Source organism: Pseudorca crassidens, chromosome 14, assembly GCF_039906515.1.
Source record: "Pseudorca crassidens isolate mPseCra1 chromosome 14, mPseCra1.hap1, whole genome shotgun sequence".
Lineage (NCBI taxonomy): Eukaryota > Metazoa > Chordata > Mammalia > Artiodactyla > Delphinidae > Pseudorca > Pseudorca crassidens.
This window is the reverse complement of record NC_090309.1, coordinates 66,274,773-66,738,360: the sequence shown is the minus strand read 5'-3', so window position 1 is coordinate 66,738,360 and position 463,588 is coordinate 66,274,773. Positions and strand designations below refer to the sequence as shown.

The window sequence follows — 463,588 nt, the reverse complement described above, 5'->3', positions numbered from 1 at the left end:
GTCTGGGAAAGTATTTTAAGCTGGGCACAGTTGCTGCCCTAAACAAAGTCACATTGTGTTAGTAAGGAAGAATGGATGCCAGGTAGGTAACTAGCAGTGTCTAACAAAAATATTATAGGCCACTTAGAAAAATACAAGGCTAGATCTGTACTTCTTATGCCAAAGTAAATTACAGATATATCAAATATTTTAAAAACAAAGTCAGAAAAAAACGAATTTTTCATATACTCTGAGAAGGTAAGGCTCTCAAAGCATGACATAAAATACAAAAGCCAAAAAAGAGATTAAGAAACTTGATTACATATCATTTAAAACAATTCTATAGGAAAAAGATGAACTACAAATTGGAGGGAAATATTTGTAAGACATGTAGACAAAAGGCTAATTTCCTTAATATAAAAAGAACACTTGCAAATTAGTAATTTTAAATGGGCAAAGGATATACATGGGCAATCATACAGTATATAATATATAATAGTAAAAGTATAAATTGATAAAATGGACAAGGAATATAAATGAGCACCTCAGGAGAAATGATAAAGACCAACATATATATGTACAGGTGCACAAATTCATGGTTAAATACAGTTTAGACAACAACATTGGCCCTCCGTTTGCCAAAACTTTAAAAGATTGATAATATGCAGTGTTAATTGGTTGGGATTATGAGCAGATCTGATATTTAGCTGATAGACACCAGCATAGCTGTCTCAGTTAAAGTACTGAAATTTGTACCAGTGGTAAATAGTATTACTGTAACTGTCATAGCACTAAAATAAATAGATTGTGTAAATTCTAAGATAAGTTCATTAGTTCTTCTGTGACAGCCATTGATAACAGACCTTTTGTTGTAATGACATCTGAGAAACATTTGCAACATCTGTTAGCTTGGCCTGTGTAAATTATAGTAAATAATAATAAATAATGTCACTGCCTTGTACGTTACCTACGAATCATTCCATGTTCTAACAGTTGTTACTGCTCCTAAATAGTTTAATTTTTTATTTGGTTTTACTGTTTTAGTGCATTGTAATTCTTAGGTGAAAAGTAAATACAGTGGTTTAATATTTTAAAATAGAAGAATTTATAACAAAATAATAATGAACACCCCAAAACCATTTGACAGTATCTGCTGTCAGTGTTGAACATATGCATAGCTTTTGACCCAGCAGTTTCATATGTTCACCAACACGTGAATTCACTGTGCAATGGAACTTGCTGCAGTGATGCGAGTGCTCTATTCTGTGCTGTCCATACAGTAGCTACTAGCCACATAACTATTGAGCACTTGAAATGTGGTTAGTGCAACTGAGGAAGTGATTTTCAATTTAATTTTATTCAAACTTAAAGAGCTACATTTGGCTAGTAGCTATTGTATTGGTCAGAGCAGTGAGTGTTCATAGCAGTGCCATTAGTAATATCCAAACCTGGAAACAACCCAAATGGACAAATTATGGTGTTGTCACACAATAGACTACAATAAGATTGAAAGATGTATAACTACGTGTAAGATTACGGATGATCTCAAAAACCTAATGTTGAGCAACAGAAACCATACACAAAAAAATACGTACTTTATGATTCTATTTATGTAATGTACAAAAACAGGCTGTTGGTTACTCTTGAGTGGGAAGGAAATAACAGAGAAGGTATGGGTATTGGGGCTTCTGGGATGTTGGTATGTTCTATTTCTTTATCTGGGTGCTAATCATATGGGTGTGTTCAATTTATGAAAATTTATCAAGCTGTTGCAACATGTACACCTTTACATGTACACCATGTAACATGTACACCTTTACATGTACACCTTTCTGTAAAGGTATTGTGTTTGAGTTAAAAGTTGTAAATTGGAGAGAGAAAAAAACACCCAGAATGAGTGTTAGCAAAGTGTTGTTAAGCTTCTTAACATTCCTTTTAAATGCTTCAAATATTCATATTCTAAAACTGTGGAAGAACATGATAATGAACTATAGCTTGGAACATTTCTTAAAACGTCCTGAAATGTCTTTTGATATTGTGTAAGAATTAATATAAAATAAAACAAATGATTTTCATTTCTGAAATGAAAACATGACATTGCAAGTGACATGAATGTCGAATGCAGACACTCTTCAAAATTGTAGTGTTGAAAGTGCTAAACTAATATTTCATCCAAAAAGCCATCATGTTCACTTAAAGCTCATGGTTCAAACAAAGATTTGCAATCATCAGTGAGAAAAGAAAAGGATAATCATAAATCATTTTCAACAATAAAGAATTTGAAATAATGACTTCTGAGAATTTCACCTAAGAGTTTCAACTGATCAAACAAAAAATATTTTTAAATACCATTCAAATTGTTAACACCATCTACTATGTTGTTAATGTTAAGTATAATCAAAAGACTTTTAGGCATGAAACGTTTAACAAAACATTAATACAGACTTATTGCAATTTAGATTTATGGTCTTATAAAACGTATCTGACAAAAACAGGAAAGAAAAACTTCAGTCGTTATTGCACAGCTTCAATTGTTACACATAAAAGTGTCTTAATTTACTTAAAAGGCAAAATAAGATTTAGATGCTGTGGAGCTAAAAGTAACATCTGGGGGAAGATATCAAAATTTATTACAGGCATTCAAGTGAAATGATTCCAATAAAAACTATATAGAAATTTTACTGGGTTTTGAACAGCCAGTACTATGGAATGCTAGGGGAAAAATCTGGAAATTTAGCCAAAGTTTTAGAAAGATTTCCAGATGTTTTAACTTGGCCCAAAGACACTAAATTCAAATATCTCCAAATGATGTAATAAAGATGTAAATAAATGAATCACTTTTAAGTATTTTCCCAGTAAACTATATATTTACTATCGTAAATTTGTGATAGCAAATAAAGGTAAAATTTTTCTGAGAAAGTTAAATAATATATGAAGAGCTTAGAATTGTGATAATGATAATTGGAATTATATTTTGGTTTCAGTGGCAGCCTGTAGTGCTAGAACTACAAAGGTAATTTGGAAATCTTATCAAGCCTTGTATATTTTCTTCATTAGAGATTTTGAAATCAGAGCAAACATTTAGAATATGAAAATATTTTTAGAAATTTGTCCTTACTAAAAGGTTTTATTTTTATTTAGGTTTTCCAGAATAGAATGTTTTATTAATTAAGATTTATAAATTAATTTGACAGGAACTAAAAGTGATTGAAACTAAAAACGTGAAAAAGAAGCAATGGAAATACATGTGATATTGTGTGGTAATTATAACTCAATAAAAATTTTAAAAATAAAATACGGAAATATAATATGCCATTTGAGATAAAATATAAGGCCAATTCAAGTGAAACTATTATTATCTAATAAATTGATAACATTTTTATGTATTCCATTTTGTGGTGGTTAATATTATATGTAAACTTGACTGGGCCACGTGGAGCCCAGATATTAACATTCTGTGAGAATGTTTTTTGGATGAGATTAATGTTTAAATATAGACAGAGTAAAATAGATTGCCCTCCTAAGGTGGGTGGACCTCAGTCAATTAGTTGAAAGCCTGAATAGGACAAAAAGGCCTACTCTCCTCTCCCTGCCCCCAGTAAGAGAGAATTCCTCCTGGCTGACTGCCTCCAGCTGGGACATCTGTTTTTTCCCCGGCCTCGGACTCAACTCTTTCTGGGTTGAGCCTTCTGGCCTTTGGACTGGAGCTGCACCTTTGACTCTTCTGGGTCTTCAGCTTACCTGCTTACCCTGCATGTCTTGGGACTTGTCAGCCTTTATGATCTTGTGAGCTACTTCCTTATTATAATCTCTTTGCATCTCTATATATGTCTAAATGTATGTGTCAGTGAGAGTTTAGGCCTCACATTTTAAAAGAAACAAAAATATTTGTAGAGGGATTTTATTATTGCTACTGTTAAGTAGAACTTACAATATAATTTAGCCCTTTCTTAGAGGTCACTGAGATGTATTCAGCTTTTTGCTGTTATAGTAAATATCCCTAGACTTCTGGGCTTCTTGGGATCATAGATACGCTTTTTAAAGTGTTTGTCTCTGGCAGCTATTGTTTCTTTATGTTCAGACTTCGCATTGTATCCTCACATGGCAGATGGGACTAGGAACCTCTCTGGGATCTTTTTTATAAGAGCAAAATATTATACACACACACATACACACACACACACACACACACTTCCTATTGGTTCTGTTTCTCTGGAGAACACTAATACACTTTCTTTTGTTCCTTATACATACTCTTAAAACATGGACATTCTATATAAGTAACTTCTTTGTAATCTTTTCTAAGTATACTTTAGTGCTCACTGATTTTCAGGAACCTATATAAGATAAAATAGAGTTATACTTACCTTTTTAAAGCATAGGGAATACAAGGTTTTCTGTAGGTGGGTTGGCATACATGTAAACAGCTTGACATAGAATATGGTTATCTGAAAGCTCAATTTCACTCACTTCTGAGTACTTTTTGGCTGTTCCTCAAATCTGGCTGTGGCCTAACTGGCATCCAGTGGGATTTTTCTCCCTCCGGTGGTCTGACCATTTAAGTCTGTCAGTGCAGTCTGCTGTGGGGTTTATTTTCTTGGAAGCTGCGTCACACTGATAACCCAGCTTATAGGTTCAGCTAATACTTCTTATACACTTATTTGAGAACCTAAGTTTCCTTGTTTTACCTTTGGTCTGGCCCATTGGTTTGGAGGTTATTTTTTTCCCTTGAGAAGATGGGAAAAAGAGACTCCTAGCTCTGTTTGCTTCCAATTATCTGCTAACAATGTACTCTCTTCTTTGGATTTGGACCTGTTCCTAATAGTCTCTAGCCTTTGCTTATTCTGCTTTCTCACATTAATGTGTAATCATTCAGGTACAAGAAACATCACGTTTCTCTGTTTTTCTAAAGTAAATTAAATCTAACCTGAGCTTCCTCAGGGCTGGCTAAAGAACTTCCAATATGGGTGGGAAATGGGATTTCCTAACCCCTTCATTGGCTCCTAAAAGAACCCTTGGCCTTACCTGATGCCAAGGATGAGGTGTGGTTCATTGTTTCCATTGCATTGCTCCTTCTAGAGAATGCTATTGCTGGGGATGACACTCTATCTAGTAGACCGTTGCTCTGTGAGGATCACCAAGATTCCCTCACTGCCATCTCCCCACTGACCAGGCTGGCACAGCTCAGGGACTTATGCTCTGCTCTCAAGGCCCCTGCAATTACACCAGCCTTGACCACCCTGGACATGGCCACATAAGAGAGACTTGTCTAAACATTTTAAGAAGATCCCCCAAACCCAATCACCTTCCCAGTCCCCAGGACCCCTCCTTTTTCCTCTAATCAGACTACTTTTTCCATCCCAGTACCAGTATCTCCCACATCCCTATTCCATTCTCAGCACCAGATTAATTCCTTTCCAACAAAGGCCTAGAAGAAATTATTTTCCCTGAGCCACTGAAATACGAAGGAGCCACAACAGACCCTCCCCTCTTCCTACACACACACACCAATGGAGAAGAGCCCAAATTCTAGAACATAAAGGCTTGATTGGAAAAGGGGTACTACCTCTCTATCATGATGAGGAACTATGTTCGTATCATGATGAGCCTACAGTCAGGAAAATAAGACCAAGGTTATTTATCTTTTAAATATACTATGAAACATTTCAGACTCATAAAAAGTATGCAGATTAATGTAACCAGCACCTGTGTTAAAAAAAATAAAGAACTTAAGAAATAAAGCGTTACTAATAGTTTGTACTCCATAATCACTTTTTCCTTCCTTTGTATCCCCCCAACCCCAACAAAAATGCCAACTCCTAAATTTGGTGATTTTCGTTTCCATATATTTTATTATAATTTACATTTGTGTGTGTGTGTGCGCACGCATGTGCAAGCATGCACGCATATGTTTGTGTCAAGCAATATATATAGGATTTCTTTGTTTAAAAATTTTATGTCAGTGGAATCTTTATGTATTCTTTTGCATTCTGCTTCATCTGTGGGGATACATCTAGCTGTAAATTTATACATTTCCACCACTGTAGAGAATTTACTTGACTGAATATACCACATGTTATTTACCCACTCTCCAGTGGATAGGGGATTTAGGTTGTTGCCAAATATTTGGTATTACATACAATGTAGCTATGAACATTCTTTCTCTTAGTGCCTTGTGCACACAAGTAACGTTTCTCTAAAGGAAATTTTACCTAGGAGTAGAATTAGGAGGTCCTAGGGCATGTGCATCTTCTACCTCAATATAAACTTCCAAATTGCTCTCCAAAGTGGATACAGCAACATACTCTTTTACCAGAACTTCCCTTTTGCTTCACATCTTCCCCAGTGTTTAACATTCTCAGAATTCTTAACTTGCCAATCTAATTGTACCCCATTATGGTTTTCATCACTGATTACCAATGAAGTGGAGCATCTTTTCATATATTTGTTGGCTCTTCAACTTTCGTTTTCTGTAAAGGACTCTTGTGAATGTTAATACCCTATGTCATCATCATCATTAGTAGTAGTAGTAGTAGTATTTTACGGTATTGAGTTGTCTTTCTTGTATTGATTTGTAGGAGTTCTTTACTCAAGAAACTAATTCCTTGTCATTCATTTGCATTTGCAAATATAGTGTTCCAATCTGCAGCTTGTTTTTTCACTTTGTTTATGGAAGTTTTGAATGTACAGAATTTTTAATCTTTAACATAATCAAATGTCATTTTCTTGCACGTATGCTTTAATTTTGTTTAAAAAAAACAACAACCTTTTCTATCGTACAGTCATAAGGATATTCTCCCTATCCTCAGCATTCCCTTGTTTAAAATTTTTGTTTTTCATATTTAGGGCTTTAATCTTCCTGTTTATTATTTTTATTCATGGTGTGAAATAGGAACGGATTGTATTATTGTTTATGTTATTTTGTTTATGGTGTGAAATAGGAACGGATTGTATTATTTTCCATATAGATAATCAATTGTCCAAGCAACAGTTAGTAAATAATTCAACATATCCCCACTAACCTGCAGTGCATCAAGTTTCCACGTACGTATAAGTCTATACAGAGGTAATTTGTGGTGTGGCTACCCTACCACACTATCCTTAGAGTTCTTATGTTTTCTATTCATCCGTGATCTTTTGGGTTTGTCTGTGTTCATCTGAGATCTCCATTCATGGCACTTTGGGTGCTTTGAACACCTCCCCTTCTTACTCAGTGGAATCACTGGCGCTTATATTGTTAGAATATCATTTAGGTTCCCTGTCCCTTTGTATTTCCTTCAAGAATCACTGGCCTTGGTGTCACATGATGAATTTTAAAAATTTTCATGATACCACTCACAAAATTAGACAAAGTGTATGTCTAATTTATATTCAACCTTCTTCTTTTTGCTCTTACAAAATCTTCCAGGGATAAATTCACACTGGTGTCATGGCAAAGTCTGCCCTCCTGGTCAGAATTAAATTTGGCTTACAAGTCATTGTTAAAATTTTTGCTTCCTTCAGAGCAACAGAGTCATGAGCTAGGCAAGAAGAGCTCTCTGGATAGGTATTAAAAACTTTCCAATATCCCACCATGAGGTATTTCTTGATTACTTTTAAAGTAATAAATATCCTTTGACCTTATCAAAAAATCCACAGTCCTATTCATCCTCCACTTTAAAAAACACACTAATTTTCTTGTTTTGCATGCATACTTTGAAGTGTGAATAAGTAGCAGGAAATGGAGCCTCAGCTTAGCCTGAGGTGAAGTCTGATCACATACACTGGATAGATGGGCAGGCTCACCAGAAGCCTATTTCCACCACGGCCTGAAGATCCTCAAAGGGCAAGACTCAGCCTTAGGAAAGAGAGAACGAGGCATAGCAAGTTTGGTGCAGTTGCAGACCTTTAGTTTTCTGAGTGAAGAAGGAATTGTGTGTCGTCTCGCTTGGATTTGATTCCCAGGTGAGCAGTACATTCCCTACCTCTTCCCCAAGTAGAAAACGGGATATGACATTAAAGTCAAAGAACTCAATAAAAAATTTTAGATCATATTGGATAAACTTCCTTCTCAACCCTGGAAATACTTTTATCTTTAAATAGTCATGCTAAGGACAGGAATAAAGACGCAGACGTAGAGAATGGACTTGAGGACACGGGGAGGGGGAAGGGTAAGCTGGGACGAAGTGAGAGAGTGGCATGGACATATATACACTACCAAATGTAAAATAGATAGCTAGTGGGAAGCAGCGCATAGCCCGGGGAGATCAGCTCTGTGCTTTGTGACCATCTAGAAGGGTGGGATAGGGAGGCTGGGAGGCAGACGCAAGAGGGAGGAGATGTGGGGATATATGTATATGTATAGCTGATTCACTTTGTTATAAAGCAGAAACTAACACAGCATTGTAAAGTAATTATATTCCAATAAAGTTGTTAAAAAAAAATAGTCATGCTAATAGGGTAAGCCTGCAGCCAGACTGCCCAGGTTCCGATCTCAGCCTTATCATTTGGCTGGGAGACCTTTAGCAAGTTATTTAACGTCTTCTGTGCCTCAGTTTCTTCAATTGTAAAATGAAAATAATAGTAAAAGTGGTAGATATTTCATAGGATTGTAATGATGAGTAAATGTTAATACAGAAATACCTTGGAGATAACTGCGGGTTCGGTTCCGGACCACCACAATAAAGGAAATATTGCAATAATGAGAGTCACGCAAATTTTTTGGTTTCCCAGTGCATATAAAAGTTATGTTTACACTATACTGTAGTGTATTAAGTGTGCAATAGCATTATGTCTAAAAAACAATATACATAGTTTACTGCTGGGACTTCCCTGGTGGTCCAGTGGTTAAGACTCCACGCTTCCACTGCAGCGGGCATGGGTTCAATCCCTGGTGGGGATCCCGCATGCCACACAACACGGCCAAACAAAAAAAAACTTTATTGCTAAAAAATGTTAACAATCATTTGAGTCTTCAGCGAATCGTAGTCTTTTTGCAATTGTAACATCAAAGAACACCATAACAAATATAATAATAATGAAAAAGTTTGAAATATTGCGAGAATTACCAAAATGTGACACAGAGACATGAACAAATACTGTTGGAAAAATGCTGCGGTGATAGACTTGCTTGATGCAGGGTTGCCACAGACTTTCAGTTTGTAAAAAATGCAGTGTCTGTGAAGCGCAGTAAGATGATGTATTCCTTTATATGTATATGTATGCATGTATGTATATACACACAAATATGTAGGTATAAATGCCTATAAATACATCTATTTCCCATTTGTCTGTTCATTGAGCCTAGTAGCAGCAAGCACACAGCATCCAGCTGCTGGCTTTGAAATCCCATTCTCCATTAAAAAGAACCAAGACTTCTTGAAGAAATGCTTGATTCCAGGACTGGGACAGAGAAAATACAAGATGAGCCTCGAACATCTTTTTGAGCTATGTCAATTACAGAAGCCTGTTCGAAGGAGCTTTATTGACCAAATCTGTAACAATTTGAACATCAAGGTAAAAAATGAAAGCAAAGGAATATAACCTATTGAATAAAGAGCAGGACCACAATGATAGAACTAGATAGACAGATAGGTAGATTCATAGGTAGACAGATAGGAAAAATAAGTTCATTTTTAAAGTAGAAAGGAAAGCCATGTAGAAGAAATTAAAAATTAGAAAATCATTATTTGGCAACCATAATAGTAAAATTACAGGTGCTAGAACTAGTGGGTGAAAGTTTGAGGATAAAAGAATATTTACATAGTCTCAAAGTATCTCTCTACAAGATACCTATTAACTACAAAGGGTGAACTAATAATTTGATGGTGGAGAAACCTGGCCGATAACACCTTAACCAATGTCAAAGACAGTATCACTAATATTTGGAAAAACCAATATCATATGTCTTTTGAAGCACTGAAAAGAACTCACCATCACTTCTGTGGTATTCTTGCCATATTGCATAGCCTGAATCTAATCATGAACTATCACACAAATCCAAACTGAGGAACAGTCTACAACATGAGTGGCCTGTACTCGTCAAAAATGTCAATGTGATTTACTGCAAAGAAAGACTGAGAAACTGTGCCAGACTAAAGGATGATAAAGAGCCATGACAATTGAATGTGCAAATTCATCTTGGATTTTCCTCTGATTTAAAGGACATTTTTAGGACAAATGGTGAAATCTGAATGTATGTAGATTAGATAATAGTATCATAATAATGTCAATTTCTTTGATTTTAGGAAAAACACTACACCGAGGTATTTAGAGGTAAAAATGACATAATGTAACTTATTCTTAAATGGTTCAGGAAAAAATTACATACTATAGACACACACACACATGGAGGGGGGAGGGAGAAGCAAATGTAGTAAAGTGTTAGCAACTGGTGAATCTGAGTGAAAGATATTCAGGAGCTCGTTGTACTGTTCTTGTAATTTTTCTGTCTGAACTTAAGTCAAAATAAGACATTTTATTTTGATAGATATGTTTATTGCCTTGATTACGCTGATGGTTTCACAGTTGTATGCATATGTGCACACTTATCAAATTGTATAAATATGTGCAGGTTTTTGTATATCAGTTATACCTCAATAAAGGGGAAAACAATTTAAATAAATTTGAAGGAGCTTAGAATGAGGCCTGGCAAATAAGGAGTGTACATGTGTTTGCTGTTACTGTAAGGATAGATTAGAAGCTTAGGTTACATGAAGATATAAGAAGGTGAGAGTAAAGAACGTGAAGGTAGATGACATTTTCCTTAAATTTAGAAGTCCCAGGGATCTCAGGACTTGTGATGGTTTACTTTAGTGTCTAATGTAGCCTGGACTTTTTTTTCTCACTTGGAAAGAATCTAAAAGCATATGATCTTAAAGTGGAAAGTGAAAAATAGCTTTTTATTTGAAAAGAATGGAAAGATTTTGTAGGCAGATCATAAGCATGCCATCTGGTTAACTCAAGAGAAATCCTAAAAGCTTAGATTTCACATTTTTACCAGCCATGTATGGTTTAAGATAGACTCCCTAAGCTAAAAATAGCGAATCATATTTGTTCTGCTATTCATAAGTTAGTTGAAAATGCCGCTCAACTGCAGTGCTAAAAGATTCCATTTATCTCAACTAAGAATCGGAGGCCACTGTGCCTTATATTTCTCAAATCGAACGTTCATCGGTATGCAAGACAAATTCATCACAAAAGAAATAAGCAATGTTGGCACAGTAATAGTATCTCTAAAATAAATTTTAGATCTTTGAAAATATGATCACACCCAATGATTCTCAACCAGGTACAAAGTCTGGGGACAGTTTTGGTTGTCACTGCTGGGAGTTGGGGAGAGGGGAGGGCATATTACTGGCATCTAGTGGTAGAAACCAGGGATGCCGCTAAATATCCTATAAGGCACAGGACAGACCTTCAACAGCAAAGAATTACGTGGTCCAATGTGTCAATTGTGCCAAGGTTGAGAAATCCTGCACTAAATGAACATGTTTTCTAAAATTTCAGATAAAGTGCTACTAGGGATGGAATAATGCTTCTAGCCCTGTCTTGATATAGGATATTATGAGCTAGCCTTGTGCCTGGTAGGTAATATGTACTTGATATGTATTTGTTTACTGAATCTATTCTATGTGTATTTTTATGGTTTTCCCTTCATTTTTGTAGGCACTAAAACTAGATCAGAATTTCATTACACCTGCTTCATAAATATCCCACCCTTGTCTCATAAAATAGCAAAGGAGAGATTTTTATACACGATTATACATAAACTAGGTTGTAGGAAATTGTAGAAAAGCCAATATTCATTAGAGGTTGAAAGAGAACCAATTTTTGTAGCTTCTAGTATTATGAAAGAATCTTAAATGTAATGAAGATATTTATTAGGAAATCTCATTTTAAAAAAAAGTTCAAATGATATTAAAAACATGGATAAGAATTCAGCCCTGCAAGGGTTCACACGCTGTGCAAATCTCTAACGCTATTTAGTAAAGAAAAATTAGCCAGTCCAGGGGACTTAAAATGAAATGCCACAGCCCCCCTGCCATTCCTTCTCCATTCATCCCAGTTCTCCTTCTCTGGGGCAACTCGTTTTGTTTTCCAGGTAGTCATCTTTATAACTCTGAATAATATTCCTATGTTAATACTTCTTGATGTATCAGTTGTAGACATTTATTCCTACCTTTGAAAGGTAGGGACTTTACTTAAGCTACTCTCCCTTCTCTCCAATTTTAGTAGTTATATTATCTTTAATATAACTTTATTCTATTGGAAGTCTTTATAACTTAAGATAAACTCCTATTTCCTGTTCATCAGCTTTTTTTTTTTTTTTGTCTGCGTTGGGTCTTCGTTGCTGCGCTGGCTTTCGCTGGTCGTGGTGAGTGGGGGCTACTCTTTGTTGCGGTGCACGGGCTTCTCAACGCGGTGGCTTCCCTTGTTGCGGAGCACAGGCTGTAGGAGCGCAGGCTTCAGTAATTGCAGCACGCGGGATCAGTAGTTGCATCATGCAGGCCCTAGAGCGTGTAGGCTTCAGTAGTTGCAGCGTGTGGACTCAGTAGATGTGGCTCATGGGCTCTAGAGCCAGGGCTTGGTAGTTGTGGCGCACGGGCTTAGATGTTAAGCGGCATGTGGAATCTTCCCAGACCAGAGCTCGAACCCGTGTCCCCTGCATTGGCAGGTGGATTCTTAACCACAGCACCACCAGGGAAGTCCCCATCAGCTTATATATATCAGGTGTCAGGTCTTAGTTGTGGCAGGCAGGATCTCTTAGTTGTGGCACGCTGGATCTTTAGTTGAGGCATGCGAACTTCTTAGTTGCGGCATGTGGGATCTAGTTCCCCAGTCAGGGATCGAACCTGGGCCCCATGCATTGGGAGCACGGAGTCTTAGCCACTGGACCACCAGGGAAGTCCCTCATCAGCATTTTTTTATAATAGCTTTGTCTCCCCTGTAAGATGAAGCCATTATCACACCCTCCTTTCCTTTTCTCCTCCTGTTCTTCCACCCAACCTCTGTCAGCTTCACTTTTGCTTTCTGTATTTTAATTTTATGACAGCAAGGTTAATGACAACTACACTCTGTTCTGTAGCTATAAATAAATATGCAGTGTTTTGTCTATAACTGATTCTAAACTTTGAACGGCAGTAAGCAACATTTGCTTTATTATCACTATGTAAATATTACTCAGTGCAGCGGCAGGTGCTATGCCAGGACATTTCCTCCTTCATGAGTCCACTTTTTGACCCCTCTGCCACCTAAGAGAATGTCCCTTTCCTTAAATCCAGTCAACTGTTCAAAATCAAGCCACGTTTTAGTTTGCTTCATATCTGGACTGTGGCTTTCTTGTGAATTTTTCTGTTTTTCCTACAAATTCTAATTGCCTTTCTTTTTCCCTACTGAAAGAGGAACTATGTACCTCCTTTATCCATCTACAGCATGAAAGGCATTCTGTTCTCATTCTTGAATACATGTTCCTTGGGGCCCACTGATTTACGTCCTATGGAGACAGGTTGTTTCCAGCTCTGCCACATTTTGGCATTGTTCTTCGCTGGACTTTTTGTTGGTTGCTGTCTTCTTGTATCCCATGTCTTCATTGTTCTTGATTTTTGCCCTTGTTTTGCTGGCATACGTCAATAGATTTTCACAAGGATTTCTTGTTTTCTGATTTAGGACATTTCCTTGGTTCTCCTTTCTGAAAAAAATAAGTGATATGCACCCATTTGAATTTCTTCTACTTTAAATGTTCTTCCTTTTGAACTTCCTTCTTAGATTCCTTACAAGAGAAGCACAAGTATCCTCCTTTAAAAGGTAAGTGTATTATGAATTCTATAACTTGGAGCAATCATTGGTTCTCTGTATGGTGCAATCATTGGTTCCCTGTTTGGTGAAATAATCGAAATAATATGGAAAAACCTAATATGTATTTTGCAACATAAAATTTGCCAAATCGAGTGTGAGTTTGACTAATTTTGTCAGCCTGTCTTGATTTTATTTTCCAATAACATAGATTAACTCAATTTAAGTGTGTGGACATAATTATTGTCACTATATAAAGAGATCTAAATAATAACCACAGATTTTATTTTTTAATAATGGTCATGAGATAAAATTTTGTTTAGCCTAAAGAATTTAAGCATATTTTAATGTTTAAAGTGTTTTAAAAATACTGTTTCTTAGAATGTTAATTTTTTCTTGTAAATATAGTTTAGAATAGGATTGATTCAGGAAGCTAGGACTAAAGGCAGGTAAAGATTGAGGCTTTTAAAAGGGATCCATAATCCCAGGAGTCTTTTCTACAGTAAGACATGAGCTAGTTAAGAGATCTGTCAGAAGACATAATGGATAATATAAAAGTCTTGGACATCAGTGGAAACTAGAATCTAAAACCAAGAGATGGAACAGTAAAGATTCATGGAATAAATAGGAGGCAAGTTTCCTAGCTGCAAATAAATAATAGAGATAAAGAGGTAACCCAATCAGCAAAGACACTACAGACCTGCATACAGAAATGATCTTCAAGTGTTTGACCACCAATAGGGAACAGTCAAGGACCAATCAGAATTGAGCCTGACCATGGCTCTGGAACCCATGCGTTGAGGACTCTGCTGGATAGAGCTTTGATCTTTAGTGGATGCATTGTAGGGAGGGTCGATGTGGCCCCCAGGTGGGAGGGGAAGTGTGAGGAAGCACTGGGGTATCCAGGAGAGTGGCTGTTTCAGTATTTTAACTACCTGTACAGCCATGCTGGTAAGTCCTGTCTCTTCGAGTTGGTCTCCAGCCTGAAGTGCTTGCAGGGATCAGGGATCCAGACAGTGTTCTAACCATCTATTTAGGAACTCAGCTTCCAGGGTGTTAGGCAAAAATCAGAAACTGAGTCACAAGTGCAGAAACTCAGCTCCAGAGGGGAGATTATGCCAAAGGATGAGAAACTTGGAACAAATGTCAGAGCAGGATAAGTAGCAAAGTCAGATGGCTACTGATTTTGAGCTCTGTATATCTTATCAGCATGGGGTCAAGGTTGGAATCACAGTGAAGGACCCTGGAGTGGGGGTAATTAGAAAACCTGGATTGGAACGTGAAGGTCTGGGCAGAACATTTCAGTATATTATTATTCTCTGAAATCTTATTGATTGTACCAGCTAGGGTTCAGTGCAGGAAACAGAAACCATTGGAAGTATTTTAAGCATGAAGGGATTTATTATGCAGATTTATGTGCTTAGAAAATCTTTGAAAGGGCTGAAGGAGCAGGTTCTAGGCTGGGACTTCAGTAATGAGTCCTAGAACAATACCAAACTGACTCACCAGGCAACTGCCTTCTGAGGCCATTACTTTGAATGATCAAGTACAAGACCCCAACATCACGTATACATTCCAGGGTTCAGGAATCCAACATGGCTCCTATTGCCACAGTAACTGCACCCTAAACCCCAGGAAGCGGTAGAAGGAACACTGAAGGTGCTACCGTAAAAAAATAAAACCCCACTTTCCCATGACCTCACCTGAAGCAAGAAAATAAGCAAGAGGAACAGGAAAATAGCGTCTACCTCACTTTTGCCTTCCAAAGCTCACTCGAATGTGTTGAATTGGTGGAAGCTAATTCACATCCAGAGCTGTACCTGCAAAGGAGCCAGACCATAGATTTCAGTGTTCTAGCCTCTCCAGTCCGGGGAGGTACCCTGGAGAAAGGTACAATGCAGGCTGAGTGAACCAATCCACATTATCCACTAAAATGACACATCGACTTAAAGGTGCAAGGAAGTACACTGAGCAGAAACAGGAAGGACCACTCAGGGTGTCAGCTAGAGGCCAGGTGCTGTGCAGGGGTGCTGAATGCAAGATCAAACATTTCTCTATGGTGTTTACAATCACTACGGCCTTATTGGTCAATCTTTTCTCCTTTCAAAATAATTATTTGAGGGACTTCCCTAGTGGCACAGTGGTTAAGAATCCGCCTGCCAATGCAGGGGACGCAGGTTCGAGCCCTGATCTGGGAAGATCCCACATGTAGCAGAGCAACTAAGCCCATGTGCCACAAGTACTGAGCCTGCGCTCTGGAGCCCATGAGCCACAACTACTGAGCCCACGTGCCACAACTCCTGAAGCCCGTGCACCTAGAACCCATGCTCTGCAACAAGAGAAGCCCCCGCAATGAGAAGCCTGTGCACTGCAACAAAGAATAGCTCCTGCTCACCACAACTAGAGAAAGCCCGCACACAGCAACAAAGATCCAACACAGCCAAAAATAAATGAAATTTTATTTAATATTTATTTATTTAATAAAATAAATTTAAAAAGATTATTTGACAGTTTAATTTTATTTTGTGAATAGGTATTGCATCCATATGGTTCAACATTTTAAAGGTTCACAAGGCTGTCCCTCAGCTACTCAGTTATTCTCCTTATAAGTAAACAATCGTATGTATGCTTCCAGAGATATTTAATGCAAATACAAGCATATATGTGTATCGTATTCGTCCCTCCCACAGTGGTGGCCTTTACACGCCTTGGTCTGCACTGTATATTTTTCACTTCCCAATAGATCTTGGAGATTATGCTGTATCACCACAAAAAGAGCCTCTCCATTCTTATTTACAGATGCCTAGTGTTCCATTGTATGATTTTTAACCATTATTTAACCAGTCCCCCACTGATGGATGCATTGATTGCTTGCTTCTTTTGCTATTACAAATAATACTTTGAGAAGTAGTCTTATACACATGCCACTTCACAAGTCTGCAGGCATATCCATAAGATATTCCTAGATGTGGAATTCCTGGTATTTTCATTATTTAATGAAGAACATGGACTAGAAATGATGAGGAAGACCCGGAAGCACTGAGACAGCTCTGCAGAGGAAGGTAGCCCTAGTGTGCTTAGGTTTGGGTCACCCTATGGTAGATCCTCTAAGACTTTCATGAGGACCTTGTGAAAACCAGGTTTTACTTGCATGTTTGTCCTTTAAGACTCCAATTTACTATGATCAACTGGTCCTTTAAAATTAAGTAATATTAGTTAAGTAAAATTCCCTTTTGTGCGACAGTTTAGCAGTATCTATCAAGATAAATAATACATGTACATTTCACCTAGCAATTTCACTAGAATCACCATAATATCTAGCAAGAGGGTCTGGTTAAAAACATTGTGATGCATAGAATCAGTGGCTTACTGTTATTTGTATAGAAGAATGAAGAAGCTGTTTATGAACTGATATGGAAAGATTTTCTAGAAACATCCTGAAGCAAAAGAAGCAAGGTGCAGATAACTATGTATAGTATGCTTCTAATTGTATAACAGTAAAAAGAAGGACAACATATACTCATATTCGATAATAAATAAATATTTAAAATTTCTAGAATGATACGTACAAAACTAACAATGGTGGTTAACTGTTAGTGGAAGAGGAGGAAAAGCCAGGCAAACAGAAGACAGAAGGAGGTGGGGAAGGTGGGATGGGTAAGGAAGAGGGAGAGGGAGAGGAAATGAATTTTTAAAGACAAAGTGTAAAATAAAGTAAGCTTTAAGTAAAATAGTCCAGAAGGACAATATCCCGGGAAACCCAGTATTCCTTCAAAACCTCTGGAAATTCTTATGGTCCCCACATATTTCCTATTTGACTCTGTCTTTGAGTTCTTGCTTCTGCTGACTCTTTTTTTCTCTGCCATTTGACCTCCCACACAGTGTTGTCCCTTTGTTGTCCTGTGTTACAGCTGTGCCTCCTCCTGATTCATTCAGTTCCCAAAGTACAACCACAAGCCTTCACGGAGCACGCTTTTACTCAAGGGGTACGTGGTAGCCCATTATGGCCCAACATAGAGCCTCAGGTTGGATGCCGTTCTTAAAAGTCCCTCAGCCACTCCCTCCTCATGACTGCCTCTCCACAAAGAGCCTTGTAGTTGGGGACTTGTCTCCTTTTTGACATTCTCCCCTCTCCTCTAGTATCACTCCCCAAAGTCCTGTGAATTTCTTGAGCAAAGCAGTTTGGCTCTCTCTTTGCCTCTCAGTCCATCCCAGAGGGCCTCAATCAATCTAAAGCAAACTTTAAGGTGTGTGTGTGTGTGTGTGTGTGTGTGTTAACTTTTTATTTTGAAGTAATTTAGACACGCTAAAGTTGCAAAAATAATACAGAGAGTTCCTGAGTACCTATCACCCAGTTTTCCCTAATGTTAACATCTTGCATAACCATAGTACATTTATAAAAACCAGGATATTAACATCAATACAATACTATTAACTAAATGACAGACTTTATTTGGATTTCATCAGCTTTTCCATCAGTATCTATTTTCTGTTCCAGGACCCAATCCAGGATCCCACATTGCATCTTGTCATCGTGTCTCCTTAAATCTCCTCCAGCCTGTGACAGTTCCTCAGTCTTTCCTTGTCCTCATGACCTTGAAACTTTTGGAGAGTACTAAAATTGTGAAGAGTACAGTTCTTTTGTAGAACGTCCCTTAGTTTGGATCTGCCTGATACTTTCCTCATGATTAGACTGAAGGTGTGCATTTTTAGCAAGAAACTTCAAAGTGATGTCCTTCCCAGTAGCATGTCACATCATGGGGTTCATATATATATATATATATATATATATATATATATATATATATATTCTTTTTCCAATTATTTTCCATTGTAGGTTACTACAAGATACTGAATATAATTCCTTGTGCTATACAGTAAATCCTTGTTGTTTATCTTGAAAGGTACAGTTTTATTAATTTGATATTAATGCTCAAAGGAAACAGTGTAATGAGAGGACAGATTGGGTCAGAGGATCTTGTGCTAGTTCTGGTTTTCCCAGGTGTCCCTCACTTTGTCCCTCTGAGTAGTAATTCTCAATCACAGGAGCCCCTCAGGCCTCTAGGGGAACTTCCTTGTCCCACAGTAGACCTATGAGTTGGAATTGTTGCCATATGGGAGAGCAGGTCAGGGTAGATAGATCTGATTTTTTTAAGCAAAACCATCAATTTGGACTTTTAATGTGAAATCTGAATGAATAGGTGAATGATCTCCTCATTGGTCTTCCTATTTCTACTCTTGTAGGGTGAGGCAAGTGAGGCACTCGCCTGAGGTGCAAAACTTATGGGGGTGCCAAAAACCTCAATGATAAATCATATTTTAATGAAGTATTTTTAAAAATCAAAATAAATGCAAAAAAATGGTGGAAAAGCATCAAAATTTTTAGTAAAGACAGGATCTGCACTTGCACAATCCTGTTGTATTTTCTTAAGCTGATCTCAGCCCTGGTTCCAAGAGAAACTTATTTACAAAAACAGGGAGCTGGACTGTAGGCCATAGTTGGTAGATTTTATTTTTTTAAATATTGCTTTTAAAGTATGACTAATCTGGATCACTGAGTGTTTTCGCAGCTCTTTAAATTTCGCATCCAAGGTCAGTGCTTAACCCAAGTGCCTTACCCAAGGTGAGTGCCGCTTCCTGGTTGAGCCTGGCTTGTGGGATCTTAGTTCCTGGACCAGGGATTGAACCCCAGGCTCTTGGCAGAGAAAGTGCAAGTGTGGAGTCCTAACCACTGGAACACCAGGGAATACCCCCTGCTGTTACCTTTCAATTTACTCTTTACATAGCAGTCAGAGTGGTCTCTTTAAAGGTAAATCAGATCCTGTCACTCCACTGTTAAATGGCTTTCCTTTGCACTTAATGTAAAGCCCCAAATCCTTACTGTGGCCCACACCTACCAGCTCCGACATAAGCTGGCCCCTGCCTTCCTCTTGAACTTCATCTGTGCCATTCTTCCCACGGCTTACTCAGCTCCAGCTACACTGGTGGGAAAAAGCCAAATGCCCCAGGGACTTCATACAGCCCAGAAGATTCTCTTTTCCAAAATACTCCTAAATACTTTCCTCTTCAACTGGTATTTAGATGTTAGATGTCAGCTTGACTTCCATGTTTGTTGAAAAGCCTGATTTCACGCTCTAGTCACTTTTTCATAGCACTATAAGTTTTTCCTTCATACACATCACATTTGTAATCACGTATTTTTTTTGATGATGATTTGATTAATGTCTGTTAGCTCACTTAGTTGTAATCCCCAAGGAGCAGCCATGCTCTGTGGCTTGCAGGATCTTAGCTGCCTGACCAGAGACTGAACCCGGGCCGAGCAGTGAAAGCGCCGAGTCCTAACCACTGGACTGCCAGGGAATTCCGACACCTGTTTCTTTGTTCTGTTGTTTCTTTCATCTTTATCACTAGTGGCGAGGTTGTAGTAAGTGCTTAATAAATACCTAACACAGTGACTGGACCATAATAAATTCTCAATAATTGTTCACAAAATATTATTAGAAAGCTAAGTCAGGTAGTGTATGAAAGCAAGGAGGAAAGCAAATGAACTTTCCAGGTACTTTAGTCAACTTCCAGTGCGTTCCCACTATTTTTTGGTTTGTTTTTTCAGTCCATGACTTTTCCTTTAATCTCAGGCTGCAATCCTATGCTTACCCTTATTATATCTATGGCTCCTGAAGATGTCTATCCTTAATCCAGAACAGCCTGGTGAACTTTTGTATCGTTGCCTGAAAGTGTCAAAGGTAGGTGGATCAGGTATCCAAAACTTTCAGTTAAATGCCACATTGAGCTTTTCTCCAGAAATAATGACTGCTCACACCAAAAAGGCACTAGGCTTTTCCATATGATTATTCTATATCAAATTCAGAAAGTGGAAGGTGTTCAACATGCTTCACTTCCTGTGAGTGTGGTTTGGCCAAAAAGAAGAATTGAACCTATGAAAAAATAGGGGGTTCCCCTGTCTCTTGTTTCTGATCTTCTAGCTCTTTGATTCTCAAAATATGGTCTAGGCATCACCGGCATTGGCCTCAGAGCCGGAACTTGTTAAATGCAGAATCTAAGATCCCCACCCCCAGAATCTATATTTTAATAAGATCCCTGGGCCTTAAAAAATTTAAGAACATGTGTTCCTAGTAAGGGTTTAGTATAAACAGGTACCCACTTCAGAATGGGAAAAGACTCTGTAGTCCAAAGGTTTCTAAACCTGGTTGATACTAAAACCCCATGAGACACTTGTCTAAAAAATATGGATTTCGTGAGAGTCTAATTTTATAAGCTTAGGGTGGGGCTCCAGAATGACTCTGGTGCTGCCAACACATAAAATGACTTTTGGGAACTGCTGGTTTTGTCCAGTTTTATAATTTCACACAGGAGGTGACTGAGTTAGGAAGATTTAGCAGCTTGCTCTTAGTCACTAGTGATAAAGCTCCACTGGAAAAGAATTCTTTTGGAGGGGGATTACAAGTGTTTAATTTTATTTTTTCATTCTGGTAAGTATTTTAAAAAATATTTTATTATGAAAAGTTTCAAACATACAGGAGAGTTGATAGAACTTTCATAGTAAACATAGTAAAAAAGATTCCACCATTAACATTTTACTATCCTTGCTTTATCCCATAGCTACACACTTCAATCCATTCCTCTATTCATCCATCCCCAATCTATCTTTTTTAATGCATTTCAAAGTAAATTGCACATATCAGTACGTCTCCCAAACAATGCATCATGTATGTGAGATAATTTGTTTGATTTCTCATCTTTACACTGTATCACATTTTTCATAGGAAGGGCAAGAAAACTATGAAGATAGCAGAAGTGAGAAAAACAGTAAAAACATGTAGAAGAAGGAAAGCAAGAAACACTGGCACATTTAAAGATGATTACCTCCAATTTTTGAAGTACAGAAAACCTCACACCAATCTAGTAAGCTTGTGCAAATTACTACAGAGAGTAATTTTTAAAAAAACAGTACCCTCTAGATACATATTAACTTCATGAAGACTGATCTTTGGCACTAACCCAATATTTGGAGCTAGCGTGCTCTTGTTCCCTGTGACTGCATTTCCCTCCTAGAAATCATGATATTCACATCCCAAATATACACATCCTGTAACAGCCCTAGCTCTGGCCTCTTTCCAGGACACTAGGATACCACTGATGTGAAACGAAACTGAATCTGGAATAACTGAGGAGACTCTAATCCCTGCCCAGTGATGAGAAATAAATGTGGACTGTGCTTCTGTTTTCTCCTGACAGTAAATTTTTTTATTAGAAAAATTGTGATACAATACATATAAAACTTACCATTTTGACCCTTTTTAAAAATTAATAAACTTTAGTTTTCTAGAACAGTTTTAGATTTACAGAAAAACTGAGCAGACAGTACAGAGAATTCCCATATAACTGCTCCCCTGTACTCAGTTCTCCTATTATTAACATCTTGCATCAATATGGCATATTTGTTATAGTAAACAAACAAACACTGCTACATAATTATTAACCAAAGCCCATAGTTTACATTAAAGTTCCCTCTTTGTGTTGTACAGCTCTGCGGGGTTTGACAAATGCATAATGTCGTGTATCTGTCATTATAGAAACACACAAAATTATTTCACTGCCCTAAAAATCTCATCCTCCACCTATTCATTGCTCCTCCCTTCCTATTAACCACTGGCAACCACTGATCTTTTTACTGTCTCCACACTTCTTCCTTTTCAATAATGTTGTATGGTTGGAATCATACAGTAGGTAGCCTTTTCAGTTTGCCTTCTTTCACTTAGCCTTATGCACTTATGTTTCCTCCATGTCTTTCATAGCTTGATCGTATATTCCTTTTTATCACTGAATGACAATCCACTGTACAGATGTACCACAGATTGCTTATCCATGCATCTATTGAAGGGCATCTTAGTGGCTTCCAAGTTTTGGTGATTATGAATAAAGCTACTATAAATATTTGTGTACAGGTTTTGTGTAGACATAAGTTTTCAACTAAGTTGGGTAAATACCTAGGAGTGTGATTGCTGGCTCATATGGTTAAACTATGTTTAGCTTTATAGAAAACTAACAAAGTGTGTTTCAAAGTGGTTTTACCATTTTGTATTTTTTTTTTTTTTTTTGAGGTATGCAGGCCTCTCACTGTTGTGGCCTCTAACGTTGCGGAGCACAGGCTCCAGACACGCAGGCCCAGCGGCCATGGCTCACGGGCCCAGCTGCTCCATGGCATGTGGGATCTTCCCGGACCGAGGCACGAACCCGTCTCCCCTGCATCGGCAGGCGGACTCTCAACCACTGCGCCACCGGGGAAGCCCCCATTTTGTATTCTTACTAGCAATGAATGAGAGTTCCTGTTGCTCCACATCCTTATCAGCACTTGTTATTGTCAGTTTAAAATTGTTTAGCCATTCTAATAGGTGTGTAGTGGTACCATCTTAATCATTTTTAAGTTCACAGTTCAGCAGCATTAAGTACATTCACATTATTGTGCTACCATCACCACCATTAATCCACAGAGCTCTTCATCTAGCATGACTAAAACTCTGTAACCATTAAACAGCTCCGCATTCCCTCCTCCCTTTAGCCTCTGCAACCACCATTCCACTATCTGTCTCTAAGAATTTAACTAAGTACCTCATGTAAGTGGAATCATACAGTATTTGTCTTTATGTGATTGCCTTATTTCACTGAGCATCATGGCCTTAAGTTTCATCTGTGTAGTGGCATGACTCAGAATTTCCTTGCTTTCTAAGTCTGAATAATATCCATATATAGATATATATATCTCACATTTTGCTTATACAGTCATCAGTCATCTGTCATTGATGGAAACTTTGGGTTCCTACTGCACTTTAGCTATTGGGAATAATACTGCTATGAACATGGATGTACAAATGTCTTTGAGATCCTGCTTTCAGTTCTTTTCAGTATGTACCCAAAAGTGGAATTGCTGAATCAAATTGTAATTCTGTTTGTAATTTTTGGATGAACAGCCATACTGTTTTCCACAGCAGCTGTACCATTTTACATTCCCACCAATAGTGCACAAGTTTCAATTTCTACACATCCTTGCCAACACTTTTTTCCTGTGTTTTTTTGGTTTTTGTTCTTTTGTTTTGTTTTGTTTTTTATAGTAGCCATCCTAATGAATATGAAGTGGTATCTCATTGTGCTTTTTGTCCTTAGAGTGAATTTTAGTGATACATATACTGGCTGTCAATATCAGGCCAGATAGAAAGAATTTCTAGGAGATCAGCCTTTCCATTAGAAATCATTAGAACTTCACTGTATTCTGCTTTGGGACAAGGCAAATCTCCCCGTAAACTTCAGCAGAGAAGTTAATTGGGCATTAGGCTGTTGATTTCCAATTTTTTTTTTTTTTTTAGTTTAAAGATTTCTTTATTGTCATCAAAGTTTTTTTTCTTCCCTAAATTCAGATTCCCTTACTATATCAAGCATTTGTTTTATGCAATTTTGTATATAGCTTAAGTGTGTGTGTGTGTGGGTATTGTGGGTTTTACTGGAGTATGTTATAAATGTGCCCCAATTGTAGCTCCTATGGCATGACCTCAGGCATCCATTCAGACTCCCTCTAGTACTTACCAGGGAATCTTCAGGGACAGTGTTTGCTCTGTAAGCTCCAGAATCAGTTTAACCTCTCTCTCTGTTCCTGTGTGGCTCCAGACAGGCCTCCACTCAGCTAGAGCCCCTGCTTACTCCTCTGCCAATCATCGTCTTGTAGTTCTGGGGAAGCTTGTCTCTTTTAGACCTCACCTCTATTCCTCCTACTACAGGCTGGTTCCCCATCACCAGTGACTGCACAAGGGAAAGAGAGGGGCGGGAGCGAGTGAGAAACTCTGCTCTCTCTCTCTCTTTTTATGCCTTTTATTTCTTTTTTTTTTGCCTTGTTGCAGTGACTTCCATTAAGTTCCAGAACTTCCAGTACTGTGTTAAAAAGGACTGATGAGATTGGATGTTCTTGACTTGTCCCTGATTTTAGAGGGAAAGCAGTCAGTATTTTACTGTTAAATATGGTGTTAGCTGTAGGTGTTTTGTGGACGCTTTTTTTTTCAAGTTGGGGAAATTTCCCTCTATTTTTAGTTTGCTGAAAGGCTTTTTTTTTCCTTGTAATGGATGTTGGATTTTTTTAAAAATATATTTATTGGAGTCTAATTGCTTTACAATGGTGTTAGTTTCTGCTGTATAACAAAGTGAATCAGCTATACATATACATATATCCCCACATCTCTTCCCTCTTGTGTCTCCCTCCCACCCTCGCTATCCCACCCCTCTAGGTGGACACAAAGCACCGAGCTGATCTCCCTGTGCTATGCAGCTGCTTCCCACTAGCTATCTATTTTACATTTGGTAGTGTATATATGTCCATGCCACTCTCTCACTTCATGCCAGCTTACCCTTCCCCCTCCCCGTGTCTTCAAGTCCATTCTCTATGTCTGCATCTTTATTCCTGTCCTGCCCCTAGGTTCTTCAGAACCATTTTGTTTTTTAGATTCCCTATATATGTGTTAGCATACGGTATTTGTTTTTCTCTTTCTGACTTACTTCACTCTGTATGACAGTCTCTAGGTTCATCTACCTCACTACAAATAGGATGTTGGATTTTTATCAAAATGCTTTTTCTGTATCAATAAGGCCTGTTTTTTGAGTCCACATGTCTGATTCCAGCAAATTTCTCTTTCCAGAATGATTGTCTGTGAGAATTTCTACTTCCTTTAGGTGATCACCACCTATGCCCAAAATGGTTGGGCTGAAGGCCCTCAAAAGGCCACCGCTTCAAAATAGAATAGCCACGAAAATCAGTACATTTTCAATGTCAGGAGTATTTGCTCTCAACTCCGCGAGCAGAAAGACATTAACAACACAGCTGATGCTAAACTTCACCCAGTCTTGCCTAATTTCATTTCCATGATCAGTTCCAAGAATCTTACCCTGGGTCCTGAAACACTTCACTGCAGTCTGGAGGTCTCAGCCAGTGCTCAAACAAAAATACATACTCACAAAAACAAGCAGCAATTTTCACTAAAGATTGCTCTTTGCAACACTGGTTTTTCAGGGTTCTATGGTTATATGAGTTTGTGAAATGTTGATAAAAGGAGGTTAAACAGTATATATGCTAGTGTGTATGATAAATCTCCCAAGAGGAGAAATACAGAGGGAGTTCTTTCTCAAAATTTTTTGATTATTAAAGTGTATTTCAGGACATCTTCTGGGTAATGAGCTTTGGAGAAAGCTAATTTACAGGTGAAAGAAATCTAAATTCACAGAAAGAATTATATATATATATTTTTTCCAATGAAAAAATGTAACACAGTCTAACAGAAAAAACTATGCCTTTTATTCTTTTCAATATAGCACATTAAAGTACACTAAGTTTAAATTTAGTGTTCAGTTTACTAGTTTGTTTTCCCTACCAACAAGATGGGGGGCTTGATTTGTATTAAAGGCCTATTCAGGGGAACCTTTCAGATTAATGGAAAAGTTTGGCCCTAATGGGTCTTGAGAGAGAAAATCTTCAAAATGGCAGTTTTTATAGTTTCAGCTTCAGTCCTCTGATTTAAAAAACTGTTTTGGAAGGATACCTCCAGTTACACTTTGATTTGATCATTTGCACTCCTTTATTTAGCTCAAGACACTGAAGTTTTGAGCAGGAGGCTTAAGTTTGGAGTATGGGTTTTGGAGTCAAACTGCCCGAGTTCAAACTCTAGTATGCTATTATACTCCTCCTCACAAGCTGTGAGACCTTGGGCAAGCCATTTAACCTCCCAGTGTTTCCATTTTTACAGTTTACAAGTACTTTCACAAAGACTCGTAAAAGTAGGGGAAATAATTTGATCATTTCCATTTGACTCTTGATGGAACATTTTCAGAATGTATAAGTGACTTGCCCAAGTTCACAGATAAATGAAGCCACAGTGACTCAATATCAGATATTCATTTAGACTTTAATACTTGGGTATTCTTCCCAGTTTATTATATGTTACCTCTCAACATCGGATAAAAATGGCATATTTGCCATTCTAAAATGGAATGAATATATAGATTATATAAATACAACTTTGCACATGAATAAACAGGTTTAAGATGTAGTTGGGATAATTCATGAAGATTTCCTGAAGGACGTCTGCAGGAATGTGGGAAGGTAATTAACATTCATAACTTTTATTGAGCACCTACTATATGTCAGATCCTATTCTACACATTTAACAAATGATTCTTAAGCCTCTCAGTAGCACTTTGATTAGATTTTAAGGAAGAGGAAATTAGGCTTTCCGGGATAATACAATGTTCCCCCAATAAACAGAATAGTCCTTGATTGTGCTGCATGAATCTACACGTGATAAAATGACATAGAATTATACACACATCGTATGTCAAATCGCTGCTTTTGATATTGTACTACAATTATGTAACTGTTAGGGGACTCTGGGTAAGTAGGACCTCTCTATCCTTCAGGAGTATTGGTCAGGTATTTTATAGAATGACCTTAAGTTTGGGTTTGTCCAATGTTTTTCTCTCAGTTAGATAGAGGTTACGGGTTTTGGGGTGACAGACCACAGAAGTCTGTACTATATTTGCAACTAACTGTGTATAATAATTATTTTGAAATAAAAAGTTAAAAAAAAGCATTGTTATGCTCCAGAGGGGGATTTGTAAATTTACTTAACTGCAGTCCCACAACACCCATACACACCGATTAACAAGTTTTGCGTTTGGAATGTGGATAAAGAAACTAAGCTTAACTATACGCTTCCAGCACCTCGTATCTGGCACTTCTGTTCAACAGAAAGATTTGGGGATGGGACGGGGGGCGATGTAATACGCGTGGGCTTGGGGAAGTCGCTCGGTTTCTCCAAATCCAGACTAGACGTTTTTCAGACTGCTAAGCCGAGGCCCAGACCTGAGGTCTCCTTTGGGCCATAGCCAAACCGCTGCACCGCGCTGCTGGGAACGGTCCGGGCGCAGCTGGAACCGTAGCAACGGGCCTCAAGGCGTCTCGGCCAGGTCGCACCGGCCGGGGTACTCGCCTAGCGGAAATACACGTCCCAACCCCCCACTCTCCATCCACCCACCCCGCCGCGGCCCGGAGCAGGGGAGCTGGGCGGGGCGCAGGCTGCGGCCACTCCCCGGGCTCGAAAAAAACTGGGACGTTGCGGACGCGTAGCTGGCCAGACCAGAAGCGCGTGGCACGCGCTAGCCCTCCCGCGCATGCTTCTCCCGCCCCGGGTCCCGCCTCTCTATCTCCCTCTCCCCCTCCTTCGCCAGCCTCCCTCGCCAGCCTCCCTCTGAGCTTGGCCCCTCCGGGCGCGCGGCCGACGTCCCGCGTGCGTGCCGGCGCCTGACCTCACTTCCGGCTAACGCGCTCGGCTTGCCCCCCGGCCCCGGATGGTGACTGGGGGTGGTGCTGCACCTCCCGGGACTGTCACTGAGCCGCTTCCAGTGTGATTGTGCTGAGCGCAGGCCGGAAGATGGCGGCTGCGGCTGCGGCGGCCTCGGGCCCGGGCTGCTCCTCGGCGGCGGGGGCGGGAGCGGCCGGGGTCTCCGAGTGGCTGGTGCTGCGGGACGGCTGCATGCGCTGCGACGCCGAAGGGCTGCACAGCCTCTCCTATCACCCGGCGCTCAACGCCATCCTGGCCGTCACCAGTCGCGGGACCATCAAAGTCATCGACGGCACCTCGGGGGCCACCCTGCAGGCCTCGGCGCTCAGCGGTGAGTGTGCCGCACGCCGGGCGGGGGCCGGGCCGGCCGCGGGAGGAGCCGGGCCCCGGGATGCTGGGGAAGGAAGCCGCCCAGCCCCGGGGCTCGGCCTCCGGAGGAGGGAAGCGGCGTGACTGGAGCGGGTGGCGGAGGGCAGGGCTGGGGGCTCAGGCCTGGCTGTGAAGGGAGGCCCGGAAGCTGATTGAGGAGGACCTTAGGACTTGGCTTTTTCAGCGGCGGCAGCTGGGAAGAAAAGACGGGCGAGGCGGGGAGTGGTGGGAGTTGCCTTTCGGGCTTTGAGCGTCCGGTGTGGGTTGGTCCTCTGGGAGAGGTGAGGAGGCCTAGGAGCTCAGCACCGGAGAAGCTCAGGCCCCCTGCTAGGTCCTGGAGAGGGTGTCGGTACTGCCTTCTCTTAGATCAGAAAGCGACAGGGTCGCAGGGTTGGTCCCGACGTGAGAGGCCGGTGGCCAGAGGCGAGCGTCCGAGGCGACATCCAAGCCCTACCCTCTTGTGAAGAGAAGTGGATCCGTGTCTGTTCCTGGGACTCGCAGGTGCTGGGATGTACAGCAGGCTTCGCGCCCGGGTTGGGGGTGGGGTGGGTCTGGAGTGGGGGCGGGGAGGGAAGTAGGCGGGCCAGGTGCCTGAACTGTTCCGTCGACGACTTTAGGATTCGGGAGGACGCCATGGAAGACTAGCCCTTGTTCCCTAGGTCGGGGCTTCCACCTTATACTCACCAGGGACGAGAAACTCGGCACCTGCGGTGTATGAGTTACAGATTTCCTTTGGGTTCCGAACTAGGTGAAACTTCCGGCCCTCTCTGCTGGTTTTACCACTGCGAGCTGAAAGTTGGGATACGGAGGCGCGTGTGAGGCTCACCATTGGAGGAGAGCAGTTCTGACTGGTGTAAACGTTGGTCCAGGGATGGGACTTTGAGTGTGCATGAGATGAACGCTCGGTGGGCTGGGGTGGAGTGTTTTGGAATTGCCCTGGATAGGTTACGTTTGGCTGAGACGACATTTCATTTGCGATAGAATGAGTGGCTTAATTTAGATGTTACAAATTGATATTGAAAAGTTAGTATACAAGTGAGTTAGACTCATGCACAGAGATATAATGTGTATGACTGTCCATATTTAGCCAAGTGGAAGTAGTGAAGTGGTCTTACCCATTCACTTGTATTTTAACAGAGACAAATAAGGAAAGGTCGTTATTCTGATTTACTGTCTGAGGCACTTAAGAGTAAATGGGAATCTAGGTATACAAAGTTAAAGGATTTAATTTTTGTTCTTGTGAGCATTGTGAAAGAAATGGGCTGTGTATAGCTATAGAAAATAAACCTGGAACACATCTAAAATATGTCTAAGGGAAAGTTTGTATTGTAGTCTTGTAATTTCTCTTTTCTTGGCTTAGGTAAAGTACAGGAGTGGTGTCCCAGATGTAGCAATGAGCATTTACTGCAACTTGGACATAACAGCTTGTCACTCTGTATGAGAGGGTGCTTCTCATTAATAGTTGGATTTCTTTCCTCTTAAACTCACTTAAATATATTTCACATATGAAAAGGTATAAAGAACAATTGTGGCAGACAACCATGTATTCTCGACTTGGTTAAAAAAAAAAAAAACATCACAAATAGAGTTGAAGTCTTGTGTGTCCCTCCTGGATTGCATTCCTTCAACTCTCCCTCCCCCATGAGCATTATCCTTAATTTGGTTTTATCATTCTTATACGTGTCTTTATGTTTTTTAGTATATACCTTTATCTTTAAACGGTATCTATTACTGTCTTTCATGACTTTAAATGTTGAATAAGTGGTAACATAGTATATATACTTGAATTTCTATAAAAAACCATATTAACAAAAGTCTTAAAATGTTTTCAGTAGAAAGAGGACTCTCACAGGGTGATTTTATATCTGGAGGCCGTGTTTCAGAAAGATTATATGTGCCAGAGTTAGTTATAAATGTTTGGGGAAATTGGACAAATATGAATGTGCCTGTTCATGAAAGGGAAGAAAACAGCCACTCTAATGGTAGATTACTTAAGGGGAGGGCTTTATGTAAGTGTAAAGGTAGATATATAAACTATAGCACTGATTTGGGATACCTTAGTTGAGGTATGTTGGAACATTTAATTAGAAAGTATGGGATTGGATACAATGGTGGATAGCCATGCATTGAGAATTGAGTAGTATGTGATTAAAATTATGTAGAAGAGTTTATGGCAAATAAAACAAAAGGATTACAAAAAAAGTTTGAAAGTAACAATGGACAAATTCTGAAGTGTTTTCATATATGAGAAGTGCAGTTTATTAATAATAATTACCAGAGGTTGTATAGGGTCCTGTGTGTGTCATTTCTTCAGATGATTGGGGAAGGGATGCTGCATTTTATGTTTTGCCTGGAATATGTAGGTACTTAGTAGGTTTGGCTTTAATGATGAATAGAGGGTGACAGTCCTATAAATAGAATGGGCAGAAGGTGCCAGTAGTGATGATGGCCCTAACATGACCCCTCTTTCCAGTTCATGGGCAGTGAGCCACCTTCTTTTCTACCCCAGAGGAAAGACATCTTTGTTAAAGGGGATAAAGAGTGGTGATGTAAGTGGTTTAAGGGGATAGAGAGTTTTATTGGGTGATAGAGTAGTCTTATGGATAGGTTCAGTTTATGGGGTTATGGGTAGTCTGTTGGTGTTGGTGGGAAATCGAAAAATTGGAGCATGTATATGTATTCATATACATGTATATGTATACATGTATATGTATATGTATTCACTTGGATGGCCAAGATGGTGAATTTTAAACCACCGTTGTTGACTACTGTATATGTTTAAATTATCTGTATCTCACAAAAAATGTTTATAAATGCATTTTCTTTAGATTAAGCGTCATCAGTATATACTTAGGTTAGGCAAGTATTTGCTCCCTGTTAGTGTTTTAGAGTTAAGATTTCTGAGTCTCTGTGCTCATTCTTTGGCCTGGCATTCAGTAACCTCCATGATCTGGCCTCTAAGCAGTCTTTCCAGTCGTGTCTCCCTATTTTGTTTTGTGAAACTGGTTCATTTAATTTTCTTTCCCAACTCCAGTAGTTTTACTCTTTCTTGGAATTCACCAATTCCCTCCACAAAATTAGACAAATCTTACCCATTTTTCGAGACCTAGAGCATACCTTTGACTTCCTGATTCTTTTAGCCTGAAGTGATCCACTGAACCCCTAAGCACATATTGTTCTATTAATTCTTATTTCAGTAATTTGGCAACTTAACTCTTTGTGGTATGTTTTCTGTCTTGAACTATTTAAATTCCATTTTATTTAGTTTTTTTGTGAGTATATGATGTCTGTTTAACTATATTTCAAACTCCTTGTCGCAAGGAGCCTTGTCTACTTGTTTATATCCCCTCCCCAGCATGCCTAGTACAATATATTAATAAATATTTTTGATTTGGTATGTGTATACTAATGAGTATGTTAAATGGATGCTGCTTTACATATTTTTTTTTTTTTTTTTTTTTTTTGCGGTACGCGGGCCTCTCACTGTTGTGGCCTCTCCCGTTGCGGAGCACAGGCTCCGGACGCGCAGGCTCAGCGGCCTTGGCTCACGGGCCCAGCCGCTCCGCGGCATGTGGGATCTTCCCGGACCGGGGCACGAACCCGTGTCCCCTGCATTGGCAGGCGGACTCTCAACCACTGTGCCACCAGGGAAGCCCTGCTTTACATATTAACTGCTAAGTAAACACACTTTCTTTGGCTTTGGTGATTTTTGTTTTTTCTTTCTTTCTTAAATGGACTTTTTTTTAGAGCTGTTTTAGTTTCACAGTAAAATTGAGCAGAAAGTACAGAGTTCCTCTATTTACCACCCCCCCCATGAATATCTGACACACGTTGGTATGTTTGTTACAATCAATGAACCTGCATTAACACATCATTATCACCCAAAGTCCATAGTTTGTTAGTGTTCACACTTGGTACTGTACATTCTGTGGGTTCTGACTGTATATGACATATTGTAGAATATAGTTTCATTGAAATCCTCTTACTCTGCCTATTCACCCTCTCTCCCTTCTGCTCCCTGGCAACTGCTGATCATTTCACTGTCCCCATAGTTTTGCCTTTTCTAGAATGTCATATAGTTTGGAAGCATACAGTATGTAACCTTTTCAGTATGGCTTCGTTCCCTGAATAATATGCATTTAAGTTTCTTTCATGTCTTTCTGTGGCTTGATAAGCTTATTTCTTTTTAGCGTGGAATAATATATTCCATTGTCTGGATGGACCACAGTTTATTTATCCATTCACCTACTGAAGGACATCTTGGTTGCTTCCAGGTTGTAACAGTTACGAATAAAGCTGCTATAAATACCTGTGTCTAGGTTTTTGTGTGGACATAAGTTTTCAGTTCATTTGGGTAAATACCAAGGAGCATGATTGCCGGATCTTATGGCAGGAGTATGTTTAGTTTGTTTTCTTTCTTCTGTTAAAAAAAATTTTTGGCCGTACCGTGTGGCATGTGAGATCTTAGTTTTCTGACCGGGGATTGAACCTGTGCCCTCTGTATTGGAAGTGCGGAGTCATAGCCACTGGACCAACAGGGAAGTCCCAGGAATATGTTTAGTTCTGTAAGAAACTGCCAAATTGTCTTCTAAAGTAGCTGTACCATTTTGCATTCCCAGCAGCAATGAATGAGAGTTCCTGTTGCTTCACATCCCTCATCAGCATTTGACGTTGTTAGTGTTTTGGATTGTTGCCATTCTAATATGTGTGTAATATCTCATTGTTTTAATTTGTAATTCCCTAATGACATATGATGTTGAACATGTTTTCATATGCTTATTTGTGGACTTTGGGTTTTAAAAATCAAAATAGCTCTGCGTACACCGCTTGACCATATTGTTTATATTACTAGATATGTCCCTCTCTTTATTGTTTGTTAATGCCATTGAGCATAATAGGAAGGAGCAAAGTTTTGAGTTAAGATCCTAGTTTCTGTTTTGTTTTTTTTTCCTCCCTGAACTGTGTAACTTTGAATTACGTATAGCATTTCTTTTCCAGTTTCTCCATTTGCAAAAAGGGGGTGATAACTGTATTAATTGTGAGGACTAAGTGTTACACGTAAAGTGCTTAGAATAGTGTGTTCACTGTTCAAAACATGTTTTTTATTTATTTGTAAATCTCTTTTTTTTACTTAAACCATTTTGATGTTCTGTTAAGTTTTTTGAACTTAACACCACATTTGAACTTCTTAGGATTTTTTTGTAATTTACCACTTTTCACCATCTTGTAGAATCCATCTAGTTTTTGCTTCAGTGTAAGAGTAAGGTATTGTTAATTTGTTTAGTATTTTCTTATTTATTTAATTACTGGTGGTGGTGTTTTCTCTTGCTTCCTGAAATAGAGCCCCTTCTCCACTAAATGTGTAGTACATCGTATATATGTATAGTATATATATAATTTATATATATACATTTTTATCTTTTTCTTTTTGTGTATATATACATATTTTTTAAGCAAGCTTTTCTGAGGACATGTGGAGAGAGAATGGGCTTTATGTAGTCCTGAATTTTGAATTTTAGCTCACTTCCTAAACTTCCTGAACTCCAGCTTCCTCCTCATTTGTAAGTTATGATTAATACTTAATAGGATGGTTGTGAAGATTTAAGAGGTAAACATTTTTAAAGTGCCTAACACTGCTAGGCATATGTATAAGCAGATACACAGTGAATACTAATTCTCTTAAGCCACAGGGTGCTTAGTATTGCCGTGCCCCTCACTGTTACTTTAAAAATTGTTCACTGACTTAGTGTTTATATTACAGAGGATAGATTTCATTAAAATGTAGATGGAAATAAAAATGTTGGTAACAAATATTATCTATATTTGGATAAATATCTTTCATTGTGTTGGTGTGGCTAAATGTCAGAATGAAGTCAAGACTGTTGTATTACTAGTTCTGTGTGTGTGTACACACACACACACACACACACACACACACACACACACACACACACACACACACACACACACACACACACACACACACACACACGGCCAAAAAGTTCATTTGGGTTTTTTTCCACAGAAAAAACCCAAATGAACTTTTTGGCCAACCCAGTAGATTGTTCATGCAATATATGTACATAAGTAAATGAAGATATAGATGGGTATTAATCAATGAGTATTGTAGTATATGTGTAAGAGTAAGTTACGTTTCTTCAGTTTCTGAAGTGGGTTACAGATCTCTGTCATAGTGAAGAAGAGGAAACTCCAGAGTTGCTCAGTGTTTTTAGACAATCATTCTAGTTTTATATATTTTTTTAATGGATATCTCCCCTTTTCCTTTTCTGAGACATTTAGTTTTTGGCTGTGCCGGGTCTTAGTTGTGGCATGCGGGACCTTTCATGGCGGCGCTTGGGCTCTTCGTTGTGGTGTGCAGGCTTCTCTCTAGTTGTGGCGTGCGGGTTTTCTCTTGTTGTGACGCGTAGGCTCCAGGGTGCATGGGCTCTGTAGTTGTGGTGCGCGGGGTACAGAGCATGTGGGCTCTGTAGTTTGCGCCATTCAGGCTCTAGTTGAGGTGTGTGAGCTCAGTAGTTGTGGCGCGTGGGCTTAGTTGCCCCGTAGCATGTGGGATCTTAGTTCCCTGACTAGGGATCGAACCCGCATCCCCTGCATTGTAAGGCGGAATCTTTACCACTGGACCACCAGGGAAGTCCCTAAGACACTGACTTTGATTTGACTTGAGAAGTTTGTACAGTGATCATAAATGAGAAAAAAGATCATTGTACTCTACTCCAGTTGTAGTGAAGTTCAGATTGGGTGAATTTTAATCGATTGATTGATTGTCTGGTATGACGGCTTCTTGTTCAGACTTAGAACTCAGAGATACCTGTTCCAAGAAGTCTTGGAATGTAGAAAACTAATTAGGTTAGCTTGCATAGTCCTCACGAAATGAATTTTATGGATGACACTCATATTTATCATCTCTTTAGAGGTGGAAAATATTTTTCTTACTACTTCTGAATTGGGCATGCATCAATTTGGGTAAAATGCAACATCTTCCTGTAGATCTCAGTTTTGGAAATTGTAAATGATACAGATCACTTACTATGTCCTGACTAATTTTGGTGCATGAAGCCTTCCTAGTCTCCGTTATAAACATGGTATAGAGTTGGGGTTTCAGTAGCCTTTCAAGATAGTTGTCTTCTGGATACATCTGAGTTCCTTATAAAAACTTAATTCGGCAAGTACCTTTGTGGGCTATGACTACGTACTTTGGCTCTGTTTCAGTTGACTGACTTTAGTAATGCTACAGAATGACCTATCTTATGTCAAAGATTTGGTGTTTTATTAACAAAACATTTTTCTGTAATTAATTAGAGTGAATTAATATTCTTAAAAAATATTTTGCTATGTTTTCAAGATTCTCTATATCTACCCAAATTTTTACATTTACCTCCCACATTTTCCTAGCTATTCAATGTTCAAAGATGGCTTGGCTCTAGGAAAGAATTTACCTAGTCTTTGTTTCAGTAGTGTTAGACTTATTAATGAGAGGCAGTATAAGAGATCAGCCTCTGGAACCAAATAGCTTGAGCTTTAGTCTTGGTTCTATTCGATCTTGAAGCTCATCAGGAAGATGAACATAATAATACTATCTACCTCATAAAGTGGTTGTGAGAATTAAAATGAGTCAACATATGTTAAACATATAGAATAGTGCCTGGTATATAGTATGTGCTCTGTAAGTTGTTCTTGTGGTAGCAGTGGCTGTTTGAAAGTTTGCTGAGTGTAGTAGATGTTTTTACTATAGATACTCTGTTGAAATTGCAGTGTTTTTTTATTCCAGTTTGCCACGTATGTGGAAATGTGACCACTGAAATCGAATAGACATAAGAGCAGTAATTTTGTATTACAGGAGAGTAAAAAAAAATTATGTAAGTTAATTGATTTTGGACTTGAAATTGTTAAAAGAGCACAGTGATGTGAAGAGCTGGTTGATTGGTATTCATTTACACATTTATTGAACATGTGCTAGTCATGGGGGCACAAAATAATTAAGGCAACATTTTGACCTTTGAATGCATAGAGGAGGGAGTTTCTTCAACCTGAGCAGAATAGAGAAGGCTTCTCAAAGGATGTTGCCTTTATGATTGGGTTGGGAAGATGACATAGTGGGAGGGATGATCATCTTAGGCCAAGGTACTTGGCTTATGCAGAGACATATTGGTCTTTAAAAGCATGGTGTAGGGACTTGCCTGGTGGTGCAGTAGTTAAGAATCAGCCTGCCAATGAAGGGGACACAGGTTTGAGCCCTGGTCCGGGAAGATCCCACATGCCGCGGAGCAACTCAGCTCGTGCACCACAGCTGCTGAGCCTGTGCTCTAGAGGCTGCGAGCCACAACTAGTGAGCCCACATGCCACAACTACTGAAGCCTGTGTGCCTAGAGCCTGTGCTCCACAACAAGAGAAGCCACCGCAGTGAGAAGCCTGCGCACTGCAATGAAGAGTAGCCCCGGGGCGTCCCTGGTGGCGCAGTGGTTGAGAGTCCACCTGCCGATGCAGGGGACACGGGTTCGTGCCCCGGTCCGGGAGGATTCCACATGCCGCGGAGCGGCTGGACCCGTGAGCCATGGCTGCTGAGCCTGCGCGTCCCGAGCCTGTGCTCCGCAACGGGAGAGGCCACACAGTGAGAGGTCTGCGTACTGCAAAAGAAAAAAAAAAAAAAGAGTAGCCCCGCTCGCAGCAACTACAGAAAGGCCGCGTGAAACAACAAAGACCCAACGCAGCCAAAGAAATTAAATAAATAAATAAATAAATGCATGGTAAATTCAGGGAAGTTTTGGGGGGAAGACGAGTTGGGGTTGGATGGTTAGAGTTGAAGCTGAGAGATTGGCAAAGACAAGAACGTAATATGTTTTGCTAAAAAGTTTGGAGTTGATATCAATGGTAGGGAGCCATTGTAGGTTATGACAGAATCACAGTTGTTTTTTATTTATTCATTTATTTATTTTTAACATCTTTATTGGAGTATAATTCCTTTACAATGGTGTGTTAGTTTCTGCTTTATAACAAAGTGAATTAGTTATACATATACATATGTCCCCATATCTCTTCCCTCTTGCGTCTCCCTCCCTCCCACCCTCCCTATCCCACCCCTCTAGGTGGTCACAAAGCACCAAGCTGATCTCCCTGTGCTATGTGGCTGCTTCCCACTAGCTATCTATTTTACGTTTGGTAGTGTATATATGTCCATGCCACTCTCTCATTTCCTCCCAGCTTACCCTTTCCCCTCCCCATATCCTCAAGTCCATTCTCTATTAGCTCTGTGTCTTTATTCCCATCTTGCCCCTAGGTTCTTCATGCCTTTTTTTTCCCTTATTTTTCTTAGATTCCATATATATGTGTTAGCATACGGTATTTGTTTTTCAGAAAGAAAGATTCCAAGCTAATGCCCAGTTGTGAGAAGTGATGAGAGCTGCATCTAAGTTAGTTTGAGAGGTAGAAACAACATAATTTGGTGAATGTGGGGATGAGAGGGATTGACAAGGTGAAAATTACTCATACTTAGCTTTCTACTTTGGGTAGCTGGATGAATGAATTAACCTGAAGTACAAGAAGTACAAGAAGGTGTGGTGAGTAGCTTTTGTTGGCGAATGCTGAGGAGCAAGAGGGACATAGTGATTTCAGTTGTGTTACTTTTGAGGTTCTTGAAGGACATCCATGTAGAGATGTCCAGAAGACATTTGGAAATTCAGGGTTGAAGCTTGAAGATTTGGGAATACAGACTTGGAAGGCATTGGCATTTATAGACAAAGCCTAGTCTAGTGGTTAAGGATATTGGCTCCAGAGCCAGACTGAGTTCCAGTCTATGATTTATCACTTCCTAGCTGTGTCTTAGGCAAGATGCTTAACCTCTCTCTGCAATTCATAATTAGTACCTAACTCATTTGGTTTTTGGAAAGATATTAAGTAAACTAATGCATGTAGACATTGCTTGACCCACCATAAGCACTCAGTAAATGTTACTTTTTGTATTGGTGTTTTAAATTGTATAGTTCATTTCAACAGGTGTTTGCCACATGGGGATATTAAGATGAATTGTAAGTCCACTCTCCTCCCAAATTTGGAAAGCTTTCTAAAAGCAGTGACACCTCAGTTGAGACTTGAAAGAAATGGAGTTAGCCAGGCAGAGGGAACAGCATGAGCAAGAGCAGAGGCATGCAGTTATAAGCAGTTTGGTATTAGAGTGCAAAGCATGAGGAAGGGAATGATGGGATAGCCTGAGGATCTTGGACTTGGCCCTCCTAGGCTATGGCTCCCATATTTTTCAGTTGAAGAACTCCCAGTTTAAGGTAAAAAATGTAGGGCCCTATTATGATAGGTATGTTTTTAGTATTAGTTAATTGAGAAAATATTGCAAAAAGCTACTACTTTTAAGTAATTTTTATTTTAGACTTATTATTGTCTGTGTAATTTGAAAAATACTGCAGCATGTAATTTGAGCTTTCCTCCTTGCTGGCTTAACCTTGAAATTTTTATGGGGGGGAACAAGTCAGTTAATACTCTTCTACCTGCCCTCCGACTTCAAAAATTTTGTTGTTATCATCTTCTCACTTGGTCTTTGTGGGCTTGTTTAATGCCCTCTTTAGTATGTCTTTCCTGTTTTTCCGTGGGAACGTGGGAGGGAGCAGAGGTAAATGTGTGTGCATTATATCCTTGTTTAACTGGAAATCTGTAGTTGTAACCGTACTTAAGTTGTTGAACATTTGGAAATCTATCCTTAGGAATGTTCTCTATAACTATAGATAGAATATAAACAATAATAGATTTCTGTAATGGAGTAGGTAAAAATAGTGGGGAGGTCGTGGGAGGTACCTCTCTGATATGTGCATTGTACTGATCATAGCCTCATGCAAAGGTGGGTGCATTTGGCAAGACACTTCTCTGGGTTACCATCTCTAAAATGGGCTAATAATTCTTGCCCAGACTACTTCATTATGTGATATGATAATGAATGTAGAAATTCTTTGTAAATTGTACTTCAAATGTGAGGGATACAAAATAGTTAAGCCAAACTCCTTTGGTATAGAGAGGAGAAAATGGAGGTACAGATGACAAAAAGAATAAGTTATTTGCTATATAAAACAGTTTGTGACAAGGGCAGTGCTCCTAAAAACAAGTAATTGTGCTCTACTTGAGTATGTTAAATCAAGGATGTATTTTAGAGGAAATAAATATTCTTACTTTTTAGAGGAGATGATTGAAATGTTAGAGTAGGGCAGGTAGAAATGTGTTGTGATTTATCGTGGGCACCAGGAGTTTAAATCTTTATGATTTGTTTCTGTGCTTTTACATTGATTTATGTAGTTGGAGAGAGACAAGAAAGACTGGGGAGATAGCACAGGGCAGTGGTTCTCAGCCCCACTTGCTCATTAGAATCATCAGGAGAGCTTTTAAAAAACTATTCTGCTTGGGTCCCAGTATTCTCACTTAAGTGGCCTGGAATGGAGCCCAAGCATACTTAAAAAAAATTTTTTTTTTCTTTAATTTTTAGAGCATGCCTGATGATTCTAATGGGCAGCCAGGTTTAGAGGTTCAAACTTCACCTAGAATCTTAAATGAGCAAGTTTATTTCATATGCCTGGGATGAATGAGAGACAAATTTTATTTGAATTGAATAGTATTGTATTTAGCCATAATTTTTTTTTTTTTTGGTAAGAAAACCTCCCAAGTTAGTCTGCTAATAAAACCTACCCCACTGTATCTTTTTTTAAAAATATTTTAATTTAATTTAATTTTTATTTATTTATTTTTGGTTGCATTGGGTCTTCGTTGCTGCACACGGGCTTTCTCTAGTTGCGGCAAGCGGGGGCCACTCTTCATTGTGGTGTGTGGGTCTCTCATTGCAGTGGCCTCTTGTTGCGGAGCACAGGCTCTAGGCACGCGGGCTTCAGTAGTTGTGGCACATGGGCTCAGTAGTTGTGGCTCGTGGGCTCTAGAGCGCAGGCTCAGTCGTTGTGGCGAACGGGCCTAGTTGCTCCGTGGCATGTGGGATCCTCCCGGAGCAGGGCTCGAACCCGTGTCCCCTGCATTGGCAGGGGGATTCTTAACCACTGCGCCACCAGGGAAGTCCCCTCACTGTATCTTAAATTGTATTTAGTGTATATATAATGAAATATGCTTGTAAGCAACAGGAATATACCAAGGGCCAAATTCCTGTTGCTTTCTATTTTGTCCTTTTCTCATGTAATTCAGTTTTGTTTGATTTTTTGGAACCAGTTAAGTGCTCTGATTCTTTTTCACCAAAATGCCGCTATAGCAAGGACAGTGACCTCATACTCAGGGCAGAAGGAGGGCAGGGGAAATAGTGGCTACAGAGGGCAGAAATGGCTAGGATTATCTACCAGATCAACTGTTCCATGCCTCAAATGTCTTTGTTTCATGTTGTCTTAAGAAAAAAGCTAACTGTTAGAATGTTTCATTTTATCACATTATAGCTTAGTTTTTAAAAAATATTTTAATTAATGATTTATTTATTTAGGCTGTGCCGGGTCTTAGTTGTGGTACATGGGATCTTTGTGGTGGCATGTGGGCTTTTGGTTGTGCCATGTGAACTCTTAGTTGCAGCGTAGATGCGGGATCTAGTTCCCCCACCAGGGATCGAACCTGGGCCCCCTGCATTGGGAGCATGGAGTCTTACCCACTGAACCACCAGGGAAGTCCCAGTATAGCTTACTTTTAATCCATTAAAAAATTCTTCAAAACTATAGAAAATGATTCATTTATTCAAAAAAATTTACTGGGATTTCCCTGGTGGTGCAGTGGTTAAGAATCTGCCTGCTAATGCAGGGGACACAGGTTCGAGCCCCGGTCTCGGAAGATCCCACATGCCGCGGAGCAACTAAGCCCGCGTGCCACAACTACTGAGCCTGCACTCTAGAGCCCGCAAGCCACAGCTACTGAGCCCGCATGCCACAACTACTGAAGCCTGCATGCCTAGAGCCTGCTCTCCGCAACAAGAGAAGTCACCTCAAAGAGAAGCCTGCACACTGCAACGAAGACCCAACGCAGACAAATAAATAAATAATTAAATTAAAAAAAAAAAGCCATTTACTGTGTGTCAAGCACTGGTGATACAGCAGTTAACAAAGTCCTTGCTTGCCTAGAGCTCATGGTTCAGTGGAAAGAGGTGTATTACACACCACACCACACTCCCCCACATACCCTATATCAAGTGGTGATAAATGCCATAAGATATCAAAACTGATGTGAGATGATGGTGGATAAATTTATGCTGTGTGGTGGTCTGGCGGGGTGGGGGGGGGGTCTCTCTGTGATGGCACTTGAGCAAAGATCCCAGTGATGTGAGAGAGCAGCAAGGCAGATATCCAGGGGAAGTTTTTGTTGGCCTGTTAATTGCAGTATGCAAAAACAGCTGGGTGCATTTTCATCATATTTGGATGGAATTTGACTTGAACTGACTTAAAATGTAGGCTATGTGAAGAATGATGATGCGTGCCATCTATGTTAAACAGAAAATAGCAGTTTCAGATATGAGCTCCGAATAGAAATTCACAAGGTCACATGTTCCAAATTGTAGAATTATATTGATTTGTAGCTGAGTTGCTTCTCACGTGGGCAACTTCCTGTGTAGCAACAGGAATTTATTTACAGATGGTTAGGGGTTCTCCTGTGCAATATCAGATAGGGAAGTTAGTCCCCAAATTTTACTTAATTATAGCCAGGTCAAAATCCTGAAGGAAGCATGTAACCTATATATCCCAGACTGGTTAAGAGATTTAACTGTGTCAAATTGAGTAATGTATATGAAAAGGGCCCCACAATTTCTTACAGGAAGTAGGTCCTTAAAGATTGAGTCCCATCCATGGAAATTTTTCAGTGGTGATTATGTTCTCAAAACTTTCTCAATTGATGTCAGATACTTAAGATTATTGTAAAAATAAGTGGTCTGGTGGTAGTTTTGGATAAAGTGAATAGGGAGAATTGGAACTTGGAACTCTTAATTCCAGTAATTCTGTATATTTCGGAGAACCGCTTCCATGTTTAGGTAGATCTGCCTAAATAATACTATCCCTGCTCTATATTTTATCCATTTGTTACTTTTTCTTCATGGCCTAGCCACTGAACTTTCCCAGACTTCCTTTGCTTTGCACCAAGTTCTCTTTTGTAGGAATACTCATTTTGGCTTTGAATAATACACTATACTAACAACTTCTGTTAAATGATTTTATTTTGGTAACTTTAAATAAATTTTAAGGGCTTTATAAGAACCTAACATTAATTTTGCACGCTCTTTATTGACCTTGAATGATATTTGTATGTTTGTATGTTATGGTAGACTGTTTTAAGTATTGAAGTCTGATGATATCTCAGTGGACATGGACTTTTACAGTGTGTTGTGTCAGTTTGCAAAGATAATGTATTTCTGATAGTATTTTTAGAAGTTTTATAGGGATGCACATGGATGGTGTATTTTTAGAGTTGACTATTTCTTAATATGGGTATTAAAATTGATAACTAGTTAAAAAAACCCTGCAATTTTCTTCCTTTGAAAATTCCCATTTTAAAAGTGATTTACCTTATTATAGGACATAGATAGACTAAGGGAAGGTGCAGTTACCTGTGGTTTCATTACCTAGAGATGGCCCGTCTTAGCATTTTGGTGTGTAACAGGTTCTTTTTGCCTTTTTCTATTATTTAATATATTTTTATAGAACTTGGATGGTAAGATATGTTATGAACTATTTCCCCCCTTTACTTTGTTAAAACTGTATTGTAAATATTTTCCTATGTCTTTATTCTTTTATATAATTTAAAAATAAATTTTGATTAATGATTATAATAAATGGCCTTTTATGTGTGTATACTAGTAGTACATGCATAGATTCATGTAACCATCACCACAATCAGGGTACAGGGCAGTTTCAATACCTGAAAAGTTCCCTGTGGTATCCACTTTGGTGTCTGTTTGTAGTTAGCCTCCCCCCCACAGCCCCAACCTTTGGTAATCACTGATCTGTTCTCTGTATTGTTAGTTTTGTCTTTTCTAGAATGTATGGAAATGGAACCCTACAGCATGCAACTTTAATTAATTAATTAATTAATGGCTGTGTTTGGTCTTTGTTGCTGCGCGCGGGCTTTCTCTAGTTGCAGCGAGTGGGGGCTACTCTTTGTTGCGGTGTGCAGGCTTCTCACCACGGTGGCTTCTCTTGTGGAGCATGGTCTTCAGTAGTTGTGGCACGCGGGCTCACTAGTTGTGGCTCGTGGGCTCTAGAGCGCAGGCTCAGTAGTTGTGGCGCATGGGCTTAGTTGCTCCGCGGCATGTGGGATCTTCCCGGACCAGGGCTCGAACCCGTGACCCCTGCATTGGCAGGCGGATTCTTAACCACTGCACCACCAGGGAAACCCAGTATGTAACTTTTTTTTTTTTTTTTTTTTGCCGTACGCGGGCCTCTCACTGTTGTGGCCTTTCCCGTTGCGGAGCACAGGCTCCGGACGCGCAGGCTCAGCGGCCATGGCTCACGGGCTCAGCCGCTCTGCGGCATGTGGGATCTTCCCGGACCGGGGCACGAACCCGTGTCCCCTGCATTGGCAGGCGGACTCTCAACCACTGTGCCACCAGGGAAGCCCCAGTATGTAACTTTTTGATACTGACTTGTTACACAAAGCATAATGCCTGTGAGAATCATCGAGTTGTTGCATGTATCCATAGTTCATTCCTCTTTATTGCTAAATAGTATTCCACTATTTGAATGTATCACCATTTATTTAGTCAGTCAGTCTTGGGAGGACATGCTTTTGATAATTATGAATAGAGCTGTTATAAACACCTGAATACAAGTTTTTATGTGAATAAAGGTTTTATGTCTCTAGGGTAAATACATAGAAGTGGGATGGCAAGGCCATTTGGTAAGTGTATGTTTAACTTTATAAGAAGCTGTCAAACTAGTGTGGCTGTACCATTATGCATTTCCATTAGAAATTTTTGAGTTCCACTTGCTCTGCATCCTTGCCAGCATTTGGTATTGTCTCTATATTGTTAAGAAGTCAGTACTACCCAAAGCTGTTTACAGATTGCAATCCTTATCAAAATCCCAATGACTTTTTTTTGTAGAAATAGAAAAATCCATCCTAAAATTTGTATGGAATCTCAAGGGACCCCAAATAGCCAACACATTCTTGAAAAAAAAAAAAAAAAAGAAAAATGTTGGAGGACTCACACTTGCTGATTTCAAAATTTATTACTACAGTGCTACAGTAATCAAAACAATGTGGTTCTGGCATAGACAGACATAAAGACTGATGGACTAATGAGCACAGAAGTAACCCCTTACATATGTGGTCAAATGATTTTTGACGAGGAGGCCAAGACCATCCAGAGGGGGAAAGGACGATCTCTTTAAGAAATAGTGCTGAGAAAACTGGATATCCACATGCAAAAGAATGAAGTTCGACCATTATACAATCATATACACCATAGTCAAACATATACAAAACACCATATACAAAAATTAACTCAAAATGGATCAAAGACTTGAGTGTAAGAGCTATAACTCTTAAGCTCTTAGAAGAAAACAAAGCAGAAAAGCTTCAAGATGTTGGATATGACAGTGATTTCTTGGATATGATACCAAAGGCACAGACACCCAGAGAATAAATAGACAAATTGGACTTCATCAAAATGAAAAACTTTTGCACATTGAAGGATACTATCAAGAGAGTAAGAAGGCAGAACACAGAAGGGGAGAAAATATTTCCCAATCAGGTATCCAGAGATATAGCCAGATATATTTAGACAATTACAGAGAAGCAACTCAACAACAGCAAAAAACAAATAGCCTGGTTAAAGAATAAACAAAGGACTTAAATAGACATTTCTACAAAGAAGATAAACAAATGACCAACAAGCACATGAAGGATGCTCAGCATCATTAATCATTAGGGAAATGCAAATCAAACCCACAATGAGGTATCACTTCACACCCATTAGGATGGCTATTATCAAAAAAGAAAAAAGAAGAGTAAGTGTTGGCAAGGATATATAGAGATTGGAACCTTTTTTGCCATACTGGTAGGAATATAAAATGGTGCAGCCATTGTGGATAACAGTATGTGGTTTCTCAAATAATTAAAAATTACCATATGAACCTGCAATTCCACATTTGAGTAATACAGTTTCTCAAATAATTAAAAATTACTGTATGAACTTGAAATTCTACGTTTGAGTATTGGGTATAAAGAATTGAAAGCAGGATCTTGAAGAAACATTTGTATGCCATGTTCACAGTGGCATTATTCCCAGCTAGACAAGAAGTAGATGCCACCCAAGTGTCTATCAGTGGATGAATGGATAAACAAAATATGGTGTATGTATACAATGAAATATTAGCCTTAAAAAGGGAGGAAATTCTGACACATGCTACATCATGGATGAACCTTGAAGATGTTATGCTCAGTGAAATAAGCCAGTCACAAAAGAACAAATACTGTATGATGCCACTTACGTGAGGTACTTAGTCAATTTCATAGAGACAGAAGAAAGTAGAATAGTGGTTGCCAGGTTCTATAGGGATGGAGGTGGGGAGTTAGTGTCAATGGTTATAGAGTTTCAGTATTGCAAGATGGAAAGAGTTCTGTGGATGGATGGTGGTGATGGTTGCAAAACATGAATGTACTTAATGCCACTGAACTTTACACTTAGAAATGGTTAAAATGGTAAGTTTTATGTAATGTATAATTTACCACAATTAAAAAAATCATTTAAAAAAATCAGATGGTTATGTTTATGCAGTTCTGTCTCTGGATTCTGTTCTGTTCCATAGATCTAATGTGTCTATACATTTTCCAGTAGCACACATTCTTGTGGTAATATAAGTTTTATAGCAGGTCTTAAAGTCATATAATGTGATTTGTCCAGCTTTATTCTTTATCAAAATTGTTTTGGCTATTCCAGTTCCTTTGCCTTTTCAAATTATTTTGGACTCAGTTTATCTATATCTCAAAACTCCTGCTGGGATTTTGATTGAAATTGCATTAAATTTATAGAGGACATCTTTGCTATGTTGACTCTTCCATTCTGTGACCATGGTTTTATTTAGCTCTTCTTTGGTTTCTTTCACTGGTCATTTGTACTTTTCAGCATACATATTCTGTATACCTTTTGTTAGATATATATCTAAGTATTTTATTTTATGTTTTTAGAGCTCTTGTAGACTGTTAATTTGGGGGGTGAATTTTGGTTTCAGATTGATCATTGCTAGTATATAGAAATAAAGTTGTTTGATTTTTGTGTATTGACTTTGTTCAGTGAAACCTTGCCCAACTCGTTAGCTCTAGGAGTTTTTGTTTGTTTTTTAGATTCTTTGGGATTTTCTACATAGGTAATCATGTTATCTGTGAATAGGGACAGTTTGATTTCTTCCTTTCTAATCTGTCTGGTTCCCCGTTTCTTATTGCAGTGGCTAGATCTTCCATCATGATATTGCATAGGAGTGGTGAGAGTGTAATATCCTTGTCCTGTTCGTGATCTTAGGGGGAAAGTGTTCAGTCTTTTACCATTAAGTGTTTGATAGTGGTAGACCTCCTGTAGTCATCCTTTATCAGATTGGGGAAATTACCTTTTAATTTGCTGAGGGCTTTTTTTTTTTTTTAAATCATGAAAAGATGTATTTTGCCAAATGCATCTGCTGAGTTGATTATGTGGTTTTTCTTCTTTAAGCAATTATCATGATAGCTTACATTGATTGATTTTTGAATATTGAACCAGTTTTGCATCCCTGGGATAACCCTACTTGGTCCTGGTGTATTGTCATTTTTATATATTGCTAAACTCCATTTGCTTTTATTTTGTTGAGGATTTTTGCATCAATCTGCGTGAGGAATAATGGTATGCAGTTTCTCTTTTTGTACTGTCTTTTTCTAGTTTTGATATCAGGTTAAATCTGGCCTCATAAAATGAGTTTGGAAGTGTTCCCTCTTCTTCTGTTTCCTGAAAGAGATTGTGTAGAATTGGTGTTACTTTTTAAGTTCTCCAAAGAAATCAGGTAAGCCTGGAGATTGCTTTGAAAAGTTTTAAACTGTGAATTCACTTTCCTTAATTTAGATTATCTGTTTCATTTTGGATAATTTGGTAGTTTGTGGTTTTTAAGGAATCTCACTAATGTTTCAAAATTTATGTGTATAGATCTACCTGTATTATTCCTCAGTTATCTTCTTAACATTTGTAGTGTCAAATTTATTTATTTTGATGACCTAAGTTGTCAAATTTATGTGCATAGAGATGTTCATAGTATTATTTATCTTTCGATGTCTACAGAATCTGTCGTCTAGCTCCTCTTTCATTCCTGATATTATTGGTAATTTATGTCTTCTTTTTTTTTCTTTGCCAGTCTTGCTACAGCTTTATAAATTTCATTGATCTTTTCAAAGAACTCGTTTTTGCTTATATTGATTTTCTGTGTTGTTTTTCTATTTTCACTTCCACTGATTTCTGCTATTATCTTTATTGTTTCTTTTCTTTTGCTTGTTTTGCTCTTTTTCTGGTTTTCTTAAGTAGGAAGCTTAGGTTATTGATTTAAGGCCTTCTTCCCCACCCCAGTATAAGCGTTCAATTCTTATAAATTTTACTCTAATCACTGTTTTAGCTTCTTTTTGTTTTTAAAAATTATTTATTTAATTTTTGGCTGTATCGGGTCTCAGTTGGAGCATGTGGGCTCCTCGTTGTGGTGCATGGGCTTCTCTCTAGTTGTGGCACGCAGGCTCTCTAGTTGTGGCCTGCGTGCTCAGTAGTTGTGGCATGAGGGCTTAGTTGCCCTGTGGCATGTGGGATCTTAGTTCCCCGACCAGGGATTGAACCCACGTCCCCTGCATTGGAAGACGGATTCTTAACCACTGGACCACCAGGGAAGTCCCTGTTTTAGCTTCATATGACGTTTTGATATTATATTTTCATTCTTTTTTTTTTTTTGGCTGCACTGCAGCTTGTGGGATATCAGTTCCCCAACAGGGATTGAACCCAGGCCACGGCAGTGAAAGCGCCGAATCCCAACCACTAGACCATGGGAAACTGAACTCCCTCATTTTCATTCTTTTAAAAATGTTTAGGCTTCTTCATCGACCTAAAGATTATTTAGAAGTATGTTGTTTAATTTACAAGTATTTAGAGGTTTCCCATTATATTTCTGTTACTGATTTCTACTTAAATCCATTATGGTTAGAGAACATACCTTTTGTTTGTTTATTTGTTTGTTTTATTGAAGTATAGTTGTTTTACAACATTGTGTTAATTTCTGCTGTACACTGAAGTGATTCAGTTATACATATATACATTCTTTTTTTAAATATTCTTTTCCATTATGGTTTATCATAGGATATTGAATATAGTTTCCCATGCTGTACAGTAGGACCTTGTTATTTATCCATTCTGTATACAATAGCTAACATCTGCTGACCCCATCCCTCCCCTAATCCCCTCCCCCTTGGCAACCACAAGTCTGTTTTCTGTGTCCGTGAGTCTGTTTCTGTTTTGTACATAGGTTCATTTGTGTCATATTTTAGATTTCACATATAAGTGATATCATATGGTATTTTGTCTTTCTCTTTCTGACTTACTTCACTTAGTATGATAATCTCTAGTTGCATCCCTGTTGCTGCAAATGACATTATTTTGTTCTTTTTATTTGCTGAGTAGTATTTGATTGTATATATGTACCACATCTTCTTTATCCATTCATCTTTTGCTGGACATTTAGGTTGTTTTCATGTTTTGGCTATTGGGAATAGTGCTGCTGTGAACATAGGGGTGCATGTATCTTTTTGAATAATTTTTGTCTGGATATATGTCCAGGAGTGGGATTGCTGAATCATACGGTAATTATATTTTTCGTCTTTTGAGGAACCTCCATACTGTTTTCCCTAGTGGCTGCACCAACTTACATTCCCACCAACAGTGTAGGAGGGTTCCCTTTTCTCCACACCCTCTCCAGCATTTGTTATTTGTAGACTTTTTAATGATGGCCATTATGACCAGTGTGAGGTGGTACCTCATTGTAGTTTTGATTTGCATTTCTCTAATAATTAGTGATGTTGAATATCTTTTTATGTGCTTGTTGGCCATCTGTATTTCTTCTTTGGAGAAATGTCTATTAAGGTCTTCTGCCCATTTTTCGATTGGGTTGTATGAGCTACTTGTATATTTTGGAGATTAAGCCCTTGTCTGTCACATCATTTGCTAATATTTTCTCCTAGTTCATAGGTTGTCTTTTTGTTTTGTTTATGGTTTCCTTTGCTGTGCAAAAGCCTATAAGTTTGATTAGGTCCCGTTTGTTTATTTTCACTTTTATTTCTGTTGCCTTGGGAGACTGACCTAAGAAAACATTGGTACGATTTATTTCAGAGAATGTTTTCCCTATGATCTTTTCTAGGAGTTTTATGGTGTCATGTCTTATATTTGTCTTTAAGCCATTTTGAGTTTATTTTTGTGTGGTGTGAGGGTGTGTTCTAACTTCATTGATTTACATGTGGCCATCCAACTTTCCCAATACCACTTGCTGAAGAGACTGTCTTTTTCGCATTGTATATTCTTACATCCTTTGTTGAAGATTAATTGACCCGGAGGTGTATGGGTTTATTTCTGGGCTCTCAGAGAACATACTTTTAACTTCACTTCTTGTATATTAAGGTCTGTTTTATGATCCAGGATATGATATGTCTTGATTAATATTCAGTGTGCACCTGAAATGAATGTGCATTCTACTGTTGATAGGTGGAATATTTTTAAAATGTCATGGGTTGATGGTACTTTTTTTTTTTTTTTTGATGGTACTGTTTTCTATCTATTAACTACTGAAAGTTGAAGTCTTCCACTGTAATTATGGATGCCTATTTCTCCCTTCAGTTCTGTTCATTTTTGCTGAATGTATTTTGAAGTTCTCCTACGTGTATATATATTTAGGATTGCTTTTTGTTCTTCATGAACTGACCCTTTTATCATGTAATGTCCTCATTTATTCCTGGTGATTTTCTTTGTTATGGTCATTGGCTGATCTAAATATAACTATTCCATCTTTCTATGATAACATTTGCATGATATATCTTTTTTCCATCCTTTTACCCTTTTAGAATGGTAAAAGTTTCTTGTAGACATCATAGAATTGGCTTGTGTGTGTGTGTGTTTAAATTCAGTTTATCTTTTCATTGGCGTATTTAGGCCATTTATGTTTAATGTAGTTGTTGATATTTTGATTTAGATACTCCAGTTGATTATTTATTTGTTTCCTCTTTTTTCTTTTATTTTTTCTTTCTGCTTTTTTTGGCTTGATTTTTTTTTAAACTTATCTATTGCTTTTGCCTAATTATTTGTATGTGCTTTTGTAGTTACTTGAAGGATTGCAATATACATAGTTTTCTCAGTCTATTTAGAGTCAGTATTTTACCACTTTATTTATTTATTTATTTAGGGAACTTTATTTACTCATGGCTGCGTTGGGTCTTCGTTGTTGTGTGGGCTTTCTTTAGTTGCAGCGAGCAGGGGCTACTCTTCGTTGCAGTGCATGGGTTTCTCATTGTGGTGGATTCCCTTATTGTGGAGCATGGGCTGTAGGCACATGGGCTTCAGTAGTTGTGGCACGAGGGCTCTGTAGTTGTGGCTCTCGGGATTTAGAGCACAGACTCAGTAATTGTGGTGCACAGGCTTAGTTGCTCCACGACATGTGGGATCTTCCCGAACCAGGGCTCAAACCTATGTCCCCTGCATTGGCAGGCGGATTCTTAACCACTGCGCCACCAGGGAAGCCCTATTTTACCACTTTAAGTGGCATATAGAAACCATACCACCCTATTGTACCCTTCTCTCTTTTAAGTTATGGTTGACTTATTTATTACATATATGTGATATTGAAGACCCCCAGGCATTGTAGTGATTTTTGCTTTCAGTTGTCAAATATATTTTAAAGAACTGAGGTGAAGAATCATCACTTACATTTACTCGGATATTTACCATTTCTGTTGCTCTTCCCTCATTCTTTTTTTTTTTTTTAATATTTATTTAGTTATTTATTTTATTTTATTTTTGGCTATGTTGGGTCTTCGTTTCTGTGCGAGGGCTTTCTCTAGTTGTGGCAAGCGGGGGCCACTCTTCATCGCGGTGCACGGCCCTCTCACTATCGCGGCCTCTCTTGTTGTGGAGCACAGGCTCCAGACGCGCAGGCTCAGTAGTTGTGGCTCACGGGCCTAGTTGCTCCGCAGTATATGGGATCTTCCCAGACCAGGGCTCGAACCCGTGTTCCCTGCATTGGCAGGCAGATTCTCAACCACTGTGCCACCAGGGAAGCCCTCTTCCCTCATTCTTGATACTCTAAGTTTATTTCTGAATAGTTTCCCTTCTCTTTGATGAACTTCCTTTTGTGATTCTTTTTGAGCAGGTTTGCTGGCAGAATTTCTCTTTAGTGTTCCCTCATCTGAGCATGTCTTTATTTCACCTTCATTCCTGATGGATATTTTTGTTGAATATAGAATTTCTTTTTTCAGTATTTTAAAAATGGTTCAATTCCTAACAAACCCCATGGTTTTTAATGATAAATGTGCTTTTATTGTAATTATTACTTGCTTGTACGTAACATATCCTCTGGTTGCTTTCAAGATTTTTCTATGTTAGGTTTCAGCAGCTTATTGTGTCTGGCTGTGAATTTTTAATCTACTATTTTTGTGAAATTTCCCCTGCCCCAAAAGAAAATCTGTACTAATGCAAGTCATTAGTGTCAGTCAGGAGTCTGCAAACTATGGCCTGCCACCTCGGTAGCTCTCAACCTGTTTCCTGATTTTGCAAATAAAATGCTACTGGAACACATACATACCCGTTTATTTACATGTTGCTTTTGCACTACAGTGGCAGAGTTGAGTAATTGTGAGAAAGACCATATGTATTGTGAGGCCTTAAATAGTTACTATCTGACGTTTTTATAAGAAGCTTGATGATCTCTGGTATAGTTGGAGGAAATTTGAGTGTTTCTTCTATTAAAATTTTCTGCTTGAATTTCTTTTTAAACTTTATCCATGTAGGGTTCAAAGTCATTTTACAAGTATCTTCTATAGAAAATTCTAACAAGGTGTAACATGTCGTAGAGGGTAGGTGTAAGAGTTTTTCCCCTGTATTTAAAAACCAAAAATAACTTCTTAGCCAACTTTTCTTGAAAATTTAAACATTAGTTAAGCATGACTTACCTTTCTTTGAGAAATTTATTTTCAGACATTTTAAACTCATAAGGCAAACAAAATAAATTTCTATTAAATAACTAACTTATGCCAAAATGGGACTTAAGTTTTTTAAAGGTAAACTTGGGAGGTTTAGTTTAAGTACAGGTTATAAGTTTTTTATTTTTTATAAATTTATTTATTTTTGGCTGAATTGGGTCTTTGTTGCTGCGTGCAGGCTTTCTCTAGTTGGAGCGAGTAGGGGCTACTCTTTGTTGTGGTGCACGGGCTTCTCATTGTGGTGGCTTCTCTTGTTGTGGAGCACGGGCTCTAGGCGTGTGGGCTTCAGTAGTTGTGGCATGAGGGCTCAGTAGTTGTGGCGCATGGGCTTAGTTCCTCCACGGCATGTGGGAGGTGGATTCTTAACCACTGCACCACCAGAGAAGTCCTGTAAGTTTTTTGTTAATGTTATTTGCAGCATTAAAATTTATCAACAGTGTTGCATAGTAATACTACTAAAACCATGGAACAAAGCAATATGAATAAGTGTATAACTTAAGAGACAATTTCATACAAACCTTTGAAAAGATGTTTTCTTACTGAGTGACACATCCTGGCTTGAACATAGGTTTCTTGGTTTCATCTCTTTTATGAACCTTTATGCACTTAAAATTGTTATTCTTACAACTAAAAATAAATGTCTATTGTTACCTCTCATTGTGAAACTGTGCTTGTTTTTTTGCTGTACAAATACTCAGTTCTGGGTCAGACTTAAGCACACATGGATTTCATTTTTATCCCAAGTTAGAGAATTTGTGTCTTTGGTCTTATTTCTTGTTAAGTAAGAAAAGACATGCCCAAACGTGTTAGAAGGTGAAAAGTTCCATAAAATATTCTTTGTTCATTGCAGGATATTTTTTCTTCACAGAAATCTAAAACTTGTTTAGGGCCAGATGTAAATTAAATCTTGAGCATACTATCAGCCTACATTAGCAAAGCTCTTTTTCTCGAAATAAAGTTCTCGGGCTGAGTAAAAGATTCAGAGAAAGAGTTTGTGTGGTGGGTTGTATAATTCATGTGCACATGGGACCTCAGATTGTGACCTTATTTAGAAATAGGGTCTTTGCTAATGTAATTAGTGAAGATGAGGTCACACGAACTCAAAGAGCCTTTGGGGTAGTATGGCTGATAATAAGTTTACTGTCTTTCTGGTGTGTAGTACAGCAAGTCACTGCTTACAAATGGCCTTCTGTAACTTAGGTCAAAAAATCGGGAATGGACTCATCTGAATAAACACGGTTCTACTACATGCTGCTCTGTGGGCCTGGAAGACCTCTGAAGAAATTGCCAATAAGGCTGCTTGGTCACTGTGCATTACTTTGAGGGCTAATATTGTATAGTATAAGAAGTTCCAAAAAAGTGTTGACTTTTTTTGGTCAAGATCTATTGAGGAATTTCTAGTGACATTATATGGAATTCTAGGGTTGCATGGAAACCCAGTTGAAAAGCTTTGCGTAGATTCTCACATTTTATACCTCTCTGGGAAAGTTTTCACAAAATAATGGTTTTTACAGTTCCTTACCTAATTACCTGTCCCTAAAACAATAAAACAGAATTCGTAGTTTTGGTTTTAAAAATTTTATAGTTATGTGTGTGGGGCATGGCACATATGGGAAATCTCTGCCTTTTGCTCAATTTTGTTGTGAACCTAAAACTGCTGTAAAAAAAGGATAGTCTATTTAAAAAAATTAATTAATGAGTTTTGAAACTATCTTTACAAGTTCCTACATAATTTTACTCTCAGTTCCTATAATGTGTATGATTTCTTGTGATTTTACCTAGAGATCAAAAGTGCTAGGTCAATATTCCTGTTTTATTGTATTACAGAGATAATTTTCCTATATGCTAACATATATTTCAAACCAAAAGATCTGGGAATGAACTATAGAAATTCCATGAATTTTTCTTGGTTTTATGTAGATAATGAATTAGTTCCTAATCAGTTACGTAATGTCTCCAGGAGCTTGAGAGAGCTGTAATAATCTGGGATTAAGAAAGCCAATCCTAATATTAATTGATTATAACATGTTTTATAGTTGTCCTATAGGTTGATGAGTAGGACCCTGATTTATCTCCTCTTTTCTGCTTTTGTATCACTAGGCAATAATCGTACTACTATCAGGAATGTTCTGTAGCGTCGTGGTGGGGGTTTAGAATAAGGTATACTGGCGGCAGGATTGCTTGCTTCCAGAGAAGTTTCTTCATTAGTGCAATAAAATTTCATAGTTGATCATTCTTTCAAGTCTTTTTTACAGAGACTCTGTATTCATGGGAGAATACTTAACATTAGTCTCCTTATAAATCTCTTATGAATTAAAATGTATAAATTGATGTTATCTTTTCCAATATTTTTTGGTATTTAAAGCTTCTGTGTTTTACTGTCTTTTGTAATACTTCTTGAAATTCTACTCTAATTTATTCTGAGAAATTTTATTTCTGTTAAAATACTCTTCTGAAATTGATTTAGCGGAAACTTCAGGGGACATTGATTGTCAGTGATAGTTGACTGTTTTGACTGGTAGTTTGACTGATAGTTGACTGGTAGTTGAACTAGAGACTTTACTAGTTCTCTTAGCTTAGGTTATAACCATTCTCCATAATTTTATCTCAGATATAAAAGCCCTAAAGAACTTTTGAGGTAGTTACCTAAAAACTGTCCACATTGACTTTATGCTTAATGACTTTTGGAAAAAAGATGTAAAGAAAATATTGAGTATTTATTTTAATTGAAGTATAGTTGATTTACAATGTTGTACAGTATTGAATATTTAAAAAATTTTTCCAAACACTTAATTTTGAAGTAGTGTAGTACAAAGAACTTCTCTACACCTTTTACCCAGTTCCACTAATTTTTTTAAATTTATATATTTTATTTTTTTAAATTTATTTTTGGCCACGTTGGGTCTTTGTTGCTGCGTGCCGGCTTTCTCTAGTTGCATGAGTGGGGGCTACTCTTCATTGCGGTGCACGGGTTTCTCATTGCGGTGGCTTCTCTTGTTGCGGAGAACAGGCTATAGGCACACGGGCTTCTGTAGTTGTGGCTCGCGGGCTCTAAAGCACAGGCTCAGTAGTTGTGGTGCATGGGCTTAGTTGCTCCGCGGCATGTGGGATCTTCCCCGACCAGGGCTCGAACCCGTGTGCCCTGCATTGGCAGGCAGATTCTTAACCACTGTGACACCAGGGAAACCCCCAGTTTCACTAATTTTAATTTTAAATCTTTTACCACATTTTCTTATCATCCCCTCACACATACATACATATTACTTTTGCTCTCTTGTGAATAGGTTGCGTATATCATGTTCCTTTACCCTTTACTATTTCCATGTGTATTTCTAAGAATAATGATATTCTCTTATAACAGCAATATAGTTTTCAAGTTCTGATAATTTCATATTGTTACTTTAAGCTACAGTACATATTCCAATTTATCAGTTCTAATGTCCTTTAGAGCATTTTTTTTCAGTCAAAGATTATTATATTTAGTTGCCATGTAAACATTTATTTTAAATGAACTATTGGCCTTAAAATCTTAAGTGTTGAATTTTTGTTCTTTTAACAGCTAAACCAGGTGGACAGGTGAAATGTCAGTATATTTCTGCTGTGGATAAAGTTATTTTTGTGGATGATTATGCAGTAGGGTGTAGAAAGGACCTTAATGGAATCTTGTTGTTAGACACTGCTCTGCAAACTCCAGTTTCAAAGCAGGATGATGTGGTTCAGCTTGAATTACCTGTCACAGAGGTAAGTTGAAATAAGTATCAATATGCTTTTCTACTTAATGTAGTTTCAAACTTACTAGCTGTTAAATGAAATTAGGTTGTCCTTTGAGAATATTATATATGTATCCCTATAAAAACAAAGAAGTATGAACTGTACAGGTTATACCACTGTAACAGAGGCCCCAAAATACAGTGGCTTAAACAGAATAGTTTCTTTCCAGTAACAGTACTGGGCTAAGTTATAGGGACAGCTTTGTTTACCTCAACACTTGGCTTCCATTTCCTGAGTCCAAGACAGCTGCTTCAAGTCTCATTACTTCTGTCTTAAGGAAAAGGTGGGCAGAAGGCCAGGGGAGCACACTAGTATTACCCACCCTATTTCTCTCCTTTTCCTTTCACCTACTTCCCTCATCCTCTCCTTCCTTCTTTTCCCCTCCATCATTTTTCTTGTTCTCTTTTACAAACTCTTTCATATATGCCCTTTTCATATTTACTCCATTGGCTAGAATTCAGTCACATGGCCACATTAAGCTGAGGTGGTTCTTTTTTCTTTAATATTAAAAAAAGAAGGAATAAATAGTAATGGACAACCAGTAATCTTTGCTATGTATCATGTTTCTTAACAATTCCAGTTTAAAATTTTAGCTATATGTATTTTTCTGTGTTACATATTCATTACTTAATTTGTAAGTCTACCCTAACTTAAATCCTTTTGTGTGAGTTGATGTTCATATCATGTAATTTGAAAGTACATTTTTCTGATTTATCAGATTTTAAATCATCTCAGAATATAAAAGATTATAATGCTGTACACGCTAATAAAGTGAGATATTATTTGTCTTCATCCCAAGTTGTTGATTATTAATTGTTTTGCATTTGGCAGACTGATATGATTAATTCATAAAAATCAATATAGCATATTTCCCATTTTTAGGACATGAAAAGTGTTAATGTGTGAATTTTAAGTGCAGTTTAAATGTTTTATTCCCTCTTTGGAAGGCTTTTTGTAAAAAAAAAGTACCAATGTATATCTACTTAGATTTCATATTTACTGTCATATCACAGTCATCTAGTATATGTTAATATTGAAAGCATGTTGCTAAAGGTTTGAGTTCTGAAAACAGAGTAGCCATCTTTTTGTCATCAGAATATCTGGATCTGGGGGCATGTCTAAAATCTTTGGACAGAGAATTAATTAGTTCTACTTGTACTGAACATTTTTTCCTCTCCTACTTTAAGGAAGTTAGACCATGTGATATCTTAATAAAGGATATACATCGTAGCCTACAATGAAGGATGGTATCAAACTGTTGGGTTTTAAAAGAAACTACAGAATTACAATAAAATAGTTGAACATGTATATGAAATGGACCGTCAAGTCAATATTTTTCCTACTACTCTGACCTAAATGCTAGATATTTAGCCAGCTTCTGCCACCTCCTCCACCTTGCCAGCTCATAATATCTGTAGCTGGTTTTCTTTCTTTCTACATAAATAATTACAGCTCTCTTGTTCACGTAATATTGTTTGTAGTCCTTCCACCATCCCAGGCATCCTTTCCTGCATCACACTAGTTTGTTACTGTCTTGCCTAAAGAATGGGGTCCTGGGTTTGGTTGGATTAGTGTGGATGTGTTCTTTTCCATATATTGCCCAAATATTTCTGTTAACGTAGTTCATATTGAATATGTGGGTAACAATGCAAAGGGCTTTTTTTTAATTACCTGCTGACTTAGTGAGTGACCCCTCTTATGGTTTTGCATAGTTTGAGTATTTAAAGTTCATTGGAGCACTTTACATTTATGTCTTTACATTTTTATCTCTTTTACTTTTGTTCATGGTTTCAGCTTAGCCAGTTTTTTCTATCTTGCTTTGGCTTATAAAAGCTTCTATGTACTAAAACTTTACTATGTGGTACTACACTGAATACGTTGCTTTATCTCATTTAATTTTGTAACAGCCCTTCAAGTCATTATTTGATTTAACTAAGTTTGTTTAAAAAACGTAAAAGTAGGAAGCTTTAGTATAGTACCTATCAGAATTAAAATATTTGTATAAGAATCTGAATTTAACATTTTTGGTTGTGGTTAATTTTTTGTGATCATCTCTTTTATTTAGGCACAACAGCTCTTATCTGCATGTTTAGAAAAGGTAGATATTTCTAGTACGGAGGGTTATGATTTGTTCATCACACAGCTCAAAGATGGTTTGAAAAATACATCTCATGAGACTGCAGCAAACCACAAAGTTGCTAAGGTAAGAAGTTAAAAAAAAAATTACTTTGTTTGGGGTTGTAATAGAAAGAACACCTCTATACTTTTGCCTTTCTCTGTCCTCCCCACACTGATGACTAAGGATGTCTGTGGGAGATGGTGCTTTGAATTAAATCCTTGGATATATTTCATTAATTTTTCTGTGTTTTTCTTTTAACATCTTTCCTAAGTTGTAAATATAGTACATACACAATTTTTATATTGAAGGTATAAAAGGTAGAAGGTAAAAGCTATTTTCCTAAAAATAACTTTTGCATCTATAAATATCTTTTTTTCTCGAGTACAGTTGAAATTATACTAAAATATTGTGACGTACTGTCTTAGTCTGTTTGGGCTGCTATAACGGAATACCACCGATTGAGTGATATTTCTTGTGGTGAAGTCCTTCTTCCTGGGTCATAGCTGGTACCTTCTCACTGTGTCCTTACATGGTGGAAAAGGGAAGGGATCTCTCTGGAACCTCTTTTATAAAGAGGACTCTACCCTCATGACTTAAGTACCTCCCAAAGGCCCTACTTACTAATAACCCTCCCCTTTGGGGGTTAGAATTTCAACAGGTGAATTTTGGGGGGACACAAACATTCAAATTATAGCATATACCATGCTTTTTTTCATTGAAGGATGTATCTTGAGTATCTTTTTGTATCAGTCCTCATAAATCATCTGTATTCTTCCTAATATTTACATTGAAGTTTATTTTTATAGATTTACCATGATTTTATGAACCCTTATTCCATTGATGGGACATTTTTATTTAGTAAAACAGAAATCATACTGTGTATTTCAACAGAGAGAATTTATTGTAAGGAATTGACGTAATATGTGTATGAGAACTGAAAAAGCGAAAAGGAAACCCTGAGGTAATACACAGATGGTAACTATGGGAATCAGCACTCACCTCAGTCTGAAGGAACAAGAGGTTAGGATTTTTAGAACCTAGATACTTAAAAACTTAGAGAATAGGCCCCATGGGTCTGGGACTCAGACTTTTGAGGAGGAGATGTTATCCAGTAGGTACCTCAGGAGCTTGGAGATTGGAACTTGATGAACTGAGCCTCAGATTTCTGAAGAGAGATGCTACTAGGCTAATGTTAGTGTCTCTGAGGGAGTGCTGTGAAACTGGTCCTGGGAATGCTAAGAAAACAAAACAAAAAACCTCTAAAGACCAGAAAAATCAACTGCTGCCACCAGGTCCTTCGCTTAAACAATATTGATGGTAATGACGAGTAATAGCAAGGAGCAAGTCTTTCTCCCCTTATCATGCTTTCCAGTTTCCATCCTGTGTTCCTTTTGTCAGAACTTAACAGCCAGGAAACTGGTTGGCAAAGAAGAAATAATAGTTTACAGAATCCCAGCCCAGACATGATGGAGAAGAAAGAAAAGGGTAGGTTTGGACCCGAGAGACAGTAGTTTAATAACTGGCACGTGCCACTCCTTTGGCCACTCTGCATCTCCATACATACCATCTATATGTGTTTGAACTTTCATACAACAAAAATATTACGCTTTTACTTAACAAGACGTACTGTTCCTTTTTACAAATGAAGATATTCTCTCCCCGTCCCCAGAACAGACACAAAGTTCCAGCAGATATTTTATCCATCCCTAGGTGATACTAACTACTCCTAAAATTTATAGTTTCAAGCGTTTAGGTAACAGAACCGTGCTACCTAAAGACTAAATTAACTACAACAAAAATTCTTACGTAAAATAATGTATCTCTCTGTGTCTGTATCTATCTAAATATATATCCATCTATCATTTATGTATAAGGGAAGAAAATATATATAGTTGCTGTATCCCTCAGTTCTATAATGGTCTGTAATATCAAGAGGATATATTTGATATTTACAGCCTCTTTCTTCTCCTACCTATTCCATATTCCCTTTGTCCTCAGCCAGCACCTCAACTGGTCAGGTGTCTTTACATGGTCAGGTGACTCAAGGCTTCACTCTTGCAGGATCCAAATCTTCTGTGGTACTGTGTTAAGTTGTAATTGTCCTTTCACTGTTACTATTAGCTGTGGAAGAGCTTAGAGGCACCCTAGAGAATCTCCTGGATTGTAATTAAGTTCCCCTTGCTCCTGTTATTTAGCATCAATCCAATTTCCCTGTGTTTGTCAGTTTTCATCATACCAACCAGTAGAATAACCACCTTCTTTGCCTGATGATTCAGTGACAAGAGGAACCCAAAATTGCTGGGTAGCAGTATCAATACCTAATTCAATGGAACCATTGTACCCTTGGTGGAACATTCCTTCCTTGACACAAGACCTCTAGAGCCTAAAGCTTAAAAAAAAAAAGTCTGTGAATGGATTATTACGTATAATAGCAACCCTGCTAGGAGAAGCTGTGTCATGTGTTTTTTGCCGATTGAAAGCATACACATAATCCTGTAAGGTAGAACTCCAGACTTTCAGATGTCTCTCTCAGTTAGTACTGAAGATGAGTCTTTGGTAAGGCATCACACCTTTCTGTCAGGTCAGCTCCTTCTGTATGATACCCTGGTAAGACCAGTCAATCTCATGGGCAAGAGCCCGTTGCTGCCTTTTTTTTTTCCTTTGAAGTGCTTTCTTGGTCAGAAGCAAAAAGCAAAGTTGTATGGAATACTTTGTTGGTACATAAGCCATTCTATTAGTCCCCAGTAGTGGTATAATATTATGGCAGAACATTGTGGGCAGAACATATAAATGCACATCCAGAATACGTGTCTATTACAGTGAAGACAAATTGCTACCCAGTCTGTGACTGAAGGAATCCAATATAATCAACCTGCAATCAGATAGTTGGCTGTTTCTTCTGGAAAATGGTGTCCTATTGGTGCCTCAGCTTTGGTATTTGCCATTGGCAGGTTAACCTGCCGTTAGCCTGCTCAGTCCTGGTGAGAGGAAGTTAATGTTGGGTCTGTACATACCCTCTGTCTCTGTTGCCATGGCATTTTGCATACAGGTCCATTGAGCAAGCACTGGAGTGGCTATGGCCAGAGGGTGAGTGACATTCGTATAGTGTGTATAATTTGCCCATTTCCTCTAGAGTGGATGCCTTTTGATGCGCATTCACGTATTTCACAAATATTTTCACGCTCTGTTTATTTTGAGAGGTCCTTCCAAAGACTTTAACCGTTGACTTCCTTGTTAACAGTCTTCCAATCCTGATCCTTCGGAATTCCTGAACATTTAGCCAAAACATTACCTACTGTTCATTAATCATTGAGGACCTTTACTTCTGGCCAACTCTCAGTCCAGACAAAGAGAACAGCCAAATGAACTGGTTGAAGTTCTGACCACTGAGAAGATTTCACCTTCACCACTGTCCTGATTGGGACTGTGATGCTGCAGCCATCCACTTAGGGATGGTGCCAACATAATGTGCAGAACCATCTGTATGTCACAGCTAAAGGTTTTCTTCCTCAATTATCTCATCATAAGGAGTTCCCTCTGAAGCCATCAATGTGGAATGAGAAAGGAGTCATAAAGAGTAGATATTGTGGAAATGTGAGCTACTCGATTATTCAACTGGTCCAAAATTGAATTGCCTTTTGGATTTCTCAAGACTGATTTCTTATAAACCACTTAATGAAGGCTAGCCCTCATACCCAGTGTTATGGTTTGGTGTGTCAGATAGCACCTAGTTTGTGGTGAACAACTCTGATTGCATAGACATTTGTCTCATGGGTAGGTATTTCTGTCAGGGACTACTAAGAAGCCAGGAGCTGTTTTTCAAAAGGAGAAGAGTTATTTACAGGAGCGGGCATGGCTTTGCCCTAGCGTTCTGCTACGTGATTGTCCCAGAGACTCCTGATAGGATCTTTACTTGCAGCAGACACTTCTAGTGTCATTGAATATGCTCACAAGTTACAAGTGGTAGAGCATCTTGCAATTCAGCCTGGACATGCTACAGAGCTTCTTGTGCCTTATGTATTATTTGATAATTGAGTTAGAGCAGCATACTCAAATATGCTGAACGCTGGGGTCCAAAATCCACTTAGGCCCACCGAGCATTGTGCCTCTTTTCATTGTTTGCCTTTACAAGTTACAGTAACTTATCTTTCACCTTGGAGGAAATATCCTGACATGCCCAGACTACTGGACCTTTAGAAACTTCAAAGAGATTTTAGGACCCTGAGTTTTTCTGGGGATTATTGATTCTCTCTGGCTTGCATGTGTCTTACTAAGGCATTTAAGTTCCTTGCCACTTCTCCCTCATCTGGACCAGTTAGTGTGATGTTACTAATGTAGTAGACCAAGGTGGTGATCTGCAGGATGTTAGGCTGATCAGGATGTCTACAGACTAGATGATGGTAAGAGCATGAGTCCTAGGGTAAGACTGTGCAGATTTATTGTTTCTGCCAGATAGAAGCAGTCTACTTTTGGATGGCCCTAAAAATTAGTATAGACAAAAAAGTATTTGACAGAATTGTAGCTGCCTACAAAATATCAAGGGATTTGTTGATTTGCTTCAGTAAAAATATCTCATCTGGAACAGTAGCTACAGTTGAAGTCATCACCTGATTTTACAGTCCACAGTCATTCTTCAAGACCCATTTACGTTTGCATGGGCCAAATAGGTCAGTTAAATGGAGATGAGATAATTTGATTACCCCTGTATCTTTCAGGTCTAGTATAGTGACATTAATCTCAGAAATTTCCTTAGGATGTGGCATTGCTTTTGTTTAGTAGCTTTGTAGAAAAAAATGAAAGTTCTAGGGGCTTCCACCTGGCCTTTCTTACTTTAGTAGTACTCCAAGAGGATCAGAGAAACAGTGTAGGAATTTTTCTAGTTGCCTATTCTATTTCTCTTCCAGTTGTACATTTGGGAAGTAGAGAAATAGCTACAAGATAGGTCTGGGGATCCACAGAGCTCATTGAGACAGCTTTGGGCCAAAATTCCATCAATCACTTCACCATCATGTCCCCACTTTCACTAGTGGACCACAGTGATGTTTTAGGTCAGTTCAGTGTTACTATCTTGTGATGCCTGAAAGATCACAATATTTTCTATTCCCTAGTTCACAGTGACTACAGTGAATGTCCACAGGTGCCTTTGGGGAAGGCTTGGAGTATGATTTACAGTGTAGAGTTGGGGCATTGTTGTAGGATCCTTTCTCAAGGGGATTTGGCCTCCCTTTCAACCAAGAGGCTCTGGGTCTGTGAGCAGATTAGGTCTAGAAACAAAGTAAGAGCTTCTCTCTCTCTGTTTCTTAGGTAATGGAAGTCATGTTTCTGGCCACAAGTTTTTCCAGTAATATAGATAAGTAGTAATTTAGTAGGCTGCCTAGAGTGTATTAGACAGAATGGAAACCATTCATAGGCAAGCAGGAACAGGATATAAAGATGAAATTACTTTATAGACTTATTTCTCTTGGAGATTAATACTTAGCATTTTTTTCAGTCTAACTTCTTAAGTAATTATTTTAATATTAAATAATTGTAGTTAACATTTATTGAAGGCTTATTCTGTTAGACACTGTACCAATCCTCACTTGAATTCTTGTAAAAACATTATGTGAATAGGTATTTGTTTTTTCCCATTTCACAGAAGCAGGAGATTGAAGTTAATTTGACTAGGGTCTCATGGTTGATGGAGAAGCTGGGCTTAGAATCCAAGTCTGTGTGACAATAAGGTCTATGCTTTAGATACTTTGCTGAATTATGGTGACAACAAAAAATACAACATCTGAAGTAAATCTTCGTATAACCCAGTAGCGATGAATTGTACAGCTATATATTTATGAGTGGAGATATTTAAGTGCCTAGTTTATGCTTAACATTGTATATGTGCTGGAGGAATGTGAAAAATGACAGATGATTTTATTTATTTAAAATTTTAATTTATTTTTACATCTTTATTGGAGTATAATTGCTTTACAATGTTGTGTTAGTTTCTGCTGTACAACAAAGTGAATCAGCTGTATGTATACACATATCCCCATATCCCCTCCCTCTTGAGTTCCCTCCCACCCTCCCTATCCCACACCTCTAGGTCATCAGAAAACATTGAGCTGATCTCCTTGTGCTATGCAGCAGCTTCTCACTACAGATGATTTTAGTTCTCCTTAATTGTGGATGAGATATGTAAGAAGATGTGCTACCATTTGGTTCTAAACTTTCTTTTTCAGGATGGTTAGTTTCATTTTTTATGTAATTGCAGGTTCTTACTTTAAATGATAAATTAATGGAGTAAACTCACTTGAGACTGTAAATAGTTCTTTATCTTATAATGTATAAGTCATGGTTTTGGTGAAAACTATTGAGTATGTTTTCCTTTGCTTACACTCCTGTTTTCTTTCAGTGGGCCACAGTTACATTTCATCTTCCTCATCATGTGTTGAAGTCCATTGCCAGTGCCATTGTGAATGAACTTAAGAAAATAAATCAAAATATTGCTGCCTTACCTGTGGCGTCCTCAGTGATGGACAGATTGTCTTACCTCTTACCTAGTGCACGTCCAGAACTTGGGGTGGGGCCAGGTCGTTCTGTGGACAGGTATGACCTTGCTTATAAAAAGATGTGACAGTGAGATTGAATTGATAAGTTTTTTGATTAACAAAGAATAACTGTAAAATTTGATTATGATTTAAAAAATTTCAAAATATTTTTGAAAACCACTCAGATTTTTATTTCTCTTAAAATACTGAAGTGAAGTAAACTACTCCTTGACTTGTTAAACAATTTCTTTTGGTGCCTGGAAAGTATTTAAAGGGATTATGAAACTATATTTTTAAAATTCCATCTTTGTACTTGCTTAGTAAATATTTGAGTCAACTTAAAAATATTATAATTATTAAATATATATGAATTATTTTGCCTTGATGAAATTTTGTGACCTTTGGCATAAATTTTGGTAAGTTAAAAGACTCTGCCAGAATCTGAATAAAAGAGCCATATATTATTTCCTACTTAAAAAATGAACAGTTAAAAAAGCAGTTAGGGATGGGCTTCCCTGGTGGCACAGTGGTTGAGAGTCCGCCTGCCGATGCAGGGGACACGGGTTCGTGCCCCGGTCCGGGAAGATCCCACATGCCGCGAAGTGGCTAGGCCCGTGAGCCATGGCCGCTGAGCCTGCGCGTCCAGAGCCTGTGCTCCGCAACGGGAGAGGCGCCAACAGTGAGAGGCCCGCGTACCGCAAGAAAAAAAAGAAAGAAAAAAACAAACAAAAAAACCACAAAATTGCTCTAACTGCTTTTTTTTTTTTTCTTGCGGTACGCGGGCCTCTCACTGTTGGCGCCTCTCCCGTTGCGGAGCACAGGCTCTGGACGCGCAGGCTCAGCGGCCATGGCTCACGGGCCTAGCCACTTCGCGGCATGTGGGATCTTCCCGGACCGGGGCACGAACCCGTGTCCCCTGCATCGGCAGGCGGACTCTCAACCACTGTGCCACCAGGGAAGCCCTGTTTTTGTTTTTCTAGGGCAATTTTGAATTAAGATTTTTATGCTGCCTGCCCTGGATTTAAACAGTATTATAAAAAACCATACCTCAATCATTATTTTCTTCACTAGAGATTTATTGGAGTTCTGCTTTGTATAAAACTAACTAAAAAGTCAGTAATGCATTCATTGAAAAACTTAAATGATTTGTTTTTGAAATAAAATTTATCAGTACTGAAGTTTAGAAATGCTTTACTGAAATATTAAATTTAGCAGTTATGTTCACATTTCCTTTTCCATGTAGCATTTTACATTTTCACTTCTTCATTGAATGTGAATTGTAACTGCCTATGCTGTTTTCTGAAGTACATTTATAAAGAGTACGTGCTGATGTAGCAAAAAAATTACTGAATGAGTTAACCTTTAACTTCTGTTATCTTAAGTATTGCTCCCCCCTCCCCCGCCCTCCCGCCAGCTGCACTGTGCGGCTTGTGGGATCCCAGTTCTCTGACCAGGGATTGAATCCGGGCCTCTGGCAGCAAAAGCACGGAGTCTCAACCACCGGGCAGCCAGGGAATTCCCGTATAGCTCTTATATTAGTTTGCGATATTTATTAGTTTATCCTTTTGTAAACTGAAACTGCTTAATCAATTGCCCTTTTTTTGTTAAGTGATTTTATTATTATGTAAATAACTTCTCTTGGTTGTTAACATTTGGGAAGAATTTTTGTATTCCATAGTAATATTGCTATCTCTAACTTTTGGGCAAAATGTGGAGACTTTCATTTTTAATAACTGTCAGATGATATGTGCTGTGGCTATCATTAAAATGTTCTTTGGAATATGTCCGGAGAGGGGGAGAAAAAGGAAAAGTATGTATTTAGAATAAATGTTTCCTATCTGAGAGCCATGCCTGTCTTGAGATTATAATTTCAGAGCTATTTTCTTTGCAGTCAGTAGGAGAGTATCTGAAGAACTCAGTGCAAGCTGTCATAAATGGTTTATTTTAGAAAATGCATTCATTAGATGGGATTTTCAGTGTTTCTGGAGGTGTTAAAATGTCTCAAAGTATTAATTTTGATATAGCCTGTGGTGTTTATTTCATTAAATATGAATCTAGGAACCTTATGAAAACCTTGATGAACTCTGTTGGAGGTTTGAGTAAGGGTCTACTGGATGCTATTGCTGTTTTGTTTGGTAATATAACTAAATGGACAGGTTTCTGTTTTGAGACTGACACAGATCTTTGAAGACATCTATACCCTGTAGATGATAAAACTTTTCTAACTCAACAATTTTTTTTTTAATTTTTATTTTTTTTAAATTTTATTTACTTTTGGCTGTGTTGGATCTTTGTTGCTGCGTGAGGGCTTTCTCTAGTTGCAGTGAGCGGGGACTACTCTTCGTTGCATGGGCTTCTCATTGTGGTGGCTTCTCTTTTTGCAGTGCACAGGCTCTAGGTGTGTGGGCTTCAGTAGTTGTAGCACGCGGGCTCAGTAGTTGTGGCACACAGGCCCTAGAGTGCGCGGGCTTCAGTAGTTGCGGCGCATGGGCTCAGTAGTTGCTGTGCACGGGCTCTAGGGTGCATGGGCTTCAGTAGTTGGGGTGCACAGGCTCAGTAGTTGTGGCTCGTGGGCTCTAGAGTGCAGGCCCAATAGTTGTGGCGCATGGGCTTAGTTTCTCCACGATATGTGGGATCTTCCCGGACCAGGGATTGGACCTGTGTCCCCTGCATTGGCAGGTAGATTCTTAACCACTGCACCACCAGCAAAGTGCCTGTTTTTCTTTTTTTCAAATCAGAACACAACTATGAGTTAAACCTAAAGCTCTCTAGCAATATTATAGGAAACCATGTACTAATTTAAGGGAAGAATTTAAAGAAAAATATTTTTCTGGTCTCTTTGTGATGACCTTTACCACTTTCTCTCTCTTTTTAAAAATCAGTTGCCCTTCTGTGTTAGGAAGAGGAAGCTCTGCTTATCAGTCCTTTCTTATTTGAAGCTGTTTGGACTTTTTCTAATTTTGGTAGTCTCCCTTAAAAAGATACTCTAGTATTGTTACAGGTTCACTCTTAGTGAGCTAATGTATTTTAATGAAAACATATGTGAAGATTTCTTTTTTTTTTGACAATTCCCTGGAGAGTACAAGTTTCCTGGAAAAGGATTTCTCTGGAGAAAGAACATATAAATTGCTTTCTACTTAAAAAAAAAAGAAATTAAACTAGAATATACTTTCTCAATATGGTTGAGATAAAACTACCATTCCTTTGGTTGTAGTTGTATCCATTTTTGCAAAACTTGTCACATGATGAAAGTGTAGGGTTCTCTGCCTCTACATTTTCAGATTTTCTGCTCTCTGATTACTAATTATGCAACATTGGTTAATTTAATCTCCCCGGGAATTGTTTATCAGTTGTAGCTATCTTATCATGTTTCTTTTTTCCCTACTCTGTTCAAGGGAAGTTCCTAAAACTGATCATTTTTAATTTAAAATACAAATTTGAATTGGTAATTAGACATTCCCAGTTTGTGTTGATAATCCAGTAAACTTTTTTCTTCAGTGGTAGATAGTAGTGTCACTGTAATTTGATGCCTAACTTTGGTTACATAAAGTTTGTTTACTTTTAGATCATTGATGTATAGTGAAGCTAACAGACGGGAGACATTTACCTCATGGCCTCATGTAGGCTATAGATGGGCACAGCCAGATCCCATGGCTCAAGCTGGATTTTATCATCAGGTAAATAAGGCTGTCAGAAATTTCTTCGCAATATGACTTTGTAGCCTTTAGTAAAATTGTCAACATTTTAATACTTTTTCAGTCATTGTACTATTTTATGCACCCAGGCTCTGTGCTTATGTGTATGTATGTAATGTGAGTTTTGTTCTTATACCTTTGATCTTAATACTGACTGGCTGTTTCCTATGTCACATACTGTGTATGAAAGGGGAAAACATTAAAAAAAAAAAGTAACCAATAACTGAGAATGCTTTATAACTATTTTCTTTCAGATTATATATAAGTATGATATATACAATATGTTTATGTATACAGTTAATCAACAAGCGGGCAGTATTCTCCAGATTTGTGTCTTGAGAAGTGTTCTCTCTGGGTGTGTGTTTATTTTCAGTTTTGACTTATGTATTTATAACAGAGTAGTACATGTTAGGGTAATGCAATAACAGCAATACATTGCAGTTACTCTTGAAATTTTAATTTTATTGGGATTAAAAATTACCTATATATTAGATAACTGTGGAAGCAGCATTGTGGGTAGTACAGTGTGACTTGAATACATATGTATTGAAGAATTGATCAAGAAATTATTTAGAAAGAGAAAGAATTAATCAGGGAAAATAGTCATGGTTTTATGTAGGAAAAGAGGAGGGTGTACAGGTAAGGATGAGTGTGACAAAAAGACATGAGAATGGGACATTATAGAGAGCTTTGTGGAGCTAAAGTAGAGGAAGTTAAGAAAAATGAGTTTAGATAGGCATAATAAACCAGTTAAAGGAAACTTCAGCTGAATAATGTAGACTGGCCTACCACTGTTTTGCCATTGCTAAAGAAGCTGAGAAATCTAATAATTACATGTCAATTTACATAAAACATGCGTATTTAATTTTAGAACTAAATTAAACTTTGAATACATTGAAGTTACTGTCATAAAGAATCTTAAGAGTGATTATTCCTTTGTTATCCTGAAGTGTTCTTGAAGTATCTTAAACTAGGATTAAATCAGAAAACCATATATATTTGAAGATTTTATTCAGAGTTTGTCAAATTTCCAGTTAAAGATAGATTTATCTGGGGACTGGCTAATATTAAAATCACTGAATATGTTTTCCTAAGTTAAGGATTGAATGAGGACTATTTTTCCTAATAATTTATCTTCTTCTTATTTGGTGTCATTTCCTAAAACAGTCTGTTAGGTGATACCTTGATACTTTTTCTGTTGAGCTCTTGTTCATTGTATTCCTTTTTTTTTTTTTTTCCTTTTGGCCGCACCATGCGGCTTGTGGGATCTTAGTTCCCTTACCAGGGATTGAACCCATGCCCCCTGCTTTGGAAGCACGGAGTCTTAACCACTGGACCACCAGGGAAGTCCCTGTATTCCATTTTTGCAAAGATCAAATCATAGGTTTTCTAGAATCTTGTACCTGTATTAGGTGCTGATTATTCTCAGTCTTCTAAAAAATATATTTACACCTGTAGACATACTAAGTGCTAAGTAGAGTAAGTATTCAAAAATATTAATATTAGTTTTTAGAGGTATATTTCAGTTAAGATTTAGATTTTATATATGTATAAATGTCATTTTGTCATATGTGTTTTACTTAAAGAATGTTACCTTAATTACGTTCCCTAGTTTGCTTTTCCTTTTTACTTGCCCTTTCCTATGTAGTAGTATAGAATTCAGTTTTTAATAATAAACCTGTTAGACAATTTCCTTTCATATACTTAACTATATTTAAAATACTTTAGTAATACAATTAGAAGATGCTAGATCAGAGATTGAGGATGTGTGTGTCTCCATATTTGATTTAGTGGTCATTTGCTGATGAAACATAATTTTTCAAATAAGGCAGCAAATTTATAAACGTTTGGGGATTAAAAGTATATTGTTGAGGCCTAATAGTATAGGCTAATTTTCTTTTCCTCAATATGGAATTTTACCTAAAATTATGAACTTACTTAGAAGAGTTTTTATTAAGCAATTTTAATATTGATAAACCTTTTCCGTCTTCTTTATAAATTTGCAGCCTGCCTCATCTGGAGATGATAGAGCCATGTGTTTTACTTGTAGTGTATGTCTCGTCTGTTGGGAACCTACTGATGAACCTTGGTGAGTCTTGATATTTCTGAATGTAATAGGCTAAGTTCTATAAATGTGCTTCTAAATTTTATTTTTCTGATATCTGTATATTAATATTCTTGCCTTTTGTCATCTATATTTTTGCCTCTGTCCTAAGAGAGTGAGGTAATGCTGTCTATGCTCTGTCATATCACTTGGCATACAGGATCTCTAATGTGTAACTTTCCAAGATGTGTACATGGGAGAAGTGCCAAAGAATGGAACTAGACTCTGACTGAAAACTAGAAGGCTATGGTAAAATAAGTTTAAAAAGCATGATTAAATTCAGCAGTTTAGCCTTGTTCTTTTGAGGGCAGGTCATCAATAGAGAATCCACGGAGGCGGGCCTTTATGATTTGCATTTCTAATTTTGAAGTAATTCTAGGGAGTCTGTGGTGGTTTTGAATTCTAGTGCATGAAAGTTTAGAACTTGGTTAAACAATAGAGATCATGTATTGGAACCTCATTTTTAGAAATAACTACTCAGAGTCCCTATTAATAGAAATAGTGGGACTTCCCTGGTGGTACAGTGGTTAAGAATCTGCCTGCCAGTGCAGGGGACGTGGATTCAAGTCCTGGTCCGGGAAGATCCCACATGCTGTGGAGCAACGAAGCCCGTGCTCCACAACTACTGAGCCTGTGCTCTAGAGCCCATGAGCCACAACTGCTGAGCCCACATGCCACAACTACTGAAGCCTCCATGCCTAGAGCCTGTGCTCTGCAACAAGAGAAGCCACCACAGTGAGAAGCCTGCGCAGTGCAATGAAGAGTAGCCCCCGCTCGCCGCAACTAGAGAAAGCCCGCACGCAGCAACGAAGACCCAACGCAGCCAAAAATAAATAAATAAATAAATAAAATGGTAATAATAGCAAATATTTATATAATATGGTTTACCAGGTACCATCCTACACATTTTATATATTTTTAACTCATTTAATTCTCACATTAGCTTTATGAGTTAGGTATTATTATCATCTCCATTTTATAGGAGGGAATTGAGAATATTCTCCAGTTTAATCCATAGTCACTCTATGAGATAAGAATTATTATACCATTTTAAAATAAAAAAAATAAAATTTGGTGAAGATCATTTGGCTAGTAAGTCATGGAGCCAGGATTTGGTTTTAAGATATACCACTTATTTTGTACTATAATTAGTTCGAGATCTCTGAATGTTAATCAGCTGATGTGAACTTGCTAAAGCCTATTAGAGTGTGCATGTGGATTCCAGGTTGCAGTGGGAAATACTGAAAATATGAAAAATTGAAATTGCGTCTGCTGACTGAGAGTTGAGTATGAGCAATTTCCAATTTAGGTTAAGGTTCTGTTTGGAATTTAGTCTTTTCCCCATGAAACCATCTTTATATATATAGCAACCATTTTAACACGTATATTTTAGTTTCTTAGGCTGATCCTCAGAAAGTTATTTAACCCACACCTGAAAAATTATACCATAACATTATAGAATGTATCTTTATTCATAAATATTTTTCTGTGGGAAAGTTGATTCAGATTTCCAACTTGGGCTGTTTAAAACCCATCTTTTCTTGATATGGTCAGGAAATCAAGGGTTCTACCTTTTCTTTGCCCCGGGATTCAGGATTCCTCAAACTCTTAAGCAGTTGGTAGAGTCTCTGAGGGCCTAGGGCCAGTGCTCCAAATGGATAGAGGGAATGGGATTGATGGGGGCTAGCGAGCTGAGCCTGTGTACCTTCTGAATCTGAAAGGAGGAATAGAATGCAGATTTTTCATTTTTAGGGGAAGATGGGACTCATATTTTGATGGTGGGAGTTGATAGAGCCACTTTGGAGGGAGATTGAACTTTAAAAAAATAAAATAAAATGGGCCCCTTATTATCTAGCAGTTCCACTTCTAATTTACACTAGAGAATTAATTGCTCTTACATGCAAGGAAGCGCAAAATGGTCATGGTAGTGAAAAACTGGAAAATCTTACATGCCTCTCAGGAGGGGACTACCTAAGTAAAATATATTCATGTAATTGACTATGATCCAACAGTTAAAGGAATGAACAGTTAGCTCTCTATTAATCACGAGTACCTTTTAGATATGTTATTGTATCAAGAAAGCTGTTGTAGGGACTTCCCTGGTGGCGAAGTGGTTAAGAATCCGCCTGCCAGTGCAGGGGACACAGGTTCGAGCCCTGGTCCGGGAAGATCCCACATGCCGCAGAGCAGCTAAGCCCGGGCGCCACAACTACTGAGTCCATGTGCCACAACTACTGAAGCCCGCGCACCTGGAGCCCGTGCTCCGCAACAAGAGAAGCCACCGCAGTGAGAAGCTATGCACCTTAACAAAGAGCAGCCCCGGCTCGCCACAACTGGAGAAAGCCCACGCACAGCAGCAAAAACCCAATGCAGCCAAAAATTAAATAAATAAATAAATAAATAAATAAATTTATAAAAAGAGCAAAAAAAAAAAAAAAAAGCTGTTGTAGAATGATTCATATAATAATATTGTTTATTTAAAATGAAAAACCCCATATTTTCTGAATGTACCTGTATGTGTATAAACTTATAAAAATATTTTAGAAGTATATTAAATTCGTAATAGTGGTTACCTGGAGGTGGGATAGGAGATTACTGGGGTTGGCTGTTATAACCGAAGTGGGTCTTTTGCTGTATTTCAGATAGTCATATGTTGTGTAAATAAAATTTTAATTAAAAAGTTAAAACTCAGGTTAAGAGAGAAAGATGGAAAGAGGAAAAATACCCTAAGGTTTGGCTGTGAAGGAATCCAGTTCAGATATCATGCGCCTGCAGATGCCATGTAAAAGCATTAACGTAAGACACCTTGTGTATTGTAAAGTGTCCAGGATTTATATATGGTTATAGGTAAGTTGTAGGTGCAGTGTAAAAAGAAATATATATACCCCATGGAATATTTTATAGAGTATAGCTTTCCTTTCTTTGACATGGAAGTATAAAAATGGGTTTTAAAAAAAGCCTCTTTTTTTGGATGGCAGCATTCTTACATTTCAAATAATGCCTTGTAATTACAGCTAGTGAAAGTTTAAAAAAATAAAAAAAAAGAATAACCAAAAAGAAATAAAGTAGTCACAAAGTTGGGCAGATAATTTTTAAGTGTTAAGTTGATCCTGCTTTAAATATTTGAGAAAATTCTTTAAGTCAGTATACCAATCTTGATCTGAGGTCCTAGTATTTTATTCTTATTACACATGTTAGGGTTTTCTAGTAAACTAATTTACCATTTCATTTTGCTCAGTAAGTATTTATGTGAAGGAAATAATGTACAATCTATAGACATTATCCAAGTTTCTTTAAAGTTATTTGTCTGATGGAGTCTGATAGTGAATGTGAAGGGTATATCTGTGTTTTTGATATATGTTATTTTATCCATACTCTAGAGATCTTTCTGCCTTCAGGTCTTTACTAAAAAAGTTTTTTGCAGTATGAATGGCATTTATAGAGTTTTATTGTATGCTCTTTACAGCTGTGGCCACTTATATAGATAGGTGGGTCTGTATCTACGTATGGATTATTTATTTATTTTAAAAACAACTTTATTGAGATAACTTTGACATGTAAAAATTACATACATTTAAGGTGTACAATCTGGTGTTTTAGTATATATACATATTGTGAAAAGATCACCATAATCAAGTTAATTAACATATCCATCACCTCTAATAGTTACCAGTTTGTGTTTGTGTGTTAAGAATGTTTAATTCAAGATACATCCTCTTCACAAATTTCAAATATACAATATGGTAATGTTATCTTTTGTCACCATGCTGTAGAATACATAGAAAATTTTAAACTGAAACAAAGTAATTATTTATTTAAAGCTGTGGGAAACTAGTGTGAAGAAATATAAGGAGATTAAACAGTTTTATCAGTATATTAATATGATATAAATTTTACTGTATCATTTATCTGTTTCATCTGAGACTGGCTTTGTTTGTAATCAGTTAAAGTGAACAATTGCTGTTAAAGTGAGTAGTTTAACATGTTAGAGTGATCTCAGTAAAATGAAACAATTTGCTATTTAAGTCTTTAATTAAAGAATACTTTAAGTTCAATTAATTGTTTTTTTTTAAAGAAAAAATATCGTGGAGTTCTCTTTTAGTGTACAGACTTAACGGCTTAGTTGTTCAGTAAACTTTCCCTTCCTTAATTTGTGTAAAGGTCTGAACACGAGAGACATTCCCCAAACTGCCCGTTTGTGAAAGGTGAGCACACACAGAATGTGCCATTGTCAGTCACTCTTGCAACAAGTCCCGCGCAGTTCCCTTGCACGGATGGAACTGACAGAATATCTTGCTTTGGGTCCGGGAGCTGCCCTCACTTTTTAGCTGCTGCAACGAAACGAGGAAAGATCTGTATATGGGATGTTTCCAAACTTATGAAGGTATGTTTTAATTTTGAAGAAACATATTAGTGATTGAGAAAAAATCCGTTGTAAATTTAGGCTTTTCATTTATTTGTTTAGGTGCACTTAAAATTTGAAATTAATGCATATGATCCAGCAATTGTACAACAGCTTATTCTCTCAGGAGAACCAAGCTCAGCAGTTGAATCTAGGAGACCAACTTTGGCATGGCTGGAAGACTCGTCTAGTTGCTCAGATATACCAAAATTGGAAGGAGATAGGTATGTAAATTTGTTTTGATAATATTTACAGAAGTTAAGTGTTTTCTTTTCCTAAATTGTATATTCTCTTAATTCTAATTAAAGAGGCAGAAAACGTTGTTAGTCTCAAGAGATTAGAGACTCAGTGTTTGGTTAGAAATCTGAAATAATTGATTCTTGAAAGAAATTGTCATTCACAAACAACATAGTCTATAAAATATACTTTATTTTCTATCTCAGTCTATGCCAATTGGGAATAATCACACCATTGAAAAGTAAGGTCTAAATAATGAAATGAAATCCTTGGATTAGATTTGTAATTTTGCCTTCTTCTAAATCTTGTCATAGAGCAGTTGAATCATTTGGTTCATTTCCCCTTTTTTCATTAGCAGCTACAATATAGAAGTGGTAATGAATAGTGAAATAACCCATGGCTAGGCAAGGTGATCTAATTATTTAAAACAATAAATGTATCAGTAGTCAACAGTGAGTTGAGGTACAATAATTAATGCTAAGGAAAGATTCTGGTGGAATTGTTGTGCTGGATTCTATTCTATTCAGCTTTTCTGGAGATTGATGATTTCTGTGGCTGTATTTGACCTCTGTGGGGGAAAGAGAGTCAATTAAAATCCCATCTTACCTACTTGTCTCCAAAGAAGCTCTGCAGTTGTAACTCTGAACTGGGTAGGATTATAGATAGAGCAACATTTGCGATACTCCCAATGTAGGCAGAATGAAGGGGTCCATAAGCCACTCAGCTTGTTTTCAGCAATAGCAGCTACCACTTTTTAAGATTCTGACGGTAGCCATGTGAAATGGAGCCTGTGTAACTGATCAGGTGTCCTGGTATACTGAGATCTATCATTTCACTTGCAGGGCTTCTTGTGTTACTGATGTGTGATTGGTGTTACACCACAGTGATTTATCATTTTTATTTCGCAGTCTGCTTATTTGGTGGCATGCACTTTCATTAAGAAGTAATATAGGGGCTTCCCTGGTGGCACAGTGGTTGACAGTCCACCTGCCAATGCAGGGGACACGGGTTTGTGCCCCGGTCCGGGAAGATGCCGCAGAGCGGCTGGACCTGTGAGCCATGGCCGCTGAGCCTGCGCGTCCGGAGCCTGTGCTCCGCAACGGGAGAGGCCACAACAGTGAGAGGCCCGTGTACCACAAAAAAAAAAAAAAAAAAAAAAAAGTAATATAAAACTTTACGAATGGAAATGATTTCATTATTTAAATTAATGGGGAATTCACAACATATAAAATGGGAAGTTTACCTCTGTCTAGTCCCTCTTGCTAATTAGTATGTGGAAATTATTAGTAGGTAAATGAATGTGGTCTGAGTTCTGGAACAGACTGAATTGAAGCTTCATGGTGCTCTCAGTTATTTTAAGTCCCTGTGAGAGCTTGATGGGAAAGCAGTTGGCCCATTGTTGTCTTGAATTTGACCATATTTGCCAGTAAGACTGAAAAGTAAGCATGCGTGATCTTTTGATTTACTTTGAAATTAGTGGAAAATTATTCATAGAAGATAATGAAACTGGTGTGTCCTGAACACTGACTTTAACTAGAACTTTTGACTCAGTTTTGTAATTTGAGGATTAAAAATTGAGTCAGGATGTAGTTTTAAGATCACACACATATACACACCTTGGTAAAATGTACATTTTAGGTAAACACTTGTCCAGTATTTCTTGCGGACAGGTATTATCTGAGCTCGTGTGCTAGGGTTGAGATATAAATCGCTCTGCCTGCTTTTTTAAGAGACTTAAAATCTTTCCAGGGTAGAATGACCCTTTTCTCCCAAGATAGTGTGAAATGAGTCATATACAAAGATTACTGTGTGTCAGGGTGGTAGGGGGAAGCTGAAGAGGTGGAGCTTCAAGCCCTTTCTCTCTCCTTCCTTTCCTCCAGAGGTAGCAGGATTCCTGTCGAATTGGTGGTAGATATAATGAGCCAGACTACCTCTGCCTCTGTGGCACGAGATATAGTATATATAGTATATTTTGTCTTAAAATATGCTGTGCTTCATTAGCTTGAAGAATAATAATACATTAACTGAAGAAATTAAAGCTTAACCAAGAAGTTTAAAGTAATTAGCAGTATAGCTTGCTTGGCAATTGTTTTTTGTCTATTTCTACTTAGAAGGCAACATTTGTTTTTGTTCTGAATTTATTTAAGGAAGAATATTTGGGACACATTTAATTTTAATGAATTAACATTTTTGTCTGGATGCCTCATTTGTATGTTATGTCTTTCAAATTTACAAAAATTTCCTGAGTTTAACTTTGAAATTGCTTATAGTATTGTATATCTTAGTTATATATCAAAACTAAGGTACACCTGTAGTATTAGCATATATAATCTTAACTAAGCATTTTAAACTTACCATATATATTTTTTTGCATGTTTATTACTTTGGAAAAGGTTTTATATCATGTAAAAGACTTCAGTAAATCTAGTGTCTATTATATAAGTACATTTGACCCTTGAACAACATGGGTTAACTGCGTGAATCCAATTATGTGTGTATTTTTTTAATAGTGAATACTGCATGATCTGTGGTTGGTTGAATCTGCAGATGCAGAACCACGGATACAGAAGGGCAATTAGTATAAGTTATACACAGATTTTCCACTTAATGGATGGAGTGTTGGTGCACCTAACCCCTGTGTTGTTCAGTGGTCAACTGTAATGCATGTTTATTGTAGAAATATTAGAAAATATATGGAAGTAAATTGAAGAAAAGTAGAGTCCCCATTATCATACCATCCAGTCTTGTTAACGTTTAGGTGTGTATAGTTTTTTTTAAACCCGTGTGATTAAAAAAAAAATTTATTGATGCATCATTACCCATCAGAAGATTCACCCTTTAAGTGTACAGTTTAGTGGTTTTACTCATATGATTTTATCACTTAGTAGTATGAGCATTTTTCTGTGAAGAAATAATGTTTTTTTAAATATTTTATTTTGAAGAATTTCACAATAAAGCTTGTTTTTTTGTGGGCTAATTAAGGCAATTATCTGGCAACCCTTTGTAACATTCTCTGTAACTTCAAGACAGCTGAATTCCTTCTTTAAAATATACTACTACTAGATTTTATCTTTTGTCTCTGTAACTGGGTAAAATTTGGCTATTTTTCTTAATGCAAAAGCCCTCAAAACCTATAGTTTCTTCTTGGTTTGGACTTCTTCATTCTGGATAATTCCCAATCATTCATTTTTCCTCTTAGGATTTATTTTTCCAAATATCTTTATTATTTTTTCTGAAACTAGCCAGTTAATATTTGAATGGCTTGAGGCTAATTAGCAGCTCATCTTTTTCACATTCTTTTTTATTTTTAAATTATAGCACAAAATTTGTTTATGGTTAATTATTACCAATTGAAAAGACTGAAACACGGAAATTATGTCAAAGATATCTAAGCAAGTATCTTCCCACCCCAATTTCAGACATTACTTTAAGCATTTCTAAGGGACATTTCCAGGTTACGTTTCATAATAAAATAACATTATAAATGCCTAGGTATTTCAGATGGAAGGTGCAATATATTGTTTCAAAAAGGGAGAATTACTTTTCCTTCTTGTGAAATGCATCTTTTAATTTTTGTAGTTTAGGTTATCAAAATTTTAGAACTGCTGTAAATGTGCTGATTGTTAGTTCATACACTGCCTAATGTTGTGCTAGAGTGGTCTGTAATTATATCTTTTTTCCTGTTTGCTAACAGTGGAGACTGAGGATAACGTTAGATGCAAAGAGAGAGGCTGGCAATTTCTTGGCCACCTGAGTGAAGAGGAAAAAGAGTCTTGTCTTGACTCCTGAGTTACGAGTTTTAGTAGTTTTCCTGCTTATCAAGGTGGTCTTAACAGCCCCTCCCAAACAAGGGAAAAAAACCAAAAGCAAAACACAAATGAAATGCATACCTGTGTGAAAACACTTACATACACACATATTTATACAGCTATTCTATTTGGTTTTAGGGTAACTTTTCTGAGTTCAGTAATAGAATAGTTACTAAAATTTTACTACTGGAAGCTTGTGCTTGATTTTATTAGCTGTTTTTCTCTTTTTTCATTTTATTTACCCAGACTATCCCTAGTCGTACCTATTCATTTGTCGAATTCCCATAGATTCTGTTGTAAATTTTTAGAGATTACCACACTCTATTTCAGGCAAACATTTATTTAATGATTTAAGATGATTCATTATTAGCATTGTTAATCAGTTAGGGTCTCAAACTACTTATATATCATTTAAGCTAGTTGTGTGATGCTTGTTTGAGTTGCAAAACAATGGTTGTAACATTGTCCTTTTTTCTTTGCTGTCTCATGTTATGTATACTTTTTTTGAAATGGAAATTAATTTTTAATTTATCTTTTAAGTGATGATTTACTGGAGGATTCAGACAGTGAAGAGCACTCCAGATCAGATTCTGTGACAGGTATGTAAAAAATATTAGATAATCTTTTTTTTATATCCTTGTATTTATATAGTTTTTAGGTAAAGCTAAATACCACTTAATTCTGTATTTCTTAGTGCAAACTCTAAATTTTCATTAATACACAAAGAAATCTCAAATATTATGTATCAGAGATCTTGAATTAGTTGTGCGTTCATAGAGTTTCATACTTAAAATTTAAATAGTACCTATTTGAGCCAAAGGAATTAAAATGAATCTTATTAAATCTTTGTCACATATTTCAGGGACGTTAAACTCTTCCAAATGTGTTCAGCTTATTTGTATAGTGTATTGTATTGTTAAATAAAAGTAACATTTAAATTAATAATTATTAATGATTTCTTATTCTCCCCAAAACACAGGGGAATAGAGAATAAATTATAAAATATAAAATCATAGACATTAAGGCATCAAATAAATGCTGCCTTGTTCATTAACTTATGAAATATTAAGGCAAAAGAGTATGCTTCATATTTTAATGTAGTTATATTATAGGCAAGGCATCTCAGAATTCGAATCCTAACCCTGTCACTTTTTTTTTTGGCTGTGTTGGGTCTTCGTTGCTGTGCATGGGCTTTCTCTAGTTGCGGTGCGTGGGCTTCTCATTGAGGTGGCTTCTCTTGTTGCGGAGCACGGACTCTAGACGCGCGGGCTTCAGTAGTTGTGGCTTGTGGGCTCTAGAGCGCAGGCTCAGTAGTTGTGGCGCACAGGCTTAGTTGCTCCACGCCATGTGGGATCTTCCTGGACCAGGGCACGAACCCGTGTCCCCTGCCTCGGCAGACGGATTCTTAACCACTGCGCCACCAGGGAAGCCCAACTCTGTCACTTACTCTAGTCTGATTGCACTTCCTAATATATAAAATAGTGATATTAACATCTGTTACTTAAAATTTTGGCAATTGATTAAGATAAAAATATGTAAACAGATTACCTGGGAAGTAGCCACTATTTTAAAGAAGTGACCATTATTAAATTCTGGCTATTTTCTAATGTCAAATGTCATGAAATAAGGACATATATGACTTATTAAATCTCTTTAGGGGAGACTTGGTTTTGTATAGTTCAGTTGTTAAAAGTTACGTGTCTAAAGTTAGTATAGAGTAGCAGGTGCTCTCAATTCCAATTTGTTGTAAAATCTTTTTAAAGCCACCAAACAGAATACTGCACTGATTTTTGGGTTAACCCTCATTTGTCTTTTAAGGTAGTTCTTAGCAATGAAAACAATCAAGAAAAATGTAGGAAATGGCCCCAAATAATATACAAATGTGTAATTAGCTCTAGGAAGAATAATTGATTACATTTAAAAAATTTAGTCTGATGAAGAGTGCTCTTTTTCCACTTTGTTACCCCTTTGCAAAAGAAAGGGCTACTATTGCATTTTGAAAAATCTGATGAAGAATAATACATTGGTCACTGGTTATCTGGAGATCTGGTTAGAGCTTGAACTCTTGCAAAATAAGTCTTTGGTCTTGTCAGGTCACTTAAACTCTCTGGGCTTCAGTTTTTCCTTTGTCAAGTGAAGTATTTGAACTAAATGTTCCTTTTTCTGCTCTTAAATTTTTTGATTCTAGCTATTATCCTTTCCTTTGTATGCTGTGGCCTAGCTCTTTCCTCTGGGTCTAGGGATCTCAGTAGGTATTTTTGTAATTATAGTACTTATATATTGATCTATTTCCTTATCCCCTTTCTGCCTTTATCTTTTTCATCTACGCCCGTTTGATCTTTCACGCTTCCTTTAGATTCTATAGTCCTGTTTACTTCACTTCCCACTTACCGTATATTTTTGTTGACTCTTTTTATGATACCTCATTTAGGGTTGGGAGTGGTGTCCTCGTGTAGTATTAAAAGGTAACCATGGTAAGAGAAAAAAATTCTTGCAGTTCAGAATTCTTAATTGCCTCATTTGAGGATTTGTAAGTAGTTCATTGATTTATAGTAAAATATGTATCTTCTAAGCTAATTCTTTTATATTGAGAGACTGTTAGTGAATTTTGGAGCTTGTGATATTAATGGGAGATGTATTTTATTCCTGAAGTATCTAAAATAAGTCATAGATGCTATTTCCAAACTTAAATTTACTAACTCCAAGTTCTTCCTGTCAAATTGAATGATATGGTCTGAAAAATTGTAGAATATATTTCTTAATTTCAAAAATGTGAGTGGAGACTAAGAGACTTTTATCTGTTTATTAGTTGAAGGTTATGACTTTTGTAAGTAGATGATGTCAGAGAGAAAAGTTTGCTCTTTGGTTCATATATCAGAATTAAGGGTACATACCTTCTTGTGTAGGAGGAGAAGAATGTTTGGCAAGAGATTGAAGAACAGTTCAAATTGAAATTTGATGGTTCTAGGAAAATGCCTAATGTAAACCTCTGGAAGTTTGGCTGGCAGAACTGTGGGTTGACACTACCTAAGTAAGCAGAATAGAGAAGGGTTTCCCAATATGATTATCTGAAGAATATTATACTGCAGGATATTTGTAGGTATGTTCTGTAAAAATTTATTTTGTGGTCCAACAGGTTTGAGAAATTCTGAGACAAGTAAAGATGACAGTTTTCCTTACTGCAGTATTTAACAGTGGTCGTGCTTTGTCAATCTTCTGAGGAGAATGTACTGCATACGCTGTTTCCTAGACATCGATTAAATAGTTGGGAAGAAACAGAGTAGTAATGGCACTTGTTATATTTTCTTTTTTAATGGATAATCTCATCTCACATGTCTTTTGAATATTGTCTTAAATGTGTGTTAATATATGTAACTTATGGTCAGTTTACTTTGTTTTAATATGTACATAATAGCTTTTTCTTGGCAATTTCCTACCATAACTAAAAAAAAAAAAAAAATCAGTTAAGTAAGTTTCAGTTTAGTCCAATAGATAGTTAGCATCCTCAAGATTTATTACAGTGTATTGCATGTTATAAAAATCTCACTCAAAATAATGTTTCAGCTTTCAGCCTCATACCTAAATGAGTAAATTTGTAAAGTAAATATATATAAATATTGCATGGCAATATAAAGGCTGCACATGAATATAGTCAAATGAGTGGTTAAACAGCTTCATTAGTACAATTAAATTGTTAAGTTTATAACTAAAGTTTTTTCTGCTTTGCTAGAAATGGATTTAGTTTTAGATGATAATAGTGACATTGTGTGAAATGAGAAGTTTATGCTGAGAAAATGGGAAAGTCTAGATAAAGCTGTCCGTGAGCATTTTGAAGATATTGCATATGAAATCGTTAACAAAAATGGTGTAAACAGAGCTTTCAGTATATCTCAAGTGTTGGATGTTCCATGAATCTCTGTTGCTCATTCCTGTACTTGGGTAACTTTCAAACTTCCATGCAATCACCTTGAGTTATTTTATACTTATTTCCTTACTCTTCTATGCTCTTCTTAATCTAAAATTGTAAAACCAATTCCAGTTTTTTTGGTATTTCCACAAGTTACATAGAGTGACCTTTACATTATTATTGCTAATAATGTTGTTGCCTGATAGTTTGTGCTATTGAGGAAAAAAACAGATTGGTTGAAACTTTGCATTCAGTATCAAGAGATTATACCTGGTTTAGAGGTTGACTGACACCTACTTCAGGGTTTTGTGTTGAGAGAGATGGTATTTTTGGAGCATTGAGACTGAGGAATGACCTTTATACTATTTGTAAGGGGACAGCTTGAAGATCACATGGTAGACAAAAGGTCAGTAAGGGTATTGTAATGTAGTTGACTTGAAATGAACTATAAATGAGAGGATAATACTGAAGACACTTATATTTCACTTAAAATGACTGATTTTGGGAACTTTTTTTTCTAGTTATTATTTTTTCTGAGCTGAGGTTAGAAATAAATTGCATGCTATGACAGTCAGCTGATAATTAGCATGGTCGGGTAGGAGAGAGGTGATGAACTGAGATTACAGTAATGTTTCATGGATATTCTTCAAAGTGCATAAATGACATATGCGTAGTATTGAGTATATTTTTGGTTTAGAGTTGAAGGACAGAAATCTTTTATTTTGATACTAATAATGTCTTCATTCTTTAACCCTTTCTTCCTCCTTTTTTTTTTTTAAAGATTTTGCTCACAGATTGCCAGGAGAATGTATTCTGAATTAAAAATGATTTTTGAAACTCTTTAATACCTCTGTGGTTTTTCTGAGTAGATTCATCTCAGGTTTGATTAAATTTCCTTTAAAAGGTCTTAAATTCTTCCACTAGTGTAATTAAAATGCACCAACTGGATGAGTCAAAAAAAAGAAAATTAATGAAAATGTTATACTACAGATTTTGATTTATATTCACAAGGCCATTTGTAATGAATATTGTTCCTTTTCAAAGGGCATGCATCACAGAAGGAAGCCATGGACGTGAGCCTTGATATAACAGCACTCAGCATCCTCCAGCAGCCAGAAAAACTTCAGTGGGAGATTGTTGCAAATGTTCTTGAAGATACTGTTAAGGATCTTGAAGAACTTGGGGCAAATCCTTGCTTAACCAACTCTAAGAGTGAAAAGACAAAGGAAAAGCACCAGGAACAACACACCATTCCCTTTCCATGTTTATTAGCCGGAGGTTTATTAACATATAAATCTCCTGCTACCTCACCCATTAGTAGTAATTCTCACAGGTCACTGGATGGTTTAAGCAGAACTCAGGGTGAAAGTATATCAGAACAAGGGTCAACTGACAATGAATCCTGCACTAATTCAGAATTAAATTTTCCTCTGGTAAGAAGGACTTTACCCATTTTGCTTCTTTATAGCATCAAGGAATCTGATGAGAAAGCAGGAAAAATCTTTTCACAGATGAACAATATAATGAGTAAAAGTTTGCACGATGATGGTTTTACAGTTCCACAGATTATTGAAATGGAGCTGGATAGTCAGGAGCAGTTGTTGTTGCAGGATCCTCCTGTGACTTACATTCAGCAGTTTGCAGATGCAGCAGCCAACCTTACCTCTCCAGATTCTGAGAAGTGGAACTCTGTGTTTCCCAAGCCTGGGACTTTGGTTCAGTGTTTGAGGCTGCCAAAGTTTGCGGAGGAGGAGAATCTTTGTATAGACTCAATAACTCCTTGTGCTGATGGAATTCATTTATTAGTAGGACTGCGGACATGCCCTGTTGAATCCTTGAGTGCAATAAATCAAGTAGAGGCCTTGAATAATTTAAATAAGTTAAACTCTGCACTATGTAATAGACGGAAAGGTGAGCTGGAATCAAATCTTGCTGTAGTGAATGGTGCAAATATTAGTATAATCCAACACGAATCACCAGCAGATGTACAGACTCCTTTGATAATTCAACCTGAGCAGAGGAATGTTAGTGGTGGATATTTAATACTTTATAAAATGAATTATGCCACTCGGATAGTGACTTTAGAAGAGGAGCCAATAAAAATCCAACATATCAAAGATCCCCAGGACACAATTACCTCGCTCATTTTGCTTCCGCCAGATATACTGGATAATCGAGAGGATGACTATGAGGAACCTGCTGAGGAAATGCAGTTAACCTCAAAGAATGGCATTGAGAGAGAGAAAAAGTCTGATATTTCTACTCTTGGACACCTGGTAATAACCACTCAGGGAGGATATGTAAAAATATTAGATCTTTCAAACTTTGAAATTTTGGCCAAAGTGGAACCTCCTAAAAAGGAGGGCACTGAGGAACAAGACACATTTGTTTCTGTCATTTACTGCTCGGGCACAGACAGGCTGTGTGCATGCACCAAAGGTAAGCTATTGATTAGTTTGGTTCTTCTACAAATCTTATAAAATCAATGTATATGGCATTCATTTATGTGCATACTTAACATGAATTTTAGATCCATATAGATGGAAATTTATTTTTTTTATAATGAAGTCGTAAATCTTTCTACTGTTTTAACTGTTTTTAAAACTTTTTTCTACTGCCCTAGGTAAGGATTCTAATTTAAATAAGTTAATAAGTCTCTCAGAAAGTATCTTCTCTGCTTTAACCTCAAGAAAATAACCTGCTGTTGTTTCTGTGAGTCCTGACTCTGCATCTGCTCAAATTTGTGGCTTTGGACAAGTTACTTTAAACTCAGTAAACCTTTGTTTCTTTATTTATAAACTAGGACAAGGCAGCCTATTTCCAGGCTTGGTAGAATTAAATGAAATAATGTATGTAAAGTTTCTGGCACAAATACATGTCCTTATTTCCTTCTGAAATAAAAGTATTTAGTAAATAATTATTAGTTTTGCCAAATAAATTTTTCTTGTCTTATTTACTCTTAACCTTTTGCTGATAGTGAATCAGTTTTACAACATTTGAGGCTTCATACAGAGTAACAGATAGTGTTACTAAGGAATTACTGACAATATCAAGAAAATGAATAGTCCTGTTGATTGTTTAGTAGGAATTTAGGGCCAGGAAATATTTGAAGCCTAAGTAACTATAACCAATGCCTGGCAGAGGAATTGGGTTTGGGAAGAGTTATGCATCTCATTTGTGGTTCTGGTAGGAATTAACCTGAATTTTTCCTCTCTTTAAAAAGATTTTAAGAGTTTGGCTAAGAAGGATAACAGTGGACGTAGTGGTGTGGGTTGCCTTCTTTGAAACACATCTAGTGAAATAACAAGGGGAAAAAAAATCTTCAAATAACATCAAAATCCAACTAGATTATTTTAAAAAATGAGCAGTGTAGAATAATTTTAGAATAATAGAACTTTCAGAAAAACCATTAAAATACTATGTGGTGTCAAGGATAAATTGAGCTTATTAATCATGTATATGCCAGTTCATTTCTGTGAGAGTTTTACCTCTGTTAATTTGTTTAGTCATCACACCAACTTTATGAGTTATGTACTGTTATTGTCTCCATTTTACAGATAAGGAAACCGAGGGAAAGAGGTTAAGTAACTTGCCTAAGTCACAGAGCTAATAAATGACAGAGTCAGCGTTCAGACCTGGGCAGTCTGTCATCAGAGTGCTTAAACTACATTAAACTGCCACAATGTAATAAAAGCAGAACACCCATACATTGAATTTTTTGGAATATTTTAATCTGAAAGATTTAAAAAATGAAAACAATATAATTTGCTGTAGGCCATCTGGAAGTGGAGCTGGGTTTGGAACCTGAGTTACCTGGTCCCAGGGCACATATTCATAAGATACTAGTAGTTTCCACAAACGCAATCAGAGTTTAATGATTTGATTTATTTGATGAGATAGCTTTTGGCGATTCAGAGGAGAAATAGTATTTAAGCTATGAAATAGATTAATGTTTTCATGGAGTTTGGACAATGAAAATTTCTAGGAAGTGATCTCATGTAATGGAATTTATTTAGATGAATTGAAGGACAAGAGAAAGCCTGAGAAGTTAACCACTTTAAAAATTATCCCCCAGTTCTTTAAGGGTTGACTGATCAAGATGCATTTGAAAAGATGAGATTAATAACAATAAAGAGGACAGAAAAGTTGATGTTTTAAAATGTATGTATGACAGTCCATAAAGTAGATTTTTGAAAAGCACTGTAGACTGTAAATCAAATGGATTTGACTCTGTCTTGTGAGTATATTCAAATAGCATAAGACTCTCATGGAGAAACATTGAGTCTTTTGATAAAAATCTACAATTAATGTTGTAAGTTAATTTTTTTTTTTTTGGCCCACCATATGGCGTGTGGGATTTTACTTCCCCCACCAGGGATCGAACCTGTGCCCCATGCAGTGGAAGTGTGGAGCCCTAACCACTGGACCACAAGGGAATTCCCTATTATTATTATTTTTTGATGAGAACTCTTAGGATTTACTCTTAACAACTTTCATGTATAACACACAACTATTGATCTGTTTTTATTTCACTGATTCCTTCTCCTGTCATCTCAAATCTGCATTGAGTCTCTAGTGAACTTTTTCATTTTAGATACTTTTCAACTCTAGGATTTCCCTTTTGTTCTTTTAAAATAATTTCTTTTTTTTTTTTGAGATTCTTTATTTGTTGAGTCATTTTCACCGTTCGTTCTTCTAATTCTCTATACCTGGTTTCCTTTTATTCTATAAAATATTTACAATAGCTTCTTTGAAGTATTTGTCTGCTAAATCTAAATATGGGTGCTCAGAGATATTTCTCATTGATTTTGTTTTTCTTGAGCATGTGTCACTCTTCACATGTTTTATAATTTTTAATTTAATACTAGACATTTTAAATAATGTTGTAGAAACTCTGGACTATGATTTACCCCCCTTTGGAGGGGGTTGTTGCATTGGTTATTTGGTAACCCACCTGGCCTAAATCTGTGAAATCTGTTTCGTTTGCAGTGAGCAGCCACTGATGTTTCTTTCATTTTTTTACCCCCTCTGGTTTTTATTTATTTATTTTAAAAAATGTATTTATTTTACTTAATTATTTTTGGCTGCATTGGGTCTTTGTTGCTGCGGGCGGGCTTTCTCTAGTTGCGGCGAACGGGGACTACTCTTTGTTGTGGTGCGTGGGCTTCTCATTGCAGTGGCTTCTCTTGTTGCAGAGCACGGGCTCTAGGTGCGCGGGCTTCAGTAGTTGTGGCTCACGGGCTCTAGAGCGCAGACTCAGTAGTTGTGGCGCACAGGCTTAGTTGCTCCGTGGCATGTCGGATCTTCCCGCACCAGGGCTCGAATCTGTGTCCCCTGCATTGGCAGGCGGATTCTTAACCCCTGCGCCACCAGGGAAACCCTCTGATTTTTATTTTTAAGGCTTGTATCTTGTTTGTTGCCTCTCTGTCCACATAGTTTAGTATTCAGCCAATGATTTTGATAATTGGCTGTGACGAAACACCTTTACTGGTAAGGTTGTGTTCAGGTGTGCCTTGGCTGTTACTATCTTTATTTTTATTTTCTCTTGTGCCCTTTCAGGTCTTTTCTACGTAGGCATGGGGACTTGGTTGACTGAGAATATGTTGATGGCTTGGACCCCATCTGGTCTTTGCTGCACATATTTGCAACCTCTGATCAATGTGGGATGTGTGGAATGTTTACCAAGCCCCCTATGTTTCTTTCTTAATCTCTCGTTATTTCTAGTGTTTTGCTTGTCCTACACAGGATTCTGACTTCGGATAGTAGAGTAGATGGGCCTTCTTTTCGCCACTGAGCCACTTTAAGCGGACAAGCTTTCCAAATCAGAGTCCCCTGTGGCAGTAGTAGCATATCTGCTGGTTTTCACCGTTTGACCCACTCTGTTTAAATTACAGTTTTGTCCAACTTTATAGATGCTTTTCAGGAATAAGATTTTTGTCTTCCTTATTATTCTGGAAGCGAATCTCCAAATATTCTTGTTTTTTTTTTTGTTCTTAAATATTTGCTAAGCTCATTTTCCATTTTCTTTTCTGTGATAGAAATAATGAAAAATAGAAATTTGATTTGATTTCATTTTATTGTGAATGCTTCAAAAAATTAAGAATCTTTGTTCAGTTTTGTTACTGCTGTGATTAAGAGATTGGGCTGTGGATTCCAACATAGCTAGTGCATCAGTTTCCTCATCTGTAAAGTGGCCACAATTATACTCCCTACTTTAAGGTTATTTGTGAAGACTAAATGAATTAAGCATTTAAAATAGTGTCTTACACATGTAAGTACTAGATAAATAACTATTTTTACATATGTTTATGTATTTGCCATTTTCATCATTAAATTTAATTTTCCTTGACAGTTTGATTTCTGAATTCTTAGAGATATGTCACTTTGGTAGCCCTCTTTTTTTGCCTTTTGAGTGAAATTAAAATAAATTAAGTTTCTTAACTAAGTAGTAGACACTTGTCTGTTTACCTATTTTTCATGTACCTACGTTGATGGAATTTTACTACACTGTAGGTGGTGAGCTTCATTTTCTCCAAATTGGAGGAACCTGTGATGATATTGATGAAGCTGACATACTAGTGGATGGATCTCTTTCTAAAGGAATAGAACCGTCTTCAGAAGGTTCCAAACCTTTATCAAATCCTTCAAGTCCTGGCATTTCAGGTATGGTATTAACTTTTTAAAATGATTCTTAAAAATGCAAATTCTTGTGATGTTCAAAGTTTTCTGGATCTTTCTTATATTATCTTAAACATTATTTCATTTATAGTCAATTCTTGGTTACTTTGAGAGAGTTCATTTCCTTGTGGACATTCTGTTGCCAGGCTTGTTTTTGTCTGTTGTTTATCACTATTTTTTCAGTAGTTGGAAAATGTTGTAAACATTAGAATAAGAAATGGTTCTCAACCTGTGGTAGGTTGATCAGTTTTGGTGAAGTCACCTAAGAGGTAAAAACATTATTTTGGTCGTTAAGGAGCTTTCGGTCTAGTTAGGGAGCAACAAAGCATATGAAAAAGAGAAGAGTTCATTAAGTAAGTGTAAAGTGAGTGGAATGGCTAATATTACTAACATTACTACTGGAATAAAAATGCTGAAAAAATATTCTTTCCCAGGGGTGATATATTCAGACTCTCATTGCCCCATTGTGAACCTTTAGATAGGTTTTGTTTTGTTTGTTGTTTTTGCCTTTTCTCCTACCCATCTTCTCTACTGTCCTCCAAAACTTGTTTTTCAAAAGAAGTAATGTTAGCATTGTTACTCCTGCTTAAAAATCTTTACTTGCTCTGTGGGCTAATAACTAGTCTTTTTCTCAACCTCCAGTTATAGGAAACTTTTCATGATTTCTTAAGTGTATTCAGTTTCATGCTCTTCATATGTTACACTAAGCTCTCTTTCCTTATCCTTTCCCTATACCACAGTCCTTTTGTACTTCCATTGTGCTGTTATGTTTTATTCTTAGCACTTACCACATTTTATTCCCCAAACCTAGCATTTAAAAGAAATTTAATGAATCTTTAAAGAAAAAATGTGTTTAAACTCAAATGTATTCCAAACAAATAATACATGAAGTTGGTATTTGTTCTTCATGAATACTTATATTTGTGCATTTGATCATTCTTCTTTGCACCAAAGGGAAACTTTTAGTGATTACTAGTATAATATATCTTAATTTTAGTGATTACTTGTATAATATATAGCAGTCTTTACTACCGTAAGGCAGGGTTTCTCATTCTCAGCACTATTGACGTTTCGGACTAGGTAATTCTTTGTTGTGGGAGGACCGTCCTGTGCTGTATTAGGAGTATCTCTGGCTTCTACCTTCTTGATTTCTGTAGCACACACAATTATCCTCATCCAAATGGCCCTGGGGAGGCAAGATTATCCTCTGGTTGAGATAAAGTGACTCATGTCTCTTGCTATGTATAATTAGACTTGATTGTCTTGATTAACTACACAAGTTGGTTTAAAAAGCTAACATATTGAATGTTTTCATATTTTATAGGGTATTGGTGTAATAAGAGTTTTCATATAAATTCCATAAAAATACTATTTAGTAAAGATGAATTAGATTATAAAGAAATAAAGAAGGAGCATTGATATGCTGTTAATGTTTACAAACAACATTTAATACAGTTTCAGTCAGATTTCTAAAAGCTCTAAGCTTTGAGGAAAAATGTAATTTGAAGTACACTTGTAATAGTTTTATAGAATGCAGTGTAAACTTTCTTTGTGAAGCTATTGTAAACTTATCAGATTTCATATTTTAGTCTTTTTTAAAAGTTATTTTTGTTAATTGGAATAAGAACAACAGTTTTTCAGCTTTGTTCTACGTTAGGCATTTCACAGATGTGAATACATATGTTTGTAAACGCAAACTAATCTCTCTGAAGCAGGTTGTTACTCTTATAATACTGGTATGTATACAAGGTATTCTTAACTACCCCAGAAGTGGAAAAAATGCTGTTTAAGCTTTTGGTTTGTAAGTATTTGTTTGCCGTCAGTATAGCTTTGACTTCTTAAAAATTACTTTTTAATAGAGTAAAAAGGGGCAGATATTATGTGCTTGCAGATGTTTAGCATTTTGTTTTGTAAATGACAAAGTGTAAAAGTTAATTATTGATCCGATGTAAGTTAGGCTTGCATTTCAGCACCACTACTTCTGTTGCCCTTGTTAACCTGGTGCTCGTTAAAGCTCAGTCAGGGCTCTTCTAACAGGTTGAGTTTAGGTTTCTCCAATAAGTACCCTTTCTATAATTTAAAATATTCAAGATGGATTTTTCTTAATGTTAGTTATGTAGTCAGTGCTAGTTGCTTTAGTTGTATATAGGTATCTGAGCCTACATTATTAACTTTGAGGCCATTTGGTGAATGTTGTAATTGACTAGACAAAAAACATGGATTAAAACTTTTTTTAAAACCTATTTCAAATTCTACATTCACTATTGTTAAGGAGTTGATTTATTGGTGGACCAGCCATTTACCCTTGACATCTTGACGTCTCTAGTGGAGCTAACCCGCTTTGAGACTTTGACTCCACGGTTTTCAGCTACTGTTCCTCCATGCTGGGTAGAAGTTCAACAAGAACAGCAGCAAAGGAGGCATCCTCAGCATTTGCATCAGCAACATCATGGAGATGCTGCTCAGCACACTAGAACTTGGAAACTACAGACTGACAGGTAAAACATTCTTCCAAGCTCATCTTATATATTTGTTAGAGACAACATAGAATTATTATATATGTTACTCTTTTCTTAACTTTTGCATATTAACAGCTTTGTTCCTTTCATTTGTCACCTTAATTTTAGAAATTCCTATATTCTTAGTTGTAGGATAAAACGCTAAGAGTAATCCATCATTGCAGTTAGTTTGTTAAATAAATTTGTGGATTGTGTGACTAAATACATAAATGTTTGTTTTGTGTAGGTACTTTTTTTTTAATATGAGTTTTCCTTTTTTCTGTTTTTTAAAAATTTTTATTGGCGTATAGTTGATTTACAATGTTGTGTTAGTTTCAGGTATACAGCAGAGTAAATCAGTTATATATATACCTATATCCACTCTTCTTTTAGATTCTTTGCCCATATAGACCATTACAGAGTACTGAGTAGAGTTCCCTGTGCTATGCAGTAGGTTCTTATTAGTTATCTATTTTATATATAGCAGTGTGTATTTGTCAATCCCAGTCTCCCAATTGTGCAGGTACTTTTGAAGGCACTAATAATACGGCTTTCATGGAATTTACATTCTGGTGGGGATAGACAGACAGTAGCAGATATCTACTATGTCATATATAGTCATAAAAGCTCTGAAGCATGTTAAAACAGTATGGTGATAGAATAGTTGTTGGGTGTGTACATGTGTGTGAGCGTGAGAGAAGGAGAGAAGATATGTGTGATATTTTTTTATATAAGGGCCCTCAGAAAGGCCTCCATGAAGACATTAATTTGGAGACAATAGCAAGTACAGAGACCCTGAGAGGTATGTTTTATGAATTTTAGGAAGAGCAAGGACACTACTATTGGAGTGCAGTGAACATGGAGGAGAGTGGTAGGAGGTGAGATCAAAGGAAATGGTTGGTAGCCAGATCATGACCATCTTTATAGGCCATAGTGAGACTTTCATGTTGAGTGAGATGGGAAGATGTTAGATGGTTTTGAATGTAGGAGTGATGCAATGTAATTTATATATTAGAAGGATACATTAAGACTGCTGTGTTGGTAGTAGATTACGAGTGGTTGTGGTGTGTGTATTGGGGAGAAGTGATAGAAGCAAGGATTCTAACTTGATTGCTGTTGTGGTAATTCAGGTAATTATGGTGCTGTTGATGGTAACTTGGACCATGATGATAGTTGATGGAGGAAGTAAGGAGTGGTCACATACAGTTTGGAGGTAGAAGGAAAAGTGTATGCTAATATACTGAGCATCTGGTGTGAGTGAGAATAGTTAAGGATGACTAATGTTTTGGATTGAGAAATGGAATTTCTTTTTACTGATATTGAAGTTAGTTATCAAGTAATTTGGGTTTATTTATGATAAGTTTGAGATACCTAGTAGGCATTTGGATATGAATCTGGAATTTAGTGGAGTTTTATTTTACAGCATATATGTAGAATTTAAAATCAGAGAATGGACATGTATAAGAAATACAAAAAGTTCTTATTTTAAAATACAGATTCCTGTGACCCCTCTCTTAGATTCAGGGTGGGCCCCATGAATCTGCACATAGTTCTGATGCCCAGTAGCTCACACTTAGGGGAACAAGGGCTTTTTGGAATGTACAGTTCCGAAGGCAGGTAGAGATTCCTGAGGTAAGATTATTCATTGCCCTAAGTTTAATCTTTCTCAGTAGAACTGCTTATCTTCTCTCCTGATCTGATTGAGAAGCACTAAGTTTTGTTGGAGGCTGCAAATCAGAGTATGAAAGGTGATATTAGTGGTAAGATGGTTACGGCTGAAGAAAGATTTTCGCATTATTTACTATTTTCTCCCTTACTTGACAGCAACAGCTGGGATGAACACGTTTTTGAATTGGTTCTACCTAAAGCTTGTATGGTTGGACATGTGGACTTCAAATTTGTTTTGAACTCAAACATCACCAATATTCCACAGATACAAGTGACACTGCTGAAAAATAAAGCTCCAGGCTTAGGGAAAGTCAATGGTAAGAATGGATCAAATTTTACATTGAAGATTTTATCTTGTAGTTGGTTTCTTAAAAAAACGAATTTTCAACTTGGCTGTCTAGGTTTGACGTCCCTCCTTGCCCCCCCACCCCTGTGGTATTTTCCTTCTTTACTTTTTGTGGTTCTATTTAGAAAAGTTAATCCAGAGAAGATTTAAGAGCTTTTCAGTAACTCATTGTTGTTCAGACTTGCATAAACTTGAGTAATTTAATTATGGTTCTTGGGAAATGCAGTTAGTTCCTGTGTGAGTTAGTTTCACTTTTAGCATTACTAGACTTACGCATTTCTCTTCCTAAGAGGAGACTTGATTGGGAAAAGAGCTTTGTTATGGAGTCACATATTCTTTTAAGGTTATTAGTAAAACCCAGAAGGTAATGCCAGAAATACATTCATCTTTATTTATCTTTCTTACAAGTTCCGAATTTGATGTATTGAGTTATTAAAATAGATTGTACATATTTGGCATATTGGAAACTAGATGTTATTTCTCAGTGTTTTCTTCTTAATAGGATAATTTAAAAAACTGGGGATAATTTAAGAGTAAAATGGCTACTTCACATCAGGGGTAAAAACATTGAAACCTGAAAAATTTCCTGTTTCACAAATATGTATGTATGTGTTTGTGTATATATGTGCGTTTGTATATATACGTGTGTATTTGTGTGTGTGTGTGTGTGTGTGTGTATTATTTTGAATCATGACAGACTCTGATGTAATTGGGATAGGACTTAGGTGTTGGTATTTTCAAAAGTCTGCAGGTGCAGTACTGTGTAGCCTAGGGTAAGAATTCTTAGTTTAGTTGCCAGCAGATTATTTCTTCAGGTGAATATCCACCATTAAAAGAGAGAAGAGTGTATGAAACAATTGAATCTAATTTTCTTCTTCTCCTAACAACCATTTTAGCATCTGTGATAAAAATCACTGCAGTTCCCAGTTTAACAGAGAATTTTAGAATTTTAGGCACATAAATCATTGATATTAAGCAAAATTAAGTTTACTAATATTTTTATCCTCTAGAAACAGCAGTAGATAGGCAGATCACCTTTCCTTTGTCTCCAGCTCTTAACATTGAAGTGGAACAAAATGGGAAACCGTCCCTGGTTGATTTGAATGAAGAAATGCAGCACATGGATGTAGAGGAATCACAGTGTGAGTTAAATTACAGAGCTGTTGTCCATGACAGTAAAAGGAGTAGTGATCCAAATGCATCATGTTGGGCAAAGATTTCCTTATGGCTTGCAAAAACATGGTTTTAAGAACACAGTTAAAAATAACCTATAATTCTGCTTTGGCAGTATGCTTTAACTTTCAGCGCATCTCTGTGAACACAGCTGCACTAATACTTGCATTCTTGTTTTTTAATATCTTGAGATTTGAAATCATGTCATGGTTCTATAATTTTTTTTTTAATCAAGGTGAATGTAAATAATATGGGAGTGGAAAAGCAACATAATATATCAGATAATTGATTATAGTTCCTTAGCATGATAGTGAATTCTTATTTGAACACATTCAAATATGGAATTTTGTGTGGTGCTGTTACATGTAAATGGGATGGATATTTGCTTATTAAATATTACATTTTAAATTATAAGCTAACTTAAAAATGTGTATTTTTCTTTTTAGGTCTTAGATTATGTCCGTTTTTAGAAGATCATAAAGAAGACATTCTGTGTGGGCCAGTATGGCTTGCTAGTGGCCTTGATCTATCAGGGCATGCTGGGATGTTGACGTTAACAAGCCCCAAACTTGTTAAAGGTGAAGTAACATATTTTACAAAAGCAGAATAAATAATCCCACAATTGTAAAAGTAGATTAGAAAAAACTGATTTCAGAAAAGTAAGATTGTTTTTTGGGGGACTTTTCATTAGTGATTCCATCAGTTTCCTGGTAACTGAGGTAATTTCCTCTCATAAGTGATTATTGTTATGTGAAACTTCAGCTCCTACTTTCTGTGTCTTGAAGGTCTCAGTGCTTTTTAAAAAAGCATAAAGAAGATGAATGTAGGATGACTTAGCATGACATACAGAATTCTTCAAATAACCAGACATCATGTTCTGGCATGTTTGCCTTTTCCATCAATTTAAAGTCCTGTGTCTTCAGAGTGTTGTATATTGTTATAATATCTTCACTTACGGGATTTTTATAGAGGAGTTTTGAAAGTATCAGATGTAATGATCTGAGTGTCTTAAGCACAAATTATAATTAATGTATATTTTATATCTTATATCTGTAAGATATTAGATATTGCAGTAGTAGGACATTTATTTCACCTTTGTATCTCAGGGGTGAATAAAAAAAGCCAACAAATGAGACCCTTACCTTGATTGTTAAAGTAAAATTGGAGGTGGGTAAGGTGTGGAGATCCTTCCCTAAACCAAGAAAATATCTGACCACCTAAGTAACAACTATTTTAATTTGTGTACATTCCCTTCATAATGTTTGTCCCTATTCACACGCTTACCTTTAGCTGCAGACATAGTATATACACAAGTTTGAATGTACTCCCTTGACTACATCTTATTCATTCATTCATTAACTTTATGAGACTCTTTAACTTTATGATGTGTTAGGCCACATCCTGGGTTACAGTGGTGAGCAAAACTAATAACATCTCTTCTCTCATATTGCTGAGAGTATAAGTTAATTTTGTTGAATGAGAGTGTGAAACTGAAAATTTTATATGAAAATTAAAATGTCGGCTTTGACAAAATTGGGGATAAAATTATGTAACATGTATTTCAAAAGACTCAATAATGTAAAAGTGTTAATTTTCCCAGAATTTAGTAGAAATGACTCTTCTTCCCATCAAATTCCTAAAACTTTGAACTGGAGAAAATGATTGCTAAATTTTTGTGGATGAATAAAAGGATGATATTGGCCAGAGACATTTAGAAAAAGAAGATTGAGGCGGAGGGTCTTATTAGATTCTAGAACCTAGAATAATGCAGCAGTAAGAAGAATGTTAACAGTGTGGCGCTAGCACAGTAGGCAGACAGATCAGTGGAAAACAACAAAAGTAGCTTTTGTCATTACAGAAGGATTTCACACCTGCTTAGGCAACAATCAGCTTATGGTTTGTTCATGGGTATATTAGTTTGAGGGTATTTTTGCAATAAATTTTACATATAGATTGTATAGTATGATCTGAACTTAGTTAAAACCATATAAAATTGAAGCTAGTGATAATAACAACCAATATTTATCGAGTGCTTCCTTTGTGCCATGCAGTTATAAGTGTTTCAGTTACCTTTGAGGTAGGTACTATTATTATTCTCATTTACTTTTGAAGAAACTGAACCATGGAGAGGTTAATTTGTCACATGCCTAATAAAATGGCAGAACCATTATCAAAGCCAGGTAGTGGCTCCAAAGCCTGTGCTTTTTCAGCTGTAATACTATAATGCTTATGTGTATGTATGCATTCACATATGTATGTGTGTGCATGCGTGCATTAAAGGACTGGATGGATACACATACGATACATCATTATCTTTGGGTGGTGCTTTAATGACAGTATTTTCTTTGTGTTTTTCTGTAGTTCACAAAATTTCTGTTATTAAAACGAATAACTTCTTTGATTGGGGTAAAACATGCGAGGTGTCAAAACTTTCTATCTTAAGCTGTTCATATAACTCCTGTGCTTTTTGTTCTTTTGCTACCAAAGGTTATTTAGCCATATTGTATGTAAACAGTGTAATTCGAAAATTCTGGCCAAGTGTATTTTTCTTTTTGTGGAGTTAATTTAACTTGCTCTGGGAAGACAAAAAACAATTTGATTTTTTGGTGATTGAATAATTTATCCCCTTCTGTACCACTCCTCTAGGTATGGCAGGAGGAAAATATCGTTCATTTTTAATCCATGTCAAGGCAGTGAATGAAAGAGGAACAGATGAGATCTGTAATGGTGGTATACGTCCAGTAGTAAGACTTCCATCCCTAAAACACCAGAGTAACAAGGGTTATTCACTTGCTTCACTCTTGGCAAAAGTTGCAGCAGGCAAGGTATGAAACAGTATCATTTTGAACTGTAACGTGCTGTTTTAAACATGGTGGTTGAGATTTGACACACTGTTAGAAGTAGTATGGCCCGTAATTGATTTATCAGTAGACACTTTGTTTGTTTGTATTTTTTCTCTGCAGCAAGTTAAAAAAATATAATCAAGGAGAAAATATTTGAATTAACTTTAAGCTGACTACCTAGCTTATATAAAGTACATTCAGTAAGGAATAATTGTTAGCAGGTACTTCCCTGTATAATTATTCTTAGTTCCTTGGGTGTGAGAGTTTGTTTCTCTGCCCTCTACTGATAATTCACTACTTTTTTTTGTTTGTTTGTTTGTTTTGTAAACATTTGAGAGACTGCAGGAACAGAAGTTGAGAAGTGATTTTAGAGATGCATCTTAATTTTCATGGTTCATTTTCTACAACTAGCTATATATCATGCAGTTTCCTCATACTTGTTTGATCTTGGACTTTCCCGAACTCTGGAGAGATTTTGTTTCTCTATCATCATTATTCATAAGCAACAATAGCAGTACCAGTAACACTAATCATCTTATATTTGTATAGGTCTTCCAATTTTTCAAGGACTTCTGTGTACTTTATCTGATTTAATCCTCAAAATAACTCTGAGGTAGGCAGAGCAGGTGTTATTACCTCCATTTTTTCATGTTGAAAGTGAGTGAACCTTAGAGATTGGGGAGCTCGCATATCTTGTAGAGCTGTAGCTGGGACTTAGACTCAAGACTTTGACTTTATAATCTTAATTCATTGGGTTATTACCTTTAAACAATGACTATGTCTTTCTTTTTTTTTTTTTTTTTTTTGCGGTACGTGGGCCTCTCACCGTTGTGGCCTCTCCCGTTGCGGAGCACAGGCTCCGGACGCGTAGGCTCAGCGGCCATGGCTCACGGGCCCAGCCGCTCTGCGGCATGTGGGATCTTCCTGGACCGGGGCACGAACCCGTGTCCCCTGCATCGGCAGGCGGACTCCCAACCACTGCACCACCAGGGAAGCCCGACTATGTCTTTCTTTCTTTCCCTGTTATAATTCTGGGCTAAATTAGTCATTTACTGAATATGAGGGTGAAAGCTGTCATTTTAATTTGAGATTTATGTTTTGATAGCCATAATTCAGTTATATTCTTTTATTTATAGACTTTAATAGTAAATAATTTTTTTGTTTCATTTGTTTGTTCATTCAGTTATTTATTTTTGTATGTTTAGGAAAAATCCTCTAATGTTAAGAATGAAAATGCAAGTGGCACCCGTAAATCCGAAAACCTCCGGGGCTGTGACTTACTTCAGGAAGTCTCAGTCACCATCCGAAGATTTAAGAAAACTTCAATTTCTAAGGAAAGGTAACCTCATTTTCTTGTACTATTCTTAAAGTAATAGGAGTACAAAGGAAGAATTCCAATAAATATACCAAAATACACAAAATTTTTAAATCCTGACTTTTACTTGAAAATTTTTATTTGCTTTTCATTTCTCTTAAGAGCTTATCTCAGTGATGGTATATATTGTCTTTCCACTTCATTGGTTCATCCCTGGTGTCTTTATAGTGTTTGGGAATTTTCAAAAGTTCTTTTTTTAAATTGTGATAGTAATGATTTCAAATGAAACATTATATGTCCAACCAGGTTGAAATAGCTTTAGTTTTAACTTTTCTATTTTGGTTGTTAATGTGTTTATATATTCTTTTTTGTAGAGTGCAACGATGTGCCATGTTACAGTTTTCAGAATTTCATGAGAAACTTCTTAACACTTTGTGTAGAAAAGCAGATGATGGCCAAATCACAGAACATGCCCAGAGCCTTGTGTTAGATATTCTTTGTTGGTTAGCTGGAGTACATTCAAATGGACCTGGAAGGTTAATAAGATTTTATTTACCACGGATTGCCCTTTGGATGTTATGATTGGAAGTTCAAGATGAGCCTAAACATCTGCTATTGTTTTGCAGCTCAAAGGAAGGAAATGAGAGCCTGCTTTCAAAAACACGAAAATGTCTTTTAGACATTGTACATGTTTGCTTCTTTGAGGCAGGACGCAGCATAGCCCATAAGTGTGCACGATTTCTAGCCTTGTGTATCAGGTTGGTTTTTTTTCTTTGTTTTTGCTGTACGCGGGCCTCTCACTGTTGTGGCCTGTCCCGTTGTGGAGCACAGGCTCCAGACACGCAGGCTCAGTGGTCATGGCTCACGGGCCCAGCCGCTCCGCGGCATGTGGGATCTTCCCGGACTGGGGCACGAACCCATATCCCCTGCATCGGCAGGCGGACTCTCAACCACTGTGCCACCAGGGAAGCCCCTGTTTTTTTTTTAATTTGAAAATATACGTTGCAGGTGCACCTGCAGTTTGGCAGGGGATACCTTGTCTGTAGTGTTATTTGGTCCCTGTTGAATATATGTATAACTTAAGAGGATTTTCAAAAGTTGATGAGGATTATTGAGATTCTAAGAAAAAATTTGGGTTTTTTTGGGCAAAATGTCATGTTAAATAAATCTAGTAATAAAAGAATTCTACTAGGCTTCTTTGCCTATTAGGAAGACTTCGGGGGGTTTGGTAAGGGGATCCCTTCCCCCACTTTCACTCCTACTGTCCCTGATTGTCTTTGGATTGTTCACCTGAGGCCTTGTTCCCAGTTACATAATAATTTTACCAGACTTATATGTAGTGTTATGCAGATCATTTTCTCTAAACACTGAAACTATCTAGGAAGTGTTTAAAAGCTAATAGTCTATATTGACTATACCTGCTTGTTAGCCCTTTTTGGTAAAAAAAAAAAAAAAAAAGAGTGGTTTAATGTGTAAGAAAACAGTTACAAAGACCCTTAGTATAATCAATCCCTACTATCTTTCTGCATGTCTATAGGGCTTTAAGGCAGATTTTCTTTCAATTTGTATGAACACATTTTAAAGATTTTAAAAGTACTACACCATGTTTAGAGTTGGATTTAGACCTTGAGTAATGTATTTAAATTTTTTCTTTTAAAATTATTTTCAGTAATGGCAAATGTGACCCATGTCAACCAGGATTTGGATCTGTTCTGTTGAAGGCCTTACTTGATAATATGTCGTTCTTACCTGCAGCAGCAACTGGTGGTATGTGAAATTAGTTCAATCACAAATAGCTGTAGCCTTAGGAAATATCTCACAGTATGCTTGGGGCTGTGTAGTAACTTTCTTTTTTTTCTCAATTAGTTTTCTTTTTTTCTGTAGCTTATCTGTTTTTTAAGGGGTTTTAAATTGTGATTGGGTAGGCAGATACTCTCTGTTCGATAATATTTTTAGGAAAAATTTAATGGGAGATTTAAGTAAATAACCAGGTCATCTCAATTCATACATTTTCTGTACTTCATTAAAATAATTGAGTTGCTTGGTTGTTCACAAACTAAAATGTCAGTAAGTGCCAGAGAGATGACATAAATAAGAAGAATGGTTCATAAACATATTGTGTGAGAATGGTAGGGTCTGTGGCAAACTCTGATTCCCTAAAAGGAGCCAGTGGGTTGTTTTTTTTTTTTTTACAGCACCTAAAGACTGGAAATGCCATTCAAAAATGCATGTAGTTATCAGGTAGGAATTTACTATGAAGGGCTACAGATTTGTCCTTTACCTAGTGTTAGTTTTTTGTGGGCATTTTTCACAGTCTTTTATTTTATAAATAACCATTCAACAAGTTATCTCAGTGAGATAAACATATTCTACAAGGGTTTGATCTTGGTGGTATACCAGAAAAAAAGTTTGCTCAAAGTTAGGATAAATGGTTATTTTATCAATACCTTAATTTAGACAAAAAGTCTGTTTATATTTACCTTGAACATATATTGACTAAGACTATGAACTGTTTGTTTTATAGAGTAGAATGTTTTGGACTTGGTTGCTCACTTTAATAGTCTCTGGTGTTTAAAACAGTTTCTTGAGGATAGTGTTAGTGGTAGGGTGCTTAAATTATGGGATGTATTTAGTTAGATATCTCAAGTTAGAGTCTTAAAATACATCATCATGGTCACCTTTTAATATCACCTTTGGTCTGTATCTAACTGGCAGTATGGAATAACTATACTTCATTCACTTGCTAAAGTATATTATTTGTAGCTCACTGCCATCAACTGGTTCTGAAATTTTTAGTACAGAGAAATAGTATTTTAGGAAAGATGGCTTGAAGGACCTGACATCTCCGCTTTTCTAGCTATTATAAAATGTCCCTCAGAGTCATCTCACGTTACTGAAAACCTAAACGACTAAGTTGATCCTGTACACTTCTCAAAAAATATGATTACAGTTCTTTGTCAGTGTCCTCTTAAAGTCCTCCAAGGAGTTAGTCCTTCTTTGTAATTTGCCCTTACAGATTTTATTTCCAGAAAATCCTTCTAGGAAAAGGGGACATACTGATAAATATGAAATCTGAAGTTCTCTTTGTTAGAGAAAAATGAGGAAAAGAAACAGTGATTTAGACAGCTGATTTGCTGCTGTTGTTTTCAGGTTCGGTCTACTGGTATTTTGTCTTACTGAATTATGTTAAAGATGAAGATTTGGCTGGGTGCAGTACCGCGTGTGCATCTCTGCTTACTGCTGTGTCCAGGCAGTTACAGGACAGGCTAACACCAATGGAGGCTTTGCTTCAGACAAGGTATTTTAATCTATGAAATGACTAATCATGGGCCTTTCTGGATATGATACCACCTTTGCGCATAATTGTTATTATATATATTTGCTTAAGTTTTTCTTCCCTTTATTTTCTCTGAAAATAATTCCCTTTAACAACTTTGGAAGTCCTGGAGATGGTTATTCAGAGGGCTAATTATATTAAAATACTTAAAAGTGGTGTATCTTGCTAATGGTAGAAGCACTTAAGGTAATTTGTTTCTTTGTTGTTAAAACTTTGTAAGCAAAATTATGTAAATCACTTATTGCCCTTAACTAGTATTCTTTATCTGCTGTTTGATTTTCTAAAACTTAAACATAATGAACTAAGAAATAGCTAAAGGTTAGATTTGAGTTCTTGCCTAATCTTCATTATTTGAAGTATCTTATTTAAAGCAAGGATTTTTGTAATCTTTATAGATTAGAAATCTTGATTTCAATGAGATGTTACTCAAAGCCTTTGTACCTTCTGCTGAGTCAATGTAATGATTGAGGCAAGGGAGGGGTGCTTGATAGCTCTTTCTTGATTCAGACTGCAGATGAAGGTTGTCTTGGTTCATTAGTTATCAGCTTAATTGAAATCACATTTATTGAGTCTCTGGACTGTATCTTTTGGAGTATAGGTTTTCAGGGAACACAGTTGAGATTCAGTGAATTTAAGGAGTTAATAGTGTCTCCTTCTGCCCTGTGTAAAAACTGCTTTGAAAACTAAGTAAATAGATAATTTGTTAATTAGATGGCTGACAGGAAAATTGTTAGGACATTATTTTATTTTTCAGATATGGATTATATAGTTCACCATTCGATCCAGTCCTCTTTGATTTGGAGATGAGTGGCTCTTCTTGTAAAAATGTATACAACAGCAGCATTGGTGTCCAGTCAGATGAAATTGATTTATCAGATGTCCTTTCAGGTAGTAAAGTCTTTTATTAAAGGAATTTCTGAATTTTATATCTTGGGTTTAAGTAACCATTGATTTTTTAATAGATTGTAGTCACTACATTCTATCTTTGAGAACTAAAAGATTTTAGAACTTAACTTTAGTATCCGTGAGTCATTAAACTATTTGCCTTTGTTTCTTAACTCCCCCCTCAAAAAATATTGAAGTTATTTTTGAAAGGGTTGCAAATTTGGTTTTTGTGTGTGTGTGTGTTTCATTGCATGTCAGTATGACGTTAATGCTAATAAGAGATTAAAATTTGGTTATTTGTTGTAGTCCTTTCAGTTTTATGTGGTGTGCCTTTGTTGTTCATAAACTCAAAGAACATGTTATTTCATATTACAAAATATGAAAATAAAATTAATTTATACTTATTTTAATAAGCAAAGATGCAGAAAGAAAAAATAATTTTCTGCATCTTCTGTCACACTCTCCTGAGGTGAACTTGGTACACCATGTTACATGTATTCTTGTATGCATTTCTAAAGAATATGTTTTTAGGATTGAATGTATAACACTATTTGTATAATCTTTTCAGATGCTGGAATTTGGTGTTTTTCTAGTTTTGTCGGATAGAGCAATGATCGCTTTGTTTTTTGTTTTCCATCTTACCGAACTTACTGCAGGTGTTGCTAGTAAACCAAAATGTTAAAAAATTTATTTGTAAACATACTATGATAATTACCACATTAATTATAAGTAAATTTGGGGAGTTAGTCTCAGGTTTGTAAATTATGAGTTGTGAAAAAAGCAAAAGAGAAAAATCAAATATAGAAATATAAATAAAACATAAAATGTCTCAACTCTAACCTCTTCATCCTTTTAGATTACCATTGTTAACAGAATGCTTAGCTATTTAGACTTATTTGCTACACGTGTTTATGAGCATTTTTAATGAAAGAGGTCATACTATACTTCTGGTCTGTTACTTGCTTTTTAATGACTTATTCTGCCTTAGATACTGGTGTTATCTCCTCTGTTTGATGACTTAGGCTCCTGACTACCTTACTGCCAGTGTGTCTCTATCTAAGTGACTTGTCAAATTATGAATAGAACTCAAAGGAGGGGTTAGAATTAGACCTGTAGATGCCTTCTGAACTCCTTAGGATAGAATGAAATTCCTTATAGAGAGAATGTAAGGAGAGGACCGTAAAGCTCAGGCCAAGCCTGGGGGTTAAATAAGCAAGAGCAGCCATGCTCTATATTATAGAGTATCATAGTCCCAGAAGAAGGGACTTAGAAGTCGTGATATATGTCTCCATATGAACGTCTCTTCATTTTATTTCTCACCATCCAGCATTCCTTTTTTCAGTTAATGGCATCCATGGCACAAAACAGAAATCTGAATGTTGTCCTCTCTTTCTCATCCTCCACAATGAGGCTGTCGTTAGATTCTATTTTTCCACCAACATATATTTCAAATCTGCCCATTCTCTTACTTCCCACGATCGCAGTATTACGATCTAAGCCACAGTCGTTTTGAACCTGGACTACAGTAATAGCTTTCTAACTGGTCATTCTGCATCTGTTCTTGGCTCACTTCTATACATTCTCCACAATGCAATGAATGCAATCATTTTTGAATGCAAACCTGATCTGATCATTCTCTGTCTCTTCTTAAAATACTTTTCATTCCTTTCCATAATTGTGCAGTCCAGAGTCTCTAATATAGCGTAGAACATCTTGTGTGATCTGCCCTGTTAGTTTTCTTTCTGTGGCCCAGTGATTCTCAAAGTGTGGTCCATAGGTCCCCTCAGGGTTCCTGAGATCCTTTTAGGGAGTCCACGGGTTAAATGTTTTCATGATAAAACAATGTTACTTGCCTTTTTTCATTGCATTGACATTCATACTGATTGTGCAAAAGCCTGATGCTCTTCCCCATGCACTTAGAGTAAGAAGTATGGCAGTTTCACTTAGAAATACCTTTGATGAAACAGTAAAAATTGTTAATTTTATTAAATTTTGAACTCACGAGTATGCATCTTTTAAGTATTCTGTGATGAAATGGGAAGTGTGCATGAAACACTTCTGCTGCATGCTGAAGAACCATGGTTGTTTCAAGGAAGTGCACTTGTGTAGTTGTTAGAGTTATAAGCTGAACTAGTTGCTTATTTCATGGTATACCATTTTTATTTGCAAGAATGACTGATAAAATACGTTTATTCAGATTTGATTATTTGGCAGGTATTTTCTCAAAAATGAATAAAAAATGCCTGTCAGTATCCATCCAGTTGATAGTATTTGTTGCCAATATTAGAAGCAGACTTTTAAGCAGAAATTAGAATTTTGGAAAACTTGTTTCCTCTGAAATGAGCTTTAATGACTTTTCTGATGGCCTACGATGATATTAGTGAGTGTCATTTTCTGATATTATATGATGAAGTGTGTTAACATTTGGAAGATCTGTATATAGCAGTGGACCAGTATTTTCCCTATGATTGATGCATGGTGATTCAACATCAAGCATGGGTTTGAGAAGTTCTTTTTTTTTTTTTTTTTTTTTTTTTTTTTGCGGTATGCGGGCCTCTCACTGTTGTGCCCTCTCCCGTTGTGGAGCACAGGCTCCGGACGCGCAGGCTCAGCGGCCATGGCTCACGGGCCCAGCTGCTCCGTGGCATGTGGGATCTTCCTGGACCGGGGCACGAACCCGCGTCCCCTGCATCGGCAGGCGGACTCTCAACCACTGCGCCACCAGGGAAGCCCAGAGAAGTTCTTTTTTTAAGATTTTTTAAGATAGAGTTTGAGAAGTTCTTTTTTTAAGATTTCAGATACCGTATTGCAACTAATCCTAAACTACCACTTTTCAAGTTTTTGAATATTTAATACTTTATTAAAATATTCCGTTCTTTTCCAATCACATATTTGTATTGGGTCGGTGTTTTTTCATGTATTTCTGCCAGAGCATCCTATTGTAATACATTGAATGCAGAGGCAGATAGGCAAATCCAACTACCTTCTGATAAGCCAAATTTTAAAGAGATTTGCAAGAATGTAAAACATCACCAGTCTTCTCATTATTTTTGTTTTTTTTTTAAAGTATAATTTCAATTTTATTGTCTTTCCAGGGGGCAGTATTTCTTTAGTCTTTAAGAACTTAGCTTCTTACATGGGCTTTGGTGGAGGTCGTGGGGCAGCACCAGCAGGTCTAAATCCAGGTGGAGGTGTTCGGTCCTTCCCGGCTTCCCGAGAACGATTCCTGACTGCCTTGCTGTGAATGGCACAACTCACGCAGTAATGCAGTTTCACATACAGCTTGGGAAGCACATAGGCATCGAAAACACTCGCTTTGGAAATGTCCTGGATGGCTGTGGCCTCTACGATGTTCCGAATGACGAGCTTCTTAATGGCCTTATCCTCAGGCACGCGTCGGGCACAGTTGGTGCAGCGAATAGGCTGCATGTGGCTGCGGCCCTTCTTGGCACGACCATTATTCCTTGTTTTCTTGGTCATAACAGTCATTTTTCATCAAAAGATGCTATTTAGTTTTATACCTAATGAGTTTATTACTGTTATACTAATTAATGTTTAAAATATTCTCATCTTAAAATTTCTACCTTGATAAATATTTCTATATAGACACACACACACACACACACACACACACACAGAGCCAACATAAATGAAAACTCAATTTTCAAGTTCTTTTAATTATTTTAAAGATGTGTAGAGGGGTTTTAGGGTTGAGAAATGTTCCTCTAGGCACATTTTTCTTTCAGTTTCTCTAACGTGTCATGTTCCTTCCTACTGAAGGGATTTCACTCATGTCATTTCTTCTGCCTGGATTCCCATCCCAGTGAAATAAAGACATAAAAATCTTTTATTCTTCCCATATGTCTCATCACCTCATCATGGAAGTATTTTATTACCCCTGGCATAGACTGATTTCCCCTTGATTTATTTATCCTTTGAACTTCTCTTAAGTAAAGCATAGGAATTTTTTTTGGTTCAGTTGTATAATTAATTAGTACCTGGTAACCTTGAACAAAATATGCATTTCATGACAACTAGGGCCTGTCCCTTTTCTTGTATCTCCCATGTCTTCTATTGAATAAGTGCTCAATAAATATTTTTTTAACACACGTGTCAGGTCCTATGCTGGGTGCCAATGGGACGTTGGAGAACAAGGTTTTGACAGTTTAGTCTTGCGTTTAATTTATTCCTTCAGATGTTTGATGATATTTTTCATATCTCTCCATTCTTTCCATCTTCTCTTTCTGTTTTACTTTGTGTGTTAAAGAATTCTGTTTAAAAGTAGTGCTCTGATTAGAACATTTGAAAAGTACTAAAAATAACCCTTCCCTCTTCCTCCCCTTGTATTGATATACACCAGTCTTAATTCTTTTGTGTTCTTCTGTCCAGTCTTCTTACTGTGGTTTTATGATTCGCATAGTTGTGACCATTTGATTTTTCTTTCTTACTACTACATGTGCCAACTTAAACTTTTTATGATTATAAGGTAGCATATCTCATTCTAGAATATTGATATTATATTCAAAATATAAAATTTATAGATAAACCTTGCTAATATTTTAGAATTTTTTTTAGTTTTTAGTAAGTGTCATTTGTACTGTTGACATCACAGAATGTATTCTGATATTTTGCATACTTAAACAGATTGAGTAATAGCTAATCTAAGTAGCTGGTTATTTTTTCCCCTCATTTAAAATCTATTTTATTTATTTATTTATTGTTTTTCTTTTGTCTTCTATTCCTCATTTAAAATCTAAATCACTTGTTATAGTTTCTTGTTAATGTGAATGGCCACTAGGTTGCTTCTCTGCAACTCTGCTTTTGTAGTAAGGAGACTAGTATCTGTGTGTTTTCTTAATACCATGTCCATTGTTGAAGCCCTGTGTAAACCCTGTGTTTATGCATTTAAACATCTTTCTATTTAAAATCGAAGTAGTAGCTATAATTCTCAATATGACTATTGCCTTTTTAAGGTTAATTCACGTTTTATAAAACTTGTCTCTTTTTTGTATTAGGAAATGGAAAGGTCAGTAGTTGCACAGCTGCTGAAGGTAGTTTCACATCTCTCACTGGACTTCTAGAAGTTGAACCTCTGCACTTTACTTGTGTGTCAACTAGTGATGGAACCAGAATAGAAAGGGATGATGCAAGTACGTTTACTGGTATATACCTTCTCTTATTATATACATTCTTTTATTACATATTTTATGTTGTAATAAAGTGATATATCAGTATTTACATATCAGTTTATAGTATATGTAAATTCCTTTGCTGTCATGTTTAGTAGAAACTTATTGGTAGGAGGCACATTTTGGGGAAAAATCATAAGTGGTTTCATATTCTTTTCTAAGTCTATTCATGGGTTTTTTCCTACCCTCTAGAACCCTCTGTTAAATCTTTTTGTTTTATGTATGTGCATTTTTAGAAACATTTTAATTTGGAAAATATCAAACATAACGAAAGTAGAGGGACGAGTACAATAGACTATATTTTCATTACCCACCTTCAGCAATCAGTCTTGATGGTCAGTTTGGCATCATGATGTAATTTCTTGCGTTTAAAGTTAAAGGTATATTTGGTAATGTCTTTGAGAAGGTTGAGATGAGTGAAGACGAAATACTGTTTTTTCAGCTAGTTTAAAACAACTTTGGATATATGAACCAGTATTTGTGTGTGTTGAATATATGGTGCTGTTGATGTTTTAAATGAATAATCAGTGAGAAGAACTTCTGTTTATTCTGTATATCTTACTTTCTGTGTTTTTTCTTCACATTGTAGGATCAGTGTTTCTTTACAGTTAGTTCTATCTGGGCACAAATAATTGAAGTTTTTATAATTAAAAATATTGGTGTATGGTTTTACATTTATATTACAGTCCCAGAAGTGTTTTTGAATATTGTCTTGAATGAATTCTGCTGTTGATGGTTTTTTGTAAGTAGGTGTCTTTTTGTTTCTTCAGCTGTCTAACAGAAAGTAAAAATAGTTTGCTTGAGAAGTCATGAAAAATTTAATCTTGCACTTGGGTCCAGAATGGCAAAGTGTTTTAAAGGGAAATTTACAGTCCTTTGAGTGCCTTTTTATTCAGAATCATCTTGTATCTTCCAATTGTAGAAGTAACCACTAAGTGAAATTCATGGCTTATGTAGCTTAGAGTTTTAATTTAAAAATAAAATTTTATATTTCTTTCATATGGAGATGCCAGAAGGGTCAAAATTCATTTGTGTTTGTTTTCTTGGACTATTGCAGTCATTTTGTAGAAACTTATATATTTACAGTGGTATGGAAACATGCGATAACAAGAAATTAAACTTCCAGAAAACTCTTTGGTTCTAAATCAGACTTTTTTTTTGGAACTGTCATGAAATTAATTTTTTATTTTAAGAAAATTAATGTGTTTGAATAAGTAATACTTTCAGAAATTATAAAATTTAAAACATAAAAGATCTGGTTTGAAAAAGAAAAGTATTTCCTCACGTTCCTACCCATTTCTACTCCTGTAAAACGTACAATAGGACCCGTTTCTTGTCTTTCCAAAGGTAGTCTATGCTTTTATAAGCGTTCACCTCTGTATTCCACCCAGACTGAAACCACCACCAGCAGAGGGATACTTACTAAATGTTAGGGCAGAGTCCTGACTAGTGATCATAAGGTGCTAGAAGATGACTGTAGTCTCTCAGCTTCCTGTCTCCTTTTCTTTTGAAACATGTTAATTGTGAAATATAATGCGCATACAGAAAGGTGCAGAAAACAATTGTATAGTGAAGCAATTTATCACAACACAAACTGCCCATGTGACCACCAAGTCAAGAAGTAACATTTCCAGTACTCTAAAAAAGATTTCTTCATGCCCCCTTTCCATTTATTTTTCCCTCACTCTCTCCAAAAGGTCAACATTGTCCTAACTTTTAGAGTAATCATTTCTTGGTTTTTATTTGTTTCTTTGTATAACCTCTTAGCTACATGTTCCTAAACACTGATTGAGTAGGGTCTGTATGGTATAGAATTGCATTTATGTATTTGTTGGTCAGCCTTCTGTTCCATGTTATCGTTGTTAAATTCACCTATATCATTGCATATATAGATAGTTGGTTCATTTTCATTGCTGTTTACGATTCTACTCTCTGAATAAAACAAAATTTATGTACCCACTATTGATTTGTGTACTCTTGAGTGACATTTAGGTTGTTATATTGTAGTGCTGTTAGTACTAGTGGATACACTATTCTCTTAGCTATGACTGTAGAAGTTGATTTGCTGCTTTATAGGGTTTTCATATATTCAACTTTATTTAGTAAGTAACGTTAAAAAATGCACTCCTTAATTTACAAGCATATTAAGATTTTCTAGTTATCATCTTATTCATTTCTATTTAAAATGCTGTGGGGTCAAAAGAAATACTTTGTCAGTCTGCAAAATTTATTGGGAATTGCAGAGGATCAGCAATAATGCTTGACAATAATGTTTACTCTGCACTTGGTGAAGTGTGCTCTGTATATCCACTTGGATTAATTGTGGTCTTCAAATTCTCTGTCTTTGATTATTTCATCTTTTTTTTTGTTTGTTTTTGTTTTTAGTTAATAAGATCAGCATGTTAAATTCCTTTCATTATACCTGTGGATTTGTCTATTTTAGTTTCAACAATTTTTATTTTATACATTTTGAAGCTACCATATAAATTTAGAATGGTTGTATCTTTCTTGTGAATTGAATCTTTTATCGTTAGGTATTATCTCTCTCTCTCTAAGACTGATTTTCCTAAATTACTTTGTTTGATATTTCTCTACCAGTTATGAGCTTTCTTTTAGTTACTATTTGTATGGTATATATTTTTCCTGCTTTTTACTTTCAGCTTTTCAGTGTCTCCTTTCATTTTAGTCATGTCTTTTATAAGCAGAATGTAGTTGCTTTTTTCCTCCCCTTCTTTCAATTGGAGTATTTAGTTTATTTACATTTAATATACTTAGTAATATATTTGGATTCAAATCTACCATGTTTTTCATATATTCTATTAGATTTCTCATCTTGCCTGTTAGATGTTTCTTTTTCTCCTTTGTTTCCATTTTATTGGTGATTGTATTTTTATTGAGCTATTTTTCTACTTTTTATTATAATATTTTTAGCAGTCATCCCAGAGAGCATAATATACACATATCCTTGACATCCAGAAATCCAGTTGCTTTTCTTTTTACCATACAGTGCTAATATATTGAACATTATCTATCACCTTTCTAATTTATATGGCAATGTGGCTTTATACCTTAATTTTATATGTATTTTAATTCCATGGTTATTATTATAGTTTTTATATTCAGTATTCATTTGGATTTATTTCATAACTCCATTTTCATTTCTCTGTTTCTTTGCTTTTGAGCTTTTCTGTGGTTTGATTTTTCTTTATGTCTGAAAACTCTGTAAGATCACTTTTTTTGTTCTTGTCTACTGATGATGAATTAACTTAGTTTTCTATAGGAAAATTTCAAATATTTCTTGAAAAATTAGATAAATGACAGCCATTATCCATACATAGTATCTATTTATTTATTTTTTTTATTATTTTTTTATTTTTATTTTTTTTTGGCAGTACGCGGGCCTGTCACTGTTGTGGCCTCTCTCGTTGCGGAGCACAGGCTCCGGACGCGCAGGCTCAGTGGCCATGGCTCACGGACCCAGCCGCTCTGCGGCATGTGGGATCTTCCTGGACCGGGGCACGAACCCGTGTCCCCTGCATCGGCAGGCGGACTCTCAACCACTGCGCCACCAGGGAAGCCCCGCATACATAGTATCTTAAACAATGCAGATGTCCTCTTTAATAACTGATTCCATTTTTATTATAATTATCTAAGTTAACTATGGTTTATTATGATGCACTTTATCATAATCTAATAAATTAGTATAATCAATGTCATAGTATCTAATTTTCAGTACTTAATTAAATTTTTCTGAACATCATAATAATAACTTTCTACATTTGGCTTGTTTGGATCAAGATATGTCATCTTCATTCTTTTTTTTTAAATAAATTTATTTTATTTATTTTATTTTTGGCTGCGTTGGGTCTTCATTGCTGTGCACGGGCCTTCTCTAGTTGCGGCAAGCGGGGGCTACTCTTTGTTGTGGTGTGCGGGCTTCTTATTGCGGTGGCTTCTCTTGTTGTGGAGCATGGGCTCTAGGCACGCGGGCTTCAGTAGTTGTGGCACGTGGGCTCAGTAGTTGTGGCTCGTGGGGTCTAGAGCGCAGGCTCAGTAGTTGTGGCGCATGGGCTTAGTTGCCCCGCAGCATGTGGGATCTTTCTGGACCAGGGCTTGAACCCATGTCCCCTGCATTGGCAGGTGGATTCTTAACCACTGCGCCACCAGGGAAGCCCCCATCTTCATTCTTGAAGAGTATTTCACATGTTATAGAATTGTAAGCCAGCTATTATTTCTTCTAGTTATTTAAAGGTAATCTTTCATTTTACTTTACACTGTTTTTGTTAGACATCACTTGTCAGTCTTATTATTCCTTTTTTAATGTCATTGTCAGTTTTCAAGGTGTTTTTGAGATTCATACTCTTCCCCCGCCCTCCTTGATTTCTCCCCTTCACCTCCTTTCTCTCTGTTTTCAGCATTTTTCTATGATTTCCTACATGTGGTTTCAGTTGTAATTATCCTGGTTGGGATTCACAGAGCTTCTTGAATGCTTACTTCGTATCTTCCGTCAGCTTTAGAAAGATCTCAGCCATTAACTGTTGAAACACTGCTTCTGCCCTGTTTTTTATCTTCTTTCTTTTTGCATCTCCAATTTCATGTATGTTACACTTCATCACTATAACTGACATAATTTCAACTTTTAAATCTCTTCTTTTACTATGGGTATTTTCTTCTAATTCATCTTAGTTTACTCTTTCTCTCTTCTGATGTGTAATCATTTGTGGGGGAAAAGCTATCTTTCCTTCACTCTACTGCAATGTCACCTCTCTTCAGAATTATGTGTTTGCTATCTGTGTGGGTCATTTCTGTTCCTTTGGTCAGTTTATCTAGCCTTATGCCAGTACCTCATTGTCTTAATTACTGTAACTTTATGTTAAGTCTTAAGATCTGCTAGTACAAATCTACCAACTTTTTTTCTTTTTTGGTAGATTTAGAAAATTTATATATGAAGTTTTCATAGTGTTGTGCAGTCATTACCACTAATTCCAGAGCGTTTTAATTACTCCAGAAAGAAACCCTGTAACCATTAACAGTCACTCCCAATTCCCCTCTCCCCCATCTTCTAGCAATCACTAATGTGTTTTGAGTCTATGGATTTGCCTACCCTGGACATTTCCCATAAATGTGGAATCATATAGTATATGACCTTTTTGTCTGGGTTCTTCCACTTGGTTTAATATTATCAAGGTTTGTCCATTTAGCATGTCTAAGTACATCATTTTTGTAGCTGAATAATATTCCATTTTATATTTACCACTTAAAAATTTTTTTGGATGTACCACATTTCGTTTATCTACTCAGCAGTTAATGGACATTTGGGTTGTTTCCTCTTTTTGGCTATTAAGAAAAATACTGCTGTGAACAATTTTGTGTTAAGTGTTCATTGTGATGTATGTTTTCAGTTCTCTTGAGTGTATACCTGGGAGTGTAATCCACCAACATTCTTTTTCTTAAAGGTGCTCTTTCATAAAGATTCTGGGTCTTTTGTATTTCCATTTTTTCCAGCTTTATTGAAATATAAATGACATATAACAGTGAGCAAGTTTAAGGTGTACAGTGTGTTGTTTTGAAAAATTTATATATTGTAAAATGATTACCTCCATAGCATTAGCTAATACCTTCATCGCGTCACAGAATTACTATTTCTTTTTTGTGGTGAGAACATTTAAGATTTACTCTCTTTGTAACTTTCAAGTATATAATGCAGTATTATGATCTATAATCAATGTGCTGTACATTAGATCTCAGTAATTCCATTTAAATTTTAGAATTGGATTGATAATTTATACTCAAAAAACTTATTGTATTTTAATATGGGGTTTGAATATAAGTCAGTTTGGGAGGATTGACATCTTAACATTAAGACTTCCAGTCCATTAACATGGTAATATTCTTTAGTATATATTTATGCTAAATTAGGTATTCCATTTATCTTGGTGATGTCTTATAGTTCTTGGTGCACTAGAAGTTTTGCACATCCTTTTTAGATTTGTACCTAGCTATTTGATTTTTTATGCTATTATAAGTGCTATTTTTCTTAATTTTATTTCCAGGTTTTTCTTGCTGGTCTATAGAAGTATAATTGATCTGTGTATATTAATCTCATACCTGGTGACACTGCTATATTAACTTATTAATTCTTGTAGATTGTATATTCTTAGGGATTTTTTTTTTAGGGAGTTTAAATATACACAATTATATCATCTGTTAATAAAGAGATTTTTACTTTGTTGTTTTTCTAGTTGTTATATCTTTTATTTCTTTTTCTTGCTCTATCATGCTTCCTAGGACTTCCTGCATTTATACTGATTAGGAATGGTGATGGTAGTCATCTTTTTCTTGTTCTCACCTCTTTTTTTTTATATCTAGTTTTAGAGGCTCTTAGTATAAAAATAGAAAATGATATTGAAAACTCAGACTGTGCAAAAGATTTAAAAATTAGTTTTATAGTAGCAGGATGACTTATTTTTCTTGGGTTGTTTATGTCTCTTATGTGTTTCTTGTGACTTAGCTCATTTTCCTTTAAATATTATTTGGGCATTAGATTTTTAAAATCAGTAAAGGGCTAAAATACACATGGTTAATATTGAAAAACCACTTAAATTACCCCAAAGTACAAGTACAACATAAATGCCTTAGTAAGTCTAATAATTTTCCCTCTAGAGTTGGAATGAACTGCTGTTGCTTTGGTGGAACACTTGATGGAGCAAGTGGATTTCATTTTGCAGCACACAGCTTATATGAGTTATGATTGCTCTTTCTTTGCCCAAGCTTACATAGTTGAATTTGTGCAAGTTAAATGAGGTGTATGATGGCTACACTGTAATGATCATGTTTTTTTTTTAAGTTGAGTTTTAATTGTTAAGAGGCTATGCACAGTTTTGTTGTTATTTCAATCTTGTGATTATAGCTTAGTTTTTAAAAATAGTTTATTTGAATTCTGGCATAATATAGTCATTGTTAGATGTTAAGATAGGCTGTCAGATTACCTTTTTTCTCCCCTTTTCAGGTATTTATGAGCAGATTACTTCCCTCAATTTTATTTTATTTATTTTTATTTTTATTGGAGTATAGTTGATTTAAAATGTTGTGTTAGTTTCTGCCATATAGTTCCCTCAATTTTAGATACATTATCTGTAAAATGGGATAATATATTACCTACTCATGTGCCATTGCAAAGATTAAATGAGTTGATGTAAGTTCCATGCTTAGCACTATGCCTCATGTTAGGTTTGATTTCACACAGCCCTTGGTTCTAACCCTAGTTCTACCATTAGGTAACTCTACAGGGTAACTTCTCTGAGCTATTCTTTACTTAATCAACTAAAGACCAGAATCATAGTACCTGCCCTTCAGGGTTCATTTGTTGAATGTAGTAATTAACTAAAACAGTGTAAGGTAGCAGGTAATACATACTAAACATTTGTTATTATTGTAGCAGTTATCTTTCCTTAATATAAGTAAGTCTTTCTCTTACTTCACTTAGTATAATAATCTCCAGGTCCATCCATGTTGCTGCATATGGCATTATTTCATTCTTTTTCATGGATGAGTAGTATTCCATTGTATATATGTACCACATCTTCTTTATCCATTCGTCTGTTGATGGACATTTAGGTTGCTTCCATGTCCTGGCTGTTGTAAATAGCGCAGCCATGAACATTGGGGTGCACGTATCTTTTCAAATTAGAGTTTTCTCTGGATGTATGTCCAGGAGTGGGATTGCCGAATTATATGGCAATTCTATTTTTAGTTTTTTAAGGAACCTACATACTGTTTTCCATAGTGGCTGCACCAGTTCACATTGCCACCAACAGTGTAGGAGTAGGAGGGTTCCCTTTTCTCCACACCCTCTCCAGCATTTGTTATTTGTAGACTTTTTAATGATGGCCATTCTGACCAGTGTGAGGTGGTACCTCATTGTAGTTTTGTTTTGCATTTCTCTAATTATTAGTGATGTTGAACATATTTTCTTGTGCCTATTGGCCATCTGTATGTCTTCTTTGGAGAAATGTCTATTTAGGTCTTCTGCCCGTTTTTTGATTGGGTTGTTTGTTTTTTTGTTATTGAATTGTATGAGCTGTTTGTATATTTTGGAAATTAAGCCCTTGTTTATCACATCGTTTGCAAATATTTTCTTACAGGTTGTCTTTTTGTTTTGTTTATGGTTTCCTTTGCTGTGCAAGAGCCTATAAGTTTGATTAGGTCCCATTTGTTTATTTTTGCTTTTATTTCTATTGCCTTGGGAGACATTGGTATGATTTATGTCAGAGAATGTTTTGCCTGTGATCTCTTCTGGGAGTTTTATGGTGTCATGTCTTATATTTAAGTCTTTCAGCCATTTTGAGTTTATTTTTGTGTATGGTGTGAGGGTGTGTTCTAACTTCATTGATGTACATGGGGCTGTCCAGCTTTCCCAGCACCACTTGCTGAAGAGACTGTCTTTTCTCCATTGTATGTTCTTGCCTCCTTTGTCGAAGATTAATCGTGTAAGTTTATGAAATTAAGTTTTTATTTCAGCTTTTTCCAAAATGTTTTACACAGATACTGGTAAATATATCATGGGAAAAAAGTTCTCTTATGCTGTATATTTGAATAACATTGAAAAGAGGAGTAAAAAAATTTTAACTTCGTGCGATTTCATAGACCTGTAATGGTGGTAATGTTCATGGGTAAGCAGTATGTGCCAGACTTATTTGACTGTGCATCTGACATGCTTCTCCTCTTCTTAGTGTTCTGAGGAGCATATGGTAGGAAACATTGCTTTGCATATTCTTTGTGGGCAAGATTCTCTTTTCCAGGCTATGCTTTAAATGAGGAAATAGGTGTTGTCAGTCTTGTTAAATGATGTTCTTGTAATTGAAAGTTGTTTGAGCTTTTTAGGGGAGGGAGAAGAAGGTGGTGTTGCTGTAAGAAACTTAGTAAAGGAAACTCAGCCTGTTTCTTATGCTCAAATTGCGTAAGAGTTTAGCCATGTTAAATGAAATTTCTTCCATGCTGACAACATTTTTAAACTCAAAAGCCTACTAATTTTTCTTTGATCAAAAGTCATTCCTGGATCCCTTATACTTGAATACTATTATTATTGATATACTTTTACCATTAAGATTTCCTCTAAAGAGTCTTGTTTTTTAAAGGAAAATTAACTGTAGTTTTAGTGTGAAAGTAGTATATACTTTGTATATGTTTCTCTGTGAACCTTTTCTTCATCCTGTTTCTTTTCCCCCCTTGTCTTATGCCAGTGAGTTCCTTCGGGGTTACTCCTGCAGTAGGTGGACTATCATCTGGGACAGTTGGGGAAGCTTCGACAGCCCTGAGTTCAGCAGCCCAGGTAGCTTTGCAGTCTCTCTCTCATGCAATGGCTTCAGCCGAGCAACAGCTGCAGGTGCTGCAAGAGAAACAGCAGCAGCTTTTGAAGCTTCAGCAACAGGTTGGAGACTATTTGGCTCTTTGTTCATGCTGTCTCTAAACTTCAAAAGCTGAAAAAATACTGTAAAAATGACCATTATTTTTGTAAAGGTTGACCGATCTGAGCTAATCATTTTCTACAAAAATTGAGGTAACATCTTTGTGATACACTTAAATTTTTAAAACTTATATAAATGCATTTTCTTTGATACATATCTGGGGGAATATAATTGGTATTTTCTTTGCAGTCTTTAAGTAAGTTCCATCCTTTACTCTGTTTATAAACACTCTTGGTCAAACATAAGAGTTAAAAGTTACTATTTTAATGGATTGAAAAACCTAAAACAACATTTTAAAGACCAATTAACTTAACGTGAATTAAAATTTACTAATAATAGCAGATGTTTTGGAAACTTCATACAATTCCAGGTGACAGATTGTATCAGGTTAGGCAGCATGAGAATCCATTTCCTGTTAATATTTTGTTTTGAGGAGAACTTTCTTTCCTTATTTACATTTAATTGTTCTGGTTCCTTTCCGCCTTTGCTTTGAGAAATACCTATTTCCCAAATACTCAGGAAAGTTTATATCAAATATGTAAGGAATTGTGTGTGTGTGTGTGTGTGTGTGTATTATACACACACACACACACACACACACTCTCACACACACACATATATAGCATAGAAGTACTCCATGTTGAGTCCATTTTTTACTTAATTTCCTTTTTATTGAACTAGGATACAGTTAATCATGTTTATTTTCACAATATATACCCACGTAGTATTCCCCACAATTTAGATAGGCAGGATTAGTCTATATTTGTTGCTTTTACTTCTTTTACAGAAAGCGAAGCTGGAAGCCAAGTTACATCAGACAACAGCTGCAGCAGCTGCAGCAGCATCCGCAGCATCAGCAGTAGGTCCTGTTCACAACTCTGTGCCTTCCAACCCAGTGGCAGCCCCTGGATTCTTCATTCATCCATCTGATGTTATTCCACCCACTCCAAAAACAACACCACTTTTTATGACTCCACCACTCACCCCACCCAATGAAGCAGTTTCCGTTGTGATTAATGCCGAACTTGCACAGCTTTTCCCAGGCTCAGTTATTGATCCCCCAGCAGTCAATCTTGCTGCACATAACAAAAATTCCAACAAGTCCAGAATGGTAAATTACTATATTTTAAATAGGTGTTCGCTTAGACATTTAAAAGTATTTTGATGTATACGCTAACTTTAGAAAGCAAAGTTTTATTATGTTAACTTGTTATATCAAATTAGATTATTTTATTTAATGTTACAGAATATACATCTGGAAATGGGACTTGTTAACTTTATATTATGGTTATTAGTTTTTATAGAGCAAGAGTGATATCAATATAGAGTTATACTTTTTTCTTTTCTAGAATCCACTTGGCTCTGGTCTAGCCCTTGCAATTTCTCATGCTTCACATTTTCTTCAGCCTCCCCCTCACCAGTCCATTATTATAGAACGGATGCATTCAGGTAATCTTTGATTTGCTTAAAATATTTTTTTTGCCTTGTCTGCTGGCCCTTTGAAGACTTAATATTTTGTAGTTTGATTTTCCTGTGCAAATAAATCACATCTGCTCTTGGGAAAGTGCTTTTTACCAAGAATAAGCATTATATAAGGCTCAAGCTGTGTGCTTACCAAGTTGAATGGAAGAGTGCTGCTGAGTGGTTTCATTAATTGTATCCAAACAGTGGATTTCTTCTGTATAAGAATCTCACCTGGGGCTTCCCTGCTGGTGCAGTGGTTGAGAATCTGCCTGCCAATGCAGGAGACACGGGTTCAAGCCCTGGTCTGGGAAGATCCCACATGCCATGGAGCAGCTAAGCCCGTGAACCGCAACTACTGAGCCTGCGCTCTAGAGCCCACGAGCCACAGCTGTTGAAGCCCGCGTGCCTAGAGCCCATGCTCTGCAACAAGAGAAGCCACTGCAATGAGAAGCCTGTGCACCGCAACAAAGAGTAGCCCCTGCTCACCGCAGCTAGAGAAAAGCCCACACGCAGCAGCGAAGACCTAATGCAGTCAAAAATTAATTAATTAATTAAAAAAAAAAGAATCTCGTCTGTTGAACTATGGTTGACATAAATATCTGTCTTTATTGTAGCTGATCAGTTACCATTACACTAAAAATTATGCTTAAAGAAGTATTCATTAAGACTAGCATTCTAATGTTGGAACCATTTTTTGAGAATAGCTGACAAAATTACTGCTAAGTAAAATAACTGAGTAGGATTACTAACATTTCATGGTCTCTGGATAGTTCAAATTTTACTTAGGCTTGTACCATGCTTATATGCTACAGACCTGTGATCAGGATAGTTGCTTTTAATTAGAGCATGTTTACTAATACACTGTAGGCAATATTTGCCTTATTATCCTACCAAATGTTATTTCTGGGCTTGAACAGCAGCAGAATTTAATGAAGTCCTTAGGTATGTTTTATAGGAGGAATTAACATGAATATAGTGCATACTGTATCACTTTTCATCATATGAAGAGTTGAACCATATTTGCTTTATTGCAGTGGGTTGTTTCCTCTTTGGAAGAGAGAGTTTTAAAAATTAAAGTGTTACATGCTGTTTTCTGCCCAACTAATCATTCATTGGTAACAGTAATTAGTGTTCATGGCATATAGACTGAAATTCGTTGTTGTCCAGTCTTTATGAAATGTCAGCAGTTGTTTACACTATGATTTGGTTTTCTATCTGTGGACTCGACTGTGGCACGTAAGCCCCCTAAAGGGGGGAGAATTATGTTTTTTGTTCAGTAGTCTTTCTGTTTAGGAAAATACTGCCTTGTTTTCCTTAAAATGGCTCTATGGAGATGGCACTAGTCCTACAAGTTAAATTTAGTTGGGTTCCTTCACTGTAAAATGTAACTGGTAAGGTTACTATCTGCCCCTAACACAATAAAGAAGAAAAATAAGTAGGATTTTATTAATGCCTGCTGTTTCACTAATTGAGCTTATTCCTGAAATGTGTGTGAGTTGAGAGATGCAAATCTGCTCCTCTGTTTCTCTCAGATCATTCTTTTGTTAATATATGAGCTTACACATAAAAGACATACTGTCTCTTTAGCGTAGCCCTGAAGAGTAAGCCTTCTGCTTCATTTGGTACTGAGCTGGAGAGACAGTGATGTGTCAGTATGGGAGGGAAGCATTGTTTGTAAGTAAGTTTTATCTGTCTCCATTGGAGGACCTTCCTCAGAGATTTTTTAGTGTGGTAGTAATGACTACATGTGATTTCAGCCTTACGCTTGTCCTTTACATCTTAACCCCAATGTAAGATGCAACTCGAAAAGATGTTAAATAAGGCTTAAGAAAACCAAAATCAAATAATAAAATTTGGTATCAGTAATAAATACATTTAGTTGTAAAATTAAAAGACCAAATGACTGAAAGAAAAACCGATAGGTACTTCATTGAATTAATCTATATTTTTGCTGATTTACCTTTTTTTGCTCTAAAGTTTTAAAATAAGCTTATATGTACAGTTGATTGCCTTCATAGTAACAAACTTATTCTTGTATATTTTTTACTTAAATCTTGGGGTTCAAACTAATATAAATTGAGGTTTTAGACAGTTTTTGAATGAGAATTATTAACATTTCTTCTTGTTTGTAGTTTAGTGAGTTGATTTCATATTTTAAGGTGAATGTTCCAGATTGTTTCAGAGTGTGTCTTTTGGTTAATTGATACATGGTATTTTGTGTCAACTGTTGCTCTCTATCTCTCATAGGAGCAAGGAGATTTGTGACCTTGGATTTTGGTAGACCAATACTGTTGACAGACGTATTGATTCCCACTTGTGGAGACTTGGCCTCCTTGTCAATTGACATTTGGACATTAGGAGAAGAGGTTGATGGGAGGCGATTGGTAGTGGCAACAGATATAAGCACCCATTCACTAATTCTTCATGATTTGATACCACCTCCAGTGTGTAGATTCATGAAGGTAAAGAACTTCAAGAAAATGAATTGATATGCCTTCCATGTTTCTGATAAGTTATGGAAAATATTCAGACATATAATTTAAAAGTATCCTTATAGCACAGGGAACCATATTCAATATCCTGTGGTAAACCATAATGGAAAAATTATGTATAACTGAATCACTTTGCTGTACAGCAGAAATTAACACAACATTGTAATTCAGCTATACTTCAATTAAAAAATAAAAACAAAAGTATCTTTTTATAATTTATAATATAATTATCTTTTAAAATACATGACTCAGATTTTTATCGTGGTAGATGGGTGGTTATGTATATTTATAAGTTTTCATTTCAGATCACTGTCATTGGACGCTATGGAAGTACAAATGCCAGAGCTAAAATCCCATTAGGATTTTACTATGGTCATACCTATATCTTGCCTTGGGAGAGTGAACTGAAATTAATGCATGATCCTCTGAGGGGAGAGGGAGAATCTGCAAACCAACCAGAAATTGACCAGCATTTAACAATGATGGTTGCTCTACAGGAGGATATACAGTGCAGGTTAGTAGAAAATTGCAGTATATTTTAGTCTTATTGAAACCCTATATTTTCTGTAATGTCTCCCACATACTTGTCAAGAAATGACTTTTCATAAGTGTATAGAAAAGAGAAAAAGGCAGTAGGACACTAGCATGTTACAATAATGTTTAATGCATTAATATATTGTGATTAAATAATTGGTTCTGTTTTTTTTAGTACTTACCAATTGATGAATTGACATTGATTAATTCTTTTTAATGGTTGTGTGTTAACTTGCTTTAGAGATTTAATTTTAGTGTGTATTCGTACATGTATGTCAAAGAGAACATTGCAGGAATTATTTTGTTCGTTTATTTTTTACTTACAGGTATAACTTGGCTTGTCATCGACTAGAAACTCTTTTGCAAAGTATTGATCTTCCTCCTCTCAACAGTGCTAACAATGCACAGTACTTTTTGAGAAAGCCGGACAAGGCCGTCGAGGAGGACAGCAGGGTCTTTTCTGCCTATCAGGACTGTATTCAGCTACAGCTTCAACTAAATTTGGCTCATAATGCAGTGCAGAGGCTCAGAGTAGCTCTTGGAGCAAGTAGGAGGATGTTGAATGAAACTTCAGACCCAAAAGATTTAATTCAGACGTCTTCCACAGAGCAGTTACGTACTATCATCAGATATTTATTGGACACTTTGCTCAGCCTTCTTCACTCTTCCAATGGTTTGTATTTGACTTAAGTATTTAAAAAGGCCGGAAATATATTTGATGTGATTTTGTTGCATGTTTTGTTGTATTCATATTTCCTGGGTTCTGTTTATTTTGGTATCCTTTCTGATGTTTTTATGTAATGTGTTTTTAGGTTAATTCATTTTTTCCCCTTATTTTTGTTTTTCTTAAATAGATTATTTTTTAAATTTTTTGAATTTTACTTTATTTTTATTATACAGCAGGTTCTTATTAGTCATCCATTTTATACACATCAGTGTATACATGTCAATCCCAATCTCCCAATTCATCCCACCCCCCCAGCCGCTTTCCCCACTTGGTGTCCATACATTTGTTCTCTACATCTGTGTCTCTATTTCTCCCCTGCAAACCGGTTCATCTGTACGATTTTTCTAGGTTCCACATATATGCGTTAATATACGATATTTGTTTTTCTCTTTCTGACTTACTTCACTCTGTATGACAGTCTCTAGATCCATCCATGTCTCTACAAATGACCCAATTTCGTTCCTTTTTATGGCTGAGGAATATTCCATTGTATATACGTACCACATCTTCTTTATCCATTCGTCTGTCGATGGGCATTTAGGTTGCTTCCATGACCGGGCTATTGTAAATAGTGCTGCAGTGAACATTGGGGTGCATGTGTCTTTTTGAATTATGGTTTTCTCTGGGTATATGCCCAGTAGTGGGATTGCTGGATCATATGGTAATTCTATTTTTAGTTTTTTAAGGAACCTCCATACTGTTCTCCATAGTGGCTCTATCAATTTACATTCCCACCAACAGTGCAAGAGGGTTCCCTTTTCTCCACACCCTCTCCAGCATTTGTTGTTTGTAGATTTTCTGATGATGCCCATTCTAACTGGTGTGAGGTGATACCTCATTGTAGTTTTGATTTGCATTTCTCTAATAATTAGTGATGTTGAGCAGCTTTTCATGTGCTTCTTGGCCATCTCTGTGTCTTCTTTGGAGAAATGTCTATTTAGGTCTTCTGCCCTTTTTTTTGTTTTTTGTTTTTTTTTGCCATACGCGGGCCTCTCACTGTTGTGGCCTCCCCCATTGCAGAGCACAGGCTCCGGACGCACAGGCTCAGCGGCCATGTCTCACGGGCCCAGCCGCTCCACGGCATGTGGGATCTTCCCGGACCGGGGCATGAACCCGCGTCCCCTGCATCGGCAGGCGGACTCTGAACCACTGCGCCACCAGGGAAGCCCTGCAGATTTCTTTTGATTTCCATTTGCATGGAATATCTTTTTCCATCCCCTCACTTTCAGTCTGAATGTGTCCTTAGGTCTGAAGTGGGTCTCTCGTAGACAGCATATATGTGGGTCTTGTTTTTGTTTTTGTTTTTTTTTCTTCGGTACATGGGCCTCTCACCGCTGCGGCCTCTCCCGCTGCGGAGCACAGGCTCCGGACGCGCACACTCAGCGGCCATGGCTCCCGGGCCCAGCCGCTCCATGGCATGTGGGATCCTCCCGGAGGGTCTTGTTTTTATATCCATTCAGCAAGCCTGTGTCTTTTGGTTGGAACATTTAATCCATTCACGTTTAAGGTAATTATCGATATGTATGTTCCTGTGACCATTTTATTAATTGTTTTGGGTTTGTTTTTTGTAGGTCCTTTTCTTCTCTTGTGTTTCCCATGTAGAGAAGTTCCTTTAGTATTTTTTGTAGAGCTGGTTTTATGGTGCTGAATTTTCTTAGCTTTTGCTTGTCTGTAAAGCTTTTGATTTCTCCATGGGATCTGAATGAGATACTTGCTGGGTAGAGTAATCTTGGTTGTAGGTTCTTCCCTTTCATCACTTCAAGTATATCATGCCACTCCCTTCTGGCTTGTAGAGTTTTTTTTTTTCTGGTTTTTTTTTTTTTTTTTTTTTTGCGGTACGCGGGCCTCTCGCTGTTGTGGCCTCTCCCGTTGCGGAGCACAGGCTCTGGACGCGCAGGCTCAGCGGCCATGGCTCACGGGCCCAGCCGCTCCGCGGCATGCGGGATTCTCCCGGACCGGGGCACGAACCCGTGTCCCCTGCATCGGCAGGGGGACTCTCAACCACTGCGCCACCAGGGAAGCCCTGGCTTGTAGAGTTTTTGCTGAGAAATCAGCTGTTAACGTTATGGGAGTTCCCTTGTGTGTTATTTGTCGTTTTTCCCTTGCTGCTTTTAATAATTTTTCTTTGTCTTTAATTTTTGCCAATTTGATTACTGTGTGTCTCGACGTGTTTCTCCTTGGGTTTGTCCTGTATGGGACTCGCTGCGCTTCCTGGACTTGGGTGGCTATTTCCTTTCCCATGTTAGGGAAGTTTTCAATTACAGTCTCTTCAAATATTTTCTCGGGTCCTTTCTCTCTCTTCTTCTTCTGAGACCCCTATAATGCGAAAGTTGTTGTGTTTAATGTTGTCCCAGAGGTCTCTTAGGCTGTCTTCATTTCTTTTCATTCTTTTTTCTTTATTCTGTTCCGCAGCAGTGAATTCCACCATTCTGTCTTCCAGGTCACTTATCCATTCTTCTGCCTTAGTTATTCTGCTGTTGATTCCTTCTAGTGTAGGAATCACTTATTGTATTGTTCATCTCTGTTTGTTTGTTCTTTAATTCTTCTAGGACTTTGTTAAACATTTCTTGCATCCTTTCGATCTTTGCCTCCATTCTTTTTCCGAGGTCCTGGATCATCTTCACTATCATTATTCTGAATTCTTTTTCTGGAAGGTTGCCTATTTTCATTTAGTTGTTTTTCTGGGGTTTTATCTTGTTCCTTCATCTGGGATGTAGCCCTCTGCCTTTTCATCTTGTCTCTGTTTCTGTGAATGTGGTTTTTGTTCCACAGGCTGCAGGATTGTAGTTCTTCTTGCTTCTGCTGTCTGTCCTCTGGTGGAGAGGCTATCTCTTAAATAGATTTTTGATGATTTTTTTCTTGAGTTTCTGCTATTGATGTGTCACATCATTGTGTTACTAGCAAAACAATAAATAATGTTTGAAAGTGCAACAGTGAAAACTGTTAATAAATTGCTAATCTAATACAGAACTGTCATTTTCTAACCAGGAGCTATTTTTGATTATTATATATGATGTAATGTGCACACACGCACACACAGCCACCTGATACACTGAACTCCACAAAAAAAGAAATATAATTGATATAATTGCTAATTCTTCTTTTCTCCAAGTGTTTGACAGTTAAAATTCTACATATAAGGAGTAAATAAATGAATAGGAAAATAAATAGACCAAAAATATGCTGGTAAAGAGGAAAGCCTATCTAGGGATGCTGATGTTGATACTATAGCATGCTCTTAACTAGGAAATTTTACTGTTTTCTTTCTTGTAATAGGACACTCTGTTCCTGCAGTTTTGCAGAGTACATTCCATGCCCAGGCCTGTGAAGAGCTTTTTAAACACCTGTGCATCAGTGGAACCCCAAAGATACGGTTACATACTGGTCTTCTACTGGTTCAACTCTGTGGTGGTGAAAGATGGTGGGGCCAGTTTCTTTCTAATGTTCTTCAGGAACTGTACAATTCAGAGCAACTTCTCATCTTCCCACAGGATAGGTAGGTCAGAAAATATTGGAGTAGTTTGTTATTAGTGACTTATGCTTCCCGCAGTGTTCAGATTTGGAAATCTTGTGTATGTGGATACCGAGTGTGGAGAAATGAACTAAAGCCTGTCTTTTCACAGTTTGAGGAATGCCCAGTGAAGGGCATTTTGAAGAAGATTCTACATGATGTAACTGGACTATATTCTTTAGTTTCCTAACTGAATCTGTGGAGTTTATAGATCTGTGTTTACAAATATTTCCTATCAGATCATATTATTTTATGTATCAAATTTATATTTTTGAGTCTATTATACAGTTCTCTCTAGTTGATTTCTTAGATAAAATGAGAAAATATAAGCAGTAGCTGAAAAAGAGCTAATTTTAACATTATACTTCCAGATATAAATCTTACTAATAACCAAATATTCTATCATTACTCTCTTAGATTACAAAGTGAATTATTTTTAAGATGAACACTTAAAGTGATTCATATTGGCTATTTTATTTGTATCTTTTTTTTTTTTTTTAGGGTCTTCATGTTACTTTCCTGCATTGGTCAGAGATCACTTAGTAATAGTGGAGTATTAGAAAGCTTACTTAATCTGTTGGATAATTTACTGTCACCTCTTCAGCCGCAGTTACCCATGCATAGGAGGACAGAAGGTATTATTTAAATTAGTGATCTTTAGTAAAAACGTAAGATTCCTGTAAATACGGCTTTTATAAAATGACTAGTCTGAAATACTTATTTTACTATTCATTTTGCTGCACACTAATATTTTTATGATGTAGACTTTTTAGAATGATCAGCCTTCGTGTGATTGACTGCCACATGGTTACTGCTTTTTAAAAATGTTACCTTTTCTTTATGTGAGTTTTGAACTTGGGAATTATTGTGGGTATGTTGTTTTTATACTATCATAGATAAAATCAAACTCTTGTGTTTAAGCTTTAAGGCAGCATTGCTGTTCTCATCATGGATAATGAGCTTCATTTGAGCAAGAAAATTGTTATTGGAATAAAAACTTTAGAGCATAGTTTAAAACTGTATGAATTATAACTTGAGAGACTTTAAATTTCAGTCACCTGTAAGTTGAGGAATAGCTTCTTATACCTTGTTTTCTAGTTTATAAGTTATTACCTGTTAGATTCAAGCTACACTTATGAATCTATTTTTGTACCAAGAAGCATTTGTCAAGTCTTCCATTTGATTTGATGTGTTACTTCATTTTTGGCCATAGGTTTCAGTTTTGAGGCTTACTATAAATATTAGTGTTCATAATTATATGGTGTGTTTTGGATTTATAAAATGTCTTAATTTTATAATTATTTTATCAGATTTCATTAGGATTCTTAGAGTCACCTGATTATTTTTTCTCCTCACATTTCTATTCAGGAGTACTAGATATTCCCATGATCAGTTGGGTTGTTATGCTGGTGTCCAGGTTGCTGGATTATGTGGCAACTGTAGAAGATGAAGCAGCAGCTGCAAAGAAACCTTTGAATGGTAAAGACAGGGAGAGGTTTATGACAGGTATCAGAAGTTTATAATAATCTGTTGGTGGGGATTTTGAGTGACTACCCAGTTTTTCCAGAACTGGTATTGGCCTGGAGATTCCAGCTGTATGTAATTTATGTAAAATATTAATTAACTTTACCAGGAATAACATACATATAGGTGAAGTTTATAAAAAGGAAATCTGTGGAGAGTTATTGTATTTAGTTTAGTATATCATTCCATTTACTATTATAAAATGTTTCTACTAATTAACTACAAATGACTTTTATGCTTAGATATAGAAATTCTCAGATTTTTGCGAGTTGTAATCTTTCTCCATAAGCTTAAAGCACAGAAAATTTTTTAAATGAAAGACAAAGTGCAAGACAAATTTTCTTCTCCTCTTCCAAGTTAACAAGACTTTATGAAGTAGCTACATCTAATATGTAAATACAGATAGTAAGTGCCTTAAAACTTAGAATTTTATACATTATTAGGATTATAATATTAAAAAAAGATCACTTGAGATGTTTTATAGGTATAAGATGTTACAGAAAATCCTGAATGAACTTTTTGGCCAGCCCAATGAATCAGTTGTTTATGGTACACATTATGTTTGAGAATAGGGTGGGGAATTCTTTTCATGTACAGGGAATATTTTTAACAAATGCTATATGTCTCAGTTATAGGATGTAGAATTAAGACACAAATACAACTACCTGTAAAGTTGGAATGTAACAGATGGTATGGGAGGAGTTAGTTTTTATTTACAGTATTCATGTATTATGGAAATACATTAGTAGAAGACATTTTTTTAGGGCTTGAAGAATTTGAATTGACTTGACAAAGGGATAATAGAAAACAGAAAAAGATGTCATTAGGTTAAGCAGACATGAAAAAATCATTGAGGATGGTTAAAGTATGGGATTAAGCCTGAACTGAGCAAAGTGACAAGGAATAATCTGGACACATTCCAAAATGAGAATAAGTAGAGCTACACAGCATGTTTTTTAAACTATCCAACTTTATTTTTGCAGTCATTAAATCAGATTATTGAGTATCCCTTTTTTTGGGTCCCTGTACAAAAAGCATGTGAGTTCGAAATAGGCAATAGTGAGCATTTTGTTGTTGTTACAGTTGAGCGACATTATCAAAGTTGTGTTGTACAGAGATCAATTTTAAACAGTTGTGGAGAAAGTTGGCTGTTAATGAAAGGATTGGAGGCAGAGAGAACTGTGGTCTTAAAGTCATTCAGGATCTAGGTTAACTTTTCTAAGGTCAGATGTTCTTAGCAATTTCTTTACGATGGTTTCCTTAATTTTTTTAAAAATTGCTTTGTCGTTATTGACACATTTATCATTTTATGTTTTCTGGGTGTGAATAGTACTTTAAAATCACATTTAACAGAATTATTAATACAACTTTTCCTTGCCCTGTAGGTAACCAGTGGAGTTTTATTAATAATAATCTGCACACCCAGAACATAAATAGGTCTTCCAAAGGCAGCAGTAGCCTTGATAGATTATATTCCAGAAAAATAAGAAAGCAGCTAGTTCATCATAAACAGGTAATTTTCAGTATTTTTTTTTGTTTGTTTGGTTTGTTTTAATGTTTGAGACATTGCATGAGATAGACCTGCCATCAGACCTTAGGTATGATATTTAATGAACTAGTTAATTTAGGGAAATTATTTGACACTTTTGAGTCTGAGTTCCTTATTTGTAAGATGACAACAATATGTAGTTTACAGATTTTTGGTAATGTCCTTTAAACTGTAGGGACATCCCTGGCGGTCCAGTGGTTAAGACTTCGCCTTCCAATGCAGGGGGTGTGGGTTTAATCCCTGGGAGCTGAGATCCCACATGCCTCACGGCCAAAAAACCAAAACATAAAAAAACAGAAGCAGTATTGTAACAAATTCAATAAAGACTTTAAAAATGGTACACATCAAAAAACAAAAAACTGTCTACCTCTTCACATGTCTATTACTACCATTCTAAGTGCAGCCGTCATTTGCCTAGTCAGAAGGCCTATCTGCCTTTGTTCTTTCTCAGTCCAATCCATTTTTCATGCTGCCCGTACAGAGTTCTTTTAGATACAAACCTAATCATATCACTCCTTCTCTAAATTATTAGTGGTTTCCAGTTGAACTTTGGATGACGGTCAAACTCCTTAACATAGCTTTAGTATATCTGTCATCTGCCCATCTAACTTTCAGGTTTGAATTTTGGTCTAGCCATACTGAATGTGGGTTCCTGGACCACCTACACCAGTTTTTTCATCCAGGATTTTAGTATGTGCTTATCCCCCATCCCTCCCCTCCTTCCCACCAACTACTGAATTTACTGTTTTGCTTGGATAATCTAACTTATTTTTCACATGTTAGTTTACATTCACTTCCTCAAAGACGTTTTCCCTGGTTTCTCAGTTATTATCCCATAAAATATGTTCCCCATGTACCCTATATTTTTCCTTTCATTATATTTATCATACTTTTTTGTTGGGATTCTTTTATTAACCTGAGTTTATAGCTGATGTCAGATTCTTATGAGCCAGTTCTTTATTTTAAAACGTGTCTTCCTCTTTGTCTTACAGTATATACAGGAATATAGACTGTATCTTTGATACCCGGTATAGAGCCTAGTGTGTCATCTAAAAATATTTGTATAATTGATTTAAGATGAAATGAGATTTTATAAGAACGCCTTTAAGATCTGAAAGTTTGTGAAAGCTTTTGGGCTTTTTAAAAAATATGAACTCAGCAATAAATTATTTAGTTTTACTACTGAATTTTTCAACTATGAGCAACTATTGGCCTTTTGCAAGAAAAATGATGTGAAGCTTTTCCCTCAACTCCTTTTTCCATTTGAGACTCCTAACTAATTTTAGGTGGTACTAATAATCACCTAAAATTTCAAATTCAGCTAAAATTTATCGAGCACTTAATGATTATATTTGCTGTATTTACTTTAGGATATGAAGATGGAAAACAAACCTAGAGAATGATCCAGTGGATTTTTCTTAGCAGTATTTTACTATTTTATGCTTTATTATAAAGGACATTTTTGGGACCGTTAGCAAAACTTAAAAGTGGGGTCTGGGGCTTCCCTGGTGGCGCAGTGGTTGAGAGTCCGCCTGCCGATGCAGGGGACGCGGGTTAGTGCCCCGGTCCGGGAGGATCCCGCGTGCCGTGGAGCGGCTGGGCCCGTGAGCCATGGCCGCTGGGCCTGCGCGTCCGGAGCCTGTGCTCCGCAACGGGAGAGGCCGCAGCAGTGAGAGGCCCGCGTACCGCAAAAAAAAAAAAAAAAAAAAAAGTGGGGTCTGAGGAATAGTTAGTTGTTAGTAGTGCATGGATGTTACTTCTTTGATTTTAGTGGTTGTATTATGGTTTGTAGGAGAAGGGTCTTGTTTCTAGGAAATACACATTAAAGTATTCAGGGGTGATTGGTCATCAGGTTGCCAACTTATTCTCAGATAGTTAGGGAAAAAATGTCTTTGTATAGCAATATAAATTGTTGATTAAGATTATGGTTGTTTCAAAATAAAGATTATATTTTTTCTTGATTGCAGTTGTTGTATATGTTAATTGTAGAACTTTTGGAACAATTTTCTGAAAATACTGATTTGTTCTCACATTCACATACCATGTATTGATTATTTAATACACGTGCATGCTGGTTTTAATTTATGATATATTTTTCTTCATATATGGAGATAACAGCCAAATGGATATTTCTTTATAATATAATGTTCTTTTTCTTGCTGATAACAAAAATATGTAGCAACAGTAGAAATTTAGGAAATATTCCTTGAAAAGGTAGATTAAGTTCTTAACTGAATTGTGCATTTATAATTATGGCTATAATGTTCTAGTGACTTTCTGTTTAGAGTAATGTTCTGCATAATGGATATATGGCAAAGTGGTTTTGTCATTCAGCAGATTTTCAAGGTCTTTCTAGGCAGAAATTTTTTTCTCCTTGTTGGTCTATTTGTTCATTTCAACCTACTAGTGGTTGCCAGGGGTACGGATGGGACAGATAGGATAGGAGGGAGGAGGGCGGGCAGCATAAGAGGACAACATGAGAAAACCTTGTGATGGTGATGGTGTACAGTATTAACTGTAGTGGTGGATACCTGAACCAACAAATTGGGTAAAGTGTACCAGAGATCTCTGCATTATTTTTTAACAACTGCATGTGAATTTACAGTTACTGCAGTAAACTTTTTAATTGATAAAAAACATAGACATACCAAAAAATGTTCTACTTTTGAAGATTCCCATAAAAGCCAAGCTAAGAATATTGTACAATAGAAGAATTTTCCCCATGTATTTAAAAATAATTCTTTTCCTCTGTTTAAAAAATACTCCATCAGTCAGTCTCATTAGTGGCTTACATAAAAAAGTATTCCAGTTATTTCCCTTCTCCCATGGGTAAGAAATTAATTACTTCTTAATTACAACAGGGGGAGATCTTTTATTTGGAATTTGGAAGTGATTTTTAAAAAATCAGCAACATAGTTTAAACTAGATTTTTCAGAGAATTACTTATTCTATTAGTTTGATGTATAGATTCTGAGGAGTATAATAATTTACTTTGTTGTTTTTAACACTGTTAACTATAAGATTAACTTTTTTTTTTTTAAGCAACTTAACTTACTAAAAGCAAAACAGAAGGCTTTGGTGGAACAGATGGAAAAAGAAAAAATACAAAGCAACAAAGGATCATCATATAAACTTCTGGTAGAGCAAGCCAAATTAAAGCAGGCGACCTCAAAGGTATGATCTTTACTTTTTAATGTAATTATCTTAGAAAAGTCACTCTCCCTTTTAGTATTTTAAGTTACTTGAATAGTTAAGTATTTTTAGTAATGATCAGGAAACTTTGTTATTCTGCTTATCAACAAAAATCTATTCCTTGTACCTTTTTTGGGAAAGGTAGCTTTTAACTCAAGTAAATATATGATTAATGTGGGCTTAAAGTATTTTTATAGTGTATTTCTTCTAAAGTGAATTGTGTTCCAGTAAATTGAAGATAAAAGGACTCAGGAAATATATGGTTTTCCTAATGTGTCCTTTATATGTAAAATTTTTAAAAATAATGATATATTTTTTTAAATTTGGGGGATAACATTTATATGTAGCAACCAAGTTTACATATTGTGTTTCTTTAAATATGAAATTACAGTTACTCCATCAGAGTTTGAAATGAATTAATACTCTGTACTTAGTATATATAGGTTTCTTTACCATTCACCTTTTATGATTATATTTAGATGTTTTGGTAATATTTATTTAAAATGTTAGATTTGACCTGTTGTAGCCTTTCTATAGAACTTCACCTTTCTGATATTCTGTTATGTATCTGATACCTTATTTTAAAATAGGACATGAGGTATATTGGTCAGTATAGTTTTTAATAGTCTTACTTTTTGAAGCTTATGGTTTGCCTAAAAATTTTGTTCTTTAGAAGTTGTAAGTTTTCTGAGTGAATATTTTCATGTCATAAATAAACTTTTACTGCAAGAATTTTCATTCAATAAACAGTGGTTTAAATATTGTAAATTTCTGTGTACAGCACTTTAAGGATTTAATTCGATTACGTCGGACAGCAGAGTGGTCTCGTTCTAATTTAGACACAGAAGTTACAACAACAAAGGAAAGCCCAGAGATAGAACCACTTCCATTTACCCTGGCTCATGAACGTTGTATTTCAGTAGTCCAGAAACTTGTCCTTTTTCTCCTCTCCATGGATTTTACATGCCATGCAGATCTCTTATTATTTGTTTGTAAGGTAAGTAAATGAATAGACATAATTTATAATTATACAGACTTAGTAAGAAAAAGAAATAAGAAAAAATGCAGTTTTTAATTGATTTTTAAGAGAAATAAAAGTGCTTTCACTGGTTTTCCTTTTATGCAGTTTAGTTTTTTTTTTAATGTGCCTTGAAAGGTTTTAAAAATATTTTGGCACTTATTTCTTAGGAGACCTAATGTGTGTGTGTGTATATATATATATATTATATATATATATTTTGCGGTACACGGGCCTCTCACTGTTGTGGCCTCTCTGGTTGCAGAGCACAGGCTCTGGACGCGCAGGCTCAGCGGCCATGGCTGACAGGCCCAGCCGCTCCGCGGCATGTGGGATCTTCCCGGACCGGGGCATGAACCTGTGTCCCCTGCATTGGCAGACGGACCCCCAACCACTGTGCCACCAGGGAAGCCCCTAATGTATATTTTTAACCTAGTTAAAACTAGATTAATGTAGATTTGAAATGTAAGTAATGTGGGTATGTCTATCTACAGCCTACCTTTTGTCTATTAGGATAGGAAATTATTATTATCAGGATAGGAAATCTACAAACGAGTGTCAGATTATAGCAGTGAAGGGTGTATTAATGCCCTGAAAGCTTTCCTGTAGCATATTCATTGCTTATAGAAATTATTTTAAACTATTCAACTCAGGTTTTTACCTGGATTTTAATATTTGATCCATGAAATTACATTTCTTTTGCATTTACATCAAATAATTATTTTGACATCAAAAGCATATCTCATTGAAAGCAGTTACTTCAATGCTTTATTTTTGGAAAAACATATTTAATTGCTATTTAAGTGTATGATTTTATAAAATGTATTACAGGTTCTTGCACGCATTGCGAATGCGACGAGGCCAACTATACATCTGTGTGAGATTGTGAATGAACCCCAACTGGAAAGACTGCTATTACTCTTGGTTGGAACTGACTTCAATAGAGGAGATATATCTTGGGGTGGTGCTTGGGCTCAATATTCCTTAACTTGTATGCTACAGGATATTTTAGCAGGTTTGTTAGGATTTATTTTTAATAAGGTATGTCAAAATTAGCTTGTTGCTGCTTGACTAATCTTTAAAGGAAACTGTGAGCTCCTCAAAAGTATAAAATGTCTCTTTCATGTATGGCAGTAGCAACCATTTAGAATTACTTTTGCGTTTAATTATGTTGACACTTGTAATAAATGCAAGTTTTTATGGAGGAGTTAGGTTACAGAGTACAGGGACATTGGAGCTAGTCAGCTTCCTTATTAATATCAGCAGTGGGCTGCTTCCTAATTCTTTATGTGCACTTGAGGAAGGTACTCCCTGCTCCTCAGTTTTTTCGTCTGTAAAATAAGGATAATAAAAGTATCTTTCTTATGAAGTTATTTTGATGAATAAGTGAGTTAATGTGTGTAAAGTGATTATAATAACTCCTTGTTCATATCGCACATTTTGTATTTGCTATTAGTTAGCATTTGAAGGTAATGCAGTGAGCCCTAGCATTTCCTTGGGTAGGTGTGGACTCATTTGCCTCAGAATCTTTTGTGGTTGGTAGAGTACACATGCTTTTCTCAATACTGGATGAAAAACTATGGTTTGGATGTCTGTTTACTAATTACTAAAGCAGTTAGGATGCTCTTCTTACCTGCAGGAGAATTGCTGGCTCCAGTAGCTGCAGAAGCCATGGAGGAAGGAACAGTGAGTGATGATGTAGGTGCAACAGCTGGTGACTCTGATGACGCCCTGCAGCAGTCTTCAGCTCAGTTGCTGGAAACTATAGATGAACCTTTGACACATGATATAACAGGTACATTCTTTAAATTTTTTACTTAAAATATCTGTAGCTCTTTTTTAAGAAAATGAAACATGTTTCAAAATTAAGAATATTAATGAAGTATAAAGTTAAGTTTTATATTAGGTCTTTGGCCTTAGTAACCATATCAGTTATTTTCCTGATAAGTGTGTTTTGCTTTGATTCTCTGAATGCATATTAAAATAAAATGGTATCCTTTCACAGGGTCTGTGTTATCTTGATATGGTCTTATTTGGCTATGTTGAAAGAATTACAACCTAGAAAACAGTTAAAGATACACAGTGGTAAAGATAGCAAGGCTCTTGTTCTCTTTTTCTTTTTTCTTTCTTTGTTTTCTGCCTTTTCAAAAACTATAATGTGTATCTTAGCGTGTACAGTCCTTTGTGGTGTACTCCTTACTTTTGAAGACTGTTTTGCAATGCTGTGGTCATTTCATCTGTCTCATTCCTTAATCTTAGATTCTCTCATGATTTTATCCTTTCTGTCTGATAGTCCCTTTATCTGGAGTAGACTTTCTTCTCTAGTTTGCATGATGAACTTCTTATCTAAGATTCCCATAAAGCATGCTCTCCTCCAAGAAGCTTTTTCCATTACCACCAGCAATGCTGGAGACTGCCATCGGTGCTGCCTGCAGCACTGCCTACATTCTAGATTGTCTCTGATAGCACCTATTACGTTGTAGTTGGTTTAATTTCTGTAGTGTACCCTCACCTCTGAACCTCTGTTAATTTGTTGGAGGGTGGACATTTGTTTTATTAATCTTTATATACTCAGACCCTAATACAGGCTAGTATTTTCTTGGCATTCTATAAATATATGTTGAATAATAGAGGATGGGAAGGGAAGGAAGATAAGAGTTGTAAGGCATAAAAGGCTAGTTAAAAATTTGGAGTCATCTGAGAGCAAAATCATTTCCAATTCATGATAGAAAAATAAGGTGAATAGCAGTCTTAAAACTGAAATCTTTGCTTTTCACTGTAATACCTGGTATTATTTCCTTAACTACTGGATGTAATATAATGAATTACATATTGAGGCAATAAAACGAATAACATTGTTCATTCTAGAAATGGTTAATGATTATTTTTAACAACAAAGTTTATGTAACTTGATTCAACAAGGATTAATCATATGGTCTTTTTCCCTAGGAAGTCACATATTATTGCACTGGTGTTCTTAATTTTGTGTTATAGGGTGGTATTTTTGCATACTTACGCTTAATTGTCAGGTATAAAAATTTAGAGATTTTTGTATTAGTAGAAATATATATTATGTATAAGTAAATTAACTTTTTCTGTAATTAAAAGCAATATATTGGTTAAATTTTATGTTATGTACTCCACCAAAAAAAACCACTTTCAATTATTTGAAGGTGCACCTCCTCTTTCCTCTTTGGAAAAAGATAAAGAAATCGATCTTGAGCTACTTCAGGATCTAATGGAAGTTGACATTGATCCTTTAGATATTGATTTGGAAAAGGATCCTCTTGCAGCCAAAGTTTTTAAGGTACGATATAGTAGAGTATTCTTTGCAATTAAAACCTTTCATCTTATACTTCTGGTTTATTAATTACTTAAAAGACGAAAGTATACACCTAATATAACCCATTATTTAGCTTACTCAAAATTAAATTCCTCTAGGTACTATAGTAGATTTTTTATAGAACTAGTGGAATAGTATACGGAGGACTTACATCATTTTATTAATATAGCCACTAACATTATCTTATATGATAATAAGAACCACTAATAAGCATGGGAGGTATGGTTATGGACTGTTGACATTTCAAGCAGCATTTAAGCTTATCCAAGTTGGGTTCATTGCAGAATCTCCTTCTTTGTTAGCTGCTACTTTTTCTAAAGGAGATACCTCCCTAATACTTTATTTTGGTTCATTTTGTGTGTAAGAGATTTTATTAAAGATGTTAATTACCTCTCAGAGTCTAACAAATAAGGTTTTTTTAGATTTTGGGATAAAATGGAGAGAATATTATGAACCATTCCTTTAATCATTAAGATTATGTTTTAGAAATTTAAAGGGTAAGGAGAACGTTTATTTTGTAGCCCTGTTTGACTTTAGGTAATGTAAATAATATGTCACTCTTCGTGAAGAGGCAAAAATAAACCACAGTTTTTTCCTATTCTTTTAAGCCAATAAGCAGTACATGGTATGACTATTGGGGTGCTGATTATGGCACCTACAATTACAACCCATACATAGGAGGTCTTGGAATTCCTGTAGCAAAGCCACCAGCAAATACAGAGAAGAATGGATCACAGACAGTTAGTGTTTCAGTGTCTCAGGGTAAGTGTGTGTTCATATTTTAAGGCATAAGCTATTCTTAAAACAAGTCCTCAATTTATGTATTCTTTGTCTCCTGAGAATTTGATCCTGAGTGTTTGCTGAGAGGGTTTATTATTGCAGGGGTGCCGTGAGAGTGACTGTCATTCAGAGCTGTGTGTCAGTCAGTTTAGAAGAGCTTCTATTTATGGTCTATTTTTTGTTTCTCAGAATAACACTTTGCAAAATATATTTGTGAGTTGTGTGGGTTTGCTGGTGGTTTTAATTAATTGTGCTTCCTTTTATTTTTATTGTTAATAATAAATTTATATTTTATTTGTAAACAGAATGAAATCACGTTGAGTATTATTTTTGCACTCTTCTAGTCACATAGAGTATATAACTTTTTTTAAAAATAAAATCTTTTCTTAAATTTTGAAACAATCATACATTTACTGAAAAGTTGCAAGTTAATACAGAGAACATTTGTTATCCTGACCCATTTGGGAGTAAGTTGGTAATCTGATGTTTTTTTGTTTTATTTTGTTTGTTTTACAAAGCAGAACATTTCTTCTACATAAACACATCAGGAAGCACATTCCATCAAAATCAGGAAATTAACATTAGTAACTTTAAGACCCCATTCAGGTTTCAGCAGTTATGTCTAAATTATGCCCTTTATGCAGAATGATCCAGTACAAAATTGTGTGTTGCATTTACTGTTGACCCTTGAATAAGGTGGGGGTGGGGGACCCACTCCCACACAGTTGGAAGTCTGTGTATAACTTTACAGTTGGCCCTCCGTCTCCAAGGTTTTGCATCCATGCATTCAACCAACTATGGATAGTGCGTACATAGTTGTTGAAAAAAGTCCATGTATAAGTGGACTCATGTGGCTCAAACTGTGTTGTTCAAGCATCAACCGTAGTTATCATATCTCTTTAGTCTTATTCAGTCTGCCACACTTTGTCAGAGGTAACTTTCATGACCTTGGTGCTTTTGATGATTATAGGACACTTGTTCAGTAGTATGTCCCTCAATTTGGGTTTGTATGCTATTTCCTCACAATTAGATTGTGGTCATGTGTTTTTGGCATAAATATCAAGAAAGTGTACTGCTCAGGTTTTCTTACTGCATCCTATTAGGTGGCTCATGATTTTAATTTGGACCACTGCTGGTGGCATTAAGTTTAATTACTTGATAAAGGAGATGTCTACCAATATTTTCCAGTGAAAAGTTATTCTTTTCCCTTTTGTAAGAAAGTTTTGATGGGTTGGAGTGGCAGAATAATACTTGGAATCTATTCTTTTTTAAAAAAGTTATTATTTTATTCACTTAGTTTTGAATAGACCAGTGGTTTCCTATTTTATTCAGTGGGTTATAATTTGTTATCATTATTTTCTTGTTTTTATTGAGGTAAATTCAAGAGATCATAAAATTTTCCATTTTAGCCTTTTTTTTTTTTTTTTTTTTCGCGGTATGCGGGCCTCTCACTGTTGTGGCCTCTTCCGTTGTGGAGCACAGGCTCCGGACGCGCAGGCTCAGCGATTGTGGCTCACGGGCCCAGCTGCTCTGCGGCATGTGGGATCCTCCCGGACCGGGGCATGAACCCGTGTCCCCTGCATTGGCAGGTGGAACCTCAACCACTGCACCACCAGAGAAGACCCATTTTAGCCATTTTTAAGTGTACAATTCTGTGGCATTAAGTACATTCGCAATGTTGTCATTATTTATTTTGATGTTCGAAATGTCCCTGATTTGACACATGGTATCTCCTTTAATCTGGTCTCTGTCTTTTTGAAATGTCTTCATATTTCTTTGAACACTTCCCTGTTTCCTGGCATAACAAAATGCCCCAGGCTCATCATTTACTTTCCCTTCCCCAGACTGGGAGTTAGCCACTTCATGAATGAAAATGGTATTTCAGAACCTTTTAGTGGAGAAATGTGATTAAGAATTCAAGATTTGAGTGCTAGATAGACTTGCTGTTAATTTTTGGCTGTTCCACACTCTCTCTTGATGGATAAATCTAGGGAGTGTGTACACACATTTGTGTTTATATTTATTTCTATATTTGTCTGTCTATCCGTCTAGAATGCCATGAGTCCACATTGATATATCAGTTAATCTAACAGTAATCTACTCCATAAGCTTCATATTAGTTTTTTCCTTTTCCATATTTCTCTTTTCTCTGATAGTGAGGTACCTGATTCTCATCATTCTTAATTTATTTGCTTCCATTATCATTACTTCACTTACTTGATCTACCTCTCTTTATATATCTACTCTCCCATCTCTAGCCTCCTTTGCACAGATGTTGTTACCTGCTGTAACTCTGATACCCCATGCCAGGTTGTTCTGATGTGAAGATACACTACTCACCCTGTTTTGGGTTCAGATGTCAACATTTTATTGTAGGAAGTAGGACGTGAATAATAATTATCAAATAGGTTTTGTTTTTTCTTTTAATTGCTTTCTGTAGCCCTAGATGCTCGTCTAGAAGTTGGACTTGAACAACAAGCAGAACTTATGTTGAAAATGATGTCAACCCTAGAAGCAGATTCCATTTTACAGGCATTAACAAATACATCTCCTACCTGTGAGTAAAAGTCACCATTCTTAGAGAATTACCGTGAACAGTTCATCTCCTGATTATTTTCAGGTGCACTCAGTAAGGATGGATTTTTAAATTCTCCCTTGCTAAGTTAGTAGGAAGTTGAGAAATAAGACAAAGGATTAATGAATCAGGAGAGCAGAGGGGGAACAAATTACCTCCATGTAGTGCTCATAAGTTCAGTCCAAAAACCTGAGTCATGTTTTTGTTATGGTGGTGGTGTGCGGTTAATGAAATTCCTGGGAGAGCCTGCATAGCTAGCTGCCTGGGAGTTCGTTGCATTATATCCAAATTTATGATAAAATGGGTTTCTTAATAGTAACATCTTTATCTTCCTTTAAGACCAAGATGGAAGACTTAGGTAATGAAGATAGCCAAATGGGCCTGATTGAACTACAGAATTGAGAGGATTTACTACCTAATTATTTACAGCAAAAGAAGAAAAACTTTTTATAGTAAATGACTGGATAGTAAATATTTTAGGCTTTCTGGGGCTATACAGGGTGTGTTGCAGGTCTACTCTGACTTTGTAGCAGGAAAGCAGCTGTAGACAATATATACCTAAATGAATAGGCATGGTTATTAAAGAAACCGTGTTACGGAATCTGGTGGCCTGTCAGATTTGGCCGTTAGGACATGGTTTGCTGACTGTTGATGTTGTTCTAGGCTTGGGTAGATCCCCTTCTGTCAGGTGAGTATAGTTAGATAGCAGCCTGTCTATCTTAACATAGGAGCTGTGCTGACGTGATGGTGATATTTTTATTTTTCTTAGGCCAAGAAAAATAAAAACATGGTGGGTAATGGTGGTGAGTAAAGCTGTAGAGATACTAGTTAGAACCTAGGAAGCACATCACGTCCTTCTCCTATGAAGTAAAGTTCCCAACCCATTTCAATAGAGAAATTTGGATTTTTAGATCTTCCTATGTTAAATTGAATTCTTTTGGTTTGCATTCTGTATTTCTTGCCTTAGGAAGTATATAAAAAAGGAGAAAAAGAGAAGATTTGTCTAGTGTTCTGTTTCTCGATATATTCTATCTTTTGATTATTTTCCTGTGCAGAACTGTGTTCTCCTTTTAATATAAAACTTTCTAAATATATGAAAAACTCTCTTAACATCCCTTTATTTCTCTGCTCCCCATGAATATATACTCAGTTAGTTTGGTGTGTGTATCCTGGCATCAGAATTTTTGAACACTTCCCAGGCAATTTTAATGTGCTATCAAGGTTGAGAATCAATGGATTAGAGTCTAGGTTATTCTAAAACTACCTTCTCAAGAAATAGGCAGGATTCTTTTTTCTTTCCCTTTTCTCCTCCCTCTTATTAATTAGGAAAAAATTGAAAATAAAAATTTATAGAGAGTAAGGTTCTTCTCCCTTTGTGGACAAGTCCTGTGAATTTGGGAGCTTCTCTTTGTGGTGATTATCTTTTGAACTTTCAAGTAATGTTGGAAAAACAGGTTTTCAAATAATACAATGCTGAACCATTTTAAAGAATGCAATTTTAATTTTTAAAAAAATATACCTTGACTTACCTGTACATATTAATAACTAGTTAACGTTTCTCCTGATACTTTGTGTATAAAATCATAACTGTGTTTAATTTTCAGTATCACAGTCTCCCACTGGAACAGATGATTCGCTTCTAGGGGGTTTACAAGCAGTGAACCAATCCAGCCAGCTCATTGTACAGTTATCATCTGTCCCAATGTTAAATGTTTGTTTCAACAAACTTTTTTCCATGCTTCAAGTCCATCACGTTCAGGTATGACTTCAGGAGAAATTGTGTATTTTTAGACATTATTGCCAGCCTAGAAAAGATGAAAATAAACGGGCAGATCAGTCTCAACCAGAGAGGGATGATTTCTTTGTCATACTCAGATGAAAAAATGTTGGAGATACTTTGATTAACCCAGCTCCTCAGTGATAGGTTATTTATAACTTTTATGATTTTAAGCTTACTGCTTTTGTTCCAACTACATATTATACACACACCTGCATTTAAAGACTTGAATCACGTCTTTTAATTTAGTAAAACATTTATATTAGGTAAATTATAAATTTTAATTCAGTTGAATTTCATTTGATCTAGAATTTTAAGATGTGTTTGCTTGTGAACTGAATTGAAAGTAACCAGAAGAAGTATTTTTCTTTAACATTTATTTTTATTATTTATTTATTTAATTTTATTTTTGGCTGTGTTGGGTCTTAGTTGTGGCACGCGGGATCTTAGCTGAGGCATGCAGGGTCTTTTGTTGTGGCATGCGGGCTCTTCATTGCAGCGCACGGGCTTCTCTCTAGTTGTGGCATAAGGGTTTTCTCTCTCTAGTTGTGACACACAGGCTCCAGGATGCATGGGCTCTGTAGTTGTGGTGAGCGGGTTCCAGAACAAGTGGGCTCTGTAGTTTGCAGCATGCAGGCTCTCTAGTTGAGGCACGCAAGCTCAGTAGTTGTGGCGCGTGGGCTTAGTTGCCCCATGGCATGTGGGATCTTAGTTCCCTGACCAGGGATCGAACACGTGTCCCCTGCATTGTAAGGTGGGTTCTTCACCACTGGACCACCAGGGAAGTCCCCAGAAGAAGTATTTAACAGAAAAATTATTTACTCATAATCATAAGGATTCATACATGAGATTTTTGCTTAGATGGTATTTCCTAATAGGTACATTTTCTTTCTGTCAATTTACATTCTTTTTCAGTTGGAATCACTTCTCCAGTTGTGGCTCACATTGAGTCTGAATTCTAGTTCGTCTGGAAACAAAGAAAATGGAGCAGACATTTTTTTATATAATGCTAATCGAATACCTGTCATTTCATTAAATCAAGGTAAGATTTATTAGAAGGAAAGTTATTAACGTAGCATAAACAATCTAAAAAGGTATTGATTAGGTTAACACCTAATCTTTGTCATTAGGGTTGTAATGTTGTAGTGAAAAAAACATATTTAAAATACTGACTTAATAATTTGCAGGAAAGAGAACAGAAAACTTATTCTCTGGTCTGTATTATGTCTGTGTATAACACAGACATAAAATCTACAATGTTCTGTTTGTCTTTACATTGTAGTTCCTTAAAGTATTGTCTTGTTCATAGGCTGTTCTTTTGCAACTGGTCTTTTTTAAAAAATGTGAAATACCTCTAGGGAATTGGTAAATTGGAGAAGGATGTCAATTTTTTGTAGAAATTGTGTTCTTTCATTTTTTTTCTTGGCAAATGCAGGAATGTGGGAATAGTGAGACTTGAATAATATCCTTCAACAGGAATAGAACTAGCTTTCAGCTCGGGCTATAGGAATCTATTTAAAGAACAGTAAAAATCATTTATTCCTGATGCTTTCTCTCTAGAGATGTGCATCATGCATGGCCTTCACATGGCCTGTCTGTCAGCCTTAGTGACAGCCACACTGGCTTACGGTCCTACTTAATATCCGCATTCTCTCAGCAAGAGCTGGCCCTACTTTAATTATTAGGTTTCCTTCTGTTTCACTGTATTAATGATTATTATTATAAATTTTACTCCAATCAGTTTTTAAAACTTTTTTATTGTGAGAAACATTAAGCATAAACAAGAGTGAATAGAAGGGTAAAAAAAGTAATTATTTCTTACTGTCATCAGGTATTTTGTGAGTATTCAAATTTCCAATTGTCTAAACTATTACAGAATTTTTTTTGTATATTTGAAATAGATTCCATATGGAGTCTACACATTTTAATTAATTATGTTTCTTAATTCCTCTAATCTGTCTTTTTTTTTTAAATCCTCTTGCAAAGTTTGGTTGTTTTGTCTTTCAAGATTCCCTAGGTCCCAATTTTTAGTGATTGTATCTCTATGATGTCCTCTCTACTTTCTATAAATTGGTAATTAGACATGGAGCTTAATCTGATTTGAGTTTTTTTTTTTTTTTTTTTGTGGTACGCGGGCCTCTCACTCTTGTGGCCTGTCCCGTTGCGGAGCACAGGCCCCGGACGCACAGGCTCAGCAGCCATGGCTCATGGGCCCAGCTGCTCCGCGGCATGTGGGATCTTCCTGGACCGGGGCACGAACCCGTGTCCCCTGCATCAGCAGGCGGACTCTCAACCACAGTGCCACCAGGGAAGCCCAGAGGTTTTTTTTTTAAGGCAGTTTCATAGGTTGTCTTTTTTTTATGTTGTTAATAGACACTAATGATTAATGCCTAGAATTAGTAGCAGTTCACAGGAAGTTTTGAAATGAAGATAGTCTAATTTTGTTATTCCTTTTTTATTAACTGAAATACTTCCATAAAGAGAAACTTCCTTTCATGTGCTATCATGTCACCCTTTGGAGATACAGTTTTTATATAGAGCCAGGAAAAATGCTAGAAATTTTCTGTATTTTAAAATTAAATTTAAAAACTAATTGGTTCACAAGTAGTCTATAATCATGACCACTTAGTTTCCTTAGTAAATATCTGTATAAGTTCATGATTTTAAAGTATTTCTTACGTTTCTGTTACAATCATTATGTTTATTGATGCTGAAATTATGCTGTTTGTGGTCAGTAAGATGATGCTTCATTAGATTCTTTTGGTTTTGTTTTTTGTGAAATACACAACTATATCTTTGTTAGATTTTAATATCATAGGTGTTCCAAACTGTATTTCCTGCCTGAGATCTGGAATCAGCCATTCTACACAGTGTTTTAAGGGCAGAAACTGGGCACTGTATTATGTTTGTTTATTTTTAATAACTTTTGGCTTCTCCACCTGCCACATGTGCTTCTTATTTAGGCCTTGCAGGTGACTTAGTTATTGTTTTAGTTTGTGCTTTTTCTGTGAAGTTACATTGGTTTTGAACGGTCAACCCCATCCCTGTCTTTCCAATATGCCCTATTATTTTCAATTTTTGGCTTTGCAGAATGTGAGGATTTTTAGTAAAGCACAAATTGTGTTACAGTAGAAATGCCTGTAGTTTGGAAAGGACAACAAATGTATAGTGATGACATGTTATTTTATTTGTCATGGGATGAGCTTTAACCTTAGATATAAAATGTTATTGACTCTCTAATGCTTTAGTTATGTTTAATGGGGAACTTTTATTTATATGTTTTGAGGACACAAGATAGTGAATTGATTTAAAAAAATAATGTCATGTTTTAAAATTTATTCTTTTTGTTTTAATTCTTAGTAAACATTTGCTTTTTCTGAGTTAAAATTTCCCCTTTCTCTTTTCTACGTAGCATCAATAACTAGCTTTCTCACGGTGTTAGCGTGGTATCCCAATACTTTGCTCCGGACATGGTGCCTTGTTCTTCATAGTCTAACACTCATGACAAACATGCAGCTTAATCGTAAGTCCAAATATTTATTCCTTTAAATCTCTGACATATACTTTATTATTCTTGCTATGAGATTCTTGAAAAAGATTTTTTCAAGAAGTGATATAGTTGTGAAAATGATTAAATTCTTTATTTGAATATGTCTCTTCTGAATTTGTTCTTTTTGTTGTTGTTCTTAATGTATCTTGCCCTTTGTGCTTCTTTACTTTGATTATATACTCTCATCTATCTACAGTTACAAGATCAAATTATATTTTTACCTTCTAAAAACTTTTACTAGTTTTTAAAAATTGATTACTCTTAGAGTACAAAGTCAAGTATTTAATGTTAGTCTATGTCTTGTGTTGGTTATTTATTCTTTTTAAAGTAACTTAGCAGTTAAAAATGATTTATTCATTATAATATTCATGAACGTATATGACTAGGTTCCTCGGTGTATGCTTTTCACATCTAAAACCTACATTCACTGAACCTAATCGCTTCTTCTCAGATTCTAAAGTCCTATTAGTTTCCTACTTTCTTCACCCCACTCCTTTATTTCCCATTTAAGATAGTAAAATTAATTTCTGAACCTTTTAAGAAAGGAACTTCTGGTGCTTTCTGTGGCTTTCTGTATCTCAAAGTCACAAAGATATTCTCATACATTATCTTCTGTACTGCTTACTGGTTTTACTCTTTACATTTAGGTCTAGATTTTATCTGACATTCTTAGGTTGTTGGGAAGTAGGTATCCAAGTTCATATTAGAGAGCAAGGAGTAGCCATTTGTGAATTGAAATCTTCATTCCATCTGTAGGTTATGACAGCAGGTGGGTGGATTTCATCCCCATTCTCTTTGGGCTTAATTTCATTGACTAGAAAGCATCGTCACATTGATAAAGGTATTAATTAAAATCATTGCTGAGAATCAAAATGCTACTTCATTTTTCATTTGGAATATAATATTTTCCAAATATGGGATTGAAAACATCCCTATGTGATACTGAAGATAGATTTGACTCAAGGATATTTTATTCGCTTCAGAAAACTTGTGCATTGTCTGTGTATCAGTTAACAGTATACAACCTTTATGTAGCTGACATGCAAAAATGAATAGGTTTTGCTTCAGTTTATCTTAGAAGGCTGTGTTAAAATTTACCTGAAAAATAGATCTTTATTTCTGGAAGGGGGAAATAATTACTAAGAATAGGCTCACCAAAAGGACAGTAAGCATTTAGTTATTTCTTTTCCACTTGACTGTATACTGAATAAGATGCACATAAAACTAGGTATTTTTCACAGCCAAACTAGGAGAGAGGCAGGAGATCTATGGCAGATGAAAATAGAGAATGAGGCTCAGTCAGTGCAGTAGAGATTCAGATCCTTTTAGTAACTCCCAGGAATATGTGAGTTTCCTTTGAAATTAAAAGATGTTTTAAATACTGCATTTCCATTGTTTCGGGGTCCTTTCGTTGGGGACTTTTTTTTTTTTTTTAATGTTTTATAGCTGGTTCCAGTACTGCCATTGGAACTCAGGAGAGTACTGCCCATCTGCTGGTTTCAGATCCAAACCTGATTCATGTTTTAGTGAAATTTCTTTCTGGCACCAGTCCACATGGAACAAATCAACACAGTCCACAGGTAATGTGACTTCTGAAAGCCAGTGATAGGCCCAGATTATACAGTAAACTTATTTGTAAAGGAAATTTTAAGTGCAGTTAAATACATAAAATTTTCATTGCTAAAGCATTAAATGATGGCCTTTTATGTATCAATGTAATAAAATGTTTTGAATTACGTATAATAATAGCTATGCTGAAACTGAATTATAGCAGGTAGTAAGTTTTCTCTTGGAATTTTACTGGATTTTTTAATGTAGCGATATATTTTTGGTGTTAATTTTATATAATTTGAGAAACATTCTAAACAGATATTAACCTTAATGTTAGGGAAGCATTAAAAAATTGGGGAATTTAAAAATTTTTAAAAATAATGTGTTATGGGCTTCCCTGGTGGCGCAGTGGTTGAGAGTCTGCCTGCCAATGCAGGACACAGGTTCGTGTCCCGGTCCGGGAAGATCCCACATGCCGCGGAGCGACTGGGCCCATGAGCCATGGCTGCTGAGCCTGCGCGTCCGGAGCCTGTGCTCCGCAATGGGAGAGGCCACAACAGTGAGAGGCCCATGTACCGCAAAAAAAAAAAAACGTGTTATGTTAAATGACCTCTATCATCAAGATTGACAGGTCACCTAACTTAATTCTTTTATGCTATTAAGTATTTTATTTAACAAAAAACAAAAAGATGACATCAATGGACCTAAAGGGTATTACGATACGTGAAAACAGAGAAAGACAGATGCCATATGAGTTCTCTTATATGTAGAATCTAGAAAACAAAGCAAATGAAGAAACATAAGAAAACTGAAATTGAGTCCTAGATACAGGGAACAAACAGCTGGTTGCCAGAATGGGGGATGGGGGATGGGGGTGGGGGAAGGAGGGTGAGGGAAATTGAGAGGTACACATTTCCAGGTACAAAATAAATGAATCACCAGTATAAAATGTACTGTGTGGGGCGTATAGTCAATAATAATGCAATATCTTTTTGATGACAGATGGTAACTAGTCTTATTATGGTGAGCATTTTGAAATGTATAGAAATATCAAATCACTGTGTTGTACACCAAGAATAAATATAGCATTGTAGGTGAATTTTACTTCAAAAACAAACAGGGCTTCCCTTGTGGCGCAGTGGTTGAGAGTCCACATGCCGATGCAGGGGACACAGGTTCGTGCCCCGGTCTGGGAGATCCCACATGCCATGGCCGCTGAGCCTGCGCATCCAGAGCCTGTAACAGGAGAGGCCACAACAGTGAGAGGCCCGCATACTGCAAACAAAACAAAACAAAAAGATACAAACTCATAGAAAAAGAGATCAGATTCGTGATTACCAGAGGCAGGGGTTGGGGGAATTGGATGAAGGTAGCCAGAAGGCAAAAACTTGTTGAGAGAGTAAATCTTGAGACTTCTCATCATAAAGAAAAAAAATTTTTTTCTTTTATTTTGTATCTATATGAGACGATGGCTGTTCTCTAAACTTACTGTGGTAATCGTTTCATGATGTATTAAGTCAAATCATTATGCTGTATACTTAAACTTATTCAGTCCTGTATGTCAATTATATCTCAAAACTGAAATGAAAAAAAAATATTGCTTTTGTTAATTCAGAAAAAGAAGATATATCAGAGCTTATAAACATTTTTAGTCTAACCAGAGATTTCTTTTATATCAGTTTAGCTTTTGTTATATTGTACTGCTTTAAAAAATATCTTTCCTTCATTATATTTCTTTTCACATAAAATATATTTAGTCTTCATAGCATCTTTCCAATGGACGTTATTCAAGATTATCTTGCAAGGTTGTCATCTTTTATTTCTTATCTATGTGCTAGGTCTAGGTGCTGTTCTAGGTGCTAGGGATTTAAGTAGTTACCCTGTCCGAGTCTCTGCCTTTCTTGGAGCTTAAGTTCTGTTGGATACATTTAGTCAGTACTCTCATACTGAATAGACTTGATTTTTGTAGATCATCATAAAATAAACAAGACAAGGAAAAAAATGAGAAGGAACAAACTACTTGTAATTAGATTGGGCCAGAGTTTTGATGGGGGTAGAGGCATGTTATCAAGTGATTATTACACATAAAGATTGCATGAATTTGGAATGTGAAGATTCCTGAAATCACTAATTCCAGCTTCTTTATTTTACATATGAGTAAACATGCATTATCTGCATTGCCCACAATTATACAACTAGTTAGTGATAGAGCCTAGGTGTCAGGGAACATGCCGCTGTATAAAGTAGTGTTTCTTCCTCTCTTTTTTTTTTTTAAAGGCAAAGTAAAAGTTACTGAAGGTCAAGCTTTCCTCAGATATTTTGGTTTTGTAGTTTGGTTATGAATGTTATGATTTTTATACTCAGTGTTAGAAATTGTTAACTTTAAAATGGTTTGGAGAATTACATTGCATTTTGTTTTTTCCAAAACTCCTCTAGGGTTTTATGATCATAACATTCCAAAACATACTTCAGGGTACTTGGTGTGGTTCTCACTATCATTTTTTTTTCATTGAAGAGATAGAAGTTTGGGAAAGCATTGTTTTTACAAATAGATGCAGGTTCGTTTTTAGCTTTAAGGGGTTTTTTGTATGGTTTTTTCCCCAATTCACTTTAGTATTTACTCTGCTAGTCATTAGAAGCATGACCTTTTGTGAATCACTTAACGTGAGTCTGAGTTCTTTTGTTTTGAAATGGGATAATTAAGAAGATTGTGAAAATCAGTATATAAGTTCTTTGTGCTTTTGAAAGCATTATAAAGATATTCTTGTGTAATTCAGGTGAGTCTTTTTCTGTATTGAATTAAATAAAAGTAACATAAGTTATTCTAAACCATAATGAAAAAAAATATTGACAATAGAAGCTGTAATTTTCGATTTAAAATAAGTATATCAAGATCTAAAAGCTTAATTGGTTTCCTGCTATCACTGTTAATATTTTTGTTCTTCAAATGAAAAGTTTCACCCGTATGGCTCTTGACTTAACGTTTGATGCTTTTTTATTTTTTTTTCTCTACAGGGAAAGAGAATTTTTTTTTCCACATCTTTATACAATATTGTGTTAGTTTCTGCTGTACAACAAAGTGAATCAGCTATATGTATACTTATATCCCCATATCCCCTCCCTCTTGAGCCTATCCTCCCTCCCTATCCCATCCCTCTAGGTCACCACAAAGCATTGAGTTGATCTCCTTGTGCTATGCAGCAGCTTCCCACTAGCCGTCCTTTTTACATTTGGTAGTATATGTATGTCAGTGCTACTCTCTCACTTCATCCCAGCTTCCCCTTCCCCTGCCGTGCCCTCAACTCTGTTCTCTACGTCTGCGTCTTTATTCCTGCCCTGCCACTAGGTTCATCAGAACTGCTTTTTTTTTTTTTTTTTTTTTTTGCGGTACGTGGGCCTCTCACTGTTTTGGCTGCTTCCATTGCGGAGCACAGGCTCCGGACGCACAGGCTCAGCAGCCATGGCTCACGGGCCCAGCCGCTCCGCGGCATGTGGGATCTTCCCGGTCTGGGGCACGAACCCGTGTCCCCCGCATCGGCAGGTGGACTCTCAACCACTGTGCCACCAGGGAAGCCCCAGAACCGCTTTTTTAAATTCCTTATATGTGCGTTAGCATACGGTATTTGTTTTTCTCTTTCTGACTTACCTTACTCTGTATGACAGATTCTAGGTCCATCCACCTCACTACAAATAACTCAGTTTCGTTCCTTTTTATGGCTGAGTAATATTCCATTGTATATAGGTGCCACATCTTCTTTATCCATTCATCTGTTGATGGACATTTAGGTTGACAAAAGATTAATCTCCAAAATATACAAGCAGCTCATGCAGCTCAATATCACAAAAACAGACAACCCAATCCAAAAATGGGCGGAAGACCTAAGTAGACATTTCTCCAAAGAAGGCATACAGATGATACTTTTTAAATGAATAATTCTGTAGATGGGATCAGTAAGCAGTTGTCAACAGAATTTCATTTCTCTTCAGGTTGGTCCAACAGCTACGCAAGCTATGCAAGAATTTCTTACCCGATTACAAGTGCATCTTTCTTCAACATGTCCTCAGATATTCAGTGAATTTTTGCTCAAGCTAATTCATATACTTTCAACAGAAAGGTAAATGTCAAGGTGTTACATATATTCCTGATACAGAAGCAATAGGTAATCCTCCAAATTAATTTTCCCTTAGCATTTGTTGGGAGTTTATCTGGGAACAGATAAGCAGGACGATATTAGGAATTAAGAGGGAAAGGTTTATTGGTATGTTTCCCAGTTGTTTTCACTTCTTTTCATTATGGCTCTCCCAGATCCTGAACTCCTTCTATTGTGAAAGGAATAACGGGTTCATAGATTAGGAAGTATAAACCTTCTAGGTGAAATTTACTTGAAGCTGTTTAAATTATTCTAGAATACAGGGAGAGAATTAAAGCTACCAGCAATTTTATTTGAAACCTATATTTGATAAAACCCAAAAAAGATATCTTAAAAAAGAAAATTAAATACTAATCTCATACAGAAATCCTAAATAAATTGATTACCAAAGTCAGGCAATAGGTTAAAAAGAATAAACTGTGACCGTGATGGGTTGATTCTTAAAATGCGTGAATGCTTCGATATCATATATCATATTAATGAGTCATTTTCGTCATGGTTTAAGGCATTTCATAAAATCCAACATTACTTTCTGATAAAACTTTTAATGAAATATAAACAGTATCATCTTAAAGTTACAAAAAACATTATGAACAAACCAAAGTCTAGTATGTTTGATTATTTTAAAACTTCCCATTAATATCAGGAAGAAATTAAAGGTGCTGTTTGCTATATTTATTATTTAATTTCATTGTGGAAGTGCCAGTGAATTTTTTAAAAATTTATGTTAGAAAATGATTAAGATCACTTGTAGATTATATCACTCTTTAAAAATTAGTTCGAAAATATTAGAAATCAGAAAAAGGTATGATTTATAATAGTTATAAAATTAATAAATTTATTCATAATAATAGTTATTTTTCATAGATCAGTAGCAAAATGCCTGAAACCAGTATAAAAATTAACGCAAAAAATTTATATGGCGTATGTTTTCATAGCTGCAGAAAACTTTATAGTACTATCCTCATTTGTTTTCTTCCTCCTTTATAACTGTTTTAAAACACTAATGTGGTTGTAGTTCAACTTGTTTGTAGTGTATACACAGTGAAGCACAGGTGTGGGAAGGAGTAGATTCACAAAACCAAAAACATGCTGTTACGATATGCATCTGTGTATTTGGAAAACATGAACTTGAGGTTTTTGTGTGATATAAATAAAACCAACTAAGAAACAAAAACCAGTTACCATGGAGTTCATTTTTCTTTTAACTAGGCTTTTTTTTTAAACTGTATGTGAGACCTCTAAACACACTCATTAGATGTAGACTTTAGTATCATTCTGTCTATGTAGGGTCTAGCAGCAAAAGGTTTCATGTGAAAATTCAGTGCATTTACTCTAACATTTCTTACAGAAATACCAATCTTGTTTTAGTTTTATAACATGCCGTCTTTTTAAAAAAAATCTATTTTATATCTTTTTTTATAAGTAAAGGTATTTATAGGTTTACGTGCCTCAAAAACTAATTAGAATTTTTTTTTCCATCTCCTCTTCCACCCTGTACACACCTCATACATTTTCTAGCACATTTTCTTTAATTGGGTCCATAACATTGGCCCAAATATATTCTTAGCTTTTGTTTTCTTTGTATGTTTTTAAGAAAGTGTCTGGCATCCGTATAAATTAGCCTGCAGCTTTTTAGTTCAATTAATACTATAGGTTGAGAAGAAGTACCCAGACGTCATATGAAGAGGGCACTCATTTATATCACATAAGTGATTTGCAGATATATTCTCTTGGTCTGTGGATTATATTTTCATTTTCTTAACAATATCTTTGAAAAAGCAGCTTTTAATTTTGATGAAATTTTGTTAGCTTTTTCTTTTATTTATTATTATTTTTGTTTCATAACAATATCCTTGCTTAACCCAAGGTCATAGAGATGATTCTCTATGCTTTCTTCTAGAAATTTTATCGTTTTAGGTTTTACATGTAGGTTATATTGAGTTAAATTTTGCATTTGGGTCTAAGTTCTTTTTTTTCTTTTTTTTTGTCTGTGGATGATGTCAAATTGTTACTATACCATTTGTTGAAAAACACATCCTTTTTAAATTGAATTCTCTTTCTGCCTTTTCCAAAAATCAATTGACCATATTTGTTTTGCTCTATTTCTGGACTCTATAGAATTGATGTTTTTGTCTATTCTTTTGTCTATGTTTTTTTCTATTCTTTTTCTATTCTGGTAGTGTGGATTTTCCAACTTTGTTCTTGTTGTTTTAGAGTTGTTTTGGCTATTCTGCTTTCTTTGCTTTTACATGTAGGTTTTAGGATCAGCTTATTGATCCCCCACCACCCCCATAAAAACAAAAACAAATCAAACCAAAAAAACACTTCTGCTCCATTGTGACTGAATAAGCGTGAATCTGTAGATCAATTTGGGAGGAGTTGTAGGTATATTTATAGATACAGATATAGTTATTCATATAGACATAGATACAAAAATATAGTTATACGTAGAGTTATATATATATTTGTGATTTTTCTTTGTACAGTCATGTGGTTAGTGAATAGTATGTATGTCTTTTTGCTTTTTCTGCACCTACTGAAATGCTCATATATTGTTTCTTCTAAAATCTGTAGGTATGATAAATTACATTGATTTTTTTTTTTTTAAGTGTTGATCAGTATACATTCCCAGGATATATACTCACTCGGTCATGATGTATTATCCTTTTTATATCTTGCTTGTTTAAGTAGTTAATGCTTTGTTGCTTCCCTGGTGGCGCAAATGCTTTGTTGAAGATTTCAAAATCTCTGCTTATGAGAGATATTTGCATTTTTAAAAATAATGCCTTTGGTTTTTATGTCTGGATAATCCTGGACTCCTAAAATGAGTGTTTCCTTTTCTGTTTTCTGGAAGAGGTTGTGTAAATTGGATTATTACTTATTTAAATATTTGATAGTAATTGCCATTGAGACAACGAGGGTCTGGAGTTTTCTTTGTATTAATAGAAAAAAGTTTCTACTTATTTTATAGGTAAAAGATTATTCAGGTTTTCTTTCTTCTTGAGTGAACTTTGGCAGTTTGTGTCTTGAAGGAATTTGTTCATTTCATCTGTGTTGTTGAATTCATTATTTGTAATTTTTTCAATTATGCTTTTAATGTTTTATAGTATGTAGTTTGATTCATTCTATCATTTCTAATATTGGTAATTTTAATCTATTTATCTTGGTCATTCTTGCTAGAGGTTTATAATATTATTGATATTTTCAAAGAACCAACTTAAAGCTTTGTTGATATTCTTTATTTTTTCATTTCCAATTTCATTAAATTTTGCTCTAATAGTTATTATTTCCTTCTTTCAGTTTTTCTTGTATAAGTGTTTGACAATATGTGTCTCTTAATTGATCTGTTAGACCACTTTACATTTAATGTAGTTATTGATTTAGTGGACTAAAATGTATCACTTTGCCAGTTTTGTTTATTTAATCTATTCTTCGCTTAAAAATTTTTTTTCTTGCCTACTTTTGGATTAAGTAATTTTTATAATGATTTCATTTTGTTTCTAGTATTATTATTTATAACAAAGAAATTTTGATTATAGTGTTTTCCCTAGCTTTGCAATATACGTCTTTATTTCATCACATTCTGCTTTCATATATTATTATACCTTAGCTCACATATAATGTAAGAACTTTACAGCAGTAAATTTACAGTTTCTTTGTCTCATCTTTTGTGATGTAGGTATCATATGTTTACTTTTACATATGCTGTAAACATAATGCATCCCTACAGTTTTTGCTTTGGATAATCACATATCTTTTAGACACTGAAGTAAATAGTATTTATGCCTGGAAATGGACAAGCCTCTTCTACTGGGTGATTAGTGTGAGGATTTGAATCACTCTTTTCAAGATTTGACCTGGCTTTGGTTTTATTGTTGCTATGGTTACCTTTTGTGTTTTGTCAGCTTCAAAATGATCTAGTTAGCTTCTGTTTCGATGTGAGTCAGGGTAAAGGGGGTGGTTTCCAGTTTTATTGTTCCATCCTTAGCTTTTGTTGTTCCTTATACATTTGTACCACAGAGGGACTCTCTCTCCATGGCTCCATCTCTAGCAGTCAACTGCTTTTGCTTTTTCTTAATGTTCACTAGACTCCTAGTGATGGCAGGTGTTTTCCGATATTGTGTCCAGTCTCAGTCTTTGGCAGGCCCTCTGTGACTGAACCTCAGGGGAAGGAGCTTTCTCAATAAATTTTTCCTTCTTTTTGTCAGCCAAACTCTGGCTTATATCTTTGGCCATTTCTGAGGAGAGCATTTCCTTCTCTCCAGTAGTAGGAAACAGCTATTGGTATTTGAGGGGTTTTTTCACTAGCACCAAATACATGGTGTCTTTCTTAACACCATTTCCCCGATTATCTGACGTCAGTCTGTGTCCTACAGTTCAGTTCTATTCTGCCACTATCCAAAGTTAGCCTCAGGTTTACAGTTTTAACTGTTCAATCCCACAAGACTGCCCTTACTTCAGAGGGCACTTACAAGTCCAAGGTCCCCAGGTTACCCACATTTTTGTATCATTTGACTACAAATTCAGGGGTTCTCACAATCCCCCCCTCAGGTTCAGTAATTTGCTAGAAGGATTCACAGAACTCAGGAAAAACACTTTATTTATTTTACCAGTTATATAAAGTATAGCTCAGGAACAGCCAGATGGAATAGATGCACAGGGCAAGATATGTGTGGGGGTTGGTGAAGGAGGATGCCTGTGAATGGGTATGAACTCCAAGGGTTCAGTGTTACCACACTTACATACCTGGGGTTTAACAACTTGTAAAGTATTTTAGCTGAATTCTTCTTAACCATATGTATATTGCCAGCATCTCGACTTCCCAGATTCTGCGACAGGAAAGCCGATGCTCATATTCTGTCTTCTTGGAGGAGGTGCCTATCTTTTCATGGATTTCAGGCTTTTTGGTACTCTTTTGACCTTAGCTCTCTGATGGGTTCAAGAAAAGTTATGACTTTAGAGTTAATTTGGCTTTTTTAATTGATAAGCTGGGGCCAATGACCTTTCCAGCTTTCTATTTCTTAGGCATAAGTAGAACTTGAGAGCATTCAATTTTGATGCATAAGAATTACTTGATTGAATCTTAATTTTTGAAAATCAAAATCAGTAAGAAATACTTAAACTAACAACATTTGAGGTTGTAACAAACCGGAGCTCATTCATTATGAGGAGTGCCTTGTGATATATAATTATTTTAGTCTGTAGCTTCAAAATCATCTCTTTGATTTACTTGTCCTTCAGTTTTCTATTTGGAAGGGAATTCATTTTTTATTTTATATGATAAAATGGAGGCAAGAACAAGAAGAACTCAGGAAGAGCTGGAAACTCTTTGCTACAAAATGAAATAGTGAATACCAGCAGTTTAATTATTGTTTAGCTTTCTTGTATTCTGGTGGTTACTTCTTTCAAAACAATTTAAAATGGATTAATTTTTAATCCTCTCTCTTTTTCTGCAGGGGTGCCTTCCAGACAGGCCAAGGACCTCTTGATGCCCAAGTAAAGCTCTTAGAATTCACTTTGGAGCAGAATTTTGAAGTCGTTTCAGTTAGTACTATTTCTGCTGTGATAGAGTCTGTCACTTTTTTAGTGCACCACTATATCACTTGCTCAGACAAAGTAATGTCTCGAAGTGGATCAGATAGCTCAGTGGGTGCTCGAGCATGCTTTGGGGGACTCTTTGCCAACCTCATTCGTCCAGGTGATGCAAAAGCAGTTTGTGGTGAAATGACAAGAGATCAACTCATGTTTGATTTGTTAAAACTGGTTAACATTTTAGTACAGCTGCCTCTTTCGGGCAATAGGGAATACAGTGCAAGAGTGTCTGTGACCACCAATACGACAGACAGTGTTTCAGATGAAGAAAAAGTTTCAGGAGGCAAAGATGGTAATGGAAGCAGTAGTAGTATTCAAGGATCACCTGCATATGTCGCTGACTTAGTGTTAGCCAACCAACAGATAATGAGCCAGATTTTGTCGGCTCTGGGCCTGTGTAATAGCAGTGCCATGGCGATGATAATTGGTACGTATTAATATTAAGAATATTAATCTTATACTTGTTTCTAGTACTATATCTCTTTCCTTTAGCAATGTATGAATTCATTTTCTTTTTACTTTATAATGCAGAGTTACTTTTTTGTAAACTTCTTAGCATGACTGATTTTTATTAGTGAAAACTTTTATAGAGTGGCTTCAATCAGTTGAAAATTTTTAAGTGTGAATTTTTTAAAAATTGGAAAATACTAACAAAATAACTTGTAGTGAATTAAGAAAAAAAATCAGTCTTGTAAGTTAGGTACCATAATTTATAGTCACGTATCGCTAACATTTTAACGATGAAGAATTTCACATCAAATTTTGTATTAGGGAATGAGTAAGATTTATTTATTCACAGTTTTTTAAAAAGTGAAGTATAAAATTTTGTTCAAGTTTCTATGACACATATATCAATGTAAAATTTATATATTGTTGCTTTACTTTTCTACCTATTTGAAAGCTAATATATTATGTTAATTTTTTTAACTAATTAAACTTCTGTAAATTGTGACAAAATCCATTCCTGATATATTTTTGCTTATTAGTATTTCTTTTTTCATGTAAGGGAAACAACCATATCTTTTTGATTAAAAGTTTTGAAGTTTAGTCACATAATAGTATCACTTATTTTTCTCTCCTTTTCTTTTTGGTATGTATAATGATGTTCCTCAGTCATGTAATAGAGCAACTTTATTGTTACCGACAACAGAGGCATCTCCTATAAAAGATACCAAAAAACATCCTCTACTGAATGTTATGAGAGATATTTTAATTTCTAGATATGTGTATATGTATACACACACACACACAGCTTTTATGTACCCATCCTTCAGTGGTTTGGGGGTAAAATGGCTTTTAAGACTCTATTTTAATTATTATGGTTTTTAAGGATATGCTTTTTAAAAATGTGTCATCTTTTTATTTAAACTAGGGGCAAGTGGATTACATCTCACCAAACATGAAAACTTTCATGGTGGGTTAGATGCCATATCAGTTGGGGATGGATTATTTACCATACTGACAACACTTAGTAAAAAAGCTTCTACAGTTCACATGATGCTGCAGCCAATTTTAACCTACATGGCCTGTGGATATATGGGCAGACAGGTAAGTTCAATCCAGCAACAACTGCAGTAATTTAAGTAGTTACTAGCAATGGGAGCAGAGAATTATTTGTAAGACAGAGACAGCGTATTCTAGTTATATGTTGGAAAATGAATGGAGTCAGCGGGTGAGAACTATAGATTACTAGTAGAAGTTGGAGAGGAAAGTTTCCTTGAAACTGTCAAAGATGACTACAGTGATGTAAGAATAAAATGTTTAACATATTTTTAAATTTTAGATTTTCTTTCCATTGTCTTAAGAAGTAGTTCTTTCCTTTTCCCTAACCGTAGCATAGTTGAAAACCAACATGTTCTTCGTAGATGTTACATATGAAAATTTAATATGAGTATTTTTTTTCAAGCTTAAGTTACATATTTAGTTTCCTTTCAGTTAAAAGGGGTTAGGGTCATTTTAAAAGAGACATAGGTTAGAATGTTACTACTTTTTAAATTTCCTTTTTAAAAAATGAGATTTTAGGAGCCAGTGTGATTATTTTAATTTCTAGTCCATTTACCATTTTTTTCAAAAGCAGATTTTAAAACAGTTTCTTAAGGAGTCTTCTATATGTCAGTGTATAATTATCATTTTCATAAATATACATTGCATGTGTATATATATTTCCCCATTGGAAGATGCAAAGATATTTGAGAAGGATACATGTTTTAAATGAAAGTACTGTCTACTCGAAAACAAAATCGATGCACATTAATTTAAGGTAGAAAATGATAATAGTAGGTAAACACAGATGCAAAAAATGCTGAGTTCAGAGAGGAGACTGTTCACTTCCTTTTTGATTCAGGTTAAGATTTCCTAAATATTTTGGCAGACATTTTGTATTTAGTGATTTAGGTTAAGGTTGCCATTTTATAATAATTAACTGTAAAAGAATATTACATTCAATAAGAAATTTAGTTGTCCTAATTCACAGGAAATTAATAATCACCTTTTAAAAATCACAGTATACATGTATGGTTTTTTTTTTAGGGCTCTCTCGCTACTTGCCAGTTATCTGAACCATTATTGTGGTTCATTTTGAGAGTACTGGATACTAGTGATGCCTTGAAAGCATTCCACGATATGGGTAAGACAAAGTTACAAAACTGTCATTTAAATGTAACCATTTGATAGTAAATTATGTTCTTATTTTTGTAGTCTTCTGTGAAAGTTGACTCAATGTCAAATCAGCTATGTTAAGATAATTTTCATTTAGTATTCTCTTTAAATTTAGGTGGTGTTCAGCTCATTTGCAACAATATGGTTACTAGTACAAGGGCTATTGTAAACACTGCAAGAAGTATGGTATCAACTATTATGAAATTTCTTGACTCTGGTCCGAATAAAGCTGTTGACAGCACTTTGAAAACACGAATACTAGCTTCTGAGCCTGACAATGCAGAAGGGATCCATAACTTTGCACCCCTGGGTAAGAAAAGCGTTATTTCATCTTATGAGTATGAATTTAAGTAGTAGTTAATTGGCTGGTATGAAGCAAAAATAGTTGTCAAAGTAAGTTGATTGTGTTACAGTATCACCATTTCAATTACAAGCCATTGATTTTAAAGGTAGTAGTTTTCCAAACATTCTACTGATTAGAAGGAAGTTTTTAATTGTTCTTTAGTAGTAAAATTTGTTTTTATTTCTGAGTTTAAATAGAACACAATTTATGAAACTAAGTAGTAGATTCTTATGTCAGTTTTCATTGTAAATGTTAGTTTTAAAGGACTTGTTCCTTCTTATTTGGAGTGGTACTTTTTTTTATAAGAAGTTTCAGATTTATATAGTTATTCTTTTTTTCCATTCTACATAGTTTCTTTTTATATTTTTCTTTTCATATTTCTAACTCATGAATATTGACAATTTAGAATAAAGGTGATTATTTTCAAGCTGAAGCCTGTATTGGACATTGTTTTTTACTTAAATCATTTGAGAATTACTGTGCTAGATTTGTTGTTGCTAGTTTAGTTTTCATTTGACATGTTAGTGCATAGAAATTAGGCAGCAGTTAACAGTGAATTTGTCGCCTTGCCAGTTGACTGGATGTCCTGAGGTTTTGTGAATACTGTAACAAATTATGCTAAATGTATTAAGTACATTCATAGTATTAAATGTTCATGTTTTTAGCTAATTTTTCTAGTGTAATTATTATGGTTTGAATAGTTCTTGATGCCTTATTGGGTTTCTTTTGCAAGTTTTTATTTTATTTAAAATCCTTCTGTAGGTACAATCACATCTAGCAGTCCTACTGCCCAACCAGCTGAGGTGCTTTTGCAGGCCACACCACCCCATAGAAGAGCTCGCTCTGCTGCTTGGTCCTACATCTTTCTGCCAGAGGAGGCTTGGTGCGACCTTACCATTCACCTTCCTGCAGCAGTGCTTCTTAAAGAGATACATATCCAACCTCACCTTGCATCTCTTGCAAGTGAGTAATATTTTTTGTAAAGATCCATCATGAAAATAAACTATAATTTAGAAGCATTTAAAAAATGAGAAAAATACTTAGCAAACAGTGATTAACTTAGATACAATTTCCAGATCGCTTAATTTTGAACAGTTTTAATATAATATTTAACACTACCACCGAATCATTTCCCATCAAATGAATTGACATGGCTATTCCCCTGAAACAAATAGAGTGTGTGATGAAATTTAAACAAATATATTCTAGTTATATATTATTTTGCCTTTCCTCTTCCCTCAAATTTATGAAGCTATCTATATAGCATTAAGATAAAATGAGTTAGTTTATACAGCTGTAGACAGCAGTCTTAGTTTTTCTAGGCTGGTCCTCAGTCCTAGCTCTGTAATGTGAAATTAGCATAGATTCCCCTTCCCATTGTAAGGTAATTACATCTGCCTTAATACTTTGAATGTGATATTTTGAATATTTATGATCTTTAGATTTTTAATATTTTGAGTATCATTCAATTGATGCATTTTCATTGAATACATTTTGTTGTAACTTCGCAACGTTAAATAATTGAAAAGAATTTTTACAAAAGTTGTACATTAAAAGGAGCAGGAACTCCTTTAAGTATTCATGAAGGAATATGAAGTACTATTTTAAGTTTATGAGGGTCCCCAAATACTTTCAATATAAATATAATAATTTGTACAGAATTGTTGAAGTTGTCACAGTCATTTATCTTCATTGATTGATTCTCATTGCTATCATATGTCACTCAGTAATTTAATGAAGAACTATAGGGAATTTTGTAGACCCCTGGCATATTTGGAAGAATCAATTTTTCCACTTATTTGCAAGATTAGATTATTATACTCTAATACAGTTGTGGAATCCACACGTTAGATAAAAATAGATATAATGAATAAAATGGCAGAAGAAAAATAGACTAATGCACAGTGTTTTAGCAGGTCAAAAATAATTATATTACATGGCAAAATATAATTCAGTGTAAGACTTAGGGGATAATCTAAGATGAGGAGGAAGCTCCTTTTATTCAGAAGGAGAAAGTGGTTCATGTGAATGGTGGCTTTGGAGTGTAGCTAGAATTTGCACATAGGAATTGGGACAGGAAGGATGTTACAATGGAGAACTCTGTACATTATGAAAAATCAGTAGGTTAGGTGTTCTCCAATACAAGTGTGATTAATAATTTTGGTTTTGGATTGGAGCAGAAACTGAAGATATAGTGTGTTTCAGTGGAAATAACATAGCGTTTCGAATCAAACATGGGCTTGAATATAAAATGTGCCTTTGTTCATTTGGGGGTTTGAATTATTTAATCTCTTTGTCAGTTTGTATTGACAGATTCAAAGAGATTAAATAATGTGGATAATACTTATCTCAAAAGGTGAGATTAAATTTAAAAATTGATGTGACTTGTCTAGTTCTCAGTGTAAACCAGGAGTGTAATTGGCAAATAATAAAAGTTACTTCCTAATTTTACAGTTGAAATTAAAGTCAAAGTTCAAAGGTTGTTTTAGTTGATAGATAAATTTATTATATGGGCTTCCATGTTTGTGAGAAAGAAATTTTCCCATAACAGCTGCCAGTTATTACTTCATTGGGCCTTCTTAAATTTTAGCAGGAAATGGTTTTATTTTTAAGTTTTCTGGATGTTTGTTTAAATTTTGAAAGGCAAAAACAGATTAGGGGGCAAAAGCAATTTCTAAATTCAACTGTGTTTAAAATCATAGCAGTATGGTAGTAGTGAAATAATGAGTTTGTGAAAAAGTACTTTTTAAGTTACATTCCTCCCAATTTACAACAGTAAACCATAGCATATTAATCACCATATTGTTGGTGATAATTCTGAGTAAAGTAGAAATAATAGAGTAAGTTATTGCCTATTTTTCTTTTCTTGGAACGAATTAAGTACATGTGGATTGCATATCTTCAGTTACTCTTTTTTAGGTTAATGTTAGAATTTTTTAAATATAATTTTTATTATACTGTGAATTTCATATAATAGCTGTAAAATCAATTATGGTGAAAGTCAGTGACAAAGTATGACTTGGTGTATACATTTTCTTTTTATGAGTTCATAATGAGTATAACTGAAAGCTGTTTTACTGGGATTGCCACTAAAATATGAACTCTAGTTTACTTTTCCTTTAGTAATTGTTCAATTTTCTCTTCCTGTAGCCTGCCCATCCTCAGTGTCTGTTGAAGTAAGTGCAGATGGGGTAAATATGCTACCATTATCCACTCCTGTTGTCACAAGTGGTCTCACCTACATAAAAATTCAGCTTGTAAAAGCTGAAGTAGCTTCTGCTGTCTGCCTTAGACTTCATCGTCCACGAGATGCCAGCACATTAGGCCTTTCACAAATTAAATTACTGGGCCTCACTGCTTTTGGTACCACTTCTTCAGCAACAGTTAATAATCCTTTTCTTCCATCTGAAGATCAGGTATCCAAAACAAGGTATGTGGTTTCTCATTCTTAAGAAAAACCTTTCTGTGCTTTTCATGAAATTGTTTATACTGTGTTTTTTTTTTTTTTTTTTAGAGTTTAGGAAATTCTTTGTTCCATAGGTATCTAAGTAATATCATAATTTTATTAAGTGTAATAAAGAATAATTCTACAGAAGCAAAACCTTGAGGCTGGTTAAAATTGAGATTTATGTATGTTTAATCCTTGGGATGATCCACAATGTGGTATATGTGGGTGTGGGTTCCAGTTCTTTGGATTGTAGTCTTATGTAAGCATTTCCAAATGCCTATCCCCAAGAATACACCTGAAGCATACAAATTGATCATATAGATAGGCACCTAGCCCTATATGGTCATTCCTAAGTTGCCAGTCTGCAGAGGGTTAGATTTGAACCATACAAACTGACCAAACAAAGAAGGACCTGAATATATCCTTTAATTTACATTCTTCTGGTAACGTTTGATGGTTGAAAATTTTATAGATTGTCTTAATATAAGTTTTACCTGACAAAAAAATTTAGGATTTCTTTTTTATTCTTGAGCTGCCAAGACTTTACAGTTTTGCAATTCTGTGATCCTTTGCAGTTTATATTTATGCATATAAATATATGTATATACAAAAACATTTCCTGACTAATTAAATAAAAAGGAAGTTCATAATTCCTAAATGCTACTAGCACTTAAGTATTTTTTTATGTTATAGGGGAAACTTACTGTGTGTTTAATTCTTTATTGATGTTACAGTATTCTAAAAGTATTTTTTAACGTAGATTGGTGCTACTTACGAAATACAACATGCTGATCTTTTCGTTTTTTCTTTCTTTTTTTTTCTGCTTTATAAGTCACAAGGAATTTTTTTTTAATACATATCCTCTCCTTGTTTTTTATTTAGATTCTTTTCCCATGTAGGTCATTACCGAGTATCGAGCAGAGTTCCCTTGCTATACAGCAGGTTCTTATTAGTTATCTATTTTATATATAGTAGTGTATATATGTCAATCCCAATCTCCCAATTTATCCCTCCCCCAGCTTACCCCCTGGTAACCATAAGTTTGTTTTCTACATCCATGACTCTACTTATGTTTTGTGAATAAGTTCATTTGTACCCCTTTTTTTTAGACTCCACATATAAGTGATATTGTATGATATTTGTCTTTCTGTGTCAGACTTACTTCACTCAGTATGACAATCTTTAGGTCCATCCACAACATGCTGATCTTTGAGAAGTTTTGTTTTACCCCTGAAGTAATTTAAGCTACTTAAATTTACCCATATAGGCCATTTTGTGTTGTGTATTGCAGTATTGGATGGTTACGGTTATTACATCATTGCCTTACTCACATAAGTGATCTGGAAGGAATGATGGCCAGTGCAGCTGCACCTACTGCTAATCTGCTACAGACTTGTGCTGCCTTATTGATGTCTCCATACTGTGGAATGCATTCACCCAACATTGAGGTTGTGCTTGTAAAGATAGGACTGCAGTCCACTAGAATTGGCCTGAAGCTTATAGACATTCTTCTGAGAAATTGTGCAGCATCAGGCAGTGATCCTACAGGTGACAATTTTGATATTTTAATTTTTACATATCTGCAAAATAATGGCAGTTGAACTATGTGATATTTGTGATTACTTCTGTTTCTGAAATTAACTTCCATTATGGCTTCATTATTTTTGGAGTTTTGTTTCTGTTGTTGAAATTTACAGAAGTTATTTTTAATGAATAATTTAAGATTAAATTGAGCAAATCTTCTCATCCCATTTGCTTATTTAGCAAATTTTTCCTTTTGATTCTTTGTTGCAAGATTTGAATAGCCCTTTACTTTTTGGAAGACTGAATGGACTCTCTTCTGACTCTACGATAGATATTCTTTACCAGCTTGGGACAACTCAGGATCCTGGAACAAAAGACAGGTAGGTATGTGGTGATCTCAGTTTTCATATGAGGACACACATACACACAATCAGATGTAGTGAATGTTACTTGGAATGCTTTATTTTTCTTTTTTTAAATTAGTTTATTTATTTTTGGCTGCGTTGGGTCTTCATTGCTGCTCATGGGCTTTCTCTAGTTGCAGCGAGTGGGGGCTGTTCTTCATTGTGTTGCACGGGCTTCTCATTGTGGTGGCTTCTCATTGCAGAGCACGGGCTTCAGTAGTTGTGGCACGCGGGCTGAGTAGTTGTGGCTTGCGGGCTCTAGAGCACAGGCTCAGTAGTTGTGGTGCATAGGCTTAGCTGCTCCGCAGCATGTGGGATCTTCCCAGACTAGGGCTCAAACCCGTGTCCCCTGCATTGGCAGGTGGATTCTTAACTAGTGCACCACTAGGCAAGTCCTGGAATGCTTTCTTTTTAGATCTTTTCATAAAAGTTAAGCTTAGGTATTACTAAACATGTAGAAATATAGGAATATTGTGTCCATATTAGGTACTTGGAGTATTTTGTTAATAGCAATAATGTTTGTTTTTATTGATTACTTATTGCTATTGATTATATTATTCACGGACAACTTTTCATATACTCCTTACCCTCTTTCTCCTGCTTCCTACCACAAAATGAAACACTCTCATACCAAGTAAATAATATCTGAATGTTTCACCTAAATGTTTAGTGATCTTTTGGTATAGGTAATTTTAGGTGAGTTTTACTAGTGTAGATCTTCCTTGATGTCTTTTACCTCCAAATTGATAGGAACTCCAAGTAATTTTGAAAAATGTTTTAGTTGATAAATTTTTGAATGATACTTTGGTATTCTCTGGTTTTATGTATATCATCTGTATCTGGAGAACATATTTATAGAGTGTGTGATTCTATAAATAATAAAAATTATCTTCATACTAGAGATTGTTTCCTGAGTTAATATCCTTTGAAGTATATTGAATATTTTATATCCAATTAATATTCTTTAATATTGTTATTAGTTTGTGTTTAAAATGAAATCATTTGGTATGTTATTAAATGTCTTACTTCATAAATTATTAACAGATTATTTTTTGTGGGTGCTTACTCATTTTATAGCTATTTACCAAGTAGTTGCTATATGCTTGACATTGTGCTAATACTGGAGAGGTAAAGTTTATTGAGTCCAGCTTGTGCCCTCAGGACTGGGAAGACAGCAGTGTCACTCATAAGGGAAGATTTATGAAGGTCAGACTTAAGGGTATGAATTAGAGTGACAGACAGTGAGGGCATCTCGGAAAAATTGTTACTTAATCTCTGGTAATGTAATAGCTTTCATTTAGTTTAGGCTCATTGTTTTCAGGTTCTCTGGATTAAAAATATTTAAAGGACATATTGAACAAAGTATAATTAGTTTCAGCAGGGTAACTTTAAAATATTAAATAGGCTGACTTTCTTTCCATTAAACTTTTTGCTTTATATACACTATGTGATACCTGTATTATATTTAAAAATATACTGGAGTATTTTTGACAAAGTAAATATGAATTTATGTCAATTCATAATTGTTAATAGGATTTAAAAATACATTAAAAATATGTGCTAAATATTTTTCTAGAATAGGTTTCTTTAAATCTCTTGCGATTATTTAAAAAAATTTTTTTATCATAAGAAAATTGCATTTAAAATTATTTTCTTAGCATAAATGCAAATGTAAATATTTCAGAATGTTTCAGAACTAACATTAATGACAAGATTGTTGGCTGCTGTTTTTCTAGAAAATGTTACTCTTCTGTAATTGCCTCATCTCCCTTCTTTTTCTATGACTTGTCCTTATGTCCTGTCATACGAAATTTAAAGCATCTTACCCTTCAGTCCTTCAGGGTAGAGAGAGGGATTAAGTAGTATTATATACGTTCCAATTCCCATTTCTTTTACCCTGAAGCAGAGAATCTTGTGCTCTAAACTAGACATTTAAAAGTAAACAAAAACAAAGATAAATACAGTGTTTTAAGAACTTGACAATAAGTCTCACCTCCCACCCCCCCAAAATACAAACTCCAAAGCATTACTGCTTTAAAAAGCCTTTTGCTTTCATTTTGTGGTCTCCAGCTCTAGGGGATTGAGTGTAGAGTGGCACTTGAAAAAGAACATATGTTGGGGCTATTCTGTTGTCAGAGTGAAAGAGAGTGGGTGGCTACTACTAGTATTTAATGCTTGGGGGCCTGAGTTGTGAAACATTTCATGCTGTATTGCATGAAATTCTGCACAATGAAGAACTGGCCCCAGATCGCTGCTCTGTGGTATGTGGATTTGTTACAAGGTGAGTGAAAATTTAGAGGACAGAGTGAGTTTGTTTAAGCTGTGTATCCTGTAATTCTAGATATTTATATATTCTGTCATAAATGAGGTAAGAATCAATGATTATTTGCTGAATTAGACTTGAGTTATCTCAAACATTTTCATTGCTTAAGATTGGTAGCGTTTTGGAAAATTAGAGTTACTATGACCTTATTGATTGTATAATTCCTTTTCCCTCCTATTTTATTGATATATTAAAACTATTGAGAAAAATCAGTATATTATTCCGATAAATACATTGCTTACATGCAGTGGTGGTATTTATATGTATTAAATGTCAGCTGGAGTATAATTGGTTATTCAAATTCATCTTCTTCTTTTAAGAATTCAAGCCTTGTTAAAATGGGTCAGTGATTCTGCAAGAGTGGCTGCTATGAAAAGAAGTGGCAGGATGAGCTACATGTGTCCTAACTCTTCAACAATAGAGTATGGTCTTTTGATGCCATCTCCTTCTCACTTGCACTGTGTAGCAGCAATTCTGTGGCACAGTTACGAGCTGCTGGTAGAGTATGATTTACCAGCACTGCTAGACCGAGAGCTCTTTGAGTAAGTATGATTTGTGAAATTCTCTTTTCCCCCAGTACTAGATCACTTTAGATTTTTACTTGATGAAACAGCATTTTACATTTTTATTTATATAAAAATAATACTTCAAAAAGTACTAGTTAAGTATAATCAGTATAATTTCGAAATGATATGCTACACAAATTTAATTAATTTATCTTCAAGTTTTAAGAAGCTACATTAGTGTCATTGCTGCTTTTCCCACCTAAAATTGGAATGTTTAATATATTCTCCTGCAGGTCATAATGTTTATTCTCATCTGCAAATTTACCTGCCAGATTCTTTTATCTTTAATATGCAACTTTGGAGGGAAAGTGTAGCTAGAAATTTTGAGAGACTACTTTAGACAGTTTTTACAATTGGTGGTTTTTACTTCTTTCTAGATGGCTGTTATGATTGCTCTTTTGACAAGTAGTTTCCACTTAACCCACATTTCTTCACCATACTCAGTTAAGGCTTTGTTGAGCTGACTGCCTAATAACTGCTAAGTCTATAGCAAAATATAATAATTTATTTCTGAAGAGTTCCATGACTCTTAAAAGGTTGGCTTTTTGTCCTCTAGTTTGTCATTTTCATATTTGGTCCTATCAGTTGGCATAATCCATGACTTATTAGTGAAACTTGCTAACAGTTTTCATTTTGCAGATATGAATTAAAGCCATTAATAATGTCGAATTCAGTCTAGACATTTCTTAGGTATAAGTTTTTTAATTGTTTCTTTATGTCATTTTTTTGAGGTCACACAGAGAATGGTAGAACCATTTTGATACAGATCTCTTGGTTTTCTATACTCATTTTACAAATCTAATCTAACTTCCAATCTACTGAAGTACTTAATGATGTTTATCACAGTCTTCCTGAAACATTACAGTGTCATTATATTGAACGTCAAACTATATAATTTTCATGAAAGTGATTTCTAGTAGAAATAATTGACAAAGAGGTCATACTAAATATACGTATATATTGTTAACATGGTATCTTTTATTCCGTAGGTTACTTTTTAATTGGTCCATGTCTCTTTCCTGCAACATGGTTTTGAAGAAAGCTGTTGACAGTCTACTTTGCTCGATGTGCCACATACACCCAAGTTATTTTTCTTTGCTTATGGGCTGGATGGGAATTACCCCTCCTCCAATGCAGTGTCACCATGGACTGTCCATGACAGATGATAGCAAAAAGCAAGATCTTAGTTCATCTTTAACAGATGACTCTAAAAATGCACAAGCACCTCTTGCACTAACTGAATCACATTTGGCAACCCTTGCTTCCTCTTCTCAATCTCCAGAAGCTATCAAACAATTACTGGACTCAGGTTTGCCTTCTCTTCTTGTGAGGAGTCTGGCTAGTTTCTGTTTTAGCCACATTTCTTATTCTGAAAGCATTGCTCAATCAATAGATATTTCCCAGGACAAACTCAGGCGGCATCACGTTCCACAACAATGTAATAAGATGCCTATCACAGCAGACCTGGTTGCTCCTATTCTTAGGTTTTTGACAGAAGTTGGCAATAGCCATATTATGAAAGACTGGCTTGGTGGGTCTGAAGTCAATCCACTATGGACAGCACTTCTGTTTTTATTGTGTCACTCTGGGTCCACTTCTGGAGGACATAATTTAGGTGCACAACAGACCAGTGCAAGATCAGCTTCTCTTTCTTCAGCTGCTACAACAGGATTGACTACTCAACAGAGGACAGCAATTGAGAATGCAACTGTTGCATTCTTTCTGCAGTGCATTTCATGTCACCCTAATAATCAAAAGCTGATGGCCCAGGTAAGAGTAGAAAAACTGGCTATGTTCCAGTGTCTTATTATTTTAATGTGCTGTAACATGACACTCTTGAAATTAGCTCAGAAAGGATCATGTATTAAGGCCAGGTGATGGTGAAGTTTGGGGTTGGTTGCATTTAAGGATTTGAATTTAAACCATAATTAAAATTACTGATATCTCCTCCCTCCTCTCCTCAACTGTTACATAAATCAGTTATTCTTTCTGATGAATGATGGGCAAATTCATGGAGATTCTAGCTAAAGATCATACATTCCTCCTTTTAAAAAACTGCCCCTAATCAAAAGAACAACGCTTCAGGGACTTCCCTGGTGGTCCAGTGGCTAAGACTCCGCGCTCCCAATGCAGGGGGCCTGGGTTCGATCCCTGGTCAGGGAACTAGATCCCACATGCTGCAACTAAGAGTTCGCATGCCGCAACTAAGACCCGGCACAGCCAAATAAATACATAAATAAAAATATTAAAAACAAAAAAACAACGCTTCAGCTATTGGAACAGGATTGACCACTTGAAGGTGGCCATCAAGTGCCTCACAGCATTGAGGCATTGCATTTTATAGTAACCGGATTGTTAGAGCTGTTGATTTGCTTCTAATGAAGCAGACATTAGAATAAGTTTCAGATAGGAGACTCCTGACAAATCACATTAAAGGTATGAAAGATGATTTTCTTGTATTAAGTCCACAGAGCCAAAAATCTTGAAAGCTGGAGTTATCTGGAGCATAATTCTAGTTGCTTTTTGCCAGTTTCTGTCTGTTGAGATCTTCAGCAAGTTGTTTAAACTATAAAATGGAGATAGTAATACCTGCCTCTCAAAAGGTTTTCTTCTTTTGAGAGGATTAAATATGATCATGTATATGAAGTATCTAGCATAGAGCCTGTCTGAGACATGGTAGACACCAATAAATAGGAACCAGCTTCTATTTTTACCCCCTTATTTGATAGTGCTTATTCAGGTTAAACTATTAATGAAGGATGAGCTATCATAATTTTAGAATCTAGAAGGATGAGCTATCATAATTTTCAAAATATACTGAATGATTTAACTTTAAGAAGAGGAAGGTACTTTGTTGCATAAAGCAATTCATTATTGGGAAACTGTATCTACTTAATGTGTCTAATTTGAAAGAAATGCTTAAATTACCAATTTTAACCAAGTCCTTGAATACGGACATTTCACAATTTGGTTTGTGCCTGTGGGTAGTATGAAACTTTGTGTTCCATTGTCTTCTGGCCTAATAATCATCACTTAGCTTCTTGTTAAGGCTTTGTTTTATATTTTTAATATATTTTTTCAAAATTTTTGTTGTATTGTAACCACATTGATATTGACTGAAGTTAAAATTAAGTTGGTTTTGCTGGGTATTTATTATGTGAAAACCCTGTAGTAGTAACTTCTCTCATCCACAGAAATTTGTATTTCACTTTTAACTTTTTGTCTACTTCCATATAATCTTTAATTGCTGATTTGATGAATTCAAATACACTTATTAATCCACATTTTAAATTTCCTCTTTGTTCTTTAAAATATAAAGCTGCAAGTAAATACCTCATTTAACTTTTTAAATCTCTCACTTTGCCAGGTTCTGTGTGAACTATTTCAGACATCTCCTCAAAGAGGGAACCTTCCAACATCAGGGAACATTTCAGGGTTTGTACGTAGATTATTTTTGCAACTGATGTTAGAGGATGAGAAAGTGACAATGTTTCTTCAGTCTCCCTGCCCAGTGAGTATTTAACAATTAAATTAAATCTTTATGATGAGCTGTGTGTAAAAATATTTTATGTTTTCATGTCAGAGCTTTCAGTTATCTCTGTTCTAATTTCTAATGAAATGAAATGAAATTAGAAATCAGAGGTTGTGCTAGCAAAGTGAAACTAGCACAACCTTTATACTTAAGCATAGGACTTAAAAATCTCAGCTAACCCTCTCTGTCCAAAATAACCTAGTTGTAACTTGCCATGGATAGTATAATTTGATTTGGGGGGTGGGATTGACAGATTATTAGGTACAATAGTGCTAATGCAAAGTATGATGAACAAATCGCATGGCAGACATGCCACATTTGAAGAAATATATAAAATAAACTCTTTACATTTTTGTATGCATTACTGAATTGTTTTTTTATGCTTCTGAAATTGTTATATAATGATATACATTTCAAAAAAACCTTCTTAATTTCTTTTAAATTTATTTCCAGCTGTACAAGGGTAGAATTAATGCTACTAGCCATGTCATCCAGCATCCAATGTACGGAGCAGGCCACAAGTTCCGTACACTTCATTTGCCAGTCTCAACAACATTATCGGAAGTTCTTGACAGAGTGTCAGGCAAGTCACATTTAAATATTTGTGTTTCTTTAACTTCATGTTAGATGTATATAGGAATTTTATTATTTTTATAACTTTATTGCGTTCACTCACTCACCAACCATTTAATGACTAGAAAAGGTCAAGGTAGCTTCACATTTAGAAGCATGATGCAGTGGACAAAATGTACAATACATTCCAGCACCTGTAATTCTTTTGCTGTGATGTTTGTTATGTGTAGTAATGACAGAATGGGCAGCTGGAAATGTAGACAAGCTGTGGGAAGCCATTGATGGAATTTTCTCATGATAAACCATCAGGCTGTGTTTTTTTGATTTTTTGTTTTTTTTTTTGTGGTACGCGGGCCTCGCACTGTTGTGGCCTCTCCCGTTGCGGAGCACAGGCTCCGGACGCGCAGGCTCAGCGGCCATGGCTCACGGGCCCAGCCGCTCCGCGGCATGTGGGATCTTCCCTGACCAGGGCACGAACCCTTGTCCCCTGTATCAACAGGCGGACTCTCAACCACTGCGCCACCAGGGAAACCCTGGGCTGTTTTATAGTAGATGAATTACAGTGTATTAGGTTGCATGACAGAATTCTAAGTAATAAACATTTACTAAATCTAGGGGAGAAATGAGTGGTCAGTAGGTAGAATCAGCTGGTGACCTTATTGTTTATAACAGTGAAGAAAGCAGAGAGCACGTTTCCCCTAAGTTTTTCAAGAGCTCTCCAATGATACCTTTAAACAGGATATAAATTATTAAAGTAAAAGCATTTTTTTGAGGTAGAATACAAATTGACTGGTTAGTTTGGGTTTATTGCCTCTCAGAAATCCTAATCAGTGATGAATTCATTGAGCATCTGCTCTGTGTAAACACAGTAATTTCTTCTAGGGATGTAAAAGTGAGCAGGACATATATTCTACCTCTCAAAGTATTTATGATCTTTTGTATGTTGTCAGAATAAAAAATAAACTGAAAATTTTAAATGTTTGCATTTTAATTTAAATATAAGTCAGTGTGTTTCTATCTGTATACATTAGAGGGGGTACGTAAGTCTTTAAGCAACACTGATAACTGAAAGAAGTTAGGAGTATCCAGAAAAAAAACTGGCGCTATTTGTTAGTTGGAAATAGAAATCAAAACTTAGAATAAAAGACTGAGTTGAAGAGATTTGGGAGTTGTTACCATACATACGTACATAGATGGTAAGTTAAACCACGTGAACAGATATGATCACTTTGAGAAAATAACGTAGAAAAGATTCTTTACCAGTTTTAGACACTGCATCTAACAGAAATGTGTGCATAAAATTATAATACTTTCCTACATTTTTACATGTTATACAGTAAAATATTAGAATATATTATAAATGTGTAACAGTTTTTTCTTATTTGAAAATGTCCACCTTACCTGTTACAGCTAAACTTTTGTGAAAATTTGACTTTGAAACTTTTTTCTAAATTTCAATTTTCTGAAATTGTGCCTTCTACATGATGAAGAAAAACTTTAAAATTAATTAATTGAAGGAAGGAAGTGGGGAAGAGTACTAAACTTCAATTTTTGAGATTTCATGCATTAACTTGATAATGGAAAAGTATAGACATAGTACAAAATAATTGGAAATTTAACATTTTTATTTATCTTTAAATGAATACTATTTTCTAAAATGTCATGGTCTGTCATTTAGGATATTTAACAAAATAGTTCCCTTTATTAACTAAAAATTAACAAATAAAACATATTGCTGTGGAAGAATAGTACATCCTAGTAAAAAGTCCAACAAAGTTATCCTGAGCAAATATCCGCAATTTCTAAGTGCTGAGTTTAACCTGAGTTTAGCAATGCTTTGGTACTTTAAGGTGTATTTGTGATATTTAGCCATATCTTAGGATATCTTAACATGTGCATGTGTATTTTATTAACATGTATGAAAACAAGTAATCCAAAATTATTCAAGCCATCCTTTTACCCACTGCCTATAGCTTTCGACTATACTGCTTTCAAATAATAAAGGTTATGTGTCTTTTTTTTAAAATTCTATTATTGTTTTTAAGCAATTTGATTATTATTATCATCAAATAATATACCTTGTAGTTATCTTCATGTTTCTTATGATTTGAGTTTTTGGACATGAATCTGTGTGGGTGTATAAATTTCATCAAATTTGGAAATTTTTTGGCTATTAGTTTCTCAAATATATTCTGTCTCCCCGTCACTCTCCTCTCTTTTGGTGATTCCAGTTACACATTTATGAGGCCTCTTGAAGTTGTTTCACAACTCACTGAAGCTTTGTTCCTTTTTCCCCCCCATTTTCCCCCTGTATTTAAAAAAAATTATTTTTTTTTACAACTTTATTGGAGTATAAGTGCTTTACAATGATGTGTTAGTTTCTGCTTTATAACAAAGTGAATCAGTTATACATATACGTATGTTCCCATATCTCTTCCCTCTTGCGTCTCCCTCCCTCCCACCCTCCCTATCCCAACCCTCTAGGTGGTCGCAAAGCACCGAGCTGATCTCCCTGTGCTATGCGGCTGCATCCCACTAGCTATCTATTTTACATTTGGTAGTGTATATATGTCCATGCCACTCTCTCGCTTTGTCACAGCTTACCCTTCCCCCTCCCCATACCCTCAAGTCCATTCTCTAGTAGGTCTGTCTTACCCCTAGGTTCTTCATGACATTTTTTTTTTCTTAGATTCCATATATATGTGTTAGTGTACAGTATTTGTCTTTCTCTTTCTGACTTACTTCACTCTGTATGACAGCCTCTAGGTCCATCCACCTCATTACAAATAGCTCAATTTCGTTTCTTTTTATGGCTGAGTAATATTCCATTGTATATATGTGCCACATCTTCTTTATCCATTCATCCAATGATGGACACTTAGGTTGTTTCCATCTCCGGGCTATTGTAAATAGAGCTGCAATGAACATTTTGGTACATGACTCTTTTTGAATTATGGTTTTCTCAGGGTATATGCCCAGTAGTGGGATTGCTGGGTCATATGGTAGTTCTATTTGTAGTTTTTTAAGGAACCTCCATACTGTTCTCCATAGTGGCTGTACCAATTCACATTCCCACCAGCAGTGCAAGAGTATTCCCTTTTCTCCACACCCTCTCCAGCATTTATTGCTTCTAGATTTTTTGATGATGGCCATTCTGACTGGTGTGAGATGATATCTCATTGTAGTTTTGATTTGCATTTCTCTAATGATTAATGATGTTGAGTATTCTTTCATGTGTGTTCGTTGGCAATCTGTATATCTTCTTTGGAGAAATGTCTGTTGAGGTATTCTGACCATTTTTGGGTTGGGTTGTTTGTTTTTTTATTATTGAGCTGCATGAGCTGCTTATAAATTTTGGAGATGAATCCTTTGTCAGTTGCTTCATTTGCAAATATTTTCTCTTATTCTGAGGGTTGTCTTTTGGTCTTCTTTATGGTTTCCTTTGCTATGCAAAAGCTTTGAAGTTTTATTAGGTCCCATTTGTTTATTTTTGTTTTTATTTCCATTTCTCTAGGAGGTGGGTCAAAAAGGATCTTGCTGTGATTTATGTCATAGAGTATTCTGCCTATGTTTTCCTCTAAGAGTTTGATAGTTTCTGACTTTACATTTAGGTCTTTAATCCATTTTGAGCTTATTTTTGTGTATGCTATTAGGGAGTGATCTAATCTCATACTTTTACATGTACCTGTCCAGTTTTCCCAGCAACACTTATTGAAGAGGCTGTCCTTTCTCAACTGTACTTTCCTGCCTCCTTTATCAAAGATAAGGTGATCATATGTGTGTGGGTTTATCTCTGGGCTTTCTATCCTGTTCCATTGATATATTTTTCTTTTTTTGTGCCAGTATCATACTGTCTTGATTACTGTAGCTTTGTAGTATAGTCTGAAGTCAGGGAGCCTGATTCCTCCAGCTCCGTTTTTCATTCTCAAGATTGCTTTCGCTATTCGGGGTCTTTTGTGTTTCCAAACAAATTGTGAAATTTTTTGTTCTAGTTCTGTGAAAAATGCCAGTGGTAGTTTGATAGGGATTGCATTGAATCTGTAGATTGCTTTGGGTAGTAGAGTCATTTTCACAATGTTGATTCTTCCAATCCAAGAACATGGTATATCTCTCCATCTATTTGTATCATCTTTAATTTCTTTCATCAGTGTCTTATAGTTTTCTGCATACAGGTCTTTTGTCTCCTTAGGTAGGTTTATTCCTAGATATTTTATTCTTTTTGTTGCAATGATAAATGGGAGTGTTTTCTTGATTTCACTTTCAGATTTTTCATCATTAGTGTATAGGAATGCCAGAGATTTCTGTTCATTAATTTTGTATCCTGATACTTTACCAAATTCATTGATTAGCTCTAGTAGTTTTCTGGTAGCATCTTTAGGATTCCCTATGTATAGTATCATGTCATCTGCAAACAGTGACAGCTTTACTTCTTCTTTTCCGATTTGGATTCCTTTTATTTCCTTTTCATCTCTGATTGCTGTGGCTAAAACTTCCAAAACTATGTTGAATAAGAGTGGTGAGAGTGGGCAACCTTGTCTTGTTCGTGATCGTAGTGGAAATGCTTTCAGTTTTTCACCATTGACGATGATGTTGGCTGTGGGTTTGTCATATATGGCCTTTATTATGTTGAGGAAAGTTCCCTCTATGCCTCCTTTCTGCAGGGTTTTTATCATAAATGGGTGTTGAATTTTGTCAAAAGCTTTCTCTGCATCTATTGAGCTGAACGTATGGTTTTTCTCCTTCAGTTTGTTAATATGGTGTATCACATTGATTGATTTGCATATATTGAAGAATCCTTGCATTCCTGGAATAAACCCCACTTGACCATGGTGTATGATCCTTTTAATGTGCTGTTGGATTCTGTTTGCTAGTATTTTGTTGAGGATTTTTGCATCTATGTTCATCAGTGATATTGGCCTGTAGTTTTCTTTCTTTGTGACATCCTTGTCTGATTTCGCTATCAGGGTGATACCAGGGTGATGGTGGCCTCATAGAATGAGTTTGGGAGTGTTCCTCCCTCTGCTATATTTTGGAAGAGTTTGAGAAGGATACGTGTTAGTTCTTCTCTAAATGTTTGATAGAATTCGCCTCTGAAGCCATCTGATCCTGGGCTTTTGTTTGTTGGAAGATTTTTAATCACAGTTTCAATTTCAGTGCTTGTGATTGGTCTGCTCATATTTTCTATTTCTTCCTGATTCAGTCTTGGCAGGTTGTGCCTTTCTAAGAATTTGTCCATTTCTTCCAGGTTGGCCATTTTATTGGCATAGAGTTGCTTGTAGTAATCTCTCATGATCTTTTGTATTTCTGCAGTGTCAGTTGTTACTTCTCCTTTTTCATTTCTAATTCTATTGATTTGAGTCTTCTCCATTTTTTTTCTTGATGAGTCTGGCTAATGGTGTATCAATTTTGTTTATCTTCTCAAAGAACCAGCTTTTAGTTTTATTGATCTTTGCTATTGTTTCCTTCATTTCTTTTTCATTTATTTCTGATCTGATTTTTATGATTTCTTTCCTTCTGCTAACTTTGGGGGTTTTTTTGTTCTTCTTTCTCTAATTGCTTTAGGTGCAAGGTTAGGTTGTTTATTCGAGATGTTTCCTGTTTCTCAAGGTAGGATTGTATTGCTATAAACTTCCCTCTTAGAACTGCTTTTGCTGAATCCCATAAGTTTTGGGTCGTCGTGTCTCCATTGTCATTTGTTTCTAGGTATTTTTTTATTTCCTCTTTGATTTCTTCAGTGATCACTTCGTTATTAAGTAATGTATTGTTTAGCCTCCATGTGTTTGTATTTTTTACAGATCTTTTCCTGTAATTGATGTCTAGTCTCATAGCATTGTGGTCGGAAAAGATACTTGATACAATTTCAATTTTCTTAAATTTACCAAGGCTTGATTTGTGACCCAAGATATGATCTATCCTGGAGAATGTTCCATGAGCACTTGAGAAAAATGTGTATTCTGTTGTTTTTGGATGGAATGTCCTATAAATATCAATTAAGTCCATCTTGTTTAATGTATCATTTAAACCTTGTGTTTCCTTATTTATTTTCATTTTGGATGATCTGTCCATTGGTGAAAATGGGGTGTTAAAGTCCCCTACCATGAATGTGTTCCTGTCGATTTCCCCTTTTATGGCTGTTAGTATTTGCCTTATGTATTGAGGTGCTCCTATTATGGGGGCATAAGTATTTACAATTGTTATAACTTCTTCTTGGATCGATCCCTTGATCATTATGTAGTGTCCTTCTTTGTCTCTTCTAATAGTCTTTATTTTAAAGTCTGTTTTGTCTGATACGAATATTGCTACTCCAGCTTTCTTTTGGTTTCCATTTGCATGGAATATCTTTTTCCGTTCCCTTACTTTCAGTCTGTATGTGTCTCTAGGTCTGAAGTGGGTCTCTTGTAGACAGCATATACATCGGTCTTGTTTTTGTATCCATTCAGCCAATCTGTGTTTTGGTGGGAGCATTTAGTCATTTACATTTAAGGTAATTATCGATATGTATGTTCCTAGTCCCATTTTCTTAATTGTTTTGGGTTCGTTATTGTAGGTCTTTTCCTTCTCTTGTGTTTCTTGCCTAGAGAAGTTCCTTTAGGATTTGTTGTAAAGCTGGTTTGGTGGTGTTGAACTTCTCAGCTTTTGCTTGTCTGTAAAGGTTTTAATTTCTCCATCAAATCTGAATGAGATCATTGCTGGGTAGAGTAATCTTGGTTGTAGGTTTTTCTCCTTCATCACTTTATATGTCCTGCCAGTCCCTTCTGGCTTGCAAAGTTTCTGCTGAAAGATTAGCTGTTAACCTTATGGGGATTCCCTTGTGTGTTATTTGTTTTTTTTCCCTTGCTGCTTTTAATATGTTTTCTTTGTATTTAATTTTTGACAGTTTGATTAATATGTCTTGGCATATTTCTCCTTGGATTTATCCTGTATGGGACTCTTTGTGCTTCCTGGACTTAATTAACTATTTCCTTTCCCATCTTATGTAAGTTTTCAACTATAATCTCTTCAAATGTTTTCTCAGTCCCTTTCTTTTTCTCTTCTTCTTCTGGATCCCCTGTAATTCAAATATTGGTGCGTTTAATGTTGTCCCAGAGGTCTCTGAGACTGTCCTCAGTTCTTTTCATTGTTTCTTCTTTGTTCTGCTCTGCAGTAATTATTTCCACTATTTTATCTTCCAGGTCACTTATCCGTTCTTCTGCCTCAGTTATTCTGCTATTGATCCCATCTAGAGTATTTTTAATTTCGTTTATTGTGTTGTTCATCGTTGTTTGTTTCATCTTTAGTTCTTCTAGGTCCTTGTTAAATGTTTCTTGCATTTTGTCTATTCTATTTCCAAGATTTTGGATCATCTTTACTATCATTATTCTGAATTCTTTTTCAGGTAGACTGCCTATTTCCTCCTCATTTGTTAGGTCTGGTGGGTTTTTATCTTGCTCCTTCATCTGCTGTGTATTTTTCTGTCTTCTCATTTTGCTTATCTTACTGTGTTTGGGGTCTCCTTTTTGCAGGCTGCAGGTTTGTAGTTCCCGTTGTTTTTGGTGTCTGTCCCCAGAGGCTAAGGTTGGTTCAGTGGGTTGTGTAGGCTTCCTGGTGGAGGGGACTAGTGCCTGTGTTCTGGGGGATGAGGCTGGATCTTGTCTTTCTGGTGGGCAGGTCCACGTCTGGTGGTGTGTTTTGGGGTGTCTGTGGACTTACTATGATTTTAGGCAGCCTCTCTGCTAATGTGTAGGGTTGTGTTCTTGTCTTGCTAGTTGTTTGGCATAGGGTGTCCAGCACTGTAGCTTGCTGGTTGTTGAGTGAAGCTCGGTGCTGGTGTTGAGATGGAGATCTCTGGGAGATTTTCGCTGTTTAATATTGGTGGAGGTGGGAGGTCTCTTGTGGACCAGTGTCTTGAAGTTGGCTCTCCCACCTCAGAGGCACAGCACTGACTCCTGGCTGCAGCACCAAGAGCCTTTAATCCACACGGCTGAGAATAAACGGGAGAGAAAGAAAGAAAGAAAGGAAGGAAGGAAGGATGGAAGGAGGGAGGGAGGGAGGGAAGGAAAGAAAGAAGATAAAATAAAATAAAGTAAGATAAAATAAAGTTATTAAAATAAAGAATAATTATTAAGAAAAAAATGTTTTTAAAGAAAAAAATAACGCACGGATAGAACCCTCGGACAAATGGTGGAAGCAAAGCTATACAGACAAAATCTCACACAGAAGCATGCACATACACACTCACAAAAAGAGGAAAAGGGGAAAAAATCATAAATCTTGCTCTCAGTCCACCTCCTTAATTTGGGATGATTGGTTGTCTGTTCAGGTATTCCACAGATGCAGGGTATATCGAGTTGATTGTGGAGCTTTAATCCGCTGCTTCTGAGGCTGCTGGGAGAGATTTCCCTTTCTCTTCTTTGTTCGCACAGCTCCCGGGGCTCAGCTTTGGATTTGGCCCTGCCTCTGCGTGTAGGTCGCTGGAGGGCGTCTGTTCTTCGCTCAAACAGGACGGGGTTAAAAGAGCAGCTGCTTTGGGGACTCTGGCTCACTCAGGCCAGAGGGAGAGAGGGGCACGGAGTGCGCGGCGAGCCTGCGGCGGCAGCGTAACATTGCACCAGCCTGAGGCGCGCCGTGCGTTCTCCCGGGGAAGTTGTCCCTGAATTCTGGGACCCTGGCAGTGGCGGGCTGCACAGCCTCCCCGGAAGGGAGGTGTGGATAGTGACCTCTGCTCGCATACAGGCTTCTTCGTGGCAGCAGCAGCAGCCTTAGCGTCTCATGCCCGCCTCTGGGGTCCGTGCTTTTAGCCGCGGCTCACGCCCGTCTCTGGAGCTCCTTTAAGCAGCGCTTTTAATCCCCTCTCCTCTCGCACCAGGAAACAAAGAGGCAAGAAAAAGTCTCTTGCCTCTTCGGCAGGTCCAGACTTTTCCCGGCCGGCTAGCCGTGGTGCACTAACCCCCTACTGGCTGTGTTCACGTTGCCAACTCCAGTTCTCTCCCTGCGCTGCGACCGAAAACCGAGCCTCAGCTCCCACCGCCACCCGCCCCGGCGGGTGAGCAGACAATCCTCTCGGGCTGGTGAGTGCCGCTCGGCACTGATCCTCTGTGTGGGAATCTCTCCGCTTTGCCCTCTGCACCCCTGTTGCTGCGCTCTCCTCCGCGGCTCCGAAGCTTCCCCCCTCCGCCAGCTGCAGTCTCCGCCCGCGAAGGGGCTTCCTAGTATGTGGAAACCTTTCCTCCTTCACAGCTCCCTCCCACTGGTGCAGGTCCTGTCCCTATCCTTTTGTCTCTGTTTATTCTTTTTTCTTTTGCCCTACCCATGTACGTGGGGGAGTTTCTTGCCTTTTGGGAGGTCTGAGGTCTTCTGCCAGCGTTCAGTAGGTGTTCTGTAGGAGTCGTTCCACGTGTAGATGTATTTCTGGTGTATTTGTGGGGAGGAAGGTGATCTCCGCGTCTTACTCTTCCACCATCTTTCCCTCATCCGCTCTAAAATTTTTGATAATTTATATTGTTCTATCTTCAAATTGACTTCAGTATCTAATCTGCTGGAAGTTATATCGGGTTCTTTTCTATATATGTCCTTCTCTTTATTTAAAGTGTACAAGCTTTCTTCTAGTGTCTTGATTTTTTGTTTTTTGTTTGTTTGCTTTGGTCGCACCGCTCGGCCCACGGGATCTTAGTTCCCTGACCAGGGATTGATTCCGTGCCCTGTGGAGTGGAAGCACGGAGCCTTAACCACTGCCAGGGAAGTCCCTAGTGTCTTGAATATATTGATCTGTTTATGTAGATTTTTTTTTTCATTGTGGATTGTGTGTTACTGCTTTTTTGTGTGTGTGTGGTACGCGGGCCTCTCACTGTTGTGGCCTCTCCCGTTGCGGAGCAAAGGCCCCAGACGCGCAGGCTCAGCAGCCATGGCTCACGGGCCCAGCCACTCCGCAGCATGTGGGATCTTCCCGGACTGGGGCACGAACCCGCATCCCCTGCATCAGCAGGCGGACTCTCAACCACTCCGCCACCAGGGAAGCCCCTGCTTTTTTAATTTGCCTAGAAAATTTCGTTGGTTGCTAGACAATGTGATTTTTACTTTTCTGGGTGGTGGATATTTTTGTATTCTAATAAATTTTTTTTATTTCTTTCTGAGATGTAGTTATGTTACTTAAAAGCAGAACGTTACTTTTAGGACCAGCTTTTAATAAGCTTTATTAGGTGGGACCAGAGCAGCTGTTAATTTAGAGCAGAACTTACTGTGATGATGGTAATATTTTATAATCCTATACTATCTAGTGCAGTAGCTTTTAAGCATATAGAATGTGTCTGGTGAGACTAAGGAACTAATGTTTTAATTTTACTGGACTTACTTTTAAGGAGGTACTGTATTGGAATAGAAGCACAGTACCACATTTGAAAAGAGAGGTCTGGGGTTAATTTGGCCCCACTGCTGAGGTTATACTCTTCTGATAATTCTGTTCGAAATTCACTAGGCATTGGGAATACTAAGTATTCCAGCCCTCATTTTAGAACCTGGGATTCATCCCCTTGCTACTTTTTTTTTTTTTTTAAATATTGATTTATTTTATTTATTTATTTTTTGGCTGTGTTGGGTCTTAGTTGCGGCGTGCAGGATCTTTCTTTGCAGCACACGGGCTCTTCGTTGTGGCGTGCGGGCTTCTCTCTAGTTGTGCTGTGCGGGTTTTCTCTCTAGTTGTGGCTTGCGGGCTTCAGGGCGCGTGGACTCTGTGGCACGCGAGCTCAGTAGTTGTGGCGCACGGGCTTAGTTGCCCCACGGCATGTGAGATCTTAATTCCCCGACCAGGGATTGAACCAGCGTTCCCTGCCTTGCAAGGTGGACTCTTTTTTTTTTTTTTAAATTTATTTATTTATTTATATTTGGCTGCGTTGGGTATTCGCTGCTGCACACGGGCTTTCTCTAGTTGCGGTAAGTGGGGGCCACTCCTCGTTGCAGTGCGCGGGCTTCTCATTGTGGTGCCTTCTCTTGTTGCGGAGCACAGGCTCTAGGCACGCGGGCTTCAGTAGTTGTGGCTCGCGGGCTCCAGAGCGCAGCCTCAGCAGTTGTGGCGCATGGGCTCAGTTGCTCCGTGGCATTTGGGATCCTCCCAGACCAAGGAACCTGCGTCTCCCGCATTGGCAGGCAGATTCTTAACCGCTGCGCCACCACGGAAGCCCACAAGGTGGATTCTTTACCACTGGACCACCAGGGGAGTCCCTGCTTGCTACTTTTTAAAATATTTTCCTTGCCCTTTAGGTGGTTTCCTTGTGTGTGATGCCTGTCAGTATGCATTCCAGATTAGAGGAGACCCTCTATAGATCACTGGGGCTCACTCTCTGTGCAGATCTCTCCTCGTTGGCACTGTGCCCTGTGAACTGCAGCCAAACCTGCCTTTGTCTTCCTGGACTCCCATCTCTGTATCTTCACCTTGAGTGATGCCTCGGTTGTGCTGAGCTGTGGTCTGGGAAATTGCGGGAAATAAGCTGGTGCAATCCTAGTGCTTACTTCATTTGTTTCCATTCACCCAGGAATCACTGTCCTGCCTTCCTGATGCCCAGTATCTGAAAACTTTATTTCATATATTTTCCTAATTTTTAGTTATTTCAGGTAGGACAGTAATCTGGTCTTTGTTATTTCATTTTGGCCACAGGTGGAAATCCAAACCAGAACAATTTTAAGCAGTAAATTGAGCAAAGTCTTTCTCAGTGATACCTTTTAGTGTTTGAATGGCATTTATTGAGATAACACTATATATATTCTTGTTTTGTTATTTTTATTTAGTTAGGAGTCTTAGATAACAAAGTAATATAAAAATAAAGAATATAAATTCTTATCACCTAATGAACTATGATTGTGTGAATTTTTTATTACTTAAATATTTCCCTCTGACTTGTGTAACTCTTTTTGCCATTTGGGGTTACTTGCTTGTTTTTCTGAGAAAGTAAAATGTATTGTTGCATTATGTATTTATTACAGTAGTCCCCCTTTATCTGCAGGGGATACATTCCAGGACCCCCAGTTGATGCTTGAAACCACAGACAGTAGCGAACCCTGTATATACTATGTTTTTTCTCATCCATACATATCTATGATAAATATGATATATATGTTAATCTCTTACTGTGCCCACAGTAAGAGATCAACAAGAATAACTAATAATAAAATAGAACAATTACCTAATATACTGTAATAAAAGTTAGGTAATGTGGTCTCTCTTTTTCAAAATAATCTTACTGTACTGTCTCACCCTCCTTCTTGTGATGATGAGAGATGATAAAATGCCTACGTGATGAGATGAAGTGAGGTGAATGACATAGGCATTGGGAACATAGGCTTAGGTTACTTTTGACCTTCTAACAATACATCCAAAGGAGGAACAGAAGAGGGATCATCTGCTTTGGGTGATCCTGGGTTATCTAGCCATGACGACTGACATCCATGACTGAATGTCAGAGCAGACGATGACATGGTTGGGAATTCCAAGTGGGATGGATCCAGTGAGATTTCGTCATTATAGTCAGAACAGCAAGCAATTTAAAACCTATGAGTTAATTATTTCTGGAATTTTTCATTTAATATCCTCAGACTGCAAGTAACTGAAACCACAGAAAATGAAACCATGGATAAGGGGGAGCTGCTGTATTAACAGTGTTTAATTTTTTTTTTAATTTCACAAAAATAGAAATGGTCTAAAGGCAATCTGTAGTTTAGAAGAGGTTCTAGAAATTGAGATCACAGGGATATTTTCAGATATTCAAAGAAAGCTACAAAACAGGAAATAATACAAAAGATGCTGTTTTATCACTTGATCATTTCACCTTAACATTATAATAAAGCACTGGATCATAACTGTGTTAAGTTAGAAAAGTAAAAAGAGAGCCTGTATCAGTCATATCCATTTAGTGAAAAACATTCTTAATGTCAGAACAGTTCATCCAGCTTTTTGAGCTTCTTAATGGTTAAATAAGATCACTGTATGGACATCATTTATTTCATGATTTATAATAGCATGCCATATTCAAAAGCATGAAAGAAAATATGATTGCAGAGTAGTAACTATCTATGAAGGTCTTTAGTATTCATTCTTTTTTTTTTTTTTTTTGCGGTATGCGGGCCTCTCACTGTTGTGGCCTCTCCTGTTGCGGAGCACAGGCTCCAGACGCGCAGGCTTAGCGGCCATGGCTCACGGGCCCCGCCGCTCTGTGGCATGTGGGATCTTCCCAGAACGGGGCACGAACCCGTGTCCCCTGCATCGGCAGGCGGGCTCTCAACCACTGCGCCACCAGGGAAGCCCAGTATTCATTCTTAAAGTACTTGTAAAATATATCACTTCATCTAAGCTTCTTAACCAAATAAAAACAACAAAACCAGAAACCTCTGTTACTTACATTTGTTCCTTTATACTCCTATTTGTAGACTAAAATAGAAGTCTAATGTAATGCATTAGGAGGAGTCCTGAGCTTGAATTCCATATTGCCCTTTGCAGGTTGTATGAGTAACCTTGCTAATAAGGCTGTTTACCCTATTTTGAAAATAATATTCTTCCTTGGTTTGCATGTTGTGAGGACTGAAATTGATGTTACGTGGCAAGCATATTGAACTATGCCTACAGTAAAGCAAATGCTCTTGATAATGGTTTTCAAAACTTCCTCTAGAGGTAGACTATTGTAATACATAATATTTTCTAGAGATTGGAATTTAAATATCCTGGCCTAAGGAGAGTGATGAGTTCCTTTCGTTGATAATGAGAATTGAATGTCAGATTTTCCTTAACAACATTCCTTCCAGACCATTTACATTGCCTTTGTATTAGTGATAATAATAATCTCGTGTAAACGTCCCCCAGATATTTATTGCTTCCCTTCTTAACCATTTTGAAAAGCAGTGTATTTTGCATAAAAATTTCTTACAGATACACCAAGTATCACTGCTAAACTAATTAATGAACAAAAAGATGACAAAGAAAAGAAAAACCATGAAGAGAAGGAAAAAGTTAAGGCAGAAAATGGATTTCAGGACAATTACAGTGTTGTTGTTGCTTCAGGTATGCTTGCTTGCTTTTTTTTTTTTATGATCTTGATTTTGTTTGGGTTTCTGTAAAATGTAACAATTTATATTTACAGGAGCTTCATGTAATAAAAAGTATTAATGCAGAAAGCTGGCATAATGATGTCTTAATATTAAATACACAATTATTGCACCAGAAATCCATTACTTTTTGGCACTGGAATTATTAAACTTATTTTGAGCTTAGTATATTTTAATCAGATACTCAGCATGTGTAAATAGATATTTTGTTTCAGTTTGACAGCGTACTGGGAATTATACTCTTAAAAGTTCACTAAGTGTTAAGGAATTTTTCTGTAACCTCCTATTTATTGATTGATTGATTGATTGCTGCATCGGGTCTTAGTTGCGATGTGTGGGCTTCTCTCTAGTTGTAGCACGCAGGCTTAGTTGCCCCGTGGCATGTGGGATCTTACTTCCCCGACCAGGGATTGAACCTGCATCCCCTGCATTGGAAAGAGGATTCTCAATCACTGGACCACCAGGGAAGTCCCTGTAACCTCCTTTTTTTTAAAAATGAAAAAGTATTCACTAGTTTTACTTATGATATTGTGCTTATTACATAAAATTAGAAAATAAAAATCATCAAAAGAAAATTGGTTGAAAAATGAGTTTTTACTGTTAGATGCAGGAAGAAGAAAAAATGACCATGATAAGTGATAGTTTTGGAGGATATTTTCTTTAACAGAATTCTTAGTTCAGAAGAGAAAGCTCAGCCTAGATTACCTTACTCCTCAAATAGCAGACCTATGTATTGGTTTAATCCATCCTATCTCAGAGAAAAATTAAGAACACAAGATTTTCTGTACATATTTGCACAAAATTACATTCTAGTAAATGGATGGTCATCTATATGTATCTCAGAGAGTATAGGAGTTAATTTATACTTTCTTGGAAAATAGTTACACATGCAGCCAGTTATTCATGGAGTATAATACATGACAGGTAGAATCAAGAGAATAGATATTTAATGAGAAGAAATATTTCTACCTTTTGGCGTTAGGAGTGTGGCGCTTTAGTAATATATTGTAGGAATACACTTTTACTTCGTGAGTGTGTTGGCTATATAAAATCTTGGTGATTTTTTTTCTTTTAGGGCTGAAATCCCAATCTAAACGTGCTGTGTCATCTACACCACCTCGCCCACCATCCAGGAGAGGGAGGACAATGCCCGATAAAACAGGAAGTGCTTCCTCAGGAGCAGAGGCTGCCAACAAAATAATCACTGTCCCTGTGTTTCACCTGTTCCACAAACTCTTAGCTGGTAGTGTTCACAGTGATAAAACATATAAGAAATTTTAGTAATCTTACAAGTGTACAACTCAGATGTGTAATCAGGTGCTATTGATGAGATAAATAATTTAGTGAAACTTTGTCCATGTAGTTCCCTCCAAAAGAAGTGAGAACAAAAAAGGAGTAACCTATTTCGTACCCCTTTTAACACTATAATGTCGCATTTTTACACTTTACTTGCTTCCTGAATTTTCTTATGAATGTGCCATAAAATGATCAGTAAAATGAATATTTTTGTGTGTTCATAACAAGTTATGTAGGATGCAGTGTGAGGCTAATTTTAAAGAATTAGTTCTAGCTGTGGAATTCTTAGATGTAGCCCTGATAGTTAAGCTTCCTCTCTACCTAAACATATTCTTTGACCAGTATACTTTCCGTTGGTCAAGGTGATAACCATTTTATCTGCATTTTTGTGCTGTATCATTATAATCAAATTGCCAACTAACTTTGACTGGATTTTACTTCTTAGCTTTACATTGTTGATTTAAAGCAGAGGTCAGTAAACTACCGCAGGTGGACCGGATGCTTCTTTTTGTAAAAACATTTTTATAGGAATACAGCTATGCCCATTCAGTTATGTATTGTCCATAGCTGTTTTCATGCTACAGTAGAGTTAGTAGGTTGCAGCAGAGACCATATGGCCTCCATAGCTTAAAATATTTTCTATCTGGCCTTTTATGGAAAAGATTTGCCAATCCCAGATTTATGGTCATGTTTCTTTTTTTTCTATTCACTGTGGCTCTCAGAAGATGTTGGTGGGATTTGGTTAGCAACTGATTAACACTTTGTATAGATATTTTTGTTCACATATGTCAGAAGTAAATTTGAGTTTTGTAAACATTCTTTGGGCAGTTTTTAAATTGCTTTGAAATTGGTGTCAGAATCAAACTCTTACCTGTAATTTAACTTAGTAAAAGCATTAAGTAATTGAGTAAACGGAATCAAGTAAATGTCTCCCTCTCGGATTCCAGGTTTAACTTAGTTATGTCATTTTTAGGCCAGCCGTTGCCAGCTGAAATGACGCTTGCCCAACTTTTAACTCTGCTGTATGACCGAAAACTTCCTCAAGGTTACCGTTCAATAGATCTGACAGTTAAATTGGGTTCTAGAGTCATCACAGACCCAAGTCTGTCAAAAACAGATTCTTTTAAAAGACTGCACCCTGAGAAAGGTATGTATATGATATTTCTTTAAAATTGCAGTCTGTAATCTGAGCAGGCAGGGATTTGTATAGCTGATGACTTAATGTACATTTTTGTTACATCAACTTGAGATCCTTTTCTTTCTTTATGACTGAGTTATCTGTAAATATAGAAAATTGCCATTATTTCCATTGGAAATTAATGTTAATTCCTTGAGTAGCATCACTTATTTTATGGGCCCATATGCTTTAATTTCTGCTTTAATTTTTTTTTTCCTTTGGCCACACTGTGTGGCTTGCAGGATCTTAGTTCCCCGACCAGGGATCGATCCTGGGCCCTCAGCAGTGAAAGCATGGAGTCCTAACCACTGGGCCACCAAGGAATTCCCTGATTTTTAAAAATATTATTTCTGCATGAGCCATGTGAATTGTTCATAATGTTATAATCAAAGTGAGAACCCCAATTTAGAATTTCCAATTTATTGATAATTTATATTGAGTGATATTTTGTGTTCATAAACATTTTTTACCTTAAACAAAAGTGGGATCATACATTTTCTTACCTTTTTATTTTTATATATTCAATTAAATATTTATAAATGTGCGTTTTATTGCCTATTTTTAATATATAATTAATATAATAATTTATCTGTTTCACAGTTGTTGAAGGAATCTGATTGTTTCTGATTTTTCACTACTATAAATGGTATTTAAGCAATGATTTTCATAGTGTGGATATGGTGTCATCTTATTTATTGTCAGTCTTTCTCATGATGAAAGATTCAATTATTAGCCTTTTGTACTCTTTAATAAATTTTAGTACATTTTCTTTGCCCAGATTTTCAGCAGGATCATTTGTCTGTTTTAATGTTCGTAGGGTCTGGTTATGTGTGAACCTAAACTTTTGGTTTTTCTCTGTGAGTGATTTGAAGTTAACCAATATGGTATAATTTTCAGTTTTCAGTAAGAAAAGTCTTTGTCATTATTCAGTTTTTCCTAATTGGATACTTTAGAGCATAACATGCACATACATTAATATTTTCTGGAGTCTCTGATGTTTTACTTATTTGCCCTAAAGGACAGTACTTCTCAAACTTCAGTATGCTTGTAAATCACCTAGAACATTATAAAAATGCAGATTCCTACACAGTCTAGGATGGGACCTGAGAGTCTACATTTCAGAAGCTCTCAGGCTGATACTGATGCTTACTAGTCCATGGACCATATACTTCGAGTAGTAAGGCTGTAGGAAGCAACATCAGAAGTTATCTAAATGTGTTTGTAGCATCTAGCCTAAAATAGCTGTATCTGAATAACTTAAGATAATTATGCTCTTTTGTTGAGTAGAGAGATGACAACAGTATTTGCTTTGTAAATGAAAAAGTATTATGAAAATAGACCCTCTCTTAGCTGTTATTTGCGATTATTCTTCTAGATCATGGAGATTTACTTGGTAGCTGTCCCGACGATGAGGCTCTCACTCCAAGTGATGAATGTATGGATGGGATACTGGATGAATCCTTACTTGAAACCTGTCCCATTCAGTCACCATTACAAGTTTTTGCAGGAATGGGTGGACTGGCTCTTATTGCAGAAAGACTACCCATGCTATATCCAGAAGTAATTCAACAGGTAAGATAAGATTCTAAATAATTATATCATTCCATGGGAAAGACCTTCTGTTTTCTGGTTTGTGTTTAAGTTAACATTTGGAAGTACCGTTTCCCTTAAAGTCTTTGAGTAGTGTATAAACCTTTCAAAGCTCAGCCTATATGGAGCTGTGTAAGAATTAATTTGGTAAAGAAATGTTGAAGACCAGGCAGATTTGCCAGGGGCATCACACTGTAGCATTACTTTGATTTCATGGTCATCACACTGTAACATTTTTGTTTCTGTGCTTCCTAAGGTGTGATATTAATTACGGATATTACTGGAAATGGGAGAGTGAAATAGTAGTGTATGCTTCTACCCAAATACACTATGTCTTTTGGCTTAACTTTTATTCCTTTTTAAGTGCCATTTCCATTTAAGTAGTTTTTAAAACATTAATTTAACCTCTTCCCCTGTTCATTGATGTTACTGTCACTGAGGTGTGTACTTTTGATGTTCTGCTATTAATGAGGGGGGAGTGTGATGCGTGAAGAGTTGTAAACACCAAGTTCTTTATTTCTGTTGATTGAGGTAGGGGAATTATTCTCTCTGATTTTATCTACTTGGAGTGTGTGTGTGTGTGTGTGTACTTGGGGGTGTGTGTGTGTGTGTATGTGTGTGTGTATGCTTGCATTAGTTTCTTAGGGCCGTGGTGACAAAGTGTCACAAACTGGGTGGCTTAAAACAACCGAAATTTAATTTTCTTACAGCTCAGGAGGCTGTAAGTCTGAAATCAAGGTGTCACCAGAGCCATGGTCACTGATGGCTCTAGGAGATTATCCTTCCTTGCCTCTTCTTAGCTTCTGGTTATTGCTGGCAGTTAATGGCATTCATTAGTCTGTAGCGGCATCACTCCAGTTTCTGCCTGCCTTTTCACATGGCCATCTTCCTTTTGTGTATCTGTGTGTCTCTGTATCTCCCTCTCCTTATAACAACACTGTCATTGGATTTAGGGTCCACCCTAAGCCATTATGACCTCATCTCTTAATTGATTACGTCTGCAAAGACCCTATTTCCAAATAAGGTCACATTCACAGGTATTGGGGGTTAAGACCTGAGCATATCTTTGGGAGGATACAGTTCAATCCACAATAATACCTATTCAGTAAATGGTTATTACTTAACCTGCTATTCAAAGAGCTTATGCTATTTTTATTTTAAGATAATATAACCATGATATAAGATGACTGTCACAGAAAAATATGAGTAAAATTTTATTTCTTCCTAGAAAATGTAATGATACAGCCAAAAGTTTGAAATGGAAAAAACTTCGACATTCTCAAGATTATTGTTGTTCAATGAAAATGACTTCCCTAATTCAGTATTCAGTGTGCTTTATTATATTGAGTGGAAATTGGGTGCTACTATAATAAACACCTAAAAGGTGGAAGTGGCTTTAGAATTGGGTAGTTGTCAGAGTGTGGAAGAATTTTGAGGAGCATGATAAAAAGAGGTCTAGATTGCCTTGAACAGGTGACTAGTAGAACTATGGATGGAAAGCCTTTACCAGTGAGGACCCAGATGAAAGTGAGGATCACAGTAGAGAGAACCTGTGTATCATAGAGAATACCTAAATTGGCTTAAGCAGACTGTTGGTAGAAATATGGATGTTAAAAGTACTAATGGTGCAGCTTAGAAAGAAATGAGGAACATGTTATTGGAAACTGGAGGAAAGGATATCCCTGTCTTTTATTGGTAGAAATCCTAGCATATTTATGTCCTGAATGTGGAAGGCAGTACTTGTAAGTGATGAACTTGGATATTTAGTTGAATTTCCAACCCGAGTGTGAAGTTACCTGTTTTCTTCTTGGTGCTAATAGTAAAATGTGAGAGGAAAGAACTGTTGAGCAACAAGCAACTATCACTTGACAATTTGAGAAATTCTCAGTCTATCCAGATTGCAAAAGATGCTAAAATTAGAGATTTGCTGTCAGAAAAGCATGCTCTGGAGAAAAAGCCAAAGATGTGGCTGTTCAACCTTTGCTGGTGCCTCAGAAAAATCAAGATGCTAGTGCATTCAGTCACACAGAGTGCTATTTGAAGAGATCAGTCATATTATTCATGGATCCCCTCAGCCATCTAAACAGAAGCCAAGAATAGAGAAAGTTGTGTGACAAGGGTAGCAAAGTCAAAGGAGGAGATGTGACTGTGGAAGCAGAGGTTCAAATGAAGCGGCCAAAAGCCAAGGAATGTGAATAGCCTCTAGAAGCTGGAAAACACAAGGAACCCACACTCCCTGAGAGTCTCCAGAAGGAACACTTGATATTTAGGATCAAAAGCTTTGATTCTAGCTCCCTAAGACTCTCTTTGGATTTCTGACCTCTAGATCTTTAGTATAACAAATCTGTGTTGTTTTAAGTAAGTTTGTGGTGATGTGTTATAGCTTACCATATAGGAAATGAATACCGATTTTAGTCTGTACTTTCTTAGGATGTTTTTGTCTCATTTTGGTATCAGGGTAATACCGTCTTGTAGAATGGGTTGGGAATTTCTAATACTTCATATTAAGAAAACTGTTAGATGGATTTTTCTACAGATTAAACACTAAAGATTACAAAATTAGTGATAGAGAAGATGCGTCAAAAGAAATCATCCAAACTGAAGCATGGAATGTATAAGGAATGAAAAGAACATAAGAGCTATATGGACTTGTAGCTAGAAGTGAAAAATTCTGATGTGAATTTATGGCTGCAGAAAAAGAGTGGATTGAAACAGGGACAGAAACAGTACAGAAAGGAAGAAAATTTCCAGAACTGATATAAAACCTCAATCCAAAATTCAAGAAGCTCTGTAAACCCCAAGCAGGATATTCATATTTAAGAACATTATGATAAACTGCTTAAAACAAAAATAAGAGAAGAGCTTAAAACCAGCCAAAAAAGCAGTCAACTCATTTCTTTTCAAAACAGTAACAATAACACTGACAACTAACCTTTCATCAGAAACCTTGGGAGCCAGGGAATTACATCTTTGAAATGTAAAGAGAAAAAGAATCTGCCATCCTAGAATTTTATACCCAGTGAAGAAAATTTTGTACATTTCCCTCAACATTACTACTCTTTCAATAAAAGGTAAATTGGTAAAACAGAATAACAGGTGTAGGATTAACTCTCCTGTATATATAAACTCTGGACAGACTGTTTAAAAAAAAATGTTGAAAGGCTCTGGAGAGCGACTAAAAGTAGGCACATATTGAAGAGGATTTAAACACAAAAAGAATGGAACCACATTGGGTGAGATTAGTGTCTACGTGACTTTTCTCCTGAGAGTACTCCTCAGGCTCTGTGGGGTAGGATGGTAGAACTCATGCAAAAGCTACAGAGGAGTTTGGTTCTTCCATCCTGGCTGGAAATTAAAAGGGGAGGAATTCAGAAAGGAGGGAGCCACAGATGGGGGAGCTCCAGGAATTCTGCACATGAATTTCTGCACATGAATTTCTGCACAACAATAGCTGGCTCCTGAATTACGGATACATAGGTTTCTTGAGGGAAAACTAGAAGGGTGAAAGAGCTGTCCAGAGATTTCAGCGTCTCTCCAGCATGGAGGAGACAATTTGCAGTTCTATTCCTTCCAAGTTAGAGGTAAAAATCTTGGCTTTTCTATTGGAATTGAAAATGAGTCACACATTAAGAGTATAGATGGCATCCCGGTAATCAGGGATTCACTTGAGAAATAAGAGCAAAACCAAAATAGACTCTCCTAATAAATTTACAGAAGGCCTCAAGGTGACCTACCAGTAATTTAACTATTTTCTAAAATAAAACTGAACACATTGCAGAGTGTGATTATAGAACTAAGAGTTACTACAACATCTCATCAACAATGTACGGTGTATAATAGAAAGATTACCAGACGTGCAAAGAAATAAGAAAATGTTACCTGTGGTTAACAGTAAAATAAGTCAGTGATCAGATCTTATTCACATTTTGCCAGTTGTCCCACTAATGTTCTCAAGGGCAAAAGGAAAAAAATTCAATTTCTTTTGCATGATTTGAGGGAGGTAGTCGTCAGAGATTCAGTTCAGGATCATATATTGCATTCAGTTGTCTCTTCAGTCTCCTGTAATCTGTAACAATTCTGTTACCTTTGTTTTTCATGACCATGGCATATGGAAGAGTACAGGCTAGAAATTTTGTCTATATATTTAGTCACAGATATACATGTTTCTATATATTTTTTCCTAGACTTGTTTGCTTATAGGGCATGGAATCAGACTACCCCCAGCAGTGTGTACATTCCTATATACCATATCTTCTTCTTAAAATACCGTTTCCACTAAAACCAGTGCCCCTTGGAAAAATTCTAGGATTGGGGCAGAGAATGTACAAGATGAGCCTAGATACAGAAGCCTGCTTTAAGGGGGTTCCACTGACCAAATCTGATTCTCCTTGGGCATCAGATAAAATGATAGTAACAGATTATAACTTATAGAGTAAAATTAGAATCCATACGGATATAAATAAATGAATGAATAAATAGATGGAGAAGAAGGAAACGTTTTTGTGAACAGTTCAGTGCCAACTAATGTAGCAGGAATGGTAGAATTAGAAAATCACCATTTGGCAACCACTGTAATAATTATTATTTCACACAGCATAAAAATGCTAACTCTAATGATCAAAGTTTAGTGCAAAACAGGGTATTTATATAGTCTCAAAGAACCTGTCTACAGATACTTAACTAATTCCAAAGGAGAAAATAGTCATTTTTAGAGTAGAGATACTTGGCAGACACCACCATACTCATGGTATCATGTAACTCATTTTAAAAAACATGTCCTTTTACTGATTTTTTTTAAAAAATTTATTTTATATTGGAGTATAGTTGATTAACAATGTGTTAGTTTCAGGTATACACCAAAGTGATCAGTTCTACACCCTTTATTGATTTTTATATTCTTATATTTTAAGGAGATCATTTGAATTCAAGTCTTTAGTTTGAATCTGATGTTGAAACATACAAATAGCCGAACAAAATTGTTTTTTCTTTAGGTGAGTGCTCCAGTTGTAACATCTACCACTCAGGAGAAACCAAAGGATAGTGATCAGTTTGAATGGGTGACTATTGAACAATCAGGGGAATTAGTTTATGAAGCACCAGAAACCATTGCTGCTGAACCTCCACCTATCAAGTCAGCAGTACAGACCATGTCTCCCATACCTGCCCATTCTTTGGCTGCTTTTGGATTATTTCTTCGTCTTCCGGGCTATGCTGAAGTGCTACTAAAAGAAAGAAAACATGCCCAGTGCCTTCTTCGCTTGGTTTTGGGAGTGACAGATGATGGAGAAGGAAGTAAGTGTTTAGTGTTATTAATGAAATTTAATGTAGGTAGGTTGTGTAAAATTACTCAGATCATTACCTATTATTCATCATTTATTTATTTCATAGTTTAGCTACTAGATAATTTCTTATTGGCAACTTAGTTCCAATAATAGATATAATAAATCCTAAAGAAGCTTCATTTTCACTTCTTTACTCATTCAAAAGTTATATATTGAGTGCTTACAAAACTGCTGGGCACCGTTGGAGGCATTTAAAGATGAAGCAGGTATTTAGATCCTGCCATCAAGTAGCTAATGTGTTCCAGTAATAGCAATGAGGGCTGTATATACACATATAGACTTAGCAAGTTATAAAAGCCTTGAGAGAAGTACAGTATTATGGAGGCTTACAAGTGTGAGATCATTTCCTTACTACCCAGCAATGTGAATAAAACAGCATTGTAGTTTTTAGTGGGGCCTTGAAGGAAATTGTCAATGTAGGTTGAGAATGGTTATTTCAGAAGGAAGGAATGATTTGAGCAGTGTTTATATGCTCATATGAGAGGGGATAAGTTGGCTGATGAAATTTGCATAAAGCAGGACTGAGAACTCATTTAAAAAGTTGTTATTGATAACAGATCATGGAAAGGCTTCTTAAGAACTTCAGATTTTATTCCAAATAGTAATTAAAATTTATTAAAATATGTTAAGTGAAGTAGTGATATGACGAGAATCTTTTTAAAGAATTCTTCAGTGAATCTGGTAGCAATATTTAGATTAAAGAGAAAAGAATGGGGCTTCCCTGGTGGTGCAGTGGTTGAGAGTCTGCCTGCCAATGCAGGGGACACGGGTTCGTGCCCCGGTCCGGGAAGATCCCACGTGCTGCAGAGGGGCTGGGCCCGTACCGCAAAAAAAAAGAGAACAGAATGAAGAAAATATTATAATAATATACTATATGATAGTCTATTTCATAATATAATAATAATAGAGAATAATAATAGAAAGCTATGGTGATTATTTCCATTGGGCTGGCAGTTGTGTTAATAGAAGAAACAAAGAAAAATCATAGGGTAGCCTAGCAAGTACATTTTCATTTGGTTTACTTCTAATTCTTCAATTACCATTACATTTGATAATTAGTATTTTTTAATCTTACTTTAAACTCATGTGGTTTTGATTAGAGGTGATATCTTTCACATGCCATTTAGAAAGTATACACTTTTAAACCCTGTACAACGAAGTATATATAATCCAATAAAATTATATGAATTTATTCGTGAATCCTATAACTGAAGCTGTTGAATATTCATTGCATGGACTTTTTCTTTTGTATTTTCATATTGATGGAATTCTTCAAAAATGTTGACATAATTTTAAATATTTTTGTAATAATTGTTATTAAATTACAGTGTCTATATACTAAATAAGTCCTGCTTGTTTGGTTTCATATATAAATTGTATATACTTATTTTAATAGATCGGGAATTTCTAATTGCTTCATCTGATTTTTTAAGTACCTAGAGGGATAAGAACCACAGTATTTTAGGACTCTATTATGAGATAGTAGGTGTAACACTAAAAAGGAAAAAGAATTGTCTTTAGGTCATTTCAAACTATTTCTAGTGAATATACAATGAATGTTTATTAAAAAGCATAATTCTGACATACATTTTTACAGTAGTCTCATCTCCCATTCATTTAGGAGTGGGTGTTTGTTTGTTTTGTTTTTTTACATTTAAGGCTCCTCCCTAGCTAGAACATAGCACAAAACTTTATTGCAAACAAAACAAAATTGTTACACTCTTGCATTCATGGTTGAAACTACTTCCAAGGCAAGCAGTTACCTTCATACTCTTGTAAGAAACTTTTAATGCTTCTTTTTTAGTTGTTAGTTTTTGCTTAAATTCTAGATTATAATAATTTTGACAGTCTGTAACTTTTATCATATGAGTATATTTCAACTTTCTTTTGGAGTTTATGTATCTGATGTCTTCTTACTGAGCTTTTCTAGACACTTTAATATTAAAGATTAAGATATCACTATTTCTGATATTATTTTGTGGTTGCTTTCTAATAAGTATAATGAAATAATTTTATATTACATTGCCATTATAAATTTGTGAGCTTGTGTGTTGTTCCTTATTGTGTTTTTAAATATTTTTAATTTTGAGTTCTCTTCTCCTTTTAATCTAGGTCATATCCTGCAATCGCCATCAGCCAATGTGCTCCCAACCCTTCCTTTCCATGTCCTTCGTAGCTTGTTTAGCACTACACCTTTGACGACTGACGATGGTGTGCTTCTGCGGAGGATGGCATTGGAAATTGGAGCACTACACCTCATACTTGTTTGTCTCTCTGCTCTGAGCCACCATGCCCCACGAGTTCCAAACTCTAGCCTCAATCAAACAGAGGTAGGTTCAGTTGTTGTTGTTGTTTTTTTAAAGAAGGTGTCATTTTATTTATATCTATTTTTGGCTGTGTTGGGTCTTCGTTGCTGCGTGTTGGCTTTCTTTAGTTGAGGGGAGCGGGAGCTACTCTTCCCTTTGGCGCATGGGCTTCTCATCACGGTGTCTACTCTTGTTGTGGAGCACAGGCTCTAGGTGCGTGGGCTTCAGTAGCTGTGGCACGTAGGCTCAGTAGTTGTGGCTCACGGGCTCTAGAGCACAGGCTCAGTAGTTGTGGCACACAGGCTTAGTTGCTCCGCCGCATGTGGGATCTTCCCGGACCAGGGACTGAACCTGTGTCCCCTGCATTGGCAGGTGGTTTCTTAACTACTGCGCCACCAATAAAGTCCCAAATGAGCTTTTTAAAGATGTCTTTTAGAATAGTATCAAAAATAGAAAATGTCGGACTTCCTTTGAGGGTCCAGTGGTTAAGACTCTGTGCTTCCAATCCCTAGTCGGGGAACTATATCCCACATCCTTTGGGTGGCACGGCCAAAAGAAAAAGAAAATATCTATAAATAAATCTGAAAAAGATGTGTAAGACATCTCATAAAATATATAAAACTTTTTAGAAAGACAATTATTAATTAGACTTTAATAAACTGAAGCATCTGTCCATGTTTACCTCTCACAGAGTAGAAAATACGGCATTTCATTAACATTTTATTTTTTTTGACCGTGGCAAAAATTAAAAAGAAGGAATACAGTGAACAATAGCTCAACGGAAAAAATATCAAGGCATCACCTAACAGAGACTGTTTTAGGAAATGACACCAAATAAGAAGGAAGAAGATAAACTATTAGGAAAAATAGTCCTTGTTCAACCCTTAATTTAGGAAAATAATTTCAGTGATTCTGATATTAGCCAGTCTCCAAGCAAATCTGTCTTTAACTGGAAATCTGACAAAACTTTGAATAAAATCTTCAAATATATATGGTTTTGTGATTTAATCTTAGTTTGATACTTCAAAAACACTTCAAGATAACAAAGGAGTAATCACTCTTAAGAGTTTTTATGACAAAAACTTCAATGTATTCAAAGTTTAATTTAGTTCTAAAATTAAATAAGCATGCTTTATATAAACTGACAGGTGATTATTAGATTTCTTAGCTTCTTTAGCAATGGCAAAACAGGGGTGAGCCAGTCTACATTACTCAGTTGAAGTTTCCTTTAATTGAAAACATATGACACCATTATAGATTCATCCTAAAAGATTTGGCTCATATCCCTATTCCTTTCACTGTTTTCTCTGTTTAATTTTGAGTTATTGACTCTTTAGGCCCTAAAATGCTTTGACCTATCTATTCCTGGGAAACATTGTTAAAGTTTCATTTATCCTTTTTAAAAAATAATTAATTAATTTTTATTTTTGTCTGTGTTGGGTCTTTGTTACTGCGGGCAGGCTTTCTCTAGTTGCAAGGAGTGGGGACTACTCTTTGTTGCGGTGCGTGGGCTTCTCATTGCGGTGGCTTCTCTTGTTGTGGAGCACGGGCTCTAGGCGCGTGGGCTTCAGTAGTTGTGGCCCACGGGCTTAGTTGCTCCACGGCATGTGGGATCTTCCTGGACCAGGGCTCAAACCCATGTCCCCTGCATTGGCAGGTGGATTCTTAACTACTGCGCCACCAGGGAAGTCCCCATTTATCTATTCTTAAATATAAGCATTTGTTCCCCATTTTTCCCTTCCCCTAACCCTTGACAGCTATACTTTGCATTCTGTCTCTGTTTATTTACCTACTCTGGATATTTCATATAAATGGAATCATACAACATGTTAGCTTTGTGTCTGTCTTCTTTGACTTAGCATAATGTTTTTGAGTTTCATCCAGGTAACATGTATCAGAACTTCGTTATTCCTTATGGCTGAATAATATTCCATTGTATGTATAAACCACGGTTTGTTTATCCATTCAGCCATTGGTGGGCTTTTGGGCTGACCCTTTGGCTATTGTGAATGGTCTTGCTATGAACATAAGAGTAACGTATTTGTTTGAGTATCAGTTTTTATGTCTTTGGATGTATACCTAGGAGTGGAATTGCTGGGTCACATTGTCTTTCTTTGTCTAATTTTTTTAAGGAGTGCCAAACTGTTCTCCATAGCAGCTAAACTATTTAAATTTCTACTGATAAATTTTTGATGATAAATGAAACCAAATAGTAATACATTTTAATTTTTTGTTATAAGCCACCAGTATCAAGCTCTCACAACCCTACATCAACAGAGGAACAGCAGCTCTATTGGGCCAAAGGGACTGGCTTTGGAACAGGCTCTACAGCTTCTGGATGGGATGTGGAACAAGCCTTAACTAAACAGAGGCTGGAAGAGGAACATGTTACCTGTCTCCTGCAGGTATATTTGCAAAGTTGATATTGTCAGTGATAATAGTTAAATTTTTTGTTGTTGTATTGATTTTTAACTATTGTTGACTATCCATCTCATCCTAAGCTACTTTTATACAGCCCATTGTACTCCTTGCTCTCAGTACATTTAAGATACTGGACAGAGATTTCTCTTCCCTACTTGTAACTCTAAATTCTTCCCTCTTAGCTTCTTCACTGAGAGGAAAGTGACAAAGATGAAATTATCAAATAACTGGACTGTGCCATGTCTACTTTCTTCTGGTCAACTTCTCATCTAAAGTGCTATACCTGGACTCTTTAAAAAAATCTATTTTTTTTATCTTTGTTTCTCACATTGTTCTATAAGTTTTCTAGAACTGGGCAAGGTGAACTAGCTTATAAAGTCTTCAGTACCACAGAAATGAGAAGAGTACGTTCTTAAAGATTAGCTTTTGTTCCTGGATCAACTAATTGACTAAAATTAGTTGTCCATTTTTTTTTTTAGAGCATTGGTGAAGTCTTTGAACATAATTTTTGCAGTTCTAGGATGATAAGCTTATTCTTGTATAAAATTCTAAGATTCCATCACCCTCAAACTATAAACTGAATCTATTCAATGAAATAAATAATCTCAGAGTTCCTACTAAGCTTTTAAGTTCATGTTCTTAGGTGGATTGCTTCTGTATGTCTGGTCATACAGTACGTCATCATGGAAAGCATACCCTCTTTTGAAAATCTAAAGAAAAAACGTCATTTTTAAAACATGTAGTATGAGGCATTGATTGAGTTGAAAATACATTCTCTTGGTATTCAGATTGACTAACATAAAATATGGGCTTTTAAACTACAAAGATAGAACGCAGTTTAAATCCAACAATTTTTATTTTTAGGTTCTTGCAAGTTATATAAATCCTGCAAGTGGTGCTGTAAATGGAGAAGCTCAGTCATCTCACGAGAGTAGAGGACAGAACAGTAATGCCCTTCCATCTGTTCTTCTAGAGCTTCTCAGTCAGTCCTGCCTCATCCCAGCCATGTCATCTTATCTACGAAATGACTCAGGTAAATCACACTGTAACTAGTCCTTTGAAATATCTTAGTGGATGATTACTTTTGTTTACTTATTTTATCATTATCAGTTTAAATAATAAGGTTCAATTGGAATATTTGAAATTATCCTTCACTGATATATATAGGTGTGAGTTTGATGGATTTATTTCTTAAAATTATTTGAGAAACAGTTAGTTGTTTTAGGGGGCCCCTAATTTGTTACTATGTAGTCATCTATAACATAAATAAAAGTTTTCATTATCCCTTTGTTTTCAACTGTGAAAATACATTTTTTTCTTTTAATAACCTGTAACTGAAAATGATAGGGCAAAGGCTAGCAGTTTCATGACAGTATTCTGATCTGAATACGATTAATTGAATTTCTATGTGTTTTTAATGGTTTTCTCAAACAGTAGTTATTTGAAGAAAGGCAGATAGATGAATTATTCAAGTCCATAGATACTTGACAATGGGTATTAGTTTTTACAAATTCAGTAATAAAAGTACCATAGTTACTTACTTTGTCAATATACAATTGATTATTGATTGAAACTAGTTCATTATTTTCTTGGTTGTGGAATTATCTTCCAAGAAATGTATTCTTTTCCTAAATAAGAATAGAAAGTTTATGTTTTATTTAGACACTCAGTGACATACAAGTATTGCCAAGAAAAACAAACAGTTAACATTTCCTTTTAGCCAGGACCTTTAATTTTATTTATTCATTTTAAAATTTAAAATATTTGCTCTGCTTCTTATCTCTGCTTTTATTCATATTCTTACTCAAGAAAATAAACACTTACACATTTAATTATATTATTAAGGAAGAATAGGTAAGGAAAACAATGGAAATGAATCTTGAAGTAGTTTATTTTGATTTGTGGTAGCAGTTCAAATGCAATTGGATGGATGGAAAATGTACTCGTATTTGAAAAGGGATTACTGCCCATATTCTCCACTTTGAAAAGTTTATTGTGATTCCAAACACACCATTTCCTAGCCTACCTCAAACTTTTTCATAAAAATATTGAGGTGTTATGTAATTGATTTTTTTTTTTAGATTGACCTGTTTGATCCATCAGACTTGTCTTTTTGAAAAAATAGATGTCAAATGCACAATATATTTTTTGATTAAGTAAAATATTTGGAGCTGTAAACTTAAGTATTTCAGATCAGTGCCGCAATTTAACATTAAATCGTTTAGAAAAATTGAACAGAGTAAGATAAGGTTTCTCTTTACTTCCTTCCACATTGTTAAAATATTATTAATCCTTTTACTTTCAAACTGTATGACCTCTCAGAAATTTTTAATTTTGTCTTGTTCGGAAATTCAGTCCTTGTGTAACACTGAGCTTTTATCTTTATGGTTCAGAATCAAAAAGGAAATCTGGTATTACTTACTTTTACTGTTTAAAATAGTCTATTCAAGTAGGTGCACTTTCTGTTAAGTGTGTATTTTAATAAATACGCCTTGATTCTGGTAAACATATGGAATTGCAGAGACTTAAGGTAGTCTGTCTCGGAACTACTTTAGGAATTTAACGTTTGCCTTTCCTTTGTGATTACTTTCCCAGAGTAAAGACATTTCTTTGCCCAAGGTTGAGATTTATATGCTTGAATCTGGTACTTTGTCCAGTGGTATAATTTTAATTTTAATTGATAGTGGTATAATTTTAATTGATAGTGGTATAATTTTAATTGATAGATTTATATTTGAACCACATTTATATTTGAACCACATTTTGTAACCACATTACAAAAATTATTTTGAAATAAGATTTTAAGTTAAGGTAAATTAATATAAAATAATTAACTTAGTTAAGATAAGTAGGTCAGATAATTCGCAGAACACCTCTTAAATGATGTTTTCATTTATCAGAGAAAATTTTTTGGAACTTGGGATATATTCAATCCATAGTTTTTAAGGAACAAGGTATATTATTTAAGTATGCCCATTTAGAATATTCTAAATATGAGTTATAGATGTATTTCAAGAAAATGTAACTTAATATATTAGTAAATATCAATTTTGGTTAAAACGCTAATTTTTAAAGTGACATTTTAAAATCTGAACAAATTATCTAGTCAGTCTTCTCAGAACTTAGTAAAATTCTTATTTTATAAAATTAGTCTTAAGTCCATTTTCCAGTTTTGTCATTGGTCTGTAGAATATTATTTTTGGCCATTTGAGGGGTTGGGATAAGGTACAGCATCCAATACAGAATCTGTTACTTCATGTAATTGTCATATCTTTGTTCTCCTTTAATCCAGAAAAGTTCCCAACTTTTCTTTGTCTTTCATGATATTGACATTTATACAGAATACAGACTATTTTATAGCATATCCAGCAAGTTGGTTTTTAAGTGTGAGAGCAGTGCTAATAATTTCGTGTGAGATGTTATATTCAATGGCTTGCTTACGTTGCTAGCAGATGATATGCAAAAACACAAGCCGAATGTAATAAGCTCTTTCAAGAGCTGTAGTAAAATATAGTTAACCTTTGGGAGATTGGTTCCAGGACCCTCCACCAAAACCAAAATCCACAGGAGCACAAGTCACTTATATCAAATGGCATAGTGTTTGCATATAAGCTCTGCACATCCTCCCGTATGCTCTAAATCAACTCTAGATTACTTATAATACCTAACACAATGTAAATGTTACATAAATAGTTGTTATGCTGTATTGTTTAAGGAATAGTGACAAGAAAAGAGTCTACAGGTTCAGTACAGAGACACTCATCATAGACCTAACTACATAGTACACACCAGCAACAACAACATAGTTTCTTCCTTTCAGCACATACAGACTGCTTTCATTTAATGAAAGAGAAATACATAGAATGTTTAAAATCTAAGTACATATAGAAAATATAGTTATAAATAGAGAAAATATAAATTTTTTCTTTTTCTCACACACACTGTGTTAACACTCACCAAAACCCTGGTTCTTCTCTTTTGTTAACCGTCATGTGATGATGATGATGACTGCTGTCTTATGCCTATGGTGAGGCGACAGATGTGTAGCATGTAGGTAAGCAGTGAGACATCAGGCTAACTTGAACCTACTGACAGGACATCTGTGTTGGAAGAACCAGCTTCTAATTGCAGATGTTGATACTTTGGAGGAGGTCCAATAATAATGATGTCTTGATGTGTGGAGGTTGTGAGCTGAGGGTCTTGAAGTATTGAAGATCAAGGCTTCACAATTGCAGGTGCTTTAGTTAGAAACATTGTTGTAAGCTGTTTCCTCTTTTCTTTGCATCATCAAACAAATCTTGCAGTGGTTGTACTTATGTTGTTATCCCTCGGGTGACACGGAGGTTTCATTCCATTGGAGGATGTACTCAGGATCATATCCTTTAACAATTCCACCTTTTGAAAAACTGCTGCAAATTTTTCAAGTGTCCAGATTGATAGCCCTGCCTCTTCTAGATCTTCTGCATCATCATCATCATCATCATCATCATCATCTGTCAAGGATTTCAGTAGATCTTTGAGTTCCTTGTTGGGAAAGGTTTCTCTGTGTTCTTCTGTGTGTTCCTTGTTGTCCTCACATCATATCAGTGAAGTCTTCTCCACCAACTTCACTTGCAACATTCAAGATATTCCTGACTTCTGCATCAATAATGGGTAATCACTGACTACCCCACTCCATAATGGCTTCCAACATGCATTAACGGTCTTGGGCTTTAGGGCATCTGCAGCCTCTGCAATAAGGACAGTTTCATCTATAGTTGCGAAGCTCTTCCATAAATCCACGATGCTGAAGTCAAGGTTAGTATCAAGGGCAGCAGGGATCCTCCTGAAGGTGAAGTGGGTGTAAGTCACCTCAATAATGCACTTGATGATCCATTGGTCAAGTGGCTGTGGTAGTGAGATAGTGTTAAGAGGCAGAAACATCACTTCCATGTTCTTGTTGGCAAAGCAGAGACATTGGGGATGGCTGGGAGCATTGTGAGGAGGACCTTATTGGCAGCCCCTTCTCTTTGAGGTATTTCTTCACTTCAGGAATGAAGCACTGGTGGAACCATCTCAAGAAAAGATGGCTGTCACTCAAGCTTTCTTGTTGCATTGCCAACACACGGGCAGGCAATTTTTGTTTTCAAGGGCCTGGGGATTGTTTGCTGCATAGATGAGGCCTAGCTTGATCATGTGACCTGCTGTGTTGCCACACAGCACCAGTAAAGCTATCTCTCCAGGCCTAGAGCCCCCGCGGCCTGCTTGGTACCGTTATGGATGTAGGTATGATTGGACATCTTATTCCCGAATAAGCCTGTTTCATCGCAGTTGAAGACTTTCTCTAGAAGATAGCCTTTCTCTTCTGTGAGTTTCTTGAGCTCTTCTGGGAATGCCGATTCTCCTGTGCTCTTTAAGTTCTTAAGACTGTAGCACTTTCCGTAGCTAGCCAACCATCCTTTACTAGCCTTGAACTTCCTCTCCTCAGCTCTCCTCAACCCCCTCACAGTAGTGCTCATAGAGGCCAAGTGCTTTTTCACACATGGTTTTGCCTTCAACGGGGATATGCTTCTGTGACATGTCCTCTAGTCACAAACTTGATGCTTTTTCAGTCTTTGCAGGCACTTTATCACGAACCAGAGAAACCATTTTTGCCATTGTAAGGACAGCACTAACACTTCCACAAATTTTGACTTCTTTCTGTTTTATTTTATGAACGTTCAGTTTATTCTTATCAGCCTTACCAGTCCACTTTGGCAGACGACATGCCACTTTTTTTTTTTTTTTTTTTTTTTTTTTTTTGCGGTACGCGGGCCTCTCACTGCTGTGGCCTCTCCCGTTGTGGAGCACAGGCTCCAGACGCGCAGGCTCAGCGGCCATGGCTCACAGGCCCAGCTGCTCCGCGGCATGTGGGATCTTCCCAGACCGGGGCACAAACCCGTGTCCCCTGCATCGGCAGGAGGACTCTCAACCACTGCGCCACCAGGGAAGCCCGACATGCCACTTTTTAAATGATCTAAGATTTTTATTTTCTCGTCAAGAGATCCACTTTATGTTCCCTCTTAGCCTTTGAGGTGTTGCTTTGACTACTTAATTGCTTTTTAGGAGCCTTTTTTTTTTCATAGAAACAAAGGGTGCACACAGCACAAGTAGTGAATGAGTGAGACTTGAGGCGAACAATGCTCATTAAGGTAACTCTGTGTATAGAACAGTGAATTTGAAGCCACAGCTTCAAGGTAGGTAACTGAAACAAATAAGTGATTTATATGTTTGTATTAGGCTATTTTTATCTCTAGTATCATTTTTAAAAGGAATGATAAAAATCTTAAAAGGAAGAAAGTAGTTATTTTCATGAGATTTCTTAGGTAGATAGGAGAATATTCATATGAAGGATGTGCTCATTTTAATTTCTCTCTCCCAACATTCTGAGTTCCATTTGTCACAGCCATGTTATTTTGAAAGCTGCGTTGTGAACGAGGATCATTTTTCCTCAGGCTGCTGGCAGTTACATACACGCTATTGAGTAAGCCTTCAGTTACCCCACTGGCCACTAGATGGCGATCTCATTTCATTGCTAGAAATACTTTGTAAAACTGTATGAATGTGAGAATTAGCAGGTAAAATGTTACTTTAGAGTCTCTCACCCTTATCATTCTCATTCCCGTTTTGGAAAATGACATGTTCCTGTCTTCAGAAAACAACACCACTGAGCACATTAAATTACTTGCCATTAATATAGTAGAGCATGCTGGAAACTCTTTATCAAAGTGTTATAAAATCTCTACCTTTTTAGTGCGTGTTTCATAGTGTCAGATTAGGAAAGAGCAAATGAAATCCAGAGAAATTTATTCAGTTGCCCACGTTTTACTGTTTAGCTGTGATGTGGCCATTACTAAGCTCACATATTTTCAAATTTTAAAAAAGATATAAATGGATTTTTTCACTATGGAAGAGAGAAATGAATACATGTGATATGTTAAAGGAAGGAATAAAGGAGAACAAGCACAAAACTTTTTTTTTTATTGAGAACATTATAAAGTATCTACTAATTTGGCTTGGTTGTCTTAGCTAAGTGATAGTATATACTAGTATTAAAATTTCCTCTTTTTCATAATATTGGTATGGTAGTTCTGTAACTAGCTATAATGGGACAAAAGCCATTATTGCAAGCTTTCTTATACCACCTGATTTTCCTCAGGAAAATGGATTTGGGGTTAAAATCCAATATATCTTTGGGATATATCTTAGGTTATATTCCTCAAAAATTCAGTATTTAAGTTTAATTTTATGAGAGAATAAAGTTAATTTTGTTGTTATGGCAAATGTCTTAAATATGACCACATTCTTTAAATCCAAAAGTTATTACTAAAAAGATCCTTCAGAGTAAACGTACAGTTGGAACCGTTGTTATCTTTTCAGGCCTCAGGGCAGCAAATTCAGGAGGGCCTGTTGTTTGTAGAGGGCTTACAAATTATATTAGTACTGTTACATGAAAATATAGTGGTTTATCAGTAGAAAATATATTACTTTATCATTTAAGAAAATAGTTATTTTGCTTGTTTTGTTGATACACATTGCCTGAGAAACAAATAAGTAGAAATTATTGAGCTGTCATAACACATAGTTCTTAACATCATATCCTTATTTATGGTTTTCTTGGTAAAGTTCATTTGAAACTTTTGAGCTATATTGTATTTTATTGCCATTTCTTTACACTGTTTTAATAATGAGTCTGTCAGAAATGGGTGAAGATTTTACAAGATTCTTCTGCTAAGTAAAGTTGCAGGTCACTTGGTTTTTAATTCCAAACTGTGTTATAATATGGCCCCAGTTTTCTTAAAAATTATCTGAGTAGTACAAATAAAACCTGAAACACTTGCCTGCATTTAATGTATTTTATTTCTGCATATGAGTCAAAAACAAGATCCTGTCTGCTGTTTCATTCTTGGTAAAAGAGTACAGAGTACCAAAATTTTGAGCATGTTAGTGGCCACTCAGAGTATCTGGCACACATAAGTGTTCATCAATAAATATTAGTTTCTTTTATCTAGAATTTTCCTGTTTGTCAAAGGTATTCTATTTTGAAATGTCTTTGGTATGGAATACATTACTCTGTCTCTTAAATGATTATGTTGCATAAATTTTATAAGGGGGAGAGAGGTTGCTTAAATTAAAATTTATCTGGTCTCCAGTTGATTTGATTTGTATAGATTTGTAAGGGTAAAATATCTGGAACCTTTTAAAGATACCTTCCTTGTTTACCCAAAGTAGAGTGGTCCTTCTCTTCCTGTTAGTTGCCAGTGTATCTATTGTTTATATTTTCACTTCTCACATTGTAGTCTGTTTATAGTACACACCTTCTTAATAAAATTCCACCTAACCAACCTGCCAAATGAACTATAACTCTTCATTTCTTCTATAAACAACTTGACTTGTGCCATATATATATATATATATATATATATAAAATTTCCCATTAATTAAATTGTAAGCCTATTAAGAGTTATATTTGTTTCCAAATTTATTTATGCCAGTTATATTGCCATTACATAGTCAAATATTACACATACTAGATGCTTTTATGATAAATTAGTGAAATACTTTTTTTATGTGTGGCTGTGCAGTGTGGCTTATGGGATCTTAGTTCCCTGACCAGGGATTGAACCTGCACCGTGGCAGTGAAAGCGCCGAGCCCTAACCACTGGACCAGCAGGGAATTCCCAGTAGAATACTTTTTAAAAGCATAAAAAGGGAATTGGCTAAAACAATCATTGAATTAGGCTTACATGAGAAACTGTAAAAGATTGTGTGTGTGTGTGTGTGTGTGTGTGTGTGTGTGTATCATGCCCCCAGTATAATATCCTTCTTGCTGAGTAGAGCAAGTTGGCCTTGACTTGTGTAAAAAACATTCATACTTTGATATTCTGCCAAAAATCTTTGACCTCTTGATAGGGTTTCCGTTTATTTCATTATTTTGCCCTAGTGGCTGGCTTAACTGCCAACTTCAGCCAAAGTTTAACATATTCTAGGGTTGACATGAGTCCCCAAAACAGTTTGTTGGCTAAGGCTTGATTGAAAAGTATAAATTCAAGAAATTAAACAATGGAAAAATTGAAATATTGTGTATGAATCCTTACATACAGAAGTTATTTTTATCAAAGTATTTGTGTAAGACTCATTGATGTTTTCCTTACAGCACGTGTATGTGATAGAGTTATTACTAATTACATATTAAATTCATGGCTCTGCAGTAAAACAACTTCGAACTAACATTTTATTAATGTACAAATATTCTTGATGATATATGCTCACTTAAGATATCCTTTCAGTAATCTCATTTGCGAAGATCTATATTGCAGAGCCATGTTTTGTTTTTAAATGTACAGTATCAAGGAAGAGTTTTTGGTTTATTCGTTGAGTTACATTTTAGTGAGAATTTAAGATCCTAGATGAAAAAATTCTCTCTTACTTTACTGTACCCAGTGTTTATTTCAGCCTTTTTTTAAAAAAACTGTATGTTGTTCAAGTATAATTTCTACAACTATTGATCTGCTAGGGAAGAAAATAGTTTAGCGTTAGGAAGGTTTATAAGTGTAAAAGTCAAATTATTGGATTGGTACTTTGAAAAATGGAGCTGCCTTTTGAATAAGGTAGTTTACCAGACAGAATATATTTGTTACATGATTATCTTTTAAGATATGCATACTAGCCACGCTAGTTGTAGGGATGTTGATTGCATATAGTTATGGATTAAATTTTAGTATTCAGTTACTTGAAAGGATTTTTAATTTACAGAGAAATAATTTAAGGATCTCTGATTGCTTTATTTCCATGTGATATTTCCGTGAAATGTAGGATGACTTTATATTTCAAGTTAGGCAAAGTAGGATGAATAAATTCTTTAATTGAAAATAAATATTTGAGCAATTTATTATTTAATTTTCACATTAGTTTTTGAGTCCACTCAAATGAACATACCATAAACAAGTATTACTTTATTAGACTGAGTTGAAGTTTTTATACTTTAGGTGGGCCTCTCGTTTTGTATTACTGAAATTGATCAGAGAAATAAAGTCAACACATGCTGAAGAACATCAGAAAAAAACAAGATGCTTTTTCTATGTAGTATTTATTTTCTATGCAATCTTATAGTTACAAATGCGTAACTACCAAAAAATTATTATAAAGCATGCATTTCTTTTGAGATATTAAGTATAAATCCAGAGGAAGACAGTGCTTTTGAGAATATTCAGCATTTATTGATACTGAATAAAACTTTATTTTTCTGTAGATTTTGTTAGTTTTCTTTCCCATGCTGAAAAGATTTTCCTTTCCTATATTAGGTAGATTATTAGAGGCTTAAAATAAACATAAATTTAAAAGCAATTGGAATGAAAATGATATATATTCAATATGTACTTTTAGAAAAAAATCCATTGCATGGTTGCTTTTGTGTCTTATTTCTATTACTGGATCTTGTGTGTTTTCTGGCATACAGAAATAAATCTTTATTATCCATATATTCACTGCAGTGCCTAGAGTAAGGCACTTACCCTGGTTACTGCCCTTAGAGGCAGGCACTTGCCCTGGAATGTTTGTCATAATCTTCTGGAAATATTCTTTCAAAGGTTATTCTTAGAAATCATTTTTGTTAGAGCTGGCTTTTGTCCTGAATGCAACCCCATGAAAGAGACTATCAGCTTGTGATATAGATATACACAATAACTACTACCAAGAAGTTAAGTACTATCCCAATAATGCCTAACATGGTCAAGACAGATTCTTCATTTTCTTCTTTCTCTTCTTGCTTCTTTACATCTTCTGTTGTAGTGATGACAGGAGTACCCATTTTCCCCCAAAATTTCTTGGTCTAGAGAAGAAGAAAGTTGACTGTGAAACAAATCCTTAGGAAAGGTATCTTTGAACTATACAGAGAAATAGGAAATAAATTTATTGTACTTGCTTTTGTTGCATTATTTTTCAGCCTGCAGTTCTGATTTACTCTGTTGAAGGTGGTGGAACATGATAGAAAATAGAGGCATTTTAGTAGAACTTCAAATAATCTATTATCATTTTAACAGTTGGATAGAATAATAGAAAATATAATGAAAAGGCACACAGATACTGTCATTTATATATTCTGGGTGTATACTTAGTAGCTATAAATACATTTTTTAAGTCTTTTATGTATATTTAAGCTGATGTATTTAATGTGAATTACAGTTTATACCTAATATGTATAATCACCACATATTTTAGCCTAAAATAATGAAGTTACTAAATGTCAGAGTTTATTTTTTTGAAGTATAGTTGATGTATGATATTATATAAATTACAGGTATACAAAATAGTGATTCACAATTTTTAAAGCTTATACTCCATTTATAGTTTTTATAAAATATTTTCTATAAATGTCCAAGTTCCAAAATAATTAAAAGAGAAGTGTTCCTTACCCTACATTGCATCAGGAATAAAGTATTCCCAGTTATCCCGCTTTAGTCCACAGTAGTGATGAATGGACCTTTTCTCTTTGTGGAGAACTTCTGTTTACACTCAGAGAAAAGGAAGTGCACAAAAAACCTGGACAAACTTCTTTGTTGAACATGGCAAATGTTTTCAGTTCTCCAGAAGGGGTGTGTCTTTTCCATTAGTAATCCGTGGTGAATTTCACTGTAACTGTTTGGTAAGAATTGATGAGCTTCTGCCAGTAGTCAGCCAAGCAGTAAATGTTTTACATTTTTTCTTAGAATTATTTTTAGCTTTTATACATGCTGGATCATGTGTTTCATGGATAAAATGACTAATCTTTTTGATTATTTCTTACAAATTTCTTATCAACCTTTAAACTATTCTGTTTTTTTCCAGCCATTTGAATATCCTTTTCCCCATTGAAATGTTGTTTCAAATACAGAAGATGAGAATTTTATTCTTTTACCTAGTACCAGTAACTACTTTCAAATTAGAAAATTTCTCTTACTGAAATAATTATATAGTAGTGTCACACCTGTATCTGTAGTTGTTGATGATACTTCCAAGGTAGTTTTCAAGCATTGCATAATTCAGCAAACAGGTTCATCTGAGGATCCAAAGGATAGTGTCTTTACTTGGTTGGTGGTAAGCAGTAACATTGAACATGCACTTGGCATTTGCTGAGTGAAGAAGTTGCTGCAAGCCACCCTTGCAGACATGGAGTTGCATAACAGTGTCATGCCCCTGCTCTTCTTTGTCAGGCTGGTCACATTTAATCCTGTATTAATGATGAAGTGTGCTGTGTGGAAAAACACCTAAAGTTTTCTGATGAAGTTCTGCATGGCCAAACATAGGATTAAGGAATTCAGGATTGAAACACTTGGTGTATTTTGTACTCGTTTGTATTTCATTAAGAGTTTGTTACATTTACGGACTCCTCTTGTTCGCTGACCACCCATACATGTTAGTTTAAAAGTGCATATCTTAAAAAAGCGAGCAAAAATTAGCTCTCCCTTAGTTTTCCAGATTCCCTTCTGCAGGGATATTCAGACGTAAGTCTTTAAAAGAAAAACACGAGTAATGTAAAATCAGATATGAATAATCATTTTCCAGTTTCCTGGCATAAGCATAGATTGCCGGATGCATTAATATCTGGGTGGAATTTGACATTAAAATGAGCACACTTGTTTATGTAACTGACTGTTGTCAAGAAAAATGCAAATATACAAAACCTTCCTATTTTAAGTTTAAAATGTGTGTCATAAGAAATGGCATAGTACTGAAATTTATTTAAAGTTCTTTGTAAATCAGACCCATAATTTTGTCTTGCCCTGTTTTTACTATTTGCAGTCTCATTGTCCACTGCCTATTACCTTGCCTCCACAGCTTTTGCTTGCATCCCTCCTTGATATGAAGAGAGTATCTTCTCTTTCCATAATTTAAGATTCCCACTGCTAACTTAATTGAATAAGATAAACAACAATAGCATAAAATCCTCTCACTGCTAACTTAATTGAATAAGATAAACAACAACAGCATAAAAAGAAGTATCATGTTTCATTTATTTTAGAAGAGCTGTCTTATTTTCTCTACGCCCATTTATTTCCAGATTTTAAAGTGTTTTAAAAATTATCAACCCTTCATGTTTGTCAGATTCTTTTCCCCCTCTCTTCAGTATTGAGTATCAGCACGGTAGGCTGTCCTCGGCTTTATTCGTATAGTGGAGAGGTAGCTTCTCATTTTGTGGTTTTTCTTGTTGTTCTTGATAACTTCATAACCATTTAATTGCTTTTGAAAAATCAACCTGTCTTGGATTACCTGTATTCTTATGTAATTTTAGGTAAAGTACTATAATTTTAGGTAGTTAATTTTTTTAAATTAATAGACTAATATTTTAAAAAATCAATAGACTACTAGTTTAAAAGCAGCTTTGGGTTTACAGAAAATTGAGCAGATAGTACATATCACCACCCCCTTCCACTCATAGTGTCCTGTTACATCTTGTATTAGTGTGGTACATGGTACAATTGATACACAAATAGTGACATGACATATTATTTTTAGCTAAAGTCAGTAATTTACATTAGGGTTCACTCTTTGTGTTATACCATTCTATGGGTTTTGACAGATGCCTGGTGTTGTGCATTTCACCATTACAGTATTGTACAGAATAGTTTCACTGCCCTGAGAAATTTCCTGTGCTCTATTCATCCCATCCTCTCTCTCCCCACAGTGAAACCTCTGGTGACCACTGATATTTTTCCTGGCTCCATAGTTTTTCCTTTTCCAGAATGTCATATAGTTGGCAATCATTTCAGATTGGCTTCTTTTACTAAACAATATACGTTTAAGTTTCCTCCATGTCTTTTCTTGGTTTGATAGCTCATTTCCTTTTATTGCAGAATAATATTCCACTGTATTGATATATAACAGTTTGTTTATCCAGTCACCTTTTGAAGAATATCTCGATTGCTTCCAGTTTGGGGCAGTTATGAATAAAGCTGCTATAAACCGTCATGTACAGATTCTTGTTACTGTTTTTGTTCCATTGATCTATTTGTTCTTTCGCCAGTGCTACATTATCTTCATCATTGTAGCTTTATAGTAAGCTTCGAAGTCTGGTCATATCAGTCCTCTGACTTTGTTCTTCTTCTTCTTCATTATTGTGTTGGCTCTTCTGGGTATTCTGCCTTTCCATATAAAGTTTAGAATCATTTGGTCAATATCCACAAAATAACTAGCTAGGGCTTTTATTGGGATGATTTTTGTTCTCTGTTCTTTTTTTCATTGTATGCCGCATGGAAGGGGATTGGGGAAAATAAAACACTGTGTGCAGTACTTTGATAAATAAGTTTATAAAGCAGTACAAATGGAAATCTTTGGATAACTGGCTACATTTATAGTAATGGAAATTCTAATGTTTCAAATACTTTTAGAGAAATGGAGGCCATTCAAAACGTGAGTGAAAGAAAGTTTTTCCAAGACTTCATTCTTTTGCTGGTCTCAAGTTGGAAGAGGCTGTATGAGTATGCATTTACATCTATGTTTGCATATATTTGAAAATCAAAACATCATATTGGGGGAAATGTTTGGAAAGCTTATTGTGTTCTTTGTCTCATATACAAAGTAATATTATTAAGCAATTGAAGAAAATAAACATCCCAGAAGAAAAAGGAGCAAATGGTATGTGAATAAGTACTTAAAAAAATTAATAACAGCTTTATTGAAAGATAATTCACTTACCATACAATTTGTCCACTTAAAGGGCACATTCACTGATTTTTGGCATGTTCACAGTTATGTGCAACTGTTATGACAATCAAATTTAGAACATTTTTGTCAATTTAAAAAGAAACCAGAGGTGGCTTCCCTGATGGCACAGTGGTTAAGATTCTGCCTGCCAGTGCAGGGGGCATGGCTTCGAGCCCTGGTCCAGGAAGATCCCACATGCCGCAGAGCAGCTAAGCCCGTGCGCCACAACTACTGAGCCTGTGCTCTAGGGCCCACGAGCCACAACTACTGAGCCTGTGTGCCACGACTACTGAAGCCCGCGCACCTAGAGCCCGTGCCCTGCAACAAAAGGAACCACCACAGTAAGAAGCCCGCACACCACAACGCAGAGTAGCCCCCGCTCGCCGTAACTAGAGAAAGCCCATGCACAGCAACGAAGACCCAATGCAGCCATAAAAAGAGAGAGAGAGAGAGAGGAAGGAAGAGAGGGAGGGAGGGAGGGAGGAAGGAAAGAAAAGAAGAAAAAAAAAGAAGAAAACGAAATGAAACCAGGGCTTCCCTGGTGGCACAGTGGTTACTGCCAATGCAGGGAACGTGGGTTCGAGCCCTGGTCTGGGAAGATCCCACGTGCCGTGGAGCAGCTAAGCCTGTGCGCCACAACTACTGAAGCCCACGCGACGAGAGCCCGTGCTCCACAAGAGAAGCCACTGCAGTGAGAAGCCTGCGCACCTCAACGAAGAGTAGCCCCTGCTCGCCGCAACTAGAGAAAGCCCGTGCACGGTAACGAAGACCCAGCACAGCCAAAATAAATAAATTAAATTAATTTAAAAAAACCCCACCATATACACCTTAGCTATCATCCCTCTTTCTCCTTACCACCCCTCCAGCCTTAAGCAACCACTAATCTACTGTCTCTCTATGTATAGAGAGTTGCCCACTGTGAACATTTCATATAAATCAGATCATGTAATATGTAGTCTTTTGTTTAAATTTTTAATCTCAGTACAGTGTTGTCAAGGTCCATTGATATTGTTTCATGTATCAGTACTCGATTTCCTTTTTATGACTGGATAATATTTCACTGTATGGATATCTACTGCATTTTGCTTATTCATCATTTGATAGACATTTGAGTTGTTTATACCTTTTGGCTATTGTGAATAACAGTGAACATGAGTGTACAAATATCTGTTTTCGTTCCTCCTTTCATTTACTTTGTCTGTATACCTAGGAGTGGAAATGCTGGTTCACATGGTAATAAGTTATTCCTTGACTTTTATTTTATTTATTTATTTATTTATTTCCCGGTACGTGGGCCTCTCACTGTTGTGGCCTCTCACTGTTGTGGCCTCTCCCGTTGCGGAGCACAGGCTCCAGACACGCAGGCTCAGCGGCCATGGCTCACGGGCCCAGCCGCTCCGCGGCATGTGGGATCTTCCCAGACCGGGGCACAAACCCGTGTCCGCTGTATCGGCAGGTGGACTCTCAACCACTGTGCCAACCAGGGAAGCCCCTCCTTGACTTTTAAATTACAGCCATCTTAGTGTATGTGAGATGGCAGGTATCTCATTGTGGTTTTGATTTGCATTTCCCTGATGACTAATGATGATGTGTTTGCTGGTCATTTGTGTATCTTTTTTGGAGAATTATCTATTCAGATCCCCAGTACCATAAGTGGGGTCTGGGGAAAAGGAAGCATCTGCCTCTTAGCTCTACTTATCTGAAACTTAGCCACAGCAGCAAGTAGCTGGTGGTAGGATGAGAAATGCTGAGATCTTCCCATCCTGGGGAGATAATCTTCTAACTCAAGCTAGGGGAAGAGGGAGCTCAGGTTCTACCAGTCTGTGGTGAGTTTGCTTTCTTGCTGAGAGCAGGAAGAGAGTAGGATCTTGGTTCAAATACTTTAGGTTCTTGTTTTTCTTACTGAGTTTTAGTAGACTTTCTTAAATGAATGTTTTCTCAGTTTGTTGTGTGCTCTTTGGACTATTTCTAGGGCCTTGAGTGGTGATGTTTTTTAAAAAATTTGTATCTGTTTCATGGCGGAGCAGGTTCACTGAACTCTTCATGCTGTCAAGCTGGTGCGAAAAAAAAATTAGGTTTCAAAAGCCTAATAAAATTTTTAACCTCTCATTAATTGTTCTATATCCTTATAGTGGGATATTTTGCATCCATTAATTCCTTGAAAGTAAAAATTCAACACATACCTAAGTGTACTATATCATGTGCCTTTTACCTGTAACATTAATCAGCTTTATTAAATTACACATTTTTTTCTTTATCCAAATATTATATTCTTCACTTGTTTTAAAATTCAAAAGTTTTAAGATGGTATCTAATAAATGGTTGTCTTCCTGCACCTGTCCTCTAGCCGACCAATTTAGCTCCCTAGAGATAATCAATAGTACTAATTTCTTATATTTTTTAATAGAGATCCTGTGTGTGTGTGTATATATGTATATATAAAAAACAAGTAAATATGAATACATATTCTTTTTCCTTACCTTTTACGTTGTTGTTATATTTACTGAAATGGCACTATACCATACAACCCCATTTCTTTCTTTCTTTCTTTCTTTCTTTTTTTTTTCCCCCCCACACCCATGAGGCTTGTAGGGTCTTAGTTCCCCAATCAAGAGATTGAACACGGGCCCCTGGCAGTGAAAGCACCATGTCCTAACCACTGGACCGCCCGGGAATTCCCCATACAACCCCATTTCTATTCCTTGTTCCTCCTGTTCCCACCTTAGGTATTTTGGAATTTGTTCCAATGCAGCATAAGGCACATCTTCATTTTTATGACTGCGTAATTGATATTTAGTAATCGAAACAGCTCCATCTAATGAACATAAATGGATTATTTTGCTGTTATAAACAATGTTGCAGTGACTAATTTTGGTGACCTTGATAATTTTATCTGTAGGATTAGTTTTCAGAATTAACTAGAATTGATGATTCAAAGGGTATGCCAATTTGTTGTTTTGACAGATTGTAACTTGTGCTCCATAGACATTATACCAGTAATGTTGAGTGGCTATTTCCCCACACCTTTCTTTTTTTAAAAAATATTTATTTTATTTATTTATTTATTTTGGCTGCACCGGGTCTTAGTTGTGGCACGCGGAGTCTTCATTTTGGCATGCGGGATCTTTAATTGCAGCATGAGGGTTCTTAGTTGCAGCATGCATGTGGGCTCTGGTTCCCCGACCAGGGATCGAACCCGGGCTCCTTGCATCGGGAGCACGGAGTCTTACCAGCGAAGTCCCCCCGCACCCCATGCCTTTCTAGGAGTTTGATACCAACTTCCTTCCTTTCTTTTGTCTATCTATACATGTAAGCATATATAAATTTTATACATACACACATTATTTTTTCTGCACCAATTGTGAGACATATGTTGCAGATATGATAGCTCTGTTACCCCTAAGTATTTCACTGTTTATTTCCTAAAACACAAAGGCAGCCTACTACATAACCACATTACAGTAACCAAAATCAGAAAAAAAGCATTGATAGAATACACCTATCTAATCATCCAATCCACAGATACCATACATATTTCATCTGTTGTCCCAATTATGTCCTCTATAGCAAAGAAAAAAATTGCTTTTTGTCCAAAATTTAATCTAGAATCATTTAGTAACCTTTTCCACCTTCTTCAGTTTGTAACATTCCCCCAACTTTGTCTTTAATGACCATGACAATTTAATAAAATTTTTTATTATGTAAAAGTTCAAAATATGTAAAACTAGTGAATGTAGCATAATGAACCCCTTTGAGTTCCATCACCAGCTTCATCAGATAAACATATGGCCATGCTTTTCAGTTACATGCTCACTAACCCATTTTTTCCAAACACATACATATATACACATAATAGGTTATTTTAAAGCAAATTTAAGACATGGTTTTATGCAGGCTATAAGTATTAAGCAATGCCTAAAAGCACGAAGGAGAAAGTAAAAATAAATTTTAACCTAAGTTACCTCATGGACCACCATCCAGAAATAGTAATCAGTAACATTATATCTAGCATGTATAGCTAGAAGTATGAACAGACAGATTGGTAATAGAAGATGAGAGTATGAAAATATTTGGAACTTACACAGATTAGCTATTTCTACCAGAATTGGAGAGAAGAGTAAAAGGCTGGTGTTGGGACATCAGCGATTATATACCCAAGCTCTTGTAACTTTTATGTGGGCTAGAATGAATAGAAATTCTACATGGAAGTATTTTTGTCAGTCATAGGTATTCAGCTAAACAATTAGGCTTTGCATGATTTGCAAAGTATTTTTGTTTTGTTTTTACCTAGAGGATTTCTACTCTCAGAGATTTTATTAGTCAAAGTATCATTGTAAATTTGTTTGTTTCTTGTTCCTTTGTCCTACTAGGTAGTTTCAAAAAAGGCAAGCATTTGACCAGTTAATATTTATAAAGTTTACTTAACTCTTAAGATGCATTAATTGCAGAATTTATAATCTTATGGCAAATAAAATTCAGCTGTAATTATTTTGACTCTCTAGGTCCTTTGCATTTCCATATATATGAGTCATCTTGTCAGTTTCTACCCCCCAACTAAAAGCCCATTGGAAATTTGATTGGAATTGCATTCAATCTGTACATGAATTTGGAGAGAATTAACTTATTAACAATATTGGGTCTTCTATGAGCATTGTATATCTAGTTGTTTAAATTTCCTTTAATGAGCCTCAGCAGTGTTTTTATACTTCTGAAATTGTCAAATTTATCCCAATTTCATTTTTTATGCTATTGTAAATTATACTTTTTTAAAAATTTTATTTTCTTGTTACTAGTATATAAGAATACAGTTGATTTTTATTTATTCACCTGATATGCTACTACCTTGTACAACTCAGTAGTTGTGCTACATTCCTTAGGATTTCTGTATAGAAAGATAATCATGCCATGAACATTAAAGACAGACAATTTTATTTCTTCTTTCCAATTTCTATGAGTTTTGTTTATTTCTTTAAAAGATTTTTTTTTTTTTTTCTTATTGTACTGTTTAGATCTTGCAGAAGTTGTCAGTTTGGGGGAAAGGTGTTCAGTCTTTTCACCATTAAATATGGTGGTTGATGTAGGGTTTTTTATAGATGCCCTTTATCAGCTTGAGGCAGTTTTCTTCTGTTTCTGGTTTGGTTAGAGTTTTATCATCAATGGATTTTGAATTTCATTAAATACTTTGTTTAGATCTGGTAAGATGATCATATGGCTTTTCTTATTTTGTCTGTTAATATGGTGAATTACATTGATTTTTCAAATGTAAAGTCGACTTCGCAATCCTGGAATAAAAGCCACTTGGTTGTGATTTATTTTACTTTTTTGTTTCTGTGTTCATGAGGGATACTCATCTGTAGTTTCTTTTTTCTTTTCTTCCTTTTTTTTGTTGGTAATGTCTTTGTCTTATTTTGTATCTGGGTAATTTTGTCCTCATAAAATGAGTTGTTACCACTTCCTCTGTTTTCTGAAGTACACCACATACAATTAATAGTATGTGTTTTTTAGGGAATTCCCTGGCGGTCCAGTGGTTAGGACTAGGTGCTTTCACAGCCGGCTTAGTGCGGGGGGTGGGGGGGGTGTCAATCCCTGGTCATGGAGCGAAAATCCCGCAAGTCACGTGGTGTGGCCAAAAAAAAAAAAAGTATGTGTTTTTTAAGTGTTTGATAACATTTACCTGTGAAGCCATATGGAGCTTTTTAATGAAAAGGATTTTAAGTAAGAATTCAATTTTTTTTAACTGACGGGGGCTATTGAGATTTGCTATTTATTTTTAAAGAACTGATTTGGGGGAATTCCCTGGCGGTCCAGTGGTTAGGACTCTGTGCTTTAACTGCCGAGGGCTCGGGTTCAGTCCCTGGTCAGGAAACTAAAATCCCACAAGCCGCACTGCATGGCAATCAATCAATCAATAAGTAAGTGGTTTTTTTTTAATGTTTAAAAAAAAAAAAAAGAACAGATTTGGCATTGTTGGTTTTCTCTGTTGCTTATCTGCTTTCCAAGGTGACAGCATAGGAGTGGTTGCCTGAAGCTGTCCAGAGGAGGATGATTAACTACAAAGGTGTTTGGGATGATAAAAATATTACGTATCTTCATTTTGGCAGTGATTACACAGGAGTGTATATTGTCAGATATCATTGAATATGTACTTAAAATTAGTGCATTTTATTGACTGTAAGTTGTGCCTCAATAAGTTGATTTTGAAAGTTATAAATAATTCATCGGGAAATGATTTTGTGATTTTGCTTGGATTACTTAGAGTTTTGATTTTTTTTTAAAATAACAAGTGCCACTTAAAGTTTCTAGAGAATTAAATTATATTAAGAGGGAAATTTATTATTTTACCATTTGAATGTTGTAGCTAAATTTGAGACTGTGCTGTAAGGTATGTTGAAAATATTTAAGATTATGAACTATACCGATTAAAGCTTAAAGGCACCTAGCACTTTTTAGTGTGCTTTAAGGAACCTGTTAGGAGGAATTTCAGGCCATGTTAAATTTTTTCCCATGCCTAGAACACTTTTTTTTCCTCTCTTGGTAAATCATGTTAGTGTTTTTTTCTGAAACTGTGACTATTGAGTGCCGTTATATTTCAGTAGTTAAGTGTCTGGACTTCAGAACTGGATGACCTGTGTGTGCATCCTGCTTGCTCCACTTCACTGATTATACAGTCTTGAGCAAGTTCTTCATGCAAGTTCTTTCCTATGTCAAATCATTTCTTATATTCTTTGGATCGAATAGTTTATTTATATCTCAGAACATTTTAGATTTAATTCTCCAAGTTTATTGTCTTATAATAAGAACACAACATTGCCTCATTTTCAGTTGCATGGATTGTTATCCTGTTATCCTGTTATTAAACCCCTAAGACAGTTTTTGTGTATACATAATAACCTTCTGTCACTTTAATGTTTAGAATTACTTAACGTGATGTGATTTAGCAGGTAATTTATATTACTGCTTTTCTAATGTAAGAATATATGTTATTTACTATATTATAAAAAAACATGCTGGGCTTCCCTGGTTGGGCAGTGGTTGAGAGTCCACCTGCCGATGCAGGGGACACGGATTCGTGCCCCGGTCCGGGAGGATCCCACATGCCATGGAGCGGCTGGGCCCATGAGCCATGGCCGCTGAGCCTGCGCGTCCAGAGCCTGTGCTCCGCAACGGGAGAGGCCACAACAGTGAGAGGCCCGCGTACTGCAAAAAAAAAAAAAAAAAAAAACCAAAAAACACAACTATGCTTTCTTATAGTTGGCTTTATTTTTCTGGGAATAGAATGTTGAACAGTGAAGTGTGGATTAGTTGGAGGTAATATTGTAATACGGAGCATAAATTACATTCATAGAACTCCATTCAAAAGAATGTAAGGAGAAATAGCAAATTCTGAGGAAAGTATTATAACTATACATTATTTAATAACATTGGGAAATAATCTTCTACCTCTTAATGAACACGCTATCTAAAACACTAAGTATTTTTCTTTTTTATAGAGGTCAGATTAATTTTTAGGATTAATTAATGTTGTTTGTTGCTTTTTATAACTGGGATAAGATCATAGCTTAGGGCTTCCCTGGTGGCACTGTGGTTAAGAATCCGCCTGCCGATGCAGGGGACACAGGTTCGAGCCCTGGTCCGGAAAGATCCCACATGCCGCGGAGCAACTAAGCCCGTGCGCCACAACTACTGAGCCCGTGTGCCACAACTACTGAGCCTGCATGCTGCAATTACTGAAGCCCACACAACTACTAGAGCCCGTGCCCCGCAACAAGAGAAGCCACCACAATGAGAAGCCCGCTCACCGCAATGAAGAGTAGCCCCCACTTGCCGCAACTAGAGAAAGCCGCATGCAGCAACAAAGACCCAATGCAGCCAAAAATAAATAATAAATAATTTTTTTAAGTAAATAAGTAAATGTATTTACTGCCATAATGTATTATCTGGACTATTTAATCATTTTTATGTGTGATATAACTAAATAGTTACTTAATTACATTTCTTGCTGTCTCCCCAACTCTGTGCCATTTTCATTTTTTTTTGTTCCCTAAAAGTGCTACACTTTGTACATTGGTGCTTCATGAACATCTACTTTAGTCCACTTACCAACCCAGCAATCAATCTTAAGATCCAAGTAGAAGCTACATTGCTGTGGACTTACTTTTATATTGCACATCTGCTCATTTTATGCTTTCCCCTTCTTCCTTCTTACAGTTCTCGACATGGCAAGACATGTGCCACTCTATCGAGCTCTGCTAGAATTGCTCCGGGCCATTGCTTCTTGTACGTGCATGGTGCCCCTATTGTTGCCTCTTTCTGCAGAGAATGGTGAAGAGGAAGAAGAACAGTCAGAGTGTCAAACTTCTGTTGGTACATTATTAGCCAAAATGAAGACCTGTGTTGATACCTACACCAACCGTTTAAGGTACTATACTTTGTTCATTTCTTTTGACCTTGGCTTTTACTATCTTTTTTAAAATAGCTTTGTTGGTTTTTTAAAAATGATGTATGCTAATTAAACAAACATATGCACAAGCAGTAAATAAAACTGCAAAGAAAAAGTAGCCACCAAATCCTACACTCAGAAACGTTTATTAACAGTGGCTTACCAGACATCGCCCTATGCGATCTTATAGCTATAGATAGAGTTTTTCTTAAATGCTATCACATTGTACCTATTATACAGATAGATGCTAGTTTTACTCAATATTGAGGTGAAAGACACCTTCACTCTCAGTAAATACATATTGCTGGTAATGTTCTTAATATTTCTGATTATGCATTGTATATAGATGCTGTATTTTACTTAACCATCTATTAGTGGACATTTGGGTTATTTCTAATTTGTAATAACCTCTGACATACATCTTTTGGGACTTGCAAAAATCTCTGCAGAGTAGATTCATAGAATTAGAACTGTTGGCTTTAGGAATTACTAGTTTCATTTTGATACATATGTTATAATTCATGCTATAATGTTTTTTAGAAGGTAGAGGATTTGGTATTTATTTGTTGAAGTTATAGTAAAGTTAGTATTTTATCTTCGTGGAAAATTGAAGTTTTAAATGAATCTTTGGTTAAGTTTATACCTTGCTAGAAATCAGATGGTGAGTCCTCTTATCAAAAACTTTTTTAAAAACCTTTTCCTGGTAACCTTTTTCATTCTCTTAGCAGAATCTGTTTAATGGTTGTCAGTTTTACTTAAAGATGGCATAAATTCTGATGTTTGCATAAACATTCAGAATTAGGCTAGAGGAAGCTTATTTCTTTGTTAGTGGTCTTTTGAATCAGTTAATCTTTACCATCTTTGCAATATATTTGTCCTACCTGTTCTCACTTATTTTTTTAGTAGCCTAAAATTTGAGAAACTCAGTATACATCAAATGATGGCAGAGAATTGGTCATTGGAGGAATAGTTTTTGTCAGCTTTCATTTTTCAGAAGAAATCAACTCCTCAGATGATTCTGAATCTTTTAGCTTTATTGTATTGTCAATATCACTTTAAAAACTAGTGGCTCACTGCCAGGCAGTAAGAATCATGAATTAGAGAAGAGATTAAAGAAGACCCAGTTGGTAGCGATATAAAAAGCTGTAGGTTCATACTCTTTTACCAGGGAGGGAAAATGTAAAGGTATATTTTCTTTGATAGTGTGAGACTTTTTTATGTTGTAGAGAAGAAAATAATATTATCTTTGGTCCCATCCTTCATTATGGCAAAAATCTTTCTAACTGGTAACCTAGGTAGCTAACATAATTATACAAAAATAGTGTGGTATCATCAGACTAAAGGTCTGATTTTCTAACTGAGCTAAGTGAATGGAATTTGCAGACCTAGAGTGCCGCTTTTGCTGCTTTTCTTAATGTATATCCTGTTCACATAACATGCAGTATAATTTCTTAAAAATTAAACTTCTGCATGAAATGTATTAATGAACCACTACAAAAATTTAATTGCGGATAGAGGATAACTGAGTTTCAGTTCACAGGAGCTCTTTATTTTTCTACTTGGTTACCTGGAAAAAGAAATTCTTTAAAATCTTTCACCAAGAAAAAATGACACTTCAAAACTTTTAAATTTTGTACCAGCAAAACATGCATGTAGGGAGCTTCCCTGGTGGCGCAGTGGTTGGGAGTCCGCCTGCTAATGCAGGGGACACAGGTTCGTGCCCTGGTCCGGGAAGATCCCACATGCCGCGGAGCAGCTAAGCCCATGCGCCACAACTACTGAGCCTGCGCTCTAGAGCCCATGAGCCACAACTGCTGAAGCCCACACACCTAGAGCCCGTGCTCCGCAACAAGAGAAGCCACCACAATGAGAAGCCTGCGCATTGCAATGAAGAGTAGCCCCCACTCGCCGCAACTAGAGAAAGCCCACGCGCAGCAATGAAGACCCAACGCAGCCAAAAATAAATAAATTAGTTAATTTTTTTAAAATTGAAAAAAAAACATGCACATAAAGATCATGACTGTTCACAGAGATCATTTCATTTTTTATTTTATCTTTACAGTGACCCTGTGCAGTTAACTATATTTTAAAGCTATTTTACTGACAAACACTAAAGAGAGTTTTGTATTATGGTTTGAATGTGCCTCTTCGTCAAGATTCCTCATGATATCTGTTTTTTTTTTATATATGTGTAGAATACAGCCTCTGTTACAAAAAGAAGCCAGCAAAGACATACATGTTATAACATCCCTACTTTCCTATCAAGGTTTGGCACCTTGAGAATTCACTTTCCACTTCACAGAAAGAGGGGAAAATCTACTCTTTTCCAGCCTGTCAAAACTTAAATGTATTTCTTTTTATATTTTCATCAGACTAGAACTCTAATAAAGTGAACAGTATAGTCCAATTTCCTGTAAAGTTTATACCCACAGAAATTGGTCTAAATTTATTTTTAACACTGTTTCAAGATGCAAAGCTTCCCCCTCCCCCCTCCCCTCTACCTGATCCCCAACTGTATTTAAAAACAAAAACAAAACCCAGGATACTCTTCGAAGAGGATGGTCAAGGCAAATTACATTCTGTTTACATATCACTTTTAGGATGTGTTTTAGTGCTTCATCAGGATTTGGAGTTATGACTTTAAAAATAATGTGTAGGTGTTCCCCAGCTCAGAACATTTTTGCATTATTTTTGTCTCTTTTTCTCTCAGTAAGAAATAAGGCAGGTAGGGGGGGATGCCTTGACTGTGGGTGATTCCCTGGGGTGTCCTGGCCACATCTGCACCTGGGGGCTCAGGGGAAAAATAGGTAAGGGTAGAGAGAGTACATCTATTTAGTATAGGTTTTTCTTTTTTTTTTTAAAGCAAGAAAGCAAGTACTAGTTTACTAATTATGTTTATGTATATTATTGTATTGCCTTGTTTTCTTCTTATTATTTCTCATTTGTTACTTTTTTTTTCTTTCTAAAAGCCAGAAATACACAAAAGGCATGCAGTTCTTTCCCTCCAAATGAAAATTTAACATAGCACAATTTTGTCATATTAGATAAAGAAAAGATAGATTCTCTATGTAATTTGCAGGTCTCTGGATGATAATTGTGGTTACATATAATGATTTACATTGATATTATTTCTTCTGTATATGTTATACTTACAATTTTTAGCTTTTTTGGATGAAAGAAATTAAAACGTTTTGCCCAAATCTAAAGAGGAAGTTTACTTTTACTGGTTGGAATAATCCAATTAAGAGTATCCTATCTTGGGCTTCCCTGGTGGCACAGTGGTTGAGAGTCCGCCTGCCGATGCAGGGGATGCGGGTTCGTGTCCCGGTCCAGGAGGATCCCACATGCCGCGGAGCGGCTGGGCCCGTGAGCCGTGGCCGCTGAGCCTGCGCGTCCGGAGCCTGTGCTCTGCGACGGGAGAGGCCACAGCAGTGAGAGGCCTGCGTACCGCAAAAAAAAAAAAAAAAAAGTATCCTATCTTGAGGACAATGCTTAAACCCAACTAATTTTGATCTCAAAATTCAAAGAATGATAGAGATTATATAGGTTAACTGACTCTCCCCTCCAAGCCTGAAACCTTCTATAAGAGGAACTAGGAAAATATCATGAAGAAGCTGAAAAGGCAGATCATTTACTTTGCTTTTATCTAATTAGTGTTTTAGAAGCTTGCGCTTATATTCAGATAGGTGATATCTGGCCTAGTCACAAGAGCATCACTGATTTGTTCATTTAACGGATGTTTATTGAATGTTCATGAGAGCATAACAAGAAAATTAGGACTTTTTCTAAGGGACTGACAGATTATGGGGGAAACAATAACTAGGCAGTTTTAATAACACAGTACATGGCATATTGGAAGTTTAAAACATTACTGGAGGATCAACCCAGATTTGGAAGCCCAAAGAATACATAAGAATTGGCTAAATAAAGAGGAGCAGGGGCCTGATGTACCAGGCTGTGTGAAGAATGTTGGAGTGAAAGAAAGCATCAAGTATTCAGCGAAATGTAGAGAATAAAGAAGTTTGGTGTGCCTGGGTGTCCTTCGGGTGAGAAATAGGGGTGGGAAATGAGGCTAGAGAGGAAAGCAGGGGCTTGAAGAACTTCATAGTTACCTACTCTTAAATGTGATGAGCCATTGAAAGGATTTCAGCAGAGATCTAATCAGAGCTGCATTATAAAAAGATTGTCTTAGGGGCTTCCCTGGTGGCGCAGTGGTTGAGAGTCCGCCTGCCAATGCAGGGAGCACGGGTTCGTGCCCCGGTCTGGGAAGATCCCACACGCCGCGGAGCGGCTGCGCCCCGTGAGCCATGGCCGCTGAGCCTGCGCGTCCGGAGCCTGTGCTCCGCAACGGGAGAGGCCACAACAGTGAGAGGCCCGCGTACCGCAAAAAAAAAAAAAAAAAAAGATTGTCTTGCAGTGTATCTGAATGGTTAGGGTGGGAGTTAGAACAAGACTAAATTGCCATGGAAGAGATTTTCATCCTTTCTGTCTTGACAGTTGAGCTGTTTGTGTCCTCTCCCATCCTGCCATTCTGGGGACTGAGGATTTGAGTCTATTAGCATTCTTGCTCTAAAATTATGGACTTAAAAGAAAGTTAGTTCCTAGGTAGAAATACTGTCTATGTTTCAGATGTTTGACTTTAAAAAAGAAATAATATAACTCGGGCTTTAAATTACTTATTAACTACATTATTCTGCCTATGTGTTAGTATCAGTGACTGCGGATTTATCCCTGGAGATCTCCTTCAATAAAGTGTAAGTGCTATCGAATAAATGGTTTTCGGAGCATGGTTTCCTTTGTTAACATACCAGAATCTGAAGTCTGTAATCCTACGCAGAAGTTCTCCAGTACTAATCCTACTAGGTTATTTTACTGAAGACAGAAAACAGTCATCTATTGGCTTGACAGAGGCTCAGAATCATTAGCAGAGAATCTAAAATCTTTTATATTAAGGTTTAGGAATGACAGGGTGAGACTACATTCATTTTCATACAATTCTTCTCTTTCCTTAAAGCTGTCATCCAGCCAAAATTGTATATGTGGAAAACTTATATGACAGTAAGTAGGCTTTAGATTTAATTTTTCTAGAGCCTTTTGTCTATATTATTTTAGAATTCATCTTAAAAGAGTATCATGTGATAATGGGATTTTTATTAATCGGATCAAAATAAACCAAACCATTTTCATGGTTGAAAACTGAAGGAAATGTTTCTTGGTAGAAATTCTTTGTCAGAGTGAAGAGCCTCAGCATTTATGAGGAGGAACTTTCAAACCTTATACCACCCATGCTTTTGCTAGAATCTTTCTTTAGATCAGATTTTCTTTTTTAACCAAACATTTTATTTAAAGAGGAAACTTCACATTACTAACATATCAGACGGACCAGTATCATTTGCCATAAATAGAAGATAAGTCTAAAAGTGAATAAACTAAATTTAAAAAATTAGTGTCTGGGACTTCCCTGGTGGTCCAGTGGTAAAGAATCCACCTTACAAGGCAGGGGACACGGGTTTGATCCCTGGTCAGAGAACTAACATCCCACATGCTGCAGGGCAACTGGGCCTGTGCGCCACAACTACTGAGCTCGTGCACCTCAACTAGAGAGCCCACGTGCTGCAAACTACAGAGCCCAAGCACTCTGGAACCCATGCGCCACAACTACAGAGCCCATGCGTCCTGGAGCCTTTGCGCCACAACTAGAGAGAAGCCCACACGCCACAACTAGAGAGAAGCCCACACACCACAATGAGGAGCCCAAGTGCCGCCATGAAAGATCCTGCGTGCCTCAACAAAGATCTCATGTGCTGCAACTGAGACCTGATGCAGCCAAAAATAAATAAATAATAAATAAATATTAAAAAAAAAAAAAAGTTAGTGTCTGACTCCAGACCCGTTTTGTGTTTTAATAAGGAAGATTTAACAATGCTAAGAAATTACCAAAGGCTTACTGAGACCTTTCTTTTCATTGGAAAGAGACTAGTTTTCTCACTCTTCAATTCAGTTAACTAATACCATGTCTAATTATCACTTAATGTTTTCTCACGCTTTGGGAAACTTTATTAATAGGATATATCAAGTCCTCTAAAAGTAATAGCATTTTGCAAATATAAACTAACAAAATTAAAAAGGAGAAGAAATGGGATGATGTATGTCCATTGACTGTCTTACTCTCCTTCCCCCTTTTATCTGTGCTTAATTGGGAGAATCGAAAGTTAGCAGAAGCCAGACTAGCCTTGCTTTTGTTTTAATGTGGCTACAATTTAGAGTGGTATTTTGATTCTCATCCTCACTCTCCTATGGGTGAGGATTAGTTTGGTGACAGATAATTACAGTATTCTGATGGGATTGGTATTAGTGTAAACCAGAGCACTATTCAAGGAATAAATGTATATACTTCTAGTTTATTATGTTCATCTTTCCTGGCAAGACTAACCTGTTGACATGGCAAGGTGGCACCTAGGAGTGATTTATTGTGATTTAGTCTGTCTTTAAAAAGTTGTTAAATATTTACTGTACAAATTGCATTAAGAACTTCCTAAAGATGATGATATTTTAATATTCTTTTACTCATGATTCTATATTTTACTGTCTACCACCTCTCCTAATAAGTCCTCTCAAGATTCACAATTTGCAATAACTGCTTAGAGTTAATTTGAGTCTAATGGTTAACATAAATAAACTGATGAATATTGCTGTTGGCTGATTATTAGTAAACATTTATATTAAGATAAGTCAGGGAAACATTCCTAACTAAAGACTAGGCAAAAGTGTATTGCTTCAAAATAGAGAATTTTTATATTCAGCACTTTCCAACTTTTGTCTGAAACAGATAACATTTAGATAATTAATTATGAGGACTATTTCAGAAATTAATTTTTTTCTAAGTATATAATAGCATGTTTTGTACACTGGTTTTATACCATTTTGAAAACATACCTTAAATGTACCTATAATGTTAAATGTAGTTTTCTACTTAGGCCATTTTCTAATATCATCTATCACTTAAAATTTAAACAAAATTGGGACATTTCATGATGGTATCATATGGAAATTTTGTACTTTTTTCTTGCATAGTTTTTGAAAACTTTATTACCATAAATGTTCCGTTTTTCAGGTGCCCTCAGTATAGCAATATTGACACTTTTCTTTCTTACCAAATGCAGAAAAAAAAGTTTTTCGTTTATTTTATCCAAAAAGCCTTACTTTCTGTTTTTTTTTTTAGTTTTATAATTTGATGATTTTTGTGTTTAATACTTTTAATTTTTATATCTACAAGCAGTGGAAGAAATAGTTCCCTAGGGGCCAAAAGAGAGAGGCTGGGGCGGGGGCGAGGGGGAGCGCATGTGAGAATGACACCCTGATACAAAAGTAGGAGGTAAAGGATGTATAAAGGTGTAAGCAGTGTTTGTTAGACACATGCCAAAGACAGCCTGTGATTAGATGTTTACTGCACATAAGTCCAAGGTCACTACCACTTAATTTTATGCCAGTTATGAGAGATCAAAATCTGGTAAAAATGGGGCTTCCCTGGTGGCGCAGTGGTTGAGAGTCCACCTGCCAATGCATGGGACACGGGTTCGTGCCCCTGTCTGGGAAGATCCCACATGCCGCGGAGCGACTAGGCCCGTGAGCCATGGCCGCTGAGCCTGCGGGTCTGGAGCCTGTGCTCTGCAACGGGAGAGGCCACAACAGTGAGAGGCCCGCCTACTGCAAAAAAAAAAAATCTGGTAAAAATGAATTTTTCTGACTGTCAGATTAATGACTTAGGCAGATAAAAGACAAAAGTATTTTCTGAATTCCTTTTGTTCTGTCAGTTTGAAATAATTTTGATTAGTATAATATTTATGTTCCAGCCTCTATGTTTTTATTGATTTCCCTTCTTGTTTCTGAAGAATAAGCCAAACTGCTTTAAATGTGGGAAAAGTTATAGTAAATATATAGTAGCATATAGCTGTGTAAAAAATACAAGGAATAATATTATAACCTAACTTTTGTGTAGGATATAGAGTTTCAGAAGTTCTTAGATGTGTATTACTAGTTTTTTTTGCTCTGTGTGGTAGACAAGAAAATATTCTTGTTCTACAAAGAATGAAACTATTACTTAGAATTTAACATTTAAAAACTTACTAATAGGTAATAAATCTGGGATTTAGCTCCCCACTTTCCTGATGCCTGTAGTGTTCATTATCAAAAACAACATTTATGAAGAAAGAGGGACTTCCCTGGTGGTTCAGTGGGTAGGACTCCATGCTCCCAAGGCCGGGAGCCTGGGTTCAATCCCTGGTCAGGGAGCTAAATCCCACATGCAGCGACTAAAGATCCTGCATGCCGTGGCTAAGACCCAGCACAGCCAAATAAATAATTAAAAAAAAAAAAAAAAAGACAAGTTGATTGACCTGTAGTCCAGATACTTCTATTTTTATACCCCATTGCTACCTTTTACCAAAATTGTTCATTGATCACTAAGGTGACATGTAATGGCTAGACTTCAGCTTTAGCTGATTCCTGAAAAACACTTAGATCAAGTACCAAAGTACAGCTTATTCTATTATTTAAGTGATTAACAAACATAAACTCATTAAAAATTATAAATTGACTTAATACTTCTACCTCAGTAGCATAACATGTAAAATGATTATTTATTCCTTGTCAGATTACATTAGATGAGCTTTATGTTTCAAGATGGTTTCCACTATCTTACTTCTGACAAAATCTCAAGCAATCTTAATTGCTGAATTTGAAGTCTCTTGCTAAGTAAGATTTAGTTTGTAAATCTTTCTGGGCACTTCACGATAAGTAACCTGTCCCATAATATCTACAGGGTTTTAGAACTATAAGGAATGCTCTTAAGAGTTCAGATAGTTCATATCCCCCTTTTTATAAATGATGAAAACAAGGTCCATAAATACTGTGATTTGTTCCAAGGTCTCGTGCTTAGTGGCAGAGAGCTATGATAAGACCTCAAATTTCCTAATGTCCCAATCAAGTATATTTATTTACTAAATTGAACTTAACTTCCAAAGAACAATTGGATTTATGCGTCAGTGAATAATTAGAAATCGAAGTGTGAACTTATTTCTGATTTGGCTTTGGAAAGTTAGGATACATAAATATTTTTAATGTTGACAAGTAACATTTTTTAATTGAAAATTTTGCTTTTGATAATTAAAAAAGTATATATAAGAATGCAGATTCTACAGAATTTTTCTTATATTTTCTTTTGCTTATCTTTTTTCACTCCCCTGAAGAATTTTTTTTAACACTATGATAAGATGTTAAAAGGCAGCATATTTCGTTAGATATGCATAGCCATTCGAGTTGTGCCTAAGTAATAATTACTAGATCACTAAGGTAACCTAAGTAAGGTAAACTGTGTTTTGTGGTCTGTAGAACATGAGCTGGTAGCAACTTCATGTAATTATCACTTAAATGAGGATTAAGTCAGCTTTACCCATTTGATTTTTTTTTTTTTGCTCAAAAGAATCAATAAAAACATTTCCTCTGAAAATTTCTTAGTTATTGATGTATGTATTTTTCCTTTACTGTCTTTTCAAGCTGATTTGGTGTCTACTTGCATAGACTAGGGTGGTGTGTTGGAGATATAATTATTTTCTCTATGTTGCTGGAGAAGCCTCTTCCCACCCCGCTAAACACCCTCTTGTTTTCCATCTCCTGAATTTTGTTACTATCTTAGTATGTCCTATATTTGTAATATCTTTAACTCCCTTGTCAAGAAGAAATTAAAGAGTTTATTAGCAAAACTCGATATTTAAATAACAAATAGAAAAAACAACTCCTGCCTGTTTATGACCAGTTGTCGATGAGCATTTTATTTTAGATTCTTAAAAAAGAAAGAACTTGAAAGCAACTCTGTCACCTCCATTAATAAAGGGATTTGTGGCATCAGGTAGCGTAATACTTTAAACCTTTATATATGTATTGTTTCCACTTGAAATATAATTATCTAGTGTGAAAATTCATTTTGTTGCCCACAAAATAATCACAGTGTGAAAATGTGAGCCCTTCAGATTTTAAGTACCATTCTTGGTGAAATTCATCTGCTGGCCATTTCAACCTGTGTTATCTCAAAATGAAGTCACAGTACAGCCATAGTAGTTTGGTTTCACTTTTGAGTAAGTGTGGCACTTCGTAGCCTCCTTGGAGTTGGAGCAAAGGCAGATATTTTGTCCTTGATCTTTTGTGCAGACTTTTCCTGCTCGACTCCAGTAGACAAATAATCATATTTTGTATATTTAGTATTTGATAGCTTCACCAGAAGTTTGAAAAAGGCACTTGCCGCCAATCACATAATCTTAATTGCTAATAAGGACGTGACGCAAATGACTCTGTTGAGTGTAAGGTGTTCTCAACATTGAACTTCTCTTTAATAGCATTATTAAAGTAAGCATCCTTGATTGCCCTTTCCCTTAGCTATCCCAAAGTGTCTTCCGGTGCAAAGTTCATCAGTTTTTAAAATAACTGAATTGTCTTGTAGAAATACCCAATTCATTTTTATCCAACTAAGCAATAAGATTAGTTGATTTACTTCTTAAACGGCATATTTTCTATCAAACTCTCTTGTTTTAACTCCTTTAAGTTAGTTCCTTTAGGGCTTCAGTTGAGAAAGAATTTCAGTTCCAGTCCTCCTACATTTGTTTTCATTGGAAAAACATTTCCTATCTTTTCTTTTTCCTCTGTTTCTCAAACCTACAAAGTGAAAAAGGCCTGATTTCTTAGACAAGAAGAATTTGTTGCAACCATATATATATACTTTTTAAGTTTCTTTTTGTGATGACCTTGAACAAGTTCAGTGGTTTGTCAACCTTTTTTACTTGGTGATGGAGACAGCAGTGCCAACATTTATTTTAATATCTCTTAGCCCCAGTTGGATTGTCCCCTGGTGAAGCATATTACTTGTGGCAACTCCATTCCACAGCAGCACACAGTACCGTATTTGTCCTGTGATGTTTAATCTGACTGGAAAACGATTATATTTTTATCTAATCTAAAAATCAAGGTTTTATTTTCAAAGGCTTCTCATACCTCTGTTTTGAATATTCCCTTCTCTCCTATTGCTCATTTATGCTTCATTTAAGACAAAGAAGATTTTATTTTCTACTTTCATTTAAATCATATTGAAAACTAAAACCAGTACTTCCATTTGGAAAGAATTTAAGTAAAAACAAAAGGGAATCTAAAGTTTAAAACTAAGCTTTAAAATAAGCATGGAAAACATTCATCTTACAAAGGTCTTATCCCATTTAGTGGTGCATTTCAAAAATTATTTTCGTGTTTTCTATAGACATTAGAAGCAAATAATTCTCCACAGTAATATTTTTAAAAATCTTTCTGCTTACTTTTACTTTTACTTTTTTTTTAACTATAATTCCTGGCAAAGAGCTTTAGAACTGTGGATATGGTGCATTGTTTTATAGGTAAATATAGAAGTTTCATTCTCTTGTAGTTTTAGAATCTTCCTCTAAGACACTAATTCTTAATACTTCTGAATCTGGACATTTCAGCACGTGGTGTCCTGATTACTTCTTCAATGTAGTTCTGCTTTTTAAATGTTTATTTCAACAGTTTGATAGTTTTGACTTTAGAATTAGGAGTGCAGGGGATTGAAGTGGTCTTTCCTAATGTCCAACCAAGAAGATAGTTGTATTAAGCTGTTTTTAGTTTATAGATTATAAGAGAACATAATTCTGATATCTTGTAGTCATACAAATATCCAACTTAGTGTGGGTGGTAGAATTAGAAGAAGCAGTTCAATATAACTGAATGTTGAGTTATGGGTTTCTTTTTTCTTTTTGTTTTCACAAGAAAGATTTGCCCATTCTGCTCACATCCTAGTTTAGATTATATGTCACAGAGCCAAAATTTGCTTAATTTATTAGCTGTGTCGTTGGAATTCACAGCATAGTGGAAAATGTTTGCAGATAATTCTGTGCAATAGTAGAAACTTCAGTTGATTCCTCGTATTTCTTCAGGGCAGTGATCACAACCAGATTCAACGTATGCACAAAGCAGCGGATACCATGGTAGCGGCCGTCGCTGATTGCTTTTACCATGTTGGATCCATTGTCAGTCTCAAAGACCTACTTCCAGCTAGGTGCCTTGAACTCAAATAGCTTTTCACACAGACTTCAGGATGTGAGCTAAGGTATGGCCTTTTTTCATGAGCTGGGCCTACATATGGGTTGACAGTAACCTGCAGCTTTTATAGAAAAGAGACTGCTGTCTGTAGTTTAATGTCAGACAATGACTAGTTGTAGTCATCATCAGGCAGGTAGTGTGTGTTCTTCATATATTTGAAGTACTTTTACCTTTTGAAGATTATTCCTTTTTCTGCTGTATGTTTTTTCAAAAAGACTATCCACATAAAAAATTCTCGTTAGAACCTGCTGTAAAGGTCTAATTATGTCTGCTTTATGATTCAGCCATTATCTTCAAGATGTATGTGATTATTTCTTTTACGCATTTGGTGTAAAAAATGCTGTTTTTAAAATTTCTGTGGATCTTTTTGCAAAATTCTTAAACATTTTTAAAATTTTGTGGTCAAAAATAACAAAAATTTTTATCCTAACTATTTGCAGTATTTTAATAATAGAGATTTCTCCTACTAATCATCTTTTAAAAACTGGAGTTAGGAAATTGGTATTCATGAATAGGGCTTGAAATTTAGAATCAGTAGTTTTCTGAGGGTAACTTGCTCTAAATTGCATTGAGGCAGTTTACTCTCCATGCCAGAGGTTCTTGTTTCTTCAAGGAGAAAAATACCCTAATTCTGGAAAAATGAGCTTCACTCCTGTAATCTTCCTTCTCTGCTTGGCAAGATATGTTTCTTTAAGTGACATCTTTATTGAGAATATAATGGATCAACTGACTAATCATAGATTTAGGAAACCATCTTTATTTTATTATGGCTATAACCATAACTCTTCTGTTTTCTCAAACTACTTACTGTTGTTTTCCTATTGTTCAGTGGCCCTTCTAATTAAGAATTTTTTTAAGCCCCAGGAAGAGAATCATTTGCAACTGGGGAGAGAGAGAGTCTTTATAAATTCAGAGGGGGTACTATCAATCAACTTAAGTGTTTTTTCTTGACTCTCAGTGTTTCACAAAGTTTGTGAACAGCCATTGGTAAATGCAGAATTTGAGAATCTGTTTGATCTTGTCTACCAGAATCATATCTTTATTTAAAAAATTGTCAGACTCATTATTAAACTGTAGTCTCAGCTTAACTTCATAGCTATAAAAGATGCAGTATGTTATTTGATTCTAACAGTAAAATGTCTATTTCAGTCTTAAAACATTCATTCACTATATTCTCCTTACTTACATATGCAAACATATATGTTCGTATACATGTTCACACACAGAGGTTGATGCCTAATATGATATACAGCAAAACATCTACCAAGTGGTTCCTGAGTAGCAAACGAGAGTTGGCCATGTGTTCTCTGTGACTCCTACATATACATCAGGGAAGATAAGAAGAGAGGGTAGGAGAAAAAGCAGTAACCCAGTGACACATTACGGTTCTTAAGTTAAATCCTCTTGCCAGGTGAGGTGGTGTATGAGGTGGTATAAAAATACCTGTGGATGCTAGATTTTCACACAGTGTGGGAGCCAATTCAAGACTCATGCATAACACTAAATCCGGTTACCTTTGTTATCCATCTGAGTGGCTCTTCTTAATTTACCTCTTATTATCTACCTAAAGTTAAGCACTGAATTGCTTCTGAGCAGATTTTTGTCTTTGTGATAAAGAACAGTTTATTTGGACATAGACTGCATGATATTATTTTGTTAAAGACTCTTCTATCTTCTGTCAGTCTTTTTATAGTTCTCTAAGGCTCCATGCCCACTTTGTGAAATGTTGTTTTAATATAATAGCCATGTCCTTTTGTTAGTAGCTGTACAAACTAGAAAGATGAATGATGCGTAGTTTAGATCATACCTTAGCATAAACATTTTAAACGCTTTTATTTATATGTGATTTCACTTTGTTTTAAATTATCTATTTAATGAATTAACAAAGATGTAGATTTTTAGTATCTAAGAAGTAGTGTAATGATGATGTGAGTAAAACATGCTGAGAGTTGAAATAGAAAAAAGGAAATTGATACTTAGTTGCTGTTTTTAGTGAACCTTGTTAATAAAATGCTACTGCATTCACCTAGAAAATTTAATTTGAGTCTATATTAGACCCTGAATAGGGAATACAGAAGAATATCTTTAAAATGATTATGCCCTAAAACTTAACGTTTAAATAAAGATTCAGTGTATAGAAGCACATTATATTAAGTTACCTAGTAGTGAACCTGCACTTTATTCTGGAATTTTTCTTTTTTTCCCCCCCTTGGAAATTAATATACTCTAAGTGAAATACAAATAGTATTAAACTGAAAAACCACCTATGGATCTTTGATTCCCAAGTCTTAGAAGGCAGAAGATCTTTTACTTTTAGATATAGAAGTGATTTCTCTACTTCTAGGTACATAGTTACTGTAAGTATGTTTTTAAAGGTGTGGATCGAAGGACATACCAGGTATTGGGGTCTTTTTACAGTATGACATTTCTACAGTGTTTTTAACTCTTGTCTGTTTTTGCATATGAAGAGACAACCTACCGGAAACTTTGGTTATTATGCTAGGCATTATCCTATGGCTTCAAAATGAATCTAATTTAAACTACTCCTGGTATATATCATGTGTATGTCAAATGAAATGCAGACTATCGTGTTGATTTTTAAACTGTTACTGATTTATGGAAGTATTTATTTTTCAAAACTAAAATCTTAATTTTCCTTGCATTTCTTTCCATATTAAAAAAAACTTTTCAGATCTAAAAGGGAAAATGTTAAAACAGGAGTAAAACCAGATGCATCTGATCAAGAGCCAGAAGGACTTACTCTTTTGGTGCCAGACATTCAGAGGACTGCTGAGATTGTTTATGCAGCCACTACCAGTTTGCGGCAAGCAAATCAAGGTACAGCACTATTCTTTTTATGCTCCTTTTCTTTTGATACAAAGATGTTTCATTTACTACTGAAAACCGCCTTCTCTTCCCTCTATGTTAATGGTTTTCTAGCAAGTTATTTACTTAAAGATTCTGTTCTGTGTCAGGTTTTCAAGCTAATTATGTATAGTCTCTAATTTTAAAATATTTATCTCTACTGTGTATGATTTCTAAGACTGTTGGTAGGCTGACAGCATGCATTATAAATTTCTTTTCCCACTGAAAGTTATGAAATTGAAAAATGCAATTGTATTAGAAAACAGTACATTAATAGTGTGTAAGAATTCAGTTAAAATTGGCATTTTCACATATTAGCAATGGAAGAAATAAATGATTCTTCATCATCTATTGCTTTATTTCTGCTGTTTTTGCCTGAATAGATGAAATCTAATTAGCATTTTAAGAATTTAAGCTTTAAAATTGATAAGATTTTTAGCCCTATTAGTTATTTTTATGAAATAGAAAGAACTCTTTTAATTTTAAAATGGTACAATAGGAAGATAATTATGAAGAGTTTGGTAATTTTTCAGAATTCAAATTCTGAACTCTAGAAGTTAATAGTTTTTTTGTTTTACTCTTCGAAAATGTATACTTATGTTATTTATCTTGAAATATTAAATAACAGAAAAAAAACTAGGTGAATATTCAAAGAAGGTGGCTATGAAACCCAAACCTTTATCAGTATTGAAATCACTTGAAGAAAAATATGTGGCTGTCATGAAGAAATTACAGTTTGGTAAGTTGAAATTGTACTCTTTATTTCTTCAGCTCTCATTTTACATTTTTTAATAGTGCTATTGAAATGTGTTCTAGTAAAATTAAAGAATTTCAAACTTGCTTTTACCATGAATTATTCATATACTCTATATATGTGTGTATGTATGTTTATATATACACACATGCAAAAATTTTTATCATCTTTCTATCTCTGAATTTATATCTGTGTTTATAGTTATGTTTGGAAATCATGATTCAGTAGAAACCAGGAAAAAAACAAAGCCAAATGTCTAACAAACAGGCAGAAAGTGGTTTTCTTTCTTTACCCCTCCATGTCTGCATATCCTTGCCTGAAGGAAGCCAAGACCTGGGACTTTGAACCAAGTCTGTTACTCTTACCATTTTAGAATTCCAAGGGATATACCTTTGGAAAATGTAGCCTTTCCCATTCCAAAACTCTTGACAAGTAAGGACTGATGAAAAGATCATATAAGCACCCTTCATAAGGTGCTGGTTTATGAATAAACACTAGAATTCCAAATTTTGATGACCATTATTAACTATTATTGTATGTCCCTCTTTTTCATTCTTGAGAACCAGCCCAAAGGACATTGACTATATTAAAAAGAACACCAAAGTAGGAGTCCAAAAAAAATGTAGATTTATGTCATAACTGTCAGAGTCATAGGCCAGAGCCTTTGATTAATGTTAGTCAGCCAGGAGGCTTCTCTCATATCACTTAAAATCACAAACTCTGCCAGTTGGACGTGACTTTAAATGTAATTGAGTTTTGCTATCCATTGACTTTTAGAATAATTTAGAAAAAATAACGGGTTTTCTGTTGTGTTGTTTTTTAGTAAACTGCGTTTTCTAACTTATGTATCAAATATTTTCTCATATCACGATTCTTATACAACTTGATATTTATTGACTGCCTAATTTTTTTATAAGCCTAATTATTTTTTTAAAGTACTTTATATATTTTTAAAAAAATTTTTTTGGCTGCGCTGGGTCTTTGTTGCTCCATGCGGGCTGTCTCTAGTTGTGGTGAGCAGGGGCTAGAACGTGGGCTCAGTAATTGTGGTGCACAGGCTTAGTTGCCCCTCGGCATGTGGGATCTTCCCAGACCAGGGCTTGAACCCGTGTGCCCTGCATTGGCAGGTGGATTTTTAATGACTGGACCACCAGGGAAGTCCTTGACTGCCTAATATTCTCATATAAAGTACTGTCATTTGTTTAACCAATAACTAGACCTTTAGGTTGTTTCCAGTTTTTTAGTAACGTCTGCAACATCTCAGTGGGCATTATTGCGTATAAATATTTGTACACCTCCAGGATTATTTCCATAGGACAAATTAATAGAAGAGGAATTGCTGAATCAAGCAGTATGTAGGTTTTTAGCAACTAGCCATTATCTTTGATTGTATATTTTAATAAAATTTTGGTATTAGAAGACCCTGTTTTCTTATAGATATATGATATAAAAATTTCCTCCAGGCATGGGGATAAGCTCATGTATGTATCTGGTGGATTGCTGTTTATAAAACTCAAAGGAAATTTATCCCTGTATTATATGAAAGGCAGCAGAGTTGAGCAGATGAAATAACTCTGGTTTACAACTTTACTGATAGAAACTGCTCAGAAGTCTTGTTGAGACATAGTACATTTGTAGTGCACAGACCCATGACACTGTTTATAGGTCTTCCCCTTTTTTCTGGATTATAAACTTCTTGAGGCAGATATATTTTCCTGTTTATTATTTAACTGAAAGAGCCTAGCCTAGGACCTAGCACTTAGTAAGTTCTTGGTAAAATTTACTGCATTAATGATAATTATAATGTAGTTTTCATGTTTTTCTGTATATTTAGAATTGTATGAACACAAGATCAGAAGTTACCATTGTTTCTTTGTATTTGCCCTTGTATCAGTAGGTGGTTTTAATTTAGTTTTATAAGATATTTAAATATCTTTGTTTTCATCCATTGGTGGGGTAGGGTTAATCTGAATTAGAGATGTAGTTCAAATCCACTTTTTTTTCTTTCTATTTTGTATGGACATATAGCTTATAAGTAAATCATAACTTTAAGTCCTTCCAAATCTGCCTGAATAAATGGTTAAGAATTAACCCATTACTTTTATTCTGTCAAAGTACTTCAGAGATTTCCCTAATAATCCTCTTTTATCCTATTAACTTAAATTTCAAAAGTAATACAGAAATAAACTTCAGCCTGTCATTTCTGTTTTCTGATTCCAAATGCAAATATATAAAGACTTATTCTCTTTTTAAAAATGAAATACAGTGAAATACCTTTTGGCATTTCATGTTCTGAAATATTTTGGCAAAAAACATTATATACCATTCATTTTATCTACTACTTTGCATTGTGATTTAAATGCTTGATGTTATGTAATCTACCTGCATGTCCAAATTGTAAATTTAAGTTGATTTCTTCCTTTGCTTCCATGACATATTCCATCGCTCTAGCAGCATTAACACACATATGTAGGTATTACGTAAACATTTATAGTTTGCTCTTCTTCCACATTGCAGACCTCTCCATTTTGTGGGGGAAGAAGGATTAGTGATTTGTTTATTTGTAATTTTTTGTTATTATGACAGCTATCCTCCATTCTGGTTCTTTTTTTTTTTTTTTCAGTGTTTTTTTTTTTTTCTTTTCTTTTAGATACGTTTGAGATGGTTTCTGAAGATGAAGATGGGAAATTGGGTTTTAAAGTAACCTACCACTACATGTCTCAGGTGAAAAATGCAAATGATGCTAACAGTGCTGCCAGAGCCCGCCGCCTTGCACAGGAAGCTGTGACGCTGTCAACCTCACTGCCTCTTTCATCGTCCTCTAGTGTTTTTGTGCGCTGTGATGAGGAGCGACTTGACATCATGAAGGTAGAAAAAACAACTTTTTTTCCTATTTCCCTGGCTAATCCAGTTATTCAAGTATTCATATAAAGCACTAGAAATAACATGAATTTAAATAAATTTAATAAAAATTCTGTTAACCATTTTGGACATCAGTGAAGGGAGTCCTTTTTTTTTTTTTTTTTTTTGCGGTACGTGGGCTTCTCACTGTTGTGGCCTCTCCCGTTGCGGAGCACAGGCTCCAGACGCGCAGGCTCAGTGGCCATGGCTCACGGGCCCAGCTGCTTTGCGGCATGTGGGATCTTCCCGGACCGGGGCACGAACCCGTGTCCCCTGCATCGGCAGGCGGACTCTCAACCACTGCGCCACCAGGGAAGCCCAAGGGAGTCCTTTTCTAATGTTAGTTCAGAGTATGTGGATGAGAGTACTATTCAAAATAAAGATTTAGAAGAAAATACCAAGATACCTTCCCTGAACAAAGGCTGTGTGCAGCCTGTCATAGTTTTAGAACATACTATGAAAGGATTTAATGCTGGTCAGTTGAAAAAAAGTTACAGGACTTCTTCCTTGTAATCCAGAATACTTCTCTCATGTTTTATACTATCAGTCTTCAAAATTTTTTCTCTCTTTTTCTTTTCTAGGAAATTTATGTATTTACAGACTCATATGATTTAAGTAATGGTAGTACAATAATAGATAAAACCAGCAGCTTTATGTTTTAACACTGTGGTGATCTGCCCTTAAATTCCAAGAGACGCTGCAGCTAGTAATTTTTAAAGATTTGATAGCTGGGGTGGGAGGAACCTTTCTTTACTTGATTTAATTCATGGATTAAATATTGCGTCTTCTTTAGATACACAGCTAAAACTATTGACCCATTGATTTGAATAAGGTTTTTTGCTTGTTTGCTTTTTTGTTTTGCTCTTTTGGATAAATTTTCAGTAGAAATCTCATAGACTTTGCCTATTGACCACACTTTTCCTTGTTACAAACAGTAGAGTTGATTATTGTATGATTGTCTAGGGAAGTATTTTATTGCTACATAGACCACACAAGTTCAAACTTGTGACTGTTAAGCATTATGCTGTACCTCACATAAAGGATCCCAACTTGGAGCCCCAAAATGTAAATCAGACTTGTCACAGAATGGGACTCTAGTACCACTTGCCTCCACGCACAGCTTTTCAGGACCCGAGGCTTTGCTGCTTATGTCTTGTACACTAAATATCTGTTGATTGACTCAAACATAATTCATTAAATAATTCTGACACTCACTGTTGGGTTCTCTGCTATTTTTTGGACTACCAGTAACCCTAAGGGAAACATCACACCTACTGTTGTCTCAGAACCTTTTTATCATAAGTTGTTAGGTGAAAACATTTATTCCTCTTACCTACTTGTCTCATTATCCCAGAAGAAAATATTTAAAAGTAAGCTATTAAATATTTAATATTTAATTATTAAGGAAGTCTTGGACTTCCTTGGTGGCACAGTGGTTAAGAATCCACCTGCCAATGCAGGGGACACAGGTTCGAGCCCTGGTCCGGGAAGATCCCACATGCCGTGGAGCATCTAAGCCTGTGTGCCACAACTACTGAGCCTGTGCTCTAGAGCCTGCGAGCCACAACTACTGAGCCTATGTGCCACAACTACTAAAGCCCGCATGCCTAGAGCCATGCTCTGTCTGCATCAAGAGAAGCCACCGCAACGAAGAGTAGCCCCTGCTCGCCTCAACTAGAGAGCGCCCGTGCACAGCAATGAAGACCCAACGCAGCCAAAAATAAATAAATAAAATAAATTTATTTTTTAAATGTTAATTTTTTAAAAAGTAAGCTATTTCTTAAAATATTAACTTGAAGATTTGAAGCAGAAAGTTACTCTCATACCTTTGAGATATGATAATGAATATACCTAGAATCTCAAATTGTTGACAGTAATGTAGAGATCATGAAGGAAAGCTCTTAGAAAAAACTAATTTAATATTTTAAAAGGTATTTGCTGTTAAGGTAAGCTTTCCTGCTGCCAATTGGGCATCTCTCTATTAAAAGCCCATTTTCACCAAAACCAAATCACTTTAATTGTAATTTAAAACTGTTTCCTAGTCCTGTGTATGTTTTTAACTTTTAACTTCATTTTTAACACATTTTGGTAGAGATGTATATAGGATGTAAGAAGATTGTTCTTATTTCATGTTGAATTGTTTTTCTAAATAGTAGCATTTAGGAATAGTAACACAGGCTTTTGTGTTTGTATGTGCATACTAGGTTCTGATAACTGGTCCAGCAGACACTCCTTATGCAAATGGCTGCTTTGAGTTTGATGTCTATTTTCCTCAAGATTATCCCAGTTCACCTCCTCTTGTGAATCTAGAGACTACTGGTGGTCATAGTGTGCGATTCAATCCAAACCTTTATAATGATGGCAAGGTAATGTAATTGCAGTCTTTTGTTTCTAATGCCAAAGTATTGTAACCCAAAGTTTCTTTGTAATTTGAACAGAAATTTTGTTTTAGTTATCATCTTTTCAAAAGTACATGAGTTTCTTTGTGCTTCTTTTCCCTGTATGCAAAGATTAGCCTGAGGAATGAGAGAGAAGGAACCAAAAATGGCAGAAACACAACAGTGTTACAAAGCACTTATAGTCTTAAGGGGTTATTGTGAGGGACTAACTTATTCAACACATTCCTTGGCCAGCTGAGAGCTGTCTCCACTCAGAAGATAATAGAGCCAGATGCCTGCCTTTGCCATTCACCTTTCTTTACTTTCTTTTTACTTTGTGTTTTTTTTTTTTGTTTTTTTTTTTTTTGCGGTACGCGGGCCTCTCACTGTGTGGCCTCTCCCGTTGCGGAGCACAGGCTCCGGACGCGCAGGCTCAGCAGCCATGGCTCAAGGGCCCAGCCGCTCTGCGGCTTGTGGGATCTTCCCGGACCGGGGCACGAGCCCGCGTCCCCTGCATCGGCAGGCGGACTCTCAACCACTGCGCCACCAGGGAAGCCCCTGTTTACTTTCTATATCTTCAATTCCAGTTATCTTTTCACAATTACCTGAAGATACTATCCATGTTTTCATTGGTACCATTGTGTACCATTATTTTTAAAGTTTAATTTGTGTTAAAATGTTTTATATTTTCTTGTAAGTAGGAAGATGCATTCCTGTCTCCACAAAAATAGTTAACAAAGAGGTATAATAAAAATCATTTCATATGGCAATAAACCATTAAAAATTAGATTTAAAAGAATAATCATCACCTTTCAAAGTAATTTTGGACAGTTTGATGAAATTTCAATAGTAAATTCCATGCTGAGAGTATTTAATGTTTAAAAATTACTAGAAGGTCAGAAGAAATTTCTCGATTTCATAAGCAGACTCTTTGATGATGTGAGAATAATAGATGCTTGAAGTTGATCTGGTTTATTAAAGATGGCCCAAGTTTTCCCTTGGTTTTGTCTTCCTATTTTTAAAAAGTGCAGCCTGCCTCCGATCTGTGCTTACAAGTTATCATTTTGTCTTCACCATAAGCTCAAATCACAAAATTGGAATTCATTTTCTGGGTTTATTGTAGGATACTTAACCAGAGGTAAACCTTAGTTTGTTGGGGAAAGCAAAGAACAGGTCTTTTATAACTGAGCAAATTAGACAAAGTAGCAATGTTGACTTTATTCAAGAGAGAGTCTGGAACTTGAATAGAGTTTAAGTGTAGATATTAAGAATTATTTAAGAAATTACTTCCTTGGACTTCCCTGGTGGCATAGTGGTTAAGAATCCGCCTGCCAATGCAGGGGACCTGGGTTCAAGCCCTGGTCTGGGAAGATCCCACATGCCGCAGAGCAACTAAGCCTGTGCACCACAACTACTGAGCCTGCGCTCTAGATCCCACAAGCCACAACTACTGAGCCCACATGCCACAACTTCTAGAGCCCGTGCTCTGCAACAAGAGAAGCCACCGCAGTGAGAAGCCTGCGCACCAAAACGAAGAGTAGCCCCTCCCCCACTCGCTGCAACTAGAGAAAGCCCACGTGCAACAACGAAGACCCAGTGCAGCCAAAAATAAATTAATTAATTAATTTTTTAAAAAATAGAAATTACTTCCTTAAGACTTACTGGTATAGGGAAGAGGTTTAGAGTTTGAGATTCCAGTACCCTGAATTGTATAGTCTGTTCTATTATACATTGGGACTAACATTTAACCTTGGGATCTAGATCTGTAGTTAGGGAGAAGATCCCTGCCATTGGTAGTCATAGGGATGCTCTAAAAACCAGGTGGGATGGTATGTATGATAGTGCTTCAAACAATAATTCACAAAACTGTTCAGATACAAGTTTTTTAAAATTATTAATGAATTGATCTACTAAACAAATTGATGTATTTTGCATTATTGTTTTCACAGAGAATAGCAAGGAGATGGACTTCTCTGCTTTTTTAAGGACCACTTATTTTCCAAATCTGTTGCCCATTACATGAAATTATTAGTTTACAAGTACAGATAACATGTCCCTGGTTCTCTTTTTCCTGGAGTGACTGTTGACCTGTGTTTGGCAGATGCTTTGAGTTCATTCTTGCTCTTTGAGTGAACAGATAACTAATGCGTCTTCAAATTTGTTCTGAGGAACTCTGGGGATCCTCAGGACCCTTCAGGGAATCAGCAGGGTCCTCCCCTTTCCCACTTCATGTTTGCGTGAGGCCAGATTTTATTCATACATTTCAACCAAAGCAATATATAACAACAAATCGAATGTAGAGGCAGGTATGGAATCAAGATCTCTTCTATTGGGCTTCCCTGGTGGCGCAGTGGTTGAGAGTCCACCTGCCGATGCAGGGGACACGGATTCATGCCCCAGTCCGGTAAGATCCCACATGCCGCGAAGCGGCTGGGCCCGTGAGCCATGGCCACTGAGCCTGCACATCCGGAGCCTGTGCTCCGCAATGCGAGAGGCCACAACAGTGAGAGGCCTGCGTACCACAAAAAAAAAAAAAAAAAAAAAAAAGATCTCTTCTATTAAGCTATAACCCATTTTCAAAATTTACAGAATTTTGAAAGAGATTTTCTTAAATGTAAAACAATACCACTTTTCCTCACCAAAAAATATTTTGTTGTTGTTTGGAAAAGAGTTATTTTTCATTAAAAAATATGTTATTTGTATTAATGTGTAATAGCTGCTAACTCACTTTTCATTATGAAGAAATTGTAATGCCACACAGATCTGGATCACATTTGAAGATACCAATTTGTTTTAACAGACCAACCCTTAGGGTTTTCTGGGGGTACATAAAACTGAGATACTTTGACATAATAACATTTCAATTTTATTTCTAGTTCCGGCAGATTACTTTTAAAAAGCACTCCTTTCAATTCTGTTTATACTTTTCCCCCTTCTTCCTCAGGTTTGTTTAAGCATCTTAAATACATGGCATGGAAGACCAGAAGAGAAGTGGAATCCTCAGACCTCAAGCTTTTTGCAAGTAAACAAATTTCTCTTACAATTTCACTTAGAAAATAAGGAACCATCTTGGTTTAAGAACATTTTTTTTTAGCGACCAAGAATAAACATAGTAAACCATAAAAAATAAAAAGCTGGATTGATAGGAAGTACACACTAAACAGCTTATAGGTGAGCAGTTAGTACAATGGAGTTATAGCTCATTTTGAGTTTAGAATCTTAAGTTAGGACATTAGAATTTTCTTTCTGTCAAAATTCCCTTTTAAAAAATCCCTAATTTGCCTTAAAGTACACTCTGGTGCAACAAGATCAGGCAAGACAGATTAGCCTCTTCCATCTCCCAGTCACGATAAGGCTCAAACTCAGGTGAGTAGAATTTAATAACTACTAGTGTTACATACCTCTCCACACATGATATGGTTCTTCTGTAATCTAGTTAATAATGGGACTCGGTGCTTCCCTGGTGGCGCAGTGGTTAAGAATCCACCTGCCAGTGCAGGTGACATGGGTTCGACCCCTGGTCCGGGAAGATACTGCGTGCTGCGGAGCAACTAAGCCTGTATGCCACAACTACTGAGCCTGTGCTCTAGAGCCCGTGGGCCACAACTACTGAGCCCGCGCTCGTAGAGCCCGTGCTCTGCAACAAGAGAAGCCACCACAATGAGAAGCCCTCCCACCGCAATGAAGAATAGCCCCCAACTTGCTGCAACTAGAGAAAGCCCGCATGCAACAACGAAGACGCAACACAGCCAAAAATAAATAAATTTTAAAATAAAAATAAAAAAATAATGGGTCTCATCTGAGGTTTAGAAGTACTGTCCTGGAATTCATAAAACTTGGGATTTGCCATTCTTATTTGGCAGAGCACTTAGCACACATGTTTCATAGTGTTGAATTTTTTAAGTTAATTTTCACAAGCCATTTGAGTACATAAAATAAAATGTTATATAGTATCCCATCAAATTTTCTTTGCTGATGCTTTATCTTAATAGTTCAGAATTCCAGCAAAGAGACAGACATATTAATAATAGTAATTAACTTTGTTGCTTGATCATTGAGGAAACAGAAATAAACCAGTGTTGGTGCATGATAGTTTAAACTCACATTTGCAGTTTAGTGTTTATTTTAAGAAAGACCACCATAAATCATGCCCAGGTAAGCCTGTTAAAGTTGACCTACCTTGAAAGGATTCTTTTCCTACATTCTTATATTGAATTAGGTAAAAGAGATATGAAAAATCATTCTTTAGGATGTGACTTTTTTAGGTTCTCTGAAAAGACCTTGCAGCAGCCCCGTGAATTAAATAGTACTGTAATGTAAGTTTTTCCTTTGTGCTAATATGGAGACTCAAGAAGAACAGAGATTATATGATTCATGCAAAGTAACTAAGGAAGTTCCTTAGTTACTTTGTTCCACCAAGTAACTATAATACTTCTTCATTTGAGAAATGATTATGTAGGGGGAGGGGTAAATTAGCAGTTTGGGATTAGCAGCTATAGGCTACTATATATAAAATAGATAAACAACAAGTTCCTACTGTATAGCACAGGAATCTATATTCAGTATCTTGTAATAACCTATAATGGAAAAGAATATGAAAAGAATATATGTATTCGCTTTGCTGTATACCAGAAACTAACACAACATTGTAAATCAACTATACTTCAATTTAAAAAACTAAAACAGAAATGATTGTCAATTCTAGTTCAAAAACCTTAAAATATTTGTCTACATGTATGTTACTCTTGTCAACAGAAACTATTTTTATGATCAGTTTTACTCTGAAAGGAAACTCAGAGATATCCTCTTTTTCATGAAGTAAATTAGACTTACCTGAGAAGTGGAATCAATTTTTGAATCCAATTTTTGTTGGATTTATGTAGTTTTAAAAATAAATTTACAGTTTTCAAAATTTTTTAGTTTAAAATTGGATTTGCTTTTAACTTTTATATTATCTGTATGTCTAATATATACCAAAAATCCTGTGAAATAAAGAAACTTATTCTGAAGTGTTTAAATTTTACAACTTTGAAACCTTACTACACATAAAGTATGATATTTTCCCTTTAGGGTTTTTGTCATATACATAGTTTACATAGTCATAATTAACATAGTAGATAATTGTTTGTATATTGCTTTGTTCACCTAACAGTAGAGCATATCCATCTTCCCTGTTTACAATTTTATAATTTGTAAATGCTATGTGATAATCTTTTGAGTTCATATAGTATCATTGAACTATTTCGTCACTGTTGACTAAATATTTCACTTTTATTATTTTAGTTTTACAAATAATACCATTATTATATGACTTTCTCTACAATTGAGATAGTTTACTGAATATAGATTTCCAGATCTGTGACAAAATTGACTTGAGCAAGAACAAGAGAGGCTGTATCTTTTCTGTGGCAAGAGTGAATCGCCTTGTTTTGTCCAGATCTTAGGGGAAAACTTTCAGTCTTCCCCCATTGAGTGTGATAATAGCTGTGGATTTTTCATAAATTCCCTTCATCGTGTTGAGGACATTCCCCTCTACTAGTTTCTTGAGTATTTTTAACATGAACAGATGTTGGATTTTGTCAAATGCTTTTTCTGCATCTATTGAAATGATTGTATTATTCTTATTTTTTATTCTATTATTATGATATATTAATTTTTTGATATAAACCAACTTTGCTTTCCTGGGATAAAGCTCAGTTGGTCATGGTGTGTAATTCTTTTTGTATGTAACTGGATTGTTTGCTAGTGTGTGTATATATATGTGTGTGTATATATATATATATATATATATATATATATATATATATATAGGCCATGCTGAGCGGCTTGCAGGATCTTAGTTCCCCAACCAGGGATTGAACCCTGGCCCAGGCAGTGAAAGCGCCAAGTCCTAACCACTGGACCGCCAGGGAAGTCCCAGTTTGCTAGTATTTTTCTTAAGGATTTTTGTATCCATATTTCTAAGAAATATTGGCCTGTAGTTTTTTTTGTGTTATACTGCTTTATAAACATCATACTAGAAACAAATGCATGTAGTCGGGAACACATTGCCCTTTGTTGTCTGTTAGATTCATTCTTCAGAGGCAGACTACAGAGCCTTAGGAAAAATTACTTAATTTCTTTACTTTCTAAATTTTATTTATTCTTGGCTGCGTGGGGGTCTTTGTTGCTGTGCACAGGCTTTCACTAGTTGTGGCGAGCGGGAGCTACTCTTCGTTGCAGTGCACAGGCTTCTCATTGTGGTGTCTTCTCTTGTTGCGGAACACAGGCTCTAGGTGCACGGGCTTCAGTAGTTGTGGCACACAGGCTCAGTAGTTGTGGCTCGTGGGCTCTAGCGTGCAGGCTCAGTAGTTGTGGCGCACGGGCTTAGTTGCTCCGTGGCATGTGGGATCTTCCCGAACCAGGGCGCTCACCCATGTCCCCTGCTTTGGCAGACGGATTCTTAATCACTGTGCCAAAAGGGAATTCCCATATGTGACTGGTTTTTAATGTTGCTGTAATCTACCTAAAATACATATTAATGCGTTATGAATAGTTTGTTCCAGTTGGATGTTAATAAAGATGTCATGTGCAAGAGGAGTTAAACATATTTAATGTCACATAATCAACCATTTATAAATATATTTATAATATAATAATATATAAATACTACCGTTTTTCTTAAGATGGAAAGTTCTGGAAATCAGCCACTGATTATAGTTCTACTCAATAGCAGCATAATTTTCCGTAGAGGAGGATGCTTACTATTTTGAAAGGCTAAAAGCATTTTTAACTAAGACTGGTTTCTTTCCATTACCCTAAACAAGTTACTAGTTTGTATAACATAGTTTCTTGTTGCAAATTAATATTTTGGATTGTATACTCTGTACTTTCCTGTGTTTGAAATACCTATAATGAAAATTTTTAACATACCAGACCAGGTCAAAGAATTAAATCTTCTGACAAGTTATAATTTGAAAATAAAGGCATTCATAGGAGGCAAGATTGCTGACTGGTTATGGCCTGGTAGGGTTAAAATGTTTGTTTGACACAGACAGTGAAAGGAAGCTGTTATATATGGTTCTTGATTTAGTCAGCCTCTGAATAAAATATAATGAGAACATCTTGCAGTTTTGTGGGTGCTAACATAAAGCTAAAGAGGAGAGGGACTGTAAATTCAGCCTATGAATAAAAGCTTTTTTGACTCTTGACTTTATGAAAATGTCAAAGAACTGACTAAGAATCGGTGAACTTCCACTTTGGAATGCAAATATATTCTGTTTATTATTAAGTATAACTTATATATAGCATATCATGGTACGTAATAGATACTTTTCTGTTAATTACCGACTCATTTTCAACTCATTCTAAGAAAACACTTTAGCCAGATGTGGCTATGATAAATATTGGGTTTTTTTGGTTTGATCCAGGGAGCTCTTTTAATTAAGTTTTGTTGGTCAAAATGGAACTCATGCTGACTGCTTTTTTGCATATCCCTATTACATAAGTTAAAATTTATTGGTTTTAGAGTAGAGGTGATTTTGTTTTGCATTTTGCTACCTTCTGGATGTATGCTGTCATTTTCACTCCACGAAAGAATAGCTATTGTGTATTAATTACACGTATGAGCCCTATTGTTTTACACCTCTCAACCCCTTATTTAATTCTCAGAGTCATCCTATAATGTAAGTAGGTATTATTTCTATTTACAGACGACCAAAAAATGGATTCTGAGGGGATAAAGTTATTCTGCCTACCTTGGTCTCTCTGACTTCAAAATATAGTGTTTCTCAGAGTTAGATAAATCCTATTAATTTAGAATATTGAAAATCAAATCCTTTTAAAAGAGAGAAATCCTCTTCCCAAGGATTTATTTACTGGTTTTTCATGAGAGTGTTTTATGGGCTACAATAAAGTGTGCTGTGAAATAAAATGAGTAAGTAGGTCAGATAATTCAAGGCTCCAGAAATTCCATAAAATGAATATTTTGACTCCTAAATAGCTGAGTTCACCAAAGAAAAATAAAGTGGCACTTATATATTTCCTAAAAGGTACATGTTTAAAAAGTAAATAGAAGATGCCCGTAAAAAGTAAATAATAATGTCACCCAGTGAGAAAAGAGCACGTGTTATAAATTATTCTTTGAATTTAATTCCAAGAAATATCGATCTCTGCTAATTTATTTGTTATCAAATGCAGATGTTATAGTTCAATTTTTTTAGCAGACAATATTAAACTCAAATTTATTTCTCAAATATAGTTTTCTTTGTTCTGTATACAAAGCATCTATTTTTCATTTCCTGTATATAGTTTAGCTCTTTTAAAAAACCAGATGTGTTATGAATCTGAAGTAGTTTGTAAATTGTTTGAATCTCCAGCTGCTTGAGATTTATAAAACTATATTTTGTCTCAAAGGAGTTGAGGTTAAGTAAGTAACTGAATCCTATGTTACAAAATTTCTTTCTCCGCCTTTGTAGATAATGGGAATATACCCTACTCATATAAGAGGAAGATTATTTAAAAGGGAAAAGGAAAGGAACTAATAAATATGCCCTGGAAGATTATTTCAGAAGTGTCAGATTTGAGTTGGGGGAAAGTATATAGCCAAGGGAAATCACTTTCCTTTAGTGATATATTTAGTTTCAGTAAGTTTAAAAATTATGAGATCTTTGCCTCAGAATTATACAGGTTAATTTTTTTTTCCGTAGTTGACCTTGGCCTCAGTAACATGGTTACTTCAGGTCATATTTAACTTTGTGTATTCATAGGTCATATATTTCAGGTTCAAGTTTTCCATTTTTTTAATTTTTTAAGAAAATATATTCCTTGACTTCTAAGGTGCATATCCTTGATGTTGTTTAATCATCTTCCCTAAAGAAAATGCAACTGCTGCTAATTGTTTTTCATGTATGAAGTGGGAAAATTATAGCTAATATTTTCCTGCCTCCAAAGATGTCATATTAGCCAGTTATGTAAGTATATTAGCAAACAGTACTATACTAACTAAGAGTGAACTCTCAATATTGGTTATATCTAGAGAAACAAACCTTCTGGTATGTAAGTAGGGGGTCAGAGCTGGTCTTAGAGCCATGTCATCTTGCTATTGAAAGCTTCTGGTAATATTTTTGTGATACCGTGAAAGTAAATTTTCCTTGGAATGAAAGTAAAGACTGCGTCATGTGTAGTTTTCCTTACAAGTGAGTATTGTTAGGAGTATATTGTTAGCTTTATGCCCTTTAAGAGTAAGGACAGTTCGAGCAAAATGATGTCTAAATTGGTATAGGATGTTTATAAGCAAGTGTTTTTTTTAGTAGTTTCAGGAAATAGGATCTTCATACCTATTTTTCTTTTTCAAGAATTCAAGAATATAAAACATATATATAAATATTATATAAGATTCTACTGTACCTATTTTAATTTTGCTCTAATAATACAGTATTTCAGTGTCAATTATTAACATCAGTTTTATGGTGATAAAGTTATGTGGACGCACATATTAAAAGGCACTCCTAGTTGATAAAGCAAGGTATTAGTTTACTGGTAGTAAAAATGTCCTATCATAACTATTCTTTATTTCTTTGGTCCTCAGGTGTTGGTGTCTGTTCAGTCCCTTATATTAGTAGCTGAGCCTTATTTTAATGAACCAGGATATGAGCGGTCTAGAGGCACTCCCAGTGGCACACAGAGTTCTCGAGAATATGATGGAAACATTCGACAAGCAACGGTTAAGTGGGCAATGCTAGAACAAATCAGAAACCCTTCACCATGTTTTAAAGAGGTATGTTTAATAAAATTAATGAAATACTTTATTAAAGACATAATAGAATATAGTTTAGGTATTATACTTCCCTTTATATCTGTGGTATACTAAAGTTTACTCTTGTTTTTAGTCATGAAAAATCAGTAATAATATAGTACAGGTGAATTTTTTAAACCATTTACTTCCTAAAAGGCATCTGACTATATTTTTGGACAGTTTTATTAATTCTTTATTTTTCATGGCTACTGTTCTACTAGCATACTGTGCTAGTTATTATGTTAGTATATACTAGAATATGTTACAAAAATATTCTTCATAAAAATATTCTTTTTTATTAGAGATTAAGATACTTTCTAATTGTCTTGCAAATAGAAACTTTGCCCTTATACTAATATCTGTGTGTGAAATTGAAGAAAAAGACATTTTCTTTTCTTTAGGAAAAGTTGAACTTAGTTTCTGAAACCAGTCTTGATACTGTCACGTGCTTTCATTTTTACCACATCCTGAAGTGTGGCTCTTTTCCTGTACTTAGTTATCTCTCCTTAGTCTGCCTAAAATATGGTTGTATTTTTCACTTGTCACATCAGATTACTTCATCACATCTTACTTTAACTCTGTCATGAAACATTTTTTTTTCCTAAATTGTTTCCCTTGATCATCAGTTTCTTAGGTTGTGCTAGAAACACAACACTTTAGAGGAAGAATTGGCGTATTTACCTGATAGAAAATTGATCTTTAATACAGTTAAGCAAATATTATGTGTGAACTATATGTAGCATTATACGCGAAACTCTCCTCATTAAGTAGTATCGATGAATATACTCTGAAGGAATGTAAAAACATTTCTTCCTTTTGTTATTACTAAATGACTTTGCACTTTGAATGACATAGTTGGGTATTTTACTTTTGCAAAGGCTTGTATTCAAGGCTGTGGGTAATTACTTTTCCTAATATTACAGGAAATACAAACATGCATTTCTTTGTACTCTTAAGCATAATGTTCTGTCCCTTTTCAAGTTTGGGCTACTTACATTAAGTAATTCATTTGGCAGCCGTGTGGAATATCAGCTGTTACTAGGTACTGCACTAAGGTACTCTGAACTCAAGGAAAAGTGAAAGTCAGTTCCTGCCCTTGATAAACTTATATTCCTCCTGTTTGTATCATAAATTAATTTCTTAGTGCCTTTAAGACTCAAATAACGTATCCAGATATGTAAACTACTTGACAAGTCTACTAGAATGTATAATAACCACCTCAAACTTAACACTGCAACACTGCACTCTTGATTCTTCCTTCCTTTCTTCTCTCAGTAAAAGCACCATGGTCTAAACCCAAAACCCTAACAACGTGTGGCTTCATTCTTTTACTCACATACCACATTCAATCTGTTGACAAATTTCGCTCTACCATTCAAAGCATAATCAAAATTTGATGAAAAAATATTTTCGCTGTGACCAAAAAGGGCTTAATTTCCAAAATATACAAACAGCTCATACAGCTCAATAACAAAAAAACAACCCAGTCAAAAAAATGGGCAGAAGACCTAAAGAGACATTTCTCCAAAGAAGACATAGAGATGGCCAATAAGCGTATGAAAAGATGCTTAGCATTGCTAATTATTAGAGACGTGCAAATCACAACTACAGTGAGGGGGGCTTCCCTGGTGGAGCAGTGGTTAAGAATCTGCCTGCCAATGCAGGGAACATGGGTTCAAGCCCTGGTCCGGGAACATCTCACATGCCGCGGAGCAACTAAGCCTGTGGGCCACAACTACTGAGCCTGCGCTCTAGAGTCCGTGTGCTGCAACTACTGAGCTCGCGTGCCATGACTACTGAAGCCTGCGCACCTAGAGCCTGTGCTCTGCAACAAGAGAAGCCACCGCAATGAGAAGCCTGCGCACCACAATGAAGAGTAGCCCCCGCTCACCACAACTAGAGAAAGCCCGCACGCAGCAACAAAGACCCAACGCATCCAAAAATAAATAAATTAATTAATTAATTTAAAAAAAAGAAAAACTACAGTGAGGTACCACCTCACACTGGTCAGAGTGGCCATCATCAAAAAATCTACAGGGCTTCCCCGGTGGCGCAGTGGTTGAGAATCCGCCTGCCAATTCAGGGGACACGGGTTCGATCCCTGGTCCAGGAAGTTCCCACATGCCGCAGAGCAACTAAGCTCGTGTGCCACAACTACTGAGCCTGTGCTCTAGAGCCTGTGAGCCACAACTACTGAGCCCACGTGCCGCAACTACTTAAGCCCGCACGCCTAGAGCCCATGCTTCACAATGAGAGAAGCCAGTGCAATGAGAAGTCCACGCACCGCAACGAAGAGTAGCCCCCACTCGCCGCAACTAGAGAAAGCCCGTGCGCAGCAACGAAGACCCAACACAGCCAAAAATAAATAAATAAATAGAGTAAATTTTAAAAAAATCTACAAATAACAAGTGCTGGAGAGCGTGTGGAGAAAAGGGAACCCTCCTACACTGTTGGTGGGAATGTAAATTGGTACACCCACTATGGAAAACAGTGTGGAGGTTCCTTAAAAAACTAAAAATAGAGTTGCCATATGATCCAGCAGTCCCACTCCTGGGCATATATCCAGAGAAGACTCTAATTCAAAAAGATATATGCAGGGCTTCCCTGGTGGCACAGTGGTTAAGAATCCGCCTGCCAATACAGGGGACGTGGGTTCAAGCCCTGGTCCGGGAAGTTCCCACATGCCGTGGAGCAACGAAGCCCGTGCGCCACAACTACTGAGCCTGTGCTCTAGAGCCTGCAAGCCTAGAGCCCATGCTCTGCAACAAGAAAAGCCACCACAATGAGAAGCCCGTGTACCGCAACGAAGAGTAGTGCCCGCTGGCCACAACTAGAGAAAGCCCCGCACACAGCAACGAAGACCCAACGCAGCCAAAAAATAATTAATTAATTAAAAAAAAAATGATACATGCACCCTGATGTTCACGGCCACACTATTTACAATAGCCAAGACATGGAAGCAACCTGAATGTCCATTGATAGATGAATGGATAAAGGTGTGGTATATATGCAATGGAATACTACTGATCCATAAAAAAAAATGAAATAATGCCATTTGCAGCAACAAGGATGGACCTAGAGATTATCATACTAAGTGAAGTAAGTCAGACAGAGAAAGACAAATACCATATGATATCACTTATATGTGGAATCTAATTGAACTTAAATCTAAAATGAACTTATTTACAAAACAGACTTGCAGACACAGAAAACAAACTTATGGTTACCAAAGGGGAAAGGGGGTGGGGGAGGGATAAAGTAGAAGTTTGGAATTAGCAAATACAAACTACTGTATATAAAACAGATAAACAACAAGGTTCTACCATATAGTACAGGGAACTATATTCAATGTTCTGTAATAAATCATAATGGAAAAGAATATGTATGTATATGTATAACTGAATTACTTTGCTGTATCCAGAAACAGACACAACACTGTAAATCAACTATACTATAGTTAATTAATTAATTAATTAATTAAATCTTCACCCTGGCCAGCCTATTTCAAGCTCCCATTACTGGGACTTCCCTGGTGGTGCAGTGATTAAGACTCTGCGCTGCCAATGCGGGGGGCCCAGGTTTGATCCCTGGTCACGGAACTAGATCCCACATGCATGCTGCAACTAAGGAGTCAGCAAGCCACAACTAAGGAGCCCACCTGCTGCAACTAAGACCCAGTGCAGGGACTTCCCTGGTGGCACATGGGTTAAGAATCTGCCTGCCAACACAGGGGACATGGGTTCGATCCCTGGTCCGGGAAGATCCCACATGCCATGGAGCAGCTAAGCCTGTGTGCCACAACTACTGAGCCTGCACTCTAGAGCCCGCGAGCCACAACTACTGAGCCCGCATGCCACGACTACTGAAGCCCACACATCTAGAGCCCATGCTCCACAACAAGAGGAGCCACCGCAATGAGAAGCCCATGTACCGCAACGAAGAGGAGCCCCTGCTCCCCACAACTAGAGAAAGCCTGTGCACAGCAACGAAGACCCAACGCAGCCAAAAATAAATAAATAAATTTATTTTAAAAAAAAAAAAGACCTGGTGCAACCAAACAAATAAAAAATATTTTTTAACAACCAAACAAACAAAAAAATCAAGCTACCATTACCTATTGCTTGAATTGTTGAAGTAGTTTTCTGATTTCGCTGCTTCCACTTTGTCCTTCTACAATGGTTCTCCACGCATAATCAGATCATCTCACTCCATTGACTTCCCATTAAAAGAAGATGAAAACACAGAGTCCTTACCATAGCCTTCAAAACTCTACATTGTCTGGCTCCTGTCTACCTATCCTTCAGCATCTCTAAGAGTTCAAAGGCTTTTGATACCAAATGTTAGGTTGTGGAACAACTGGAGCTCTGATATATCAATACTTTGTAACATATCAATACTTTCAGGTAATAAGCTTAATATATGCTTTATGACTAGCAATTCCATTCCTTGGTATATGCTCAATAGCAGTTGTGTACATATTGGGTGTAGAGAATGTTCATAACATTGCCAAAAATTGGAAACAGTCTGATCAGCAGAATGAATGGAGAAATTATGGAATTTTCATAAAGTGGAATACAGCAGTGTAAATGAGTGAACTCCTTCACACATTAAGATGGACAGATATTATAAACACAATAAAGAGCATAAGAAACCAGGCACAAGAGTACTTTCTATATGATTCTATGTATAAAAAGTTCAAAACTGAGTTAAACTCATACTTAAAGAAGTTAGTATAGTGTATACTTTTGGATGAGGGTTAATGGTAAGAAGTAGCACAAGGGGATCTTCCGGCATGCTTGGTAATGTTCTGTTTCTTATCTAAGTAGAGGTTGTTTTCTTGTGTTCACTGTGGGAAAATGCGTTCAGTTATACACATGATTTGGGCACTTTTCTGTATATGTTAAACGTCAGTTTTTAAATGTATTGAAAGAAATTTGTAAGTATACACAGTCAGTGTAATTTGTTGGTTCATGCTTAAAGTTTTGTTTTGTTTTCTGGAAGAATAAACTGCTAACACAGGGGACTCAGAGTGGGGACATGACTTTCACAAAAAGGAAATATGTATAATTTGAAACAATAATTCTTTCTCATCTTTTAGAACCTAGCTCACATTAAAGGGGTACCCCTTGTCCATGAATGCTTTTCTAATTTTCCCAATCAGTTGTGGCCTGCTACTGTTTTAATTTCATGGGATTTGTTTTTGTTTTTTATTGTTGTTTTTTATTTTTCAAAACGTATCTTTTTCTTGTGCACTCATCTCCCATCTTATTCTGTGGTCATCATCGTTCTTCGTATCAGGTGGTTTCGTACTCATTTTTGTATCCCTGTATGCATCAAACTCAATAACTTATTGGTGGTGTTTTATGTCCATTCCCAGTTTTTCCTAATTTTTCCCTTGTAGGTATTATTGCCTTTTCTTTAGAGGAGACAAGCTCATTGGGCAACGTAGTAAGTAGCTCACCCAGAATACAGAATAATAATTCCAAAATGATCTATTTTCTAGCTTAAATTTGTCAAAAATAGACTTTTACTACATACACAGAAATTTTACTCGGTTTTTCAAAGAAAGAATTTTAAAAATCTGAAATGTAGAGCACATTTATCTTAAGGAGTTAAACGTCATAAAATAAAATCTTGTTCATAAGTTAACCAGAAGACAAAATTAAGAGAGTAATAATATTGCCTATTTGGGGCTATGTTCTGATATCTGTGCGAATGCCTGTGATTGAGAATCTCTTTACTCATCTAAATGTTCTTTGAGTTCTCTTTGAAAGATAGAAATTGACAGTTTTTCTGTTGTCAATACTTTTTCTCCTGGTTATTCATTTATTTACATTTGCCTTCTGACTCTATTGTTTTATAGATGTCTTATGTTCTCTGGATAGGATTAACTACTGAAATGTCTGAGTGGGATTGGGCATTATTTTCTGCTTATAGAACTGGGTATTTCAACACAAGTCATCTGATGTCATAATCCTGATGCTTCCCTGTTAATAATGTAGAGTGTTAACCACATTGAGTTTTGTGGAGAGAAAAAAAATGCCATGTCTTTTAAATTTCATGTTTTTGTAATGCCACATACTTTGTCTTTTAAATTCTGACCCGATCACATGTTGTTCTCTTGCTTGGTTTATTCTTAAGGTTATACATAAACATTTTTACTTGAAAAGAGCTGAGATCATGGCCCAGTGTGAGGAGTGGATTGCAGACATCCAGCAGCACAGCAGTGATAAGCGGGTAGGCAGGACCATGTCTCACCATGCAGCAGCTCTCAAGGTGAGTAACCCTCCCTAACAGGAGCCTTGTTGGTGGCTTTAAAAGAAGAGTTGTATATTCACTGACAGAACTGTGATGACTGCTAGAAAGAAACATTAAATTTATTAAGTTCAGAGGTTACCCAGAAGTCTATAGAAAAGATACATTCCTTTTGACAACGAAGTGACAGTTCCTAAAATTAAAAATGAGTATAGGGACTGAGCCAACAGAGTTTCATAGAGTTGTTTGACAATGATGGCAACAAAATGTTCTCCATGACAGTTTGCATTAGCTTTTCCCTGAGCCTCTTACGTTCCAGAATTTTATTACTTGGAGTAATGAGGGAGATGGTAGCTGCAGAGCCTCCAGCAGCTGATTGGTGTGGAAGCATCTGTGATACAATCCTGTTTTGGGGGCAGTGAGCTGTTGTTTTCAACTAGGGCGTTCACAGAATGGAAATGTAGTACATTATGGTTTTGGAGATTTTTTTTTTTTTTTTTTTTTTATGTGGGAATCATACCTCCAAAGGCCACCTTTTTTTCCCTGCCTTGGGAGATACCTGTCTTTACTCACCACTGTTCCTTTTATCCTCCACTGATTATGGTCGTCTCTACTGGCTCCTTTCCTTCTAACTTTAAAAGTATCTTCACTTAAAATGATTAGATTATAATGATAAGGGTTTATTAGGTTTTTTTTATTGGTGAATTTTTTTAATGTCCCTATTTTTCAGGTTACATACAGAAATATTTATGAATGTAAAACCATACAATATCTGGGGTTTGCTTCAAAACAAAATGAGAAAAGTGGTGGTATTATAGATGAAAGAAGACTAGCTCTGAGTTGATAAATGTTGAAGCTCGGTGATAGATTCATGGGAGTTCATTTTATATTCTGCTTACTTCTGTATATGTTTGAGATTTTCCATTATAAAAACCTTTAAAAACAAAATTTTTTTTCTCCTTAACATTTGCATCCCCTTAAGCTAGTTTTATTTTGCCCCTGTTATTATAAAAATGATTCTCTCCTTTTACTACAAAAACTAGAGCTGTTAACACTTTTGCCTCCATTTTTAAATAACCCTCTCACCAATCAACGTTTTGCAGTTGAATTTCCATTCTATGGAAGTGACCCGCTATCCAGTTCTCAAAGTGACCCTGGCTCTGCTCTCTATGCACCTCTCTCCCCTCCGTGCATCTCTCTCCCCTCCAGGCCTTTACAGATGCTTACTTTTGCCTGCTCTACTGGCTCACTTCCATTCAGTTTTCAGCTGAAATTTCACTTCATGGAAACTTGCCTTGACTTTTAAATTAGATGGTTTCAGTATAATCTCTTGTAACACTGTTGCCTACTTGATAAAAACAGTCCTAACACTGGTCTAATGTTCTTTTTTTCTCTGTACTTTTCATCTGTGGGCTATCGTGGCTCCTCTTCTCACACTCTTAATTCTTTCAGCTTGTTTTTTCTTTCCCCTTCTCCTGGATGATTGTGTACCTGAAGCCTTACTATTTGGCCCTTAGGACTATTTTATTCTCTTTCTCTATCATTGTATCTATACCCCTGACATTGGCCATTTTCTCTTTAAAAGTGACTTTGCAAACTGTTGTCTGCTCTTAGCTTTCTCAAAGTCATATTACTGGCATTTTTACTTGGATGCCCTGTCATCACTCTTCATTGAAGATCTAAAAGAGAGAACTTATCTTTCCTTCAGTCAAATTTTATAACCTTCTGTATTTTCTTAATCTTAAACAACTTTTCTCTGTCTAAAAATCTTCAAATTTTATTTAACTCCCGCTTCATCTAGTATACCTACCAGGTCAGTGCTAGGTCCTATCGGTGCTGCCTTCATACGGGGATTCTCCTCCCCATTATTCTCCTCAGTTCCCATAGCTCAGTCGTTTAGATACATCTTTCCCTTACACAAAACCTCGGTGGCTAAGTCCAGCTTCTTTTGCTTTGTTATTTCAGTCAGTGTCTTGTTTTTATCTCAAATTCTTATTCTTTGTTTCTGTAATGCCCTGATTTGGAAATCTCTATCCTGAATCAGTCCAAATTTATATCATCTCAGGTATACTTTTGCTGCTGAGTGCTATTTGAGAAAAGTATGCAGCTCTTCAGTTTAATTTCACAATAAAGGCATAGTATTCCCACCTCAACTGGGCCTTCATAATTGTCCTTTTTTTTTTCTTCTTCTTCCCTAGTTAGTGTTTTCTTCTGTTGTCCATGGTGGAAGAGAAATTGGGGCTAGAAAAATTTCGAGTTACCAGTATGTAAATATACTTTGAAACCTTAAAAATGGCTGCAAATGTGTAGTTGTCTTACCTTGCTTATATGTCTTCTACTTCTAACCAAAGTTTAGGCTCTGTAAAATCAGAGATCATACAGTTGGTCCTCCATATCCACAGGGGATTGGTTCCAGGATCCCCTGCAAATACCAAGATCCACAGATGCTCAAGTCCCTTAGATAAAATGGCCTAGTACAGTCAGCTCTTTTTATCCAGCTGTGTCCTCCTTATTTTACACATTGCTTTTACATTGTTACTGTTGAGCACAGTTCCTTGTTCTATAAATGTTGGTTAATTTTCAAAGTCAGCTATTGACACAACTAATTTTCAAAGCCCTTGGTGTGAGATTTGAGGTCATTTCTGTCCCACTAGAAATTTATAAACTAAAACTTAATGTTTGTAAACAACCAGCCACTCTCTGTTAACATCTCTGTATCCTTCCCTAAATGGCAGTATGGGGTAATACAAAGTTATGTACTCTCTCTAGATCTTCTTTTTCATTTGCTTACGTTTTAAAAAATCCTTATGATTAAATTATTTATAAGGTGTAAGCCAGGCATTACATGAGGCGATGAGTATGAAAGATTTCAAACGTTTTACATAGGGCCTAGTTTTTATTCACTAAAATAGCAGTGGTTTTATTTTAATTTATGGACTGTGTCTCAAAAATTTTAGTCAGAGGCAGCATGTATTACAAGTTAAGATGTTATTCTCTTTAATTTAAAACTATATATGGCAAATGACTGGTGTCCTCTGAGTCATTAGTAATGCTGTTTTTGTTCCTGGTGTTGGGGCATTGGTAGGGTCTGTGGGCATGCTACTCAGTACTCAGGGCTTACCAGCAGCGTCAGTTACTTTGAGGTTAGAGATTTGTGCCAACTTTGTTCACTGCCTGTTAGAGCAGCTAGCTTAAGGAAGGTCTTACTAAATTTTTGTAGACCTAATGCTTTGGGTTTTGTTTTGAACTCAATTCTTCCCTCCAGTGATGTTGTGCTAGTATCCCAGGGTTTACAGTTCTAACATCACTCATTTTCCCCTGCGTAGCGTCACACTGCGCAGCTCCGAGAAGAGCTGCTGAAACTTCCCTGTCCTGAAGACTTGGACCCTGATGCCGATGATGCCTCGGAGATGTGCAGTGCCACAGCGGGTGCTGAGGAGACTCTCATGCCTGATCAGGTCAAACCCAGCAGCAGTAAAGAACTCCCCAGTGACTTCAAATTGTGAGCTGCATTGATACGGACTTCACAGACGCAGAGGCTTTGAAGCACAAGCCAAATATGTCAATATTTGTATGTAAGAAACTAATTATGTAATAGGTAATGAAACTGAAATTATACTACACCCTTAAGGAGATCCAGTTTCATTCAAGGTGATCTTTTATTTACCTGTACAAGAGTGTAAACTTTTTTGTGCTTTTATTTTTCACTTGTGAGAACCACTGATTGGTATGTTCAACAAATTTGTGTATACAAAGAAATGGATAAATCACTGATTATATAAGGGAAACTACCTTAGGAAAGAATGTTTACTGAATTTTTTTTTTTTTACTGTAGAGTGAAGGGTTGTTAACAAAGAATATATATTGGTCATTCTTACAACTACTATTTAAAGTCAGCAACTTTTCACTGAATTTGATAGATTTTATGTTTGGCCATATCTTCATGCTCATATTTGATTTCTGAAGACCTCCTACATACACTTCAATAAAAGTTAAATGGACATACTCCCTCTTTTTTGATTTACTGGTACATTTTTTAAATGATAAATCTGCCATAAAATGCATTATAGCTGGAGACTTGCACTTGTATGGATGAATTTATTACATTCAACGTATTTAATTTTATGCTTTCTAAAATTCTAAGATGCAGAAAAATAAATGAACATGATTTTATTCTATGCCAATATTTGGGCCTGTGAATGTATCTGTTATTTGAATTTAAGTATATGAAGAGGAATGGTCAATTTGAAAAGTCACTCTAAACTGAGTTTTTCCTAAAGGGCTCCTTTCTTCCTGGACTATCTGGTTTTATTACTAACGTCACATGTATATGTTAAACATTGAGGCTCTGTAGAGCAGAGAGGATGTACCTCTCTGGTGCTGTTACAGTACATTCTGTACTTGCCATATAGGCTCATTTTCATGCAAATTCTTCCTAGAGCCAAATAAATAAAGACTTAGGTGTATTGGTATGTCTTGTTTCTAAAACAGTTTGCCATGGTGTGAAATGCTATTTCTACAAAGAATTGGACACTTTCAAGAGCTACTCACGGGAAAGGGAAGGCTATTTTTTTCAAGACCAGTTATCACAAAGGAAGAGCTAAGGTGATTCTTGATAGTGTTAATAGAAAATAAACTGGAAACCCTGAATCTGGAGCTGACCTGAGGGAGAAGCTGTATCCTGAGCAGTGAGTTACTCTCTGAAGGAAAAGGGGAACTAGGGATCATGATACTCTCTCAACAAGGTACAGAGCTCCTTAAAGTGAATAAAGTGTGTGACCAGGAAATCAAAGGTTCCAAAACACATAGCATTAGGTCTAGTGGGTGATGAGTTACACAAGCATGACAAAATCGAGTCAGTTTGTGAGGAAGCAGAGTCAATTAAATGTTACTCACAGACCTGCTATCTTATAGCTCAGTATAAAATTAGCAGCAATAAGTAGTAAAAGGACGGTCATCACATCAATCCTCTAGGCCTTTTGTTTTTCGGTCTGTCAGGGTCCTGTCAGGGATAGATGATAAAAGCTTCTATCCAAGTATATTGTTTACCTCCAATTTGGGATTTTATTTTTAATCATTAAAATAAGGTAGGGTCATTTCCCTAATGGTCATTTCACACCATTAGTCCTCAGAAAACTTTATAAAGGCTAAGTAACAATATCAGTACTGTAAGTTCCAGTTCATGTTTTTTAAAAACCAAGGCCTAAAGTCTGAATTTGAGACTTTAGTCTAATTTGGTTCCACCTGGAATCTAGACTACAACAAACATTTGAGCACTCAGTTTGTACTAGGTACAGGTTCCTGCACTTGAGGATTGAATGACAAACATGAAAACATAATGTCAGTGCAAAATTGTAAGTTCTCTGATACTGTTATTTACAGGGTATATTGGGAGCACAGAGGAGGGACACCTACCTCAGGCAAAATGTTGATGGGCACTGAGGTGATATGGTCAGGAAGAGCTTCCTAAAGGAAGATATCCTGGACTTCCCTGGTGGCGTAGTGGTTAAGAATCTGCCTGCCAATGCAGAGGACACGGGTTTGATCCCTGGTCTGGGAAGATCCCACGTGCCGCGGAGCAACGAAGCCCGTGCGCCACAACTGCTGAGCTTGCACTCTAGAGCCTGTGCGCCACAACTACTGAGCCTGCGTTCCACAGCTACTGAAGCCCGTGCGCCTAGAGCCCATGCTCCACAACAAGAGAAGCCACCGCCATGAGAAGCCCATGCACTGCAATGAAGAGTAGCCCCCGCTCGCCACAACTAGAGAAAGCCCACGCGCAGCGACAAGGACCCAATGCAGCCAAAACAAAAACAAAAGCAAAAAAAAAGGAAGATATCCTGAGTCTGGAAGGGTGAGGATAAGTAAGTTAGCCAGGCAGAAAGAAGTTATTCCAGATACAAGAGAGCAAAGAGGAGAGCTTGAGTTAATGTTACCATGTTCGATACTATTGGACTTTAAGAGGCAAAGTGGGGATAGTTGAATGGGTGCGATGTGGGCTGTGGTGTCAGGAAGATAGGAGGGGTTGGGTCATGGAAGAACTTGGTTGTCCTGTTAAGGAGCTTTGACATCCTGTAGGTGATGGAGGGCTGTCCAGTAGCTTTAATTAGAGGAGCAACCTGGTCAGATGGTATTTCAGGAAGATCATTCTGCCAACTGTTGGGTGGCAAGGAGGTCAGTAGAGAGCCTACACTAGAGTTGAGGTCGTGGTCATAAACTAGGACAATGAAGGGGTGGAGAGGAAGGGAAAAGTGACAGAACTTGGAGAAATATGTATTTTTTGGTATGAGAATAACTCCAGGATGTTTACAGGCTGAGGAGCCAGGGGAGAAGGGTGAGTGAAGGCCTTGGAGAAGGCTGGAGCAGATGCCAGCAGACATGGGATGGCCTAGGTCCAAGAGCACGTGAGGAAATCAGTAAATCCAATGGTCAGTTCATAAAACTATTAGCTATGAAGTTGTGATCTTAAAGAGAAGTACAAAAATAAACTGCTTAGTTAACATTTTAGTGTTAAGACCAGTATCCCCGAAGTCAGACAAATGTAGAAAGTACTGTAAACTTTTTTTTCTTTTTTCTTTGGCTGCACCTGCTGCTTGTCGGATCTTAGTTCCCCAACCAGAGATGGAACCCGGGCCCTCAGCAGGCAGTGAGAGTGCAGGAGTCCTAACTACTGGACCTCTAGGGAATTCCCAACAATTTTTCTTTGATGTCCTATAATTTGGTTTACTTAGGGTAAGATGGGTGAGGTGAAATATTCTAGTTAGTGTGTCAAACTGTGGTGAAGGGCCTTCTTTCCGTTAGAGACCAGTACTTTATAAAATACAGTGAAGACATTGCAGTATTGTCCTATTGCTTACTCACTTTCTGTACTTAGCCCACTGCCAACTGGTCGCAGTCTGTGGACTGTGGCTTGATCGGCCCTGTACTAAATAACTCAAACGAGGGTTGGTCCCTAGCTAGGCATTGCTGACTGGCCATTTATTCCTTAAACCAAAGCTAATTATTTAGTAGACAAATTTCTACAGTTACATTTTTTTCACCATATTACATACTTTTCTTTTAAGCTATTTCTATTTTGCTAACTATAAATAATGCTCTAATAACCATGGTCTATATCTTTTATTTCCTTAGGATAAAGCCTAGAATTATTAGGTCAAAGGGTTTGATATTTAATGACGAATTGCTTTCCAGAGAGATTGTATTGATTTCACACTTCCAGGTTCAGGTTTTTTTAAAGATTCCATATATGTGTGTTAACATACGGTATTTGTTTTTCTCTTTCTGACTTACTTCACTCTGTATGACAGACTCTAGGTCCATCCCCCTCACTACAGATAACTCAATTTCCTTTCTTTTTATGCCTGAGTAATATTCCATTGTATATATGTGCCACATCTTCTTTGTTAGTTCATCTGTCGATGGACACTTAGGTTGCTTCCATGTCCTGATATTGTAAATAGAGCTGCAGTGAACGTTGTGGTACATGACTCTTTTTGAATTATGGTTTTCTCAGGGTATATGCCCAGCAGTGGGATTGCTGGGTCATATGGTAGTTCTATTCTTAGTTTTTTGAGGAACCTCCATACTGTTCTCCATAGTGGCTGTATCAATTTACATTCCCACCAACAGTGCAAGAGGGTTCCCTTTTCTCCACACCCTCTCCAGCATTTAGTGTTTGTAGATTTTTTGATGATGGCCATTCTGACTGGAGTGAGGTGATATCTCATTGTAGTTTTGATTTGCATTTCTCTAATGATTAGTGATGTTGAGCATTCTTTCATGTGTTTGTTGGCAATCTGTGTATCTTCTTTGGAGAAATGTCTACTTAGGTCTTCTGTCCATTTTTCGATTGGGTTGTTTGTTGTTTCATATTGAGCTGCATGAGCTGCTTGTAAATTTTGGAGATTAATCCTTTGTCAGTTGATTCATTTGCAAATATTTTCTCCCATTCTGAGGGTTGTCTTTTCATCTTGTCTATGGTTACCTTTGCTGTGCAAAAGCTTTTAAGTTTCATTAGGTCCCATTTGTTTACTTTTGTTTTTATTTCCATTTCTCTAGGAGGTGGGTCAAAAAGGATCTTGCTGTGATTTATGTCATAGAGTGTTCTGCCTATGTTTTGCTCTAAGAGTTTGATAGTGTCTGGCCTTACATTTAGGTTTTTCATCCATTTTGAGTTTTTTTGTGTGTATGGTGTTAGGGAGTGTTCTAATTTCATTCTTTTACATGTAGCTGTCCAGTTTTCCCAACACCACTTATTGAAGAGGCTGTCTTTTCTCCATTGTATATTCTTCCCTCCTTTATCAAAAATAAGGTGACCATATGTGCGTGGGTTTATCTCTGGGCTTTCTATCCTGTTCCATTGATCTACATTTCTGTTTTTGTGCCAGTACCATACTGTCTTGATTACTGTAGCTTTCTAGTATAATCTGAAGTCAGGGAGGCTGATCCCTCCAGCTCCATTTTTCTTTCAGAAGATTGCTTTGCCTATTTGGGTCTTTTATGTTTCCAAACAAAAGTTGTGAAATTTTTTGTTCTAGTTCTGTGAAAAATGCCAGTGGTAGTTTGATAGGGATTGCACTGAATCTGTAGATTGCTTTGGGTAGTAGAGTCATTTTCACAATGTTGATTCTTCCAATCCAAGGACATGGTATATCTCTCCATCTGTTGGTATCATCTTTAATTTCTTTCATCAATGTCTTATAGTTCTCTGCATACAGGTCTTTTGTCTCCTTAGGTAGGTTTATTCCTAGGTATTTTATTCTTTTTGTTACAATGGTAAATGGTAGTGCTTCCTTAATTTCTCTTTCAGATTTTTCATCATTAGTGTATGGGAATGCAAGAGATTTCTGTGCATTAATTTTGTATCCTGCTACTCTACCAAATTCATTGATTAGTTCCAATAGTGTTCTGGTAGCATCTTTAGGATTCTCTATGTATGGTATCATGATCTGCAAACAGTGACAGTTTTACTTCTTCTCTTCCAATTTGGATTCCTTTAATATCTTTTTCATCTCTGATTGCTGTGGCTAAAACTTCCAAAAATATGTTGAATAATAGTGGTGAGAGTGGGCACCCTTGTCTTGTTCCTGATCTTAGTGGAAATGGTTTCAGTTTTTCACAGTTGAGGATGATGTTGGCTGTGGGTTTGTCATATATGGCCTTTATTGTGTTGAGGTTAGTTCCCTCTATGCCAGTTTTCTGGAGAGTTTTTATCATAAATGGGATTGAATTTGTTGAAAGCTTTCTCTGCATCTACTGAGATGATCATATGGTTTTTATCCTACAGTTTGTTAATATGGTTTATCACATTGATTGATGTGCATCTATTGAAGAATCCTTCTGTTCCTAGAATAAACCCCACTTGATCATGGTGTATGATTCTTTTAATGTGCTGCTGGATTCTGTTTGCTAGTATTTTGTTGAGGATTTTTGCATCTATGTTCATCAGTGATATTGGCCTGTAATTTTCTTTTTTTGTGGCATCTTTGTCTGGTTTTGGTATCAGGGTGATGCTGGCCTTGTAGAACGAGTTTGGGAGTGTTCCTCCTTCTGCTGTATTTTGTAAGAGTTTGAGAAGGATATGTGTTAGCTCTTCTCTAAATGTTTGATAGTATTCGCCTGTGAAGCCATCTGGTCCTGGGCTTCTGTTTGTTGGAAGATTTTTAATCACAGTCTCAATTTCAGTGCTTGTGATTGGTCTGTTTATATTTTCTGTTTCTTCCTGGTCTAGTCTTGGAAGGTTGTGCTTTTCTCAGAATTTGTCCATTTCTTCCAGGTTGGCCATTTTATTGGCATATAGTTGCTTGTAGTAATCTCTCATGATCCTTTGTACTTCTGCAGTGTCAGTTGTTACTTCTCCTTTTTCATTTCTAATTCTATTGATTTGAGTCTTCTCCCTTTTTTTCTTGATGAGTCTGGTTAATGGTTTATCAGTTTTGTTTATCTTCTCAAAGAACCAACCAGCTTTTAGTTTTATTGATCTTTGCTTTTGTTTTCTTCGTTTCTTTTTCATTTATTTCTGATTTGATCTTTATGATTTCTTTCCTTCTGCTAACTTTGAGGGGTTTTTTTGTTCTTTCTGTAACTTCTTTAGGCGTAAGGTTAGGTTGTTTATTTGAGATGTTTCTTGTTTCTTGAGGTAGGATTGTATTCTGTAAACTTCCCTGTTAGAACTGTTTTTGCTGCATCTCATAGGTTTTGGGCCATCGTGTTTTCATTGTCATTTGTTTCTAGGTATTTTTTGATTTCCGCTTTGATTTCTTCAGTGATCTCTTGGTTATTTAGTAGTGTATTGTTTAGCCTCCTTGTGTTTGTATTTTTTACAGATTGTTTCCTGTAATTGATATCTAGTCTCATAGCATTGTGGTTGGAAAAGATACTTGATTTGACTTCAATTTTCTTAAATTTACCAAGGCTTAATTTGTGACACAAGATATGATTTATACTGGAGAACGTTCCATGAGCGCTTGAGAAGAAAATGTATTCTGTTGTTTTTAGATGGAATGTCCTATAAATATCAATTAAGTCTGTCTTGTTTAACATGGCATTCAAAGCTTGTGTTTCCTGGACTTCCCTGGTGGTGCAGTGGTTGAGAGTCCACCTGCCAATGCAGGGGACATGGGTTTGAGCCCTGATCTGGGAATATCTCACATGCCATGGAGCAGCTAAGCCCATGCACCACAACTAGGAGCCTGTGCTCTAGAGCCCGCGAACCACAACTAATGAAGCCCAAGCGCCTAGAGCCCATGCTGCACAACAAGAGAAGCTGCCACAAGGAGAAGCCAGCACACCACAACGAAGAGTAGGCCCTGCTCACTGCAACTAGAGAAAGCACAGGCAGCAATGAAGACCCAACGCAGCCAAAAATAAATAAATAAAATTTATTTTAAAAAATAAATAAGTCTTGTGTTTCCATATTTGTTATGAGTTGGTTGATCTGTCCATTGGTGGAAGTGGGTTGTTAAAGTCCCCTACTATTATTGTGTTACTGTCAGTTTCCCCTTTTTTGGCTGTTAGCATTTGACTTATGTATTGAGGTGCTCCTTTGTTGGGTGCATAAATATTTAAAATTGTTACATCTTCTTCGATTGTTCCCTTGCTCATTATGTAGTGTCCTTCTTTGTCTCTTGTAATAGTCTTTATTTTAAAGTCTGTTTTGTCTTATATGAGAATTGCTCCTCCAGCTTTCTTTTGATTTCCATTTGCATAGGATATCTTTTTCAATCCCCTCACTTTCAGTCTGTATGTGTCCATAGGTCTGAAGTGGGTCTCTTATAGACAGCATATATATGGGTCTTGTTTTTGTATCCATTCAGCCAGTCTGTGTCTTTTGGTGGGAGCATTTAATCCATTTACATTTAACGTAATTATCGATATGTATTTTCCTATTACCATTTTCTCAATTGTTTTGAATTTGTTATTGTAGGTCTTTCCTTCTCTTGTGTTTCCTGCCTAGAGAAGTTCCTTTAGCATTTGTTGTAAAGCTGGTTTGGTGGTGCTGAATTCTCTTAGCTTTTGCTTGTCTGTAAAGGTTTTAATTTCTCTGTTGAATCTCAGTGAGATCGTTCCTGGGTAGAGTAATCTTGGTTGTAGGTTTTTCCCTTTCATCACTTTAAATATGTCCTTCCACACCTTTCTGGCTTGCAGAATTTCTGCTGAAAGATCAGCTGTTAACCTTATGGGGATTCCCTTGTAATTTGTTGTTTTTCCTTTGGTGCTTTTAATATTTTTTCTTTGTATTTAATTTTTGATAGTTTGATTAATATGTGTCTTGGTGTGTTTCTCCTTGGATTTATCCTGTTTGGGACTCTCTGCGCTTCCTGGACTTGGTTGACTATTTCCTTTCCCATATTAGGGAAGTTTTCAACTATAATCTCTTCAAATATTTTCTCAGTCCCTTTCTTTTTCTCTTTTTTTTCTGGGACCCCTATAATTTGAATGTTGGTATGTTTAATGTTGTCTCAGAGGTCTCTGAGATCGTCCTCCATTCTTTTCATTCTTTTTGCTTTATTCTGCTCTGTGGTCGTTATTTCCACTATTTTATCTTCCAGGTCACTTATCCATTCTTCTGCCTCAGTTATTCTGCTCTTGATTCCTTCTAGCGAATTTGTTTTTTTTGTTTTTTTTTTTTTTTTGCGGTATGCGGGCCTCTCACTGTTGTGGCCTCTCCAATTGCGGAGCACAGGCTCTGGACGCGCAGGCTCCGGATGCGTAGGCTCAGCGGCCATGGCTCCCGGGCCCAGCCGCTCCGCGGCATGTGGGATCTTCCCTGACCAGGGCACAAACCTGTGTCCTCTGCATTGGCAGGCGGACTCAACCACTGCGTCACCAGGGAAGCCCCCTTCTAGCGAATTATTAATTTCATATTTTGTGTCGTTCATCATTGTTTGTTTTCTCATTAGTTCTTCTAGGTCCTTGTTAAACGTTTCTTGTATTTTCTCCATTCTATTTCCAAGATTTTGGATCATCTTTATTATCATTAATCTGAATTCTTTTTCAGGTAGACTGCCTACTTCCCCTTCGTTTGTTTGGTCTGGTGGGTTTTTACCTTGCTCCTTCATCTGCTGCATATTTCTCTGTCTTCTCATTTTGCTTAACTTACTGTGTTTGGGGTTTCCTTTTCGCAGGCTTCAGGTTCATAGTTTCCGTTGTTTTTGGTGTCTGCCCCCAGTGAATAAGGTTGGTTCAGTGGCTTGTGTAGGCTTCCTGGTGGAGGGGACTGGTGCCTGTGTTCTGGTGGATGAAGCTGGATCTTGTCTTTCTGCTGGGCAGGACTGCGTCCTGTGGTGTGTTTTAGAATGTCTGTGAACTTAATATGATTTTAGGCAGTCTCTCTGCTGATGCGTGGGGTTGTGTTCCTGTCTTGCTAGTTGTTTGGCATAGGGTGTCCAGCACTGTAGCTTGCTGGTCGTTAAGTGGAGCTGGGTCTTAGAATTGAGACGGAGATCTCTGCGAGAGCTCTTGCCAATTGATATTACCTGGGGCCAGGAGGTCTCTGGTGGTCCATTGTCCTCAACTTGGCTTTCCCACCTCAGTGGCTCAGGCCTGACATCTGGCTGGAGCATCAGGAGCCTATCAGCCAGACAGCTTGAGTTCCTTCAGAGTTGGAGAATCTGGCTTACGTTGGCTGTCCTTCTGTGTTGCACATTAGAATCACCTACTTATTTTTTGTTTTGCAGGCAGTGTTCCACAGAGAAAAACAGTAGCGTGAAAATAGTCACAGCTCTGAGATGGCTTTCTTTTTCATTTGTGCTTAGTCGGGTTTCACTTGCTCACGGGGCTACATGCGGAGGCCTCACATCTGGCTCTTCTAACCAGAGTCTGAGTTGGGTCTTAGTTGTGGCATGTGGGATCTTTCGTTGCAGCACACAGGCTTCTCTCTGACTGTGTCGCGTGGGCTCAGTAGTAGCAACGCCTGGGCTCTAGGGCTCTATAGTTGCCGCGCACGGACTTAGTTACCCCGCGGCACGTGGGATCTTAGTTCCCTGATCAGGGATCATACCCGCATCCCCTACATTGGAAGGCTGATTCTTAACCAGTGGACCACCAGGGAAGTCCCATTGGGTACTGTCTTGGAGTTTGAATTTTTTTTTTTTTTTGAGGCCTCACTTTTCTAATTTTAAAGAAGCTGATATTGTCTATTTGGTGTTTTGTCTCCTAATTTTTTTTAGAATGCCTCTTAAACGTATTTATTCTTTATGACATGTCAGAAGCTTCCCATGATGGCCATTGTTTTTTAAGTTTTAAAAGATTTAAAAAATTTTTTCGTTTAATTTTTCCATTTACCAAACAAAATTCAGGAGTTAGGATTATGGTATAGCTTTGTATAAGAGGTAGAAATTCTTCCAGGAAGAAGTTTAGACTTTGTCACAGGCAAACCTGTGACACACCAAGAACAAGGCCAGCACAGTTGGTTAACGTATGTGCTTGGTAACTGTATCTCACATTCTCTTTTACAAGAAGGACACCAGTCACTTTGGATTAGTGCCCACCCTAATGACCTTATTTTACTTTAATTACCTCTTTAAAGACCCTATCTCCAAATACAATCACTTTTTTTTTTTACAATCACATTTTGAGGGGTCCTAATTGGGGGGCTAAGGAATTAGCATAGGAATTCAACATAGGAATTTGGGGAGCCTACACAGTTCAGCCCATAACATATAGCAAGGTGTCAATGCAAATAATCAATAAACCATCTATAACAGGAATAGAAAAAACAGAAAAATAGAAAAATCCAAACTGAGGATTATAGCTTGGGAAACACAAATTGAGGACACACTTGAACAGTGTTCCGCTGGACTACAAAATGGGAGAGGCTTATATAGGCAAAAATGGAAAGTTGCATAAATTGTTAAGAATTAGGATTAGAGCTGGCATGAAGGGTGCTTGTTTAGCAAGGATTGATTGGGGTCCATATCTAGGATATTGTAAAAACTGCTGCAGTGAGCATAGGGGTGCATATGTCTTTTCAAATTAATGTTTTAGTGTTCTTCAGATAAATACCCAGAAGTTAAATAGCTGAATCACATGGTAGTTCTATTCTTAAATTTTTCAGGAATCTACATACCATTTTCCACAGTGACTGCACCAATTTACATTCCCACCAGTAGTGCACAAGGGTTTCCTTTTCTCTACATCCTCTCCAACACTGTTGTTTCTTGTTTTTTTGATAATAGCCATTCTAACAGGTATGATGATTAGTGATGTTGAACATCTTTTCATGTGCCTGTTGGCCGTGTGTGTGTCTTCTTTGGAAAAATGTATATTCAGAACTTCTGCCCATTTTTTTTAAATTTATTATTATTATTATTATTAATTTTTTTTGCAGTACACAGGCCTCTCACTGTTGTGGCCTCTCCCGTTGTGGAGCATAGGCTCCAGACGCGCAGGCTCAGTGGCCATGGCTCACGGGCCCAGCCGCTCTGCGGCATGTGGGATCTTCCCAGACTGGGGCACGAACCCATGTCCCCTGCATCGGCAGGCAGACTCTCAACCACTGCGCCACCAGGGAAGCCCTTCTGCCCATTTTTTCATTAAGTTGCTTTTTGTTGTTGAGTTGTATGAGTTGTTTATATATTTTGGATATTAACCCTTTGTCAAGTGTATGATTTGTAAATATCTTTTCCTATTCAGTAGGTTGCCTTTTCATTTTGATAATGGTTTCCTTCACTGTGCAGAAGCTTTGTAGTTTGATGTAATCCCATTTATTTATTTTTGCTTTTGTTTCTTTTGCTTTTGGAGTCAGATCCACCAAACATTGCTAAGACCAATGTCAATGTGTTTACCACCTTTGCTTTCTTCCAGGAATTTTACGGTTTCAGGTCTTAAAATCTTTAAGCCATTTTGAGTTAATTTTTGTGTATGGTGTAAGATAGTGGTCTAGTTTCATTCTTTTGCATGTGGCTGTCCAGTTTTCCCAACACAATTTGTCAAAGAGACTGTCTTCTCTCTGCTGTATCTTCTTGGTTCCTCTGTCATATATTAAATGTCCATATATACATGGGTTTATTTCTCGTCTCTCAGTTCTGTTCCACAGATCTGTGTCTGTTTTCTTATGTGAAGTGGCTATTCTTTTCTTGTCTGTGAAGTGATTATCCTCTTAATGCATGAAAGTACATGTTAATTGATCATGTGGATAAGAGAAGTGTCTTCAGATCGAAAACTGGAACTGAGGAGGCAGGTAGGGAGACTGGAAGGTAGAAATCTCCTTTCTTGTTCCAAACTGTAAAAGGACATCACACAGAAGTCTGCTTATAACATTTACAGGGTGAGAGGCAAGATGGAAATGAAGATACACATGCCATTTTTAGGTTCTTAATCAAGCTAACAAAGTATTATGTGAAATATGACCTATAATACTACTTTGACAAATATATTTTCATAGCAAAAAGTGTGTTAAACTAAGTTTTTTATATACATGCTAGTCATCAAAATAATTAAAATAATTTATTGGGCAATTGAAGGGCCAGTAATGTTTGGATAAGTAATGAAATAAAGACATACATAATTAACATTATATATTCCATAAAATGTATTTATCTTGCCTTTACTTCTACAAAATCATTAATTATGTTTTAATACTTGTATTAGTTCCTAGGGCTGCTGTAGCAAATTACCACAAACTCGGTGACTTGAAGCAACAGAAATTTATTCATTCACAGTTCTGAAGACCAAAAGTCCAAAATCAAGGTCTTGGCAGGGCTGCTCTCCCTCTGAAGGCTCTAGGGGAGAATCCATTCCTTGTCGTTTCCAGCTTCTGGTGACTGCCAGCATTTGTTGGCTTGTGGATGCAGTACTCCAACCTCTGCCCCCATCTGCACATATCTTTCTTGTGTGTGTGTGTGTGTGTGTGTGTATAATCTCCCTCTGCCTGTCTCTAATATGGACACTGCTGATGGCACTTTGAACCCATTGGGATTATCCAGGATTATCACCTCATTTTTAAATCCTTAACCACAACTGCAAAGACTCTTTTTCCAAATAAGGTAACAAGGATTAAGACTTGATGTCTTTGGGACTACTAGTCAGCTCACTATAATAATCTAGGGTTTCCTGCTTCTTTTTACATTAATCAACTAAAGGATTTAAAAACATGTATTTTTATTTAAAGTATATAAAGTTTAAATGTATTGTTGGCCTGAAACAAATAGACTGCCAGATACTTCTTCAGCAAAGATGGGTTTATCTAGGATCATCAGAGAATTGCAATTTGGGGCCTGCAACCATGGCAAGCCACGTGTAAGTACCCCCTTCTGGTCTCCCAACTCTGTTTAATTGAAACGTCTGTTTGTTAATTTTTTATATTTCCCTCTATTGATCAAGGCCTTTCTCTGAAAGCATCCCTGATCAATAGTCAAGTTTTCTAGTTTCAGTGGCTTTTTGTTCCTCTATGTCAGGAAGGACCTTTCCTGAGCGTAATGTCTCACGTCAGAGGGAAAGTCGACAGATTGGAAACTGATTAAGGTCATATTCAAGTAACAAGTACAGGTAGGAGGGAGAACTCTTAGGCACTTTTTGTCTGAAGTCCGTATGTTATCAAGATCATAGATGTTGGAAATCATCTGAAGCATTACATCATCATCAAAGGTTTGGCAACAAAATTCTAACAGACCTAGTCCAGATATCTTGGGCAAGCTGTCTCATCAGATGTTGTTTGCTTCAAATCCAGGAAATCTTTACTTCAGGTCACCAGATGATATGTAGGTCCAGTCAGGTTTTGGCACTTTCTTTAGCTGTGTCATGTGAATCCAAGAGTCTGTTGATTGGAATTTGGGGGCACAAGGGTTGGTTAGCGATACTTGGTAGGGGCCTGTCCGTTGTGGTTGAAGAAAGTTCTTCTGAAAGTTTCCTTTCCAATAGATGAAATCTCTAGGTTGCAAGATGTGATGCTTAAGGTCTTTGTTTCCTGAGGGTTTGCTGAGAAAAGATTGCTCTACCAAAGCAAGGTTATTTTTAATAGAAGCAATTAGCCCTTTGCAGTATTGGACTCCTTTCCTTTTATCCATTGTGGATCAAAAGAAGCAGAGGCCAATTGCATTGGGCATCCTGTGACCATCCCAGTAGGTGAGAGTTCATGAGTTTCAAAAGGGGTGGGTCTGAGATTTAGAAGGACCAATGGCAATGCTTTTGCCCAGCGTATTTGGAGGACCTCTACAAATTTTGCCTATTGGGTCTTAATAATGCTGTAAGTGCGTTTGACTAAACCAGAGGTTTGAGCTTGGTGAGCACAGTGAAAGTGCTGTAAAACCAGCGAAGCAGCATAGACTTGTTGAAGCACATGGCCAGTAAAATGGGTTCCTCAATCACTGCGAAATTTGGGAGGAGTTTCCCAGGTAGGGGTAATCTTTTCCAAAAGGACTTCAGCCATAGAAGAGGCAGTAGCCTGTCTGCAAGGGAACGCTTCAGTCCAGTGTGAAAACATACAGACCACGACTAAGACACATTTATATTCACTAGACACAGGAAGTTGTATCAAATCCATTTGCCAGAGCTCGAGCAGTCCATTGGGCAGTTTAAAATGTCTGGGAGCAGTACCAACAGGCTTCCCTGGGTTGTACTTTGGACAAGCGGGACAAGTGAGGTAGGTGCTTTTGTGGCCTTGTTGATATTGTGGCCTTGTTAATAATCACCAGTATTGATTCATGCAGGCTACTATTTTGTCAGTAGACCAATGGTTTAATGCATGCAGCGTGGTGAGGAGTGGGAATTTTAGAGTCTCCTGTAGGACTGGGTTGTTATTTGGCCCAAACCAGAGCTTTCTCTTTGTATCAAACCAACAACTGTTGAATTTCCAATCTTGTTTTTCCTTTTTTGAGGCTAATTGTTGAGCTCTCTAGCCAGTTTCTCTCAATTATCATTTGGGGAAATATCTCTTCGAACCATGACAGAGATTTGGCTGCTTTAAGGGCAGCATTCCTTGCAGCAACATTGGCAGGATGATTTTCCCCTAGCTTCCAGAGAGTCACGTTTAGAATGCCCCACTATCTTAAAAGTAGCTAAAGAGGCAAGTAAAAGTATTACATTAAATAATTCCTGAACATAGGGGCCATTTAAAATTTTATTTCCACTAGAAGGTAGGAAGCCACACTGCGTCCACAACATTCCAAAATCACAGGTACTCTAAAAGCATATCTACTATTGGTATAAATATTGGCAGTTTTGTCCTTGGCTAAAGTACAAGCCCATGTAAGAACATATAATTCAGCTTGTTGGGCTGAAGTAATCATAGGTAAAGATGCTGCCTCAACAACATCAAAAGGAGTTGTAGGGGCTTCCCTGGTGGCGCAGTGGTTGACAGTCCGCCTGCCGATGCAGGGGACATGGGTTCGTGCCCCGGTCCGGGAAGATCCCACATGCTGCGGAGCGGCTGGGCCCGTGAGCCATGGCCGCTGAGCCTGCGTGTCCGGAGCCTGTGCTCCGCAACGGGAGAGGCCGCAACAGTGAGAGGCCCGCGTACAGAAAAAAAAAAAAAAAAAAAAAAAAAGACAGTGTTATAGAGGTCTAATTGACATAGAATAGAGTGCACATATTTTAACTGTACAGGGTGATGTTTTTCCATATGTACATTTCCATGGAACCATCAGCACAATCAAGATAGTGAACACATCCATCAATCCCCAAAGTGTTCTTGTTCCTCTTTGTAACCTCTCCCTGCTTTCCTCTCCGCCTTCCCACCCCAAACAACCACTCATCTTCTTTCTGTCATTAGAGTTTAGTTTACATTTACATAAATGGAATCATATAAGATGTTCTCTTTTTTCTTCTGACTTATTTCACTCAGCGTAATTATTTTGATACTTGTGTATGTTGGGTGTATCTATAGTTCATTCTTTTTTATAGGGGAACAGTATTCAATTGTATGAATATACCACAATTTGTTTATTCATTTACCTGTGGATGGACATTTGTGTTGTTTCCAGTTTTTGGCTATTACTAAAAATGCTGCTATAAACATTTTCAGGGCTTCCCTGGTAGCACAGTGGTTAAGAATCTGCCTGACGATACAGGGGGCACGGGTTTGAGCCTTGGTCCAGGAAGATCCCACATGCCGCAGAGTAACTAAGCCTGTGTGCCACAACTACTGAGCCTGCGAGCCTAGAGCCCGTGCTCCACAACAAGAGAAGCCACCGCAATGCCATGCCCATGCATGGCAACAAATAGTAGCCTCTGCTCACTGTAACTAGAGAAAGCCTGCGCGCAGCAACGAGGACCCAGTGCAGCCAAAAATAAATAAATAAATAAATATAAAACAAAAACTCCAAAATATTTGCAAACATTAAAAAATTATTATCGTTATTAAACATAAGAGTTGTTAATGAATATGAAAAGGGATTGAAGGGTCATGAAATGCGGGTTACAATCCTGACTTCTCCATGCTAGTGAAGAATGTCTTGAGCTAGTGAAAAGATCCTGCCTCCCCTTTACTACCTGAAAGACATGAGATAGAATTGGTTAAAACACATAAATGTATCAAACCTGAAGCTACTTGGAGAAAGGTGTCATTTACAACACGATTTAAGGTTCTGTGTAAACATGGCATATTGAATGTATGCATCTAATTTCTCTCCTTCAAAACTCATTAAAACTACGGTAAAGACAGCTCATGCAGCTCAATATCAAAAAAAACAAACAACACAATCAAAAAATGGGCAGAAGATCTAAATAGACATTTCTCCAAAGAAGACGTACAGATGGCCAAAAAACACACGAAAAGATGCTCAACATCGCTAATTATTAGAGAAATGCAGATCAAAACTACAATGAGATATCATCTCACACCAGTCAGAATGGCCATCATCAAAAAATCTAGAAACAATAAATGCTGGAGAGGGTGTGGAGAAAAGGGAACCCTCTTACACTGTTGGTGGGAATGTAAATTGGTACAGCTACTATGGAGAACAGTATGGAGGTTCCTTAAAAATCTGAAAATAGAGCTACCATATGATCCAGCAATCCCACTCTGCATATATCTGGAGAAAACCATAATTCGAAAGGATGCATGCACCCAGATGTTCATTGCAGCACTACTTACAATAGTCAGGACGTGGAAGCAACCTAAATGTCCATCGACAGAAGAATGCATAAAGAAGATGTGGTACATATATACAATGGAATATCATCAGCCATTAAAAGGAGTGAAATAATGCCATTTGCAGTGACATGGATGGACCTAGAGATTGTCACACCGAGTGAAATAAGTCAGAAAGAGAAAGACAAATATCGTATAGTATCAGTTATATGTGGAATCTAGAAAAATGGTGCAGATGAACTTATTTGCAAAGCAGAAATAGAGTCACAGATGTAGAAAACAAACTTATGGTTACCAAGGGGGGAAGGGGGGGTGGAATGAATTGGGAGATTGGGATTGACATATATACACTACTATATGTAAAATAGATAACTAATGAGAACCTACTGTATAGCACAGGGAACTCTGCTCTGTGGTGACCTAAAAAGATTAGATATATGTATAACTGATTCACCTTGCTGTACAGCAGACACTAACACAACATTGTAAAGCAACTATACTCCAATAAAAATTAATTTAAAAAACTACGGTAAAGAAAAAAAATTAAGACATAACTCTCAAGGAAAGAGAAGATGAGAGGAGTTAACAGTGTTGGAAGCTAGGTAACTGATTTCACTGACCAAAGAAAGCCCAATCCTAAAAATGCAACAGAGAATGCTAAGGCCACCTTTTTTTTTTTTTTTGCGGTACACGGGCCTCTCACCGCCGCGGCGCACAGGCTCCGGACGCACAGGCCCAGCGGCCACGGCTCACGGGCGCAGCCACTCCGCGGCATGTGGGATCCTCCCGCACCGGGGCACGAACCCGCGTCCCCTGCATCGGCAGGCGGACCCTCAACCACTGCGCCACCAGGGAAGCCCCCTCAGGGCACCTTTTATCTACACTGAAGAATCCCCCAAAGACTCAGGAACTAGGAGCACTAGGTGCCTCTGGGACCGAAGATTATGGGGTGGGAGAAGGAGGGGCTAAAATGAGGAGGACTCCTGCACAGCTGAGTCAGTCGTTTGGAACGTGCATCCACTGCTTTCCCTCCACCACCCCTGCAGTGGTGTATATGGACCCTGTAGAGGGTCCCATATACAGACTGGGTCCTGAATGCTGAGACTCCTGGCTTTCTTGCTCCACTTGACTTTGAAATTCTGGCAACCAGACACTAGCCAGGTGGGAGATTTAAAAACTCTCCCTGAGAAATCTGACTAGCATAAGAAAAAGGACTTATAAATAGTGACATCTGGGTTCCCAACAGACCTTCCAGCCAAGGCACTCTACACTGATCCTAAAGTGGACATAGCTCACCTACCAACTCAGTTTCCACTCAGTATTTTCTTTTTAATTTTTATTTATTTTATTTTTTTAAAGTTTTATTTATTTTTAAAATTTTTTTGATGTGGACCATTTTTAAAGTCTGTATTGCATTTGTTAAAATACTGCTTCTGTTTTTTTTTTTTTTTGGCCTCAAGGCATGTGGGATCTTAGGTTCCTGACCAGGGATCAAACCTGCAACCCCGGCATTGAAAGCCGAAATCCTAACCACGGACCTCCAGGGAAGTCTCAGTATTTTTTTTTTAAATTGAGATGTTTTTTCTCCCATTTTTATTACTGGACTCTATTTTGTTTCAAGGGAGATTAATAGATTTAATGACTATCATTGTCTCGCAAATCACATTTAAAATAAACCTTGATACAGCAGAACTTAACACAACATTGTAAATCAACTATGCTTCAATTAAAAAAACAAAACAAAACTTGAATTATAGTGAGAGCTCCAAGTTCACTCTGTGGGTCAATGGGGCTCTACACACAAGTGAGGAACTTGGTGTAGTGGTTAGTGTGTTTCTGCAACTGTTGATCTTTAACAACTGTCAAATAGTTCCACAGTGCTAGATTTTGTGCTTGAAAAAACAGATGATCGCACCGATCAAAAATGCTTCCCTGCACAAATACCTTTTCATTACTTCTCAGTGAGAAAACATTCTAGGGCATCTGCTCTTTTCTCACAGCCCAGGTCTGGCTTCTGTTGGCATCTGCTGGCAGCTGCTGAGCTAAGCCGAGCACCTCTTCCTTCCAAAATCTAGAGGGGCTCTGGGTCCTGAGGAAGAAAGTGAATTAAGAATTCGTAGGAGGTGCCGACTGTCCCCATGGCGGCTGCGCTGGAGCCCGGGGGGCCAGGGAAGGCGAAGGTAGAATTAGAAGATCATGTGACGTTCGAGTAGGAGGATTTATCTTGGTGACTTTAGGATGCTGGTTCCATTGTAGGTATAATTATGCAAAGCTAAGAATCCAGGAAAGACTTGCCAAAGAAGGAATTAAAAACAAGATTTTATATGAAAGTACCCATCTTGATCCTGAAAGAAAACAAACCAACAGCGGCAGCAGCACCAATTGAGCAGTCTTGAGCACAGAAAACCCAGACACAACTCAGTTAGGTGTGAACAAAGCTGAGATCAACTATAGAAAGCATTTTATGTACCATAAGGCTTTCAGTCAAGTAAATAAAGTATGTGTAAGTTGTAAAAAAAAAAAAAAAAAGAAAGAACTACTTCGCTTCTCGCCTTGGAGCCGGTACTGGGCAAGGCTCTTCCAGAGATGCACTTGATTCTTCCATGAATCCCGAGTGGTCAGTGTCACCCTGCAGCTTTCTCCTGGATCGTGTATGGCAGGCGCACTCACGGTGCAGGCTTCAAGCTGACTGGGGCAGAGTCCTGTTCCACCAAGTCCGGCTCTCAGAGCTCCGTTTTGGCCTAGGAGTGCGGCTATGAAGATTAAAAGACGTGCGACTAAAGCGTCAGCTCTGGGCCGGCAGCAGGCACGCAGGGCTGGGAGGTTTCTCACAGTCTAGCCTCCAAAAGTTTCTCTGCACCAGTGGCTGGGCCAGATGTCCCACCTAATTATGATTTATGTAGTGGCAGCATCAAAACCAGATACTTTTCTTACACTTGAATACATTCAAGAATAAAGACCTCTGCTGACAGGGTTCTTTTTTTTTTTCCAGTATTTTTAAATTTTAATATTTATTTATTTATTTTTGGCTGCGTTGGGTCTTCGTTGCTGCACGCAGGATTTTTCTAGTTGTGGTGAGCGGGGGCTACTCTTTGTTGTGGTGTGCAGGCTTCTCACTGCGGTTGCTTCTCTTGTTGCAGAGCTCGGGCTCCAGGCGCAAAGGCTTCAGTAGTCTGGCACGTGGGCTCAGTAGTTGTGGCTCGCGGGCTCTAGAGCTCAGTAATTGTGGCGCGCGGGCTTCGTTGCTCCGCGGCATGTAGGATCTTTCCGGACCAGGGCTCAAACCCGTGTCCCCTGCATTGGCAGGCGGATTCTTAACCACTGTGGCGCCAGGGAAGCCCTGCTGACGGGGTTGTTAACCTGGGGTTCACAGACTCCACTTCAGAGGGTCTTTAACTCCCTGAAATGGTACCCCAGTGTTGGTGGTAAGGGTCCACGTGCTTTTGCGGGGAGGACTATGGCTTTCATCAGGTGGTCTGGAGGGTTCTGACCCAAACAGGTTTAGGAATCAAAGGCTTAGACCTTCCAAGTAAACCGCAGCTGGGCAAAATCGCGACTTTGAAGTGCATTTCAACCTGCCTCCTCGGTGGGCGGTACAAGATGACTCCACGCCCTCCACTCCTTCGGCAGCACCCCTGGGGGCAGGGCTGAGGTCGGCCACGCCCTCCAAACACCGCCCATTCCTCTGCTCGGGGTGGGGCATTCCTACTGGGCATGCTCAGTACCAAGGACTCGGGTTGGCCTCCTAGGCGGAAGCGGGTCCCTGAGAGTTTGTGTGTTCTTCCCAGGGTTCTCCGCGCTACCGTTATGGTCGCCTCCTTGTGCCGGTGTCCGCACATGGGGTTCTAGGGCTGTGGATGTGCTTACAGGAACTGTCGCCACTACTCTTCGACGTCTTTGGACCCTCTTCCTTTCACTTTCTTTTGTTGACTCCTGTGTGACCCTCGTAGGACTCTGTTTTGGTTGCACCGATATCTGAGGTGATGTGGACCCCGGAGCTGGCCCTACTGAGGGGCTTCCCCACTGAGGCTGAGCTGCAGCAGTGGAAGCAAGAGGGAGTCGCCGGTTCGGGTGAGAGGGGTGCACCCGCCAAGGAGGGACTGAGGCCAGCGTGAGGACTGTGGGGAGAAGGGGTGGCGGCGGCTGGGTTCTCATCCCTTCTGGTTTTATTTTTTTCCTACCCAAATCTATCTGATTCTTAATGCTTTGGGTTGCTGCATCCTTGACATAGTGGGCGCGGTCCAAAGGCTACGTGCATGTCTTTACCCCAGACTTCTCACCGTCCGGGTTCAATAATAATGTCAATTGTTTTTCTAATCCCTTAACATTTCTTCAGTCATTTAATGCTTAGAATAGACCTGTAAGGTAGACACTACTTTTATTCCCGTTTTGCAGATGGAGGCATTTAAGTACAAATTAAGTAATTTATTCAAGGTCACACAGCTGGTAAGCACAACAGCTGAAATGAGGCAGCAAAGATGTAATCTTGTAAGCAAAGCACATTTACCGGAGAGAGAAAGAGTTAAAAGGCACATATACTAGTGGGATATAGGCACATCTGGTTGTGGAATTTAGGCTGGACCCAAAAGAGAAATAACAATGTAGGACAGTATATGTCCTGTCCTATATTTTTGTGTGTGTATGTATGTGTGCGCGGACCCGTGTTTGTGTGTATACGCAATAGGTGCTTCAGGAGAGAGGTAGTTTCTGAAGTTTGGGTCTGGAAGTCTCATGGAACAAGTCAAACTTGACCTGATTTTTGTTTAAAGAGTGAGACTGACAAGTGGAAAAGTTCCCCAGGAGGAGTCACAAGTGTAAAAGTGTGGAGGCAGAATGTGCATATGGATATTAGGGGAACAATGAGGGAACCAGCTTTTCATCAGGGAGGACAGTGGGGGTAGGAGGAGCCAGATCGTGAAAGGAAACTTTGTAAGGAAACTTTTCTGTTGTCAGTAGGAATTCTTTTGAATTCCCAGCAGAATTCCTTTTGATGTTACTTGCTAATGAGGAATATTATTTCTGGGTCTAACTTCTGACATGCTGCTCATGGTATGAATGAGCTTCTAATTCTAGGAGAAGTGATGGGCATTTGCTCAGTACTTTGTGGTTAATGTATAGGAAGCATTCTAAGTATATACATTTTTTTTTGGCATGCTGAAATGATAATAGTTACCTTTTACGGTATGAAAGTAGTTGTTCTTTGGATTATTGGACTAATTTTTTTCTATTACAGAGAGTGGATCTTTCCTACAATTGCTGCTAGAAGGGAACTATGAGGCCATATTCTTAAATTCATTGACTCAAAGTATTTTAAATTCAGCAACGATGACTGAAGAAAAGATTGACAGCTACCTAGAGAAGCAGATAGTAACATTCCTGGATTACTCAACAGATTTGGACAAAACCAGAAGGTAGAATTTTATTTGAAATTTTCGTAGGGAAACAGATTATGAATACATTTAATATTGCCTTGACAGTGTAAGGCACTGATTTTTGCAGTTGTTGAAAAACCTGGCTTTATGTTTACTCAGGACTCATGATGTACCAAATAATCTATGTAAGAGTTTCTGTCCAGAGGACCATTGAGAATGAAAAGGTAAAGTCGTGTAGGATATACAGGTTTCATATATAACACTGACTTATGACTGGGTGGTAGCTGCTAACCCACTGAGTTTCTAAATGCTTAAGTCTCATAGCTTTTAGCCATAGACAAGACTTCAGATCTTCTTTTCTTTTAACTTGAAAGTGTACACTCTCCATCTTGCTGTTTGTAGATTGCTGAGTGATAATTATAACTACTTTTATTATGTTTTAGGTTATCTTTAATGTTTTTAGCATGGAACCCTTGGTTTATCTTCTTCCATTGACGTTTATGTAATTTTATAGGATTAAATATAATGGATAGTTACACACCAGTGTAACCTAAGTTTTTCAGTGGCTTATATTTTACTATTGTTAGTTTGTTAATATACCTTCCTTTTCTCTAGCATCTCTGGCAACCACATCAAGCTTTAGTTGTCTTTAAAGCACAGTTTTGTTTTACCATTATTTCTAGGGAATGGCTTCATTTAGTTCTTCAACAAATCAACTCCTGGCTACGTGTTGAGGTTGTGAAGATGAATAAAACATAATCTGTATCTATAAGGAGTTCACAAAAGAGTGCTACTATAGGCATTTTATTTAAAAAATTAGTGTCATTCATTTTTATTTTTCTGGTTTACTAGTAGTTTACATTCCTCTGATGTCGTTCCTGATTATTATTTTGCTGTCAGATGTGTGTGTGGTATCATAGCCATTAGCTTTGTGTGGTGCACATGAAAACACACATACACACAAATACATCATACACTGGTAGACCAGAATTCGGCTTGTCACACAGAGCTGAGAAGAGACATTTCAGTTACCTCATTCTGAGGTATTTGGAAATTAAACTCTATTCTCAATTCCCCTTAAGGATTTTGATTTTTAGTTATGACAGTTATATTAAGGCTTTGAGATCTTGCTGCACACCTGTTTCCTCAAGTTTCCTAATTTCTAATTACAAACAGCCTCTTTTGTCACCTGTTTTCTGCTCATTCTTTGCTGTCAGTTGTGCTGCATCCAGAGAACTCCAGCTACCACAGGCTTGTAGGCTTGATTTTTTTTTTTCCTTAAAGAATCTTCCTTTTGAGGTAGGGCCTAGGGGATATGGGAAGAAGAGGGTGACTGCTTTTATTTTTCCTTCAGTGTGAAGCTACAGGATTCTCTGGCTGCTATTCGTTAGAGTTGAATCCCCACCTATTTGTGTCTTAATCTAGGGGTTGGCAAATTACTGCTGGTGGAGCAAGTCCAAAGTGCCTAAGAATGATGTTTACATTTTTAAAGGGTTGGAAAAAAAGAAACACGTGTGACCCACAAAGCTTAAAGTTTTTTTTTAAATCTCTCCTTTGCAGTATAGGTTTACCTACCCACTCCTGTCTTCAGCCAAAGTAGGATTGAAAAGGAATGGGTTCAAGTGAAATTTCTAGGGTTTTTTTTTGTTGTTGTTGTTCTAATAGTTGGTAGTACAGGATCAGTAAAATATTTGAAAACAACTTTTTGTTGTCAGCTTTCTTTTGTATAAAATCAGTTTTCCATCCAGTGTCAGAGCTGTTAAATAGAACACAAGACAAAATTCTAAGTGCCTGATAGGGTCCTAAACCAGTGCTGTTCAGGAGAACTTCCTGTGATGATGGAGATGTTCTGTATCTGCGCCGTACAGTACGGTAGCCAGTAGCCACGTTTGGCCATTGAGCACTTGAAATGTGGACAGTGCAACTGAATTTTAAATTTTATTTAATTGTAATTAATTTAAATTTAAAGCAGCCGTATGTGGCTCATGGTGATAATATTGGACATTGCAGATCTAAATTGTTTCAGAAATTTTTTTTTGTAATACTCTCAGATAATCTCAATAAATGTTGATATCTTACATTTTTCTTAATAAAACTGAAATGAAATAGTGTGCTTGTGGTTGTACAGTGATAGTGGCTCATGTTTATTTCTTTATTCTCATATGCAGACAGCAGCTGATATTCCTACTTGGTGTGAGCAGTTTGCAACTTTTTGTTCAGAGTAACTGGACGGGGCCTCTTGTTGATTTACACCCTCAGGATTTTCTGCCGTCTGTTTTGTTCCAGCAGTTTAGTGAGGTACGCTTCTTGGAAATGTCATATATAGGTATTATTGTGTTGTTTATTCTTTAGGAACGGCTCTTTATAAACTGGAGTTAATAATAGGTAGGAGAGAAACATGACTTTATTGCTTGTATAGAACCTACTAAGAATGCTTGTTCATTGATCAGATTTTCAATTCCAGAAGTTCCATTATCAGACTCAAACTCCTCTTCAGATGCTCCCCATTTTATGGAGCTCTGTTAGCTGCTCTTTTTATTAAAGTGCAGGCAGCTGCGCCAGTCACCCAGCTGCATATGTTACCACAGTTACATAAAGATCTTTCCTGGCAAAGCAGAGAATGTGGAGATCTGTTTAATTTTGTTGCAGGAAACTTTTGCTGCTGTCCTTACTAACAGTTCCCAGGGGTGATTTCCTTTATGTCACAGATATACTTATTTGTATATACTTACAGTGTCTGACACAGAGGTGCTCCATGGTGATAATGATTCTTCTTATCCATATATGGAGATAATATTATTGACCTGCATCAGTAGGTCATCAGTAGAGCTTGCAGTTTGAATTCCTCAGTACTGTTTGAGCACATATACGCAGGGCTTGGGGGATATGACATGCTCTGAAAAGAAGTATGGTAACTGATTTATCCAGACACCTCAGAACTAGAGCATTACTATCGACCACTCAGCCTGGAAGGCTGCGCTTAGCATCCAAAACTTGCACAGCAAAAGGGACCTATTTACTGTTACCTGGTTTCTCAGAATTAGAAGTAACAAATGAAAGGGGAATGGAGTTGTTAGAGATTAGTGTTAATAATTTGATGGTGGTTGGAAAGAGAAATACAAAAGCAGTCATAATCTGAAGCCTCTGTACACATCAGTTTACTGAGTCATTATGTTATATTGCAATAGAGTAATTGAGATTCATAATGCTGGCCCTAAATCGTAATTGAAAGGTTAAAAGCTCTTCCGTATCTTACGTCTAAGAAGGGAATTTAATCTATACTTTACAAAAGTTTTCATCCAAAATGGTTAAAATAAAATCCCCAAGATTTTGGCACTTAAAGAGATATGCTTCAATTGTCTAGCAAATTACTTATAAGGAATGCCTCATTCCCTCTCTTACTGTGTATAAAACAGTTTCTGGCCTCTATTGCCCTATAGTGCAGGTTAGAAACCCACCAGACAAAGTCGTAAGTACGTACCGAGCGCTAACGTGTGGTTGGAGTGGTGCTTCATTCATGTATGCTATATCAATTTGACGTATTCTCTAGATGAGAAGACTGATGCTCACAGTGGTGAAAGAAACTTGTCAGAGGCCTTATAGCTAGGGGATTGGAACACACACTTTCTGGGTCCGAATTCAGTACTCTTTCTGCTATACTAAAGTAGAAGCACCTGTAAAGTTAGGTAACAATCCAAACAGTACAGAAATGGGTTACATGAGAGGTTCAACCTATAAGAAATACTGAAATTAGGGCTTCCCTGGTGGTGCAGTGGTTGAGAATCTGCCTGCTAATGCAGGGGACACGGGTTCGAGCCCTGGTCTGGGAGGATCCCACATGCCGCCGAGCAACTAGGCCCATGAGCCACAACTACTGAGTCTGCGTGTCTGGAGCCTGTGCTCTGCCACAAGAGAGGCCGCGATAGTGAGAGGCCTGCACACCACGATGAAGAGTGGCCCCCGCTTGCCACAACTAGAGAAAGCCCTGGCACAGAAACGAAGACCCAACACAGCAAAAATAAATAAAATAAATTAATAAACTCCTACCCCCAACATCAAAAAAAAAAAAAAGAAATACTGAAATTAATGAAGACGTGTGGAAAGTGAATTTTGTCTGAGAAGACCTTTTCGTCAAGAGTGGACCTTGAGTTAGAACCTGAAAGATGATGAGGAAATGGACAGGTAGAGAAGAGAAAGAAATACGTTCTAGGTGCAGTCACATGAGCAGAAATTTAGAGGGGAGAAGAGTGCGGTGTTTGTGGGAAACGGATGCTTTGAGCCTGTTGGAGCAGCAGTAAAAGGTCAGCCTTGATGGGGCTCAGACCAAATCATAGGAAACTTTAAATAAGACCTTGATTTTAATTTTTTTATTAGAAGTGCCTCATATGGGACTTCCCTGGCAGTCCAGTGGTTAAGACTTTGCCTTCTAATGCAGGGGGTGTGGGTTCAATCCCTGCTCTGGGAGCTAAGATCCCACATGCCTCGTGGCCAAAATACCAAAATCAAAAAACAGAAGCAATATTGTAACAAATTCAATAATGACTTTAAAAATGGTCCACATTAAAAAAAAAAAATCTTAAAAAAAAAGTGCCTCATACATTCCAAAAAGCATACAGAATGTATACAGTTTAAATAACAAAACTCCTTTGTTCCCACCACCCGGCTTGAGAGAGAAAACATCACCAGCATTGTAGAACAGAGCTTCCCGACTGCTGTTCCCCAGGTTTTGAGCCCCTTTGCCATTGCAGTAGCTGTGTGGGGCCGGGGCTGGGGAGAGCTTTTGAACTGGTCTCGTCTGGTGTAGTAGCCTTCTCTAGTTACCCGATGTGCACTACAAATAATAGCATCTTATGCATTTGCTCTGACTTGGAAAAGGTTGGGAAATACAGGGTTACAAGGTCCCCTGTGTGTGCTTCCTGGTGGTATCCCTGGCCCCCTTTCTCATGAACCACTCTCATGAATTTTGTGTTAACATTCCATTGCTTTTTTTTTTTTTAATTTTATTTATTTATTTGGCTGCGTTGGGTCTTCACTGCTCCAGGAGTGCTTTCTCTAGTTGCAGAGAGCGGGGGCTACTCTTCGTTGCAGTGCGTGGGCTTCTCATTGCGGTGGCTTCTCTTGTTGCAGAGCACGGGCTCTAGGCGCGCGGGCTTCAGTAGTTGTGGCTCACGGGCTCTAGAGCGCAGGCTCAGTAGTTGTGGCGCACGGGCTTAGTTGCTCCGCAGCATGTGGGATCTTCCCGGACCAGGGCTTGAACCCACGTCCCCTGCATTGGCAGGTGGAGTCTCAACCACTGCACCACCAGGGAAGTCCTCCATTGCTTTTCTTCATGATTTTAGCACCTATGTATGTATGTATCCCCAGAGGACATATTGTTTAGTTTTGCCAGTTTTTGAACTTTATATAAATGAAACAAATTGTGTGTGTTCTGTGACTTGCTTTGCTCAGTGGTGTATTTCTGAAATTACACTATTATTCATTTTTACTATTGCATAGTATTCCAGTTGTATGAATATACCACAGTTTATATATCTATTCTACTCTCAATGGCCACATGGGATGTTTCCATTTTTTGCAATATATTATGTACAGTGCTATTAGGAACACGTCTTCTGGGAATCATTTGCAAGAATTTCCAAGCACAGCATATGCTTAAAAAAAAGGGATAGTGTTTGGTGCAGTGTGCTAGATGGAAGAGGCTGTTTTTACTGGCCCTCAGGCTGTAGTCGGGCAACCGCTGAGGACTGAGGGGATTGATATTTTGCCACACATGGAAATGCTTCCCAGCACTGAGTTGGGAAGCTCTGCTGAGGACATATATCTGTGAGTGGAGTTGCTGTGCCCTAGGGTATATGCATGTTCAGCTGTTCTTGGTCATGTCATGTTGTTTTTGAGAGGATTATTCAATTTATACTCTATACCAGCAATCTGAGAATTTGGAAGATAAAGGGAGTTGAAGTTTTTAAAGGGGAGTGGCACATCAGTATTTTCTAGTTGTCATTTTCCTGTGCTGATTTATGTTTCGTAGTTCTTGTGAAGGACAAATATTTGTGAATATACTTTATGGTCATGGAGTATAGTCATCAAAGCCAAATTAATTTTCCCTGCCTCTAAATTACGGCCTTGGCATTTTTAGCACTGTTTTTTAACCTCTGGTGCTAACCAGCCTCAGGGGAATAGCAGTGAAGGTTCATTTCTGAGTAGGTCACCTCTCACACATAAAAGTTGATCTCCTAGTAATCTAGTTTTATATTAAGTTTATCTCAGATGTTGACTTCTTTTCACTATTCTGATAAATAAGTATTTTTGTATGTCATATGCTCTCTTGACTGAGGAGTCGTTCCTAAGGGAATTGTAACCTTCATTTTGTCTGTTTTAATTGAGAATATAAACAATTCTCTTTATTTATTTATTTTTTGGATTCTTTTATAGGTTATTACAGAGTGCTGAGTAGAGTTCCCAGTGCTATACACTCATCCTTATTGATTATCTGCTTTACATATAGTAGTATGTATTGTTCATCCTCAAGATTTATCCATGTTGTATCATGTCAGAATTTTCTTACTTTTAAGACTGAATTGTATTCCATTGTATGTACGTACCAGTTTTTTTTGTTTTGTTTTTTGTCTTTAATTAATTTTTTTAAAATTTATTTTTGGCTGCGTTGGGTCTCCACTGCTGCACATGGGCTTTCTCTAGTTGCAGTGAGATCCAAGTAGTATATCATGGAGTATCTCTTTGTGTAATTTTTTATTTGTTGCCCTGTTAAATTACTTGTTTGTTATCTTTAAAGATTTCGTTTAGAAGAAAATGATCTAAATTTGTGCTACAACAGGTAGACATCTTTCTCATCTCAATGTGATTAGAATAAGGATCCTTTTTCTTAAAGGCATGTCTTGTACTTCACCAGCTTGGTTTGGATGTTAGGAAATAAAGATTGTTAAATCTATCTAAATGGCAAGATGATTTGATGAGGCTGCAGGTCCAACTTGGGCACATTAGGCAGGGTCTTCTTTCTAGTTCTTTTTTTTAAAATTTTATTTATTATTTTATTTTTGGCTGCATTGGATCTTTGCTGCTGCGTGCAGGCTTTCTCTAGTTGCAGTGAGCAGGGGCTGCTCTTTGTTGTGGTGTGCGGGCTTCTCATTGCGGTGGCTTCTCCTGTTGCGGAGCACGGGCTCTAGGTGCGTGGGCTTCAGTAGTTGCAGCATGCAGGCTCAGTAGTTCTGGCTCACGGGGTCTAGAGCGCAGGCTCAGTAGTTGTGGCGCACGGGCTTAGTTGCTGTGCAGCATGTGGGATCTTCCTGGACCAGGGCTCGAACCCGTGTCCTCTGCACTGGCAGGTGGATTCTTAACCACTGTACCCCCAGGGAAGCCCTTCTCTCTAGTTCTTAAGCAGTAGGTTCACTTGTGTATTCGGTACCTCCACTTGGAGGTCTCACAAGGTACCTCAGACTCATTGTGTCCAAGACTGAACTCATGGTGAGGTTCTTCTCCAAACCAGGTCTCCTTTTGGTGTCTGTGTCTCAGTGACCCACACTACCATCATGCAGTTGTCCTAGTCAGAAGTCTAGAAGTGATCCTGGCCCTGTCCTTGAGGACTTCCTCATGCTTAGCATAGCCCAGGAGCTTGCTGAGGGGCAGGAAGAGGTAGAGAGGTCTGAGGGGAAGGCAGCATGAGGTGGTAGGAAGAACACTGGTTTGGGAGTTGGAAAACTTGGGCTGTAATGTCTGTTCAAACGCTGATAACTTCTGTGTGATTTTGGACTGCACTTAACTTTTTTGTATCTGTTTTCTTCTGAAGTTGAGGCAGTTACAGTACTTAAATAGTTCCTTGATTATTGAACTTAAAAAAAAATTCCTTCTACCCTCAGTGTAGGTAACAGTAAGCATTATTTGTGGTTTGGTGGTGGTCATTCACGTTGTCTTTATTCCTCTAGTACACTTTTCAATAATGATGAAGGTTAGGCAGAGGATGAACCCACAGCTATTACTTTCTTACCTTTATTGAATGTTTCAACAAAGCATTGAGCCAGACACTGATCACTTGGATTGTTTAATCCTTACAAGAACCCTGTGAGGTTTAGGTTCTATTATTTTATTTTATAACTGATGAAACAGAGGCTTCAGTTAAAAAAAAAATTACCTATGCCCACAAATTAATAATCAGAAAAAGGACCCTATCCCGTGTCTGTGACTTACAGCCCACGTTCCTAACATTGAGCATTCCTACTATCGATTTTGTGGTGACTGTCAAAATGATTCAGTCCACATTTTAAAAACACAGGTGCTTCGTCTGTTGTAGAAAATCTCTGTTCAGTAAGAAGTAGATTTTTCAGAGGCATCCCTTTTGGGCAGCCTCAGTTCACATTGGTCCATGATTGTATGCCTACTCAGCATTTGATATGTAAGACCTTGTTGTTTTTTGGCTTTATAGTAATTATGGAGCAGCAATGGTTTGTAATGACATTAGCCAGCTGGTGAAGCATATATGAAATGTAGGTGTTTAATATGAATACTTTCACATAGGGATGGTTTTTATTGAGAAGCTATTTTGTTGTAAGTAAATCTGTAAAGTCATGATGCTTCTTCAATAGTAGCATTTTCTTGGGCTTCCCTGGTGGTGCAGTGGTTAAGAATCTGCCTGCCAATGCAGGGGACGTGGGCTTGAGCCCTGGTCCCGGAAGATCCCACATGCCACGGAGCAACTAAGCCCAAGCGCCACAACTACTGAGCCTGCACTCTAGAGCCCGTGTGCCACAACTACTGAAGCCCGCACGCCTAGAGCCTGTGCTCCGCAGCAAGAGAAGGCACCCATGCACCGCAATGAAGAGTAGCTCCTGCTTGCCACAACGAGAGAAAGCCCATGCGCAGCAATGAAGACCCAGTGCAGCCAAAAATAAATAAATAAATAAAATAAATTTATTTTGGAAAAAAAGGGTGCAACTTGGGAAAAGCAAATTAAAAAAAAAATACTAACATTTTCTTGATTGCCCTGTTATCTAAAGTACAAGCAGGAAGCTGTCTGTCAGGGCAGGCTGGAGTTGTAATGTTAAGACTCCATCCAGTGCCAACTGCTGTGTAATAGATCAGTGCCTGTGTTTCACAGCTGATTACCTGGAAAATATGTATTCTTGTAAGACATATAACGATTAATATGTTGCTAAATTATATCATCTTAAATTTTTTTTTTTCAGGTCAAAGGACTGGATGCACTCATTCTGAGTTTGCTCATTCTAGATGGTGAATCAATCTACAGCCTGACCTTGAAGCCTATACTGCTATTATTAGCACGAATTTCCCTAGTGAATGTAAGACATAGGCTGACAGCTATTCAGGTAAGGGAAGAAAAGGAGCCAGGAGATTCAGACCCAGGTGTGACTTTTGTGCTGATTAGCATAAAACTTTAGGTGTGATGCTGAAAATGTCTTGGTATATTTGTTTTCTAAGTCTTCTTTAGGTGTTTAATTTTAAAATCTGATGAAAATAAGCAAAAACTGTCTCCTCTCATGAGATTCGTCTAGTATAAAATGAGATGTTGAGCCTCTTAAATGGGTTTGTATATATGTGTTGTGTGTATATTTCCATGTGTATAAATGTTCATTCTCTGAATCTTAAAAATAGGTTTAAAAACACCCTTCATAGTTTTTTGTGAATTTCATGTAAGGATAATGAGTAGCCAGAAGTATAGCACTTTTAGTAAATCTTTTTTTAAAATTAATTTCACTTTTTACTGTTTTTATTAAAGCTCCTAGAAATTTTTTTAAAATAAATTTTATTTATTTATTTATTTATTTTTGGCTCCGTTGGGTCTTTGTTGCTTGCACACGGGCTTTCTCTAGTTGCAGCAAGCAGGCTTCTTATTGCGGTGGCTTCTCTTGTTGCAGAGCACGCGCTCTAGGTGTGTGGCCTTCAGCAGTTGTGGCACGCAGGCTCAGTAGTTGTGGCACGCAGGCTCAGTAGTTGTGGCTCGCAGCTCTAGAGCACAGGCTCAGTAGTTGTGGCGCATGGGCTTAGTTGCTCCACGGCATGTGGGATCTTCCCAGACCAGGGCTCGAACCCGTGTCCCGTGCATTGGCAGGTGGATTCTTAACCATTGTGCCACCAGGGAAGCTGTTTCTTGATTACTGTTTCTTGGCTCACATCCTACCTTGTTTCATATTTGGGTTGGATTTAGTAGAGCATTTGTTGAATGTCTGTTATATGGTTTCTTTAGGTCACATATAAATTAGTGAGAAAAGCACTGATACAGATAGCTATTACGCAGTGGGAGGTGACGAAAACCACATGAGAGATTCGAAGAAAGTCCTTGAGGTGTAGTGGAGGTTGTCAGCTGTGCAGTGTGCAGGCTCCGTCACAACTGCTCAACTCTGTGCACCTAACTATTCAATCTGCCTTGTAGTGTGAAAGCAGCTGTAGATGATATGTATGTGAATGGGTGTGACTGTGTACCAATAGAGCTTTATTTATGGACACTGAAATTTACATTTCATATGCTTTTCACATGTCACAAAATATTATTTTTCTCTCTTCCTTTTTTTTTTTGCAATGATTTAAAAATGTAAGAACAAGTCTTGGTTTTAGGCTGTAGGAAAACAGGTGGTGGGCTGGTTTGGGTCCATAGGCTGTAGCTTCCTGACTCCTGTCCTGATTGTTGCAACTTGGGCATACAGAGCTTGTATTTCCAGAAATAGTAAATCTAAATTTTATGTGAGATCTCCCAATTTCCAAGTGTTGGCTGAAAAAGTTTAAGAAACACAGTATTTCTATGGGCAAAATGTGGACTTGGTCTGTACTGTATAAGGGCTTACTTTCCTAAGCATTTAAGTTGTGACAAAGAGGAGGTAAGAAGGGAATCATGCCTCTTTCAGCAGCTCTCATGAGGACAGATGATTTGGAATCAGTTGTACCAGAAAGTTTTGTTTTTTTTTTTTTTTTTTGCTGTACGCGGGCCTCTCACTGTTGCGGCTTCTCCCGTCGCGGAGCACAGGCTCAGCGGCCATGGCTCACGGGCCCAGCCGCTCCGCGGCATGTGGGATCTTCCCAGACCAGGGCACGAACCCGTGTCCCCTGCATTGGCAGGCAGACTCTCAACCACTGCGCCACTAGGGAAGCCCAAGAGAAGTGTTTTTAATAGATGGGTTTCAACATACCCTAGCAGATATAAGACCTTATCTTTGATTTTTTTGTTTAGTGATGTTAGCTTGAATAAAAAAATGTTTTCCCAAGTTGATCTGAGTTAAATGATCTTATAGACTGACTAGTACTTGGCCCTAAAGGAAGTATCATCAAAGCATGAGGTTGCTAAATGGCATTATTTTCTTTCTAGTGAGACTAATGGTCAATGAGTTAGTGATACAGTTTTCTTGGTGGAAAACTTTCATCAGCAAGTACCTTCTTTAAGCATCATTTGTAAAAAGATACGTATAGTATCAACAGCTTAGGAGAACAAGTAAATATGTGAACTGCTGGTTGCAGATGTCGTAGGATTGGAGACATAAGTTACCTGAGTTTCTTGGCAGATGCTAAACAGCTTTTGACTTCTGTTTCAAAACCCTATTTTCTTGTACATCTCCATGCAAAGATCATTCTGTGCTGAAACCTTGCCTTTCAGTTGAAATGTTATAGTTTTCTTTCCTTTGGGTCTTTGATATATTATTCTGTAAACGATGATGTTAAAAATGATTTCTTGGAGAAATGAAGATAAAATGATAAAGAAGCATGACATGCTTATCCAAGTTCATCTTAACCTTTTAAATTAATTTTGAAATGGCTGGATCTTAAGGAACATATCAGGTTGTTTATTATGATTTTATTTTTGTGGAACTATAAAAGAAGATGATTTTCCCCCACCCCCTAGTCTGTGAAGTGGATAGACTAGTGTTAGTAATATGTGAATGTTGAGTAAAAAGAATTTTGGCTTTGGAATCAGACCAGAGTTTGTCTGACTCAGCCACTTAACAACTGTGTGGCCTTAGGCCAGTGAATTTCTCTGAATATCAGTTTTCTTATTTATAAAATGGACTAAGTTGGCAAACATTTATTGGGTTTCTTTTGAATACACTCATGCTCCCTGCCTTCTAGGAGGTTATTGACTAGTGTGACTTGTCAATCAGAATATTCTGTAATAAGTGCGATAATCAGGAGACAGGATCTAGGAACTATCTAAAGCAAGGCTTCTAGTTTTCTTTTTTATTAATGCTCAAATTGTCTATTAAGTGATTCCTGACAGATAGAAAAAGGCACTTATATTTTCTAGTAGAAAAATAGGCTATGCTTTCTTTCTCTGTTTCACACTCCCCCTTCTCCCATCTGAAGATTTTGGGTTAAGAGTTAGTTTATAGATCTGATTTTAAGAGTTGAGCATCTTATGTTGTATGTTTTCTTAAAAGGGCAGTCTCTTTGACCGGATCTATCTAAATTCCATGTCTAGAAAAGGAAAGACTGCTGCCAGACCTGACTCACTTATTGCTGACAGCAGATAAGGGACAGATTATTGAAATATAGACTGACTTCATCAGCCTAGTGATAGGAAAAGAATGAAAATGAGACAGCACCTCAGGGAATTAAATTAAAAATGATGTGAAACTTTATTAGATAATTCTACCTTTCCTCTCCTTAGATGGACTGAGGGAACAGCGTTAATAATTAGAAAAGATTTTGTCAGAGGGTCAAAATTCATTTGTGATTTTTTGATTGTTGTAGCACTTGTGTGTAGTTTAGAAGGGGAGCAAGCAGTTTTACCCCTTAATCAAATGAAGAAATTAAGTTCAAGTAAAAAAGAAAATGCTTTTGGTAATTGAGCTTGATCTCCTATTAGTAGGTATTGCTTTAAAAAAAAGGAAAATTAATTTTTCACTCCTTTGTGCAATATAATTTAGAGTAACATAGTTGTAATTACGTTAGATGATTCAGTGCATGATCATACTTGGTAATTTAATGAGCCTATCAAAAATATTTAATACTACTTGCATGTGCGCGCACGCACACACACACACACACACACACACACACACACACACACACGCATAGCAGAAGATCTAGAAGAATATAAACCTCTGTCATGGATTTTTCTGGGGGAGGAGAATGACGCTGAGGCAGCAGAAGAGAGACTTTCATCTTCACTGCGTATGCTTCTGTATTGGCTTGTTGTTGTTTGTTGTTGTTGTTTAGTAAGGATGTGTTGAAAAGTAAGAGTAAGCATCAGAGAACTGAGAAAAAGCTACTGTGTTCTCAGCCTGTGCATTGGTCAAGACAATGTATAAAATGCAGTTTCTACCCTCCAAAATATATGGAGCAGGTATTTACACACTTGAAAAACAAGAGCTCTGCAGCGTGGCGCTAACTTCTAAGCACAGTGTGGAAGTTTAGAGAAGTGAGAGACCAGTGTGTGCCCTACTAGTGGGAGAAGGCTTCATGGAAGAGGGTGTGGAAGAGATCTTCCCAGTTTGGGGAATATCTGAACCCAGGGTATATCTTACCTTGTAGTTTGCATAGCATACGTTGCTTCAAGGAGGATACAGAGATGAGTAAGACATGATTCCTCATCTTGTTGGCTAGATGGCAGACAGCATTGAAAGCTAGGATGACATACACGAATACGGTGGAGTGTGTCTGCAAAGAGAGGTGCAAACAATGTGCTGGAAGTTGAGATGAGGGAAAAAAATCACCCATAGGAGGTTCTTGGGGGAGGCCTCCTAGGATTGTTGGTATTGGATTATGGTGCTGGTAGAGTGTCACGGCAGAGCAGCACGATTACAGTAGGCATTTTAAAGGAGGAAATGGTAGGTTCGAAATGACATCAGGAAGCCCAACTGGCTACAAATACAGGCTTTGAGAGAATGGAGGAGAGATGTTATTCTCGTGGAAGACATGGCAGTGGATTTGGTATTATTACTGAAGTCATAGCAGCTTATTGAAGGGTAAATTTAATCTCACAAATGTAAAAATATTCTAAAAATTGATTTGAATTAATGTGAAATTTTTTTCCTAAGGGTCCTTTTAATTCAACGTAAACACGTTGGTGTTTCCTTTTTCTAGAGCTTGCCATGGTGGACTTTGAGATGTGTGAATATTCACCAGCAATTGCTTGAGGAACGCTCACCTCAGCTCTTTGCTCTTGCTGAAGACTGTATTGATCAAGGTATGTCGCAGATGTTGTTTGCTATGAACATGTAGCTCCATTCTGTTTTCTTGGCTGAGACATTCCTCTTTCGTCTGTTGTTTGACAGCAGATGGTAACTTTTTGTGTTCCATTCTTTCTGGATGTGGAGTATCACAAATTATTAGGATGTCAGATTATAGGATTTCTTTTTTGTCTTTGAATTTTTAAAAAGGCAATCACTATTATTTATATTACCTACTTAAAAAGAGTGATTTATTCTATGTAGCTCACCATGATTTTATCACAAACTGCCTAAAGGTATTTAAATATTTTCTCGGTTCTTTAATGTAAGAAACCTCATTAGAAACAAATGTAAACTCCCTTTATTTAAAAAAATCTTTAACTAATTTGAACTGGAGTAAATTGTACCAAATTGCATGCAGAACAGGAAATTATTTATCCTATATCCTACTGAGTACATGAAGAAAGGATTCAGGTTTTCTTTTTTTTAAACATTTTGTAGAAAATACATTTTACTGAGGATGACAGTGGATAGAGAGGCATTTTTGCATTTTGTTTTATTGTTTTTTATTGTAGTACATAATGTACCTATAGAAATGTGCCTAGATATAAATATAAAATTAAGTAAATGATCATAAACCACACACCCCTGTAAATGCCTTTGTTGCAGATGCCTCATGTGTCTTTTAGGAAAACATTTTGAGGAAGGGGGAAAATCTTGGGTACCTTGACCCTTGGTTTCCCTGGGATTTTGGAACAATTATTCCTAACAAAAGTTGCCAAACAAAAACAAATTCTCTTGTAGTGAAGGAATACAGAACACAAGTAAACTTGTGTTCAGAAATGAACTTCTGAGTTTCAGAGAAGGGATTTGACATTAAGTGTGCCTGATTCCAGAGCCCTTACTCCTCTCACATCACAAGAGTATGAAGTCATTATGTATGTGGGTGCGTATGTGTGTTGGGGGTGGTGGTTAGTATCACTCTGCGTGGAGAAGCAGTGATCTGCTCTTGATTGAGGCGGCACATTCGTGAAGGCGTAAGACAGCTCTTGTGGGTGTGGGCATGTGTAATTGCAAGATGCTGCTGTACCTTTCTGGAGTCTGGTTCCTTTAAAGGTGCATCTGTATAGTAACAGGCTAGGTCACAATGCACTAGAGAGGACATTAGTTTGTGCGGTAACACATACCACTAAGCTAGAAACTAGTTTCTCAATTTTGTTCTAAGACAGAAATACATACACATATGCTAATCTTAGATAAAATGAACATCTATATGTGATTCAAAATGAGAATGTCAGGTAAATATTATTCAGTCAGTATAATTGTTATTTATATACCTGGACTTAGTTTATATTTGTTCAGGATTTTATGTTATGTAAGAGTGTGGAACAAGCAAGGGTATGTTAGATCAGACTTGTACATGTAAAAGAAGTTATTCTGAGCTTAAACTTTGTATATATAAAACAATATTTGTTCTGCCATGAGATTTAAACCTGACATGTTAGCAGATTGTTTTATTAAATGTAAGCAGTTTACTTTTCTATACAATGACATTTCACTACATGTACAATGATGCAATGAAGCAACAGAACTGAAAAACAGTATTTCTTTTTCCTGTAAAAGTCTTTGGTTTAATGCTTTTGGATTACAAAAGGTTTTTATGAGCAAATTTAGGCTGCTGAACCATCTATATTTTTGTTAAGACTGTAAGCAACTCTCTGTAAGTTGTGAGCAACTTGAGGGCTGATTTTTTTTTATAATAAGTTTTTTTTTTTTTTTTTTTTTTTTTTTGCGGTACGCGGGCCTCTCACTGCTGTGGCCTCTCCCGTTGTGGAGCACAGGCTCCGGACACGCAGGCTCAGTGGCCATGGCTCACGGGCCCAGCCGCTCCGCGGCATGAGGGATCTTCCCAGACCAGGGCACGAACCCGTGTCCCCTGCATCGGCAGGCAGACTCTCAACCACTTCGCCACCAGGGAAGCCCTTGAGGGCTGATTTTTGTCTTGTTTCTGCTTAATGCCTAGAAAATAATAAATATTTAATGCATATTTGTTGAATAGTGATAGCTAACATTTATTGAGCCTTTTCTACATTCACTTTTCAGGGGAGAAGTTGCAGAACTCCCTCTATTTGTCTTCCATCTTGATAGCAGTTTTTATCTGAGTTTACTTCTATACAGAAGTTTTTCAAAAAGTGAAATGTTATAGAAATTATGAGAAAATTGATCCTATCCAGATACCCTATGGGATCTTGAATCTTCTCTTTATAGTGTTGCCTAAGTGTGGAGTTCTCTTGCAAATGAAATATGCAGTTGGACTTGGAGAAAATTAAGACCTGATGCCCAGTTTAGCAGACGTCATTGTCCTCTTTCTATTTTTAGTAAAATGAAAACTGTATAGACTAAGTCTTCCCGCATTCATGCCATTTCATATTTTTAAAATGAAGTGAGATACGTTCCATAAACAAACTTAGTGCAAGGGAAACAGAGGAGTGGGGGCTCACAAAACTGGTAAAGTTTTGAAAGTCAGAGATGAGTTGAACTTTACTGATATTAATGGGGAAAAAAGTTGATTTTTCCTGAGGATAGTGAAAGCGTTTGGAAGAAGATGGCATCAGGATTCAGCCCACTATTTAATTTTGTAAATTAAACATTATACTGTGTAGCATATTATACAGTTTCGTATGCTTCATTATACTTTTATGGAAAATCGGTAAATGAACAAAAAAACAAGGTGTCACTGGGAGTTTTTATTTCTCTTTTTGTAAAGGAAATCAAGTTTGATGCAGTTGCCAGAGGGAAAGCTCCATCTCTTCCCTTTATCCCATATAATATATATAAATCTGCATTTATGTCTACATCTTTACCACATCTCAGTGACTAATGTTCTTAATGATGACCCTTAATTATTAAGAAAAGAAAAAAAATACCTTTTTTATGTACCATTTTCAAAGGTAGGAACCATATGAATGATAGGAACCATCCTCTTCTTAGAGAGAATTCTAAGAGGTAAAATTAGGTCCTCAACAGAAAGTGTTAACTAAGATATCTGGAAGATATGACTCTAAGTGACTCATTCCCCAAGTGGTCTCAGTTCTTTCCTGCAGTATATTTTAGCATATCGTTTGCTTTGCCTTGCAACTAAGAATTTTTTATGTTGCTGTTCTAGGCTAATCAACGACATTTTTTTATTTTATCTTCTCGTAAATTGGTCCATTTTGGCTATGTCTAAGTGTGCACATAGTCTTAAACTGCAACATTTCATAAACAGTTTTATTTAAAAAAGTGTTCTGGGATTTAACCCAAATGTTGACCCAACAGTCAGTTATAACTGAAATATTGTTCAGTGTCCAGAGAAGAATATTATATTTGAAATGTTGCCCTTGAAGGATCATCAAAAAGTTGGCAAGATTTTTTTTTTGCTTCAGTCTATGAAACATAAGCAACTGCGATCTTTATATTTTTGTCCAGGAATGTTGCATCAGTACAATGTAGTGGAATATAACCCATCAGAATGTCAGCATAACTTTGCTGGACTGATCACATCTCTGAAAGGAGTGAGTTAGAATCTTGAAAAGTCTGATCCTCAGCGCACTCTGAGATCCTCTTTGGATGTCATACTGATGAAACCGTGATTCTCTGAAGGCTGCTTAAGGGCACACAATCATTTATTGTGGGATCTGATACTGAAAACGTGTTCCGTATAGTGCATGAGATGTAATATTGAGGTTTAGGTATTTGAAGATGAGCTTATGTCTAAGAGAAAACAGGCTAAAATGCTTTGTCCGAGATTCCACGGTAACATTTACAGGCAGCTCTGTGACTCTAGGCTTAGATTGTTTCCACATAGAAAGAGTTCGTCAGGAGATTAGTTTCTTGATGACTGATGAATGTATCGATTTTTAAAGATAAATTTGATACTTTGGGATGGATGTCTTTAAATGTACTAAGTATAATTATCTAATTATAATTATCCATATGAATCCATAGGGATTTCATTTTAACATAGCTTTCAATAATCTCATGAGAAGAGATTTTGGTTTTAGCATACATTTTAAATATATGCTAAATATATTAAATATATGCTGGTTGACATTTTGATCCAGAAGGTCATGAATATTCATTTCCATGGAGAACCTACTGATTTATTAAAATAGTAAATATATGTCTGTTGGGTCAACATGCTCCTCTTTCTATTTAAACTTGAGTTATCCAAAGCTTAAAACTTTGTGTTCACGGTTGACTCATTGTTTTCCATCATTCTTCGTATCTAGCCAGTTCTTAAATCTTATCAGTTCATCCCTAAGAGTTTCATATCCATCCTTCTTTTCCATTCCTACAACTCTTATCCTAGCCCATGTCTGAAATCTTTAGTTTGGAAAGGCCCTTTAGAGATTATCTTGTCCAGCTAACTCATTTTACAAAGAATTGAGACTCAGAGATTCTCCAAGAACCAGAACTATGATCTGGAGTTTCTGACTCCAAATCTGTTTACTCTTCTTTCCATTACTTTTCTCCAAACTGGTCAGTAGGGCAGAATTCTAACATCTAATAATAATAATGCAGTTTACATTTCAGTAGTTCTTACTCCACACCAAGTACTGTTCTAAGTCTTTAAATATGTTAACTACCTTATTCCTTGCAACAACTCTATGAGATAGAACTGAAGACTTGCTATAGGAAGGTGTAGCAGTGGATTTGTGTGCTTTTGTTTTGCGATGTTTTTGAAGTATAATTAACCTACAGTAAGGCTCAAATTTAAGGTGTACAGTTGGTGATATTTTACATATGTATATACTTGTGAAATTATCACAATCAAGATAATTAACAGAACCTAGAGTTTTAAGATCTGACTTTCAGTTTCTGTTCTGTCACTGACATGCTGTGTGCTTCAGGGAGCTCGTCTGACTTCCAAACCAAGAGTTTTCTTCCGCGTAAAAATGGTCTTTAAGTCCTTACTAGGTGTAAAATAATGTGATTCTTTGCAGGCCAGCTTCCCACCCATCCTAATGCTGGGATCTGTTGGAAGATTGTGTCCAAAAATGTTATTTCCGGGCTTCCCTGGTTGCGCAGTGGTTGAGAGTCCGCCTGCCGATGCAGGGGACACGGGTTCGTGCCCCAGTCCAGGAAGATCCCACATGCCGCAGAGCAGCTGGGCCCGTGAGCCATGGCCGCTGAGCCTGCGCGTCCGGAGCCTGTGCTCTGCAACGGGAGAGGCTGCAACAGTGAGAGGCCTGCGTACTGCAAAAAAAAAAAAAAAAAAAAAAAATGTTATTTCCTTTTTCATTGGGCTTTCTGAGATGACCTTGAGAAGGAGCTCATTCCATTGTTGGGATCTGTAATTGCTACAAAGTGCCTTTTAGTAAATAAAAAAACCTGCTAGTCTTTCACTTGCTAGCTAGCTAGAGCCGTGCTGTCCAACACAGTAGCCACTAGCCGCATGTGGCTAATTAAAATAAAAGAAATGAAATAAAGAATTCAGTTTCTCTAGCCCCATTTCAAGTGCTCAGAAGCCACCTGTGGTAAATGGCTACCATTTTGGACAGTGCAGCTGTGGAGTATTTACATCGTTACAGAAACTTTCATTGGCCGGTGCTCCTGTTGAGCAACAGAATTTCAGGGTAGGTCTATCCTTCTTCCTGTGTGACCAGCCTTGCAGTTCCTTAAGGCTGTTATCACCATCACTTTGTGTCTGAAGGGTTGCACCTGACTTGTAGGCTCCTTCTTGGCCTTCCTTTCTTCTGCCTGTACAGCAGTACTGGATTTTTTTTTTAAATACCAATTTCATCATGTCATTTTTAAATTAGGAAAATCTTTAATCATTCCCAGTTTTATTTTTGACTTTCTGTTTCCTGCCCAACTTGATATTTAATTAAAAAAATTTTTTTGGAATGATTGCTGAGTTCCAGTCACTGTGGTAGTTGCTAGGGATATCAGTGAACTCAGTGGGTTAGGGAATAAAATGCAAGTGAAACCGTGCACCTCAGATTGGGACTTGAACCCACGCAGCCGGGACTTGAACCCAGCCAAAACCCTGATTGGGAACTCGAACCCAGGTGGCTGGCACTCGAACCGGGACAAAACGGACAGGTGATACCTCCAACTGAGATCACACACTTGGTTTCAGGACTTAATGAAGCTCAGGTTCTTGATGTCTCATTGCAGAAAGAATTCAGTGAGAGACAAAGTGATAGGTAAGAAGTGGATTTATTTAGAGGGAAACACACTCCACAGACAGAGTGTGGGCCATCTCAGAAGGCGAGAGTGGTACCAGGGTATGGGGTTGTGAGTTTTTACAGGGGTGGGTAATTTCATAGGCTAATGAGTGGAAGGAGTATTCCAGCTATTTTCGGAAGGGGTGGGGATTTCCAGGAATTGGGCCACTGCCTACTTTGTGATCCTTATGGTCTGTCTTGGAACTGTCATGGCGCCTGTGGGTGTGTCATTTAGCTTGCTGATGTGTTACAGTGAGCATATACTGAGGCTCAAGGTCTAGTGGAAGTTGACTTGTACGCCATCTTGGGCCCATTTGGTTCTAATCAGTTTTTTTTTTTTAAAAACATCTTTATTGGAGTATAATTGCTTTACAATGGTGTGTTAGTTTCTGCTTTATAACAAAGTGAATCAGCTATACATATACATATATCCCCATATCTCTTCCCTCTTGCGTCTCCCTCCCTCCCACCCTCCCTATCCCACCCCTCTAGGTGGTCACAAAGCACCGAGCTGATCTCCCTGTGCTATGCGGCTGCTTCCCACTAGCTATCGGTTTTACATTTGGTAGTGTATATATGTCCATGCCACTCTCTCACTTTCTCTAAGCTTACCCTTCCCCCTCCTCCCCTGTGTCCTCAAGTCCATTCCCTAGTAGGACTGTGTCTTTATTCCCATCCTTCCCCTAGGTTCTTCATGACCTTTTTTTGTTTTCTTTAGATTCCATATATATGTGTTAGCATACGGTATTTGTTTTTCTCTTTCTGACTTACTTCACTCTGTATGACAGACTCTAGGTCCATCCACCTCACTACAAATAACTCAATTTCCTTTCTTTTTATGGCTGAGTAATATTCCATTGTATATATGTGCCACATCTTCTTTATCCATTCATCTGTCGATGGACACTTAGGTTGCTTCCATGTCCTGGCTATTGTAAATAGAGCTGCAATGAATATTGTGGTACATGACTCTTTTTGAATTACGGTTTTCTCAGGGTATATGCCCAGTAGTGGGATTGCTGGGTCATATGCTGGTTCTATTTTTAGTTATTTAAGGAACCTCCACACCTTTCTCCATAGTGGCTGTATCAATTTACATTCCCATCAACAGTGCAAAGGGTTCCTTTTCTCCACACCTTCTCCAGCATTTAGTGTTTGTAGGTATTTTGATGGTGGCCATTCTGACTGGTGTGAGGTGATACCTCATTGTAGTTTTGATTTGCATTTCTCTAATAATTAGTGATGTTGAGCATTCTTTCATGGGTTTGTTGGCAATCTGTATATCTTCTTTGGAGAAATGTCTATGTAGGTCTTCTGCCCATTTTTCAATTGGGTTGTATGTCTTTTGATATTGAGCTGCATGCGCTGCTTGTAAATTTTGGAGATTAATCCTTTGTCAGTTGCTTCATTTGCAAATATTTTCTCCCATTCTGAGGGTTGTCTTTTCGTCTTGTTTATGATTTCCTTGGCTGTGCAAAACCTTTTAAGTTTCATTAGGTCCCATTTGTTTATTTTTATTTCCATTTCTCTAGGAGCTGGGTCAAAAAGGATCTTCCTGTGATTTATGTCAGAGTGTTCTGCCTATGCTTTCCTCTAAGAGTTTTATAGTGACTGTCCTTACATTTAGGTTTTCATCCATTGTGAGTTTATTTTTGTGTATGGTGTTAGCGAGTGTTCTAATTTCATTCTTTTACATGTAGCTGTCCAGTTTTCCCAGCACCACTTATTGAAGAGGCTGTCTTTTCTATATTGTGTATTCTTGCCTCCTTTATCAAAAATAAGGTGACCATACGTACATGGGTTTATCTCTGGGCTTTCTATCCTGTTGCATTGATCTGTATTTCTGTTTTTGTACCATACTGTCTTGGTTACCATAGCTTTGTACTATAGTCTGAAGTCAGGGAGCCTGATGCCTCCAGCTCCTTTTTTCTTTCAGAAGATTGCTTTGGCTATTCGGGGTCTTTTGTGTTTCCATAAAAATTGTGCAATTTTTTGTTCTAGTTCTGTGGAAAATGCCAGTGGTAGTTTGATAGGAATTGCATTGAATCTAGATTGCTTTGGGTAGTATACTCATTTTCACAATGTTGATTCTTCCAATCCAAGAACATGGTACTTCTCTCCATCTGTTTCCATCATCTTTAATTTCTTTCATCATTGTGTTAAAGTTTTCTGCATACAGGTTTTTTGTCTCCTTAGGTAGGTTTATTCCTAGGTGTTTTATTCTTCTTGTTACAGTGGTAAATGGGAGTGTTTCCTTAATTTCTCTTTCAGATTTTTCATCATTAGTGTATAGGAATGCAAGAGATTTCTGTGCATTAATTTTGTATCCTACTTACCAAATTCATTGATTAGCTCTAGTAGTTTTCTGGTAGCATCTTTAGGATTCTCTATGTATACTATCATGTCGTCTGCAGACAGTGGCAGCTTTACTTGTTTTCCGATTTGGATTCACTTTATTTCTTTTTCTTCTCTGATTGCTGTGGCTAAAACTTCTAAAACAATGTTGAATAATAGTGGTGAGAGTGGGCAACCTTGTCTTGTTCCTGATCTGAGTGGAAATGGTTTCAGTTTTTCACAGTTGAGGATGATGTTGGCTGTGGGTTTGTCATAAATGGCCTTTATTATGTTGAGTTAAGTTCCCTCTAGGCCTACTTTCTGGAGGGTTTTTATCATAAATGGGTGTTGAATTTTGTCAAAAGCTTTTTCTGCGTCTATTGAGATGATCATATGGTTTTATCCTTTAGTTTGTTAATATGGTGTATCACATTGATTGATTTGCATATATTGAAGAATCCTTGCATTCGTGGGATAAGCCCCACTTGATCATGTTGTATGATCCTTTTAATGTGCTGCTGGATTCTGTTTGCTAGTATCATTATTATTTTTTTTTTGCAGTATGCGGGCCTCCCACTGCTGCGGCCTCTCCTGCCGCGGAGCACAGGCTCCGGATGCACAGGCTCAGCGGCCATGGCTCGGGCCCAGCCGCTCCGCGGCATGTGGGATCCGTCCTTACCAGGGTATGAAGCTGTGTCCCCTGCATCAGTAGGCAGACTCTGAACCACTGCGCCACTGTGGAAGCCCTGTTTGCTAGTATTTTGTTAAGGATTTTTGCATCTGTGGTCATCAGTGATATTGGCCTGTAGTTTTCTTTCTTTGTGACATCTTTGTCTGGTTTTGGCATCGGGGATGGTGGTCTCGTAGAATGAGTTTGGGAGTGTTCCTCCCTCTGCTATATTTTGGAAGAGTTTGAGAAGGATAGGTGTTAGCTCTTCTCTAAGTGTTTGATAGAATTCACCTGTGAAGCCAGCTGGTCCTGGGCTTACGTTTGTTGGAAGATTTTTAATCACAGTCTCAATTTCAGTGCTTGTGATTGGTCTGTTTATATTTTCTATTTCTTCCTTGTTCAGTCTCAGAAGGTTGTGCTTTTCTAAGGCCCTGTCCATTTCTTCCAGGTTGTCCATTTTATTGGCATATAATTGCTTGTAGCAATCTCTCATGATCCTTTGTATTTCTGCAGTGTCAGTTGTTACTTCTCCTTTTTCATTTCTAATTCTTCTTACTTGAGTCTTCTCCCTTTTTTTCTTGATGAGTCTGGCCAGTGCTTTATCAATTTTGTTTATCTTCTCAAAGAAGCAACTTTTAATTTTTTTGATCTTGCTATTGTTTTCTTCATTTCTTTTTCATTTATTTCTGGTCTGATCTTTTGATTTCTTTCCTTCTGCTAACTCTGGGGTTTTTTGTTCTTATTTCTCTAATTGCTGTAGGTGTAAGCTTAGATTGTTTATTTGAGGTGTTTCTTGTTTCTTGAGGTGGGACTGTAGTGCTCTAAACTTCCCTCTTAGAACTGCTTTTGCTGCATCCCATAGGTTTTGGGTCATTGTGTTTTCATTGTAAATTGTTTCTAGGTATTTTTTGATTTCCTCTTTGATTTCTTCAGTGATCTCTTGGTTGTTAAGTAGTGTATTGTTTAGCCTCCATGTGTTTGTAGTTTCTACAGATTTTTTCCTGTAATTGATATCTAGTCTCTTTTTTGTGGTTGGAAAAGATACTTGATATGATTTCAGTTTTCTTAAATATACCAAGGCTTTATTTGTGACCCAAGATATGATCTGCCCTGGAGAATGTTCCACGCGCACTTGAGAAGAAAGTGTATTCTGTTGTTTTTGGATGGAACGTCTTATAAATATCAGTGAAGTCCATCTTGTTTAATGTATCATTGAAAGCTTGTGTTTCCTTATTTATTTTCATTTTGGATGATATGTCCATTGGTGAAAGTGGGGTGTTAAAGTCCCCTACTATGATTGTGTTACTGTCAGTTTCCCCTTCTATGGCTGTTAGCATTTGCCTTATGTGTTGCGGGTCTCCTCTGTTGGGTGCATAAATATTTACAATTGTTATATCTTCTTCTTGGATTGATCTCTTGATCATTATGTAGTGTCCTTCTTTGTCTCTTGTAATAATCTTTATTTTAAAGTGTATTTTGTCTGATATGAGAATTGCTACTCCAGCTTTCTTTTGATTTCCATTTGCATGGAATATCTTTTTCCATCCCCTCACTTTCAGTCTGTATGTGTCCCTAGGTCTGACGTTGGTCTCTTGTAGACAGCATATATGCGGTCTTGTTTTTGTATCCATTCAGCCAGTCTGTGCCTTTTGGTTGGTGCATTTAATCCATTTACATTTTAGGTAATTTTCGATATGTATGTTCCTATTACTGTATTCTTAATTGTTTGGGGTTTGTTATCGTAGGTCTTTTCCTTCTCTTGTGTGTCCTGCCTAGAGAAGTTCCTTTAGCATTTGTTGTAAAGCTGGTTTGGTGGTGCTGAATTCTCTTAGCTTTTGCTTGTCTGTAAAGGTTTCAATTTTGTCCGTCGAATCTGAATGAGATCCTTGCTGGGTAGAGTAATCTTGGTTGTAGTTTCTTCCCTTTCATCACTTTAAATATGTCCTGCCACTCCCTTCTGGCTTGCAGAGTTTCTGCTGAAAGATCAGCTATTAACCTTATGGGGATTCCCTTGTGCTGTTTTTCCCTTGCTGCTTTTTAATATTTTTTGTTTGTATTTAATTTTTGATAGTTTGATTAATATGTGCCTTGGCGTGTTTCTCCTTGGATTAATCCTGTATGGGACTCTCTGTGCTTCCTGGACTTGATCAACTATTTCCTTTCCCATATTAGGGAAGTTTTCAACTATAATCTCTTCAAATATTTTCTCAGTCCCTTTCTTTTTCTCTTTTTTTTTCTGGGACCCCTATAATTCGAATGTTAGTGCGTTTAATGTTGTCCCAGAGGTCTCTGAGACTGTCCTCAATTCTTTTCATTCTTTTTTCTTTATTCTGCTCTGCAGTTGTTATTTCCACTATTTTATCTTCCAGGTCACTTACCCGTTTTTCTGCCTCAGTTGTTCTGCTGTTGATTCCTTCTAGAGAATTTTTAATTTCATTGATTGTGCTGTTCATCATTGTTTGTTTGCGCTTTAGTTCTTCTAGGTCACTGTTAAACGTTTCTGTATTTTCTTCATTCTGTTTCCAAGATTTTAGATGATCTTTACTATCATTACTCTGAATTCTTTTTCAGGTAGACTGCCTATTTCCTCTTCATTTATTTGGTCTGGTGGGTTTTTACCTTGCTCCTTTATCTGCTGTGTGTTTCTCTGTCTTCTCATTTTGCTTAACTTACTGTGTTTGGGGTCTCCTTTTCACAAGATGCGGGTTTGTAGTTCCCGTTGTTTTTGGTGTCTGTCCCCAGTGGCTAAGGTTGGTTCAGTGGGTTGTGTAGGGCTTCCTGGTGGAGGGGACTTGTGCCTGTGTTCTGGTGGATGAGGCTGGATCTTGTCTTTTTGGTGGGCAGGACCATGTCCGTTGGTATGTCCGCTGGGTTGTCTGTGACCTTATTATGATTTTAGGGAGCCTCTCTGCTAGTGGTTGGGCTTGTGTTCCTGTGTTGCTAGTTGTTTGGCATAGGGTGTCCAGCACTGTAGCTTGCTGGTTGTTGAGTGGAGCTGGGTGTTGGCATTGACATGGAGATCTCCAGGAGATTTTTGCTGTTTGATATTACATGGAGCTGGGAGCTCTCTGGTGGACCAGTGTCCTGAACTCGGCTCTCCCACATCAGAGGCATGGACCTGACACCCGGTTGGAGCACTAAGACCCTGTCATCCACATGGCTCAGAATAAAAGGGAGAAAAAAAGAAAGAAAAAAAATACAGTAAAGTTATTAAAATAAAAAATAATTATTAAAAATTAAAATATTAAAATGTAATAAAGAAGGAAGAGAGCAACCAAACCAAAAAAAAATCAACCAATGATAACAAGTGCTAAAAGCTATACTAAAATAAACCAAAACAGACAGAGAGAACCCTGGACAAATGGTAAAAGCAAAGCTATACAGAAAAAGTCACACACAGAAGTGTACACATACACACTCACAAAAAGAGAAAAAGGAAAAAAATATATATATCGTTGTTCCCAAAGTCCACCTCCTCATTTTGGGATGATTTGTTGTCTATTCAGGTATTCCACAGATGCAGGGTACATCAAGTTGATTGTTGAGATTTAATCCACTGCTCCTGAGGGTGCTGGGATAGATAACCTGTTTCTCTTCTTTTTTCACACAGCTCCTGGGGTTCAGCTTTAGATTTGGCCCTTCCTCTGCCTGTAGGTCACGTTTAGGCACCCGTTCCCCGCTCAGGCAGGACGGGGTTAAAGGAGCAGCTGATTCGGGGGCTCTGGCTCACTCAGGCCGGGGGGAGGGAGGGTACAGGATGCGGGTTGAGCCTGCAACAGCAGAGGCAGCATGATGTTGCAACAGCCCGAGGCGTGCTGTGCATTCTCCTGGGGAAGTTGTTCCTGGATCATGGGACCCCGGCAGTGGCGGGCTGCGCTGGTTCCCGGGAGGGGAGGTGTGGATAGTGACCTGTGCTCGCACACAGGCTTCTTGGTGGCAGCAGCAGCAGCCTTTGTGTTTCATGCACATCTCTGGGGTCCGCGCGCCTGTCTCTGGAGCTTGTTTAGGCGGCGCCCTGAATCCCCTCTCCTCACGCACCAGGAAACAGAGAGGCAGGAAAAAGTCTCTTGCCTCTTAGGCAGGTCCAGACTTTTCCCCAGACTCCCTTCTGGCTAGCTTTGGCGCACTAGCACCCTTCAGGCTGTGTTCATGCAACCAACCCCAGTCCTCTCCCTGGGATCTGACTTCTGAAGCCCGAGACTCAGCTCCTAGCCCCGCCTGCCCTGGCGGGTGAGCAGACAAGCCTCTCAGGCTGGTGAGTGCTGGTCGGCATCGATCCTCTGTGCGGGAATCTCTCAGCTTTGCCCTCTGCACCCCTGTTGCTGCGCTCTCCTCTGTGGCTCCGAAGCTTCCCCACTCCGCCACCCACAGTCTCCGCCCACAAAGGGGCTTCCTAGTGTGTGGAAACTGTTCCTCCTTCACAGCTCCCTCCCACTGGTGCAGGTCCCATCCCTATCCTTTTGTCTCTGTTTATTCTTTTTTCTTTTGCCCTACCCAGGGACGTGGGGAGTTTCTTGCCTTTTGGGAAGTCTGAGGTCTTCTGCCAGCATTCAGTAGGTGTTCTGTAGGAGCTGTTCCACATGTAGATGTATTTCTGATGTATTTGTGTGGAGGAAGGTGATCTCCACGTCTTACCCTTCCTCCATCTTGAAGGTCTCCTTGGTTCTAATCAGTTCATGTTATGCCCTCGGGCTATGTCATTCTTTCAGTGGTTGTGCCCTGCCCCCTTCCCTCCTGCTTCACAAGTAGAAGAAAAGAGGAGGGGATGGCAGCCATTAAAAAAAAAAAAAAGAAAGAAAGAAACCTTGCTATTTGTGACAACATGGATGAACCTTGAGGGTATCATGCTAAGTGAAGTAAGTCAGAGAAAGACAAAAATTGTGTGATCTTACTTATATGTGGAATCCAAAACACAAAACAAAGAAACACAACAATGAAAACCAACTCATAGATACAGTGGTTGCCAGAGGGGAGAAAGGTGGGAGGGGCAAAATAGGTAAAGGGGATTAAGAGGTACAAACCTCTATTTATAAAATAAATAAGCCTTGGAGACTTAATATACAGCATAAGAAATGGGTCAGTAATATTGTAATAACTTTGTATGGGGACAGATGGTTATTAGTCTTACGGTGGTGATCATATACATTCATAATGTATACAAATGTGAAATCCCTATGTAGTACACTTGAAAATGACAAAATATTGTACATCAACTATATTTCAATTAAAAAAGAAAAAGGAAGGAATGAATGAAAGGATATGATTAGTCTAAACTTGAGAGACCAGAGAAGGCTTTACAAAGTGGCTAATGCTTGAACTGATTCTTGAAGAATGAGTAAGAATTTATTAGGTGAAGTTGGAAATGACATATAATATGTACAAAGAGAGGCACATAGACTTGAAACATCTTTGTGCATTTGGGGATTCCAGTAGTTTGGAATGGTTGGAGCGATGTTAGGAGTTGTGTGTCAGGTTATGAGGTTGAAACAGGTTGACAGGAGCTAGATGGATAGGAAATTGGATTTCTATCTTGTTGGTGACAGCCGTCAAAGGGTTTTTAAATATTTGTTCACTCCTAGAATATTTATTAAACACCAACTATGACAAGTGCTAGACTTAAACAGCAGTGAATAAGACACTGCTGTGACCCTTACAGTCTAGAGGTGGAGTTATAGCCAAATTCTACCCATCTTTTAAGGCCCAGCCCTTCTGACGAGGTTTGTTCAACTATCCCAGCTTTATGAATTCCCCCCCCTTTGGTATTTATGGTCAATTTATACCCAATTTCAAATCAAATTAACTGTGTGTTGAATAATGATTATGTGTCTTCTCTTCCTAGTGCTTCTTCCCCCATCTTCTTTTTTGCAGAGAGTAGGGCTTAAACTGTGCTGTAGGATATAGCACAATTGTAAGCATATATAATATTTCAGTAGATATTGATTAGAATTGTGGGATGGAAGAAAAATCAGAGAGGGCAATGTAGGAAACAAGCTTGGAAAGTATGGAAGTTGGGGAGAAGAAGATTTTTGTTTGTTTTTTTTAAGAAATGAGTTGAAATTGGCTGTCACTTTCCTATGGCTGTGTGTGCCTCCCTGGTTTTCATGACTTACGATGGATACCCTCCATCCACCTATTGAGGATCTTATGAAGTTTCCATTTGGTTGGCATGTTACTGAGGCAACCCAGGCTACATTTGGCTCTGAAAGTGCAATCTGTCTATATTAATCTTAAGTACGTATCTAGAATTCTTTTGTAAAGAACTCATCCTCATCAACCAGGGCTCTGTGAAAACCCTAAAATTTGGTTTATGTAGGAAAGGCCAGATATGTTCTTAATTATTTTTCTTTATTAGTTGCTAATATTTTGGACTTAAAAAAATTTTCTTGAAACATAAACCTCTAGAAAAGTTGCAAGTATAGTACAAAGAACTTTTTTTTCCCCTCTGAAACCATTTAAGAATAAGTTGCTGAATTGATGGCCTATCACTCCTCCATAGTTTAGGGTGTTTTTCTATGAAGGCATTTTCGTATACAACCACAATACAACAATCAATATTAGGAAATTAACATCGATACAATACAAATATTTAATTACTGCCATTCAGGATTTGCCAGTTGTCCCTAAAATGTCCTAAAAAGCGAAATGACCCAGTCCAGAATCAAGTGTTACATTTAGTTGTCATATCCCTTTAGTCTCTTTCAGTCTAGGTCTGTCACAGAAATCATGCTGTGTTACTGTCATTGCATCCTATCAGATGGTGCACGATTTCAGTTGGTTCCATTACTGGTGATACTAACTTTGGTCACTCGACTAAGGTGGTATTTGTCAGTCTTCTTCACTACAGAATTATCCATTTTCTCTTTATATTTTTAAATTTTTGAAACAGCTTTATTGAGATAAAATTGACATGCAATACACCTGACATACTTAAAATGTATAATTTGTAAAGTTTGGACATATGTTTACACCCATGAAACGATCACCACAATTGAGATAATGAACAAATACTTTGCTCCCAAAAGCTTCCTTGTGCTTCTCGGGAGCCCTGTCCTCTCACTCTTCCTGATCTCTCCTTCAGCCTCTTCAGGCCACCACTCATCTGCTTTCTATAGCTATATATCAGTTTGCATTTTGTTGAATTTTATAAAAGTTGATTCATACAGTCTGTACTCTTATTTTTTTTTTTTTTTGTGGCCTGGCTTCTTTGACTCAGCATAATTATTTTGATTCACCCGGTAGGTCATTCGTTTTAATTTTTGAGTAGTGTTCCATTGTATGGGAATACCGCAGTTTGTTTATCCTTTCATCTGTTGATGGAAATTTGGATTGCTTCCAGTTTTTGGCTGTTACTCTTTATAATTAATTGCTGTTTTATGGTGATGTACTTAGAGACCATGTAAGTCTCCTATTCCTCACTAAACTTTGCATTTATGCATTTATATATTGATACTGGTATGTGGTCACAGATTCCTAATTTATTCAGTAGATTATAATTGTTACTATAATTGTTTTGATGCTCAAATTGTCCCAGATTTGGCCAGTTGGAGCTTGTTGAAATTGGCTTCTGTGCCCTTTCAACATATCTTTGGGCACTTCTTTATTTTCTGACATAAGAAGATGCTTTAGCCTTATTTGCTCTGGCCCTGGAATCAGTAATTTCTCCAAGGAGCTCTGGTTCCTTTTAAAGCCTTTCAACAGACATAGCTGGAAAGTATGTGTATATGTATATATAAGTACATGTACACATCTGTATCTATTTCTATATTTATCTTTGTATTAAAAACCACAAATTTACATAATCTCCAATTCCAATCCAATATCACAGGGCTTATTTTAGTCTTCTCTCTTCCAAATTTCTAACTCTTTTCTTTGACAGTGAAAAACCAGGCTCCCATTAACCTCAATATGAGTACTTGTACAGTCTTCCCAGCCATACCTCTACTGTGCAGGCTGCTCCCTTGGCTCTGACCTTGGGTAACACACAGCTTAATCCTTGACCTGGCTCTGTTGAATGTTGGTTAAGTCCCTGGCCCTGTTGAGCATGCCAGTTGAGACCCCAGCCCCGCAAACATATTGCTCTAGTCTCTGACTGATCCCCAGCCCCAGCAGACTCTCCGGGTGAGCCCTGGACCTTGCAAACATGCTGGCTGAGTCTTTGGTCAAGTCACCAGTCCTGGTTTTAGGAACGCATAAGTCATGTCTCAAACTTAGGGCAAGCACCCAGCTGAGGCCCTTGTTGAGACTTTGTTTTTGGCAAACACGCTGGTTGAATCCCCATTCAGACCAGGCCCCAGAAGACATGCCTGTTAAGTCCCTGACCCTGACCAAAGAGCTCCAATTAAAATTTAACCTTACAAAGTGTTTATAATGGTATTTATATCTTTTTCTTAAACTGGAGATCTTGTTTCTAACAATATTAATGTAATTACTTGTTTTACTTTACATATAAAATGTTTCAATGGGGAAAAAGTAGTCTTTTCAACTGGGACAAGTGGGTAACCACATGCAAAAGAATGAAATTGGACCCTTACCTTATACTGTCTACAGAAGTTAAATTTAAGTGGATTAGAGACCTAAATTTAAGGGCTAAAACTATAGGACTCTTAGGAGAAAATATAGGGGTAAATCTTTATGACCTTAGATTTGGCAACAGATTCTTAAATATGACACGAAAAGCATGAGCAACAAAAGAAAAAACATAGATACGTTGGACTTCATCACAATTTAAAAAACTTTTGGGTTTCAAAGGACACTATCAAGAAAGTGAAAAGACAAGCCATAGAATGGGAGAATATATTTGCAAATCATATATATCATAAGGGACTTGTATCTGGAATATGTAAAGAACTCTGACAACCCAATTATAAAAGAAAAAGACCCAATTAAAAATGGGCAAAGGATCTAAGCAGATGTTTATCTAGAGAAGACATAAGTACGTGAAAGAATGTTCGATATCGAGCTTCCCTGGTGGCGCAGTGGTTGAGAGTCCGCCTGCCGATGCAGGGGACACGGGTTCGTGCCCCGGTCTGGGAGGATCCCACATGCCGTGGAGCGGCTGGGCCTGTGAGCCATGGCCGCTGAGCCTGCGTGTCCGGAGCCTGTGCTCCGCAACGGGAGAGGCCACAACAGTGAGAGGCCTGCGTACCGCAAAAACAAACAAACAAACAAAAAAAGTTCGATATCATTAGCCATTAGGGCAGTGAGAATCAAGACCATGGTGAGATGTAAGTTCACACTCCCACGACTGGCTATAATAAAAAAAGTGAGATAATAACAAGTATTGTTGAGGACGTGGAAAAATTGGAACACTGCTGGTGGAAATGTAAAATGGTACAGCCATTTTGGAAGACAGTTTGGCAGTTTCTTAAACAGTTAAGTACAGAATCACCACCTGATCCAGCAGTTCAACTCCTAGGTATATACCCAAGAGAAATGAAAACGTAGGTCCATACAAAACCTTGTATATGAATGTTTATAGCAGCATTATTTGTAATAACTAAAAGATGGAAGTGTTCATCAAGTGATATATGGATAAACAAAATATTGTATATCCATACAGTGGATTCCATTGTAGTATTATTTAGCCATAAACAAATGAAGTGCTGATACATACTACAACACAAGTGAACCTTGAAAACATCATACTAAGTTATAGAAACCAGTTATGACAGACTACATAGTATATGATTTCATTTATATGAAATGTCCAGAATAGGCAGATTTAGAGTCAGAAAGTAGATTAGTTGTATTTAGGGCTATGGGAGGGGTGGGCGGAGGAGAGTGATAGCTAAAGGGTTCAGGATTTATTTTTGAGGTGATAAAAATGTTTTAGAGTTGACTTGTGATGGTTGCAGATTTCTTGGAATATACTAAAAGCCATTGAGTTTCACACTTCAGGTTGTTGGGCTTGTACGTATGTGAATTATCTAAATAAAGCTGTTGAAAAATTTAACCTTGCATGTACAGCATAGTGACTATAGTTAATTCTGTATTGAAAGTTGCTGAGAGAGTAGGTCTTAAAAGTTCTTATCACAAGAAAAAAAACTTGTAACTGTATGTGGTGATGGATGTTAACTAGACTTACTGTGGTGATCATTTTGCAGTATATACATATATTGAATCATTATGTTTTATACCTGAAATTAATATCATGTTATATGTCAATTTTATTTCAATAAAAAGGTGAAAAAAAGATTTAACCTAGGAATTTCTTAAAATGTCCAAAACCAAAATGAAGTCAATTGTATAACTTTACTAAAAATGTTAAAGACATACTGTTTTCTTGAATAGGATGATCAGTATTGTAAAGATGCTAATTGTGCAATTACAGTAAGTGCAATTACATTTTGAAGAGGGAATATGCAAATTGATTTTGGAAGAAAAAGTATGTAAGAATAATCAAGAGGATTTTTAAAGAGAAAAATAATGATGCAGACTTTCCCTTAGATATAAAAGTTACTCTAAAACTATAGTAATTTCAACAGTATGATAGTAGTAAAGAAATAATATGATATAAAAAAATTTAACCTTGCAGTGTATCAATATCTTTGATTTCATATTTATATCCTTCTTCTCTTAAACTGAAAATCTTGTTCCTAACAACATAAACATAATTACTTACTTGCTTTGTTGTATATATAAAAAGTTTCAAAACAATGCCAGCATTCCTACTAACAATAAGACCACTGAATAAGGCTCAAGATTTCTTTGCAACTCTCTTTGCCCCTAGAATATGTTACCTTAAGGATGTATACTATGCTCTAAGGCAAAGCATTTTAAAGACATTTGCAATAATTCTTTCCCTTGTCACCAACTTGTTATATAATTAGAGTTATATTTTTCCATTTGTTTTCAATTTTTAGGGATTGATGTTTTTATTTTTGATTTTTTGAATATATAAAATAATTATGTGATTCCAGAATCAGAACTCTTCAGAGAAGAGTCAAGGTCAAGTTAAGGTCTCTTCAGAGAAGTTTCTCATCTATCTGTGTTTTCCTTCTACCCTATTCTCTCTTTTTCCCTTTATTAGTTTTATTAATTTTTGGTTTATTCTTCTAGTTTTCTTTTTGCTCTTTGGTATTCTGCCTTCCTTCATGTTACACAAAATATTTTATATATATATATATATATATATGAAACATAAAATATATTTTATGTATATACACACGTATACACACACATATTGCTGTTTGGGACTTTATTTCCTTAATTTTTTTTTTTTTTTTAAAGCTGAAAACCAAATCCTGTTCTTTTAATCATTTTTTTTTTTTTTTAGCTGTTGGGGGTAGGAGGTTATTAATTAATTTATTTATTTTTGCTGTGTTGGGTCTTCGTTTCTATGCGAGCGCTTTCTCTAGCTGTGGCAAGTGGGGGCCACTCTTCATCGCGGTGCGTGGGCCTCTCACTGTCGCGGCCTTTCTTGTTGCGGATCACAAGCTCCAGATGCGCAGGCTCAGTAGTTGTGGCTCACGGGCCTAGTTGCTCCGCGGCATGTGGGATCCTCCCAGACCAGGGCTCGAACCCGTGTCCCCTGCATTAGCAGGCAGATTCTCAACCACTGCGCCACCAGGGAAGCCCTATTTGTTTTTGTGGGGTTGTTTTTTTTTTTTTTTTTTTGACTGAATATTGTCTACAAATCTGTGTGAAAGCTAGCTTATGGTGATGAATTCTTGGGATAAATGTTTTCCCCTTTGCCCACTGCCATTTTCCTTTTTGACCTCTTCTGCGTGGCAGACCTAGTTCGTGGCCTCTCCCGTTGCGGAGCACAGGCTCCGGACACGCAGGTTCCGAGGCCATGGCTCACGGGCCCAGTCGCTCCGCGGCATGTGGGATCTTCCCGGACCGGGGCACGAACCCGTGTCCCCTGCACTGGCAGGCACACTCTCAACCACTGCGCCACCAGGGAAGCCCAGACCTAGTTCTTTTTAACTTCCATTGAAGACACAGTTCTTTGGGGCTCAGTTTTAAATGGAGCTCTTTGGCTAGATTGCCTACTTTGGGTAGGTTCAGGTCTGATCTTTTGACTTTGGTGCTCCTTGCAGCCATCAGAGTGGAATCCTCAGGTCCCTAAAGGTTTGGTAGGTAGCTTCCAGGCAGAATATGGCAGACTGTGTGCTTAATTCCTAAGGTTGCAATTTTCATTTAGTTTTTGTCTTTTGATGATTCCTTATTTTGTTCTCAGCAGTCATTTTGTTCCCAACACAATCATTAACACAAAAATATATTAAAAATTTTAAATCCAGTTTCTTAAAGGTATTTTTATTGGGAGAGTAATTGGTCATGCTGGTGGAATTAAAGATTAAACTAATTCTTAAAAAAATTAGTATCTATCCTACTTTTTGAACAGTCTTTGACCCCTGAACATGTAAGAAATGCAGAAAAAACACAGAAGTAGAAGATCAGAACCAATTGTACTAATATGTGTTTGTGTGTATACACACACACACACACACACACATATTTCTACAAGTAGGTAAGTGGGTAGGTAGGAGGTACGATAGATACACACATCTTGCTTTGGGCATTTATGTGACTTATGTGTTATTAGGACAGTTTAAATTTGGTGGTCCTCCCTAGACCTTTGTGAGTGATCACAGCATAACAAGCCTGCTTAAGTGCAGAAATGGCCGTTTTGTGATATTTGAGAGAGGATTTTGAAAAACCTTAGGCAACATCCCTTAATACAGTTTGCATCCAGAACCTTTAGAGAAGATTACTGTCATTGACAATTAGGCGAAATTGTGTCATTTGTGAATTGTGCTAAGCTCATAGAAAGTTATATTTCTGAGAGTAGTGGCTAGACACTAAGGAATAATGGACAGACAAAAGAAGAGAAAGTTTAAAAAGAAAAAGCACTCACTAAAAGCATGGAGTATCATCAGATCCACCTTTTCTTGAGTTTGGTTTGCATGGAGGAAATCTGTTGAAGGATTTTCACAGTGAGGAGTTCGTGTTTGTATGCCTGTCTGCCTTTTGAAGTAAGACATGTGCATCTTTTTTAAAAAATTAATTAATAATTTATGGCTGCATTAGGTCTTCGTTGCTGCATGTGGGCTTTCTCTAGTTGTGGCGAGCGGGGGCTACTCTTCGTTGCGGTGTGCGGGCTTCTCATTGCGGTGGCTTCTCTTGTTGCAGAGCATGGGCTCTAGGCACGCGGGCTTCAGTAGTTGGGGCATGCGGGCTCAGTAGTTGGGGCTCACGGGCTCTAGAACGCAGGCTCAGTAGTTGTGGCACATGGGCTTCGTTGCTCCACGGCATGTGGGATCTTCCCAGACCAGGGCTTGAACCCGTGTCCCCTACATTGGCAGGTGGATTCTTAACCACTGTGCCACCAAGGAAGTCCTAAGACATGTACATCTTGATTTAGTCTCTTTATTTGAGTTAAGAATCTCTTTAAAGGACTGACAGTATATAGAAAAACACTTTCTTTTTCAGACTCATTTTATTTTCAGTTCATGGTAAGACAAAGGATGTCTGTTTCTTAGCTGTAGGTTTCTGTCCGATTACTTGGTGAGAAAGTAGATTAGGTTTTGTAACATCATCTCTACACCTTTGTCCTTCCAATGCCAGCTCCCTCCTCCCGTTTTCCCAACAAGTTTGGATTCAAATTCTGGCTTTGTCATTTAACAGGTGAGGTGACTAGTCAGTAAGCGATGTAAGCTCAGTTTTCTAATGAGTTCAGTGGGGTTAATGTCAACCCTAAAGACATCATTGTGAGAATTAACACAACATGTAAAATACGTAGTGCTGAGCAGAGTAGCCATCGATCAATGTCACTTCCCTCTCAGCTTGAATTACAGAAAACTGATTCTCAATTTTTGGACATTCTAAGTGTGTTTTCTATTCATTCATTATACTTTCATTCATGTAAGCTGTTTTGTGCAATGCTGATCCTGTTCCGGGAACATTTGTGAAGGATAGTTTTTCAGGGATATTGTAGAGGGATGGATGAGGTGACCTGTTGGAAACTCCCTTGGTGTATGCCAACTAGCCCCTTTATTATATATAATTAATTTTGAAAATCATCTTATTTCAGATACCATGTTATTAGGCTATTATTCTCCCATCTTTTCATCTCATGTGTTTAGAGAAATAAAGTAGAATATGACTGCTAAGCCAATACTTATACATTTTCTATTTGATACTCATATTGTCTTAGCTCTATATGGATATATATCTGTTTCTTCTTTTAAGGGAGAAATTCTACATTCTTTATGTGGAAAACTGTCTGTAAGCTGATCTGTTCATTAGATTTTCATATCGTTTAACTTTGCAGATTCACTTGGTATATTGTATCATCACCTTGTGTTGTCATATTTTTTTATTGTACGATTAAGACAAGTACTCTAAAATAAGAAAGAGTAGGGTAATGAATCATATCTCCTAGGATTGTGTGGAATAAAGGAGATAATGTATATAATATCCTTAGCTTGAAGCTTGGAACGTGTAAGTGCTCAGAGAATGCTTACTGTAAACTGTTATTATATGTGTCTCTCATCTTCCAAATTTGAAATTCTTTAAGAGCAGGAACTATGTAATATATATATTTCATATATTATGGACTCAGTGTTTTACTTTATATTTTTATTCTCATCATACTTTTTAATGTTTCATCTTTTGTCTTACAGTGATGAAACTAGAGGATCTGTTTGTAGATGATTCAGGTCGATATTTGGCTGTTCAGTTCCATCTGGAATGTGCATATATATTTTTATATTATTATGAATATAAAAAAGCAAAAGATCAGTTCAATATTGCTAAAGAGATCTGCAGATTACAAATTGATTTGACAGGTAAGATTTTTTTTTACGTTTTGTGGATAATTTATTTTTATGATAAACTAATATAAAATTGGCAGTTTGGCTGTATTGTATGGTTGTATTTTATTATCTGTGTCCTCTTGTTTGCTTTACAAAAATAGATTTTTATTTAAAAATTCATAGTTTTAGAACAAAGTTGAAATCATATACTTTATTCCTGCAGATGCCCATGTCTAGTTAGACATGTCAGTAGTATGTGGCAGCTGGGCAGTACACAAATGAACTTTGTGTATTTGGTTGTGCGTGTGGGCTTCCCAAGGCCCCTCCTGATTCCCAAATTTAGTTTGCCCTTTCTGTTAAATACCCACCTGCAGCTTCCATCCTGCCTTTCTTGTATTTCTTAAGAACAGAAATTTTTGACTGTTTTGTTTAGATATTTCTTCATGGCCTTAGAACACTGTCTGGCATACAGTAGGCACTCAATAAACATTTGTTGGAAGAACAAATAAATTGAAGAATTTTTCCCAAGATCTCTGTGTTTTTTTCTGAGTACCAAATAAGAAACATTATTTTCTCTTAATGTATTGCCCTGTCCCTAGTCTCACAATGTAATTGGCATTCTATATTGAAGACATTCATGAAAATCAGACATCATCAGTGGGTCACACCATTTATACCTGTTGAACCTGGGCTCTGTGAATGTTGAAACAACAATCTGTGAATGTTGAAATGATTGAAACTGCTTGTCCTGCGTAGGCTTGGTCTAGATTATCTCTAAGGCCCATTCTTAGTCCCCAAACTCTGTGCTTATTGAGGTAGTCCTGTCAATAAAATCCTTCAGATACATTATGAGGTAAATGTGACTTTGTGGCCTAGTCTGGCATCTTACCCACCTTTTATTACATTGTTTGTATGGGGAGAATTATTAAATATCCAACTTACAACTTTGTGACAATGGCCAGGTGTAAGTTGGAGTCTTGTATTTGAGATATATGTAATATAAGCTGTGAGGTTAGTTTCAGAGATTTTGTTTTTAAATATTTCGGTCCTAGGAGACTTCTTTTTTTGGATTATTTAAAAAACTAGTATCATGGTACCCAGTATAGTCAGCTTTAGCTGTTGGTGTATTTACTAGCTAGTTCTTCATATTTTTTTCCAAGTTAAGGCTGAAGAACTTAAAAATACAAATGTGCTCACAAATATAAAATGAGAATCAGATTATTACTTTTTTCTTTTCAGCTTTAGCCTTACTATAAAAAAGTAAGCTGTGTTAGACCATCTCAGTAGCTATTTTTAGTATAACGTGTTTAAATGGTTGTTGTATAAAGTAGAGCCAGACTCATCACAGGATAAAATCCAGACTTCTTAGACTGGTTTTTGTAATCAAGGGTCTTTGTAATCTGACTCTTGCTAGAGAATAGATGTCAGAGCTTTTGCTTCTCTTAAAGCTGTTCTGCAGCAAGTTATTTCAGATACAAAATGAAAAAAAATTTGGTCTTACGTGGAGCCAGATAGTGTAATAGAAAGACTGTGGGATTTAGAACCTGAAGACCCTGGCTTTAAGCCCTGGCTCTGATACTGAAAACCCTGTGATCTTGAGCAAATGACTGCACTTCAGAACTTCCCTTTTTTCATCTGTTGTATGGAGAGGATAGTATTTCTTCTCTCTATGACACCTAATGAGTTATCTTTTTTGAGAAGGGAGGTAGTTTAGTGAAAAAGTAAGTATGTGGAAACTAGTGGCAGAAATCCTGGGTTTGAGTTTTGACCTTATAACTTACTGGCTTTATAATTTTATAAAAAGTCATTTTAAAGTCATCTTTGAGCCTCAGGTTTCTGTTATTTGAGATGGAGAAAATACCTTATAAGCTCTAAAGCACTCTGAAAATACTACTCTTTAAGATTGTACTGTATGTCTGATTGACAAGTTGATACATATAATTTAGTATATATTTATTCAGGTGCTTTGGGAAAAAGGACACGGTTCCAGGAAAATTACGTGGCCCAACTTATTCTAGATGTAAGAAGGGAAGGAGCTGTGTTTTCAAATTATGAATTCACTCCAGCACCCACTCCTCAGGAATATTTAACCAAGGTAAGTAGGATTGTAAATTATTTAAATTAGCATCCAAGTCTAACAGTTTCCATAGGTGAGTTTTGTAGAAACACTGGATGGGGTGGGAAGAGGCTTCTTTTGACCCTTCTTGAGCTTTTACAAGGTGGCTGGATGTTTTAAAACAAAACAAAACAAAACAGGACCCATTTTTTTAAGCCATTTTTACCTTTAAATAGAGATAAAGTGTTGTTTTTTCCCTAGACTTCAGTAAGTATGAATTAGTAATGCAGTTAGTTATGTATTACTGCCCTTGAAAAAAGTCCAAAAGGCAGACTGAGTAGAGACTAATTTTTCCAGTGGCTACCATATTTTTTGCCTTCTGTTGATATTTTCAAATATTAAGAGCCTTGAAATTTCTTGGGTTTCTTCTAAATATGTAAACAGATGATCAGAATTCCTTTTTACCAGTTTTCTGGTCTGTCCTTAGTTACTGTGTCATTACTGGGCTGGTTGCTGCCTTAGTATGTTTTCTTGACTTGGCTAATACATTCTCTTGTAGCTTAAATTTATAGCTTTTAGTCAGTTTACCTGCTCAATAGGCCTTTCCATCTGCTTCCATGGAGGCCATTAGCATTTACATTTTCTTATCCCAGAGACCCCAAACCAACATTTTTGCTTGTTCTTTGGTTGATGTTACCGTCCTTGAAGCCCATGTCTTGCTACTTTTCATTCCAGAGCCTGCAAACAAATTTACTTGGTGCATTGCACAGGAAAATTCTGTTGTGTACTGAAAATAATGCCAAGGGTAGGGACTAGGGAGATGGGAAAGAGTGGCAGCAGTAAGGAGTCCTGAGGAAGGCCTTTGATGCGATCTTACGTCCCTCCTGGGCTTGCTCCAGCTTCTCTGTTTGCTTTTGTGGTAACTCAGGGTGGGGACAGTTGCTGATCTAAGAGGAGAAGGAAGGAAGGAAGGAAGGAAGGAAGGGAAAGATGGAGAAACTCAGGGATGAGACTGCACAGAGGACAGCCTATATCTCCTGATGTAGTTAGAGCCACAGTTGAACAAGTATTTGTACTGCTGTGTTGATGCTGGTCGGGGAACTGTGTTGATACCTGCTTCCATCCTCCATTTCCTCCTTGTATATCCCAGACCCTTCTCCTTCAGCTATTTGATGTAACCCAAGTCCCTCCCTGAGTCTTAGATTAAGTATCGTAAGCTGGATTTTAGGCCATAGCACAGCATCAATGAAAAGAGATTTAATTCCACAATGTAAGCATTTAATTCAGTAATCCATTGTTGTTTGTTTGTTTATTAGTGTGGAGTTCTCGTATTGAAAATTGTCTCCTATGATTATAAATAGAATGTGATGACTCTTATGAGGAATGTATAAAAATGATGTACAATTTAATACAGAATTTATTCTTTCATACTTGAAATAAAATACATTCTGATAGTTTTATGATCTTCATTAATTACCACTTAAAGGTGGAAAGTACAAATTATGTGATGTAGGTATGGATTAGATAGAAACAGCTTTTTACTCATGGATGGAAGATAGACTTGCTTGTTTAATCAGTTATGTATGATATTTTCTTATTCAGATACCATTAGATTATAAAATACACCATCTTTTTTTTTTTAATTTATTTTATTTATTAATTTTTTGGCTGCATTGGGTCTTAGTTGCGGCACACAGGATCTTTGTTGCAGCATGCGGGCTCTTTGTTGCAGCGCATGGGCTTCTCTTTAGTTGTGGCACCCAGGCTCCAGAGCACATGGGCTCAGTACTTGCAGCATGTGGGCTTAGTTGCCCTGCAGCATGTGGGATTTTAGTTCCCCGACCAGGGATCGAACCCGCGTCCCCTGCATTGGAAGGCGGATTCTTAACCACTGGACCACCAGGGAAGTCCCCACCATCTGTTTAATAACCAAACTCTTCAGGAAAAAAGGAACACTATTATACCAATTATAGTGATTATAAAATACATCGTGATTAGAAATGTTACAATGTGAAGATGTATATCTTAGAATTGAGGAAATACAGTAATTTTATTGCCAGTGAGGAACATAGTGTTTCCCTTTGGACCTTGCTAGACTTTTAATCTGTTATTAATGGAGAATTACATAGCCTGAAGCTATTGGACTTCAGGCTTTAATAAGCCAACAGTTATGAGCAACCCCAATGTGCAAATCAAAGGCGCAGTCTCTGTTCTTTATTATTCAATCATGAGGGCACGGTGTGAGGAGGGAGAATAAATTAAAATTGTATATTCACAGAAAACACAAACACATACATGATCAGCATCATTGAAAAGAAATATACATTAAGTGCTGAATATGGTGTGTCCCATGAATTGGAGATAAATTACGTGCTATTTCTTTTTCTCTTTTTTTTTTACATTAAGCACAATACAGCAATTTATAAAGATGCTTAAAATGAATACAAAGGGAAATCAAGATCACAGAATTACACATTGTACAGCAGTGTGTCACATATAAGATGGTGTAAATGAATACACCAAGATGGTGTTTAACTAAAGATAAAACGGCACCCATTGATTTGCTGCTTCTACACAACCCAAAGCGTTCATACAGATTGAAAGGGTGTCAATATGAGTAGTTGCAAAGTCAATTCTTGCATGTGATTTTAGCTTTAAAGGTTTCAGAAAACAGATCTGCGATATCAGTTTTCATTTTTGTCAGCTGTAATGTCAAGGATATTCAGAACAAGAAAAATGCAATAATACAGGACAATCTAGATCTGTGACTGGCCTCTGTTGCAGGATTGTACAAGGTTATGTGCAAAAACAAAGTCTGTCCAAAAGTCCACACTCTTGCAGTTTCAGGCTTTAGTTTGATTATCTAGATATAACGTTTATTACACAGCAAGGGCAGCATGAAAAGAAGAAACAAATTTATGATGGGTGAGCAATAACAGTATCATAAGCATCACTTGACTAGGAGGTCTGAAAGACTGTAGCTAAATTTTTGATTCAGTAGAACGTTATGAGGTTGGAGTGGGACTAAAGTAGAACCGTATTTTAAATTTGTGGCTTGTAGAACACATAGGCAAGTAGGTGGTGCAGCCAACCAGTTTTAATTTCGAAAAGAGCTGAATAGGAACGCAGAGTATCTTGAATGAATATTGAAACTATTTTGATCACCTGTTTGTAGCTGAAGAGTAATAAATAATGCCTTGTTGTTAAGGCTGACCTGTCTCAGGTCTTCTGTGGGGGCTGGAGGGGAAGGAGTCCTCGCTGGGAGGTGGAGACTTGGGTCCCTGTCACACCTTTATTGTCTAGCCGAGGTGAGAACCTGGGAAAGTTATTGTATTTTTAGCCTCCTCATTTGTTTTTCCCCACATCACACTTTTTAAAAAAAAAAATTTATTTATTCGGCTGCGATGGGTCTTAGTTGCGGCACGTGGGGTCTTAGTTGCGGCACAGGGGCTCTTGGTTGCAGTGTGCGGGCTTCTCTCTCGTTGTGGCACGCGGGCTTAGTTGCCCCGCAGCATGTGGGATCTTAGTTCCCCGGACAGAGATTGAACCCTGCATTGGACGGCGGATTCTTAACCACTGGACCACCAGGGAAGTCCCCACATCACACTTTTTTTAAGGGATCAGATTAGATCTATAAAGGTGCTCCACAAACATTGGATATTAAAAGCAGGTTGATACAACCCTATCTGGATGTGAAAAGGTGAGAGATTTGGGTACTCTGGAGCTGCACTGTCCAATATGGTAGCCACATATGGTTATTAATCACTTGAAAATTGATTGGTCCAAACTTTGATGTGCTGAAGTATAAGTGTAAAAGATGTACTAGATTTCATAAGCTGTGTATGAAAGAGTGTATAGTATCTAATTAATTATTTTCTGTTGATACATGTTACAAGGATAATATTTTTGATGTATTAGGTTAAATCACTTATTATTATTTTTACTTTTTAAAGTGTAGCTGTTAGAAAATTTAGAATTACATAAGTAGCTTCCTAAAAAAAATATGAAAGGCTTGTATTGAAAACGGTTGGCCACCAGGGTGCGCTGTGCACCTGCCAGCTCTGCCTTTTGAGGTTGTGCGGGTCAGGGAGGAGGAGACACTTTTTCAGTCGAGCCTGAGTAGCCACCTAAAGTTGTGTGTTTCTCCTGTCAGCAGTTGTTGGAGGTTGTTGTACTCTTTTCTCTTTTCTCGAAACCTTATAGATAGAGCTAGGCCTACAGTTTAAAGTCTTCCTAGTTTTAGCTACTACTTCTATTGAATTAGAAAAAAATTTAAATCAGGTTTATTGAGGAATAATTTACATAAAATAAAATGCACTTATTTTAAGTGTCCAATTTGATGAGTTTTGACAAATAGGTAGACCCATGTAATCACCACTGTAATCAAAATACAGAACCATTTCCATTAGGCCAAGAAGTCCATCCATACTCCTTTGCAGTCAATCACTTTCCCTCCCACTGGTCTGCTTTCTGTCACAGAGCTGTTTTTTCCTAGAATCTCAAACAAATGGAATCATATAGTATGACTCTTCTGTGTCTGGTTTCTTTCACTTAGCATAATGTTTTGAGATTCATCTATATTTTGATACCAATAGTTAGCTCCTGTTTATTGCTGAGTTATTTCATTGTATGGATAAGCCACAGTGTGTTTATCCATTCACCGCTTGGTAGACAATCGAGCAATTTTTAGTTTTTGGCTGTTATGAATAAAGCTGCTTGGAACATTCATGTGTAAGTCTTTGTGTGAACGTATGTTTTTAATTCTCAGGGGTAAATGCCGAGGAATGGAAGGGCTAGGTTGTGTGGTAAGTGTATTTTCAACTTGAGAAACTGCCAAAGTGTTTTCCAAAGTGGTTGTACTATTTCACATTCCCACCATCAGTATATGAGAGCACCAGCTGCTCTGCATCCTTGCCAGTGCTTGGTAAAATTTTTTTGCTATTCTGGTGAGTTGCGTGTAGTGGTTTCTCATCGTGATTTTACTATGTTTTGATGATTAATTTTTTTAAAAATCCATTTTATTGAGATATAACTTATACACAGAAAATTTTTAATTGTACAGTTTGCTGAGATTTGAAAAATATATACACACAACCATTACAGTCAAGATACATTTCATTACCCTAGAAAGTTCCATCCTGCCCCTTTGCAGTTAATTCCCCATCCTCTCTGGCCCTAAAGAGTCATTAATCTGCTTTCTGTGGCTACAGGTAGTTTGCCTTTTCTAGAATTTCATGTGACTGGAATCCTACAGTATGTACTCTTTTGTATCTGGCCTCTTTTGCTCAGCAGTTGAGATATATCTATGTAGTTGCATGTGTCAGTACTTCCTTTTTGTTTCTGATTAGAATTTTATTAAATGCATATAGCATAATTTTTCTTTTTAATCTGTTTACCTGTTGACAGACATTTGGGTTGTTTCCAGTTTAGGGTTATTACAGATAAAACTGCCATGAACACTTTTTTATTTATATACATATATATATATATACACACACACACACGTTTTTGGGTGGACATATGTTTTTGTTTCTCATAGGTAACTACATAGTGGAACTGATAGCTCATATGGTAAATATGTTTATTATAAGAAACTAGCAAACTGTTTTCTATGGTTGTACCATTTTACATTTCTACCAGCAATGTATGAAAGTTCTAATTGTTCCAGATCCTTGTCAACAATTAGTATTGTCAGTCTTTTAAATTTTATCTATTCTAATGTGTGTGTACTAGTAGTTCATTCTGATTTTAATTGGTATTTCCCTTTTGACTGCTGTTGTTGAGGATCTTTTTATGTGCTTACTGCCCATTCTTTTGTGAAGTGTCTGTACAAATCTTTTGTCCATTTTTATGTTGGGTTGTTTATCTTCTTCTTAAGCTGTAATTCCATATTCTGAATACAAGCCTTTTTTCAGATATTTGTTTTGTGAATATGTTCTCTGAGTCTGTAACTTGGCTTTTCATTTTCTTAACAATGTTTTCAAAGAGCAGAAGTTTTAATTTGCTGAAGTCCAGTTTATTAAGTTTTTCTTTGATGGTTCGAGTATTTTGTGTCCTAATTAAGGACTGTCTGCCTACCCCAAAGTGGCAAAGCTTTTCTCCTATGATTTTTTTTCCTAGAAGTTTTTTAGTGTTAGCTTCTACAGTAAGGTCTCTGATTAATTTTGATTTAATTTTTGTGTATGGTGTGAGATCAGGACGGAGGGTCATTTTTTCCCAAATGGATATACAGTTGTTCTAACATCATTTATTGAAAAACCTTTCCTTTGTTTGACTCACCTAGACACCTTTGAAAATTAATTGACCATACAACATGGGTCTAAAATTTTGGACTTTATTCTATTCCTTTCATCTATATGTCTGTCTTCATGCTAGTACAACACTGTCTTGGCTTTGTAGTAATTCTGAAATCAAGTACTCTACCAAGTTCTCTAAGTCTTCAGGTTTTATTCCTTTCTCAAATTGTTTTGCCTATTCTAAATCCTATTGAGAAACAGAGTTGGCAGTTGATGTTTTAGATTATAATTTAGAATTAGAGTAGAAAGATCTGGTTTTGAATCCTGATGTGTTAGAGGGGCTTTTGCCTACTAGGCTGAATCAACAGTAGCAGTCATTCCCTGTTATTGATGTTGTCAGTGCATCCTGAGATATAGATGCGTGTCCTCCATTTCTGCACAGTAAATTGTCTCCAAATATGTGTTTCACAAGAAGCAGCCTATTGACCATATATAGACATTGTAAAATCTTGAACAAAAAGATGTTACCCCCCCAGCAATCTGTTGTGTATAGTCTGTTGAATGAATCAGAATTAATTTTTTGTTCTAAGTAGTTTCTTTTGTATTCCACCAGAATATTGAGCTCAATGATGATACTGTTCTAAATGAGATAAAGTTAGCAGATTGTGAACAGTCTCAGATGCCTGACCTGTGTGCTGAAGAGCTTGCTGTTATCCTTGGAATCTGGTGAGTTAATGACTTACTTGGCTACCTTAAACTTCTGGCATATTGGTTCTCTTGTGTTGGGGAAATCTTTGTTCGAGCAGGCCCCCAGAGTTGTGGATGAGTAGAGAATCTTGTCATGGCTTATGAAGATGAAGAATACTTGGGCAACCAATTAGAGTTAGAAATGAGGAATCTCAGGAATCTCCTGTAAGTTGGTATACTTATCCTTCTCTTTTCTTCATAAACAAAATTTCTTTGGTTAACCTTGGCTAGGAATAGACTCTTAATGAAGTATTTAGGGTAGGTGACTGTTTTGACATTTGAGGATATTTACGTTCAGAGTATGGAATTATTTTTTTTTTATTTTATTTTTTGAAGACTTTTTGATGTGGACCATTTTTAAAATATTTATCAAATATGTTACAATATTGCTTCTGTTTTATGTTTTGTCTTTTTGGCCCCGAGGCATGTGGGATCTTCACTTCCCGACCAGAGATCAAACCCGCACCCCCTGCATTGGAAGGTGAAGTCTTAACCACGAGACCTCTAGGGAAGTCCCTAGAATTTTTTTTTAATACAAGAGAACCTTATGTGTGGTAGAAATAGTTTTTCATTTTATTTTATTTTTCTATTTTGAAATAATTTCAAATTTGGAAAAAAGTGGCAAGGGCAAGGCATTGGAAATAACTTTTTTGAGAATAATTTTCCGACATGATATTCTATCACCCCTGAATACTTTAGTGTGTGTTTTCAACAAACAAGGGAGCTTTTGTGCATAGCCATAATACAGCTATCAAAATCAGGAAATTTAACATTCATACTTTACTGTCACTTCCTACTCAGACCCCATTCAAGTTTTGTCAGTTGTCCCAATAATCTCCTTTATAGTACAGGATCCAGTCTAGAACATATGTGTTACATTTAGTTGTCATGTCCCTTTAGTTTCTATCAATCTGGAATAGTTCTTCATTTTTGCTTGACTTTCATGATCTTGACACCTAAAATTTATAAGCCAGTTATTCTGTAGGCTTACTCTCAGTTTGAATTTGTCTGATTTTAAAAAAAAATGGATTAGTTTCACATTTTGTATCATTATCAGAGGTATCAGAAAATGGAGGTTTTGTGGTTCTTATTGCATCCCAGCAGGTAGAAAACAATTTTGATTTGTTCCTCTACTGGCCATGTTATTTTGATCACATGATTAAAGTGGGGTCTGCCAGGCTTCTCCAATGTAAAGTTATTCTTTTTTAACTTTTGTTATTAACATGGTCTTTTAGAGTATATAAATATCCCATTTCTCATCTGGAGATTTAGTAATGTTCAAAATAGGCTATTTCACTAAGTTAAAATATTGAGACTGGTTAAATTAGTAATAGGCAATTTAATAAAGGGAGCATTTATAAAAAAATTTGTGTTTTAGCTCAGTAGAACTTATCTTTCTGTGTTCACCTCATAGCATTTTATCTCCTTTACACTAACAGTAGGTTTTCATTTATACAAAAGTTAAATTCAGTTCTACAGTCCCCTTTTGTTTGATTAAAAAGAATCACACATGCAGAGTTCTGTTTCTAATCCAAATCAGTTGTCTTATCACATTATTTTATTCCAGTGACAGAATTTATGCTTACTGCCAAAGAATTATTTGTTCAATTCATAATGATACTTAGTGTATAAATAATATAAACAGCAATCATTTACAAGCAGTGTTATGTGCTAGGAATTATACCATGTACTTTCACACTATCCCTCATTAATGTTCTAACAGTCCTAGAGGTTGTTGTTTTTCTCCATTTTTCAGATGGGAAATCAGCGTTTAAATGGCAAAATGACTCAATCAGAATTACAGTACAGCATTTAGGGCTTGAATCCAGGTTTTATGGACCCAAATTCTGAGTTTTCCTTTATGCTATTTCTTAAAAGATTATTTTGGCAAACATAATTGTCAACTCAACAGGAAACTAAATCAAACCCAATATATATATTCCCAGACTTCTCTCAGTTGTGCTTTAGCTTTATTGAGTTTGACTTCACAGTTGAGAGAGGACTGAAAAACCAAGAAAATGCTTGTCTGCAAATACTTTTTTTCCCCCAAATATGATCTTGGTAGAATCTCAATATATAGAACAATTAAAAGTGCTGAATGGATTTCATGGGCAATTTAAATCTTCATTGTTTGGTAGAAACTACTTGATTATATTCTGAATCTTGGGGCATCTGATGCACTTTATAAACCTCTGGGTTGGAACATCCGTGAATTGATGATTTGCATGTGGGGGTCATGATTTTATTAAACTGTCTGATCTCTGCGTGACCTCCGTGGCCACTAACCCCTGTGAAGAGGTGATTTGGACATTGTGGTGGGCTGGGTTCTTTGGAAAGGAGACATAGGGGGAATTCATATAGATGGTGGATTGACCAAACTGTGGGGCCAGCTTCATGCTCCTTTTCTTCAACTCCTTTGCTTCACTGGCCTCCTGCTTGAACTTGATTTTACCTGGAGGCCATGTGTCTCATACATCAATGTACCTGATTGCTTTTATGTAAAGTAACTGTGGGAGAAATTCCTTAAAATATAGCAATCCTTCAGTAATTCAGACAACTGGAGTGAGAAGGGTAATTGCTTTTGAATTAGTAGTCTGATTTTCAGATATGCAGAGTAATATATTCTAAGCCTAAGTTAGTAAGTTACAGTGAAGAGTGGTGGCCTGATTCAGTTACTGTATCATAATTACTTGTAATGAGCCTGTAGCATTTCAACTTTATCTATATACTTTATGCAGTGAAGTTAAGATTGGAATTTTGTATGTGAGGGATGAATTTTCATCCATTTTGGTTGAGGTTCTTATTTTAGAATGACTTTTGTTTTTTTGTTCACTTATCAGAGTCATAGTATTAGAACCGAAAGGACCTTAGGGGTTATTTGGATCATCTTGCTAACTGATAACATAATTCCTTTGTGCAAACTAGAAATGTCTAAGTATGTATGTGTGTATTGTGTGTGTGTATGTTTTCAAATGAGGTAAATTTGAGACATAACATTGTATTAATTTCAGGTGTACAACATAAAATGATTTTATAATTCCTTCCTTCCATTCATTTATTTTTTTTTACCAACAATATGTTCATTTAACAATTATTATGTAAACATTTTATGCTCATTATAAAATCCTCCAACAGTATGGAAAATTATGAGGAAGTGGTACTATTTTGTGAGGTGGTATTTTCTTTTCATTCTTAATACAAGTAATATTTGCATACAAAATAACTTATGTAATATATAAATATAAGTTATATAATATAATAATAAACTGAACCCACCGCCCAATTTAAAAACTAGAAGATTACAAATACCACCTGCTCAGTCTGTGTGCTTCTTTCCCATCTCATCTTCCTGCCTCTCTTTAAAAGGTAATCACTGTCCTGAATTTTGTCTTTTTCTTGCCTTTTCAAAAAATATATTTATTCACATCTTTTATACCTCTAAGTCAGTTGCTTCATTTTGTTTGTTTTCACGCTTTATAAAAGCGCTATCTTACTATATGTGGTTTTCTGTGATTTGCTTTTTTCTGTGCCTCATCCATGTTGTTATACATAGCTGAAATTTACTTTGCTGTATAACATTCCATTGGGTGAATATTTTACAATTTATTGGTTTCTTTTTTGGACATCTGGATTGTTAACAGATTTTTCCTATTACACACAATATTACTATGGATATTCGTGTGTATGATCCCTGGTACACCTGTTGAAGAATTTCTCTCAGCTCTATACCTAGGCTGGAATTACTGAGATTAGGATATATGAATGTTCACTTTACAAGATAATGCTAAATTGTTTTCCAAAATTATCCAATCAAATCATCTGCCTCTTTGACAGCTTCTTAATTTTTGCCTGTCTCATGGTGATACTAAATTTTTTTTTGTATGAGTTTGATAAATAGGAGTTGTTGCTATATTCTTTTCATTTTCTTTGTGGAGTGACACAGATTGGATTTCATTTTTTTCTTATAAAATAAATTGTGTTGATATTTTGTACACCAACCACATTTCATTTCTCAGCATTTTATTACTTTTTGTACTTATCTTTGGCACACTCATCTCTACATTTCTATATAATGCAGTAATATTAAAATATGTGCTTTCAAATATGTAAATATAGTTTACTTGACTTTTAAAAATTATATTTCATTCATTATGACATGCATTCTGGAATTAATTTGCTTTTTTTTTTTTTCAATGTAAAGCACAAATCTCCAAAAGAATAACCCAGTGCATAAGTTAACTGAAGAGGAGCTGCTGGCATTTACATCCGTGAGTAATGTCTTTTTCCTTTCCATTTCTTTTTTTTTTTTCTTTTTTTCCTTGTAAATTATTTTGCCTCTGGTATATTCTTGCCTCAGATTGCTTATGATGAAACACTGCCACCTAAGGAAATTGAGGGGAAAAAAGCTCATTATTTTAGTTTCCAAGCTGCATATATCTTGCTGCTGATTTAGACATAAGCATTCTTCTTTGCACTTGCTTAGATTTGGGGGTGGTGACCAGATATTTCTTGCTCTTTGTTTGATCTCAGGGCCTCACATATAATAGGTGCTCAATAAATACTTGTTGAATGAATAAATGAAGTGACAGAGCAAGAGTTTGAACCTTTACTCCAAAGCCAGTATAGTGTGCAACTCTTTCGTCTCAGATTGAAGGTGATGCGACACGGATGTGATGAGAAAGAGGACTTCAGAGAGCGAGGAGGAGAACCAGCAGAGGGAATGGGTTTTGGAGGCTGAGGCAGGAGGCAGTGTCAAGAGCCAGGGGTACTTGTCAGCGTTCAGCAGTGGAGAGCAGTCTGGAGGAAAGGCTGAGGCTTTGATGTTTTGCGTTGCTTATCTCTATGACAGTTTCAGTGGAATAGCTGGGTAGTCACCTCACTACAGAGAATTGAGGGAATGGGGTGTAAGAAAATAAAGTTGATAGATGAAGACCACAGTTAGAGAAGAATGGCAGTGAAAAGGAAAGATAGAGTAATCGATGTTTGAGGATTCATGATCAAAGAAGGCTTTTCTAGAAGAGGAAGGTCAGAGAGCAAGAGGTCAGTCAGTATCTTTTTAGCTTTATGGATAGGAAGAAGATACACACGTCTTTAATGAACACAAGTTGCTTAAGATACATCATTTTTTCAAAGACATTTTTATTATCATAGTTAGGGATCAAGTTAGAATTCTGGTGTTTTCTTCCTTTGTTATTTTTCAGATAAGGCAAAAATAAAGCACTTTTATCTGGTAGAAAGGAAAGCTAGCTTACTTTGTACTGTAAAATAAATTTTGCAAGTTACTATTTTCTACATACAGTTTTGGAACTGGTTGGATGTTAATCTTCTGAGTCCTCTGGGTGCCTGTTTTATTTTCTCACTTAAGTATTCTTAGAAATCTGCTGTTTTTCATTATAGCATATGAGTGTTTAGGTAACTATGTAGAATGTCCCTAATTAGTCATTACATATGCTATAGGGAATTTGACAAGTAAAGTGTTAAACATTTTTTAAACGATATATTTTAAAAATTGTTACGTACCTCCCATTTATTCATTTAGCTAATATCAATTGAATACTTAATATCTACCAGGCATTGTGCTGGTTATTGGAGATACAGCAGTAAACAGTCTTTTCCCTCTTGGAGTTTACATCAGTTTACACTCTTGTGAGGGAAATAGCACAGTAGACAAAAAAATAAATAGATATTTAATAGAAGTGCTCAGTGTAAATATAAAACAGTATAAGGGAATAAGAATGGGTTGGGGATGCCTGTTTTTTTTAATTTAGTTATTTATTTATTTGTGGTACGTGGGCCTCTCACTGCTGTGGCCTCTCCCGTTGCGGAGCACAGGCTCCGGACGCGCAGAGCCTGTGTGATCTTCCTGGACTGGGGCATGAACCCGTGTCCCCTTCATCGGCAGGCGGACTCTCAACCACTGTGCCACCAGGGAAGCCCGGGGATGGCTGTTTTAGACAAGAAGGTGGAGGAAGATCTCAATGGGAAGGTGATGTTGAACATGGATCTTCCTGATGTGAGGCACAGGAAAGGACATGGAGGGTCTGGAATGATGGGGAGCTTGAGTCAGTGTAGGGAAGTACAGAGCTGGATGGGGACAGTCACCTAGTATCTAGATGATAAATGATGACCAGGATGCTTGTGTTTCTTCTGATGACTGAGCTAAACAGGATGCAGCATATGATAGGAAGTGTTCCTGCTGTCCTCTCATGGGGACAGTGGTCAGCAGTAACGCCTTCTTGGGATTGGCTTCATAAACAGATTATTGTGGAATGTAGATTATCCACAGTTATCCTGAAATGACATTAAAACACTATTTACATTCAAGCAGTTAACTTTTTTTTTAGTGTTTTTTGTGGGTGGGGTGTATTCTTTTCTTTAACCTTTTCTTATTTCTTTTCTGATTCTTTTCTCTTTCTCTCTCTCTTTCTTTCTTCTTTTCCTGTTCTTGTTCCTCTACACAGTGAGGTACTTCTGAAGTAGTTAACTCTGGTAACCTGTGATGGTAGGTGACTCAGCCCTCCTAACTTGCAATGAAGGTCATAAACTCAGGTTTCATACTTTCCCCCCAGGGCTTTATAATACATAAGTTTTCTGCTCTCCTCCTCCAGCTCTCTTCCAAGTCAGCACTGACCTGAGGACTGATCTCTTTTTCGAGGAAAGCTGTTCAGTGACAGTGCTTTATAGTGCCAGGCCTAACTCTTCTAAAGAGATGAGTTTGTTAATGCCAAGTAAATGTTTAATTGGTAAGAAGTAAGGCAAGGAACTTATAGTGAGGAGGGCTTTGAGGAGCCCCAAGCATTCCATTTCTTATCCCAAAGGAAGCATACGGAATACACCAGAAAAACCCAAGTCAGCTCTTCCTTTTATCATTCAGTCTTTCCTCTTATCCCTTCTTTGTGCATGATTCTGAAGTGGGTAATAAGGTGAATTAGAAGTGGCCCCTGGTTTCAATGAAGAATTTCACTAAAATTTATATCCTATATAACTGTATGTCCTGGACATAAATATCCATTATTTATATCCTATGTAACTCCAGAGGAGTGTTTGAGACAAGAGGAACCACTTTTAAGTGCTACCGTGCTTCTGAACTCTCTTTTAACAAGGATCATATTTGGGCTTACAGTATTGTAATTATTTATGTGTATGTCTTATCTTCCCCATAAGGCTATAAACTTCCAGTTTTAGGCACTGGTCTCTGTTCTTCTCTGGGTCTTCTACAAGGCCTACTGCAGTGCTTCAATGCTTTACTCACAGTTGTTGCTCAAGAAAAGTATGCAAAATGCAGGAATGAATGAAGTACACTAGAACCAGAAACAGGATTTATTTCTGTCCTGCAACAAGGTGCTGCATTGCTCCACTTAGTTCCATAATATAGGTAGTACTACCACCCAGCGTACTACCTAGTGTATCCTTAGGATAACCACTTATTTCATCTTCCTCTTCAGTGAAGTGAGGGAAGGAGTGATGTGTCCCTCCCTCGGCACTGAAAACTTGTTTTGAGGATCAAATTACAGAATGTATGTGAAAATACTTCAGAGTGGGTAGATAGAGCCTGGTGCCCCCGTAGCATTCAGGAATCAGTCAGCTTATCTGGTTGCTGGTTTGTAGGAGCGCGCTACTGTTTTCAAGGAATAGGACTTCCTAACTGGATAAGGCCGGTTTGGAATTGGCTGTAGATGTGGAAGAGAAGGGAGTAGAGAGGAAAGAAGCAGCATCCTCTTCCTTCCTGAGCATACGTTTCCATGCTATGGCTGTGGCGTGGTGGCCGGGGTCTGGAGTTGTGAACTCTTGAGACTGTGAGGTGTCTTCCTCTGTTGATAGAAGAGCAAGTCCTGTAGAAATCTCAGTCCCCTACCAGAGTATTGTGAGCACTTGGAGGGACAGGAATGAAAGTTATTGAACATTTGATTTATACTTACTGAACAAATGAATGGCTTATTGGTCCTGAATTTTGTTCAGTTCTCATGTGCTATCCTAAAGTTTACTAAAATAATGGTGAAATCTCTTTTTTGGAAGAATTTTTGCCACTGTTTCCAGGTTGGTGTAGCATGTTGAAATATATGTGAGATATGTTGGGAAAAAGTTTTAATTCAGCAATGGCAGAAGATTTTCCCAAGAAGAATACTTTACCTTTTTAATATTGTTATTATGTAATGCTCTTCCTGAGATATTCTTTCCTCACATTTCAGGAAAACTGAATGAGTCATAGTAAAAATAACCCACATTGTTCTAGAGAGTCATTTATGTTGTGTCGGCTTGATAATTTAAAATTAGCTGTGTTGTCTACGTTATTTCCTTTCAGATGAGCCAAGTCAGTGACATTCAGTAATGCCTTTAATTTCCTTTCATTGTTGAAAATGGGAACAATTTAGTTAATTCATACAGGTGTTTCAGTTTTCATTGGCAAAAGTTCTGCTTAAGTGTGAATTGGTACTGGCAGCCTGCCTTCTCACCGTCTGCCTGAAGCCCCAAGGTCTCTGCAAATGAAAAATGGAAAAAGACCTTTGAACGTTACACATTATATTGTATGTATTTTCTCCTTCTGCTATTAATTTTAAGGCTACTTAATAAATACTTAACTATGGAATTAAAATAGTTTGCTAACCATTTTTGAAGAGAAAAATTATACCTTTTTTTCTTCTAGGGCATACTTATTTCTTAATTTTAATTTTTTAAGATAGGCAATATAACTGTGAGATAGTCATGATACTTCGCATTACATGTTGACATGTCTGTATTAAGCAGGATAACCCAGGATTTTGCTTTTCTTTCTGGTTTGAATACTTGTCTCCCCAGATGTTACTCATGCATTTTAATTTAACAGGCATTCGGATCATGAGCCTTGTAGCTATATCTGGGTCATAACTTGGTAACTTTTAAAGAAGCAGGAGATGGGTATGTTTTGTTCCATTTGTGGGTTAACTGTTATTAAACAGAGGCTTAAAATATTTTTTTTGATTGGAGTTGAACTAGGTTACTTGTATATATCTTACTTCAAGAATAGACAGAGAAAGAATAATGAGTAATAGGATTTGTGGGATCTTACATGGCTCTTTTCTTACCATCATCTACTTTGGTAACTGCTAGATTTCTTTCTTCACAGTTAACCATGGCTTAAGGTTAATGCTTATTTGTGGGTCTATTTCTAGCCATGTTTGAGTAACTGGTACTGCATTTGAACTCTCATTGTAAACAACCACAAATCTGGGGCAAAATAAATATATGAAACAGCAGTATATAAAAAGGATAGTAAGTTATGACCAAATAAGTGTTTATCTCAGGAATGCAAAATTGGTTTAACATTAAACAGTCATTGCAATTCATCTTAAAATGTAGTAAAGGAGAAAAGCTGAATGATTATCTCATTATATTCATTTATTTTAGCATTTGAAAAAATTCAACACTCTTTCATTGTAAAAACTTAGTAAACTATGAATAGAAGAGAATATCAACCTGATAAAGGGTATCTATGAAAAATCAGAGTTAAAATCATTATTGATGAAAAACTAGTTTTTCCTCTAATATCAGGAAAGTGGCACTTCTATTCTTCATTGAACTGGAAATCCCAGCTAGTGCAATAAAACATTAAGAAGATACAAAGGGAGTGCAGATTGGAAAGGAAGATATAAGATTATCGTTTTGCATAGATAGCGCAATTCGTTACATAGGGAAACTCTATAAAGAATAGACATGAAAGCTACTGGAACTAATAAGCAAGGTCTGAGAATACAAGGTCAATATAAAAAAGTCAGTTATGGTTATATATACTAGCAGTGAATAATTGGGAAAGTAATTTTAAAACTACTTACAATAGCATAAAAACACCGAATGTTTAGTGATGAATTTGACTAAAGTGTAAGACCCGTACACTGAAAATGACAAATATTGCTTTAAGAAATTGAAGATCTGAATAAATGGAGAGACTTACCATGTTCATGGATTGGAAGGCTTAATATTGAGTTGACAGTTCTCCCAAAATTGAGCTATAATTTAAATCCAGTAGCAATTGGAATCCAGGAGAACCCCCTTCTCTTTTCTATTTTTGCAGAAATTGACAAGATGATTCTAAAATTTATTTGGAATACTTTTGCTTCTGTGATGGCCAAGTAAGCTCTTTGGACCCATCTGTCTGCAGATAAAAATTACAAACTATGGACAAAATACAAAAAAACAAAATAAACTACCTGATGACATTAGGTTATATGAATGACCATTAAAAGAATGAAAGATTGTTAATATCAGTAGTCATTGGGAAAATGCAAATTAAAACCGCAACAATATACCACTATACACCACTTAAAAGGTATATTACCATACAGAGTAGTTGGAATTCTCATACATTGTAAATATAATGTGACATAAAATGGCACAACCACTTTGGAACACAGTTTGGCATTTTCTCATACAGTTAATCATCAATCCCACCTCTAGGTATTTGTCTATGTAAAGTGAAAGTATGTGGCTCCACAAAGACTTACACAAATGTTCATAGTTGTTTAATGCATAATAGCTTAAAACTGGAAACAGTGCAAATGTCCATCAACAAGGAAATGATAAATTGCAGTATATCCATCTAAAGAAATAATACTCAGCAATAAAAGGAAGTATTGATACATGCAACAATGTGGATGAAATCTGAAAAACATGATTTTGAGTTAAAGAAGCCAGATTGTATGATTCGATTTCATTAGAGTTCTAGAATAGGCAAAACTAAATCATAATCACAGAAAATAGATCACAGATTGATTGCAAAGAGGTGCAAGGAAACCAGAGAATTTTTGTGGCTGATAGAAATTTTGTATATCTTGATGTTTGTGGTGTATACATTTGTCGACACAGATCAAACACTATACTAAATATGGGTTTATTTTATTGTACCTATCATATACTTCATTAAAGTCACTAAGAATAACTAAAAGGGAAAATGCATGTATGTTATTTAGAGCTGTAATATTTAAGATGGATTAGTTTGCCAAAGTAGATTTCGGTTTCCGTGTAGATTAGTCCTTATCATCAATTTATGAAGTACACCAGAAATACTCAACCTACCTAAAGTGTTAAATGGAAAGAATGTAGAAGGAGAAGAACAAATTCCCGATGGGAAATTGCTCAGTGTTCACATTCAGTATGAAGCTTACTTCTTTTTCAAGGCAGAATCAAGCTAGTTTTACCCAAATATTTTTGGAAACTTGTGTTCAAAAGAAACCCTAAAATTGAATGGATGGATATACTGTATAGATCTCCAGTTGGGGGTCCCTTTGACCCTTAGCATCCAACCCAGGTTGTCGATATTAAAATGTTTATTGAATTGAATTTTTTCCCTCTCATGATTGAGAGTCAACAGAAACAACAAATAGAAAGATGGTTAGGATGAATGTAATGCTTAGGAGTGCACAGGGCAGGAAACTTGTGTATACAATAAAATAAAGTGAGGTACTAATATATGATTTCAGGTAACTTCTTGTGTTAATGGACATAAAAGTAGTTAATTAGTAGAATTTAATTATTTTAAATCTGTAAATGCCATCTTTAGTAGAATCGGTATTGGGCCTGCAGATCAGACTATTGGTTGTGTGGCAAAATGTTAACACTTGGGTGAAGGGTGTATGGGAATTCTTTGTATTATTCTCAAAACTTTTCTGAAGAAGAAAATAAATTTGAAAATAAAAAGTTGAAAGACCTCTGGCACAAAACTATATGGAAAATGAGCAAGGTCCATTATTGCCTCATTGCTAAATAACCATCCTTATTTGGGGTTGAAGATATACACAGACTCTCTGGAACATACTCAGGCTACCTTTAAACTTCGGTCGGTCTCCCTGTGTCTCTTACTGGGTTTCAACCTTGTCTTGCCCCATATTGTCTTTAGCAGCAAAGGAAATAGGGAGGAGCTACGAAATTTAAAGACGTGGCTTAAAATAAAAGGAAGAAGGGGGACTCCTGGACCAGAGAGCAGAGGCTTTCACGGTGTTAAGACACTGCTAATCTCACAAGAGGTAGAAAAGGTGTCTAAGGAGTCTTCAGACCTGATTTAAACACGTACATATGTGCATAGACACTCAGAGACGTCAGCAGCTGGGGTCAGGGCCAGCAATGAGAGGCAGGGAGCCGAGGCCTCGGCAGGCAGCCGTGAGGGATGGAGTTACCTGAAGTAATAGCACTTTCAGAACTTTCCACTGAGCTAAGACTGAAGCAAGCAAGTCTGAAGTGATCGTGACTGCATGGTGCTGCTTGGCTGTGGCAGCAGAAACCAGTCTGTCTAGAGGAAAACATCTCCTAAACCCAACTTAAAAATTGAGCAGTGAGCTCATAATTAAAGATCAATAAACAGAAGAGAAGGCAAGCCACTGTGGTTGAGAGTCAACAAACAACAGATTAAAGGATGAATTGCAGTTTTCTCATTCATAATGCATAACAGCTATGTGTGAAACGTTTACAGAAATATAGGGTATAATCACAAAGATAACCTAGCAACTTATGTTAGTTATTAGATGTTCATGATTTGGGAGAGAAAATGTAACTTCTAGAAATAACTTGAAATTAAAAAGCAGAATTAAAAAATAATGTAATCCATGTTTATCCACATCAGAGAGATGTCCAAAAACACCAAGAAGTTGTGTATAACTAGAAATTCCAGTCTTAGAAGTACATCTAAGAAACTCATGCATGTGCATCAGTGGATGTGTGTAAGAATGTTTAACAATAGCAGTGTTTGTAATGGCAAACAAACTGTAAACAGCCTAATTGTTTGTTGACAGGAGAAGGGATAAATAAACTGTGATAACTTATATCACAAGTATGAAATATTATACAACAGTGAAGTGAAAATAAATGAACTATAGCTATAAGTAACAACGTGGATGAGTTTTATAAAGGTAATGATAGGTTAAAAAACCAGTCCCAGGGACTTCCCTGGCAGTCCAGTGGTTGAGACTCCACACTTCCAATGCAGGGGACGTGGGTTCGATCCCTTGTTGGAGAAGTAAGATTCCCACATGCCACAAGGTATGGCAAAAACAACAACAAAAAAACCAGTCCCAGATTCACGGGTGCTTATATTATACTTTATAACTTGCATTTTAGTTACTTTTAATCTTCTTTGTATATCAAATAATAAAAAAATCTGAAAAGCATTTTGGGCAAGACCAAAATCATTTAAATGTTATTTGATAAACGATTTTAAGGAATAAACGACACTGACATCATTGTGTATATTTTACTTTTAAAGTGAATCTTGCTGTTTATTAGGCTGGTGATAATGGAGAGCATTAATGTAAGGTGAAGGAAAAAACCGTAAGAAAGAAAAGCTCCTTAGTGGAGCTTCCAGTCCCCAGATAGGAGAAATATATGGGGCTTATAGCTAAGATGTTGATACATTTGATACTGAGGAGTCTTACTCAGACTCATGGCTTTGTGCTTCGGCTTTTGGCCATCATTGAAGCTACAGGTGTTAGGCCTTTTGACATTATGAATTCACATGGTGTTAAAGGATGAAAAATCCAGTTCAAAAATAATTTGTATGCTTTAAATAGGTCTGCTTTTCATGACCATGTGAAAGGTGCATCTGGTACTGACGAACTGGCATCTCCAGAATGCAGGAGATCTTTCTTTTTTGAGGCAACCAAATGACCATCAGCTTGATCTCTCTGGTGTCAGCTTTCTATGTGAAAATTTGCAGACTGGAGAAAAGAACTTTGAGCGCGTTGTAATAGCAGGAGATCCAGAATCTCAGGATTTGCCAAGCATGCTGCTAGATACTGTGGAAGAAATAAAGGTATAAAACATAAGACTTGCCTTCATGGAATTTTTAATTTAGCCAAGATCAGATAAACTTATGAAAATGTAATTAGCAGTACCAGGCAATTTAAACTACAAATTGATAGCACAGATAAATAAATCCCCTAACTGCTTAGAAAAGAAGAAAATATTTAGAACAGAGCAGTCAAAGAAGGCTTTGTTCACTAAGGGAGGATTAGAGGGGCCTTGAAAGACAGATGGGATCTAGATGGAGTGATAACACCAGCAAAGGCAAGGAGATGACCATGTGTGAGCTGCACTGGGTTCATTTGGCTGTGTTGGAAGGTTTGTTTAAGGCAGTAGTAAGACTTGGGGAAAAATAGCTTTGAGACAGATTTTAAATGGTCTAGAGAGCAAGGACAGGGCATTTGGACTGCTGTTCTACTGGGAATGATTTATAGACTACATTTGGAATTTAAAGTTATTTGGTACTGATTTTAACAACGAATGCTCTTTTAAACAGTTTGTTAAGAAGGGGGAATAGTTTTGTTTTTTTTATAATATTTCTTTGTTCCTTACGTTTATAAGGTCAGCCTGACCTGGGTTGGCGTTGTTTGATTTGCCTTTAGTGTAGCCAAACAACTATGCATCCACAGGAGAGCTCTGAGTTGCCTTGATTTATGTGTAGAAAAAGCAACTATGTGAAAGTTCCTTCATATTTAAAGGAGCAGACTGGCTGTCTGTCATGTAAAGGGTCCTAGTGACCTCTGGAAGAAGAGTATTTGAAATGTATAATGATAAGAATGAAAGGAAATTTGTTTTTAATAGAAACAACACTCCAGATCCTCTTTGATGGTGGTACATAATTTTCTTGGCTACTTATCTGGAAATGAGGGTAATGTTGCATATGGTGGGAAATTGTTAGCTAGGTAAAATCATGCCTTCTGTATAGTGTGTCATAATATTAAAATTTACTTTTTAATGTAAGTTAAAGTGGTATTCACTGACTTTTTCAAGTAGTTACTGGCATTTCCTCAGATGTCATCAACAGATGATTACAGCTCCCTTTCTGGTCTGAGCCCAAGCATCAGCTCAGGTGGCATAGTTTAGTGAGAAACTCCTACTGAGGCGTGCAGAGCTGTCTCCCTTTTGCACTCAAGGTATCTTGTTACACTCCTTATCAACAATTGCTGAAGTGGATTGATTCTTTAACTTATAAAATATTCTAACTATAAATAAAAGAGTTTATTTCAACTTTCACAACAACAATAGAAATGTTAAAGTGTGTATGAAAAATGATACACTTGTAGAAACCTACTGACTCAGTGAGTAACCTTTCAGCAGTTCTGGTTAATGAGATTTGAGATATGAGAGAACTTTCCTTAAAAAGAGACACACAAATGTTACCACTTACTTTTAGGGGGTTTCTGGCCTCTGCCCTAGTATGTGAAAATGGTGGAAATTCCATTTCACATACAAGTATATGGTTGCAATAGGCACAGTGTTCTGTAGCAATTGTCCTAATTCTCAAATTGCTGCTAGTTGAAAACACCAAATTTCTTTTTTTCTTTCTTTTATTTTTTTAACATCTTAATTGGACTATAATTGCTTTACAGTGGTGTGTTAGTTTCTGCTTTATAACAAAGTGAATCACCTATACATGTACATACATCCCCCTATCGCCTCCCTCTTGTGTCTCCCTTCCACCCTCCCTATCCCACCTCTCTAGGTGGACACAAAGCACGGAGCTGATCTCCCTGTGCTATGCGGCTCCTTCCCACTAGCTATTTGTTTTACGTTGGGTATTGTATGTATGTCCATGCCAATCTCTCACTTTGTCCCAGCTTACCCTTCCCCCTCCCTCCCCATGTCCTCAAGTCCATTCTCTAGTAGGTCTGCATCTTTATTCCCATCCTGCCCCTAGGTTCTTCATGACCTTTTTTTTTTTTTTAAGATTCCATATATATGTGTTAGCATATGGTATTTATTTTTCTCTTTCTGACTTACTTCACTCTGTATGACAGACTCTAGGTCCATCCACCTCACTACAAATAACTCAATTTCGTTTCTTTTTATGGCTGAGTAATATTCCATTCTATCTATGTGCCACATCTTCTTTATCCGTTCATCTGTCGATGGACACTTAAGTTGCTTCCATGTCCTGATATTGTTAATAGAGCTGCAGTGAACATTGTGATACATGATTCTTTTTGAATTATGGTTTTCTCAGGGTATATGCCCAGTAGTGGGATTGCTGGGTCGTATGGCAGTTCTATTTTTAGTTTTTTATGGAACCTCCATACTGTTCTCCATAGTGGCTGTATCAATTTACATTCCCAGCAACAGTGCAAGAGGGTTCCCTTTTCTCCACACCCTCTCCAGCATTTATTGTTTGTAGATTTTTTGATGATGGCCATTCTCACCAGTGTGAGATGATATCTCATTATAGTTTTGATTTGCATTTCTCTAATGATTAGTGATGTTGAGCATCCTGTCACGTGTTTGTTGGCAATCTGTATATCTTGTCTATTTGGTCTTCTGCACATTTTTGGATTGGGTTGTTTGTTTTTTTTGATACTAAGCTGCATGACCTGCTTGTAAATTTTGGAGATTAATCCTTTGTCTGTTGCTTCATGTGCAAATATTTTCTCCCATTCTGAGGGTTGTCTTTTCATCTTGTTTATGGTTTCCTTTGCTGTGCAAAAGCTTTTGAGTTTCATTAGGTCCCATTTTTTAATTTTTGTTTTTATTCCCATTTCTTTAGGAGGAAGGTCAAAAAGGATCTTGCTGTGATTTGTGTCATAGAATGTTCTGCCTATGTTTTCCTCTAAGTGTTTGATAGTGTCTGGCCTTACATTTAGGTCTTTCATCCATTTTGAGTTTATTTTTGTGTGTGGTATTAGGGAGTGTTCTAATTTCATTCTTTTACCTGTACCTGTCCAGTTTTCCCAGCATCACTTATTGAAGAGGCTGTCTTTTCTCCATTATATATTCTTCCCACCTTTATCAAAAATAAGGTGACCATATGTGTGTGAGTTTATCTCTGGGCTTTCTATCCTGTTCCATTGATCTATATTACTGTTTTTGTGCCAGTACCATACTGTCTTGATTACTGTAGCTTTGTAGTATAGTCTGAAGTCAGGGAGCCTGATTCCTCCAGCTCCGTTTTTCTTTCTCAAGATTGCTTTGGCTATTCGGGGTCTTTTGTGTTTCTAAACAAATTGTGAAATTTTTTGTTTTAGTTCTGTGAAAAATGCCACTGGTATTTTTTAATAGAGATTGCATTGAATCTGTAGATTGCTTTGGGTAGTATAATCGTTTTCACAATGTTGATTCTACCAATCCAAGAACATGGTCTATCTCTCCATCTGTTGGTATCATCTTTAATTTCTTTCTTCCATGTCTTATAGTTTTCTGCATACAGGTCTTCTGTCTCTTTAGGTAGGTTTATTCCTAGGTATTTTATTATTTTTGTTGCAGTGGTAAATGGGAGTGTTTCCTTAATTTCTCTTTCATATTTTTCATCTTTAGTGTATAGGAATGCAAGAGACTTCTGTGCATTAATTTTGTATCCCACTACTTTACCAAATTCATTGATTAGCTCTAGTAGTTTTCTGGTAGCATCTTTAGGATTCTCTATGTATAGTATCATGTCATCTGCAAACAGTGACAGCTTTACTTCTTCTTTTCCGGTTTGGATTCTTTTTATTTCTTCTGTGATTGCTGTGGTTAAAACTTCCAACACTATGTTGAATAATAGTGGTGAGAGTGGGCAACCTTGTGTTTTTCCAGATCTTAGTGGAAATGGTATCAGATTTCACCATTGAGGAGGATGTTGGCTGTGGGTTTGTCATATATGGCCTTTATTATGTTGAGTTAAATTCCCTCTAGGCCCATTTTCTGGAGGGTTTTTATCATAAATGGGTGTTGAATTTTGTCTAAAGGTTTTTCTGCATCTATTGAGATGATCATATGGTTCTTATTCTTCAATTTGTTAATATGGTATATCATATTCATTGATTTGGATGTATTGAAGAATCCTTGTATTCCTGGGATAAACCCCACTTGATCATGGTGTATGATCCTTTTAATGTGCTGTTGGATTCTGTTTGCTAGTATTTTGTTGAGGATTTTTGCATCTGTGTTCATCAGTGATATTGGCCTGTAGTTTTCTTTTCTTGTTACATCTTTGTCTGGTTTTGGCGTCAGGGGGATGGTGGCCTCGTAGAATGGGTTTGGGAGTGAACCTCCCTCTGCTATATTTTGGAAGAGTTTGAGAAGGATAGGTGTTAGCTCTTCACTAAATGTTTGATAAAATTCGCCTGTGAAACCATCTGGTCCTGGGCTTTTGTTTGTTGGAAGGTTTTTAATCACAGTCTCAATTTCAGTGCTTGTGATTGATCTGTTTATACTTTCTATTTCTTCCTGGTTTGGTCTCGGAAGGTTGTGCTTTTCTAATTATTTGTCCATTTCTTCCAGGTTGTCCATTTTATTGGCATAGAGTTGCTTGTAGTAATCTCTCATGATCCTTTGTATTTCTACAGTGTCAGTTATTCTCCTTTTTCATTTCTTATTCTATTGATGAGAGGCTTCTCCCTTTTTGTCTTGATGTGTCTGGCTAATGGTTTATCAATTTTCTTTATCTTCTCAAAGAACCAGCTTTTAGTTTTATTGATCTTTTGCTATTGTTTCCTTCATTTCTTTTAAATTTATTTCTGATCTGATCTTTATGATTTCTTTCCTTCTGTTAACTTTGGGGTTTCTTTGTTTTTCTTTCTCTAATTGCTTTAGGTATGAGGTTAGGTTGTTTATTTGAGATGTTTCTTGTTTCTTGAGGTTGGCTTGTATAGCTATAAACTTCCCTCTTAGAACTGCTTTTTCTGCATCCCATAGGTTTTGGGTGATCGTATTTTCATTGTCATTTGTTTCTAGGTATTTTCTGATTTCCTCTTTGATTTCTTCAGTGTTCTCTTGGTTATTAAGTAGTGTATTGTGTAGCCTCCATGTGTTTGTATTTTTTACAGATTTTTTCCTGTAATTGATATCTAGTCTCATAGCGCTGTGGTCGGAAAAGATACTTCATACAATTTCAGTTTTCTTAAATTTACCAAGGATTGATTTGTGACCCAGGATATCATCTATCATGGAGAACGTTCCATGAGCACTTGAGAAGAAAGTGTATTCTGTTCTTTCTGGATGGAATGCCCTATAAATATCAATGAAGTCCCTCTTGTTTAATGTATCATTTAAAGCTTGTGTTTCCTTATTTATTTTCATTTTGCATGATCTGTCCATTGATGAAAGTGGAGTGTTAAAGTACCGTACTGTGATTGTGTTACTGTTGATTTCCCCTTTTATGGCTGTTAGCATTTGCCTTATGTATTGAGGTGTTCCTCTGTTGGGTGCATAAATATTTACAATTGTTATATCTTGGATTGATTCCTTGATCATTATGTAGCGTCCTTCTTTGTCTCTTGTAATAGTCTTTGTTTTAAAGTCTTTTTTGTCTTATATGAGAATTGCTACTTCAGCTTTCTTTTGATTTCCGTTTTCATGGAATATATTTTTCCATCCCCTCACTTTCTGTCTGTATGTGTCCGTAGGTCTGAAGTGGGTCTCTTGTAGACAGCATATATACGGGTCTTGTTTTTGTATCCATTCAGCTGGTCTATGTCTTTTTGTTGGAGTATTTAATCCATTTACATTTAAGGTAATTTTCGATATGTATGTTCCTATTACCATTTTCTTAATTGTTTTTGGTTTGTTTTTGTAGGTCTTTTCCTTCTCTTGTGTTTTCTGCCTAGAGAAGTTCCTTTAGCATTTGTTGTGAAGCTGGTTCGGTGGTGCTGAATTCTCTTTGTTTTTGCTTGTATGTAAAGGTTTTAATTTCTCCGTCAAATCTGAATGAGATCCTTGCTGGGTAGAGTAATCTTGGTTGTAGGTTTTTCCCTTTCATCACTTTAAATATGTCCTGCCACAGCCTTCTGGCTTGCAGAGATTCTGCTGAAAGATCAGCTGTTAACCTTTTGGGGATTCCCTTGTATGTTATTTGTTGGTTTTCCCTTGCTGCTTTTAATAATTTTTGTTTGCATTTAATTTTTGATAGTTTGATTAATATGTGTCTTGGCGTGTTTCTCCTTGGATTTATCCTGTATGGGACTCTCTGTGCTTCCTGGACTTGATCAACTATTTCCTTTCCCATATTAGGGAAGTTTTCAACTAAAATCTCTTCAGATATCTTCTCAGTCCCTTTCTTTTGCTCTTCTTCTTCTTGGACCCCTATAATTTGAATGTTGGTGTGTTCAGTGTCATCTCAGAGGTCTCTGAGACCGTCTTCCATTCTTTTCATTCTTTTTTCTTATTCTGCTCTGCAGTAGTTATTTCCACTATTTTATCTTCCAGGTCACTTATCTGTTCTTCTGCCTCAGTTTTTCTGCTATTGATTCCTTGTAGAGATTTTTCATTTCATTTATTGTGGTGTTCATCATTGTTTGCGCTTTAATTCTTATAGGTCCTTTTAAAATGTTTCTTGAATTTTCTGCATTCTGTTTCCAAGATTTTGGATCATCTTTACTCTCATTTTCTGAATTCTTTTTCAGGTAGACTGCCTATTTCCTCTTCATTTGTTTGGTCTGGTGGGTTTTTACCTTGCTCCTTTATCTGCTGTGTATTTCTCTGTCTTCTCATTTTGCTTAACTTACTGTGTTTGGGGTCTCCTTTTTGCAGGCTGCAGGTTGTAGTTCCCGTTGTTTTTGGTGTCTGCTGCCAGTGGCTAAGGTTGGTTCAGTGGGTTGTGTAGGCTTCCTGGTGGAGGGGACTGGTGCCTGTGTTCTGGTGGTTGAGGCTGGATCTTGTCTTTCTGGTGGGCAGGACCACGTCTGGTGGTGTGTTTTGGGGTGTCTGTGACCTTATAATGATTTTAGGCAGCCTCTCTGCTAATGTGTAGGGTTGTGTTCCTGTCTTGCTAGTTGTTTGGCATAGGGTGTCCAGCACTGTAGCTTGCTGGTCGTTGAGTGGAGCTGGGTGTTGGCGTTGAGATGGAGATCTCTGGTAGATTTTCGCTCTTTGATATTATGTGGAGCTGGGAGCTCTCTGGTGGACCAGTGTCCTGAACTTGGCTCTTCCACTTCAGAGGCACAGGCCTGATGCCCGACCAGAGCACCAGGACCCTGTCATCCACAAGGCTCAAAATAAAAGGAAGAAAAGAAAGAAAGAAAGAATGAAAAAGAAATAAAATAAAGTCATTAAAATAAAAAATAATAAAAATTAGAAAAATTTACAAGGTAATTTAAAAAGAAAGAAAGAAAGAAAGAGCAACCAAACCAAAAAGCAAATCCACCAATGATAAGAAGTACTGAAAACTATACTAAAAAAAATTAAGAGAAAACGGACAGACAGAACCCCAGGACAAATGGTAAAAGCAAAGCTATACAGACAAAATCACACACAGAAGCATATACATACATAAGCACAAAAAGAGAAAAAGGAAAAATATGTATATATCGTTGTTCCCAAAGTCCACTGCCTCAATTTGGGATGATTCTTTGTCTATTCAGGTATTCCACAGATGCAGGGTACATCAAGTTGATTGTTGAGATTTAATCCGCTGCTCCTGAGGCTGCTGGGAGAGATTTCCCTTTCTCTTCTTTGTTGGCACAGCTCCCGGGGCTCAGCTTTGGATTTGGACCTGCCTCTGCGTGTAGGTCGCCTGAGGGCGTCTGTTCCCCAGCTCAGACAGGGCAGGGTCAACGTATCAGCTGATTCGGGGGCTCTGGCTCACTCAGGCTGGGAGGAGGGACGGTACGGAATGCTGGGCGAGCCTGCGGCAGCAGAGGCCAGAGTGACGTTGCAACAGCGTGAGGCGCGCCGTGTGTTCTCCCGGGGAAGTTGTCCCTGGATCACGGGACCCTGGCAGTGGCGGGCTGCACGGGTTCCCCTGAAGGGAGGTGTGGATAGTGACCTGTGCTTGCACACAGGCTTCTTGGTGCCCGCAGTAGCAGCCTTAGCATTTCATGCCTGTCTCTGGGGTCTGCTCTGATAGCCACGGCTCGCACCCGTCTCTGGAGCTCGTTCAGGTGGTGCTCTGAATCCCCTCTTCTCGTGCACCACAAAACAATGGTCTCTTGCCTCTTCGGCAGCTCCAGACTTTTTTCCGGACTCCCTCCCTGCTAGCTGTGGCTCAGTAGCCCCCTTCAGGCTGTGACCACGCAGCCAACCCCAGTCCTCTCCCTGGGATCCAACCTCTGAAGCTGGAGCCTCAGCTCCCAGCCCCCAACCGCCCCAGCAGGTGAGCAGGCAAGCCTCTGGGGCTGGTGAGTGCTGGTTGGCACCGATCCTTTGTGCGGGAATCTCTACGCTTTGCCCTCCGCACCCCTGTTGCTGTGGTCTCCTCTGTGGCTCTGAAGCTTTACCCCCCACCACCCCGTCTCCCTCTCCGCCAGTGAAGGGCCTTCCTAGTGTGTGGAAACCTTTCCTCCTTCACAGCTCCCTCCCACTGGTGCAGGCCTCGTCTCTATTCTTTTGTCTCTGTTTTTTCTTTTTTCTTTTGCCCTACCCAGGTATGTGGGGAGTTTCTTGCCTTTGGGGAGGTCTGAGTTCTTCTGCCCGCATTCAGTAGGTGTTCTGGAGGATTTGTTCCACATGTAGATGTATTTCTGATGTATTTGTGGGGAGGAAGGTGATCTCCATGTCTTACTCTTCTGCCATCTTGAAACTCTCCCAAATTTCTTTCTTAAGTGTCTGTTTTTACTGGATTTTTAGCCAGTACTCAGTTTAGTGAGCCAACATTTCATCAAATCGCTTTAGTTAATAGACTCCAGGTAAAAGTAAATGAACTTTAAAAAAGGATAACATTTGCAACTGCCTGTTTCCACTTATTTATATGAGGTACCTAGAGTAATCAAATTCATAGAAAAAGTAGCATGGTGGGGACTTCCCTGGTAGTCCAATGGTTAAGGCTCTGCACTTCCACTGCAGTGGGCATGGATTCGATCCCTGGTCAGGGAACTAAAATTCTACATGACATGCCCCAAAAAACACGCCCCGTGCCCCCCCTGCAAAAAAAAAACTAACTCAAAACAGAAAGCAAGCAAACAAACCAGAAAGGAGCATGGTGGTTGTTGCCTTGGGGTGGAGTGGGGTATTTTTGTTTAATGGGTATAGAGTTTCAGTTGAAGGATGAGAAGATTTCTATAGATTGGTTGCATAAGTAAACTGTACAGTTAAAAATGGTCAAGAGTGTACATTTTATGTTATATGTATCTTACCATAATTAAAAAAAATGAAAAAGAGGGGAAAAAGATAACACCTGCAATAATGTTAAAAAACATCAAATTCCTAGGAGTGAATCTGTCAAAGGATTTACAAGGCCTCTGTGCTAAAAGCTACAAAACATTATTAAGAGAAATTAATGAAGACCTAAATAGAGGAATATGCTATGTGTGTGTGGGGCTCAATATTTTAAAATTTCAAGTCTCCTCAAATTAACCTACATTATCAATGCAATCTGTAACAAAATCCCAGCGCTTGATTTTTGTTGTTGCTGTTGCTGTTGTTTTTTCTGGTTTTGTGGAACTCAAGCTGACTTTAAAATTCATATGGAAATGTGAAAGGCTAAGAATAGCGAAGTCAGTCATGAAGAACAGAATTGGAGTACTTCCACTGGCAGATACCAAGACTTATTATAAAACTATATCAATTAAGGCAGAGCTTAGCCTATTGTGGTTCTTGGACTGGCAGCATCAGCATCACCTGGGAGCTTGTTAGAAATGGAATTTCTCTGGCTCCACTTCACACCCTGTTCAATCAGAATCTCTGGGGTTGGGGCCAAGGAGTCTGTGTTTTAACAATCTCTCTAGATTATTCTTATGCACTTGAAAGTTTGAGAAACACTGAATTAAGACATTTTGTCACGAGGAAATACAGACTAACTAGTGGAACAGATAGAGAGTCCAAAAACAGAGCCATACATACACAGTTCATCTGACTTACGTCACATCTGGCGTTGCAGTGCAGTGGGGAAAGGGTAGGCTTTTCAATACATGCTAGTAGATGATTTATATCCATATGGAAAAAAGCTACCTTAACCCCTATATCATACTAGATATACAAAAAATCAATTCCAAATTGAATACGCCGAAGTAGAAAGCAAAACTGTAAAGTTTTTAGAGGAAAAATACAGGAGAACATCTTTGAGACCTTAGGACGATCAAAAAGGACAATAAAGCTCTAACCATAAAACAAAAATGATAAACTGGATGACTAGTAATATTAAACACTATAAATTTCAAAAGATACTGTTAATATTTGTAAAGCAGTTAGACCAGTGCCTTGCCAGAACAAGTATGTGTTGTGTTTTGTCAAATAAGAAGATGAATATGTTTTCCTCTTCCAACAAAAAGACAGGGAGGCTTGTGTTCAGAAAATATAAAGAATATTTAACAAATTATCAAGAAAAAATTTTTTTAATTTATTTATTTTTGGCAGCATTGGGTCTTCGTTGCTGCGTGTGGGCTTTTTCTAGTTGCGGTGAGCAGGGGCTACTCTTCGTTGCCGTGCATGGGCTTCTCATTGCGGTAGCTTCTCTTGATGTGGAGCATGGGCTCTAGGTGCGCGGGCTTCAGTAGTTGTGGTACCTGGCCTTCGGTAGTTGTGGCTCGTGGGCTCTAGAGCGCAGGCTCAGTAGTTGTGGCACAAGGCTTAGTTGCTCCATGGCATGTGGGATCTTCCCAGACCAAGGCTCAAACTCGTGTCCCCTGCATTGGCAGGTGGATTCTTAACCGCTGTGCCACCAGGGAAGCCCAAGAATATTTTTGACAACCCAATAGAAAACAGCAGGCAAAGGACTTCAATAGGGACTTAAAAGAGAGGCATTAAAATGGTCATTAACATATTAAAAGGTGCACAACTTTATTAACCAGTAGAGAAATGCAAATTTGTTAGAGAAGTGAAAATTAACCATAATGGAATACTACTAAATACCCACCAGAATAGTTAAAATGTAAAAAATAGACAATATTGAGTGTTGCAGGGTTGTGAAGTAACAAGGACTCTAATGTTTCTAATAAGAGTGTAAAGTGGAAAACCTTTTAGAAGATTGGGTGTATTCCTGAAAGCTGAATACTCTGACCTAGCAGTTTCACTCGTAAGTATATGTCCAGCAGAAATACTTGTACATGTTCACCTCAACTGATGGCACATTCTGATAGCACATCTAGAATGTTCATAGCAGATTTGTAATAGCCCCAGATTGGAAACTACCTAAATGCCCATTAGCAGGATAATGGTTAAATAAATTGTATATTGCAGTGAAATATTATTCAGCAATAAAATGAACATTCTTCAACTATGTAGAGCATTAAAGCATATATATCCTGTTTAATTTTCTTTTTCTTTACCTAATGTCTCATATTCTGACTGATTTTTACCTTGTGGGCAGCAGTGTTTTGTAAGATATATTAGACACAGCCTATCTGCAGTTACCTCCTTTTAGAAAGACTTTCCCAAGTCAGTATATCTCCCAGCCAAACAAATATAAGATAAATGCATTCTTCAGTGATATCATTATCCAGTCAGTTCCTTCTTTAAAGCTTTTCAAATGTCTGTTTTTCGGATTGCATTTTACTTTCAGCGTTTAGTGAGAATGTTTTGCTTGAGCTTCACATAAAAGTCTCAAACTCTTGTTCTCATGCCAGCACAAAAAACAGTCTGAGTTGGTAGTTTTCCGAGGAAAATATCTCCCCGCTTTGGTATGCAAACCTTTTAAAGCTGGGCTTTAACTGACAAGCCCACGGCCTGTGCTGGCCCATGTGCCATGATGTTATTGGTGTAAAGTGACCGTGTGGCTGGGGACTGTGGGGGAGGACAGAGTTTTCCTCCACGCTCTTAGGGTTCCAGACTGGGTCTGAAAATTAAACTGACAAAGACAGATTAACAGGAAAAAAGGGCACACATTTACTTAATAGAGATTTTGTGTGACACAGGAGCCTTCATAAGGAAATGAAGACCTGATGAAACAGTTCAACCTGAGTATTTTTGTGCTAGGTTTGATGAAGTGCGGGCAGTCGTGGAGGAGTATGATAGTTCAAAGGTAAGGGTAGTACACTGGGAGAAATTTAGTAAGGCCTGCTTGTTGGGATTCTTCTCAGGGTCCCTTTTTCTTCAGAGATAAGGATGCACCTTTCCTCTGGGTATAGGGAAGGCACCTCTCATATGAGAGTTTTATGATCTGTTTCAGGAGAAAAGGGCAGTGGGAAGGTCGGAGTGATCTTCCTGCTTCAGCTGTTTTCTCAGACTCCTTCAGCTTAAGATGCTCAGTATGCCCAGGTACCATATTTTGGGGGTAGCTGATGGTTAGGGCCATCACCTGTGCCCACTCTGGATGCTGCATTCCTGCTGAGGGTGAGAGAAGGCATTACAGGAGGAGAAATCCCGGAGGGGACCACATGTGCTTTTTAGCAGGTACTCTCAGAGGCTAGTTAAGTGTTAACCTATTCATGCTTATTTAATCCTCACAAGTTTGTGAGAGATGGGAGTTACTACTCCTATTTTAGAGAGGAGGAAAATGAGATCCTAAGAGGTCAGGTGGCTTCCCAAGGTCACCCAGCTAATCACCTGACTTGGTGGAGCTGGGATTCTGATCAAGCTCTGGCTGACTTGGAGATTATCCCCACTGTTCTACAGAGCCATTTCCTCAGTCCTCTTCCATCCTGTCATGAGGTTACCGAGACAGTCCCTTTAATAAAATGAACAGAAAACAGGCGACCCACTGTAGGTAGTAGAATCAGTGTGCAGATTTACTTATTTCATGTCTTCTGTTTCATCATGTATATATTTATAGTGCCATATAACTGTATTCCAAGGAGATAAAAATATTTTAATTTGCAAACTTAGTTATAGAAGAATTAGGTTACTTAATAGTCATTGCATTAGAATGTAAGTTCTCTGAGGGCAGGGACCTTGTCTGTCTTGCTCGCTACTTTGTCCCTGGGGCCTTGTGCTCACTGCCTTGTACAAAGTAGGTGCTCAAGTGAATTAATGAATGAACACATTTCAGTAAGAATTTATTCTTCTGATTCTCCTTCTCCATTATTTGCATATTCTCTGTTTACTCCTCTTCTTCCACTTCCCTTTAATAGAGCAGTTTCCTAAAGTTCTCTACTGAGTCCTCTTCTTACATTACTCTACAGTGTTTCCTGGGTACTGTCATCTACTTCCTTGGAGAAAGTGTTAAGAAAACAATGTAAATGTGTTCTGCGGCTGTAAAAAAGTGAAATCTTGCCATTTGCGGCAACATGGATGGATCTAGAGGGTATTTTGCTAACTGAAATAAGTCAGACAGAGAAAGATTGCATGATCTTATATGGTGAATCTAAAAAACAAAACAAGCAAATAAACAAAACAAGATGAAAACAGACTCACAGATTCAGAGAAGAAACAGGTGGTTGCCAGAAAGTGAGGTGGGGTGGGCGAAATAGGTAAAGGGGATTAAGAGTTACAAACATCCAGTTATAGAATAAAATAAGTCATGGGGATATATTGATAATATACAACATGAGGAATATGGTCAATAATATTGTAATAACTTTGTATGGGAAAAGATGGTTACTGGACTTATTGTGGTGATCACTTTATAATGTATGCAAATATCAAATCATTATGTAGTACTCTTTTTTTTAAATAACTTTTTTATTTTTGGCTGTGTTGGGTCTTCACTGCTGTGCATGGGCTTTCTCTAGATGCGGGGAGCAGGGGCTCCTTGCAGTGCGTGAGCTTCTCATTGCAGTGGCGTCTCTTGTTGTGGAGCACGGGCTCTAGGCACGTGGGTTCAGTAGTTGTGGCTTGCGGGCTCTAGAGCGCAGGCTCAGTAGTTGTGGCACGTGGGCTCTAGAGCGCAGGCTCAGTAGTTGTGGCGCACGGGCTTAGTTGCTCCGCGGCATGTGGGATCTTCCCAGACCAGGGCTCAAACCCGTGTCCCCTGCATTGGCAGGCAGATTCTTAACCACTGCGCCACCAGGGAAGCCCTGTAGTACTCTTGAAACTGACATAATATTGTATGTCAACTATATTTCAGTTACAAAATGAAAATGGTTGAAGCTCATGCATCCAGTGCAATTTCCAAAAAAAAAAAAAAAAAAGATGTTGTTTTGGGGATCGAGACCAAGTATTAGAATCAGCTTTTGCTCCTAATGAAGGTGTGACATTGAGCAAGTGATCTAACCTGTTGGTGCTTCAGTCTCCTTTTTATTGTAAGAAAGTTGGCAAAGATTTGGAGTTGAAAATTCACATACCTATAGGGGCCAGGTAGGTAATAGAAATGATGGAAGTGAGCTGGGCACGGTACAGTAAGGCATTGCAGGGACGGTGATACAGTTTATGTATACTCCATTGAAGAACTTCTTGCTAACTTTTAATGAGATTTTGGAGTTACAAGGGAATTTGACCAAAAACAAATACTTGTATTAGCTTAGCCTACTAGTTCTTAAATTTGGCTATGTCTTAGAATTACCTGGGGAGTTTTTAAAAAACACCGATGCCCAGATTCTGCTCTCAGAGATCTGATTTAGTTTTAAAATACCAAAAGCTTCTCCTGCTAGTGCGCAGCTAGGTTTTGAATGATTAATTGGACGCTAATTAACTAGGATGTTTTTTATACCTGACTTTTAGAAATAAGCAGATAATCAAGGATGTAGTCAGCTTTCAGACGAATAAACCTTTTGCCTTTCTGCGAAGCAATCTTCACTGAAAGTTATTATATCACTCAGGGACAGCATTGGTTTCCGTGTCACCAGCAAAGAGCTTAAGTTGTGTTCATTATACCAGTCAGTCCCTATTGTCTCATAATACATTTTGCCCCTGTTTTCACACACCCAAAACTTTCCCTTTTTCCCCACTACATTTGCGGTCATATTCAGTGGTTTCTACTGCACTCTGTGAACTGATGGTTGGTCACAGCTTTCTCTGGGGCTAGGATTCAGTATGTGCATATTCAGAGTTTTCTTATGAGCCAGTCTTTCTTAAGATGCCCTCTCTAGGATAGCATTTTAACTAACATTAGAGACTCCCTACCCTAACCAAGACTAGAAAGCATTCTCAAAAATTTTAGAGCGGTTTTCTTAAAGTTTGATTTGCATTTGCATCAGTGGATTAGGATATTTAAGTGAAAGGTACCAGATTTCTAATTATTTGTTTTTGTTTGTGAGTTTGGATGATTTTTAAAAATGTATTTCAAATTTGAGAAGATGGCATTTATTTTATGTAGTTTATTTTCTCACATTTTTAAATAACTCGTGAGATAAAAAGATTTATTAATTTATGGTATGATACATTCTGCTTACCTTTTTGATTATATGGAAATATTCTGATTCATTCCTTAAGGAATTTATTCAGTAGAACAGGTCAACTAGGTTAAGTAATGACTCTGCTCAGATGAATACATTCTTCATAAAAAATATTCTTCATAAAAAACATAAAGCACGTGTTGTCTTCTATTATTTTTCCCTGAGGTGATTTTCAAATCTGCAGTCACTCAGCACTACCTGATGTATTCATTTTGTTATATTCAGAGTGGAATTACCCAGCTTATCCATTCCTTCTGTGGTTTTTTTCTTTCTTTCTTTCTTTCTTTCTTCCCCTCAGTGTTTGCTTTCACAACCCAAGTTCTGGGCCATTCAGACATCAGCTTTGATCCTCCGGACAAAACTTGAGAGAGGAAGCACACGCCGAGTGGAACGGGCAATGAGGCAGACACAGGTAAGAATTAATGTGGCAATTTTTGTTATTCTTCCAGCTCTTTATTATTATCAATAACCGTACATGTTTGTTGTGAGTATAAAATCATTTTCCTCTAACACGTTTTATTATTGAAGAGTGTTGTTTTAGAGTCTGCTTGGCTCCAAAACCCAACTCTGTCACTTAGCTCTGTGACCGTAGTATTTAACCTTTCTAAAGGAAAGCTGTTCGCTACTCAACATTTCTGACGCCAAGTGTGTGGGTCTTTCACACCAAGCACTTCATCATTTCCCTGTGGACATCAACTGGGTGTCCTACAATTTAATTCAATTCTGACCCTCCCTGGAATTAGTGCAGACCCCATATGTTAAGGGCTAAGTTCCGAAAGACTGCCTCCCACTTCAGATTCCAATCTCAAGTCTTCTACTTCTGACTGACTGGCTATAAATCAGGGGTCCTCACGACCTCCTCCTCACCTCAGGTTTGATAATTTGCTAGAACTGGCACACAGAACTAGGGGAAACACTTAATTACGATTACTGGTTTATTATAAAGGATGTTATAAAGGATTCAAATGAACGGCCAGACGAAGAGGTATATAGGGCAAGGATCCTGAGCAAAGGAGCTTCTCTGTCTTTGTGGAGTTTGGGGTGCACTCCCCCTCCCAGAACGTCGGTGCGTTTTCCAACGTGGGTGCTCTCTGAACCCATTTGTTTTGGGGGGTTTTATGGAGTATCTATTATGTGGGCATGATTGATTAAATCAGTGGCCATTGGTGATAACCTCAATCCCCAGCCCTTTTTCCCTCCCCGGACCTTGGGGTGGGGCTGGAAGTTTCAACCCCCTAGTCACATGGTTGGTTCCTCTGACAACCGGCCCCAATCCTCCCAGAGTCACCTCATTGCCATAAGCTCAGGTGTGGTGAAAGGGACTTACTATGGATAAAAAAAGACACTCTTCTAACCCTACAACTCAGGAAGTTATAAGACTTTTAGAAGCTCTGTGCTGGGAATCAGAGCTTATATATTTCTTATTATATCACAGCATCACATCCCTAAGTTTCATTATCTATATAAGAGGGTAGTAATAATTGTACTTATAGCATAGGTTTGTGGTGAGTGGTAAAGAGATAATACAAGAGTTAGTGAAAAAGGTAAGCAGTTTCACAGACATAGATTGTATGAAGAAACAAAATTCATCCTAATGCAAAAATATTCACTGATGAAGTAGAATGAATAGTCTGTATTCCAAAGTGGTTTTTTTTTAAAACTACTGAAGAATATTTTATTAATTTCTTTGTTTAAAAATATTTCTGATAGACACCTCACTAAGCTTAGAGCACTCTATTGATGCTGCTGGAAATATAGTACAAAGTTATTCCTTAGGTTCTGTATCTTTCCTAGCTAGCTTTCCAGTTTGAAACCTGCATGATTCTCTGAATTGTGCAGATGATGCTTTTAGATATCAAATACACAGGATGTGCTTTGCTTGGGGAAAATGGATTTGAAGAAAGAGCCAAATCACCATGCTTTGGCCCTTTGCCCCTGTCTTGGCCTTACTATATCTGGGGTCTCTTCATCTTGCCATGCAAATGCTATGTGATGAAGAGAGTGGTATACCTTTCTACCTATACAGTGGAATGGGGGAGTTGTTATTCCTGCCTCTGTGGGAAAAATCAGAGAAAGTCTTTTCACTCCCCAACCCAGAAAATTTGGAAATGAGTCAGATCATGGAACAAGATGAATTAGACAAAATTTGTCTAATTTTCTGTCACTTGTTGAGCCATTTACTTCATAATCTGAACTTTTGCCAATTCCTTTGATTCAGAGTTTGATATTACTAATTGTTGAAGTTATTGCATCCCTGAAGAATAAGATGAAAATGATTTAAAAAATACATGTATACATAAAACAATGGTTTTTTTTTTTTTAACATCTTTATTGGGGTATAATTGCTTTACAATGGTGTGTTAGTTTCTGCTTTATAACAAAGTGAATCAGTCATACATAAACATATGTTCCCATATGTCTTCCCTCTTGCGTCTCCCTCCCACCCTCCCTATCCCACCCCTCCAGGCTGTCACAAAGCACCGAGCCAATATCCCTGTGCAATGCGGCTGCTTCCCACTAGCTATCTACCTTACTACGTTTGTTAGTGTGTATATGTCCATGACTCTCTCTCGCCCTGTCACAGCTCACCCTTCCCTCTCCCCATAACCTCAAGTCCGTTCTCTAGGAGGTCTGCGTCTTTATTCCTGCCTTACCCCTAGGTTGTTCATGACATTTTTTTTTCTTAAATTCCATATATATGTGTTAGCATACGGTATTTGTCTTTTTCTTTCTGACTTACTTCACTCTGTATGACAGACTCTAGGTCTATCCACCTCATTACAAATAGCTCAATTTTGTTTCTTTTTATGGCTGAGTAATATTCCATTGTATATATGTGCCACATCTTCTTTATCCATTCATCCGATGATGGGCACTTAGGTTGTTTCCATCTCCGGGCTATTGTAAATAGAGCTGCAATGAACATTTTGGTACATGACTCTTTTTGAATTTTGGTTTTCTCAGGGTATATGCCCAGTAGTGGGATTGCTGGGTCATATGGTAGTTCTATTTGTAGTTTTTTAAGGAACCTCCATACTGTTCTCCATAGTGGCTGAACCAATTCACATTCCCACCAGCAGTGCAAGAGTGTTCCCTTTTCTCCACACCCTCTCCAGCATTTATTGTTTGTAGATTTTTTGATGATGGCCATTCTGACTGGTGTGAGATGATATCTCATTGTAGTTTTGATTTGCATTTCTCTAATGATTAATGATGTTGAGCATTCTTTCGTGTGTTTGTTGGCAGTCTGTATATCTTCTTTGGAGAAACGTCTATTTAGGTCTTCTGCCCATTTTTGGATTGGGTTGTTGTTTCTTTATTATTGAGCTTCATGAGCTGTTTATATATTTTGTAGATTAATCCTTTGTCCGTTGATTCGTTTGCAAATATTTTCTCCCATTCTGAGGGTTGTCTTTTCGTCCTGTTTATCATTTCCTTTGCTGTGCAAAAGCTTTGTAGTTGCATTAGGTCCCATTGTTTATTTTTTTTTAATTTCCGTTATTGTAGGAGGTGGATTAAAAAAGATCTTGTTGTGATTTATGTCAACGAGTGTTCTTCCTATGTTTTCCTCTGAGAGTTTTATGGTGTCTGGTCTTACATTTAGGTCTCTAATCCATTTTGAGTTTATTTTTGTGTAAGGTGTTAGGGAGTGTTCTAATTACATTCTTTTACATGTAGCTGTCCAGTTTTCCCAGCACCACTTATTGAAGAGGCTGTCTTTTCTCCATTGTATATTCTTGCCTCTTTTGTCATAGATTAGTTGACCATACCTGTGTGGGTTTATCTCTGGGCTTTCTATCTGTTCCATTGATCTATGTTTCTGTTTTTGTGCCAGTACCATATTGTCTTGATTACTGTAGCTTTGTAGTATAGTCTGTAGTCAGGGAGTCTGATTCCTCCTGCTCCGTGTTTTTCTGTCAAGACTGCTTTGGCTATTCAAGGTCTTTTGTGTCTCCATACAAATTTTAAGATTTTTTGTTCTAGTTCTGTAAAAAATGCCATTGGTAATTTGATAGGGATTGCATTGACTCTGTAGATTGCTTTGGGTAGTATACTCACTTTCACAATATTGATTCTTCCAGTCCAAGAACATGGTATATCTCTCCATCTGTTGGTATCATCTTTAATGTATTTTATCAGTGTCTTATAGTTTTCTGCACACAGGTGTTTTGTCTCCCTAGGTAGGTTTATTCCTAGGTTTTTTGTTTTTGTTTTTGTTTTTGCAGTACGCAGGCCTCTCACTGTTGTGGCCTCTCCCGTTGCAGAGCACAGGCTCCTTATGCACAGGCTCAGCGGCCATGGCTTATGGGCCCAGTCGCTCCGCAGCATGTGGGATCTTCCCAGACCGGGCCACGAACCCATGTCCCCTGCATCAGAAGGCGGACTCTCAACCACTGCGCCACCAGGGAAGCCTTATTCCTATGTATTTTATTCTTTTTGTTGCATTGGTAAATGGGAGAGTTTCCTTAATTTCTCTTTCAGATTTTTAATCATTAGTGTATAGGAATGCAAGAGATTTCTGTGCATTAATTTTGTATTCTGCAACTTTATCAAATTCATTGATTAGCTCTAGTAGTTTTCTGGTGGCATCTTTAGGATTCTCTATGTATAGTATCATGTCATCTGCAGACAGTGACAGTTTTACTTCTTCTTTTACAATTTGTATTACTTTTATTTCCTTTTCTTCTCTGATTGCTGTGCCTAGGACTTCCAAAACTATCTTGAATAGTAGTGGCGAGAGTGGACATCCTTGTCTTTTTCCTGATCTTAGAGGAAATGCTTTCAGTCTTTCACCATTGAGAATGATGTTGGCTGTGTGTTTGTTGTATATGGCCTTTATTATGTTGAGGTTCGTTCCCTCTAGGCCTATTTTCTGGATGGTTTTTATCATAAATAGGTGTTGAAATTTGTCAAAAGCTTTTTATGTATCTATTGAGATGATCATATGGTTTTTATTCTTCAATATATTCATATGGTGTATCACATTGAGTTGCATATATTGAAGAATCCTTGCATCCTTGAGATAAACCCCACTTGATCATATTGTATGATCCTTTTAATGTATTGTTGGATTGTGTTTGCTAGTATTTTGTTGAGGATTTTTGGATTTATAATCATCAGTAATATTAGTCTGTAATTTTTTTTGTAGTATCTTTGTCTGGTTTTGGTATCAGGGTGATGGTGGCCTCATAGAATGAGTTTGGGAATGTTCCTTCCTCTGCAATTTTTTGGAAGAGTTTGAGAAGGATAGGTGTTAGCTCTTCTGTAAATGTTTCATAGAATTCACCTGTGATGCCATCTGGTCCTGTACTTTTATTTGTTGGAAGATCTTTAATCACCGTTTCAATTTCATTACTTGTGATTGGTCTGTTCATATTTTCTATTTCTTCCGGGTTTTGTCTTGGGAGGTTATACCTTTCTAAGAATTTGTCCATTTCTTCCAGGTTGTCCATTTTATTGGCATAGAGTTGCTTGTAGTTGTTTCTTAGGATTCTTTGTATTTCTGTGATGTCTGTTGTAACTTCTCCTTTTTCATTTCTAAATGTATTGATTTGAGTCCTCTCCCTCTTTTTGTTGATGAGTCTGGCTAATGGTTTATCAATTTTGTTTGTCTTCTCAAAGAACCAGCTTTTAGTTTTATTGATCTTTGCTATTGTTTTCTTGATTCTATTTCATTTATTTCTCCTCTGATCTTTATAATTTCTTTTCTTCTGCTAACTTTGGGTTTTGTTTGTTCTTCTTTCTCTAGTTCCTTTAGGTGTAACGTTAGATTGTTTTTTTGAGATTTTTCTTGTTTCTTGAGGTAGGCTTGTATAGCTATAAACTTCCCTTTTGGAACTGCTTTTGCTGCATCCCATAGGTTTTGGGTGATCGTGTTTTCCTTGTCATTTGTTTCTAGGTATTTTTTGATATCCTCTTTGATTTCTTCAGTGATCACTTGGTTATTCAGTAACGTATTGTTTAGCCTCCATGTGTTTGTGTTTTTTATGTTTTTTTCCGTGTAATTGTTTTCTAATCTCATAGTGTTGTGTTCAGAAAAGATGGTTGATATGATTTCAGTTTTCTTTAGTGTACTGAGGCTTGATTTGTGACCCAAGATGTGATCTCTCCTGGAGAATGTTGCATGCGCACTTGAGAAGAAAGTGTAATCTGCTGTTTTTGGATGGAATGTCCTATAAATATCAATTAAATCTTTCTGGTCTATTGTGTCATTTAAAACTTCTGTTTCCTTATTAATTTTCTGTTTGGATGATCTGTGCATTGGTGTAAGTGAGGTGTTAAAGTCCCCCACTGTTATTGTATTACTGTCCATTTCCTCTTTTATAGCTGTTAGCAATTTCCTTATGTATTGAGGTTCTGCTGTGTTAGGTGCATATATATTTATAATTGTTTTATCTTCTTGGGTGGATCCCTTGATCATTATGTAGTGTCCTTCCTTGTCTCTTGTAACATTATTTTAAAGTCTGTTTTATCTGATGTAAGTATTGCCACTCCAGCTTTCTTTTGATTTCCGTTTGCATGGAATATCTTTTTCCATCCCCTCACTTTCAGTCTGTATGTGTCCTTAGGTCTGAAGTGGGTCTCTTGTAGACAGCATATACATGGGTCTTATTTTTGTATCCATTCAGCAAGCGTATGTCTTTTGGTTGGAGCATTTAATCCATTCACTTTTAAGGTAGCTATCGAAATTTGTGTTCATATTACCATTTTCTTAAACGTTTTGGGTTTGTTTTTGTAAGTCCTTTTCTTCTTTATGTTTAATTTTTAATTACCTACTTATTAGCAGGAATAATTGAGAGTTAGCTAAATTAAAGATTATATTTTCATCTGGCAATTTAGCAATCTGAGAGCAGTAGAGACCAGCCTTTGTAATATCCTACAGTCCAAATCTTCAGTCGAGTGCCAAAGCTAACAGGAACAGAGCAATCACTGTGATCACACTGAGGGCAACGTAGAGGTCTTAACGGGTAGTAATTCACACTTTGGTTGGTTGTATTTTTTTTAAGGGGAAAGAGGTAAAGGAATTGCAGTTTTTTCTTACAGGGTTTCCTAAAAAATGATGAACTGCATGCATAAATTGCTACCCTTTGAGGTCATTAGAAGAAGTGATAAGAATTGTAAAGCAAGTATACTCCAATAAAGATATTGGGCTTTCCTGGTGGCGCAGTGGTTGCGAGTCCGCCTGCTGATGCAGGAGACACGGGTTTGTGCCCCAGTCCAGGAAGACCCCACGTGCTGCGGAGCAGCTAGGCCCGTGAGCCATGACCGCTGAGGCTGCGCGTCCGGAGCCTGTGCTCTGCAATGGGAGAGGCCACAGCAGTGAGAGGCCCACGTGCCCCCCACTCCCCCCCAAAAAAAAAGATGTTAAAAAAAAATGATAAGAGACCGGAGTTCATGAATTAGCTACTTAATTATCTCGAAATATGTTCACAGTATTTCTCAACATACCATAAAACAAAGCTTTTTCTCTGTATTACAAGCTGGTCATTTGTTCTGCATTGCAGACTGCTCTCTGAAGTTTTGGTGTCTCATAATATGCACCTACTCTATTACATTTTCACATATCTTCTTCATGAAAGTACATCCACATGAATTATATTTGGCAGGCTTGGCATTGACCTTGATGTGCAGCTATTTGCGTGAGTGGAATATATGGCTGTCATTATGGATTACAGGAGGTGCAGGGGAGCACGTGATGTAGTAATTCAAGCTGACCTTGGCTGTATTTGGCTTACGCCACGAGGGGGTATGGCTTCAAAATTTGAGAAGTTGCATTTGATTTTTATACTTTAAATATCCTTTTCTAAATATAAGGTGCTTGTAATGGACAGATTGAAGTTTAGAGCTTTTTGAGACTTTTTATACTTCTACTTCAGTACAATTCAAGGACAGGTCTCAGTAGGAAACTTTTAGTTGTAAGGGACAGAAACCCAATTCAAACTGTCTGTAAAAAAGGAAATTGGTTGACTGTTATAATAACTGGGAAGTCTAGGGGTATTCCGATCCCATAGTTAGCTGGATTCAAGGCTCGAAGAGCTCATCCGGTCTTTCTGTCTTTTCTCATCTCTGCTTTTCTCTGCCTGCTTCAGTGTCAGAATGTCTGTTGTCAGAAAAGCACCAGATTTTATTGTCCATAGACCTCACAATCCAAGAGGAAGAGATGTCACGTACTGTGGCCAAGGCTAAGCACCCTAACCTCTTATGCTTCACTTCCCTTACCTGGAGAATGGAGAGAGCGGTAATGCCCACCTCATTCAGATACTGAGGGGTTAAATGACTTAATATTTGTGAAACACTCCAAATAGCGCCTGGCACATAGTAAACCCTCAGTAAATGTTGACTGTTTCTATTATCCTGACTTTAAAGGAGGTACAGGAAAAGAAAACTGCCCAATCCTTCATAACTCACTAAAAGCAATCATTATTACCTAGAATAGAATGCTTTCGATTTAGAAAATCTAAAAACATTGGGATAATTACAATGCTTCACGTTTAGTGTGCTGGGTCCCGCCATTGAGTTTTTCACATATCTGAGATATGAAATCATGTCTTCTGTTCTAACTCTGTACTTCACCTGCATTAATAACCACATGTAGCGCTTGAAAGTTATTGAAAAGTATACTAGAACTTGCTCCTGTGACTGTAGCTATGCTTTTTTTTTTGGAGTCATTATAGTTACTACTGTTTATTCAGAAGTGTGTACAGTTACTACCGTTTACTGGATACTCATGTGCCAGGTTCTAAATAATCCTAGGAAGTAGGCACTATTTATATTTTTACTGGTGAAGAAACTGAAGCACAGAAAATATAAGTGACTTACCCAAGGTCTAATTGAATTCACACCAGGTCTGTCTTGGATTTCGAAGTCCATGCTTTTTTTTTTTTTTTTTAAATTTATTTATTTTTGACTGAGTTGGGTCTTTGTTGCTGTGCGTGGGCTTTCTCTACTTGTGGCGAGCGGGGGCTACTTTTCGTTGCACTGCACGGGCTTCTCATTGCGGTGGCTTCTCTTGTTGCAGTGCACGGGCTCTAGGCACGCGGGCTTCAGTAGTTGTGGTGCCTGGGCTCAGTAGTTGTGGCTCGTGGGCTCTAGAGTGCAGGCTTAGTAGTTGTGGTGCACGGGCTTAGTTGTTCCACAGCACGTGGAATCTTCCTGGATCAGGGCTCGAACCCGTGTCCCCTGCATTGGCAGGCAGATTCTTAACCACTGAACCACCAGGGAAGCCCCCGAAGTCCATGCTTTGATTCACCATGCTGTATTCTCAGGAAGCTCTGAGAAAGAAGATATCAGTGGAAGACTTGGCATCATCTGGGGGAAAGGGGTTGAACCAGCATAGGCAGGAAGAAATGAATAGAGGCTTTTGTGAGGAAGGTTTGGTTGCAGAACTCAGCGTCTGAATGCCTACAATTTAGGTGAAAAGAGGAGGAAATGGATTGTACACAATATCAGGATGCAGTCCCATGTGGGAAAAGAACGTGCACCTGGGAGAGTGAAACTGGCTTCTGCTAAGGCCAAGAAAGGGGGATGCCTGGACAGAGGTTGATGGGCTGAACCAGGATGTGAGTTTCGTGATAATAGATTAGTAAAAATATAGGCAACAATTAGTTCATAAATAAGTGAGATAAAAGAAGGGAGAAGCGATAAACAACATAAAATATTGTTAATAGTTAAAAAAATATTTTGAAAACCTAGAAAGTTACAGAACAGTGAAAACTCAGTAACAGCAGAGAAACTTACTAGTGGGATGGAATAAAGTACACCCACTTAAAGCACACTTCTAAAGGCACTAAATGCTAACTTCAGTCAGATTCCAGTAGGGGCACACTGAAGGTCTTTGACAGAGTCAGATTGTGTTGATTGAACTGACACATTGGTGTTTCCTGGGACAGCACCCTGTGTACATCTTATGAGCCTTATACAACATTTCTCAAACTTGCCTGAACATATGAACCACTTCCAAGGTGCTTGTTAAAATATAGCTCTCCATGGGACTTCCCCGGTGGCGCAGTGGTTAAGAATCCACCTGCCAATGCAGGGGACACGGGTTCGAGCCCTGGTCCGGGAAGATCCCACATGCTGTGGATCAAGTAAGCCCGTGTGCCACAACTACTGAGCCTGTGCTCTAGAGCCCACGAGCCACAACTACTGAAGCCCGCACGCTTAGAGCCCATGCTCCACAACAAGAGAAGCCACCACAATGAGAAGCCCGCGCACCGCAACCAAGAGTAGCCCCTGCTTGCCGCAACTAGAGGAAGCCTGCACGCAGCAACAAAGACCCAATGCAGACAAAAGTAAAAAATATATATATATATGTAATATATATATATATATATATATGGCTCTTCAGCCCAGCCTGCAGAAATTCAGGGTCTGGTGAGGGTGGTGATTATGGGTGCGTTTGGAAGAGACTGCCCCTGACAGAGGCAGGTTGTTCATCTTTTGTAGCTCCAGATATTTTCCTGTCTTACATCCAAGTACAAACAGAACAGAGACTAAAAGGGCATTTACCAAGGCCTGGAGGCCAGCGTTGTGGTTTAACAGGGGACTGGGTGCCAGAAGGAACCTTAGAGGTGAGTGTTACTGAGGGCTGCAGACGAGGGCCAGGTGGAATTGAGCTGGCTGAGTAACAGATGCTTTGCATCTGACTGAGAGTGCTCAGGAAAGTAGGTGTAATTATTATTAGACTTAACTATTTTAACTTTTTTAGAAAGGATAATACTGGGAATTTAAAGCATTCATTTGTTTTAATAAATATTCTTTGCACTCTTATGATACTTGCAGACTGTAAACAGACTGACTTTTCTCATTTCCTAATCTTTTAAGAAAAGATAATAAAGGAGAACTTCTAAGTATTGCCTTAAATACTAAGCAGGGTCCCCTGAGAAGTTGTGGGAGAAGGTTGGAGGTGGGCGGCGTCTGGGGAAGGCACGAGAGATTGTGCATCTCCCAGTTCTCAGGCAGCAGTTCTCAGGGGGTGATTGTGGAGCCCCGAGGCTCCTCAGCCCTTTCAGAGTGTCCAAGGTCACAACTGTCTTCACAACAATATTGAGATACTATTTATCTTGTCACTGTGTTGATACTGAATCACTAGAAGCAATGGGGGGTCAAACTGTTGGCCCCTTAACCGGAATCAAGGTCAGGACACCATACTGTGCTGGTAGTCATCCTGTGCTTCACCACCACGAGTTTGTAGCTTAAAAAAAAGAAAAGACAGTTTTGTTTTTTGGGTTTTTTAAATTTATTTATTTTTTGGTTGTGTTGGGTCTCTTAGTTGCAACGCGTGGTATCTTCGTTGTGGCACTCAGGATCTTTTGTTGTCGTATGCGGGCTTCTCTCTAGCTGTGGTGCACGGCTCCAGAGTGCATGGGCTCAGTAGTTGTGGCATGCGGGCTCTCTAGTTGTCGCACGCTGGCTCTAGAGTGCGTGGGTTCAATAGTTGCGGCATGCGGGCTTAGTTGCCCCGTGGCATGTGGGATCTCAGTACCCCAACCAGGGATTGACCCATGTTTCCCTACATCGGAAGGCGGATTCTTAACCACTGAACCACCAGGGAAGTCCCAAGACAGTTTTGTTTATGAATGTCTTTGATAAAGCGGTAAATATTATTTTATTAAGTCTTCACCCTTGACAGCATGCTTTTTAATATTCTACGTGATGAACTGGGAAGTACTTGCGAAACACTTGTGCTGCGTGCTGAAGTACAGTGGTTGTCTCAAGAAAAGCTAAGCGAGTTGCTTTTCCTAGGAAACAGTGTTTTTACTAAGAAGAACTATTGACAGACTATGCGTATTCATACTTGGGTATTTGGCAGAAATTTTCTTAAAAATAAATGAAGTGAGCTCATCACTTCTAGGAAAATAATTGACAGTATTTCTTACCAGTGATGAAATTTTGAGCTTTTAAGAAAAAAAATGAGACTTTTGGAAATCTTTTATATGCAGTTATGAATTTGACAGCTTTCCAATACTTCAAGTACTGGGCTGAGAGTTTTCTTGTGAGATCATTGGTGATATTAATGCATACAATTTTTAATATTATATGAAATATGTCAGCATTTGTAAATCTGCACATTTTCCAAATGACTAATGCATGATGTGAAAAATCAAGCATGGGTAAAAGGTCCATTCAGGGTTCAAGATACATCAGTGAGTAGTTTTTTGTTTTTTGTTTTTTTTTTAGACCAGTGGATTTTACTGTAACAGGGTATTTAATGTAACAGGGAAACATTCATTGATAGGATTTCAAATTCCACATTGCAGGTAACTCTAAGAAGCCACCACATTTTGAATTTTGATGTAGTATCAAAGGATAATGTGCACAATTAACTGAAAAAGCTGTTAACATACTTCTCCCTTTTCCAACTACCTATCTGTATGAGGCCAAATTTTCTTCATAAATTTCAACCAAAACATCATATTGTAACAGATTGACTACAGAAGACAGTATGAGAATAGATGACAGAATAGCTGTCATCTATTAAGCCAGACATTAAAGACAGTTGCAAAAATGTAACACATTGACAGTTTTTTTTTTTTTTTTTTTTTTTTTTACTTTTTTCTTTGTGCCACTCAGCTTGCAGGATCTTAATTCCCTGACCAGGAATTGAACGCGGGCCCCCAGCCGTGGAAGCTCGAGTCTTAACCACTGGACGTCCAGGGAATTCCCAAGACATTGCCAATCTTTTCAAGACTTTTTTTTGGGGGGGGGGTAGATATAGTTATTTTTCATGAAACATATTATGTATGTTAATGTAATAGATTCATTATTTTCTTTTAGAATGGATTAATATTTAAATTTTATTCAGTTTTAATTTCTAATATGATAAATATTGATAGATGATAGCCCACACAAACAAAAGCTCTTTGGAGTCCCTCAATAATTTATAAGAGTTTAAAGAGGTCCTACAACATTGTAAAGCAACTATACTCCAATAAAAATTAATAAAAAAAATAAATATAAAGAGGTCCTGAAACGAAATGGTTTAAGAACTGCTAAGGTGTGACTAAGGGGAATGTTCCAAGATCCTTGTGTGGGCTTCCTTGAAGCCTCCCTCTTTATGTTCATCTCTTCTGTCTGGAATCATAAAAAAGACATCTAGGCTCTCCCAGTCCCCTTTAGTAGACCCAGCTCCTACCAGCCAACACATAAAAGTCTTTGGAACAGGAAGTAGTGATTAAAGATCTTCTTGGCCAGGCCACACCCTGACTCCCATATTATGTGATTAGGTGGGGAAAAACCCAGTTAATTAGAGTTCTCAGTATTTTTCCAGTGAGAAGCTGCTTTTTATTTTCACAGCTCTGATAATTTCCACTTAGGAGGTAAGGTTTTAATGAAGCTGTCAACTTAGTGTTTGGAATCAGACAGGCTCACCTATTTCATAGTTTTAAACTTTGGGCAAGCCATTTTTTAAAAAATGAATGAATGAATGAATGAATGGCTGAGTTGGGTCTTTGCTGCTGTGCACGGGCTTTTTCTAGTTGCGGTGAGCAGGGGCTACTCTTCGTTGCAGTGCGCGGGCTTCTCATTGTGGTGGCTTCTCTTGATGCGGAGCATGGGCTCTAGGTGCACGGGCTTCAGTAGTTGTGGCTCACGGGCTCTAGGTGCACGGGCTTCAGTAGTTGTGGCTCACGGGCTCTAGAGTGCAGGCTCAGTAGTTGTGGCGCATGGGCTTTGTTGCTCCGCGGCATGTGGGATCTTCCTGGACAAGGGCTCAAACCCGTGTCCCCTGCATTGGCAGGCGGATTCTTAACCACTGCGCCACCAGGGAAGCCTGGGCAAGCCATTTTTTTAATCTCTCTGATTCCCTGCAATTCCCAATACACAAGGTAAAACTGAATTAACAATAGGTTTAACAACTTAGTAGGTTGTTAATAGGTTTTGATTCTCATTCCCCTTGTTCCTATTAGAAGTTTTCTTGGGCTTGGGAGCTTGAGATGGCAGTTAGCTTCACCACTCTGAATCATGGCGGAATGACTGCAGACTCCTGTCAAAGAGAGCAGTTCAGCCCAACTGTTGGATATATTTGATTAAGTACGTATTTTTATAATAAATCCCACCCTCCTACACACACACACACACACACACACACACACACACACACACTCACATTGCACAAAAAAGCAAGGTGATTTGGCATATGATCAATCATACCTTTTAGATTATCAGCTAATTTCTACTTGGCTCTTCAGAAAGTGGATAAACACTTTGATATCATGCAAGCAAGAAAGAATAGCCTTCAGTGAAAGTGTAGGTCCTTAGGGACTAGCTCTGTTCTTTTGAAGATATGTGTGCCATACTTTTAGATACGAGCACATAAATAAAGTCTAAATCATACCAGACCTTGTTCAGAATCGTCCTTCTATACTAAGTCATTCTCCATGTGCTAATTTTAAAATGTAGCCTTGATCTTCTCTAGTTTTTTGGAGGGGAAGTTCTTTCGGTACTGAAAACAGAGCATTGAAAAGAGAGGACCCATCATTGTTTTCCAGGGTTTCATTCCCCATTCCTTAGAGGTATCTTTTATTCCCCATTCCTTAGAGGTATCTCCTGACCTCTGGTACAGTGGCTCCTGGAAGGCTGGAGAGTCGTTATTGTTTGGGGTTAGAGAATCTATATGCACAAGCACGTTGTCTCAAAGGACACTCAAAGTATAAATGCTTTGCGATGGAGTTTGGGGAGAAAAAGACATTAAAAGGGAGTCTTAAAACTTGAAAACAGTTTCATATCACAGTAGTTTATACATCATGAGGTCATCTTTGGTGTCTCCCAGCAGTTATCATACCTGGATTTTCTGTGACTTGGCTGTCCCCCCACCTCCTGACTGAGCTCTAGACTCTTCCTGACTCTTTACTCATTGTCTTTCCCGTTTATCCACATTTCTTCTGTCACCCTCCTATGTACACTCTGCTTGCTTTCAACTCTTAATGATTGGTCTAGGGTATATTCACTTCTCTCTCTCTCTCTCCATTTTTGATGTTACCATTTTCCCTTAAAGGCAACTTCTCATACCAGTTTTAACTTATGACCAAGTGCCCATGACTTTCAGGTGTGAAATACATGAAATTTAGAAACTGGAGAGAGAAAATGGGAAGTGAAAGGGTAGGACACTGCTTTAGAGGTCATTTACCTCAATTTCTGGGGGTGTGTGAAAGCTTACAAAGTGCCAGTTTGTCTCTGCGCTACTGTTTCTGTCCACGTTCACACACACACGTATACACGGCAGGGGCTCGGGCTTGCTGTTCATTCAGTCCCATTCTCCTAGGACTTCATGTCCTGCCGTTGTCTTCCAGACCGCTTCGGTACAGTTTGCCCCTGAGGAATGAACCTGATGCTTGTGTTCGGCTAATGGTACCTGAAACTAGCAACGTCCTCAGATGCTTGAAATTAAACAAAATACTCTTTTGATAAAGCCATATACTCAGAGTGTTTGGAGTGCAAAAGATCATTTAGAAAATCATTTCGTAGATGAGTGCCTTTGTGTTTAAATGACTTGCTTGTTGGAGGTTGACCTAGAACAGCAGGCAGGCCACTTCACCTATCAGTACTCTTTTTCTTGTAAAGGACTCCAGTTCATTTGACTATAATGGGATTATTCCAGAATGAGTCACTAGAAATAATCCTGCTCTGAAAAACCTAGAGATGAATTGTAAATAAGTTCCTGTATTTGGGGTGAGTTAGCAAATAAGAGAGTACTTTGAATTCAGTAGAGGAAATAGACAAGTTAATTTGATGTTCTTGGTTTTATTGGTAGGTGAATCTTTAGGTGGTTGTCATATTTAAGGTAGGAAGAAGTATATTCTGTGCAGGAGTGAAAATAGGTTAGAATTCTGTTTTTAATCTTTATCATACACATGGCCTATTCGAGTTCTATAAAGCATGGCTGTACTTGTACAGGGGCTTATTTATGGTATCAGATTCAAGTAAATGTTCATTCTCTGCTCTCTCCGGTGGTCTCTGACATTTTGGAGAGTATCTGAGAGTACCAGAGACACTCTGAGGTCATCTAAAAGTATCTGAGAGTATCTGAAATACATAATAAATCTGTTTATTAATAAATGAGGAAGTATTTACTGAGCACTGATTAATACGTTTTAGCTAGATGCAGTAAGTGCAGCAAACAGCGTGAGTTTTGTTTGAAAATCAGATGTCTTGCATGTAATTAAGACTTCATAAAAGTAAATGTTGGGATGTTGCTTTTGGCTTTTAATTACTAAATAAGCATTATTTATTTTTTCTTTCCAAAGGAATAAAAAGAATTTGATAAAAGGGAAAATTTGCCACCCTTAATGAAGTAATTCAGTGAACCTTCTATTTATGTATTGTAACCATATGTATTCAGCCAGAGGTTTTTCTTCTCTTCTCTCTTTCCTACAACTAAATAGCTTTGGGCAGAAGCATGCAACCTTTTTGCTATTAAGTTTCTCTGAAGTAAGGCCAGAAAGCTTTAAAAATGTTTTGATCAAGATGGTTTAGGAGTCTGGTTATGACTCAGTTTGTTCTGACTGATTTGATTGAATAACATCTTGGATTGTCAAAGAAGTGATGTAATGAGTGTTTTCTCATTCTGCAGGGTATTCTTGGACTAACAAATGTATCTCCCACCTATTATAATATAGAGAACTTCCCTTCTCCCCCAGTTGAGGAGCAGTTCCCCTGCTCAGAAACTGGTCTCCTCTTACTTATAGTGGGATTTGTTAGATTCTTGTCCTTTTCTTTCTCCTGAGGAAGTTTGAACTTGCTACCTCTTACTTTTTTTTGTTGTTTTTGAAATTTTAAATTTTAATTTCATAAAAACTTGAAAAAAATTTCAAACTTACAGAAAAGTTTTAAGTACAGGACCAGCTGTCTTTTGTATCCTGAAGTTTGGAAAGTAAGTTGCAAACATAGAGCTTCATCATCCTCAAATACATGGACGCTCTCCTCCATAACTACAATATGTGCATTAACATCAGAAAATTAACGTTGACGTATTGTTGCCATCTAATCCTTATAAGATAGGCCTGTGAAAACTAGTCAATTGCCAAAAAAAGAAAATTTGAGCACTGCATTATGCAAAAAAGGTCATGATAATTCACAGTTGAGAGGTCTCCGTATAAAACAGAAAAAACATATATGCGTACTGTATGGCAAATGAGGAGGCAGGTGAAGATGATCACGGTAATGGAACTACTGTCTGTGTATTTACCTAGGACTCCCGTGCGTCTGCATTCACTTTGAGGCTGAATATGTGGGGTCTTGTAATGACTCATCACGTGACTACCAGTTAGTGCCAGCCTTTGGCTTTGCATTTGGCCCTGGTACCTTTGCTCAGAGTCAGCCATCTTGGTCTTGTTGGTCTGCTTCTTGACATAGCCTCTTCGAGTTCAGTTACTTAGTACAAAAAAAAAAAGTGCAGGTATTTCAAACCAGCAGAGGGATTCCTCAGTGCATGCAGCTTGAAGCTGTCCACTGCACCTTAAGGGTGGTCTCACATGAATGAATGTCCTGCCCTATGTCTCTCTTGCTGAAGAGTAAGAGAACTCACCCTCTGTGATCAAATAGACACATGCTTTGATTTCACTTTATTCGTTAGAAAATTCCTAAATGAAGTTCTTCATGTAATTTTTCTCTGATTTATGTTAGAAAGTGCCATTGTCACAGTGACAGTATGGCTGTGAAATAGATATGCTGAAGAACAGTTTTTCTTAGAAAAAGTAAAAAGGCTGATTAATAAGGCTAGTTCTTTGAAAGAACTATTATAGGAAACCTCAATTTAAAAAACTATTTTCCTGGGCTTCCCTGGTGGCGCAGTGGTTGAGAGTCCACCTGCCGATCCAGGGGACAGGGGTTCATACCCTGGTCCGGGAAGATCCCACATGCCACAGAGTGTCTGGGCCCGTGAGCCATGGCCGCTGAGCCTGCGTGTCCGGAGCCTGTTCTCCGCAACGGGAGAGGCCACAACAGTGAGAAGCCTGTGTACCGCCAAAAAAAATAAATAAATAAAAATAAACTATTTTCCTGGTAAGTTTTAAATGTACAAATTTACATAGATGTTGATTAAAGTTTTTAAAAATATTTAACGAAATTCAAGGACTTCCCTGGTGGCGCCGTGGTTAAGAATCTACCTGCCAATGCAGAGGACAAGGGTTCGATCCCTGGTTTGGGAAAATCCCACATGCCGCGGAGCAACTAAGCCCGCGTGCCACAACTACTGAGTCCATGTGTCACAACTACTGAAGCCCACGTGCTCTAGGGCACGAGTGCTGCAACTGCTGAGCTCGCATGCTGCAACTACTGAAGCCCTCACTCCTAGAACCCGTGCTCTGCAACTAGAGAAGCCACCGCAATGAGAAGCCCGCGCATTGCAACAAAGAGTAGCCCCTGCTCACCGCAACTAGAGAAAAGCCTGTGCACAGCAACGAAGAGTCAGTGCAGCCAAAAAAAAAATGAAATTCAAGAAAAAATTCACACATCCCATCACCTTATCAAAGTAACTTGTGTTCTTTATTGTTTATATGTCTGTATAACTTGCAATAAGAATCTTGTTTATATTAAAAAGTTATTGCACATATAGATTCTGATTATGATACATGCTCTTAAGGCTCTTGCAGACCAATTTGAAGATAAGACTACGTCTGTATTGGAACGTCTGAAGATTTTCTATTGCTGTCAAGTGCCACCTCATTGGGCCATTCAGGTATTTTTGTTGTTGTTGTCATTGGGTATGGAAAATACTTCGCATTTGAAAGATAAACGCATTAGATGTTTATGTTTGAGTTTTCAAATATTTCAGTGAAAAGAATAAAAGTATCTAGCTGAGGATTGCCAGTTACTTCAAACTGCTATTTGAGTAAAGTGATATTAGACTTTTATAACATTAAAAAAAATTTAAACTAGATCAACTAGAACCACAGAAGTCTTCATTTTCAATGTTTAAAAGCCCTTTAAGGACCTTCTGCTAAAGAATGAACCTTTTAAGCAAGTTGTGTACAAAAGGTAAAGGAAAGCATTTATTCAATACTTGATATTGTGGGATACCCTTAACTACTCTCCTCTTTCTAGTGATATGAGAATACCTAGTTTAGCTCCCACACCATGGTTCTCCTGTGTAAGAGGCGTCGGTTCTCTAGTTTGTAAAATTTTAAGCACTGAAGGCCACTTAAGATATGTGGTCCAGTTTCTTAATTCTACAGAAAAGAAAATTGAGGCCCAGTGCAATTAATTACACTTTTCCAATGTTGATCATATAGCTGTTCACGAACTACATCTTTAGTTTCCCAACTTTTAGTCTAGTTTACCTCCTTTCCTGTATCTCCACTGGGTTGTAATTATTACAAATAATAACAGCCAGCTTTTACTGCACATTTATTATGAGGTGCACATTTTGTTCTGCCTTTCACACACGTTATCTTATTTTATTGCAACAATTTTGTGAAATAGCCTCATTTTACAGATGTGAAAGCTATGGTGCAGAGTGGCTAAGTGGAGTTAAATGATGCTAGCCAGAAATTTCTAGATGATTTAGTAACTATTGTCATTTTAACCAGCTTCCTGTCCTCTCTTGTGGATTAGGCACATAGGCAGTGATTTAGAACTATAAATGCCAACCCACAATTCAGTGACTCAGAATCTCCATCATAAGATTTCTTAGAGAGTAGGTTATATTCTTAAGCACAGGGTAAATGAGGGGGTTTATTACACATTGGGATTCATTTTATCTATTGAAGGCATCTCAATAAAACATAGGCACAAAAAAAGCTTTGTTATATCATCTCAAAAGGAGTAGCTTCTTCATCAGGAAGGTGTTAAAAATTGGAACTTTTTGGCATGTTTTTGACCCTGATCTGTGAAATTTAAGTGCTTTGTACTGTGTGATTTGTGGTGTATAAACCTCTCAGACTGTTATTGTGACAAAACATGTCTGTTGAGGGTGTAGCTGTTACTCTGTTTCTGAACAGAACCATTAGGAAAATTAAGTACTGTTCAAATAAATTTAGGATGTAGGCTAAGTGTTTATTTTATCTGCTTAGGAAGCTGTGGGTTTTAGGATATTTGGGCAGTTAGATAAACATCCTCTTTCATTAAGAAATTAAATCATTTTTCTTTCATAATAGGGAGTAACCATATCTTTATGTATTATTTTTAAAGATCAAGAAGTAACAGCATAGTTTATTATAAAAAGAGAATTCATCTTTACTGCTAGCTAAAGATCATATCAGCTTAGATGTCATAACTTTCTTCATCTATTAAATGAAAAGATTAAACTACTTACTACATGAGCATTAAGACTTATTCCAGCTCCCACATGCTATGTTCAGGTTTTGAAAATGTCCAACCACATATTCTAAAATAGCCAAATTCTCTTGTATTTCATAGGATACAGAAGAATTGGACCATCCCTTTTATTTATTTCGATAATATGTTAGCTTATAATTTTCAGGCATATTTCATTTTACTTTCTAAGTTTGTTAGTCCTGCATGTTCCATGTCCATAAGCCTCTTAACTCTTAAATATGTATTGAATTTTGAAACCAGACCTTCTAGAGTCTCACCTACTTTTTAAACCTTTTTAATATTGTTTTTCTATTCCTGCAGGTTGGATCACTTATAATATACAGTATGTTTATTTTTGAATATATTTAACCTTCACTCACCTTACCATAATTTGCACCCTTTTATCTGCCAAGGACTGGGAAATTAGTAGCTACGTTTTTTAGGATGTGCTTAAAATAAATTAGTGTTTTCATTTTCCTCAGCTATATGCCCAGAAGTGGAATTACTGGATCATATGGTAGTGCTATTTTCAGCTTCCTGAGGAACCTCCATACAGTTTTCTGTAGTGGCTGCACCAGTTTACATTCCCACCAACAGTGCACAAGAGTTCCCTTTTCTCCACGCCCTCAGCAACACTTATCTCTTGTCTTTCTGATAATGGCCATTCTAACTAGAGTTTTAAAAATTGATTTATTGGATATCAACTTTACAACAGAGATTGTCATATATAGAATCTCTAGGTAATGAAGAAATACAGATTTTGCCTTTTAAGTTCTGAATTCTTGGGAAAAAATTGATATATTGAGTGTTTTGAACAGTTCCTATATTGTTTTTTAATTCCTTACCCCCTCTAAAGAGGCTTGCTAAAGTAAAGGTAAGTATTGAATGATTGCAAATTTCTAATTCGTAGAGGTTGAATTGTAGAAATTAGGCATTTAATACAGTAAGCAGATGCTTAAAATGGCAGATTGGATATACCTACAAGTGGAATAGGAATCTGTCTTTGTGTAAAGGATTGTTCATTATTTTAACTTGATTTTCTAGCGCCAGCTTGCAAGTTTACTCTTTGAGTTGGGATGTACCAGTTCAGCCCTTCAGATATTTGAGAAGCTAGAAATGTGGGAAGATGTTGTCATTTGTTATGAAAGAGCTGGGCAGCATGGGAAGGTATGTAATAGTAAAATTCTGTGTACTGGCCAGGACCTTTCATCTTTGAGCATCTTCTCACTTGTTTTTTAAGCCTGCTTTTGCCAACAGTTCACTTATATTCCTTTTTTCACTTTTTTCCCCAGAAATCTTTTTAATGTTTTCTCTGATTTCCGTTGGGGCAGATTATTTTGTCTGCATGTGTATGTGTATATAAAAGAGAAAAGCAAGGCCCTAAACTGATACAGTATTTGATGTTTGTGAATAAATAATGAAAGCTTTAAACACATTGCACCTTGCGATCTCTTTCCTTTATTAACTCTCCTTCTGTAGACAACTTCAAAATGAACTATTAGAAATTATTTTAAGCACCATTGTGTTGCCTTATGATCAGAGGCTGTGGGTCGGAAGGAAGGTTACCTAGGAGGAGGGCAGCTGGCTTGGCCTGTAGAAAATCCAAAGAGTGTGACAACCCACCCCGCCTTGGGGCAGAAGAGTTGTCAAGTGTGTAATGCACATTTAATTCCACCCTTAAATTGGGTCAAGAGAGAGAATGTTGCCATATTTGCATCTGTTATTAATCTATTGTTTTTTCCCTCATAAATGAAAAGAATTTTTAAAGAAAGAAAAAAGGACTATGCAGTGTGTGTATGTTCAATGGACACATTGAAATCATTTGTTAATTTTGGATTAAAATTTTAAATGGCTAAATTTCTATCATAAATGTAGTACACAGGCAGAGTAAAACCCACAAATTGGATCATTTGTGTCTACAGTCAGCCTTTTGCCGTCACCCTGAAAAAGAGAAATGGTGGTACATGTGTGTCTGTTTCTTAATACCTTTCTAAGTGTGTGTATTTTAGACTAATAGTAAAAGTTACATTCCTTTCGCTAATCACTAATGTCAGTGAAGGTCTTTGAATTGTATTGGGTTAAGGAGAGACTACCATGGTGATAACATGTTACTATAGAAGATTATAGAATTATAATATTTTCATCCTGGGAAAGGGCTCCATAATCATCCGTTCCATTTTTCTCCTTTTCCAGGTAAGGAAAGGAGTCTCTAACGATTCGGGTTAGGTCACAAAGCTAGTTATTGATTAATAACTTAAGAGACCACATGACGTAATGGTTAAAAGCATAGCCCAGACTGCCTGGATTCAAAAGCTAACCTTGGCACATGCTAGCTTTGTGATATTGGGGCAGGTTGCTCAAACATCCCCTAGCCCCCAAGCCTCAGTTTCCTCATCTAGAGGCACATAATCTATCTACCTTACAAGTTTTCGTGGCATAATGTATGTAAACTACATAGAATGGTGCTTTCCTCATAGTGCTGTGTGAGTATTTGCTGCTATTACTGATTCTAAGACATAATGTTTTTCACATTTTAACGTCTTTGGAATATATCTGTCGCTTGATGGCATCTGTCAGTCGCTGTCAGTCAGGTGGCCATTTGGCCAGGTTGTAATTGCTTGTGCTTGTACAAGTTTAGTTGTAGCTATATTTAGTATCATCATTTCAATTGAGTTATGTACACAGTGTCAGCTCTACATATGTTGGGTTTAATTGCCATTTAAGATATCTTCAAAAAGATTCCCTTATGATATGGCGTTGAAACACAAAGTTATTGAACACACAGTAAAGGACCAAAACAAGGTCAAGAGGTGTGAATTTAGCATTAGTGAAGTAAACATGTGCCATTGGCAAAATCATCACAGTTCCATTTACTTTTCTTTAATAACACTAAAAGCTTTATGGCAGCCAAGAAAGGAAGACATCCCAAAGTAAATGAAGCTGTGTTTTGTACTGAGATCTGTGAAAAAATGGTTGCCACTTAAAATTTCAAGCAGTGTATTGAGGGCAGGAAAAATTGCCAAATTTTTCTGAATAGATTTCAAAAGTATCAAAGCACTGAGAGGCTGATGTGATTCATCCATGGCATTGTGTCATAATTTAATTGAAAGCATTTTTTCTTTTTTTTTTTTTTTACGGTACGCGGGCCTCTCACTGTTGTGGCCTCTCCCGTTGCGGAGCACAGACTCCGGACGCGCAGGCTTAGCAGCCATGGCTCACGGGCCCAGCCACTCTGCGGCATGTGGGATCTTCCCGGACCGGGGCACGAACCCGTGTCCCCTGCATGAGCAGGCAGACACTCAACCACTGTGCCACCAGGGAAGCCCGCATTTTTTCTTTATTAGTTAAGAGTTAGTCTTACTATTGATGGCATCTCACATTTGATGAAGTATAGTATTATGTTTCTTCAGGGACTTAAGTTTTTTTTTTTTTTTTAGTGCCCATTGTCTGGCACACAGGTAGTACTCAGATATTTGTTTAACAAAGAAATGAATGGATGAATGAATGGTATCTTGACTCCCAGGATACCATTGATGTAGTTCCCATTGCATCATTCTTCACATCGGTCAGTGAACAAATAATAACTGTATATAAAAATATGGAAATTTTTGAAATAGTGATTTTTAAAATAATTAAGCAAGTTGGTGAATCACAAATACCCAAAGCACATTTTGAAATATTAAATTTATTTAATTATTTTTAGAAAGTATGGAAAGTAGAGACCTTCTCTTATTGTAAAAAAATATATATAATGAGTCCATTCCTTTGGATGGATGGACTATGGAATGGATTTGACTATGTTTCCTAAAGTAGTTGTGGTATTATTATTTTTTAAATTTGCACATAACCTTATAAGAAATGTCTTATAGTAATGATAAACTCCTATGTTTTTAATCACTCTATAAAATGTGCATATTTTAATTTTTAGGAATGCATAGTCATTTACTTTGTCTCAAGTCTTTTGTGAGTTACAGCCAAACATCCTTCAAAATCTTGATATTAGCTTTTTATTTGCCACATAAAAGACTTCCCTTACCTGTTTTTCTTATGCTGTATTTACAGATCAGCTTAATCATAGACCCTAAAAACGTTTGCGTCAAGTTGGAAGCAAATGTTTTATTTCTAAAACAGCTAAGATTCTTTCAGTGTTTGGTTGTGTGCCAGTAGTTGTCACCACATTTTGATTTAAGTAGAAGTTTGTGAAATTTTAATCCTTGCATTTAGTGCTTAATGGCATAATTTATTTTTGAAAGGCAAATTCGGAAAAGTATCTAAATGTAATTATTATGCTCTGGTGCTCATGTTTGCACCCCACTAGTAAGATCTCAGACTTTCTAATTTAGAAACTACCTACAGAAATTCTCGTTATTTAATGACCACTGGCAAAATAGCCAAGATTAGTTTTGCTTGACCTTGGGGTCAGAACTGGTTCTCATCTGCTAGCATTTAATTTTTTAAGGCTATTTGGCACACTGCAGTTTCCCCAAGGCTTTTCTATAACAAACGTTTTATTTTGTTGCTCAAATTGGGTCCATAAGTGAAAAGACAAAAGACTGAGCAGGCGTAAGCTGCCTGGAGAGGGCAGGGGGGAAGGAAGTGGAGAGATTCAAGTTGGGACCGCTCTTATTTTCTCTTGTTTCTAGGAAACAAGGCTTACCTGAGATGCAGAGCCTTATCTTTCATTATGCTACAGTTGCAGATCATCGTAGCCTTTGGGCTTTAACATTTTTTTCCTTTAAATTGCCAAGTAAATCTTTTATTTCTAAAACAGCTGAGATTCTTTTTAACATTTGGTTGGGGTTTTCTAAGATAGTTTCTTTATATGATTTAAGAGAGTTCCCACATGTTCTTTTCTCACACTACAGTCGAGTAAGCTTCCTAAAAGGCAAATCTGATCATGTTGTTCTGACTCTTCAGGAACTTCCCTGTGTCTCCAGGATTAACTCAGAGCTCTTTAGCGTGAATGGTCTTCACTTCATGATCTGACTCCTGCTTACCTTGCTAACAGCATTGTCTACCTACTTTTTTTTTTTTTTAATATTTATTTATTTATTTAGGCAGCGCCAGCTCTTAGTTGTGGCATGCGGGGTCTTTGTCGCCACACATGGGATCTTCGTTGCGGCATGGGGGATCTAGTTCCCTGACCAGGGATCAAACCCGGGCTTCCTGCATTGGGAGCACCGAGTCTTAACCCCTGGACCACCAGGGAAGTCACTACCTACTCTTTTATCTCTGCTTTGCCCCCCTTTGTACTCACTCATCCAGGTTGTGCCCAAAGTTCTGGTAGGACTAAACTACTTGTAAGTCTTGAATTTTCAGCATTGTTTGACCTCAGAACCTTTGCACATGCTATTGTCTGTCTAGAACTTGTCCTCCTTAGCTCACTCCTTATTCTTCAGATGTCTCTTTGGTGATTGCTTCCTACAGTGTACTTTCCCTGAAATCTCCCTTGAAGATTTGGTGATATTCTCCTGTGTGCTCCTATAACACCCAACAGTGCTTTTATCCTTCATGTGCTGGCTTAACTCACCTGCTAAACTGTAAGCTGTTTAAGAGCCAGACTTGTGTCTGTATTATTTATAGCTGTCTCGCCAACACTTACCACAGGCCTGGAGCCTAGGGAGAGCTTAAATATATTTGCTGAATGAATGATTAGTAGGTGTTCGTAGAATAGTGATTGCATTGAAGCAAATTCCCAAGTAGACACTCCTTATGGACTTTACATGTGGTGAAAGATACCTCTCCAACCCCTGCTATATATTTTCTCTCCAAAAACAAATTATAACATCTCACCCCTCTCATTTCAACCTTTTAATTTTAGGAATAGAAATAGGAGCCTTCGAGAACTTTTATTTTTGCTCTGCAGATGCTAAGATACTGTGAGCATGCTGTTATTATGTAATGCAATTTTGAGAGCCTTTTATGTACTACATTCTTTATAGAATTATTTTCTCACTGTCATTTAATATTTGTAACAGCCTACAAAGTATGAATTGTTTTTGCCACTCTACTGATTAGCCTTAGTAAGTGGCAGATTTTGGAATCCAAGCTCAGACCTTCCTTTCCTCTAAAGCCCACACTGCTTCCCCAGCATCTGCCCCCCATCCTGGTTGTTGTTAATCCCTTAAAATTTGATGGTCAATTTGTAAGTTAAAACCTGTTGTGTTCACTTGAATGAGGAAGATAGGCAAAACAACTGAAAATATAACTTGGTGTACAAATAGGAGATGACCAACTAATTGGATAACAAGGGCTGTTTTTTTTTTTGTTTCTGTTTTTTTTTTTTTAAATTTTTTAAAAATTTATTTAATTTTTGTCTGTGTTGGGTCTTCGCTTCTGCACAACGGCTTTCTCTACTTGTGGTGAGCGGGGGCCACTCTTCATCGCGGTGTGCGGGCCTCTCACTGTCATGGCCTCTCCCGTTGCGGAGCACAGGCTCCAGACGTGCAGGATCAGTAGTTGTGGCTCACGGGCCCATTTGCTCCGCGACATGTGGGATCTTCCCAGACCAGGGCTCGAATCCGTGTCCCCTGCATTAGCAGGCAGATTCTCAACCACTGCGCCACCAGGGAAGCCCAACAAGGGCTGTTTTTAATTATTCTGTTTTATCTTGGACCTGGAATATTTATGTTGGCAGGTACCCTTTGAAAAATCAAGCCAGAGCGTGGTGCAGTTACACACATAAATGTAAAGAGCAATTAGTGAAGAGTTGGCTCAGTCAGAGAGTGAATAAGACTAGGCATCACCCCACAGAAAAGGGGAGTGAGCGACTGGGCTGAGATGAAGTGTTTTGTACTTTTCACCTCTCAGTTGCCTCTCACAGAACAAGAATGTAGGCTAGGGATAAACTGCCTTTCTGCTAGGATTGTCTGTGACAGCCGTAAGAGTACAAGGTTCTTTGGTGCTCTCTTAGTTCTGCCCTCTCGTCCCATTCACTGTGTCAAGGGCAGTAGAGCACCTTTCCAGTGGTCCAGCTCCCTGTTTTTGAGAAACAGTCTCTGCAGTAGTAAAAATTAGAATCCATTTTCCTCTGTGCTTCAGAGGAAAAGACTGAGTTAGACTATGCCCAAAGTTGTTTGAGCTGTACGCACAACACACACACACACACACACAAACACACACACACACTTTTAAAAACCTGAAGCTATTGTCAGATGGCCAAATCTAATTCATAGTACGACTTTAAATTCTTAGCCTGCCATTTATTGGTCCCCTTGGAGCAAACCTCTACTTGTTAAGCCTAATTCTGTCATTTCTGTAGTCCTCAAATGCACTTGTTATAATTAGTACCATCTCTGGGTCTAGAGCTCATTTCCCCACCTTCATTTTTTTGCCAGGAGAGCTTCCTGTAGTTGTTGGTCTACCAATTCCCCTACCTACATACTGACCAGATTCAGTGTCAGATGAGGGCCACTCTTATCGCACATTAGAATTTTTAATTCCTTCCTCTCATTCACAAAATCAAGGCCCAAATCGCAGCCAGGAAGGGCAGTTTGTTTTGATAATTCCTTCTGACTCAAGTAGGAATAATTTTCTTGAAATGTTTTATTTTTCTTTTTATTAGATATTGAACTGAACTTTCACCCATATTCTTTACCCCAAATGCAGGGCCTTGTCTCTGACAGGGTGCTTCCTGGAATCCTAGTGTGCTTCGGGTAGGGTCCCTGCTTCAAACCCGAATATCCCATATAACAGCTTGTAGAAAAATATACCTTCATAAATGTAAGTGAGTCCCAATATGGCATATTTTTCACTATATTAACTTTTTTCTTGCATATATCTAAAATTCTCAGTTACCTCTCAACACTGGACTGTTTGATCAAAAGGTACATCACCAGGGTACGGAACTTAGGCTGTCAGTTTTGCTCCTCGGTATTTTTAGTCCTAAGGAGAGTCACTTCTTAGGTGTGATCACTTGCATGAGAAGGGCCTGTGAAATTCAGATTCTGCTGTATGACCTCTCTGTTTGCTAGGACTAACTTGTTGTTAGATCATTCCTAATTTAGTCATGCTCAGTGTTGATGTCAGCCAGAGCATGTCCCCAAAATGTTCTCCCTTTGTTCTCAGTAGGAAGAATCTTTTATGTCTCATTTAGAATCTGAAGCCCTTTGTGATTTCAGTGTTAGTTTCAGTTGAATTCATCCAACATTTATAGAGTACCTGCTCTGTGCTGGGCAATGGTATTCCAAAGATGAGAATGAGAAAAAAAGTTACCTCCAAGGAGCTTATAGTCTGATAGTGCAGATATTTGTGAGCAGAATACTTTAGTATAGTGTGACAGATGCTAAGATGGAAGTGTGTAGATTCCAAGTTCTACTTGGCCAGCAAAATATTTCTCCCACTGCTATCCTTCTATAAAGCAACATTCTACTCAGTTTGTATCTTGTACAGATTCTTTCTCTGAGATCTACAGGGCCTCCTCCTGTGATTCCACACATTTTCATAAAAAACCGATGTTTGGTTGAAATCAGCCTTGAGTGGAAAAATTCAGCTTTAACCTTGTAGCATCAGTACTTTTCCCCTTTGTCCTTACTTCCTCCAGTCCTGTTACATGAACACCTGGGTTACATGAACACCTGGGTTACATAAACGCCTGTTTAACAGTTGACAACAGCAATTCTTCTGTCTTTGGAGAAACTGTACACAGTGACTAATATGATTATTTATAGAAAATTTTAATGTTTCTAGAAGCTGTGTCAAGTTTCTATCCTTCTTCCTAGTAGTGAAGCCTCAAGCATCTTGCTTTCCAATCTGGTTTTCCAGTGGAGGGATTGAGAAAAAACACAAACATTAGTTTAGGGCTTACTGTGTGCCTGACAAAATGCTAGGTACATTTCACATCTAATTCTTCATCTTAATTTTTGGATATAAATTTGTTATTTATTTGGCTGAGTTGGGTCTTCATTGCTGCGCGCGGGCTTTCTCTAGTTGCAGCGAGTGGGGGCTACTCTTCATTGCGGTGCGCGGGCTTCTCATTGCGGTGGCTTCTCTTGTTGCGGAGCACAGGCTCTAGGCATGTGGGCTTCAGTAGTTGTGGCATGCAGGCTCAGTAGTTGTGGCTTGCGGGCTCTAGAGCACAGGCTCAACAGTCGTGGCACACGGGCTTAGTTTCTGCGGCATGTGGGATCTTCCCAGACCAGGGCTGGAACCCGTGTCCCTTGCACTGGCAGGTGGATTTTTAACCACTGCACCACCAGGGAAGTCCCTCACAGATCTTCTTATTGTTCGAAGTCTATAGAATGAATTATGCAACACAGTTTTCTAGGGACATGTTAGGGCCCTTTTGGTTTTAAGAGAACCAACATATACTAGCTTAGGCAAAAAAAGGAATTTATAGGTTCATGCAACTGAAAATTCTAGTAGACCCATCATGATAGCCGTATCCAGGGGCTGAGATGATGTTGTCTCTCAAAGAGCCAGACAAGATGGCCCCTGGAAGCTCAAGGTTAGTAATCCCATTGGAAAAATACAGTCAACTCCATGGCTGTAACAGAAAAGTTCTGAACTGCCTGAGGCATGTGCCCTTGCCTCTGATAGGCCCTACCTGTACCACATGGAATGGTTTCCCCTCAGGGAAGGGGAATCAGAAGATCAGAGAATAGATGCTGAGCAGGAAAAAGAGCAGTTGATGTCCACTGTAGGGTGGGAGTTTAATTTTCTAAATCTGAAGTTGGAAGAGGTATTTTGTTTGGCTTACATAGTGTTTTGAAAAAAAATTACAGTAAGCATTTTCAGGCAATTTCATCTAAAAATCTAGATTTCTTCTCTTAAAGAATCAAATGATGTGGAAACATTGGGGCAAATTCCCATATTCTTGTGCTAACTGGCTGGAGTTGAGGAGTGGCTCCTTCCTTTGTATGTTCAATCGCCAGCCTACTTTATTCATTCTCAATAACTGGCAAGAATCTCTGGGCATTTGAGTGAGTGACCCTTGCTCTAAGCACTGCAGGTTTTCCTGGTAGAGTAAGGAGAGTGTTATTCCAGCCATAATTCATAAGGTTCTGTGTAAGTCTTGGCTGACTTAATTTTATGCTGAGATTCACTGTGCCTAGTCATTGCTGTAAAGTTGTATTAAGAATAGTAATTAGTTGTGTGGAATTACAAAATAAAATAGATATGTAAGATATGTATATATGTGTGGGTAAGGGAATGGTCTTTGAGGTTTGCAGGTTCCTGTAGGCACCCCAGGTTCATTGCAGCCATTTGCCACTTGAAGTATGCCTTTGCATGTTTGGGAATGTATTTTTATCCTACTTCATAGATGTTAAGATGACAAATTTCTTGTATTGTGTAAGAACATACATCTGTGTTTTCCAGTAGGGAAGCCAGAAATACCAAAGCTTTTCACATTCTGTGAAGATTTCTGACCACCCACATTTTGACACTGCAGAAGTGATATTACAAGCCCTTGTGCTTTATTTATGTTCACTGGGCACATCTTTTTTAGTTCTTTATTTGGTAATAAATTATATAAATTGAGTGGATAAGTGGAGGAGGGAAGAGAAAATAGAACATGTTGGAGAGAGTGAGGAAGACTGAGGGTGTGACTAATTGAAGAGAGCAAATATATTGCCTGCAAGCATTGCCCTTGGGGGAGATCAGTCTGTCGGCAGGATGAAGCGGTGTAAGTGCTCAAGGAGAAAGAATTGACTTATCTAAAGAACTGTGGGATAGGAATTTGAGGAAAAAAGAGGCCCATTTAGACTAAGCAGAGTCACTGCTCTAGTGTTTCTTACCTTCTTCTGGAAGCTGCCCCACTCTTGCCCTCCGGACCCATCTTCCAGAATTGATATTATTTATTATTGATATATAGGCATTTATAACTGTAAAATTTCCTCTAAGCACTGCTTTCACTGCATCCCATAAGTTTTGGCATATTATATATTTGTTTCCATTTATCTCAAAGTATTTTCAATTTCCCTGTGATTTCTTTTTTGACTTACTGTTTATTTAACAGTGTGTTGTTTAATTTCCACATATTTGTGAATTTCTCAAATTTCTTTGTTACTGATTTCTAATTTCATCCCATTGTAGTTGGAGAATATCCTTTGTGTGACTTCTACACTTTCAGATTTATTGAGACATTTTATGACCTAACATATAGTATATCTTCTGGAGAATGTTCTGTGTGCACTTGAGAAGAATGTGTATTCCACTGTTGTTGGACAGAGTGTCCTTTAAGTGTCTGTTGGGTCTAGTTGGTTTATAGCATTGTTCAAGTCTTCTATTTCTGTCTTCTGTATAGTTGTTCTATTCATTATTAAAAGTTGGATATTGAAGTCTCCAAATATTATTGTTGAATTTGTATTTCTCCCTTCAGATCTGTCAGTTTTTGCTTGGGGCTCTGTTTTTAGGTGAGTATATACTCACAACTATTCTATCTTCTTGATGGAGTGAATATTTATCATTAAAATATGCCTTTCTTTGTTCTAGTAACAATTTTTGTCTTAAGGTGTATTTTGTCTTATATTAGTATAGCTACTCCAGCTTTCTTTTGGTTACTGTTTCCACGATGTGTTATCTTCCTTTTTATTTTTAAAAAATTTTCAATCTGTTTGTGTCTGAATCTAAAGTGTGTCCCTTGTAGACAGCATTTAGTTGAATCATAATTTTAAAATCCTTTCTGCCAATCTTGGCTTTGATTGGAGTATTTAATCCCTTTACATTTAATTTAATTACTGATAGTGTAGGATGTATGTTGGTCATTTTGTTTTCTATATGTCTTTTTTATTTCCCCATTACTGCCTTCTTTGTGGCTAAATGGTTGTTTTCTACTTCTAGTATACCATTTTAATTCCGTTGTCATTTCTTTTACTTTTTTTTCTTTTTGAGTTTCTTAGTCCTTGTACTAGGCATTATTTAAACTAGCAGATTTTAAGTGTCTTTTAAGTCCATCATATGGACATCCTCAGGGATGGTTTCTACTTTTTTTTCCCATGTAAGGGCCATACTTTCTTGTTTGTTTGTGTAGTTTCAGATTGGTTAGCTTAATGGTCAGCTAATGATTGGACAGAAAATTCCTTAAATGCCTAAATTAGGAAGTCTCCCAGTCTTTGATGGTGGGCTCTAGGTGTGTGTGTGTTGGGGTACGCTTTCAGCACTTAACCAGGCAGTTGACAACTCTGCCTTAGCATTCACTAACTGCTTGTGCAAAGCCTCAGGGTCATCCTGAGGTGAGAGCATAGGGCCTTCTCAGGTCTTTCCTGAACATGTGCACAGCCCTACACATGCATGGACTTCTAGATTCCCACCAATATGGTGGAGTTTTTCAAAGCCCTTATGTATATCTCATTCCTTTATTTTCCTTCAAGTGTTTTGTATAGCCTATTGTTTGCCCCAGCTGTTACTACCTCAGGCAGCTGCAGAATTAATTAATTGTCTCTAATTGTTTTTGACAAAGGGTAGTCACTGGACAAGTTCAGAGTTAGGTTAAATAAAGACAGCTTTGCAAGTGGGCTCTTCCAGGGAACCACCAGACAGTTTTCTGGGAATGAAACTTCAGAGGAGCTCCAAACCCATTTTGTTCCCTCTGGTGGCTGCTGGGAGTAAGAGGATCAGGGAAAGAATCATTTAACGATCCACTTGAAGCATTGGCACAAGTGCATCAGTCAGAACTTACAGGGGAATCTGAGAAGCCACGTACTTCTAGCCATTGCAATGGGAGGATGAAGAAGGAACTTGTGGAGAGGTCTGTGGAAAGCTGTTGGATCTCTGTAGCTACAAGCTCCGTGGGTCCAAAGTGAAGTGTCTTATGGTGGGCCTGGGATTGCTATTGGTTGGCAGGGCCAGCAAGTGGAAAGACAAGATGGACACATAGAGCATGGTCAAGCTGGGATCTTCAGGACATCTCTGCCTCTTGTTTGATGTCATATTTAACCATGACAACCTTCCAAGAGTAAAGGATGTTTGTTGCTTTACTTCTGCCTTTCAAATCCTTAACAAGTTTCCCTTCTGACAAACTCTAACACGAAATCAGAAGGGAAAGGGATTTTAGGAAACGTAGTTCCCAGCTTAAGCAAGTACGTAGCATGATCTGGTACATATGACTATGCAGTGGTTTAGTCCTTTTACTTGGGAGTTTACTTATTTGGAAAGTGACAAACTACTAATAGGCCCAGAGTATTGTATTTTTTAATACAATTAATTATTTTTTATTTTTTTGGCCAGTTTTTTGGATCTTAGTTTCCTGACCAGGAATCAAACCCACTGGACTGCCAGGGAATTCCCAGACACAGAGTATTTTATAGATTGTGTTGTATATGTAAAGAAGAATTTCTGATTTGGGGGGAAACGTACAGTTTCTTCAAAAGAGGTTTAGATATTGAAGCATTCTTAGGGCATATAAGAACAAAAATAACTAGAAATAATAACAAAAATAACACATAAACATTTATTTTACATATCTTGCTTTATTTAATAGATGAGTTCCTTCTAAGGAACGTATAAAATGAATTTTTATAAATGAAAATTTTCCTAATAACAAATTACAGTGACAAGAGTATATAATTTCCAATTGGTTTTTGGTTGACATTGGCATATAATTTTTTATTTTAGTTTCTTGACCTTTTTTATTAGCATGATGTCATCAAGACTGGTAAGGCCTAATGGAATAGTGAGACAATCAAGGTACTTGCAGACTGAATTATACCATAAGTCTATGAAATTCTGAGGAAAGACAGGGAAGTCTACTTTTCTCTGTGCTAGTTAAAGCCCACTGCATTTGATGTTGCCTGGCTATTGGGTAGAGAAAAATGTATTTGTTGTATCAGTACCTGCTTAGCATATGTCAGGGGCTGTGATTATTTGCTACAGTAAAGAGATCATGTCTGGAACAGTAGCTATAATTAGAGCACCATTACATTAAGTTTATAATAATCTATGACACTTTCCAGGACCCGTCTGTGTTCTCAATTTAAATGGGTAGGTTAAACGGCCCATGCACACACGTACAAACACACACACTTTGCAGTGTCTCTCAAGTTTTTGATAGTGGTGCACATGTCTGTGGTTTGTATAGATAATGTGGTGTTGCTTTGGGTTTTCTCTTTTAATGAGGAGAAGCAGCTTCAGAGGCTTTCACTTGGCCCTTTATTGGCCCACAGTAGCACTCACTGTGGACTCTGCTTGTTGCTGGATGTATGTAATTCAGCTCTGTATTCAACTAGGGAAGTAACCACTGGGTGGGTTCGGGACTTAGTCCATCCCATGGTAGGCTTAGTATCTCCCATAAACCCGCTAACTCAACATGGTGATATTCTGGGTCCCCAGGGATTAGCAATAACTAAGAGCTAATCAACCCTGAAAAGAGGAGATATTTCTTTTTCCCCAGGATAAAATTACCTGGTAAATGGTTATAATTACTTATTTAGGGAAGAAGAATTGTGGTATACACGTGTTATGTTATCACAGGGTCCTTTCTCACCAGTACTGAGTTGCTTGCTTAGGTATTTGTTTGCTTATAAGAGGCTCTGAGTCTGTGAAATGACTCAGGGATAGGAATTGGGTGAGAGACAGTGTGTCAGCATGGTGATTCAGGTCAGACATCTAGTCTCCAAATCTAGATTTTTTTTTTTAAGTCTTACGTAGATCAAGTTGTACTTAGTTGGCTGTTTATCTAATTTGGTTAAAAATCTTTATGATCAGTTGGCCATCACCTATGATCCATGCTAGTCACACCATTCTCCTTATCACTCTGGATGTGCCTGTTACAAAGAACTATGTTCGTCTTGCTTCCAGGGGCTATCAGCAAGTCTCTGCTACCTTGGCTTCTGATCATCCCCACTGAAATCAGGAAGCCCATTTAACAGAAGGACCTCTCGGCTTTACCCCCAGCTTACATAGGATATCTACTATAGCACTTTTCAAAATGCTGATACTCCCAGGTATAATGTATTTCTCAAAGTCAGGGTGAAAGGAGTATCCCCTTGGCCTTAATGGGGGACACAGGTAGGGTGGGTAACAGGTTGCAAATGCTAAATTAACAACAGCCTTTTCTTCTGAGTTGTTGGATTCTTTCTTCCGTATTACACCAAGGAATTTTTGGCATCTCAGCCTTCGTTTTGGCCATGTTTGAGTCTAGGTTTTAGTCAAGCAGTTGAGCAAATAGTTGGAACCATCCCCAGCTGCTTGAGTTAGAACTGTGAATCAAAATTTTCTGATGAGTGTCTACATTAAGCTGATTTAAAATTATGATCCTCTTTGTCTATGGTCTAGCTCCCTTAGAATCTTTTTCCACATGGTCCCAAGGTTTTCCCTCTAGAAAGTAACAAAATCTTGCAGTTCTTTTTGTGTATAAACCCATTTACATGTCTGGAGGCAGTGAGGGGTGGGAGGGGTTAGGTAATAGGAGAGAATTGGCATTCTCTTGCAAAGTAACTCCTTGAGGTGTAGTTGTTACACTGTCCTTAAGCAAGGTAGCACTAGTCTTGTCAGATAGGGGAGGGTTGCCTCTGCTGGCTTAGGAAACTCCATAGAATCTGGGGGTTTTCTGTTATCTGAATCGTCCCAAATGTCTCCATTTAAATTCTTGGGTCTTGCTCTTTTATAATCAGTGCCCTCTTCTCCTGGCCACGACGAAGTAACTGGCACTAGAGTAACCCTCTCGCTTTAAACAACTGTTGCAGTTATTATTGGTATATAACAAACCACATCAAAACATAGTGGCTTAAAACAATAGCAGTTGTTTATTTCATTGTTTCTGGGGAACAGAAATTTAGAAGGCCACTTGTGACATGAGAAAGGTGAGGTGATACAGTATTAACTCTAAATGAACTTAGATCAATTGAAGATGCACACGAGTAGCCCTAGAGCAATCATGAAAATTTAATAAAATGATGTGTAGCTAAGAGGCAATAGAGGAAATAAAATGAATCAGTAAAGCATATTTGATTAACCCAATCAAATGCCCTAACTTTCACATAGAACTAGTGAAACTGAATTCATCCTATATTGTAATTCAGCAATCCTACAAGAGCAATGCCTGCATCTGATTTTTGCCTGTACCAGCTTGGCAGCGACAAGGAAAACAAATTCTTTTAGGAAATTATAGAAATTCCCTGGTTCTCTGGCCTTGAGGATTTAAAACACTGAGTGTCATTTTCTCTTTTTGAGCTGTCCAGTGAACTTAGGAGCAGCTGACCTACCTCACAGTCTTGTGCTCTCTCACAGTGTCCTGTCACTCAAACTGCAAAAGCCTTGCATTAGATCGGTGCTTCATTCTAAGTTACCGCAGGTGATAATTTAAGTAATCCTTTCATCACTGGATGTCATGGACTAGTGACGTTAAACCCTGTCATGATCACTGGATCCTCATTGTCTTCAACTCCAACCAGATCAGATAACCAATCACAAAATTTCACGTTTTTTTTTTAACATTTTTATTGGAGTATAATTGCTTTACAAAGGTGTGTTAGTTTCTGCTTTATAACAAGGTGAATCAGTTATTCATATACATATGTCCCCATATCTCTTCCCTCTTGCATCTCCCTCCCTCCCACCCTCCCTATCCCACCCCTCTAGGTGGTCACAAAGCACCAAGCTGATCTCCCTGTGCTATGCAGCTGCTTCCCACTGGCTATCTATTTTACGTTTGGTAGTGTATATATATCCATGCCACTCTCTCACTTTGTCCTAACTTACCCTTCCCCCTCCTTCCCCGTGTCCTCAAGTCCATTCTCTAGTAGGTCTGCATCTTTATTCCCATCCTGCCCCTAGGTTCTTCATGACCTTTTTTTTTTTTTTTAGATTCCACATATATGTGTTAGCATACGGTATTTGTTTTTCTCTTTCTGACTTACTTCGCTCTGTATGACAGACTCTAGGTCCATCCACCTCACTACAAATAACTCAATTTCGTTTCTTTTTATGGCTGAGTAATATTCCATTCTATCTATGTGCCACATCTTCTTTATCCATTCATCTGTCGATGGACACTTAGGTCGCTTTCATGTCCTGGCTATTGTAAATAGAGCTGCAGAGAGCATTGTGGTACATGACTCTTTTTGAATTATGGATTTCTCAGGGAATATGCCCAGTAGTGGGATTGCTGGGTCGTATGGTATCAGTATCAAAAAAACAAACAACCCAATCCAAAAATGGGCAGAAGACCTAAATAGACATTTCTCCATAGAAGATATACAGATTGCCAACAAACACATGAAAGAATGCTCCACATCATTAATCATTAGAGAAATGCAAATCAAAACTACAATGAGATATCATCTCACACTGGTTAGAATGGCCATCATCAAAAAATCTACAAACAATAAATGCTGGAGAGGGTGTGGAGAAAAGGGAACCCTCTTGCACTGTTGGTGGGAATGTAAATTGGTACAGCCACTATGGAGAACAGTATGGAGGTTCCTTATAAAACTAAAGTTTCACTTTTTTCAGGAGTGTATTGACAGCAGTAACTTCTGTACCCAGTTACTGTAATGGTCACTGTTTAATTGCAGAACACAGAATCCACTCTAGCAGTTTAAAGCAGAAGTGGGAGAGTGTGGGTTTCGAGTTTTAGTGATGTGCTGTCAAGAGAAATGCCTCAACTACACTGTGAGGTCATTTCAGCAAAAATCCTGCTGTGGCTACAATCTGTTATACACAATTTGGTTGAATACATACACGTATATACATAAAAATAAATATATTAAATACAAAGTATATTGAAATGTACCTACTGAAAATATATCGAATACAGAATTATAGTTAGATACATTAATAACTGCTGTATTATCTGTGAATAAAGGAATTACATGGATTATATTTGAAAACTTGATGTTTATTTTGGCCGTTTAGGACTTGGAATTGTTTTCTCTTAGAACCTGTTTTATAAATTCTGGTTTCATTTTCAGACTAGCCTAAAAGACCTACATAACCCATACTGTATCAGAAATGCAAAAGAGGCCATAGCATCCGAAGACACTTTTAGAAGCACAGCCGTCTTTTAAAAGATTTCACAAAAATTAGACTGCTTAAGACTTAAATTATAGATATGTTGAACCTAAAGAAAATAAGATATACAGACTTTAAGATTGCCAGCCATGCAAGTTAGGGGGTCTAAACTACCATTCTAGCTACCAAAGGATGGCTTCCTGGTTATCTCCATCCACTTTGGCCAAGGCTGTATTGGCATATTTGGTGACCCCACTGCTGTTTATGTGGAAGTATTTGTATGTGAGGATGGAAAGTAGAGCTGCTACCATGCGTCTTGCCCTCTGTTGAAATTAATCAGAAATGGGGGTGGGGGTGGGTAACAGACATGGGTGGGGGAAGTGAGATGGTATATGTCACAAGTACATAGTTAGCTTGGGTGACAAGGTGAATCCGAATTGTGGACACATGAGAATAATACCCAAGCCATGTACTGAGGATGGTCTTTAATTTCTACAGTGAATGGACTGTCTGGAAGCAGGTCTCATGTTGGCAAGGTTTTTTTTTTGTTTGTTTGTTTTTTTGGCCACGCGGCACGGCATGCAGGATCCTAGTTCCCCAACTGGGGATCGAACCGTGCCCTCTGCAGTGGAAGCACGGAGTCCTAACTACTGGCACCAGGGAATTCCAGCAGGTTTTATCTGTGAGGTGTGATGTAGTTCGGTTAAGAGGTAGGTGCTTAGCAGTGCCTATTAAATTGTACCCTCTCCCTCCTTTTATAAATTTTTCAGCGATCCCAGGCTCCTGAAGCATACCATTTTTAAAAAGGGAAAACATACTTTTCATTGCTATTGGGTGGAGGTGAACTGAAGGCTCTGCTCTAACAAACGGTCACAATGGTGACAACTGGAGCAGGGAGCAGGGAAAAGGGGAGCTAAGTGAATCCCCCCCAGTATCATGAAGTCAGCCTCTCCTCGGGGCCTTTTCTTGAGGATTCCAGAGGCCAGCAAAGCGTGTTCGCCTCTTCTTGTTCCTCTGTTACTTGTACCATATTGATCTCCTACTGTTCCTCTCTTTTTCAGCCTGTGTGCTAGATGCATGAAATAAGCAGGTCATCTCAAACTTTGAAAATAAAATTTTGGATCATGTGACATAAAAGATTGTATATGTGCTAAAAAATAGGCATTTGTCACTGTTCAGCAATTTAGTTATTTCTGTTGTTATTTCTAGGCAGAAGAAATCCTCAGGCAAGAGCTGGAGAAAAAAGAAACACCAAGTCTATACTGCTTGCTTGGAGATGTCCTTCGAGAGCACTCTTACTACGACCAGGCCTGGGAGTTGTCTCAGCACCGCAGTGCTCGCGCCCAGCGCTCCAAAGGCCTCCTCCATCTGCGAAGCAAAGAGTTTAAAGAATGTGTGGAGTGCTTTGAACGCTCGGTGAAGATTAATCCCATGCAGGTTAGACAGTTCATAAAGCCTCATCTGCTCTTGTCTTTCTTTGATTTTGACTTACTGAATGAACACCCATTTTCTTTCATAAACACTGGGGAGCTCATCTGTGAGCTAAGGACCTAACCTTTAGAATACTTCTTGCTTGTCACTAAGAGTGGACAGGTTGCTCTTCTCTTACTCGCTTTCTTTTGTGCTTCTTTTATTCACTTTTCTGTTTCATTTTGTTATTTCTCTCTGTTAACTGTCCTTAACACAAATACAGCTATTAAAGTTAGGCTCCATTTTGAGTAGATATACTAGGAAGGAAGTGAATGAGAGTCAAAATTACAGGCAGTGAAGGACTCTGCAAGTAATTGTTGATGTCAATAATGAAAGAAAAACCTTTATATAAAAAGGGTAACATATAGAATGGGTAGTTGATCATTTTAGGGAAAAAAAAAGTCTGTATTTACATGCACAGAAGCATTTTTAAATGTTTAAAAAAATTTTTAAGATTTGAAAAAATAATGCAAAAGGAACCTGGATCTTTAAAATAAGTAAGTACAAGATAAATCCACAGGAGAGGACCTAATTTTGAGGGGAAAAAGATCAACCTATTTTGTATTTCATGATATTCAGTTAGTTAAATGGTTTTATTCCTAGAAATGTTTATTTTTTTTAACCAAACTTTCTTTATGACTGCTTTCCCAATCACCAAAGTCACACATACCTGTCAACCATCCTCCTGACAAACATGCACACCGACTTAGTATAATTTTAGTTATAATACTAATTTAATATCAGCCACTAATATTTACTGAGTACTTACTATGAGCCAGGTACCTCTTTGGGCACTTTGCCAGTATTTGAACCCAGACAGTCTCACTCCAGAGCCAGCAGTCTGTTCTTTTTTAAATTGTGATAAAAAGCCTGTAACATAAAATTTACCATGTTAACCATTTCTAAGTGTACAGTTCAGTAGTGTGAAGTACATTAACTTTGTTGTGTAGCCATTGCCACCACCCATCCCTACAACTCTTTTCATCCTGCAGAACTGAAACTCTGCACCCAGTAAACAGTAGCTCCCGGTTCTCCTCCCATGACTCTAGTCCCTAAAAACCACTGTACTTTCTGTCTCTATGAATTTGGCTACTCTAAGTACCTCATATGAGTGGGATCATACAGGATTTGTCCTTTTGTGACTGGCGTATTTCACTTAGCGTAACGCCCTCAAGGTTCATCCATGTTGTATCGTGTGTCAGAATTTTCTTTCTTTTAAGACTGAACGATATTTCACTGTATGTACATACCAGTTATTTTATCCATTCATCTGTCGATGGACACTGGGTTGCTCCTACCTCTTGTCTGTTGTGTAGTGCTGTAATGAATGAGGGTGTGCAGAAAGGGTCACTTTTGAACTGGGTAGACTTGGGGCATATCTTTTACATTGAAAAAAAATCAGAACACATTTTTTTTTTAATGACAGGTTGAGCTAATTGCTTACTTTCCTCGCTCTGGGTAGTGATTACAATGAGAATCTTTCTCATCTGTAGGCTGGTGAGAAGCCTGGAGAAGAGAGTAGGACAGGTGGGAGTACAGAATATCAGCAGAAACTGACAGTTGCATTTCGCAGCAAGAATGCTTACATAGAGTTGGTTGTTGTTGACAACTTGCTCTATCTCAGAGTTCTCAACTGGGGACGATTTTGTCTCCGGGTCCTTTGGCAATGGTGGGGAGGTGAAGGGGTGCACTACTGACATCTAGTGGGTAGAGACCAGGGATGCTGCCAAACATCCCATAATGCTCAGCACAGCCCTCCACAATAAAGAATTATCCCAGCTAAAATGTCAGTAGTGCCAAGGTTGAGAAACCCTGCATTAACTTGATTATCACTGGACACTTTTTTTTTGGTAGAAAATAGAACTCAGTATTGTGTTACTAAAATTTTACTTTTATGGAAAACTGTATCATATCCTTGCTTATCTGTTTAAAGTTTACCCAACCACAGCTGCCATAAGGAGTGGGGAAAATAAATTCCCTCCCTTAGCCTCCATTGCCTAAGTTAAATCACGCACATGGATTGTTTTCTCAAGCACACAGTCTCTTAACGTCCAGCCTTAACATTGTCCTCCTGCCTCACTGGCTACTCCTTCTCAGTCTTCTTTGCTGGTTCCTAGGGCTTAGTCGTTGGGCTGTATATCTCTGTCTACACTCACTCCCTTGATTTAATCTAGTCCCATAGCTTAAATACCATCTGTATGCTGACAACTCCCAAAAGTTTATTTTCACTCCTGTCTTCTCCCCTTAATCGTAGACTTCCGTATCTCACTGCATTCTCAGTCTCCCCATTCGTTACTCTGACTAAACATTTCTAATATCCGAAATACTGTTCTCCCCCTCCTAAAAGCTTTTGCCCCCAAGATCATCCCCATCCCTGTAAGTGGCAGCCTGTTTGGTCTTGGAGTCATCCTTGATTTCTATTTCCCTCATATCCCACATCTAATCTATCAGTAAATCCTAGGAGATCTGCCTTTGAAATATATCCAGAATTGGACAACTGCTTGCTACCTGCAACCATTCTGGTCAAATACCCATCACCTCTCACCTAGTTAATATATTACCTCCTTACTGGTCTTCCTGCCTCTGTCTTGTTACAATCTGCCTATACTCAATGAACATCCAAGTTGATCCTTCCAAATGCAAGTCATATGTGTCATTCCTCTGCTCCATCACCTGTGATAATAGCCAGGTCTCTGACTGGCTCAAGGCTTTTCCAAGCCTAGCCCCTGTTGCTTCTTTACCTTCCTCCTCCCATTCTCCCCCTCGCTCACCCCACACTAGCCTCTTTGTTCTTCCCTGAACATTCCAGGCACATTTCTGCCTCTGGGTTTCATCACTTGCTGTTCCTCTGCCTGGAATGTTCTTCTTCTGGATAGATATCTGCATACCTTGCTCCATGACCTCATTCACTTCTGGGATCAAATGTCACTTTCTCAGAGAAGCCTTCCATAATCATTCTATTTAAAATCACACCCCCACTTTCCACCCTTACCTTACATTCCTTATTTTCCTTCCCTACTTTATTTTTCTCCATAGTACTTAGCACCTTCTAATATTATATATAGCTTACTTAAAAAAAAAAATCTTTTTCTCCTCCACTACAGTGTAAGTTCTATGAAGGTAGAAATTTTTATCTGCATGGTTCATTCACATTTTCCTAGTGCTTGTAACAGTGCCTAGCACATATTGGGTCTTTAATAAATAATTGTTGAATGAGTGAACAAATAATATCTTCAACCAGTTATTCGATCAAATACATATTAATTGTCTGCTGTACACATGGCACGGAACCAGAGGAGGAAGCAGTAGCAGCAGATCACCAGATGGCCTGGTTTGTACCCTCTGCTACAGTCTAGTGAAGTGGACATAGACAAAGCTAGCCAACAGTATGAGGCCTCAAAGAAAAACCCAGAGAGTAATTTTTAAGACACTAGTTTTATAGAGGCCAAAGAGACTATTTCTGCCTTTTGTAGACAATGATGAAGAGAGGATGGTGAATTGGGCTTTGAAGGACACATAATACTTGAACAGGCCAATGGAAAGGCAGTGGTGAGGGCATTCCAGGCAGGTGAACAGTTTGAGCCCAGCCCTGGAAACACAAAGAGAAGGGGTGTGTGTGTGTGTGTGTGTGTGTGTGTGTGTGTGTGTGTGTGTGTACAGAGTGTTAGTGAATAGGCTAGTTTTTTAGAGTGAAAGGGAATAGGACAGTCCCAGTGGGAAAGCTAGACTAGAGCCAGATTATGGAAGGTCTTGAAGGTGAGGCCTTTGTTTTTTTTATTTGGCAGGTAGGAGGCTATTAAAGGGTTGATTTGTGTTTGGCTTTGTTGAATTGAAGGAATGTGGTGTGCATGGAGGTGATTTAAGAATATTGTTCTGGCAACTCTGTGGCCATGGGAGACACTAGATGTAGGCAGGCTTAGGAACTATAGCAGTGGTCTAGCAGGACAGTTGTCTGTGGGGGAGGGGCAATAGGAAAGAAGGGGTGGAGTAAGGGAATTCGCAAGGGAGGACTTGACAGGGCCCAATGGTCTCATTATATGATTTCAAATTAATTACTTAGCAAGACAAAGAAATGACAATCGCTCCAAGCAGCGTCACAGAGCAAACATATTATGTGAGGATATTTTACAGTTTGTCATATGGATCGAATTCAGGCAGGCTGTAAGCCATGCCAAAATATGCAGGCGTATGATGCTACAGTTGTACAGAACTACTACAGGATGCAAACTTGAATGCTGTAGACTTACTATAACTCTTGATGCAAGTTTGAATTGTCTCTGAAGAAGGAGAGCTCCTACATGCTATTGTCTCCTCTAAGTCCTGGAATGAAAGGAAAATAGAAAAAGAGAATTTAAAAAATTCTATCCCTGCTTTTCTGACATATCCAAACAATTAGGTTTAATAACAAAACTCAGGCAAATGAGAGAGATATTTGAATGGCTTTTGTGCATTGTAATGGCTTCCTGAAATCAAATTGTTATAAAAATAGGAATGTTTGGTTTTATATTAGGGATGGTCTACAAAACTCAATGCATTTGTCTATGGTGCATTTGTTAGAGAACCAGAAGATGTGTGTACCATTTGCATTTGTGTTGAGATTGCTAGCTACCATTCGTTTACCCCTACCTGTTTAATTTTCCCAAGTAACTTTTGAAACTAGTAAAATTCAAAATCAACCGTAGACTTCTGGGGATTGTGGGCTGTTAGAAGCTGAAGTGGATGGTAATAGGAACATACATATCGATAATTACCTTAAACGTAAAAAGATTAAATGCTCCAACCAAAAGACACAGACCAGCTGAATGGGTACAAAAACAAGACCCCTATATATGCTGTCTACAAGAGACCCACTTCAGAACTAGGGACACATACAGACAAAGTGAGGGGATGGAAAAAGATATTCCATGCAAATGGAAATCAAAAGAAAGCTGGAGTAGCAATTCTCATATCAGACAAAATAGACTTTAAGACAAAGGCTATTACAAGAGACAAAGAAGGACACTACATAATGATCAAGGGATCAATCCAAGAAGAAGATATAACAATTGTAAATATTGATGCACCCAACATAGGAGCACCTCAATACATAAGCAAATGCTAACAGCCATGAAAGGGGAAATCAACAGTAACACAGTTATAGTAGGGGACTTTAACACCCCATTTTCACCAATGGACACAGATCATCCAAAATGAAAATAAATAAGGAAACACAAGCTTTAAGTGATACATTAAACAAGATGGACTTAATTGATATTTATAGGACATTCCATCGAAAAACAACAGAATACACTTTCTTCTCAAGTGCTCATAGAACATTCTCCAGGATAGATCATATCTTGGGTCACAAATCAAGCCTTGGTAAATTTAAGAAAATTGAAATGTATCAAGTATCTTTTCCGACGACAATGCTATAAGACTAGATATCAGTTACAGGAAAAAATCTGTAAAACACACAAACACGTGGAGGCTAAACAATACACTACTAAATAACCAAGAGATCACTGAAGAAATCAAAGAGGAAATCAAAAAACACCTAGAAACAAATGACAGTGAAAACAACGACCCAAAACCTATGGGATACAGCAAAAGCAGTTCTAAGAGGGAAGTTTATAGCAATGCAAGCCTACCTCAAGAAACAAGAAACATCTCAAATAAACAACCTAAGCTTACACCTAAAGCAATTAGAGAAAGAGGAATAAAAAAACCCCAAAGTTAGCAGAAGGAAAGAAATCATAAAGATCAGATCAGAAGTAAATGAAAAAGAAATGAAGGAAAAAATAGCAAAGATCAATAAAACTAAAAGCTGGTTGGTTCTTTGAGAAGATAAACAAAATTGATAAACCATTAGCCAGAATGATCACGAAGAAAAGGGAGAAGACACAAATGAATAGAATTAGAAATGAAAACGGAGACGTAACAGCTGACACTACAGAAATACAAAGGATCATGAGAGATTACTACAAGCAACTATATGCCAATAAAATGGACAACCTGGAAGAAATGGACAAATTCTTAGAAAAGCACAACCTTCTGAGACTGCACCAGGAAGAAATAGAAAATACAAACAGACCAATCACAAGTACTGAAATTGAGACTGTGATTAAAAATCTTCCAACAAACAAAAGCCCAGGACCAGATGGCTTCACAGGCGAATTCTATCAAACATTTAGAGAAGAGCTAACACCTATCCTTCTCAAACTCTTGCAAAATATAGCAGAGGGAGGAACACTCCCAAACTCATTCTATGAGGCCACCATCACCCTGATACCAAAACCAGACAAAGATGTCACAAAGAAAACTGTAGGCCAGTATCACTGATGAACATAGATGCAAAAATCCTCAACAAAATACTAGCAAACAGAATCCAACAGCACATTAATAGGATTATACACCATGATCAAGTGGAGTTTATCCCAGGAACGCAAGGATTCTTCAGTATATGCAAATCAATCAATGTGATACACCATATTAACAAATTGAAGAATAAAAACCATATGATCATCTCAGTAGATGCAGAAAACGCTTCTGACAAAATTCAACAGCCATTTATGATAAAAAAAAAACCCTCCAGAAAGAAGGCATAGAGGGAACTTACCTCAACATAATAAAGGCCATATATGACAAATCCACAGCCAACATCGTTCTCAATGGTGAAAGACTGAAACCATTTCCTCTAAGATTAGGAAAAAGACGAGGTTGTCTACTCTCACCACTGTTATTCAACATAGTTTTGGAAGTTTTAGCCACAGCAGTCAGAGAAGAAAAAGAAATAAAAGGCATCCAAATCGGAAAAGAAGAAGTAAAGCTGTCACTGTTTGCCGATGACATGATAATATACATAGAGAATCCTAAAGATGCTACCAGAAAACTACTAGAGCTAATCAATGAATTTGATAAAGTAGCAGGATACAAAATTAATGCACAGAAATCTCTTACATTCCTATACACTAATGTTGAAAAATCTGAGAGAAAAATTAAGGAAACACTCCCATTTACCACTGCAACAAAAACAATAAAATACCTAGGAATAAACCTGTCTAAGGAGACAAAAGACCTGTATGCAGAAAACTATAAGACACTGATGAAATAAAGATAATACAAATAGATGGAGATATACCATGTTCTTGGATTTGAAGCATCAACATTGTGAAAATGACTGTAGTACCCAAAGCACCCTACAGATTCAATGCAATCCCTATCGAACTACCACTGGCATTTTTCACAGAACTAGAACAAAAATTTCACAATTTATATGGAAACACAAAAGACCCCGAATAGCCAAAGCAATCTTGAGAAAGAAAAACGGAGCTGGAGGAATCAGTCTCCTGGACTTCAGACTATACTACAAAGGTACAGTAATCATGACAGTATGGTACTGGCATAAAAACAGAAGTATAGATCAATGGAACAGGATAGAAAGCCCAGAGATAAACCCACGCACATATGGTCACCTTGTTTTTGATAAAGGAGGCAAGAATAAACAATGGAGAAAAGACAGCCTCCTCAATAATTGGTGCTGGGAAAACTGGACAGCTACATGTAAAAGAATGAAATTAGAACACTCCCTAACACCGTACACAAAAATAAATTCAATATGGATTAAAGACCTAAATGTAAGGCCAGACACTATCAAACTCTTAGAGGAAAACACAGGCAGAACACTCTATAACATAAATCACAGGAAGATCCTTTATGACCCACCTCCTAGAGAAATGGAAATAAAAACAAAAATAAACAAATGGGGCCTAATGAAATTTAAAAGCTTTTGCACAGCAAAGGAAACCATAAACAAGACGAAAAGACAACCCTCAGAATGGGAGAAAATATTTGCAAATGAATCAACTGACAAAGGATTAATCTCCAAAATTTACAAGCAGCTCATGCAGCTCAATATCAAAAAAACAAACAATCCAATCCAAAAATGGGCAGAAGACCTAAATAGACATTTCTCCAAAGAAGATATACAGATTACCAACAAACACATGAAAGAATGCTCAACTTCATTAATCAATTGAGAAATGCAAATCAAAACTACAATGAGGGGGCTTCCCTAGTGGCGCAGTGGTTGAGAGTCCGCCTGCCGATGCAGGGGACACGGGTTCGTGCCCCGGTCCGGGAAGATCCCACATGCCGCGGAGCGGCTGGGCCCGTGAGCCATGGCCGCTGAGCTTGCGCGTCTGGAGCCTGTGCTCCGCAACGGGAGAGGCCACAACAGTGAGAGGCCCGCATACCGCAAAAAAAACAAACAAAGAAACAAACAAAAAAAACTACAATGAGGGCTTCACTGGTGGCGCAGTGGTTGAGAGTCCCCCTGCCGATGAAGGGGACACGGGTTTGTGCCCCGGTTCGGGAAGATCCCACATGCCGCGGAGCGGCTAGGCCCGTGAGCCATGGCCGCTGAGCCTGCGCGTCCGGAGGCTGTGCTCCGCAATGGGGGAGGCCACAACAGTGAGAGGCCTGCGTAAGGCAAAACAAAAACAAAAACAAAAACAAAAAACTACAATGAGATATCATCTCACACTGGTCAGAATGGCCATCATCAAAAAATCTACAAACAATAAATGCTGGAGAGGGTGTGGAGAAAAGGGAACCCTCTTGCACTGTTGCTGGGAATGTAAATTGATACAGCCACTATGGAGAACAGTATGGAGGTTCCTTAAAAAAGTAAAAATAGAACTACCGTGCGACCCAGCAATCCCACTACTGGGCATATCCCCTGAGAAAACCATAATTCAAAAAGAGTCATGTACCACAATATTTATTGCAGCTCTATTTACAGTAGCCAGGACAGGGAAGCGACCTAAGTGTCCATCAACAGATGAATGGATAAAGAAGATGTGGCATATATATGCAATGGAATATTCCTCATCCATAAAAAGAAACGAATTTGAGTTATTTTTTGTTGTTTGATTTTTTTGTTTTTTTTTGCGATACGCAGGCCTCTCACTGTTGTGGCCTCTCCCGTTGCGGAGCACACGCTCCAGAGGCGCAGGCCCAGCAGCCATGGCTCACAGGCCCAGCTGCTCCGCGGCACGCAGGATCTTGCCGGACTGGGGCACAAACCCGCGTACCCTGCATCGGCAGGCGGACCCTCAACCACTGTGCCCCCAGGGAAGCCCAGTTTGAGTTATTTGAAGTGAGGTGGAAGGACCTAGAGTCTGTCATACAGAGTGAAGTAAGTCAGAAAGAGAAAAACAAATCCCATATGCTAACACATATATATGGAATCTAAAAAAAAAAAAAAAAAAGGTCATGAAGGACCTAGGGGCAGGATAGGAATAAAGACGCAGACCTACTAGCGAATGGACTTGAGGATACGGGGAGGGAGGGAGAAGGGTAAGCTGGGACAAAGTGTGAGAGTGTCATGGACATACATACACTACCAAATGTAAAACGGATAGCTAGTGGGAAGCAGCCGCATCACACAGGGATATCAGCTCGGTGCTTTGTGACCACCTAGAGGGGTGGGATAGGGAGGGTGGGAGGGAGGGAGACGCAAGAGGGAGGGGATATGGGGATATATGTGTATGTATAGCTGATTCACTTTGTTATAAAGCAGAAACTGACACAGCATTGTAAAGCAATGATATTCCAATAAAGAGGTTAAAAAAAAAGAAGCTGAAGTGGGGGAAGTGGTCACCAAACCTCCCAAGCAGAATTTTGTAGACTCCGGACCAGAATTAAAACATAAATCCTTAGGTCTACTCTTAGGTAGTTATTCTCATTGTACCCTACTTTTATGCAAAAAATAAAATCAAAGAAATTGTTCAGATATCAAGCTAGTATGTGTAGCCCTGAAAAAGGAACATGTCACTTCCTATCATTTTTTACCCCTCCCTCAGCGCATATACTTTATTCCTTTTATTTTGTCGATTTCCCCCCTTACCCCCGTTAAAAATTTAAAATTTTCCTTGACTTTCCTCCTCAATTAACTGGTCATTTTTGTAAGGTTATATGATATTACTGGCAGTATATATATGGAAAGATACATGTATAGGCAGAAGGGCTATAGGAGTTGAGAGGAGGTGAGGGATCGCTGTGGACTGATGCAGCCAGAGATGGGACAGAAGTTAGCTCAGATGTTCACTGATTGATGCAAAGTGAGTAGATGTGCAGGAGGGGAACTAGCTTCACAGGTAGGAGAAAAGCATGAAGAAAGGTGAAGATTTGAGAGTTTACTAAGTGGCTATCCTAATTTGTGCCTAATATGCTGATAACACATCCAGTTTATTGTATGTCCCAGATTTTTACTTTTTTTTTTCTTTTTTTTAATTTTTGGCCACACTGCACGGCATATGGGATCTTATTTCCCTGACCAGGGATTGAACCTGCGCCCCCTGCATTAGAAGCTCAGAGTCTTAACCACTGGACCACTAGGGAAGTCCCCAGATTTTTACTTTTTAAATGAAGTGCTATTATTAATAGTTACATTAAAAGAAGTTGGAAGGGGTTTTCATAGACATTCATTTTGTACTTCTGTCTTCAGCCATAGCCTCATCTAGTGTTGTGTTTAATGCATGTGGTGGATGGAGCTCCCACTTTACGATGTGCTATAAAATCTGAAAGGTGGCCAGTAGGAGCCTGTGTCTTTTTTCCCCAATGCTTTCCAGATGCAACTTAACTAACATTGCCCTTTAGAGGACAGTGTGTAGGATGCTTGCTGATAACATCAACTGTGCTCTGAGTGGCTGAGGGCAGCCACCTCCTTCAGGTTTTGGGTGGTGGTAGGAGAAATGTTTGAGCCAATGTCTCTATAAGCCCCTTGGTATATATCAGACACTTGTGTCAAGCTGCAGCCTGTGAGATGCATGATGTTGCCTGGTTACCAGTTGGCAGAATTAGTGGGAAATATGGGGAATTGTAGGCCAGATAGATGTATGGGGAGTAGAGGCAAAGCAGTCCTGCCAGAAATAAAAGCACATGGAGAATAGACTGAATTCCCTTGCTGCAGGGGTTTGGTCACTTACTGTATGTTCTAAATGTACCACTATTTCTATATTATATTGCTTGATAACTTTTTATGTAGTTTATAGTAAACCCTTTTGGCAGCAATCATCTCCAAAAAGCAACCAAATTTTTAAAATGTGTTTTTAGGGAATAATTAAGAACTTAATTTTCACTTGTCAAGAGAGTAAATAAATGTATTAATATAACTTGTCCAAGATTTAGCTGATATAATTAAATTCCACCTCAGGGGCCGTAATCATATCACTAATCACATGAAAACCAGAAGACCCAAGATTTCTGAAGAAGCATTAGTGTTTATGTCAAAAGTTAGTAGTGGTTGTTGTTGTTGTTGTTTTAATAGGAAGCATGTCCAAAGATGACAATTTAATATGCAGCTGTAGGAGGTGTATTTTCATGTCATTCTGTGAGACTGGACTTTTATCTAGAGCAAATGAAAATGCGCAAAATTAGTTTAGAAAATTAGTTGATACCAAATTTTTTCGTGTGTGTGTGAAAAGTGAGATCATAACTGTTAATGTGCTAGCTCTTAGCAGAAGTAGTTCACTGACAGTTGAATCTGCCAGTTTTATATCAGTGACATCAGATGCTTCAAATAGAAAACTCATTAATTTGGTTCTCACAATGGTTTTAATTTTTTTCACCTAATTATTGGATTCAAAATAAAAGTTTTGGAAATTCACTCTATTAAAGTTGAAACATCTGACATTATTCTGAATGCTATTGTTAAACATCAATGATAAAAGTATTTCTTTTAGTGGTGATAATAAGGATACAAATTTTCATGGAGCATGACAACATGGTAAAAGTAATTCTCTTTTTGAATTAAGAAAACCAGTGGAACAGAAATGTACTTGGAATGGGTTGTAGTGGTGGACATAATATGATCCAAACGAGCTTCTACCAATGGAAATAAAAACTAGCGGTCGTCATTTACACATACTTTAATATACACTGTTTGGGTAATTAAATTACAAAATTCTTGTGATGTCTGATGTGATGTCTGATGTTGAATTAAAATAAAATTAGTGTGGCAGTATATACTTTCTCTTGTTGCTGCCCATCACCTAATGCACTATAAAAATGTTTGAGTTTTTTTTTAATAAATTTATTTATTTATTTGTTTATTTATTTATGGTTGTGTTGGGTCTTTGTTGCTGTGCACGGGCTTTCCCTAGTTGCAGTGAGCAGGGGCTACTCTTCATTGCGGTGCGCGGGCTTCTCATTGTCATGGCTTTTCTTGTTGCGGAGCACGGGCTCTAGTTGTACAGGCTTCAGTAGTTGTGGCATGTGGGCTCAGTAGTTGTGGCTTTCAGGCTCTAGAGCTCAGGCTCAGTAGTTGTGGTGCACGGGCCCAGCTGCTCCGTGGCATGTGGGATCTTCCCGGGCCAGGGCTCGAACCTGTGTCCCTTGCATTGGCAGGCAGATTCTTAACCACTGTGCCACTAGGGAAGCCCTGTTAGAGTTTTTTGAAGAATTTTTTAATAAATCAATTTAAGTGTCCTATAATGATAGGAACTTTTTTTTTTTTTAAGGAGTCTTTCGTTTGGGCTGCATTGTGTTCAAAATCAATTGGAAATCTTTTATGTATTCAATTAACGGAGTTCAAAAAAATTTCAGCTTTTACAACTTTTACTAGATTGTAATTATTGAAAGCAAACTTTCAAACAGGAAGACATTGAAATTTATCTTGAAGAGGAACAATGAGAGTTTAAATCGTGCACAGGATTTAATTTAATAATGTATAATTGTACTTTTGAATATCCCTACTGTGTTAGTCTGCTAAGGGCTGACTGATACTACAGACTGGGTGGTTTAAACCACTGTGGGAATTAATTTTTTCACAGTTCTGGAAGCTAGAAGTCCAAGATCAAGGTGCCTTCAGGGTTGGTTTCTGGTGAGGTCTTTTCCTTGCTTTTAGACAGCTACCTTTTCACTGTCTCCTCACATGGCCTTTTCTCTGTTCATGTGTAGAGAGCTCCAGTGTCTTTTCTTCTTCTTCAAAGGATACCAGTCCTGTCGGATTAGGGCCTCACCACTTGACCTCATTTAACCTTAATTATCTCCTTAAAGGCCCTATCTCCAAATACAGTCACACTGCGGGTTGAGCTTCAACATATGAATTTTTTTTTTTTTTTTTCCTCTCTGCGGTACGCGGGCCTCTCACTGTTGTGGCCTCTCCCGTTGCGGAGCACAGGCTCTGGACGCGCAGGCTCAGCGGCCATGGCTCACGGGCCCAGCCGCTCTGCAACATGTGGGATCCTCCCGCAACATGTGGGATCCTCCCGGACTGGGGCACGAACCCGTGTCCCCCGCATTGGCAGGCGGACTCTCAACCACTGTGCCACCAGGGAATCCCCAACATATGAATTTTGAGAGGGATACAGTTCAGTCTGTAACATCTACCTAGGAGGAATCTTTTCTTTGTAACCTTTTGTTATGAAACTTTCAATTATACAAAATATATACTAGCAGAGACCAGAATAAAGAGTCCCCTCCCATGTGCCTATGAACCAGCTTCAACAGTTACTAACTCATGACTGGGCCTGTTTCATCTATATTTCCCCACTCCATCCCATATTATTTTGAAACAAACCCAATATATCATTTCATTTTTAAATGTTTTAGTATGTATCTCTAAAAAAATAAGGACTTAAAAAAATAACCAAGTACCATTGTTCTTAAGATATCAATAATAATTTGCCAAAGCTTTTGATTTTAACTGAATAAATTTATATTCTATTCTAGAATAGAATGTAATTGAGAAGGCCTATAATTTATAAATTTGTAAGTTTGATGAAACCTACAAAGAATCATAAATTTGATGAATTATTTGATGAATTTTGTCCTGTTAAAAATATTTGTTGAAGAAAGGTACTCTAAATGGGGGCCAAAAGACAGAACCAAAGAAAAATATTTATAAGCTTCAGTATTAACAAAACTAGAATTCAGAATATCCTTTGTTTAGCAGCAGTTGCTCTGAGCTTCCTAGTTATCTCAGTACATTAAAAAAAATTTTTCCCGGCTTTGTTGAGATATAATTGACATATTGTATAATTGACATATTGTGTAAGGTATACAACGTGATAAGATTTGATACATGTATATATTGTGAAATGATTACCACAGGAGCATTAGTTAACACCTCTGTCACCTCACCTCTGTCACCTTTGTGTGTGTGTGATGATAATATTTAAGATCTACTCTTTTAGCAATTTTCAAGTATATAATACAGTATTGTTGCTGTATGTTAGATCCCCAGAACTTATTTGTCTTATAACTGGAAGTTTGTATGCTTTGACCAACATCTCCCCACTTTCCCCCACCCCCAACTCCTGGCAACAACCATTCTGCTATTTCTATGAGTTTGGCTTTTTTAGATTCCACATACAAGTGAGAGCATATGGTATTTGTCTTTCTCTGTCTAACTTATTTCACTTAGCAAAATGCCCTCAAAGTTCATCCATGTTGTTGCCAAAGGCAAGATTTCCTTCTTTTTCATGGCTGAATAATATTTCACCCTGTGTGTGCACACACTCACACAATTTCTTTATGCATTCATCTATTGACAGACAGTTTGTTTACATGTCTCAGCTATTGTGAATAATGCTACAGTGAACATGAGGGTGCAGATATCTCTTCGAGGAGTGATTTCATTTCCTTCAGCTATATACTCAGCAGTGAGATTGCTGGATCATACGGTGGTTCTATTTTTAATTTTTCCTCAATACATTTAGAAAGAATATTTTCTCAGCTAAAATTATTATGACCTACAAAGAGTCAATCAAAAGTTTTAACAATTTTAAATGTATTAACAATAAATTTGACAATTAACAATAAAGAATAACTTTGAAGTAGACAGTAGGCACTTTTATGAAAAAATTAAAAGTACTAAGATACTGAAAAAATTATCAGAAAATATCAATGACATGGTATTAGAATTAGATATGACTAAGGAACTGATTAGAGGATATGAATATCTGCTAAGAAAAATTGATTTTAATTCTGTAATATATTAGAGAAATATGCAAATGTCACAAATATATAGCTTAATATTCCTTTTGTTATTTTTAAATTTCAGATAATCAGAATTTACAAATTTTTAATATATTTTATTCAATAAATAATTTTACTTTTGAAAATGGTTTTCAAATAGAACCGTCTTTAGGTCCCCTGTTATATTAGTAGTAAAACCAATTTGACAATCAGTAGTTTGTTGGTCAATAAATAAGGTCTTTTTAAGGTCCTGTAATTTTAATGATTTTTTTTAATGCCTTGTTTCATTTTTTAAAATGTTGCAGTTTGAACAGTACATTATGTGGTTGCCTCACTAAGCATTATCAAGATCCTGCTGTGAACCAGACACGGATGTGGGAATGAACCGGGCTGTGTCAGCCTATCAGCAGAAAGCAGAGAGTTTCCACTGGGAAATGATATGGACAGAACTAGTTTGTGAAGGGCCTTAAGTGCCTTCCTTCAGGACTGGTAACCCTACAGATATGGAAGTCTGTTGTGGTTTTGAATAAAAGAGTGATATGACAAAAGTGATATTCTAGGAAGTCTAAATAAGGGATGAATGTCATGGATGAGTGATCAGTGGCTTTAGCAGTGAGGATGGAAAGATAGAACAGGTTGAAGCTCATTATAAAGGAAAATTTTCTGGGCCTTATTCACTGGATTGGCAGCATTGAGGGAGAGTTCGGGATCTGAGAACATGCCAGTTTTCTCAGTTGTTTGGTTAAAAAGGAAATGTCCCTATTGATAGATACAGAGAATTCAGGAGGAAGGGAAAGTATCTTTGGTAGGGGAAGAGGATGTGTTTTGAGTGTTGAATATGAAGAGATGTTGCCGTGTCGAAGTAGAGAGGGCTCACAGTCCAGTGAAAGCCAGTCCAAGCCTGAAGCCTAGGAGTGAGGCCAAGAACTGAGCTTGCAGATTGGGGCTTTTCTGTGGAAGTAAGGTGAATCCATGCAAGTGAATGAACTCTTGACAGAAAACTGTGTTGGAAGAGAACACGAGGCAAAATCTTGAACTTCGGGCATCTCCTGGGGTTGGAGGAAGGTAGAAGAAGTAGCACCAGTGAAATATGATTCAAACAAAATATACCAGAGTCTTAGTCAGAGGGATAGAAGGACCCCAAAGAAGGGAGTCATGGAAACTAAAGGAAGAACAAGTATCCGTAAGAAATGTCACGTGTAGTGATAAAGTCTAAAGAGAGCTAAGAAGAGTTTATTGGATTTGGAGCTCACTAATGACCTTCAAGACCAGCTTCAGGAGGCAAAAGAGTGTGTGGCAGCTGAGGAAATGGACATAACATCCATAGACTGTTCTTTTTAGGAGCATGTCAAGGAAATGAGAGTCAAAATGTAGAGTGTTGTACCAAGGGGCAGAAGAGTCAAGTAACACTGTTCAAGCTACTGGAGACCTTTATGTGGTTGAATCCAGTGAGTGAAGGAGAGATTGAATGTTATAGAGAGAGTTGGGTTGCTAACCTAGGGAATGTCATTCTAGGAAGGAGTGAAATGAGAAGAGATGAAGGCATTAGCTCTGGAAACAGAATAATGTTTCCAACGAAACAGGAAAGAAGATGAGAGCATTAATATTATAATAGCAGTTTCTGTTTATTAAGCATCTTCTAGAGTGTAAGCTAGAATATAAGTGTAAATGAACTGTTTATAAAATCACTGTGAGGTATTGGGGGAGGGGTTACGAAAGAATTGTGTTGAGATGTAGCCTCTTGCTCTCCTGTGGTTTATATGGGCTAAATGGAGAGAAGAGGCAGAAGTAACTTTTCCTGTGACCAAGGGGTAGAGTAAATAGACGCCATGCTTTGGGTGCCTAGTGATGGCGTGATGAAAAGGAGGTAAGGCCTGATGGAGATGTCACGAACTAAGAGGAGTGGTTGGGATTTAGATAGGAGGCAAAAATTAGGCAAATAGTTTCGAGAAAGGAGACTAGCAGATGCAAAAATCAAGCATGTAGCAAGCAAAGGTTTCTTGGTAGCTGTAGGTTTTGACTATTTATTCTTTTTTTTTTTTTTTTTTTTTGCGGTACGCGGGCCTCTCACTGTTGTGGCCTCTCCCGTTGCGGAGCACGGGCTTCAGACTCGCAGGCTCAGCGGCCATGGCTCATGGGCCCAGCCGCTCCGCGGCATGTGGGATCTTCCCAGACCGGGGCACGAACCCGTGTCCCCTGCATCGGCAGGTGGACTCCCAACCACTGCACCACCAGGGAAGCCCTGACTATTTCTTCTTAAATTCAGTTGTAATAATAATTCTAGCAGCCAACGTTGAGTATTTACTAGGTGCCAGGTACTATTCTAAGCATTTTGCATACAGTTTTAATCCTCAGCCCAATCCCCAAGGTACTTACTGTTATTCCCCTCATTTCACAGGTGAGGAAATAGAGGGTTAATTAATTTACACGAGATCCCACAGCTTATGAGGTGTGGCGCTGGGATCGGGGTGGGGCTTTCTGATTTCAGAGCACTTACTCTTAACCTGTTCATTGTTTTGCCTCTAGAGGATGTTGTCTTGTTTAGGAAGGAATGGCAGATTTGGCTGAGGTCAAGTTAGACGTTATGGAAAGCCTTGAATACAAGACTGTCGGGTTTGAACGTTTTTCTTTAATACATAACCATTGGGGCTTTTGTCAGGAGCAAAGCGAAGTTGTAACTTTGATGTAATGGGACAGTCCAGCACATGACAGTGGGTGACTCTCTGCGAGACCAGGGAGTTTTAGAGGAATCAAGGCAACCTTTCCCTGCCCGTGCTATATGTAAGACTAGACTTCCACGATGTAGTACTCTGATAGAATTGTTAATTAACCTGAGAACGTTTGTTCTTTGATTTGTAGGGGTCAACTTTTTCTCTTTCATTTCAGTTCTTGAAAGAAGAAATGTTTTTATTTGAAATGGAGTTAGAGTTTCTGTTGTGCACTTGTGTTACTGTGGTGGGGAGGTTCGAGGATTGGAGCTTACATTCCAGTGGAGAAGAGAATAACCATATGCGAATAATATGTAGAGAAAAAAGAGATTCTTTCTCTTTTGTTCTTCCTTTCTCATATTGGTAAGCAATAAAAAATGAAACTCTTAAGGTCTAACTTGCATAACTGCCAAGAAATACGAGCACTGTGATAACATCTGGGCTGTAGCTGGGACTAAGGGGTAGAGGGGAGGGCAGAGCTCTGCGGCCATAGACCTGACTCTGAATCCTAGTAATCCCAAGGTAAATCACTTCATCTTTCTGAGCTTCAGTTTCCTCATTTGTAAAGTGGAGATATAATCCCTATCTCAATTTGCTGTTGGGAAAATTAGAGCCAATATGTATAAAGTATCTAGCATATTTCCTGGCCCATAGTAAGTTCTCAGTTGTCGTGGAGTTTTCTGTCCTGCCCATTGCAGTGTGGTAGAAAATCATTGTTACCCCATTATCTGTAGCCTAAAGATAGGGAGGTAATATCTAACAGGAGAGTTTCATGCAGATGATGTGTAAACACCCATGTTACCTCACATGTGAATTCTCTGGAAAGAGCAGGCAAATAGAAGAACCAGTGGTAACCAAGTCTAGGACAGGAATAAGAGGAGGACACTAAACAATTAATACCCTTTCTAGTAAAAGAAAAAAAGTGTGTATAAAATTCAGTTGCTCTTGTAGTTTAAAAGAAGACACTGACATAGAGGAAACTTTTGAGAGAGAGGGAGAAGCTGGCAGGTTAAGACTTGTGTTTCCTTAGGGAGGAGAACATAGTATTTAATGGTAAATGAGAAATTTGGTTACGAAAGAGTTGGTGGTGCACATTTTTAAAAACTATGAGCAGCGAGCATCATTTTAGGAAAAGATATTACCAGACAACATTGATAACTTTCTTGGATTTGGCTTGGGTCATTTCCTGTTTAATGAAGCCGCGTTCAACAACTTATCTGCATTTGGGGTCATGGGAATGAGTCGGGGGTATAGAAAGGAGAGAATGGAGAATGTAGCTTGGCTTCAGGATTCAATTATAATGTGTTACACTTTATTATATGGAACATCAGAAAAATTCAGTCAATCCTGTAAGGAAAATTAGTAAAAAAAAACAAAAAAAACAAAAAAAACCAAAAGTGAAGCTACTGATTATTCATTGATTCTGCAGAAGCCTTGAGGAGGAAGGAAATTTGAATAGTAGGCTCATAATTTAAGAAAGAAAATTGTAATACATAAGTAAATGACACCTATTGCAGATGTGCTTTAAATACCCTTGTAAAAATTAACTTTTAAAAGTAATCCATGCCCACTGTCCAGTGGTACTTAGTGTTCAACTTCTATTTTAATTATTAAGGTTTAGTAAGTATTGCAGTTACTCTCTTCATCACATGTATTGCACACCAGAAACCAGGAACCATTGTGTGGCTTTAGGCAAATCATTTCTTTTCTAGGCCTCATTTTCCTCACCGCCTCTTTTCATTGATTTCTAAGCCTGTAATTGAACTGATTTCCTCCTAGTTTGTCAACCCTGCTGATTCTAAGTATTCTATTTGCATCATCAGTGTACTTGTTCTGCCACTAGATGGCATTAATGTACCTTTGAACCCTGTCACCTCCAGGTTTTCAGAATCTGAGGTCTGAAGGAGCCTTGGAATTTTTGCTTAATCCACCCCCCCACCCCCCTATTTAACAACTGGGGAACTAAGACTCAGAGGTTAAGTGACATGGCCAAGGTCATACAGTACCTTAGAACCTCTTGAATCCCAGTCATTTATCTTTCCCTCTATTGCACTGTTTCTGTAGGGGGCTTTTGAGGGAAGTTCAAAGAGAGATCATGTTTTCAACCATTCCTGCTTTTTGATAATTATCTTTAAAATAATTTAAAACCATTCTTCAAGTGCATATATCATCATACTAAAGATAAATAGTTGGTCTGCTTTTGTGTTTCTGTACTGGCTCCCTCCGAGGAAAAAGCTAGACTGTCAGCTTCTAAAGATCACTGCCCTGCCTACAGCTTGCCTGCCTTCACAATTTGCCTTGGAAATAAGCTCCACAGAAACCTCCACCAGAGCGTCTCTGTCAGATGGTTATCTTTCTCCATCCTTGCCCAGTCCCTTGGTAAGAGATTTGCCTTTCAGCTCTTTCCTCCAACCGAACAGCCATCGATTCTTCTGCTTCATCTTTGTCCACTTGCCTAATCCAGAGAGCTTTTGGAGGGGGGAATTAGATGATGTCCTGGTTCTTAAAAAATTGGTCTCCTGGGTTTTCCCAGCACATGTTAATTGGACTCTTTCCTTCCCCCCAACACCCCGCCCTCTCTACTGGTGACAAGGATGGCACTGCCGTAAATCACGGCTGTGTGTGGGGCAGACGGTGTAGCGGGGGGCGGCATGGTCACGTGGAGATGATGTGGGCTCTGGGGTCACACTGACTGGGCCTCGAATCTCCTCTTTTGCTGACTGCCTCTGGTCCATGGTCACCTCTTTAATGAGGGTGATATTTACTGCCTCACAAGGCTGTTGTGAGGAATAGATGAGGTTAATGTGTGGAAAGCTCGCAGTATCAGTGCTTGGCAAACATTGTAGGTGCTCATTAAGTGCTAATCTGGTTGCTGTTGTATGGAGAGGACAGCAGTGACTATAGTATATGAAGAGTTGGAGCCTAAGGGAGGGTGTCAGCCAGAGGAGCTAGTTTCTTCAATGGAGAAAAAAGGGACGGATGCAGGTATGCCAGGGTCTGTCTCAGTGTTTTGGAGAAATAGTGTAGAAGTGTGCCACCCAGTACGGTAGCCACTAGCCACATGTGGCGGTTGAGCACTTGAAGTGTGGCTGGTCCAAACTGAGATGCTGTAAGTGTAGGACACACATCAGATTTCAAAGACGTCATACGAAGAAAATGAACATAAAATATCTCGATAATTTTGTATATTGATAACATGTTGAAATGATACTATTTTGGATATGTAGAGTTAAATAAAGTATGTTATTAACATTCATTTCACCCATTTCTTTTTACTTTTTAAAATAGCTACTAGCAAATGTAATGAGGCTAGCATTATATTTCTATCTGATAGCATTGGACTAGAAGATAGAGACCTTTGGTACTCAACCATATACAACTTTAATTTGGGGAATCATGTGAGCTTTTTTTTTTGAAGCTTCTTTTGATTTTTTTTTCTTTTATGATGTTCTGTTCTTCAGAGCATGACCATCGTAAATCAAGATGCCAGTGAGGATAATATAGATTAAGTAATAGTTTAAAATGAAAAGAGTAAGAGGCACTGAATATTCTCCTTAGTCCGCCAAATTCCGAAGACCTCAATTGAGATGCAGGGTATGAATGCAGTTTTGATGGTTTAGTGGGTCAGCCAGAGCAGTTAGAAGATCCTAGAGTTGTTGGTTTTTTTTAAGCCATTTCATGATTTCAAAGAATAGGATGTGTACAGAAGTCATCTCCCATCATAATTATATGTTATCAGTAGATGAAAACCTACTAGCAGTTAATGATTCTAGAATTTTCTTTCAGACACAAATTAAAAAGCAATTATACAAATTACCAAGAGCGAAAAGAGAATCATAATACTATATATTAAATTGCCATCTGCCTGGTTTTCATCAAATTTATTTTGGTTTTAGGACATTGGTTACAAAATATTGACTTGCTTTAAAAACCTAAAGATCAACAGTAATCTCATCACCAGCTTGTGTTAGAGCTGTGAGATAATTGCTAATTTCAGACGTTTGTAACCTTCGTTTTTTCAGGTGGATTGAAAAATAAAGTTCTTTATTTACATCTTAAATTTACACTTGCTGTTTTTTATAACACATGTGAAATAGTTTTGTGGGGAGTTTGTCCTTTGCTGATGCAGGAAGCAAGCAGGGCACATGCATTTTGAGAACTTTGAGGGCAATTCTCATTTTTCTTGATTTAGTCCCAGAATGAGATTATACCTCATTCCAAGTAAACTTGCTGCCATGATTTATTGGGGTATGAGATGCTGTCAATTGTAAGAGGCACATGTAAGTGCCACCTTGTATAGAAAGTTGAATGCTGCCAATAAAACTCTGATCAGCTGTGGGTTATTAAGATGCATCTATTGCAGAGATGTTAAATGGAAAAAAAAAAATGTACCTTATAAATGATGAAATATAATACACAGATTTTGAAACTTTCAACTAGGTTAAAAGTAAGAGAGCTTGTTTTATATGTTGTTTTATACGTTAGCATCAGACCCTCCCCAAATGAGTCACGTTTAGTGAGTATGGAACTCTTTTCAGTTAATTCTGTAAATAACCAGACAAAAGCAAAGTGTAATGAGCTAATTTTTAAGTTGCTAGAGTCCCTTGATTGAGAAAAGTGAACTTCTAACTTTATTTCCACCTAGTACCTCTGCATCCCCCCCACCCCCCCAAACACACAGCCACCCCGTTTCTAGCCATTACCTATACCTCTAACAAAACCTCTTCTCTTAAAGGCTCCTCATAGCAGTTATTTATAGCCTCTTGTGAATTCAAGGCAAAGTGTTAAATTGCCCAAGGATGTTTGCTTTCTAAGCCTTATCTCTAATTATCGGCTAAAAATCTATATCTGCTTAAGGAAATTTCAGGCCTCAACTAGCCATATGGAACAAGTTTTGTAGGAATGGCAGGGGGAGGAGGGATGTAGGGGCAGCTTCCTACTTGCCTCTGTGGAAGGTTATGGACAGATAACAGAGCACCTCATTTCCTTTCCCACCCTAAAGTGTTCAACCAAGTCTGTCTGCTGGCTTACTGCCTTTGTACTGGAAGTCAAAGAAAGTAAGAAAGTAAACTGCATTCTGCTGCTGGCCTTACTAACTATATCTAAAAGGAAAGCAAAGTTGTAATAGCTGCATTTCTGACTAATTTCATTGAATTTTTATCAGTCTTATCTTCCTTTTGACAGAGGCTATTGAATTTTAAGGAAACCCTGTGATGTAAAGAATTCTTTTGTGATTTCAATAGCTACTTCCTAATTTACCTGTTTTCTACATCTCTAAGTTTACAAATCATACTGACTTAAGTCAGGCTTTCCTCTTTGAATGACTCTTTGGTAATCCAGATTCTCAGCCTGCTTTTTCTAAATTATTTTGGGCATGCCTAAACAGATACATGCTAGGGCAATTTGGCTCTTGGTTAAACTGCAGAAGTACTTGTGGTCTAACTTGAAGATGGAAGCAAAAATTTTTCCTCTCAAGTTTGTAATACATTCATCAGTTGTGAACCTGCTGATGCTCTGTATACTTTCTACATAGTTACATAGATGCTCAGTAAAAATGTTAGATTAATCCCACATTTATAATATCAGGGCTTGTCAACAGAGCTGTCCATTGCTTTCATGGAGTTGGTTAACACAAAAAATGGTCTTTCTCGGTAAAAGACGTGCAGTGATATTGCACGTGCTTTCAGTGTTTTATTAGCTTCGAAAATTGTATGGAAAAATGCCATCTCCATTGCTAAGTTTCCTACATTTAAACTAATATAAAATGTAAGCCAAATTATAGCTCTACATTCTTTATAGTAGTGTAGTGTGTTTGTTGATAGTATCTTAAATGATTTTCAGGTTAATTCTATAAATGTCTATGTGTTTGAATGACTTTGTCTTTTGGTCTTTGCAGCTCGGGGTGTGGTTTTCTCTGGGCTGTGCCTGTCTGGCCTTGGAAGACTATGGAGGTTCAGCAAGGGCATTTCAGCGCTGTGTGACTCTAGAACCTGACGTAAGTTTGTTTGTTCTTCTTTCCTTATTACAGCTTTTTGGTACTCTTTAAGTTATTTGAATTGTACTGCAGTTCAGAACAGCAATTCCTATGGGTCTGTAGTTTCAGTTATGTAAGATGAGTACACCTAAAATTTTTAAAAAGGGTGATCTCATGTTGAGTGTTCTTATCACAGTAAGAAAAGAGAGCGAGAGAGAGAGAAAGCGGCAAAAAGATTCAAACTTTGTATTATTTTATGTCAAAAAAAAAAGAAGAACACCAATTCCTTTTGTGGTGGAGGAAGGTATCTCTTTGGCAGAAGGTCACACCCTAAGTTATATGAGTTATAAATATAGAAATAAGTTTCTTCTCGTAATAGCTAAGTTATTCATTGTTTTGTTTAGAAAATAGTTTTGGTAGAACAGTTTTTTAGTTAAAAATATACTTTGCTGAGTATACAGCAAAGTGTCACATATATTTTGTTGCTCACCAGCATGTGCTGCCTATGTTAATTGCACTATTAGAAAGTTCTTTTAGTCTATAAATATTTAACAGCTTTACTGAGATGGTAAATAATTCGCATGCCATCTAGTTCATCCATTTAAAGTGTACAATATAATGATTTTTAAAATTATTTTCAGAATTGTGCAACCATCCCCACAGTCAATTTTAGAACATTTTTATTACCATAAAAAGAAATGCCCTGTACCTGTTAGCAGTCACTCCTCATTTCTCCCAAACACCTTCCACGTCTACCCCCCATCCCCACCCCTAGGCAACCACTAATGGACATTCTGTCTCTGTAGATTTGTCTATTCTGAATATTTCGTATCAGTGGAATCATACAATGTGTGGTCTTTTTGACTGCCTTTCTTCACTTAGATTAATGTTTTCACAATTCATCCATTCTCTATTCAAAAATTTGAGAAACTGCCAGACTGTTTTCTAAAGCACCATTTTACATCCCCACCAGCAATGTGTGAGGGCTCTAATTTCTCAACATCTTTGGCAACACTTGTCTTTGATTATTGTCTGTCTTTTTGATTACAGTCATCCTAGTAGGTGGTATCTTGTTGTGGTTTCGATTTGCATTTCCTTGATGGCTGATGATGTTGAGCATCTTTTTATGTGCTTTTTGGCCATTTGTGTATCATCTTTGGAGAAATGTTTATTGATATCCTTTACCTATTTGGGTTATTGGTCTTTTTACTGTTGAGTTGTAAGAATTCTTTATATATCCTAGATACAAATCTGATATCAAATATATGATTTGCAAATATTTTCTCCTATTCTGCAAGTTGTTTTTCACTTTCTTGGTAGTGTCTTTTGAGGTACAAAAGTTTTTAATTTTGATGAGGTCCAGCCTGTCTGTTTTTTCTGTTGTTGCTTGTGCTTTTGGTGTCATATTTAAGAACCTGTTGCCAAATCTAAGATCATGAAGATTACCTTATCTTTTCTTCTAAGAGTTTCATTGGTTTAGCTCTTATGTTTATGTCAAATCTGCTGTTAAACATATTCATTAAACTTGTTATACTATGTGTGGTGGTGGATATTCACTAAACTTATTGTGGTAATCAATATATCCCACCGATATATACACATATATCAAATCATTATGTAGTACACCTAAAAGTAATACAATGCTATATATCAGTTACATCTCAATTTAAAAAAAAACTAAACATCATTTCAGACAATGTATTTTTTTTTTTAGTTCAAGAATTTTTATTTGGTTCTTCTATAGTTTTCATATTTCTACTGAGATTCCCCAGTTGTTACCTTATCGTGTTCTCTTCAAATCTTTTTTTATATTTATAACAACTGCTTTGAAATTTTTGTATGCTTATTCCAACATCTCTTTAATTTCTGTGTCTGTTTCTATTTACTGATTTTTTATTTGGTTATGGATGAATTTTCCTGCTTGTTTGCCTGTCTACCAATTTTTAAAAATTATATCCTACACTTGTGGATGCTATGTTGTTGAGTTTCTGGGTTTTGTTGTCTTCCCCTTGAGGAAGGTAGAGTTTTATTTTGGCATTTGGTTAATTTACCTGTGAATCAGCTTGATTTTAAGCTTAAGGTGGGTCTGGAGTTGTCCGTATTCCAGAGTTGCTGTCAACCTTCTCTTGAGGTATAACCTTTTGGGGGCTGAACTTAATCCCACAGGTGATCAGTAAGAATTCTCCTCTCTGGTTGGTTGGAACTTGAATAACTCCCAGAACCGTGTGACCTCTAGAATCTCCATTCAGCTCGCAGCTGTCTGGTAGTTGTTCCCTGCCTGGCCTTAAGAAGTTTTGCCCTGCACACGTATAGCTTAGTATTCAGCCAAGGACTCAAGGAGATGCTTATTGAGATTTCTGGAGCTTATTGTCTGCACAGATCTCTCTTCCCTGTTATTTTGTCTTGCAAATTCAGCCACCTTTTCAGCCCTGAACTCTTTTCCCGCTCTTAGTAAGACTTGCTGTGCTTTGTTTGGTTCCTACCTTTCTGTGCTGCAGCCCTCAAAGTGCCTCTAGATAGAAGTGTAGGTTGATTGTTGAGACAACTCAACTGTCCTTCTCTCAGGGATCATAGTCCTGTGTAACCCTTTGTCCAACTTCTCAAAAACAGTTGTTTCCTAAATTTCGTCCAGTTTGTAACTTTTTATGGTGATAAGGCTAGTCTGGTACTAACAGTGCTCTGTCTGTAAGGAGAGGTCCATTGCCAATTAATTTTTATATCATAGGTATGGAACTTGAGAACTATATACTTTATGTTTTATAAAACGTGGAACAAAGAGGAACAAGCATAATTTATATCATTCTTGTTAGAATCAACATTTACATAGAGGCTTTAATTTATTTTTGTCATTGTATAGAGGAATAGGTAGAGAAGTATGTTTGATTGGTGAAATACTTAGGCTTAACACTGGAGAACACATATTCCTTTACTCTTCCATCTGATGAAGGATGATGGTAAAATAGCAAAGCCTTTTATGATAGGAAAAACAATATTTTGCATTACTTTAGATTTGTAATTAATCTATATATTGTGTAAATTATGTTGTAAATTGTCCAACTGTTTTGTAAATTTGGAAATAAAATCTTAGCAAACGTCCAAATTAGTGCTATAATAGTTATATCATTTTGTTGACCTAAAAAATTATTTATTTATTTATTTATGGCTGCGTTGGGTCTTCGTTGCTGCACGTGGGCTTTCTCTAGTTGTGGCGAGCGGGGGTTACTCTTCATTGTGGTGCACGCACTTCTCATTGTGGTGGCTTCTCTTATTGTGGAGCACAGGCTCTAGACGCTTGGGCTTCAGTAGCTGTGACACGTGGGCTCAGTAGTTGTGGCTCGTGGGCTCTAGAGCACAAGCTCAGTTTGTGGCACATGGGCTTAGTTGCTCTGCAGCATGTGGGATCTTCCCGGACCAGGGCTTGAACCCATGTCCCCTGCATTGGTAGGCAGATTCCTAACCACTGTGCTACCAGGTAAGCCCTTGTTGACTATTTTTGTTCTAAATTATAAGTGTTAAGTTTAATTTATTTAATTTTCTTATACATTTTTAAACATACCTTATTGAAAATTAACATTGTAAAGAGTACATCTTGAGCTAGGAAAATATGTTATATTTTTTGGTTGCAGCAATTATACCTAGATGAGAATAGTCTGTAACTGTTGTCTATCATTTCAGAACGCTGAAGCTTGGAACAATTTATCAACTTCTTATATCCGATTAAAACAAAAGTAAGTACATCAAAATAGATGAAGAACTTTGCTTCCAAAATAAATGAATGAGATTTTCTTCAACTGAACACTGAAATATTGTGCCTTACTCTTTGTCTTTTTCCCCTTGCCTACCCATATCTTTGAGTTAGAATGACTTAATATCGCCATTTGCATTCCAGGTGTAGTTTATTTCTTGAAAACATTTAGTATGTAATAAAATAAGAAATATATATATATATTTTTTAAGAAATATTTTTTGACCTCTTTATTTGATACTGAAGTTTTGTATCCTAAATTTCATTGCATGGTAAAAGCAAGCATGCCTTTAGTCAGTCAGCTCAACTGATAGATTCTTAATGATTGCTTGCTGTGTACTGGACATTATTGAGACATATAAGTATGAACCAATGTCTTCAGGGAGTGTGGGTTTAAAAAATAAAATATTATGCCATATTATTTTAAAAATTGATTAATAATATAAGTTGTATGTGGTAAATCTCAAGTGAGAAGTACAAAGAGGGCTATAATAATGGTAGGTGATATTTGTAGAACAGTTATATTCTCTGCCACTCATGTAGTCCTGTGAGGACCTCAGAGGAGAGAAGATGTGTGATGCTGGTTCAGAAATGCTTCTGAGAGAATGTTGGATTCAAGCTAAAATTTGAAGAATTGGTAGAGGGGAGAGAGGGAAGCCTTTCAGGATTTGGAAATAAATGGTCATTAATTTGTGTACCTAGCGTTCTGAATCCATGTGACCAAATGCAGAGTGACAGGCATGAATGCCACACTTTAGGATATAGGAAGTAAAATAGTCCAGCTCGAGACTAGTGAGATCTGTAGTGGGAGATGAGGTTGGAAAGGTCACTTGGGGTCAAATGGCAGCGTGTTCTGATTATCTGACTGACTAGTTGAGACTATCCTGTTGGCAGTAGGAAGCCAGAGATTTCAGTGGGGTGATTTCATGAAGAAAGGAGTTTTTTAGGAAGATTTATCTGGTGACAGTGTGTGAGACAGAATAGAGTGGGAACTGGGGACAGGGAAACCAGTTAGGAGACAACTGTGGTAACAGTCCAGGCAGGCGATAACTAGACTGGAAAAAGAAGGGGCAGATGCCAGTTTATAAAGAGAACAACCAACTGGGCTTACTGACTGGCTATAGAAAGCAAAGGAAAGGGAAGAGGCAAGGATGGCTGTTGCCCCAGTTTTAAATAAATGAATTAAAGGGTAGATATATTTCCATTTTTATTTCGCCTTATTTTCAAATTTAATTTTTCTTTGTGGATTCACAAGTATTTCTGAAGATACCATTAAATCCACATTACGTCGAGATCATGAAATGCTTCCGCTGCTCTTGGATGACAGTCTACATAAGTAAAGTACTGTTTGTTCTGCTGCTCCCTTTGGAAAGTAATATTATGTTCTTGATTGCAACTGATTGTGTTAAAACTCACCAGAGACCCTTTTGGTTTAGTTAAAGCAGGGGCAGGGGAAGTCCCTGTCATAGTTGTAGAATGATCTCAGTGGGTTTTTTTAGTAATACTGATAATTTTGTATGTAGTGAGGCTCTTGATACTCTGTGTTGTCCTCCAGCCCATTAATCCTAAGAATTCTAATTGCTTTCTCTCTTAGTGGTTCTTGCACGTTGTTCCTCAGCTTCTTTTTGACACTTTTTTGTCTTCCTGCAGCTCCATGAATAGGTTTTTGTGTCAAAGTGGGGTTGTAAGGTCAGAGGTAAATCACTCCTTTATTCTTGCCTCTTTACTCTTTGCTTACTTTGCTGCTGCTGCTCCAGAGAGAGCTCAGTTTTGACTCAGGAGATTGTTACTTCAGGGGCAAATTATTATTATTATTATTATTATTTTTTTTTGCGGTATGCGGGCTTCCCACTGTTGTGGCTTCTCCCGTTGCGGAGCACAGGCTCCGGATGCGCAGGCTCAGCGGCTATGGCTCCCGGGCCCAGTCGCTCTGCGGCATGTGGGATTTTCCCGGACCGGGGCACGAACCCGTGTCCCCTGCATCGGCAGGCGGACTCTCAACAACTGCGCCACCAGGGAAGCCCCAGGGGCAAATTATTAATGCTCCTCTCAAAAGAATCCTACCCCTGCCTTAAAGTGACCCTTTAAACTATCTCATCTCTCCCTCTGCTGTCACCAGGTTCTTCACTAAAGTGCTCTTTCCCCCGTTTCATCTGATTCCCCTAGGCATCATGTCCCTACCAGTCCTGTGGGAAATTTTTCCATCTTCCTATGTAACTGTCATAGTGCAGTATCACTACCATTGTGGGTTTGATAAATGAATCCGGAATTGAAGCTCCTTAGAAGGAAGTCATACTTCCAAAAAAAGGATTTCATTGCAAAAATTTTGAAGCCAAAAAATTGTGATTGGAGGATAGGAGGACATACAAAAAGGATAATCCTCCTGGTGTGGACTGCTGCTTGTTGAGTTCTTTTCCAGTAGGACAACTTCACCCCCACCCCCTATGTAGATGGGAGACCTGCAGAATCTCAGTCCACTGCCTTTGAAGGCAGTTGCTATCACATATGAGGTGGGCATAGGGAGTAGAGTAGAGAAAGAAAAAAGAATCACATAGAAACAATTTATGGCTGAATTTGAAGAAGTATTAGAGCAAGGGCACTTACATTTTTAACTGTAAAGGAGGGTGGGTCAAGGGATAAATGAATCAGTGCCATGACAACTTACGGTAAATTGTTTAATATAGGGTATAAGAAACTAAACTGTGGTGAATTGTGGTTATGAAAAGACTAAAAGGACTTAATTGTAAAGAAATTTTGATTAGTACTATAGGTATATTAGAGAATGAGTAAATGATTTGTGTGTTCAGTGACTAGCAGGGAAGGTTACTAAAAAGAATTTACACTTCTTTTTAAGTGCTTTAGGGGGTGACTCTCAGAACAAGGGCCTGAATCAGCCAGAAGACCCCCCACCATCCTCTCTAAAATTTGCCTTGAAGTCAGCAAAGAGGAGGGGTCTTGATGAAACCCTGTGAGGCTCAGCAGGGAAAGGGAGGTGGACCTTGTAGTCTTAAGTTAGCAAATTCAAAGTGGCTCTTGGAGAGGGAGATTTGATAGCATACCTTTGAAAGAGGTTACTATAGTTGTCCAGTAAAGCATTTATGATCTATAAGGGAGCCAGTAAAGTATTAAGAATCTTTTTGAGAGCTGAGATGTTTAACTTTTAGAATAGGTGACATGAAGTTCTGTTGATTTCCTTGTCAATATCAAGTTTTTAATAGTGTTTTTCTATTTTTTGAAGTAGCTGGGATAAGGCAAGGATTCTCTGATGGTTTGATAAACCTTATCTGTAAAACCACCTAGCCTGGTTTTAATTTTTATTGATTTATTTGGCTTTCTATTTTCTAGCTCATTTTGCATAATTTGTTCATAATGTTCTCTTATGAGTTTTTTAAAAATTACTAATTTTGTATATACCATTTTTCTAAATTCTAAATGGAATTTAGTTAGACATTTGTCTGTTTCATTAGTCTTTTTCAAAAAGTCAGCTTTTGGTTTTGTTGATCATTTATATTCTTTATATTTTATTTCATATTTTCTTCTTTCTTAGAATTTCTTTTCTTCTTTCTTAGAATTATTTGGTGTTCTTTTACAAAATTAAGTTGGATGTTTTAGCTCATTTATTTCCCATCTTTCATAATTATAATCAATACATATAAAAATATAAATTTCTCTCTAAATACTGCTTTACATATATCTTGCAGATGGTGGTATATAATGCTTTCATTAAATTCTAAATATTTTGTACTTTCTAATATGAATCTCTCCACGCCCTCCCCCCACTGTAGGTTCCTTTTTTTTAGGAGTGCATTTTTAAGTTTGCAGGCATATATTTTTTAAACTGTCTCTTTACTGTTGATTTCTTATTTAATTGCAGAGAATATGGTCTATATACTTGTAGTTTTACTTTTTTTTTAAACACAACTTATAATTGTTTTTGGTCTCAATAATTATTTAAATTTACTGACATACTTCATTTTCTCTTCTCACCATTGATCATTTCTTATATCCCTTTTCTTCTCTTTGAAGTCCCTTTTATTTTTGCAAGAGGAGATGCTTTAATAGTTCTTTTAAGTTAGGGTCAGTAGGTGGTAAACTTCCTTAGTCTTTGTACATGTAAAATTTTTTATTTTGCATTTATTCTTGAGTGGCAAGTTTAGTTGATTATAAAATTTTAGGCTGACAGTTATTTTTACTTTGCACTTTAAATTATTTTATTGCCTTCTACCATCTTCTGCTGCTAATGAAATATCTGCTGTCCTCTAACTGTCATTCTTCTATAGGTTTTAGGATTATCTTCATGTTCTGCAGTTTCACACAAAGTGTCTAGGTGTTGGTTTACCTTTATTTATTGGCCAACCCAATATAATGCTCAGTACACAAAATATACTTTTGATCATAGAATTTAGATCTTTGTTCAGTTCTGGAAAATGCTCAGCTATTATCTTGTCAAATGTAGTGTCTTGCCATTTTCTGCATTTATTTACTCTGGAATGTCTATCGAATATATGCTTAAATCTTACCTCTCATTCTTTCCTCTGTCTCTTTATTACTCTTTTATTTTTTAATCTGAATTCCTCACTGTTATCTTTCAATTCATCAGTACTCTTTTTGACTGTGTGTAATCTAGTTTTTGTCACATGTTGAGGTTTTTTGGTTGGTTTGTTTGTTTTTGTTTTGTTTTGTTTTTTGCGGGGTACGCGGGACTCTCACTGTTGTGGCCTCTCCCATTGTGGAGCACAGGCTCCGGACGTGCAGGCTCAGTGGCCATGGCTCGCGGGCCTAGCCGCTCCACAGCATGTGGGATCTTCCCGGACTGGGGCACGAACCCGTGTCCTCTGCATCAGCAGGCAGACTCTCAACCACTGCACCACCAGGGAAGCCTGGTTTGTTTGTTTTAATGTCTCTTGCAATTTCAAAATTTCTACTTGGTTTTTATATATGTCTCCCTATTCTTGTTTCATTTCTACTTGTTTTTGTTTGCCATTTCCTGTTAGGGAAATTTGAGGTGGTTTCGGGTTGCTTGAACCTCTAATACTGTTTATTAACATGAATGATTAAGGACTGACAGAAAGTCCACATTAGTATTTTATACATTTAGCTATAGTTTATTTAGCTATGGTTATTCATTATTGTTTTTTTTGTTTTTGTTTTTTTAACTTGACCTTCAATAGAGTGAAAGCTTTTAGAACTTTACAAGAAGCCCTCAAGTGCAACTATGAACATTGGCAGATCTGGGAAAACTATATTCTCACTAGCACTGACATTGGGGAATTTTCAGAAGCCATTAATGCTTATCATCGGCTCTTGGACTTAAGAGACAAATACAAAGATACTCAGGTAGGATATTCATACTTTGTTATTTCAGTTTGTGTTTGGTATTAATACTTCATTACATAATGTAAATTGTTTCCTTGACTCTACATAGGAAAATTTTGTTAAACACAAGTAATATATAAAAGAGGGCTTTTTTGTATAGTTGAATATTCTTAGTTACATATTAATTCTGGCATTCCAATGTCAAATATGTTTGTGTAATCATAGACTGAATATTACTGTGACTCAGTTATGAAAATCTGATATGTGGTTTACATATGTATAGTCAGCTTGCAGAAACTTAATAGAGTGATGCTTGTGTTATTTATAACTTTGGTTATCTCAGTGCAATAGCTGGATTAACTCCCATACTCATTTATCCACTCGTTGAACAGTCATTTACTGCATACTTTCAGATTGTTTGAACAATATAGAAATGAAGACTAACATTTTCTTTGCACTGTTTAATGAGATGGTCTTCATCTGGGATGAAGTCAGGACTGGTTGATTCTTAACAGTACAAAAAATACTATATCCTTTCAGAAACTATGGGAGACTTGAAGCCCCTATGTTTGACATCCAATAGTATTAAATATATAAGACCTTGTGGGTTTTATTGTGGGTGAAGAGAATGTTTAAAGATAGGGTGTATAGGAGCTTATAGGTTACAAAGTCCAGGGGCTTGAAAATTTAATACTTTATTTGCAATAATCAACATATATATTATTTAAAGTGATGAATTTGGAATTATGAAAAAACAAATAACATGTAATATATGATAATACCTCACTACTCTTATGGCTTATTATAGATGTACTCCAGCTGTTCCAAAATTTACCTTATCTGGTTTCTGGTTTCGTAGCCCCAGCCCTCAACCTGTTTGCATGTTCTTGCAAATCCAGCTATATAATTCACTAAATTGCTTTAAAGCTCAGGTTCTGGGCAGTTCACTTAAAGATCTGTGGCTTCAAGTAGAACCATATGCCTACTTACAGGAGCATTGTTGACCCCTTCAATTACTTTTCTTTTCCTTGTTTTTTTTTTTCCCCCCTTTTTAACTGTTGTACATTAACCATCCATTATAGAAAGAAGGGACTTGAATTTTATAGAGTGCAGATCACTTAAAATGTGCATGGAAGCATAGCAGAGTTTTACATCCTAGAAAGGATAGGAACCCTAGCCAATCTGTTTGCACAGTCCTCTGGCCATCTAGTACTTGTCCTGTTCACCATTGTGATGGCTGTTTCTCTTCCGCACTTAGCGCCTTGGCAAAGGGCACTGATGAGGCTCTGAACAGATCTCGGTGTGTTGCTGAACCAGTGAGGATGGTGCAGAGATTGCAAAGTGCTTGTCTCTTGTTTATCTCAACTGTAATTTTTTAAAAGACCTTTCTTTACTAAGAAAGCCTTGTGAAGCCTGTTCTAAAATCTCAGGGAGAATGTAAATAATTTGCATTGGTAGTATATTCCATTTTACACTTGAAATAAATTCTTTTTTTTTTTTCCTTTCACAAAGCTTGTTCTGAATGCATAGAGATGTGTTTTGAGAAAAGGAAAAAAAGTTTTAAAAAAACCCCAAAACTTCTCCCAGCATAAATTAAGATGCTTTCATTTAATTTTTATCTTAAATAGAGTTTCCAAACATATTTTAGTGATCATATTCACAGTTTTAAACTCCTTCCGGCAAATCTAATCATAAGAATTTTCACCCATAGCAAAACTGTGTTCTAATTCCCATTGAAAATTTTGTAATCCTCTACCTGTTTTAGCAGAGTATTTAACTTATATCATTTTTAACTTAAGTGAAAATTGAGTCGTTTCCTACCTAGAGAAAATTATTAGGATTTAGTTTAAATTCATGGCCAGCTAATATGTTGATTTCTTTTTTCCTGTAATTCTTTTGTTCCTCAAATTCAGAATATGAACCAAACCTCCTTTCATACAATAGTATTTCATCTGAGCACTAATATTTTGATGAGTTTGAAATTAGTTTTTATAAAAGTTCAGTATTTTTAGAAACAATCAAGGGTGGCATCTGTATTCTTAAGACTTCTTCCCTCAGCATCCCTGCCACACACAGGAACACCAAGGATCATTCCTGTTAGACAAAATACTGCTTATAAACAGAGCACCTAGAAAAACATAAGGTGCTATAAAGATGTCAGATGGTATGGCTGTTAGCTTAATTTTTATATTTGGATTTGGGGAAATATTACTCAGAACGTAAGAACTAGATAACCAGTGACTTGCTCGGGTCAAATGATCATCTTTAGCACCTTATGATAGAGAACTTTTGGGTATTCAGATGGAGAAATAGCCACAGTGAGATAATTTGTCAGTTTATACTAGGCCCTGTTAATAGCTTTCTCCAGAAGTGTCACAGAATACTGATGGAGGTGTTTGCTCTCTGGCAGGTGTGGGTAGAATCACTCCAGAGTGGTTAACTCATCACTGAAGGAAGGTCTTGATGGCTGGTGTGGTCTCAGTCATATTTAGCTTCGTGGCATATTTGTGTCTGCCATCATGTTTTCTCACTGCTAGTCAGTGTGAACTGAGACAGTTGATAGATTGTCTGGAATATTTTTATCTTGGCTAAAATAATTTTACTGAATTTGACTCTGCAAGTTTGGTAACAGGTGTCTTTCAAAAAAACTCTGATATTCTTATGTTTCACGCTACCTGACCTCATTCTATTTCAGTTTGCTTTAAAATTCTCTTCTTATCTATTCTTTTTCTACTTCTTCATAGATGTGATTACTGCCATTTTAATTTTTTTATTGTGTGTATGTAAATTCATATTCATTTTAATACAGACACATGATAAATTAACTATAAATTGTTTTTCTCACTATTTGTAATAGGAGAATGGGTGGATATACTGCCTTTATCATTTACTGCCTTTTGTCTCTGTGTCCTAATTTTGACTAATGCATAGATTAGTGTAACTCAAGAACACTGTTCTATAATAGATATTTATATTCATGTCTGGATTGTACACACTTTTATTAATCTATCATAAAACTAATTTTCATGTTTCTGTGTAATTAGCCCCTGTTTGATTTTCCAGTTTTCTACTATTGTTAATAGTGCCATGAATATCCTTGTAGACAAATCCTTGTGTACATTCATGCTTCTTTCCTTGGGATAATTTCTAATGTTGATGTGTTCATTTTTTTTCTTTTTCCTTTTCTTTTTATCTTTTTCTGCTCTTCCCCCATCCCCCCTCCTCCTCCCCTTCCTCCTCTTCTTCCTTCTTCTTAGATAACTTTCAGTCATTTTGGGAAAAATTTAAGTATTGCATTATTGCACCCCATTTGCTGTTTATAAATGGAAGAGGAAGGAAAGGGGATTAACATATATCCAGTGCTTACTATGTTCTTGGCACTTAACATGGATTATCTTTTATAGGGCATACAGTATTTGAGGTGGGTACTAAATAGTCCTCATTTTACAATGTATGAATATGAGACCCAGAGAGGTTATATAACTTGACCAGTCATATATCTAGTAGGAACCAGAGATAGGAATCACATTTAGGCATGTCTGTTTTTTGTGTGAACCAAACCTTGAAGTCTATGGGAAGATTTATATTAAAAAGCACATTTCCCCATCATATTAATGTGCATTTGAACTATATCTAACAAAGTTTTTTTTTCTTCAAATTGGGGTATAATTTACATATAATAAAATGCACAGATCTTAAGTGTAAGTTTGATGTGTTTTGACCATTAAGTATTCTTATGTAACTACTTCCCAAAAAATATATGGAACATTTTCATCACCAGAGAAAGTTCTATTATACCCCTGTCCAGTCAACTGAACCACCACCCTTTCCCCTCACCCAGGCAACTACTATCTGATTTCTGTCACCACAGTTCAGTTTTGCTTTCTCTTGAATGTCATACAATATGTATTCTTTCCTATGTTGTTCTTTGTGTGGATTTCTATTTGGGGAAGGAGGGAGGTGGTGTTGATGGGCAGTGGGGCAGGTTGCCAACCAGATTGAAGTCCTGGAGCAAGTGGTGGCTGGGCTTACCTGAGAGAGAAGAGCAGAGGGAATGGATATATTATATACAAATTCTGTCTCTGTGAAGTAGATACTATCTCCATTTTACTGCTGAAGTATCTGAGGCTCAGCAAGATGAACTAATAAAGTTGATCTTTCACAGCTAACGAGCAGTCAAGCCAGGACTTGAAGTCTGACCTATTTAACCTAAAACCTGTGCATGCCTTTTCCACACGTGAAGAAATTTTTTCTTTTTTTGGTGAAGGAGTGAAAAAGACAATGTTAAACTGCCTACGTCTCTCTGATAACTGAGGTGTGGGGAAGCCAAGGGTCAGGGTTATCAGACCAGGAAACAGAGCAGGTTCTTTAGAGAGCTCCAAGTGGAGGGGGGACTTGGCCAAGCCAGGGAGGAGGGAAATGGCCTCATTCCTGGCCTCCAGCCCTCCTGGAAGTGTTTGTAACTGGACCTGAGGCAATCCTATTCCTTCCTGCTTTGAAGACCTCCAGGATTCAAAGGGCCAACGCCTTGTGCTTTCAGCCAAGATTTTGGGGAGACTTGGCCAAGGACCTCAAGGTTAGTGTTGGGGAAGAGGATAGTTATACTTTTCTCTTTGTGGAGATTAGAATCGCTGCTCCTCCATGTGAGAAAACGTCAGCTCTCTTCAGGGGCTAGTGGTGGTCCCCCACAGTCACACTCTGCTTGATGCAGTCCATGGACCATGGTGGAAGTGAGAAATAGGCTGAGGAAAGAGAATGAAACAAAAGTGCTCTATCACTGAAGTGATTAGAGATGTGGGTTAGAGATTTAGACGTCATTACATGAAGTTGGTGGTGTGGCATTGGTTTAGTTAGGAAGTGAGGGGCTGCAGGGCTGTTTATACTGATTAAAATGAAATCCCTCTAAACATCCAGGCTCAAAAAATATACTTAGATTATTTTATGATACACAAAATGAATTCCAAATGGGCTAAATATATGCTAAATAGTTTTTCATCTCCTAGAAAAATTAGCAGTACAAGTGGGTATTTACCATATTTCCTGAACTTTGAAGCAAGAAAAAAAAAACGTGAAGGAATTTTTATGACTTCATGGAAAAAATATGTGATGAAATATTTGTAACAAATAGAAAAGATAAAAAGCTAATAATATCCTTATTATATTAAGAGTTAACATCTGCTACAGGAATGAAATGGGACAGGAGAGAGGATTCAGAAACAGACTCAAGTATGAGAATTTAGTTCATGTTAAGGATGGCATTTTAAATCTGTGGGATAAAATAAAATATTCAATATGTGTTGAAATAGTTGGCCAAGCATTTGGGACCCAAAATGAAGGCTCGGCTTCACTCCTTAAACCAAAATAAATTCAAATGGATAAGATATTTATTTATTCATTTATTTATTTATTTATTTGGCCGTGCCACCTGGCGTGCGGGATCTTTAGTTCCCCGACCAGGGATTGAACCTGTGCCCCCTGCAGTGGAAGCACAGAGTCTTAACCACTGGACCGCCAGGGAAGTCCCTGGATAAATATTTAAATTGAAATGGCTTGAGAAGCAGGATCATGTTGTAGGTAAGAGCATAGATTCTGGGGTTAGACAGCCTTTGCTTACTACCTCTAACAATCACTAGCTATGTGACCTGAGCAAATTACTGACCACTTTTGTTCTTCAGTTTCGTAAAACAGGGCTGATATTATTAGTACCTCACAAGACTGTTGTGAAGACTAAGTAAGTTAATATATGTAAAGGGCAGAGAATAGTGCCTGGCACATACGAGTGCTGTGAGTATAGCTGCCGTCAGCATCGTGATCGTATCGTCGCTATTATTGAAAAAGTAAAACCATAAAAGCACTAAAAAGAAAGTATGGTAAATATTTTTATAAGCTTGGGGGTGGAGAAAACATTTTTAATCATGACACAAAAGCCACACTCTGCTAAAGAAAAGATGGAGAGATTTGAATTGAAAACTTCTACACATGAGGAAAGGATGACTTCTGACCAGAGGGCTGGACGCCACTGTCCTGAGGAGGGACAGGCTGAGACATGACAGCCTTACTTAGTGCTTCCTGAACTGAAACTGGAAGAGGGTTAGTAGAAGCCAGTTAAGTGCCCTGGGAAGCGTTCCTCGTACTGTTCTCCACGTTGCCTTAGTCTTTCTACATAAGACTGCTGGATTCGTTACCTGGGGCTATTCTACCAAATTACTACATGCTTGGTGTCTTCAAACAACAGAAATTGATTCTCTTCAGTAATGGAGGCTAGAAGTCTGAAATCAAGGTGTTGGCGGGGCCATGCTCCCTCTAAAGGCTCAGTGAAGAATCTTTCCTTGCCTCTTTCAGCTTCTGGTTCCTGGCATTCCTTGGCTTGTGGCTGCATAATTCTAACCTGTGCCTCCCTCTTCACCTACTTCACCTCCTTCCCTCATGTCTCTGTTTGTCGGCTCCTTTTCTTAGAAGAATATTAGTCATTGGATTCAGGGCCCACACTAATCTAATATGACTTCAGCCTAACTAATTATTTCTACAAAGACCCTATTTCCAAACGAGATCACATTCTGAGGTTCTTTTTCAACATGAATTGTGGGGGGGGACACTATTCATCCCACCACAACTTTCATGCTCCTTTTTAGGGAGAAAGCGGTGGCTTTGAGAATAGTGAGGCTGGTAAAGGTAAGGGAGTGTGTCCAACACACACCTCATTGGTAGCTTTGGTAGAAGGAGAGGCGACACGCACAGAGGTGCCCCTGAGAGAAGGCCAGAGAGACCTCAGCTGATCACATGAAGGTCTTGCCTAAAACAATACCAGAGATTTGAACATCTGGAAGGGACAGAAGGGATAATAAGAATAGGGAAGGAGTTGATAGAAAACTAATAAAGCTTTTCAAAGAGATACACTTACTTAGTCGTATGCAGTATTGAGAGAGAAGACCGGAATCCCATGCCATGGTGGACAAATTAGAATTTCTAAGAAGGATCTATTTTTAGGCTTCAGAAGATTGTGAGATTACCTGAATTATCATGAAAAAAATTTGTGTATGTGGCTATGTACCTATTCTGGGTAGAGGGTTCAAAACTCTCAGATCCCCAAGGGTGTCCAGAACCCCAAGAAAAAAACCACAGATGAAATAAAGAATATCTTTGGAGTAGAGTATTAGGACTAGTTTTCCAATAAAAAGGCAAGTGGACCTTCCCTTATAATCACCATGGGTTAAAGTTTACCTGTATAGCTGTGTTATATTACAAATGCATTTATCATTGCTCTTGTTTTTTGAAAGTTCTCAAGCTTTACAAACTGTGCACAAATAATTTATGTGCACTCCCCCCACCCCCAGCCCAGTCCCCACCCCATTCCTCTGCTGCTCTTCAGGGCTGACTCTTTGGGAGAAGCATCTTGCTGTCTCCACTTCCAGCAAGTGGAGACAGTCTCCACTTCCCCTCTTCCTGTCCTCTTTGGAACCCACGCCTTCTAGGCTCATCTCCGCCAGCCTACTGAGCGTGCTGTTGTCAGGGTCTATATTGCCACATCCAGGGGACAGCTGTCAGCCCTCAGGTTTCTCAGCCTATCTGTTACACTTAACGCAGTTGATCTCTCTTCCTTCTTCAAATGCTTTCTTCGGCAGGCTTCCAGAATTTCACAACTCTTAAGCCACCAGATGCAGCTTCCTCATCTCCTTTGCAGAATCATTCTCGCCTTTCCTTCCCTATGAGAGCAATTCCAGGCTCAGTCCTCACGCTATTTTTCTTCCCCACTTATACTGCTACCCAGGGGATCTCACCATTTCCTTGGTTTTTCCCGCTCATCTTCCTGAGGATATGTATTATGAAATCAAGTTTTCCTCCACATGTCCCTTTAATTCTTTTTCACATAGGCTGTTCAATTTGTTTCTTTCATTATGGTTGCACTTTTCAGATGTCTTAATTTTGTCCCTCTTGGCTCCTACTCCCTGGGGATATTGGCTTCTTGACTGGTAATGTGTACTTGGTGAGAGGGTCTAAAGCAAGCCCAGGACCAACTGTGCCCCTCCTGGTGAGTTTGGGCCACAAGGGGAGCTCACCTTTTGGAAACACCTTGCCACTGCCTCCTCCCACCACCACCACCACCACCGCCAAGTGGCCTGGCTCCTCAGGAAACCTTTCTTATCTCTGCCAGGCACTGCTTTCTTCCAGTCCCATCTTCCTGAGTAGTCATCCAGCAGGTGGGGGGTTGGCCAGGCCCTCTGCCCCCAGGTGGTACCTGCCTGGTCCCTGGCTTGCACTGGGCTGGCACTGCTGTGTTTCAGTCTCTCCACGTTAATGGCAAGTGGTGTATAGAGTAGTGTGTGGAAGAAAAAAAAAGCACAACTAAACAGCTTTTCTCAGCCCATCTGTGAACCTTGGTCCCTTATACGTCTCCATCGTGGGCTGCTCTTCTCCACCAAACCAGGACCCAGCCAGTCTCTGTCTCTCCAGGGTTTCCCATGTGTTTGCTGTTACTTTCTCAGATTCATCAACTTTCTCTTTTTTTTAAGCAGTGTACAGAATTGGGGTTCAGAAAAAGAGGCTAGCAACGTGTTAGTGCATCAGCTTGTAGGCTATGTAATCTCCATATGAAGATGAACAATAAAACCGTTTTCACATTGGAAAATAATGGGTTCCGTACAAATTAAGAAAAAATTTAAATATCTTAAAAAGGAAATATACTTACTGAACAAACATTTGGAAAGAGATTTAAATTCACTAATAATAAAAGAGAAATTCAGAATAATAGCTGCGTATATTTTTAGTGAAACAAAATATCAAAGATTAAAACGCCTACACACACACACACACACACACACACACACACACACACAGTGCTGGTAATATGCAGTGAAATGACACATGTTCATATACTACAGATGGACATCTAATTTGATTTAACCCTTTTTGAAAGTATCCAGGTTGTCTCTAGAGTCTTAAAATGTTTATTCCCTTGATTCCATAGTTCTGTTCCTGGAATTCTAACCTAAAGAAGCTTCAGTATGAAAAAAATCTTTAGGCACAAAAATATGCAGTGAAGTGTTCTTTATAATGATAAGGACAATGGCAGTACATGGAAACAGCCTAACTATCTAACTGCAGGGGAATTGTTAAATAGACTGTGCTCTGTCAACCCAGTGGGAGGCTTTGAATCTATCAAAGTGATCTATCTAAAGAATATATGAAAACATCAAAAAATTCTATGACATAATGTTAAGTGAAAAAGGAAGATAAAACAGTTTACATAGTATTATATTTAAAAATTTACATACAGTAAAGAAATTAATGACAGTAGTGCTTGTGTTTGTGAATTTTATTTTCTCTTTTTATTTTTTATTAGCTCCAATGTCTTGGGGAAATTTTTAAGTTAAAAAAGAAAAAACTACAAAAACCTGTCTGGTTTGGGTTGATTCAAGATTTGGCAAAAAAATGATAATGAACTGATCAAAGTTATTGGCATACATATTTCATAAAAGAGCAAATCTTTCCAATAAAAAGAACTTATTATTAGAAAGGAAGGAACAACAGAGGAGTAAGGAGCTGTGCTTTATCATTTAATACAGCAAATGCTTGAGAGCAAGAGCCAGGATGCGAGCTGCAGGTTCAAATCCACCTCTGCCTTCCCTAGGTGTGTGACCTTGGACAAGTTATTTACCTTCTCTGTGCTCCAGTTTCTTCATCTGCAGAATGCAAATAACAAGAGCACCTTCCCCCTAGGGTTGTTAGGAAGATTGTGTTCATAGAGCCCCCGGCTCATAGGAAGGTGTATATGTATGAATATTACCTGCTATCATCATCGTCTTCTCTTCATCCTCATCAAAACTCAGGAGGCCAGTATCACTTGTGTTCAAGACCCAGCTCCACCATTCACTTGCATTGTGCCCTTGAGAAGTTCATTTTGCCTCTCATGCTTCAATTTCTTTGTAAAGTGGAGATAATAAAGTCCCTGCTTCCTAGGGTTACAGTGAGAACTAAATGAAATCATGTTGGTCGCATACTTAGAATGGGGCTTAGCACATGGTGAGTGCTCAGAGCAGGGGTGGTGGGAGGTATTGAGGGCTGATACCATGGTGGTAGCGTTTGTTCTTCTTTAGCTCCATTTTAATCCAATTAAGTATAGGGGCACATAATGAGTGGGCGACGATGAGGGCTTTGCTGTCCCCTTTTGACAGAGTAAGGAAGTTGAGGGTCAGTGATGATTGTGATAGTTTATAGGTTTATATTGCTTTACAGTTTTTGAAGCTCTTTACCTGTATATTGACTCCTTGATACAACAGTTCTGTGATGTTGCAGACAGAAGACCTGTCCTCGTTACCACTGTTTAGCAACTTCCTAGCCATTCCCCCATATTCATGGTGGACTTCAGCAACCGACTATGTATATCTTCCTCCCCACTCTAGATCTACTGTTCTTGAACACTTGGTTTTAGGTAGATGGCACGTCCAATACTTTGGACTTAAACTTCTTTGCTCTCATCTTATTTCATAGGAGCAACCCATCCAAGTGGCCATATCTTGGATCCTGTTTCCCCAAGAATCGTTTATCTCTAAATTCTTAAACTTTAGTACTCTACCCTTCAGCCTCTTATTACATACTTAATAATTTATAGTTTTAACTAGTTACTGATGGGTTCAGTAATCATATTTTTACCCAGTTTACAGTAGATAAAAACATTTACCTGTTAAAAAAAAATCTTTTTCACCTTTGATGGTGCAAAGGACTATAATGCAGGTAAACTTTGTAGACTGCCCAGGAGAAAGTCATAATCCTTGGTGATTCATTTTATCAGAGAAATCCTACTACAACACCCTTTGCTTTTTTTAAGTTAAAAGTATGTGTTTACTAAAGAAGGGTTAAATATATGTTAAAAGTTACTATTTTGGTAGTCAGTCTGGATAACAAGAGTGTGATTTTTCTCACCAGTTAGAGGGAAGGAAATGGTGATATTAACCAGTAAATTATAACATTAATAGTTTTTTTAAAAATTTTATCACTCTAAACCCACTTTTGAAGATTACATATTAGCTCCATTTGTTACTACATTTTAATAACTCTTATTTTTTTCCTTCAGTTTATGGGGCTTTCTTAATTGCAGGAAATGCCTTTTTAATTAACGTTTATTAAAATAGAGTGAAAATATAGAAAAGTACACAGGTCATAAGTAAACATGAATTTTCACGAAGGGCACGCACTTGTGTAAACCACCCGGGGCCCCCCCCGCCGCCCCACGCCCTTCCCCGAGTGTGAGTCCGAACATCACCAGCATCCCAAAGTCCTCACGGTCCGTTATAGTCTTTGCCCCTCCCCCCTCCGCCCACACACACCAAAGACATAATTTTAAAGTTTATAAATGAATATTCATGTGTGCTGTCGTTTTTTGTTTCCTCTTTGCCAATCTTTGTATTTATTCTTTTTCTCTATTTTTAAATTTTTGTGTTATTAAAGTAACACATAACATATAGTTTTTACAAGTTAAGTCGTAGTATAAGGCTTATAACAAAATACAGCAATTTCCTGCTCCACCGCTCCCCCCTCCTATTTTTTATTAACCAAATTTTAGGTATTATCAGTTGACTTCCTATTATAGTAAATAAGGACTTAATTCTTTTATATTAGCATTTCCACTGCTTCCCTTTCTTATTTTCCCAATGTATTTATATTAAAAATTTTGGTTACATGAATATTTTCTATTAATATTATATGCCTATGCAAATTATATTCAAAATAGGTATTACAGGATACTATGATTGGGGGTATTTTTTGCTTTTTGTTTTTTATGATGTTAATACTTGTCTTGGTTTTCATGTGATTCTCTTTGTGAGCCTCTTGTCTAAAATCATGATCTCTCATGCCCTCCTTTTTCTGGCTTTAGCTCTGCATACAGTCGCTAACCCGTGTACCTGCCAAATCCAGCAGAATCTTCCAGTCCTGATCTTCTGTAGATGTACTCTCCTTGTTACTTTCTCCTTCCCTGGTTTCCATGACATCGCTTTCTGCCACCTTTCCTTTGTGCATAGACCTCTGTTCATCTACCCTCCTTTTAAATGTTGTGTTCCCTAAGACTATCCTTGGTCTGATGCTTACCCAACACAGTCTCTCTAGGCAATGTCTGCCGTGGCCATGAATGACTTCTATTATGTATTCTTCCATATAGAACTCTCTTCTAAGGCCCAGATCCAGCTATTTAATCATTGTACATCAAATAGAGAGTATAAAAACAAATTTGTTATTGCCTCCCCTTATATTCAGGGTCTCTCTACTTATGGTATCTGCATATGAATTGGGTAGAGGTGTTTGGTATCTGCCCCCTAACCCCAACACAGAGGCACTCTATCTACCTCCTTACCCTTTTGCAGTTCCCTCTATGCACCCACAAATACACACACACAACCCGCTTCACCAACTTTCCCCCTCTCAAACAGCAGTACTGCAGCTCTCCATTTTTATTAGCAAGAAGGCCAAAATATTTTTCTTCCCCTTTGGCTACTCATCGTGGCTAAAATGAGGGGATAGGGTGTTGGGCCAACTGTGATATCCCAGAAAAAAACAAAGAATTTTACTAATTTAGTATGCTTCATTTGTCCATGTTAGTAACTATTTCAATAGACCATCTCTTTCGAAGTATGTTAATCCTTGAAACGTTTACAGAATGATTACTCGAAACAGGTAGTGCACATTCATACCATTTCTCCTGCATTGTGACTTTCATATTTAAAACCATGAGTGGAATTGTAATATCTATTTCATTACTTTCAGATTTAAAACTACATGTTGGATTGTAATGTGAATTTATAGGCAGAGATAATTTACCTTGTCCATCAAAAAAGAAAAAAGCACAAGTGAGTGTTCTCCTGTCCACTTTTCTCCCTGTATATAATTAGGACCATAAGTCTGAGCTCACATTCGTAACAGTGTTCATGGGCCAGAGGAGCCCTGATTCCTTGGATGCGTCTCATGCCTAGATCAGAATGCTCTACGGGGAGACGGAGCAAGGTGTCACACTGGTTGCATTTCTCTTAGCAAAGCTTTCTGAAAGAGGTGTGTTCATTCAGTCTTTCTTTAAGGCATAAGTACTCCTTGCATCAGAGCTGTGTGCCAGGCTTGATGTTAGATACTGGGGACACAAGGTGATGAAATGTGGTCCTCTCCCTGAAGTGCAGAGGAAGAATAAAGATGTGGCACCCTGTCTCTTGGAACCTTGCCACTCAGAGTGTGATCTGTGGACCATCAACACCAGCATCACCTGGGAGCTCGTTAGAAATGCAGAATCTCAGTTAAGACGGAGCGGCATCTCCATCCAGGATTCCTCATTTACAGCAAGCTCCTGGGTGATGCCAATGCTGTCCGTCCAAGGGCTGCACTGAGTAGCAGCAAGGTGTGAGGGCAGTCTCCTCGAGCTGGTTCTTTAGGTGGATCCATGTGTCTTTGCTGGTCTTCTGTCACAAGAGTGGATGACGGAGGATGCACTTTCTATGCTTCCAGGCAGCCTTGAGATACACAGCCTAATATAGCTGTGACAGATGTAGCTTGTCATAACAGTGTAACCCACAGTGGGGCTCACCTTAATTCATCTATCAGCATTCAAGGCATCTGATTAATGAAAATGAGATGGCCACGAAATTGCAAATGGTGAGCGGACCTGGGGTAGTTGGAAGGTCAAGAGCTACTTTGTGGGTACCCTGCATACCTAAGGCAAATGCACTAGCAGTTTATTATGCAACAATTAGGAAGGGCCAGGACCTCTTTTAGCAGAATTAGAGTGTTATCACTGCAGTCCAGGTGGGAATAGTGAGGTCCAACCTAAAGGAGGAGAAGCTGGATTTAGGACTCATTAGGAATGTTGAATCAAATTGGTTACATGTGGCCCAGCCAGGAGAGAAGAGACTCTAGGTTGGTGCTCAGGTCACTGGCTCTGAGACTGCAGGAGGAAGAGGGATCTGGGATCTAGGTTTCCCTCTGGGATCGATGGAGCATGAGATGTTGATGGGACATGGCTGGTAGATATGGAGGTGCACAATCCTGGGGCTCCAGAGAGGAGTCGGGCTGGAGCTGCGCTGACAGTATCGGGTAGACTTGGTCATAGTGTATTTGCAGCTACAGGTGTGGAGCAGATCATTCAGAGAGAGCCCTCAGAGTGTGAAGAAAGGTGCACAGAGCCTAGGGCCCTGTGGAAGCAGAGCCCTCCAAGGAGCCTGAAAAGGGAAACTGGGAGAGGTAGTCGGCCTGCGATTCCAGACCGTGGTTCGGGATGGCTCGTCTTGTATTTTATTTTTCAAAAGTGACGGGTGATATTCTTACAGGCCTGACAAGGTTTTTCACTGTCATCTTCGTTGATGGTGAGGGTAGCTCTTTGTTTTTAGTTATTGTTTGGTTGTTTCTAGCTTCCCAGTTTCTCCTGTGCATCTTTTAAGGTCCTTACAATTCTGGTCAGGGCAGTGATGGATGGGATGGCTGATCGTAGTGGAGATGTTGCATCTGGCCTCAGAGGAAAGCTGCAGGAGCTGTTTGGCAGAGTAACTTCAAGAGTGACGAACGACGGAGAAATCTGGAGGCTATATGCCCAAGTGTGTGGAAATGGGCAGAGTGACAAGCCTGATGAAAATGAAAAGGTGAGTCCTGCCTCAGTCCTCCGGGGCTTTTGCCTTCTGTTTGAACATAGGTGTAGTGGATCTGCTTTTTTGATGGTTGGAGGAAGACTGTGATAATTTGAAAGGTAAGATGAATACGCTCAAGTTTTCAGGTGTGATTCAGAGTTCTTAACATAAGCACCCTGAATTGTGGACACGTTAAGATTTGTAAGTATTCATCTTTTTTCTTTCCATGAATTTTTCTTAAATAATTGTTCTCTGTTTCCTGCAAAAGGGTCTGTCTTAACCTGCTCTCCCTCCAGAGCTGCAGCGAACAGCTGGTTCTTGTTATTTACTCCACACCCCTTTCTGCAGGCTCCTTGCTGAAGACTAAGGTAGACGGTACAAGGACAAAGGAGTGTTTAAATCCGAGATGGAGACTATGAAAAGGAGAAAGAAAAAGGGGCTAGATAAGAATATCAGAGAGGAGCTTTTAAAGTCTAAACATAAAATATTTTACAAAGGTTACCCTGCCCCTTTCTCACAAGTGCAGTAGAACACCAGATAGATTCAAGTTATGCCTTAGCTTCTTATCTTAGAATGTAGATGCACCTCCAGAGTTTCCAAGGTTGGAATACTAAATATTTTGTGCTCTTTTCAAAACATCCACAACAAATCAAGTGTACTTCTTGTGTAAGTTTGGAATTCGCCACAGTACAGCTAATCTGTAGGATTCTTAGCCATTCTCTCCTCCCTCAGTCCACCCAGCTGGCTTCCACCAAAGCCCTGTCAGCCCAGAGAACACATACTCACACGCAGGCATGCACACACTCCTGCTTTCCGTCCTTCCATTTTGCCTTGAATTATGTCCCCTGTTTATGTGCAGAATTAAGTGTACTCTGAATTCTCTGATCTGTGACTTCTCCCTCAAGAATCCACAAGGGTGGGGTTGTGAAAGAGAGTGTTTTAAACATCTGTGAGTTTACACACCTACCAGTAATTCAGTAGTTTTCACCAAGTTCACGCCTCATTCTCTAAACTGGTCTCTCAAGCTGATGGCTACAAATGCTAGGGAAATGTGTATACTCCTTATAGATTTCCAAACCAAGCGTTTTTATTTTTCTGTTTGGAGGGAAGTGTCTCTATCCAGACACATCCAGTTGATTTCTTTTAATTGCTCATTGCTGTTGGATGTGCATCTATGCCCCTTCTTTGATGAGAATCATAGAAACTGTGCTACATAACAAGAGAGACTGGTTTTTCGGTTGGAATTAGTTCCATATGACTTCCAGGAAGCTGAGTTTGAAATGTGAATTCTACTTGTTAATCTGAAAGTTGTTCTTTTTCTTTCCTCAGGCGTTCCAGTATCTCTCTAAGGCATACAAGTGTGACACACAGTCCAGTTGTTGGGAGAAAGATATTACATCATTTAAGGAAGTGGTTCAGAGAGCCTTAGGACTCGCACATGGTATTTGATGTGATGTTTGATATCCATGGCATATTTTAATGTATTTTTACTGATAAGAAGTATTAGTCAAAAGCAAAGTTCCATTACAAATAATTTCAGGTTATTTCATTATATTAAAATTGTTGTAGTTAATTCAGCAAATATTTACAGACCAACTATTATGTAGTAGGCACCCTGGAGCAATAAGAAGAAATAGACTAGAGGCTTAAATAGTGTTTGAATAAGTGACAGATGATAGAAACTTTAGAGATAGGAAATACTTTTACAACTGTATTTAATCTTCACTTCACACAGAAGTAACCTTCTCCTGCATTGATGATGTAGTAGTGAGAAAATATTAACTTTTCCTGACTCATGTTCTTCTTTTATAAATGAAAATATTCATAAAAATACATAGATTTCTGGAGTGCATAGCAATATACATAAGAGCTATGGCATATACAAAGGAAATTACAAATATAATCTAATCCATAACTTTGGGAAATTTAGTGGGTGATATTTGAGGGGAGGGAAAACCTTACATATAAAATTGTAGGCCAGTTGGGGTAAGATACTCCAGATAAAGGCCGCCTTTAATTATTTGCATTAATGAAAAATATACTAGTTAAAGGTAATAATGCACTTTTATATTTATGTTTGAATATAGGCATGTGATGCCCTGGGAATGCAATTCAAATAAAATAATGAAGCCACACTGTCAAGAACTGAATCACAAGGACTGTGAACCTATCCTAAAGTCCTCCTCTAACTTCTGCAACTAATAGTTGCAGCAAATAGGTAGCCAACAAGGGACAATAAAAAGGGCAGAACTTTGGACTCAGGGAGGCCCAAGTTCCAGGACCAGCTCTACCACATACTAACTAGGTGACTTGGGGTCACCATTACTTAGCTTCTCTGACTCTTAGTGCCCTCATGGGGAAACTGGGGATAACCTACCTATGGTTGTTATGAAAAATAAGTAAAAACATATTTAAACACTTACCAGTATCTTACACATGGTTTAAATGTTAATCCCTTGCCTCCTTACCCCCACCCTGTTCCTTCTATGGTAGAGGATCTGGGCTGTATGATAAGGGACTCAAAACTAAAAAGAAAAAAACGAACAAGAATAAAGTTTAACTTTGCCTTGAAAGAAGTCATAGAACATTCAAACAATTTAGAAATGGGCTTAGTAGTTAATAATTACTTATCTTTGACAAAAGGATATAACTATCCAAAAGGTTGAGATAATTGCCGATAGACCAGTGGAAGGATGGTCTAGGGTGGCTAGAATTTATGTAGCTTGTGCTGGCCTCCTGGTGGGTGGGCTTAGATGGAGCTCATTCTTTATCCCTTTGGCCTTTGTGGATATGGTACTGTATTTCAGTAAACCCATGCTAAGCAGTTATAACAGGGTGCAATTTTCTCTGAATTTATCTGAGCTACTTCAGCTTGCCAACCCTAAACATTTCGGTGAACAGCAGGCTCTATAACAGTCAAAGCCAAGATATTTTCTGTAATCACTAAGTGATAGTGTTAAACCTGTCAAATATAAATATGCAGGTTAAAGAAGTACTCTAGGAAAAATCTTCATTTTGCCTCTTAAAGTTGATTGCGAACTATTTTTGGTACCTTTTTTTGTTTTTTCATCCAGGCAATACTTAGAGAAAAACAAGTGTCTGTTCTTTTTTTAAGTTTCCCTTTGACTTAGTGAATTATGTGTTCGTGCTCCTACAACATTTTAAGCATACTTGAGTGGATGCTCAGCTTTCTTTTCTCGTGATATTTTAGATTTATGGAGATAAATCTTAACCTTTTCTATGTTGCTTTTGTATACCAGTGCTTCATGGAAGAAACAGCTGAGTTTCTCTGTTATTTCTGTTCTCTTTTTTAACTTTCTCCCCATCACTGTTCTCCACCTCACCCAATTCTGGAAAAGGAAATATAACATTTAGAAAAATCTCCATATGATTTATTCCCTTCTGGGTTGCTATTTTTAAGAGTAGCCATGTGCTTCAGAAAGCTTGGTGTAAGACATTGTGGTCTCCACGTAGTGTTGGAGACCCTTCTATGATAGTGTTGTCATCGTGTACCCATTGTTCTGTCTGGAAGGTATTCATTTACAGTCTCTGCTGTTCTGTCTTCTGGGAAAGAGTGGACAAAAGTTCGTTCCTTCTTTGCCATCCAGGAACTTCTAAAATAATAATTACACATTTTAACTACAGTCTGCCTGGAGGAAGCACAGCTGTCTTGGATTTCCCGATGATTTGAAACAGCAGGTTGTTTCTCTCTCTCCCTGTCTCTCTGTCTCTCTCTCTGTCTCTCTCTGTCTGTCTTTCCCCACCCCACCCCCACCGTCTCCCCATCTCTAACGCCTTTTGGAAATGGGATTGAGGAAGGGGACTAATGGAGCACTGTTTGTCTTTTTGCTTTTTTGTTTTTATCAAAATGACAATGAAGGATTGAAAACAGAATCACAGCTGTTTTTGATATGTTACTAGGTACTAAATAGCCCAAGTACCTCAGTAATAGCAGTTACAACCTTCCTCTATTATGGGACACAGACATCATAATCCTCACTATCTCCATGTTAACTGTACCCTTTGAAAATGAGTGTAACGTTGTTGATTACCATGCATCCTTTCAAAGTCTGATTATTATTTTAGAATAGGAATGTCAAGCATAGTTCTCACCAGCCATGGAAGGTGTTAATGAATGGCAAAACTATTTTGCCAGGCACAAGCAACCTCCAATTGGTGAGAGTTTGCATACAGAAAGAAATCTGTTTTCCATCCCTGTTCTGTGATACAGGGTACTAAGTAAACTTCAGTTGTTGCACTGTTTAGTGTAGTTTTAAAATAGGATCTGATTATTGATCTGTTTGTAGTGAGCATAATTTAGAGGAACAAGAACAAATCAGTGGAGAAATACGAGGCATTTTAGATATATATATATATATATATATATATATATATAAGCAAGACATTAAATATTATTTATTCCAAGTTAGTTTCATTCTTTTAGAATTTCTCATTTTGTGCATGTTTTATTATTTTTTTCTTTCTTAATTCAGCAACATTTTATTTTGCCCCTCTGCTCACTAGGCATTTACTGTCTTTTTTTTTCTTTTTTTATATATACACATTCATATATATATATATATATATATATATATGTGTGTGTGTGTGTACTTAAAAATTTTTTTTAACATCTTTATTGGAGTATAATTGCTTTACAATGGTGTGTTAGTATCTGCTGTATAACAAAGTGAATCAGCTATACATATATCCTCATATCCCCTCCCTCTTGAGCCTCCTTCCCATTCTCACTATCCCACCCCTCTAAATGGTCACAAAGCACCAAGCTGATCTCCCTGTGCCATGCAGCTGCTTCCCACTAGCTATCTATTTTATATTTGGTAGTGTGTATATGTCAATGCTACTCTCTCACCTCTTCCCAGCTTCCCCTCTCCACCCTGTGTCCTCAAATCCATTCTCTACATCTGCATCTTTATTCCTGTCCTGCTCCTAGGTTCATCAGAACCATCTTTTTTTACATTCCATATATATGTGTTAGCCTATGGTATTTGTTTTTCTGTTTCTGACTTCACTCTGTATGACAGACTCTAGATCCATCCACCTTACTACAAATAACTCAATTTCATTTCTTTTTATGGCTGAGTAATATTCCATTGTATATATGTGCCACATCTTCTTTATCCATTCATCTGTTGATGGACACTTAGGTTGCTTCCATGTCCTGGCTATTGTAAATAGAGCTGCAGTGAGCACTGTGATACATGGCTCTTTATGAATTATGGTCTTCTCAGGGTATAGAGGCATTATATTTTTACAAAGCTCTTCACTTGTTCTTTTTTTTTTAATTAATTTATTTGGCTGTGTTGTGTCTTCGTTGCTGCACAGGGCCTTTCTCTAGTTGTGTTGAGCAGGAGCTACTCTTTGTTGTGGTGCGCAGACTTCTCATTGCAGTGGCTTCTCTTGCTGCAGAGCATGGGCTCTAGGCATGGAGGCTTTAGTAGTTGTGGCACGCGGGCTCTAGAACGCAGGCTCAGTAGTTGTGGCGCACAGGCTTAGTTGCTCTGTGGCATGTGGTATCCTCCCGGACCAGGGCTCGAACCTGTGTCCCTTCATTGGCAGGTGGATTCTTAACCACTGTGCTTAACCACTTGTTCTTAAAAAGCATTAATAGGCAGGCCCTGTGCTAGGAAGGGTTACACGCTCTTGATAATTTCAAGTTTTAGGAAAATGGGCTCTCCAGAATGCTGGAGGTAGAGGTGTCGGGAATGAGTGACTGTCCTCTCCCCTACTTCTTGCTAATGGATACCAAGCATGGCTTAGTGACCCCAGAGCCTGGTCGTGGTCACGTTCCCTAAATGCAGGCGCCTAGGTTGTTGGCGTCACTTCTTCCAGAATGGTGATGTAAACTCTGAATACGAAAATGCAGCAAGAATTGAGCTGTAGATATCTGGCATGTCACTTCTTTGGGCTGGTGTCATCTGCAATTGTGATTCCCCATTAGGGACTCAGTACCGTGAGAAGCTACATTAAGATGAGCTGTATATGTTTTTGTTCTCTGTGGGTACCTTGTGTTCAATTAGACCTTGTCTCTGCCTAATTTCATTACTCTGTGCTTGTGTGTGTGCACGTGCATGTGTGTTTTCACGGTCCATTCCCAACAGTCTGTAACTCACCAAATATCCCTCATTTTCCTCAAAATTTTCCTTTTAGCAATAAGCTATCCTTCTTAAGGGATAAAAGGAAAATTTATGCATATAACTTATTTTCCTTTCACCAAAATAAAACTTGTCACATAGAAATATTTCTGAAGTCTGTTACTATAAAATCCTAATTAACTAATTGGTTTTTGTACTTACAAATTATCATTATCAATTTTTAATGGATGTTTTCCCCATATTTATCTTCCAGTGGCTATAAAATGCAGTAGAAGCAAATCCAGTCCCCAAGAGGCTATACAAGTGCTTTCTTCAGTGCGACTCAATTTACGGGGCTTGTTATCTAAAGCAAAGGTGAGAGTGAAATGTGAATTAATTAGAATTATCATAGAAAATAAAAGGTCTTTGGTATCAGCCAGGTGCTCTTAAGTCTTCCTTCACATGAAGGATAATTTTAGGCCCATGTTATATTTTAGACATCAGCCCCCAGGTGATTAGTTGTACTGGTGAGGAGATCATTGACCCAGTGGCTAAATCACCCTACACATGGGTAACTTAGGAGTCTTTGAAATTAATATTTATAATCCGGCTCTTGATGCTTTCTTTAAGTCAAATTAAAACACTGCTCTACTACTTACTATCACTTTTTCCCGAAGTGTGGCATATATACTACTAGTAGCACTTGGGTAAACATTTTATTTTAATATGTATTTATTTCAGTGCATCTTAGAAAAAGTATAACTAGCATATCAAACCTACAATTTCATGAATAGTATTGCTTATTTTCTATTTACAGTAGTGTTCTAATGTTTCCTTTAAAATACTTTTATTTAAATAAAAAATTGATTTAGAGACGAATATTAAGTAGGTGATATATGGATTTGACACAAATATTAAGGTAGATAGGTTGACTCAAGCCTGACAACTAAAACATACGGTATCAGATTACAAATGCCAACCTATGATCCAGTGCTAGGATGGGGACACCGGAGAATTATGGAGGGAGGTTTTTTGAAGATTGGACTCCACATCTCTACCTGGGACAGATCGGGTCTGGGACAGAGCCTGGGAAGTTTGTGTTAAATTTCCCAGGTAATTCTAACATGCAGCCAGGTTTGGAGTACACCTCAGGAACAAAATTTAAAGGAATATAACTTCTAACACACTTTAGCACTTTTTTTTCTAATCTTTCCTTGCCTTCACTATTTAATCCTGGGTTGCAAACTAATTTTACTTCACTTCTGAGAGCAAGTCCATGGCAAGTGAAGGTCACTTCTGGACACATGTAAAAACCTTTCCAGACTATGCTTTTTATTAATTGATGATCTTTTCAGATCAGAGCATCATTTTTGCCTCTTTAGATTATTAACTCACTTTTCTGTCCTTATTAGTCTGCATGCTGGAACCAGGTTTCTGTAATCTACCTGGGGAAACTGTATTTCCTCCCAACAGGAAACTTCAAACAACTTCCGATTATGAGTCTCTCAGAAAACTGCAAGAGCTCTCTCAAAGAAAGTCAAGGTAGCAGACTTTTTCTGTGACTTTCCTTCCCAAATTGGGAGCTAATTTTCCTAGTTTTGGTGAGATCACTAACCTACCCATGATTGTTTATTTCTTCAGGATGTACTCTACAGATTTCCCTATTCTGTGCAAAACTTTTTCTTATAATGTATTAACTTTACATAAACCTATACTTATATGACTTAAATAGTCTTGTCTGTACTACCCATCCGTTCATATTGTGGAACTCCAAACATTGAAAATGAGACCTTAGAACATCATCTGTATTTAGATTTTGTTCTCATTAGATCACAACTGGATTATCCGAAAATGGGAAAAATTGCTTCCCAACATCTCCTTTGAAAGCACCTTTTTGCATATAATATTTGGGAGTCTCTGATTTTGTAGTAAATCATATGCCTTTTCTACTTTTTCAACAAATTGGGTTTGCTAAGCAGAATTGCCTTCCAAAAGAACACTTTTGCAGAACACTTTAAAAAGTGAAAATGGGGGGCTTCCCTGGTGGCGCAGTGGTTGAGAGTCCTCCTGCCGATGCAGGGGACACGGGTTCGTGCCCCGGTCCGGGAAGATCCCACATGCCGCGGAGTGGCTTGGCCCGTGAGCCATGGCCGCTGAGCCTGCGCGTCCGGAGCCTGTGCTCCGCAACGGGAGAGGCCACAACAGTGAGAGGCCCGCGTATCGCAAAAAAAAAAAAAAAACCAAAAAAAAAAAAAAAAAAGTGAAAATGGGGCTTCCCTGGTGGCTCAGTGGTTGAGAATCTGCCTGCCAATGCAGGGGACACGGGTTCGAGCCCTGGTCTGGGAGGATCCCACATGCCACGGAGCAGCTAGGCCCGTGAGCCACAGCTACTGAGCCTGCGCGTCTGGAGCTTGTGCTCCGCAACAGGAGAGGCCGCGACAGTGAGAGGCCTGCGCACCGCGATGAAGAGTGGCCCCCGCTCGCCACAACTGGAGAAAGCCCTCGCACGGAAACGAAGACCCAACACAGCCAAAAATAATAAATAAATAAATTTTTTTTAAAAAAGTGAAAATGAATGACGATAACTGTGTTAAATAGCAGGCTTGGTTTGCATGAATCTCTGGTCTTTTCTTGCCAGGCCTGGGACTTCATGGAATTAAACTCCTAGGTAGAACCTAGAGATTCACCTAAAGTCATGAAGTCCATGCTTGGCCAGGACACAGTAACTCTTCGGCCCTCAGCACCCTGTCCTTGTACAGATTTGCTGCAGGGGGTCGTGAGGGCGGTTGGTGAAAACGCTGGAGAGCCTGGAGACAGAACAGATTTACCACTTACACTCCATGGGATCCTCAGCAAATTATTCATTCTTTCTAAGCCTAAGTTGCTTTCTGCTTTCTCCTTACTTTATAGGGAAGTGATGCACACTATTTTTTAATTAATTAATTTACTTTTGGCTGCATTGGGTCTTTGTTGCTGTGTGTGGGCTTTCTCTAGTTGCGGCGAGCGGGGGCTAGTCTTCGTTGCGGTGCACGGGCTTCTTATTGTGGAGCACGGGCTCTAGCCACGCGGGCTTCAGTAGTTGTGGCTTGTGGGCCCTAGAGCACAGGCTCAGTAGTTGTGGCTCATGGGCTTAATTGCTCAGCGGCATGTGGGATCTTCCCAGACCAGGGATCGAACCTGTGTCCCCTGCATTGTCAGGTGGATTCTTAACCACTGCGCCACCAGGGAAGTCCCAGTGGTGCAGATTTATGATGATTTGCAAGTACTGTAATTCTTAGTAAAAACAAATATGCTATGTGAGTCCAAGTTACTTTCCTCAAAGATGTTTTCTCTACTGATCACATCGCAGCGGTTGGTATGTCAATCTGTTGTGAAATGCTGTACAAGGCGTGACTACACAGTAATGTGGCAAAGCTTTGCAAAGCATTTTTGAAGTTCTGCATTCAAGTGAATGTTCTTTGCTCCATAAATCACTATGAGAGACTCTAAGCTTATTGTAGTGATGATGCCGTCACTCAGAACATCTTCAGAATTCCCTTTTTAAAATAGCTGTCAGAACAATTGCTATCATCTATGGTGGTAGTAAATAGTTATATTGTAATGGTAAATTTGATTTTTGTAAACAAATCATCTAGTCAGTTGTGATGAAAAAGATTTATGGTAAACTGAGTAAATTACATTTCTGATTAAAACACATGTACGCACGCACACACACACACACACACACACACACACACACACACAGTCATAAAATCCTGAAGCTGATTTCTTGGGTGCCTATACCAGCTCAGCAGGCAGCTCCTAGAGAGGCATTCCAGAATGTTTCAGCCATGGTGGCATTATTGGAGTATGTTGCAATATGCCTCCCAAGGCAATTCCTTTTACCGAAGGGGGGCACTTTTATTTTGCTGGGCTTTTTTGCTGTCACCAAATTTTGATGATCTTTGTGGCCTCTGAGTCCTAAGACATATTAATTTTCAAATAATTAGCATAAAAGTATGATTTATATGAACTTGAATATAAAATACATTTGTTTTGCTTGTATACACAAAGAATAGATTTCTTTTGTTTGGATGAATGATGTCTCTTTATCCAAAAACCATCTTATGACATTGAAATGAATAACATAATCAATATTCAAGGCAACCATTTTGAAGAGCAGAGCTGATTTGAATTTACAAGTTCAGGCATATTGTTTGATTCATCCTTTAATTGTTGCAGCTTGTATATTTCAGGATGGCGAATAGAACAAATACTACTGTTGCTACTATAATGTATTATTAAGCAAAGGGAATTTTAATTCTGTACTCTATCTATATTATTTTAAAGAGATTTTCATCGTTTTGATAGTTCTGCCTTGTTCTTTGTGTTGCAGCAACTTTTTACAGATGTGGTAAGTGGAGAAATTTCCAGGGAGTTAGCTGATGAAACAGCAGCAATGGACACCTTAGTAACAGAGCTTCAAGACCTAAGCAACCAATTTCGAAATCAGTATTGACCATCCTCAGAACAGCTTCTGGAAAAGGTGCTTCACCTTCTGGAATTTCTCTTATACCTGTGTATCTAAACTACAAGATACTAATTTTTTTAATAAATTTCTCTTGTATGGGTAACATTCTTTTGTGATCTTTCCAAATGTTTGAACTTTCTGAAATACAGTAAATAAAATGTTCCTTCCTTCTTTCTTTAGGCTTAATTACAGTTGAATTCACTATTTTTATTATCCTTCAGGTATTTCAGCACAAAGAGCAAAAAAAATGTAGTTTTCTTTTTAGCGTAGGGTTTATTCTGTCACAGCCTAAGATGAATTAGATCATTCTTTGGAAAAAGTCTAAACAGGAAAAAAAGAAATCACACGCTACAAGTTTGTGGAATCATTAGATTGGCTGATGTGTTATCCAAAAGTGATAAAAGAGTACTTTTGGTGATGGAAACCTTTACGCTTCTTGACATTTTGTATTTGGGTCCAAAAGATATGGGCTTGGCTAAGTTAGAAATGTGGGTATGGTTTAACTTCTAAATCAGGGAAAATGCAAGAAAAAAATGACATAACTCAAATTTTGACTCAGCCATTAGCCACTAGTAACCAGGCTGACCCTCATTGTGTATACTGCCAGCCCTAAAGATGGTTATTTAATAAGGTTATTATGAGTGAAGACAGCTATAAATGGTGCCATATTACAAAAATGCCAAAGTAAAATGTTTTCTTAGTAATGTCTATGGAAACAAATATTGAAGGCAGCAGCTGAGCTTAATAATCTCACTACAAAAGTCATAGTAAGGAATTTGAAGTCCTGGCTTGGGTTGCTGAATATTGGGTCGCATGCATAAGTCATTTGACCCTTGCTGTTTTCCATGTTCTTATTTATAAAATGTGAATAATTTCTATCCCTTGCTGCTTTGTGAGTTTCTACTGCCTTTGGAGATTTAAAAATATGTAATCCACAAATGTAAGTATTCTGACCATTAAAAAAAAAGTTTTTAAAAACTTTTGTCAGTGAATTTTGGTTATGAATGCTTAGCAGTGCTTCTTTTACTTAACCACCTGCTTGTCTTTTCTAGTATCATACTAGCCTAAAAAAAAAGCTGATGTATGTCTCAAAGCAGTTTCTCTTACAGGAGATGCAGTAACTATGAGAAAGACCAGTAAAATGATGTAGTAGCATGAATTAACATTAAATGTCCACTTGAATCTTTTATGGAAGCCATTGGGGAATAGGTGGGTGGGTGGATGGTTGGATGGAGGGAACGAGGTTTTAAGATTAAAACCTCTTTATCGGTACCTAGCTGTGAACCCCAATAGAAAACAGATAAATACTGAAAAGGGTAAAGATTTCAGGAATCGAGTAGAAGATTGAAGAAGAATTTCCAGGTTTTAGAAGTTTTTAGTTCTCAGTTTGTTTTCCTTTGGGTTCAAAGTAGAAAGGCACTGGTGAGTGTGAACTGCCACAAACCAAGTCCTAAAAGGATTATTACCTTCCAGTCCTATTTTCAAATGCTATAGTGGACCAAAGTCTCCAGGAAGCTGCCCTACACCTATTTTTTCTTGGGATGATCTCACAAAAGAGCTATTAGATATCTTCTTTTAAAGATATAGACCTATTAGTTATGTTTAATAGTCTTACTAGGTGAGTGAATGTTAAGTGAATGTTTAACATAATTGAAGAAAATGTCGGGGGTAGGTACTATGGTAAAGTAGGAAAAACTTGGGTTTTAGCAAAACCTCATCTGTACCACCTCCTAACACTTAATACTTAACGCTCTGGTACTTGATTTTTTCATCTGTAGAGAGTGTTGTGATAATAGTACCTCCTATCAAGTTCTTAATATCTCTTATAGCACTTTCACCCAGGTGCAGAGTCAGTAACAGAGTATCTGTTTAAACAGCTGTATATCATTTCCAATAGGGTCTTTGATGCTTTGTATTGCTATGTTATGATTTATATACTTGCTATTTCCAAATGCCTTATCTTTTATAGATTTCAACTTTGGTTTTTTAGTATTAATACATTGGTTTTCAGAATTACTTTTTTGTCTTATCAACTAGAAAAATATAAAGGTGTTATCCTTTAATCTTTATTTAGTTCCCACAGCATAAATAATAATACTTACCGAGTACTCACCATGTACTAGGTAGGTTTGCGACAT

The 463,588-nt window shown here is 37.3% G+C and overlaps 2 protein-coding genes, 1 long non-coding RNA gene and 1 pseudogene across 13 annotated transcripts; 3 read left to right on the top strand and 1 right to left on the bottom strand.

Moving 5' to 3' along the window:
* The first annotated feature begins 12,350 nt into the window (after positions 1-12,350).
* LOC137205694 (uncharacterized) lies at positions 12,351-18,507 on the top strand. Its single transcript, XR_010934260.1, has 3 exons — positions 12,351-13,764; positions 17,664-17,738; positions 18,251-18,507. It is a non-coding gene; the product is annotated as an uncharacterized lncRNA (long non-coding RNA).
* A 9,696-nt stretch (positions 18,508-28,203) lies between these two features.
* Positions 28,204-266,007, top strand: BIRC6 (baculoviral IAP repeat containing 6). Of its 9 annotated transcripts, none has more exons than XM_067703310.1 (74): positions 28,208-28,476; positions 56,287-56,468; positions 58,564-58,701; positions 65,009-65,202; positions 68,710-68,821; positions 70,846-70,928; positions 75,105-75,327; positions 75,409-75,569; positions 79,932-79,990; positions 84,343-85,737; positions 89,812-89,961; positions 92,249-92,474; positions 94,299-94,459; positions 95,499-95,630; positions 96,108-96,239; positions 98,308-98,486; positions 99,710-99,843; positions 100,194-100,355; positions 100,446-100,577; positions 101,489-101,586; positions 102,970-103,117; positions 103,911-104,044; positions 109,057-109,191; positions 118,473-118,561; positions 119,485-119,808; positions 120,047-120,146; positions 122,409-122,623; positions 122,959-123,167; positions 123,514-123,860; positions 127,191-127,410; positions 127,927-128,060; positions 128,794-128,931; positions 130,335-130,462; positions 133,541-133,672; positions 134,472-134,687; positions 135,540-135,723; positions 136,348-136,503; positions 137,882-138,015; positions 138,660-138,813; positions 141,272-141,388; positions 143,011-143,165; positions 144,099-144,225; positions 146,596-146,706; positions 148,180-148,313; positions 152,272-152,399; positions 157,895-158,457; positions 159,403-159,578; positions 160,560-160,656; positions 160,804-160,998; positions 161,794-161,994; positions 164,182-164,461; positions 165,771-166,027; positions 166,275-166,383; positions 169,051-169,272; positions 170,286-171,066; positions 172,664-172,807; positions 173,282-173,411; positions 187,290-187,421; positions 188,541-188,708; positions 189,735-189,908; positions 191,314-191,510; positions 196,520-196,820; positions 198,983-199,200; positions 201,417-201,581; positions 202,462-202,630; positions 224,506-224,716; positions 239,586-239,731; positions 240,387-240,497; positions 243,163-243,380; positions 245,618-245,779; positions 248,736-248,813; positions 255,360-255,548; positions 261,708-261,842; positions 265,148-266,007. In XM_067703310.1, exons 1-74 carry the CDS (start codon positions 28,236-28,238, stop codon positions 265,325-265,327), a joined length of 14,472 nt encoding a protein of 4,823 aa, XP_067559411.1. In that variant the 5' UTR covers positions 28,208-28,235; the 3' UTR covers positions 265,328-266,007. The 9 variants fall into 9 exon arrangements, 8 of the variants coding, with proteins under 8 accessions (XP_067559411.1, XP_067559410.1, XP_067559409.1 ...); XM_067703309.1 differs by having other exon boundaries at positions 109,057-109,203; XM_067703308.1 differs by having other exon boundaries at positions 109,057-109,203; positions 118,473-118,660; positions 127,209-127,410.
* LOC137205299 (small ribosomal subunit protein eS26 pseudogene) lies at positions 107,086-107,530 on the bottom strand (annotated as a pseudogene).
* A 20,080-nt stretch (positions 266,008-286,087) lies between the features above and the next one.
* TTC27 (tetratricopeptide repeat domain 27) lies at positions 286,088-462,432 on the top strand. Of its 3 annotated transcripts, XM_067703304.1 has the most exons (21): positions 286,088-286,422; positions 287,585-287,762; positions 289,892-290,021; positions 296,921-297,061; positions 301,764-301,866; positions 325,693-325,857; positions 327,786-327,919; positions 334,730-334,842; positions 339,065-339,131; positions 364,237-364,350; positions 382,519-382,614; positions 385,236-385,358; positions 403,290-403,517; positions 427,116-427,214; positions 430,869-430,921; positions 436,110-436,275; positions 450,666-450,863; positions 452,178-452,289; positions 457,215-457,315; positions 458,414-458,482; positions 461,316-462,432. In XM_067703304.1, the coding sequence occupies exons 1-20, from the start codon at positions 286,335-286,337 to the stop codon at positions 458,438-458,440; spliced, it is 2,436 nt and encodes an 811-aa protein (XP_067559405.1). In that variant the 5' UTR covers positions 286,088-286,334; the 3' UTR covers positions 458,441-458,482; positions 461,316-462,432. The 3 variants fall into 3 exon arrangements, with proteins under 3 accessions (XP_067559405.1, XP_067559404.1, XP_067559406.1); XM_067703303.1 differs by lacking the exon at positions 458,414-458,482; XM_067703305.1 differs by lacking the exons at positions 457,215-457,315; positions 458,414-458,482.
* Positions 462,433-463,588: the final 1,156 nt, after the last annotated feature.

What these genes read in the sequence shown, in the direction of transcription:
- BIRC6 (XM_067703307.1), top strand. Translation starts at nt 28,236, where the DNA reads ATGGCGGCTGCGGCTGCGGCGGCCTCGGGCCCGGGCTGCTCCTCGGCG. An exon ending in GCTACAGGATATTTTAGCAG is followed by an intron (nt 135,724 to 136,347) that starts GTTTGTTAGGAT and finishes TCTTACCTGCAG; the next exon opens with GAGAATTGCTGGCTCCAGTA. An exon ending in TTTGCGGCAAGCAAATCAAG is followed by an intron (nt 239,732 to 240,386) that starts GTACAGCACTAT and finishes ATTAAATAACAG; the next exon opens with AAAAAAAACTAGGTGAATAT.
- TTC27 (XM_067703303.1), top strand. Translation starts at nt 286,335, where the DNA reads ATGTGGACCCCGGAGCTGGCCCTACTGAGGGGCTTCCCCACTGAGGCT. An exon ending in GTGTGACTCTAGAACCTGAC is followed by an intron (nt 427,215 to 430,868) that starts GTAAGTTTGTTT and finishes CTATCATTTCAG; the next exon opens with AACGCTGAAGCTTGGAACAA. An exon ending in TATATCCGATTAAAACAAAA is followed by an intron (nt 430,922 to 436,109) that starts GTAAGTACATCA and finishes GACCTTCAATAG; the next exon opens with AGTGAAAGCTTTTAGAACTT.